The sequence below is a fragment of the Euleptes europaea genome, chromosome 10 (assembly GCF_029931775.1).
Source record: "Euleptes europaea isolate rEulEur1 chromosome 10, rEulEur1.hap1, whole genome shotgun sequence".
Taxonomy (NCBI): Eukaryota; Metazoa; Chordata; class Lepidosauria; order Squamata; family Sphaerodactylidae; genus Euleptes; species Euleptes europaea.
The window spans coordinates 46,227,660-46,776,346 of record NC_079321.1 but is presented as its reverse complement, the minus strand read 5'-3'; the positions used below and the strand labels follow the sequence as shown (position 1 = coordinate 46,776,346).

The window sequence follows — 548,687 nt, the reverse complement described above, 5'->3', positions numbered from 1 at the left end:
CCGCATATTTTTTTGATTTCTTCACATTGAACCATCTGTCCAGACGTCACTGCAAAGCCATCGCATACCTGCGTTGCATTTCTTAAGAGCCCCTTTAATGCGACCTTTTGTATTTGTTCCACCCCCGCATCGAAGCATTCACTGAAGGCAGCATACAGAATCCCAGCCGTGGCTTAGCTATATAAACGACTATTGCTAATGGCTATGCAAATAAAGGAACAAAGTATCAGGTGAGTGGGGGTGTGTGGAATTTGTTTGACTTTCTCCTCTTACATCGGGACCGTGAATAGTCATTTTAAAGGTCGGATTTAAAAAATCAGCATTGAGCGAAGAGCAGAATCAAGCCTTTATGTAATAATGGTAGCAACAGAAGTACAAAACTCTAAAGGGAAGTACAAAACTCTAAATTGGGAGGGGAAGCAAATATGGTAGAAGACAGAGTTAGGATACAGGATGATCATGACAGGCTGGAAAGCTGGGCTAAAACTACTAAAATGAATTTCAACAGAGATAAATGTAAAGTTCTGCATTTAGATAGGAAAAATCAAATGCATAATTATAGGATGGGGAGACCTTTCTTAGCAGTAGTGCGTGCGAGAAGGATCTAGGGGTCTTAGTAGACCATACACTGAACATGATTCAGCAGTGTGATGTGGTAGCTAAAAAGGCAAATGCGATCTTGGGCTGTAACAACAGAAGCATAGTGTCCAGATCACGCAAAGTGATGGTATCGCTTTGCTCTGCTCTAGTTAGACCTCACCTAGTGTACTGTGTTCAGTTTAGGGCACCACAGTACAAGAAGACAAGCTGGAACATGCCCAAAGGATGGCAATGAAGTTGCTGAGTGATTTGGAGACCAAGTCCTATGAGGAAAGGTTGAAGGGGCTGGGCATCTTTAGCCTGGAGAGATGACTGAGAGGTGATGTGTTAGCCATTTTCTAGTACTTGAAGTGCTGTCATATAGAGGATGGTGTTCTCTGTTGCCCCAGACAATCGGACCAGAACCAGTGGGTTGAAATTAAATCAAAAGAGTTTTCAGCTGAACATTAGGAAGAACTTTCTGACAGTCAAAGCGGTTCCTCAGTGGAACAGACTTCCTCAGGAGGTGTTAGGCTCTCCTTCTTTGGAAGTTTTCAAGCAGAGGCTAGATGGCCATCTGTCAGCAGTGCCGATTCTGTGAACTTAGGAAGATCATGAGGGAGGGCAGAAAGGGTCATGATAGTGTTTGGATCTCGTGACCCTTTCTTACATGCCCAGGGCAATACCGATCGCCACTTTGGGATCAGGAAGCAGTTTTCCTCCAGACCAGATTGGTCAGGGATCCTAGAGGCTTCCCCCACTTCTGGGCATGGAGCAGGGGTCACTGGTGGTGTGGGGGAAGTAGTTGTGAGTTTCCCGCATTGTTGCAGGGGTTGGACGAGATGATCCTGGTGGTCCTTTCCAACTCAATGATTCTATGGTTCCGTTGGGCAACTTATTAGGAGAAAACTATAGAGCTGTCTAAATAGCACTTGGAAAGGGCAATAGGAAGGGAAGTTTTTGATTTAATTATAGTTCTGAATTACAAAACTGGAGACATGAAGCTGAGTCATATATTTGGCAGGAACTTTGCGGGAAATGGGAAGATTTGAATTGGAAGTTCCAGACTGCCACACAACACTTAATATCCAAATTGTGTTAATGGTCAGTGATTGCAAGACAATATGGGGGGAAGCCATCTTTGTCTTCTAGCCTGGCGTGGCTAATTGCTTGCATCCTGTTGGCACTCCCTAATTTCTCCCAAAAAGGCTTCTTTGGAAGCATTTGCTGTGATTGTGGCTGCAAAATCCATTTTGAGACACAAAACATGGTGTTTGCTGTCTGTGCTCTGTGCTCACCTCGTGGGACTTGCTCATGGTGTTACATGCGCAGTGCATGCATTTAGGCTGGGCAGGAGGGGTATGCAGATGAAAGTAGGGGGAGCTGGCAGTACTGGTGGGTGGATCTTTAAAGGGCATGCCTGCAAACCCTAGGTTTGCCAATTTGGGGGGCAAAGGAGAAGAGTAGTCTGGGATCATTACTGCCACTCCCCAACAACACACAAACAAAAACAGCTCCAAGGCTCATCACAGTGAGCAAACATGGGTTTGCAACCATGGTGAATCTTATGAGCTTGCTTCGAAATATGTTGATTGACGACTATAAGCAGAGATGGCAACCATTTTTTGATAGATATGATTGAAAGATGCAATAATGACAAGTCAGTAATATGTCGAGATTTCTTCAATATACATAGATCATTAGCGGTGTTAAATTAAAACTCTTAGATACAGTTAATATTCTTCTTGGGTGTATAAGCAATAGGCGATATATTAGCTTTGACTCATTAGTTATGTTTTGTAACTTAACAACTGATTGTAGGTGGGGCTAAGACACAGAACCAAGAAGATAACAGGCACGGACAAAGAAATAACGCTATGTATTGTCATATTTCCCCCTATTTGTTCCCCCCCTTTTTTCATTTCTGTACCCCCTGTAAAGTTAATAAAAAATTAAAACAACAACAGTTGCACCATAAGTTACTATGCTAAAAAGTCAAATAAGATATAAATGGAATAACCTTTTCCTATCCTTTTAAAAGAATAATAATACCTCATGTTCTAAACAGATACTGCTAACTTCCATTAGTACTAGCTATGTTTCAGGAGCTTAGGGCTATGAACGATGAGAATTGAATTTGGGGCAGCTATGCAATTTTCTGTAGCAGACCTGAAAATGCTCGAAGTATCCTCGAAAAAGGGAAAAGAGCCAGTTGCTGAGACGGCACTCCATGACGGCCAGAACCCATAGAGAGGCATTAGTATTAATTCGGAAGGCAGTTTGAAGCTATCTCACTTGCCAGAAGGAAGTTGCCAGGAGAGAGATATATTTTAAGATCTTGATACTGAATATTTCATGGTGTGCCATTTATGGCTGATATACGCTTTAAGTCTAGCAGTCATCTGTTCTGTGAAAATACTAACTGTAGAGTCTGCTTATTTGATTAACTTTTCTTCTTTTATCTCCAAGAAGAGCCCACAGAATTCTCAATTGTGCCAACAGCAGTTCTGCCACAACATGCCACTTCATGCTAGCCATAGATGTGGCTGGTTGCTCTCGTAAATTGATCTGTAGCTTTAGCTTGGCTTTACTTTGATGGCTTCTGTCTTATGCTGCTGTAGAAAATATAGATTTCTGGATGTCATCGACTCATGTACATGGTAGAAGTTCCTCTCGAATCTAATTTTGCCCTTCACGCAAGCTGTTGCACTTTGCGCAACGTGGTAGCCATTTCATGTCGAAGAAAAGCTGGACTATTATTTTGTGAAACTGGCATATATTGTGTTTATTTTATCATTTATAATGGAGCCATAGGGCAGGTTACAATGTTACAGTTTACTAAACCAAATAAACAAACATAGAATTGTAATAAAACCTCAGAAAGCTGTGTAAACAGCAGCAGGAGAATGAGCATCACGTTAAAATCATCATTAAAAGACTTCATCAATTCACCAGCATCAATTGAAATAAAAAACAGAAACAAATAAAACCAGCATCAAAACACAGTAATCAGTCCCAACCTATTATGCAGCAGTATAAAATGCAAAATGTAAACATCTGTACTTTGCGACACCATTCATAGATAACCATCACTTTCTTCATTGTGCATTCATCCCTCAGCCTGCTGCTTTAATTTTAACACAGCAGCTACGCTTCTTGCACAGCTGGGTCTGTTTTCCTGCTTAATCACACTTCTAGAGTTGGCACAGCCAAAGGGTTCCTCTCTCTGGCTTCCTCCTCCTCCATCTAAAGTTTAGTTTTCTTCCTGACTGGTAGCCACAGCACTTTAAAAAACCATCTTTGAGTATCAATGCAGCTGGAAAGCTCGCACATGCTGTGTGGATATAATGCACTGGAACAGTTTTGTTTCTGAACCTGTTCTTTAAAAATGATGGGATAGCCACACAACCTTCTCTTAGGAACGTGGATCTTTATTGGCCAATATTGCAAGATACTTCATTAACTATAAGACCAGATCGCCATTTTTTTCTCCATGTAGTTCAACCCCTTTTGGTTTGTTAGCTATGCAGTTGTAGACTGCTTATTTCTGGAATTTAAGAAAGGTTTCCCACCTATTGCATGTAATGAAAACATTGCTACTCTTTTATTTCAGATTCAGACCTTGTAAGTATCTCTGTGTTTTTGTAACCCTTCTGATACATTCCACTTGGAAATAGTTAAGTGTCTGGCAGCCCATTCCTGAGAGGAAGGGCTGCACCATTGAGGTTTTGCCCCCCTCTCACTGAGGCCGAAACCTTCCCCTTTCCTCACTAACCCATGCAACCACTCCATAGGGTTGCATGGGGATACGCCACCAAAAAAAGGTGGCGTATCTCGTGAAAAAGGAAAGGGGTGTTCCCAGGTCAAAGGGCCTTTGGAGGCCACCTAAAGGCCCTCTTCGGGCCTGCTGTGGAACGCCCCCGGGGGGGGGGGACGCACAGAAGCACGTTGTCTGGATGCCAGCACGAGGCTGTGCCAACATCCCTGAGTGGCACTGCCAGGGCAGCGCTGGGAGAATGGTATCCAGGTTACCCCACCGGTGTCTGCCACCCTGGACGGCTTAAGTGGCATGGGCACTGGCACAGGGGGCCCAAACACCAGTACAGCCCGTTCTGGCCTTCAAAGGACTTTCATCCTTTAGGCTCAGGATTGTTAAGCTTGTGCAGGATTTAACAGCTCATCTCCAGAAGGGTGACCAGAAGCATATAACATGTGCTTCAGCAGGGACACTGGATGTCTTCTGGCCACAAAACAAAATGCTGACTTTGACTTACGACATGGTGTCTCATTGTGATTTTAGTTACTAATTGAGATGGTGCCTTCTTGAATTACAGCTCTTGCTGGCCTCTTGACAATTATACAGCAGTGGTTCTTGTAGGTTATCCGGGCTGTGTGACCGTGGTCTTGGTATTTTCTTTCCTGACGTTTCGCCAGCAGCTATGGCAGGCATCTTCAGAGGAGTAACACTGAGGGACTCCTCTGAAGATGCCTGCCACAGCTGCTGGCGAAACGTCAGGAAAGAAAATACCAAGACCACAGTAGCACAGCCCGGATAACCTACAAGAACCAATGAACTCTGACCGTGAAAGCCTTCGACAATATTTTAAATTATACAGCAGCTTCCATCAAACAGCAAGTTCATTTTCAGAAAGTCCTTTCTTTAGGACTATTCTGTTTAAACTAGTTTTCAGTGACCAGGACCATTCAGTGACCAGGAAAGTTTGTGGGAGAGAGAATTCTCTCTGAATGTGGCCCAAGTCTATGCTTCCTCCACTATATCTAGACTCCTCATTCCTACTTCAGCTTCCATGTCATTGTATTTCTTATTTTCCCTTTTCCCTAAAACCTTACCTTCTAATTCCCTTCTTCTCTTCCAAGATCTGTCTATTTCCTGTGTGGATCTGGTGTTCAGGACAGCTGTCCTCCTACTTGTCCAGTGAACATGCTGAATCTCAATTGTTACAGCTTACGGTCTTCAATCAAACATATTTTAAAGCTATTTAATGCATATGTTTATGCTGTGTTGCAATCCAGCCTAATTACTCCTTTGTAAATACTTTGTAGTTAATGCATGGTGCTTGTTGTTGTGCTTCAAGCTTATTGAAGTCATCAGATATACTGGGTTCCCACATTTTTCAAAATCTAATCTTTCTCCCTGTCCCTCTTTGCTATTAAATCAGTAAAGTTGTTACAAACCAATCTACTAAAACCTTTTTGTAATTCACCTGGCATTTGTTACCAGTGAAATTGGAAGATACAAATTTTAGAGATCAAACCATTCCCCCACTCCCCAAACAGATTTAATCTGGGAGAAAGTCAACAAGGTTCAACAAAGAGTTTGTTACAAATAGCAATCAGTGAAGCGTTCTGTAGTCTGACCCTGAAGCATGGTCAATCCCATTATCATCTGCCTCTCTATTATTCTCCTTGCTAAGGCAATGATTTCCTGGGCTGCAAGGACTGGAAACTTTCACTGAGCCTGCTTACATTATCCCTTCTGCTGGAGACAAATCTATTCAGCTGACTTTTACTGGAATGAAACCCAGAGCAATCGAATAGCAAAATTTGCCGGTGTTAGCTGCAGTTTTTATCCGCTGGCTGGATGAATGCATTGTTATGGTATTTAAATTGAAATGCTTTAACTTGAGGGACGAGTTTTTGTCATGTTGTTGTATGTGAATCCTTGCGGGTGCGTGTATTTATGCTCCCTCGTTGCTATTTTACTATGCCAATAACGGTGTCCGAATCTGAATAGCAAAATTACAGTGGGCTGTTGACTCTAGACCTCATTGCGTAATTAATAAAGACGAGTCTCTTCACCCACATTATGGTATGGAACACACAGGCGAGCTGTGTGGGCACAAGCCGCAGTTAGGGTCGACCTACATGTTACATGGAAACTTGTGCAATTATTGCCTTTTTGAAGAAGAAAGCTCACATCCCATGGGCAGAACAGGAACAATGAAGTGAGGGGAGGGGGTACCATTGCTAATATACACATGAAACACCTTAGGTGATGAGAGAATACATTTGGGAGGGGGATGATATACAGTGTGGAAATGACTGATGAGGAAGGGGCTAACCCTTCCCCCACAAAGCCCATTTTTCTATTGGTAACCTCTTCCAGAGTCAGCTTTTCTTCACCAAGAAGGACCACTGGACAACAGCCACATGCATTTGTATGTAATATGTATTCTGCTCTTTGGGCATGCTTAAATCCCATTACATCAAGCAAACTCTTTTTAAAATTTATCTTATTTATTTATTAGATTTTTAAAGTCACCGCTCCACCAAGGGTTCTCATGGCGACTCACAACACTTAAAACAACATCATAATACATAAATACATAAAAAAACCCAACAAGATCAAATGAGAGTGTGGAAAGTGCTGTCAAGTCACAGTCAACGTATAGTGACCCCTGGTGGTTTTCAAGGGAAGTGATTAAACAGAGGTGGTTTGCCATTGCCTTTCTCTGCAGAGTCTCCCTTAGAGGTCTCCCTTCAAGTACTGACTCAGCTTAAATTCCGAGATCTGACAAGATTGGGCTGTACTATACCATTCTACATCCCTAACAAGATCAAATATTATGTATAAAATTAAAATATATGACTCTGTACTGCTATCAAACCAGCTGCCATGTTTCTTGTGTTTCTCTTGTCTTATTTAATAATATCAGCAATGTTAGTTTGGGAATGGTTTTCTGTGCATTTAAACTCTCTTTCATAGGATATGTCTATCTTTCCACATCCAACTTATGCACACGGAGATAAGAAAAGAATGAAATAACTGAATGGACTAGCACTTGTGAAAACAAATTGGGTGTTAATGGGCAAGAATAATCTATTGAATAGGCGCCAATGATGCAAAATTCTTCTATAAAAGAAGCAAATATAATTTTCTATCTGATTAGCAGGTACATCTTTGAATCAGAGCATAATTGTTGCAAATCCATTGGAGAGATTTCATTTAAACTTACAGCAACTAGTTCTGAAGATCTTTAAGAACAATGCTGACAAATTGGAAGTGTTCAAAGGAAAGCAATGAAGATACAAAAAATGTTAGGGCTAAAATAACAAAACTTTAAAGAAAATGGAAATGTTTAGCTCTGAGAAGAAGTTGCGGTAGTAAGGTGCTGAGAAGTGATACCAGACATGTATACAAATGTATGTATATAAAAGTCTCCTATAGGTTATTTGTTATCATGAGTGGGATTCTAAATAAAGGTTAGGCAATGAGGCAAGTAACAGAGTGGATGTGGACATTCAGCAAATCATATAGATTAAAATCCTCGCACCAAGAACAGGCTCAGTGGAACAGGCTTCCTCAGGAAGTGGTGAGCTCTCTTCCCTGGAGGTTTTTAAGAAGAGGCTAGATGGCCATCTGTCAGCAATGCTGATTCTATGACCTTAGGCAGATCATGAGAGGGAGGTCACCTTGGCCATCTTCTGGGCATGGAGTATGGGTCACTGGGTGTGTGTGGGGGGAGGTAGTTTGGAATTTCCTGTATTGTGCAGGGGGTTGGACTAGATGACCCTAGTGGTACCTTCCAACTCTACAATCCTATGATCCTAAGACTGATTTAGAGCTATGATCCATAATTATTTATTTATTATTGGTCTTGTATCCTGCTCTATAACCCGGCCGAAGCTGAGCTCAGAGCGGGTAACAATCATAAAATATAATTCATACACATTTAAAAACATAGCATATATAAATTATATGTCAGAGTAGCCTTTTATGCAGCCACCCCAAACCTTAGATGGCTGATTAAACTCTCCTTAATTTGATAATCAACTCATAGTGAAAAATTCTAGGCAAGAGTCCAAAGAACTACTTAATGTATCCCTAAGAACAGGAGGCAGTGTGCGCTGGCCTGGTTGGACCTCTCCAACGCCTTTGGGTCCATCCCGCACAGTAGGGTTGCCAAGTGCCCGGTGGCGGCGGGTAAACTATCGCCAATCCACCAGGCTGCCCGCTGACCAGCTGAGGGCTGGCGGGCACCCCGTGCTCATGGCACTTGTGACGAGCCTACGTCAATTTAGGGTTTACCCTGAAGCGACGTGGACGCTCTAGCAAATTCAGCTGAAATTTCGCCGAGATTGAGAGAGTGTCCCCATCACTTCCAAGTAAACTGGAAGTGATGTAGGACCGTTGGCGCATGCGCGCACCGCGTGCCGCAGAAAACCTCTTGCTGATCGACCGACGGGACCTGGTAAGCCTACCGCACAGCCACATCTTTGCCATGCTGGTGGAGATGGGCATGCCAGAAGACCTCTTGAGCCTAGTGAGGGACATCTACACCGGCTACACCACCACCATCAGGGTCGTGGAGGGGGAAAACCCGGATGTCCCTACCTGCTGCAGGGTGAAACAGGGCTGCCCACTGAGCCCCATCATCTTCAGCCTGGCCATGGAACCCCTGCTCTGTTGCATCTCCAATGGCCCAGGCGGATTCAAGCTGCACAACAGGAATGTCAGCATCCTGGCCTATGCAGACGACCTGGTGCTGGTCGCAGAGAGCCCCCGGGAACTGCATACAAGTGTTTCCGGTGGCTTGCTGGGTTTTCCTATACTGCATTTATCGCTTGATCTGCTACCCAAAACATACCTTCACGTTCATTATCACCTCCATATTCACCATATGCACTCTAGATTTGGGCTTGTTCTGTTTGGACAGATACTTGGTTGCAAAGGGGTTCAATTTGTAACATTTATGGCATTTCCCCCCACAAGCTGGACATCTCTTCTCTTTTTTTTGTCTTGGGTGGTTACTCACACAGTATTTACATTGCTCAGTGGTGTTCACTGGTGTTCTTGTGTTTGGTTGCTCCATCTCTCTGTTTTGACTTTAAGTACTAGCTCCATTAGTTGTCCCTCCAGGGTTCTAGTCCTTTAGACAACTCAGTAGCCCTGAATATTTCCAGATGTTTCTCTAAGGACAAATCAGCTTCCCTCAGTAATCTTTCTCATACTCATGTGTCCTAAATTCCACAAACTATCCTGTCTCTTATCAGTGAGTCTTTAATATCTCCAAAGCTGCAGCTGGCTTTTAGCATTGTCAAATTTGTGCAGTACTCATTAATGTCTTCCCCCACTGCTTGATTCTGGGTAAAAAAATTAAACCTTTTTATTGTTTCATTCTTCCTGGGATTACAATGGACATCAAAATAGGCCAGATTGTAGTCAGTATTGTAGTCACACGTCTCACTTATTTCTTTCCCCTTTTCTCCAATTAAGTATGAAAACAGTTTCACTTTTGCCTCCTCCTCTTTAACTACCATTGCAATGTCCACATACGACTTAAACTTCTCTTTCCAGGTCTTCCATGCCTGGGCTAAATTCAAGGCTTGGAGGTGGGATGTCCCTGGTGGTTTCAGAGCCTCAATTTCCCCTCTCTTTCTTTTCCTGTAGTTCCCCCTTTTGTTTTCAGTACCCCAGAGTGGTGTAGTGGTTAAGAGCAGTGGTTTGGAGTGGCGAACTCTAATCTGGAGAACTGGGTTTGATTCCCCACTCCTCCACATGAGCGGCGGAGGCTAATCTGGTGAAATGGATTTATTTCCCCACTCCTACACACGAAGCCAGCTGGGTGACCTTGGGCTAGTCACACACTCTCAGCCCCACCTACTTCACAGGGTGTCTGTTGTGGGGAGGAGAAGTGAAGGTGTGCTGGTTTGATTCTCCCTTAAGTGGTAGATAAAGTCGGCATATAAAAACCAACACTTTGTCTTCTTCTTCTACTCACTGATTGTTGCTGGTCTTCCAACTAGAATCCAGTCACTACCATGTTTCAAAGTGTGTCGTTTCTATCTTGATATAAAACACTCCCAGTCTTTGAATAAACTTTAAACTTTATATTGTCGAAGGCTTTCACGGTCAGAGTTCATTGGTTCTTGTAGGTTATCCGGGCTGTGTAACCGTGGTCTTGGAATTTTCTTTCCTGACGTTTCGCCAGCAACTGTGGCAGGCATCTTCAGAGTAGTAACACTGAAGGACAGTGTCTCTCAGTGTCAAGGGTGTAGGAAGAGTAATATATAGTCAGAAAGGGGTTGGGTTTGAGCTGAGTATTGTCCTGCAAAAGTAAGTATCAAGATAATGTGCTAATGAGGGTATGGTATGTTAATATGGAACCATTGTATCCTGAAGTGATCTGTTAATGTGTGTAATCCAAAACTAATCTGTATGGCTATTGTTGAATGTTGTCTTTGTCTGGAGGTTTTTCAGGGCAGGAAGCCAAGCCTTATTCATTCTTAAACTCTCCTCTTTTCTGTTAAAGTTGTGCTGATGTTTATGAATTTCAATGGCTTCTCTGTGCAATCTGACAAAATAGTTGGTAGAATTGTCCAGTCTTTCAGTGTCTTGGAATAAGACCCTGTGTCCTGTTTGTGTCAGTCCATGTTCAGCCACTGCTGATTTCTCAGGTTGGCCAAGTCTGCAGTATCTTTCATGTTCTTTTATCCTTGTTTGTATGCTGCGTTTTGTGGTCCCGATGTAAACTTCTCCACAGCTGCAAGGTATACGATATACTCCTGCAGAGGTGAGGGGGTCTCTTTTGTCTTTTGCTGATCGTAGCATTTGTTGTATTTTCTTGGTGGGTTTAAACACTGTTTGTAGGTTATGTTTTTTCAAAAGTTTCTCCATCCTATCAGTGACTCCTTTAATAAATGGCAAGAATACCTTTCCTATGGGAGACTGTTTTTCTTGAGTTTTCTGATTTTTGTTTGGTTCAATGGCCCTTTAAACTTTATGCTAATAACTATTATACAGAGCTGTCTCATTCTTGGCCTTCTCTCGTTCTGCTCAGGCCACAACTGAGGAGAACAGATAGTGGGTGTTACACTTGCCTAATTCCTGAATCCTCCCAGGAACTACAACATAATCATGTTTTCCATGTTGCTATACTGCTAACACTTCAGGGGCATGCACCCCTTTCAGGTAAGAAAATGAGCTAGGCAGGCAAGTCTGCATCTTAATTACTGGAAACCAGATCTATAAAGAAGAAATCTAGTAAAACAGTGGGAACTGCAAGCTCTTGGAGAAAGCAACTCGGTTTGGAGTAGGAAAAAGTTCTTGGCTTGTAGCTTTGGCATCTCAGACAAGATTTTACCTTTGTTTACAACTTTGATTTATAAGGAAGTATTTGGCCTTCTAAACCTAATACATTGGGAAAAAAATTAAAGCAACCACACAAACAATGCCTATGCGTATTAATACATCGTCTTTGTTTTGCCCCTGTTTTGCCCCTGCTCTTTATATTCTTTTCTCCTCCATTAACTTCATTAATTATGTTGGAAGGTGCTTCCTTAACTACCAGCAAAGAATGCTTTGCCACTGCACTATAAATAGTTCAATTTCATTAAAAATGACTAACAGAGATGCAGTTGCGCTCCCCCATCATTGTCGAAGCTTCCACCTACACTTCAATTTTTTACCCTCACTTTCTAAATTGTTTACACAGAACTTTCCCCTCATATCATTAAACTGCTTATTGCACTTTTCCAGCCAAGAAATGTTAGCTATATTCTAACTATAGTATGCATTTCCTGGTTGTTGTTGTTGTTGTTTTCCACAGAAAGGGTGTGCTCTGGGTGAGAGTGGACTTGATTATCACAACTTTTAATTCCTCCCTTGTATATAGAGCTGCCAACCTCCAAGTAGTACCTGGCGATCTTCCGCTCTTACAATTGATCTCCAGATGACAGAGAACAGTTCCCCTGGAGAAAACGGCCACTTTGGAGGATGAACTCTATAGCATTATACCCTGCTGAGGTCCCTCCCCTCCCCAAACCCCACCCTCCCCAGGCTCCATCCCCAAAATCTACAGGTATTTCCCAGCCCAGAGCTGGCAACCCTACTTGTATATTATGTTTTAAAAAATTCTCCATCTATTTTTTTTAAATAATAAGAGAAGTTAGTGGCATTTTCTTACAGGGCTTTCTTTTAATATAATCAGCTCTTTCTCTTACATGCTCACAACAAAACTTAGATATAGAATAAAATATTTTTCGTACTCTACTGAAACAACTGAATATGTATCTGGTATCTGTTATGTATCTGGTATCTCACAAAGAAGTGTGCACCACAAGGTCTTAGTAACATAACAGCAATTTGTTTATTCAGCTATTTTGAACATCACCTTCTACAGAGAGTGAGTACTCTGTCACTCCATCTGGAATACCAACAAACTGCACTTCTAATATACTCTGTACATTACGTAGGGCAAACTGGAGTAATTAAGGTTAATCAAGAGATTATATCTCACAACATAAAAAGAGCTGTGATAGTAGTCTGATCACCCACATAAACACAAATAGCGAATTAGGGTAATTCCTAGGTATTTAAGGGTGGAGCCTGGGGAAGGTGGGATTTGGGGATGGGAGGGACATAATGTCATATAGTTCTTCCCCCTGCCAATCAACCATTTATTCCAGGAGGACTGATCTCTATAATCTGGAGATCAGCTGTAATTCTGGGAGATCTACAGCCCGTACCTAAAGGTTGGCAGTGCTAAATGGATTAGGGTTCATTATTTGATCTCTATCTTAACCACTTTGCTTATTTGTTAGCTCACATGTGAATAATAATATAGTGTCTCTATATATTACTTTATAGAATTGTTCCTCATTTCCCATGCTCCTTACAGTTCCAACACATGGAATGAATGAAAATAGGGTTGGTATCCATCAGACTGGATGCCACCACCAAAATATCCGGTAACTCTTAGCAGGGTTTATTTTTCAGAGAAAGTCAGTAGTATAACAAATATTCACCTGTTGCATATCTAGGAATCATTCATACAACAGGACATACAAGAGGCACATGGCTCATTTTGGATCAAATCCATATGGATATTCACATATGTTCAATGTCACGTATTACAGCCCATAACTGAGAGCTGCAGCAGCTGGGGACAGCATGGCCGTGGAGGGGCCTCGGCCCCTCCAAAGAGAGGGAGAGTGGCATGGCCGTGGAGGGGCCTCTGCAGCATGGGGGGGGGAAAGTGCTTTTAAAAAAATTTTTAGAAAAAGGAGAAAAAGCCCCATTGAAAACAGCGGTGCTGTGCCAACAAAATGCTGTGGCAGCGCCAGTGTTGTTTAAGAGGGTGTTCCCGGGCTGAAAGGGATTAGGAAGCTGCCTACCGGCAGCTCCACTCCCAGGAACACCTCCCGGGATGCCAGCACAAGGACTTGCACTGGCAGGATGGTGACCAAAGGCCAAGCTGGTGTCCGAGGGCTGCGCTTCTGGGGCCATCCAGGGGGGCTGGTGCAAGTGGTACTACACCAGTATCTGTGCCATTTTGTACAGCCCAAGTGGCCTGGATGCCAGCATAGAGGTCACAGTGCCTCCTAAGCCCATTCAGTCCCCAAGCTCAGGAATGGGCGGTTAGAGTCCCAGTTCCTCACTATATATGCAAGATACCCTAACAGTGATACTATTAGTTGGCTCCTTGTTCTTGAAAGTTATTTTTCATTTTAGTACTTTGGTTGTACAGAAAGAGAAGCTAGGAACAGTGATTTCCTAATATTTTATTGTATCTGGTGAAAAAAAGGGAAACATTTTTTATCTACTAAAAACGTGTTTTAGAAAAGAGCACCATCTTTCATACTTAGGAAGCTCATACAGATAGATAATGTTTTTTTTCTCTGCAGTGACGTTGGAAGAAAAGGCTCTCTGTGAGTTAATTTATATCAAAGCTAAGATGGCAAATTAATACCTCTGTTCTTTTGAAGTACTTTTCCAGGTGATATTTTAGTACCAACAATAATACCTGGTTCTCCTATGACATGCTGCACTATCAAAAAACAAAACAGAGCTGTTTTGGCATTTACACAAAACGAAGCCTTAATCTTTGTGTTCTGTGATGCAGCAATATTTTGCTGCGGTCATCAGAAATGTATTAATGCAGCAGAATGCAAAACTAAAGGTATCTTAAGTGGATAGGCTATTACATTGCTCTAATAATAATTTATTTACTGTGCTATATTAGAGTTGTGCAAATGCTTCATTTCAGTTTCATATTAATTCATGGTCAGTTGAATTTCCCATTGGTTTCAATGGTTTCAGCTGTTACTTTGTTTTTCATCCAATTTGGATTAAATTTTCAGGGACTGTACCACTCATACAAAGAATCTTTGCTATCAAATTTTAGAAAAAGGGCCCCGGTTGTACAGGCAATTACAATCTTTGCATGGCACAGTGGGCAGAGGGAGGCAACAGAGAAGTCACAAGTATTCGAAACCTCAGGAAAACCGGGAGCCATGTTGGGTGAACGGCTGCCTCAGAGCCAAACAACACAATACACCTGACATGTGTCTGGTCACAGGTGCACTACTGGATTTGCAGTTGGACATACATTGGGGGAACTCTCCTTAGAAAGTGCTTGTTTACTTGGCACTTTGAGGGACTGCTGCCAGGGGGGATAAGGACCTTCTGGTTTTCCTCCCACTTCACTTTTGCCCTTTCCTCTAGCTCCACATATCCTCCTTCGGGCCATAGGGAAAAAATGTCCCTCTCTATTGACTCTCCTTCTTCCTCTGAGCCTGAACTCTGATTTAACTGTATACAAAATAGTTCCTTGCACCACAAAAAGACATGAAACAAATCCTATCATTCATGTACCGGTTTCCCCATTTATTTATATTGAACAGGTTGCAGAAACAAATGCGGATTAAAAAATATTTTTAAAATGAATGCATATTGCTAGTAAGCACTGGAATTGTCACATATACTTAGAGCCTTCACACAAGACCTGAGTGCTTTCAACCAGTGCTGGCACCACAGTGTACAAATTAGCTGCTGGCAATAAAAAACCATATTTACACACACACACACACATATATATATATATATATATATATATATATATATATATATATGACAGTAGAGAACTTGATAAGATTCACCCCTAGAAAGAGACCTCTATGTTCAGCATTATTCATTTATTATATTAATGGGTCTTTATAAGGAAATCCAAAGAGCAGAGGGTCAGAAGAGTCATATTTCCCTCATACCTATAATTGACAATTTTATATAGCTAGCCAAGGCTTCATTGGGTTTTCAAGTTCATTGGGTTTTCAAGTTCAGGAGATGTTCATGTCTTCCTCCAACTCTGGTTTTCTTCGAAACCAGTCTTTTCTCTACCACCACTGTCATAGAATCATAGAGTTGGAAGGGACCACCAGGGCAATCAAGTCCAACCCCCTGCACAATGCAGAAAATTCACAACTACCTCCCCCCCACACCCCTAGTGACCAGAAGATGGCCAAGATGCCCTCCCTCTCATCATCTGCCTAAGGTCACAGAATCAGCATTGCTGACAGATGGCCATCTAACCTCTTTTTAAAAACCTCCAGGAAAGGAGAGCTTACCACCTCCCGAGGAAGCCTGTTCCATTGAGGAACCGCTCTAACTGTTAGAAAATTCTTCCTTATGTCTAGACGGAAACTCTTTTGATTTAATTTAAACCCGTTGGTTCTGGTCTGACCTTCTTGGGCAACAGAAAACAACTCAGCACTCTCCTCTATACGACAGCCCTTCAAGTACTTGAACATGGTTAGCTACATGGGTAGCTACGGTATTGTTTGCCAGGTTTTTTTGTCCAAAACAGGCCCTACTACTCTGCTCCTCCGAACAGGACATGGCCCCAGGTATTATGGGAAGTAAAAAGCATGTTATTTTCACAAACTCAAAGCTGCACGTGAAAAATGGAGTTGGGAGGGAATGTTCCAACTCTTTCAATTTGGAAAGGAATATTGTTCCACCCTGCAATTCTGGAGTTACCATCAACAGATGAGTAGGGATATTGATTCCCTCCACTTGTAGCCTATTTAGTACTGTGTGTGTGTTAAGTGCCGTCAAGTTGCTTCTGACTCATGGCGACCCTATGAATCAATGTCCTCCAAAATGTCCTATCATTAACAGCCTTGCTCAGGTCTCGCAAACTGAGGGCTGTGGCTTCCTTTATAGAGTCAACCCATCTCCTGTTGGGTCTTTGTCTCTTCCTGCTGCCTTCAGCTTTTCCTAGCGTTATTGTCTTTTCCAGTGAGTCTTGTCTTCTCATAATGTGACCAAAGTAAAATAGCCTTGGTTTAGGTTTCTTCTTCTTCTTCTTTTTAAGCTTCTAGGACTCCTTGAAGGGTAGCTACTGGCCAATAGTGGAAGGTGACACTGGTGGAGGATCTCTCGGAAACAATGGCAGTGCCACTTCAGCTAACCCTGGTTAGTACTGCACAGAAGAAGGTAATGGTAAACCATTTCTGACCAACCCTTACTTCTAAAACTCTACTATCAGACAATTTATTGCTAGGGTAGGCCAAAAGTCCTTGCAGCTATAAAATCCGCATAAGAAGCAGAGAGATGGAGAACCTTTCTTCCTGCTGTGCTGGATTTCTATTTGGATTGAAGTTTTTTATGCAAATGAAAACTTAAATTGGGAATATGCCACCTGTAGTTTGAAATGATGCAGCCTATTCTACCACCTCATCGTCACCACCCCATTCTCTTACAAGTGATTCTGAAGGAGTCTGGGAGGGAATGTTGGAAGAGCCTGACAGAGAGAATACCAGGAACAGGTTAAATATGATAATGATAGGTAGACAAGGAGGGACAGAGGCAGACAGAAAGACATATAGGTAGAAAATCAGGCAGTCAGATAACACCAGTACTTCGGAGAAAGAGTCATTATCAGGACTTTGTACAGATTCCCCCCTCCAATATATCCACTGCAGATAAAACAAACTAGCAATACCACTACAATATTAATAGTGAATTTTAAAAATAATATGTCAAACAATGGATTAGTTATTTCTAACTGCCTTTTTAAAATTGGTATTTCATGGCCTGGGGGAAGAATTTAACTGAACATTCAAACTAAACTTTGCTGAGCACCTAATTTTTGATGATGTATTTTTAACCTAGCACACACTGCCAAGTGGCCTGTAGTGGAACTGAAGGAGCTTTCTTTAACTGACAACATTTTTATTATTATTATTATGAAAGGGCAGATCTTCATTTTCAGTCAATTTTTGTACAGACAGCTGGAATAAATTGCCAAATGTTTGAGAGGAAAGGCCAAGATCTGTAGCAAGAGAAATAAACCACAATGTATCTATCCCAGGGCCAACCTAGACATTACAGCGGCCAAGGGTCATACCTCCGGCCTCCAATAGCATTTTAGAGACAAATTCAGCCATTGAAAAGTGCCACAAGGGCCTGATGCTAATTGAGCTGGCAGCACTGGGGGAGGGGGGGAGGGATCTTGTTTTCCCCCAGCACCCTTTCAAGTGCCAAAACAGACATAGGAAACTGTTTCAACACTTGAAAAGGTGAGGGGGGGGGGCACGACAAGATCGCCTGTTCCCACTGCACCATGGGCCCAATCAGGATCAGACAGCATTTTTAAATGGCGTTGGCAGCCAAGGGTAGGATCCATGGCTAGGGTTCCAATTGCCCAGTGTATGGAAGTGCCATGTGTTTATTCAGCCCTGTTCGGCTTTAAGACTGTAAGTTGCTTTGCTGTGTGGACCTTTCAAGAGAAGGTATGCAGGCAGTGCTGATTCTGCAGCTGCAGCTGCTGATAGATTGTTTGATCTTGATTGGTGGGGGATATTTTTAAGGTATTAGCTTAGTCTTGGGAAGAGAGATTCTTTTTCTTCTTCTTCTGACGCCCTTTTACTAGTGAGTAGGATAGTTTTATTGCCTGTTGTAAATTGAGAGCATTTTCTTTTTTTTTGTCTGACTCTCTTTAAAATAAACGTTGATTTTATAAAGCTAACGAGAGAAGCTGTGCTTGTTGGTGAGTACTACTCCCTCAGAGACAAACCAAAAGGTGGAGAGATAAAACCTTTGGAAGGAAAAGCTCTCAGCCTTATTATTACTAAACAAACTGCACTTTACCAATCTGGAGTCTGAAGGGGCTGTGGTCAGCATTCAGGACCCGGGAGAGAGGTTTCTGGTTCACACACCCGGTTAGGGCAGACAATCTATTGCCCATTGCTTCGCTTGCCTGCCAACTCTCAGCTGGTTAGCAGGCGGAAGCAGGCAGGGGAAGGGAGGGGGAGCGATTCATGTCATCTACATGATGACGTCACGGCTGGTTTGTTGGGACAGCTCCAGATGGGGCACCGGAGAAAGAAGCAGCCCTGGACAACCACCCCAACACAGGGAGCAATGGGGGCAAAATAGGCTGACAAGCCAGGAAGCCTGTTTGCTACAGGCAAGCCGGCGCCCCAGCCCCCTGCCTTGCCACAAAACAGCTGATCAGGAAAAATAGCTGATCAGTGGCAAGCCTCTGGGTGAGGGGGGAGGGCTGCTGGAGGAGGGGAAACAGCTGCAGCAGCTGCCCAGGTAGCCTGAGGAGCCGGCCCAGCTCTGGGTCCTCCTTCCGGGGAGACACAAGCCTTCCCCAAGCCTGTTGCTTACCTGCCACCAAAGGAAGATGCCAGGAGGGAGCTCTGCTTGCCACTCAGGCAGCAGGGCCTGCCTCAGCGCTCCATGTGGCTCCCAACGCTGGTGGTTTATGTGGAAGTTTGAGCATCGCTTGTCAGACTGGTTTGCCCCCATTGTTCCCTGCGTTGGGGTGGTTGTCTGGGGCTGCTTCTTTCTCCAGTGCCCCAGTGCCATCACAGTCCCAACCCCGCCTCCCTAAATCTCCCACTGGTTGTGAGGAAGGGCCTGGCAGCCCTACCCATGGTTGCTGTAATGTCTAGTTTGGCCCTAACTGATCAAATTATTGCTTCAGCCCAACCTATAATTTGAGAAAAGTATCACTGGAATATATATTATAGAGAGTTAGGCCAACACACTTTGCTTGCCATAAACACTGCAGACCATTCATAGGCTGGGATTTCTTCTAGAGTAGCTATGGATTAGAGGTTCACCTCCAGAGTAGACCAAAGCCTTTGATTGAGCATTGGTACCTTTATTTATATTAAATTAAATATTGAATGTCTATCCCACAGAATTGTCTAGTGTCCTGGCTGTGCTTCCATTTTGAACTAGGTCTTCTTCATTTGAATGGGAAAGGGGGGATCTTCAAACAAAATAAATGGGGAAGCCCTCCTGGTCTGAGAAGGTTTGAAAGTAGATCACAGCTCCTATACCTGGAAAGACTTGGGACATTTGACACAACCAAAAAGTCACAGATTTGCTCCAATTTTTGTATACAAGCCATACAGTGACTGTACGTCATGTAACCACTAAAGATCACTTATAGTAGCACTACAGTTAGGAATTTGCTCCTATGGCTTTCAACATGACTTAAAAACCATGGTTAACTTTTGCTTTCTTGGGCCCATTTTTGTTAAGACATTGCTTTTAACATTGAAATTGATCAAATATCTCCTCCATAAGCCTTGGAATATATTAATTATAAATGGCGAGACTATGGTGGTCAGTGTGATCCATATATATGTGTGTATGCCTTTAAGTGAGCCCTCAAAAACTAGTTTGTTTTCCCCAGCAAGGCCTGCATTGGAGGGGCCTCAGGGATCAGGGGTCCCCAATGTGGTGCCAATGTGCAGATTAAAAGCAGAGTTGCCAGGTCCCTCTTCACCATTGGTGGGAGGTTTTTGGGGTGGAGCCTGAGGAGAGCGGGGTTTGGGGAGGGGAGGGACTTCAGTGCCATAGAGTCCAATTGCCCAAGCAGCCATTGTCTCCAGGTGAATTGATCTCTATCGGCTGGAGATCAGTTGTAATAGCAGGAAATCTCCAGCTAGTACATGGAGGTTCTTAACAAACACAGCACCTATGCTGAATACAATGCAGTTCTGGAAACAGCAGCACGAAGGCTCACAATAATGTAAATTTTAGACCGTTCATATAATATTTATAACCAAAAAAGAAAAAGCATTGCTTCATGCATATTCAACACAAAATAAGAACACCCAAAGCAAAATACATGTATAATGGGCGAATTGCCCTCAAACACAAAGAAAAGTTCCACTAGCAAGTGGTAGAGAGTCTCTGTGGTGCACTTGATGTTTTAAAGAAAGCCGAGGGAAGCCGAGACGATACCTCCGGTTTGGTATTCGTTTCGCATGTGCTTCTTCAGTCGAATGTAAATGTCTTTAAATTGACCCTGAGGGTTCCTAGACCACATTCAAGCTACATCTGCATTACGTGCCCAACTAAGAAACAGAGGTTATAATGAGGAAGTCTTAAATTCAGCTTATATCAAAGCGGAACTAAAAACTAGAGAGTCACTCCTCCAGTCGGAGAAAATAACCAGTAACTCCTCTAGGATTGTATCATCCTTAGAATTTAATCATCTTACAAATGACATCAAAAGGATAATTTATAAACATTGGCACATGCTACACACTGTCCCAGGCTGCCAAGACTTTCCGCTTTTTGGTTTAAGAAAAACAAGTTCTTTGAGAGACCAACTAATAAGAACAAGTGTTACTTCGGTGCAACAGGAAGTTACCTTCGGCCATTTTAAGTGTGGCTCGTGTACTTTCTGCCCGCTAAGCCTACAAGTAAAGGAAGTGAGTTCCACAGCATTTAAATTTAAATATAAATTAAGACACTTCAGCAATTGTGCATCACGTAATGTGGTCTACGCGGTCACGTGCCCGTGTTCTCTACATTGGCTCGACCACACGCCAATTGAAACTTAGAATTGGCGAGCACAAAGCGCGTTTACGCGCGAGGAACCTTGAAGCACCACTAACGGAACACTTTCTGAAAAAAGGACACTCAGAGAACGACATGTTATTTTTTGCACTATGGAAGTTTAGACCTAAACCCTTCCATCATCAAAATATTGCTCAGATTTTACATAGGCAAGAAATGAAACTCATCTTTCTCTTTAAAACAATGACCCCTACCGGACAGTGAATCTGATTTATCCTGTTTTTTGTAACATTGTAGCTTTAAGATCCTCAGTAGGTCATTAATTCAACTCACCTGTATGTTATGGGCTGCTATTTTAATTCAACTCACCTGTATGTTATGGGCTGCTGGCACTAGCATATGATCTGTTACCTCGCTGAAGGATAAGAGAACCTGTGGTCTAGGAACCCTCAGGGTCAATTTAAAGACATTTACATTCGACTGAAGAAGCACATGGGAAACGAATACCAAACCGGAGGTATCGTCTCGGCTTCCCTCGGCTTTCTTTAAAACATCAAGTGCACCACAGAGACTCTCTACCACTTGCTAGTGGAACTTTTCTTTGTGTTTGAGGGCAATTCGCCCATTATACATGTATTTTGCTTTGGGTGTTCTTATTTTGTGTTGAATATGCATGAAGCAATGCTTTTTCTTTTTTGGTTATAAATATTATATGAACTGTCTAAAATTTACATTATTGTGAGCCTTCGTGCTGCTGTTTCCAGAAGTACATGGAGGTTGGCAACCCTAATTAAAAGGCATCTTGTTAAACAAAGCTTCTGACTGGTCAAATGGTAACTATTAGAGTCACTCCATGATATTTTGTGCTCCTCCTGCAACAGCCATTTTGTGATTCTCCACCTCCTGTGGCTGCCATTTTGTGATTGTGCCCAGTGCCCTGTGTCAGTATTCTAAAGGCGCCCACAGGCTGAAAAGGGTTGGGGACTCCTGGTATAAGTTCTAGTTTGAAGCTTGCATAAAGCAATAAAGAAGCTTAGTGTTGAAGCTCCCAGTCTCCTGTATGCTATATGGATAGGTAAGCTTAACCCTACACACTAGACCCCGGAGGATACTACATGGTCTCAGAAGTGGGAGTTTGAAGAAGGGCATTCTGTTGGAGTAAGGTGACTCAGCATGCCTGGACACTGGAGGGAGAGGCACTACATCGATCTAGATGTGTATAGGAGTTATCTCCATAATAAATGGGATGCCTCTCTCTGTCTTAACCTGGGAGCTTCTCTCTGATTCCTCCTTCTCTTCCTGTACCCTTTGTTTGTCTCTCATGGCTCTGCAGTCTGCAAGAAGCAAGATGCACCAACAGGTCTCTCTTGTAGAAGCTAAGCAATCTTACTTGTACACACATGATGGCAAAGTAGTTGGCCATTTGCGAAAGGGAATAGTATTATTTAGATTAGGCTTTTCTCTCTCCTTCTAGCTGCAACATGGATGGGAATTGAGTCTACTTCAATAAATGTAAGTTTTATCCTTTTACAATATACTTCTTTGGAGTTCATTTACTGCACACACTGTCACCCTTCTAAGACTGGGGAACTCTGCTATATTAATTAATATATATCCTCAATACTTTCTGGTTGGGAATCCTGCATTAAACAGAAAGAATAGAACAGTTTAAGCTCCCCTGTGAGCTAAGCTTCACTGGGAATTCAGGAGAAAAATGGACAAAATTAGGGCAGAAATTAAAACGGTATCTACAAGTTACAAAAGCTGAGGATGAGTCAGAGGGTTATAAAATTGCTGTGATGTTGCATGGCATAGGAGACAAGGCTGTAATGCCTGAAATCATTATATGTTATTGAAAATGTAATCTTTCACTGAAGAAATGTATTCATTTAATAAAAATGTATTGGAAACGTATTCTCTGATTTGAAATATATTCTTTGTATATACTCCCTTAGTTAGCTTTGGCAGCTGCCAGGGTCCAAGATAAGAACTGCAGTAATTTAGGATCAAATAGAGAAGCACCTGACCATGAGGGTCTTCACCACTTCTATGTAACGCCTCTGAATCTCTAATAGGGTATTCAAATCCTTAAATATCTATTATTGGTTCTATGTATTGACGCCATGTATTACGTCTTTGTACCTCCCATTACCAAAGATTATATCCGTGCTTGCACTCCTTTGATGTGTGTGTGAATTGTCCTGCGCATTTGGGGCAATTTTCACCCGGTGTGTATATTGGGCCTAATAAACAAACTGCTTTGAACTATCAACCTCCTACTGTGTTATTGTCATTGGGAATTGATACAATAATACAGGCATATCAAGGCACCGGAAATATATAACAATCTGCCTGATACCTATGCAGACCCTGCAAACAAGGCACTAGCAGAAGCCCTTGCTGCATTCAAATCTGTTGTGAACCCAGAAAAAAAAAACCCTGTTGTTTTTGAACAGTTTCAGTTCTGGCAACTTCCTTATGCTGAAACAGCAGGCATGACTCCTTTGTTACAATACTCTGGGAGAACTCTCAGCACTATGCATCTGGAGCCTCCACAGACTTGATGTTAAGAAATAAGATTGTCTTCAGCATTTCAGCTAGCAAGATTAAGGAACAGTTCCTGGAAAACCCCAACTTAGCTCTGGCTCAAGCAATTAATGTTTGGAGAACAAAGGCCCTTACCAGGGCTCAAGCATCTGCAATGACTGCGACATGCTCTCAAGGGCTACTATAGACACCCCTACTGATGCAGAACCCTTGATGGAGGAATGGGTGATATATGGCCTGTGCAGTACAACTCTAATCAGTGATCACATGCTTGAACAGTTGCAGGATTTCACTACAGCAGACATAGACCTGCTAGCTCTAAAGACCCTGCACTCCTTTTCTTTTATTCCCTTAGCAGCTCATTGATCCACAAATCTTGAGCAGCAGAAAACTCTTGTTCATCATTATTTTGATGCAAGGGGTAAAAGGACAGAAACAAATTATGCTACTGCCAAAGTAATCTTAGGATCATTATCTCTAAACAAATATAACAAAGTTTCCAAGGTATAGGGAAATAACTGGCTAATAATAAATAGCTTGATATAATAATCCCTAAAGTTCTTAAAAAAAAAAGCAGCATATAAACAGGACATGAAGTGCTGTATCAATCTTGTTGAGCCCAATTTTATCAAAATAAGGTGACCCTGCACATCAATGGCTGGCCCAAGACATTAAGGAATCAACATACATATCCATGTATGCAACTGCCAACCAGGCCAAGAACTCCAGTCAACCAATCACAGGAAACCAATGGTTATGCATGAGATTACAGATGTACAGTGACTGAAGGTAGTCACTGACATATTTGAGCTTCAGGGGAACAACTACCTAGTAATTGTAGACTACTTTTCCAAGTTCCTAAAATTTCTTCACCTGGCTGACAAGACGGCCATGACTGTAGTAGCATACCAAAAGAGAACATCTGTGACCATGTGCCATTCACCAGTCTGGCGATTAAGGAATCTGCAACAAATTGGGGTATTGCCTTGACACATTCGAGACCAGGATACCCTCAGTCAAACGGGCAGGCAGAGCGCACTGTTCAAACCATCAAGTATATGATCCGGAAAGTGCTAAAGGTGGCACAGACTCTCATCTTGTGTTGAGAAATCTAAAGAATACTCACATAACTGGACTGGATGTTGCTCCAGCCCAGTTGCTAATGGGAAGGTTGTTGAGGAGCACCTTACCAGTCACAAATGCTGTCCTGAAGCCCAGAGTATCACTAGGGGTGTATTCCAGGTTGCAAGAGAAGTAAACATCAGAAGGCCCAGTATGACAGTGGCAGAAACAATTGGAGTGATTTCACAAACATGTAGTGGATGTGAGGTTAGATTGTCCACAAAATTCAATGACTCTGTTATGGAATAGTGGTAGAGACTAATCCCTAATGGTGAGTCAAGTACTAGTGATCTCTGACTCCCAGTTCTCAGTTGGTTTTAATAATTCGACAGTTAATTGATAAAAGACAGTATTAGATTGAAGAAGAGGAATTTGATATATATGCATTACTATACGTGCATGCTTTAAAGTGAACCTTCACAAGTTGGTTTCTTCCCCCCCCCCCATCAAGCCATGTATGGGGGAGGGGCTCACTTAGTTCTAGTTTGGTGTGTAGGCTGTATTCACCAGGAGTAGATGGAATATCAGTAGAGCTATTTCAAACCACAGAAATGGAGTCCATCAAAATCTTAACAAGAATATGCCAACAAATATGGAAAACAAAACAATGGCCCACAGACTAGAAACAATATGTAATTTTTTCTCTTAAAGAAACACAGTCAAGTATTTCTGATTTTATTACTCTTAAAGGCTCACCACCATTTACCAGTGTGCTGTAGCTTTCAAACATCCCCTGACTGCAGTACTTGCACGATTAATTAGCAGGAGAGGTTGCTACTGGCACTCAAATCCAAGATCTCCAGTTATAAAAGCAAAAGCTATGTCATTGATCTACGGGGAGTTCTCTATTAGCTTTGGCCAGCAGGCTCTCTATTATCCTTAACCCAGATTTTGTGAAAATCCATTTCCTTTTGCACTTTGCCAGTGACAAACTCCTTGATACTGAAAAGGCAGTCAGACACAAGAAGAGGAAGTTGCTAGAAGGCGAAGGGGGAAAATAAGCTGATCAGAACTTAGAGGCCCACAGAGCCTACTACTTTCTTTCTCACTTAATGCAAGACTGAAAACAGAATGTTGAAGTCTCTCAGTGGAATCACTGAACAGAACTAATTTAACTTAGTATGCAAACCACTTAGCCGACTGGCTCTCATTAGTGATCCATAGATCAATGAGAGCCCACAGCGTAATCACAGCTGATCCTAGGAGAGATGGCTAGCCATATGGTTTCAACTCTTTCCCCTGCATCCATCTGCTAAAATCCCATCACTAGATATGTATATTAAGCACATCAGCACTCACTTTGTCCCCCCCCCCAGTAAACAATCATGGTTGCTGCCATTCAGATGACACTAGACAGCAAATGTGAAAGAAGGAAGGATCTATAAACCATATAATGCAAATCATAAAGCCAATAGACACATAATGGGAAGGCTTACTCTATGGAAAAGAAAAGAGTTCTGAGTTAACTGCTTTAAAAACCATAATTATTTGTTGTCAGGGGTAGTGGATAGTCATACATTTAATGGTGTGAGAATTAATTGGCCCCTGATCTGCAATGAAACAAAACTCTAATGCCAATAATGAATTGCCAGCTAATGCAGCAGGAAATGAGTGGATTATGATATCTCTTTTTAAAATGAAAGGAAGCCGAACTCATTTTAAAATGGTATAACTTATGTCCTGTCTAAATAATTTTAAAAAAATATTAAATGCATCCTTCCTTTGCAGTGCATCTGATTTTACAAATAAACAAGTATTTTAAAATGAAGGGAAGTACACATATTTTTAAAAAGTAATTAATTGTGCCTGAATATTTTTCTCCATTGTAGATGAAGAAAATCCTGTAAAGACAGTGTGTTGACAGCAGGGATGCCACAAACTCTACAGTGAGCATGTTTGATAGGTAAATAATAATTATGATAATGATAATAAATTTTATTTATACCCAGCCCTTCCCCGGGAAACTAGACTCAGGGCAGCTAAGAACAGGTACATATACTGTGTTCAGTTTCAGTAGCCACAATCCCCTGTGAGTCGAACATCTGATCTATTTGCCTGAATGTGGTCCATCCTGAATAGCTATAGAACAGCTGAATAGCTGTTGAACTGCTTTGCTGATATGCATTAGTGGTGGCGTTAGAGTTTTCCTTCCTTGCTTGCAGAGGATTTTGCATGTGTGCAGTAAATTACATGAATTCTACCCAAGGTCTCGGATGGTCATATCAGGTAATTAAATGATTGGGGTGGGGGGGAGAGACACTACACCTCACATAGAGCAAAAATAAATATGCACAAAATGATGTTGATGAGGTGGACTTCAACAACCACCAAACGGTAAGACTTAAAAAAATACAGCATTTATTTATAAGCACAGACTGACTGATTTATTTGCTCACTTTTTTATTCAATTGGTTGCTGAGCACAGTGATGACAGCTCTGTGAGGGAACAGGGTGGGGGGGAAGTGGGACTCCCATTAGGCCATGTGGGAATGTATTGTACATTTGTGAAACACTGCTGATTACACTGTTGCATGCTGCCCCAATGTGTGAAAAGTAACTTGATAAACAGGTTTCAACTGTTTGCAACCCAACAAACTGATAAGCAAAAATTGGCTCCTTGATTGTGACTGGCAAACAGACAGTGAACCAGCCAGTGATGGTTTGAGCATCCCAAGTGAATAATATTAAGTTGGACCTAGAATAAATTTGTTCGTCTCTCTTAGTTGCCTTGGGTAAGTAACTCTCTCTGAATTTCAACTGCTTCTGTCAAATAGGGACAATAAATTCTTGTTTCACAGGACTGTTTTGAGACTAGATCAAAAGAGCTTTGTATATTATAGGCTAGACAAACTTTATTTAGCAACATCATCAGCCTAACGTCCACAGTAAAAGAATATATTGCTCAACACACACAGAATAAACATATAAAAGCAGAAAAATATAACCAATCACTACAGATTTTGTCAAAGAATCATAATTACAGCAAATGACTACAATTATATCTCAGTTACCATTTGTTTTGGCTCTTTGTATATTGAAAAAAATATAAATGATTATTTTCACACTATGGAACAGTTAGTGAGAACACTGTGGTAAGCCAGCTGTACCTCAATGTACTTACTATTACAAAGATCTTGTTGCAGGTGTAGAAACATGTTTTTCCTGCAAAATAAAACAACAGGTTATTTATGACTAATGATATTGTAGGTCATCTGTCTCTTTTAAAACATTCTGAAATTTTCAGGCTTTCTAGTCACACCCTGCCCTGCTTCATAGCAACTTCATTTTCTTTCATGGACATTTCTGGAACAATACACGGACATTCTTCATGGTTAAGGGCAGTGATATCTTTATCTATTTAGTGCAGGAAGCTAAATGTAAACTTTTACTGAGAGAGCAAATTATACCAGAATGGTATTACAGAGTTTTACATTATGCTATCAGGCCCAGACTGGAGCCATGAGTAACCTCCCATTTGTAATCCTAAAATCTCCAGCCCAGGATAGCTGTGGTCAATGGCTTGAACTGAAATCTGAGGCCTGGGGAATATCAAGTGGAAAGTACTGCTCTATTGAGCAGGCAAAGGCAGAAGTATTCGTACAAGGGCTATACCTCACAGGGTTGATGTCAGGACAAAATGGAATAGAGAAGAGCCATGTAAGCTACTCAGCTCCTTGAAGGAAGGATGGGATAAAGCATGTAAACACAAGAACATATAAGGTGCCTTGCTGGTCAGACCAGAGGTCTATTTAGCCCATTTGGTGGAGATACCAACCATCTGCCCTGGAAGACAAACAAATAAGGCATAGAAGCCACAGCCTCCCCATGACATTGTCTCCTAGCACTGGTATTCAGAGGTTTCCTGCTTTTGAAAGTGGCGTTTCCCCTTAGTCATCTTGGCTAGTAGCTGTTGATGGATCTAGCCACAATAAATCTGCCTAATTCCCTTTCAAAGCCATCTGTACTCACGGCCATTACTCTATCATCTGGCTGTCTATTTCACAATTTAATTACTCATTAAATAAAGAAGCACTTCTTTTGTCTGCCCTGAATCTATTGCCCATCAATTTGATTAGGTACCCCTGCATTCTAATACTATATCAGAGGGAGAAAGAGTTCTCTCTATCCACTTTCTCCACCTTGTGCTTAATAGCGTATGTCTCTGTCATTTAGTCATCTTTTTTCTAAACTAAAAAGTCCCAGACTCTTCAGTTTTTCTTTATAGAAAAGGTGTTTCAACTCATTAACCAATGCAAATATAACTGTTATATAGGAATGAAGCCATTAATCAATGCAAATATAACTGTTATATAGGAATGGGGCAGTTTTTTAATTTCTTTGTTTACATAAAACTGGCTTTGCATTGTAACCTGAGTGAATAAGAGATGTAGACATTTTCTTCAGAAGAAAAGTGGCTCTACTAGTTGCCATAATAACTTGCTAATACACACACACACACACACACACACACATATACATGGTTGCTCATGGGACAAGGGACAAGAGGCCAGCCTAATTTCATCCCTTTTTGACACCGACCCGTGCCATATACAATATATGCAAAGACAAAGAAATCCAGAGCATTATAGTATTGCATTGATTAAAAATGGAGACAATTTGAGAGATATTGAGAACCTTTGGAAGCCAATTGAACCGTAACTCACCTGGCAGCTTCATAGGCTCTAACCAGATTTTCACCAGACAGATTATATTTCTGAAGAAGCTTCTCCAGACTGTACAATCACGAACAACCCTTGTCTCCTGTGCAGGACAGCCTGTAATCGCACATACGGAGTCATCTTTCCCCCAGATTTTAGCTCTGTGTATGCAGACAAACAATAAGTCCAATGTTTGACTTCCATGATAACTACTTTTGAGCAGAACATGAACTGAACCAGCAAGTAATTGAGTGTCCCTGCTCCTGACACCATGGGAAAGACAAAGAGAAAAACATCTAAGGGATGTATTTCTAAAATGTGTAACTATAGAAGTACAAAATGACCAGCTGCTGGTCCAGCTATTCTGGATGCATTGTTCTAGATCCTCCAAACCCAATAATCCGCTTATCTTCCTCTTTCTAGGAATTTGGAGTCAGTTTCTAAGCAATTCTGTTTTGATCAGAGAAATCCAAAGAGAGGGGGGACAGAAAGGGAGGTGCTGCAAATTTTCAGAATTTCACTTTGTAGATGCTCAGAGGCAGCCAATATTTTGCCAACCTTTCCAACCCCCATGCTAGAACACCCTCCTGTGGTGTGTAACATAAAAGTTAAAGTGTATAACATAAAAGTTAAAAAAACTGCAAGAAGTTAAAAAGGGGTTCATCGATTGCTTTACAAAGACAAGTTAAAGAGAAATGAAAGAGAAAGTCCTCTTTTTAAAGAGAAAAAAGAAAACAAGAGGAATCAATGTTTATGTTTTAAAACAGTGAATTGCAGAAAAATAAATCTCCCTCCTCATAACAACTCACTTCTCCATATCAGCTGATAATTAGTCGGTAAGAAAACCCACAGAAATCTTGAAAGTCCCTGGTTGAAATAATCTAAGATTTGCTCTAAGTAAGCTAAGAGAGCAATACTAAACAGGACTACTCAGAAACCTGCTCATCTCTATTCAGTGGGTCTTACTCCCAGGAAAGTATTTAGGATTGCACTGCAAATTATGTAATAACTTGTCCGATCAGACTATTAAATTAGTCAGAATTTAGCCATTATTCTTTCCTTACAAAGTGCAATTTTGCAATGTGACATTTTTATCACTCTTTTGAAAATGCTTGAGTCTAATGACAAAACGTCAAACAAATCAAGGGAAGTGGTGATTGGATTATTTGGAGTAATATATATGACTGCAGATTTTTCAAGATAAATGAAGTTTATGGTGTACATTGTGATGGATGTTATGTTCTTAAAATTAAATAAAATACTGTTTTACAGTTTCCCGTTAATGATGAGGGAATGGGAAAGATAATAAAAGGATCTAGAATAAATTTGGTTTCTGAGGAGAAAGAAAGAAAGAAAGAAAGAAAGAAAGAAAGAAAGAAAGAAAGAAAGAAAGAAAGAAAGAAAGAAAGAAAATTGCAATACTGCTGAGATGCCTGGAAGGGGAGGTGGGTCTGAGTGGAGCAGTGTTGAGATGGTTCCCATCTTTCCTATCAGATCACAGGTTGCAATGAGAGTTGCCGAATCATGCTCTGATGCTCTGTGTTAGTTCCCATGTTGTTTAATACCTATGTACGCCCGCTTAATAAGACTGTCTGCACTTTTGGAGTAGGTTGTCATCAATATGCTGATGTCACCTGGCTATACATTATTCTGAATAAGTTGCTGCTTTCTCTGTTCTGGTCCAGTATCTGAATGTGGTGGTCAAGTGGCTGAGGAAGAACAAATTGAAACTGAATCCAGATAAGGTGGAGGTGATGCCACTGCTTTAAGCAGTATTCTTCCTATTATTGACGGTGTACAATCTTCACTGAAAAATTCTGTTAAGAGCTTGGGAGTCTTGCTGGATTCTGGTCTCCTGCTGGGCAGCAAAAATACTTTCCCCCCCAGCTGCATCTGTTTCAGAAGCTGGCTCCCTATTTGCAGATGCCTGATCTGGCCATGTTGATCCATGCTTAAATAACCTCAAGGCTAGGTTACTGTAACATACTCTACATGGGACTGCCCTTGACGACAATCTGGAAGCTGCCATGGGTGCAAAATACAACAGTTCATCTGTAATCTGAAGCTAGCTGGCGGGACCATATCACTGCGTCTGCTACTCTAAAGTACCTTCACTGGATTGTAGTTTTAAATTTAATTTTATCATGATCACAGTTCACTTTCTGGGTCCAATTCAAGGTGTTGGTGCTCACCTTCACCTGGGCTCCACATACTTGAAGGACTGCCTCTTCCTGCATGTTCCTATGTGACATCTCCACACTCTCCACCAAGCTCTATTATCAGTTTCTCTGTTGTTTAAGGCAGGTTCTGCCATGGCCTGAATTCAAGCTTTTTCACTGTCTGCCCCAAGACTGTAGAAGAGTCTCCCAGAAGAAGTCAGGGGGCCCCATGCCCTTTTGTCTGGAAGCAAAACAGAGTTTGGGGGTAGCCTGGAGAGTTCTTCGGGCAACCTGAGCCTGGACAAATGGGAAATAATCTGAGGGGGAATAAATTGTTTTAGTTTTGCTTTTTAACGTATTGTTTTAAATTTTGTAGATGACATGAATGTTTGGACTGAATACAGTAGCGTCTAAAAAGGATGCATTTGTTTTCACCCAGTCTGAATAAGATGCTTGAACTAACTGATGGGTAGCAACAGTGATATAAAAAACTGATATAAAATAAATTAATAACATAATCCTGCTCCTGCTGTAACTGCTATGTACACTTGCCAAAAACCCAACCAAACTGAAAGTAAAATCACTTTATTGATGTCCTTTCTATTTTGTTGTAATGTTAGGTTTCATCTGACCTTTATGCTACTCCCATCTTGCTTCTTTCCTGTCTCCCCTCTCTATTCCCTTCTTATATTTGTTCTTCTAACTCAAATCTTTGTGTAAACCCACTTCTGCCTTGTGCAGATCTTTTATCTTGCTCCTCTAGCTGAAACTCACAGCCCCTAATACCATCCATTTATCCCTCTTATCCATCTTAAAAAAAAAAATCTTCAATTTTGCTTTCCCATGTATATTGGCTTTTTAATATGTAAATTATTGCATTCAAAACAGTCAGCAAATTACCACAAACACAGAACAGGAATAAAACGAATTATGTCCAAAGTGCCTGTAGAACAGATGACCCAGAGAAGCTTACCAACCCATAGATCACAATGGGTAGCCGTGTTAGTCTGTAGCAGTAGAAAAGAGCAAGGAGTCCAGTAGCACCTTAAAGACTAACAAAATTTCTGGCAGAGTATGAGCTTTTGTGAGTCACAGCTCACTTCTTCAGAAAGTAACCCATATATATTATGGAATGCTTCATTCTCACTCTGTAGGGGAAGGAAGTGTTCAGATCTATGCCCTTTAGTGAGGAAGGCTAAGAGAATTCCCCTGGCCCTTTTCTCTACCCCAATCAAGTTATAAAGCAATTGGTTTTTGCTAACTTTTGTCAATCTCCATAAGATCATCGGAAATGGAATCTGAGGGACTTGTCCATATCCACTCTACAGACATCTGGCAGAGTCCCAGCTCTGAGAACCCAGACATCCTCTAAACACCTAAAAAAGCCAGGTGATGGTGGTGGTACAGTTTGGACAGGAAAAGAGCAGGTGGGGGAGAGGCTAAGTGCCCTCGTTCTCAGTACTAAACCATTCTCCTTTACTCCTCCTCCAAGGGAAACACACCCATAGCAGTCATGGGATGCATCCATTCCCCTTTCTCAAAATTCTAAAGGCACCCGTGACAGTCCTAACCTTTTGCAAGAAAAAATGAGCTGATGCTCTTAAAGTAATCTGGCTTGAGGCAAATAAAAAGGTTAAAGGTAAATACTAATATTCTTTTTGTCTTCCTCATATTGCCTAATCTTCTCATGAGAGGGCCGTTTGTTCTAGACATGATATATAGCCCCATATTGTAGTTGAAATAGTATTAAAGCATCCATCCATCATGTATCATATTGAAATAACATGAAGTGTGTTATTTGTGTTTTTCATATATTTTCCCTTTTTGAGCCAGAGAGTCGATATTGCCTCGATTTCCTGTGTAAGTTATTGCCGACATTAATCTCCCAACCACCTCCACAGAAAACATAAATCTCCCCATAGTTAGGATAAAGCAGATATACCAAGAAAATTGTAGGTTACAAAATCTCTGTTGACTTCAATTTAAATTTAAGTTATTCTCACTTTGGTTCAGGAAGACACAACGGAAGACTAAAGTGAATGATTAAAAAATGCATACATCAGCCAAAGCAGCAAATAATTTTGGCACTGCAGTGATCATATCCCACATACGGTCATATCTGTGATTTTGTTGCCTCACCCTGAGTTGAGATAAGAGTTGGGGAATTCTAGCCTCAGAGTTGGGAATTACACATATGCTTTTTTCATTTCTTTTTGTATGTTCTCATTGTGTGTCTTTCTGTTTCACCCATTTTTTTATTGCTGATGTGACCTAATCATTTGTTTCTTTTATTATATTTTATGCTACTCTTCTACCATTCTTAAGCCATTTATATATGATGTATTTATGCCATTTACAGCACCTGTGAAAAAATAACGTTCACTATGTGAATGTTATGTCACTTGGAGCGTGCCCCCAGAAGTTAACAGAAGGGATGTGGAGAATTCACCACAGGGATGCCATTTTCAGTGGTATTACTGGCATAATGAGTAGCTTAGTGCCAATGTCACACTAAGGCTGTCCTTGTTTTAGTCCCGTCTGGCAAATTACAGATAAGTGTAGCAAAGAAAGAAAGTTGCTCTCTTGACATTTTTCTATTGCCCAACGATTGTTTATTTAGTTCAGCTCGTTGAATGTTTAATCTACTCAACAACGACTGCCAGCTAGTGTCCACCAGTATGCCAAATGTCATAATAGCCTTCTCAAATGCTAAATGGTGCGTCATCACAACTCTAACTACTATACATATTTCCAGCCAACAGGTTTGTTCTCTGACTGATTTCTCTGGTTTATTCCATTTCCGAGTAAATTTTCTAGCTTTTCCCAAAAACTAGTGATACTCTGCCTATTATTTGGCAATTCTTTCAAAAGATTGCAAACAGAAAGATCTGAGCATAAGACAGAATAGATCCCCTCCACTCTTATACATACAGGACTGCATCAGCAATAATATCTGCAAGCATAACTCCTCCATGAATATTTTGTGGGCTGTATGCTGCTGCTTATACAGAGTGACAGCTCCCGAGCATGCCTTATGTCATTGCAGTTCTTTGGTACAATGAGCTCTGGTTACCTATTTGACTTTGGCCTGAAACAAAACAAGCTACATGTCTTTGATGATAGGATGTGTGTTTACTGTTCACCTAGGAGACTGGAAGAAGCTGGGCAACATCTTTAAACTTCTCTGGCCTTCGTAAAATAAATGATAAACAGTAGGATGTGTTTGTTCTTGTATGTGGTTCAAGATGGAAATTGGTAGAAGAATATGGGCAAGGTGAATTAGCAATATGGGTAAAGAGAACGCTGTGTAATTGAAGTGAAAATCCATGAGGACAGCAGGGAGATGCATGAGAGCATTTCATCTGCAATGAGAGTACTTTATATTATGTATGCAGCTGTTAAAAATTCCCTTTGGCAATTTCCGAATACCATTTCTCTAGGCAGTTGCAAAATTGGTTGCCACAATGCGAAGAAAAAAAAGGAAGTTAAGATCCACAATGGTCCTGAGTTCTCAAGTCATGGGTTTTAATATTCTTAGAAAGATGAGGATGCAGATGATTACCCATTATTAATGCTTTTAAAAATATGCTGTAAGAAGGTTTATTCAAGGAAATAACTGATACCAGAGTATCTAAATTAAAAATCAAAAGCAAGGCACAAAATTATAATTATTATTCATATGCCACAATATCTATCTGCACAATAATGTGGACAGGTACTAGAGCAAATTAAACAGTGTGAAACCATCACATACTCAAATTTGCCAGATAATACTATTTTGTTTTACTTCATTTACACCCCGATTTCTCCCCAGTTGTGACCCAAAGTGGCTTACACTATTCTCCTTTTCTCCACTTTATCTTCATAACCACTCTGTGAGGTTGCTTAGGCTGAGATTGTATGACTGGCCCAAAGTCACCCAGCAAGCTTCCATGGTACAGTGAGGATTTGAACCTGGGTCTCCCAGATCCTAGTCCAACACTCTAATCTCTATACTACATTGGCTGTTTTAGGGAGTACCTAGAGTGAGTAATTCATCAGAGTGTCTTATACCAAGACATCATGTTCAGATAGGATGTGCTGTAGGGGGAACCACAGGCCCTTGATGGCTGACCACATGTAACTAGGTAGCAAAAGGACTTTCTCCTATCCAACAGCCTCTCTGCATCTCTATGCAATCATAGTCTCTCCCTTTTTGGGGGTCACATATGTGACGAAGATCTTCATTTGGTCATAGGGAGTGGCTATGATGACACAGAGATATATGTGACCTAGAGATGGAAATGATAATTGGTTTATATATAATTGAAGTATGCATATAACAGAGACCAGGGAAAGATCTCAATAAGACATAGGATGTTGCAAGGGAGCGAAAATTCACTAGTAATACAATTTCAAGACATACTTGAAAAGGACACTAGATGAATGCATGAATTTGTCAACTCTGGCCTTTGAATATAAATATGAAAGAGTACTTGTAGAGAAAAATAAAAAAAATATTGCACATAGCACTTTCATTTTATAGTGCCTATTATAATACAAAACTCGATACATGAAACATCCCCATTTAATCTCTCATATGGCCATGCTGTTTTTAAAGTGTGTCAGAGAAGTCTCAGTCAAAACATGATGGTATGAAATCCTTGCACATTAGTTTTTGAGAATGGACTAGTAGAGTTACAGTGTTTCTGGTCTCTTAAACATACTAAAGAGATTGTCAACTGGCCAAAGAATCATGCATTCCTTTCACCTCCCCACTTGCCTTTGTCATATGAATTCCCCTTCTCCCTTGTAAGGGTTATCAATGATTTTTCATCACTTTAGCATGAACTTTAACCAGGGTTTGTATATCAGTATTGAACCATACAGCTCATTCCTGAACCTTGCAGTGGCCAGGGACAACATAGCCGAGGTGCTGCTGCACCCGGCTTTTGCTAGGCTTCAAAAAGCCTTTTAAAAAGTTTAAAAAAGAAAATGGGGTTCCCCCCCCCATAGGAAACAGCAATACTGCACTGTTGCTGGAGGGGGTGTTCTTGGGCTGGAGGGGCTTTGGAAGCTGATTACCATCAGCTCAACCCGTGGAACCACCACCCCCCCATGCTGGCGCCACATCTCTTCTGGGATTTAGCATTGGAGGGACAGCGTGCAGCTTCCCAGCACCCAGGCACTGATGGAACTGCCCCCACCGCCAATATAAGTGCCTCTTATTCCATGATAAGAGGCCATTTACACTGTCGGTGGGGTCAAGCCACCTCCAAAAAAAGTTTGGCCCCCCACCTCAGGAACTCACTGTATAGATTCAAACACTTGATAAAGGGCCTCGCAGGTAAGTCATTATCAGTGTTGGTGCCATCATAACAATAAGATGTCATCAGGGAAGTGTGCAAGAGAGGAGGGTATGATCCTGTAACCCATTTCCAAACTTTCAACACTAGAGAGTTCTCAATAACAAGAAGTAAGAACCATGGCATGTTTGGAGAAGTTTTAAGTCTGCTGAAGCAATCTCATCTTTAAAACACTAAAGTTATCATAGTTAGCCAACAGATTTTACTTCTAATGGGGCACTTTTTCTCCTGGATGATTTTATTTATATAAAATGAAGATGACCAAGTATCAGCATTGTCTAAAAATCCATTAACTCTATATTCTGGCATAAAGAATGAAAAAAAGGACAATGAAAACTCCCAGTTATAATCAAAGTTATTGACTCAAACTGTACCCTCCGTTTTATTAAAAACGTCTTTATGGGTTCTAAAGGTACATGGTAGAAAAAAGTGTATAAAATGTAACAGCAGCAATCAAACTGATTCCAATTGATTATCATTTTGTTCATTCACACAGGAAGCTCTGTATTGTAGTTCAGCCTGAACTTCTGGAGTTTCTATATTTGGCACTAAAGGAGAACATGTTTTACCTCAGCATCTGCTTTTTGGCTACATTCAGCCCTGTTCGCTGATGTCTAAAGAGGAGTTCATTCTTTAAGAGCTCAGGGATAACTGTGGATTCTGTCTTCTCTTAGCTGCAAGTCATTATCAAGCTCTTAGAACATAGGAAACAAGCACTTGCTAGGAAGGCTGGATAGGGAATAATTACTCAGTACAGGCAGTCCTAACAGCCAGCAGTTGTCAATGTGTTCTTGGAAAGTTTTCACTTTCAGTAGTTATAGTACAGCAGCTCCTTTCCCTTTCCTAGTACTGCATAATTTTTGGGAATTGTTTTCCTCTTGGAACTGCAAAATGGTGTATGTTTCTTCTTCATAAGCCCTTGCAAAATATTCACTTACTACATACAAATTTTATAGCATTTTCTCATTATGTTTTTTGAGGAGCAGACTGGGCTGTTAAAAAAAAAACCAGGAGTGGGGCCAGCAGCAAAAGCGATGACCACAAGGTCTCCTGTTGCCTCCTTCCATGCTGTTGCTGGTTGAAGTGGCCACTCTGGTACTGGTAATGCTATATCCGTTCTGCTTGGTTCGTTGCTGCCAGCCAGGACAGTTCCCCACCAGGGAGGCAAAGGGCCCCTACAAACTGTTATTGCTAAAGATGGTCACAATTCAGTACTCTGACAGAGCTTATGTAGAAGTTATATAGAACAGAAGGTGCCAATGTTTTTTTTTTCAAGTAGAGCTACTACTGAGTGATGAAAATATCTCAAGGTACTCCCCCTTCCACTGGCATGTTACTGATTTTTGTTCTTTCCTAGAAACAGAACATGGACTAGGAAGAGAACCAGAAATGAAGCTATCAGCTAAGCAGCCGAGAAAAAAATCCGATGAAATAAAAGTTCTTTTTTAAAAAAGGCCTAGAGCAGATCTTGTCACAATTTTTTCCTGGGTCTTCTAGAGGATGCATGAGCTACTCTGCACAAGCTACCAGTAGCCCATTTGCCACCTGTTGGAGACCTCTGATATAAGATTGCACTTATCATTCATTTTGTTTCCTCAGTTGACTTTTTTTTGCTCTACTACATACTTTCCCCCATTAATCAATGTCTACTAATGCACCTGAAATAGGTGTTATGGTGGTCTGTCTGTACCCATCTGAAAGCTGACCTTGGCCCATGTCAACTGATGAACAAAGAGATGGTAGATGCTTTCTTGCATCTGAGTTAATCTTACACTTAAAAGACGAAAATAAAAAATGGAGGTCCAGATAACCTAGACAGATATCTTTCTAATCCATATTGAGATGGTGGCAATGAAAAGGAATCCTATCTGGTAGGGGATGGTGGAATAAAGTTGCATAAGTTATATACTCATCTAATAGCCAAGTCCACCAAATCTAAGGATACTTAAATCTGGTCACTAGAACTGTGAATGGGCAAGACAGAACTTTCTACAATCCTGAAAAGGGCCCCCAGTTTGCAGAAAAATATGAAATCTAAAAAAATACATTTGGGTTTTTTTTAAAAAAACTCCAAAATGATAAACAGAGTGCCTATAGCTTTAAGCAACTGTTTTCCTCAGTGGCTATTGCTAGGCAACCACATATTCCTGGCTTGGTTCTGTCAGTAAAAGGCAAGGGGAGAAGACAAGAGCCCTTTCCAGGCCTATTTTGACTCATTGGCTAGAGTTGCCAGCTCCAGGTTGGGAAATTCCTGGAGATTTTTGGTGGAGTCTGAGAAGAACAGGATTTGGGGAGGGGGAGGCCTCAGCAGGATATAATGCCCCAGAGTCCACCCTCCAAAGCAGCCATTTTCTCCAGTGGGACAGATCTCTTTCATCTGGAGTTCAGTTGTAATTTTGGGAGATCTCCAGGTCCCACCTGGAGATTGGCAGCCCTAGGTCAGGCAGCAATCTCTTGGTGACTTGATACCACCTGACTTGCATGACTCAATTAGGTGTGGCTGCTTGCTATTGTTCAACACCAGCCACCCTATGAAAGCGGTTAGAGCTTCAGAGAAGGGTCTGGGAGACCCAGTTTCAAATTCCTATTTTACTGTGGAAGCTCACTGAGTGATTATGGACCAATCACATACTTTCAGCCTAACCTACCTCACAGGGTTGTTGTGCAGATAAAAAAGGAGGAGAATAATGTAAGCTGCTTTGTTCCCCACTGTGGAGAAAGGTAGGGTGAAAATGAAGTAAATAAATAATAAATATCACTGAAGATGGGAGGTAGGTAAAAGGTAGGTTGATGAATGGCTGAGGAGAGAATGAGGCGGGGGGAGAGGATATGAGGGTTACCAGATGGAGGGAAAGAGGGAGGGGATAGAGGGGAAAGTGAGGTGCCCCCCACAAATCCTTGAGGGTTCCCTACCATGCAAGTGGGCCTGGCCCAGTGGCTGGCTCCACAAAACAGCTACGGTTTCCCTAAGTAGAGTGTGCCAGGATGGGATAGAGGGAAATCTTACGACAGGGAGCCCGATAAATGTAGGTTAGCTGTTGGGTAGAAAGGAGATAGGGTTGCCAATTCCAGGTTAGGAAATTCCTGGAGATTTGGGGAGTGGAGCCTCGGGAAGGTGGGGTTTGAGGAGAGGAGGAACCTCAGAAGGGTATAATGCCATAAACTCTAGCCTTCAGAGCAGCCATTTCCTCCATGGGTACTAGCATTGCCAACCTCCAGGTGGGGGCGAGATCAACCATAATTACCACTGGTCTCCAGATTATAGTCTTCCTGGAGAAAATGGCTGCTTTGGGGGTGGGCTATTTGGCATTATATCCTGCTGATGTAGCTTCCTTCCTCAAACCATGTCTCCCAAGGCTCCACCCCCAAAACTCCAGGAATTTCCCAACCTGGAACTGGCAACCCTAAAGGGGAGAATCTATGGGGGCTTTTCAGGGAAGGGGAAGGGGATGGGGAAAAGAGATGCCTCCAGCAAGGCCTTGCAGGTTTCCACTTGTTAGGATCTAATTGCTTGAAATCTAGGCCAGCTGAATTAATTCCTAGATAGAATAAGATGTCTGTTGAGCCCAGTTTCCCACAGCGTGCAGAATCCCTCTGATATGGATAACAGATTTGATATGGGTAATGGATCTGCTGCACTTTAGGAGTGTCCTTTCCCCTCTATTTTGTGCTCCATGTGGATATTTATATGCAAAGCAAATATTACAAAATCACCATAAGAGTCAAATCACCATAAGAGTCCAGTGAGCCCTCTTCCAAAGGCAACCAGCCCATGTAGTACTGCTCCATAAATTCCCTGATGGCCTGGAATGCAGGGAAAATGTCGCAGAATCGTTTTCATGCCGGTGCTTCCTCTGGTTTGTTTCTGGTTGTACACAAGTTACCACCTTGTAACTACAATAATTTGAAAGAGTAAGTTAGCAGACATACATGATGGAAGTTGAAAACAGACAAGACAACATTTCCCAAATTAACAACAATACACCCAGTGCCCTAGTGAGTTTGCCACAACAAAGCCAGTCTTTTCTTCTGTACAAAACAGAGCATTTCATCCTTTATAACGGTGAATGGGTGGCTCATTAGAGGGACATAATGAAACAGGCTGAACATTACAGCCTGTTCTAAATGAAGAACCAAATAAGGAATGAAAAATGATTGAATGTTTCATAAATGCTAAATTGGGAACCATTATAAATCTGCCTTGATTACCAGATGTGTTTGTCTCTTGATGTGTGGTTCAATTCAGCTCTAGGTCTCCGAAATGTACATTATTCTAATTGTACACACACGGCACAGGCATTTTATTCTCCCTCCCACGTTTGCAGTGAATCCTTTAACATCAAAACAATATTTTATTCTTCTTTAAATATATTCAAATTCTTTTCGGAATTTTAAATATAAGATGCAAAAAACATTTGCACATTTCTTGTAGTGCTGAAAATCAAAGCACTCTCTGCATATCAATGTGTTTGTGGATAATTTAAAATGGCTTCATTTGTATTGTTACCTGAGCTCCACTTCCCAAGAGCTGTGAAGTTCCAGGGCATTGCTGCTGGGTTTAATTTCCTATGAAGGAGAGAGCACTGGAGATTTAAGCTGTTTGTAACATTTGCTATATTTACAATTATAAAAGGATAATGTACGTGCAAGCAAAGAGGCACTTGTAGAAAGCAGCCCACCTACTGCCCCACGGCTGTCTCCTGTCAGGTGCTCTCTCTCTCCTCGTTCTGCCTCTTATCATTCAGATCTGCAAAGCATATAACTAAGCGTATAACTGCAGCTGCTCACACAAAATCTGCCGAGCACTCCCTTCAGATCTTTTCTTTTGCAGGTGAATTGGCCATTCTGGGGACATTGGTAGAAATTAAAGAAACATTATTCTTACACTGTAAGCCTTGAAGATGAACCCTTGCTGATAGATATGGTCACAGGAATCAGACAGTGGGACCTTCACTGTCTTCTTGGAAGGATGCTGTGAGGCTTACTATATGCTTTTGCATATAGTAATGCATATAGTAATGCATATAGTAATGCATATATGCTTTTGCATATAGTAATATGCTTTTGCATATAGTAATGGAAGCTTTATAAATCCATTCAATGTAAGGTGGTGGTGGTGAAAAACCAGCTACAGGAGCGGCAGTGGAAAAGCAACAGGAGAGTTTTCCATATACTGTTCCCCACCCACCCAAATAGCTCCATCACATCCTGGGGTTCAAAATGCGCGCACGCACGCACGCACGCACACACACACACGTTTTGAGCCCTTAGGAATTGAAAAGCCCCTTACAGGGGCAAAATAGAAGAGAGAAATGGTGGGCGGAGAAAGTTAAAAGCAAAACACAACTCTGCTTCCCCAAGTTTTTTTTTCTTGAATAAAAATGGCACCAGAACTTCATTATGTTCATTTGTGGATAGTATGCAGTTATCTTTGGCTATTTTTGTATCTTATTAGATTATTTATGAAGATATTGGGGTGGATCCAACTTCTTCCTGCAGCCTAAGAAGCCCTCTTCCAAATTGTGGCTCTTCCTCCAACGGAGGCTCTTTTCCAGTTGGAGAAAGGTGCCTTAGGCTGGAGGAAGGCTTCAAACTTTGCTCAGTAGAGTGGTCAGGTGGGGTAGGATCCAACACACTCTAACTAGAGGAATCAGTCGACTCACGGTGAGCCTGGCAAGGGGCTTTCACGGCAAGTGAGAAGCAGAAGTGGTTTGCCATTGCCTTCCTCTGCAGAATCTTCCTTGGAGGTCTCTTTTCCAAGTACTGACCCTGCTTAGCTTCCAAGATCTGATGAGATTGGGCTATACTATGCCACCTTTCCTCCCCAGACATAACTAGGACTGAGCTAAAACTGGCCACCCGTTTTCATATTCATGGAGACCATTTTTGTGCATGGAGGAGACTGGTTTTTGGCTTTTATGATAATTGTCAGTCCTTACTAGCATAATGTGAGAACAGCCTATTTAGTAGATCAGGAATATAGAACAGATAACCACATACACTTATACAGAGCAGTCCCATGATTGCTAACCAGTGGTTTTCCAATAGACTCTTTAAACAGATGTAACACTTGAGGATGGTGCACATATCACAATTCCTTGAGCGGTTTTGAGCTAACCTACGCAATGGCAACACTTTCCTGCCATCACTTAGAGATGACTGACACTGACCATTCTCTCATAGTCTATAACTGAATGGGCCACTGATTACAACATTAATGAAAGTCATCTGGCTAACTCAAATCTGCTTACTCACCACCCCCCTCTTCTTATAAAGGCTGGATATACCTCCTAGAATGATCCTTTGAAAAACAGGATGATTCAAACTCACTCTAAAATCAAATGTGGGCAATGCAGTCATAGCTGATTTTGTACACCCTCACAAGTGAGCAAAACATCCCTTTGCTTAACTTTCCTGTCTATTTTTCTACAACCCCCCCTCAAATGTGTGTTTTTCCTGAGCAAAATAACCACCTGTTCAAGCTTTGTGACAAATAAAGGACAGTTGTTAAAACATATTTTTTTTATTTTCAGCCTAAGTAACAGAAAGTGGCTTATAGTATAACATCAAAATGAAACAGGCAATTATAATACTATATCATTTAAAACAAAGGTTGAAAGACAGCAGCACATAACCCAGTAGTTCCACTTCCAGGGCTAGCCAGTGTCCTGACCAAAATCAATCTGCTAAGAAAGCCAATAGCCAAGTGTGAAGAATGCAAGAATCCAGGAAGTTGTTCTGGCTTAGGAACCCATTAATTGAGAGCTAAGGGTCTTTTATGCATGGGTTAGATCTCCCTGCTTGGACCTGGGTTCATCGCACATTAAAGTAACCTGGGTTGGGGGAAACTGGGCGAAAACGCATGATTGCTTTAGCCTCCTTTATTCCCTGTTTCAGCTAGAATTTAGCCAGGATCAAACTCACGTTTGGCGAAAACACATGTGTTCGATCCCGGCTGAATCTTGGCTCAAACAGGGAATAAAGGAGGCTAAAGCAACCATGTGTTTTCGACCCGTATGCATTGGCTTGAATGATCAGGGACGAAACTGCGTGCTAATCAAACCATGAATACAGAAAAACAGTCTCCTAAGTTGGAAAAGGGTTAGAAAAGGGAGGGGTGTGACAGCTAAACCCAAGAACAGAGTATTCATTCTGGAATGAGCCAGGATGAACGGTTTAATTCGGGCCAGAAGAGGAATGGGGAAAGCCAGGTTCGTTTTGCGTTTTGAAACAGCGTTGAACTTCCAAGGAATGAGGTATCGTGCATACTGAAAAGTTTGATCCTGTCTGAAACGGGGAATAAAGGCGATTAAAGCGACCGTGCATAAATGATCAAGGAATTCTGGGAGTGGCCAATGAAATGGTAATATTCAGAACTCAGGGAGAGGGAGAGGGAGTCAGTTCAGCATCGGAGTTCAGTACAGACAGAGCAGCTAGTGAGGGCTGTGGGCTGTCTGAGGAGGATTTTGTCCTCAAGAGTTAAAATCAAAGGAACACTATTTAAATTGTTTGACCAAGAGTGTTAACTCTGAGTGTATAGAGTGCGTTTTGGTATTGAAATTGGGAGTTTGCTCCGAGGAAAGGAGTTTTTTCAAAACCAGGGAGAAGGAAGTCAACTCAGGCGTGTTGAGGGATCCCTAAAGGTAACACTAAATTCACTTCAAAATTCTGGGTACTTGTTTTCACTGAGAGGCTTGCTTTACTTTATCAGTTACTGGTTCAGATTTCTCTCGAGTTTACTTAAAACACAAAGTTGCTTTGGTTTTCTGGAGCAAGGAGCTACATGAAGCACTTCAACAAGTAACCAATAGAGTTGGACCAAAATTGGAATGACATAATCCTAAAGATTAGCTGAGTAGACACATTTTGGATTGAGACTTATAGTGAGTTATAGTAGCTCAGTCTGAAAGTTATCAGGGCATGTGTGATGGGGGCTTCCTTAACAATGGAGGAGCGGGGAATCAAACCCAGTTCTCTACTGCTCCAAACCACCGCTCCTAACCAGTACACCACGCTGGCTCTCATGCAGACTGAGAGATTATGGTTTGTCTCGGTCACTCTTTGGTTCCTTTTTATTGACACTGGCAGCAAGCTTGTAGCCGCTTCATGATGTACAGAAATTTAATACCCAGCTTTTCCTACAATGGTGATCTAGTGATTAGGAAAGCCTTGTTGGCTCAATTTCTGTTTCCTGTGCGCACACAGAGAAAAGAAGAGGTTTCAATCATAATTTTGGAATATGGTTCCTTTGCTAATGCAGCTTATTACTTTTAGCTTAGATATTTGTCTTAGTATTTATGAAGAAAGAAGAGCTGTTTACCACGATTCATCTTCCTTACCAGTTGCCCAAGCGCCCACGTTGTTTTGGCCTGCCAATGGGCCAAAATTGCTCAGAGACATTGCTCATCCGTTGTGTGTTAATGCATCATTTTTCTCACTGACATGAAGCCGTTGCTTCAGAAACCTTGGCTCATATTTGAATTGTAATTTTCTATGAATAAGCTGGTCCATGGTCTGAGTATTTTCCAGGTATTTCTTTCCTCGAGCGATGACATTTCTCCCCTTCCTACCACTTCCGAAATCCACTCAGAATTCTCATGTGCTGTTGACAATGCATCTATCCAAATTCCAGCTTACATCAGTTTCCTAGGCAACTAGCACTTGGGCACACAGAAAAAGCCTATAAACAGAATAAACCAAACACCTCTTAGGGTTTCACCCCACCTCCCCATTTTGAAAAACCTGGACATGTATAGAAATAAATGGCAACAAAAAAGAATGTCAGCACTGTTCATTTCTCGGTAATTCTTGAACAGGTCTGTGTGAAAGATTTTCTTCACCAACAAAGAATTAAAATGGCAGTTTTCCTCTCTCCCCCCCTCCAATTCCAGAAATGAGATCAAGGTTAGTTTTCATCAAAGTGATCATTCCCTGTAACATTGATGGTCAGGATTTTGCCAGCATAGAATTTTTTCTAATTCAGCTTCATTATTGATGTTACCTCGATCCTGGGTACACACCAGATAGTTATCTGAGATCCATTTGACTATATAAATCTATCCCTACCAATGAGAGTTTTATGTTTTGAGTATCATGTAGATGCTACTTTTTCAGTTTGATGAAAGGATACACAATTTTTCCAATGGGTGATATCATTTTATCCCTAATAAATCATGTATGTATCATGTCATGCAATGAATTTGATAAGCAGCTAAAAGGAAATTCTTCATCACAAATATATCTTCAGAGGCATTTTTATTAATTCCTATATTCCATACATTGGAGGATTCGGTTATTTTATTGACAGCTAGTTCTAGGGCAGAAAATGTGGCTCAGATTCAGCCTTCAAGCACTCAAAGCACACTAAGCACACTTAATTGGGAGGAACCCATAATGAAAACTTATGGGTCATATGGAGGTTGATACAAGCTATTTTTGGGTCCCCATTGGAGAGAAAAGCAGGATATGGATGAAATAAATAAATTTTCCCAACTAAACATGCTAGAATCTATCATGAAGCAGCCACAGCAATCAGTGATGACATCATTTTCACTTCCTTTAAATCCCTCCTCAAAACTTACCTTTACAATGAAGTTTTTGTACAACCCTTCTTCCCTTATGAAATTGGAAAGAATGTATGTTCTTTCCTTGTTTAATGCCACCTTCACCTCCCACTGTCAGTCAGCGATCTGTCTTGTACTCTGCAGAACTGAGCACCATGCACATTGATGCAACTAAAGACATAAATATCACCATCATTAATATTATCATAGCCATTATCATAATTATTATTGATTATTCAGAGATACAAGAACCTTGTACTTGAATAAGCATGTAGTTTGTGGCCAGTGAATTTTTCTAATTCCTTTATTGGCCACATTGTAGAACACTCTTAACAGAGACAAGCAATTTTAATAGTAAAGGCAATAGTCTCGTCCCTAAAGATCTTTATACTGAATTAAATACCTCATCCCCAAAGAGGTTTTTAATTCAGCGTATTGTATCAGAACACAAACAGAGAGGCCCTTGTGTTCATATGTAAATGCCGTCAAATTGCAACTGACTTACAGGGACCCCAGCAAAGGGGCTTTCAAGGCAAGCTAAAGCCCTGGATTCACCCAGGGCTGCTTTTGTGGCTGGGGGGCTTGGAAGTGAGGGAGGGGATGAGGGTCCTTGCCTAGTTCCCTGGCAGCAGCTTATGGGCGGCGGTGATTGGGCCCTGGCTCCAAAATGGAAACCAATCAGCATCTGGCCAGTTGTGATGGACAGAGTACCCCCAGGCAGACCAGAAGGTCCAAGGCTTCACTGGGATCTGCTCCCCGAGGATTTAAGGAGCTGCTGATGGAGACCTGGCCTCCTGGTCTGTACTGGCTTTGCCTTCCTCTGCAGAGCCTTCCTTGGTGGGTTCCCATCCAAATATAGACCCTGCTTAGCTTCTGGGATTTGATGAGATCAGGCTAATGAAATCACTCCACCTTTCCCTCCCAGCCAGGCCCTTAGCCCTTCCAAATTACTGTGATTCCATGGAAGTGATTTTGGGTTTCCAAAGGTCCAGGGGAAAGAAAAAAAGCCCTTCCTGCCTATCTTCTTTTAACATAAGTTTGAGCTAAAGAAATCTAAGACTTTTCCTGTTTACAGAGCTAAACATTATCCTCCATTAATCAGGGCAGATCAAACTGCTCTTAAAGGGACAGCTACAGAGGCCACTTCAAACATTTTGTTATGTCTAATGGGTGCAATGATTTCTAGTTGGACACATCAGTTTGGTACACAGTGGCCCTTGATGCTAAAACAGTTTGCTGCTGCTACTGATTTTACTGGAACAAGTTCTGTGGCAAACCCCTCTGAACACTCAGTTCTCTTGATTGTCATATATGTAATATTCTAGATCTGGATGTGCCCGTTTCCTTTATTGTAATAGTGTTGTTAGGCATGGGTTCTCACTAACCTTAGTGACATCTTGTGGCATATTAAGCTAATCACATGCTCAATTTTGCTGTAAGTCAGTTGTTTCCAAATAATTGGAATAAGTAAAATAATGAAATACTCCCGTGAGGCCAAAGTATCCAAGCACGGCCGGTGATGTCTTTGGTAAGCAAGTCATTCTAGTACATCTTCGGATCCTTTGTTGTGTGGCTGGATCACCTAATCATGCCTAATAAAGGAGGTATTGTAGAAATATCTCGATATATTCCTCCACATGTTAACAATATCAAGGGTAAATTTTGCTAGATGTTGGAAAGGAAATAACTCACCAGATTTAATTAGTTGACCCATGACTTGATTAAATCGACCTATTACCAAAATAATACAAACATAGAAGATTTAGAGGAAGTATAGAGTCCTACAGTTTCCAAAATGGAAAATATATTTAAAAGTCTAGAATCAGATGGATGTGGATCATAAAGCGACTGCTTGTTCAAAATATTATATGTTTTCTGTTTCTATAAGTTTTGGTTGATGTTTGGATTGAATGGTTTCTTTTTTACTGCTGTAATAAATTTTATTTAAAAAATAAAATAAAAAAGGAGGTATTGAGAGGGGGCTGCCCATTTTGTCCCTTCATGACAGTGCTTCTGGCTTCCCTACTTCCAGTCAGTAGACACACCCAGATAAGTGTCTTGAGTATCAGTACAGGGGATGTGATTCTCTAAGGGCAGATAATTCTTCCACACTTAAAGCAACACATTTTCAGGTATATTTTTAGTTCACGAGTAACAATGAAATCTGCCTTGATTTTTAATTCAGGAAAAAGGTGCTTCAGCTATTAGGAGTTCAGAAATACTATTCCAGTCAGCAGTCATTCATACAGACAGGACAGGAGTCCAATGTTAAGAGAAGGAAAATGAATTTATACCTCACAAAAGTTACCACATTATTCTTTTTTAGTTAATCTCCTCAAATGTAATACAATTATCTGCTAAATAATCTTTATCAGTTCTGTTAGGAATCCCAGCAGTTTATTGGTTAATGACAAGAGGACTTATATGTAAATAGCTCTGGTGGTTTCAAATGGCTAATAATTTCAATGGAGTGAGCTAAGCTGGTTGCTTTAAAAAAAGCAGACACCTTCACATGGCATTTGAGGTCCTGCAAATTAAGCACCTGTTTTTTGAAAATGTGATGTTCATCCGCTGGGAAATTACGATCCATCTATATATCTCAGAATGAATCCTTCGTGCCACCTTGTGGCAATATTTGGGAAATTCAGTCTTGGATTGCATTTACAAGTTTGCTAATATTTATAGTTTTGATAAATTTCAATTGCGCTGTGCTTACTACAGCAAATCTTCATTTACACTGGGCTTTTACTGGAATAAAGAGAAAAAAGTGTATATATTTTTTAAATTATACTCCCAGAGCTAAAAATCTTTCTTTGGAAGCAACTTTCATTGAGCTAACACTTACTGCCAAGAAAATGTAGAGAGATACTAGACAAGGCTTTACTTTCTCTTATGAGGGAGGACTGTCTTTCTTTGTGTGAGGAGTGGGTGTGGGTGTGGAAAGGGTTAAATGTATGTTGCACATGTGCATAAGTCCTCACTTGTTTGTATAGTGGCAGTGATTATTGTGAACCTGCTTCTTCATCATGCGTCTGGTGATCCTAGAATGTGCTGTGTTTTTCCTGCTGTTTAAATGAAATGTACCTTCTTGATCTTGAGACAGAAAAATATGTTTTGTAATTAGGGTTGCCAGCTCCAGGTTGGGAAATAACTGGAGATTTTAGGAGTGGAACCTGAGGAGGGTGGGGTTTTGGGAAGGGAGGGACTTCAATGAGGTATAATGCCATAGAGCTAGGGTTGCCATGTCCCTCTTTGCCACTGGCAGGAGGGTTTTGGGGTGGAGCCTGCAGAGGGCGGGGTTTGGGGAGGGGTGGGACTTCAATGCCATAGCGTCCAATTGCCAAAGCAGCCATTTTCTCCAGGTGAACTGATCTCTGCTGCCTGGAGATCAGTTGTAATCCCAGGAGATCTCCAGCTACCATCTGGAAGCTGGTAACCCTTTTTGTAATGGAAGTTGCAATTGTGGGCTGCATATTACTTTTCTCCCCCTGACAAAAGCTCTGTGCCTTAACAATCTGCATGACTTTCACAAGCTCAGCTTATCCCAGCATGCATGGCCTAATAGGGGAAATAGCTGCATCTCTTAGAATTCAGCTTGAACGGGGACTCTTTTAAAAGAAAAAAAATGTTGTGACACTAGCTACATCTCTGCTGCAGGCTCTCCTTTTCTCTTACAATAAATAAGACAAAAAGACGGGATTTCTGTTCCCCGAGGCTCTAAAATTAATGGTAGTAATAATAGTTTTCTCTAAATATGACTTAAGACAGATATTCACGACCAAAACAAGATCAAAATCCCCGACAGCTATGCATGTGTGGTTGTAGACCCATTAGTTCGATAATCAAGAAATCCCAATGATGGAAGAAATTATAATTTTGAGCAAGGGATTGAGAAAACTAGGATACCAGTTGAGTCCCCTTTCAAGAATGCAGGATGAAATTTAAAACCAATGCTACTTTCTAGTCACTGCTCATTTTCTAGACCTGAATGGAAACCCTGTTAAAAGGGATTGAACTGCAAACTTAGAATTAAACCTGAATAATTGCTTCAGTCACAGTCATGCAGGAGAATTCCCCCTCTGTGTGCTCTATGTCACCACTGTATAATAAATAATTCAGAGTGCATAAAATATCTTTTAGGATATGTTATAGAGGTGCTAGGATTTAGCACTCCTTGTTACTTCGAATGATATTTTCATCCCCTTTCTTCCTCTCTCAGGAGTATTATTAATATCTTTCTGATAGCATTTCATGTTCCTGATTATAACTGCCTGGCTAATGACGTTGCCCATAATAGCCTTAATGGAGCTGTCAATTATACAAGCATTACTGAATATAGGTTATTGTTAAAATGCATTTCCTCAAACCAACCGAGGTCATGTTTGACTATTTCCCCCCAAGCACTTAGTTCAAAACTAAATGTAGCCCTTAAAAATTGCAAATTACATCATAACCCTTCTCTCTATGGACCAATGTAGACAAGACTGGTATCCTCCAGTTCATGCTGGGGACACACTGCCATTTTAAAGAGTGAGTTCCCACTTGGGAGTTCTTTTAACTGCATTGCAGGGGCCCAATTCTGGTTAAGACCACCACAGCCGGGGAGAGTCTGCTCCCCTCCCTGCCAGTTTTCCTACCTAAAATAATGCTGGGAGCATACAGGCAAATAATACTCCCTAGTGCTTATTCAGAAGTACTGATTGGGGTGAATGAGATCCTCCCCTCACCATGTACCACATCGATCCCAACCTGAATTGAAGTTTCTGGGTGGGAACGCACTCTCTAAAATGGCAGGGCATCCCCAGGGCAAACTCAAAGACATCCATCTGGTCAAGTTTGGCCACAAATTTCTTTTCTCAAAAAAGATACTATTCTATTTCATTTTTGTATACAACCAAAGAGTAAATTGCTTGAAAGGAGCAGTCTAAGTCCATAAAACATGAGTCCCCAATGTGGTGCTAAAAGACACTTTTCACGGTGCCTGCCAAGTGTTTTTAGAAAGTGTGTAGAGACAGGTGGTGCATTTCCTCACAGGGCTTCTGATGGACCATTGGAAAGTTAACTGGCTACGTAGATTTTTTAAAAGTTACTTTCACAACCACTGCCACCACAGCAGAAGGATCTTCACTGTGTGGCTGAAGGTAAACTATAGCAGCCATTTTGGGGCAGCCATTTTGTTGCTGGCTGCACCCACCACCGTGTCAAAATTCTAAAGGCACCTGCACGCTCAAAAAGGTTGGGGACCCCTGCTGTAATATGTGCATTCTGATTAACAGTTCTACCATTTTCAACTTATCTCTGCATACTATGGATGTGCTGTTGGAAGTTTATTAAACAAGACCCATTAGGGTTGCCAGCCTCCAGGTACTAGCTGGAGATCTCCTGTTATTACAACTGATCTACAGCTGATTGAGATCAGTTCACCTGGAGAAAATGGCTGCTTTGGCAATTGGACTCTATGGCATCGAAGTCCCTCCCCTCCCCAAACCCCGCTCTCCTCGGGCTCCACCCCAAAAACCTCTTCATCACTGACGGGAGGTCTTTGGGGTGGAGCCTGAGGAGAGCGGGGTTTGGGGAGGGGAGGGACTTCTATGCCATAGAGTCCAATTGCCAAAGCAGCCATTTTCTCCAGGTAAACTGATCTCAATCAGCTGGAGATGAGTTGTAATAACAGGAGATCTCCAGCTAGTACCTGGAAAGTGGCAACCTTACTGGCAACCCTACCTATTATGGTGACAATGAGGACCAGGGTTCTATTTTGGGATACTATGAATTTCACCTCAAATGTGTTCAATGGTCAAACTTACTGTGTTCAGAGGTGGCGATCAGAATGCTGAACAGCCACAAATGCCTGCTGAACAGGTTTTGCATTGGGTTTTTGCAAAACTGTACATGTGCAAAGACGTTGCCAATTCAAATACTGTGGCAGCCACTGGCATCACTAGGGACTACTTAGGTGAACACTGAAGGGTAGGAGTTTATTTAAAAATAGAGCATTCATGGGATCTGTGATTGATTACATTGTCTATTTAAATGAATGCTTGCTGGGGAAGCAGTTTTGCAGCAAGGATGCATATCAGACCAAATCAATCCTTGCACCATGGCCTACACATAAAGAACCTAAAACATGAGCCCAGGGGTAAAAAGGGGAAACTTTTAGTCTGTTGTACATACAACTCCCAGGTTGCTACAATAAATCTATGATTGTAGGAAATGATGAAGAAAGAATGAAAAGGAGACAAGCACTTAAGCAGCAAGTAACTTTATTACCCCAGCCACGTTACAGACAAGAAAATGAAAAATCGATGTGAAAAAGCAAGCTAGAAACCAATAAAAACCATTCACTTTGTACAATCCTAACGCGTGTCTGTATTCCTTTAGTTAACTACCCAATTAAAGTTACTTTTTACCCCAAATTGTCATCCTCCAATTTGGCTAATTTGTAGCAAACCAGCCCAGAGAAAAGAGAGAGACAAGAGACTGTCTGAATCAGGACCAGAAGGAGAAGCAGGATGAACAGGGTTGGAATTTAGGGTAGTGTGATGAGGAAGGGCTGGTCGGCAGTAAGCTAAGAGAAGGTAAATGGGGAAAAGGGATATAGAGGGCTAATCTCAGGAAGGAAAGCAGAATAGGAGAAATGAATGCATGCTGCTTGTCTTGACAAGGAGGGGCCAGTGACTTTGTGCTTGTGGTGATGGAAAATGGCTTTGGAGGTGAACCTGGACTATGCACCTGGATGCCAAAGGAGGAAGTCTGTTATTAGTTTATTCTGGTGCAGAACTAGGGTTCTTGACCACACGGGGCAGTTGGTAGTCTGCAGAATGAGGGAGAAATGGGTTAAAATCACCCCCTTCCATTCTTGGAATTTCTCTGTGAACCTAGTCCTATGGCTTCACCCACCAACAGTAAACACACACACACCAGCTGAGATGTGAGAAATTAGAAAGGAAGAAGGATCAGATCATCTCTCTAACTGAAAGAGAAAAGTGATGGTTCAGATTTCTCAAAAGTCTGTAATTTCATGAGAGATCATTAAGTGGTTACACCTTTCTGCCTATTCAAATACACTTACTCCCATCTTCTAGTAGCTCAATTAGAAGGGTAAGAAAACCAAGCAACTGCTCCCATTAAATGGGGACACAATCCCCCAACTCAGTTTAATGGAGATCAGCTGTTCAGGAGGAGGAGCAGAGGCTGGAACCAAGTGCCTTCTCCTCTCACCCTGTTGAACAGCTGATTAGCACAATTCGTGGCAGCATTATACAAGCAGAATTACTCTGCATTGCTCAAATCATCTGACAAGATATAAAAATATGCTCTAAACAAAAAAGACACCAAACCTAACAAACATACAGAAACAAATATGATCTTTTACAGTCCTTCCTTCCTTTCTCTTTTTATTTATTAATTCATTGGGGCCAATATTAATTGTATTTTCATGTCACCTCTTAAAAATAGAGATATATACAACAGTAAATCATGGAGAACTAATACCTTTGAGCATGACCAGAATGTGTTTGCAAAACCCCTGAGCTACTAAGCTGCCACTCACATATGGGGATCCAGGCCCCTGTGTTAGCACTGTCATCTTTTCATTTGATAAACGGAGCACTGTCAACATATTGAGTCAGCAATGGAAAGGCCAATCAAATCCTAGCCTAGAAGGAGACAAAAACAGAAGATTTTGTTTTGGAATGTTATTGCAGAAGCAGTAACTGTGAGTAATAAACTTCTGGAAGTTGTTTCAGACACAGATTAACTCATCAGCAAGTGAACACACAAAAGATAAACAGTTGGGTGTGTGGGATGAGGAGGAAGCGGAGATGGCTACCAGAATCCTGCAAGAGGATCTGCAACAGATGTGGAAAATCCAGATATCTAATCAGGCCCTGTCTTAAGAACCAGACAAGTATTAGGGAAGCACGAAGTAATCCTTCTCCGATGGAACAGTAAATCCCAGCATAACATATTGTCCACATGTACCACGAAATGCAGAACATAAGGAATGATGCAACTGGCAATAATGAAGGCACACTCGCATATGGAATTATTACAAGAACAGTGATAATAGTTAAATAGAATTTTAAAGCATTCAAGGTACTTCACATGCACTGTACTCTCTACTACATGTAAGGTCAGTTGGTATTATGTTCCAAATATTACATACAGAAGCCTGTAGCTGAGGGACAGGGACACCTAGAAAGTTCATAGGTAAAGTGAGATTTGAACAGAGTACTTTCTGAGTCATACCTCTCTCTAGTGACTTGGGAAACGTCCGTTGATTTTTTTGGCCTGAGCATATTTTCTAAACTTTCAGGTCATTGCAAGGCTTGGTTTTTTTTTTTTAAAGAAGTGTTCTTCAGAGATGCACCCTTGATTTTAGCACTTAGTGTCGGGCAATCGCTGTAATAAATCTGACTGACTGACTGATTAACGTTTAGTGTCCTGTAATGGGAAAAGGCCCTTGTCTCCTGGAGAAAGGCTCAGTTAGAAAAGGCAACTCCAGAAATGTGCCCATAGCTCAGAGCAGTCATTTCATATTTAATGAATAGGAACGGGAAAAACAAGGATCCCTTGGTGCCCAGCCCGTTCATGTGGTACCAGTGAGACCAATCCTAAACAGGTCTACTCAGAATTCTACACAGGCCTATTCAATGGGGAAAGTGTTCATAGGGTTGTACTGCAAATGTTGTCAGAGGGCACCACCACACCTTTCACTGTTATTTCAGTTGCTGGAGTAGCCATTAGGGTCATTGTAAGCAATGGGGATTCCTTTTTCCCCCTTTATGAATGTACCCTCTTTTTGTGCCTGTGTGTGTGCATGTGTGTTCTTTAAAAAAAACAACATTTCAACAAGACACCACAAACAAACATAAGCACATTAAATCATATACACAATATATCATGTGAAGCTTGCCATTCAATGGGGATTTCTTGAGCATTGCACGATCCTTTGAGAAGCGTTGAAGCCCATGGAATTACTATTCTCCTTAACCACACAACAAGGTCATACGATGGTATCTGCAGACCACATATTGATTACTCTCTCTTACCTGTTCACACTTGGCCTATTATTGGCACATGACTGGCTTCCTATTATTGGCACATGACTAGCTTTGCATTATTGGCGTATGATTGGCGTATGACTGGCTTTCTTCCAGGAAGCCTCAACACCATACAACAGTGTGAGACAGAAGCAAAAAATAAATGTAATATGAATGGAAGCAACTATTCGTCTATAATGTCTCAAGCAGAAACATTACCAGGGAAAAGATATCTGAAGTATAACCACACTTGGTAAAGCTTTGGACTGTTTTAAGTGTTCCATATTTTTGCACTAGGGAAACAGTAGGAAGTACATGTACAAGCAGAAAGTACACACGCTCAATGTCATTCTTAAATGGTGCTGATCGTAAATGGTCCCTAACCAAAATTGTCGTCCCAACTTTTCCACATGGAATGGCAGGTTATAGAGAAGCCATCCTTAATTGGGGAGGGGAGCTATGGGGGCTGTGACCTGGAGCAACTTACTGGCACTACTGGGAAATCTTTTGACTGCTATTTAGCACCATTTCCCCCCTTTCTCCATCACAAAAAAATAGAATGGTGGTGGGAAGCTTTGCTCACTGTCAGATTTAGCATGACGATTATGTGATGTATCCAGTTAGACTTGACTACATGATGACATGTCAAAGCCATTTCAGAAGGGGGCAAATATAATTGCCTCACTCTGATTTGGCTTTATGACAATACCAGCGTGGTGTAGTGGTTAAGAGTGGTGGACCCTGATCTGGAGAACCGGGTTTGATTCCCCACTCCTCCACATGTGTGGCGGAGGCTAATCTGGTGGACTGGATTTGTTTTCCTACTCCTACACACAAAGCCAGCTGGGTGACCTTGGGCTGGTCACAGTTCTATTAAGAGCTCTCTCAGCCCCACCTACCTCACAGGGTATCTGTTGTGGGGAGGGGAAGGGAAGGTGGCTGTGAGCCGGTTTGATTCTCCCTTAAGTGGTAGAGAAAGTCGGCATATAAAAAACCCCAAACAACAACACATTGCCATTCACACTGGCTATGGGATGACTTTTGAAATCAAAGCAGAGTTAGACCATTTCTGTCATCACTTGGGCATTGTGTCGTTTTTTAAAAAAAAGCAAGGGCAAATAACACCGACTAGCATGGTTGCCACCATTACCAGTGCCTCAAACAGGCAGCAAAGGGTAAATAAATAAATAAATAAAAAGGAAGCAAGAAAGCTTTCATGAAACCTTTCAGTTCTCATATTTTTCCTATTATGCAGAAAAGGTTAACTGTAAAACATTCAGCTCAGCCTTACATAAAGTATAACATTGGTATTAATAAATCTGAATCTGGTTGCAAAATACAAGGAAGATGGAACTTGGTGTTTTCTTCCAGGTTCCTGCCTTACAGAATTGGTCAGCAGAAAGCCACAGTTTACACATCTCAGCAGAATTCATACATGTTTTATACTTGGATGGTTTACTCAGAAACCTGTTCCCAAGCCCAATGTGTAACGTATGAAGCGGCCTTTTGGTGCACTTGAGAAAGTGCAGCAGTAATGAGCTGAACATTCTTCTCTTAAAGCCCATGTACATATTAGTGTGGCTTTAGGGTGGCAGGAGCAGAGTAGCCAGGAGAACACGAAGCCAGGACAAGTGTGGCCTCAGCAAGGGCTGCAACATCACTGGCATCTTGTAAGCTCGTTTCCCCAAAATAGCCTAATGAGCCTTATGAACAAAACTCCTCTTCCCAAATTGGAACATAGAGGAAGCATGATTCTGTGCGTGCACGTCTTGCACATTTACACTGAGCGTTTACTTCCATAGGTAGGCCACTTGCAGTAACAACTCTGCACAAGTGCTCCTTGGGATTTCTCTCTCTCTCTCTCTCTCTCTCTTTTTAAAGAAAAGCGAGCTTTTTATGTAAAAGAAGCCCTCTCTCTATATAAAGTAAGGTAAAAGGTAAAGGTCCCCTGTGCAAGCACCGGGTCATTCCTGACCCATGGGGTGACATCACATCCCGACGTTTCCTAGGCAGACTTTGTTTATGGGGTGGTTTGCCAGTGCCTTCCCCAGTCATCTTCCCTTTACCCCCAGCAAGCTGGGTACTCATTTGACCGACCTCGGAAGAATGGAAGGCTGAGTCAACCTTGAGCCGGCTACCTGAAACCAACTTCCAAACACATATATAAAAGAAGCTCTCTATATAAAAGAAGGCATGAAAGACAAAGAAGGCAATGGCCTCGCTAACCAATCACATTCACTTTGCCAGACCTCCATCTTCTTTTGCCCGATATAAACAGTTAGGCATGCTAAGAACTTCACCATGAACATGCTTACCTTTGATGACCTCTTTCCACAATACATGAAGTGAGCCCCTGCATCAGTATTCCCTTGTAAAGTCTGACTCAAGGACAGCTCTGGGCCAAACAGCTTTGTGGCTGTACAGACCTCTAATTGTGGCTGCTTGTGCCCAGTTCAAGAGCTCAACCATCTCATATAGCAAAGAAGAGGCAGTATTGCCCAGGGTCGTGGTTGTTCCAGTCACTAAAATGAATGACTTGTGTAAAGTACACAATTGTTTGCCATTCAACCTCTCTTTGCATCTGTACTGTCAGGTGCATCTTTTAAATGGAGAGAATGCATTTCTTGTTTTTTTGCACTTGGACAGAGTAGCATGTTATTCAAGAAGAGATGGAATGATCATGAGATTGGGTTCATGGGCAGTCACACTGAAGAAACATAGAAACACTAAATAGTGAAATATATTACTTTTTTTTTTTTAGTTGAGACCAGGGTTGCCAGTTCCAGGTTGGGAAACACCTGGAGATTTTTGTGACGGTGCCTGAGGAGGGCGGGGTTTGGGGAGGGGAGGGACTTCAATGCCATAGAGTCCAATTGCCAAAGCAGCCATTTTCTTCAGGTGAACTGACCTGGAGATCAGTTGTAATAGCAGGAGATCTCCAGCTAATACCTGGAGGTTCAATACAAATTACAACAATAGGCTCACTACTAATCAAACAGTATCAAATGTATTCAAAGCAACAATCCACAGACAAGGACTATACACATACACAGTGGTGCTTTGTGTATGTGTAAAGTCCTTGTCTGTGGATTGTTGCTTTGAATACATTTGATACTGTTTGATTAGTATTGAGCCTATTGTTGTAATTTGTATTGAATTATCTCAGCACAACTAGGAGTAATTTTGTTTTGGTAGTACCTGGATGTTGGCAACCCTAGTTGAGAGTTATGTGACTTTTTAAATTTGGAAGGGGTAACAGTGCCAGACAGCAGAGGGCAACAGCAGCAGCAAGACGGTCTAGTGAGAAAACGGTTGCAATCATGCAAATAGACACAGCCACATTCATCTGAATGCAGCTTGCAAACTGATCAAGTTTTGCTTGTGACTCATCAGTAAAAAGCAAGCTAAACTGATAGGTGTTGGACTATAATACAACCATTCCTCTGAAAAAGGGGGAAATGTCCTGGGGGCAGGTACAGCCAAATAGGCTAATCCTGGGTGTCCTGCCTCTTCTGTAATATCCTTGGGACTGATTAATAGGGATGAACTGACACGATGGTGTTCTTTTTGAGACCACATGTTGTCATTGTCATCAGTTTCAGCCAGCCTCATTTAATTGCTTTTTGTTTATTACTCTTCTGTTTCTTTTACCCCATTTTTGCCATTTATACATGCATGCAAATTTTATGACATAGATGTCATTGAGGCAAAAAATAATATTGCAAAATGAATTAACCAAAATGCAAAATGTACATGGAAAAATAATATTGCAGAATGTAATAGGAAAAATTCGGTGTGAAGGAACAGAAGTGGTGCATAAATAATGGCTCTTGGGAGGGAGAATCAAAATGCTAACGTTTGAACTGACCAGGCAAGCTTTCAAAATTCAGTCCCATCTGTCCCAATCATCTTCTTCCTCCTGCTTGACTATTTACTTGGGGGGTGAAGGTCTCTTACTTTCTGCTGCTTTTGCTCTTGCCATTTAGACTTCCGATTGGCATCGTTTCTGGGCCAGAAGTATGTTGGAATTGTAGAATGACTCACTCCCCAATCACCTCTATCTTTTCCTCCTAAGGTCCATGGAAGGAGCAGAAGCAAGCAGGCAAAGGGAAGTAGCAAAGGGGAGAAGGGAACAAAAATCTTATGTTTAGGAAGAAAGTGGTGGGGAGTGAAATGGAAAGAGGAAGCAAGACAAAGGAAGATGCCGCAGTCAGGAGGAAGGCAACACTGATCTGGGCACTTCAATGGTAAGGCCTGTTCTTCTAATGCAGTATAGCTGAGAAAAACAAGTGGAAAGCCCTGTTATGCAGCCATCACTGTAGAGAATCTGCATGGCTTTCCCAGTAAGCCACAGAGCACTTCATTTTCACTTGGATGAGAATCCTGGGCAGAAGCAAATCTGAGTGTGCCTGTCTAGACCACAGAAACACAATCCTGTGCTGAGACAGGCCTCCTTCAGTTCCACAGACCACTTGCACACACACACACACACTGAACACAAAACCACAACTACACTGAACATGAAAAGGAAATTTTATTAAACATGTCTACAGAACATGAGTTGGAAGTTTCATTTAAAAGCACAGGGGAATGTTAAGACAAGTGGTCAAAATAGAAAGGTACTACCGAATTATAATATAGTTCATTTTTGGCCACTAAAAGACGGAACGGGATCTTGTAGTGCACCGGTGCTTCAGTTCTTCCTGCTCAGCAGGTCGAGCAGTAATTAGTCTATGCCCCAGGGAAACATGGGCAGAAGAGTTCTGGCAATGTTAAATAATAATTGTAATAGTTAATAAATAGTTCACTTGGTGCAGGCAGTTATGTCTATGAAGGAAAACCTAATTGTGTACACAGTTTCTACATGTGTTACAGCCCCACAGTAGGAATCTACACCAAAATATTTATTAGAAGGAATTTGGTCCGTACTACGTCACGTTTTCCATAGGGTAAAAAATAAAGTCCATCTATAGACATTTCGCACCAGACCGACTGACACAGCCTGGCTAAAACCCGCAAAATGCCTATAAGAAAAAATGGATGGCTTAGATTTCTTGGTTACTTCATTAGAGTAATTACGAGCAAACTGTACAAGTACATGCAACATACAACCTGGCCTATGTAGAACTAACATACATGATTAAATAATCTCTTTTGTTTTGTTTGTTTTTCCTTTTTGTCTTTTTTACAAAATGTGGCATGCAGCTCTGAGCAGTTCCAAGTCATGCTGCTCTGTTTTGTGAGATCACAAAATTAATGGCCCATAAAAGGAGGGATAACTTCTCAATGCACCTGCACATTCTGCAGTTTTTAGCACATTTACAGAAAACACAAGGGATTTCAAGGCCAAGAAAGAACCAAAATGAAACAAAATGCAAGTTTTTTTTTACTGCACCTTTGCCCGCCCTCCCCCCATAAGACTATCTTTTGTTTTTTAAAAAGTCAAGCTTTGTGCTTGCATCAATCCCAAAGAAATGTAAACTGAAATCTGATAAAAACATTAGTAAATGCAGATTATTTCAACTGGAATTTCCAGTGAAAAACTAAACAACTCATACCATGCTCTAACCAGGGCAGACAAATGTGTCAAAACTGACACGTTAATCAGAGAAGCCTGGGTACAGCTGAAAGTGTCCGATGCTCAACTCCATTCCTGGTCAACATTTGGGAAGTCAGTTGCACATTTAACACACGAAGACAATGAATTTTCTCTTCAGATCTGGTAAGACAATCATATCTTTTCTAATGTCCATGTGAAAACCAAAGCTGCTTTTTTTAAAATCAAGTCTCCTGCATTAGTTGTAGCTGCAAATCTCCCTCATGCAAAATATTCATAAAACATAAGAAATAATGTACAATGCAAATATATTTGTTTTTTTTACACTGAATAATGATGAAAAACTCTAATAAAAAGAATACATTAAATTACAGGTTGGTCATTTATTCTGGCTTTCCACATATGTTATGGAGAACCAGAACTGAGGAGCAATGAATATATTGTTGGCATTATCATATGGCATTTCTGGCAAGTGAACACTTTTGGAGATGCTTACAGAGATGTACTTCAGCCCTTTTTGGTTCAACTTAGAAAAAGAAAAGAAGGGTCTCTGTTAGCACAATGAAGACTTTTATCAAAATGGCGGAATAACACAGCAAAAATAAGTGGAAATAACATGTACAGGAACACTAGGAAGTTAACACTGTTTATGGTCTCTGTTAAAAAAAAAAGAAAGAAGAGTGAGCATTTCCAGTTTAATCTAAAAGATCCCTCCTCATTACAATTGTAAACATCAGGGATTTTTTGCCAGATGGATTGTATTTTGATATACTGCTTTGTTCGGTCAATTTAAGCCACCTTTTAACAGACATATGTTTGGATAAACTGCTATGGGCAAAATTGAAATGATTGTCTTTTTCAAAAAAATGCTCCTCATTGTTGTAAATAGCTTTTTTCTCCGTTGTTATCCTGGATGATAAGGGCTTTGTTGGAGAGCACCTGCTGTTTTGTTTATACTAAGATCGAATGCAGGGAGGCCCAGTAGAACTTTCCAGAGATGACTGGGAAGCCCTGCGAGTCAGAGGAGTCAATGTAGGATCCACCAGGGAGGATGGTGGAAATAATTTATACCAGCCTATTACAACACTGGACAAATCAAGTTCTTCCAGCAGGATCTGTGCAACTCCCATGAAGCATTTGTGATCCATCCGGCCATAGTCTCCCCAAACTATCACCTGAAAGGAAGGACAATAGAATCAAAACATGTTCAACAAATATATTGTTCTGAGCCCCCAACTTCTGAGCAGTAGAAAGATCATGGGATTACACTACTATTTTGTATAACATATCTAAATACATTCCCTGACTTGGATGGTCCAGGCTATCCTGATCTTGTCAGATCTCAGAAGCTAAGCAGCTTTGGGCCTGGTTATTAGTTGGATGAGAGACCACCAAGGAAGTCCAGGGTGAATACATAGAGGGAGGAAATGGCAAACAACCTCTGTTAATCTTTTGATTTCACTAGAAACATTATTGTATGTGCTGTCGAGTCGCAGTGACTTATGGCAACACCAGCAAGTGTCTTTCAAGGCAAGTGAAAGCCAGAGGTGGTTTGCCATTGCCTTCCTCTGTAGAGTCTTCATTAGTGGTCTCCCTTCCAAGAATCAACCCTGCTTAGCTTCCGAGCTCTGGTGAGATCAGGCTATACCATGCTGTCTTCCTTCACAGAAACATTATCACTAGATGTGTATTATCATGAAAGGACTGTAAATTACTCCTGAGTAACTATGCTTAGTATTGGGAGTGTTACTATGAAATGTAGTGATGTTCTTGTTTGGGAAGGTTTTTATGTCAGAAATAAAATTTTCCCTCAGAATGAGCTCTTTCTTTATTGTTATTTAAACCAGTCTCTTTTATCAACACTTTCTTTCTCATTTTATTTCCATCCTAATGTATTGCAAATAGGGAAGAAGAATCAGGGGAACCTGCAAGGACCTGCAGGAGGTATCACATTTTCTTCAGTATTCCCCCCTCCCCCACTATTCCTTCCTTCCATCCCCTGGCAGTCCCCATAACCTCTTCCTTTTCCCGCTTCCTTCTCTCCTTCCCACCCACAAGCTAACCTACCTTTAATAGTTGCTTCCTCACCAGTCATCAACTTTCCCTCCTTGCCTCCCTCTGGCAGCCTCTCCTAAGGAAAATTGTCTGACCAAGTTGCAACAGTTGTATGGTGGCGGCGGCCTTTCTAAGAATACTTTATTAAGCATGGGGGAAAGGAAATCTATACTATTAAGAGCTACACACAAAAAAATTGGATTGTTCCAGCTCTACAATGCGTGCTTGAAGAGTATGCTCTACTCAGTTCTTAGGTATCCTTCCTCCTCTGTGAACTCCACTATATTTCAGTAATTTAACAGTCCCGGGTTTCCGAAGAGCCTTTATGCTTGCTTGTCTGAACGCCCAGCCTTCATGCTAAATGGAAGATACGGCAATTTACCCTACTCAGAAAGACCTGGCTCTGGTTAGTATTTGGGTGGGAGACCACCAGGGTTGCTATGCTGAGGTAGGCAATTGCAAACCACCTCTGAATGTTTCTTGCCTTGAAAACCCTACAAAATCGTCATAAATCAACTGTGACTTGATGGCAAAAAGGTTTTTTTTAGATTTCAGGTTTTTTTTTTTGCAAGCTTGGGACTTCCTTCAGGTCTGTAGAGAAACCCCCCTCATCTGCCCCAGCTCCATTTTGTGGATTTATAGGGAATCTAAGATTACAATAATTCAGTGCATTGGAAATGTATCATCATATATCTAGTTCTGAACCGGGCCATAGAGTATAGATTCCCTATACCAAATTAGATAGAGCCCTGGTTGTTGCTCAAGGAGTATGCTAATATTTTTAAAGTATGATTGAGATTAGTCATATTAGTCATATCCCTATAGTCATAGAGATTAGTCATATCCCTATACTTTAGCGGTTCTTAGAGTGGATGAATCAGAGTATGAAACAAAATGAAATAATTACTGACCTGAAGGACTTTACCCTGCGGACTTTCATCAAAAACTAATGTCTGTTGGTATAAAGGATCTAGGGTTTTCCTTGCAATCCTTGTCTTCTTTTTGGCTACGCAAGCCCCATTTTCCAACATATAAACTTTGACATATGGAGCTGTGAAATGTAAGTAACATTGGTTTTAAGTGCTAATTAGTAGTAGTAGTTTTACTGTTACGGTCATAGACCAGCACATAAGTGCTAATTAATGAGACCCATCTTTTAAAGATACCTATACTTGAACAAGAAAAAATATTGAGAAAAATTGAGAAGCAAAAACTACCAAAATTATATGTTTAAATAGCATTTGTCATAAAATTATCTGCCATATTTTTCACAAAACTTTGCTGCATTTCACAATCTCAACCTATTTTCTTTGCATGATGATATAAATGCATGGTACATAAACATACTGCTAGAATCTTCTGCAGAACACGCACAACAGGCATTTAAAAATAGTTGTTTTCATTATGCTGTTGGCTCTGCTTATAAGGATTTGAACTCCTAGGAACTTTTCCAATGACAATGTTTTTCCATGGCAGCCCATGTGCTATTGCAGCTTCTGATGTAGCATAGTGGGAATGGTGCTTCCAGATACCAGGAACTTCCTGCATTTTTGCTGCCTCAGTCCCCACAGCAGCCATTCCCTCCTCTGCATCATTTTTCTTGAAGTTTTGTGTAAGCTGGTAATTGATATACCATGATGTATGAATTAATGATTTAAATATCCTCAAAAAGCCCCCTGGTGGGAGGCTTTTTCCTTAGCCTGGTGGGCTGGATTGTATGGTTGTACATGTGGGAGGCACTTGCAGAAGAGTGGCTGCAGTAAGGAGGAAGAATCATGAGAAATCATCCCTACAATTCTCTTGTGCCAACTCCCTCTCCCATAATACTAGGACGCGAGGTCATCCGTTAAAGCTAGAGGGTGACAGATTCAAAACAGATAAAAGGAAGTATTTTTTCACACAACGCATAGTTAAATTGTGGAACTCCCTGCCCCAAAATGTGGTGATGGCTGCCAACTTGGAAGGCTTTAAGAGGGGAGTGGACATTTTCATGGAGGAGAGGGCTATCCATGGCTACTAGTCATGATGTATACCTATTCTTTCCAGAATCAGAGAAGCATGCCTATTATATTAGGTGCTATGGAACACAGGCAGGAGGGTGCTGCTGTAGTTTTCTTGTTTGTAGGCTTCCTAGAAGCACCTGGTTGGCCACTGTGTGAACAGACTGCTGGACTTGATGGGCCTTGGTCTGATCCAGCAGGGCCTTTCTTATGTTCTTATGACAGCTTGTCAAAGAAATTATGGTGGAAGAAGATGATTTCCCACAGTTATCCCTCCTCACTGCTGCCTCCCCTCATGCTTGGTAGCTTTTGGTCCATGCACTCCTGCACCCCTGGTAATGCCTTTTTGGGGAGTAACATAGGACTGCTGTGAGAAGGGAAAGGCAAAGGATGATCTACCACTGTGAGTGCTTTTCATTCATGCAACCATAGAATACTACCCTCTGTGCCATATCACACAGGGCTTCTGAATAGGGATTTTCATATAGATTTCATTTTTTATCTATAAACACAAAAATGGAAATATTACACAACATCTAAAAACATAGTCGCTTTTCACACATGCCCAAAAATGCACTTTCAATGCACTTTGAAGCTGGATTTTAATGTGTGAAACAGCAAAATCCACTTGCAAACTATTGTTAAAGTGCATTGCAAGTGGACTGAAAGTGCATTATTTAGAATGTGTGAAAACACCCAAAGACCCTGTTTGTTAAGACTCTTTCACTTCCTGACTACTTAAATCTTCCAGTGTGGAGGGTTGGCTGAGAGGGTCCAAGAGGTTTTTAATACCTCCTTGAGAAGGGGTGGTTACCCCAGCTTTGAAACAGGCATCCACTACTACAGAAGCCTACCTTGGACCCAGGAGATCTCAGTAAGTCCAGACTAGTCTCAAATGTTCTATTCCCGAGCAAGGTGTTTGAATAGGTTGTGGCCAGACAACTTCAGATATTCCTGGATGAAGCGGATTGTTTTAATCCTTTCCAATCTGGTTTCAGGCTTGGTTATAGGACTGAAACAGCTTGGGTCACCCAGCTAGATGACCTGCACTGGGAGATGGACAGAGCAAGAGCAACTCCGTTGATTCTCTTGGACCTCAGCAGCTTTTGCTACCATCAAACATGATATCCTTCTGGACCACCTTTCCGGGCTGGGAATGGGAGGTACTATTTTAAAGTATTTATGGTCCTACCTGAAGTTTAGGTTTTAGAAGGTGGTGCTGGGGGACTGCTGTTCATCCCCTTGGCCTTAAGCCTGTGAAGTCCAGCAAGGCTCCACCTTGTTCCCCATGCTTTTCAAAAATTTCATGACACTACTTAGTGAGGTCATCCAGAGATTGGGGTGGGTTGTCACCAATATATGGGTGACATTCAGCCAATCCCAGGGAAGCTGTAGAAACCCTCAAGCAGTGCCTTGAGGAAGTGAGATGTGGATATGGCCTAATAAACTGAAACTTAATCCCAATAAGATGGAAGCACTACTGGTGAGGGTCTGACCTGGGACTTAAAGTGTCACCCATTCTAGTTGGGGTTGCACTCCCCTTAAGAAAAAGCTCCATGGCTTTGGGATGCTCTTGGACCCAGGCCTACTGCTGGATAAGCAGGTGGCCGCTATGGCCAGGAGTGTCTTTTACTAGCTGTGGCCTTTCCTGGGCAGAAAGGATATGGCCACTGTAGTGCATGCCCTGATTACATCTAGATTAGATTACTGCAGTGCACTCTACATGGGATTGCCCTTGAAAAGTGTTCACAGATTTCAATTGGTGCAGAATGCTGCAGCCGGGATATTGACTGGTTTTAGGAACCATACCTCTCCAGTCTTGGCCCATCTACATGGGCTCCCAATCTGTTTCTGAGCACAATTCAAGGTGCTGGCATTTCCTGTTAAAGTTCTATGTGCTTAGGACCAGAATACCTGAAGCACTGCTTACACCCTAATGAACCTACCCAACCATCAGGCACGGCTTTGGGTACCTTCAGAGATTAAGTGGGTGGCTGCTCAGGAGAGGGCCTCCTTGGTCATGGCTAGGGTTGCCCGCTCCAGGCTGGGAATACCTGGAGATTTTGGGGGTGGAGACCAAGAAGGGCAGGGTTTGGAGAGGGGAGAGACTTCAATGCCATAGAGTCCAATTGCCAAAGCTGCCATTTTCTCCAGGAGAACTGATTTCTGTCGCCTGGAGATCAGTTTTAATAGCAGATCTCCAGCCACTACTTGGAGGTTGGCAACCCTAGTCATCAAATCTCAGGAACTCTGCCCCAGAGAGATTTGCCTGTTCCTTCTGTTGCCATCTTCTAACACTTGGTGAAGACTTTTTTGTATGTGTTTTGTATGTATTTTGTATGTGTATGGGTGTTTCACCTTGGTTTTAATAGTTTTAATTATGTGCTTTGGTTTTAATGCTTTTTAAAACATGTTTTTTAGAATATATGTTTTTTAATTAGTTAGCCACCTTGATGATCCTAATGAGGGCAGAGAGGCAGGATATAAATTGTGTAAATAAATAAATAAATGAGAGATGGAGATTACTAATCAATACAAATAAAAACTATGACAGCTATTGAGAAGGACAGCAATAGTTTTGTATCTTTAAAATTATTTCACATCATTTCAAAGAGACCAGAGTCAGCATAGTGTAGTGGTTAAGAGCGGTGGACTCTAATCTGGTGAACCGGGTTTGTTTCCCCACTCCTACACACTAAGCCTCCTGGGTGACCTTGGGCTAGTCACACTTCTCTCTGAACTCTCTCAGCCCCACCTACCTCACAAGGTGTTTGTTGTGGGGAGAGGAAGGGAAGGCGATTGTAAGCCGGTTTGAGCTTCCTTAAAGGTAGAGAAAATTAGGGTATAAAAACCAACTCCTCTTCTTCTTTGGATGCAAGATTTGAGTTGAATCCAGATAAATCTTCAAAATAATAACTGATAAAAATGGACATGCTACTGTTGTGGAGAAGGTCTGACCCAAGAAATGAGTCATCCCCTTAAAGGAGCAGATTTGTGGCTTGGTGGTGCTCCTGGAACCAGGCCTCATGTTGGATAAACAGGTGGCAGTGGTATCCAGGGGTGCCTTTCAGCACCTTCAGCTAGTGGCCAGCTTCAGTACTTCCTGGACAGAAAAGATCTTGCCACTGTGGTGCATGCCCTGGTAACATCTAGATTAGATTACTGCAGTGTGTTGTATTTGGGGCTGCCCACGAAGACCGTCTAGAACAGGGGTGTCGAACTCAATTGTGACGAGGGCCGGATATGACATAAATGTCACTTGGCTGGGCCAGGCCATGCCTTGCTAGCCCAGATTGAGAGTGGGGAAGGTGGATGCCTCAGCTGGCTCGCGGGCCAGATAAGAGCTCTCAAGGGGCTGGATCCGGGCCTCGGGCCTTATGTTTGACACCCCTGGTCTAGAAGGTACACTTGTTACAGAATGTTGAGGCCAAAGTGCTGAATGGAATGGGTCACAGGGACCATATCACTCCAGTCTTGTTCATCCTACACTGGCTTCCAATTTGCTCCCAGGCTTAATTCAAGGTGATGGGATTGACCTTTAAAGCCCTATACAGATGGAGACTGACCTACCTTAAGGACCACCTTCTCCCATATAAACCTACCTGCTCATTCCCATCATTCTTGGAGGCCCTGCTTTGGTTGTCCCCGCCATTTGCTACTTGATGGGTGATGATCCAAGAAAGGGCCTTCTCATGGTACCTAGTCATGGTACCAAAATTTGGAACTCCCTCCCTAAGGAGATTCATCTGTTTCCCTCTATAGGTGTCATTTGCTCGCAGGTGAAGATTTGTTGTTGTTGTCGGACATACCCCCAATAACAGTTTTTGGCCCTCCTTCTAGTGTTCTTTGTTTATGTATTTTATTGAATTTTATATTTTAACAGTATTTAATTTTTTAAAATGTTTTTATGTTCTCTGTCTTGTGGATCCTGATTGGGTGGAAAGGCAGATAACAACAACAACAACAACAATAATAAAGTAGACTGGAAGCAGATGAGATGTGGGAGCAGACATACCTTCAGTGATTTCAGTGATGCCCATGAAGAAAGGAATGGATAATGATTCATGGCTCATTAGTTATTACAGTGCTGAGAAGTAGAAAAGAGCAAGAGTCCAGTAGCACCTTAAAGACTAACAAAAATATTTTTCTGGCAGGGTATGAGCCAGAAAATATTTTTGTTAGTCTTTAAGGTGCTACTGGACTCTTGCTCTTTTCTACTACTGCAGACAAACTAACACGGCTACCCACTGTGAATTATCTTCATGGAAGTGCTGAGAAGGATGGATAGGAATTATACATTTTGCATGATCCTATCGAGTAGAGATGTTCTTACCTGGGGTAGATTTAGAACCAGGCTTTTGTGTGAGGCCTCGCGCTCTAATGACTTCTACTTCTAACTGGCCTTTTTTATCCACCATTCCAATCTGAATGTCACCTGAAAAAGCACAACAATGAACTAGCAATTATTCACAGAAATAAGTATTCCCTCCCTGAACTTGCATTATTTATGAATTTGTTTTTTTAAAAAACTCACCCAAGTTTACAAAAGTAGCCATAACAGTATCATGATACAGTATAAAATGGTCAAAATCATAATAATGTTTCTGACATGAGAAATAAAAAATATATTACCAGAGCCCCTATATGAGAAAAAATCAGTCTAAAGAGATTTTTAAAAACAGAGATTTTTCTAAGCCTTTAGAATATAATTCTGGCAGTTCTCAGAAGTTGACGGAGTTATAACTGCATTAAGGTTTGTAACCGAAAAGGCTCTCCCATGTTCCCTCAAAGTTTAGTCTCGCATTGCAGAGATTCTGTGACATGGCCTCTCCAGTAGATTTCAATGAGTGAGAGGTTTTTTTGTGAGGTAACATGCTTAGACATACGCAAAAACCGTAAGTAAAGGGGCTTAGAGGCTAAACTCAGCACTCTGGATTGTACTTGGAAGCTAGTAGGATTTCTGCAGAATGTGTTGAATAGGAAGCTGGCTCCCTAGTAGACAGGCTGTGAATTTGTGCATTAGCTGATGTTTCTGTACCATTTTCAAGGGCAGCCTCATTTCAGTAGTCACTCCTAAAAGCTACAAGGCAGAGAAGATGATAAAGAGATAGATGTTTTCAAGAAAGGGGCCTAGTTCTCCAAACCCCCTCCCCTTTTTTTGCATAGGCAAAGTCCTAAACCGAACCCTAGTTGACTGGCAGCTTGATCCTGTTCTTGTCTATTTGTAAGTGAAGCTCCATTGAGGCTGCTGGGACTCACCTCCTAAGAAGTCTTAACATTTCAGCCCTAAGTTCTTCTAACAACATAAAGGAAGTAAATGAAATACAGTCCTGGGAATTGCTGACTTCTGACATTTGGTATTTTAGACTTGTGTTTAAACGTAGACAGGGGTGAATGTTTTTTCACTCATCGTTTTTAAAATGCCAAAGTCAGCTCAGCAGTAAGCAAAAAACAACAGAGGTGTAAATTACAAACTTCGCCCAGGAATAGACATAGGTGGTTTTTCTCTAATTTACATGCATCAGCAGGGGGTGCCACAGTACAGCCATTTCCCAAACACAGCAATTATTTGTGTTCCCCAGATACGTCTTCAGAGCATTAGTTTACAAAGCTAAGAAAGTCTGCTAAAAATTAGAGGTAGCTGAAATAAAATATGAGTTCAAAAGTCTTGCTTGTCTGTTTTTCCTGCCTAAACCATATATAGAAAATGGCATTGACTAAAGACAGCAAGTTAAAATGTGATTTGATATGTAATATTATACATGGTTTATATGCATTGAGGTTTATATGCAGTTAGACAAAATTTATTTTGGAGTTCTCCCAAATTCAACAACCCTGTCAATTTGTCTCTCTGTGAATGAAAGAGGGAGGCTTAAAAAAACCAAACTGTTGATAGATAACTGCTGAACTCTAAAGATGGGTTAAGCAAACCACTGAGAAGTGAAACACTAGGCTCACAAGTAATGCATGAAACTGAGGCAGTCATACAGAGAACTGAATAAAGCATCTGATATTTCATCATGTAATTAGCTCATACTCCTGGATCAAAACTTAAAAACATCTTCCCATTAAGGTTAAACACGACATCATCCCACCATGCCTAATGGAACTGAAACAAAGAACACAATAGCATACTGAGGTAAACACCACAATCCTTGCCTTCTAGAGAAATATTTTCAGATTTAGTGTTCACAGAAAATGGAGCTATTTCTCTTTGACCTAACTGCGATCATCAGTAGATAATGAAGGGGTGATACCAGGATAAATGTGAAGCATGGTAAACATCTTTAAAACCAAAGTATTTTCTCTGAACAGTCTGCTCGTTATATCTCTTCCTTTTATCATTGTACATATAAGAGTCTACCTAAATAAAATCGGAGATTAATCAACTGGCATTAAAGATAATATTATCTCAAATAGGACTGAGAAAGGGAAGGCCTGAGCAAATATAGCCTATGAAAGCACAGCAACATAAAATAATGTTTGGGTTTTCATATGCCTTCTAAAGGAAAACACATCTACTCTTACCCATGGCAGGAGTTGCTAAGGTCTGTCGACCTACTAGCTGTGCAGGTCCGAGCCCATCAAGGAAATCACTGAACTGACTGTCAGCACCTAGTCGAACTCCTGGAAATATTAGGCTGTAGTGCAATAAACAGAGAAAAACAGAAACAGTGCTTTGTGACATGTTATGATCCACTTAGCTTCTCTAACTACACAGTCTTGCAGAATGCTCTGCTGCCAAAAGAAATGAGGAAAAGAATAACATATTGTGTGGGATAGAACATATCCTGGCTGTAGACAGCTCCAAAGCATGGAGTTTTATCCCTTGTTTGGAGTGACCTCATAATATGTGCCACATTTACAGCAAAGCCTAAGCTTAGTAAAGATTGATGTGTTGTTGATGACCATCAACCACATCATATATTTTAGGAGCTGCAGCTAATTTCTGTATTTAATTGCATTTAATGTATTATTTTCATAGACACTGAAATAAAGTTCCAACTGAGATTATTTTTTCAAAGTTTAACTTTTGCAAAATGGAAAAAAAATGTGTTTTCATATAAACTGTCAAGTCAATAATTGCTCACGTATCTCCCCTATGCTGAATACTTTGTATCCCTCAACACACTTGATAGAAAAAACCATTCTGCATAAATAACAGCTTTTGGATTACGGAGAATCAGATTTATTGCCTCCATGCCATGAAAAGCTTCAGTTTTCACACATTAAATCTCCATTAAAGAGTGCAAGATATTTTTCACCTGTTGGCATTAGAAGGCAGGGGTTCTAGGTCAAAGGAAGGGACAGTTCTAGCTCCTCCTTTCCCCACTTCTGCTTTCCTTTCTTTCCCCTTCCCCATCTGCTCCTGTTCCTGCCTCAGGTTTAAGGCACCCATGCTGTAGTGGTGAAGACAAAAGTGGGCCCTGTTCAATCTCTGATTACTCGGGTGTCCTCAGGTGAACCTGAAGCCTGCTGATTAAGATCCTCCTCACAAGCCCTGCTCTTCATGTCCCACCTCTCCAGAGCTGAGGCAGGTGGCCACCAGAGACAGGCCGTTGTTCCCAGCTCCTCTCCCCAAGTGAAGACACAACACCAAACATATTCAGGTTTAACTAGCTTAATTAAATGGCAGGTCTACATCATAAGCTATTAGCATATTTAAAAGCAGGGTGAGTGAGGCAATCAACAGCTACCATCCTTTGGGGAACTCCACCCTGGCTCCCAATTTGGCCACTGAGTTTGCTGGCTTCGCATATACATGGCTGCACATGAACTGTGCAGACAAGTACCACACCTCATCTCTCTCCCACGTTTCACACAGAAAACTGCTTACCTAGGAGGAGGTGGAGAACCTTTTTATGGCCTCTTTAAGCCTTTTCCCTATAGGCCAGAAATTAAAGCTATGGACAATCCAGTCTTGTGCCTTCTGGGTAATGAAAAAGGGCAAGGACAACAGCATCTGGGCCCTAACGGCCATTAATGGATTTTTCAGTGTTGGCAACTCACATGTGGAACGTCCTTCCCTTTGAGGCTCATATGGCATCTACCCTACTTATCTTTGGGTGCCAGGCCAAAGCACTTCTTTTTAACCAGGTTTTTAAGTAAGGAATTTATCTTTAAACACTGTTTTTACCGCCTGCTTCTAGCTTGAGGACTGTTTTAGAAGGAACATTTTAGGCTGCTAAAGTGTACCTAAGAGATGGATGGTCCTGATTACATGAGGTTTCAACTTACTTTCCCTCAGAGCTGTAACTGTTGATGCTGCCATCAGTTGACTCCCGACTTGGCTGCCGAACCATACGACTTCTCATTTCTGCTGCCATACCTGTTTCTGTGCTTCTCTGGATCGTGCTTTTTAGCTTCTTGTTGCCTGTCTCTAAAAGACAAAGGAAAGAGAAGCAAGAGCTGTAACAATATAGGTCTTTTAAAAATGTGTGTTTTAAGTCCTAAGAATGTTACCACATATGCATGCCCCTGCATTATCAAGAACATGGTTAATGATGGATTGGGCATGAACTCTATATGTGAACTCTGATCTTAGAAGGGAAGAATAGCTGCCAATGGAATAGTTCTCCCATGAATATATTTGTTTTATTTTTAAGGCTATTAATGCTATAACCTCCTAAACAAACATTAATATTTTATACAGGATATTTTGGTGTTGTAAAGCAAGTAGAACTACTACCTAACTCTCTCCCAGTTACCTGTAACATGTTGAAAATCCCTTACTTCGTAATATAATCCAGTATTTTATTACTATAATTTTCCACCAATGCTAGGGGGTGAGAATACTCTGGTTTAACCCACTGTGTCCTTACAACAACACTGAAAGATATGTTAGATTGGGAATCATTTGTCCAAATTCACCCAATGGCAGCATTCTAATCTGAGTCAAGATCAAAGGCTAAGGGATGAGCTGTTCCATTGCATTAGTGATGGGATGCAGTGGAACACAGAGTCAGGCCATTAGTACACAGGGTCGTTAGACAACACTTTAATGGTTTGTATTTTCTTGGACAGTCTATAAATAGCAAACATAAATATTAAATGTGATTAAAATGCATTTGTACAGGTAAAAGTTCATTGATATGCAAATTTGATTTTTTTGGCAGTTCAATTAATTGAATGACAGATATGTGAAAGGTTTTCAAAACACCTGACAAAACGTCACCCTGTCTGAGCATGTCGTTATCATTGTAAAAGCAATCCTATTTGTCCGCTTTGTGAAAATTCAGTCTGATCACAGGACTTCCATTCCCTTTCATGTATTTGGTTGTGAGAAAGAAGACACAAATGTACACATCTTGCTATAGAGATGTTTTGATTCCAACTGCTTGATAAACCAATCCTTTCTTCCTGTAAATATTACTTTGTCCATTGATATTCAATATTGTTTGAACACAATGATGTAAACATTTTAGGTGGGGTTGTACCACTATTGTGAAATTCTTCATGTGTTGCAATAAAGATTTGAAAATAAGAGAGAACTGGAAGGGCACCAGAATCAAAATTCCAACCAATATTTATCACTTTAGCATTAATATATGTCAACAAAATTCTAAATACAATAAATATAGAAAATACAGAAATACTACTACATCCATAACTCTAAAAAGCAGATAAACTTTATTCAAACATACACGATGCAGAGTATAAAAGGTTAACACATCTAGGCCAGCTTTGTCTTCTGTGCTTCTTATGGTATCATTGTATCTCTGTAGACCTCATGAGTCCACAGCATTATTCTTCATCAGTAGAAATAATATTGCATTTAAACAAGGTCTACCAGGTGCTTTTATCCCAAAGTTTTTTCTCACTCAGGACCCTCCAGTGAATCAAGAGAACCCTATAAGTGGATTGCCAAGTTGGTGCTGGTAGGTGAATATGTAACAAGACATTGGAAGATTATTCATATATTAGAGGATCTTCCTTATTGGGTTTAAGAAAAAACTGTCTTTAGAAATTATTGAAAACCACTGATGCAGAAGAACTCTTATTAATACTGATATATGTTAGGCGTTTGTATAAAAATGCCAGATTAAGTAATTAAAAATATCCAAAGATAAAAAGGGTATGTACCCGTTACCCAGGATAATTTTCATTTTACTTTCTTCTCAGACACTGAATTTCAAAAGATATCATGCAATAATTAACAATGATGTAGAGATGCTATGAGGTTAATGGTATTATTTGCAAAATTTAAAAAAATGATTATGAAAAAATGACACATTTTCATTAGTTAGTTATTGTTCATACTAGAATCACTTTGCAGCTATATATGTAGTTCTATTGCACATATATTTCAGAGAGAGAGGGAGATTCATAAAAGTGGTTTTGGATATTAGGAGAAAAATATTCATATTAAAACACTGACATCAAAAGCACGAATATTTTGGTATATCAGCTGATTTAGAAACCAATATCCATTCAAAATAGCAACATTTAAAAACAGAAAAACACAAACCTGTCCTCAGAGTATTTACTTTTTGGTCACTAACTCATACAGAACAGGAATCAGTATCTATAGATCAAGATTCAAAAGTAACATAGAGAAGAATACTCAGGCAACAAACCAGTTGTCAATTGTTACAGAACAAAACCATCATGACATTGGGGGTTGATCCACAAAACAATTATTTTGTAACTAAGCTGGAAAATATTTTTGCATGCACATGCTGTTGCTCTTTCATATATGTAGTTCACACAGTTTATCTAATCCTTACCACTGATTACAGTGATCTCCTCAGTACTCCTGCATTGATACTGCGATTGCTATGGGATCATAAGAGACATTTGTGAAGTAGGATAGGTAGAATAAGATATTAAATGGTCCATTAAATGGTTAATTCAGCACAATTCATGTGAAACCCAATGTGTTTAGCAATTTTTTCCTTGCATCTGAAATCAATTCAAAAAGGGATTTCTAAATTCTCACTTTTATGGCACAAGTTACATTATGCTTCAATTGGTAATTCTGTGGGGAGAGTGGTTTGCAAAACTTACAGAGACTTTTGGTCTGAAGACACATCAGCTTCACCAGTGTGAGGCTCCTCCCCCTCCAGCTCCACTGGCTTGCCCTCAGCCATCTTGCTGAGTGTCGCTAGCAGGCCTCCCCAGGCCTCAGAATGGGGATGGGAAGAGGGTTGCACCACCTTATTCTTTCTCCTTTCCCACATCAGCACAGTATCCTTCCTCTTCTTCTCCTTGACCTTTCCCAGGAACCTGTCTTTATAGGTCCAAACAGACCTGCCCCTTCTTTGAGCATACCTGGCCTCTCTCTGAGGGAAGGTGGTGATTGGGTCCTCCCTCCTACTGGGCTGCTGGATGGCTCCTCCCCTCAGCTGTCCTCCCTCCCAGCCCTATTGGTTTTGTCAGGGCTTGGAATAGGTTGCCAGCCCTGTCCCCGCCTCTGCTTTCCCTGGCTTCTGATGGAGCTGTGGAGGCTGCCATCTTCTCTGGGCCACTCCAGTGTTGAGTACCAGTTGATTTCTCCACCTGCACTTAGAGTTGGGGTGCCAGGTATGGGCTCTGTGTTGTCACTTGATAGGCTCTCTCTCAGTGGGGGAGTGTCTGCTGCGAGCTGCATCTCCCATGATGGCAGTGGAGCATCTGATCCTGAGTCTGGAGGCATCTCTGGTCAACCAGGAAACTATTTTCTCGATTAAGGTTGTAAATTTTATAACTGGCTATTTTATTATTTAGTTAGAAGATTTTTTTATTCTGCCCTTCTAGCAAAACAGAACTTAGGACAGCTTACAAAACAAAGAACCATTATATATATACATTATATATTCACATACACACACACATATATAATTAAAATCAACAAACTATATTCCAGCCTTATTGACTCATTCAAAACCACAGCAACCTGGCTGTGCTGCTTTAATAGCTAAGCCTTTAGTATTGAAAGAGTGGACAAACAAGAATCCCCCAGAAATCCCAACAGGTGTGGCAACAACAGTATATTATGAACATACTGCTTATGGAGGTTGGAGGCTCAGGAAACCTTTGAGCAGATATAGAACCCATTCTCAGAATGCTTCGATGTACTATCCAACACTACATAGATTCAATCCTGCGGAAGTCGGCTAATGGAAAATCCCTATAATAGAAAACAAAGGGGTTTTTTTGTGAAGCTCCTGTGGGGGCATTTTTTGGGGTAGAGGTCCCAAATTTTCAGGGTGGCTTTCAGGGACTCTCTTTGCATGAACTCCAAAGGTTGGTGAAGATTGGGTCAGGGGGTCCAGTATTATGGGGTCTGGAAGAGGTCGCCCCTCCCTCCTCCATAGACAAGCATTAGTCAATTAGTGAACAGAGAATCTCTTACCTTCCAATGCTTCTGTAAGGAAGTGGGAGCGGATGATCTCTTCCAGACCCCATAACTTCGGACCCCCAAGCCAATCTTCACCAAACTTGGGGGTTCTTGCAAGGACTGCAAGTTTGGGAGCTCTACCTCAAAAAGTGTCCCCCAGGGCCGAATTTTTTCGGGAAACCTGAAAATAAACTGAATTCCCATATTTTCGGGAAACCTGAAAATAAACCAAATTACCAGTATGGGAATTCAGGTTATTTCGGGTTTCCCAAAAAATCGGGCCCAATAAACCCGAACCCGAATTTTACCTAATGTTTTTTGCACATCCCTAAATGATGTATTAATATTTCTCACACATCTCTTTTCCTTTTCTTTCTACCTTTACCTCTCTTGTCTCTTAAAAAAAAAGGGAGCAAAGGAAAAGGAAGACAAATAACACATGGTTTAAATATATGGTTACCATGGTAATAGTAAAAGTTGTTCAGCGATAAATTGTTATGATGTCTTTTCCCAAATAATTTAGAATTAAAGTGGCTTAAATTCCTGTTCGGATATTGCAAAGTGTCAGCTTCTAGCTGTCAGTTAATATTTGATGGGGAAATGAGGTTAGAATGGGGTAGAAACAAATTCATTTTTGCAGTAAACCATTTTCATATGTTTTATATTTTAGTATGGTTTCAAGTCCTACACTTATGTTTCAATATACTGATTTAGAAATTGGTTAGAAAAAGGAACTTATAGTAGTGAAAGCAGAGTAAACAGAGATATTCATTTCCTAGTGCATGCAGATGATACAACTATAGTTCTTGTCCAGATGAGCATATTTTAACAGTCTGAAGGATCAGTTCACAGTCAGAAACTTGGATTGAAGACCTGCTATCAAAGTTTCCATGCATCTCATAAGTGCCAATGAGTCATAAAATCAAGACAGAAAACCCTGTGAAGCTAAGCTACTAACACTTTTTTGTGTAAAGAAGACATATTTATGAAGCATGTACAATCACTCTTTTGTGGCAGGAAAAGTTCCACCTAGCATCCTGCATTTACATGTAGCTGCTATCTGAAAACTAGTTTAATCAGTTATCATAATAGCTAGAAGCTGCGAGGATGAATGAGCGGGAAGGTGAGCGAGGGCCAAAAGCGGGGAGGCGAGTGAGAGCCAAATATAAATCTGGCCAGCAGACCCAAGTGAAGTCCACAGGCCTGCAGTCTGCTGGCCCAGCCCTGCCCCCCCCAGGCTGTCCTTGATTGGCTCCTTTGAATAGGAGCCAGTACAGAGAGGCAAATGGCCAGGTGGGAAAGTTCCTGCCGGGGAGCCTGTGAAGCTGCAGCAGGCTCCCCTGATGGCTGCCACCATTGCAGGGAGCACCTGGCTGGACCCAGAGGAGCCAGGTATGCTGCCCTGCTGTCCAAGGCGGCCCAACTTACCTTGTCCCTGCTGGCGCCTTCTTCAGCCATCCCCTGCGCGGGCCAGCAAACTGGGGTTCCAAGTGAGTCCAGAGCCCATGCTTTTCAGAGATTCAATTACTTTACTAAATCCATAGTGTAACTGTTGTTTCTTTCAAACAGGTTATCTACATCAGGGCTTCTTAAACTTTTTTCACTCTCAACCCCTTTTTGCCTGAGAAATTTCTACATGACCCCGGGTAAATAGGTATATAAATCTAACATTTACTGATAATAAATCATAAAAAATATTTTAATTTTTTTTTAAAAAAATCATTCAGTTTTGTGACCCCATATGATTTAGATTTGATGTAAATCAAGTTTATTTTCAAGGCTTCTGATTAATGTAGCATACCAAACCTGTTTTCATCTGTCATTTATTTCAGAAGTAATAGGTTTGTATATAGTATGGATTAACTCTATAAAGGAAGCCACAACCCTCAATTTGCAAGACTTGAGCAAGGCTAACTATAGGACATTTTGGAAGCCATTGATTCATAGGGTTGCCATGATTCAGAACTGACTTGATGACACTTAACACATACAGAGACATGCTTCTGTGCATTTTCTGATTCAAGCCCAAATTCACACTAGGATAGGTGTACAATTTAAGCCAACAGTTTCTTTAGCACAGAAATGACAGGCAACAGAAGAAAGGAGCTACTAGCTTAGGTTTTATACCTAGATTAGGGAATGCATCAAATTTGGGCAATAACTCACACAAAAGACACAAAAATGGATTGCTGACAAGGCAAATTTGAAAGAAATATTGCAATTGTATGGGCCCCCATCCATCTTGTATTCTTTCCAATGGAGAAAAAATTGGGGTCCATAACATTGGACCCCCCAACACAATCTTTACCAAACCTGGGGGTTTTGTAAGGAGAGTCACCAGCAGCTATGCTGCAAATTTGGAGCCTATACCTCAAAAAATACCCCCCCAAAGGCTCTTCATATGGTATAATGGAGCTGAGCTCTTTAATTTGCAGCTGAGCTTTCTGATTTTTAGTCTATGGAGAGTTTCTGTGGGGCTCGGGGGTGGTAGTTTTTTGAGGTAGAGGGACCAAATTTGCTGCACAGCTGCTGGTGACTGTCCTTACAAGAACCCCCAAGTTTGGTGAAGAGTGGGTCAGGGGGTCCAATTTTATGGGCTCCAAATGAAAGAAAAATGGGAGTCAATAAAATTGGATCCCCTGACCCAATCTTCACCAAACTTGGAGGTTTTTGTAAGGAGAGCCACCAGCAGCTATGCTACAAAATTGGTACCTCTACCTCAAAAAAAACAAAGAAAAACAACCCCACAGAGCCCCACAAAGACTCCCCAAAGAGTGCAATGTTGCTGAAGTTTCCCCACCATTATGAGAGTGGTGGGAAAATTTGTCTCAGCTTGAGTTTAAAATTGGACTAAAATTGCTTGCTTTAACTCTTTTGAGGAGTCTTTGCAGGGCTCTGTGGCACTGTTGTTTGATGATTGGGTCAAGAGGTCCAATTTTATCAACTCCCATTTTTTCTCCATTTATTGAATCCGATTTTTCTCCGGACCCAATCTTCATCAAACCCCAGGGGTTTGTGTAAGAAGTCACCAGGAGCTATGCTGCAAATTTGGTGCCTCTACCTTGAAAAACAGCCCCCCCGAGCCCCACAAAGATTTCCTATTGATTAACATAGAGCTGTGCTGTTTAATTTTTAAAGAGCTCGGCTCCATTATACCATATACTCCCCTGATTGCTTGGCATTGAGTAATTTTTTGATATAAAGCATAAGAAGAGACTGAGGTCAAACTGATAATCATGAACCATTGTGATGCAAGAAAACTAACCATACCCATGGCATATTCAGGATCTGTCAATGATGGTAGTATGTACCTTGGCAGTATATACACCAGGACTGCATAACAAATCTGCTGCTTTGAACAATTTTCATAGGTGCATGTATAGAAAGGTGCACCAACAAGGGAAACACGTCGTCTCTTTCCAATACAGGAAGGCAACTGTTACAAACTCTGTAGTAAGGCTGTAATAAGGACACATATTTTTAAAAACAAAAACAAAAAAGGTATCTAAGAAGACTGAAATATTACCCAATATAATCTACAAGCATAGCAGAAAATAATGCTTTTCCTCCTGACATTTCCATGCAGCAATGGCTGAAAATAAACTTGTGAAAAAATACCAAACTTTATACAAAAGTTAATATAGGAGCTGCCCAGTTTTCTGTGAATCTTTCACTTATTTCATCAGAAGAAATATATGAAATCTGCTGCATGATAAAACAATCTTATAGAAAATATACAAGAAGCACTCATAGCATACAAAAATTAGTAATACAAACACAGTAGAGTCAGTGAAGGTTAAAACAAATACCAAGTCTTTCTTGAATTTGCTTTCCAGAGGAAAAACTGAACAACACTAATTCATTTTTGTCTCATTTCTATTTACTTACAGGCAAGTAACAAAGACTTCAATACACTTTCCCCGCAGATGAATACGTATATCATTGCAACCTTTTAAAATTAGCACAAAAATCGAAAAGCATACCAAATGCATTAAAGATACACTATGAATGAGCTTACCCCCATTCACTTATTTCTAATAGTATATCATGGATTTTTCCCCACATCATAACCTATGCTGTTATCATGCAAAATGGAAGTATTTAGAATTCACTACTTGATAACTGAGGTTGAAAATACATTCTTATATAAAAGTTAGAACAGCAGAGAAAGGCAGAATATAAATGAACTAAGTAACTCAATATGAACCTAGTAGAAAGGAGAAATGTAAAAAGCAATGCCGTAGAGATGACTCTTGCTTTAGAAACTAGGCTGCAAGCACTTTTACTCAGAAGTAAATTGTCTTGAACTCAGTAGGACTTATTATGTTTCAGACTAGGATGCTGGAGATCTAAAAGGGAATGCTTTAATTTAGAATAACAAAAATTGGTTACATTTAATTTGATATGATCATATATAGCAAGTCATAGTTTTTTGTACAGACTGCAACAACTCTATTACTAACCATCACCAGCACAATGGTTTACATGATATTCTAAAACATAGCTAGTGCACAAAAGCATTTAGGAGAATTTATGCAAATAAAGAAAACATAATGAGTATAATTAAATACTTAAAAGAATGAAATGAGTATTTAAAATCCAATAGAATAAGAACTAATTTCAGATGATTCCCATTAAATTTACTGATTGGCACAAATGTATTGTTTATCCAGCGTGGTTGTTCATTAACCATAGCTGTATAAGCCATATACTAATATTTTGATAGCTTAATTGTGTTTTTAAATTCTGCTGTTTGATGGGATGGAAAGAAGAGTGATTTTAAAATGCGCAATCAAAAAATAACATAGATCAGAAATATTTTTCATACCTTCAGACTCTGCTTATCTTGATCATGAGATTGAACTACTGCTGTAAAATCTGACTGAGTTGTATCTTGGCACCAAGTTTTTATTTTTTTAAGTAATTTAAGGACATCTGCTGTCTCAGTGAAAGACAAGCCCTTCAATGGTTTTAATAGAACCGTGATCCTTAAAATGTATCTTCATTCTCCCTGTAGTAGCTCTGCTTTGTCTTTAGGCTATAGAGATGAGGCTTTTAAGATTTGTGAAGTAGCAAGAAAGAACAGGCACTTTAAAAGCACGCATTGTAGCATCATGCATGCTTTTATTAACTCACTTCACGAAGCCCATTTTTCATGTTTTTTTAAGTTTAAAGAAAGGAGACAGTGCTAGTTATTTTCAAAACAGATATATTTCTAGGAACTCAATAGAATTGTTGTGTCATACATCAAAATTCCAAAGTTATCGTAACTAGCCCTAATTCAAATCATCCTTCCACACTGGAAGGAGAAAAGAAGATAATCACAATGTTGACTTTATATCTCTGGTGAAAATAGAGACTGTACCATGCTTGATAAACATGTTAACATGCTTGATAAGTCATTCCCATGAGGAAATGGGGTTTCCTGGACTGGCCACACCTAAACACTGATCTGTGTGTTTAAAGAGCCATGTCCTTATTCAGCATATGTCACTCACCTGTTTGGCTAAGCTGGGATGTGCTTCTGCTTCTTCGAGATACCATGGCAACCACTTTGGCACTAAGGCTTGATCGTCTTTTCTTCCCACCTGTTCCAACTGTACCAACCGCAGTGTCTGATTGACTCCCATCATTGTGTTCCAGTTTATACACCTCTCCACTCACACTTGTGCTCTTTGTGATAATTCTCCCTGAAGTCCCCATCCGTCTGCCTTGCATTTTAGGAGTAAACGTACTATATTTACAAAGTAAAAAAAAAGTGCACATTTAAATTATAATTGTGTGTTTAACAAAATATTCAAATCTAAAAAAATTTCCCCATTATGGTCAAATGGTATTCAATTTTTTTACCAATAGCATAAAAACCTTGCTAAGTATATTTTCAAATATTTTGAAAACAAAATATACAAATGAGTTGGCTGTTTACAAATTCCTGAAGTTCCTAATTGGTATCTTACTTTTGAGTTCTTATTTTGACTGTGACCTGCTATCAATCACTGGTTTTCAAGTTATACACGTGAGTGCAGTGAAGTAGAAAGGACTTAGTTCACTGTGAGATGTTATTCAAAATGAAAGATACTGGAATGCTCTGCTAAGTAGCAGCCCTTGATGCTCTCACACTTAAAAATACTCATCATTTGTGATGGGAAACAATAAAAGAGCAAAGACATGTTTGTAACTATAAGGGGCTAAATATGCATTTGTTTGAGTGCTGGACCAAAACCAAAGAGACCAGGATTAAAATTCCCACTCAGCCATAAACCTCACTAGGTGCTCTTAAGTAAGCCATTACTTCTTAGCCTAACCTTCCTCAGTGGAGATGGTGGTGGGGAACCATATATGCCACCTTAAGTTACATGGGAAAAGGATATGATGAAAACAAATGTAAATACATCAATACATACTCCAAACAATATGTTTTTCAACAAATTAAAATGTGGTATGTTAGGGTTTCCAACCTCCATGTACTAGCTGGAGATCTCCTGTTATTACAACTGATCTCCAGCCGATAGAGATCAGCTCACCTGGAGAAAATGGCCATGTTGGCAATTGGACTCTATGGCATTGAAGTCCCTCCCCTCCCCAAACCCTGCCCTCCTCAGGCTCCGCCCCAAAAACCACCCGCCGGTGGTGAAGAGGGACCTGGCAACCCTATGGTATGTTAATTTATTTAAATAAAGTATTGCTGATTAAACTGAGGTTACACCAATATGACAGAAATAAAGCAAATGCATAGAATCTTCATTAAATTATTATTTATATGTTTATTTTCCCAAGAACTATAATGCTTCACATCATAATCTTGCCCGCAGCTCTGGTTTGCTGGGAAATAAAAATGTATTTACTTACTTTATTTTAATTTTTTTGGCCAAAATGTTTTTCAAAGCAGATAAACAGATTAAATATTAATGTGCTTGTAAAGTGCTGTTAATTCACAGCTGACTTTTGGAGACCCCTGCAAGGGGCTTTCAAGGCAAGTGAAAAGCAGAGGTGGTTTGCCATTGCCTTTATCTGCAAAGTCTTCCTTGGTGGTCTCCCTTCCAAATACCCACCCTGCTTAGCTTCCAAGAGCTGATGAGATAAGCTATACCATGCCACCTTCCCTCCCTGTTAATACAAATATAAAATATAATAAAAAGTGCTGGGGTTCTTAATATCTTAGCCCAGCAGACTGTTATTTCTTATAGAATCCATTATGCAGATGAAAAATGTATGATTGTTTATTAATTTAAAATTAATCTTCTTTGGATTTCTAATGCATGGACCAATGAATAATGATAAAAGTCAAAATTCATCTAAAGTCTGTATATAATATATCTACTAAAACATGAGCCTACAATATCAGACACTAGCAGAGTTACACCTTTCTTACTTAAGTGAAATCAATGGGCTGAAAAGATTGCACTGTAAATTACCTCATAACTCTTGCCACTGAAGACTAGCTTGGATGAATCTAAAACCAAAATCTATGCAATACCATTTATTAAGCTTTCAGCTATGAATCTTGAAATGCTTGTGCAGCCTAGGCAAGGGAGATACAGGGACCAAGAAAATCATTTTATTAATTTATTAGCTAGAAAGTGTAGTTCTATACTTCCCTTCCCCAGTTTTCTTTACATTTGTGTGCTTAGAATAAACTGTTAAAATTGGATCCCAGGCTTGAGACTTCCTTAGGCTTCTTCCCCCATGGGGCAGCTGCTAAGCTCACACTACTTTGCATACAGCAAAGGCTGAAGGGGGGGGGGGTTTGCATTGCTGGAGACAAGGGACTTTCCCTCTGCCTCTCTCTCTCTCTCTCTCTCTCTCATACCCACACATGCACTGGCCAGTGACAATAAAGGCTGTATTATGGCAGATAATTAGGTCTATAAAGGATCCAAAGGTATAGGGTGTCATGCATCTTTAAATGCAAGTACCTCAATGGCAGAGCCTTTGCTCTTTTACCTGGTCTGTTAATAATATAGTGGTAAGCTGCAGTACTGCAGTCCAAGCTCTGCTCACGACCTGAGTCGGTTTGAGGTAGCCGGCTCAAGGTTGACTCAGCCTTCCATCCTTCCGAGGTTGGTAAAATGAGTACCCAGCTTGTTTGGTGGTAAAGGGAAGATGACTGGGGAAGGCACTGGCAAACCACCCTGTAAACAAGTCTGCCTTGTAAACGTTGGGATGTGACATCACCCCATGGGTCAGGAATGACCCGGTGCTTGCACAGGGGACCTTTACCTTTTTTTTTTTTTTTTACAATGTTTAAGCACAGGCTTAAATTTTGGCTAGTCTCCAGAGGCAAGGAAAAATCCACAGATGCAGGGCAGTCACTGAGATCATCTGTAGCTGACATTAAAGAGTATGGCTTGGATCTAATGAACTGTGAGTGTAGCTGGCTTTTTGGAATTTCCTCCAAGGAGTAAAGAAACCCTTGAGAAGAGCATGGGATGTTGCAGGACCACCAGGTTAGAAAGGCTTGAATGATAGTTGCTAGACCTGGATGAAACATAAAATGGTTGCAGTCTTCTTGTTGGACTGAACTGGTAAGTTGTGGGTATTAGCCACGGCAAATAGAGCATCTTCTAGATGATGCCTCAAGATCTTCAAAGATGCAGATCTGAAATATCAGAGAAGTCTAATACATCCGCTGTCACAGATGTCCCTACTCCCCCAAACTCAACAGCTGCCTAGCAGGTTTTGTCCAGATTCAGCCTTAACTGGCTTCCTCACATCCAGTTCCTCACCATGCATCTATTGGACATGGGCTTGATGGCTGCTGTATTCTGATCTATATACTGTAGTATGCTAAACCCTAGAGATGACTGTGAACTGTTGGTGATTTTTTTCTGTGGGACTAGGTTGGCATTCATAGAATTACCCTTGAATGAATACTTTCATGCATTCCTAGCAAGGAGATCAAAGAGATTTGTGATGGGCACTCATCATTTGCATGGGATCTCCTGGACAAGAAGTACTAGTCAGGTCTGTCTTCCTTTCAATATCAATATGAGGGTGCCATGCAAGATATAGTGGTAGGTGACATTACTATGCTAATAGCACACAGCTGTACCTCTCAATTAAACCAAAACATTAAATATTACATTACAGAATATTATAATGCAGGGTGCAGTTCAAGAAACTTAATAATTGACAATGGGATTAGTGGACTTCTTTAGGCTAGGAGTGCCAGTCTTATCATCACAGCAGGGGACTGAAATCAGTTCAGATCCAAGTTCTTTGACTGAATAGGGATGTGAATTGGGATTCCTGACATCAATTACACTGTTTTGAAAGAAGTGTTTTGATTATCCAAAACTCCAAGGAAGACATGGTCTTTTTTAAAAAAGTATGCAGTTATGCCAATTTTATTTGGTTTTTCTCTAATGAAATGCCTGTTTGAAACCAAGGACATTCTCTTTGTAACAATATCACGGGGAACTGTTCCACATTGTTTAGCGAGAATTTTGCTGTATTAAATATTAAATAACTAAGTATTTAGCAAGTGTGTAGGAAGAGTCAGAGACACACTTGACACTGAGAGACACTGTCCTTCAGTGTTACTACTCTGAAGATGCCTGCCACAGCTGCTGGCGAAACGTCAGGAAAGAAAATTCCAAGACCATGGTTACACAGCCCGGATAACCTACAAGAACCAATGAACTCTGACCGTGAAAGCCTTCGACAATAACAAAGCTTCTGTTTGAGAAGCAAAAATGGGTTACTGTGTTTTAAGCTCTTCCCTCCCCCTCAGAATATCATTGTATAACTGAAGAGACAGTAGATGGAATGGAAAGAAACTTCTACTTCAGTAAAGAAGAAGGGAGTTGGGAGGACCTAGATTTTGTATAGTAGCATGCCCTCGCCATAAGTTGGCTGCGACTTGACGGCACTTTACACACACGCAATAAGGAAAATAAGGGAGGAGACATATTTAGTATTTGGGTCATTTATCCAGACTGATCTAGCAGAAAATTAACTCAGACAAAGCCATATCCTTATTTTATGGTGGCAAAAACAAATAAGAAACAGATAGATTAGAATCTGTAGGTAATTGTTTGTCATAGGGCAAGATAGTATTTGAATTTTAGTTTTAAAATATAGTGATTTGACAACTAAAAATTTACAAGAAAGGAAAACTAAACAAGCTGTGTGTTAAGGTACCTTCTATGGAACATGTGAGCTAGTTTTAAAACATCACTGTTCTTTCTGAAGTGATCCCACAGGTTAAGTTTCCTATTTATATAGAAAAGCAGGGGACTTGCAACGACTTTTGGGGGAGCATCGTATTTTACTTTCCTCCACTATTTTCTCTCCCCTTTTTCTAACAGCCCCCTTCCTTGCTTCCCTGTCTCCTTCCAACCCATCAACCAACCTCCCTCTATCTGTCTTCAGCTTTCCCTCCTTCCCTCCCCCGGTAATAGGGTTGCCGACCTCCAGGTAGTAGCTGGAGATCTCCTGCTATTACAACTGATCTCCAGCCGATAAATTCACCTGGAGAAAATGGCCACTTTGGCAATTGAAGTACCTCCCCTCTCCAAGCCCCGCCCTCCTCAGCCTCTGCCCCAAAAACCTCCCGCTGGTGGCAAAGAGGGACCTGGCAACCCTATTCTAAAACCAGGTTGAGAAGACAGTCTGAAGTAAACTTTCAATTAAGGAGTCCTGTAGTGATATGTTTTTTTTGGGGGGGGGATGCTGTTTCTTCAAGGCTTTTGATAAGGTTCCACATAACTTTCTTGTTGACAAGTTGGTAAAACATGATTTAGATCCTATTACTGTTAGGTGGATTTGTAACTGGTTGACAGATCATAACCAAAGAGTGTTCCTTAATGGTTCCTCATCCTCTTGGAGAAGAGTGACAAGTGGAGTCCTGGGCCCTGTATTATTCAACATCTTTATAAATGATTTGGATGAAGGAATAGAAGGGATGCTTATTAAATTTGCAGATGATACTAAATTGGGAGGGGTAGCAAATAAGGTACAAGATAGAGCCAGGATACAGAATTATATTGACAGGCTGGAAAACTGGGCTAAAAATAATAAAATTAATTTCAGCAGAGATAAATGTAAAGTTCTGCATTTAGGTAGGAAAAATCAAATGCATAATTATAGGATGGGGGGACTTCTCTTGGCAGTAGTATGTGCGAAAAGGATCTAGGGGTCTTAGTGGACCATACACTGAACATGAGTCAGCAGTGTGATGTGGTAGCTAAAAAGGCAAATGCGATTTTGGGCTGTATAAACAGAAGTATAGTGTCCAGATGGTATCACTTTACTCTGCTCTAGTTAGACCTCACCTAGAGTATTGTGTCCAAATTTGGGCAACACAATTTAAGAAGGATGTAGACAAGCTGGAACATGTCCAGAGGAGGGCAACAAAGATGGTGAGGGGTCTGGAGACCAAGTCCTATGAGGAAAGGTTGAAGAAGCTCAGTATGTTTAGCCTGGAGAGGAGACGACTGAGAAGTGATATGATAGCCATCTTCAAGTACTTGAAGTGCTGTCCTGTAGAGGATGGTGTGGAGTTGTTTTCTGTTGCCCGAGAAGGGCGGACCAGAACCAATGGGTTGAAATTAAATCAAAAGTGTTTCTGACTGAACATTAGGAAGAACTTTCTGACAGAGTGGTTCCTCAGTGGAACAGGCTTCCTTGGGAGGTGACAGGCTCTCCTTCATTGCAGGTTTTTAAGCAGAGGCAAGATAGCTATCTGTCAGCAGTGCTGATTCTGTGAACTTAGGCAGTCATGAGAGGGAAGGGAGAAAGGGCCGTGTCAGTGTTTGGCTCTCGTGGCCCTTTCTTACACGTCCAGGGAAATGCTGATCACTACTTTGGGGTCAGGAAGCAATTTTCCTCCAGGACAGATTGGCCAGTGATCCTGGAGGATTTTTTTGGCCATCTTCTGGACATGGAGTAGGGGTCCCTGGGGGAGGCAGTTGTAATTTCCTGCATTGTGCAGGGGTTGGACTAGATGACCCTGATGATCTCTTCTGATTCTACGATTCTATTATTTTACCTTGTAGGGGTGACTTACTTGACCTTAATCCCAGGAGAGTTGGAAGCTTGGTTTCTGGTTGTTTGAGCAGACAAACACACTAGTGTCAGCTGCCAAGACTGAGGTTTGGGGATTCACACTTCAGAGGTTCTTGTAGGTTATCCTGGCTGTGTAACCGTGGTCTTGGTATTTTCTTTCCTGACGTTTCGCCCGCAGCTGTGGCAGGCATCTTCAGAGGAGTAACTCTGAAGATGCCTGCCACAGCTGCAGGCGAAACGTCAGGAAAGAAAATACCAAGACCACAGTTACACAGCCCGGATAACCTACAAGAACCAATGAACTCTGACCGTGAAAGCCTTCGACAATATTTTCACACCTCAGAGTCTGTAATGTGCGTGTTAACTGCCCATCCTGTGACCTCCTTTGGACTAGGGGTTCTTGACACTGTTAATAATCAATAAGCTGTGGATACCAAAACCCCCAAAAGCGCTCACCTGGCTTTCAGTAACATACTGTAATCAATACTTCCATAGAACATGAGTCTTTAAACTATTTTCATCATATGAACTCACAATATAGCACCTACATATAAGCACAATGAACATTTTTTTACTTCAGTGTGAGATACAAAATATCTCATATTTTGCCATAAACCCACACATCCAAAAACTTCCAAGAGCAGGACTTCCCACATCTCCTTGTTGCAGCCCACTGAGTCCACCCAAGTTTTGTTCCTGATGGTTAGCAGACCCTCAGGAACAGCAGGGAAGGCAAAGCAGAGCTCTCCAGTGAGAAGGGTGAAGTGGCAGGAACTGTTATCCCTTATTCTGCAAAAAGAAATCACATTCTGTCTAAAGAACGGGTGGCTGGATACACGTCACTGCTTAGAACGATCCCTCCTGATAAGAAAAAGTTTCTTCTTGTCAGAAATTGAGTTAATTTCAATAGCTGGGATCATGTATGAAAGGGCTGATTTCAAGTTACAGACCTCTCTGTAGTTTTCCTAACATTATACTTCAGTGGTGTGATCTCACTGATCAGGGGATAAATTTAAAGGGCATACTCCATTCATTAACTGGTACTAAAATTAGCCAGCATGCAAAAATTTCCCTAGATTCCTTTTAGTTTAGGGAGGTCACATTTAGATATGTAGTTCAATTATACATTATTTTATTTAAATAAACAACGGAACTGTACTGTACTGAGACCTCACTAAAAATTGTTTGGTTGTTTTTTAAACACCTTTTTATTATACTTTATGTTTTAAATTGCTGTAAGCTGCATTGGGAGCCAATTTTTGGCTGAAAACTGAAGGAAAAACACAATTTTTCTACACAATATTATTGTATACAAAAACCACATTAGTTTTGAAAACATTCAAAAAGGTCATTGTAGTTTTAGTTTGAGAAATGTCAATCTGCGGTACAGAAAATTATCCCCCAAATGAAAGCAAGTATTACACAATTATTTATCAGCTACTTTGTAAGCAAACTTACCTATGTACTTTATGAAAATACATCTCATTCCGTAATCAAGACAGTCACAATCACCTTTGAAATAGTAGTTTTTATCGTGATCTCTCAGACATGTTGATCCCTTAGCAAAAGAGATAATTTTGTTCTCAGTAGATCACTGCAACCCCATAGCTTTCCTCAGTAAAATAAGGGGCTGCATGTCATTTAATAATCCATGATCCTTCAGCCTTTCGGTCTATATATTTTTATATAAAGACTTCAGTCTTTAGCCAGAATCACTGACTTTCAGCAATGCTGCTTTCTGCCTGCTCTGTCAAATTCAGAATCACATACTAATTCTGAGCCTCTACGGAGCCCTTTTGCAATGAGGAAGCTCATGAATACTAATAAGTTCAGAGCATGTAACACTCCTGGACCAAAGGAAAAGATAATCACATCTTTTTTAATGAGGAACAAAATATTTCTAAAAATAAACTGCCCACTGTTATTCAAAGTGTGCCATCTTTAAATGCTCCCTCTGATTGTCTACAATGGGCCCTTTTGTCAGACACACAAACCTCCTTAGCTAAGAAAAATAATCTACAAACCTGCTATGTAGGACTCATCTGATTTAACCAACTGAATGCTTCAGTGGGACTAGATGCTTATTCTGTCTTAAGTCGCTGAGAGTAGACTGAAAATACTGCAGTCATTAGAGATCTGGGGCCTACTTCACACATGCTGGAGGATGAGGTGGTAATCAGGTGGCTGAGTCCTGAGATGATAGAACGGGCTGCACCAGACTGTAGCTGTCTAGTAACAAAGATTGATAGTTTATCTATTGACATCATTTATACTCCACCTTTTCTGTACCACCTTTCATTTACACTCCACAGTGGGGATCCACTTGTTCTCCTCTACTCAATTTTACCATTACAACAACCCTGTAAGATGGGTTAGGCTGAGTGTGTGTAACTGGCCCAAGGTCAGCCACCAAGCTTCTGTGGCAGAGTGAGGATTCAAACCTGGGAGTTCCAGATCCTAGTCCAACACTCTAAGCAAGAGTTTTTTTGGGGGGGAGCATGTGCGGTACTGTTAATGATGTCAGTTTAGGAATCATCAGAAACTCTGTGGCAAAACTATAGAGTTTACAGCAATTCCTAGAGTAGATTGGCATCACTTCTGGGTTTTCTCCAAAAGGGATGCCATGCTGTTGCCTGACAGCAATATTTTCCCCCTCCCACTGGCTGCTGGAGCAGTGGTCAGAAAAAGGAGCTAGAGTGTGGGATTATTCACCTGTAATGGGAACCTGGTAGCCCTGCTAATTAACAAATACTTATTACTTGAGGGGAGTGGTGAGCAATTTCAAATCAGCACTATGAACCAATGCTGAGGACCAAGCCACAGTCTATATATCTCATGCATATCTGCCAAATTATGGCAGATATGTTGCCCATTTTAATCATGATTAACATTAATATAAAAATGTTGGTCTCAGATGTGGAAAAATGAGTTCCACACTTGAATCACATTACATGGATTAAATGTGTTTTCCTATGTATGATGTCAGACAGACACAAGGTTGTCAGGCCCTTGCTTCTGGCTTCACTTTCTCACCACAGCTCCGAGAGCCAGCAGGAGGATTTTTTAAAAAAATGGCCATCAGGCCAATGGCTTGATGTCACTTCCAGGGAAAACCCAGAAGTGACATCATTCTTCTCTAGGATCACCAGAAACTCTGTGGTTTTACTGTAGAGTTTCCAGTTATTCCAAGAGAGGCATGATGCCACTTCTGGGTTTCCCTGAAGTGATGTCATGCTGTTGCTGATGCCCCTCTCATGTTCCTGCCCCCCCCCCCAATCTCCTTCTGGTTGCCAGTCTGTGCCTGGCAACTCAAAACACTTATGATTCTTAGATCCAGGTCTATGCCAACAGGTATATATACTACTTCTGGACTCTTCTACATCGGCACTTATTCTTTAGGGGGAGACAGCATATTCTAAAGCATGGGTGTCAAACATAAGGCCCAAGGACCGGATCAGTCCCCTTGAGGGCTCTTATCTGGCCTGCGAGCCCGCTGATGCAGCCACCCCCTCACTCCCAATCTGGGTTGGCGAGTCTGCTGCGGGCTTGCCAGCTGAGGCAGCCACCTTCCCCAGTCCTGAGGTGTCACTTATCAATGACTGTTAATAAAAGAAAATACTGTAAGAGTGTTAGTTTTAAGCATGTTCACATTTTAAGAAAAAATAAAGCAAAAATAATATCATTAATTGGCTTTGCCTGTGCCTTCTAGAAAGTGCGTACCTCAGGTACCTCAGGTACATGGCATTAAATTTTATTATACATATGGCCCAGCCTGACCAAGTAACATTTATGTCATATCCATCCCTCGTAACAACTGAGCTCAACACCCCGTTCTAAAGTGTGGTGCAAGAGTTTGGGGAGGGGGGATTTCAGTGGCCGTTTTCTCCAGGTAAACTGATGTATGTCACCTGGAGATCAATTGTAATACTGGAAGATCTCCAGCCACCACCTGGAGATGATATCAAAATAGACACTTCTGTGTACTAAATAGTTACACCCCAAAACACACAAAAAACATGAAAATAACCCAATATATAATGGGAATCAAAATGCAAAAGTGCCATATATTCAACTTCAATATTCCAAAAATGGTGTTTCATTGTAATATTACAATCATATATATTAGGATGGGAGGAAGAGAAGGAAGAAGTGAAAGGGGAGAGGCTTAAGGGGACCTTCAGGGAAGGGACAGAGGAAATAATGAGGAAGAGGGAAATGAGATCCTCCCTGGAAATCCTTGAGGGTCTTCCCCTTGTTTTTTTTCCCTATAGTTATATTTTCAGAACATAGTTGTGGAGCAATAAGAAGAAGTTTGCCCCCATCAAAATACTCCCTTCTACACTACTATTTGTATCACCAGAGTCTTTATGGTATAGTATCAGAAAGCCAAGGCTCATTATCTGGCTTTGGTGAAATCATTTTCTTTTAGCTTTAGTTGTCAAACACTGTTTGTGAATTAACAGTAAGTCATGGGCTAGTTGCGTTAAACATTTTCGGCTTCAGATAATGATCTGGCCTTGGAAAAGTCACTTTCCTTCAATCTTTGTTGAAGGGGGAGGAATGTAAGGAGGGCTTTGAGTGGAAAGAGTTGCATGTGGGGCAGCTAAGTTGGAATGTGGGGCAGAGGAGCAGAGACTGCCACTGCCTACCACACTGAGAATGTCTGCCTGTTTTCACTTGTAATGAAGTGAATTTCTGCATTAAACTTTTGTTTGCCTACATGAAGGCAAATATTATTATGCCATTACGCAGAAACTCAGGAACTTATAACAAGAGGTCTGTTTTACTAAGGATACTACTTGTTGCACTGTTGTGGAGGGAATCTGACAGATGCAAGAAGATAAGAGAAGATTTTGATCCCTTTGTAGCCTTTCCAAAACAGACAGGCCCTGGGGTAGTACAGCCACTGTGGTGTAGTGGTTAGAGTGTTGGACCAGCATTTGGGCGATCCAGGTTCAAATCCCCACACCGCCATGGAGCTTGCTGGATGACCTTGGGCCAGTTAACACTTTTAGCCTAACCTAGCTCACAGGGTTGTTGTGAAGATAAAAAGGAGGAAGTTGTAATATAAGTCACATGAGGTGGCTCCATGCTGGGTGTTAACAAATGTTTGAAAATGTAATCCTCACATATGCATGTTACCAAGAACTAAATAGCTGCACGAGGGAGATTACCTGCCATCTCACAGAAGCCGATCACCTTGTCAAGTTTGTTATTTGCTACAAGTTAAGAACATTATTAAATCTGTATTTTAGGTGAATAACATTTTAAATAGCGAGGGGCAACTAAAATGATCCTCCATGCTGCTTTTAACTCATGAATATAAAATAAAGTTGCACTGTTGTCCCTTCTTCTTAAATGTTCCTGGCAAATGTGTTAAGAGGGAGGAAAAGACAAAGGAGAGCAAGGTGCAAGGTAGAGAGTTTATTTAGCTCTTCTAGATCCCTTTGCTTCTTCAGGGGATTTTCTATAGAAATTTCTCAGCTCCCACCTTGAACAAATGTGTTAATGGACCACTGCAAAAATCCCAATAATAATTTGGCAAAAGTTTCTTACAGAATGCAGTTTTGGTTTAAAACAGGTTTGATTCTAAAAAAGAAAATCAAATTTCTCAGCCATCAACTTTAGTGAATGAGTGACACTTAAGCTATATGTGAGACAGAAGAAATCTTCACAATATTTATAAAGAAGGCTTCACAGTTCAGTTCAAACCTATCGATATCTCAGTTGGCCTAAATGCAAAGAGGGAAATTGGTGATGAGCCATGGAAAAACCTGCAGCCTGCCAGGCACATACTTTAAGATACTCCCGGCTAATTCATCCTTTTATGTCAACATCAAGCTAGACTGCAACCACCGTAATCATCTCACTGACCTTAAAACCAATGCAAAACTAAAAGTAGATCAACCTCTAAGTATTCCTTTATTTGGTTCTAGTAAAATAAAACTTAGGCAACACCAGAATGCCTCACTATAAACCACACTGTAGACAGATGTTTCATTCCTGAGCTGTTTGACATCTTCACTTCTTCAATTCCCAGGATAAAAAAAATCAAACAATCACTCCCACTATTTTCAGACACGGAGTCCCATATTCAGATGCTCGGCGCAGCAAAATGGCAATGAAGGGGGAGAGGACATACAAGCCAGGAGGGCAACTTGAGGACTGAGGACCTTGATATGCGCAGAAGAACTGTGTGTGTTTTAAAGAACTGTGTGTGTTTTAAATAACCCCTTCACCTTAAATGCACTGGGAATGAAACTCTACATGACCTCACATTTTCAGTGAAAGTTGCTGCAGAAATAGGGTTGCCAAGTGCCCGGTGGTGACGGGTAAAATCCCACCGATCCACCGGGCTGCCCGCCGACCAGCTGAGGGTCGGCAGGCAGTGCGTGCACGCGCGTGCACATACAGCATGCACGTCTTTCGGGTTTACCCGGAAGTGACGTGGATGCTCTGGCAACCTCAGCTAAAACTCTATGGAAACCATAGAGTTTCGGCCGAGATCGCTAGAGCGTCTGCGTCACTTCTGGGTAAACTCGGAAGTGACATAGGCACATAGTGCACCTCGGCTGCAGCCTGGCAAAGCTCCCACTGGTGGAGCTACGGGGCCTGGCAAGCCTATGCAGAAACCAGCATGTAAGCCTAAGCCAACTGCCAGCAGAGACATGCAATTAAGAGGTTGTGGGCCATAGGAAAAGCAGGAATTGACTACACCACCAATGCGGGAAATGGCCTCTATGGGTCCTAGGAGCTGGGAGGAATATAAGGGTCCCTATGCAGAGAGTGTGTGTGGGGGAGGGGCAGTGTGAGAGGAAGGTGAAGAGAGGTATAAATGGATAACAGTCACTGAAAGCATGGGAAGTCTGCTTTCCAACTGTGGCCCCCTTCCGACCTTGTTTCCTTCCTGTGGCCCCCCTGTCCTACCGGTAGAAAGGTAGCTATTTAAGTGTTTTGTCTGTAAATAGCCAAGGAACAAAGAAGCATAAACAGCCACATAAAATGCACACATGCAATTCTTATTAAGTAAAGGTAAAGGTCCCCTGGGCAAGCACCGGGTCATTCTTGACCCATGGGGTGATGTCACATCCTGACATTTTCTAGGCAGACTTTGTTTACGGGGTGGTTTGCCAGTGCCTTCCCCAGTCATCTTCCCTTTACCCCCAGCAAGCAATTATTATTGGAAAACTGAAATTTACAAAAAAAAATACCCCACAAAAAGGGAACACAACAAGCTAATAAACAACAATGCTCACATACAAGGGCAAACATAAGAAAGGCCCTGCTGGATCAGACCAAGGCGCATCAAGTCCAGCAGTCTGTTCATACAGTGGCCAACCAGGTGCCTCTAGGAAGCCACAAACAAGAACAAAGCCTCTACCACCATTGCACAAGATTACAGCGATACAAAAACCCACAGTTGCAAACGATGCATAGAAGTGCAATGAAGAAAGTCATGTGTTAGGTTTTCAGTCCACTGAAGGTACAAATTGTATTTCTTTTCTGTTTTCTTTTCTCAGTCACTTCTCTGTTTTCTTCACTAGTCGCGTGCTGTGGCCCCCCATTTATGCAATTTCACCTGTGGCCCCCTTGGAATATCCTGGACCCCCCAGGGGGTGATATGGCCCCAGGTTGAGAACCACTGCTTTAGAGCAATGAGAAGCAAAACTGATCAATTTCAGGCGGTCCTGCTGTACAGAGGTCTAGAGAGGCCTAGCTGCTCCTAGTAGCCTCAGCCCCATTTGGGTATGCTAATGAAGGGATTAAGCAAGCTAAAGATGCATAGAACAGCCTTTGGAGGGGACTGTTTGCAAAACATTGTGCTCATCAGTCTTTTGCCTGGCCATGTTGGTTGAAATGCTACCCTAACAAAAACTGCCCCCCCCCCAAAGGATGGACTGCCAGGTTCCTGCCACCTCTATTCCACCCTGGGGCCCAGTACCCTCAGAACTAGGAGAACCCACCAACAGAGAGGTGGATTCACTGGAGGAATGCTCCGTGGAGGGAACGGCCATCTGTACAGTTCCTTCCAGGACCCCTGGCTTCCTGGAATGAGTGGCTGGACACTCTTTTTTTAAAATAGCTTTTCATTGATCTTGGGAATTTCTAGATCTGAAGTCACTGAAGCCCCCTGCCCTTTTCAGGGGAACCAACAATCATGTGTAAAAACAGAACAGAACACTCTTGAGGGAGCTTTGCCAAGCACCTCTCACTGCCTTCAGGGGGTACCCATGGCTATCTCCAGCTGGGCAGCCTGTCTGAGGGTGATATCTGGCCACCCAGCACCATGCTCTTGGAGGGGTGAGGGCCACATCTCCTGACTCCCCTTCCAACCCTCTTCCCCCATGCTTATATAGGCAGCTGCTTCCAGGCTGTGTAGATGCCACTCGGATGGTTCCGGAATGAAACCGCATGTCCCCACGAAGTCCTCCTTTCCAATGGAGGCCCTCATCAAGTGTCCTGGGTTCAGACATGGGAAGGAGGGCCGGAAGGTGGGGAGGGGAAGGGGGGGAAAGGGTTGTCAGCTCCAAGTTACATAACCTGAGGATCTGGGGGATGGAGCCTGGGGGTACAGGGACCGCGGTGGAGTGCCTTGCCATGAAATTTACCCTCCAAAGCAGCCATGGTCTCTAGGGAAACTGATCTGCAGTCTGAAAATGGCCCGCCATCTCAAGGGATCTCCAGGTCCCACTGGGAGACTCCCATACTTTCCATGGGTGGGTGTGGGGGGAGAACACTGATGGGCAACTCATCTGAACCAGTGACTTTCTACCTGAAAATCAGCAATGGTTACAGTAAAAAACAAAATTCCCCCTGAATCCCAGATCAAAAACTTAGAATGAAATTTTTCATGGAGCACAGCCCTAGAAAAAGTATATGCATACATGCCAGATGCTAAACCAGAGGCTAATTCAACAACACTGTGCTGTAGAACTAGGTCAGACCTATGCTAGGTCAAACATAACAGTGGAGTATGTTTTTCCCATGCGGCTAAAACATCCATGAGGTAATACCTTTGGAACTACAATCACATCATACATTCATCTCCAACCCCCGTCCTGGTAATGCATAGATTATGTGGAATCTTGGGGCTGTAGTTTCTACATGGTGGTGCTTGCCAATCCTGGAATCAGACTTACCTGTCTGAATTCCTTTACTATGAGATGGAAACCAAAGTAAATGGATCTTTTCAAATGAAATCTGTTATACAATTTGAAATAGTGTTGCACAGTCAGATATTGCCAACCCAAAAAGTCATCTGGCTTTCCCATTATTGGACCAGACAGGCAATATCTGACACAGCAAAAGGCTTCCTGGTACTTTTTGAACCCTGGTAAATTTCATCTTATAATTATTGGAAAAATCCAGCACCAGGCTTAGCATTCTGCCTGCAGTTTCTTTGTGTTTCCTGAAGCCGGGGGGGGGGGGGGGGGAGAGGTCGGTCTCTCAGGCAATCTGATCCCAGGGAGGGATTAGCAGAGCTAATTAGCAGAGCTGTCCTTACCCAATCACGCTACCCTGTGCAGCAATTTCCCTCCCACGGCTGCTCATGCGGAGGCCCCTCTCTAGACCTTGCTTGAAGAATACTGACCCTATCCTGGACCTCGGACACCTATGCTGGACCCTCCCCTGAACGAGAGTGGTTTGATTTTGGGGAGTTGTAGGGGGATGTCATTTGGATAAAAAGAGCTGCTTTAGAAATCATTTCCCCCCATTTGAGGAGAAGGATGGCTGGGGGCACCTTCTTCAGGGGGAAATATTATAGGATCCTTTAGTCCAATTGACTTGAAACTTCAGGGGTATTTAGAAGATAGGGAGGGCTCGAGTTGCTGAAATGTTGGTGCCATTTGGTGAAAAAACAGTCAAACTGGAAAAACCAAAATTCCCCTACCATTTTTCTGTACTGGAACAATGGAGAGAAGGATGGCTAGGGCACCTTGTCAAAAAGCCGTAAAATTGGACCAATTTGTCAAATTCACTTAAAACATGGTGTTGTTTAGTGGGGACTAAGTTTGCTGAAATGTTGGTGCCATTTGGTGAAAGAACAGCTGCTCCATAAAACCTGCCGTTTCCCCACAATAGGAAATAATTTGAATCCCCACCTCTTTACAAGCTGCTTTGTAACTGGCTGTGAGAGAAACGAAGCTTGTGTGTCCCGAGCTTTGACTTACACATGGGGATTTCACCTGGGCTGAGCTCAGGGAAGAGGGAAGAATCTCCTTCCCTGAAATTCAGTATATTCACATGTGGAATATATTCACAGCCCATTCCTGAGCTTTTTGGCGAGCAGGGATGGCATAGTTGAGGCGCCGCTGTGGCGCCTCCAAAGCCGTTCCCTGGACACCGAAAGGCTTAAAAAAGCCTTTAAATTTCTGTTTCCCTGAAAACGGGGCATTTCGCCTCATTGAAAACAGCCAGGCTGCGCCAGCAAAAACGTAGCACAACAACACTGTTTCGGGGGGGGGGGGGCTTTCCTAACCTGAAAGGGGTCAGGAGGCTGCCTACTGGTAGCCCCACCCCCAGAACGCCCCCAGGACACCGGCACGGGGATTTGTGCCAGTGGGAGGCCAAGCTGGCATCCCAGGGCCGCGCTCCCGCACCTGTGTACGGAGGCTGGCGTGAGCACCCCAATGCTAGTGTCCCTGCTTCCCTTGGTGGCGCAAGTGACCTGGGTACCAGCACAAATGGCCTGGATGTCGGTGCGGCCACTTGCATTCCTCCTGAGCTCTTTCCGGCCAAGAGCTCAAGGAATGGACTGTCAGTTGTTTAAAATCAGAAATTTAGAAAATAAATTTTATATAGTGTTGCTACCTTTCCTCTGCTCTTGTCTCTGACAATAAACAAGTGATGCATAAAAAATAAGGAAGGACATCACCTGAAGCCCCAGGCTACTCAACTGCGGATGAACAGAATACTGGCAGAAATGCACAAGGGAAGGAAGCTAACCTTTACCTCACATCAGCCACAGTATGCCTCCTCCATTTCTTGTCTTCCATGTTCATTTTTTTCCCCATTGGACCCAGGCTAGTCATCTAATTCCCATGCTATCCTTCTTTCTTTTTTGCCATCAGTTTTGCAGATCTCTAAGGACTTTGACCTTTCCTTAGTCAAAACATGCAGGCATGCAAAATTAAATGTAGACAACTCAAAATGAAAATAATGTACTATAGGCACTAAACTCTACATTCATCTAGATTTGAAAGGACTATCAAAATACACTACTGGAGTAAAAAAACAAACAGTTTTTTTTCTGAGAACCATTTGTCATGTTGTGATTTCATGGGTTCATACTATGGAAACTAATTTATTATCATCACCATGCACAATTATTCATTTTTAACAATTACTTAAAAAGAAACCTTCATTAAACAATATAAGCCCATATTATTGAAGTGAAAATGTTCAAAAGTCATCAAGTTTCTGAGAATCTCAGCAAGAATTTATCAAAATTGTACATTGATGTGTTGTTTTTTATGTTTTCTGGAAGCTATGTATCACTTCCAGTTCTTATGCCTTTGAATGCTATGAGTGCAAGATGAGAGCTAGTTAGACTGACATAAAATAATTAACTGCAACAATTAAAAATATAGAATGTTACCACAATGTTAATGAATTCTTTATACTGCAGTAAAGAAGCCTTGCTCTTATTTATAAATTAAAAAATGTTTTCATTTGAGTCAGTCATTCTTGGGAAATTTTTTTGGCATTGATCCATCATGGTGTTTCTGTGGATGGAACAACTTTCTCCTGTGAAGAGTGACTTTCTCAATTCCCCCCCTCACATGGGAGCTCAAAATACCCTCCACTGTTGCTCCTGATCACCAGGAATTGAATTTTGGGAGAAATTTTTGGTTGCAGCGGAAGGGGGCAGGCAAAAAACATGCAATCCACAGGTGGAAATCATTCTGTCCGCAGGAAAACTCCGTTAGATCCAAGTCACTATCAAAACCTTGATTTTAAAAAGATGTAGATTAAGTGGGAAGAAACAGAGAAAAACAATTTTCCAACAACACTCTTAGGCTATGAGCTACAATCCATTTACCCTCTCAGTAGTCCCACAGATGCCAATGAAGCAACAGTGAAACTGCTCAGGAGTAAGACTACAGTAGACCATTCACTAACAGCTGGACATTATCAGCGTGGCATCAAAAATAAATGAAACCTTCTAAGCTCAAGTTTTTAAAAGAAGAGAAAAGTGGCCATTCTGGGGAAAAGTTGCCCTGCATATGGTATCAGCTCCTCAGAAATACAGAAATCAATGTTTCTCTTTCCAGGGTTGCTGCATGATGTTCCAGTGCTGATTTGGGTGAAGTCGAGTCTATTGCGCATGTTTTCTTCAGATGCTCTTTCTATGAGGAAGCAAGATTTAAGATAATCTCCTTAATCTAACAAGGGACAGCTCTGAGGAAGGGAGGTTGAGGAATCTCCTATGGCAAGGGTCAGCCCAGACGATGAAACAAATAGCTAAATTCTGTGCTGCAATATACAAGATCCGTCAGACAAAGCGGGGGCTTGGCAATCTAACCTAACACGAAAAATGTTATATTAATCTGAGGCTTTTAGCTAATAGTAACTTGTTTAATTTATTTAAGCATTATATATCCCATAGTTTTAGATATTGTATCTTTTAATTCTATATTGTAATTGATATGAATATTTTAATGGCTTTACCATATTAATAGTAAATCTGAATCTGAATCAGTGCTGATTTCTTTTGTCCCAACTCTGCACTAGAGGGAGCAAAAGTACAATAGGTAGGAGACACCAAAGAGAAACATTTCTGTTTTAGTGCAGTTTGCTTAACTGTTCAACAAAATGTTCCCCCTTAATGAATTTCAATATAAAATAGATAACATAAAATAGATAAATTCATGAATATTCAGCTCCACTCTACCAGAAAGCCCATAATGGTGGCAGTGAAACAGACCAAGGGCTTTGGTTCTTGAGGGTTATCCGGGCTGTGTAACCGTGGTCTTGGTGGAGAAACGTCAGGAAAGAAAATATCAAGACCACGGTTACACAGCCCGGATAACCCACAAGAACCAATGAACTCTGACAGTGAAAGCCTTCGACAATATTTAGACCAAGGGCTTGTATCTGTTCTCTTTGTAGATTCCTTGAGACTCAAGAGCACCAGTGCAAGCTATCCACATTTGTATGTCCCCCTCCCTGATTGTGTGTGTAAAGTGCTGTCAAGTCGCAGCCGACTTTAAGACAACCCAGTAGGGTTTTCAAGGCAAGAGACTAACAGAGGTGATTCGCCATTGCCTTCCTCTGCATAGCGACCCTGCTATTCCTTGGTGGTCTTTCATCCAGGTACTAACCAGGGCTGACCCTGCTTAGCTTCTGAGATCTGACAAAATCAGGCTAGCCTGGGCCATCCAGGTCAGGGCCCTCCCAGATTAGGCTACTTTAATTTCTCAGATCCTTGAAAGAGATGTTCAACAATTGGTTCTTGTAGGTTATCCGGGCTGTGTAACCGTGGTCTTGGAATTTTCTTTCCTGACGTTTCGCCAGCAACTGTGGCAGGCATCTTCAGAGTAGTAACACTGAAGGACAGTGTCTCTCAGTGTCAAGGGTGTAGGAAGAGTAATATATAGTCAGAAAGGGGTTGGGTTTGAGCTGAGTATTGTCCTGCAAAAGTATTGTCCTGTAAGTATCAAGATAATGTGCTAATGAGGGTATGGTATGTTGATATGGAACCATTGTATCCTGAACTGATCTGTTAATGTGTGTAATCCAAAACTAATCTGTATGGCTATTGTTGAATGTTGTCTTTGTCTGGAGGTTTTTCAGGGCAGGAAGCCAAGCCTTATTCATTCTTAAACTCTCCTCTTTTCTGTTAAAGTTGTGCTGATGTTTATGAATTTCAATGGCTTCTCTGTGCAATCTGACAAAATAGTTGGTAGAATTGTCCAGTCTTTCAGTGTCTTGGAATAAGACCCTGTGTCCTGTTTGTGTCAGTCCATGTTCAGCCACTGCTGATTTCTCAGGTTGGCCAAGTCTGCAGTATCTTTCATGTTCTTTTATCCTTGTTTGTATGCTGCGTTTTGTGGTCCCGATGTAAACTTCTCCACAGTTTACATCGGGACCACAAAACGCAGCATACAAACAAGGATAAAAGAACATGAAAGATACTGCAGACTTGGCCAACCTGAGAAATCAGCAGTGGCTGAACATGGACTGACACAAACAGGACACAGGGTCTTATTCCAAGACACTGAAAGACTGGACAATTCTACCAACTATTTTGTCAGATTGCACAGAGAAGCCATTGAAATTCATAAACATCAGCACAACTTTAACAGAAAAGAGGAGAGTTTAAGAATGAATAAGGCTTGGCTTCCTGCCCTGAAAAACCTCCAGACAAAGACAACATTCAACAATAGCCATACAGATTAGTTTTGGATTACACACATTAACAGATCGGTTCAGGATACAATGGTTCCATATCAACATACCATACCCTCATTAGCACATTATGTTGATACTTACAGGACAATACTTTTGCAGGACAATACTCAGCTCAAACCCAACCCCTTTCTGACTATATATTACTCTTCCTACACCCTTGACACTGAGAGACACTGTCCTTCAGTGTTACTACTCTGAAGATGCCTGCCACAGTTGCTGGCGAAACGTCAGGAAAGAAAATTCCAAGACCACGGTTACACAGCCCGGATAACCTACAAGAACCAATGAACTCTGACCGTGAAAGCCTTCGACAATATGTTCAACAATGTTGATCAGTGGTATTCAGCCTTTCCAGACACAACACCTAGCTTTAAGTCAAAAACAGCAGGACAGGACCCACTAAGCAGAAAGCATGTGACAGGAAGTCATGTGACATACAACCACATGATTAGGTTCGCCATGTTTCCCTTAGCTACCGGAGGGAGCTTTGTGGAGGTGGGGCTCTTGTGGGGGCATTTTTAGAGGTAGATGCAAGGGACTCTCTTTACATGAACCCTGAAATTTGATAAAATTTGAACCGGGGGGGGGTCTGATTTTATGGGGTCCCACAGGGGGCACTCCCTTCTCCATAGAAAAGCATTGATGCTTTTCTATGGAGAAGGGAGTGACCCCTTGGGGGCCCATAAATTCGGACCCCTGACCCAAACTTCAAGGTTCATGCAAGGAGAGTCCCTTGTAGTTTCCTTGAAAATTTGGAAACGCTATTTCTAAAAATGCCCCCACAGGGGCTTATGCCATATATACCTTTATGAGCATTATGCTAACAGATAGCACATATTGGTTAAGTCATGATGCAAGCTTTAAGCCAAATTTCTGGGATGGTCTAACTTTTATTGAGAGTATGATACATCACCAGCTGAAAAAATCTGTGAAAAAAATATCAAGCTAGGAATTGCAGTATCACATTCCTAGTATGTGATGAATACATATTGGAAAATGAGAATTACAGGATCCACATAAAAATCAACTTTTAAAGGCTTCATGAAGAAAGTAAAGGGGAACAGGTTCTAGAGTAGAACAGTTTTGTGAATTTTTCTAAACAAAACAAAGGGATGTGTAATTTGTAACAGATGATACCTTTACTTGCTTCTTCTGTTCCTGTACAAATATGCCCCCTTGGTGTCCTGAGACACCAAATATATTACTTTTGTTCAATGCTAACCTTGTAACCAGTGTTATTGTTAGTATTAGGAAACAGTATGAAGACAACTTAGAAACCACTTTGACATTAATTTAGCTTTGTGGGATCTACTCTTCCAACTTCCATGAGGCTGAAGTAATGTTGAAACGAGTCAGCTATGGGTGGGGGCAATACACACACACAAACATTACATATGATTGGTTCTTGTAGGTTATCCGGGCTGTGTAACCGTGGTCTTGGAATTTTCTTTCCTGATGTTTCGCCAGCAACTGTGGCAGGCATCTTCAGAGTAGTAACACTGAAGGACAGTGTCTCTCAGTGTCAAGGGTGTAGGAAGAGTAATATATAGTCAGAAAGGGGTTGGGTTTGAGCTGAGTATTGTCCTGCAAAAGTATTGTCCTGTAAGTATCAAGATAATGTGCTAATGAGGGTATGGTATGTTAATATGGAACCATTGTATCCTGAAGTGATCTGTTAATGTGTGTAATCCAAAACTAATCTGTATGGCTATTGTTGAATGTTGTCTTTGTCTGGAGGTTTTTCAGGGCAGGAAGCCAAGCCTTATTCATTCTTAAACTCTCCTCTTTTCTGTTAAAGTTGTGCTGATGTTTATGAATTTCAATGGCTTCTCTGTGCAATCTGACAAAATAGTTGGTAGAATTGTCCAGTCTTTCAGTGTCTTGGAATAAGACCCTGTGTCCTGTTTGTGTCAGGACAATACTCAGCTCAAACCCAACCCCTTTCTGACTATATATTACTCTTCCTACACCCTTGACACTGAGAGACACTGTCCTTCAGTGTTACTACTCTGAAGATGCCTGCCACAGTTGCTGGCGAAACGTCAGGAAAGAAAATTCCAAGACCACGGTTACACAGCCCGGATAACCTACAAGAACCAATGAACTCTGACCGTGAAAGCCTTCGACAATATTACATATGATTAACTGAATTGTATCACAGCAGCTGAACTTGCCTGAAGTAAATGCAGCCCCTATCACCTACATTGTGATAAGCAGCTTAAAACTGTGGTACGGTTTATGAAATATCTTCTGAGGACAAAATTGAGATTGCAACTGTATCTCCTAAACCTTTATTTCGCAAAGTTTTCTAGATTGTGGACTCCTATAAAGTACCCAGCCAGATATAATTCCTCTTCATGTATCTGCTAAATCTATTTTAATGTTAAGGTTTTACAATGATCAGCTGTATGAAAGCCCTAGCTGACTAAATATTTACAGCTTTTCAGGTTCAGTTTTGTTTTGTTTATTGAACTGTTTCCTAAGGACATCAGAATCCAAAGGAATTTTTTTTGCAGCTGAGAATGATCATTTGTATATTTTATAGAGAAATTTCAGTCAAAAAAATAACTGACTATATTGCAAACTCACCTGATTCTGCCCCTAGGGCGCTCAGATTGCTCTGACATAAAGCTTGTGCTGCTGAGACGTGAGGCACTGCTGGTACGGGAAATGGCTGACACATCACTGACATCACTATCTGATGATTTGGCAGAGACGTTATCACAACTTCTGTACTGATCTGTTTGTATGTTATACTAAAGATTAAAAGAGATAGTGTGAGTTCTCTTGACAAAATGTAAACAAAATAATAGATTCATCAAATTACAAATAACAGTTGTGACATTGATAACTTCAGAGAATTCGTATAAAAAATTTTTGGGGTAGAAACTAAACATTGTGTAGGCACTTTCATGCAGCCATGCCATTTCCAGGAATACTGAGAAGTCAAAAGTAATACATTTTGGTCCTTTATGCATGACTGTTTCTCTCACCGTCACCCTCCGACTTCGGGTCTTTGTGTCGATTATGCATGCAATTTCTGACCGTTGGAGGTCGCCTCACTCTCCCCCTGCATTTTCCTGTGTTTTGCCTGCGTTTTGAGAGACCTGTTTTATCTTGAATTTGAAAAGGCAGGCAAATGCAAGGAAACACAGGGGGGAGAGCGAGGCAACCTCTGACGGTCGGAAATGGCATGAATAATCAACACAAAGACCCGAAGTCATTGGAGGGGTAACAGTGAGAGAAACAGTCATGCATAAAAGACCTTTGTCAATGTTTTCAGTTCTAAATACTTCTATATGAACTAAGAACAAGTATGAAGTTTCTATATCTTCAAAAAAGTAGGTTGGTCAGTAGCATTTATGCCAAGCAGAGCCACCAGATGATGTTTCCATTATTACTACCAGCATTGATACCAGTGTATACATAACTTCCCTGGGGGACATTAATTGAAAACGTAAAATTAACCAAGATCAAGTGATGATGAAATCTGTGTTATGTCTGTACTTTTCATTTACTTCCAGAGGCTTCTGCAAGTGACACGGTTATATGAATAGCCCTGAGGGAGATGCCATTGCTGACAGCTATGTTCCAAACTCTGGTGGCTTCCTTGCAGAGTGACACGGAGCCAGTTCTGCCCTGTTTATTGATGTAATACACCGTGCTCATATTGTCTGACTGGACCAACACCTTGGACCCATGGAAAACATCTGTGAAAAAGGTAAGGGCAAATCTCACAGCTAAAAGTCCTAGAACATTTACGTGCAAACAAGTATGCTTACCCACCCAACGTCCCTGTATGGATAAACTTCCACAATCCCCCCCCCCCAGTCCAATAAAGAGGCATCCACAGAAATAACTTATCAGGGGACCAATAGCCAAAGGGAATCCCAGAAAACAGATTCTCCTCCCTTAGCCACCAAGACAGTGAATGTATCACCACCCTGGGGATGGAGAAATGGTGAAAGGCTGGGTGCTCAGAGGGTTTAAAATGCTTAACAAACCAAAACTGTAGGGGAGGCATGTGTAGCCTGGTATCAGGCACTACAGCCATAGTGGAGGCCATAAGGAGGCCTTTGAATAGCAGTGACTGCTAATGCCCTCTCTGGAAGAAACAAATGGATGCTTTGATGGCAAGTGCCCCTGCAGCAGGGAGGAATGCCCTGGTTATGGTGGAATATAGTATGGCCCCCACAAAGGAGACCCTCTGTGAAGGTTTTAGATGTGATTTTTCCCAATTTATTAACAGACCTAGTCTTGTGCATGTTGATACAATGAGTTGCACATCCATCTCAAGCACCTCCCTGGATCTGGCTGTTATTAGCCAATCATCCAATTGAACATCCCAAAGTTCTAAACACTACAGCCATGCATTTGGTACAAACCCTTGGGGCCGTGGCCAGGCCAAAGGGTAATGAAGCATATTGGTAGATTGATCCATGCCTGAATCTGAGAAACCTTCTATAATGTTGATGAATGGAGATGTGAAAATAAGCATTTCTTAAATCCATGACCATGAACCAAGCACCCAAAGGTAATAGCTCCATCACTGGAGGGAGAGAAACCATTCTGAATTTCGAAACCAACAAGAATTTATTCAAACTTCTAAGGTCAAAAATGAGCCTACGGCCCGCATCCTTCTTGTCGACTAGAAAAAACTTAGAATAGAAACCCCAGTCATGAGTAATCTTTTGAACTACGCCTTTACAGAGGAGTTCATGTAACTGGTCTGAGAGTTCAAGCATGGGGTTGTCAGTTGCCCTGGATGGAGGAAAACAAGGAGGGAACTGTTTAAACTCTAACTGGTAAACTTGAGAGATAACACATAACACCCAACTATCAGAACACACTTTCTCCCACTCAGGCACAAAAATGGTTCAAGCCTGTCTAAAAAGAAGGGGAATTCTCCTTGAAGTTGGGCAGTCAGTTAGGATTTCTGCCCTTGCTAGTGTTGCTCCTTGGTGGGAGGTGGTGCTGAGGTACTCTTGGCCTGTTGGAGAGCCAACGCTTGCCACCCTGAGGCTGGCACTGTGGCTGGTACTGGCGAGGATACTGTTGCTGTTGCACCTGCTGTTGATATCCCTGTGCCCTGTAATATGGAGAAGAGGTCATCTGGCATTGTGGCTGTAAACGATCCCAGGGTGGAGTAGACAAAAGGATGACTCCATAGGATTTTGCAGTCTGTCTGTCTTCTTTTCCTTGAGGAAATCATTTGTCACAGCTGCAAACAGAGTAGGGCCTTCAAAGGGTAAATCCTCAATTTTAGCGCTGGTCTCAGTAGGCAGAGTTGTGTTTCTTAGCCATGAATGTCTCCTCAGGGTGACTGAAGAGGCCAGAGCTTGAATTGCCACATCAGCTGCATGTTTACCTGTAGCAATTTCCTGCAGGGAGACATGTATGGCCTCTGATTGGACCAACTGGATGGCTGACCTAGCCTCCACAGGTAGGTTATCCATGTGCAGGGAGAGCTTCCCCCATAGGAAATGCTGATAACCACCCATGATAATTTGATAATTTGTGATCCTGAAATTGAGCGCCACTGAAGAATAAATCTTCCTTCCAATAGTATCCAAATGCCTACTGTCCTTATCTGCAGGGGTGGAGTGCTGTTCAGGATGCTGCTTTGCCTGCATCTCCTCAGCAACTATAGAGGAAGGAGGGGGGATGGACGGTGAGGAAGCTGCAAGAATCCAGCTTGATTCTATATAGATTCTCGACCTTACTTTCCATAGCAGGACTAGAGGATGGCTTTTTTAGAATAGGTACAGTGATGTCCTGCAAGCCCTCTAATACTGGGTCCACCACAGTTCCAGGAGAATTAGAATATAATCTACTGAGGATCTTATCTTTAGGCCTGTTGTCTGAGGTAGAAATATCTATGTCGAGAGCTTTGGCCATCCTGATCATTTGCTCATTATGCAGGCGGGCGTCCTCATTAGGAGAGGAGGGCTCCTGGTCCTCCAGTGGTGTTTCTCTCACCATCACATATTCTGAGTTGGCTCGAGTTTTAAAAGACCTTTTGGGACTGATATTGCAATACAGTATTTAATCCAGGAAGTATTTTTATGGAATTATTGTATATTTACAGTTTTATTTGTTATTATTTCCTTGAGTCTCTACAGAAGGAGAAATGAGTGCGTAAAATATTTTAAATAAATAAATCTAAACTCTTATTAGCTGATAAGTGCCCCAACTCGACTGAAGCAGTCGCTGAATATTTGGCAAAAATTTTAACCATGGATCCTTGTATTGACAAGTAATAGCTTTGCCAATTGTATGTGTTACTTTGGTGTTTATAATGAATTTTACTACTGTATTATACTGAACTTGATAAGTACTGTATTATCCTAACCTGCTTCTTTTATGCCATTAAAGGTTTTGATATTGATATTGAATAAATAAATCTACTGAGCATATGGCAATGGTAAAAAAAGGCAAATTCCATTCTTTCCCCATTATTAAGCAAGTTTTTTTAAAAAAAGTGCAGTTATCACAGTGCCTTTGTTTCAACCTATGTTGTAGACACATTTTGAATATTATGTATATGCACAGCTTCAGCCATTCCATCTCAACAGGATAGTGTGGAATAACATGCAGAAAAGGGCAATGAAAGAAATTAAAGTTTGGAGTACTTCCCTGTGAGAAAAGGTTGAAGATTCATCTGGAATCTTCAAAGTGCAATCTTAAGGGGGAGAGTGAAGGGCCATAGAGAGCAGACTGACCCCTACAGTGGTGCATCTGGCATATATGTTGCAGTAAGGGCCATTTACACTGGCGCAGAGCCCTAGCTCAGCTACCCTGCTTCTGTGCTCCAGCATAGGTCCGGCATAGTTTTTGTATGCTGGCATATGTGCGGCCCAACTGAGCTAGGGCTCTGCACTGGTGTAAAAGGGAACGGTTCAGGATGTGGAACCAAAGTTATTTCACTCCCTGGGCCCTTTGGACCCAGGAGTGCCACCTTTTTCAAGCTTAAAGTTATGCCATGGCATAACCCATAGGCTGCAATTATACGGTTTTTTAAATGCCTCCCCACCAGTGCAGCCATCCCCACATGGCCCAAAGCAGCTTAAGATGCCGATTAAGAGACTGACCAATGGAGTGGCTCCCCAGCGCTGGCCGTGCCACCTCCCCAGGAACCAACGGTGCCCTCCCATCACTTAAAAACCATGGCCAGGATGCTCCATACCTCAGAAGGTAGGGCAGGTGACATGGGATGTTGTCTGACAGCTACTTGCTGGTGGTGGGAAAAGCACAGAGAGAGCACCTTGCACAATGGGGCTAGTACTATGCACCAACACCCTGCCAGGAAAGCAAAGCCCACACACTCTGTGGCTGAGTTCTCCCAGTTCAGAACCCTTACAGGTATTCCAGCTTCTCAGCCAGGACTCGATGAGGTGGACACACACTGACATGTAAGATGGGGACTGCTCCCCCAACCTCCTTCTCCCCACTTTCCTCCTCATGTGGATGGAAGCTGCATGAGACATGGCACATCTTGCACCCAAGCCCGGAAGCTTGTGGAGCTGGCTGGAGACCCAGAACAAAAAGCACCCCATACACCATGGTTCCTGTGCACAAGAGGGTGCGGTGCATCGGAGCTCGGGTGCAACAGCTTCCATGATGGTGTTGGGCAAGTGCTTGGCCATGCACAGGTCTCTCAGCTCTTGCAGCTGCCGGGCACCCCCCTGAACAGGGAGCAAGGGGGTGGTGGTCTTGACTCACCACTCCCGGTGCAGTGCGTGACAGAGGACTCCCTGGACACATTCCCTTGTAGGAGAAGACCCCCCCTCCAATTGGGGCATTTGCTGAGTAGGATCCATCAGTTACAAATGGCAGTGACAGGTGATGCAGATGGTTGACAGAGAGAGACTTGGATGTCACAAGTCCAAAGCTTGAAGGGCTGTGGTGCTGATGCCACAGACACCCCCCACCCAAAGGATGCTGATTGGTCTGTGTGGATACCAAAGAGGCACCCCTCTGTGCCCAACAAAAGGCTCTTGGCCCCTTGTTGCAGGAGTTCTTTTAATGTTTTCTAGTCTGCTGCAGGTGGTGATCGAACCTGGACTGCTCTGGCTGTGACCAAAGACCATCTGTTTCACCCAGAGGCTTCCAAACATAACTACCTTGTTCTTGGAAAGCATCCAGGGCATGCTTATGGCTGACCCTGTTGGTCCTCTGCCTGATTGGAAAGCCACACCAGGGGAGTGGTTCCCATTTTTTTCTCAGGAGATTCAGAGGTGGAGTAAGACACTTCAAGTTCCATTGCCCCTGCAGCCCCTCTCCCCAATAAAGTGTTCAATTACACCAATAAAGTTCAATTACAACTGTGTAGAGGGGCTGGGGTCACTGTGCAGAGGGAAGGAAGGACAGATCAAAGGTGGGCAGAAATGTAGAATAGATTGGGGGCACAGTGGGAATGGCCTCTATGGGTCCTGGCATCCCTCTCATGGATCTCTGCTGTCTGCAGATGGGCTGCCATCCTGGGGGATCTCCAGGTCCGATTGGGGGAACAGCCATCCCTCTCATGGTTGTGGAACACTAACTGGCAGCTCATCTGCCTAGCCCCACCCCTCTCCTCCCCTTGACTGGTCCATATGGCTCACTCCACCCCCTGTTCCTCTGGCCCCCTGATTGGGGGTGATTGCTCTGTCTGTCAGGGCCCTGCCACTGCCCCCACGCTGCAGTGGGTTGCCACTGCACCACTGCTCCACGCTGGTGTGGTGCCGCAATTTAAACTCATCTAATAATGAAAAATATTCTGAAGCAATGTAATGACACATATAAAAAAGTTTGTTAGAAAATGGGGGAGAGGGAAGGAAGCACAGGGGGGAAGGGAAGCACCCTCCCTGCAAGTTTCTTGTGGGTCCCCACTTGTTTATGAATTAATGAGTAATGGGGCCAAGATACAACCTTTATGTACCCCTTTCGAGGTTTTAACTGAGCTAGGAAGTTGGCCATAGACACCTAATCTTTAAGCTGGTGTCTGTGTGACAGCCTATAATATGCTCTAACAACCTATTATTGACGTTCATTTTAATTCATTTTCTCAAAAATTATATATTTGGATGGAATTAATTGTAACTTAGAGATCAATAAATGTCACATATAATTGCCTAGATAATCAATTCAAGTATTTATTAATAAGATGTTGCAACAGAAAGCAATGGTCTAAGGCTGAATGCCCCTGTCTAAATCCAATTTGTGTTGGTGCTGACAAATAATTTTCATGGACCAGGCCTCCAGATTCAGCAGAAGGTGTCCTGCATGGTTTTCCCATTACATCCAACAAACATTTTGACCTATAGTTAGCTGGATCAGTATGGTTCTCCTTCTTATAAATTGGCACAACAGAAGAGGTCCACTCCTGGGGAAACCCACCAGACCTATCTATATAAGTAAATAGGGCAGCTAAGACAGGTGCCCAGCAGTCCTGGGAATCTTTCAGGAAGTCAGGGGGAATACAATTTTCACCTGGGGCTTTATTATTCCTAATTGCAGAGACTTTATTTCACTAACACATACAGGTGGCCACTCTGGTGAATTGGTTGAGGGCATTATCCTGGGAATGTCAACTATATGGCTATCCGGGTTAAATAATATTTAAAAGTGTTCTTTAAATAATTTTTAAAAGTTAAATAATAATATTGTTAAATAATATTTAAAAGTGTTCTTCCCAGCAACACTTAGATATGTAGGAGTCTAGCTCATGGTGTACTGTACCTTCTGAAGTTGCAAGTATGTGCCAAAACTTTGGCATGTTTTTTGAGTTAAGGCCAAAGCAAGGGCCTGTTATGATTCTCAGTTTCTGAATTTTTACAAATCTCCCACACCTTCAAACACTTTGCACAAAAGGTATCAACTACTTCAAATATTCAGCATGAAAGGTACCACCTAATTTCCCCAAAACTGCAAACAAGATCTCTGCAACAACATATATAAATATCTTAACATTTTAGATTAGCTCAGTTAATAATGAAAAATATTCTGAAGCAATCCAATGAAACATGTAAAAAACTCCCTTATTCTCAAACATACCTACCACATGAGACCGAAGGTGCCCTAAACTGTCTCTTGTCTCCCACAATTTCTCTCTGTATTTTTAATACATCATTTTAAATTTCAGTGTCTTACAGTGACTCCTTATGGGGCCTACTATGACTGCTCTATGACCAAGCAAAGTAGTTCACAATCACCCCAATCATAAGTATATTAGTTGGGAGTACTGTGGTTCATGGAAAATTGCTAGTAAAAAGGAAATTGCATCCAAGGGCCCAGGATGTGCTCTGAAAACCCATGATACAGTCTACTTGCTGAAGCTATGCAAGTATAAGTCTGCTAAGTGTCTGGATGGGAGACCTCCTGGAACCATTTGTATACTGCTGTGAGTTCCATGGCTGAAGACTAGTGGGATGTAAATGGAATATATTTTTAAAGAAAAACTTCTATTATGGAAGAAATAATCTTGTCCAGTACCACTTTAGATGGTACCGTATATACCCGTGTATAAGCCGACCCGCGTATAAGCCGAGGTGCCTAATTTCTCCCCAAAAATGGGGAAAAATTAGGCACCCGCGTATAAGCCGAGGGCCGGCTTATAACCCCTCCCCCCCACAGGCTTACCTGGGCTCCCGGCAGCAAGCGGCGCGGGCCTGGCGGCGGCGGCGACACAACCGGGCGAGGGCCGGGGCAGCCGCCCTGCAGCCGCCCCAGGCCGCCCTCGGCCACCAGCAGCGGCGGCGAGGCCGGGCGAGGGCCGGGGCAGCCGCCCCAGGCCGCCCTCGGCCGTTAGCAGCGGCGGCGAGGCCGGGCGAGGGCCGGGGCAGCCGCCCCAGGCCGCCCTCGGCTGCCAGCAGCGGCGGCGAGGCCTGGCGAGGGCCGGGGCAGCTGCCCTCGGCCGCCAGCAGCGGCGGTGAGGGCGGGCGAGGGCCGGGGCAGCCGCCCCAGGCCGCCCTCGGCCGCCAGCAGTGGCGGCGAGGGCCGGGGCAGCCGCCCCAGGCCGCCCTCGGCCGCCAGCAGCGGCGGCGAGGCCTGGCGAGGGCTGGGGCAGCTGCCCCAGGCTGCCAGCAGCGGCGGCGAGGGCCGGGGCAGCCGCCCCAGGCCGCCCTCGGCCGTTAGCAGCGGCGGCGAGGGCGGGCGAGGGCCGGGGCAGCCGCCCCAGGCCGCCCTCGGCCGTTAGCAGCGGCGGCGAGGGCGGGTGAGGGCCGGGGCAGCCGCCCCAGGCCGCCCTCAGCCGTTAGCAGCGGCGGCGAGGCCTGGCGAGGGCCGGGGCAGCCGCCCCAGGCCGCCCTCGGCCATTAGCAGCGGCGGCGAGGCCTGGCGAGGGCCGGGGCAGCTGCCCCAGGCCGCCCTCGGCCGCCAGCAGCGGTGGCGAGGGCGGGCAAGGGCCGGGGCAACCTCCCTGCAGCTGCAGGAGGCCGCCCCAGGCCGCTCTTGGCAGCAGGAAGCGGCGTGGGACCGGCGGCGGCAGTAAGTTCCCTCCTCCCCCCTACCCTACCCTACCGTATTGACCCGCGTATAAGCCGAGTTCGGCTTTTTCAGCCCTTTTTTGGGGCTGAAAAACTCGGCTTATACGCGAGTATATACGGTAGATGAATAACTGCAAGAAGAGTTCTAGCATAGCTTTCTCCCTCAAGTTTTCCACGTTAGGAATTTTTTTCCATGGTGTTGATCACCCCTTGACTACTTCGGGGCATCATTTTCATTATGCATGTCTTTTCTGACCTTTAGAAATCACTTTGCTCTCTCCCAGCCTGAAACAGCATCCCAAAAACGTGGGGGAAACGCAGGGAGATGGAAGTGACTTCTAAAGGTCGGAAAAGACGTGCATAATGAAAACGAAGCCCCAAAGTAGTTGTGGGGTGATTGCGATGGAAACAACCTGTGCAGAAAAGGCCGAAGGTGCAGAGTATCCTTAGTAGTTGCAGGCCTAGGAAACGGAGAATTTTGAAAAGAATAATCAGTGACCAATTTGGCTAAATGTTTAAATAACAGCCTGAGACATCAAACTCATCAATCTGTTAAGATACCAAACCATTGAAGAGGAGCTTCAGACAATGTACAAAGGACTATGTACACAGCATCATTTGTGGACCAGATCTTCCCTGCCTCACCCTTCCTGGTAGAGCTCACTACATTCTCTTAAATGCTGGGCTGGGGGCGGGGCGGCAGGAGATCAGATTTTGAATACAGCACAGCATTTTGTATGGAGGTCTGCAATGGGAGGAGAGAATTGGTGAAAATCATGCCCCCTCTTGCGCTATCTGATGTGCCTATCCGCTTTCAGAAGCTTCCTTTGGCTCCAACCCATCTTTAAGAAGGAGTGAGAGCTGATATGAGAGTGAGTTGCAAATCTGCTTCTCATGATTGCTTTCCATGCTCAAAGAGGAAAACTGCAAATTTCCCCTGAGGTTTGATGTATACAAACTAGAGTGAATACAGTGTACAGATGTTACACTTTAAAGCATGGAAAGATGTTCATTGCACATCTGCCCTTCCCACTTTCTTGCCGTGTCAGCAACCACAATGACTTCTTGGATTCTCAGAGCATGGGGAACAAATAATAATCTTGCTTTAGCTCTGTAAGGACTTTCTCATATATTGTAAAAACAATACGGTTAAAATTATGCACCCAACTTAAAACCAGCATCTGTAGTGATTTCACTACAGGCATCTTTGTGTTAGATCATATTTTAACAACTATGTTAACCCTTCACCTTGCCAAAAAAAGTATCATTTTAATACCATCTTTACCTTGGTATATTGCTCACGTTCAAGTTCTTGACTAGAACCAGACCCTGTTGTCTGATTATAACGGTGCATTTTCATTTTCATCTGTCTTGTTCGTTCTTCCACTACTAAATTTGCTGTAAAACACATAATGGAAGCCTATTAAAAGAGATGAAAAACTTTTGTAATAATAAATGGTTCAGATGCAACTTTAACCTTATTTCAGCCTGAACAAGAAGTATTCAAGCAACAAAACGTGCAGGATGTGAACACAGGACACAGGAATCTAATGCTATTGTAATTACCCCACTTCCTGGCAATATTAACAAGACAAAATTTCTAGTTTGCCACATATTTGTAACTTGTATAAGATCTGAAAACAAGAAAAGAATGCAAGCTTATTAATTATTCTTTGTTAGTGGTTGACAGTGTAGATGTAGAACTGTAGCATTCTGTGATCTGTGATTTAATATTTAGCGATGGAAGAGGCTGTAGATCAGTGGCAGAGCATGTTTTGCATACAGAATTCCATTTAAATCCCTGGCATTTTACAAAACCTCCTTTGCTGAAGATCAGACATTTGCAACTAAATGGACCAATGGACCACTTCATATATTCATATATTTCATAGCTTCATATATTTAATATAACAACTTTTAACCATGTTAATGCGTTACTCGATTGAAAATTGCTATTATGATGTGATGTGTGTGATCAATCCTTGCACCATTTGTTGTATAACTGGTTAAACTACAATCTACTGGGGGGAAAAATCTTATATGAGCTCTCCTGGATAGGTAACCAATTCAGATGTCCCACTCATTTCAATGCCAGTTCTAGTTCAAGTGCAAAATGAGCACCTGTATGCAAATGAGCAATTTCAATGCAATTTGTGTATAAGAAGACTTTGATAGACCATGCCTAGTTTGATTATGGAGTTTTATATTCCTGAAATATCTGTTATCCTGCTACTTCACAGAGAATCTCAAATTTTTATTATTTATACAATACTACCAGTATTCGTGTCATAGGCAAAAAATAATAATAGGCAGATCCCTCCCCCTAAGAGATTACAAACTAAACAAACAGTGAGGAAAACAAAGGAAAGGGAGGAAGAGACAAGTGATGACTATGCAATGTTGCAATTACATCTATTTGGGAATGGGATTAAGGGTTTAAACCAGTGGTTCCCAAAGTGGGTGGTACTACCCCCTGGGGGAAGTGGGATTACCAAGGGGGTGCTAAAAGGCAAGGGGAGCGGTAGGGGGGCACTGGAGGTGGGCTCTTTCAACCATGTAGTTCACTTATTTACAATTGATCAGGCTATGGCACCATGCTTACAAATGGCACTGCAAGTTTCTGTCTGTGCATAGAGATGATATCTGTTGAAACGACTGGAAGTTTTAATACATACGCCACTAGAGCTCTAGTAAGACCAGCATACCGCATTTTGAGAAACTGGCGTCACCTGTGCATTTGTCTCTATGTCATTTTTCTGATAAGCCCTTAACATAGTAGTATTGTGTGTAGTATTTATTTCCCTGTGTTCTCAGTTACTGAACCTCTTGATTATGAAGTGTGCTTTTTCACTATACGAGTGTTATTTTTGTTGTGTCCCTCGGTTACTGAACCTCTTGATTATGAAGTGTGCTTTTTCACTAGATGAGTGTTATTTTTGTTGCAGCGCACCCAATATCAATATTGCTAGGTTATATAAGGATTTAAAATTTCCCAATAACTGTTTTAAAAAGGGAAAACATTTGTTAAAAGGAAAAAATTAGGGGTAGAAGGGAAAATGTGAGAAATTGGGGAAAATTTAAGATGTAAATAATAACATTCTGCTAATGAGGAAAATTTTTGGTAAATAAACATTAATGTTGGGGGAAATTTGGGTACATTTTTGGGAATAATAATTTTTTAGATGAATCTGTCATGGTTAAGGGTGTCAAACTAGGATCTGGAAGATCCAGGTTCAAATTTCCACTCATGCCTTGGAAGCTTGCTGACAGCACATTCCTGAACTTTAAGGGCGAAAGCCCTTAGGAGGCCAGGAAGGTGCTGTGCCGGCATTAGGGCCTCCTGCGCCGGTGTCCAGGCTACTTACGCTGGCGTTAGTGGTGCCAATGCTGGCGGTGAGGCCTGGATGCCTGACTCTGGGTGCTGCCATGGCAGCGCCACCCAGGGATGCCAACGGAGCCTTCCACTGGTGTCCTACCAGCGTAAAGGCCTGCGCCGGCATTCTGGGGGTGTTCCGGCATCCCAGGAAGCGTTCCTGGGGCTGGCCAAGGGGAGGAGCTTCCATTAGGCAGCCTCCTGTCCCCTTTCGCCCTGGGTACGCTGGCATCGAGAAGAGCGAGGCTGTGCGTGTTTTTTAGCAGGCGCAGCCTCACTTTTCTCTATGGTGCGAAAAGCCCCATTGAAAAATTAAAAAGCCTTTAAAAGGCTTTTTTGAGTTTTCGGCGCCGAAAGCTCAGGAATGCACTTGAGTGACCTGGGGACAGTCACACACTCTCAGTCTAACCTACCTCACAGGGGTTTTGTGAGGATAAAATGAAGGAGAGGAGAACAATATAAACTACTTTGGGTCCCCATTAGGGTCTAAATGAATTAAATAATACATAAATAAAGAATTCAGAATTGCAGTAATAAAATGAAAGGGGGAAAAGCATTAAAAGGAGGCAATAAATTAAAATTGTCTTTTTTATTTTTTTAAGTTTAAGCCATTATTTTTCTTATTTTTGGGGGGGTGGGAAGGTTTTTCCAGGACCTTTTTCGGACTTTTTTTTTTTTTTTGTCTTCCTGGACTTTCCAGGATCTTTTATGTATATCAATTACTTCTGTTGAACATTTCAATGTATTATTCAGTATCCATAAATATATATATATTTCTATTTTCAGACATAGAAACACATATTCCCAGTCAAGGATTATTCCATGGGTGAATGAATTTTATAAAACTTGTAAATATGTAGCAATTCTGTACATAGATTTTACAAAAATATGCCCAAATTTCCTTCAGCATTTATAAATACATAATTTGTCATCTTATTACCAGATTTTTTATTATTATTTCCCTAAATCAGGGGTGTCAAAAATAAGGCCTGGGGCCAGATTCAGCCCGAGAGGTCTTATGCTGCTTGCAAGCCAACCAAGGCAGCCACCTCCCTCCCAATCTTGGCTGGCAAGCCCACAGCAGGCTCAGCAGCCAAGGCAGCCCCCCCACACACCCAAGGTATCAATGATCAAAGACTGTTAAAAGAAAATGCTGTAAGAGTGTTATTGTGTTAAGCATGTTTGTATTTTAAGTTTTTAAAAAGTAAAAAATATCATCAATTGGCTTTGCCTATGTCTTCTATAAAGTTTGTATCTCTAGTACCTGGCATTAAATTTTATGGTACACATCGCCCAGCCTGATGAAATGACATTTATGTTATTCCGGCCCTCATAATAAATGAGTTTGACACCCCTGCCCTAAATCTTCTTTCAGTTACCCATATTTTTCATCTTAGCCCCAAACTGAAGTTTGTTGGCTATGAAATGTCCACTGAGTGAGGTGCTTTTATGACCTATTTGACAGTGTTGTAGAATTTTTGAAGACATGAATGCTTTGCTCAGCGACGAACTCAAAGAGATCAGGCATGACATTGCTTATTTATCAGAACTTTATTTGCAAAGTTCAATTGAATGAATTTGCAGTTGCAAGGAAATGAGGTCAATTTTATTAAGGCCAAATCTGTTATCTCTACATTTATTTCAAAGCATTTCAAATGTAATATTAATCATAGCAAGCTATATCAATTTCCGAGCCTGTCTGAGCTAGAAGAGAAAGGTGGGTATCATGATGATAATTTGCAAAAAAATAAATAAAAAAAATTACTATTTGGATATGATGCATGAAGATATGTCTGAGTGATTTGAGGATCTCCTTTTGACGGAAATTCCAGATTGGGTGATTAAATCCATTTTCAGATACTGAGGAAGTTGGGGTAGCTACAAAATTACATGAAGCTGAAACCAAAGTTTAAGAAATTGTACCTACAATCTTGTTTACAGAAGGAAATTTATGATAACTATCCTACACTATGGACAGTGGTTAAGAAGCTCCTTGTTGCATTTCCAATATCCTATTTGGTGGAACGTAGTTTTAGTGTGGTCATCCAACTTCTCTCCAAGCAAAGAAATCAACTCTAGATTACGAAACTTGGTGATTTAAGACTCCTGCTCAGAGACTTTAAACTAGACATTGGGAAACTGGTATCATTTCATCAAGTCCATCCATTGCATTAAGAATTTAATGAACAGTGAAGTAGTTACTAAATGTGGTATGTAAGATTCTTCGTACATGTCTATAAGGCTTTGAAAAGCTGGTATCACTGGGTTAAGTTCATTACTTTTGTTGAATAAATTAAACGAAAAAGTTTCAATTAGCTTTGGAATAAATGTGCAATTAATAGTTACTGTTTTGAATATTATTATCTTCTTTAGTGGGTCATGCAAACCACTATTCTGAATAATGCCTTTTATAGGGAGCACCGGGAATGTGTTTTTGGAACCAAGGGGGCAGCGATCTGAGAAAGTCTGGGAACCACTGGTTGGAACGAAATTCCTCTGGGAAAAATGAAGTGTGATGTGGGATTTGGAGAAAGACACAGTATCACACAAATGTTCTGTGAACAAGTTCCATGTATAAGCAGCACCAAGGGAGACTGGGCACTACTATAAGAGATGGTAAGAGACTTCCAAGCAGGTGAGGGTTCAAGGTATCTGCATTGTGGCTTTAGTTTTGAATGGAAGTTATCAGGACTTTTACTGATTCTAGCAGATGCATGAAATGGATTTAGATCCTGATGGTTGGGCAGTAGAATCTGTATTGCTCTTTCGTTTTAAAACGTCATATGTGTATTTCATTTTCTAGCTACAAAATACATAGAAAAATCCATATAAACACCAAAACCATTCTTTGCCACACATTTTCTGCACTATGGCATGCAGCACATGCTTCCTTGAAAGTAATTCCCATTGTACTGACTGAAACCTATTCCCGAGTAAGTGGGCATAGATTTGCAGCCTAAAACATCGTCCAAAGGAGTGAATGTAGAGAAACTGGGCTGTTCATATGGAGTCTTTCCCGAACAGGTTTTTGTGATAATTACCAGAAAAACGTGAAGGGAAGATATATTTCCTCAGAAACAGGACAAGTTTATCCCCAAATGGGAGACACTAGGCTCAGGGCATAGGTTTGTATCTAAAGAAAAGCAAGCACAGCTCTGCAGAATGGAACTTACCTTACTCTTTCTTTCCAATGCAATCCACTGACCTTGCCCCACCCCCAATCTGCTCCCATTGGAACGAGTTTTAAAGGGTCAGGAAAAGTGCAGAGAGAAGAGTGTTTTTTTGGGGGGAGGGGGTCACATCCACTCTCTACCTGGCCTAGATGTGTGGTGAGGCAGCAGCCCTAGACCCAGTCTTCATATGAGTAGTGGTCAAATAATGAAAGGCAGGAAAGCTTGCATGTCAGTTAGAGTATCTCTCCTTCCCTTTTCACATGCCCTCTTCACTTCAGTGAACTCTAAACCACACAGCCAGGTATCAAAATAACAAATCTGAATAATAATAAATGTCATATTTGTAATCATTTTTGTTGTAATTATAAACAAAAATGACTTTAATTGTTAGGTTAAATAATGCATATTCTACACTGAGAACCATGAATATCCATTTGAAACATTCCACAATGCCACAAACTAAACAAGTGTACACTTTCAGAATACTTCCCCCCAGCTTAATTTTCTTTCATGAGGACTTATAAACATTTATGTCCAAATAACATCCATACCAAATAGGTGAGGATTATGACCTTTAGCTCTTAGTCCTTAAAATAATATTAAATAAAATATATTTTCACTTTTAACGGAGGTTCTGCTATCAGAAAACATAGTGATCTTTCATCCAGATGGTGCTATATAGAAGTGTCTGAATGGTCCATATTACCTGAACGAACACAGGCTGTAACCTAAACTCAGTAAGAGCTGGTTCAGATGACCACATCAGTTATGCATGGTGAGAAAATGGGACTGCATAGCATAGCAGATGAGGTGGCCCTTCAGATATGTGGGTCCAAGGCCATGAAGGCTATGTAGGTGATAACCTGGACCTTGATTGAACCCAGTAACTGATAGGTAACCAATGGAGTGACTGCAGAATTGGTACAACATGCAGTCACCTAGCTTCCCTTGTCTGAGCAAAGCCTTCTAAATGTACCACCACCTTGCAAAAGGGTAAGATTTATTTATTTACATTATTTATAGTTCGCCTTTCTCACTTGGACTTCAGGCAGATTACACAGTGTGAGTCAACACAATCAACAGGATGGGACATTCAATGAACAATGCAATAGGGGTTGTAGTACCACCTAGAAGTCTAAACATAGAATTGAAGCAAAGCATAAGTATTAACATGACACATTAAATGATGCAAAAATTACATAGTAGGATCCTAGTTTCAGCAAGCTATACACAATAGTATAGACCACAGTCCCTAATAATTTATCCAAATATCTTTGTGAAACATTTAATACAGTGTGACTTTATTGCCTGCATAGGAGTGCTCTCTTGAATAGTTTTGCATAGTTTGCAGAAAGCCATTGAGGGTTCTCAGGGCACTTTGGGAAGGCAGGAATGGTGACTGGTGGCCAGTTTAGAGGGAGACCGTAACCCTATAAAAGGACAGTGCCAATGATAGGCCAGGGAGGAGAGAAGGCGGAGGGTGTGAGATACTTTGTCTATAACGCCCAAAGATGGGAATAAAGAAGCAACTGGTGTTAAGTTCCCTCGCTCTATTGCTGAAGCCTTGCAAATGGACAAATATGGTGAGAAGGGACTTTCTGGCAGCCACAAAGGGGTACTGCAACAGATCCCCACAGAGTGGTGGAGAATGCTGGCACGGTGACTCCCGCAGTGAGGAGCCATCTACCCCACTGGGTGGAAAGGCAGACACCAGTGGTTACAACCCACCTCCTTCTAGAATCCCACTGGACCGTCTCCCCAGCCAGTGCTGGCAAACAGCAACAGTGATAGATTTGAGGACAACATGAAAAGTCCTGAGATGGATTTCACCCAGTTCGGGCAGTGGCTCGCGGACTGGGATGAACATCTCTTCCGAGATATAGCCCGACAATAGCAGGAGGTTCAAGAGATCAGAGTATGAGAATTACAACAGATGTCCAGGGTGGGCTGCAGATGGAGGGGCTACTTTGGCATCCAGAACCCCCCTATAGTCTCGCAATTACCTGCAGTACCGTTGACAAAACTCAGACCTGATGATGAGATTGAGGCGTTCCTGGAGGCCTTTGAGCTGAGGTCTCTGAATGGCCAAAGAAAAGATGGTCCTACATCCTGGGCCCCTATCTCACAGGCCCAGCCCTCGCCACCCTTAAGGCCCTACCTAAACTAGAGGCCACTGACTACAATCAACTAAAGGCCGCAATATCTGCAAAAAATCTGCTCTTTTGCTTGGAAAAAAATGGACCACCTTCGAGCCTTTGTGACAGCACTGCAGGAAGTGGCATGAATGTCCCCCCAAGTGGACCAGTGCCCGCCAAGTCACTGATATGGTGGTGTTGGAACATCTCCTTGCCGTGGTCCACCTGAAGGCCCGAGAGTGGATGTCCTATAATAAACCTGCCAACCTCCACAAGGCCACCAATCTGCTGGAAAATGCTATCGCCATGGAGGCCAGAGAGGGGCAGACCTAGGGTTTGGCCCATGGGGATTACAAAGCCAGGGAAAGAAGGGCAGACCTGACCTGTACCATGTATTCTGTGAGCAGCCCACCTCATCCACGCAGGGTCCCACTGTCCTCCAGTCCCCTGACTAAAGGCACCCAAACTCTGACTACAGGCTTCAATAGCCGGGAGGGAGCCCAAATATTGAAGGTGGCCCTCTCGGCCCATGTTACACCTGCAGAGGAGTATGATCTCAGGTGGGACGAGTCCCGGAAGTTGGAGCAGTTGGGGTCCACACTGCCTCCCCTATTGGTCGTGGTACTGCTGAACAGTTACAAACAATGAGCTTTCCTGAATAGCGGCAGTTCCATGTTTATGATATGGTCCCACATCCTGCTGGATTGCCCTCGACTTTGTGGCGCCGCTCCCTCGAACACCCAGGGGGTTCTGATACCTGTTGGTTATAGTGGACTATGCCACTTGCTATCTGGAGGCCATTCCCCTGTGGACAATGCAGGCAACAGGGGTCTGCAGGGCATTAATCCACCCCCCCATTTTGCTTTAACTCATGAGCTATTGTCAGGCCAGGTCACATCCTTCACCATTATCGTCACACAAGTATTGTATAAAACCTTTGGCATTAGACAGTTATTCACTTTGGTAGACCACCCCCAAACTGACGGGCTGGTTGAAGGATTTAACCAGACCCAAAAGGCCATGCTGCCGAAGAAACCCAATCAATGGGATCTATTCATGGACCCCATCCTTTTTGCCACCCAAGAAACTCCCTCAAACCTCAATGGTCTTTGCCCCCTTTGAATTGGTATTCGGGCAGAAGCCAAGGGGTATCCTTGAAGTAGTGGAGATGGCGTGGATGCCCAACGAACCTCATGAAGGTCTAGAACCACCAGCATATATGTGCCAACTACAGGCCTGGGAAACAGCCCTTCGTAATCTGGCCCAGGCACAGATGATCCAGAAAGACCAGTTTGACCAGGGCACAAAGGAATGAGTCCTAATCACCAGGGTCAGGGTGTTGTTGAATTGACAGGTTTTGGGGACCACAGAGAGGGACCCCTGGCAAGAGCTGTATGAGGTAGTGAAAGTGTTGGAGCCCATGTCTTACGAAGTGCAGTGTGGATCATCTCCACAGCATTGTAAGAGGCTACATGTAAACAATCTTAAACACTGGGTTGAAAGGAAGTCCAATGAGTGTGCCCTCAGTGGATCATCCAAGGAGCTGGCCGAAGGGGAGTTATCTTGGGGCCAAGGGCAGGGAGTTGAGCACCCAGCCCTGACAGGAACTAGACTCTTGGCAAAAAGCCCACCTTGAGAACTTACTGCAGGACTGCCACCCATGTTCGACCACAATCCCGGATGTACGTCCTGGGTTTCCCATAGCATTAGGACAAACCTGGGCCAAGTGGCCTAGGTGGTGTGGAGACTAATCCGCTGCCAATGCTGGGAAGAAGTCAAAGAGGAGGTGGAGAAGATGCTATGGATGGGTGTGATATAACCCTCACATAGCACCTGGTGGAGCCCCATAGTATTAGTGCCCAAGCTGGCAGGGAGCCTCAGATTCTGCTTGTGTTATAGAGAGGTTAATAAGGCGGCACAATTCAATGCCTACCCAATGCCATGGGCCGATGTCCTCATTGACCAGCTTAGGCAGTCCCAGTATCTGTCGGCTCTCGGCTTAACAAAAGGATACTGGCAAATACCCATGTACCCCTCTGATAAGGAGAAAACAGTGTTCACTAAACCCTCGGGGTTATACCAGTTCCAGATCATGCCCTTGGGACTCCACAGCGCTGCCACCACATTCCAATGGCTGGCAGATAAAGCTCTAGCCCAGTGTCAGGGTTTTCCCATTGCCTACATTGAAGACATTGTCATTGTCAATCCTGACTGGGAATCCCATAAATGGCACCTAGAGCAGGCCATCCGAGCAATCCCCACAGCAGGGCTGAAGATTAATCTGGGGAAAAGCCAACTAGGCTTCCGCAAGTTGAAGTACCTCAGATTCCAAGTGGTCCATGGTCAAATCCGCCCATTGCCGGAAAAAGTGGTGACATTGTAGCAGGCCCCCCAACTGCAGACCAAGAAGCACCTCTGTAGGTTCCTGGGCCAAGTTGGGTATTACAGGCACTTCATACCCCATTACACAACGTGTGCCAGTCAGTTGACTGACAGTCTGTGGATGCCTGAACCAAATCAAGTCCATTGGACTGAGATCTGGCTTCAGGCCTGGTGTGACTTTTGGGTGGCCCTTTCCCATTTTCTGGCCTTGCAGAATTTGGACTTCACCATGCCCTTCAATGTGTACACTTATAGTTCAAACACCAGCATGAGGGTGGTGTTACCCCAAGCCCTCGATGGCCAGGAATATCTGGTCATTTTCATCAGTCAAAAGTTACACCCAGCTGAATGTAAATATGCCACTGTGGAGAAGGAGACCTGAGCTGTGAAATGGGCCATAGGGGCATTTCAGTATTAACTCTGTAACAACCCATTTACCCTTGTCACTGATTCTCCAATGGTTACACCACATGAAAGACTGCAATGACTGAGTTATGAGATGGTATCTGTCTTTGCTCCCTTACAGCTTCACCATAAAGCACTGATGAGGAAGCCAACATCTGGACACCGACTATATGTCGCAGCTCTTTGACAACTCATCTACTGACACACCAGGGTGTGTTTCCCAACCCAGGGTGCTCCCTCGCCGCTTCACCATGGTGCTCCACATCCCGCCATACTGAGCGCAAGCTCTCTCATAGTCACAGATGCAGGCAGGGATGCCCAAACTCTCCTGCTTCTGGCAGCTTCCCTCGAGAGCGGGAATGGTTGGCAGTGGCCCACCTGAGACCCTGCACCCTCCCGAGGCCCCAGAAGCAGGTCAGACCCCCCCTTACTCCCCCAGAGCCTGACAACTCACCAGGAGAGCAGGAATGGGTGGCGGTGGCGGTGAAGCTCCTGGCCACAGATGGAAGTGAAGAGGGGCACAAGATCGTGAAGTTGCAGGCGAAAGAAGCAGCGGCAAGACGGCTGGCTTCCAACAGCTACCCCAAGGAGCTCCAAGCCTTGGAAGGGGTAGGGCTTGAGACACTGCAAACACTGAGACCTGGGCAGATCACCCCACCCCAGAGCCATCTGGCAGCCTGAGTGCCCAATAGACAAGCACCAACTGGCACAAGATGGGGAAAGCTATTGAGGGTTCTCAGGGCACTTTGGGGAGGCAGAAATGGTGACTGATGAGCAGGGTAGAGGGAGACAGTAACCCTATAAAAGGGTGGTACTGACAACAGGCCAGGGAGGAGAGAAGGTGGAGGGTGAGAGAGACTTTGTCTATAACAGCCCAAAGCCGGGAGTAGAAAGACAACTGGTGTTAAGTTCCCTTGCTCCATTTCTGAGGCCTTGCAAATGGACACCTGCCGAATAGGGTGAGAAGGGGCTTTCCAACAGCCACCCCAAGTGGGCGCCATGTCTGATCCTCACAGGTATGATCTACTGTATCAAAGTCTGCAGATAAGTCCAATAATAGCAATGAACCGGCATGGCCTTTGTCTACACTGAGATGGAGGTCGTCATCTAATGCTAGAAGAACTGTCTCTGTTCCATAGCCTGGCCTAAAGCCAGACTGAAAAGGGTCTAGAGTAGATGAGTTATCCAAGAAGATCTGTAGTTGGTCCACTACTCTTCTCTCAATCACTTTGCCAAGAAAGGGCAGGTTGGAGACTGGGCAATAATTAGCAGCAGCATTTTTCTGCAGGGATGGTTTTTAAAGTTGTGAACAGATAACCACCTCTGAGTGGCTGAAGGAAGTTGCCCTGAGCTGGTGACTTCTTTATAATAGAAACTAAGGGTTTGTTGATGTGGCCCTTACATGATTTTAGCAGCCAGGATGGGCAAGGTTCCAGAGTACAAGTAGTTGCCTTCACTGATCCTAGGATCTTGTTGACATCGATTGTGGAAACTGGGACAAAATGATTGATAGTTGCTTATACATGGGCATTCTCTGTTGTGGCTCCTACCTTGTGGAATGGCCTGCCTGAGGAGAAACACTGCTATCATTCTACAGATTGCATAAAATAGAATTGTTCAGGAGGACATTCTAATAAAGGGAACAGCAGTCTACACTGTTACACAGTTTATTATATTATCTTTCTGTAACTGCATAATTTTCCACTTTAATAATGTAATTTTCTGCATTGTTTAAGATATATCATACTTCTTTTACATTGTTTTGTACTTTTTATAACCCTAGTCCTATTGCACTGTTTATTGGATGTCTTATGGTGTCTGAAGGCATTATTTTGTATTGTGTATTCCTCCTTTAGTCTCAGTAAGAAAGGCAGGTTATAAATAAAGTTAAAAAAAGAAAAATACTTTGAAATAGAGGCTTGTTTGTCCTTGATAATTGAACACATGAACACCTGAAGCTGCCTTATACCGAATCAGACCCTTGGTCCATCAAAGTCAGTATTGTCTACTTAGACTGGCAGCAGCTTTCCAGGGTCTCATGCAGAGGTCTTTCACATCACCTACTTGCCTGGTCCCCTTAACTGGAGATGCCAGGGATTGAACCTGCGACATTCTGCATGCCAATTCTGACACCATAAATAGCAAATAAGGAATATTTACTCCTGGAATGACCAGTCTTTAAACCAACCAACCAACCAACCAACCAAATAAACAAGCACCTTCCATACAGAGAACCCAAACCAAAGATGGACAAGATTAAAACTGAAAGGCAGCAGCATTGATTCTTGCGACTGGTGGGAAACCACTCTCTTTCTATGAAACATATACAAATCGGTCTAAATGTGGGGGGGACTTTGAAATCTTCCTGGCCACAGTGATCATTTTAAGAAAGGCAACAGAACAACACTGCATACATCAAATGGAGAACTAGATAAACTCTTCATTACCAAATTTAGGTTTGGGGAAGGAAATCTGTGCACAACTAGGGAAAAATAAGAGTGTCTGCACTTGAAACTCATCATATTTGAAGATGAATGGAGGTCTTCAGCTGTTAACTGCAGGAGATACTTGCTAAGCCCATCACTTGTCTCTTCAGAGTATTTGGGTTCTGCCTTATTTACTCTATCCTGCACAAATCTGAATTACGGCAGGAATTGACTTTGACAGGGTTGATATCAAGGCAAAAGATCTTCCAGGTAGACCCATACATTTTATTGATTGTCAGTGCTCTGACAAAGAGAGAATGCTACCTTGTCTGAGGACTCTGGGTCCTAGTACACTTCCTCTTTAGTTGTCGAGTAGCCTCAGAATTTACAGATTTCGATTGGCAACTGGGCCTTTTTGTAAGATATTCATTTCTAATCACAGCCTTAAAGTGGTGACCTGCTCAACTCCAGTCAGTACAAGACAAGATCATTACAGATGAGAATGCAGCACAGAGTGCTGAAAAACAGGCCTTTTTCTCTAAAGGCCAAGAGATCCACCTGTAAATTTCAGACTTTTAACTGTGTCTTTCAAGGTTTATAGCTTAAGGGATTATTTGTTTGGTTCCAGATCTTGATGGTTTTTCCAGTTCTCCTGAGAGATGAGAATATGCTTCAGATGTGAGTGGCCTTGATTGCAGTTAGATGTAGATCTGCACAGGTGAACTGTAGTCTAATTCGTACAGGCCACTGCACTCAGGTTGTCTGCCTGAAGCAGAGCATTCTCCCTGGAGGAGGTGAGTAAATTATTAGACAGCCAGTCATACTGCTTGAAGGCCACTGATATGAAGATATTGGCCAAGAAGGAACCACCTGACTTAAAACAGAATTGGATTCCTGAGTGGTTTCCTGCCCATTCATACTGGCATCAGTAACTAAGACACATCTGCCACTGGCACTGGTCAAATGTTCTCACCAAGTCAAGGACCTTTTTTTACTTGAGATACTTTCCAATCATATTTTTTTACAAACATGTCCTGATAAATGGACAGTATACTCATCCATGAGAGCCAGTTTGGTACAGTGGTTAAGGTATGGACTAGGATCTGGGAAACCCGGGTTCAAATACCCACTCTGCCATGGAAGCTTGCTGTGTGGACTTGAGCCAGTCACACACTCTCAGCTTCAACCCTGGCAAGTATTTGGATGGCAGACCTCCAAGGAACACCAGGGGCGTGACATGGAGGCAAGCAATGGCAAACAACTTCTGAACGTCTCTTGCCTTGAAAACCCTGCAGGGTCACCATAAGTCAGCTGTGACTTGACGGTAAAAAATAAACAATTATATATATATATATATATACACACACACACACACACACACACACACACACACACACACGATGACTGAGAGAAAAACATAAGTGGTAAATCACTGAGCTGGGAATAATCCATACATAGGTTCTTGTAGGTTATCCGGGCTGTGTGACCGTGGTCTTGGTATTTTCTTTCCTGATGTTTCGCCAGCAGCTGTGGCAGGCATCTTCAGAGTAGTAACACTGAAGGACACCTGCCTGCCACAGCTGCTGGCGAAATGTCAGGAAAGAAAATACCAAGACCACGGTCACGCAGCCCAGATAACTTACAAGAACCAATGAACTCTGACCGTGAAAGCCTTCGACAATATTTTTTAATCCATACATACATCCATACTTTCTGGAAGAGCACAGAAGATACTTTAGAGAACCTTAATTTGCCTTGGTTTAGACAGAAGCACAGATTAAAACCTGAATTAATTGAACAAATTAGTACAATAAACAAACCTATAAGTAACTTTAGTGCCTGCATCATACATAGGGTTGCCATTCATCCACTGGAAGTTGGGAGATCTCCCAGCCCCAGCAGGCCTTCTCCACTGGTACTCCAGCAGCCAGCAGGTGAATGTTTTTTGTTTTTTTTTAAATCACAGTTGATGACAGTGTGACATCACTTTTGGGGAAAACCAAAAGTGACATCAGTCCTCTCTAGGAATCCATCAATTCCTACAGAGGCACGATGTCACTGGAAGGGAAAGAAAAGCATTTCAGTTTTAGGGGTTGCAGAAGACATTGAATCTGTAAAAAATAATAATAGTTTACTATTCTGCAATGGTATGAGGTTCCCAAGGCAGCTCATTGAATTTTACATTAAGAACAATGAGGACTTCTAGAATGATCTTTCTAGGGCATCAATGAGAACAAAATTAGACAGCAATCCAAAACATCTTATATGGAAGTAAATTAAAACTGAGATGCCAGTATAAGGGTGTCTTTCAGTTTTGTAATTTGGGGAAAGGATGCACAGTATAGAAAAACTATATAATGACAAATTAAAAGAAATAAATTAATGACCCACTTGAATCCAGAAGCACCTTAAAGACTAACAAAATTTCTGGCAGGGTATGAACGTTTTGAGTCACAGCTCACCTCTTCAGATACTCCAGCAGCCAGCAGGAGAAAGATTTTTTTTTTAATTACAGTCGGTGACAGAGTATCTGAACAAGTGAGCTGTGACTCATGAAAGCTCATACCCTGCCAGAAATTTTGTTAGTCTTCAAGGTGTCACTGGACTTTTGCTCTTTTCTACTGCTACAGACAGACTAACATGGCTACCCATCGTGTTGAATCTTTACGTTTACAGTAAGGACCAAACATGCCGTAAGTATTTAAAGCTCTCCCAGAACCCCAATTCATAAACATTCAGTACTAAATACTGGAGTGTTTTTTTGTTTATTATCCATGTTTGTTTATTATCCCTAATGTCAGTGGAGTACATAGTCCCATACTGCTTGCTCTAGTCACCATCCCACTGCTACTATCTCCACTTTCAGTCTCTTGCCACCACATACACACGGGAATCACATGCATACAATCTAAGATGCCACTGAATACCTCCTTGTTGGTTCATCCTCAACCCTTCCTATTTGTTCCCAACTGAGTAAATTAATTTCCAGTATCTGTCACACTCTAGCATAGGTCCTGAGGTAACCTGAAGGGTTCTTGCACTTCTACATTATATTCTAGGTTTGTTTAAAGGTCCTGCAGTGAACTGAGGGTGTGCAAATTCAGTTCTCCTGTTAGTGTTTTCCTTTTCTCCTGGGGTCTGCTCTAGTTTCTAACTGAGAGAGGAAAAGCTACGGATAGTGTTTGAGATTCTTTTTCTTCACGATGGAAAAGAAGTATCTCCTCTGTATCAGCATTTGATTTGTTTCTCTACATTGTCTTATAATGGAGCACATATATCAGTCCTGTTTACCACTGGGAGAAAACTAATACTCATTCTATGTATCATGCACCATGCAAGTTCATACAACATACACCACTCATAAAGCTATCCTTAGCTCACCATGTATTGTGGCCTTCCAGGATTCTGATAACCTCATTTTTGTAGTCCTAAGCTGGGCAGTGCCCTGACCTGGATGGCATGGGCTAGCCCGATCTCATCAGATCTTGAAAGCTAAGCAGGGTCAGCCCTGGTAAGTATTTGGATGGGAATGCCAGGGAATGCCAGGGTTACTATACAAGAGGAAGGCAATGGCAAACCACCTCTGTTAGTCTCTTCCCTTAAAAACCCTACAGGGTTGCCGTAAGTCAACTGTGACTTGATGGCACTTTACACACACACAGCTGGGCAGTAAAAGGAGGAAAACATTAAGGTACTGGGGGTCGCCATAACTAGTGAGCTATCCTATGAAAGCAATAAACAATAAATAGGCTTATATGAGCACAAAAATGGCACAGCAAAACACTAATCAATTACTTCTAGAGGTTGTTCAATTTGATGTGACTCCATTTCTCATATAAACACAGACACACAAATTAAGATTCCTGTAGATGTTGTTATAAGCTACGATGAAATGGTGCAATTGCCCTGTATTTCTGATTGAATTCTTCTCCCTTTTGATAGGTTCTGTGGCAGAAAAAAGCATGAGAGTGTCTCTGTCCACATAGACTGAGAATCAACATCTCTAGTACTTGAGCACTGAACTGGTACATCATTTCTAATGCTACCCTAAGTTAATCATGTGCATGTATAATGCAGTTCAGAAAACTACTGCTAAATATATAAATAAATTTTATGAGTAGCAATTGTCAGCTTCTCTTTCAAATAATGACCGTGTTGGTGTTGGCGATGACTGGTTTGGAAACTCAAATAGTTATATCTGTTAATTATAATACAGGGTTTTTTTACACTGGAAAAAAGCCTATTTTCAGTATAAAATGGGAAGATCGAACATTCCTCCTAAGGACTCTTAGGACTACTTTAGAATCAGCAAAATCATGTGATAGTTTTCTAGATTGCAGCGTTTTTAAAGATTGTACATAGGTTTGTGTGTGTCCATGTTCATATCTGCACTGGCAAAATGCTCTGTCAACAAGAACAAAAGGTCTGTCCACAAACACAGTCAGCATGTTAGGAAGATGACACTGGCCTAGACGTTTCTCAACATGTTTTCTTATGTGCAGTGAAGATTCTTTTCCCCAAGAGGAAGTACTAAAAACTGCAACCTCCTTACCCTTCTCACCTGCAGCCTGCAATACAGGAAAAGTTGTAATACTGAAAAAACTTCTGCTTTGGCATTATCAAGATTAAATCTAATGATTCTTCTCACAAGAATACAACAGATTTGTCTTATGACCAAAGGAAATTAATTTGAAATGGTAAATATGTCAGGTTAGTGTTTCAGCACATATAAGCATTGAGGCTTTATTTGCCAAAACACAATGAAGTGCTTGAAATGAAGATGCAGACATAGATAATCAGCAGGGTTGTGTTTTTTTAAAGCAGTGAAAATGAGAAAAGATTTAGAGCCAAGTCATGTGAGAAAAGTTTAAGGTTAAGGGAACAGGTTATGTTCTTTCTAAGTTTACAATTTTTCTTTAAAAGTTTTCATCAGAGGAGAAAACAAACAATTTAGCTTTCATAGTACAGTGAATTATAAAATAAGGGCAACTGCATAAAAATAGGTTTAGGTTATACTAGCTACAAAAGAAGTGTGTAGAATATTCTGGAAAGGATTTGAAGAAGGTGGCCTAACATTGCTTGTTAAAACTGCTGGTACCTACCTACTATCTTCTGATACCTTTGGGGCATAAGATCCCATAAAGCTACCTGACAGCACTCCAAGAGTTGGTCGTCACTGAAATTTGGCATGGTGTACAAGTTAAGAGAATTACAGTGCTTTCCTAAGGAGAGTTACTCCCGTCTAAGCCCATTCATTATAATGGGCTTAGAATGGAGTAACTCTCCTTAGGAATGCACTGTTAGAGGAGGATCTAAGAAGCCCATGTGCAAAGCACCAAACTGCCATGAAAGCTTACTGGGTGACATTGGGCCAGTCTCTCTCTCTCTGTTTAACATACCTCACAGGGTTGTTGAGGATAAAGTTGGAGAAGGAAGAATGATATATGCCGCCCTGAACTGCTTAGAGAAAGCCATGGATAAAAAAAAGTACTAGATGAATCTGGGCTGATGGGACTCTGATTAATAACTGATTGGAGGTATATATCACCCATCCCAACAGCTACTACTAGTCACTCACGTAACAGGGTCAGATGCTTGGTAAAGGACCATGTGCCATAGTTTTCTTCCTGACTGTTGCTGTGAGGTCCACCTCAAAGCATCCCCTCCCATACTTCAGGGCCTTCCCTTGAACTTTATTTTTTGCTACACACGGTTGGGAAGACAGCTCCGTTCTTAGCAGCTCTTTCTTTCTTTCTGCCCAACTGATATTTCTTTCTGTGAACATTCTGCCCCCTATGCCTTACCTCACTTTAGAACTGCATATTTCTTCACTCACACATGTTCATGCCAACAAACTGAAGCCAAAGGCAAAGCCATTATGAGCCTTACAGTGCAATCCTATTCAGCATCACTCCAGTTTAAGCCAATTTAAATCACTGGGCTTAGACTGGAGTCACTCTGCAATACAATAGGATTGTATTGTTGGTGTGGGTACTCTTGCAGGACTTCTTGTGACCTATGCCTTAAGTTTTATTTTCCAACGGTGCTCTTAACCCAATCCACATCAGTATAAGTCAGGGGTTGGCAAACTCATTAGTCAAAAGAGCCAAATATCAACAGTACAATGATTGAAATTTCTTAAACTTAAACTATATAGGTAGGTACACTGTTTATTAACTTAATAAACTTTAATTAAAGTTTTAAGTCTTAATTAAACTATAGGTACACTGAATAAAACTTGATACCATACTTAATAGTGATCTTATTTATTGATAAAATTAAATTGTAAGTCCCTGCCATTTCCCCCTCCCCGTCCGGAGTCCTCGTCTGGAGGCCTGGTCTACCGCCATAAAAGCCTATTGGTAGACCTGGCCTCCGGCTGAGTCCCATTGGGAGGCCAGGTCTACCCATTGGCTTTCTTGGCAGTAGACCTGGCCTCCGGAGGCCCTTAGAAGCCAATTGGTAGACCTGGCCTCTGAAGGGGGACTTTTCCCCTCCTTGGAGTCCAGGTCTACTGCCAAGAAAGCCAGTGGGTAGACATGGCCTCCCAATGGGACTCAGCCGGAGGCCAGGTCTACCAAAGGAAGCCCGCCCCGCCCAACAGCTGATAGGCGGGGTGGGCAGGAACCGCCGAGCCGCCCGCCCAGCAATCACACGGCTAGAGGGGAGGGGAGGGGAGGCTTTAGCCTCCCAACCATTGAGGACAAGGGAAAGGGGGACCTGGCCATTCTCCACAGTGGGGGGGGGGAGAGACAGCGTGCCCGCTCGCCCGCTCTCTCTCAGGTGCGCCGGCTCCGCAGCCCGGCTGCCAGCGTGAGCGGGCGCAAGAGCAGGGGCTCCGAACCAAATTCAGAGAGCCGCACTCAATGGGCCAAAGAGCCGCATGTGGCTCTGGAGCCGCAGTTTTGAGACCCCTGGTATAAGTGAATATCCTAATATTTGCCCAGAATGAACGTGGTCATTTTTCACAATCACAGAAAAAAACAGCCATTTTGAGAAGTTACCTGAGGAGGATGTGCAACACCCCTCAATGGGGATTTCCCCCATAACTATGGTGCATACTGGTTCATAAAATGTACTTGAGGCACTGGACTGGATGGACCATTGATGGATGTTCTACTGCTTGGTCTACCATAAGACCAAATAAAATTCTCCTTCTTTGTCTTTGAAAAGTTATTTATTCAAGCTTTTATAAACTCTGATAATATGCCTCCTTGTAAAATCTAGGAATGAGAATTTTGAAAGCACTAATCCTGAAGACCCTATTGCAGTATTTCTCTTTTGGTTGCTCTCCTCTAAGGGAAAACAGACAAATAATCACTTATTATTTATTAAACACTGTTTATTATTTATTATTATTAAATTTATTATTATTAAACACTGTCCTTCAGTGTTACTCCTCTGAAGATGCCTGCCACAGCTGCTGGCAAAACGTCAGGAAAGAAAATACCAAGACCACGGTTACACAGCCCGGATAACCTACAAGAACCAATCACCTATTTATGTTCATATGTTCACCCATATAAGAAAAGAGGGCATATTTCTACATGTTATTTCGTATGTGGAGAGATCTGACAAACAGTAAAAGGCAGGACATACCAGAAAGATCTGTGTGTGTGTGTGTTTACAAGCAATGACTAAGGATAGAGAGGAATCTTAGAGATGGGAGATTTTGGGAATGGACTTCCCCAAGCCATGACAAACTAACCCTAACTCTTCCCCCATTTTTTCCCTGTGGTTTGTAGTATCTTGGTGCCAGCCCTCTCATCTGCTAGTTTCCCTTCTTTCCACATTTCCACATTTCCTACATGCTGACTACTTACCCAAGTGGTATACTCTGTGCATGCAGAATACCAGCTTGTGTTTCTTCTAAGCTGTCTGGGCATTAATGATGGAAACTGTGGGAAATGTAGGCTTTTTATGCCTTCTGACCTAAATTATACTTCTCAGAATTCCATTCTACAATGAAAGGTCTGAACATGTTTCATTACCTTTATCTCAGAGAACTGAAAATTTAGGAAGAACATTTGCCAAGCATCTTGTGGTGCAATCCTAAGCAAACTTACACACTTCTAAATCCATTGACTTTAATGGATATGGAAAGGTGTAATTGTGCTTCAGATTGCATGGTTGATTGCCATTTTCTTTCCTTCCCCTCCCCTCCTGGTAATCTGGCAAGTTTGAGATACAGAAAAAGGGGAAAGGAGACAAACTATCAGACAGGATACTGGTGATTGTGGAAGATCCTTTTGAAGGTTAGAAATGCACTTTGAAGTAGTATTTTGAAGGCTAGTAATGCACTCAGATAAAGCCTGAGATTTTTCTGAGAATTTTCCAAAAATGCCCATTCCATCCCAAATTCCTTTCCTTTCCTTTCCTTTATCCCTTAGAAGCTCCTTGATCAATAGATTTTGAGCATATATCTAGTGTTGGAGGGATATAAGGATTGAAACAAATCTTGCCACTGACAATGTAGCCTTGGGGTCCCTATCGCTTAGTAAAAAAGGCATTATGTCAGTCACAGAGGCATTGGATTTGTATATTAAAAGGGGGAAAATATAGTGTGATCGAAGTTCCTTGTAAAAGCAGCATTCCAAAAAGGCATGGGCTAATGGGTCAATAGAGCCAGAAGAGCAAGGGCAAATCCTGTCTGAGTATGGTATATTCAGAATTCTGCCCTGCATTACCATAGAAGGGTTAGCCCATCCCAAATTCAGATAGTCTGGTTTTACCTGTCACTAGCAGTGACTACTCATTGAGAACATCTCTTATTCTTTGTGTCTTTTTAATAGGTGAATAGTTAATTTAAGAATTTTAAGATGGTATCCATATTTGAGTCCCATACTTTAGTGCATTTTTAAAGGATCCACAAAGGTAAGGACCTTATTGTTGTGTATTTAACCTGGAACTCCTTTCTATTTACTCTGAAACTGCCATATTGTTATGATCTGAAAGATGATACTATCCCAGGATTTATAATTAGAAGATGACAACCAAGCATGTAACTAATCAGAGTTAATATTTCATTAATCAGTTTAATATTAAAAACAATTTTCTGATGAAAGAAACATAGAATGATGTTTAGGTACTTGAGAAATAACCTTTTCTATGGATTTACATTCTTAAATGAATGTAACCAAATGAGTTGACATGAAATTAATGCAGAGTAAAGGTAAAAATAACAAGTGTTAGTAAAATTGACATGAATATTTACCTTTCGATGAAGTGCTATAATTCTCTTGTTCTTCAATGAATAAAATGCACGGAATGATGGGAACAAAAGAAAGATATCAGCAAATTTAAAGTTAGACAAAAAATGTGTTATACATGAGAATGACAAACACTGTAAGCTCTGTCACAGCATGCATAAATCAATGTGGGAATACTTGAATGACAAAACCATGAAAAACTATAAAATCTGAGATCACAATCCAATACACATTTAAGGGCATTCAACACCATTGAAGTCAATGGTTTTTAGTGCACTTAACTCCATGTTGGATTGTAGTTGGAATTTTAACAGAGTTTAATGTCAAAAATGAAAAAGAAGGTCATTCTAAAGCTTTTTCCCTAATTGCTATGATGAGTAGATAAGAAAGCAAGCAGTTCCATTAGAATGAAAGAGGTTACTCATGTGTGAAAATGCTTACTCATCCATCAAGTTTGCATCTCGACTATTATCGTTTAAGAATTTCACAATAAAATGAAAAAAAGAGTCCTAGAAGCCTAAAATATATATTGAAGCATCTTTTCATCCATTTCAAATGAGAGCACTTTCATACTGACCTTCACTATACCAGTATTTTAACGTGCCACTGTATTAGAAAGCCCTTGCCAGTTCAATATTGTACCAATAAACCAAACTCATGGAAGTACAAAGTCATATTCAAAAACGTCAAGCATTTCTGTGTATATACTAAGAAAATATCAAATGAGGACACTATAGAAATCACATTGATAACTTTCATTTAATTTTGATAACTGTTTTTCTCCAACAAATGGCAATTAAAACACTTTGCTTTATAAAAATAACCATACTAAATACCTCCTTTTCTTTTGAAAAGTCACATCCACTTCTTACAATACACAGTTTTTGCTTTATCCAGATGTCTCTCATATAGCACTCCCTAACAAAAACTAGCATATTTTTAAATTAAAGATTTAAGAGAAGATTTTCAGAGGCAGTTTAAATAAAAACAGTATGTGAATACGGAAGAATCCATTCCAATACATGTAGCTCTTCTGCCTATAGAGTACTCCATTTAAATTATTCATAATCCAGTGTAAAAAACTGCAGAATCAAATACTGCATACCTCCTTTCCCAGTCACTGAACCAGGCTCAACTACCTTTTCAAGTATAAATGTGTTCAACAGCTTAGATCTGTTATATTAACATCTCTACAAGTTCAATTACTATTCTCCATAGCAATGTTTCAGGTCATGTTGTGCATAAGATCACTAGTATTTGTGGGAAGAAATCAATGAAGCACTTCTTGTGGGTAACCTCCATTAATATAAATGAGACTTCTATGTGCCCCCCTTAGATAGTTTAGTAGGTTAAGCTCTTTCTTTTGTCAAAGAATGGGACACCGGTGAAAAACTGAAACATTATGCGTTTCGCCGAACGTGCGTTCGATCCTGGTTAAATCCGGGAATAAAGGAGGCTAAAGCGACCATGCGTTTTCGCCCAATACGTCAAGTATAAGAGTGCAGTCCTAATATTACAAATGTCAGTACAGTTTGTCAATTGGTACAAGTTTAGAGATCCATGAAAAAGTCAGAACCTGCATACCTTCTTCATATCATTCTCTCTCTCTCCCTCTCTTTTTCACACTTTTGTATGCACACTTTCAAACACCTGGCCTACTAGCACAATCATTTCCCAAAAGACTGTTGGAGATACTGCAATATTCTGCAAACAGGCATGCAAGTTAATGGAATAATTTGTCAAATCCTTTACTACAGGAAATTCCTACAGGAAATTTATTTTTCATCAACAATAAAGTCCCCATATGTTTATTATTTCACTCTCACCACCCCTCTTCCTTAGTAACAACAGTCAATGCATTTCTTTTTATTAATATTACTTTTCCTAACTTATAGTAGTAAGTACCTGTATTTGGCTCTTACTTGCAACAATTATTATGGACTATATCTGTATTCATCTGCAAAGGACCAGAAAAATTACATTTCAGACATTCCTGTTTCAGACACTATTGATTATAGAATCAGTTTTATGCAATAAAGGCACTGTATCCCACAAAATTCATGTGCAGTTATATAAATAATGATGTGCTTTATTGGATATTTAAGTAATGGATGGTAAATAATGAAAAAGCTATAATTTCTAACCACTGTAACAAAAGAAGTTTCACATTTTGTTCTGCCATCACCTATAATATATCTGAATGACCCACAGCATATTAGGAATGGTAGTTGTTGTGAAGCTAAGTTCCAATTCACTAAAATCCTCTCACTGACTTCACATGAGTTACCCCTTAAACTAAAGCTATAGCATAGTTGTTGTTGTTTACTGGAACCTCTAAGACCCCTGGACCAGAACCATAGTCTTCAGTCATGCATATATTCAATATAGTGAAGATGGCCAGATATTTTATGACCTTTTACCCCTAGGAGGAAAGATGTTGGAGAACTATTTCTTGCCTGGGGTGAACAAATGTTAAATATCTGAGCAATTCTGTAGAGTTACACTGAGATAAATGGAAATACTTTGGTAAATGGAAATCCCAAGGTTCAACTGTGAAGGAATCTTATTATTGCTTATCAAGTCATGTCTACTACACAGGGCAATTTAATAGCGTCCAGATCTATATTCCTATTAGATTAATGCTGGATTGTCAAGAAAAACAAACAGCAAATTTGGCTGAATATATTAAAACAAAGTGCAGTCATTCAGTATAACAATTATAATAGCAATACTTCCATAGTTTAACAACGGACTATTTCTCTAGGTATAACTTTCAGTATGTTTACCTAGTGGACATAAAGAACAACTAGGATATGCACAAGATGGATGTATGATCCTAACCTCAATTACCACCAGTTGAAATATTATTAGAATTGAAATATTAGAATCCCCCCCCCAAATATAATAAATACTATGAAAGATTCTCTATGGCTTATTATGTCACCAGAGAAATTGTATAAAAATCCACAGAAAGGTACCTATTTTTAATGCTCAGCCTGTACATTATTGACATTCTGGGGAAACGCAAGTCAATTTAATCTGCAAAAAGTTATTAAATTAATGAGACTTTAACTCATGATAATATAAACAAAGAACAAAGATAGAGTACATCAAAAGCACATGCACCAAGTGAAAAATATCCAGGTGAAAATAAGCATATCAAGGGGGAACCATGTTCCAATATAGTCTGTGAATATTCAGTAACATCCCAGTTACTGATCTTCTTTGAATTCATGCATCCAGTCAATGCAATCATTAGGAAACTCAAATCTATGATATGTACATATTGGCAAAGAATGAGCATTTGACAAGTATTTCAACAAGTAAATAGTAATTTTGAGACAAGTATACAGCAATTTATTTTTCAATTCTGAATTATGTCATACAATTAAAATATAAACAATTTAAACAAGTTGTGATGAATTCTAAAATACACCTAGATAGTTGTAAGTTTGATTCATTTTGGAAAAATAGGTAAGTAATGTTTTCGCCCCACAATCCATTAACTTTGCTGTTGTAAATACAATGAAGAGATAAGGATATTAGTACTTTGATAAAGTCCCAGTTGCCAATGCATGTCTCACGTTTTCTCTTAAATGTCTTCCTTATGGATTTACTTGGACTTACAACAGTCAATTGATTATCTTCCCGTTTAGCACATTAATTTCCTCTGCTACCAACCCATTTTGCACTTGACCTTTGACATGCTCAGAAAGGGATACAATTAGCCCTTTTCACACTTCTGTCAGCAAGTTACAATTCGTTATTTTCAGCTAACACAACGGAATTAAATGGAGTGCGAATGATCAAAATGGGTTTGCTGAAATGTGTAAACTGCCCTTTTTATGGAATCCAGAATAAATGTGATTATAAGGAAAAGTCACATCCATTTTAAAGGTGCATACATTGCCAAAAAAGTGAAATAATAATAATAATAACAACTATACAGTAATCAATTGCACACCACTATAGTTGGAAACCCACTTCTATATAACCAGACTGCTTTGTCAGCAGAGACTGATATAGCACTCAACAGTCCGTTAAACAAGACAGAGATTTTTTTGTTTTGGAGAGGAGAAAAAAGAAGGAAAACAAACCCAAGATTTTGAATGATAAGTTTGTGATTTGATACCTTGCTCTGTACTGCTGCTCCTGACAGGAACTTGGGGAAGCTGCCGCCCCCTACGACTGCTGAAGGGCGTGTCTGCTGAAGAGGACTGCAGGGGACTTCCTGGTTGATGCATTCTGCAGGCAGAATTAAGATTAAATGGAATGATGTTACAGACATCTGACCCAAGGGATGCTACAAGCACCAGAGTGAAATGCTTTTATTAAAACATATGTGAAAAGAAAGAGGAAATATCTTAATATATGGCCCATTCAGGAAGCATTAATTTTTGGCATGTTTTAAGTGTGTACATCTCAGAAGCCATTTTTTTAGTAGCTTCTTTCAATAAGCCACTAGGTTGTGGAAAAAAGCCACTCAATCAATCACTGATAGGTGCTAAGTGAAATAATTAACACCAGTCTAAATTTGGAATTTCCCCCCCTTGAATGCCTTCAACTTTAAAAAAACTATGGTTAACAGTGGTTTGAAACAATCAAGCATAATATAAAAGTCCAGCCATCTACACTATATATCCACATAATATTGGTGTTAATGCTCTTGCTAAATGCATTGCAGTGGAAAACTGAATACCCACGACTACAGATGTACATGGGCTCTCTCTGGCCGTACTTACAAAGTCCTAAAAACAATTTAAAGTCTTCTATCCAATTGGAGGCTGACATACATTTTCAGATTTATTACCCATGTATAGTAAACTGTTAAGGAAATTTTTTAGAACTAGAGAGAACAAGGAAGTGCTATTATTATATAGGAAAAGTAACTTCTGAGTCTAGAGTTAGGGCATGTTCACACAGCACCAGCAGTGAAATCCCTGTGAACAGGACTGTAAGATGGTCTCTTTCTTCTCTGTGCATACCCCTTCCTCTCCTTTTTATGTTTTCTTTTGACATCATGGAACTGGAGAATTAAGTGGATCTTGTTCTTCCCAGTGCTGTGAAGAGTAATAGGTTGCATCTGATGTGTCCTGACCAATGTGAACTAGAAACATATCACAGAAGCAGGGTAATGAAAACTACCACTTGCTTCTTGTATGGTGCCAGTGGGGAATGTTCCTAGGAGTCACTCCTAGTTTACCATTCACTGATCTTCCTTTATATGAGATCTATACAACGAGAAATCCAGAATTTTTAGGGATATACCTTTCTGTGCTTAGTGTGAAAATGCATGATGTGAGAACACACTCTTTGTTATATAAGCAAACTTCTGTGTTGCATAGAGCATATATTTTTAAAACAAAATATTCTGAAAGCTTTCAAATGATTGCATAAACACAACAAAACGATGGGAAGACAAAACATGGGCAGATTTTTACTACTGTGACAAGTTCCTTTGTATGACTTAAACAATCCAGATAGTGGTAATAGAGGATATGAAAAAGTGTAGGAAGCATGGGGGAAAAAACAGATTGTACTGGAGTGTCGGAATGAATGAATGCACTGCATGTACTCTGGAAAGTACACCACCACATTAACATCTGGGAGGAAGAAAACAAAATGCTATGCTGGACACTTAATAGCAACCTTGTCAGAAGTGGAGAAGGTGGCGCCGACCCTCCAGGAACTAGGTGATGTACAGAACATAATGGTCTGATACTAGAATGCTCACTCGACCTTGAGCGAGTGTGATGCTTTCCCCTAATGACTGGCTGATCATTGATTCTCGGGGTAGGAAGTCCCCTTCTAGAAACACATGGCAGTAGAACCCTAAAACATTAGGGCCAAAAAAAAAGGTTCAGTCATTAGGTTTACAGAAAATCTTTGCCCACACATACACACTCACAGACACACACCATTGCCTCCAACTTATATAGCAGTATCCACAAGTAGTAATTTTCATATTCAGCAATATTATCTTCATAATCCAGTTAGTAAATGATCTCACAGAAGATTCATCACAGACTATACAGAAATATGTTTGTACTTACAAAGCTAATAAAATGACAAGACAGAATGGGTTGTGACCTCCTAGAAAGCTGCATTTTTGGTTGCCTTTTGAAAGGACCTACTGCTAGTGAACATGGGTGTCACACCTCCTGTCTCTTTGCAGGCACATCATGAGGAGGGAAAAGATGGTGAGATGATGTCATCTCGGTAATGAGGAGGATTCCATAGCTCTGAATTTTGGCTTCTTCCTCACAAAGGTACACCTCTTGGTACATGGCTTGTGTTTCCAATCTCCAGTTCTTGTGGTTTGCTACCCATGGCCCTGGCCTTAACACTAGTGAGATCAAACACTGGGTCCCCCTCTTCCTCTTAGGGCTGACTACTTTTAAATGGGTCACTCCAGCTGGTGATTTAGTCAGATCAGTTTGATGTCATATCAGGTGATGTTATTTAACTTCATGTCATGAAAAGCTTCAACTGACCATTTCCATGGGACAGGACATTGTTTCCTGCCCAGCAAGCAAAATACTTTCTGTCATATGGCTCTTAAGACATATGACTTCCTGTCTTATGCCTGTAGCAAAATGGGTCTCAGGTTTAGAAAGGCTGAGGACCAATGCTGCTGTATGTAGAATTTCCACAGGCCTGTTTGCCTGATCAAGGCAAACAGTACAGTCCTAAACACTTGTAAGTCCATAGACTTCAATGGACTTAGAAGAGTGAACTCTGTTTTGGATTGCTTCTGGAAGTGTCTTTCTTTGAGCTCTGTATAATGCTTAAATCGCACAAATTTAACTTCTTTATCACATTGTTAAAAATTAACAACTGCTCCTGTGAAATGATGTTCTACTTCATCGACTTAGTTCCTGAGTAGGTTAAGGTTGTCTTGTGCCAAAGAAGAATGGAAGAAGACAATGACTTGCTGAAAATTTGCCACACAAAAACACTTAGCATGGCTGCTTCAACAGGTAGTTGGAGACAAGTCTACTCACACTGTGAGCACGAATTACTGCTTCAGTAACTAGGCCCCCCAGTCTGTATGGTAATGCTTAGCTCACCAGTTGAACTTACAGGTGAGTCTACCTGCAGGTTCTGCATCCAGTTAAAGCTCCATGTAGTTGTTCAGTGCCAAAATTGCAGAAAGTTGTTTTTATCCCCAGACATGGCCAGTGTTGGTTACCATATTCCATCAGGGACAAAATAACTGTTGCTTTAAAAAAACATTTAAAAGAACAATATCTGGAAAGTGCAGAGTTTTCTAATGCAATACAACTGTGATGAGAGTACCTGTCCAGACAGACTAGAGCAACACTATGCCTAATGGATTTACTGCTGTTATCCAGCTCCCTGAAGCTGTTGTATTATAGCAAAGCTACCATATTTTTAGCTCCATAGCACGCACCTAACCATAACACGCCCCCCCCCAGCTGGCCGTTGGGGCGGGGAAAGCCGGCTCGCACTGGAATGATGCAAGCCGGCTCTGTGCGCCCTGCCCGCCTCCCAGCTGGGAGGCGGGCAGGGAAAGCCGGCTCTCGTCGTTCCAGCGCGCCCAGCCGGCTCTGTGCGCACATTCACTCCATAACACGCAGAGTTCCCTCACTTTTGAGGAGGAAAAAAGTGTGTGTTATGGAGCGAAAAATACGGTATATAATAGTACAGTTATACAATAAATAAACCTATGTGGCAATAAATCTATGACAGAACACGCAAAGCTGTCTTATACTGAATCAGACCATCAGTCCATCAAGGTCAGTATCGTCTGCTCCAACTAGCAGTGGCTATCCAATATCTCAGAGATCTTTATATCACCTACTACCAGATCCTTTAACTGGAGGTGCTGGGGATTGAAGCCTGGGCCTTCTACATGCCGAACAGATGCTCTACCACTGAGCCATGGCCCCTCCAGTAAAGTATAAATATAAGTAAGTGAAAATACTGAGGCTGTACAGATATTTTGGAATGCACTGTTGAACACAAATGTATTCATAAAGCATATAATAAAATTATAGGAAAAATAATGGACAAATGGAGCAGGTGAACCGCCGATATCAGTTTATTTGCCGGACAATGACTAATGACAAGCCAGAGGAGCATTCTACATTCTACACACATTTGCCACCACCAGGGGGGATCAGCATCCTTGGTAAATCTGCAGCCAATTATAAAACACAAATAATCTTTTGAGAAAACCACGAGTTATTATTCTGTGAGAGGTGGCAGGTATTACAGCTGCTGTTCACAGCAGTAATATTTTAAAGTAGTTTGATGGTTTGGGTATATTGTATGATTTTCCACAACAGTACTTCGTACAAAGTACAAACTTTTACACGTTAGAGGTTCTGATGTATAAAACTGATGTGTAAAACTGGCAACTCCTCATTCAACAAGTCCTATATGCCAAACTCCCTGACAAAAAACAACTATGAGACCCTGTCAAGATTAGCGGATGGAAAACTAAGTTAATAGAGTTTGTTGTTCTTAATGTTCTGGAATGTTAAATTTACCTATATTAAAACAAAAGATAAATTTACTGACGTGTTTTGCCCTGGAACCCGGTTCTCCAGATCACCACTCTTAACCACTACACATGAGCAGCGGAGGCTAATCTGATGAACTCTTTTGTCCATCCTGAATCTACTGCCCATCAACCTCACTTGATGCTCCCAAGTACTAGTATTACCAGCCTAGTGCCTAATTGTGAGAGCACTCCCCAGCCGTGACCCAGACCCGCCGCCTGATAACCCATGAAATTCCCCAGATGATAACACGGATCAAAACAGACAGAAGCCCGGGTTGGGTGGAATGGCCACAACTTTATTGATTGCAGCAGCAAGGCATTGGCATGGCATGGGGGCGTTATCCTTCCATCGACCTGCCCCTCTGCAGGCCGATGCGCATTCCCGGCCACTTGCTGGGACCCGCTTGAGATGACAGCGCCTGGGACACACGAGGACGGTGGCCAACTGTGTGGTACCCTGCCACTCGGGAGAGGCCCTCCTGACAGCCCACGGCAAGGCATGACCCCCGACAGCCCCTTGGCTGGGCTTATCCTTGGCAGCCCCCGGCTTGGCATGTCACTTCCGGCCTCCCCCAAAATCCCTTAATGGGATCCTCCATGTGGGGGAAAAGGGGCACGCAGGCCAGCTTTTCCCCCAAACTGGATCCAGCCCCTATGCCAAACCACCAAAGTTGTGACAGACAAAACACACTTAACAACCAAAACCATGTTTACAGCCAAAGTTGTGACAGACAATGAACATTAACAACAAACCATGTGTGCAGCGGTGGGTGGGTGGGACAAACGGAAGCCAACTGAGAGCTGAGCCGGGCGAGGCCCCCTTTTATGCAGGGAAGTCGGACCTGAGTGGAAACACCCAGGTCCGACTTCCAGGAGGCCCGCCCCTTTGGGAGCCTCGGGCCTGATTGGCCCTTTCAGATCGAGGCACAGATTCCTCATAGGAAAGGTGCTCCAGTTCCTTATTTATCTTGGCTGTCCTCTTCTGCACTGTTTTTCCAGCTCTGCAATTTTTTTTTGAGATGTAATGAGGTTGTACCTTAGATCTATACAAGGGCATTACAATATCAGCTGTTTTATTTTCAATCACTTTCCTAATCCACAACCTGGAGCTTTTCAGTACTGTCATGAACTGAGTCAATGTTTTAATCAATGTTTTATCCACTGTAACCCGAAGATCTCTTTTCCTTCAAACTTAAGATACATTCACATTTGTATCCACCGGACTCCTCATCTATCTACTCTGTACTGTAACATAGCCTTTCAGCAATCTTCCTGTTCCTCAAGTGTCTATCACTGAAGAAGTATCAAGAACCTGTCTACACTTGCACTCTAAAGTATATTTGACATGTTAGTATATATTACATGTTAGAAAATAAAATAAAATAACCTGTAAATAGGAGATGAGGAACTGGGTCAAGCAGTTCAAGAGGAAGAAAAAAATGTTCTATTGGGGGGAAAGCCATGAGAGAAAAGGTAAGTGTTGAAAAGGCAATTTGTGGAAACTAAAGACAGATGAACCAGTGTGGATATAAAGGGGAAGGAAATAACTTCCATTTATATTTGTACGAAGGACATATATTGGAAACCATCCTCAAGGCAAGAACAGGAAACCATGGACCAATCATCAGACTTTGCATTTAGAAAAATGTTAGGCCATCTCCAGGCCACTTTCTGTTACCATATTAAAGAAGCTTTTGAGCAACACAGAAAGTTTTTATTTTTATTTTATTCAGTTTGTACCCCACTCTGTTTCCCCGCCAGCAAACAGAGTGGGGTACTGCTATGTCCTTCATACTTCAGAAAGTAAAACTGTGATCTGTTTATAATGAACATTTGATGAACATTATAATGAATTTGACACATGCATGTAACTACAATGGCTCCCTCATGCACTATTACAGAGGGCATTAATCTACACCAGGATGCCCAACTGTGGTGCCTATGGGCTCCATGACACCTGCCAATAGCTTTCCTGGCGCCCACCAAGTGTTTTAAGAAAGTGGGTGGGGACATATGGGGTTCCTGCCCAGAAGGGCTTCTGATTGGCCACTGGAGATCTGCCTGGCTGTGCAGGTTACAAAGCAAAAACTAGTGGAAAAGACTGCAGTCCAATCCCACAGACCAAAGATGGCTCTGGGTCTGACCCCAAACTGAGGATGCAGCCCTGCACATGGGGTTGGGTCTGATACTATCTCATCCCCCTACTTGCATTGGAGGCAGCTGACAGAGGGCCATGCCTGGCCCAGCCTTGTGGGTGCATGTGGGAGAGGGGGGAGCAGTCATTGCCACCATGAGCCAGGCAGGTAGAGGCTGTAATGCTACAGACAGGTGTGGAGGGGGAACTGACCCCGTGTCCCCCCCACTTGAGTCATGCAGGTGGAGATGGCAGTGCTGCTGGTGGGTGGCCTGGCTAGCAAGTGGGCAGCCCTGTGAGGGAATAAGGGGGCCAAAAAAGGATGGGATCCCCCACTTGTATTATTATATATTGTTTTATTATTATATATTGTTGCTTTTAATCTTAGTATCTTTTCTCATCAAAGCAAATGTAAAACAAAAAAACTGGAAAATGAGGAGAGGTGTTCCTATTATGACTTGGGAATATGGTAACTCAATCTCCACTTCCCATCTTTCAGGGGCTTAAGACTGGTGGTACAAATCCTCATCAGTGGCACATGCAACACTGCCATAGATGAGATCCTAAGCAAGTTGTACTCCAGACAGAGCGTATGTTAGAACAATACTGGAATTAATTTTCAGTTATTTTATAATGTAAAATTTAATCATTGTTTCTTTCGGACAGATGGTATTTCATCGTCATGGCCCATACACTATTCAAATAGTGCAGCTGAACTTATTGAGGCACAACATGGTTGTGTATTACAGAATCAATCCTACCTTTCTGTTTCTGATGCAGAGCCTTTCCTAGTTTGTTTTTGGGTGCTATATCTTTCCACTTTCCTGGACTGCCTGTGAAATGAAATGCCGGAAAAGAAAGAAAGAATTATAGGAGTTATATCACAACATCAATTCAAAGTGGCTGGTAGATGGAAGGGTGAAAACTAGTTTTATGAAGAGGGGCAGTCCATTCCTGAGTGGGGGGTGGGGTAGATAGGTGATGCCAGGGAATGGTACAGCCCAGGAATGATACAGCCTGGCCGCCACCTGAGAGGCTTTCCGGATGGTCAAAATAGGAATAAAAAGTCTTAAAATCAAATTCCTGTGAAACTCCTCCATGGCAGCCAAAAGACGCTTTAACAATGAATGTATGAGAAACAGTCCCTGCCTTCCCCACTTTGTTTATAGGAAACTCCTCCATGGAGTTTCACAGGACTACGCCAGCTATTTTGCTGGCACAGCTGCAGAGTAAAGGGGCATTCCCAGGCCGAAAGGGGTTTGGAGGCATACTAACATCAACTCTGCCCCTGGGAATGCCCCCCTCCCCCGGACACCAGTGCAGCCTCTTACGCTGGGAAAACACTGCTGGGGAGGCAGCACCAGTGCCCAAGGCCCACGCTGCTGGGTCAATCCACAGAGCTGGCATAAGCTTCTCTGGGCTGGCATCCCTGCCATTTTGGATGGCACAAGTGGCACAGACACCGGCATAGGTGTCACGCCAGCTCCTATGCAGCTCCAGCTACCCCCTTCAGGACTGCATGATTAGTAAATATAGGCTTTAAATAAAAGTTGACGTTCTCACCACAGAGGGAAACAAGAAGATAATTAATTGACTTGATTTGACAAGGCTACTTGCAGAATTTTCATAACCGCTCATTCTTGATAAGTAAGGAAGTATAATAAAATTCTAGAATTCTCTGCAGAGCAGATTATCTTTCATTGTTATTTAAAATCTAGCAATAAAGAAATTATATATCTTGAGGTTAAAATCTGTAGGACTGCATTATGCTCACCAGTCAAATTAAATAGTATTTTAACTTACCTGAAAGTGTAAAGAATGCTAATAATTTTGAAATGTTTCCGTTTTTAAATCATCAGCTATCCCTTATACAACAATATAATTCTATATTACATTTTCATGATTTCTCAGCTAACTTATGAAGGGTTTGAAGTACAACTTTTAAATATTTGGGTCAAATACTACAATGTACATGTACAATGTACAATCCAGAGTATACCGTATATACTCGCGTATAAGCTGAGTTTTTCAGCCCAAAAAAAGGGCTGAAAAAGCCGAACTCGGCTTATACGCGGGTCAATACGGTAGAGGGGGGAGGGAGGAGGGAGGAGGGAGGGGGGAACTTACCTCCGCCGTCTTTTCCTGGCTGGGAGCGGCCTTTAAAGGCGCCCTGCGGCCGCGAGGAGGCCGCCCAGCCGCCCCCGCCGCCTTTTCCAGGCCGGGAGCGGCCTTTAGAGGCGCCCTGCGGCCGCGGGGAGCCGCCCAGCAGCCCCCGCCGCCTTCTCCCGGCCGGGAGCGGCCTTTAAAGGCACCCTGCGGCCGCGGGGAGGCCGCCCAGCCGCCCCCGCCGCCTTCTCCCGGGCGGGAGCGGCCTTTAAAGGCGCCCTGCGGCCACGGGGAGGCCGCCCAGCCGCCCCCGCCGCCTTCTCCCGGCCGGGAGCGGCCTTTAAAGGCGCCCTGCGGCCGCGGGGAGGCCGCCCAGCCACCCCCGACGCCTTCTCCTGGCCGGGAGCGGCCTTTAAAGGCGCCCTGCGGTCGCGGGGAGGCTGCCCAGCCGCCTTCTCCCGGCCGGGAGCGGCCTTTAAAGGCGCCCTGCGGCCGCGAGGAGGCAGCCCAGCCGCCCCTGCCGCCTTTTCCAGGCCGGGAGCGGCCTCCAGAGGCCCCCTGCGGCTGCAGGGAGGCCGCTACGCCGGGCCCGCCGGGCCCGCCGCCAGGAGCCCAGAAGGAACGGTAAGTCTGCGCGTGCGGGGGGGGGTTATAAGCCGCCCCTCGGCTTATACGCGGGTGCCTAATTTTTCCCCATTTTTGGGGAGAAATTAGGCACCTCGGCTTATACGCGGGTCGGCTTATACATGGGTATATACGGTATACCACAGAATATACCAAAATTAACTGTAGCTGTCAGACTAATGACAGATATGGATAACCCTTTTGTCCTTTACTGCTTTTATTATCTGAGATACTTTTTATATTTGGAATCATAGTTTAATCAGAACCATGTTATTTATTATTTTTCCGAAGGCTTCTTGCTGTTGCTCAGATGTGGGATCAAAATGAAGATACATTTGCATAGACAACACAAGTTTCACTCTGAAAGTATTTGATAACTTGGGGATGGCGGAAACGGAGCAGTTATTAGGTAAACCCTTGGCAGTTTCTCTATGGAAGTTTTGTAGTGGCATGAATTAAGATTTCACATTCACAATACAGGCCAATAAGAGGCCAATTTTATGCCACACATCCTTGGTATGCAAGTGGCATAAAGACAACTGCATGTAAGCTTAACGATAACATTCAATTTTTTGAACTCATCTGCTTTATCATCCAGCTGAGATCTTGCTCAATAGGTTGCTAACATTCCTGCAGCCCATGAATTTGCTTATCTGTAGCTATGTTGGTAAGCAGAATTTGAGTGTAAATATTACAGACTATTTTTAAGTGCTTTTTTCAGATTTCACAGGTTCTACAACAGGCACTGGTACAAAAAAAATACTGAAATTACTATGCCATAGGCCCATTATAATGGCTGGTAATCTGGGTATTTTGTATCTGACAATTAATTAGGTGAAAGCAGGCACTTTATTCTCACCTCACTTTATTCTCAAGCAAGAACACCCAGGCACAGAACCACTCACGAAAGCTTGCTACACTTTTGGGGCCAAAGAAATATCATCTGCTTGTTTTATATCCATCATAGAATCTTGCTGTTCTAGGCTATAAAAATGGGAACTTACTATCAGCATCCGAAGCCCAGTTACACCCTTCTGAGACTTTCAATGGATTTAGAAGGGTATAACCCTGCTTAGGATGTAGGGATGCCAGCTGCCCACTTTGAGGGGGCATTTTTCCACTGCTAGCCCCTGCCTCCCTGGGAGAACTGTGACGGATAGAAATAAAGTGGCATTGTGTGTTGACTGGCGTATGGATGTCATGTCCAGGCTTTTGCCTGGATTTGATGTTGACATGTAGCATCATGTCATGTTTGTCCCGTGCCCCTCCCCCAAAAGCTCCCAAGGCAATATCCTGAGATCCTTATTAGGGTGGCCCCGTAAATATGTTAATTCATCATTATATGACAGACTTCAAGAATTTCTGTTCAAGCCTCGCTCCCACACAGTATTGTGTCTCAGAGATTTCTGAAGATCAAGGTCTTCATATCTGGTCTTCTATGCTATAGATGTCATGTTTACTGTAATTACTGATCTTGCATTCCCTAGAGCTCAACTAAAGGGTGGCCCCACTTTTGGGTAGGATGTTGCTTGATGGTCCTCTGGATAACAAAACCAGACATGGCTTGCTATTGCTGATTCCTTGTCCTCCAGCTCAACTCTATTTTGTTTTATCGTGTCCTATCCCCTTTGGGTTTGAAATATGCCCTGGAACCTTTGTTTGCAGAGCCTTTAATAGATGTCATGCATTCATTTCCACCATTTCAGGAAGTTCCATAGATAATCTCCTTTTTGAACATCTTTACTGGGAAATGTGAGCGTCTAATATACAGTATATGTGATGATATTACTAAAACTTTCACTACCCCCTTATGTATTTCCCCATTTCCAAACAAAAATTTCAGATAGTTTTTCTGGCAGTTACTTCATAACCTGCTATACTTTAACAGATGTTCTAGAATAGCAGCCCATAGATAATGACTCGACATATTCTATATATCCTGGGTAAAAGTATGAACACAGCTAGTCCATGAACTCAAATCAATAATCCCATGAATTCATCTGCAGATGCCAAAATGTTCTGGTGCCTGCCAGGAAATGAAGTCCTAGTAATAAGAATGTAGCTTTACTGGATTCACAGCAGCTGAAATATACTAATACATATTTTTAAAATGCCTTTAGCATATTTAAAGGACATGGGAAACCATGTTATGTAATACAGAAATGGCAGAGTACAAAACTAGGAAATAATGGTGTTTGACATTACTCAATACTGTATGAACTTGGATACAATTTAGCAAGGATACCTCTGTGTTGTTTCCGGATTAGCACTTAGGTGGTTTAAACAGTCTTGTTTTGGAATGCAAGACTCCATCGCTGTTGTTCTTCACAGGTTTTGGAAACAAGGAAGTGAAATTTGGACAGAATGGATAGAAACAGACAAAAACAGAGAGATGGTCACATGCAGTGAAGATGGACACATGCAATCAAGTTATCCATATGAACCAAGAACAGTTCAATGATAAATCACATTTCTCTATCCTTTTAAATATTTCAGAAAGTTTTTTCTACAAAAACTATAACAAAAACGGAACTGTTCCTAAAGCTTAAGACAGAAACAATCACACATATTTCACTATAGTTACCGGTAGTAACACAGTTACTGTTTTGTTTTTCCAGCTGATATAATTTATCCTATCCTTTGAAATGAATTGGATTTTGCAGTAGTATTTGGCAGAATTGGGTTTTTACAAACAAACTGTTGTGAAAGTTACTTTATGGTGTCTTACATCATACTTCATATGTAGTATATTTCATATGTTGTATCTCAGGTGAATTTACAAATGGACCGTAACAGCCTGGTTTCTGTAACACAACCTCCATCAGCACAAATTTAGAGAAAAAATAGGTTCCCATATTTCCACCATGTATCAACTGCATGTCTAAAAACACAACATTGAGCATTATAATTGGTGAAGGCTCCTTGATGTGTGCGTGTGTTTTTATTTGCTTTTATATGTGAAAGAAAATAGAAGGCTGACCTTCGGTAGAAATGTAAAATCCCCTTTGTTATATCACATGAAGTGACCCTCACTAGAAAAGCAAAATGAATGCATTTTCCTAAATTAGTTTCTTAGCTTGAACCATTGTCAGCAGTTTCCCGCTTGGGGAACAGATTTGGACAAGCACCAGAGCAGTGCTCGCAAAGATGTGTTAAGTGCTGTCAAGTCGCTTCCGACTCATGGCGACCCTATGAATGAAAGTCCTCCAAAATGTCCTATCTTTGACAGCCTTGCTCAGATCTTGCAAATTGAAGGCTGTGGCTTCCTTTATTGAGTCAATCCATCTCTTGTTGGGTCTTCCTTTTTTCCTGCTGCCCTCAACTTTTCCTAGCATGACTGTCTTTTCCAGTGACTGCTCCAGTGACTGCTCCTAGCATGACTGTCTTTTCCAGAAGCTGCTCCTTAAATGTAGACATCCCGGTCCTTAAGGATCAATGACTAATTAGAGGAGGAAATCAGGGTATTTTGATCAAACTGAATAAGACAGAACAGAGTCTTCCATTTTTTAAAAACTCCTTTAGAATGGGTTCAGCAAACATGTCTACCTATTCAATACCTTATTAGAAAAGAAGACATCATATACTGTGTCTATTTTTCCTTACTTCTTTTGTGAGAGAATTCTCCTCATCAGACACTAGCTGTCTACGTGAGAGAGAAAGGATGTCTTGGCAAGTCATGTACTATGAGTTATTAAATGGCTCATTCCCTTGGGTTACATGGAGTGAATTACTCTCTCAGTATTTTAGAACACTGTGCCTAAATTTGGTCACAAAAGAGGGCAAAAGGCCTATCTATTATCATGGTAAGTAAACTAAAAATGGCAACTGACTGAAGTAAATATAATTCAGGTGAGACTTCAACCTGTTTATGATGTTCCAGATTAATAGTTAGAATATTACCTCTGAAAACCTGTGCAAATTTTTAAATAAATACATTTAAATGTTTTGACATATTTAAAAGTTGGTTTATTAAACTGACATGCAAGACTGAAGGAAGGAATGTCATTAGCAGCTGGCTTGAACAAAGAAAATAATTTTATTTATCGTATGAATCCTGGCTCCTCATTTCCCTTGTTTAACATTTCAGTTATTCAGTCGACAGCTGGATCGAGGTGGGTCAGGGCTGCTGATCCTCTTAGATCTTTCAGCAGCCTTTGACACAGTTGATTGCAATCTTTTAGACCACCACCGTGCCAACGTTGGGATTTGGGGCTACCCTTCAATGGCTGCATTCCTTTCTCCAAGGTTGGGGGCAGAGGGTGGTGCTAGGGGAGAACGATTGCCGCGACACACCTTGGTGTGTGGGGTGCGGCAGGGCGCAACCCTCTCCACAATGTATTTTAACATCTATATGCACCCCCTTGCCCAACTAGTCAGACGTTTTGATCTGGGTTGTTATCAGTACGCTGATGACACCCAGCTTTACCTGTTGATGTACGGCTGGCCCAATACCATCCCAGACAGGTGTTTGGAGGCTGTGATGAAGTGGTTAAAGCGGAGCCAACTGAAGCTACTGAAGCTAAATCCATTGAAGATGGAGGTCCTGTGGCTAGGTCGGGGTGGCTTGGAGGCCGTGAGCCAGCTCCCAGCTCTTGATGGCATGCGACTGACACCTGCTCCCGCTGTCAGGAACTTGGGTGTGTTCCTGGATGCCTCCTTATCAACAGAGGTTCAGGTCACAGCTGCAGCCTGGTCGGCCTTTTACCATCTCCACCGAGTTAGGCAGCTGGTGCTGTACCACTTGTGCCATGACCTGGCCACAGTAATCCAAGCAACGGTCACCTCCAGGCTAGATTACTGTTACTCGCTTTACGTAGGGCTGCCCTCAGACTGACCCGAAAACTCCAGCTGGTACAGAATATAGCCACAAGCATCCTGACAGAGACCCCGCTGAAGGTGCACATACAGCCAGTGCTCCAACAACTGCACTGGCTCCAAGTGGAGTACCAGATCAGGTTCAAGATGCTGGTTTTAACCTTTAAAGCATTACACGGCCTAGGACCTTCGTATCTACGGGACTGTCTCTCCTGGTATGCCCCCCAGAAAGCATTATGCTTGTCTAGCACCAATTTACTGGTTGTCCCCAGCACCAGAAGTGTCTGGCTGTCCTCAACCATGGCCAGGGCTTTTTTGCCCCTGGCCCAGCCTGATGGAACTCCCTCTCAAATGAGACCAGGACCCTGCGAGACTTACCACAGTTCTGCATGGCCTGTAAGTCCGAATTGTTCTGCCAGGCCTATGGTTGACGACAGCAATGGGTTCAATCACAGCTGGCCTCCCTCCCCTCCCCTCTCTTCTGTTTCCATCTGATTTTTGTGGGGGGAATGATTGCCCCCTAGGCTGGTTCTTGCCCCTGTGTGCAGACAGTTGAGTGCCATTGTTTTAAATTGTTTTAAACTGTTTTAGATTTGAATTAGTAATTTTAACAAGGAAATAACTCCTTGTATTTATTGTATGTATGGTTTAAGCGAGAGCCGCCCTGAGACTGGCTTTCGCCTCCTAAAAGCCTGGCATGAAGCTTTATTGTTTGTGCATACGTGACAGCAGTCATTAAATGAATGTGGAACGTCAGATTTTCCTGCAAACCTGGGGCCCTTTTCAGATTTGTAGAAAGATCTGTTTTGCCTGTTCACAGCTCCAGTTTAAGGATCCTCAGATTTGGTTGATTTTGCTATTAGAATACAAGACAAGTGGAGAATCACAAGAAACTTGTGGGAGCAGCTAGCCCATCGGGTAGTATCAAGTCAACTGAGGTTGCTGCCAGGCCTAGGGTTGCCAACCTCCAGGTGGGACCTGGAGATGCCCTAGAATTACAACTGAACTCCAGATAAAAGAGATCTGTCACCCTGGAGAAAATTGTTGCTTTGGAGAGTGAACTCTATGGCATTTTACTCTGCTGAGGCCTCTACCCTCCCCAAACCTTGCCTTCTGCAGACTCCACCCAAAAAATCTCCAGGAATTTTCCAACCTGGCGTGGGTAACCCTACAGGCCTGGCCCCAATAAGTCCAAAATAGGCCTGGAAAGGCTCTGCAGCTCCCCCCTTGCTTTTACTGAAAGAACTAAACCTTGGAATGCTGTGGTTGCCTAGCAACAGCCACGGAAGGAACCCACTGTTTAATCCATTGCTTTTTATCATTTTTAGGTTTTTTAACCCCCTCCTCCGATGTATATATTTATTTAGATTTCAGATTTTTCTGCAAATCTGGGCCCTTTTTTAGGTTTGTAGAAGGATTTGTCTTGCTCGTTCACAGCTCCAGTCACTGGATTTAAGTATCCAAAAATTTAGCTGACTACACTATTAGAATATAAGATAATGGCTGAGGAAGCTAAACAAATTCTCAAAATAAAAACATCCTGCTTGTACATTTAAACCACAGTTGGTTTTACCAGCCCAGGATAGATTAGCTGGCTATCAAGATTCAGGATCTCATAGTAAGAAAGATTCTCTGGAAGTATGTAGTCCTGCCTTCTGACCTGAGGCAGGTAACGAACTAGGGTTAAAAATGTCTTTCCAGGCTTTAACATGAAAAATTCCATGGAACAGGCCTGTCAGCCTCCTCAAACAATTAGCTGTATGGTTCAAATGCATGTAAGGTTTGGGAACTCCCACTCCAACCCAGTGTTTAATCTTTTATTTTCTTGTACCTTAAACCCATTGGCCACAATCCACTATTGATATCAGAGCTCTATGATTTCAATGGACTTAAGCACACTTAGGAGCCCCATGGCGCAGAGTGGTAAACTGCAGTACTGCAGTCCAAGCTCTGCTCGCAACCTGAGTTTGATCCCAACGGAAGTTGGTTTCAGGTAGCCGGCTCAAGGTTGACTCAGCCTTCCATCCTTCCGAGGTCGGTAAAATGAGTACCCAGCTTGCTGGGGGTAAAGGGAAGATGACCGGGGAAGGCACTGGCAAACCACCCCGTAAAAACAAAGTCTGCCTAGTAAACGTTGGGATGTGACGTCACTCCATGGGTCAGGAATGACCCGGTACTTGCACAGGGGACCTTTACCTTTAAGAACACTTAACTCTGTTTTAGATTGTGGCCACTGTTTCATGTTGTGTCGGTGAACCGGATGGACCAGAGTTCTGACTCTCTTCTATCTTTCAAACATATCCTGCCCCCTTAATCTTCTTTTCTCTAAGGAAAATATAGAAATTTCATCAGCCTTTTTGGAATTGACTTCTAATCAGGGTAAAACATTAAAATTGAAACAGGAACCTATATTTTTGCCTATTTTATGTTTCTGTATCTTTCACAGAATTACAAAGTTTGCTCATGTTTGTATTGCAGTAAGTGGGAATGCTCTCAAGGTGTGGCATACACTAAGCAAAGTGAGGAAGAAAGGTAGGAAATCTAAATATTTTAAATTATAGTTCAGTGGGACAGGTAGTGTGTTCAGCTTTAAGAATCAGACATCACAGAACATACATACAACATAAGACATGATGCTCATAATTGAAGAACAAGATGGCATCAGGATCAAAATAAAAATTACAATACGTTCTAAAATAAAAATGCCAATGAAAGATGTCTACTTATATCTTATTTGGCTGATCAGCATATAAAGAGAATCCAAAGCACTGACACTGTTGCAAAGTTGACCTTCTTAAGAAAACCTACACAAAATATGCTACCACATGATTCAAATAACAGTATAGTTGTTTGTGTGTTTTCCCCCCACACTGACTTAAATGAATTTAAGCATGTCTAACTGTGTTTTGGATTGCAGCCTCTAGGCAGACCAAAAAGAGAAGGCTGAATTCCACATTAGTATATTCTAAAGCACCAGATTAAACCCTCAATGTCAAACAATGAGTAGCCAGTATCATTTTGGTAACGAAGAGGGAGGAAGGCACAGTGCTGTTGTACTCCATGTTACCAAAAACAATTACTGGGACTAAAGAAAAGGGAACCAAGAATCGCCTGTTTTCAGAGCCAAAATTACTCTATTTTTTGTTATAGCTGCTTGTAAATATTCCTTACCAACCAGAGACTTCTGTGCAATTCTAGTTCTTCCCAACTTTCTTTCTCAGTTCCCTCATCTCTGACTTCCCCACTCTGGCTGGAAGTTCCCAAGCATTCATAGTGCATCAAGGTTTTATTTTATTGGGCCTATATAAATCGTCAGTATCCATCTTTTGTTTGTTATGATGGACTGGGCTAAAATAAGGCTGCACATTTTCATCATTCGACTACATAGATATCAGAGGTGCTTTATAATAACTGAATGGAATCCAGGTATAAAAATGTGATATTGTAGCCTATGTATGATTCCTGGAAATTAGTTTTTTAAATACGTGCCTTTAGAAACTCTCTGCAAGGTTCATCAAGTTAGGAGGAACTGACCAGTACCTGTCATCCTCCGGAGATGCATGTTGGATATGAATCCGGGGGCTAGTGGATCGTCTCCTATCTAGTGAGGGGAACCATCTACCTCTGCTTGGTCATTCAACAAAACAGGAAGAAAACAGAACATTTAGTATGTGATTTATTTTTCAGTTCTGGGCAAGGAAGTAGAAAAGTACCCCAAAAAGTCAGTATTCAATTTTTATAAACCAATTTTGTCTACAGTTATTTGAACTTGAATTTGGATTTTCTTGCACATAAATTTGCATAGCAATACTGATGTGCTTTACATGGTAGTGCTTCAGAAAAAAATATTTAAATTAATAGCAATATTATTTAGATAATTTATCAAAGGAATGATACCCTCAGTTGCAAATATCTATGCATCTGAGCAGATTGTAAAATCTAGTATGCATTCTTAAGGAACTGATTTCAGTTTAATCGGAAAGGGCATTTATCTTTATCAATTATAGATTTTTGCTTGTTGATTTGAACCAAATAACACTGAATGGCATCTTGGCGTGGGTGGAATTTGAGCACCATGTTACACTGCTAGATACTCAGCATGGCTCTGAAACAGCCTCCTTCCTCTCCCCAACAATCTCCTGGCTATAGTGAAACAAAAAGATTGATACTGAGCTGGCAACAATTCTCCAAGGACTCAGCAGAGGTCTTTACCTACCCTGATATCTGAAATCCTTTAAATAAAGATGCCAGTGACCCCACCTGTGCACCTATACTATCTGTTATGTCCCTTGTGGTTGTTACCATCTGCTATTTTCCTCAGCTTCAGAGAATCCTCCTGCATTTGCAATGGGCATGCTAGGCATAGCCTCTATGTCTTTACCACAGGTATATCTTTGCAAACACTTCCTGTAATCTTTGCCTGGCATCTAAGACATTATTCCTATTGAACATAACCTGCTCTCTTAACTGTGACAGAAACAATTACTGAACCCCCTCCCAAAATAAAACAACACTTGATTGCTGCTTTGAAATTAGAACCGAGATTTAAAGACACTGATTATAATCCAGCACAAATTGATTTAATCAAAGTGTTTGTGAAAGTAGTACTAGAGAACTTGGAGCTCCTTCCCACCCCTCCCCTGCACAATTGTCTACAAGGTTAAAATGTTTATTGTTCTTGATGTAACAAATACATGAGTTGATAAACAGACCAGTCCCCTGTGACTGAATGTGTCCATTTTTTCATATATAGAAGTTTGCTGCTGGGGACATGCATTGGAGAGCAAAAGTTGAATTCCTGCCATTGTGGAGATTGGAGTGTTGCCTTGTGAAGACTGTTTTACTTCGCACATTATGGGGCTCTGGCATTGTGATCTAAAATGGACAATGTCTGCTCATGGGTCATATGGCCAGCTCATCACAATTGGGGCGCCAGGAAGGGCTGTAGTGGAAAAAAATTGTAGCCCCAAACCTGGTTGTTCTGTAACTCTTATAATCTATGGAAATTCAGTACTCTATTCTAAATGTATCATCAATGAGTATTATGTTAAAAAACAACAACAACAACAACAAACCTGAGGATTATGTAGTTTTTATGGATTGTACACTGAAAAAAATCTATGGTTTTTTAATAACTTGTCTATGGAAACTACTTTAAACTTCCGCATTGGTTTTCAAAAAGTGACTTAATTCATGATTTATTAAATATCTTATATTATAGTTCAAAATATCTTATATTATAGTTCAAAAAGCATTCTTGGACAGATGTTTTCTTTTTTCCCTACTGCTATTGACATCATTTCATTAAGCCTAAAGTATCATAAGATGAGGATGAATATCTTTATTTGTTACAACCATCCTGTGTAATAGGTTGAGCTAAAAGATACAGCCAAACTTGATGTTACTTTTTTCACCTATTTTCATGTGTTTTCATGCGTTCCATGCAGCCACAGAGCTACTGTGGTGAATTGCTTAAAAAAAAAAAAAAGGAGAACCCAAATGGGATCAGAATAGTGTATCAGGAAGAAGGGCTTCTGCTGCCCTACCCAGCAGTGTTTTTGTGAGAAAACCATGCAGGGGAGGAGTTATTTTGCTACTCCATATGCACACATACTACACACGGAGCAACAAAATCAGTAAAACAACTCCACGCCCAGCACAGTTTTCATGCAAAAAAAAATAAAAATGTTGGGGGGTGGGTGGGCGGGAGGGAGGCAGGAGCCCTTCTCCCCACATGGCAATGTTTCAAGACCATTTTTTTAAAAAAGAAGTAGTTCCCTGAAGCTGCTGTGTGGCTGTCATGAACAAGTGAAAAATGTGCAAAAATGATTTTAAAAAATAATGTCTAGTTTGGCTCATAGTGGCTTCCTGCATTCACTCATTGTCGGATATTGTGCCATTATAGCACTATAGCAATCATTTACAACTGAATTTTCCTTTGTGGATGAGACAATCCAGTTTATATTGCTCACAATAGCGTAATATCCAACAATAAGCAGATCCATTAATAGAGAACTATATGGTATAGCTAGGATTTGAACCCGATTCTCCTAGAGCTATACCCAACACTGTTCATTTCCTTATTATTCCTGCCTGCTTCTTCATGTAGGGCATAAGAACATAAGAAAGGCCCTGCTGGATCAGACCAAGGCCCATCAAGTCCAGCAGTCTGTTCACACAGTGGCCAACCAGGTGCCTCTAGGAAGCCACTAACAAGACGACTGCAGCAGCACCATCCTGCCTGTGTCCCACCGCACCCAAAATAATAGGCATGCTCCTCTGATACTAGAGAGTAGGGCTGTCAAAAAAAAAAATTCGGTACAGTTCGGATTCGGCCGAATTTGACCCTTGTGGGGTCGGTACGTGCCGAAGTCCGAACTCCCCCGCTTCGGATCCCCGGTAATTCGGGGGGATCCGGAGTTCGGGGGAAAATTCGGCCGAAGCGCGCCTTCAGGGATTCCCTGAAGGCGCGCGGGGACCCTTTAAACTGATCTGAGCCTCCCAGCTGGGAGGCGCAGATCAGTTTAAAGGGCAGCCCGCCCCCCTTCAGCGGGCTCCGCTGAAGGGGGGCGGGCTGCCCTTTAAACTGATCTGAGCCTCCCAGCTGGGAGGCGCAGATGAGTTTCAATGACAGCCGCGCCTCTCCAGCGGGCTCCGCTGGAGAGGCGCGGCTGTCATTAAAACTCATTTGTGCCTCCCGGCCGGGAGGCGCAGATGAGTTTCAATGACAGCCCACCTCCCTTCTGCGGGCTACCCTGAAGGGGGGCGGGCTGTCATTGAAACTCATCTGCGCCTCCCAGCTGGGAGGCGCAGATCAGTTTAAAGGGCAGCCCGCGCCTTTCAGCGGGCTCCCCTGAAGGGGGGGCCGAATTGGCCGAATTTATTCGCGAACTCCTGAACTCGCTGAATTCGGCCCCCCCGGTTGCCCGCCAGATTTGAGTTCGGATCCGTCCGAACTGAAAATCACCGAATCAGGGGAAATTCGGTTGATTTTCAGTTTGGACCGAACCGAATTGACAGCCCTACTAGAGAGAATAGGTATGCAGCATGACTAGTATCCATTCTAACTAACCTTTTATCCCTTAGAAGCTCCTTGATCAATTGATCTTGAGCAGCATATATCTAGTGTTGGAGGGATATAAGGACTGAAACAAATCTTGCCACTGACAATGTAGCCTTGGGGTCCCTATCACTTAGTAAAAAAGGCATTATGTCAGTCACAGAGGCATTGGATTTGTATATTAAAAGGGGGGAATATAGTGCGATCGAAGTTCCTCGTAAAAGCGGCATTCCAAAAGGGCATGGGCTAATGAGTCAATAGAGCCAGAAGAGCAAGGGCAGATCCTGTCAGAGTATGGTATATTCAGAATTCTGCTAACAGCCATGAATACCCCTCTCCTCCATGAATATGTCCACTCCCCTCTTAAAGCCCTCCAAGCTGGCAGCCATCACCACATCCTGGGGCAGGGAGTTCCACAATTTAACTATGTGTTGTGTGAAAAAATACTTCCTTTTATCTGTTTTGAATCTCTCACCCTCCAGCTTTAGCAGATGACCCCGTGTTCTAGTATTATGGGAGAGGGAGAAAAACTTCTCCCTGGCCACTCTCTCCAAACCACGCATAATTTTATAGACCTCTATCATGTCTCCCCTCAGCCACTTTCTTTCCAAGCTAAACAGCCCTAAGCGTCTTAACTGCTCTCCATAGGACAGTTGCTCTAGTCCCCTAATCATTTTGGTTGTTCTTTTCTGTACCTTCTCAAGTTCTGTAATATCCTTTTTTAGGTGTGGTGACCAGAACTGTACACAGTATTCCAAGTGTGGTCTCACCATAGATTTGTACAAGGGCAGTATGATATCAGCAGTTTTATTCTCTATTCCTCGTCTAATTATGGCCAGCATGGAATTTGCCTTTTTTACAGCAGCCGCACTCTGGGTTGACATCTTCATTGAGCTATCCACTACCACCCCAAGATACAGTAAACTCCAGTAGTTCCACTTAAAACAATCAGGCAGTATGTAAGGTGAAAGACCCTGAGACCCTGAGAACCAGTCTATGCTGCCCTTGATAGACCACCAGTCTGGCTTAGAACTTGTGTTCAAGTACTCAAGTATGTTTGTGAGTGATCTATTTTTCCCTTAGAAAAAACACATTAAAAATTAATGACATTGTCTTTAATTCCAATGAACTACAGGTGGAGTTTCGTGCACAGAATGTGGCTTTACTTCTCCCTCAGTACATCTTCTGTGTCTCGAACAAGCCACTCCTGGCATAGGCATAGGACTGTGGCCCAGAGGGCTAAAGAAGGAGGGGGGAAATCAGTAAAATAATTCCTTCTGATGGGTGAGCAGAAGTGCCCTTCTGCTCCCACAAGGGCAGGTTTGAATCCAACAGATTCGATGAGTATAACCCTAGAATTAATTAGCCAGCATCAGACAGAACAAAGCAAAAATACTATTGAAAAACCCAAATGTATTCTCTCAGCAGTGTAACATTTAAGTGACCATTTTAGTATTTACCTAATTGTACTTTTTCTGGTACCTTCTACTTCATGGTCAGGTTTTAACACTGGGAACATGCAAATTACAGGAGTCCAGAGGAGTTTAGCGCTGCACAATATTGCTAAAATCTTTCAGGTATTTTAGAAGCTTGTTAGTAGGCAGCTGCTTTTTTCTCTAAGCCAAATGTTAAGAGGAAAAAATGTAAGGCACCAGTGCACTCCAAGCCCTTAATATGCTGATATCCTGTATAAACATTAACAAAATAGAAATAGAAAAATGTAATTACTTACGATCATGCGTTATACTGTCTGAACACATGATCTTATTCCGATATGCTTTAATGGTATGAAACATAGTATACACATTAAAATGTGGAGTAGCATGCAATGGAACAGATTTCCAGGCTGGTTAAAACCAAGGACAAGGGGGGGGGGGAGAATCACAGCACAGCGCATAACAAGCATATGCACCTGCCATACTTCTAGTAAGGACTAAACTACATGTTCATATTTTTTTGAGAGTTCTAATTCAGGTTTTTTGCACCCACACAGCAGCTGCAGTGAATGGCATTTAAAAACCGAAGACTCCAAACGGGCTCAGAAAGCCACCTCATGGGGAGGAAGCCGTTTTCCGGCAATGAAACAGCGCTGGGAGGGGAGTTATTTCCCCATTTTTGCCGCCCCACATGGCATACTCTGTGCACATGGAGTAGCAAAAACAGGGAAATAACTCCCTCGGCATTGTTTCAGCACAGGAAAATGGCTAGGGAGTAGGGTTGCCAGGTCGCTTTTTGGGGCAGAGCCTGAGGAGGGTGGAGTTTGGGAGGGGAGGGACTTAAATGCAATAGAGTCCAATGGCCAAAGCGGCTATTTTCTCCTGGTGAACTGATCTCTATCGGCTGGAGATCAGTTGTAATAGCAGGAGATCTTCTGCTATTAACTGGAGGTTGGCAACCTTACTAGGGAGGGTGGCAGGAGCCCTTCCTCCGCGGTGGCATTCTGAACACATTTGAGCTCTCTTTTATTTTTATTTTTTAAACAGCCATTCCCTGCAGCTGCTGTGTGGCTGTGAGGAACCTGAGTTGGGTTCGGGAAACCTGGACCCAACTCTTTAAAAACACGAACATGGAGTTCGGCCCAAAATTACATCCAATGTACGTGATCACATTTGGACAGAAGTTTTCAACACAGACAGGGTATATACAGAAAGAGTCTTCTTGTTACATAGAACAGTTCTTCAAAGTCTGATTGATCATATTTGGAAACTGATTCAGTCATTTAAGCTGGTTCACTGTTTGTAAGGTAAAGCCTCCAGAGTGCCAAACAGGAGCATTACTAGCCTTTTGGGGCTCCTTTGTTCTGGAATGTCATTCCCAGTTGGGAGATAGGACTCACCAGCCTCCTGTGCAAAGTCACTCAGTTGCAGGCAGATTATTGCAGACGAGTGGCACAAAGGATTAATATCAGATTGCGATGTCACAGCTTAAAAATTAATGTTCTGGAAAACAGGACATCATACTGAATGTGTCATGTTCAAGGGGCAATAAGACAGATTCATTCATTATGATCTTTAGGTGTACACCATTTTTTTTTAAGTGTAAACCTAAAAATACAATGCACAAATGTATCTGGAAACACGTGCCTTGAAAAGGTACACTTATCAGAAAGTCAAGGTTGATTGTAGCTCACTGTTGAACATTCACTCTGTAGCAAACCCGAGTTTGTTTCCATGTAATATGTTGGATAATACTAGAATGATGTCCAGAACATATACAGATTGTGATTTGAATGGTTCCCTCAGAAGAAATTAAGAGTTGCTGATCTCAATTTTCCAAGTGCTTGTCAATGAAATGCCAAACCAATATAAAACAAAAACAGAACAGGATTTGGTGGTCCCACTCCTAACAAGATGGGAAGCTGAGATAATAAAGCAGCAGTTTTCCAGATTTCCCATATTATTTTGAGAAACACTTCAAATTTCAAATCTTCATGTTGAAGTTTTCCTGTAACACAGAACAACTGGGAGCTCTATGAGAAATCACTAGGGAGGGGAGCCAAGCAAAGAAGCCTTTAGGATGTCTCTCCCCACAACACAGTAGAGCACTAATGCTCAGCTCCAGGGTGGGATGAGTAGTTTCTGGCTCTGAACTCCAACAACCAGCAGCCAATTCACACAGTACAGATTGGGTCTCAAGTTTCCACCCTCCATCCTTAATTCTCATATGCACAGTACCTGCTTCAAATCAGGACAGCACTGCAGGTGGAGAAGGTGCTTTATTCTTCTTGTTGTGTTATCTGCCTGACCTGAAAGAGTCCTAATGGGTGCTAAAGGGAACCTCCACATTCAGAGGCAGTAAACCTAGGAGTCAGCATCAAGGTCTTGGTCTCTTTCCCTGGTCTTGGCCCACAAAAGTAACTGGTTAGCCACTGTGTGAAATAATCAGATCCAGCAGGGTTCTTCTTACACCCTCATGAGAAGGGGTTATTTTTACTTCTCCTTTCCCATGCTGAGTATTACAATTTGGAAGGGGGAGCAACTTGGGGGGGGGGGGATACATGCCAAATGACATGCGATCCTCAGTCCTAATTTGATCCCCATTCAGGATCCCTTAACATTTACGAGTGATTAATGCACTTTCGTTTGTATTTCCATTGTCTACTGCAACAGCATCAATGCATTTTACTTATCATTTGTAGTAAGAAAGTCAGTTCAGCATGTTCAGCCAAGTGCTGACTGCTATCCACACTGATCCATTGCCATATATAGTAACAGAGAGAGGCATGCCATGAGGTTTTTAATGGGAAGGGAAGGCTGGTGCCAATGCCATCATTCCACACGAGTGTAAGAACATACCCATATTAAAGTTCCTATTGCATAGAGGCACTTAGACCAATGAAGTTGGATTTATTTGTTGTATTAAAGGATAAATGATACTTTGCAGCCAGGCTCAAGCCTCTGAGCTAACACTGCAGATCATACCTACAATCTATTATAATAGCTGCTGCAGCTTGCCAAATGTCAATTAAAATGATTGAACATAGTTTAGGCATCAGCACTGCTTCCAATATCATTCTCCTTGTCTCCGTTTTATCCTCACAACAACCCTGAGAGTTAAGTTAAGCTGAGAATGCGTAACTGGCCCAAGGTAACCCAGTGAGCTTCCATGGCAGAGTGGGTATTTGATCTTGGATATCCCAGATTCTACTACGAAACTCTAACAACTACACCACACTGGCTTTTGTGGGGTGGCTCCTGTTGAACAGTAGCAAGCAGCTGGGCCTGGATGAGTCATGCAAGTCGCTTAGTATCAAGTCACCCAGTGGTGTTGCTGTTCCTAGTCCTAATGAGTTCTCCCTCAAAGGCCCAAACAGCCCTGGAAATTTCCCTCCCCCTCCCCTCCATCTTTTACTGACAGAAATCAAGGCTGGAAGATTGGCATTTTTGTTGTGGTTGCCTAGCAATGGCCACAGAGGGCATTTGTTTCTTAGCGCTACAGGCTCTGCTTTTATCATGGGGGATAAACTCCTAATATTTTTACAATTTATTTATTAGATTTCAGGTTTTTCTGCATACCTGGGGCTTTTCAAGATCTGTTTTGTTTGTCCATGACTCCAGGATGACGCGGTAATTCTTTCAAGAACCCCAGCTAGTCTAAGGAGGGCACTTATGAGAGTGGCAACGTTTTGCGAGAAGGAACGCTTGATGATCAACTACGATAAAACAAAAGTCATGGCCTTCGGTAGAGGTCCAAAATATAGGAGGTGGAGCATTAATGGCCACAGGCTGGAACAGGTAACCCAATATAAATATCTCAGAACGACAATCCAGGCATCTGGCTCCAAGTTGGCCCATAATACCCATGTAGCTAATTTGGGGGAAAGATCAGCTCGATTAATAATCAATTTCCTCCGGACCAAAGGGGCACATTACATTCCAGCAGCGCTTAAACTTTATCAAGCGAAAACCCTAGCACAAATGCTATATGGAACACAACTCGATTCTCCACCCTCTTGTCTTACTCCCATTGAGCATGTGCAATCCAAGCTCCTTAGAGCTACCCTACAGTTGCCAAGATGTGTTCCAAATGCTTTGATCCGTTTAGAAACTGGCATGGTGAAGGTGGAAGCAAGGATTGTCCTGTCCTCGATTTATCTCTGGCTAAAAATTAACTTCAACCTTAATGGTCTTCTCCCACTGATCCTTTGTGACACCTTTAGGTCAAAATGGGTGATAGCCATAGAAGACAAATTAAATAACTTGGGTTTTACACCCCTAGCACTACTTCAGTTAGGGTGGGAACAAGCTAAGTTAATTATATCCCAAAGGATTAAAGACATTGAGAGACAAGCAGATTTAGCAAGGGCGCCTCTATTCACGGCACCCCTCCATTCTAAATACATCCTAGCACCAGCAGCCTATCTCCACTATTTAGAGATAAATAATTATAGAAGGGCCTTTACCCTGGCCAGATGTGCAGCCTTACCTTCTGCTATGCTAGAGGGGAAATTTAAGAAGACATCCTGGGAGGAGAGATTCTGCCCTTGCAAGTCGGGGGACTTAGAAACTATTGAGCATGCCCTCCTGAACTGCAATTTTTACACATTACCCCGTTCAAAGTTTATTGAGCCCCTCTTATCGAGAATGGGACCTGACAAGGCAGGAGAAAGGATTGAGATGCTCCTACAAGGGGATAATCCTTCAATCACTCTTCATGTTGCGAAATTTTGCATGGCAGCAATGAAAATTGGACGCCATAGAACAGCCTCTTAGCGCAATTGACAGATGTGTCCCAGCTGTAATTTTCTTTTTAAGTGTTATAAGACTCGGATTGTAATTCTTTGTTTGTAAGAATTTATTAGTCCGTGTTTTCTGTTTTATCTTGTTTTATCTGGCTAAGGCTCGTAAATAAATTATCTATCTATCTATCCATGACCCCAGTCTTTGGATTTAAGTATCCACAGATTTGGCCATTTTGAGAATTAAGTATATTGATGATGTATATAAAGTGTCCTTGCCAGCCCATGTAATTCTGTTCTGCAGGCAACTGGAGGTATTTTTAATTATACAAGGTGCTTCATGAATTTTTTTAGTGCTTTTATCTATATAGTCACTGTAAAGGAGGAATGGCATATATCATAGAATATATACCACACAGCATATCAACTCCATTATTTGTAATTCTCTTTAAACAAAGCACTGTGCAGCTAGTGGCAGGATGCCCACAAATCATGATGGTCCAGTTTAGATGCTTACCCAAGTGGTAATACTGTTTAAAGGATTGGCAGAATAGACAACACACCCTCCACCTTCACCACAAACACAACATGAGATAGTACATGTTTTGTGCAGAGTTCTGTACACACACACACACACACACACACACACACACACACAATGGCTGATAGTATAACCTTTCCTCACACTTTTTTGCAAGGGGAAGAATTTGAGCCAGTCATGGTGCTGCATGTACTGGCTTCTGTTTGAACTGCCTCCATCCCATGCTGATAGATGCATAGGCAAGACGAGATATATGCTTATTAAACATAAAGAGTGTTACTCTCTAGATTTAATTGGGCCTCTGAAGATGGAAAATGCTCCTTAGGCTGGAGGAAGCCTTCAAACTTTGCTCAGTGGAGTGGTAGGATTCACCCCAGTGACTGAACTGGGCCTGTGTATTGGGCAGGAAGCTGGATCAGCAGTTCAATCATGTGGCAGTCACATCCAAACACTTGGTAACAAGAACAGTGAGGACATAGCCTTTAGGTCATGGGGGAAGGGCAATACTTTTACTTCCATATCATGTTTTTCATCCCATCAGTGGCCTAGAACATCTAAACTGGTACTTTGGAAATTGTAGTCTTATTCTGAATAAAGCCATGTTTTTTTAACTTCCAGTTGAGAGGCGTATATAGACCATTCTTCCGCTGACCAGGTGGGCTTGGTAAATCTCAGTTTAAACTACTGTAGGATGCAGCACAAAGTGATCAATAGCAGGGAATCTTTATAAATACCCTCCCAACAGCTTCCACATCTTTCTTGTTAATGTATTCTATTTCTATGGACATAGCTCATTTGGGCTTAGCCTTTACTATGCTCAGCTTTGGCTATCTATTAGGTTTTTATTTCCAAGGAGCTTATGCCAGCATAACTGTTCCTTATCCCCTTTCTATTTTATCTTCACGATATCCTGGTGAGGTAAGTGGGGCAGAGGGAGTGGCTTGCCAATGGTCACCTGTTGGGCTTCATAGTAGAGTGGGACTTGAACCCAAGTCTCTCTAATCCTAATCTTGTTCTCTGAGTATTACTCCACAGCGGTTCTCAGACATGAGTTAGACATGAGCAACTGTGCGTCTGCTTACATCTCATCACTGCAAGCTGTTTTAAGGAAATTTCAAGTTCCCTTTTGTAATTGCTTAAGAGCATTCTTGATCTTCAAGTCCTGAATTTAAGATGAAATGCTCTCTTCCTGCTTCTCCACATCACATTGACAATTAAAACGAGGTCTGAGGAACATAAGAGACATCTAAAGTACAAGGCCTGCCACTCAAGCCCTGCTCCCTGTGCCCCCTGCCTTCAGAGGTGAGGTAGGTGGCAACTAGAGACAGGGCATTTTCTGTAGCAGCACCCTGCCTTTGGAACGCCCTTCCCCTTGAGACTTGCCTAGCACCTGCTACTTCCTTTTAGGTGCCAAGCCAAATCACATATTTTACTTAGGATTTTAATTAGTGGTTTTAGCTGATCAGCTTTTTAATAGTCTGCTTCTGTTTATAGATATTTTTATGCAGCTTATGTCCAATGGCTTGTTTTTAATGGCTTTTTTGATATTGTGGTGATTTTAATTGTAAGTCACCTCAAGCAGGACTCTGAAGCAGCAGCACAGAAATATCCTAAATAAATAAATAAGGTGAGAAGAAACCTCCAATTCCAAATTTACCAGAGAGTGACTATTCATTACCAATAGACTAGTACAATATTAAAAATTAGGATTACAGTTTCTCTCTGTACTTATGCAAGCAAGGGGAAAACTTGGAGTTTTGATCTGTAATTTGAAGGGGGAGAGATTTCTTGGCGCATAACTAAAGAGCTAAACTAATTCAACACACCAGGTCTCATAAAATGTCATCTAACAACCACAAGCAAACATGGCCATTTCCATATGATCTGATCATAATATTTTTTGTTGTTGCTACAAGAAATAACGAGAAGGCAATTTTCAGGCTTCATTGTGGATGTCTTATCAGTAGTATCATGTAATTCCTTTGCTTTGAGCACATACTGAATTCTAAGCAGTGGCTCTATTAGATGCTGGTACTGTGAACCAATCTTCAAACAGAAAACAGCTGAATTGCAATAGCAGGCAAGTTGCTCAACAAAGCTTCCTCTGCTAGCTGGAGAGGGAAGGAAGGTAATTTCATCTAATTTCTTTCTGCAGTCCTTGGTGCTACATAGTACCATTATCCATGAGGGTTTCCAGGCTCATGGGTTCACAGCAGAATGCTTTGAAAAACCCACTTCCACAAGTGTATGAATCCAACCCTAAGTGTTTCTTTGTTTCCCTCCATGGTTGTCCTTTTTCTATGGAAGGGGAAAAGGACATTAATTCATACCATACTCTTAAGTGGCTTAAGTGAGTGGCTTAAATATGGTTCCCAGACAATGACCCAACCAGGCAGCTTTCAAGGCATAACTTTAAACAGAATGGCATGTGTTTGCCAACCATTTTCTAATTGAAAATATGTCAGCCTAATTTTTTGACCAGTTGAGAATAACACAGTGACAATCTCTTCTCTTCTCTAATCAGTTTTTCAGGACACAGTACATTAAATTATAGGCATACGTTATAAAATAAGGAACAGTTAGGAAATTTCACTGCCAACACAGAACATTTCCGCACAACACAACGATATCCAGCCATGAGCCTGCTGACAGTGTTCACTTACAAAAATTACAGAATATCAATAAACCTTTAGGGGAAATGACTGTATTCAAACATTTCAAGCAGAGTATTTTTTTTTAAAAAAAAAATTGTACAGAAAAGTAACGAAAGAATATGGGTCTTATTGTATCTGCAGGACCGCCTCTCCTGGTATGCCCCCCAGAGAACACTACATTCTGCAAATAGCAACCTCCTGGTGGTCCCCGGCCCAAAGAGTGTCTAGCTGTCCTCGACCAGGGCTAGGGCTTTTTTTGGCCCTGGCCCCGGCCTGATGGAACTCCCTTTCAAGTGAGACCAGGGCCCTGCAGGAAGTTAGAGAATTCTGCAGGGCATGCAAGATGGAGTTATTGCACCAGGCCTGTGGTTGAGGACAGCTAAGGTTTCCCATCAGTGCTGGCCTCCCTACCCTACTTTCTCCCATCTTTTTGCTTGTCCTGTACTATTTACCAACTACTGTGTGGAGGTCCTGACTGTCCACAGGCCCCGCAGCGGCCCCTATACCGCAAATGAGCGCCATTCTGCTTTTTAGTCTCATGTTTATGGGGATGTAAAATTGTTGAGTTTGTAAATTGTTTTATTTTTACAATTTTGTTGAAATTTTATTATATTTATTACATTGATTATCATGTTGTGAGCCGCCCTGAGTCCAGCCTTGGCTGGGGAGTGAGGGCAGGATACAAAACTAAATAAATAATGATGCCTGATCACAGCAGGTAGAGCTACACACTCAGATCCTTTAAAGGAAGGTATAATTGGGCTGATCATTTGTTTGGCAGCAAGAATTAATCCTGCTGCCTCCGCCCTGAAACAAGGCTGACCAGCAAGGTCACAGCCCAAGTAAATTAAAGATCTATTTTATGGCAATAAGTGTAGCCGTCTTTCAAAAAAGGAAGTCATGTTTTCACAGCATCACGTTACCATATCTTTTGTAATTCACCAAATGGGTACGAATTGCCAGAAAATCATTATTTATATTTGATACTAATGGTTGCTCTCTAGGATGTTAATGATCAAGTGAAGACAGAGTTGCAGTACCCTAGAGAAGAACAAATTTGTTGTGACATGAATTTTCGTGATCCGGAACTCACTTTGTAAGTTGCAAAAACCACAAAATAGTAAAACTATATTAATTAATACTGAAATGTCATTATCAGCATACTGAGGACTTTTGCAAACAATGGTATTGGATTGAACTTCAAAATAAAAAGAAAGAGTAAGAACGAGAAGGGGAGAGACAGAGAGAGAAGTGAAGAAGCCAGAAGCTGCTGTAAGCAACATCAGCGCACAATAAGCATTGACACCTATGGATACAGGAGCAAAAAAAGTCTACACATACCAAAGCAGATATGAACAATACAGGCAGCTAAGACTCATATGGAAAAAAACTAACAAACAGATACAGACCACCAGCACAGATGACAAGAAATTGAGAAGTCTTTATTTTATACCTTTCTTGTTCTGGTGAATGCAAACTAGTATCAGGTCTCAAGCAGTTGGTACTAGCACTCCTAACCCTGTCAAGCGAGGGCTGCAGTTCACTAGTGCCAGTGCATTGCATCCAATGGAAGAAGGAAGAAGAAAAACAAAAAGAAAAACAAAGAAAGGAATACCATGTTAGATATCAAATCATAAGGTAATGTTCTCTTTACATAAGATGTCAAGTCACAATGGTCTAATAAAGATATAATGGAAGAAACTGGCTGGATGAATAATGCTAAGATTTATTTTAAAATAAATTAAAAGAAAAGGCTTGAATTTAATTGCATAAAAGGAACAAAGGCGGCAATCTAGTCTGGGAGGGACATTCAGTTGGCTTTAATAGGCAAGATTTCACTTCATCAGTGTGAAATGAAACTGGCCCATATCAACTTATGAAAAAATGGAAAAATACAAAAACAATATCATTGTTACAACTTTATTTGTCTGAGAGGTACTACCACAAGGGAGGAAAGATGGAATACAGTTGACCTGAAATGAAAATACCTTACGATGAATTTAATCTACTGTACTAAACTAACAAGTATAGGAAAGGCCACTTTGACTGGAAACCTTACCTAACCCATAATAGTTCATCTGTAAATCTTGGTATTCGTGAGTTAAGGCAATTACGAAGAAGTGAAATATCCTGATTAAGCACTGATTTGGCCTTAACACATGCAGGCAGAGTTGAGCTTCACAAAGCAAAATGATTCATAAAAGGAAAGAAAAGTGAGTTTCACATGGAACACAAATCATACAGGGGGGAAAAGAAATTTAAAAAAATCTGTAACATTGGTCAGTCCTAATATTGATATTGAAGTGATATTTAAGGCACCCAGGGCTCAAATGGGAACAATTTACAGCGCTATCTTAAACAGATACTCTTCTAAAATGCACTAAAGTTAATGGGCTTGGAAAGGTATAACTCAGTTTAGGAACACATAGCTTGATTCTTCTGGTTGCTGTGGTGAAAAATAGGACATTTGCTTTGTCCTGGCAATGATATTATAATGATGGAGTTTACAGTATGATCATCAAATTTATCTTGTTTTGTTTTAAATACTTTTATTTTGTCATATGATGAAATAGGAAACTATGGATGCACTCCTTAAACAATTTTCTGGGAGTTAGCCCCATTGAATAAGATGGGACTGACACCCAAGCAGACCTTCTCAGGATTGCTCCCTATATGGTGGTGGTGGTGGAAAGTGCAATCAAGTCAGAGCTGACTTATGGTGACCCTATAGGGTTTACAAGGCAAGAGACAAACAGAGGTGGTATGGCATTGCCTACTACTGCATAGCAACCCTGGACTTCCCTGGTGGTCTCTCATCCAACTACTAACTAGAGCCAACCCTGTTCACCTTCCGAGATCTGATGAAATTAGGTTAGCCTGAGTCATCCAGGTCAGGACACTCCATGTATCTATTAGTTTAACTGATGCTTCTTGCCAAGAATCATCTCTACTATTTTATTTTCCTGGAATATATATTAATACATTCCTGGAATGCATATTCATAATTTTTCCAAGAACAGATTTCTTACCTGTAAATATTCCAGTAAGTGCCATTCTCTAACAAAGGCATCTTGGGTGGTAATGTTTTACAGTGCTTAACAGAATTTCTTGAGTGTGGCAGAAAAGAAAAGACCCATGCGAGAAACAAAAATATACAAGTACTGGTGAAGAAGCGTTTAATTAAATTTCAGCTATGTTGAAGCTGTGTATAGTAAACACATTGAACTAAAATTTAATAAAGCATTTTCTAAATTATTAGCAGAATAATTTTAATGTGTTAGTTCTAAAACTGATAAGAAGTTGCACTGAATAAAGGCTTTTTGTCCCATTATCAGAATGCTATCACTCTAGACTGTTCTAAAGTCAGTCTCCTGCAACTAGAAATTATTTTGTCAATGCATTATGCATTGGTCAGGAACAAAAGAGTCATTCTAGATAGGCCCACCTTTTTTTTCTTTGATCAGCAATTCCACAACAGCTTTTGAAAGTCCCTTCAGTTTCAAACATGATTTGTGATGCAATATTGGGGAGTTGGGTGGGGTCCTGTTCAAGAACCGCAAACCCTTGAGTGGGTTGAACTAGTCATGCAGTTTTTTGGGTCCTGTCCTCCAAGAGAGACTCAAAAGCTTTTATAGGTGCCATTTAATAATGGAATGTCTTTTGAGAGAAAGTTCAACATTTCAATGATTTCATTGAGTTGAAACTGAGAACTGAAATTGGCTGCTCTGGTTCAAAAACCCATGTATGCTCTAATGTGCACAGGAAGTTCTTGCTTTCACAAGGGGGAACTCCTTGGGTTGGATCATACCAGCTTCTCTGCTGGGGAAAGAGAGAGAAAGGCTCCCTTCCATTCCAAGACCATTCCAAGGATCACAGGACCTATGTGAGCAAAAGGATCATGGGACAGGGTTTGCAGTGAGATAAATCAGGTAGAATCCAACCACATATGCTCCCTCAATTTTTTTTTTGCCGTCAAGACACAGCTGACTTATGGCGACCTCATAGGGTTCAAGACAAGAGACATTCAGAAGTGGTTTGCCATTGCCTGCCTCTGTGTCGTGACCCTGGTATTCCTTGGAGGCCTCCCACCCAAATACTACCCAGGGCTGACAGTGTGTGACTGGTCCAAGGTCACCCAGCAAGCTTCCATGGTGAGAGTGGGGATATAAAGCTGGGTTTCCAGGTCCTAGTCCGACAGCTTAACCACTACACCATACTGTCTATCCTGCTCCCTCAATGGAAAGGCCTTATTGGCCAAGAAGCTCTACATATGCACTGTAACTTCAATGCTAAAAGAGAACCAATGGATAAGGGCATGGGATTTATTACCTAGAATGACCAGTGCATACAAAACAGAATATTGAAATACAATTTAAAATAAATGTAATAAGCACAAAAGCACAAAATAAAAGAGTGATACTGCCATACAGTGGAAGGCCTTTTGTAATGTTGCTTAAATTACTTAATTTTAATCTATATGAATGTTCCAGTTATAGGAGTTAAACTCTTCTACAACAGGGTCGTGTTTATCTAGACACAGTAGGAGATGTGAATATCTGGTCCAGATACCTACTGAAGCTCATCTATAAAGAAACATTTATAAAGACTATCTAGGTCAAAGTCTTTTACCTGCAAAAGTGCTTATAAAGAACTATGGGAATAGTACAGAAAGGAACTAAAGGAAACAAAATGGCTTATAAAATAAAATTTAAAAAACAACAACACACATACACCAGAACTACCCATAAGCAATCTTGGTTACTAAATGCCTGTATTTACCTGGTGGTATGTAGGCACTCTGCACTTCTTCCTCGTTTTGCCCTGGGCAGCATAAGAAGCTCACTGCACAGACAGGATGGACGATGAATGAAACAGATATAAATATGAAGCATTAAATGGCATGAATTATGCCATGGTATGCCAATGAAAACATAAAATAAACTAGAAAGCTTGAACTGAGATAGTTACCTTCAAAGGAGTTAAAGGCAGACATATTAGAATATATTCGTTTTAAATGTGAGTAAAAGATATCTTTAATTATCTTGGTTACTTCTTTAAAGTAAAGGCTACAATTTTGTGCATCATTAGGCTTCTTAAATACCTTTCATTTCAACTGGTTTTAAGCAGCCTAACTCTATACATAATTATATTGGGTATCTTTAGCATTAGTAGTGATCTTAGCAGTGTATACAGTGTATACAGTGTATACAGAAAACAGTTGTGATTAAAATTAAATGCCAATTTAAAGAAGACAATATGCCATAGTATAAGATATCATAATTTGAAATAAAATGTTTCTGTTCCTATCCAGAGAATTATGGAAATTTAGAGTTTGCTAACAATTTGATACAGTTTGTACGTTATGTATTATAATCAGCTTCCTTTATCTGTTTGTAAGAAATGTAATAATGAATAAAATTTCTGAATACAAGTTTTTTTTAGAAGTCATCATAGATTTTCAAAACCTCCTTTCTACATGCTTCTACATGTAGCTCAGCCCTTCTTCCTCAGAAGGAGTCACAGATGACAGGAACCAGAAGTGTTGCTGTCTAATGTTTGATAACTAGGACTCTACCAAACAATTTTTTTATATGAACATGCATCTGCCTCAATAAAATCAAAGATACGTTCCCATGGTCCCCAGAGTAAAGCTTGTAAATTGTCCATGAAGATGTGCCATTTCAAAAGAATCAAATAATTATATGAAATACTATGGGAATAGAGAGAAAGAAAAGTTTAAACATTATCTAAAATGGTAACATGGGTTATCTGTGTGCACTATCATAAGGAAAGAATACATTTCACATTATCAATAACATCACAAGGAATAATTCTATGATTAGTTTATGTAGCTATCTGCTGGAGTGTAGTCCAGATCTTCACTAATATTAGTAGGAGCCTGATTGTATCTTTCTCACAGAATCAGGCCGAATACTTGTTATTCAAAGCTCAGAAATGGGCTGTTGTACAACAAATTCATAACAATGGAACTTTTTCAAAAATAAATACCTCATTTCCATAGGGTACGCATAAGTTTCTTAAAAGCCAATGAAAATTAAATAGTAGTGCTGTTTGTAATTTACTCCTCTCCCCCATAAAGGAGGAAAAGATCACAGCTCACATACACTCCTTTCCCCAAGAAATTTCTTATAATGTTCGCCGGTGCTCTACATAACTAGAATAGGCAGGATCCAGAATGAAGGATCTTTCTAACTGGACTATATTCTGTCATCTTGCCCAGCCACAAACTGACTGAAAGAGGTGGATGAGAAGGCACCAGCTCTAGTTCAGAAGGCATGATTGGGGTTGTATATTGCAAGATCATTTGACTATGGGTGCCGCTAGGTGTCAAGGTGAACATGGAAAAAGGAGGATTGTTGGCACATGCATGAATGGGATGGTGGCGATAGAATAACTCTGAATGTGAGAGTAAAAAGCTGAGGTGTGTATGAGGAGTCTGCGAAGAGTAGGAGGATTTTATAATATTGTGTGATGGAGCCTCCATTTGCCAGCACATTATAAATGTGCCACCAAATGCCACATCTGGACCAAGGAGCTATAAGGATGGACACTATCCATCATAGTAGATAATGAAAGGAAGAGTTGTGTACTACACTGTACAGCAACAATAAGATACAACTTGCTTAGGATGGCCCAGTGTCCCAGCTGAGTACTGGTACAGCCATTGTATTAGCTTATTTGCAGAAAATATGGCCTTTTATGCCAATAAAAGCATGTTTCTCCTGATCAAAGACAATTATTCAATAATATTGATAGCCATGGTAGTATCTGCAACAGAATATAAAATATTTTTCTAAGCACTAAGCTATTAAAAGAAACATGCAGCAAAAACAAAAAAAATCCTGCTTGTCTCCCCCGCCTGTTATGTTACTCAGCAAGTTTGCACTCTGTGTGTGTATAAACATACGTACACACACACATATACACAGTTTTCCATTACAGATTAGAGCATCTTTCACTTTTCATACATGTATCGGATCTAAGCACAATGCCTTAAATAAACTCAAATTCTTTTTGGTATAATAAAATATATAAAATATAATATGGAGTATATTCCAAGACTAGCATAAATGACACAGCTATTTTATGACAGAGATAAATGCTCAACATACCTTTCTTGATCTGACAAATATAGACTATCCACATCTCTGGACCTGCGGTCAATTGGGCTTCGGGAGGCATCATGGTGTCTAGTTGGAGAACGCGATCTTCTCATTTGATGAATTTCATCTAAACTCCTGAAAGTGTATACAGAATCACAAAGATGCATGTTAAAGCTCTGCCCTTGAATATCGCTGTTTAATTAAGGTTCCTCAGACGTTTAATAGACTCTCAGGGCCGATGATTCGGATGTCAGAATCCCACCCCCCCATAGAGGGATATCCATAAACACTGCAAAATCCATACTGCTCAAAAGAACTGTGAACTGGAATTAGATACCTGCCTACTTTTGATCACAGACCTCTATAATGTTAGATAAAGTAACTGCACTAATATATCAATTGAGTAGCACCCTGTACCAAGCACCTTGCACCAAGGCAATGGAAAGCTCTTTGTATTGTTATACTGAAAGCACCACAAAGTGTCTCCTTAGGTTGCACCTATGCTAATTAAAAGTCCTGGGACACCTTAAAAACTGACAATATTTATTCCAGCATGAACTTTCATGAGTGAGAACTCACTTCTTCAGATGCTATGAAGAGGAAATCATATTCCACATTTTTATAAGGAAAATTACTGAAGGAGGGGGGAGGGGAATGGAGACAGACAGGTAAACAAACAAACACTTTATTACGGCCTTGCCAGAAAAAACAGACAGGTATGATTCTTTGTGTAAGGGACTAAAATGTTGTTACATTTAATGGATGATAAGAATGCTCAGAGGTTTCAGTGCCCCTTTCGTGGGGTTCAGACAAACAAAACTGTCATTAAGAAGAAGAGTTGGCTTTTATATGCCGATTTTCTCTTCTTCTTTTTCCAGGGAGAATCAAACTGGTTTACAATCTCTGTCCCTTCCTGCCCCACCACAGACACGTTAGGAGATAGGTGGGGCTGAGAGAGTTCACAGAGAACTGTAACTAGCCCAGGGTCACCCAGCAGGCTTCATGTGCAGGAGTGGGGAATCAAACCCAGTTCTCCAGATTAGAGTCCGCCGCTCCTAACCACTACACCACAATAAATTGAGGAGGAAGCAGTCTGAAGCATAAAACAATAACTGACATCGGTAAAGGGCTATAGTATGTTACAACATGTTAAGAAGAACCAATTAAAGTTGATACAGGAAGGGACTGCATTTCTGAGGTGGGCTGTATATTTGGAGGACTTGTCAGCCTAATGTTATCATACCACCACAAGCCCAGCTAAATGTTAGCTTGCAGTTATTAGAAGATTGCAGAGACCCCACATTAATTTGCACTCCAAAGTTGGGTGGCCTAAAATATTAAAGATAAAATGACTGTACAGAGCCCACAACTAGTTAAGGCATATTTTATTCAGGAGCTTCCTAAAAAAAACTTACAGGCTGTTGGACTTTTCCATTACATGTAATATCTCTTTCTAATACTAAAACAGGGGGGAAAGCCAATAAATTAAGAACTATTGCTTCTCAAATAAATAAAATTAGTGTTGTGATGGATAGCTAACTGCTGATGCCTTATACTGGTCTGAGAACCCTGATTGACAGGGAGTGCAAAAAGAATTCTACAGTTGTCCTGGGAGAGGGCAGTTGAGAGGGGCAGCTAAGAAGGAAGGTGGGGGGAGTGAAGAAGGAGAAGTGTAAGATCAAGGAGGATCCCGAAATAGGGAAATGAAACCAGTAGTCCTCCCTTGAGGAAAATAGCTTATAGGAAAAGGGGCTGATCCCTATCAAGTGTTAAAGAAGGAAATTTGGAAACTGTGTGTCTGTTCCTGCCTCCACAGACTTTAGAAATGTTGTGTCAAATAAGCTTGTGCTTGTTTAACTAAGGAGAGACACCCAAGTGATCTTTCCCAACAGTTACAAACACCTGCCGGTGGGATGAAACAGCTACATTTTTTTGACAAACTATGTATTGTATATAGTTATACAAAGATTTCATCATTCCTGTTGCCTTTTCACCTGCCAAGTTTAAAACAGAAATCTCCTTGACAGCCTCACTTGAACATTTCCCCATAAGAGTAACATAAAACAGTTTCTGTGTTGTGAATTCGTATCAGCCTCTCCTGCGCCATCTTCAGACATATATCAACAAAAGGTTTTTCAGCTCCTCAGCTTCCTAGGCTGGGTCAGAATACATCTATATACATTTTAACATCTAGGGGGGGACAGATAGCTAAACAAAGAAGAAGAAAAAGGAACCACTTGGTTAAGTGAAAAAGGAAGTGGGGAATCACCATAAGTGGTAATAGAACATACAAAGAAAACAAGTACTAGATAAAAACAATTAAAATTCAAAATAGAAAACTAACCAAGAGGTGTCAGAAATTGTAGTATGAATTTTCAAAGTTACCAAAATATACTTAGCAACAGTTTCCATGGCCCTTCATTTGTTGCCCACACAAATAATTTAATAGAGGGTAATTGCAGAATGAATAGGGACTGAATAGGGGCTAGGATAGAGCCTCTTGCCTTGGCATCAAGCTTACAAAAAAGAAAAGAACAAAAAAGGGAGACAGTTTCTAGTTTCTGGGCTCTGTGTCTGCTTCCAAGTAATCTCCAAAATCACATAAGCACTGTGTCTGCTTCCAAGTAATCTCCAAAAATATGCCATGAAGTTCCACTGAAGGGAACACATAAAAGCATGCCAATGAAAATATAACCACAAATGGTGATAAAAGACCCACACACAGAGGACAGGAGGCTGAAAATGAATAGCATTCTATGAAACCAGCTTGCTTTCCTAAAAGCAAGACTTCTTGAGGAAAGCTTTACCTGATTTACCACAAGGGAAAGGAGACGACCAACATAGGGCACACCTGGGAGGGTCAGGTCTAAAGGAGACAAAGGTGCAGAGCTTCAGGTGTCTATGTACCAATGCCCAAAGCTTGGGCAATAAGAAGGAAGAGCTTGAGCTTCTAATGCAGTCAAAGGAATATGATTTAGTAGGCATTACAGAGATTTGGTGGGATGATTCACATGACTGGGATGTAGTAATGGATGGATATGAGTTGCTCAAGAAAAACTGAAAAGGCCAAAGAGGTGGAGGAGTGGCACTGTATGTGAGGAGAGGGTTTGCTTGTCAAGAAATACTGGAGCAGGAGGGTGGCAGCCCAGTAGAAAGTATCTGATTGAGGATAAGGGAAGGAAAGACAAACAGTATTGTGGTTGGAGTCTGCTACAGACCTCCTGACCAGGATGAGGAGGTGGATGCTGGCCTCCTTGAGCAGCGTAGCAGGGTCTCCAAACAAGAAGACCTGGTAGTTATGGGTGACTTCAACTTCCCTGATGTATGCTGGGAGACAAACTCTGCAAAGCGTCCACATCATGTAAGATCTTCACCTGGCCGAGAACTTCTTTCATCAAATGGTGGAGGAAGCGACTAGGTCATACTCAATATTGACCCACAGGCAAGAGATGGTAGATGGGTTGAAGGTGTGTGTGGGGGGACCTTAGGGGGAAGTGACCATGTCCTATTAGAATTCCTTTTGCTGTGGGTCAAAGGAAGTTCATAGCCACACATGTCTGTTAGATTTTGGTAGGACAGACTTTAATAAACTCAGAGGCATGATGAGAATCATTCCATGGGCAAGACTGCTGGAAGGGAAAGGAGCAAGCGAAGGGTGGGCTCTTCTAAAACAAGAGTTCTTGCAAGCTCAAGCCCTCATTATTCCAAGAAGAAGGAACCATAGTAGGAGATCCAAGAAGCCAGTGTGGATGAACTCCATGATGAGCTAAGGAAGAAAAAGGAAATATTCAAGAAATGGAGGCAAGGACATACCTCTAAAGAAGAGTATCTGTGGGTTGCAAGGCACTGTAGGTCAGCCATTAGAGAAGCCAAAGCTCACAGTGAGCTGAGGCTGGCCAGGGAGGCTCACTACAACAAGAAAAGCTTCCTCAGGAGAAGCAAACAAAGGAAAAGAGGCCATAGGCCACTGTTGGGTGAAAATGGAAGAACTCTGACAGAGAACAGAGAGAAAGCAGAAAGGCTCAATGCCTATTTTGCCTCAGTTTTTTTCCCTGAAAAAGAGGATGGGCTCATCTAGAGATGGCAGTAGGCAAGGCATTGTGTCTGGGCTGCTGTTGACATGAACAGAGAGGTAGTTGAGAAGCACCTGGCTGCATTGAATGAGTACAAATCCCCGACCCAGATGGTATGCACTTGAGAGTGCTCAAAGAACTTTCTAGAGAACTTGCAGAGCCTTTATACATCATCTTCCAGACCTCTTGGAGACTTTAGGAGGGCAAATGTTATCCCAATTTTCAAAAAAGGGAGGAGGGATGACCCAGGAAACTACAGGCCAGGCAGTTTGACCTCTGTCCCAGAGAAGATACTGGAGCAGATATTAAAGAGATCAATCTGTGAGCATCTGAAGGACAACTTGGTGATCTGGGGAAGTCAGCATGGATTTGTCTCCAACACGTCCTGCCAGACCAACCTCATTTCCTTCTTTAATTGAGCGACGAGCTTACTGGATCAAGGGAATGCAGTTCATGTTGTTTACCTGGATTTCTGTAAAGTTTTTGACACGGTTCCTCATGATGTTCTGATGGGTAAACTAGAGGACTATAGACTGGATCCTAGGATAGTTAGGTCAACAGGAAACTGGTTGGAGAACCGCACTCAAAGAGTAGTAGTCAATGGCATTTCATCTGAATGGAGAGAGGTGTCCAGTGGGGTGCTACAGTGCTCGGGTTTCAATATTTTTATAAATGAACTGGATGAGAGTGTGGAGGGACTACACATTAAATTTGCAGATTACACTAAATTGGGAGGAGAAGCGAGCACACTGGATTAGAGATAGAATTCAATGAGATTTGAACAAACTGGAAAAGTGGGAAGATGTGAACAAGATGCAATTCAACATGGATAAGTGCCGAGTCCTACATCTGGGTAAAAAAAATGAGGGACATGCATACTGGATGGGAGATACACTTCTGGGTAGCAGTGTGTATGAACAAGATCTTGGGGTACGGGTGGACCGTAAGTTAAATATAAGCAGCCAGTGTGGTGCAGAGACAAAAAAGGATAATGTAATCTTGGAGTGTATCAACAGAGGCATAACATCCAAATTGCAAGATGCCATAGTTCTGCTGTACACTGCATTGGTCAGGCAGCACCTGGAGTATTGTGTGCAGTTCTGGAGGCCTCACTTCAAAAGGGATGTAGACAGAATGGAATGGGTGAACAGGAGAGTAACGAGGATGATCAGGGGCCTGAAGGCCAAGGCCTGTAAGGAAAGGCTGAGGGAATTGGGAATGTTTAGTCTGGAGAAGAGGAGGTTGATGGGGCTGCATGATTGCTTTCTTTAACTATTTGAAGGGCTGTCACTTAGAGGAGGGCAGAGAGCTTTTTCTGTTGGCAGCATATGATAAGACTTGCAATAATGGGTTTAAATTGTGGGCAGAAAGGTACCGGCGGGATATTAGGAACATCTTTTACAGTAAGAGTTGTTCAACAGCAGAATCAGCTACCTAGAGAGGTGGTGAGCTTCCCCTTACTGGCAGTCTTGAAGCAGAGGCTGGACAAACATTTGTCAGGGATGCTCTAGGCTGATCCTGCATTAAGCAGGGGGTTGGACTAGATGGCCTGTATGTCCCCTTCCAACTCTATGATTCTATGATGTATGGCCTAATGACTGGGTCAATCAGTTTGTACATCTGTGCTCCTGGTTATGTAAGGTATACTAGCTAATGCCCCTCTTTTTTCAGCATCTTTCCTCCAGAATGACTGAAAAAATTACTCATGCTTCTCTCTATTCTTCTTCTCTCTCTTGCTTCCTTTCTTCCCAGATTCGTATTACATCCTCCTTATGGGACATAAACGAAACCACTCAGTTTTCCTCCCTTCTGAATAAACGTCTGAAAAATACTCTTATCGCTTTTTCCCTGTCCCACTTCTCCATTTTTTTTTTACTATAACCACATGACAAAGCTAAGGATCCTAGAATGTTCTCTGTCCAGCCATGTAAAGGATCTCCATTGCACCATGAAAATGGCGTGGGGGGTGATAGGATGCATCGAGTGCATGTGAAATATTCATTTACTCCCTGATATTATGATAACCACCTTAAATTACTGTTACAGAAGAGCAACTGTTCAGTCTGCTTGCACATCCTCAAGAAACTCACTAAGGAAAATACAACACTGAGTACTTCCTTCAAATAGTACCATAAGAACATCCCATTTCTCTGTTTTGTTATGTTGCCCTGTGCTTTATATAGCTCCTCTATGAGGCTCCTACAGCTAGAAGAGGATATAAAACTATCAATTTTTGTCTCCACTGATGAGGACCCCACATTGGCCTCACCAACTTACTATGTTGAATAGTTATGCTGCTCTAGAGAAATGGCATCAGCCATGGCATGCAGGCATCTCAAAAGTAGCATCACTTTCATACAGATATGACCATCTGCAGTCAGGCACTTTTAGCAGTACATATCTATACTCAGTGACCTCCTCCGAGGTCCACTGAAGTCAATGGATGTACCCCTGTTTAGGATAGAAGGATGTACCCCTGTTTAGGATAGCACTGTAAGTTGCCTTGATGTTAATGGGGAAGAATTAATCGTACACTTAACACTCCCACCAATTTCATTAGGACTTGAAAGTGCATTATGTATTTAAGTGAACAAAGCATGGTGAAGCCTACCTCTGTAATGGCACATGTGGTAAATGAGAACGGGTCCTGCCCTGATCGTCACCACGGTGAGGAGATACAGATCGTGAACGATGATGGGTTGCTCTTTGCTGTTCTGGCACAGTTAATGTTGTAGTTTTACTTTCTCTAGTGCCAGACCTATAGCCTACTGGTAAGAGTACAACAAAATAAAGTTAGTTTTGGTCAGAAATAACAAAATATTCATATTTGCACCAATTTTCTAAGAAGTCTCTTGTAGATTACAAGATTTTTAGCTTGCTATTTAACTAGTGAAAATCCCAAAATTCATGCAGTAAGGGCTAACAATTAGCATCATCTTAAATGTAATGCATATATAAAAGGGTGGGGGGGGGAGAGGGACAAACGTACAAAAACAGGAGAATTTACGTGCAAGACTGCAACATTTCCAAAGAGAAAAAAAGTGAACAGGGGCAGGTATAATACCTACAGAGCTAGATATTATTTGCCACTAGAGTCACTTTTTCACCTCTTCTGTATTTTTAAATGAAATCTGAGGCTGCAACATTGAAACAAAGTTATTGTTATGATTCTTGTAAAAATGGGATTGCTTATTAGTAAAATTGCTTTAGGATTGAAGCCTGTGGTTCAGTTTCATTTAAATTAACTGCTGACATAAGTATGGAATAGAGAATTTGATTCACTATGGCTCGGTTATAAAACTGCCCGCAGAATTTGTTTAACTAAACACAGCTACTAACAGTTGTTAATCAGAGACCCCTATCACCACAGAACAAAGTTGGATGGGTAGAAAGAACCAAGTAAAACAGCAAGGTACCAAAATGCCATCAAAACCACAAATTCTTTGCATAAGCTAAGCACTGGAGTTACTTTCCATTTAATCAGTAGTACCTTTGCCCATCCAGGTTTTAATGTTGGAAACATTTTAATATTCTGTCTCTCATAAGAAACACTGTGTATATAATGTATTGATGAGCCACTTAATTGCTTACAAAATCTTCCAGGAGGCAAAAGGACACCAAAAGTCAGTCTCCCACCAGCAGGAGGAAAAGGACAGAAATATCAAATGAAGTCTTGAGGACTAATATGCTTGAACTGCTTCAGACCAGGTTATACCATGAGCAAGCCGCAGATCAGATTCCTAAATCAGTCCTGCTTCAAATAAGGAATAGCTACATTGATTGATCCTTAGAATTACTTTGAATTCCACAGTAGGGAATGAGGAAACAATTCTCAAAATATATGCATCCCAAGCATACTGCATGCATTTCATAAATCTTGTGTGGCTGCTTTGTGGAATGGAAGATGGGCTGTGGCACATGTAAAGAAATTTAAAATGACAAAGGGAGGGAATTTTTAGTTTTAATTACTTTGATAGTTGCGCTGAATTCTTATCCTAGAGATGGCCAAGTCTTCACACACATACATCACACACAAATACAGGAAGTATAGTACGCTGCTTCATTAAAACTGTGTTGCAGTTAAGGGTATTAATACTTCCAGGGATACAGAGAACAACTGAGGTAAGCCAGATAGCAAAACACTATTAAAGTCATTTGGGTTCATTGTTGTAGCTAATGGGCTTATTTAGGCAGTTATGCCCAAGTACTGTTTCAGAAAGAAGGACAGAATGTCATGAATAGCTAATTTTGTTCTATTTGAATCTCTAACTGTGCACTCCAGTGCAGAGTTTCTCAAACTAAGCCCACTGACTTCAACCATGCTGTAATTAAAATCACTTTTCTGCCATCTTTAACATGTTTAGTAACCTCTGTAACATCACATAAATACCTTGTTTGTTCACTTTAGTGACAGCTGAATTACTACGGGTTATGTTGAGACTGAGAGACCGGAAATAATTGGAAAGTTTTTACTGCGGCTGATTAGCTGGCCAAAAATGCAAACTGTCTTTCCATTTCATACTGGCATCATCATCATTTCATTTATTACGATCCAAGAACAGCCAACACATTTCATACTGGTTTTTCTATTCAGTCAGGTGATCAGCTGCAGTAAAAAAATGTCACCTTCACTGCCTTGCCACACTAGATAGGGTTGCCAGCCTCCAGGTACTAGCTGGAGATCTCCTGCTATTACAACTGATCTCCAGGTGACAGAGATTAGTTCACCTGGAGAAAATGGCCGCTTTGGAAGATGGATTCTATGGCATTATACCCTATTGAAGTCCATCCGCTGTCCAAACCAGCACCTTCTTCAGGCTCTACCCCCTAAATCTCCTGGTATTTCCCAACCCAGAGCAGGCAACCCTAGCACTAGAGCTATCTAGCAGTACAACCTTTGTCTCCCTGGAGTAACTGAAAATCTCTTTCTGTATACACATTTTGGATAGTGATAACTTATGAATGCTTATGAAAAGTATAAAAAGATATAACCCATGCTTCATGCACGTTAGTATACAGTCATGCAGTTTCAAAATATTCCATGGAGAACCTGTCACAATTGTAAGCAAGAGCTACCAAACTGAATGGAAACTGAAAATTTAAATTCTATTTTGGATTGACTCTTAACAGTGTGCATTTTCTTTCATACACAGAACCACTGCAAGTAATTTCAGAAAGCAGCTTTTACCCAGTGAGCATCCAAAAATGATTTGTTGCGTAACAGAAATATTAAACATTGCCATTGCAAATGTGGTGCAAATTTAATAAAGGTCACCATGGAATGGTAAAGCCAACTATTTTCTAGAAAGCAATCTCTTGATTCATTATCCCTCAAAGACTTGGAAAATCCAAACTGTAAGAAGGAGGGGGGAGCAAAAGAAAATGCAGGACCATGCTCTTCACACACGCACCTGAAGGAACTACTCCAATACCATCATCAACATCATAATCTGAGATGTCACTATCACTGATTCGCTGAGATCCTGTGCAACAGTAAGGCAAATAGATACCTGTATACTTGGTTCTTTTGTAAAAGGGTAAAATATCTTTCAATTAAAAAAAATCCAGTTACTCTGGAAATCCAAATACGGGCTTACATTTAAATTTAAAATACAAGAGTATAATAAAAAACAATTATATAATGGCGCAGAAGGGGATACGCTCTGGTTAAGGCCTCAGGCCTTCACATACTTACTGCTGAAATTAAAGCCATGGCCAGTCTGACCCTGTAGAAAGACATTAGCTACAGCAGTTCAAACATGAACAGAGCTGCTGTGACAAAAGGAAGATTAAATGCCTGTCATGATAGGCAAAGAAAATGAGATCTGGCCAGCTTGTCAGGATAATTCTTTCCTAATTAAAATACTAAAAACAACCCCAACCCCCCCCCCCAAAAGAGGCATAGGATTGCAGCTTGCTATTTTCTCCAGACTTTTAGAATGGCGTGTATATTGGCGGCTGTGCCATCCCACTTCCCACTTTGTCTCAACCAGAGCCACACAAACACAGCACTGCTGGGGCACTGGAGGGGAAACCACTGGTGCAGCACCAACAGAGCCCGACCATGTTAATTTCCAATTTTCCAACTGGCTGTGCTTGCGCAGTGGCTCAAAGATTTTAATATTTTAATCTTTGTCCTGACTCACATTCGCACATATTTTGTATTATTCAGTTACTGTACACTGAATGGCCAAAAACGCATGGTCCCTTAACCCACTTTATTCCCCGTTTCAGACAGGATCAAATTTACCCTGGCTGGGGAGAAACTGTACACATTACTTTGAACGAGCAGGAACAAAACTGTATTCAAATCAATCCATGCAAACATGTGGGCGACGTGGAGTTCCTGTTTGGTGATTGGTCATTTCCTGGGGCAGGGAAGGCCCTCATTGGTCAATTTGAAACAACCAATCACCGGGGGTGTGGGGCCAAACTAAACAGGAACTCCACGTCTCCCGCATTTTCTGTTTACATGGATCAATTTGCTCATAGCTTCATCCCTGCTCGTTCAAGGTAATGCGTAGTTTCCCCCCCCAGTCCGGGCAAATTTGATCCTGGCTGAAACAAGGAATAAAATGGGTTAAGGGACCATGCGTTTTTGGCCAATGACTGCCATCTGAACATTTAAATTGATCCAGTAAAAAGCATTGTGTGATTATGGAAGTGACACATGTATCTGTAAAACTAGAACTGATCTGATTCTTTTGAGTTTCATTTTCACTTTTGTACCTGTAGGAAAAACACCTCTATTTATCAGAGGACGTTTGGCTACCTTCTCGAAATCTGTCCTTTATATTCAAATCTTAGATACTAGAACTGCATCATTCCCTGAAGTCTTGGTCTTACGGCCTGCAAGGAACTATGCAGACCTCTCTCCAAGTCATCAGGGAAGCTCCTGAGCCTTGGGATCAAAGATGCTGTGTAATCCCTGAGCTTGTCTGACTTTAACCAAAGTCAGCAAAGCTCTTGCAACAGGTATGAGTGAAACTGTAGGCAGAGCCCCTAAATATAAAATATTTTCCCTTGGTAGGGTTATCAGACACCCCCCCCCCCCAGTAGCAGCAGGGGATTCCTTGTCCTCAACTCCACCACCAATCAGAGCAGTGGTGGGAGAAAAAATAATAATAAAATGGTTGTTGGGCCGATGGTGTGATGTCACTTCTATGGAAACCCCAAAAGTGACATCAGTCCTCTCTAGGAATTGCCAAAAATTCTATGGTTTCCCATGGAAGTGAAGTAATGCCATCGCTGACAACTGCCCTTCCGTGTCCCCCAGTATCCCACTGGTTGCTAGGCTAGGTCTGGCAACCCTATCCCTTGCCCCATGTAACTTATATTGCCTGTAAAAGGCTATACTTAGTTACGTTAACTTCTGAAAATAGTACATTCTGTTTTAAGAAGAGCTGTTTGAGGTTTCAAAGTTGTTTTTCTTGTATTTTCAGTTATTTCTATACTTTAATTTTTGCTCTCCCAAAGATTACGCATTCCCCCCAAGTGTAAAATCCATGTAAAAGTCAAAGAATTATGTATCTTTTTTTCTGACTTAAAATCTCAGCACAGAGGTTCTATCCGATTGTTACAATGCAGTAACCAACTTTAGAATAGCAAATATTTGGTATTGGCCAAGTTATCTGTGCTGAACTATAGTTGCCTAGCTTGTTCTAATCAGATGTAGATTCCAAAATCAACATCGCTTACTGTTTAGAATGATGCAAAATTATGTACATATATCGTGTGTGTTTTCATTTTAGGCCTACATTTTGTTCCAAGTCCTGGACACTAGGTAAAAAAGGTAAAGGTGCAAACACTGGGTCATTACTAACCCATGAGGCGATATCACATCAGTACGTTTACTGGGCAGACTATATTTAAGGGGTGGTTTGCCATTGCCTTCCCCAGTCGTCTACACTTTAGAAGAAGAAGAGTTGGTTTTTATATGCCGACTTTCTCTACCACTTAAGGTAGACTCAAACCAGCCTACAAGCACCTTCCCTTCCCCTCCCCACAACAGACACCCTGTGAGGTGGGTGAGGCTGAGAGAGCATGACTTGCCCAAGGTCACCCAGCTGGCTTCGTGTGTAGGTGGGGAAACAAATCCAATTCACCAGATTAGCATCTGCTGCTCATGTGGAGGAGTGGGGAATCAAACCCGGTTCTCCAGATCAGACTCCACTGTTCTTAACCACAACACCATGCTGGCTCTCCAAGCAAGCTGGATACTCATTTTTACCGACCTCAGAAGGATGGAAGGCTGAGTCAACCTTGAGCCGGCTACCGGAAACCAACTTTCATCAGGATCGAACTAAGATCATGAGCAGAGCTTTGACTGCAGTACTGCAGCTCACCACTCTGTGCCAGCACTAGTCACATTTCAAATAGACCCAAGTAAATTAACATTAGTTTTCATTAAACATCGAGATTTGTGGATGATTTTTTTTTGCTTTGGTAGTGGAAAGTGCCATCAAGTTGCAGCCAGCGTATGACAACCCTGTAAGGTTTTCAAGGCAAGAAGCAAATAGAGGTGGTTTGCCACTGCCTGCCTTTGCACAGCAATCCTGGACTTCCTTGGTGGTTTCCAATCCAAGTATTAACCAGAGCCAACCATACTTAGCTTCTGAGATTTGACCATGCTAGACTGGCCCATCCAGTGTAAGGTTTTTTTTGTTTTTGTTTGTTTGTTTGTTTTTGGCCATCAAGTCACAGCTGACTTATGGCGACCCAGTAGGGTTTTTAAGGAAAGAGACGCTCAGAGGTGGTTTGCCATTGCCTGCCTCCGCGTCACAACCTTGGTATTCCTTGGAGGTCTCCCATCCAATTACTTGCCATGGTCAACCCTGCTTAGCTTCTGAGGTCTGACAAGATCAGGCTAGCCTGGACTATCCAGGTCAAGGCATTTTCCTGTTTTACAATATGCTAAAAGAGTCAAGAGAATACTAGCCAGATTGCAGAGGGGACACATAAATATAATTAAAAGCCTTTGACATCTCTTTATCAGACAAGCTCAGGTGTAGCACAGTTGCTTTCCCTAAAGGTTCTAAAGCTTCCTGGGTGTGTGCATGGTTCTCTGGAACTCTGAGCTGTGATTAACATCCAGATTATACACAAAAACAGAGATTTTTAGGCAATATGAAAAAATGTTTTCAATGTAATAAATCAACTTAAAACTCTTTAAAATTGTTTTTTTAAAAACAATGGTCATTGCTACATTCTAAATAATACTAAAAGGTATCTGTTCATTGTGATTTAGTAAGGAAATCATAGTCATAATTTCTTCCTCTCCACCTCACCTTCTGCCCAAATTGGGAACCACTACGCCTAAATGGTAAAGCATATGCTTTACATGCAATGAATAAGATCTCTAGCACTAATTAAACAATCTCTAGTAGCAGGTCAGATACACCTGTGTCTACCTGAGATCCTGGAAAGCCACTGGCAATCACGGTTGACAATACTGACCTAGATGGATCGAAACTTTATTCATTATAAGGTAGTTTTGTAAGTTCCAATGAATTGTACAAGATAGTATGTGCATTACTTGTATTATAATAGTAATGTCAAGACTATTACTCTGAGGATAAAGAGGAGTTTAGAACCTACTTTGCAATTTTTTGCTAGAGTTTTCTCCACCGTGGGCATGTCTCCTGGGCATGAAAGGTGATGGCTGAGGCAGAGGTAGTGAGGATTCATCATGTGTCTGCAGCTTATACCAATGTGGTTCATCATCTAAAAGTGCTGTCTCCAGCTCAATAAGGATCTGTAGGAAATGCAATGAAGTTCATCTTAGTTTAAAATCAAGAGACCACCAAATGCTTTTAGATTACTTTGAAATACCTTGAGAGTACTACATTTACTTTACAATTCCAACACGTGTTATCACCTCTCCAAGAAAGTCACTTTCTTCTTCTTGAACTCTTGGCTGATCCCAGACAGTGATTTCTAACATCCGTTCTCTAAAATCTCTACGGTGTACATGGGAATAGAGAAATGTTTGGTTCCATTTTGGCTCTAAACTTTTCTTTACTGTTTTGGTCCTCCTTTTACTTTTATCACTGAAACAGAAAACATTAGAAAGCAAGTTATATATTGCCAATCTCACTATACCCCGTTCTAAGTTTATTGAGCCCCTCATATTGAGAATGGGACCCGACAGGGAAAGAGAAAAGATAGAAAAGCTCCTACAAGGAGATAATCCCTCAATCACCTCTCAGGTAGCAAAATTTTGTACGGCTGCAATGAAAATTCGTTTTCACAGAGCAGTCTCTTAGTCCAAATAGCAGATGTAACTTGGATGTTATTTGTTTTATTATTTTTATTTTTTTAAGTGACTTAAGACTCGGACTGTAAACCTTTGTCAGTAAGACCATTTTAGTCCATGTATCTTGTTTTATCTGGCTAAGGGCCGCAAATAAACTATCTATTGTCAATCTCACTCCTTAATTTTTTTGTTGAATTACTGATGCTGGAGTCTCATCACTGCCAGTTTGACTCCACAGCTGCAGGAGGGCCGTGGCTCAGTAGTAGACCATCTGCTTTGCATGCAGAAGATCCCAGGTTCAATCCCTGGCATGTCCAGTTACTTGAGACTCAGGAGAGCTGCTGTAGTCAGTGTGTGTGTGTGTACACCATCAAATCATAGCTGACTTACGGTGACCCCACACATCCAGAAGAGTTTTCAAGACAAGCGACGTTCGGAGGTAGTTTGCCATTGCCTGCCTTCACGTGGCTGAGACAGTTTGGAGAGAACTGTGTCTGGCCCAAGATCACTCAGCAGGCTTCATGTGGAGGAGTGGGGAATTGAACCCAGTTCAGGTTAGTGTCCGCCACTCTTAGCCACTACAGCATGCTGGATCTCCAGTAGTCAGAGTAAACCATGCCAACCAAGATAAGACTGGTGGTCAGACTCAGTATAGGCAGCTTCATTTTTGTTCTGCACCCTCCTGCAGGCATTCTGCCTGCACAGTGAGGGGAGGGACCACTCCTCAGCCTTGCTACTCTGTTGCATAGCAGTGCTCCCAGTCCAGGATTCGGTAGCCACCAAAGTAGGAACAGGACATACAGGATAACAAGGTGCTATAAAACCAACTTCTCTTGATGAAACAATTAAGAGATGTTATCATCCTCAAATAATTCAGTGTATAACAGCCTGACTGAGTGCTTCATATGAAAGCTGCAAGCGCTGGAAAATGGTGCCAAGAAGATAATGTGATAAACTGGGAGAGAACAGGAAGTGAACTAATATAGTATAGTGCAGTGGTTAAAAGTATTCAATTTAGGGCAAGAAAGCCTGGGCTCAAATCCTCCCTTGACTGGGGGCCCGTCACTGCGTCTCAGCCTAACAGCCTTACAGGTTTGTGGTGAAGAAAAAGGGTGGGGACAACAATGTTCATCATCCTGAGCCCTTTGAAGAAATGGTGGGATAAAAATGGGGTTATAAATAAATGAAAAACAATGCTCACCAAGAAGGATTAGGAAGCCATGGCAAAAAGCTTCATAATAGCTGGGGCACTTCACACACTTACAGGTGTCAACTAGCTTACCATGACTAGTAAATGGTCCTGTGTTTTTCTTGATTAGATACCAATTTTACAGAATTACATTTTACTCTGTACTTCTTGCATACTATAGGCCCTTGATTCCGCAGTTGGTTAATTTTCCATATCTCCTACATAAAACAATAGCATAATGATGTTCCATTCATGGTATATGAAGAAGTGGGCTCTAGTCTGTGAAAGGGTATGCTGGAATAAAATTTTGTTAGTCTTTAAAATGCCACAAGACCCCCCCCCCTTTTTTTTGTGCTGAAAACAAATTATTATCCAGGTGCACAGTAATTTTCCATACTGCTGGACAGAGGGGGTTTCTATTCTCCCCCCTCCCCCACTCACACACACAGATCCACAGGGGGAGGGGCCGTGACTCAGTGCTAGCATCTGCTTGGCATGCAGAAGGTCCCAGGTTCAATCTCCAGCATCTCCAGTTAAAAGGACCAGGCAAGTAGGTGATGTGAAAGATCCCTGCCTGAGACCCTGGAGAGCTGCCACAGGTCTGAATAGACAATATTGACTTTGATGGACCAAGGGTCTGATTCAGTATAAGGCAGCTTCATGTGTTTATGTGTTCAATAACCCTTTAATTTCCATTCATTTGAATCTCATTTGGTGATTCTGACAACAAGCATGAGGAAGCTAGAGGAAATTACCTAATTATAGGTATATTCATTATTTTTACGGCTCATATGCAACAAAAAGTTCTTATACACATAACAAAGGAAACGTCTCATAATACATTCAATTTGTTAACTCTGTAAGGTATATGTCTCATCTGAAGTATTACCTTCTATCTGGAAGGAAATACATTTTCACATAAGGATTCCTTGGTCGTCCATCTATTCTAGGTGGCAGATCTGTTGCTTGAAGAACATTCACTATTAACTGATGTCCCACCTTGTCATACCATAGCTTAACCTATGGTAAATTATAAATAACTGTGTATGAATAATGGAAATACATTCATTTGGATTAATTTCCTATCCTATCCTGCAGGTTTGGAGCTAAGAAGAATATTAATTTTAAAAGAGCAAAAAATAAAATAAAATAACATTCTATCAAATGTAAATGCCCCGTTCCACTTCGGTCTCACCATGAAATACTCTTCCAAAAAGAAAGGTCGTGGCCCTTATTCACACATGCATATTCTAACATAAAGGGATGATTTGCATGTGTGAGTTAAGCATCCAGAGAATGATCTATAATTCCATATTTTTCTATTAAGTCAGTTCTCACATACAGCTGCCAGTCTTTAATTGTACACTTATGGAGTTGTATCTGGGATGGCTTGTTCATTCATGAAAATCCACCGCTTGATGTTCGAGTCGTCAATTGCTGACTGCTTGCAAAATGCAATCGACAAATAAAAATACTTTGCACATATAATTTCAGCTGCATGTATGTCAACTAAAAATACAATATAATTTCTAATGAAGGTAGTACTTTCAGATGCTGATCTGAAATTTTTCAAAACTGAAATTTCAAAACTGTGGGGCGGTGATAGTGGTGGTAGTTGGGAGAAGGTTCAGTAATCTGGCTGCTGCATGTGGGTATTGAGATGAATTCAACAAGGAATTTGTTGTGGTGTTTATATACTTGCCAAAATGTCTTGTGGAAATTTGTTTTTTGTGCATATTATGCCTTGTAAATAAATCATAGGTATGGCTATAGAATAACAGAACAAATGCCTACATTAGCCATATCATTAGTGTGATAATGCAACAATGCTTGAATGTCAATATTAACATCTTAGGGACTCTAATGCAGTGTGTTTTGTATGCATATGCTAAGGCCAGGGAGCACACAACTTTTCAATGCTGAATTGTAGTAATCCTAGAGAACTCCATAATGAGCTAAGAAAAAAAAAGGGAAATATTCAAGAAATGAAAGGTTCCCCATGATTTTCTGATGGGTAAACTGGAGCACTGCAGACTGTGTGTAAAGTACAGTCTTGCCACAGCAGACTTATGGCAACCCAGTAGGGGTTTTGAGGCAAGAGACTAAGAGGTGGTTTGTCATTGCCTTCCTCTGCATAATGGCCCTGGAATTCCTTGGTAGTCTCCCATCCAAGTATTAACTAGGGCTGACCCTGGTTAGCTTCTGAGATCTGTTGAGAATAGGCTAGCCTGGGACATTCAGGTCAGGGCCACTGCAGACTAGACTGTAGGATAGTCAGGTGGATAGGGAACTGGTTGGAGAACCTCACCCAAAGAGGGGGGTGCCAGAGGGCTCAGTTCTGGGCCTGGTACTTTTCAATATTTTTATAAATGATCTGGATGAGGGGTGGAGGGACTGCTCATTAAATATGCAGATGACACCAAATTGACAGGAGTAGTGAACACCCTGGAAGATATAGACTTCAACGAGATCTGAACACACTGGAAAAGTGCGTAGATGTGAACAAGATGCAGTAAGTGCAGTTGTACATCTGGGTAACAAAAATGAGAAGCATGCATACTGGATGGAGGATACACTTCTGGGTAGCAGTGTGTGTGTGAACAAGATCATGGGGTATGGGTGGACTGTAAGCTCAACATGAGCAGTCAGTGTGATGCACTACAAAAAAGGCTAATGCAGTCTTGGGGTGTATGAACAGAGGCATAACATCCAAATTGCAATATGTCAAAGTCCTGCTATACACCATATTGGTCAAGCCACACCCAGAGTACTGTGTGCAGCTCTGCAGGCCTCAGTTTGAAAAGGATGTGGACAAAATGGAGTGAGTGCAGAGGAGAGTGACGAGGATGATCTGGGGCCTGGACACCAAGTCCAAGGAAAGGCTGAGGAATGTTCAGTCTGGAGAAGAGGAGGTTGAGGGGGGACATGATTGCTGTCTTTAAGTATTTGAAAGTTGTATCTTAGAGGAGGGCAGGGAGCTGTTACTGTTGGCAGCAGAGGATAGGATTCATAATAATGGGTATAAATTATGGGTGGAAAGGTACCGGCAGGGTATTAGGGAAAAACTGTTTATAGTAAGAGTAGTTCAGCAGTGGAATTGGCTACCTAGGGAGGTGGTGAGCTCCCCTTCACTGGCAGTCTTTAAGCAGCAGATGGGTGGACACTTGTCAGGGATGCTTTAAGCAGGTCCTGAGCAGGGGGTTGGACTAGATGGCCTATATGGCCCCCTCCAACTCTATGATTCTATAGATCCACACTTTATCAGACATGAAATGTAGAAACATATTTACATTTCCTAATAACTATGAAGATTCCCTCCCAAATGTAAACAAAAAAGCTTGTCTGGAAGCACATAAAATGTGTATCCTGTTGACACAACTTTGCACTTACAGAAAGTTGACCAGGTAGGACTTGTGGTGCATCTTTTAGGGCTCCAGGGCTCGTAGGGGAAATAACAGAAATTGATGGTCGCTCCATTTTTTGAGATTCAAATGAGCTAGAACCTGTAAAATGGTGAAAAAATAGACATTTAATGATGGATATATCATAATCAGTTTCATTATTACCACTTTCATTATATTTACTCAATGGCCACTGAACCAACCACTCAAACACACCAACCAATGGTTTGACCATCAACATTAGAAAGGAAACAACAGGGTCCTCCTATTGACTATTACTACTATTACTAACAACATGAAAAAGAAACATAGTACCTTCCCTTTTTATCCTATTTTCCTTAGCTGCGAACGTTTTATTCAAAAAACATGGAAGAAAGGAAAAATGATAGGAGGAAGTAGCAGGGAGAAAAATAAAACATTTTAAAATTCTAAATGTTCACATTACATTCTCAAAAACTCTAAATATGTTTTAATTGTCAAGAAAATAATTTCCAACAGAGGCAAAAACAAGGTAAATAAATTCAGAGTATGTAATCAGACAAATAATGGTTCGGGCATATTTATGGCACTGTGTATTGCTCCCCACAAGTCCATTTTCAATGTCAAAATGCTGTATTCAAATTATCGCTGGAAAGGGGTGGGTGGAAGAGAGATCCTTGTTGCAGGAAGAAGCTCTTGTTGTAGGCAGAAAGCCATGAAACTACTTATTATTGTCTGGAGAGGGGCTGGGGCTCAGTGGTGTAGCATCTGCTTTACATACAGAAGGTCCCAGGTTCAGGTTTTCCAGGTGAAAGGACCTGGTAGCAGGTGATGAGAAAGACCCTAATTTGAGACCCTAAGAGATGCTGCCGTCAGAGTAGACAATATTGAGCTTGATGAACCAATGGCCTGTTTCAGTATGAGGATTCTTATTATTTATGGATTTACATGTATATATTTCAAATCAAAGAATGCACCTGATGTTTGCTTTTAACTCTCAGGCAAGAAGAGTGAAGTGACACGAGCCGAAAATAATTTGTTTCTTTAAAATGTAAAATAAAACGATTCACTAAATTGGGGGGGGGGGTTGATGGTAATTATCACTTTATAAGCACAATATAAGTACATGGACACCAGAGTTATACATCAAGAAAGCATACAGCCAGAGAATAACAACATAAATTAATAGGGAGCAGGGAAGGGAGCTGAATTACATTATTTACAGTGAGATTTTTCTGGTAGTAAAGATAACTAAATAAACCTGAGTAGGATTCTATGTGGACCTGCTTTGGATGCTCCATAATATATATACAAACACATGACCCCGGGCTTACCTGGAACCGAGGTTGGGGACCCGGACAGGGGTGAAAGCGGCTGTTGCTAGGCAGGGCAGACGGTTGCAGTGGCAAAATACCGGCCGCCAGGCAACAAGCCAATGATTGGGCCCAGCCAATCACAGCCCAGATCCAGGGCAGTTCTGGCTATAAAGGGGCTTGACAGGCGGGGAGGAGCAGTCCGCCTTCAACTTTGTCCCACCCTCCCTTCCCTATATTAAAGTTTGCTTGTTAAAGTTGTCGCAACATGGGACTGGATTTGTTTGAGCGGCGAGTGGCCTGCGTGCCCCTCTATGCCATTTTGGGGACCCCAATAAGGGGTTTTGGGGGAGGCACGGGTGCCCAGCATGGGGGCAAAGGTGGGAGCCTCTACCTGAGTGGGGGGGGGGAACCACCAAGTGGCGGAAGCCCAGGTGTTTTCCCAGCTCCGCCATCCTTTCCAGCCCTCCCAGCGGGATCGTTGGGAGGAATTCATTATCAGCTCGCAAGGTGGCGGCTGATACCCTTTCCAGTTCCCATGCCACACCAAGGCACAAACAGTTGTTAGCCAAATAAAGTTGTGGCCATTCATCCAAATGAATATCGTGTCTGAGTTTATTATTAATGTGAAAAGGGGGGTTGGCAGGGTAATGCAACTTAGCCCTGGGTCAGCAATCACAGAACAGTCAGTATGGCAACTGAATGTGGTATGAAGAGGAAGAGATGCAGTTAAATACTAATCCAACTGATTTGAGAGTCATAAAAGTGTGATATTGGAACAGCAGCACCCCCTGAAAAGAAATTATGTAGTGTGTGCAATACATGAGAGGCAAATATGCATTTGTTATGTTGTGGACCAATTTTGCAGAATACCTTCTGGAAAAATTCCTTTTCAACAAAATAATTTTATGTGGGACATTATTACACAACTTTGTAGTACAGAAGAAACAAGCCAGTAACTCTGGGGAATGTTTAACATTTAGTGCGCAGGCATGTCACAATCTAGTGGTGGGATCATACTGTATCAATTCCAAGAATTCCTTTGAAATGTAGGATGAGCCAGGAAGTGGTGAACTGTAGTCTCACCAATGTGATATTTCAAATGTCATACATTGCTTCATTCGGCATCATTCCCTACTGCTGTTCAATGGTGCATTAACTTCAAAGGGAGCTGGTGCACATCATCCAGACAGCTCCCACTGGTATGAGTCAATGATGAATAGTATCAAAGTTATGAAGATCGCACACGCTATATTAAAAGCAGTTATGGACAAAGACAGTGCTAGCTAGTTTCCTGTATTCATAAGGGTTCATACCACATCTAGTTTATTACTGAAGGAACATGTAGGGACAGAGAATCCAAGTACAGATGGGAATTAAGCTAATACTCACTCGACTCCAGTGGAGGATGAGAAGTCTCGGGAATCCTTGGAATGTCACTAAAAGTACATGCACAAAGAAAAATGAGAAAACTCTGAACTGCTTCTCCGTTGAACATCAGACCTACGGTACATCTGGTACAACATTTCAGTGGCCAACAAAATGCCCTTAAAAAGCCTACAAGTAGAACATGGAGCTCAAAGTGCCCCTTCTTGTGCTTGTGTTATGAGGTTTACTGCCTTTGGACCTGGAGGTTTCATTTATTCGTAAGAGTTTAATAGCAACTGATGGAGCTGTTCTCCATAAATCTGTCTAATCTCCTTTTAAAGCCAACTAACCCAATGGCTATCACTACATCCTGCGGTAGGGAACTCCACAAGTTAATTCTTCATCGAGTGAAGAAATACTTCTTTTTGCCTGTTGTGGTCTTTCCCCTTATCCACCAAGGGCTCTCCACCCTTCTCCATTGAATGGGATAGATAGAACAGGGATTTGCCCTCCAGGTCCTTCTGCGCCTTCAGTGTTCACCTTATGCCTCTGCTGACAGGCCCCACAATTTCCTCTATGGCTGGCTCTCAGCTCCCTTATTTCTACCCCTCTGGTCCTCCCTTAGTCCCACCCTGTCAATTCCTCCCCACCAATCCTCACACAGTGAAGCTTACTTCCCTTCCTTCCCCCATCCTCATTCCCATGGGTCCTGCCCCTCTATCGTGGGGCCTGCCCTCATGTTTCTAGTTTGGTTCCTAGGTCTACCGGGTTGGGTTTTGCTTCTCCTGCCAGCAATCCCTCCATTTCTTACGGGACTTTAATGCCTCTACTGTCAGCTGCCAGCAGCCCTGACCAGAAGTTCCTTCTCACAGCTGGCTGCTGCTCCATCCACTCCAACTTTGCCTCCCACCTTGGGGGCATCAGCTGTGTGGGGCCCTGTGCTGCCGACTCATGCTCTCCCGAATCACCCTCTGTGCTGAGCCCAGGGCTGCAAGCGCCTTTAACAATGCTGAAGGGTGTGGCACCAGAGTTCGCTCCCCTGTCTGCCTGCCTGGGCTGCCACCTTGGTAGTCAACACCACCTTCATAAAGGGTAAGGTCTCTGGGTTGATAGAGGGTAGAGCCAATAAGTCTGGGTCCAAGGGCATTCCCAGACACCAGTCGTGAATTTACTGCTTATCAATTTTACTGATGCCCAAGAGTTCTAATGTTATGTGAGAAGGAGAAAAAATTAACTCTATGCACTTTCTCCACTCTATGCATAGTTTTATAAACCTCTCTCATATCCTTCCCCAGTTTTCTCTTCTTTGAACTAAAAATCCTCAGACCTTTGTTATAGGAAAGGTGCTCCAACTCCTTGATCATTCTGGTTGCGCTCTTCCATATCTTTTACAGCACTTTAAGGGGCCTTTTGAAATATGGCAACCTGACCTATATATAGTATTCCAAATGTAGCCATACCACAGATTCTTAGAAAGGCATTATGATACTGGATGTTTCCCCCATCTTTTCCCTAGTTATCCCTACCCTGAATTTTCATTTCCTGCAGCAACACATGATCATGTACAAATTTTGTAAATAAATAAATCATAATAAATATAATCTCAAGATTTTCCCTAGTCAGTCACCATTAGCTTAGTGTGTATTTAAAATTATGTGTTTTGTACCAGTATGACTCTCTTTACACTCACTCACCTTGAGCCGCATTTACAACAAACACATGGGTTAATTTTCAAGGGCACACTGTCATTCAGTACTTAATGCTTGCTAATAAAATTCCAGAAGGGGGAAACCCTCACACCTTCATGCAAGTCCTTGAAAAATCCCAGAGATAAGATATTTACACTGCCCCACAGTGACACACTCCCTTTTCCTCCTCTACCCATATGGTTGGAGTCAATTACTGGTCAGTGATTTTTTAAAAGGTGTCAGTACTAACATGATTGCATTGACTTCCACCAATTCTTCCTCAGGACTCGGAAGAGCCCTGAGAAAAGATGCCAGTACTCAGTACCAGTCAGTTTAAAAAGATAAAGGTCCCCTGTGCAAGCAACGGGTCATTCCTGACCCATGGGGAGACGTCACATCCCAACATTTACTAGGCAGACTTTGTTTATGGGGTGGTTTGCCAGTGCTTTCCCCAGTCATCTCCCCTTTACCCCCAGCAAGCTGGGTACTCATTTTACCGACCTCGGAAGGATGGAAGGCTGAGTCAACCTTGAGCCGGCTACCTGAACCCAACTTCCATTGGGATTGAACTCAGGTCGTGAGCAGAGCTTGGACTGCAGTACTGCAGCTTACCACTCTGCGCCACGGGGCTCTTTCTTACTATCACAAAAAAAAAATTCTGCTTCTGTTTTGCACAAGCCATAGTTTGGCATTACATGCAAACTATTCGCTTTGGCTTCCGCTCCCCTAGCAAACAAGAATTCCAAACAATGGTTGTTCATAGCATATAAGCATCAGACTCATTCACATAGTGTTAGCTCTGGGTTGGTGTTATATCTGAGCCATGCCATTCTTGCTTTTACTTTAATTAATGTCTCAATTTGTTAGAAAACATTTATGATATTGAAAAGTCACCACTTGTATGGGATATGAATGAAATAAAGTCACAATACTACTATAGGCTTATTATTATTATTTACAAACATCAATTTCAATATAAACACCATATTGACAATATTGTGGTTGGCAGTACCACAATATTTGTACAAGCACAAACAAGAGGAGGTGGGTTGGACAGGAGAAAGGTGAGAGCTGTGACTCTAGCTACTGATGCTGGCAACTGTTCAAAATGATACAAACTGTATAACTCACTAGAAGGGTTTATATACACGCCTGAAGGAATTTGCTGAATGAAACCGGTGAAAGAGTCTTACAGTAACAAAAAGAAAGAAAAGGCAATAAGGAAAAGTTAAACAAAAAGTTTTTAAACAATGTATTATGCTACAGCATGCAAGTAAAACCACGTACCTATTAGATTTACATGCATTCTACCTGGAAATTAAAAGAGAATATTCTTCCTCCATCCAGAAATTCAGCTAACTGCCGTTAGACTGGAGTGACCCTTGTGCCCAGGTGGGGGTGAGCAAAGCAGTGGGGCAGTTGCGTCTCTTATCAGCTCTTAACTGAGGGTTCTGTGCTGCTGTCTGAGGCTCTACCCCACCTATTGGTTTCTGGCTGTGGGACACTGGGGGCATGGGGTCAGGAGGCTTCCCTCTGGCTTGTGCGGGTCCTTTAAAGGGGGATGGGCAAAGGTGGCTCAGCCTCTATCCCCACTCCCCAGTCCACAGCATAGCCTTTTCAGTGGTCAAATGAGGCCCATCTCCCTCTCTTGCAGGCAAAAAAGCTGGTAGGAGCCAACCCAATGCCTTTGCCTGTGCTCGAATTTATATTATTTTGCAATACGTATATGCATTTTGATAGTGATATAAATAAAGGCCTCTTGTTGGATAAGCATGTGGCAGCAGTGGCCAGAGGTGCCTTTCACCAGCTTTGGCCTTTCGTGGACAAAAAAGATCTTGCCACTATGGCACATGCCCTGGTGTAAAGTGCCGTCAAGTCACAGCCGACTTACGGTGACCCCTTGTGGGGTTTTCATGGCAAGAGACTAACAGAGGTGGTTTGCCAGTGCCTTCCTCTGCACAGCAACCCTGGTATTCCTTGGTGGTCTCCCATCCAAATACTAACCAGGGCGGACCCTGCTTAGCTTCTGAGAACTGATGAGATCAGGCTAGCCTGGGTCATCCAGGTCAGGGCAATATCTAAATTAGACTACTGCAATGTGCTCTAAGTGGGGCTGCCCTTGAACACTGTCCAGAAGCAACAGCTGGTACAGAATATTGCAGCCAGAATGCTGGAGGGGACTGTAGGGACCATATCACTCCAGTCTTGTTCCACCTATACTGGCTCTCAATCAACTTCCAGTTCAGTTCAGGGTGCTAGTATTGCCCTTTAAAGCCCTATATGGCTTGGGACCAACATACCTTAAGGAACACCAACTCCCCTATGAACCTATCCTACCACTGAAGACATCTTTAGGGGTCCTTCTTGGGAGCTCTTGCTACCTCCCTCCAGGTGGTGGCTGGAGATCTCCTGCTATTACAACTGATCTCCAGGTGACAGAGATCAGTTCCACTGGAGAAAATGACTGCTTTGGCAACTGGATTCTATGGCATTGAAGTCCCTTCCCTCTCCAAACCCTGCCCTCCTCAGGCTCCACCCCCAAAATCTCCAGGTATTTCCCAACCTGGAGCGGGCAACCCTACTCTAGATGGGTGGCAACCTCAGAAAGCATTTTCTTCATTGTGGTACCACAATTATGGAGTTCCCTCCCTTGTTTGTGCAAGAACTGGGTCATTTCTGACCCATGGGGTGACGTCACATCCTGACGTTTACAAGGCAGACTTTGTTTGCTGAGTGGTTTGCCAGTGCCTTCCCCAGTCATCCTCCCTGGGTACTCATTTGACCGACCTCGGAAGGATGGAAGGCTGAGTCAACCTTGAGCCGGCTACCTGAAACCGACTTCCGTCGGGATCGAACTCAGGTATCGAGCAGAGCTTTTGACTACAGTACTGCAGCTTAACACTCTGTGCCACGGGGCTCCTGGGTGAAGACTTACCTGTTTCATTTCACATTCCCTCACTAATTGTCCTTCCTATTCATGTGTTTTGTTCAAATGTTTATGTGTTTTAAGCAGGATATAAATAAAAAAATAAGAAAGTGTAAGTAAGAAAACAAGAAAAAATAAAGAATCAGGGCCGCCTTTATTCCCTTATATTATCCATTTTAGATGCAGTTCTCAAACACAGCTGCACAACTTCTTTCATAATTTCAGCATGATTTTCCCAAGAGGCAAATCCAATTAACAGAGGTTCTACGGCAGGAGTACTGAGTGGCGCTGTTTAAACCTTGTTATTCTTCAATGAAAAAACCAAAACAAAAAACAGTATGTGTGTTTATGGCAGCAATGGATTATGAAACACATTTAAACAGTAAAATTGTCCTCTAATGCTTTCATATTAGTTACATGCATATGAGATTGGTACCAAAAAAAATCTATATTTAATACTGTACGTTTGCAAAGGTCACATTAATATTACACATTTATTACTTACCCTATGGGCCTTGAAACAATAATTTCAACTTGAGGTTCTGATTTAGATTCTAAAATAATATTGTAAACTTCTTCATTTGTAGCTCCTGGAAGGGATTTACCATTCCATTCTAGAACCTCATCACCTTGAATTTAAAAAGAAGAAAGGGTTTCTTTTTTGCCAGTTAATATATGTACATGCGTATACACACAAACAGAATTTGTTATTTTCTTTCCTTGGCTAGATATTTGGGTGCACATTCAGAGATAACAATACCTGAGTTTCAAACCAAGATTTAACACAGCTTATTTTCACTACAATTCTGCTAACACCTTGAATACTAAAGTATATTCTGTGGAAGTATAGCCCTCAGTTATCTATTGATTCTTTATTATTTTTCTATAAGAAATACTGCCATTCACAGAGGCCAGACAAGGTTGCCTTGTGACAGACAAGGCTGCCAACCTCCAGAATTCTCTTGGAATTACAACTGATCTCCAGAGATCAATTCCCTTGGAGCAAATGGCAGCTTCAGAGGGCAGACTATGGTATACCATAATTTTTAGGTGAAATCCCTCCCCAAATTCTTTCACACGCCCCAAAACTCCAGGAATTTTCTAGGCCAGAGTTGGCAACCTTAGACTGCCAAAGTTTCCCTCTGCGTAAAAGAAAATACCTCCAATCTAAAACACCCAAATCAAAACTGGAGCATATAGGTAGATTTCTACAACTGTGTGGAGGGCCCCAAAGATGTCCATGCTAAATTGCTGCTGCTTCTGAAGTTTATGGAGATCCCAACTAATTTAGGTAGATCAGTGTACAGTATGGGTATTACTTTTGTTCAAGTAAGGTATTTGTTACAGAACAATATTTAAATGATTTTTTCACTTTTTGATATATTCATTTTGTTTAATATAAATAGCTACATAGTACTAATGTGCAATAAGGACAGCTAATATTTAAGCCAATATAATTTGGTATTGTTCTCACAGACAGTCTGTGCAGTGCGACCATCAAGTTGGACTGAAATATTTATTGCTAATGAATGTTGTACACTTTCAGACTGTTAATATAACACAACGGGGATATAATAACACAGGGTATTCCAATAGTAGGACAAACATTTCAACAATGCAAGTTACCTGCTCTGAGATGTCCTACCACATCAGCCAAGCTACCTTTCTTTACTTTAGTAATGAAGGCACCAAGTCGTCCTAAATCAGTCATTTTTCCTCCTACAACCTGAGCAAAAAATGTGTCAGTTCTCAAAATACAGCAAATTGTATATTAAGAAATATAATTGGGAACAGTTAGGTAATCACAAGCACTTAATGTACTATGGCTTTCTGATAAGGACATAATATAAAACACAAACCTTGCCCAGGCCAAAAAGTGTCACCCAAGATGAAATTTTATCTTGCTTATAAGAAGACTAAACTAGGGAATATTTCTGTAAACCAACACGTGTATTCCGAGGAATTGAGACTAGGCCTTGAATTCTCTTTGGGATTCTCATCTTTGGGTCTCTTTGCAAACACTACCTAGGCTCAGAAAAAGTTAGCAAAACTTGACTGTGGTCCTGGGAAAAAAGGAGAAGGAAATCCTTATCTGATGGCCTCTTGAGATCAAGATGGTGAGGCGAGCTGGGATCCTTCTATAAAAGGAGTGTACAACGCTGCCTCTAAAGCAGTGGTTCCCAACCTTTTTTTGACCAGGGGCCCCAAGGTTCAAAGTAAAAATTCTGAGAATTTGAAAATAAACTTTAATCATAACTGTTAGTTAAACATTAAACTTAGAATAATATTTGAATATATATATTTTATAATAGAGAACCTTTAATTGAAAATATTAATTTATTATGGGTTTATAACTTTGTTTTGCGGACCTTAATTTAGTTCTCGCGGACCCCTGGGGGTCCACGGACCCCTGGTTGGGAACCAGTGCTCTAAAGGGCCAAACTACATGATACACGATGCATCTAACTCATGTGGGATCGGGATCATGGGTGCATGACCAGACTCACAGTCAAACATACACTGGGGAACTCCCCTTAAAAAGTACTCATCCAGTTGGTGATATAAGAGGGATAAGGAGCTTTTGATTATCCTTCCACCCTGTTTTCGCCAGCAGAAAGGGCAGTGGGTGGGGCTTTTTGCCCCTTTATTGTTTCCACATAGATCCAGAGAAAAGGGGCAAAAAAGTCCTCCCCCCACCCTTTCCGCTAGTAGGGTTGCCAACCTCCAGGTAGGGTTGCTAGGTCCCTCTTCACCACCGGCGGGAGATTTTTGGGGCGGAGCCTTAAGAGGGTGGGGTTTGGGGAGAGGGACTTCAATGCCATAGAGTCCAATTGCCAAAGGGGCCATTTTCTCCAGGTGAACTGGCTGGTGATCAGTTGTAATAGCAGGAGATCTCCAGCTAGTACCTGAAGGTTGACAACCCTACCTCCAGATAGCGGCTGAAGATTTCTCGCTATTACAACTGATGTCCTGGTGGCAGCAATCAAGTTCACCTGGAGAAAATGGCTGCAGACTTGGCTTTCTCAGAAGAAAAGCAGTTTCACAATAGACTGTTGTGCTCATCTTCAAATTATAAGGTCATCTGCATTCCTCCCCACCCCACAGATTCTGGTATTCCTCTGAAGGGGTAAGGACCATGGATTATGATTCCATTTGACTCTTTGGGAAATAGGGAAGAGCATACTGGCTTAACTTCCAGTCCTTTCCCCCCTCTTCTAGGTTCTACAACAAAAGACTCAGCAGATATGTGAAGGGGGCATAATGGTTTTCGCTTTATGTATTAAAATGTTAGACTACTACTGGATGAACAGAATGAATTCATGGCAAAATATCCACAATACTTACTTTCAGTCCCAGTAATGCACCAGAGTCCTTTGGCATGGTTGTTCTCTTGTTGAGAATAACACGTCCAATTAGGCGATCTCCCTCTTTAGATGGTTGCCACGTTACAGGGTGCTATTTTTTAAAAAAAATCATGAGAAGCAAAAAAGTGGAGATCTTTTCCTGCTTTAAATACACAAATCTAGTTTGTGAGACACCTGCATCACGACAGAGATAAATTCAACCTACCTTTTTGAATCCATTACTTAATTCAAGATAAGGATCCTTTCTTCTTCCTACACAGTAAAACTGTTGGGCAGTTACTTATTAACAGATTCTTAACTGGTTTGATTGGTTACTTAGTTATAACTGCTTGTTGCCTGAAACATTAAAAATATCCTCAACATATTACGTTGAGTTTAGTATAGAAAATATGAGAATGCAGGCTGCATTATTTGTGACCCGCTATTCAAAAGACAGCCCACCAGGTATTGTGGGGGACAGTCTTGGGCAGGGGTGTCAAACTCAATTGTTATGAGGGCCGGATATGACATAAATGTCACTTGGTCTGGCGGGGCTATGCCTCACCAACCCAGATTGAGGAGGGGGGGGGATGGCTGCCTCAGCTGGCTTGCGGGCCAGATAAGAGCTCTTAAGGGGCTGGATCAGGCCCTCAGACAATATGTTTGACACCCCTTATCTAGGGCCTTGTTGGTTCTATTCGTTGGTGCGTGCCTGGAGCTACAAAACCAGGAACTACCTAGTATCCAGCAGGTCGTATTCAAGGCTCGTGGGTTGCATTCACCCTAATAGATCCTAAATTGTGTAGAGCCAAGTTTAAGAAAGGATTTAAATTCTAACATTTGTGGATATGAAGCCATAATTTCTAATTCCATTCACTGTTTCTTATTAACTAATTACTGTGTAAAGTCTATCCCGATCAATGCCTGATTCCTTATCACTAATCTTCACCATTATTACCTCTTTGAGAGGAGATCACTTAAAGCAAGGAACAAAACACTACCAATATGGTAAAAAAGTTCTTATTTTGATTCCAGTGAAAAGAACAATCTAATTTTTTTAGCATGTTAAAAATATTAGAGCAGACTCTAGCCAGTTACCATTTTTAAAAGTGCTAAACAAGTTAATATTTTATTTTGTGCACCCAGACCTATTTTCCTTATTTCTTACCGAACTAATAGGGGATGTCTCCCTACTGTGCCACGTGGCAGGATCCAGCCAGTAATAATCCAAGTCACCTGGAAGATACATGAATGGAAAGAAACGTGTAATCTCTCATACTAATAAAGTTGTATGAACGTGTCATATCTGCAGGCATAAATCTAAATTTAAGTAGTTCTCTGAAGCAAATGCATTCAAGACTAAGTTTCTGAGTTTAGAAATAATGAAATATACAGTCCCTTTTCCAAGTGGAGCTCCTGCATTGGTGGTCCCTATTAGCTGGCTTTATTTTTAGCAGTGGGCTGACTGAATTGCTAACAGGGTTTCTGGGGACAAATTGATCTTTAGAGTTTCAAGGTCCTGATGCTGCAGTTGAAAAGGATTTCACATTGGGTCAGAACGCAGTTGACATTGCTGTCTACTCTAACTGGCAACAGTTTTTCTGGAGGCTAATTTTTCCTTGCTGAGATCCATTTCACTGGAGATGGCTTAGATTGAAGTTGGGACCTACTAAATGTACTCTGACTGTATGTCCTGAATGTACCTCATTTCACTATGTGAGCATCCAGCTCCTTGCTGGTGTGAATCTTGAGTAACTGCATCCTTGCCTTGGTGTTCTCCATAACACCTGCTAATGTGTGCAATTGTAAACAAATTATTACAAAATTCACATTATAAGCACCCACTTCATAATTCTTTCATGGAAGCTGATTCTGTAAGGCTACCCTGTACTTCTTACCACTCTGCGAAGGCAACTTTCCAATAGTCAGGGAAACAGCAGAAACTGCAAATATATGGCTAATACTATTAATGAATCATTAACAGTAATTAAAAAGTAATGTTGCCTTGATTAATAGTGAGAAAGCTGGAATGTTCAGAGAAAGTGTAATGGAAGACAAGTAGGTGAATGGTATAGAAAGAAAAGATGGATGAATTACATGTAGAAAGGCACAGAGAATGACTGATACACTTGTATTTTAACACAAAATAAAGTGAATGACTGGAGTTAAGTGAGTTGCAGAGAAAGTGGGACATTGCAGAAATAAGGGATGTAGGAGACCTAGTAAAAAGGTAGAAATTTGGTGCAGGGAAATATTGCTAAAGACTCTTGAGAGTCTGTTCTAAAATAGCAGTGTCATTATTGTTGGCTAGCTATCATTCACTTCAGACTTCATCTGTACATTCAATGAATGTGCATCAAAAATGGATCAGGATCATGCTCACTAGCCCCACATCATAATCTGTACATTCAGCCAGGCTTCTGAAATGAACCTCCACATGCATATAAGTTTGTGCATGTAGGTTCTTCCATGTGATTGGAACCTCACAGTGCATGTACCATTTGTGAAAGAGGCAGAGGGGATTTCACGAATTCTCCCTTATTCTTGCAGACCCCCAATGTTGCATAGCATTTTGTTGAGAAGGGTCTCATGACCCACAACAGTTACTTTTTACAGTCAAAGGAACTTCTTGGGGCAAATAGGTAAGATCTGTTTCTGCTAATCCTTCTGTTTACAGATGTCAGGATGCAAACTACTATGTACGTGAAACACTTCCAATATTCTAAATTGCTCTGTAAATGTTAAGGATTATTATTATTTTACTTTTCTTTTCTTTTTTTAAAAATTCATAGCATGTTTCATACCAGTGGCTCAGGATACGAAAATCTAAACCATTTAATAGATTCAATATTAAGAATGGAATACATTTTGTTCCATTTTAAAACAGGAACTAAAAGCTAGGGGCTCCGGAGGAACTGCAGGGGGGAGAAACAATTTGGGAGCCCCAGTCCACCATCCAAAATCTCTTCCTCCAGGATTCTAAAGACTCCCAGGGCTCTGAGCAGGCTGATTTCTCATTCCCTCCACCCCTATTTTCCCCTTTAACCGACTCAGCTGCTTTCAACATTTTGTTCTTTTGTAGTATATCCAGTCTTTATCAGGCTGCTTTGGATTTTGTTCATTCATTTGTTTAATTTACAAACCCACATTTTCCTTTATGCCTGTGCAATTGCCTGAGTTTACAGAATACACATGAACATAGGCATCTACCTTTTATTGTATCACCACAATGGTCCATCAAGGTCAATATAATCTACTCAGACAGGCAGCAGTTCTCCAAGGTCTCAGGTAGAGGTTTTTCACAGCACCTATTACCAGATGCTTTTCTTCACTTATTACCTGATTTCCAGGGATTGAACCCGGGACCTTCTGAATGCCAGGCAAATGCTCTACCACTGAGCCACGGCCCCTCCCCAACTTACTGACTATGGCTGTGACTTGCCCTGCTGTACAGCTTGCATGACCATACCAGAGACCAGCCACTTTGTTATTAGAAGGAGTACAAGTGTGGACCCGCAAGAAACTTGCAGAAGCAGCTATTCCATCCCCCCCACCTTTGCTTCCTCCCTCTCCCCCTACTTCTCTCAGTCTCTCACTCTTTCTCCCTCCTGCCATCCCTGTTGGGTGCCTGTTGTGGGGAGGGGAAGGGAAGGCGATTGTAAGCCGGTTTGAGCCTCCCTTAAGTGGTAGAGAAAGTCGGCAAATAAAAACCAACTCTTATTATTATTATTATTATTATTATTATTCTCTCTCTCTCCTCCTGCCTGTCACTTTCTCTTGCTGCACAACCCACAAAGATGAACAGTCTTTCTCCATAGTGGGGAACAAAGCAGCTTACATTAGTCTCCCCTCCTCCTTCTTATCTGCACAACCCTATGAGGTAGGTTAGGCTACCCAGTGAGTTAGGCTACCCAGTGAGTTCCCACAATGAGAAGGGGATTTGAACCTTGGTCTCCCAGAACCTGCTCTTGAAGCTCTAATCGCTACATCACATTGGCTTTCATAGGGTGGCTGCTGTTGAACAGTAGCAAGCAGCCAGGTAGGGATCCCAAGTGCCTGCTTATGGCGGGCAATCTACTGCCCATTGTTCACGTTGTCTGCTGACTCTCAGCTGGTGGGTGGGAGATTTAGGGAGTAGGGTTGGGGGCTGCAACCATCATTATCTATGTGATGACGTCAGGTTGGGTTTGTTGGGGCAGCCCCAACCGGGGCAGTGGAGAAAAAAGCACCCCGTTCTCCCTGCCTCCCAGCTGATTGAAAAAAACAGCTGATCAGTGGCAAGGTTTTGGAGCGGCCAGGGAGGGTTGCTGGAGAGGAGGAAACAAGGTGGCCTGGGGCAGCAGCTGCCCAGAAAGCCTTAGGAGCTGGCCCAGTCTTCCTCCCAGGGAGACCCAAGCCTATGCTTTCCTCAAACTGGGCGCTTACGTGCAGCAAAACAAAGACGCCTAGCTCTGCTTGCCACTGAGGCAGGAGAGCCCTCGCTGTGTCTTCCAACCCTGGTGATTTATTCAATCCTTTAGCATTGCACGTGGGGGGGGGGGACGACAATCCAGCACTCCCAAAAAACATCTGTGGTTTCCATAGAGGGTTTTTTTTGCGAGTTCTGGGGAAACTTTAGGGGCAGAGTTAAAAATCTGGAAAATTAGCACAGGAAGAAAGAGAGAGCGAGAGCGAGGAAGAGAATTAGAGATTCTGAAAATAAAAGACAAAGAGAGAGGGCTGAGGCCAGAAAAAAACAGTTGAGGGAAAAAAGAAAAGGAGAAAAAGGAGAGAGAAAATAGCAGAAAGCTCAAAGAATTTATGTTACAGCTCCATAATCTGAGAACATAATGCAAATGAAATGAGAATGAACTCTGCATTAGGCAGGGTTGAGAGAAGTTGGTGGGGAATTACCTCAAGGAGACACCTGAAAATTGTTTTTTGGGTGGCAGTAAATGATACATTTTTTATTAAAGTAATAAAATAAGCTTAGACGTGCAATATCTGGGGATCCGGGGGGGGGGGGTCAGTGTCTGCCTTGTACTCCACCCCAGCCTCTATGGTCCCAGATAGGGTTGCCACGTCCCTCTTCGCCACTACAGAACAAACTAACAGGACTTTGAAATTTTTTGTTTTACAAATACTACAAATAAAAGCTAAATTCAAAATCTAATCTAAACCCATCTAAATCTGTAAAATTAAATCTGTAAAATCAACTGCAGGTTTCCCTCTTTTTTCTTTAATGTGTGTTTTTCCCCTTCTACTTTTCATGCTAAATCACATATGAGTTCTCTTTTCAAAATCTAGAAAATTTAAAGTAAGACAAAGTCATTAATTATTGAATTACAGATCAGTTTCCATACAGTGAATGTTGTTTAAATATTTTAAAAAGAGAAAATAAAATACTGTGATATCCTTACATTTCACAATTATTTTAGCTTCCTATTAACAGAGATGTGGCTTCAATTCACACAGTTCATATAACTGTTAATTAATCACAGAAAATGTATACTGTGCTCAGGTTGTTCCCCATTACTTAAAATATAAACCTTCAGGCCCTTCCTCATAATTTATATAAGGATTGCTCCCCCCACCGCAGATCTACTCCATATTTTTATTAACAGATGTCTAATGGAGCATAAAATGCTATTGATTTGTTGTTGATGATTTGTATCTCAGCCGATTGAAATACTGGTTGGGAACAAATTATCCTTACTGTCTCTGCCAAGAATACACATATCTGAGGTAACCTAAGGCTACAAACATAGAGCAAATTGGCTGAGTTCTTCTAGAATTGGTGGAATAGAGGATGTGGGCATCTTACTGGCCTCTCCCCCATAAAAAGGCAGGTTACTTTGGATGCAATCCTAAGAATTCTTTCCTGGGAGTAAGCTCCACTGAATAAAACTTACTTCTGAGTAAATCTGAGTTTAGGACTGCTGCCTTTAATCAGAAAGGATATGCACTGAATTGGGAATGCAAACGCCATGAAGTTATCCTGGGTGGTTACCCCCTGCATCTCAGGCCTTAGCTAGCCCACAGAGAACTCTTTGTCCTTCCTCTTTGTGTCCCTGTTACTTTTGAACTAATTCAGCCAATTGAACTGATAGGCAGTAGATTCAGGATGGACAAAAGGAGATACTTCTTTACACAGCAAGTGACTAAAATGTGGAATTTGCTGCCAGATGATGTGGTGATGGCCATAGGCATAGGCAGCTTTAAAAGGAGATTGGATAGATTCATGGAGGAGAGGTCTATCAGTGGCTACTAGCCATGGTGACTAAAGGGAACCTCCATGTTTGGAGGCGTTCAACCTTTGAATCCCAGTGCCAGGAGGCAACATCAGGGAAAGGCCTCAGCTTGTATGCCCTGCTTTTAGACCTGCAGAGGAAATGTTTGGCCACTATGTGAAACAGGATACTGGACTGGATGGACCACTCGTCTGATCTAGCAGGGCTCTTATGTTCTTATTTGTTATGTCAATAAAAATTGAATGTTGACACATCTTTATTCTATTTCCTAATTGTCTTCCAGAATACTGGACTTGGATCTGGAAGGCCCAGGTTCAAATCCCTACTCTGCCATGGAAGCTTGCTGGGTGACCTTGAGCCAGTCACATATTCTCAGCCTAGCCTATCACACAGGATGAATAGAGAAGGGAAGGATGAAGGATGCTACCTTCAGCTCCTTGGAGACACGGCAGTATTTTAAAAGTACTATATTGATAAAGAATTACAAGGTGTTTCACCTTTAGACTGGCGATTAAAACAAACAACACTAGTTTTAGCACAAAGAATACAGAAAAAAACAATTCCACTCCTACAGCTTAGATATTGGTTAGACAGTATGACGAACCAGGAATAGTGTGGACAAAATACATCCCATCCTGCAAAAGTGTTCATGTCTCATCATTCTACTGAAGGTATGAAAGCTGAAAGAAAGAAGTGTTCTACAGATCTGGCCTGAACAACCAAACCCTTTCTTGTTTTCATACAAAAATGCCCCAAATTTCCATTTTGTGGCTGGGGTGCCCAAGGCAGATATCAAGGTGCATGAATAAACCACATCTAATCTTACCCCTATACCCCCCCCTTAGTCGCTCAGACTCCATGGCGAATCTGTGATAAAACTCTAGTAGGTGAGATCTTCAGGCAAGTTTACTTCCGAAATACTACCTCTCACTGGAAAAGACAATAATGCTAGGAAAATAATGCTAGGAAAAGTGGAGGGCAGCGGGCAAAGAGGAAGACCCAACATGAGATGGATTTACTCCATCAAGGACGCCATGGCCCTCAGTTTGCAAGACCTGAGCAAGGCTATTAACAACAGGATGTTTGGGAGGTAATGAATTCATAGGGTTGCCATAAATTGGAAGTGACTTGACTGCATATAATGCATACACACTTGTCATCAGGCTCGCCTCCCCCCCCCACCAGCCCCAGGGATGCCTGTGCTCACCTCCCCCCAGTTCCAGTCTTGCCTCCCCACCACCCGCTTCTGCAGCTGCCGCGCCTGAACAGCGCGAAAGCAGCAGGGCTGGTGACGTGACTCCCTTTTTATCTTCCCGGGGTCCAATCACAGCATGTGAAGGCAGCCACAGAGGATACCTATACGGCCGGATGCTCCTTGCCTCAGTGTGTGGGGGTCTAGGAGCTGCGCTGGAACTGCAAGACTGTGCCCAGGCGGCGACCTCTACCTGCTGCTTTGCTGAGCCTCATCATGCTGGCACTACAGAAGTTGAGCGGGCTGTAAGAGTCACAAGGAGTTGGGCATCATCACACACTCAGCCCAGGGTGTGGGCGGCACGCACAGCAGTGGGACAGACAGCTGCGTTGCAGCCTCTGACCTGGGTGCCCCAGCGGTGCCCCCTCTGCCTGCTGGCTGGGGCAGCTGCCCCCCCTTCCCCCTAGATCTGGCCCTGCTGGCTCTGCCCACTTCCTAAAAACACATGGCAGGCACCAGAAAATGCTTCAATGGCTACCATGGTTGGGGACCCCTGGCATAGGAGAAACAACCCTTGTGATTTATAATAATATGAAAGGAGTGTTTGCAGGCCCTGACAAAAAAAAAAAAACCCTTAAGCAAAGGTTTCAACAGCCTTCAAATCTGAATGTGAACACAGGGGAAAGCCTGCTTGAGAGATACACTTCTGGCAATTACAATATAATGAATCTGCTAGAATAGAGGATTTTGTCACTGAGCTAAGAAAAACAGCCTAGTATTGCAAGTTTGGCTCATCTCAGGACTTTATGCTAAGGGACATATTGTGTTCAGTATAAATGATTTCAACAAAATTTTAGAAAAACCTGCATTTACCCCTGATCAGGCTGTGGAAATTTTTCAGAATGAAAGCTCTTACCAGTGCTCAGGCTAGAGCTATGTCTGCTGAAGCAATATTGTATGTAATTCAGCAAAACAAAACTACCACATCTCCCTGCAAAGGAAAGGCAAACTCCCAGAAAAGTTTCCATAGCAAAAAACTGCTCCAGCAAGCACAAACAATATTTGCAATAAATGTGGAACCGTACACAACTCCAGGCAGTATTCAGCCTTTGGAGCAATTTCTTATAAATGCTCCAGGAAAAATCATTTTGCAAAAGCATGCAGGCTGAAGGCAAGCAATGCAAAGGTAGAAAAAGGCATGAGCATGCCAAAGCAGCAATCATTCTAATGCATGGTACAGAATTACAGTACAGTAGCAGGCCTGTATGTGTGTAAGTGCCATCAAGTCACAGCTGACTTATAGCAACTCCAGCAAGGGGCTTTCGAGGCAAGTGAGAAGCACAGGTGGTTTGCCCCACAGAATCTTCTTTGGTGGTCTTCCTTCCAAGAACTGACCCAGCTTAGCTTCCCAGATCAGATGAGATCAGGCTATACCATGCTGCCTTCCCTCCCTACTTGCGGCCCTACCAGCCTCTTATAATTTGGATAGTGGAGCTGAATCAAATACTGTTTCAGCTGCAGTAGTCAAAACCCTGAAGAGGCAAGTGTGCCATATTCAGATGCAGCTCACACTGGTTGGTTTTGGAAATGGCCACATCAAGCCTAAAGGGGCACTTTGGGCATATTGCACAGCAGGCCCTAAAGAAGCTGACGCAACTTTCTATTTACAACAACAGCAACAGCAACAACAACAAAATTTCTAGTCTGCCCTCCCCGGCCAAAACCAGGCTCAATTGAATATAATGATCCTCCATTACTTGGAAGAGATGAGTGCATCACTCTAGATTTACTTTGGCGAGCCCTTACAGAGCTTCACATGGTACCTGCACTGAGAGATGCAGTTTTCAAACACTATGCAGATGTTTTTGAAGGAACAGGTCCTGGCTCTTACCACAGATCCAGTTCTTAGTGCAGGGGTGGGGAACCTTTTTTCCGCCAAGGGCCATTTGGATATTTATAACATCATTCGCGGGCCATACTATATTATCAACTTAAAAATTAGTTTCTTGGGGGTCCTAGCAGCTCCATAGCTAACGACTCTTCTGCAAGGGGGGGGGAAATGTCCCTTTTCTCAGCAAAACAAACTCACATCTGCCTTGAATAGAGGCTATTCCTGTCAGCGGGAGGGGGTGGCTCACCAGTCTTAGATCCTTCTGAGCTTGAGATCTGCCAGGACCCATGAAGGGACAGACCAAATGATTTCGCGGGCCTTAAACGGCCCCCGGGCCTGACATTCCCCACTCCTGTCTTAGTGGAAAGTGTGAAGTACACGGACCATGTTTTAGCACAGATGGTATCAGGCCTCATGAAGATGAAGTGTAGGCTATCAATCAGATTGCCCCACTCAAGAATAAGAAAGACCTTCAGAGACTCCTGGGGACTATACAGACACAATAAATGCCAAATGAATCAAATCTGACTGCACCCTTGCACACCCTGTTAAGAAATGATGTTGTCTGGGAATGAGGAGATGAGCAGCAGAAAGCCTTGGGTAACCTCAAACAGGCCATCACATCTGCTCCTGTACTCTGATATTCCAATCCAAGAGAACAGCTGGAAACACAGACAGACAAATCCAAAAATGGCTTAAGGACATGCCTGTTTCAGCAGAAACAACCTATTGGCCATGCTGCTAGAGCATTAACACAGGCTGAGCAAAACTATACACAGATCAAAAAGGAAATTCTAGCAATTGTGTTTGCTATAACTAAATTTCACAAGTACGTGTTTGGCCTCTAGAGTTGCCATCCTCTAGGTATTAGCTGGAGATCTCTTGCTATTACAACTGATCTCCAGCCGATAGAGATTAGTTCACCTGGAGAAAATGGCCACTTTGGCAATTGGACTCTATGGCATTGAAGTTCCTCCCCTTTCCAAACCCCGCCCTCCTCAGGCTCCGCCCCCAAAACCTCCAGCTGGTGCCGAAGAGGGATCTGGCAATCCTATTGGCCTCCCAGTGTTAGTACAATCGGACCGTAAACCCTTAAAGGCATCCTTTTCTAAGCCCTTTGGAAAAGCTCCTGCATACCTACACAAGAAGCTCCTACAACTTCAAAAATATTACATCCAGATTGTTTACACTAAGGGCAAAGACATGCTAGTGGCAGAAACACTTTTCAGAATTACTGCAATCCATTCATCCTCTGCACCAAATCCTATCCATGAGGAGAAAAGTAGTTTATTATCTGATTGACACACAGCCTCTCAGTTACTCATTGTTAAAACAGCTGCAAGAATATCCAAGGGCAGACCATGAATTACAGGTCCTCAGAGCCCTGAATGTCCAAAGATGGCCACACAAAAGGAGAAGGTTAAACCAGATCTTAGACGTTTCTGGCCCCTCAGAGATCAAATTAGGATTGAAGATGACTTGATTATGAAAGGTACTAAAATGATTATTCCTAAGGGATACAGTCTCACATACTGACCCTGTTTCACTCCCCCTATCAAAGCATGCAGAGGTCAAAAGCATGGGCTTGTCAAATCATGTACTGGCCAAACATGAATTCTTACATAGAGAGGTGGGTTGAATATGACACACCATGCCAGGAACTTTAACCTAGCAACTGCAGAGAGCCAGTGATCACACATGATATCCCAGACTTGCCTTGGTTTAAACTGGCAGCAGATATTTTTGAGTTTAACAGCCAATCTTAACTTATAGTAATTGATTATTACTCAATACATCCTGAAATTATGTTATTGCCCAATAAGACAGCAGGCATGATTGTTGTCAAGATGAAAACATCGTTTGAACCTCATAGTGTTCCTAAAGAACTTTTTGTGACCATGTTCCATATACTAGTTCAGTGACAAAACAATTTGCTCTGGACTGGAGCATATCCATTTCACACACCAGTCCAGGCTCCAATGGTCAGGCCAAATGCATGGTCCAACCCATCAAAGAGATGTTCAAAAAATGTCAATAGATGGTTTAGATCTTAATTTGGCTTTATTACATTTGAGAATTGCTACTATTTCAGATCTTGAATATACCCCTGCTCGGTGCCTGGGAACAGCCAGCATGGTGTAGTGCTTAGGAGCAGTGGACTCTAATCTGGAGAACAGGTTTGATTCCGCACTCTTCCACATGAGCAGTGGACTCCAATCTGGTGAACCGGGATGGTTTTCCCACACCTACACATGAAGCCAGCTGGGTGCCTTGGTCTAGTCACAGTTCTCTTAGAGCTCTCTCAGCCTCACCTACCTCACAAGGTGTCTGTTGTGGGGAGAGGAAAGGAAGGAGATTGTAAGCCCATTTGATTCTCCTTAAAAGGTTGAAAAAACCGGCATATAAAAACCAACTCTTCTTTTATGCAGCACTCAGCCAGCCATGTAAGCAATACTGACACCCAGATTACCAACTGATGTTCATCAGAAGTTAAAGAATCTCCATAGTTGACAAAGGAACTACTATGACAAGTGGGCTCTGCCTCTTCTACCCCTATGAGATGGGGAGAGTGTGTGAATGCAGAAACATCCAGGATGGGCACCAGCATCAGTCATGGGGACAACAGCTGAACCACATTCTTATACAGTGGAAACACCAATGTCCCGGGTGACCCCTGCAACACACCACCCTGTGACCTCTGTAGCTGTCCCGACTCACCGAGAAGAGCAGCCCAGGCCAGGAGGTGGCCCATGCTGCAGCAACAAGCTGCAGAGCAGCCGGGGGCAAGCTGCCACCAACAGTCTCGCAGCCGCAGCAGGCGCAGGCTCCTGCAGTGCAGAGACTCTCTTGGCAGGGTGAGCTCAGCTCGCAGAGGTGGTTGGGGCCACTGCCTGTTGGGCAATGGCCTTGGAAAGCAAGGAGGCCCAGCCAAGAAGGTCTGAGGCCCTCCACAGTATCCCGCCTGCAATTGTCAAACAGCTGATGGGTGGAAGAGCATGGACGGAGCTTCAAAGGTCCAGGAGACTATGGGAGGCTATGGGAGGGACGGCAAGCAGCTGGTCCCTATATGGCCTCTTGGGGTGGAGCAGGGGAGGAACTGGGGAGGGGACAAGATAGGCTGCCCCTATAAAACCTGGCAGCAGTGGAGGCTGCAGAGGATTGTTCCTGACTGCCCTAATGCTTGGGTCTACAGGCAAACTGGAAACCACAGAGAGGGGGGGACAGCTTGGACTCCACTGAGCTGCCTTGGGGGAAGAAAAGGGGCACCTGTGTAGACCCCGAGGGGGATCCACCTAATAAAGTGGTGGAGAATGCGAGCACTGGCACGCCCATGTGGAGGTCCCTGTACTGTCAACCCCCACTTCTTGGCTGGATGGTGAGTTGGCCGTTGTTGCACCCTCCACTACTGCAACCTCCTCTAATGGCTCTAGTACCTCAGGGCCCCACTGCAGGCATGGAAGCTAAACCACAGGCCAGCATGACAGAGGCAGGGGAACTACCCTAACACACAACTAGGACAATGGCTCACCAAGCACCAAGAGCACCTGATGCAACATATGCATCGCTAGCACCAAGAATTCCAAAGACTCATGATGCAAGACATGTATCGGCAACATCAAGAAGCCCAAGCTGCCCTACTGCGGGATGTATGTAAAGCCTTTGAGGGTGGCCAGCCGGAACCTGGGGTAGGCCCAACTGGCACAATTGCCCCCCAAGGGCCACATGCCTCCAGTTCCCCTGACAAAGTTGAGGCCTGATCAAATCAGCAGGTACCTGCTTTTGAGAGGACCGCAAAGGCTGCTGGGTGGCCTCGAGACTCATGGGCCTTCATCCTGGCACCCTACTTGACCAGGGAAGCCTGCTGAAAATTGATGGCAGTAAGTGAAGGGATCATCCATGACAACCGCAAGGCTGCACACCTTCCCCATATCATAAAGAAACATGTGCATGGTACCGGGTGGCCTCTCAGGCAGGGGGGTCTGGCAGTTTTTAATGCCCTAACAATACTGGGCCCAGATATTGTGGTTAAGCCACAATCACACATGGGCAGGATTAAAAATACCCTAGCCCGCATCAAGGCACAGTTTTTCTGGCCCAGTGTCTCGAGGGATGTTAAGAGGTTTTGCCAGTCCTGTCCGCAGTGTCGGAAAATGGGAGGGAGAACCCCCCTGAAAGTCCCATTATGGCCCCTACTGGTGATACTCACCCCGTTCAACTGGGTTGCAATTGATTTCATAGGGCCCCTGACCACCACAAGGGTTCTGCTTTGTTCTTGTCCTTGTAGACTACGTCACCCGATCCTTGGAGGCCATCCCCCTTTGAACCATGCAGGCCCCAGGGATGTGCCGGGCCCTAGTCCACTTCTTCTCCCATGTGGGCCTCCCCTGGGAGATGCTTTGTGACAGAGGGACCTTGTTCACAGCTTCCCTCATGCACCAGCTCTGCAAGGCTTTAGGGATACAACAGATCTTTATAGCCATAGCCCATCCCCAGACAGATGGCATCGTAGAGCATTTCAATCAAACACTGAAGGCCATGCTACATAAGTTAGCGGGAGACAAGCCCAACCAACGGGACCTATTCCTCAACCCTGATCTTTTTGCTGTGAGGATGACCCCTCAGGCCTCTATGGGATACGCCCCATTCAAACTACTGTATGGCCGACGGCCCCAAAGAATTTTGGAGGTGGTGGAAGGGCAATGGGGTGGATAAAGCAACAGGTGGGGGAGAGATGGAGGCTACCAAATACCTGCAGCACTTGCAGGAATGGCTCGAGGATACTCAGGATCTTGCAGCCCAGAACTTAGAGAAAGCCCAACGAGCCCAGAAAGAGTACCATGACCATGGAGTCCATTTGCGGGCGTTGTCAGTAGGGTCTAAGGTCTTAGTTAGTGAGTGGATTTTTGAATTGTCAAAAGGATCTTTGAACTCTCAAAAGGTTTATTTGGATGGGAAATCATGAAATATAATTAATGGAGGAAGTATAAGAAGACTATCGTTTCATAGTATTCCAGTGTTTAAGCATAAATAAGATAATGGTCAGATAAGAAGTATAAGTCCTGAAGACGAGGTAGAGATGAAAATAGACAAATTTGATATATAATCTGAATAAGTGGTTAATACAAGTATTGTAAACACCATTAGCATAATAAGGGTTAGCGCATTATTGGGGGTAAGACAAGGGGCATGGGTTGCCCCGGACATGGATCATGTTGATACTGTCTTATCAGTTCCTTCTTTTTTCCCTTTCCCCTTTTTCTTTTCTGTACCCTATAAAAGTTGAAATTAAAAAAATGAACTGTCAAAAGGTGACCCCTGTAGGGGGCCCTATGAGGTTACAAAAATACTGGGACCAGGTTAAAAAAGTACTGGGGCCATGTTCCTATGAGGTGCAGTGTGGGGCCACCCGACAGCAGCACAAGCATTTGCACATTAATAACCTCAAGGAGTGGCAAGACCAAGCAGCCACGGGGGACACATGCCACCTGGGGATTGAGCCCTTGGAGTTACCTGAGGGGTAACTTCCCTGACAGCCAGGGAACACTTCCTTGGACGCCCCCCCCCACATTGATGAGGCGCTCTCCCTGACCCAGCGACAGCAGGTGGCAGACCTGTTTCATCGGCTTCCCTTAGTCTTCTCATAAAAACCCGGACGTGCTCAATGATTGGCTCATGCTATCCAGATCCCTCTTGGACAAGTGGCCCAGGTACCTTGGCAACCCATACACTGGCAATGGTAGGAGGCAATAGCCCCAGACCAAGAGACAGCTACATAAGTTCCTGGGGCTCATAGGCTATTACGGGAAGTTTATTCCACATTTTGCTAGCTGTGCATGTCCCCTGACGGACAGCCTGAGGAAGGACCAGCCCAGCAGAATACATTGGACAACAGTCCGGTCCAAGGCTTTTCTCAATCTATGGGCATCTCTCTCTCTCAGATCTCAGTCCTGTCAACCCCAATTTCTGCTGCCCCTTCATCGTCCACTCTTATGCATCTGCCACAGAACTTGGTGAGGTCCTGACACAAGAGTTTGATGGCCAGGAACACCCCATCATACTCCTCAATCGCAAGCTCCAGCTGGCTGAGCAAAAGTACACTATGGTGGCTGGCGGTGACGCGGGTGGTCAGGTCAATACAATATTACCTGACAAATAACCCCTTTACCTTGCTGATGGTTCATGCCCCACTCCTGTGGGTGAACCGCATGAAGAGCACAATACCCGAGTGCTAATATGGTATCTCTCTTTGCTCCCCTTCAGTTACACCATCTATCACTGGCTGTGAACACAGTTGGTCACCACAGACTACATGTCATGGATATTCATTGACTCCGAGGACAACAGAAACCTTTTCCCCAGCAGGGGAAATATCTTAAAAAAAAAAAAAAACTTTTCCCGGGGGGGGGGTTAATGTCCCAGGTCACCCGCACAACATGCTGCCCCGACTCACCTCCAATGCCTCGAGGGCAGCCAAGAAGAGCAGCCAGGAGGCAGCCCATGCCACAGCAACAAGCCATGGAGCCGGCGGGGGCAAACTGCCACCAATAGCCTCACAGCTGTAGCGGGCTCAGGCTCCTGTGGCACAGAGACTGTTGGGGCCAGGCGAGCTCAGCCCGCAGATGTGATTGGGGCCACTATCTATTGGGCAATGGCCCAGGAAAGTGTGGAGGCCCTGACGGGAAACCTGAGGCTCTCCACAATACCCCACCGCCACCACTTGGCTCTACAGGCAAACTGGCAACCACAGAGGGAGAAGACAGCTCAGACTCCCCCTCTGACTGGCCTGAGGCAGAAGGAAGTTTGCTGAGCTGCCTTGGGGGAGGAAAAGGGGTGCCTGGGTTGACCTCATGGGGGATCCACCTCACAACCAAGCAGAAACATATCTCACAAAATAGGGGGCACCTGAGAAAAGACTCCCCAGTACATGCAGAACTGCGCACAACACCTGATGACCAGCAAGTACATGAAGCTAGTTACACTCCAGATATCCTTCCAAAACCCATTGACATTCTAGCTGAAGGTGTGCAGACTAAGCTTGTGGGAGTACTCATTTCCATGCTAAGTTTAGAGATTACGTGATGGGTTAGTGGCAAAGGTGAACCACACCAGTGCTACTAACCTTTGGCTCCATATCTTTGTAATGGTTGACTTGTGCTGACAGTTTTATGGTTTTATTGTTCAAGACTTCGTCTAAGAACAGGGGGAAATAAATAAAAAGAAAGCTGACTTGTGCTGAGCGACCACCTTGATGCAAAGAAGGGTGAAGTGGTGTAGTTATTACGATGAAACAGTCTCCCCCCCCCCCATATATTTGTATGAGTTGGTTTAGTCCCATGGGATGGACTCCCTGTCGGGTTCTGTATGTAAGTTAGAAATGTAGACTGTATGGGCTCCCTTCTCCTGAAACCAGTGGTTCCCATCCTTGTATTTTCTTGCTAATGAACAGATTTTTTTTTGAACACACCAGTCTCTGCTGTGTGAACCTCCGAACAGGAACCTGAGTGAATACCCTATTCATGACTTGTAAGCAAAAGGGAACATCACAATGTCCATACGTACTGAGAGATTGGCAACCATGCATATTGAGACCATAGTGTTCTTGATACATGCAATCATCATGTGGTCTGAATGGGACACCATGTATATTTTGTATGTGTGAGCCAGTCACTGGATTTCCCAGGGTTCTTGTTCACATATACTGAAACTGTACATGCATGCACAACCCATGTGATACTACTGTTCAGACAGCATGGTCACCATGCATATCAGGAGCTGTGCACTCCCAATATACACAGGCATAACGATGTAGATCCAATGGAAGTTCTACTTAAGTTGCGGGAAGGCTCCTTAGGCTTGGAGGTAGGCTACAAATTGCATTAAAAATTACATGAAGCTACCTTATGCTGAATCAGACCATTGGCATATCAATATCAGTACTGTCTATTTAGAGTGGCAGTGGTTCTCCAGGGTTTCCAGCTGAGATCTTTTACCATCACCTTTATACTACAGATGCTGGTGATTGAACCGGGGACCTTCTGCATGCCAAGCTGATGGAGTGGTAGGATGTGGTTGAATTGACTCTAACACCTGAAGAGGGCTTACCTGATCTCACAACACTGAAGTCTCAGACTGTAACAACAGTAGGATTTGCGAACAGTTGTAATTTCTAGGGCTGTCGATTCGGTTCGGCCCGAACTGAAAAACAGCCGAATTTCCCCTGATTCGGCGATTTTTAGTTCAGGACGAACCAAACTCAAAAATGGCGGGAAACCAGGGGAGCCGAATTCAGCGAGTTCGGGAATTCACGAATAAATTCGGCAAATTCAGGGCGTCAGTAAGCAGCATAACCGTCAGTAAGCAGCATTCTCCTCCCCCGGCCAATCGGTGGCCAAGCTGGGTCTTCTTCTGGCCAATCAGTCAGGATTGAGTACTGGAGGAATCAGCTGCTGCGCGGCCGGGCCGGGGAGAGAGAGAGAGAGAAATCCTCGTGGGGGGATGCTTGTGCACATTCGCTCCTTTCCGTGGCTGCAGGGGGCGCATTTTGGGGGGTAGAGACCCCAAACTTTCAGCGGAGCTTCAGACGAGCCTTCTTAAGAGACCCCCCCAAGTTTTGTAAACATTGGGTCAGGGGGTCCTGAGATATGGGCTCCACCCCTTTTCCCTCCCCCCTTTTCCATTTCTGTGGCTGCAGGGGGGGCTTTTTTGGGGGTGCAGCCCCCAAACTTTTAGCATAGCTTCACACAAGCCTCCTTAAGAAACCCCCAAGTTTTGTAAAGATGGGCTCAGTGGGAGCAGAAATATGGGCTCCCCCCTTTTCTCTTTCCGTGGCTGCAGGGGGTGCATTTTTGGGGGTGCAGCCCCCAAACATTCAGCATAGCTTCAGATGAGCCTTCATAAGAGACCCCCCAAGTTTTGTAAACATTGGGTCAGGCGGTCCCGAGATATGGGCTTTTCCCTATTGGGATGAATGGATCACCCGATACTGTATGCATCTTCAGAGCGGCAAAACCTTCCGTGCTTAAATGGAATCATATTGGATTACCCAGTCCTCCCAGCCCCTCCTGATGGAACAGAAGGCAGCCACAGTAAGACCCCTTTGGGGGCTTTAATCTATAAATTTTCTCCTGTGTGTGTGTGTGGGGGGGGGAAGCAGAGTCTGTGTGTGTGTGGGGAGGGAACAGTTTCTGTGGGTGGGGGGGGAGGCCAAAATGCCCCCCTGGAGCCGTGGAAAGGCGCGGTTGTGTTTTTAATGGCTTTATTTGGCCGAATTTTTTCCCCGAACTTTGAATTCGCGCTGAATTGCACGGACCCGAAGCGGGGGAGTTCGGACTTCAGCATATCCCGAATCCAGACGGGCCTAATTCGGCCGAATCCGAACTATACCGAATTTTTTTTTTCAACAGCCCTAGTAATTTCTCTAATACACAGATTGGGGGTAAGGATGATGAAAAGTAATCTTAACCAGTTACACTGAGGTGAATTTGGAATCTGGGCCTACTTAATCTTACTATTTATTGGAGGCATATTGCATGTTTAGAACACTCCCATGGTACAGCCCACCCTTGAAATGGCTCGTCTGATTAAATGCTTACCTGTCACAAAAAAAATGTTGCAAACAGAAAACAAGCATGTCAGCAGCAGGGCTAGGATAAACATTTGTCTTGCTTTGTCTCCCAAAATCCCTATTTTGTTGCATCATTCTCTCACAAAATTATGTGAACAGATATTTCAGCAAAAATCATATTAACCATAGTCACCCTGTTCATTGATTTTTGAGGGGGGCTTTCCTAACTTAAAGCTCCTATCCCTTGTGGCATGCCAAATCAAACTGAGAGTATGCATATGTGAAAAACCAGTGCAACTGTCAAAGGCTAGCACCCAAGCATACCGGAAAGAAACGTATGGGGTTTATTGAAAGAAAACCGTATACAAGGAGCTCCAGTATAGGTTCATCTTTAGACACAAATTTCTCTTTCTCTTATCTTCATCTGCCGGGGATAATTTTAAAAACACACAAATATAAACCCTTTGGTCATAATGGTCAAAAGATCCTTTAACAAGAATGTTGAAGAAAACTGCCTCCATTATATTATGTCCCAAACAACTTGTATATTTTTACATATTTATCTGTATGGTATTTACAGACACTGTGCTAATTGTATTGGGTTGGAATAGCCAGAGCTTGGGTAGGCATCTGTGGCTTCATGAAGCTGAGTTGCTTTGTATCGTGCCAAATAACAAATGCATAAATATCCTAGTCTGTAAATTACATAAAATTAAAAGGAGATGACTTATCTAGACATGGTGTATTAAAAAGATTTTCCAGCAGTATACCACATGATAATAAATAGGCTATGTATTGCAATTGGAGTTAAGGCTATGAAATTTACTAACCACAACATGACTCAGGAGATGCAGGACACATCAACTCTCTTCTGCCAAACAGATTAGCTAAAAATAATATATCTGAATGATTATTTGTTCCCTGATCATGAACACCTTCGAAATCCTTACTCATTCCATTCTGCAACATGCAATATTATTTATGACTAAGGACAAAATTTCTAGCAATTCAGAAATACATTTAACATGTTTTTATCATTCTAAAAACGCATTCATGGTTGAAAACGTCACACCAGAAAATATCAAACCATATTTCTTTATATATATATATATATATAAATCTGAAATAAGTATCTCGGAATTTAAGGAACCGCCCCCAAGAGCAAAATAGCTTTGTACTTACAACCCAAAAAGCCAATAAACGACTGCTGATACTTCATATTTGCAAACTGAGACCCTTTCAAAACTCAGCCTTATTGCTAATATTATTTTTGTAGTCATTTACAACATCTCATTCTGGCAATACTACTGGATTACCTGTCCCTGAATGCAACGTGTGAAGGAGAAACTGAAGGAAACCAGCAAACATAGCAGCATCAGCTCAGAGTGCCTAAATAAGCAGAACCAGCTTCAAGCAGACTGCTGAATTCCAGCCTGTCACTGTAGCAAGCCCTTAACCGCGACCAGGAGAGGGGGAGAATGCCCCACACAAACAAGAGCAAAAGCCGTAAGAAGTCTGGTAGTCCTTGTCTGCTGACTCTATGCCAAATTATTCTGCAATGTCAAACATTCTACGCTGACACCAAGCAAGGCCGTAAGAACCACTGCCATCAATTCAAATCTCTGCAGTATGGAGACAGCATCGATTCCCGCATTCATCTATACATGCTCAGTGCAATGCTAAAGAGCCACTCTGACTATGGGGGAATCCTTAATGATTTTAGGAGACTTGCATTGACTGTCTCATGAAGCAAGATGCAAAACACTGCTTCTTCCCCAAAGAGAATGGAAAATAAATGTTTTATCCACTGGAACCTGACACAGAGAAATGCTATGCAGAAGCACAAACATCAACACAATCAATAATAATGCTGCAGCCATTCTTTCTGTTTATCACAATCAGGCTGAATTTTACCAAGCAATTTAATTACAAGGCCAAGTAGAAAGCCATTCATTCAAAGGAAGTTACCAAAGCTTTCTGACTAGTACTAGAAAGACGACAAGCCCCTATGGATAAAGACCACTCCCCCACCAGCACACAGGCTGCCTGTTTCAAAGATGGACTAGGGATCAATGTTTGATGGTTATTTCTCCAAGTCTGCCAAATCAGGCTGCTGCCAAAAGGTAACAGATATAAAATTTGTTTTCCACCAGCAAAGAAGGAGGGTCAGTTTATGCATATTCCCTCTCCCACTGTAGACTGCATATTCCACCAAGTGCTATTCATATGCTTCCCCCAACATGCAGGGGCAGCATGTGAAGGAGCACTGGGACACAGTGGTAGAGGGGACATGGAAATTTCCATTCTTCTCACTGAGCTCTACTTCAGTACCCTGGATCCAAAGCATTGTCTGTTTGGTGCTCCTTTACGTCTTAGGATGCATTTCTATGCACAGTGAGAAAGAGAGCAGAAGCAGGTGTAAGGAGACTTGCAATATCTGTCCTTGCTGCTCCATTTGGCTGGCTAACTCGTCCTCCTTCCTGAGCCTAGCCAAGCCCTACTCTAGAGAATAGAGCAACTGTTGATGGAGTTGATGGATACCACATGTTGTGGTAAATTTACTGCACCCTTATAACTTACAGATGCTAATCTGCCTACTTGAGCCTCCTCCCCATTCTTCCTTGCTCCCTGAGCCTTGCATTCCTAGGTTTTACATCCTGCAATCTTCTGCAGCTTCGGAGACCATGACACTCATCCAAGCTTTTTTCACCCTACTGTCTCTCTCTATATCCTATTCTTCTGGAATGGCCAGCCAGACTTCTTTGTCCCACTGTTCCATTGAAATGCTAGCCCCACTAACCCCCCCCCACACACACACTTATGCCCTATATTCCATAGCTCCATGTATGTCTTGGGATGCTAAGCACTTTTGAGACACAAAAAAAAAAAGATCAAAGACTTGTTAAAATAGAAGTTACTTTGTCCTTCTACCTACCCCAGTCCCTTCCCATTCCCCATATTATTTATTTAGAGATAAAGCTACCATTGCAGCTTCTAACATAAAAATAATGCAATAATGAGTACCGACTAAAGCCAGTGTAAATAACCCTAACCCCTACATATGCCCTCTAGTTAATCTCTTCTGCTGAGTCCTGGTTGCCATCTGGTCATCTCCACCATTCAGCCTCTCTCACATCTCTTCTGGCTAAAACCCTAGTGCAAGGATGCCCCAGATCCCCTTGGCCTATTCTGTCACCAAGATATTATCAGACCTCTTTTCACCAGTAAATTCCTACAACATATCATTCCCTCAACTTCACTCTTCCAGCTATACGTTAGCTCCATACAACCCGGTTTGCAACCTCTGCTTTTCACCGAACGTCCTCTAAAATGAATGATATTTTCACTACCAGATCTCAAGGGCTGCACATTGTCCATGTTCGCTGGACCTCTGCATGACCAGTGACATACAACCATCTTCTCCTGCTTCTCTGTCACCAAGCCTTGGGTTTCTGCAACTCTAATTTCTAATGGCTGTTTTATCTGTTGCATATGCAGCACTTCCACTTGGAGACTTTCCTCCTAGGCCATCCTTCTCTCTGCCAAGGTTTCTGGCTCCTAAGCAATATTCTCACCACTTACTGTCCCAGGTTGATTTTATCAAACACTATAATTTTTATACCCTAAGGACAGCCAGATTTCCCACTGTACCTTTCGCTCTCTCTATGCAATCTTGCAACTCCAACTACTGGTCTTACATTTCCTCCTGCATGTGTCATCACCATTACAAACTCAGTATATCCAAGACTTCTGGATCTTATTTTCCCTTTCAAGCTTTCCTTTCCTCATTTATCTCTATATCTGCTGGCTTCATCATCATCATCCACCACCCTATGGACCTGCCATGTAGCCTTGCCTTCATCTTTGATTCCTGCTGCTCCCTTGCTTCTCTTGTTCAATTCATCATCATGACACTGAAACCTAGAAGAGAAGGAGGATCGTTTTCCACCCCACTGATTCCCAAACATTAGAATAGAATTCCTTCTTCTAGCTTACTATAGGGAGGCAAACCAAATACTACAGGACAAGGCTGGTCCATTCATATCTCTGGGTTATTGTTGTTTTTCTTTTTTTTCCCTAGTTCACAGAAAGGAATACATTTTAAAATTGGACAACTAGCAAAGTGAATATTTTAAAAAGCAAGCATAAAACAAATGTTGTGCTAGCATTAAGGAATAATCCAAATTTAAGGAAAAGCAGGGATGCAACAGGGCTCCTTGAACATTAAAGAACCTTCAAAGAAGCCAACACTTACAGTCTAGTGCAATTGTACAAAATATTAACCTTCACACATCAAACTGCCATTTCAGGAACAAAGCTAGGCTAGAATCCTTTCTCCTGACATCTCATTTTAAATAAAGCATGGATTGGGGGAAGGGGGTGTAGAGGAACATTCAATAATGCAAGCTCCATCTGCAGTCAGAAGCATGGCCCAGACTCATGATTACCACCTCGTTTAGAACTAGGCCAAACTCACTACACATTTTTTAAAAGTCATATATGTCAAAATCTGCAACCTCCCCTACAACTCGGAACATATGAAAATCAGGCCACAGCATCACCCTTGACCCACTTTGAAATCTCAAGCAAACAAACAACCCCGCCCCCCAAAAAACAATCAAAGTACTACAGTCAGGTTATAAATAAACATACATGTTTCACGGTTCTGTTCATTCGAAAAGGATGTTTAGCCATTAGGAACACTGTATTATTTATTGTTCAGTTTTAAAAGTAGATAATCCTGGCTAAATAATCAAGGGTAACATTTTTACTATGCATAATAATTGTCAACTAGTATTTTCCTGTTACATAACTCCAAATGGTACAGACTGAGACCTGAGAGATGATGGAGACAGTGGGGGACTGAACAGACTGTGCAAAGTCAACTTTCATTACACAGCAGTGCTTTTATTCTTCTTGTGACCTGATTTGCCCTTACTGAAAACAACTGGCAGTTTTTATATAATATTTAATACTTTTCTAATATTGCCGCAGGCAACATGACCTAATCCTTATCACCACTTTCTAGGCCAAGCTACGATTAGACTCTTGATGGCACAGATAAGGGAAATCTGGACAACATAGGTCGATATTTATTTTATTTCTGCACATAAAACACAGAATGCAGGGCACTGAAGTGAACAAAGTTCTGCATTCCCACAGAATCTAAAAGTTTCTAATGGCAGTCAAGCTAATTAAGAAAAGGCACCAATGCTTCACTGGAAAAATGTTTTGGGATATCTCCCAAAGTAATAGAAAGAACTACCAAGAAGTTAAGATGGGACAAATGTTGGCTGGGCTGAGGTTTCAAAATTTTGCTCACCTGATGCCCTTCCCTCTCAAGGTATTTGTTCATGCCTTAGTTCCCAACTGGGTGAAGTGGTTGCAAAATTAGGGTTGAAGGGCTAATTACTAACATGCGGCAACATCATGACCACTACTTTCCCCCCAACCAAAGTGTGATAATATTGCACCAGCATTAGGAAGGCTGCAAGACAAATCCTTCTGCAATGTACAACTCCTCACCAACAACGTTTCTCCTGCAGGAATGTGCTGAATGTTGATGTCGTTAGAAATCCTAATTTTAGAATGATTTGCTGTGAATTTGTGACAAGTAATAGTATCATAAACTAAAGCTAAATGTAGGTGAGAAAAACAAATAGTTACAAACAGAACTATTAAACTGTGCTTTTGTTTTGCATCTAAGACTCCAACTTCTTTGGGACTAGTGTTGGTTGTTAGCTGAAAATTCTAGTGAGACCAAGCTATTTTCTTAATTCAGGTATCCAAGATGGCATTGATATAGCTGGTTCTATAGCTGCCACCAGACTAGAATTTTATGTACATAAGTGATCCCAAGGTAAACATTCAGATAAATTCTTTTCTATCCACATTTTATCTCCATTAATTACTTTATGTGTAATCATTTCATGCATCTCACAGAAAAGTTATTGATAATGCAGATAAAAATATTCAGTTCTCTCTATGTGTTGCCCTCCAATCACACAGATAGAGGCTGATCTCTCACCTTCACTCAGCTGTAGCAAACCAAGTCCATACGGTTGGGGGTAATCAATTACAAAGCAATAACCAGACTGTCCCGCCAAAGCAGGGGTTCTTTAAGATTTGGAGGCAATGAGCACACTGGTAATTGAAGGAAAATCAACAGTTTAATTACCAAACTACACATTCAGCAGGCAAAACAATACAAAGTAACTCAGAGCAATACCACGGTACATGAGTGTCTCTCTCTCCTTCTTGGGTGCAGGGGGCTTCTACACAGATCAGGCTGGATGCTGTGGGACAGGACTGGTGATTCTGAGATCTCTCTGGATGCTGCACAGGGAGCCCCCTGCACCCAAGAAGGAGAGAGAGACACTCATGTACAGTGGTATTGCTCTGAGTTACTTTGTATTGTTTTGCCTGCTGAATGTGTAGTTTGGTAATTAAACTGTTGATTTTCCTTCAATTACCAGTGTGCTCATTGCCTCCAAATCTTAAAGAACCCCTGCTTTGGCGGGACACAGACAACTATTAAGGACAATTACAGTGCAATCTTAAAAACACTTTCCTGGGAGTAAGCCCCATTGAATAGGCAAGAATAGGGTTCTGAGTAACCTGCTTAGATTTGCTGTCTTAGACAAGAAATGTGATTTTCTTTAGGTTCGTAAAGTTATCTAGTACAGAGAAAACATGTGCAAACTAGAAATGGGAAGCTTTAACATGCTGAGGTTGTTCAGATGCATAACAGCGCAACCCTAAGCTGGCTTCCATCCTTCTAAGCCCCCTGACATAAATGTAGGGTTGCCAGGTCCCTCTTTGCCACCAGAGGGAGCTTTTTGGGGTGGAAGCTGAGGAGGGCAGGTTTGGGGAGGGTCTTCAATGCCAGAGTTCAATTGCCAAAGCGGCCATTTTTCTCCAGGTGAACTGATCTCTATCGGCTGGAGATCAGTTGAATTAGCAGGAGATCTCCTGCTACTACCTGGCAGTTGGCCACCCTACTTAAATGGGCATAGAAGGATTTAACTCTGTTTAGGATTGCACTATAATTTTGTCAGCCCCCATCTATGTGTGGCATGTTTTAGAAGGTACATGGTCATCGTTTACTAGACCACAGATATGTAAAGAAATAAGTACACATAAAATCTAACAGCTGAAGATATTTTATAGCCAGAAAACTAATCCTAAAAATCTCCAGCCATATTCTGGAAAATATCAACAAGTCGTAACATTGAGCTAGTGACTCATTAAGATAAACATATTGCTCCAGCCTTTCATTTCCCAGAACATTTACTTCATGTTCCAGTCTCTCTCTTCCTTCAACCCCTTACCCATGCCACACAAGGAAGAGGGACTTCCTGATGGCTCTATCCACTATCCTGGTTACCAGGCCTAGGAATAAAAATGTAACTTCCACAAAGGAAAAGCAAACAGACCAGCAGAAACATTCAACTATAGTCTTTTATCTGTATATTGTTTTTAAAAATAGTATTCCCAATCTCCAGGTAGGGCCTGGAGATCTCCAAGAATTACAACTGATCTCCAGACTTCAGAGATTAGATCACTTGGAGAAAATGGCTGCTTTGAGGGAGCCCTCTATGGCATTATATCCTATTGAAACCTCTCCCCCGTCCCAAATTCTACCCTCCCCAAGTTCCACCTCCAAATGTCCTGGAATTTCCCAACCCAGAGTTGGCAACCACAGGAAAAAATGATTTAACTTCATAAATAAGAAATCCACAAGGGATAAAAAGCAAGCAGAAAGTAGATGGAAATAGTGGAATAAAAGAGAGAGAAAAGAGAAAACATGACGGAAAATGTGCGAAAGTGAAGATTTCTCAAATTGATGGGAATGGTTTGGCTGAGCATGAGAGTATCTGCAGAACTGCCAGTGGTAATTAGAGCTAGGGCCTGTGACTGTACCTGGAGGTGCAGGAATGAGTGATGGCAGCTATTAGCATTGATCTTTAAAGTCATAAACTGATTTCTAATCATTTCTCTTAGTGCTAGTAGATTAGAGGGTTGCCTGGTTCATCCAGCCATACAACACGACAGTTCTGTGAACTGCAACTGTTGAGAAATCCAGCTTCAGGCTCATAGGACCACATACATGACAGCTGTGAGAAACAATTGGAAAATCTTATCCTGTATCAGTGATCTTTCCAGACTCGGGACCCATCCTTAATACCATGTAGCAGCATGGGACCCAGAAGCTTGAAAATATATTACCTGAATTTATGTGACATCATAACGTTGTGACAGGTAGAGGAGGAGCTAATCTCTGAACCTGCCTATACTAAAAAATAATTTTGAGTGACCTTGCCACTTTGCCGTTCCTCTCAGCATGTATGCAAAGAGAGGCTACATGATACCTTTGTACTCCAGGTATGTACGCTACAAGCAGTTGCTTATAAAACCCAGAAAAAAGCAACAGCTTTATAGGAACTCATGACCCAGGACATGAGGATATGTGACCCACTTGTGGGCTCTAGATGCAGAAATTATACAAGCAGAAGAACTTGTTTAAGTGATGCTTCAATCTGAGATACACAGGCTGAAGCCTCATTAGAGGTAGGGGAGGGAGACAGTAAAATGTTAACCCTAGTTTCTACAGCAAGAAAGAAAGGTGTCTTAGGTGAAGGCTGCCTTCACATGTTACTTACATTTAGGAAAACATATGAAACCATGTGAGCTTAGGGTGTGAAAATGGCACAGGCATATTTCATTGTGGTGCACTGACTAAGAAGACAAATGCTTTCACCATGAGCATACGCAATAGCATATATGTGCACAAAATCAAACAAGTCATCCCAAATCATGACCTATACACAGGTTTCATGATCTTTCCTATAAATAAGTATTTCCCTTCTCTCTATCTCCCTCTAAGGACACATGAATCAACGGAAGAAAGCTTGTGCTCTTCTTCCAAGCCTATTTGACTGAGAGATTTTCATATGGGCACTAAATGCAGAAGAAAAATGTACATCCCCCAAATCCTAGCAGCAAGGACACTGCTGTGGTAGTATTCCAGGTGCCAAGTAGTGGTCTGCACCACAGCTTATGTCTCCCAGCCACCACAGGGTTTAGAGTCTCTTGGCATCAAGTTTACAGAAAATATTGCCATGTATTTCCTAGGATGCCCTCAGGAGTATGCTGAAGCTTCTAGGCTTGGAAAAATAGGAGGTATGGACTGGGGTGGGGATACAGTTCAATCTCAATTCAAAATGGAGCTGGAATGGGGTTACCCATCACTTTGCAGAAACATTTGGACCTCCTTATGTGGGCTCAACCAGCTGACTTCACTTCCATGTGTTTTTTGTTTTTGTTTTTGCTAGATTAACAGACATTGTGCGGATATCAGAGGGAACTTCATCCCAGAAATGTGCTTAGATAGGATCTGAATTGATCTGTCCATGTTTCAGTTCCTCCATTTTTATTGCATTGCACTTACATACCAATTGGGCTCTCCCTTTAATAGTTGAATGGAATGATTTATACCCCAGGATGAAAATGTCACTTTGGGCTTCCTATCAGCAGTTGTTCTCATTAGCAGGCATCCCGTCTCACTACCACAGCCCCCTTTTAAAGCAGAGGAAGCCAAAAGAAGAAGATGCTTTCTATATCAGGAGGATTTGAATTAGCCCCACAGGTTCTTTGGTTATTCAGTATAAAAAAAAACTACAGTCACCATTTATTTAACCAGGAGAAAAATTATTTTAAGGTCACTTGATCCATGAGCAAAGCTAGTGTTTAAATAAGATTGATGTGCTACATATTACCATTGGTATTTCACTGGATAGGGCAACACTTCAAAGAATCATACTAGGTGTGGATGTCCCCATAACTCTCCAACTGCTTATCCCCTTCATGTGTTACATATTTTAGCTGCACATGCAGGCCGAATGAAAGGGATGAAGCATGAACATGACAAGTATTTGGCAACATTAGCATCTTATATCGTCCATTCAACAGGGAGCAGCATTCTATGGAGAAGGGGAAAAAAGGTAAAGGTAGTCCCCTGTGCAAGCACCGGGTCATTACTGGCCCATGGGGTGACATCACATCCCGATGTTTACTAGGCAGACTATGTTTACGGGTTGGCTTGCCAGTGCGTCCCCCAGTCGTCTACACTTTACCTCCAACAAGCTGGAGAAGAAAGACAGTTGTAAACCTGAGTTCGAAGTTATATAATGCAACAGAGGACAAATGATGTATGGGTGTGCACATGTGTGTTTTAACCCTTTCCCTGCCAGCTGATCATCATTTCAATATTGCCCCAATTTTGAGCAGATAAATGGCTGCTGGTGGTGACAAAGGAGAATGTAATTTGGCCTTCAAGTAGCTGTGATTGTTTTTAGATCAGAGTGAAATAAATGTGTTTGTGTATGTTTGAGACAGAATGAAAAGAAATTGGCTTGGGGGAAAGAGGCCAGAGGGTGTTCATGTATTTCCCTTTATTCCATTTTCCTAAATCTCATTCCACCACAGTCCTTGCTAAGGAAATCATAAAGGTACCAAGAAGGTGCCTGTATATTTTACCCTATAGGGCAGACACAACCTTTATGAAAGCGATTTAGATCAGGAAAATTGTTCAAGGAAGGTTTAAAAATATGTTTTCTCCAGATCCCCTGATATGATTCACTGCCTAGTCTGTCTACTTTGATCTAATTAATAAAATCCAGAAGATTCTCATCAGAGATCTCTTACGACATGTTTTGTTTGACCCTTAGATCCTTCATTCTTTAATATTACAGCACAATCCTAAGGGGGGTTTTAGTTCTGGCACAGCTGGGGATGGTGCAGGCGCGCCTTCCCATGATCAGTTGGAGCCGCCGTGGCGAGCGAGCCAATTGGGAAATTCTCCCAAGCCCCATTGAACTACTCTATGCAGTTCCATTCTTGCAGGCATAAGTCTACACGGGCAAAAGGCGGTGCTCCTGGGGCAAAAGGGCTTAGGGAGATGACTAGTGCCAGCCCCGTCCCCCGGGATGTCCCCTTTGGTGCTAGTGTGAGCCCCTACATGCAGCTGCCGTGCTTTTCCCCAGTGCCAGCGTGAGTGGCCCTGCCGAGTTGTTTTCTGTTGCCCCAGAAGGTTGGACCAGAACCAACGGGTTAAAATTAAATCAGAAGAGTTTCCATCTAGACATTAGGAAGAATTTCCTAACAGAGCGGTTCCTCAGTGGAACAGGCTTCCTCGGGAGGTGGTAAGCTCTCCTTCCCTGGAGGTTTTTAAGCAGAGGCTAGACAGCCATCTGTCAGCAATGCTGATTCTATGAACTTAGGCAGTTCATGAGAGGAAGGGCATCTTGGCCATCTTCTGGGCACTGGGTTGTGTGGGGGGGAGGTAGTTGTTAATTTCCTGCATTGTGCAGGGGGTTGGACTAGATGACCCTGGTGGTCCCTTCCAACTCTATGATTCTATGCATCGGTGTTAGCACCCCCCCTTAGGATTGTACTGTTAGTGAGCATAAATATGTTTGAGTGTTGCAAACATCAAGCACCAAGGCTTAATTCTGGACCCTTACATTCAGTTTTTACCTGTAAAATATAAGTATTGTGAATGTGAGGTATAGTTTTGAAGATATTTTCCTTGTAAAATTCGTGTTTGCTCTCAGCTACACATTTTTCAAACCAGTCTTTCAAAATTTCAACTGTAAATGAAGGCATGAAAGTATCTGCATCAAAGGCCACAAGCTGCATCATTTACATGAGTTTCAAAAACAGTTTACAATGAGGCGTGAAAGGCTGCCATTCAAAGATGGGGGTGGGGGCAGGGGTAATAAAAAATCTTGCTGGACACATCCAAGTCTTCAGATATTTCAAAACAGGTTGCCTGGTTATGGCCCAAATTAGGCCTGGACTACACTTGCAGCACAATGAGGTGTTAGAATGGGATGCACTTAGAGTTGCCAGCCATTGGCTAGCAACCAGTGGGAGAGAGAGGGTGGTGAGGATGGGGGGAATTTCTAGCAGAATCCCAAAAGTGATGTCACCATGTTACACCAGCACAGCGACATCACTAACAGGTATTTGCCAGAAGTGATATCATGCCACTGATGTGATGCTGATTTTCCTGGGCATTTGTCTCCTACCACCCAACTGAGAGGCAGCAAGCAGAGTTGGCAGAGGCTGGGAGGTTTCCCTATGTATAGCATTTGAGACTGCAGATGAGGATATCAATATATCTATTTCCAGCGTGCCTACATCTGTGGATATTGAAATCTGGAGAATGAAGCCATGATCAGACAAGACAGATCTTTTTACAAGCCTGAAAAGCCTCAGGTTTGCAGAAAAATCTGAAATCTTTTTAAAAAGATACATTTGGGAGTTAAAACCCTCCAAAATGATAAAAGCAGCACCTGTAGCTCTAACAAATGTATTATGTGGTGATAGAAGCAGCACCTGTAGCTCTAACAAATGTACACTTTGGCCGTTGCTAAACAACCACAGCAGAATTGCCAGTGTTCAAACCTTGACTTCTGTCAGTAAAAGGCAAGGGGAAGAGGCAAGGTCCTTTTTAGTGCTGTTTTGGCATTTGAGGGAGGACACATTGGGGCCCGGTTTGGCAGCAATCACCAGATAACTTGCTACAACATGACTTGCATGACTCACCCAGGTCCGGCTGTTTGCTGCTGTTCAACAGCAGCCACCTCACAATAGTCAGTGGGGGTGCAGCGGGAAGAATTTCGGATTAGAATCTGGGAGACCAAGGTTTGAAACCACACTCCACCATGATTTCTCTACCAGCACAAATATTACTTCTAGGGAACCGATTTACATGAAGCAAATGGCACAGAGTGGAAAAGGATTAAGCTCCTCTTGCCCAGCACTGGGGTCGCACTCAAAACCGCCCCCATAAACTGTATTTGGAAAAGATGAAAGAGATAGGAGATCCAATCACAGATCTCCATCACCTGATAAAGTTTGGCCATTATAGTTAAATACTACGGGGGTGAGGGGGAGACTATAACCCTAACTTAAGATCCTTTTCTTTTGACACAGTGTCAGTAAATCATGACAGGAGACAAAATATTTTCCACATATAATATATACGGATTTATAACATTTTTTAAAAAAAGAACTCTTACCTTTTTCACTGACACTTTCACTTTCTATTTCCACGTCATCACAACTGGTATATTCAGGTGTTGACGCTCCTTCTTCCTCAGAGCTGCTGACTGACATTTGCCTTTTCTTTCCACCTCGCTTCGATCTATGAGGCTTTGGAGGAGATGGTCGCACTGATTCTGACTGGTCAGAACTAAGGGAATCATTCCTTAGCATGGTCTCCATTTTCTCCCGCTTTGCTTTCCGAATGAGAATAGCAGAGCTAGGATCTAGGTTTTTTTGAAAGGGATCATGGTTTTTTGATTCTATGTGCTCTGGAGGAAGCACACTATGCCTGGGAGTTGATGGGCTATGATTAGCTAATTGTTTAGAAATGGAAATTCTTACATCACCTGTTCTTTCTATCGAGTATGCTCTCTGAGTATCCAAGTGAGATTTTGTGTCCTGAGTTCCTTGCAACTGAGATTGATTTCCTAGTTTATTCTCAGATACCTCAGATTCCTCGACTTCTGTATGTGGCAAGGCAACATCACTGTGTCTTCTTTCATGCCGCGCTTTTGAAACTTTTGCATGCATACGCATTTGTTGCTCCTCGGGGTGTGGTTTCACAGGATACCTTGCTAGATTGGGATCACTCCTGTATCGAGTGTGATATTCATCTTCTTTCCTTTGCTTCTCTTCCTCTATAGCCTTGCCTTCCTCAAATTGTTTTGGAAAGTCCTGAGACCTCCCTTTCTCTAATCTTCTACCATCACGTCTTTCTTTACATTCCCTCTCATCTGCTTGTCCTTCACCCTGCTGAAGTGAGGATTTGGGCACACGTTTGCGCTCACCTTTTAGACCTCCTTTCCCATTCTGTTCAGAACCCATGGATGCTTTCTTCCTGATGTGAAGGGGAAAAAATAGAAAAAGAAGGTGACAACTTCCAGACACCAATAAAATGGCAAGACACAAACTCAGAAGTGTATCTCTATTCATAAAAAACAAACTGTAGAAAAGGTTAAACCAAGGCTTTTGATGTTATTTAAACTTTTGCCAGTGTCATTACTGACTTCTCAACAATGTATTTCTCAAATTATAATGATTTTTTATAATAATCACTAAATAAATCAACTTTACTTTTGAGAATGGGCAATCTATTAAAAGTCAAGTCATTAAAGAGTTTATTTAACACCAGGCACTATGAGTCTAAATATTTGCACCAGTAAATTTCTCTGCTTTGCTACTCATATAAACAAATGAATGTATCTTCCACCTCCAGATAAATTTAATGGGCCTTTAAAAAAACTTGGGCCATCATTCTCACATTACAACATGTATGCATCTTCATTACACAAACTTTACTTGTGTGTATGAAATCATAAACTACGAAGCAGCTGTTAAGATATCTTTAGATAGAAATTTAACAGTGCCATTCTAAACAGCACTATACTCGTGGGCTTTAATGGGCTTAGAAGGGTGTAAACTTGCTTAGGAAGGTACTGTTACATTAATATCCAAATACTGCATTGCTGAGGACCTGAAGCAAGAAAATCTCGACTGTTGTTCAGAAAGCAATGTTCCTGAGTCAAGATTGTGGCACAGTTAAAGTATATCTGAACACAACTGCTCATAAAAAAACTAATTAATCTAAGAACTCTTCCCCCTTACCTTAATACCTTAATAATAACTACTGAGTCTTCTAAGCACCTCATATTCCCAGCCAGTAAAGAACAATGCATTCCTGGCTGGCCGGCCACCTTCGGTCAGTGGCTATGTTCTAAGGCAGCAGTGTGAACACACAGTACAGAACACAGCATACAGCCAAAGGACTGTTTGTTGATGTTACTGCCTCAGTTTCCACCACCAAAGAGACAGCCACTATTCATTTTCAAAAGAAACTGCTTTGGCAAAAAAAGGAAGCAGAGCATTCCAAGCGCATGCATGGTGCTTTAAAAGCATGCATGTCCATTTTTTTGGATTCCAGCCAGTATTTTTTTAAGCAGCAGATTTACCTTAAGTATTTGTGTAGGTCTGTTTTGGGTTCATCTAGTTCATTATAGACAAATATCATCAAATCATTGTCAAATAAGGACTATCCATTTCATAGAAATTTAACCATGCCCAAAAGGAGAATGAAATTTGTGCCTTAAAAAATCTTACCTATATGTTTGTAAATTAGTTTTAAAGCCTATCTGTTGGTTTGATGAGTAGGTTCTATGTTCCATGAGGACTCGAATTCTAATAATCGCTCAGAGTTTCCTTTAATCCATCACCATCCATATGGCTCTCAGTTCTTGGTTGCCGCAGCTATAATCCACCTGGGCATCCCCCTTACCACTGCTCTTGCCATAGTGCAAGGTGAGTAAGAACAGGGAAAGGTAACCCCCTTGCCTGTTACCCCCTTCCCCAGTGCTGAGCACATTCTGCTAAAGCATGACCAAAACACACTCAGCTTTTACATTTATGGCAAGAGTCCCCCAGTGTTTAAAATCACAGTTGCAGTCCTCCCCATAGTAATGTGGGCAAGGCATTACCTCTCTTTTGGGGGTTCGCTTCTAGATCTTGATGAAGTTTGCTTCTGCTCCAGGTCCATAGCTTGCTGTGATAGCTCTATGCCTTTCCTTCTGTCAGGCTGCACAATAGAGGCTATTTCCTGTGAAGAAGCGGCTGCTGTGCTTAGGGGTGTTTGGGACCTTGACCGTTCTTGAAGCCTTGCTTTCTTTTCTCTAGGTGCATCTGAACTGCCACCAGTAGCTGTATCACTCAATGTTCCATCCTGACTGGGAGCCGGTTGCGGACCACTTCCAAAAAACCACGCTCCAGATTTTGTTAAGATCTCTTGTTGCTTTCGGCATAAATTGCATACCCACATAACCTAGATTTTAAAAAAAGAAAGGAAACAGTTTGAGTACTGATTTCTAAAAGTCTTAATTGCCTAAACATTCAAGAAGAGTTGGTTTCCCTTTTGTATTGGTGCTCATGCTCAAAACATGCTTGTGGAGTGTGCTAGCTTTACTAGCTAGATCTGACCATATAGAAGAAAACATTTCATTTTGATTGCACTGGGCATTCATGTTTCATTACTAATGTAACTTGCAGTAGTCCCAGTATTGTAATTGTGTAAGGCCCCATGTTACTGAAAAGTTGGCACACTTGTGGAATTAGTTTATTTTTGTTTCGTTTTTTAAATACCAACCAGTTTAGATACCAACCAGTTTTCACATATGATGTGATATGATGTAAAGCTGAACTTTGGGTTATGATATTCAAAGACAGCATTTTATCCAATTCATTAAGGGTTATTAAAGACTAAGCAAATGTAGATGAATTTTGGTGCCCTTCCAATTGAACATCAAATTGCATATATACCCAAAATCAATTGACTACATTTCCCTCTTTCCCCAGTGTTATATGCACCAAGCTTATGAATTCTACTGACTGAAATCCATATGTAATAATGAAATTAATAGACAGAAATTACATTTTGGGAGAAGAACAAAAAATAAAAGAAATATCAAATGCAAATCACAAAGAATGATTGCATGCTTCCAGCAAGGTTTCAAAACAAACCACCACTTGAATTCTAGGTCATTATCAGTAGATTTTAAAAATAAGAATTCTTTCAACAACACTGGATACCAGCAACATACATTAAGGGCAGCTGCTGGACCTGAGGATTAAACAGGGATGAAGGCATCTCTGTACTATAAGGGAGAACACAGCAAAGAAATGCAGAAATCCTATGCAGAATTACTTGGCGGTAAGTCTAATTAAAAATAAATCAATGTGAACATACTTGCCACAAAATAAAAATAAATATAAACTTAAAGACATTCCAAACTGAAAGCCATGCTTCCCACTATTTTTGTTTTTAAAAAAACACAAGAGGAAAAATTACATTGATGCAAACGCAAAATAAAAACACACAGTATACTTAGTAGTAAGTATATTAATAGAGATATAAATCAAATCCAATAAGAAAAAAGAAAATGAGAATTTTGTAACTTATCCATGGCAAAACATTAAATGTAAAACTGTACTGCTTCCCAAAAATGTTCCAAAACGTATAGTACAATCTCCTCTGTACTTCAGTAATAACCAAAGCAGCTATAAATCTTGCACAGTAATTGCAACTAGCAGCAGATGAACTAGAAAGAACTCTGCCTTCAATAAAGTTTACAGAAACATTGTGTTCCCCCCCATGATCAGAAGTAGATAATTTTATTTCCTAATCACACAAGAGAAGAAAGTATTAATGATATGAATTCCAATAAATTAGAAAATAGGAAATCTAAACAATATATTAGCCCAACAATAATGCAAACAGGTTTTATATAACTTAAAACAAAATCAAAAGCCCTAATGCGATAATAGGGACCATTATATAAAACAAAATCAAAAGCCCTAATGCTATAATAGGGACCATATCAGCATCCAACAAGGAAGCTAAAAATATTTCCATGGTTGCTGACTGTCTTTCCTTTATCCAGGGTAGCTTGAGACATGTTGGAAGGACAGAACACTGAATTTTTCAAGCTGAACAAACAAATGAATTCGAGTTTGAAATCTACGTATAAAATCAAACCAAAGCAAGTTAACTAACTAGCAGTCTCTGGATTCTATGTGTGAATGTATATACCCTGCGTCAAAAGATATTGCTTTTCACTAGTATCTGATTACACATCTAAAATCTGAAGAGCCAGGACAGAGTAAAAACAAGCAAGCCAATCCTGTTCCATTCTGATCAATGGGAGCTTTGCCACTTGCTTCAACAAAACGTAAATTGTACCCTAGATGCAGATATCCCAAAATTCATACGTTCACTTCTAATGTACACAATATTGTTCTGTTTATAATGAAAAATAGCAAGATGATTTTTTGCACTTTAAAGCAATTTCTAAGGATGTAAACTATTTTGAATAAACAAAGCTTTAAAATCCAAAATCAGTTTAATACAAATTATGATTTAATACAAATTATGATTTAATGTGATGCATTCATAATATAACTGTCAATATAATAGCATTCCTAATGAATTTGAAAGAAGTTAATATTTTTTAAACTATGCATGTTCATTTGTTATTTAATGTAGTCATATGCAGCTTCTTGCTGAATTTTTTTTCTCTTTGGGTGTAACTTTGCATCTTAAAGAAATATGACTGTAAACCTATGCAGTTACTAAACCTATTGAAATCCATGAGCTTAAACTAGAGTAACATGTAGGATTGATTGTACTATATAAGACCCATGCCCCAAGAATATGTGCCACTTTGCATATGTACACAAACATACAGTTCTAAAAATATCTACATAAAAAGGTTTTATCTACAGTAATTCAGAGCTACTAATTGAAGAATTTTTTACACACACATCACATAGATATGTAGGAAGTCTACATTATACTCACATGGAAGCTATGCTTCCTTCTCTGTTTAGAATTCTCTTCAGAGCTTAGTTTAAAACATGCTATGTTAGCCTTCAGTTATATTCAGTCGAAAAGGGAGGAAAAAGGCATGTCCTTCTTCAAAGGAGGAAAAAATAAACCTTGAAGTGACATAACAGTTTCAGTGAGAAAGCTGCTTACTGAAAAACATTTTTAGGGAAGTATGTGGAGCAGGCAATCTAGCAGCACACAGGAATTATATCCTGATTGAAAATACTGGGCCGTGGTCCAAAGTAATCTAAACTAAAGCAGGTCTGTGTAATAACTTATCTTAACAATCCACAGATGTTAGGCAACCAAACAAACACGTGATGATGGATTATGGTCTCTTTAATGTGGCTTCTGGACCTCCATGCAAAGCACTGGGACCATGATGAAAGATTATACATTTCTGTATCCCACAGTAAAATGGATGGCCTTGTTATACTGAATAGGGGAGCAAAATGGGGTCATACAAAGAGATGTTTGGGCTTTCTGCATACACAGGGGACTTCCCAGCTACATGTAAGAATATTAGTTTGTCAATTAAGGAAAGAAACACACACAAATGGCCTAATACAGACTGAGCTTGCTGTCATCCAACAGGCATGAAATGTTGCGTGCTGGAGTGGGGCATTGGAATAGGGTAAATCTGTCACAGAATTACCACAATGAATCTTTGAATAGCTTTATCTACTTGTTAATATTTACATAGATTTTAAAGTTTAAGTTGTTGTGGTGGGGGGGCGGGGGGAGGGAGAACTCTGAAGCAATTGCCCATTGGACTGAAGAATGTCCAGTCCCCCACTCTAGCATCTCCTATGGATTCTTTAAACCCCAACTTCCCACAATCAGGTACAAAATGGTTGGTAGTGTGTAAACTATAGGCTCCCTAAAGATCTCATTTGGGAACCTGCTAGTCCAAGGCTGTAATTATTTATGACTAGGGTTGCCAACCTCCAGGTACTAGCGGGAGATCTCCAGCTATTACAACTGATCTCCAGTCGATAAAGATCTGTTCACCTGGAGAAAGTGGCTGCTTTGGCAATTGGGCTCTATGACATTAAAATCCCTCCTCAAACCCCACCCTTCTCAGCTCCACCCCAAAAATCTCCAGGTATTTCCCAGAGCTGGCAATCCTATTTATGACATGAGAAAAAAATCACCTTTTCATAGATATTTGACTAGAATATCAGGTAAGCAACCTATTTTTTTAATGGTCTCTCTGCATCACACTGATGGGCATAGACTAGCAAACTGAGCTCCCTGAACGTGGCCACAGGTGCTCCAGTTAAAGAGAAAACATAGTACCGCTTGGATGGGTAAGTCATCAGCTGCAACCCAAATGTCTGAATGGAATTAATTTTGGGGCACAGGTAGTTGGTGTTCATAACTGTGGTGAGGAGTCCCCCACTGGATACATCCACCTCTCTGATAGAATGAAGTGTATCTGTTATGTGAAAGGCTAAGTGCTTTATTATGCAGAAACCTACAAGTAAGTATCAGGGAAGAGTTATGCCATCTCTTGTTGCTGACCCAGCACTTAACTGGGTGGGGGTGTGTGACTGGATCTGGCTATCCAGTGCGTAACCCCAAAAACCCATCCCCCGACATACTATATACAGACCAGGACCGCTTGCTGAGTGACCTTGGCATGCAATTAAAGACACAGACAACTTTCTGGGAAGAAAACGGTCACAACGTTTATTGATTAAGGGCTCCAGTGTAGAAAAGGGGCTGGATCCAAGGCATTGGCCGACCTGCCTGCCAACCAGTGAATCTCTGATTCCCAGCCTGCCTGCTGGAGAGTAGCCTGGGATGGAAGTCTGCAGAACCCACTTGGATAGGAACCTGCTGTGTGTTTCCTCTGCCACCTGACAGGAGGCCACCCTGACAGCCCCCAAGCAGGGCATGTCCCATTTCAGGCCTCCCCCAAAATCCCTTATTGGGATCCCCAAAGTGAGGGAAAGGGGGCATGCAGGCCAGCTTTCCCCCCAAACTGGATCTGGATCCATGCAAACACTGCCAAAAATTGTGATGAAATTACGAGAAAGCAAAAGAACACAACAACACCCAAAACACAGGGAGGGAGGGCTGTACAGCCCATAAGCAAGTGAACCATGGGTGGGGGAGGGCCCCTTTTATTCCCAGCCGGCGGACCCGAGCAAAATTCCGGCCAGCATTCTGCTGGCTATACTTTGCCTATGATGAGCCCGCACCTAGGGCTGTGCACTGATTCCCCCCACCCCGGTTATTTTTTGGGTTTGGGTTTATTGAACCTGAAAATTTTCAAAAAATCCAGAAACCCTGGATTTTGCAAAAACTTTCAGGTTCAATAAAACCGAACCCGAAAAATACAGAAAAAATTCTGTGCAGATCTAACTGAAGCTTCCCCCGCCCACCGGAAAGGTGGGCGAGGGGGGGCTTCCTTAAGATCCATGCTGCCAAGCCTAGCAGCGTGGATCTAACGGAAGTCCCCCTGCCCGCCTTCCCGAGACTCCTGGGAAGGCGGGCGGAGAGTGCTTTGTTAAGATCCACGCTGCCAGGATTGTCAGGGTGGATCTTAACGAAGTACCCCCCCCCGCCCAGGGGTGGGTGGGGAGTGCTTTGTTAAGGTGGGTGGGGAGTGCTTTGTTAAGATCCACCCTGCCAAGCCTGGCAGCATGGATCTAACTGAAGCACCTCCCCACCGCCCACCTTCCAGGGACTCCCAGAAAGGCAGGCGAGGAGCACTTTGTTAAGATCCATGCTGCCAGGCTTGGCAGCACCCTATCCGCACCCAATTGGCCAATTTGTTAAGATCCAGCCCTACCTGCACCCAATTGGCCCATTTGAACCTGGGGGCGAACAGCCAGGTGGGAAAGTTCCAATCTGGGAAGACACTGTGGTAAGTCTCCCAGCTGCTCGGCCGAGCTCCCACTGCCTCCACAAAGGTCAGGGCTGACCGTGCAAGCCCTGTCTTACCCGGCACTGTCCCAAATCTCTCTCCCCACCAGTCTGGGCCAGCAAACAGGGGCCCATAGGTAAGTGTGGACCCATTCTTTTACCCAAAGTGACAGAAAAAAAGACTGTTACTTTACTGGACACAGCCGTTATGTCAAGACAAGAGGAGATAGTTCTTCTGACATTTAAGGATTATCAAGTGCATTATGTGTTTGTAGGAAAAGGAAATAATGTAGGAATAAGAACATGACTTATAAGAAAAAATAGCACCACTTTAGTCAGAAATGAGGTCTCATTTTGAAGTGAGAATAAAGTGTCCCTCCTGAGAGAACAGAGGGCAGTAACACCCAGAAGTACAATAAATGTATACCACAGGTGGTATGCAGTTCCAAGTACTTATCCTTGATATATGAAGACAAGTTGTAGAATGCATCAGGGATTAGAGACTGTAGTGGAGAATATAGTTAAACAAAGCTCCACAGCAACTATTTCACTAAAGGTTGAATGAACAGTGAGATGGCAGCCAAGAGATGAGTGCGCCAATACTAGAGACTGAAGATGGAGTAGGCATTCTCGGATGGAAGTGGATCCTATCCATGCTAAAAAGCAAAAATAAAGAAGAAAAAGTAAAAAAAAATGCTTTTTTTGGCACTCATAGGATCCAACAGTGGAATGGTTCCTGGTGTTAAGCAAGATCTCTCTGAAAAACCTCCAGGATTGAGTATAATATGTGCAGACTGAAGGGTTCCTGTAGACTGTCTAGATGCAGGACCCTTCTGCAATATTGACTCAGAGATCTGGCAATCTGGGTAGGCTGATATCATGACCTTGAAGAACTCCTGTGGATTGCAAGGGTGTGGCCAATACAGCCTCAGCAGGTTGTAGTCCAAACAATCCCTCATCATCTTTTCCTATGATCCTAGGTTATAAGGGGAACATGTGAGAAGGCACAGGAAAAGCAATATCCCAGCTGTCTCATAGGAATACATCTTCTAGGGACAGGTAACCTGCTTCTGCTTTGGAACATTAGCAACAGTACTTGGTGATGATCAATTTGTGGAAGCCTCCTAGAAGAAAAGATTGACCTCAGTTATCTACTGTAGGGTTCCAACATATGTGTCACTGGGCCCTGATAAGTGAATGTCTGAATGCTGTGTCCACTGCTACATGTATAATGAAAGAAGTGATGTTGGCCTCTAGACTGAAGCCAAAAGCATATCAGCGAGTTTGGGATCAAGAGCAAGATCAGAATGCTCAAAATGATGTTGATCTGGACAAACCTCAATGTTGCAATGAGGAAGCCAAAAGATTTCAGAGGCCAGCATAGGAACTGAGGGCCAGTACAGGAACCAAAGGGCAGCAGGAGTCTTTGATGCTGAATGGGAGTCACCCTTTCTCCCAGAAGTTTTCTTGGGCTTAACATGTTCCATGCATTTGAAAAGTGGCTGACCTGTCTATGACTGGTGATGCCTTGTGTTGCAAGGTGACACCACTTCACTGAGTCCTGTTTTGTTTATACTCTGAGATTCTTTGGAATTAAGATGTCTTGGGTGCAGGGAAAAGCAGCTAAATTGATATTAAAGAAAGGTCTCTTATTTAAAGGCAGGGCATCCAACAGGTACTTTCAAAGGAAAATCACCAACTAGCTGATCATATCACAACATCAATCATGCATCCTTTCATCAAACCTCTGAACACCTCACAGTGGTCCATGGCCAGAGGATACATGATTCGTGTACTAACACAACATGAAAGCAACATTGAAAATGGTGGCATTTCTGTTATGCAGCGTTAACACAAAGCACAAGTTAGCATTTACATTTTTTAATATTAAGCACTCCAAAGGAGAGAAAAGTATCCCTCAGCAATTTTCCATTTTCATTAATTAGTAGCATTAAAATTATAACATAATTCAATAAAAACGCAAACACATGATGCATATGTGCACATATAACTGCCCAGTGCCTATGACCTTCCCCCTCCAAATCTGCTTTGATTCACATTTTAGATCATAATGTGGATGTAGGCTCTTAACTCATATTGTGTTAGGATTGGAACTACCTTTACACAAAAGGTATCTCCATTATGTTTTATTTATGGCTTTCATCTAGTGCTTTGTCTAGTTATCTCAAATGCATTACTGCTAGTGCCATTAAAATCAGCATAAAGCTTGTCTGTATCCAATGGATTTTAAGTAGTTCAACTTCAATAATATCCCTGTATACCAGTAGCACTCCAATTATTGACCATAAATATTACAAATCAGCTTCTATACTTAGCACTGGTTTGAGTGCAGGTGGTTATTCTTTCAACTAATACAATTTAATTTTTGGAGAACAATCCTTAAAGTGCCTAGGTGCACCCCCTTCTATGGCTCTCAAATTAGAAACTGGTCTTTCACTACATATAAATTTGGCCTGGCCTTAGATTTAGTATCCAACTTGCAGATTTAGAATCCTAGCCCTTAGATTTAGAATACAACTTTTGTGCATCAGTGAGCAGAACAATTAGTCTAATGACGGGTCCTTATAGTTGGCTTAACCCAACAGATGAGAAATTGACTGCGTTGGGGCTTTTCCCTCTCTTTTTTTTAATTCAAGGGGCTAAGTAAAGCTATTTTAGTCATCAGTGACCATAAAAAGGATATTGATTTTTAAGAAACGTTGCCTAAAGCATGCAGAAAGTGTTCCTCCCTTCCATTCAGTTCAGCTCAATGAATGACAGAGCCAGATTACAGGATGATCTTGACAGGCTGGAGAATTGGGCTAAAACCAATAAAATGCATTTCAACAGAGATAAATGTAAAGTTCTGCATTTAGGTAGGAAAAATCAAATGCATAATTATAGGATGAAGGAGACTTGTCTTAGCAGTAATGTGTGAGAAAAGGATCTAGGGGTCTTAGTCGACCAAACACTGAACATGAGTTAGCAGTGTGATGCGGTAGCTAAAAAGGCAAATGTGATCTTGGGCTGTATCAACAGAAGTATAGGGTCCAGATCATGAGAAGTGATGGTACCACTTACTCTGCTCTGGTTAGACCTCACCTAGAGTATTGTGTTCAGTTTTGGACACCACAATTTAAGAAAGATGTAGACAAGCTGGAACGTGTCCAGAGGAGGGCAACAAAGATGGCAAGGGGTCTGGGACCAAGTCCTATGAGGAAAGGTTGAAGAAGCTGTTTAGCCTGAAGAGAAGACTGAGAGGGGATATGATAATCTTCAAGTACTTGAAGGTCTGTCATATAGAGGATGGTGCCAAGTTGTTTTCTGTTGCCCCAGAAGGTCGGACCAGAACCAACGGGTTGAAATTAAATCAAAGGCGTTTCCATCTAGACATTAGGAAGAATTTTCTAACAGTTAGAGCAGTTCCTCAGTGGAACAGGCTTCCTTGGGAGCTCTCCTTCCCTGGATATTTTTAGACAGAGGCTAGAAGGCCATCTGTCAGCAATGCTGATTCTATGACCTTTGGCAGATCACGAGAGGGAGGGCATCTTGGCCATCTTCTGGGCATGGAGTAGGGGTCACTGGGTGTGTGTGGGGGAGGTAGTTGTGAATTTCCTGCATTGTGCAGGGGCTTGGACTAGATGACCCTGGTGGTCCCTTCCAACTCTATGATTCTATGATTGCCATGCATTTACTCAAGCTAGATTTAATATGCTACCATCTACATTGATGATGATGAAGAAGAAGAGTTGGTTTTTATATGCCGATTTTCTCTGCCACTTAAGGGAAAATCAAACCGGCTTACAATCACCTTCCCTTCCCCTCCCCACAACAGACACCCTGTGAGGTAGGTGAGGCTGAGAGAGCTGTAACTTGCCCAAGGTCACCCAGCTGGCTTCGTGTGTAGAAGAGGGGAAACAAATCCAGTTCACCAGATTAGCATCTGCCGCTCATGTGGAGAAGGGGGGAATCAAACCCGGTTCTCCAGATCAGACTCCACTGCTCCACACCACTGTTCTTAACCACTACACCATGCTGGCTCTTCCTGATAACAGGAAGATATGAAAACATTCAATCTAATTGTAGATTTTGTCCCTGCATTGCTAACTCAATTAAACCACAGATAATAGGTGATGGGACTCTGCTAAAGTGATAGAGTTTTTTTTTTCTCCAAGCAGTGGACAACCATAACAGATCCTCTCACAAACAGCAGCATCTGATACATCCATACAGTAGGCCGAGTGGTGATTCAAAACCTGGATCTCTCAGACCCTAGTCTGAAACACTGGCTTTCATGAGGTGGCTGCTGTTGAACAGCCATGCAAGTCATGTGGTAGTAAGTTGCCCAGTGGTTGCTGGCGGGCCCAGCCCCAATGTTTTGGCCTCAAAGGCCAAAACAGCCCTGGAAAGAGCCCCCCTCCTCTCACTGTTTACTGACAGAATCCAAGGATTGAAGAGGAGGGGAACGGAGCAGGTATATATTACAAGTCAGTAGCCATTTGCCATCATCTGCCATCTGTACAGATGATTAATAATGACAGGTTGCCTATTACACAGGAGGATAACATCTGAAACCAGCCAAAGAAAAAGAAAAAAGCATGCCCAAACCGAAGAACCATGCTTCTTCATTCCCTTAATATTAATTACAGCTACATTTATGAATTCCAAGTTTGATCTTACATCACTGGTAGCAGAATATTTGTGGGTTCCTTTAAAAAAATCATTTTTCCTAGCTAAGAGTAAATTCATACCATGTCCACTTCTCCACAAATGTTCCCTTTCCTGTGCACAGCATATCAATAATGCTGCACAAAGCTGGGAGTACTAAATAAAAAAATGGCAGATATTGAAATACTACCACAGCAAGTTGTGCCGCATTTCACTTTGTAAAAAAACTTCAGCTCTTCACTTTATAGATTCTACAAAAAAAAAAAAAAGTATATACCTTGTGCCTTGGAAAGGTGCAAAGCCATGGAGGTTTGCCTCAGATGGGATGTTCTTTCCAGGGATCTCTCTCTACTCCCCCCCCCCCAAACACACACTCCTCTTTTCCCTGCCCCATTCAGGCCTGGAGCAATCAAGGGCATAAACTATGGTTGCCAGGTCACTCTTCGCCACTGGGGGGAGGATTTTGGGGTGGAGCCTGAGGAGAGTGGGGTTTGGGTAAGGGAGGAACTTCAATGCCATAGAATCCAATTGCCAAAGCTGCCATTTTCTCCAGGTGAACTGATCTCTATGGGCTGGAGATTAGTTGTAATAGCAGGAGATCTCCTGCTACTACCTGGAGGTTCTCAACAAGCACAGTACCTATGCTGAAAATAACGAGGTTGTGAAAACAGCAGCACGAAGGCTCACAATAATGTAAATATTGTATTAATTACTAATGAAAATAATTGTTAAAGAGCTTGGCAATATAATTTTTGACAATATAATTAGAAACAAAAAAGAAGAAAAAGCATTGCTTCATGCATATAATCAATTCAACACAAAGTAAGTACACCCAAAGCAAAATACATGTACACGGGCGAATTGCCCTCAAATGAGAAAAATGTTCCACTGACAAGTGGTAAAGAGTCTCTGTGGTGTACTTGATATATCAAGAAGAAGGTGATGAAGGAAGCCAAGAAGCCGAGACGACACCTCCGGTTTGGTATTCGTTTCGCATGTGCTTCTTCAGTCAGATGTTGCCATCATGTGAAAACTCTCTAGGCAAAATAAAGGCTTATATAACATAAAATCCATTGCTAAATATTTTCTGATATATAAAAAACAGAATGTTCTTACCATATGTCTTACAATTGACCCAGGGGGTTCATAGACCACAGGTTCTCATGTCCTTCAGCGAGGTAACAGATCATGAAATAATGTCAGGGTATGAATTTTAAAGTAGCAGCTCATTACATACAGGTGAATTGAATACATGGCATTCTGAGGGTCTTAAAGCTACATATTACAAAAAGCAGGATAAATCAAAGTCACTGTTAAGTCCAGTAGGGGTCAGTGTTTTAAAGAGAAAAATGAGTTTCATTTCTTGCCTGTGCAAAATCTGGGCTACATTTTGATGATGAAAAGGTTTGGGTCTATATTTCCATAATGCAAAGAAGAGCATGTCATTCTCTGAGTGTCCCTTTTTCAGAAAATGCTCTGTTAATGGCGCTTCGAGATTCCTCGCGCGTAAACGCGCTTTATGCTCGCCAATTCTAAGTTTTAATTGGCGTGTGGTTGAGCCAATATAAATTAAGGAACACGGGCACGTGACCGCATAGACCACATTGTATGATGCACAGTTACTAAAATGTCTTAATTTATATTTAAATTTAAATGCTGTAGAGCTGACTTCCTTAACTTGTAGGCTTAATGGGCAAAAGGTACAGGAGCCACACTTAAAATGGCCGAAAGTAACTTCCTGTTGTACCGGAGTAGCACTTGTTTGTATTAATTGGTCTCTCAGTGACCAATTAATAATTAAATTAATTAAATCTTTGTTTTTCTCAAGCCAAAGAGCGGAAATTCTTGGCAACCTGGAACGGTGTGCAGAATGTGCCAATGCTTGTTGATTATCCTTTTGATATCATTAGTAAGATGATTAAATTCTAGGGATGAAACAATCCTAGTGGTACTGCTCTTTGTTTGCTCCGACAGAAATAATGACTCTCTAGTTTTTAGTTCCGCTTTAGTATAGGCTGCATTTAAGACCTGGTCATTGTAACCCCTATTTCTCAGTTGGGCACATAATGCAGATGTGGTTTGTATGTAATCCTGATGAAAAGTAGAATTGCGTTTAAGCCTTAAAAATTGGCTGAAAGGTAAGTTTCTACGCAAATGAAGAGGGTGGTGTGATTCAAAATGTAACCCTGCGCCACGATCTGTAGCTTTTTTAAAGGGTTTGACTGCAATTAGGACCCAGACGGGTCAGATTGCAGTCAAACCCTTTAAAAAAGCTACAGATCGTGGCGCAGGGTTACATTTTGAATCACACCACCCTCTTCATTTGCGTAGAAACTTACCTTTCAGCCAATTTTTAAGGCTTAAACGCAATTCTACTTTTCATCAGGATTACATACAAACCACATCTGCATTATGTGCCCAACTGAGAAATAGGGGTTACAATGACCAGGTCTTAAATGCAGCCTATACTAAAGCGGAACTAAAAACTAGAGAGTCATTATTTCTGTCGGAGCAAACAAAGAGCAGTACCACTAGGATTGTTTCATCCCTAGAATTTAATCATCTTACTAATGATATCAAAAGGATAATCAACAAGCATTGGCACATTCTGCACACCGTTCCAGGTTGCCAAGAATTTCCGCTCTTTGGCTTGAGAAAAACAAAGATTTAATTAATTTAATTATTAATTGGTCACTGAGAGACCAATTAATACAAACAAGTGCTACTCCGGTACAACAGGAAGTTACTTTCGGCCATTTTAAGTGTGGCTCCTGTACCTTTTGCCCGTTAAGCCTACAAGTTAAGGAAGTCAGCTCTACAGCATTTAAATTTAAATATAAATTAAGACATTTTAGTAACTGTGCATCATACAATGTGGTCTATGCGGTCACGTGCCCGTGTTCCTTAATTTATATTGGCTCAACCACACGCCAATTAAAACTTAGAATTGGCGAGCATAAAGCGCGTTTACGCGCGAGGAATCTCGAAGCGCCATTAACAGAGCATTTTCTGAAAAAGGGACACTCAGAGAATGACATGCTCTTCTTTGCATTATGGAAATATAGACCCAAACCTTTTCATCATCAAAATGTAGCCCAGATTTTGCACAGGCAAGAAATGAAACTCATTTTTCTCTTTAAAACACTGACCCCTACTGGACTTAACAGTGACTTTGATTTATCCTGCTTTTTGTAATATGTAGCTTTAAGACCCTCAGAATGCCATGTATTCAATTCACCTGTATGTAATGAGCTGCTACTTTAAAATTCATACCCTGACATTATTTCATGATCTGTTACCTCGCTGAAGGACATGAGAACCTGTGGTCTATGAACCCCCTGGGTCAATTGTAAGACATATGGTAAGAACATTCTGTTTTTTATATATCAGAAAATATTTAGCAATGGATTTTATGTTATATAAGCCTTTATTTTGCCTAGAGAGTTTTCACATGATGGCAACATCCGACTGAAGAAGCACATGCGAAACGAATACCAAACCGGAGGTGTCGTCTCGGCTTCTTGGCTTCCTTCATCACCTTCTTCTTGATATATCAAGTACACCACAGAGACTCTTTACCACTTGTCAGTGGAACATTTTTCTCATTTGAGGGCAATTCGCCCGTGTACATGTATTTTGCTTTGGGTGTACTTACTTTGTGTTGAATTGATTATATGCATGAAGCAATGCTTTTTCTTCTTTTTTGTTTCTAATTATATTGTCAAAAATTATATTGCCAAGCTCTTTAACAATTATTTTCATTAGTAATTAATACAATATTTACATTATTGTGAGCCTTCGTGCTGCTGTTTTCACAACTACCTGGAGGTTGGCAACCCTAGCATAAACTGACTGCCACCACTCTGGTTCTAGCACTCTACTAGGGCTGCCTGAAGACATTTTGTATCCTGAAATGTGATTGCCCTGTGTACAACTCCTTGAGGGACAACATTACTGGTCATTTTCCTTCCATTTCAGTGGGTCAAGGCCATTGTGACAACTTTCCTAAAGCCAAACAATTACAAGGCATCTCAACGGTTGTTGTTAGAGGACTATTATGTGTCAGACAAAGGTTTAAAGTGTTAAGAGTGAATTTCAAAAATCCCACTCACTAAAACTTAATATAAATCCTTATCCAACCGTTTGCTAGTCAAAACAGTAATATAAAGCTGAAGAAACAACACAGGGCAAGCATGATTAAAACATTCTTGATTTGTTGGGATTGTCTTTTCATTTTCGATTTACCAGTCACAAATGAATTAAATCAATTCAAACCAGTCCTTAAAAGCACACAATTTTAGTGGGATTGTGCATGCTTAACAATTTAACATGCATACTCTCACTAAAATGGCATGGAAAAACAACTGAAACTCTTCACCACCACCCTGCAATTATGTAGTGCCTTCACACTAAAGTCCAGACCTGAGGATCCTTCAGCACTGCAAGATCAACAGTTTGGGGCTGTTCTTGAGGTCCAAGACAATGTCAAGAACGGGTGAAGCCATTCCATGAAGTGATTCAAATATTCATAAGGTGGTAGCATCATCCTCACAGAACTACTGTAAAACGGAGGACATGATGTAAGCTGCTTTAGGTGTCCATTTGGGGGAAAAACAGGTTACAAATATCTAAATACATAAATAGTATGTGCCACCTTTGCATAGAGAATGTATGTGAACTAGACCCCTTCCAAACAATCCCTGTACACAAGACTTCAGGGAGACATACAGTGCGAACTAGATTTTTACACAGAGATGGCCCACATTAGAGTGGTGACCCTTTTGTACAGCAAAAAGAAGTCAGTCTGACATACTAACAGGCTTTAGGCTCTTGTACATGAGAAAGGGTGAGGAGGGGAAGAAAGGATACATTTAACTGTTCCGTATCTTCTTCCTTTCCCATCTGGGTCACAGTCTGGAGAAGGCCTGTGGGATTCATTTGCTAACAAACACATTAAATTGTTTATTTTCACAGAATGATTCAATTGTAAAAATTCATACAATGATAACAACGATGTCTATACCTATATTATTCTATTCAAAGTTATATTCCCAAGATTGTAAGCTGTGCACCTGATAACTCTGCTTTCAGTAAACTAGTTTACTACTAACTTTGATTATACACAACTTTTAGTCATATCAAAACAAGAGGATTCCAACAAGCAAAAAGTAGCCATAATAACAATGGCTTCTATCCTATGAGATCGGTAAGCAGAATAGAGCTTATGGAATGAGAGTTTTCTGCCTTCCTCTTCTGAGGCTCTCTTAGGGCTGCCCTGAACCTTTGTGTAGTCTCTCTCTCTGAGAGTAGACTATATACTGCAGAGTTGTCATTATTTGTGGGACCCACATTCATTTTTATGTCCCCTTATGGTCTCTGGTCAAACTTGTTTTGCAAGTTTTTGTAAACCGTTTATTATGGATCCCAGAATCTCCAAAACTGTGAGAAGCCCTGCTGTAAGAGATGTATATCGCAGGTGTCTCTTGAGTGGTGGCTGAAACATTTATCCCCCACACACAAAGAGCATAGTCTGTTTTACTATTAATATTGAGCTGGATCCAGTGGAAGGGACTTGCAAGGACCATGCAAGGAACACCAGTCTTCCTGGCTTTCCTCTCCCTCCCACCCCCATCACATCTCACTGATTGTAATCTTTGCCCATCACCCCACCCAGAAAGCTCCCAAGGAAACAGGCTAGCAGGCTGGCATCTCTACGTTTCCCTTCCTCCTCCATTACCATTTTCAGAGTTGTCATCAATATTTGATCAGGGTTAATTCAACAGTACTGTACTGTATCAGCAACAGGGCAACAAAGCAGAAAGAAGCCAGCTTCGTGTCTAAGCTTAAACTTTAGAAATTGTACAAAGAAGCAGCAGAGCCAATGTTACAGCTTTCATCTAAATAAACTCTGGAAATCTTCATGTGTTACAGCAGCTACATGAAGACCAACAAGAAACACTATTGCATGGGGACACCATATGGAAACTCTTCAGCATGGTGTATGCAGCCAGGGTGGTGTAGTGATTAAGAGTGGTGGTTTGGAGCAGTGGACTCTGATCTGGAGGACCAGGTTTGATTCCCCACTCCTCCACATGAGCGGCGGAGGCTAATATGGTGAACTGGATTTGTTTCCCCACTCCTACACATGAAGCCAGCTGGGTGACAGTGGGCTAGTCACAGCTTTCTCAGTCCCACCTACCTCACAGGGTGTCTGTTTTGGGGAGGGGAAGGGAAGGTGACTGTAAGCCAGTTTGATTCTGCCTTAAGTGGTAGAGAAAGTTGGCATATAAAAACCAACTCTTCTTCTTCATGCAATAGGGGAGAAGGTGTAGCTCAGTGGTAGAGCACATACATTAAACAACAAAGTTGAATTTTGAATCCCTGATTTCTCCCAGACAAAGCATTGCAAGCAGAAGATCCTGAGATACTGAAGGGCAGTAGCTAGTTCAAGAACGATTTGATGAACTATACAGCATGTTCATATATGGGACAAACCACTTAAAGACATCATTGCCAAGACATGGCATGGTATATGGAACATCTTTACATGGAAGCATTTCTCTGTGACCTCAACCTGACCATTGCCATACATGAAACAGCCTCCAATTTTTTACTAACAGTTTGATTACTAAGTACTTTAAAGAAATGCCCATAGTTCTTTTTTTAAACAAACATGAAGCTTATGTTATGTTCCGAGTTTTCTTTGCTACTAAAACATTAGTAGGAATTATTTTTCTGAGAAAAAAAGATGGCAAGAATATTGGGAGGGAGCTACTTGTACATTGCATGAATTAAACAATAATAAGCAGTACTGTAAAGGGACAACAAAGGGTTCCCCCTCCCCAACTTCCATCTTTGTTGCTCCTACCTTCAGGAGTGTCCATGGTCTTTTCATAATTCTCCCACCTCTTGTTCCAGGTGCAAAGGTCTGAGGCTAAGTTGATTAAGTCTGCGCTATCTGTGCTAGCAAGCTCGAGCACAAGGACAACTCAGTAAATCTGGGATGGAAGATTTGAGGAAGGGGGAGAGAAAGTATCAGTGCTCTACAATAAACTTGTGTGGATATCTAATAGTTCTAAAAAGAAAGCTGGAGAGAAGCAATGTATTTTGGGGGAAAGGGGGATGTTAGTTTTGGTTAGTTACATTTGTTGGGAAAGCTAGGAAAGGGATAGAGAGTTGTGAGATTAATATGGAAAACTTGGACATTAAGAAAAAAAGGAGATCGGGACAGGGAAATGTTGTGATGTGTTTTGTGCCAGCATAGGAATATCAAAAATATTTTTATGATGTATCAAAAAATACCTTTGACAACCAACTAGTAAATTGTCATTTGCAACAACTTAAGAGAAAGCGTGGAACCTTGATCTTAAGTTACTACACTGGCAAGTCATACATGGAAGAAGGAAAGGGCTTCTTGTCAGGCAGGGGGGGAGGGGGATGAAAAGAAGTGCAGAAGAATGGGATCTGGAGAAGTTAGATGGTAATGGTCATCCAAAATAGCTATTTCTATAATACTAAGTTTAAGTGAGATAGAATTTTGCTTTTAGCGTTAGCAATTCATTCAGATCTTCAGACACTTACCTGTATTTTGACAGATATTAATGATGTCAGGAATTACCAACACAAGCACAAAACTCTAACATACATTCTGATGTCCTATCTTGTTGCCTTCAGAATTAGGAATGTGTAGGTTCTAGCCAGGCTAGAGGCAAGATGTTAGCGATCATATATCACTTAAAATATCACCACCTCCTTCAAGTTGGACATCAAATGCATAAACAACAAGAGCCTCGTTGACCCCCAAAATAGTCCTGTGGTACGATGCGATTTTTGTTTTTTGGATTTTCCTCAAGAAGGGTAATGATTTTATAATTCTGTGGGTAAACAGTTAATTTTCAGAAGCTACAAATCAGATCTCCCTGGGAAAAGGCCTAGAAAAGCCAATCTACTCTGTGAACCTTTGAAAATGGCCATGTTGCTTAACTATATTTCTTGCCTTGTGGTTTGTTTCCTACAGTAGAATTTGCAGAGAGAGATTAAATTGCTTAAGAAAGCTGATGAATGGCTGTGATTTGGACCATACTGTATGTGAAACATGAGGTTATAGATCCTTAGAAAAAATTCATAAGAGATTTATTTCCAAGTTGCTCATATAGAGAGACGGATATTAAAAGATATAATAGAAATAAGATGCAGGTGTCCTACAAGTCTACAAAGATTGTTTTCAGTAAAACCCGCTAGCTGATAAGCAGTCTTAAATAAACCCAATGAAATTATACATTGCAGTAATTAATTTAAAACAGGTGATTTCCACTTAATAAATACTAGCATAGAAAGATATGGCAGATCTGTTTCACAAAATGTCCTTCCAAAACAGGCTAACTGAGAAGAAGCAACCTAAGAGATGATGTATAAAAGGCCATAGCTCACAATACTTAAGATCAAAGACCAAAGTGAAGTGTATGCGAAAACACGTTGTCAATAGAAAACTAGGAGATTCTCAGGCTTCATATGAGGAAGTTTGGCATTTTCCATAGTGCAAGAAGACATATTGGCACAACTAATTCAGGGGAAGGTTACAAGAGTGTTACTCTGACTGGGAAGAGCTTTTTTATAATGGCTTTAGTAGAAGATTAGAGATCGAAAGATTGATCCCAATCCCATAGGATAACCAAAAAAGTGATCTTGTATTAATTTCAACAAAGAAAAAAAGCACAGAAACGTAAAAATATGGTGAAGGACAGTGGTCTGTGTAAAAGTTTTAATGATGTTTGCTTTCATTTCATGTCTTTATTTTCCATTTTCTGGAAATGATATGCAATGCTTGTACAGCTCCAAATATCTCTCCAGTGAAGTTCACCAGTCTATCAATCTGTCATCTCAAACCTTACTTTCCTGCTACTTTTAAATAGTCAATGTGCACATAAAGGGGGATAAAAAACAGATGGAGATCCCTCCAAAAATCTTTAATTGACAATATTAAGCTAACCCCGACCTTCTTACACAAAGCCTTGTTTGTTCCTGACCTTATTTTGGATTTATGTAAGAAGTAAGAGAACAGAACATCCACTGATGTATATTTGTTCATTTGCAATAACATGTCATTTACCTGTATGGCATTTATATTCACTATGTACAAGTAATGCAATCACATCCCAAATTTACCTCACTGGCAGTGCAATCCAACAGGAAATTACTGTAGTCTAAGTACACTGACCAACTGACTTAGACTAGAGTAACTCTACATAGGATTGGACTGTTACAATCCTTTACTGGTGGACATGGAATAAAAAGAGGTGGAAAAGATTTTAGGTAATAAACGGACCACAACTTTATGAAATACAAAAAAATCTGCCCGTGGCAGTTTAACTAATAATTCAACTCCAGTACAGTGTGGCTGATAACTCAGCAGCATACAGAGTCAGGCAACCCTAACATCTGAACAAGTCCACCCTGGCTCCAGGCTTGTATTATTCAGGCTCCTCCTTCTCAGACACTAATCGATGTTTAAGGAAAGTGTGCAAGATCTTTTTCCCTAGCCATGATGTCTCTGGGTCATGGAAGCACCAAGGGGTGTTCTGGTCCCATTTCTTACAGCCGCATTAACCCTGATATCCTTGTCTGAGGACCATGCCCTTCATCTTTGAATTGACGCTTCAGGGTGGTCACCAAACAGCACTTCTGGTTTAACTGCTTCACCCACACTGCAATCACTAGGAAAAGGGTCAGAAGCAGCATTCTCTCCCTCACCATATTCATATATGTGTACTAATCTTCAATCACATATACCCATACTATTAGCATTACCTTCCGTTCATCTATACTACTACTACACACACACACATGCAGTCACTGCCTTTCGTCATAACACTCCCACACAATTCCTACATAAGTCAGTCTAACACTCCTTACTGTCTTTTAACTTCTCTGTCCTCTTTTCTATCAAATGATCATAAACCCTACTCCCCTGAAAACAACTGATGGGCTCTGCTGATTGTTCCTTCTATATGGAAGCTAGTCTCCACAAGAAGCTGGGACTTTTCTATCACAGTTCCAGAGCTCTTCAATTGCCTTCCTTTGTGAAATTCTTATAGCTCCATCCATACAGTTCTTCTAGACAACCTAAGAGGTCCCCTTCCTTTTTTGTTCTTGCTTTTGGTTGTTTCATTCTACTGCACCTGTTTAGTTAACTTTTAGTTTCATTTTAACTTATACTTTATAATGTCAATTTGCAAACAGCTATAAGAATTGGTTCTTGTAGGTTATCCGGGTTGTGTAACCGTGGTCTTGGAATTTTCTTTCCTGACGTTTCGCCAGCAACTGTGGCAGGCATCTGTGGCAGCTATAAGAATTTTTAGGGATATGATCAGATTTCACCATAGCCTGGGATCCTCATAGCTCTCGAATCACATCTCCCAGTATACTCCCATGTGCCAGTTTCACTCCTCAGGCAGTCTTGTCCGGGGGTACCCTCACCTAGGATGGTCTATTTGTAGGGTTGCCAGGTCCCTCCTCTCCTCTGGCAGGAGGCTGTTGTCAGAAAGCACACCTGTTACTTCCGGTTTAGAACCCTAGGGTGGTCGGCGGGCAGAGGGGTAAATTGCCGGGGGTTTGCCCGCCACCAGCGGGCACCTGGCAACCCTATCTATTTGGCAACAATTAGGCCACAAGATTTCTCTGTGGTGGATCCATTCCTCATGAATGGCCTACTAGACTGGGTCTGGTGGAAGCCTTCACTTGCCCTATTCAGGGAGGTAAAACTGTTCTCTTTCAGAGGGCATTTGGTGGAGAGTAAATTGTTTTGAGCTGTTTTTTTTTTAAAATGTGTCTGTTGATGTTTGTCCTTGCAACTTGTGCTGTTTTGTTAGTGACCTTAAGTTTGCAAAGATAATGTGGGATATAAATATTTTAAATAAATTAATTAAAATAAACCTTAATTACCCAACAGTTGTTATGGAGAAAGAAAAATAGGGCTACACCAAGCAATGTGCCAGCAAAATAAATAAGGAAAAGAGATACGAAGGGACAGCTGTATTATACAAAGCCCCTACACATTTTGCCTTGGGGTTTAATTTTATCCTGTCTTTTTAATTCAACATTCATTTTAATAATGGGTAATAATTTTTATTGTGGGGTCCTTCTATTATTTGTATCTAATGTAAAATTATGTATTTATAGATCCCCCCAATGAAGCTTTCACAGTGAAATGTGTAGGGGCTTTGAATAATAATAACTCTTGGCTTGCCAACAGTTGTAACATCAGCAATATTAAGTGGATAAGAACCTGAAGTGTAAATTCAGTTCACCAAACGTCCCCCCTCTAGGTATGACAATCTCCCATATGCTGGGAAAAGGCAATATAATCAAGATCTTATATTGAAAACAATCCTTCTTGACCACAATGGTTTATTATTGAGTGGAATATAAAACAGTAATTATATTCTACAGACATAATGTGTTCAATTTAAAAAACAAAACTGTGGAGCAGTCTTTCAATCCCATAGGGTATTATCGTATATACTTGAGTATAAGCCGAGTTTTTTAGCCATGATTTTTGGCTTTAAAAACTCACCTCAGCTTATACTCGGGTCAATACGGTAATTCGCCTGCCGGGCCCTCTCCCAGTGCGCTCCCGCCGGCCAGCTGATGGGCGGGCTGTCCCGCCTTCTCCCCCCCACCCCACCCGATCGCGCCTTCTGCGTGGCGGCGGTTTCTTCCCCCACACACACCACCCCACCCGATCGAGCCTTTTGCGCGATCGTTGTACCTTTTGCACAATCGCGCCTTCTGCGTGGCGGCGGCGGTTTCTTCACCCCCACCCCACCCCGCCTTCTGCTGGGCGGCGGTGGTTTCTTCCCCACACCTCACCCCCCACCCCACCCCCACCTCACCCGGGCCAGTCCTCCCGCTTGCCAGCTGACCCTGCGGGGCCTCCTGCACGCAGGGAGGGGGCCACCGCCGCCACCACCTGCCTGCGCGCCTGGAGCCCAATCAGGTAAGCCTGTGGGGGGGGTGCATTTTCCCCTCGGCTTATACGTGGGTGCCTAATTTTTCCCCATTTTTCGGGTGAAATTAGGCACCTCGGCTTATACTCGGGTCGGCTTATACCCGACTATATACGGTATACTATTTTCCTTAGACATAATTCAATAAAAAGATTTCAAAGGGATGATCTGTGGTGAACCATTGAGTGTTATTACTGATTTAAAACTGTAGATCTCACTACAACAAGTATTAGAAGGGCCTTTCTCAATACAGAGAGTAGGCGCCCTAATTCAGACATGTGTACTATCTGTCTGGCTATCTATACTAATGAGCAGCCCATTCCTAAAGGGGAGGTAGATCCGTGGTGGCCGGGAGCGGGAGAGCCATGCCGCCTCCTCTGAGGCTTCCTGGCCACCATGGAGGAAAATAAAGGGTATTTAAAAATAAAAATAATGAAAAGGGGCAAGAATCACTCCTAGGAAAAAAGCAGGGCTGCGCCATCAAAAATGGTGGTGCAGCCCCACCGCCGCTCAGGGGGGTGTTCCCGGGCCCAAAGGGCTGTGGAAGCTGCCTAAAGGCAGCTCTACCCCCAGGAACACCCTGGGAATGCCTCCCTCATGTCGGTGTGGCAATTCTCTTCCAGGATTTAGTTCCCAGACTGGCTGCGCTGGCAGTCAGGGCTGGCAGAGCTCTGCTGCCCCAGATGCCAACGTTTTTGCCCCGGCGCCAGCATGTTTGCCACTTTATCCTGTGATAAAGTGGTAATCATGCTGGTGCAGGGTCACGCTGGCTCCTATGGCGATCCCTTCCCCAGGACTGCAGCCTTAATGTCACTTAGATAGTCAAGATTCACCCTCTAACCCAGAGTTTCTTAACTTGTGGTCCATTGATCCCTAGGGGGGCCATGGATAGGCTTTAGGGGGATCAGTGAACCAAGTGGGAAAAATGTTTTTTTAATTTTTTTTCCTTCCTGTTACTTTGAAAATTGTTTTTGTGAAAAAATCTTTTAAATGTCAAATTATGTTACACTCAAAACAAGTGAAAGGAAGAAGGGGATGCTACTGTACAGTAGGGTAATATACAATCGTGATCATTACCATGTAACGATGTCTATAATAGTTTTGTCTTTGATAGGAATTAAAGAAAATGTACCCTGCCGTTACAGTTTTGGACAACTGTCTTTGTTTACATTGGGGTCATGGTGAATTTTGTGTGTATGTGTTTATGTGCATTTTCTGGGGAGGGGGTCCATAGCTTTGTCAGAATCTCAGAGGGGTCCACATCCCTAGAAAGGTTAAGAACCACTGCTCTCACCAGGTATTCATTTGTGCTTTGAATTGAAATATGACACACCTACTACTATCTCTTGTGGGGGAGTTGGCCTTTGAGCCTTAGTAGGCAAATGAGTATTGGGTTTCCTCTTTACCCATGAATACCATACGTCTTTACCCATGAGTACCATACGTCTGAAGAAGCGGTCTCTTGTCAACAACCGCTTGTGGCACAATAAATATATTGACCAATGTAGTTACCCCTTTGGTATTTGTCACCACAATAGAAATCTTAATCCACACATCTAGACATTCACTAATTAGTCTCTAGGTAACTCCTAGGAAACTAGAGACTAATTGTTAGGTAACTAGAGACTAATTGTTGCTTACTATATGTACTAATAACAATTTATTATTACTAAAATGTTACACTACAAAAGAATGTATTGATTTAAACATTTATTTATATGTCCTGCCTTCTCCTGAGAAACTCAGGATCCATAAATAAAGCAGTTTTCAATAACTGAAAGTAGAAGAATTGAGTTCTCTTTTGGTGGGCCCTACTATCTGATAGGATCAAAGTTTAAGTAACTTCAGGGAGATGCCTATAAAACAGATGTTTACAATGTTTGAATTTGCCAGCATTTGAGAAAAAGAAAAAACTAGAAAATGTTTACAGAATTTAACTATCTAGCTGAACGATGTCACCAGACATGTACTTCAAATAGCAAGTTTCTTTAGAGAACCTCAGCTTGTGAAGTCCCTGGCAGATAGAAGAAAAACACAACCAAGCCCTGTTGAGCTATCATACACAGGTTTGAGTTGCATTCAGCTTGGATGTCACAAGTTATACTAGACTGGTTTAGGTCTCTTTCTCTCTTTCTGCTTCAGTCAAGAATAAACAAAAGTAAATATCCTGTTAGCAAATATTTTTAAATCGCTTTGTAAGGCAAAAGGAGAAAATAACTTTCAAGGCCCTGAATGCAAAACAAGTACAAAATTCAGGATGTAAAAAAGTTTTCCCAATAAGATCCCTTAGCATTTGTCTGAATAGCTGTAGTGCTAAGAAACAAAAAACCAACCAAAAACAAGCAACTCTGTGTAGATAAACCCAAAGCTAAGTTATAGATAATCAGAAAGCTATTTCACAAACAAATGCTATAAGACAAGTATAAAACATACTGGAAAGTAACAGTATCTTTTATGTAGGACATAGCAGCACTAAAAATACACAGTTTTAATCCTAGATGAGGATTAAAGTTATTTGTAACAAAAAGAGAGAGAGAAAGAACAGATTACATCCATGCCTGGTAATCACTTTGCTCTCTGAGAATTATTCTGCTATATGTCAGTTTTCCTTACTGTCTAAAAAGAAATAAACCACTCTTAATTAAAACCTTTGGAGGGAAGGCAGCATGGTATAGCTTGATCTTGTCAGATCTTGGAAGCTAAATAGGGTCAGCCCTGGTTAGTATTTGGATGAGAGACCACCAAGGAATACCATGGTTGCTATGCAGAGGAAGGCACTGGCAAACCACCTCTGATAGTCTCTTGCCATGAAAACCCCATAAGGGGTTGCCATAAGTTGGCTGCGACTTGACGGCACTTTACACACACACACACAATTAAAACGTTTAGCTATGAGTGAAAATCCAAATTAATTTCTTTTAAAAAACCCAAAATTTACATGCCGGTAAATGTGGAGACATTTACATTTGCCTAAGCTAGATGTAGTCATGGCTTGTCCCTCTTCTGAGGAAGGTGATGCTCTAACCTTTGGAAGAAATCAAGGTCTTTGCTATCTGTAACCACTGAAGATTCACTTTGCGTTTATCCTGCTGCAACACTATACAGATAGCAAAACACAGACATTTTACACTTAACCAGATTATCAATCCTCTGTAACCCCACCCCCTACGCAGTGGGTTTATCTTATGAGTGCCAGATTTGCTACGTATCAACCCCAAAAGAAACCGGCGTTCAGAATTAGACCAACTGCCTATTTCATAACTGTGCTCATTTTGCAACATTATCCATGAAAGCTCGAAACATTCAGAAACAAGCAAGACACTGATGAACTCCCAAAAGGGCAACAGTATGCAGGTTCTGGTTAAAAATGTACATTTGTTGCCAACAGAGTTCTTTTCTTTTCTTTTTCTGGAGCAAAGACCCAGACAATAGGCAAGATTTGTTGCAGGTCAAGATTGTCTAAGACAATGACTGTTACTGATCAGATGATAAACATTCAGCTCTTCTCTCTTCCAGACACTTTCACCTGAAATCCCACCAGAAACATAGCCTGTGTTATCTTCTCAGAAGACCATGTAACAATGCACGTGGCGTGCAGTGTTAGTTATCAACTACCTTCATCTAAAGGCGTAAAAAATAAAATGCCAGTTTTCAAAGATTTTGTACTGAATCGTTCCAGGTAACACATTCTGCTGAACGTGCATGCTTTGACAACAAGGTATCTAAGCAATTACTTTTAAATATGAATCTGAAATAAAGCAAGTAGATTGCTACAAAGACACACAGACCATTGGGAAAAAAAGATAGAGCAGGGCTCTAGGGAGTTGTTGATCATAAAGTGAAACAAGCCCAAGCACCTGTCCAAGCTAAATTTTAATTTAAACTGCAATATTTCTACTGCTCTAATCTGTAGACATTAACTGCTTCTAAAATCTAAGCATCTAGCCTTGGGTCCAATGACCCTGTGGCAAGTTCATGCATTTACACGTGTGCTCTGGTTCAACTTGCCTCCACACCCCCAAACATGTGCTGAACTCCAGGCAGCTCTAAGAGCCACCCCCACTTGTCATTATGGCTTATTAGACATTGCCAGAGGCGGATTTCAGAAGGAAGAACCCCAAAGCTCCACTGTTCATGCACAGCTCTCCGCAGTGACACCTCTTTGGATACTAATTTTAGTTTGGTTCTTGTAGGTTATCCGGGCTGTGTGACCGTGGTCTTGGTATTTTCTTTCCTGACGTTTTGCCAGCAGCTGTGGCAGGCATCTTCAGAGGAGTAACACTGAAGGAGTAACACTGAAGAGACACTGTCCTTCAGTGTTACTCCTCGGAAGATGCCTGCCACAGCTGCTGGCAAAATGTCAGGAAAGAAAATACCAAAACCACAGTCACACAGCCCGGATAACCTACAAGAACCAATGAACTCTGACCGTGAAAGCCTTCGACAATATTTTAATTTTAGTTTGTAAATATGTTTGCTAGCGTTTGCCCTTACATGTTTGCCCTTATCACCCCCTTTTTTAAAACTGGCAACACAAATGTAAAATAGTCTTACATTAAAGTTTTCATACTACCAATTCTGAGTGAATCAATCCTAAATTTACTTAGAACATGGCTCTCACTGAATAATTATTATTTTCTGATAAACAGGTTTAAAATTGCAGCCCAAATTATACAGCTGTACATATTTTATGTCACTATTTTAAATACCTGATAAATCCACAAATATTTTATATTTTAATTGCCAGGGCACAGTGTTATTTAGGAATTATGTAGATAACACACTTGTTCCTAAGTTTGGTCTATGTGTGTGTGTGTGTCTGTGTATACACACATACACACAATGGTTAGGAAATACGTGATATTGTAATGCCTGTGTTATAATGTTAATTTCGAATCAATATAACACAGTGGGAGGTTGATAGTTCAAAGCAGCAGTTTATTGAGCTCAATATACATACCGGATAAACTGCCCTAATGCACAGGATAGTCTTCATACAGAACAAAGGATTGCTACCCCAGTTATAACTTCTGGTTAGGGATGTTCCAATTACGTCGACTTACTAAACATTGGTTTGCCTTTCTTTAATTAACATAGTATATAGAGATTGGTAGAAGCTGTCTCTAAGCAAGCACTTGGTCTTGTGATTCACATTCCTAACAGTGAAGGTAAGACACTGTTTTTCTCTACAGGGGAAAGCCTGTACCAGGCAATGTGTTCTGTTGGCCTCTTATAGTTATGGATGCCAACGTTCCCAAAGTTTCCATGTGTGGGTAGAATATATCTGCCTGATGCTATGCTCTATTCTTGAGCATAGCACCTCATGAACCTATGAATGTTTATACATATGAAAGAATATATGTTTTCCTATAAATGAAGTTTATAGGCACTTCAATATGAACAATTAGTAGGAAATATGTGATATGAACAATTAGTAATTAATTAGTTAACAAATTTTACACCAGCCTTATGAAAGACAAATATGTCACAGAGGCTTCAAATTTTCTAACCAGGACTAACTGAATCTCTATTATTTACACAGAATATACTTTATTCTATAAATTGGACTTGGAAACCAAAAACCTTTTCAGAGACATACTGCAGAGAACTTTTATCCTACAGAAGTATAAAAAATAAGTGACTCAACAGACTAACATGAAGAGGGCGATCATTTTCTCTAACAACATGCTAATCAAACTGTTTTGCTAGGAATCGTGAATTTTTTGGAAAGCTCATCACAGATTTTGAGCTGCTAAAAAAAAGAGGCAATATGAAGGCTGGGGAAAAAACCTGGAAAAATGGCCCAAGAACATTTTATTCATTTTTGCAAATGAAAAATTGGATAGTTTGGAAAGCACCAAACAAAAAACAAAAAAAAAAAACCCCCACCCCTATATGTAATATTTCCTCTTTTGGAATGGGAAAAGACTTGATAGCCAGATATTAGGCGGCCCAGGTCTCCCACTATAGCAGGAGACCTCCAGCAGCATACCCCGCTGGCATTTCCAAGGTTAAAGTGAGAAAAATGGAGGGAAATGGGGATGAGCACCAGCATTGCGCCAGAGTGCAACTACATTTCCAGCAAGGATTCAGCCAAAACTCTAGAGTCCCCCCTGATGTAATGATATCACTTCTGATTTTCATCAGAAGTGATGTCATGAGCGGGAACACCTGTTCCTATCCCCCTATTCCTTCCAGGAAGGTGTGGCTGGTTGTGGCTGGCAACCCTACAAGATATGCTGTTAGCCCTGTTATGACTGCATGAGAATGTTATCTGTCCAAACAAATCTTTTTTTCTTCATTATAAATGTTGCCTTTTTTATTTTCAACTTTTATTATTTGCTACCTGTCAAATGGCAAAAACTATGACACATGTGCTAAGGTGGTATATTGTACACAAGTTTGGAATCTACTGAGCTAGCATTAAAAATGAGATGTAGCAGCTGTGACTTCACGATTGCCTCAGTTATACGTTATATACACTGCATAACAAGGGACTCAGCACACCGATTAGAAGCCTAACAGTGAAGTTGCAGGTCGTAAATAGGCATACTGAGAACTTCACTTTGAACATGTTCATCAAGCAAACATACTTTATTCAACAGTCATGCTTTACCCTTAACTTGTGCCTTGAACCTATTTCTCTCTCCCACTCCCACTCCCCCACCTCAACCTTCGCTGGCCAACTTGATTTCAAAGTCATGGCTGATAGGTTCCATTTATTTATAGTATGTAAATAACCTAAAGCAACTAACAGTGTAAGGCTAAACAGAGTTAAACCTGTTCAGTAGACTTCAATGGTCTACGAAGGGTGTAACTCTGTTTAGAGTAGCACTATAATTGAAAAATTAATCACTTTCATTAATAGTTTTATTTTTAGGTCAAATAAATCAATGTTATGATGTGTATATTTAATAAAATAAAACAATCTTGATTATTGGTTGGATTTCCCAGAAAACCCACCATAAAAATACAACTCATGGAAGTGTGAGTCTAATAACTATATACTTGATTTGGTAATATAAAAAGTAAGGCATATGAAGAGGAAAGACATCTTTCAGTGAGAGATAAAAAACCTTACTCCTCCTCCCAATAAAACTCTCCATCTAATTACTACACTAATTTCCCATATACTGTAATAAGATATAAAATTTTCACATATTAGTAAATGAATATAAATGACTTCTTCCTCCAAAAGTATTTTTTAAGTGATTCAATCAGCTGTTGTACTATAAAGAATACTTTTTTAAAAAACGGAATAACTATTTGGCAACTATCTTCACATTTTTAATTGCTAGTGATACCCTTGGTTCCTTATCTGACTCAAAAAAACATTCATAGGTTTCATTTTTAGCAACATTAAAATGTTATATGAAGAAACATGGATTCTAACCACTTTGTCCTCCTTTTGGAAAGCGTCCAGGGAAGCAGAGAAAAGAGAAACCAGAAAAGAAAGAGAAAAACAGGTGGAAATATTAATAAGCGTATGAAATAAAATATCCTCAAATATTCTTAACTTGAACATATTCAAAGAACTACATGCACATAACATATATTTCAAAAATACATAAATAATTTTAATAGAAAATATGACGTTAAAATGGAATGGATATATCATGTTTTAGCAATCCAGTTTTGATTTCCAAAGGATCCAAAGGGCTACAGGCAAAACACCTTATTATGTACTTATTCAAAGTGAGTTAAACAAATTCTTAGAGGATAGGTACATCGATAGATATTAGCCTTAAAGGCTAAAAGATTTGGCCACTGTAGTGCATGTCCTGGTTAAATTTAGATTAGATTAACACAATGCATTCTATGTGGGGCCTTGGAGTTCCCCAGACTGATATTGTTGGGGGACTTCAACATCCATGCCGATGTGGCCTCTTCATCTCAGGCTTTGGGCCTAGTGTCTTCCATGGTGGCACTGGGACTCTCCCAAATTGTATCAGGTCCCTTGCATCAAGCAGACCACAAGCTAGATTTGATCTTTGGTATGTGGATAGATGTGAGTCTGATGTCAATTGACAAAATACTGTGGTCAGATCACTTTGCCCAGTACCTCTCTGCTTAGGCAATGAGCGAATTTATGCTCGCCCACAGAGACTTATGGATCCAATTGGTTTCCAGAATGCTCTGTGGGATCCAATACCCTTGGCAATTCCTTAGATGAGCTGGTGTTTGATTGGCAAGGCTGTCTGTCCGAAGCCATCAATAAAATCACTCCCCGTCACCCTCTTTGCCCCTGCCTAAACCAAGCTCCATAAGTATACTTCAGAGCTACAGCAGAAAACACAGGAGCTTAGACAGCTAGAGCGGGTTTGGCATTAAACTTGTAACAAATTTAATTAAGTAAGAAATAAGAAATTTAATTAAGTAATTAATTAATTAATTAAATGGTGATGGAGGCTTTGGTTGCTTTGCCTCTGCTTGTGGGAAACAAGATGCTGGACTAGATGGACCACTAGATTGATCCAGCAGAGCTGTTCTTATGTTTTGGGCCTGGCCTCTTCCTATATCCCTTGCTAACGCTATTCTTGAAGGTTGGACATGATATGAAGGCATGGAGCCAGAAGAAAAAAAACTGACGTTGCCATTGCACACATTTGAAGTGTTTTTCACTTGTGCTCAGAATTCTTACGATCCCAATCAACGATTTTCTAAAAGTTAACTGTAGTATCTCACTATGAGAATATATTGGATCAGAATTAGAAAATCATCTGGAAGCACAATACCACAACACTGCATGTACAGCTAGATCCAGTCTAGCAATATGAAGAGTCAACAGCATTGTTTTCACCAGAGTCATCTCCTCCCACACTTATAAGTCTATGAGGGATCACATTTGTCCTGTACCATTAATGGAGGAAAATGGCACTATTCTATGTTTAGTTCAGATGAAAGTAAGAGGGCTCCTTAGCAGGGGAGAAAAAGCCAGCTGTCTCTACTTTCCTATTCAGAGATTTGCAGATCAATAGGATCAAGTCATAAATATTTTACTCAAGCATTAACATTGCAGTAATGCCTTCATTGGAGCTGACACTGGAAAGTATTTGACTTCAAGAAGTTATAATACATTTTCTGGCATAGGATTACAAATGCAACAGCCAAGATTATACATTCGCCCAAATTGTCTGTCTTCAACTAATGCGTGTCAGCACTTTGTCTATTTCGTTTTTTAGACAAATGTCCAAAAGTCACACCTACCTGGTTTCTGTGCCTTCCGGAAACACAGAAAGTGCTGCAGTTTGCTACCTCGTTGTGATACTTCCAGAGGGGTAGTCTGCCCAGACAGGTAATCTTAGTCTATTATTAGGGTTGCCAGATTCCTCTTCACCACCGGCGGGAGGTTTTTGGGGTGGAGCTTGAGGAGGGCGGGTTTGGGGAGGGGAGGGACATCAATGCCATAGAGTCCAACTGCCAAGGCAGCCATTTTCTCTAGGTGAACTGATCTCTATCGGCTGGAGATCAGTTGTAATAGCAGGAGATCTCCAGCTAGTACCTGGAGGATGGCAACCCTATCTATTGTAGCAAAATAAAACAGAAGTTCAGTGGCACCTTAAAGACTAACAACCTATATTCCAGCATGAACTTTCATGAGACAGAAATCTGACTCAAAAAAACTTGTCTTGGAATAAAAATTGTTAATTCTTAAAATGCCAGCAGATTTCTGTTTCATTTTGGGTCACCTGATGTTAGTAGGGATAGGATCTTCAATATATTCTGTAAATGAGCTAAAACGTTATTTCCAAGACTTTAGCCCCCTCTTATGGCTTGATTTTCACAGGTTTAGGACATATCTGTCATTCCCATATTAATAGATATGTAACTGGGTCAAGAAGCAAATGTGTAACCTGTGGTTCAAATACAGATTATACAGCTTTCTATAGTTCCAAATCAGATCTCTTAGCTTAACTGAGAGTGCCACCCCATGCAGAGTTACTCTAAACCCACCGAAATCAATGGTCTTAGAGTGGAGAAACTGCATATATGATTACACTGTAAATTGCTGAAGTGAAAGTTATAGCCAAACTACCGTATATACTCGAGTATAAGCCGAGTTTTTTAGCTTCGGCTTATACTCGGGTCAATACGGTTATTCACCTGCCAGGCCCTCTCCTAGCGCGCTCCCGCCGGCCAGCTGATGAGAGGGCTGTCCCGCCTTTCCCCCCCCATCCCACCCGATCGCGCCTTCTGAGTGGTGGCGGCGGCAATTTCTCCCACCCCACTCCACCTGATTGCGCCATTTGCGTGATCATGCCTTTTGCACGATCATCGTGCCTTTTGGTAAACGCAAAAGTGACGCGGACGCTCTAGCACCCTCGGCTAAAACTATGGAAACCATAGAGTTTTGGCTGGGATCACTAGAGCATCCCCGTCATTTCCAGGTTAAAGTGGAAGTGACGTAGGCGCATCGCACGTGCTAACGCCACGGCCCCTGAGAAGCTCCCACTGGTGGAGCTGCGGGGCCTGGCAAGCCTAGCTATTACCATTCTGTTCTTTGTGGAAGTATTCCATCCAAGCACGGGGGAAAGGAAAGAGCAGATGGTTTGGAGTGGGCTGAAAGAAAAATCTCCTCCCATGCTTTGTCTAGCTAACATGTCACCCCCAGCTGCAGCCTTCAAGGTATGCCTGAGGTCCAGTAAGCCGAATCTGGCTAAAAGGACTCTGTTTCTGGTATTATTTCACTCAACAAGGAGAGGCCAGTAGAGAAACTTTAATAGAGGCAATATGGCTCTATGGCTCTATTAGGACTGTGACTTTAATAGGCTTAGAAGGGTGTTACAATGTTAGGACTGTAAATACAGAATTCCAGGAGAAGAACAAAAAAATCTGATATTGTGGAAGATTTTTTTAAAATTATTAAAATTTAATTAATCACCTGATATTCTGTTAATAAGAGACTGGGTTCACAAAAACAGAGTAAGGAATTCTGAGAATGAACCTGAAGAATGGACATGATGACAAAAGAGATGTGGCTAGCAGGAGGGGGCTAGGAAACCTGAGAAATGCATCACACCCAAACAGCCAAGACTAAATAAAAATGGATGTTTCAGCAATCAAATAAAAAAATATTTTGTTGACCTGCAGCAGAAAACTTACATTGTTTGATCGAAGGGAAACACGACCTCCACATCTGGCACAAAACTTCGTCCGGCAGTAGGAGCATAAATGGCCACAACCATCAGCAAACTTTGTTTTGTGACAGATTCCACACATTGGTGTGTCATCCTTGTGGTCTCCTTGGTAACGGCGGGATTCTTCACCTATTTTTCTTACTTGCACTTTGTAACTTTCAAATTGTTGGTGCAACCTTCTGCAAGGAAAAGAAAACTGTTGATAGCAAAAGCACTAATACAAAACCACCATTAAGCAGTAAGTTGCTCTAAGTTCATACTTTATATATAGGGTTTCCAGGTGCCCGGTGGTGGCAGGCAAACCCCCAGTAATTCACCCCTTTGCCCTCCGACCGCGCGCACGGCACTTCCGGTTTATAACCGGAAATACGAGGGGCCTTATATCAAACTGTTAGTTTGAGTGGTAAAGGGCCGCTGAAGAGGTGTAAGGCCCCTCGCAAAGAGGCACTTCCAGTTGTAAACCGGAAGTGACGCATGCGCGTACACAATCCTGACCCCATAGCCTCCTGCCAGAGGAGAGGGGGGACTTGGCAGTCCTATTTATGTATCTTTGGCAAATTAAAAATATAAACATTGAATAAGTTAACCAGCATCTTGTAGCACTCCAGCCCTTATGCAAGTTTAAGGGAACTTTCAATAAATTACTGTACTAAGTCTTTAAAAAAAACCTGGAGGGAATTTCCCTTCATCTTGTGTAGTTGCCTTCCTAATACAGATAAAGGATTTCACAAAAACAGCAGTAGACACATGAATTAATGCCCCTACTCCCCCTTATATTTGAGGGGGGGGGTCAGTCCTCCTCATGCCTTAAAAGATCTGAGATGCATTCTTCTTACCCAGCAGATTCATGGTTAGAGATGCGAAGGCTCGGGGGGGGGGGGGGAAACAGAAATATTTGGAAAACAAACTTTTGTTCCTGAGTCCTTTTTCAGTTTTTCAATTGGAAATTTGGGGAAGTACTATAAAAACCCTCATGTGAAATATTTTGTCTTTTAGAATGAATGAAATGTTTTTAAAGACATGGTGGGCATGCTGTATGCATAGGGTTGCCAGCCTTTGGGTAATGGCAGCACGGAGGCTCAATAATACAAAAACGTATTGGTATATTCATATAAATTATAATGAGAGCATTACTGTGGTTTTTTTTTAAATTGTTGTATGGAATTTGATAACTCGATATTTATGCTTGTAGTAGTTATTTTCATTGTTTGCATGAAGTAATTCTCTCATTATAATTTATATGAATATACCAATGCGTTTTTGTATTATTGAGCCTCCGTGCTGCCAATCTCTTTAACTATGTTAATTCTGGCACAGGTGTTTTGTATTATTGTAGCCTCCAGTTAATAGCAGAAGATCTCCTGCTATTACAACTGATCTCCAGCCAATATAGATCAGTTCACCTGGAAAAAATGGCCGCTTTGGCAATTAGACTCTATGGCATTGAAGTCCCTCCCCATCCCAAACCCCGTCCTCCTCAGGCTCCGCCCCAAAAACCTCCCGCTGATGGTGAAGAGGGATCTGGCAACCCTATGTATGCATAAACAGTTCTTAAATACAAAATGCATTTCTGCACCTATAAGGTTACCTAATCTTCATAAGGGCAGCATGCAGGGCTTTCATTGCTTCTGTAGCCCTTTTGACTTGACTCTTCACTTGTAGTTGACCTTTTCACCTCTCCCTAAAGTCCCTGTGACACATATATTGGGTATCAAGTAGTTTATTGCCCTACTTTGCTGGAGGGAAAAAAGATCAGAAGGAGATGGGGCAGAAACTGCATTAAAGGCTCAGAGGAAAACTCTGAAAGTTTCATTGAGAACTGACCTCTCACTAACCAGTAGCTACACAAGGAAGAATATGACATCTAATTGGAACTACATCTAGCCATGCAGAAATTAGTATTGACCCTTTTGTGACCGTTTTTTTTCTGACCAAATAATATATTTTATGTTATTTAACACAAGGCTTGCATTTTCTGTTGAACTATCATTTTTTGACTTTTCATATAGCAAAAATTAAGGTATATGGGCCAAGGAAGCATAGCTTGAGTTTATTTTTTCTCATGTACTGGATATATATTTGCAATTTTGCTTGTAGAAAACTAAAGCATTTATAACTTTTACATTCCACAAATATTTCAAATATTGCAATTGTATATGCTAAGTTATAAATTATGCATTTTATGTTGTTAAAGCAGTAAAATTAGTTTATGTTTGATAAGACAGCAAACACTACATATATTTGAATTCCCCCCCCCCCAAATTGCCATTTTTTTCTGGGAAAAAACCCTGGAAAAACAGAGAGTTTTCCATGGCTTTACAATGTGTGGAAATGTTATATCTCTGTTTATGGTGGATAAGAAGACCAAGGTGGTATTTGTGCTGGAGAAGCCTACCTGGTAGAGACTCCTTTTGTCAGGAAGACCAATAAAGGTCATGCAAGGCTGCACTGCTTGAAGCTGAACAGTGTTAAACATTCAGACTGGGAGGACTGGGTACCTGAGTTCCTGCTCGGGACTCCAACTTAAAGAAAAACAAATGGCAGCCCTGGTAGCTGCATATTTCCGCTTGTGCATGGCTTAGGGTTGCCAACCTCCAGGTACTAGCTAGAGATTGCCTGCTATTACAACTGATCTCCAGCTGATAGAGATCAGTTCACCTGGAGAAAATGGCTGCTTTGGCAATTGGACTCGATGGCATTGAAGTCCCTCCCCCCAAAACCCAGCCCTCCTCAGGCTCCACCCCAAAAATCTCCCACTGGTGGCAAAAGGGGACCACCCCGGTGGACCCTTCCAGCTCTATGATTTTAAGTAGGTGATGTGAAAGACCTCTACCTGAGACCCTGGAGAGCCACTGCCGGTCTGAGTAGACAATACTGACTTTGATGGACCAAGGGTCTGATTCAGTATAAGGCAGATTCATGTGGGACCTGGCAACCCTACCATGGCTCTCTAAGCCAACCTTTGCTAGCAGTGTTTAATGTTGCCAGCCTCCAGATGGGGCCTGGAATTCTTCTAGAATTGCAACTGATCTCCAGACTACATAAATCAGTTTCCCTGGAAAAAAATGGCAGCTTTGGAGGGTAGATCCTGTGGCATCACATGCCTCATGAGTTCCCTTCCATCCCCAAACTCTACACTCCCCAGGGTCTACCCTGTAATCTCCAGGAATTTCCCAACCTGGAATTGGCAATCATAAAAACATAAAAAAAAGCCATGCTAGATCAGACCAAAGCTCATCAAGTCCAGCAGTGCAGTGGCCAACCAGGTGCTTCAACAAAGACGACTGTAGCAGCATTACCCTTGCTGTGGTCCACAGCACCTAATATAATAGGCATTCTCCTCTGATACTGGAGACGATCATGATTAATATCCATTTTGACTTGTAGCCATGGATAGCTCCATCAATATGTCCAGTCCCCTATTAAAGCCTTCCAAGCTGGTGGCCATCACCACATCCTGGGGCAGGAGTTCCACAATTTAACTATGCATTTTATGAAGAAATGCTTCCTTTTATCTATTTTGAATCTCTTACCTGTCAGCTTCAGCAAATGACCCTGCATTATTATGTACTATGTAGTATTATGAGAGAGGGAGAAAAGCTTCTCGCTGTCCACTCTCTCAACACCATGCATACTGTTACAGACCTCTATCTTATCTCCCCTTACTCGCCTTTTTTCTAGACTAAACAGTCCTTAGTGTTTTAACCACTAAGGCCTCCCTATTTCCCCCCACCCCGTTCTATGTTACTCTCATTATTGGGGGGGGGGCAACCTACTGCTTATTCCAGGCACTATGGGCCAAACTGAGCATCATCTGGAGTTTTTAAGGGTTTTTAATTGGGATTTGTTGTTTAATTTTAGAATTATTACTTTTATTGTTAATGTTTGATATGTTTCATGATGTTTCCTGCCCTGAACCTGGTCTTGGCCAGGGAGGGCAGGTTATAAATTGAACAAACAAACAAATAAACCACTCCTCATAGGGCAGTTGCTCTAGCCCCCTGATCATTTTGGTTGCCCTTTTCTGTACCTTCTCAAGCTCTGCAATATCCTTTTTTAGGTGTGGTGACCAGAACTGCACACAGTATTCCAACTGTGGTCTCACCATAGATTTATATGAGGGCAGTTTGATAGCAGCAGTTTTATTTTCTGTTTCTTGTCTAGTTATGGCCAGCATATAATTTGCCTTTTTTCACAGCAGCTGCACACACAGTGGGTCAACATTTTTATCAAGCTATCCACTACCACCCCAAGACTCCTCTCTTGGTCTGTCACTGCCAGTGTAAATCACTGTGTATAGGTGTACTTGGGATTTTTTTGCCATAAGTTTGATGGCAACATGCATGTGAAGCCATAACTTGCTATGGGTTGGGAGGCACTCTTTCAAAGCATTTTCTCCCCAAAATAATTATTTTATTAGTGTTTTGTTGTAATATTTACAGTTAAATACAGTGTCCAATGCAGCTAAAAACAATGACCAAAAAAAAAGGAAGAATTTCTGGTATAGCATCAAACAATAAAACAAGAACATTTAATAAGAGCAGCATCAGTAACGAATAAAAATACAGATAAGATTAAAAAATGGCAACTTTTAAAAACATACAATAAAATCAGCAAGCAGTGTCAAAAGCCAAAAATCTCACCAAACTCCGAAGTTCCCTTCAAAATAGAATGTATTTATTTATTTGAAATATTTTCACCCAGCCTCTCCTTAAACACATCCTCAAGGCAGCTTGAAACATACTAAAAACAATAAATGCTAATGCACCACACTAAATTACCAAAACACAATTTAAAATGTACAAATAAAACCTTAGGAAAGTATCCAAAAAAAAACAAGGGTAAGATCTTCAACACTCAACATAAGAACAGAGTGTGAGCCCTTAGAATAGTGAAAGCATGAAAGCAGAGAACTTGACATAACATGGGAGTTGGGTGCTCCCCTGTTAAGATCCACCCTACCACAATCTCTATCAAATGTAATTTCCAGACATTTTTTATGCATGGGAGTTTGACCTGAGGTGCATTGCTAGCTGGACCCATACTTTCCAGTTGGGAATCTCTGTACCAGCAATCTCCAAATTCAAATCAAGCCCCACCCCTTTAAAAGCTGTGTTGTAATTGGCTTACTTCACAGTGCTCACTGTGAGAGAAAATTCCCCATTCCAAAACCCAATTGCCGCATAAAAAAGCATTTTAAGAACAAAAAAACAAAAAAAGGAGCAATCTGAAAGAAGGGGAGGGGAGAGAAATCCAAGCCTCGGTTTTAAAAAGCCTTTATTTGCTCAGAAAGAGCTCCAAGGAAGCAGGAAGTATTTGAATCCCCACCTCTTTTCATGCTGCTTTGTGATTGGCTGAGAGAAGCCCAGCTTCTGTTTAACCTGCTTTGCCTTCTGCGCAGAGATTTCAGCCAGGCTGAGCTCAGGGGAGACGGATGGTTAACAGAGGAATGGGAAGACCCGGACATTGCAAGGGCTGGCAGCAAGGTTGTTTCGAATGGACGGAAAACTCATGCAGAACTCCAAGGAACAACTGAGTCAGACCAGGAACGAACGCGAGTCCAAGTACCCATGCATAAATGCATTAAAACAGTTTGTTTGTTCCCTCCTTGTATGCAGGAACTCCTTCCTACCCTATCCCTTATTTTTTTCTTCCTAGCTCTGTCACATGGACACATAATAGGGACAGTACCAAATTGTAACAAAGAAAGATGGAGTTACATAGTGAGGTTTAGAACTTCTTTGTTGCTACTGAAAGATACTGAGATAACTGATTTAAGAAAGATAAGAGTTCTTCTACCAAATCTTTGAAAACATCCGCTCAGTGTGTTTCAGCCATCAAATATACAGTCAAATATAAGTCAAAGAACCTGGATTAAAATTCTTGCTTGGTTACAGCCACAACTGTAGTATTGAATTAACTCGTCTATTTCATTTGAGAATAAGCAAAGCATCTTATGATAGAGTTAGTTGTACCATAGAGATAAATCCCCCCAGTGGCTTGTTTCCAAATTTCCATTAAAAGGATTTCCATTAAAAGGATTGTAGCTACTTTCTACTGAAGGTTGTGAAATCTTCAGGAACAAAGCAATATGAGGCATGGGGGGGAGTACAGTCAGAAGGGAGAATCAGCAGTGTCACACATACACTCATACAAACTCTTTTGCCACTGGAGCAGGAGCTCACACACAAAAATTCTCTCCAGGATCAGAGGAGCATGCCTATTATCTTGGGTGCTGTGGAACACAGGCAGGATGGTGCTGCTGCAGTCATCTTGTTTGTGGGCTTCCTAGAGGCACCTGGTTGGCCACTGTGTGAGCAGACTGCTGGACTTGATGGGCCTTGGTCTGATCCAGCAGGGCTTTTCTTATGTTCTTAAAGCAGATTATTTCAGTTGATTCCCCCTTCAGCCCCCATACTGCATCCATCGCCATTCCCAAAGGTCCCTAAGACATTCAGGAGCAAAAGCAGGAGCTGGAGAAAGAAAGGGGTGGTAGCTGAGATCCCTTCTGTGAGTCCCACAGATCCAACCCATTGTAAATGAAGGGCTGGATGCGGACAAAGGTTTCAGTGTGTGCAAAGACTTCCACCCCTGGAGCAGGATTTTTCTGCCTACCCTTGCCCTCAGCAGCCTGAAATGCCTCCCCAAAAATCCAGTTCCTGGAGATCCCTCCTCCTCCAGGAACAAGATTTTGAGGGTCAAGATTTCAGGCTGCTGTGGAAGAGGGGAAACCATTTGGTATGGGTGGAAGTCCATGCACTTGTGGAAGCATCTATTCTGGACCCAAGCCAGTGACTTCCTCTAAACCTCTTTTGAAGCAAGTAATGTACTGACTCAGAAGAAAAACACAGTTCTATCCTAACCAGGTCTACTCCGAATCCTGCTCAAAGGTATTTAATGGGGATCGATCCCCAGAAATTGTTCTAAGGATCACACCGGCAGTTGCTCAAGGCAACCACATACCAAGATGATGATTGCTTCCATTTTCTCCCACTGTTCCCTAGTTTAGTGTTTCTTCTTAACTTATCTTTAAGAAGATAACAAATGGTTCTAAAACTGGAAGGCACAAGCTGTTGGGGGATCTCAGAGAATGAATAAAGAACAATAAAGAAAACCACAAAAAAGTGAGTAGGTGGCTGGCAGTATGTTCACTTCCTTTCCAATCTCAGTGCAGTGCTCTGCACCAATCACTAGGTGTAATCTGGACCAGAACCCCTTGCTTTGTGCTCCCTCCTAAAAACAGGAAGTGAAGGTGCCCTACCATGGAAAATGGTCCAGTCCTGACAACAACAGGCACCTTGTGTCTATAGTTACATAGATTATATAATACATTCCATAATGATGGTTAAGAAGAGTCTAAAAAAGGAACTTTTGAGACTGTAGCACAATTGTCTGAGGAGCAGCATAGCTTCCACATTGCTTTTCAGGCTGAGAAGTCAAAAGAGAATGAAAAAGTGGAAGATTATGTTATAATTCTTAAATGAAGAAGCCAGTCCTGTGAATATGGAGTATTAACAGGTCCCATTATTAAAGGTCAAGTTTGGAGATGCAATAATTTTTTTAAAAAATACATGAGCATTAATTAAGAGAAGCGGCATGACACTGGAAAAGGCAATCTACATAGGCCAAGCAGCAGAACTGGTAGATATACACATACATGTTCTGAAGAACAACATATCTGTAGAATAGGCAACTGTGAATACCATTAAGAAAACAGCATGATAGGCAGTTTGGATACAAAGTCAATAAATCATGCAGACAATGAACAAGAAATCGCCAGAGTTGTGGCTACTCCAATGAGTAGGCATCCTGTGAATTTTGACATAAAAGCCAATGTACTTTGCTTGAATTTCCTCAATGCCCACAAAGTGAGCCTTGAAAATCAGTATAGCTAGATGGCCAGCTTACGGCTGGTTTTGAACTATGTCTTCTTGATTGGCACAGAAGGTGCACATATCCCCCAGAGACTTGGTCAGGTCATTAGGGGGTAAAGCACAAAGGTCTAGGTACCTTTGGGAATGGTGATGGATGTAGTGTGGGGGCTGAAGGGGGAATCAACAAGCTCTTCTCACCTGCAAAGCCAGATTAATCTTTTCAATGACTGACAGCAATTGCATTGATTGTCTTTTTGTGCCTGCATAATAAGTAGCATCTCTTTGAAAAGTGATCAGTGGGACTGATTGCAATATTAGCTGGGTTCATGGGCAGACACCAAATTTACACAGGCACATCTGAGTAGTAAGTCTCAACTAAAAAATAAAGCATAACTTTTTTTTTTTTGCTTTATCCTTATAAAAAAATCAGTGATGCAGAGCAGTAGATGTGTGGTGACATAGTGGTGTCTGGATGACTCATCATGTAATCATGCAAAACAGACACATCTTATTTCATTCAGACACACCCAAACAGCTCACTAAGAAACTGGATACCTACAAACAACTGACAAGTGGGACATGAGCCAAATCAACTGGTGTTCAAGTATGACTTGTCAGTATTTGTATAAATCTGAAGAAATTTCAGCAAACCATTGTGCCAAAATGTACAGAGAAAGTAGGAAAGATCACATGCTGCTGAACTGTTTTTGCAAGGGAATCAACATCAGGAAGGAATCCACAAACAAAAATGGATAGCCAAGCTAACTTCTAATGGCACCTAACAGATATACCCAAGAGCACAGGCAAACGTAATTACAACCTCCCCACCCCCCAGAAATATAAGAAAACAGTAAATTATAAAAACTAAAATATGTCCCTAAAATACTAATGGAAGGCTCATGTCTGTTTTAGGAGTATGTACATACATAGAAAAAACACTTTGGCAAGAATGTGAAGTAGAATTGAAATCCAATCGGTGAATCTTGTCAAAAGCCTGGTCCTGCGAAGACAATGGTCTTTTATGCATGGGTTGGATCTCCCTGCTTGGACCTGGGTTCATCGCACATTAAAATAACCCGGGTTGGGGGAAACTGCATGCACTGGCTTGAATGATCAGGGACGAAACTGTGTGCTAATCGAGCCATGAATGAAGAAAAGCAGTCTCCCAAGCTCAAATCAAGTCCCACCCCTTTAAATGCTGCTCTGTAATTGGCTTACTTCGCATTGCTCCCCGTGAGAGATTTCCTTCCCCTCAAACCCAACTGCTGCATAAAAAAGCACTGTAAGAACAAAAAACAAAAAATGGAGCAATCTGAAAGGGGGGGGGAAGAAATCCAAGCCTTGTTTTAAAAAAGCCTTTCTTTTGCTCAGAAAGATCTCTCAGGAAGCAGGAAGCACTTGAATCCCCGCCTCTTCACACACTGTTTTGTGATTGGCTGTGAGAGAAGCCACTCTTCTGTTTTTCCCTGTTTAACCATTGGCATGCAGCTTTGAGGAGGGGGTTGGAAAGGGGTGAGGCGTGATGGCGTGGGGAAGCTCAACCCGAGAATACAGTATGCACACTCTGTGACTCTGGAATGAGCCAGGATGAACAGTTTAATTTGGGTTCATTTTGCATCGAAACAGTGTTGAGCTTCCAAGGAATGAGATATCGTGCATACTGAAAAATTTGATCCTGGCTGAAACTGGGAATAAAGGAGGTTAAAGCGACAGTGCATAAAACACCAGTGTTCACTATCTAGTGGGAGAAAAGAAATAATCAGCACTCTGGTAGAAAGCCTATCAGGATGTATTTACAGTTCAAGAATGTCTCCTAGAAATGTATAAAGCACACTTCACTGAATATGAGATGTTCATGACATATGCTACCTCACAAAAACCTTAAGAACAAGACCACAGAAGAACCTGTAAAAATATGACAGCTAGGGTTGCCAGGTCCCTCTTTGCCACTGGCAGGAGGTTTCTGGGGCAGAGCCTGAGGAGGGTGGGGTTTGGGGAGGGGAGGGACTTCAATGCCATATAGTCCAATTGCCAAAATGGCCATTTTCTCCAGGTGAACTGATCTCTATTGGCTGGAGATCAGTTGTAATAGCAGGAGATCTCCAGCTAGTACCTGGAGGCTGGCAGCCCTAATGGGAGAGTAAGCATAATCAAATAAACAGAAGAACAGACTGACTGGGTCCTAGCCAGCACAGAAAATAGAGATGGTGAATAAAGACTGTACCTGGACCCTAAAGAGCTGAACTGAGAGGAAGAGAGATAAATAATAAACACAATTCCTACAAGAAATGAAATACCTTTAGAAGTAGAATATCAAGCCCTTCAGGTGTCCTCAGTGTATTTCACACTAACCATATCACACAGAACACAAATCAATGAACCATCTTCAAAGCTTGGAAACTGTTGTCACAGTACCATCCATTGGTGAATTAAGATCCCTGGCCCTTGGAAAATGGAAATAGCTGGTACCTAGAGCATATCTGCATAATGTTTATTCACAGCATGCCTTTTTGTTAATAATATCCATACTGTAAATGTTTCAGAAATATTTTCTAGAGCCATAGTAAAAATTTCTAATCTTCCCCACAAAAAAGGGAATACAACACGCTAATAAACAACAATGTTCACATACAAGGGAGAACAAAGCCTCTACCACTGTTTTCTATTTTCTTCAATTCTCTGTTTTCTTTTCTCTTTTCTTTTCTCAGTCACTTCTCTGTTTTCTTCACTTCTCACTTCCCTCTGTGACCCCCTAGTCTCGTGCTGTGGCCCCCCATTTATGCAATTTTCACCTGTGGCCCCCTTGGAATATCCTGGGCCCCCCGGGGAGGCATATGACCCCAGGTTGAGGACCACTGGTCTAGTCAATGCTTCAGAAGGCTTGCAAAAAGGGCATGAAGGCAAGAGCTTCCCCTATTGCTTCTCCCAAGTATTTGGAATTTACACTGCCTCTGATAAGTGGGGTCTTATTTAGTCATGATAATGTGCAAATTAACCTGGATTGACTTTTTGAATACACGCACACACCACCACCACCCCTTCATTTCAGTTTTTTGTCAAACGTGCCTAAATGTGGAATCCAAAATAGAACAAGTCTCAATTGGACTAAAAATAACAACTATGGAAAAAGATGCAGGAATAAAAGAAAGGTTATTAATTTTCCCTGTTTCCTCTGATGATGCATATTGTATTCTTCAAAATGTTAATAAAGAACTTGGCATTAGCGCCAAAGGGTGGGTTCTTGAATGACATTTGCAGTGTCATATTAGACAAAAGAAAAGTGGGCTGAGGGAAAATACTTATAACCAATGCTAATGGACTCATTACTGAATTTCACCTGTGCCATACAGCTCCTGTCTTTGGGATGTTTAAAAATCAATTACATAATGTATCTTTTCCACACAACAAAAATCAAGTTCTATATGTAAGCAAAATATCCCACAATTTAATTATGACTGACACAACCCAATTCTATGCATGAGTTCACAGAAGTAAGTCCCTCATAGTTCTTTTTTTTATATAAGATTTTTATTTATATAGTTGGAGTAAATCCGGAATTTACTTAACAGTTAGTTAAAACATATAAAATAAAACTTAGCCTATTATAAAAGGTTAAGCCAGCATACTTCGTTCAATTAGTTGCAATTCATATAAGTATAGAATGACGCCCACTTATCATCAAATTGCTCTGTAGATTCACTAAACTTTAAATTTAACTCGAAAGTCATCTTAGCCATACTAGCATATTCCAACAGTTTTTCTTTCCAGTCTTCTGTTTCGGGTATATGAGTTTGTTTCCAGGTTCTTGCCAGAACTATTCTGGCTGCAGTTGTAGCATATTTGAAAACGTCCTGGAATTTTAAAGGCAGGTTTGGTGGCACTATACTAAGTAAGTAAAATTTAGAATCAAATGTTATCTTGGTATCTAACATCAGCTGGAGTTCACGATGAATTTTTTTCCAATATATTTGTAATTTTGGACATGTCCACCAAACATGGAAGTAGGAGCCATCCGTGTCTTGACATTTCCAGCAGCCGCTTCTTTTTCCGGAAGTGGTCATCTGGGAAAGCATATTGGGAGTCAAATACCATCTATAAAATGTCTTATACCAATTTTCTTTCACTTCTTGGCACACAGTATATTTCATTTCAGAAGTGCAGAGTTTTTCCCATAAATCCATATTGATCATTTCTCCAAAGTTTTGCATCCATTTTATCATATTGATTTTCACTTGTTCTTCTGTATCATATTTCAAAAGAAGCTTATACATTTTTCCTAATAAGTGAGAGTCATTTTTGGATATTGTTTGCTCAAATTCTGTTAGTTCACGGAATGGCCGGGGGTATAAGCAGTCTTTTTGTAAGTTAGACCTCAGTTGTAAATAGGTCAGCCAATTCAATTTTTGAAATTTTTCTTGAAGTTTAATCAGGCTCTTAATTTCTCCTGTGGGCTCTATCATTTGATTGTAGGTAAAGTGAACACCAGGTTTCAGTGTGATGTTATCATGATAAGCTTCGATTGGCGACATTATAGATCAGGGGTGGGGAACCTTTTTCCTGCCAAGGGCCATTTGCACATTTATAACATCATTCGGGGGCCATACCAGGTGCAGATCTCCCAGTGGGGGGGAAAGGCTAGGGTTGCCAGGTCTCCGGCCACCACCTGGAGGTTGGCAACCCCAGGGGAGGCCACGCAGAGAAGGCCTGGAGGGCTCCCCCGGTCCTCCTCCCCTCCCAGGCGGGAGGGCAGCCAGCGGTGGGCCTGAGCAAACGAGGCACCAGGGAGGTGCAGCCCGTGGTCAATCGGCAAGGGAGGAAAGAAGGAAAACAGGAAAAGGAAGAGAGGGAGAAAGAAATGGAAAGAGGGGGATAAAGAAAAGGACGGAGGGAGACAGACAAAGAAAGAGACAGAAAGAGAGGGAGAGAGAAAAGCCTTCCCGCACACACACACACACGCCCCACGCGACCTGGCCCCAGGCTCCATGCCCTCCCTGCCCCAGAGTCCACAAAAGGCCCCCTGAAGCCCTATCGGCTCCTGCATGCATGCTCTGCCGCCGGGAGCCGCGGGCCTCGACCCCCTCTCGCTGCTCAACAGCCGACAGGCAGCAAGAGGGGCTTACAGTGTGCCCCGGTGTTCCTGCACGCTGCAGCTATAGGGGGCAACCTTGGGGGAAGCGTCCCTCCCTCTCCTCTCGCCGGCCAACAGTCGTCAGTTGGCGAGAGGAGGTCCAAAGGGCACCACAGCACCCCTGCAAGCCGTGGCCCCAGGAACACCCTCAGGGAGGGCCGCCCTATGCTGAGCCTCCGGGGCAGGGCCCCGGAGCTCCCGAGGGCCACAAAAAATGTCCTCAGGGGCCGCATACGGCCCCCAGGCCTGAGGTTCCCCATCCCTGTTATAGATGGTGGAGAAGGACTTATTCTCTTTTTGTATTTTTTCCACACTTTCAATAACGCTATTTTAACATCGCAGTCTTCTGGTGCTTTGTCTTTTTGAATTTTTGTTGTAGAATCCCACAGCGCTTTATGAAAACCTTGTCCGAGATCCGCTCGTTCTAGAATAACATGTCTAGATTTAGGATATTTTATCCATTCTGTAATCCAGGTTAGACAGGCAGCATGGTAGTATAATTTGAGTCCCTCATAGTTCAATGGGTCTTCTTTCCAGAGGGAAACCTACATGCGTGCTACCTAGCAGGTATCATTAGCTGACGGCTTCTGTTCTCCCCCACACATACCGATGCTGACAGAGAAGACAAATCTTCTTCAAGGTTTTTGGTTGTTAAGTATCATGAAGAAGAGGACATACCAAAAGTAAATGACCAACAAGTAACCTTATTGTAACCACAAAGGTACACCAGGTAGAAACCTTGAACTGACTCCTAGTAAGACCCACGTGGAACTGGAAAGTGAAATCGCACTTGCTTACAGCCTGAATTCCAATGCTTTCCAGTATGGCAACCAAGGAGCACCAATACATTATATTGTAGTGGTATACAGAGAATTGTATGCTTTCTTCAGTGAACTGTATTTGTTCCTATGACTGGCTATAACCTGGGACTGATTTGTGGAAGATCCTTCTCTAGAGAAGGAAGCTAAAACTTCAGCCAGTTCGTCAGGGATAACCACTTCTGCCAGTTCTTCAAAATACTTTGTCTAAAGTAAAAATTGACTTTATTTTCAATGGCACTAATAGATCATTCAGGAGGGAAGATGGCTTGGTATAGCCTAATCTCGTCAAATCTCAGAAGCTAAGCAGGGTCAGTACATGAAAGGGAGACCACTTAGGAAGGTTCTGCAGAGGAGGGCAAATCACCACTGCTTCTCACTTGCCTTGAAAGCCTCTTCGTGGGGCCGACATAATTCAGCTGCAGATTTGATGGCACATTACACACACAATAGATGATTTGTATCTTGAAGTTGTAAAACTTGTCCAGCAGACGGCACCAAAGATCACACTTTTACATTTTCCCCCAATTGGAAGTACTCTTTTTAAAAACAAGGACAAATCTTTCATTTCGTTATTACAATAGAATTATCTTATGCTTCAAGTATATATATACTGGCAAAACTGCAACACTAAAGTGTGTGCCATGCCACAGCAGGGCAGTTTGTGTGTCTGCTCAGCTTGTGATCTACAGAATATGTCAATTGGCGTACTACTCCAAATATTTCAGACTAGGCTAAGGAGAAGAATTGTAGCTTCTGCTGCTCATGGTGAATATTCAGGTGATTCATTTATACAACCATGCTTGGCTCTTGATAAAGAAAGTAGCTGGCCATAAGAACAACCTGAGATCTAGCGACATGTACTTTGTACTCAAAGGAAATTAGATATGGGAAGGGTCAGGGGGGAAATTCTTGGGGGGCTGGGATATATTTGTATTGAAAATTTGTAAGAGCACTGAAGAAACCTCCTTTCAAATGTTATCTCTTTTTGAATTGTTTTTAAAAAAATATTTATTCACTCAAAATGTGTAGCATGAAGATTATTATGTACACCAATCTACAACATTAGATAATCATAATTTTTTGATCATTCTGTATACCAACCCCAACTCTTGCCTCAAACAAATACAGGTCTCTACATGCTTCATTGCATCCTGCGGTACCAACTACCCCTCATATCCTCCCCACTTTTACATAAAGACTTTTGGATCCTGCCAGCATGAACTCTGTTGGAAAAATTAAAGCATTTTCACAGCCTCCTTGATCCTAAACATACCTGCTTGGAAGCCAGTCTCTCTAATTTCCAACACAACCAGGATGACTGATACGATGTTGGTTTGGCAATGAAACCAAACCGGTCTCTTGTGCAAGAAACTCTTCCTCAGCTTTACCAATCTCAAAGGCTTATTGTAAGGATAAAGAAAAAGAATATTAAAGCACTCTGAAAGGAGCTATACAAATAAATAAAAGCATCCTCCCGCAAAATGCCCAGTGATTGCTTGGACTTTAATTGTCCTGATTTCAGCACAGCAGCATAAAGGAAGCAGCGAAGATGTGCTGCCATACTGGTGGTTGCCCCCCCTGCTGTGGCAAAGCAACGCATTACAAAAGGTATCCTGGCTTCCCCACTAGCCCCATTGTCTAACAAACCCTGGAATCCAGCACTGCTTGGCAGCAGCCTCATCACATCCTACATTAAATATCAACATTTGCATTTTTTAAAAAAGATGTGTACGATTTGGAGGGAACCTTTCATACAGAGGGGTTTCTTTTTTAAACTGCAACAAAACCCTAATTGGCACACTGCATTTTCACCCACCCTGATAGCTGCGAAAGAAAATACCGATTGAAAGATAAAGGCACTTCGGAACCAGGTGATTCAAGAGACACAACTGGCTGATTATGACTCAGTGATTTATGATAGCTAAAATAAAGGAAGCTGAATATGCAGCTTCCCACTGTTCTTCCCCACATGATCACAGGCAGCTGCTCAACCAGGAAGCGTCTCTCTGACCAAACCAGCAGGAATTATTATAGCCATTCTTTTTTTTTATCTTGAAGCTTTTATATATCAAAGATGAAGAAGCACTTGTGAAATCACATTCTCACACAGGGTCTGTCTGTCTGTCTGTCTCTCTCTCTCCCCCCCCCTCCATGCTCTGAAGCTGCCCACGTCCACTGTTGGTCCATCCATGCATTTCTACAAAATTTCTGCCTATGAGATCATAAAAATGGATTTGGATTTAAAATAGCTAACATGAGAATACATTGTCATGCCCATTCCACAAGAAACTCCCCCATCTAAAACTGGTCCCTCCACACCTCTGCAGTAAGAAATCTTACAGCTATCCAGGGCTGTTTGGAAATTCAGCTTCTGGATTTACAGTACATCCAGGCACTGCCCATCTTCATTCCATCCTTAAGGTCACCATCAACATATGAAGGATAAGACGAAGAATGTAGTTTGGGGAACTGGCTGAGTTCTATAATTCTTAATGGTTTTGCTGTGCCAGAGCAGATTCAGGAAGAAGACATAAAGTCCCTCTAAGTCAGGGGTGCTGGTGGTGGAGGTGTTGCCAAAAGAAAACCAAAGCAGCCAACAATGTCTGTCAGCTCTGAACAACCGCCAAAGATTAGCTAATACATGAGGAACATCATCTATCCAAAAGGCACCATTGAAGCTTGTGAGGAGAAGTAATAGTCCAGAGGATATCAAGCAATCATTAGCGGTGGGTAACTAACAGTGAAATCCTAAGCAAGGTCACATCTTTCCAAATGCATTGACCTCAGAGGGCTTAGAAGGGTGTAACTCTGCCTAGGATGTCACTGTGAAGTTTTACCAACTTTTTTATCTGGCCCCTATAACTATATGTTTAATAACGGCTTGATGCACAGACATTAACCAGTGAGAACCTTCATATTCCTGCTTTGAAAAATTGTGCCTGGTAAGCAAGGAGAGCAGATTTGGTCAGTTTCTCCTGGAAGCTTTACCCATGACCAACAAAGGATAACATTGCTCAAAACAACTAATGATGTTCCTGTTCTAGGCCATAGTCACTATTCTTTTGAATATGGCACACTCTCAGAGGTTTCAGAATTCAAACTGAGGGTTAAGCTAGAAGTGATGATGTGAGATGTGTGAACATTCCTAGCTCTGCATTTTTTTACCTTCTAAATAGCCCCACCATTTATAATAGGTCTGTGACACATAATGGGATTAGCCCATTCATCCTGAGCCACTTACACTGCATAAAGGTAAAGGTCCCCTGTGCAAGCACCGGGTCATTCCTGACCCATGGGGTGATGTCACATCTCGATATTTACTAGGCAGACTTTGTTTATGGGGTGGTTTGCCAGTGCCTTCCCCAGTCATCTTCCCTTTACCCCCAGCAAGCCAGCATAGCGTAGTGGTTAAGAGCGGTGGTTTGGAGCAGTAGAGTCTGATCTGGAGAACTGGGTTTGATTCCCCACTCCTCCACATGAGCAATGGAGGCTAATCTGGTGAACTCGATTTGTTTCCCCACTCCTACACACAAAGCCAGCTGGGTGACCTTGGGCAAGTCATGCTCTCTTAGCCTCACCCACCTCACAGGGTGTCTGTTGTGGGGAGGGGAAGGGAAGGTGCTTGTAAGCCGGTTTGAGTCTCCCTTAAGTGGTAGAGAAAGTCGGAATATAAAAACCAACTCTTCTTCTTCTTACTCATTTTACCAACCTCGGAAGGATGGAAGGCTGAGTCAACCTTGAACCGGCTACCTGAAACCAACTTCCGTTGGGACTGAACTCAGGTCGTGAGCAGAGCTTGGACTACAGTACTTAAGCTTACCACTCTACATCACAGGGCTCCTTTACACTGCATATTATATGTATATTTTCCCCATGGGAGAAATAGCAACTTGTGGAGGGTCAAGGAAACTAACACTGAAGTTAATCTCCCTTCAAACACATTTCCAGTAGGAATTGTCCTCTCCCCCTTGTTGCTATTACCCTTTAAAAAAATGTGTACATCACCTCTAGTTTGATCCTGAGTGGATGGGACAGTTGGTTCTTTTAACTGCTCTTGCCCCACCTTCACAATGCTTCATCAGCTTCTTTAGTAGAACAGCTGTGTTAAATTCAGTTCAGTTCAGTGATTGCATGGCTGGTACCAGGCCTGTCTAAACCCCTGCATACCCAAGAAAACCTCTAATAACACAGGCTGTTACTGCACTAGGTATTCCCAGCGATGTATCAAGAGTTTGGAAATGTTATAAAAAACATCGCTTTAAAAGGGTTTTTGGATACCACGGCTAAAAAATGGTTGGAAGACGTCTTCACAGCTAAAGGGGCCAAAGTAAGTGCGAACAGTATTTTTTACAACATTTTCAAACTCTTAATACATCGGTGGGAATACATTGAAAGTGCAAACAGAATTTTTTATAGGATTTCCAAACTCTTGATACATCGCTGGGAATACCTAGTGATAGCATACGGGCCTGCCTAAAACTCCTGGACTGGACCTGGCAACCCGCTATGCAGGCACTTGACTACTGTTCTGGCTGTGCGCCCGCCCCAAACGCTACGGGACGGTCGCTGCGCGCTCTGTAGTAACGGACTCGGCCGCTCCTGCGAGTGCTGTGCAGCTAGCAGCTAGGAAGCAGATGCAAAGGCAGCCTCCAATGAACCTGAGAGAAGCCATGTTCCTGTACAACCTCTGTTCCAGCCGCAGCCATGTCATGGAAAGCAGACAGTCACGTAGTCAGTGCCAAACAGCCCCCCATTGCAACATCCACAGCTTAATGGGCCGTCAACAGCGATCCTGATATCAAGATGACTCATTCTTCCAGTTATGCAGCAGCGTTCCCCAGGCGTTTGCAGAGATCGCACCCATTGTACCAGAACATTAATCACTTCAGCAAGAGATCTCCCGGTTCCTCCCGGGGTGCAAAAGCCATCGGAATCAGAATAGATTTCCAAATTCTCACTACCCCACCCCGGTAGCCACAGATTAATCCCTTTGCCACCTTTTGTCACCTGGGAACCTAGGAGGGGTAAACCCCCTTTCCCTGCCCCCAGAAAAACAGTATATCTGGGGTGCCCCCAGCCCATTACCTTACCTTAGGTCTTTCCTGGCACCTTGCCGTTACTCTGTCGGCTTGGGTTTTGCGCAGCCCGACCACGCTCCCTCCCGCCTTGCTGGTCAAGTCTACGGGAACCCCTGCCCCCATCTCGGTTTTAACTTTCAATCTGTCTTAGTCTACGTGAACTTGGACAACACCTCTGAAGGTAGATATTACCCCTCCTCAACAACTCCTATTTGTGCTTGAACTCCTCTCTTTAAACTTCCTAGAATTCTCTGTATATGTGTTTGCATCATTGATTTGAATGAAAAAGACAAACACTTTTTAAATCTGGAATCTATTGCTTCTGTCTTGATTTGAAGGTCACAGATACCGTCTCTGGTATACAAAGGTTGCGATACCGCTATAGAAATAAAAATAGCCATCTTGCTTGCTAATTCCCCAAGTTAAAGAGCAATTTGGCTAACACTAGTGCGGTAACAGCCACAGTTTGTCCTCTGCTTCAAGGAATGTTTCAGCTTCTAAAATAGTACAAAACTAATCTTCCCCTGTAGTTTTCAAAACTCAGATTTAAAAAGGAACTCAGAGAACAATATGCTTGAATCAATTAAGAACAACTTTTCCTCATTTTCTATTAAAAATTCACTAGCATAGCTACTAAGATGTGAATTAATATTAAAGTACAGAGTGAGCTAAATTCACTTCTCTGCCTGTACTTAACATGTACAGAGATATTCCATTAGGTGAGAATCAATTTCTCATAAAATACTGGAACAAGCATTAATTTGCTGTACCACAGACAAAATTAATTGTTTACCAGTCATTAGAGCCGGGTTAACCTCCTGGGCTGTCATGGTATATATCTGACTCTGCTTAGAATGAGAATTCAGATTCCCTTTTAGAAGACAAAAGTGATCAACAGCCATGAGAACCAAATTCTCCAAATAAAGCAAACTTAACAGCTTCTTACTTTAATAACAAAAACACCCAACAAACAACTTAAGTCTTTACCTTTATACCTAAGGTATATAAAGTCAATAAAGCAAAATCTTTTTTTTTTTCACATTTAGAAACAAAAGTTACTGCACAAATAATTTTAAATTCAAGGCTTTAGTAAGGGTTTTACTCCATGCACAATTAATATGACAATTCATATTGCTGTTTTGTATATGCCCTGGCTCAAGATGAATAATTTATTTTTAAGGGTTTTTTTTAGCTTTGGAACTTTCCCCCCCACTCACAAAATAAATTTTGCAACTAATTTGAGCATGGTAGCTCATGTTTACTACTGTAGTAACATTTAGGGAGGGTAACCTTCCCTCTCCTTACATTTCAGACCAGCAGTCTGAGGATCACTGCTACCCCTGGCTATTATGAAGTATTTTTTTAAATATCTCTTATGATAGATTGGTTTGTTTGTTTGTTTGTTTGTTTTTTACACATTTACAGGGAAATCAGCTCAGTTTAGGATTTCACTGTTAATTTTTAATACATCCCAGACAAGACCTTCAGATTTAGTTGTGAATCTTTCCCTTACTCAACCCCAACACAACTTAAGTGATGTTTTTGTTTATAACAAAAAAGAATTCTAGTGAACCTTGACTAGGATTCTTTGATAGGGATGAAGCTGTATGTGTGTTAAGTGCCATCAAGTCAGTTCCAACTTACCGTGACCCTATGAATTAACAACCTTTGAAACATCCCATTGTTAACAACCTTGCTCAGGACTTGAAAAGTGAGGGTGACGGCTTCTTTGATTGAGTCAATCCATCTCATGTTGAGTCTTCCTCTTTTCCTGCTGCCTTCAACTTTTCCTAGCGTTATTGACTTTTCCAGTGAATCTTGTTTCTCTCAGAATTGTGTTTTGTACTATGTTTGGTATGTAGGCAAGACTGTGGCTGGTTTGGGCTCAACAGAGAAAGGGAAATTCAGCCATAGGTAGCTGCATCCATGTAAGTTAACAGAAGAATGTCCCATAGAGTGAAATATTGTATTACAACATGATCATGTGAGAAGTGCCACAAGTAAAAGCAATCAACAACAAAAAAGTGTATGTTTTAATGTTCAGTTAAAAGAAATATATAGGGTTTAATTGAAATATATAGGGCTGCCAACCTCCAGGTGATGGCTCGAGATCTGCTATTACAACTGATCTCCAGCCGATAGAGATCAGTTCATCTGGAGAAAATGGCCGCTCTGGCCACTGGACTCTATGGCATTGAAGTCCCTCCCCTCCCTAAACCCCAACCTCCTCAGGCTCCACCCCAAAAACCTCCCGCTGATGGCAAAGAGTGACCTGGCAACCCTAGAAATATATACAAAAGTTTGTTTATGTTTCATACATCAAGGAAGACTAAGTTGATTTCCACAGGTCTAAGTTGATTTCCACCATCAAGAAAACAGGAGGAATGTCTTAAATTTGCATACAAGTTACACCTATGTATGATAATAAAACCTTTTGCATATAACTTTTTTAAAAGGAATTGTCTTATATTCACAGTCATCTTCCTTTAAGTTAATGCAGTATGTGTAACAAATTGACAAATGTTGGCTACAAATTATTTGAAAACCAACTGAATTAATCCAGCCATCTCTTCTGGACACAGGGTCCTGAATTCACACATGACTGACACCAAAACAAGCCTCCTGACACGAGGAATCCTCCTTGCACAGGAACCTGTGTTTCTATTGAATGCAGAGCAGTCTATAGATGGAGTCCAAAAAAGCTATAAAATCCTTCAAATTAGCCAACTGCTTTTACAGAGGAAATATACCAGTGAAAATCCATTCCATATGAGGATTTTCAAGTTATGTATTATCTCGTGATTATTATCTGTTAAAATATAATTGAGATAGGAGTTTACTTTCATTGAAATTTGAAAAGACAAATGTGAATGTAAAAAGGGTCAAAATCCAAATTTAGGCCACTAATTTTTTTTTTGCATGAAGTTCTGTCTATAAAAGCCTTTCAAAGGAAAAAAAACTGTTGGAAATTTCAATCAAAGGTTTATCGGGATTCAGAAGGAAAACACATTATTGTCTTTAGCAGCCAATCAATGTTGAATTCTCTGGAGGTTTACTCCCCACCCCCCCGGCAATATAAGACAACAGTGTTAGCAAAGTAAGAATGCTTCAGAATGCTTGGAAATCAAGAGCACTGATTAGCTAGTGAGAAGGCAATGATTTATAATGTAGGGAACAAGTACAAAACAACTCAGTGAACATGTTGTTGCTGGTATTGAACCATAGTCAGCTAACAGCTGCAAACAAGTAGAGAATGAATGAATATAAACACCAGCAGGGTGGGTTTTATTTAAAAACAGGCAAAGAAATTGAGACACTGATTCCTAGATGGCCTTGTGTTTCATTTTTCCTTTTTACAAAGTAATTATGAGCTAGGTTTTGAATCCCACCATCGTAACTGAAGATGGTACCTGCCATTTAAGTGCAAGAGCTTTAGCCTTTCCCCTGCTCCAAGGGTATTCCTGGCCTTTCATCCATGCATCCAGCCTGCTTTCAAGTTCCTTTTGAGTAGTTTACATAGCCTCAGTGATTACACAAATAGCTCTTCTGAATGGGGCTGACCTGCTTTGGGTGTTCAAAATAAAATGTTGTACTATGGTTAGCTTGTCATTTTTACTGTAGCTTAGTAAATGTGGATTTTTATAGATGCCAAATTAATACAGAGTACCAGTTGCCCACATTTAACCATACATTTTACCACAAATCTGCACCTGATGTGTGATTAAAGCCTTTGGCAGAAAAATAAGCAGAGGCTAGATGGCCATCTGTCGGGAGTGCTTTGATTGTGAGATCCTGCATGGCGGGGGGAGGGTTGGGGATGTGGGGGGAGGTAGTTGTTAATTTCCTGCATTGTGCAGGGGGTTGGACTAGATGACCCTGGTGGTCCCTTCCAACTCTATGATTCTATGATGTTATGATGGAACTCCTTGTTTTATTTAATTTTCTTTTTTTCCTCACCGACCACCACTAGCACTCCTGAGAATTATAATTTGCCTCTTGTGGTTTTCCCATCCCATGTTTTGATGAATGAGGGGTCCACCCCCCAAAAAAATTCATTATATAAGTTAGAATATGGCACAAGAGAGGCTTAATGGAATACAAACTCAAAAATGTTTTATTTGTCTGTTTTGGAGACATGGTAAAGCTGGGTTTGCAGGAAGGTTTTAGAAAATAAATTTGCCAGGTCACAAAACAACAGGAATGAGGAAACTAAGGATATTTATAAGCAATAGATATTTTGTAATCAGGATGTATTTAAGTATTTCACAGACAAGTGTTGATATGTTTGATGTATAAGGAGATAGAGAACCCTTGTAAGTCACTGCTTAGTCGAACAGACTTAAGCTTCTTGAAACAATATTTCAAATGTTGATAGCGTTAGGAACAGAATACACAATTTGCAGTTTTCTTCCTTAAAACTGATTAAATATAACCTCCTTTACTTGGGAGCTATTTCCCTTAGGGAAGGACACTCAAATCACTTTCCGTACTCACAGGAACCTTCTTGATCCTCAACAACTGTGTTCCTCTTACTCCAGCTGCCAGCCTCAACTGTCAGTTCCAACAGTCAGTTTTCAAGTGTCAGTTTCTAATGGTCTCTCTCAACTGCCACTTGTAGAATTCAAAGGTTTTTTTTCTTCTTTTTGAACCTCCTGTCACTCAAGGTTCCATGACCCGGACAACTCATCATTATTAAGCTGTCAGGCACAGCTGCAGATATTGAAGCTACTCCAGGATAGTTTGGTCATCTGTATGGGCTTCAAGTATACTTTCAGAACAATCTTTAATAAAAAAAAACCCTCTATACTAAAATATCTCTCAGAACACACTAGATCCATGTTGGCGAACCTATGGCACGTGTGCCATAAGCGGCATGCCGAGCCCTCTCTGTGGGCACGCCGCCGCCATGGTACCACAAGGACCTGAGCCAGGCGGAGGCCGAGGAGCTGCTGGCCTGGGCCGGCCGCGACGGCAGCTTCCTGGTGCGCAAGAGCGTGGCCTTCGCCCTCTGCCTGCTGTGAGTGGCCCTGGCCCCTTGGAGGCCGGGGGAAGAGGGGTTTCTCTCCCCCCCGGTAGGCTGTGCTGTGATCGGCGGCAGCGAGTTGGGAATCGCTCCTCCCCTTTCCCTTCCCTTCCCTCGGAGCCTCCCTGAGTCGGGAGCTGCTACCGAGTGCGCTTCTCTGCTCGGCACCAGTCCCGCTCCGCACGCCGTGCCACGAAGGGGAGAGCAGCAGTGGCAGCAGCAGGCTTCTCCCCCAGGCCGATGGATACTGTATGCAGGAGGGCGACGGCGGAGCTCCGGAGCTGATTTCCACCTCCTCGCCCACCGGTGCCAGCTTGGAAGGGTGATTGGCTTGGTTATGTTTTTTTGCAAAGTGCGTCTCGCCCAGGGTTTGCATTTCGCTGCAGACGGCGGAGGGGAGCCAGGGAGCCGGACCGGAGGAATGGGGTGGGAAAGCCCCCCCCCACAACCCACTTTTGCAAACTTGCTGCCCTTTGCCTTGCGGGTTTTCATGCAAGCCTGCGGATGACTCGACCTTTCCTCGGGGGGGGTGTGTCTCTCTCTCTCTTCCCCCCCAATACACCCCGTTGCTGGGGCAAGCTGGCCCCTCGTGCATTTTCCCCATCCAGATTCTCAAAACTCTGCATGGGGGGTAATTGGCCATTTGTGAATGGGAGGTTTTGCCTTGGATTTGCCACTCAGATGCACATTTTCCCCATCCAGATTCTCAAAACTCTGCATGGGGGGTTATTGGCCATTTATGAATGGGAGGTTTTGCCTTGGATTTGCCACTCAGAATTCCTTAAAAGTGTGGAATTCTCTGCCAAATAATTTTAAGTCAATGCAAGCACTTGGGATTGCTTTCCTCACTTTGTTTGGATCATCTTATGCTTGTGAGCAGCTGTTTTCAGCTTTGAATTTTATCAAATCTGACACCAGAAACAGACAGATGACCTGAGTGCTGCATGTGTTGCTCTCAAACTTACAAAGTATGAGCCAAAGGTAGACAAATTATCAGCATGCACACAACAGCAAAAATCACATTAATTGTTCAAAAGCATGCCTTTCGATAAAAAGTTGTTTGTATCATTGAAAGCTCTGTTATTGTGTTTTACTTTTAAGGCAAAAGATGTTAACGTATGAGTTGTTTTTTTAAACTAAAACCTCAGTATTCAGGTTAAATTGCCGCACTGGCACTCGGCGATAAATAAGTGGGTTTTGGGTTGCAGTTTGGGCACTCGGTCTCTAAAAGGTTCGCCATCACTGCACTAGATGAATGATTGAATGATACAGTGATTCCTTTCCCCTTCACAGCAATTGTGTGTACTTCTAGAATACAGCACAATATCAACTTCTCACAGGTTAAAAGTAATATAACTCTCCCCCACCACTCTATAAACATATATGGCTTGTCCCCTATCCATAACCAGATCAGTACTACATTTGTTAACATGAGTGGTTTGGGCAATATTATTTTAAAAACCCAAAGTAGAGCTAGAAGCTCCGGTGCTTGAACTGGGAAACCTTAGAGTCAGAAGCTGAAGTATAGCCTAGTGAACTACCAGGCTCTGCATGTGTTTGCAGAAGAGGACAGAGGTGTTCAACATTAATTAATTGGACAGTATGCCTATGAACTTGCCCAGTTCAGCACTAGGGTCCTCAAGTTCTGCCTTTTCCTGGTCAATATGGCAATAACTTCTTTGTGTACTCCATCTTCCAGCTCAAACCACTGGTTTCAGGGACCCAGACCTCAATAACACTTCCTCCACATCTAGATTTTGAAATGGCCACCCACAGCTTCAGCCTGACCATGACAAGTAGGGACATTTCAACAATATTTAATCTTATTGTTATTCCACGGCCAAGAGTTACTGTTGTCATTCAACACCCAAGCCTCGCCTTTTCACACTCTGGAGAAGCTTTCCAACTCAAGCAAAGAAGGGGGCACATCATAAGTTTTTCAGATGCTAAAACATCTGAAGGGAATGAAGAAGGGAAAAGAGAAATGCACGGTTGCAGTTTCCGCAGCAGCAGTACATTGTTTCTGATGTAAAGTTTGGCCCTCAGTTACATTTGCTCAGAAGGTTCCAAGCAGATTGTTAATAAAATCATCAACAGATGTTCATCACCACCACAAACCACAACAGGACACGGGGTGGAGGCACAGCTGAGAATATTGAGAGAATCATCTTTTGCCAAAAGACATTGAAGATCATAGTTCTTTATTTCTTACACTCCACTGATCATCTACATGTTCACTTTGTGTTCACTTAGTATCCAAGATGCTAGAGAGACACGCATACTAAAAGTGAGGTGAATCACTGTCTTGCATTCAATTATGGACTGGGTGTTTAAAACACACATGAGTCTGTTTTATGTCTGGCAGTGACAGAGATTGTGTAAAAAGAAGGTGAATTGGATAATACATTCAAAGAACTTTCACCCAGGTTATGTAAATCCATTCTTTGCTATCAGGCACACTGTAAATACCAGGTCCTGGTTATTGCAAACATAAAACATTGTCACTGTTTGTTTTACCTGCAAGTACCAGTGTACTCTTCTCCTTTCTTTTTGACTCTCTATTCCTGACCCCATCATGCCTCCTGGTGTGAAATCTTTTCCTGCTTAGCACATGTCCTGATTATAACCACCATATGGCTGTTACCATTTCAGTTGCTTTGTACTGCTTACAGACCACTGTGCTTTGTCATATCTTCGCTGCTTGCCCTGTCTTGCCATCTGATGTCTATCATCTGCTTAGCACACTGAAGGCCAAGAGAACTATCTTCTTCCTTCAAATGCCTACGGGAAGCAGTGGTTGTGATCATCTATTGGAGGGAGCCCTAGGTGGTGAGTAGTGCTGCATTTACTCGGGACCTAAAAGCTTTTTGTAGTTAAGACTAAACCAAGCATAGGATGTTCAGTAAATTCCTGGTATGCTTTGTTATTGCCCGAATGTGGAAGGAAGGAGGGGGTCTGATATCCTTGACAGGATCCTAACCAACAAGGGAAACTTGGTCAATGAGATGAAAATAGCAGGAACTTTGGAGGAAAGCAGCCACATAATGGTGTAATTCTTGATGGAAAGGTGAGCTTAGTCAAAATAACTTCCTTAAACTTCAAGAAAAGTAATGTAATTATACTCAGAAAAATGATAGGATTCTATGGATAAATAGTCTTATCAGAGAAGGGAGTCCAAGACAGTTGAGACTTCCTAAAAAAGCAGTTGCTAAAGGCACAATCACAAATGAACATCTAAAGATGCCAGTATGGATGCATGAAAAGGTAAGGGATGATTTGAAAATAAAAAAGGATATGGATAAGAAATGCGAGTGCAGATACATCACTAGGGACAAATACAGATCAGTAGAATGGCCTTGGAGAGACATTATCAGGAAAACTGGAGGTGGCAAGAAATGCAAACAACAACAAAAAGGGCTTTTCCAGGGATGTTTGAATGAAGAGGAAGGAAACCATAGGACTACTGCGCAGTGAGGACGATATGTTGACAAAGGCAAAAATGCTCAACTCCTGTTTTGCCTTCATCTTTTCCCCAAAAGAGGAAATGTGTGCAGTCTCACCTAAGCAGCACGAGGAAACAGGACATATCACCTGCCTGCTTAGAAATTCTCTCATAATGTCATGTGTTATCACCCAAGCTGTGAATCTAGATCCTCATTTCCTTTTTTGCCTCAGGCATTTTCATCCCATAATGGGCATAATTTTTTCATTTGCTCATCCTTGTGCTAAGGTTACTTGTTCCTTCAAAGGGGAGATGGAAGTCGATAGCTGCTATTGCAACATTAAACTCTCTCCATTGCCTCTTTATTTCTGTGAAATACTTTAAAAGCCAATTTTGGCTTAGCAAAAGAAAAATGAAATAACAGGCTTGAGCCTAGGTCTGATAGAATCAAATCTGCACATGATAGGGTTGCCAACCTCCAGGTGGTGGCTGGAGATCTCCTGATATTACAACTGATCTCCAGCCGATAGAGATCAGTTCACCTGGAGAAAATGGCCACTTTGACCATTGGACTCTATGGCATTGAGGTCCCTTCCCCCTCCAAACCCTGCCCACCTCAGGCTCCGCCCCCAAAATCTCCAGGTATTTTGCAATGCGGAGCTGGCAACCCTAGCACATGGATTTCAGCTCAACAGGTTCACACTAGAATCTCTCTTTGAAACTTTTTTGCTTAAGTGTGGCAACTTTCAAATGGCATTTTCATACTTGGATTCAATAAGGATAGGTAACTGTCAGCTCATTACAGATAGTAACTTTGTCTTTGTAGATAGTGACTTTCTCTCAGTTTATGTTCATTAATCATTTTGTTCTGCTCATTCATTTCCAGTTGGGAGTGATCTGCACCCACTCTGATTGGATCATTTATTCTTCATGTGAGCCAAAAAGATACTAGGGCAGCAACATACTTACAATGCACAGTCCATCAATCTCTATTTTACAGTTCTTATTTCAGTTTTGGTCTGGGGTTGGGGAGCCCACCCCTACACTTAACAAGGCCAGCAGATGGGGGAGCAACTACCTGCCACCCAGTGGATCCAGTTATGTGGTTCCAGCAGTGTGTTTCCACCTCTCACCCTGGGCCTCCAAAGAGAAGCTGGTGGGATCTGGAACAGCAACAGCGCTCCAAAGGTCAGCAGTGCCATTAAAGCCACGTGGCTCCTTTAAGGAGCCACGTCTAGTAGCTGGGCCTATTGCCAGCAGTCCAGCAGGCCCAGAAGATGACATGGGGAATTTATCTGTGAGGGTTGAAGCCACACCTCCCACTTCAAATAATGCAGGAATACTCACTCCCACGGGATTTCCCTGGGAATCATTTAAAAGGAGTGTCAGTTTATGGCCAAGGAGAACATTTTAGGGCTCTCTCTGCTAGGCTCTGGAGAGGCCCAGCATGAGAGAGAAAGAATGCAGTGATGGATTGCCTAATATACATCACAGCTTAATTTTGAGGAGTAAGGTAAAGCTGGTGAAGCACCTTAATTATGTTTCCTTGAGCATTAAAGATATTGTAAATAACAAGCCACATGATAAGATAAAGCTCCATACTTCTTCATCGATCACATAACCAGCATCACATAATTGGTTGACCAACAGAACCCAAAGGATGCTCATTAATGGCACAACTTCATCCTGGAGAGGAGTGACCAGTGGGGTGCCACAGGGGTCTGTCCTGGGACCGGTACTATTTAATATTTTTATAAATGACTTGGATGATGGGATAGAGAGCATGCTAATCAAATTTGCAGATGACACCAAGTTAGGAGGGGTAGTTAATACCCCGGAGGATAGGGTCAGAGTTCAGAATGACCTCGATAGACTGGAGAGCTGGGCCATAAGTAATAAAATGGATTTCAATAGGGAGAAGTGTAAGGTACTTCACCTAGGCAGAAACAACATAAGGCACAGATACAGGATAGGAGTTGGCTTGACAGCAGTACATGTGAAAGAGATCTGGGAGTAGACTGTGCTTCCTATTTATACATTTCAAATCTTGGCAGGTTAGTAAAGAAATTCATTTGCAATATTGAATTTCTATGGAGCATTTTTGATTTTTTGTTTTGTTTTTAACTGCCAATTAGCATGTCCCCACTGTCAAAAAGGTCCTTTAATTTAGCTCATGAAAAGGCTTTAAAATTCTTGACACAAATAGAGCACTTGTTATTGTGACTGATGTCATATTCAGATCTGTTAGTATTCCATATACAGGTAGGTGAAAAAAATTAAAGGAAGAACATAGCACCAATTTCTAACAACTCTACCTGAGATACAACTGTAGGTAATTTTTGGCCTTGTGCCTTTCCTGGAATAGATTGATTGATTAATGTACATTGATTAAAGATTTCTATGTTCTTTGTCATTCGGTAGAAACTGTTGCTTATCACAAACTCCACGGCTCTAATTAATAGTACAATTATGCGGAGCTGGACTTTTGGCACTCTTTTTTATTTCAGTTCCCAGTAGCTAAACATTCAAGTTTCATTCAGTAGCATTTTCCCCACTACTTACGCATGATTTGTAGTTTCAACCTTCAAGTATTTGTTCTGATTTCGCTGCAATAAGTGTTTAGTACTGGCAAAGATATGATTTGCATTAGGCCAAGCCTAAGTAACACAGTGCCAGACATTTAGAATGACAAGAACCAAGGAACAGGAGATTTTAAAAAGTCCTACAGTTATTTCAGGCGCTAAAAGGGAATAGATGGCAAGAAGGTAGGAACGAAAGTCCCACAAGCTGAGCTCTGCTCGTTGAACTGAACTGCCCCTTCTGCTGCAGATCATTATGTCCCTGAAATACTGTTGTAGGGGTCAGGAACCCCCAAGAACAGTACTGGGCATGATGTTGGGGTTTGCAGTGGGTAGAAGGAACCAACAAAAATTCCACTTCTTCTGCCTCTGGAAATGCTCTTCCAACAGGGAAAAACAGGCTTTGGATCCAACCCAGAGTTTAAAAGGACTGCACAACTGCAATATCCTTTTGGGGGTCAAATCAAGAGTCAGTCTTTCCCAGCCCCCAAGCTTAGGTGCATGTGTGTCTGTAAGAACAAATAAGTATATTTTACAAGATCCCATGGCTTCAGGACCACTTCCATTATATAGTTTACTTATGTAATTTCAGCAACCATATAGAATTTTGCTCAAAGGATTGCATTCAAAAACACCTGCACCTTAAACCTCTATTTTGAAATATAAGATTGTATTAAGAGACACAGACTCCTCCGTCCTTGAGCAGTTTGTCAGACATCTTTGCAGAACAGAAAGGGTTGTTTTCTTTAACTTTTTTTAACCTGTCTGTGAGCTCAGGCATTCTGAAATATAAACAGAGTTTTGCTTTTCTCTCCACTGTGTTATTGGTTTTGTGTCAGTGTTGTTTGCACATGACTACTTTACACACTTGCATGACCCCAATTTCAAAGTCTTCTCTCACCTTGCTGTTTTCGTGCAACTTTCCTAGCTATTTTCTGCTGAAATTCTGATACAGATTGTAGACTCATAATATGATTTTTTTTAAATTTAGAATTAAGAAAATAACTTCAGAGATCCTACTTAAGTAAAACATTTTCTTTATAACTGTGTATAGATCATTACATACGGCTAAGCATACAACATCATAGAGAAATTAACACTATGCTTATTATATTACTTTCCATATCATATATGAACATATATGAAGCTGCCTTATACTCCATCAGACCATTGGTCTATCACAATCAGTACTGTCTACTGAGACTGGCAGAGGCTTCCTAGGGTCTCAGGCGGAGGTCTTTCACATCACCTACTACCTGATCCTTTGAACTGGAGATACCAGGGATTGAACCTGAGATCTTCCGAATGCTAAGCAGGTGCTCCACCACTGAGCCACAGCCCCTTCCCATGTGTCGCAGTAGATTTCCCAAAGCATATTCCACCTTACCCTGCCAAAGAGTTAAAGTCAATGATGCAATATTTTGCTTTGCCGCTTCGAATATGAGATGTGTTAATTTCCTAATATGGTCTTTAAAATATCTCTCTGGGACAAAACCCTACTTGAGCTGGGTGAATATAATCCACAGTAAATCTAGCCCAATCTCAGAAGCTAAGCAAGGTCAGCCCTGGTTAGTGTTTGAACAGGAGACCATCAAGGAATTCCAAGAAGGCAATGGCAAACCAGCTCTGTTAGTCTCTTGCCTTGAAAACCATACTGGGTTGCAGTAAATCATCTGTGACTTGATGGCACTTTACACATACACAAGTGTAGAAGTAATTATTTTCACAGCATGATTTAACAGGGATATTGAACAACAGGGTTTTAATTGGATGGCATCTTTTTTAAAGATTTTAACAAGTGGGGACCCGCAATAAAATATTATAGAATTTTCCCCAAGCAACCCCCCTTGTAGAAGGATTCTTCTCATCCAGCCACCCACTTCCAGTGCCATCGCCTCAGTCTTGTCACTCAGCTGCTCTGCTGAGTGGAAGGTTGGGGAGGGTGGCTAAGTCATTGCTGTTGGAGGCACTTGGGTGGGCAAGGACTTCTTCTCAAGCAGCCATCCACCTCCAGTTCCATTGCCTGAGCCACCTCCATGACTCTCCCCTTGGAGTGCTGGGAATGAGGCTGCGGCTGCTTCCATGTGTGGGGAGGAGGAGGCTCCTGACAACCCCCCCCACACTGCAGAAACAGTGTATTTTTGGGGTTTTTTAAACACCTTTTTGGGAAGGTTTAATTTTTTTCCTGCAAATCTGGGGCATCTTCAAATTTGGAGGAAAATTTACTTTCTGTCAGTGTGGCCCCAATCCATGGGTATGCCAATGAAGGTATTGAAATTTGAATATAAGAATCCTCAGATGATACATTTGACTATTAGAATATATGATGATATTGTGATTCTACAGGCTATTTTCCATGTAGGGCTAATAGGGTGACCCTGATCTTTTTCTTAAACTTCCAGGATGTTTCCATTCTAAAGGACTTTAATAACATCTTGTAATTACAATAATAAGCTCTAAATAAAATTAATACTCAACTTAGATAGGTTTGTTGTTGTATATGAATTTTGAAAATATTCTGCAAAGGCCTTTTTCCCTTCTAATAGTAGCAATTTTTGGTTTTTACCTTACCTGATTATCAAAATTGAATTATGCTTTTATTGCTTTTCTAAGAAAAAAAATTCTAGGATGATAGCAAGATATTTCTGAATTAAAAATACTCTAGTTTAATAGACACCTACATTTTTTATTTCTAACCTATATCACACTTCTATCTCATGCCCCTCTGTTACTATCATCATCCTAAGCAGAGTTACACCTTTTTAAATTCATTGACTGCACTGGGCTTAGAAAGGGTTAACTTATTTAGGATTGCAGTGTAAAGTACCACCTTAAACACCCACCTCTATTTTTTCTTCTTTTTACGTTACTGAACATGAACAATCTTGTACTCACCTTGATATGAAATGGAAGTGTGAACTAGACAGTATGTGAAACAAAACTGGTTGCCATTTTTGTGATCATGGTAACATTACTCCAGTCAACAGAATCACAGGAATCATAGTGAAGGGGCTGTGGCTCAGTGGCAGAGCATCTGCTTGACATGCAGAAGGTCCCTGGTTCAATCTCTGGCATCCCCAGTTAAAGGGACTAGACAAGTAGGTGATGTGAAAGATCTCTGTCTGAGACCCTGGAGAGCCGGTGCCAGTCTGAGTAGACAATACTGACTTTGATGGACCAAAGGTCTGATTCAGTATAAGGCAGCTCCATGTGTTCACTTTGGTCTGTACCAGGAAATACAGGACAAAAACGTGAGAGAAGAGATGTGTTGGGGCCAAGGAGGGATAAAAGGAGCTGCTTTGAGGAAAAGATATATAATCTTGGAAGTCTAGAAGTTGCTGAAGCACTGAGAGGAACCAGGAAGAAGGACTAATGTTAGAAACAGTTTCTGATGAGATTTTAAACGTTGACTATATTTAGATAGCCAGAATCAGATGGTGGCTAGCATGCCAGAATATGATTGGGGAGATGGGGTTGAAATTATCTCACAGCTATGACTCTCACCCTGCACCAGTTGCTCTCTGTCAGCCTAACGTATCTCACAGGGCTCTCATGAAGATAAAATGGAGGAGAGTATAGTCATCCTAAGCATGTCATCCTAAGCTACATGGATGACGAGTGGGATAAAAATGGGATAAACTGACCATTCTTGGAATATTTGTAAGCAGCCTTGAGCCTTCAGGACAGAAGATAAAACTCCAATTCACTTACGATGCAACTGCTCTGTTCAAAATTATATCCTGCTCTGAGTATTTAATCTAAAAAGCAGAGTAATCATTCTAGAAATAAACAAAACTCATGGAGGAATGTAGGAGTGAATCTGGTTGAACATTGAGAATTAATGTGTGATTATCAGATCTAGAAAGTGCACGATGCATGTCTGCTGATGTCCTGATGTAGTGATCTCTTAAAGGTTAAACTTTCAGCATGTCACTCACAGCATTTCCCCTTATCCTACCACTTTAGGAGTCCAAGTACACTCCAAAGTAGTTGTCTGACAGATTAATGGACTAAAGCAGCCCATTAAAATATTTTTAAATAAAGTGTAGTTTGGGGATTTTTTAATGTGAGTATGATTTCCTGAATTACTTTAATACTAAAGTTCTTCCCCCCACTGCAACATTTCCCCAGACATCCAACCAACAGCAGCGTTGCCTGACACCAGAGCATACTTTCAGTTTTAATTTGTAATTCTTGAGGATCACAAGGTTGTTCAAAAAGAATAAAGTCCCGGTAAGTAGCACTGTCTGATGACTCTATTCAAATCATCGCTAAACTGGGGTGGTGAGCAAGCGAACACCACAGGGCATGTATTAGTAAATGGAATGACAGCTGGACGAGGGGAACTAAATGCTCCCACCTAGTGTGCAATATAGATGAGAACAAAGAGATGCAAATTCATGGAAAATAGACTGCAAGAGACAGATGGAGGTGAAGGGTAACTAAGGCTACAATCCAATGCTGTTACCTGAAAGAAAGCTCCCCTGAGCACAGTAGGACTTAGTCCTGAATAGACGTACATAGGATCAGGCTGAGTATATAGTTATTCCACACAAATTTATCATAAAAGTAGAATTCCTGGAAAAAGAAAGGCCCATGATGTGGTACAGAAAAAATCCAAGTCTGATGCAACATCCTAGATGACTTGGAAAAGCTGTGCAAGATTGTGTGAATCTGAAATGCATTCAGATAAATAGGGACTGGACACCCAATGTCTTGCGGCCTATGAGTATCAGATATATTTATGTACATACACAAGTGCTGCTGACAAGTCACAACTGAATGATCACAACCCCAGCTAAGGGTTTTCAAGGCAAGTGAGAAGCAAGAGGAGGTATGCCATTGAACTTTCTCTGCAGAGACATCCTTGGTGATCTCCCATCCAAGTACCAACCCTGCTTAGCTTCTGAGATCTGATGAGATTGGCCTGTATCCTGCTGCCTTACCTCCCTATCAGATATATTTAATGCCTTATGCCTTAAATGATGCTAGGTAACAACCTAGGATTCTATCTGTATTTGATAACTGTGCTGACTTTGCTCTGAACATTCAGCTTTATAAAACTATCTTACCCACTTTACTATGAATGTGATGTTTCCTCTCACTGGAAGATAAAAGGACTATCACAACCATGTACAGAACCCAGAGACTGGACCTATTATGTATTGGGTGCCTTAACTGGATTCCTGAATGGGATTCTTCCCACACACATCCCAATTATGTCACAGATGTCCTATGTATGTCATTACAAAATTTCTTCATATTGCTGACATGAAGGATAACAGATAATCAAAAAATACCAGCTTGAATCAAGAACGATTTGTCCTAAAACCAGCTAATCCTTCTCAGTATGCTAGCATTAAATTCTATCCAGTTTTTTCCATATTTTTCCAAGCAAAAAAATTCTATCTAACCAGCAGCATGCTTAGATCTACCATGAATCATAAATAATATTTTCTTGTTACCTTTTCCAAAATCTAGAAGCCTTCCAATTTTATGTGGCATTTAAGTGACAGGTCTATATAAAGCAGGTTCTACTGGGATGCAGCCCTGACCTGGATTGCCCAGACTAGCCTGATCTCCTCAGAATTCTGAAGCTAAGCAGGGTCAGCCCTGGTTAGTAGTTGGATGGGAGTCCACCAAGGAATACCAGGGTCACTATGCAGAGGAAGGCAACGGCAAACCACCTCTGTAAGTCTCTTGCCTTGAAAACCCTATTGGGTTGCCATAAGTCGGCTGCAACTTGATGGCACTTTACACACACACACACACACACACACACACACACACACACACACACGGATGCAACTAGGTTTTCATAAAATTCAAGCCTTTAAAGTCAGGTGAAGGTTAAAGTATTCTCCATTTTATGCAGTGTCCTTTTCTTAAAAATCAATCTTTACTGTTGGACATCCAAGAGAAGATTGAACAAAAGTATTGTGTGCCCAGAGTGTTAGAACAAACACTAGCTAATTTCTCAAGCGCCACTATAAAAAGGATATTCTTCTTTCCTCTCTCACATACACACCCTCCTCTTTGGATCAGAAACAAAACAGATACATACTGCACAATCCTGAAGAAGGGGTACATCCGCCAGGAGCTGCAGAGCCGCACCACTTCCTTAGAGGCTTCCCATCCGCCGCAGACACAAAAAAAACCTTTAAAAATAAAATTAAAGGAAAAGGGGGGAAGGCCCCATTGCAAACAGCGAGGCTGCTCCACCAAAACAACACCATTGCATTAGAGGGCGTTCCCAGTGCGAACGGGGTTAGGAAGCTTCCTAATGGTAGCTCCGCCTCCAAGAATGCCCCGGGAATGCCTCCTGGGATGCCAGCATGGGGACTTGCACTGGGAAAGCACCAGAATCCAAGGGCCACGCTGCTGACGTGGTCCAGGGGGGTGGTGTAAGTGGCCCTATGCCCGCTGGCGTCCATACCAATTTGCAAAACGCAAGTGGCACGAACACTGGCGTAGGGGTCATGCCACCTCCAAAGAGAATTTGTCCCCCTTCAGGATTGCACAGATAATTGTGATACCTACATAAATGTGTTGACACTGATACTGTAAGAACACACATAACCAGCTTTTACAGATTCAAACTCGTACGTTTGTTAAGTACTGGTTCCCGCCTTATTGGGAGCCAGATTTGCTGCCCGCGGCCAGAGGGAAGGCAGAGCGCGGCGACAGGCAGACAAAATGGCCGGCCCGTCAGCATGCGCTTTTGCGCATGCTCGAGAGGCTCGGGCCCGCCTTGTCTTGCCCAGCAACAGCCTCCCATTGGTCAGGCTCCTGGGGTATTAGCCAATGGGGGCTTTGGGCGGGAGCCTATGGGGGCGGGGTTTGTCCTCCCGGTGGAGTTTATAACAGGGAGGAGACCCCGCCCTCAGCTCACTCCGTCTTTTTCTTTTGACCCGCCCACCCACCCTAATTTCACGACACAACTTGGGCGGATAGGCATGAAGATGTGTCATTTTGGGGGAAAGCGGCTGGGAGGGGTTGCTTTCCCAACTATGGGAATCCCATTAAGGGGTTTTTTGGGAGAGGCTTCAAGGACATGCCCTAAATGGAGGGTAGGTTGTCCGCCTCTTCCCAAGCGACGGGCAAAACACCCAGTGGTGTTCGTCCCGGTGTTTTTGCGGGCCGTCGCCCCGGGTGCTCGCAGCGGGGTCGCTGCGGGCTGGTTGGTCACACAGGGCCGCATTGGGGTCGGCCCTGGTACCTGACACATCGTACATGCTGCGCCACGGGGGTCGCAGCTGCTGCCAATTCCAAGTTGTGGCCTACTATATTTCCAATTCATTATTCAATCCTTACAATTAATTTTATGTATTTTATTATTTATTAAATTATGTTGTAATAAAATTGTTAACTAAGAAGGTGTCTTACTCATAATTTAGCGCGTCTGCATTCCCTCTCATTTAGCCCTGGGTCAGCAAAAAACACACACACCAAAACCAATAGACCGTATATTACAAAGATACCACTAGTCTTGGTGTTTTCACATCCAAAGGAAACCAAACCACCAAAAGCTCTGCCCCTTCAGCTTATCCTGCTTTGGGAAGAGGAGTGAATGCAATAATACTATAAATTCGCTTGAAACTGCAATGTACATATTTTTAATTGCTGAGATTATTTTAAAAAATCAGTCTGGGAGTGCTCCTTGTGAACAAATCTGCACAATCTCTATTCTCATTAAAGAAAGAAAGAAAATGAATATTCTTGTTTGGCTTTGGGAGAAATGCAACTATTCTTTTGCAATTATGAATTATGCAATAGGGTTGTTTTAATTAGATCTGGTCTATGCTCAGATCTGTCCAGACTGTATAATCCTGTAAACAGTATGTGCACAAAGTTTTTCTTTTCTTTCAGATATTGCTTTAAAGGATAGATATTTTCATTCAAAGCTAGCTGAGAGAATATTTAAAGCAAATGCCTTGTTTCTTTTTACTACAAATTAATTTATAGATTGACATTTATTTCCTTTAAAATCTTTTTAAATGTATTTCACAGAGTAGTCATGTCTGCTGGAAATCATTTATGAGTCACAAAACATAAATCTTTACACAGAGAACAACAGAGGAGTAATTGTAGAAGAGCAGTCAATAGCCCAGTGAGTTTTACGTTAATGGGGAAACACCTCATTACAGCCAATTTTGAGAATTCCCAGCTCAGCCCAGGTCACAGCTGCCTACGCTTCATTCCCATGAGAATCCTGCAAATCACAGTACATCAGGAGATGCCCTCATTGTGCCATGAACACTTGCTGATTGAACACTGTTCCAGTAAGAATTATATTTCTTACCTCTGGCTTCATCTAGACCAGCCCACTCTTCCTCCACTGCAAGTGAAATCAATTTCCTAATTCAAAGGTTTCTCTCTGTGAAACTAGCTACTGAGAGAAACACAATCCGGTGCAAATTTATCCAATTATGATATATAAATGTACAAGCAGGGCCCTCCATTTGGGGCACACCTTAACGTGGTGAGGGGGTTTGTGTGTGTCAATGAAGCTGGGAGCAATACCATAAGGGTTCTATACCCTATCAAGAGGCTAAACTCCTAGTAGAGTCACTCAGGGTGGAATTATCACATCTGAAACACCAGATGCATTCATTCCTTCAGGGATCAACACCCACATCAGCAGAAGAGAACAGATAGTTGTAATAGTGATGGAGGCAGAGGAATTCTTGAAGGTAGCTACTGGGCAGCAGTAGTAGTGGAAGGTGACACAGGAGGGGGATCTTTTGTAGACAGTTGCAATGCCACTTCAGCTTACCCTGGTTAGTATTGCAGAGTTCTGACCAACCCTTACCTTGAAAACCCTATGATGAACATAAGAAAGGCCATGCTGGATCAGACCATCAGCTCATCAAGTCCAGGAGTCTGTTCCCACAGTGGCCAATCAGATCTTTTGCACGCAGAAGACAGACTCCACCACTGCACAACCCCCCCCCCAAAGCTCATACAGTTTAAACACATAAAGCCATAAGTGGCTTAACAAACAGCCTTCCTCCATGTCCTGTCATGACCTTTAAGAGCAACATATCCAGACTGCAACAGCCCATATCCTTCAACCCAACCCAACCATATCCTTCAACCCAAAATTACAGTTCAAAACCAATGACAATAAATTTACAGTTTGGCATACAAAATTGGTGTATTTCTAAAAAGTATAAATAACTTATAAATTTACAAAGAGAGAGTGGGAGATGCCATAAGATAACTTAGAGTGCAATACTGTGTACTGTTTCTTGGTTGCATGTGAAGATATTTTCAAATATTAATTAAGCAAAATAAACTGCAGAATCTGAAAATGGATTGCAGGTATGTTTAATTTTCAGAACACAATTCATTGGAGGCCAATTTTTTCTTCACCACTAAAATTACTGAAATACGCACTTTCCAACAAATATTTCCAGTTGTCCATCATTAATAGCAACTCATGTATGCCAGGCCTTTCTGATTTTGCACTTAGATGTTTGTACTGTACCTATTAATTGGAGATATAATCTTCCTTCAATTTCTTGTAGAATTTTCCTTTCAGTTTTTGAGAGCAATACAAATAAAACTTTTAAGCCAAATCAAAGCTCTGAGATGAGGCTTCCCCCTTTCAGTTTCTATAGGCATGGCTTGCAATGATGTTTCTAGCAACTTTTATTTTCGCTTCTCTCTTCATGGAGATTTTCTGGCTAACGTTAATGAGATTATTGTATACTGTTCTTAAATCTGTTGTTTCAAAGTTCTTGCTTTCTTTCAAGATCATGAATACTCACCATTTTATAACTGCTTTTCCCTCAAGATGCCTCCCACCTTCACTTGTTCCATCTGTTCTTCTATATTAGAACACAGCTTAAAATAGGCAAGAACCTCGGATGAAACATAAATTACATACATAAAATTTTCTCAGTACATACCAAGGACTTTGTGTGGTCTACAGATAGCCTTGTATTTCATCCAGTAATTTTCAAGATCACTGTAGACTCCGTATTATTGTTGTTTTAGGGATCTTAGATACTTCATTTATATAATAATGCTTTCCCTACATGGCTCTGTCATCACAGTGATCTTCTCTGAATACACTCAACAAGTTTAGACATCTGGTATCATGATCCAAGCCATGAACCCAGTACCCTAGACAAGCAATACAGATGCCAGCACACAGGTGGCAGGACAGCAGATTGGCAGGGTGGGGAGAGATGATGGCACAAACAACAAAGGTCTCCAACCTGAACCCATCGGATGAAACTCTGAGTCAACACTTCCTGACCCAGATCCCTCAAGATGCCATTATCTCCAGTACTAAGGGCCTCATGATCCTCTACCACAGACTTTCAATGGAGTGTTGCACCTATCAGGAACCAACCAACAGTAAGATGAAAGAGCACAAGGCTCCAAGCCACAGGTCTACTCCTTCAAGACTGATTACTCTACAGATGCAAGCAAAGACTGATATTGGTACTCATGCTACCCAAGGATAGAAGCATGCAGTTGGACTTTCAATCTGGGAACTCAGAATGATAGTGCAATTCTAAACAGTTACACTCTTCCATATCCATTGAGATCAATGGGATTAGAATAGTTAGTATAACTCTTTTGACTGCACCGCTCATAAATTCCCTCTGACCTGTCCAAGGTTCTGAAACTCACATCTTGGCTGTCCTTATTTTTATTGTGTTAACCACTTCTCCCTATTACTAGTTTCTCTTGCTACCTACACTGTCTTTTGGTTGTCTCTGTTCCATCATCCAACCTTCCTGTAGACTCAGCCTCACCAGAATATCATGCTCCAGTTCTCCAAGCGATTGTTCAGTAGATTAGGAATTAGCATAGGTTACCATGTGCCTCCCCCCCATTTCCTGATTTCTTGCAGTCATAGTTAGTCATGACATCTGAATTGGACAAAGATTTCAAACTATAACGTAATTATTGTTCAGCTATTATGCAAATCATAGTCACCTGACTCACACATCATGTCAAACACTGGCTAGAACAACCCAGAAACAGAGAAAGAAATAAGAGGGGATGAAACATAGGTGCTGAAGGGAGGTAGGAGCTCTCCAAGGCTCCAGATTAAGGTGATGTAACAAGTATACTTTGCCATGTCTTTGTGGTCCTGAGGATCCAGAGGCTCTGGAGCCCAGGTCACAAGGCTTTTACCATGATACTATCAATTTATGACATTTCAGAAATAAAACTTTTATTTCATAACTCATGAGATTGCTTGTATGGGATGGGAGGGAAGCCCATGTTATAATTTTGTACTAAGCCTAGAGAAATGATTCTTGGATTCTGGAACATTCCATGGTCTGCCCTGAGTCACTGTGATTACTTTAAGTAGCAAGTTGCTGTATTGAAATGGAATAAATAGCTTCATCATATGAAGTACACTATGAGCCATTTTCTACATTTCTGCTTTGCATTCTGTTCAGATTACTGGCCTTCAGTTACATTATTACTACCTATTAATAATAAGTCATGGATGTGACTTCTGGACAAATTCTACCCCACTATTAAATCCACATCATCTCATTAAAATCAATAGGTTTACTCAAAGAGGAATGTTTTTGGCTGTATTAGCAATTTCATTTAGGGCTGTCGATTCAGTTCGTCCCAAACCGAAAAACAGCCGAATTTCCCCTGATTCGGCGGTTTTCAGTTTGGATGGAACTGAACTCAAAAAAGGCGGGAACACGGGGAGCTGAATTCAGCGAGTTTGGGGTGCTCGGCGAATAAATTCAGCAAATTCGGGGTTCGGCACAGCAGCATAACCGTCAGTTAGTAAGCAGCATTCTCCTGCGGCCAATCGGTGGCCAAGCTGGGTCTTCTTTCCCACCCTTAATGTGCATCTCTGACAATGGGGGTTTGCAATTAGCAGAGCTTGCTGCCCACTCCCAAAGCTCCCAGCCCCGACAAACAGCTGAGCTGCGGGAGCAAGGGCGGGGCAGGTGCGAAGAAGATGGAACAGAAGACATCCACAGTAAGACCCATTTTGGGGCTTTTCTCTATAATTTTTCTCCTGTGTGTGTGTGTGTGTGGGGGAAGCAGAGTCTGTGTGTGTGTGGGAGGGAGCAGTTTCTGTGGGTGGATGGGAAGTTAAAGGGGGCTTTCGCCTGTTCTGTGCGCGGGGGGGGTGCCCCCTGATGGAACAGAAGACATCCACAGTAAGACCCATTTTGGGGCTTTTCTCTATAATTTTTCTCCTGTGTGTGTGTGTGTGGGGGGGGGAAGCAGAGTCTGTGTGTGTGTGGGTTTCTGTGGGTGGGGGGGAAGCCAAAGGGGGCTTTCGCCTGTTCTGCAGGGGGGTGCCCCCTGAGTCTCTTTCTCCCTGGTTTGAGGGAGGGGGGCTTCAGTTGTGTGTCCTCAGGTTTTCCCTCATTCATAAGATCGGTTAGGTCTATTTTGATGCTTGCTCAAAACTGGTTTTCAAATTGTGACTTAAAGAATGCATTTGCCTGGTCCTGAGTCCGATGCAAAAGGGGAAATTCCACTCCCTCCTGCTCCTTATGCATAGCTAGCTGCCTCTGTCCCTTTCCATGGTTTGCAAACTCGCAGGTGTCAGGTGTTGCTTTGCATAGTTGCAAACGTGTTGCTTTGCATGGTTTGCATGGTTGCAAACATGTTGCTTTGCATGGTTTGTATGGTTGCAAATGTGTTGCTTTGCATGGTTTGCATGGCTGCAAATGTGTTGCTTTGCATGGTTTGCAAACTTCTTCCCTCCTGCCCCGCCCTTGCTCCCGGCAGCCAGGGCTGGGAGCTTTGGGCGTGGGCGGCAAGCTCTGCTAATTGCAAAACCCCATTGTCAGAGATACACATTAAGGAGGGAGGACACCCCTTGGGGGTTCTTGCAAGAAGGGTCCCCTCAAGCTACGCTGAAAGTTTGGGACCTCTACCCCCAAAAATGCCCCCCTGGAGCCGCGGAAAGGCACGATTGTGTTTTTAATGGCTTTATTCGGCCAAATTTTTCCCTGAACTCCCGATCTCATGCCGAATTGCACAGACCTGAAGCGGGGGAGTTCGGACTTCGGCATTTCCCGAATAAAAATGGGCCGAATTTTGCCGAATCCGAATTTTACTGATTTTTTTTCAACAGCCCTAATTTCATTATCAGTAATCTGCAAATGCCGCAAGGGCATGCATGAAGATTAAAGATCATATGGCTTATAGCACAAAAGGTGACAGCCAGTTGCTTCTCAAGACCACACTCTAATCTCCAAAGCAGTATTCTACGGTTCTGTAGCCATTCTTCCATACTGAGGCTAAGTGTGATGGAGAAAAAAAATGAAGGTTTGAGATCTCTTGGGACAAGATGCACACCAGTAAGAGAATGGCAAGATTAGTTGACATGAAATTTTGAGAGTATTTCATTGAAGCTATGAGGAAAGGGGCTATGTAGATCTGGGCTGAAGCACAGCAATACAGATATTTAACCATTTCCACCATGGCTCTTTTTTCTGGTCTCATACATTGCCTGTTGCTGAAATTTGCCCTGCTGGTAGGGCAATATAATACAGGTAATATAATGCAACTTAGAGGTTTCAGCAGAGCTGCAAATAGCAGCTCCAGGGGGTGGAGGAAGATGGGGAAATGATGTGAAGGGAAGAATGTACACTCTCGCCTGAGCCATGGCCCTGATCTGAAATCAGGAGAACAACAGCTGCTACTTGTTGATCATCTCATAGCAGCTGGTCTAGTTTGGCCTTTATATGCATAAAGGTTGGGCCTGCATTTGGTTAATTAACTCTGTGAACCAAATTTTAGCATAAAAGAGGTAGGTGAAATACCACACCGATTTGGGTTTACAAAATGCATATTTTTAAATGTTTCCCTGTGACATTAGCTAAAATTGTTGGGCTTTCTAGGATTTTACTAAGTTCCTGTAATAAAATTATTTTTGGCTATTTCTTATATATGTATATATAAATAGGAAAGTAGTTAGCATCAGTGGAAAGATAGGCATGAGCGCAAAATATATGCCAGCAGAAGAAAATGGCCGACACATACTTTTGGACACAATGACAGTGTCTCGGTCTTTACAGAGCCCCTAAATGATATCCAAAATTTTTGGAAGCAAACATCTTGTTGTATTTTTCTAACCAAAAATTAAACAGTTGAACATTAATCTTCAAAGTGTTTCCTCCTTGATAAGAAAATCCTAAATGCATCATGACCTACAAGGTAAATATAAGAGGAATAATATTGTGTTATGGCCTTCATCCAGCTGCTTGTGGCTTTTGGATCACTGGAGGTGGCATGTGGGTAAGCTTGCTATATGCAAAAAGATTGTTAAAAAGAACAATTTGGGAAAAGGCATCAAAATACTGACAAAACACATTGCCACAATGCTACAAATAATTATTTGAAGACACTGCTAAATTCTAGGGGGCTGTTCCTCTTGATTTCCGAGCTGATTTCAAAGTTAAGTGCCTTGGTGGGTTTAGCTGCATGTCTCTATCAACCATTTCTTTCAGCATCTTTCCATTTATTACTCAGCTAGATTTAGCCAAAAATAAACTGTTGGCATTAGGAAGTATCATTTTCTTTTCAAGAGGCAGGTATTTTAACGGAGATAAACCAAACTACTAGAAAGAAAAATGTGGGAGATCAACAATACACCAAGGATCCCCACCTTTTTGAGCCTGTATGGGCACCTTGGAATTCTGACAAACAGTGGTGGGTGCATCCACAAAATGGCTGCCACAGGAGGCAGAGCCAGCCTCAAAATGGCTGCCAAAGCTTATCTTCAGTCATTCTCTGAAGAACCTTGAGCCAATCAACTCTCCAATGGTTAATCCGAAGCCTTGCTGGTCAAAAGCCCCACCTGGCTCTGCCTACTTTCTGGCAGACACCAGAAAAGGTGTTGGTGGGCACCACTTTGGGGACCTCTGAGTTACACCATTCAAAACCCAATGAAGTCAATGAACTTGGAAGGTGGTAACTCTGTTTAGGATTACACTGCAAGTCTGCCAGATATCATATCCTCTTAACTGGACACAGCCCACTCCCTGTGGCTAGAGAACTTGCTTAGGGATTTGGCCTACATCCTTTTCACTCTAAGGATCCATTTTTCACATTATGTTTCCAGACGTTACATGTTAGAGATGTATTTATTTATTTATTTAGAATAGTTCTATGCTGCTGCTTCAGAGTCTCTAAAGCAGCTGTCATTTCAGTAGGCACTCAGTGTGGATCAGCAATTACAAAACTATAATATGTGAAATAGTCCATGATGGTTCCAGCCTTTATTAGCCATGTATTTATTTTGCATTTAACGGGTTGATCTAAGATGCCCTTCAGCTCATGGAAGAATTCATTCCATGAGCAGAAGGGAATCCTTGGATCCAACCCATTATGGTATGATGTTTCATCTTTCCCTTTCCCGTAAGCATTGTCTTCTTTTCTGTCTTCCTACATGTTCTTCATTAAAACACTCAAGAACTGCCAGTTCTGTGGTATTCTTAGCTGTAGAAAGGTTGGGGGAGGACAAAGTGCCCATAGCATTGCCACCCTTCTTCCTGGCAGAGACTATGTGCCTTTAACAGAAGTGGAAATTAAATGGTGACGCTCCCCTCATCACTGCATGGCTCTTGGGAACGATGGGGCAAAGGAGGACCTGAGGGTGAGGGGGAAACCTTTTATTTCTGCAACATGTTAGAAACACACATTTATTTCTGTATTTGCAGCAATCACGCAGCAACACCTCCTTCACATCACTTCACTGCCCAATCTGTGAATTTGCTTCTGTAATTGTTCTAAATTTGTACAATTGTATTGTATTTACAGATTCAGAACACCCTGTGGGAAGGAAGCAATTTCTAAAAGTACAGAGGTCTGTTTTATAGCTCTTCAAATGCATTTACATGACATTTTGTGCTTTGTCATTTAAGACCATGTGCTTTTGTCATTTAAAAATTTACATCTTGGTTGCACCCACTGTCCAATACACACTAAGCAGCAATCTGGTCTAGAGAGGTGAAAAAGAAGGGAAAATGAGCGACTTGTTTTAATTCCTCCCCCCCAACTCACACCTGTATGAAATGGAAACATCAGAAATGTTGAAGGTTTTTTTTGTAGGAAATATTTTCCTTTCCAGAATAGTAAGCGAATTCCTTCTTAAAGTGTCATTTTAAAATCAGCTATCATCTTAAACAAACATACTAAGGAGTAAGCCCCATGGAGCTCAGTGAGACTGACAGCCGAGTAATCATGCTTAGGATGGCAGTGTAATACAACACAAGCTAATTCACAGTACTCAAAACTCATACATCCAAGATTGGGGAGGGGTTGTGGCTCACTAGAAGGGCCTCTGCTTTGCATGCAGAAGGTCCCAGGTTTAATCTCTAGCACCTCCAGTGAAAAGGACCAGGAAGCAGGTGATAAGAAAGACTTCTAATGGACACCCTGGAGAGCTGCCACTATGAGTAAACAGTACTGACCTTGATGGACCAATGGTCTGATTCCTGTCTCTTCATGTGTGATTCAAAGCTGGAGTATATCACAGTCCCCCACCTACCCTGCCTAAAGTGCCACCAGTCACCAACCTGGAGGCAAGGCATTCAAGATGAGCCACACTTAACGTGCAGGTTTAGATGGTGTGTTCAGTTCCTAGGTTTTAATCTAGCATGGGAGGAAAGGTGGGATTTTTATTATTATTTTTGCCAGTTGAATAAGACCAGGATTGAGTAACTGTTCCTCTTCCTTTTCAGGTATTTATTCTGGGCATTGCCAGAGTTGCAAATCAATTTTACATGCCAAACTGTCCATTTAAAGTTGTCTCCAGAGGATCTCCTGCACTTATGCTAGTGGAATGGCATTTCCATTGGCAGAAACTTTTTGCTAACTCTACATTCCAAATGCAGACTCCCCACCCCCCAATTCAAACACTGGCAAATATCCTATTTGTCCTGAATGCCAGCAGACTGAGGCAGGTAGTGTAGTCCAATAGTGGTTCAAGGGTCAATACTGGGCTGTCTCAAGTCTGGGTCCAAAATTAGAATCAGAAGTGAAGTCCAAATGCCAAATCAAAGTCTGTTCCAAGGTCAAGGCCACAAACATATCAGGCACGATCAGAGTCCAACAAGAACACAGGATGGTAGTAACAAGGTGTTCCCACACTGGCCTTTATGAGGGTGGGGCGTGGATGCAAGTGCTTGCTTAAATAGGCCTAGGGTGAACCAGCTGTTGCTTGTTCCTCTTACTCAGCATTCCCTGCTGTGTGATGTTCATTAGCCTCATCACTGTCAGCAGGGAGTGCTCTTCACTGGGACTGCAGTCTAATATTCCTTCTAAGCTTGTGTAGGAGTGCTCTGAATCTTTGGCGCCTTTGCCCCAATGGCTGGGGGGGGGGCCCTCTCTGGTGATACTGCCTGCAACTGGCCCTCTGACACAGGTGAGTCCCCTGCTCTGGGCGGTTGTAGGTATGGGGGAACTCATCTGTCTGTGACTGCTGAGTCTGCTGCTGATTCTCCCTTTCACTGCCTGCTGCTTCAAAGTCCTCCTCATCTCAGGAAGCCTCAGCAGGCTGCCCCATGACAATATTCGGGAAGAATTAAGGAGGGAGCTCAGGAAGAGGCATATAATCACTACCTTAGCAGTTCTTTAGATCCAACTTTTAATGTTCTCAAAGCAGTTCAGGTTTGAAATAACATTTCATTTTTTCTCAAAATGCCTTCTTTTCATCCAATAAAAAAGGGGGGAGGGAAAGATTTTGTCCCATGGTTTTAAAATTTCTAGAAATGTTACCCCTCTAGTTTGGGCACTGACATGTATCCTAGTCCTCCACTGAGCAAAGTTTGAAGTTTTTCTCCAGTCCAAGTGGTTCTTCCTTATAAATCAACAAGAAACAAAACCACTTGGAAAATTTATTTCTTAATAAATAGGGTGGGGCTATTCTTATTAGCAGAGAACACAGTTTGCATGCGGAGGACGTAGACTAATGTAACTCTGCACAGAATTGCAGTTAGTGGGATCGGCCAATTGTTTTGACTCTTTATAAGGCATTCTCATCCTCTCATCCGCAAAGTTTTGTCAGTACATCTTAAGGATTTGCAAAAATGCCATAATTAGAAGGTGCAAGAAGCTAAAGGGGGAGGATTTGAGGAAAAATAGCTAGACGTCATACCGTTAAAAAGAAATGATATATAAATTTTAACAAACAACAATATCACAAAATCAGTAAAATGCATAAACAGATGTAAAGATTTAACTAGCCATGGGAGGGTGATTATCAGAAAGAATAATCCACTTCATGCATCAGTACTACCCACCTTTTATCTCAGCTAATACCCCTTTCCTGGGGAATTTCTGTCTGGTAAGGCTAGCAGTGCAAGGCAGGGGTATTTCTCTTTATGGGGACCTCACAGTAACATAATGAAAGTAAAGGGAAAGCTGGTTGTTGCCACAGGTTTGAGGGGTTTTGGGGGTTTTTTTTGGAGGATAGTAGGAACCAAAAAATAATGCTCCTGAAAAAACACCAACCAAAACCAGTTTCAGCCAAATCAAGTTGGAGGAGGTTGGTCTTGGTACCATTTCTGACATGAAAAGGCTTAAAATTCCCAAGAACTTACCTGGTCATTGCACCATATGCCTAATAAACCTGGCTCACAACAAACCTAGGAGGATTGGTCTGCCTGCCTTTGAGAGAGACATTTTTATCAAGGGCAGAGCTGTTTCCACATGCTCTGCTCTACCTCTCCAGCTGCTGAATCTGTATCGGAAGTTGCCTTCTAGACAGTGAAAAGGAAGTGCCTACCTGGGGGAGACTACTTCATCAAGGGCAGAGCTATGTCCACCTGCTCTGTCTTATGAACTAGTTGGTTAATAGCAAGTAGAAATTGTGAAATTGGCTTATTTTATCTGTTAAATTTGTCTCTTGTGTGTTTTGTACTAGAAGTGTGCATTCAGATATGCCAAACGTTTAAAAAAGGCCCCAGCTGAGGAAGTATATGAGCTGGTTCTCAGGTTCTTAGCACACTGAGCCAAAATGACTTATTTGGTTCTTTGAATGTAAGCAACATATTCCAAGACTCTTGAAGACTGGTTCTTTGAAAATACTTCCATTGCATAAAATGGTGCCTGTACTTTAAAGAGGTCATGTTTGTGAATCTCCTTTCTAGGTCACCTCATTTCACTCATTCAAGGACTCATAGAAACAATGGAGTTTAAATTGTTTATTCAGAAGTCTATTGTTTTAAGTATGAAGACCTTGAATACACCTACCAACAAACATCTTGCCTGATCGAGAATAAATATTTGTAGATCAAATGATGTTCAATAAGAATCTGAGAACATTTAGTCCTGGCAATTTTTTAAAAATAGTCCATCTACAGGTATAAACAATTTTCGAATTGGACCGAATCCTTTGGTAGCATAAGTGGAAAGAACTTGTGAAGCTGGAATCTTCTCCATCTTCCCCTTTCCCACTCCAAATTCCTCAGCTGAGGGTTGAGCTCCTCTTGTAACGAAAAGGCAGTATGGTGTGAGAGGGCTGCAGTGAGGAAGAGGAATCAGGCAAAAAATACCTCGCAGTGGTAGAGGACGAATGGGAGAGTAAGATTCGCATTGCCACAAAAGGGAAGCAGGCGATTTTGCTCCTTTTTCTGTCCTTACTGCCCCTCCCCCCCATTGCCACAGTGCATTTTGCTTATAAGGGTCTCTCATGGGGGAAGGAAGGGAGAGATCAAGTTCTTCCTCCTTGTACTATTATGCCCGTTATGTCCAGACTTGATATTCATGGAAAATAAGTAATTTACCCTTTCTGACAAAACACTAATTAACACATCTATAAATAAAATTTCCTTTTCTAATTAGTAGTGTAACTGAAGTGTAAAGGTTTGAGGGGACTCAAAGTGCTTGGATAATATACAGCGTGCTCCATTTACAATTGAATGACAAGATTTTCAGATGCTGTACCCAAAACATTTACAGAGATCCCAATAAGCAGGCTGTGACGTTTGTGTCCCCCTCACACAGCAGCATTCCTTCTATAATTTTAGGAGTGTTGGAGAGTGTTAAGGCATTTGATAGCTGCCTGTCCACTTAGTGGGCATTTTCTTTTTTATAACCCCCACAGAGGAGAAGTGTATCCATTAAATCAGAAACAATGGCTTGACTGAACATCTAGAACTGTGTCTGCAAAAGCAAACTTGCTAAAAATAAACTGATGCCATGCATTATCTATATAATCGTCTAATTTAGTATATTTTGAATATGTTCCAAGTATACTAATGTCCGTTGATTCTTTGGTTCATAATCCAAAGGCAATTATGAGTGCTCTCCTCTAAAAATGCAGCTTCAGGAAACAATTTTTGGCTAGCATCAAAGAAGCGTAATAGACTAACATGTCCTCACAAGTTCTCTTTGTGCTTGAGGGTGGTTGTGGCTTTGGTAAAGAACATCCCTCTGCTAACCAGTACAGTCACAGCGTAGAAGGTGACCAGGGACCAAGTTGCTATGACAGACACCCATTTTGTGATCGATTTGTCATTTGGCATATTTATACTTTGCTATACAGATAAGGAGTTCATGGCAACATGCCCCAGATTATCCCATTTTATTTTCACAGCTCCCCTGTTGCAGTGCAATCCTGAGTTTCTGCCATACAAGCAGAGTCAGCGTGGTGTAGTGATTAAGAGCGGTGGTTTGGAGCAGTGGACTCTGATCTGGAGAACCGGGTTTGATTCCCCACTCCTCCACATGAGTGGCGGAGGCTAATCTGGTGAACTGGATTTGTTTCCCCACTCCTACACACGAAGCCAGCTGGGTGACCTTGGGCAAGTCATTCTCTCTCAGCCTCACCTGCCTCACAGGGTGTCTGTTGTGGGGAGGGGAAGGGAAGGGGATTGTAAGCCGGTTTGATTCTGCCTTAAGTGGTAGAGAAAGTCGGCATATAAAAACCAACTTTTCTTCTTCTCCTCCTCCTTGTTTTGCCAGGGTTTTTGGTCTCTGTGGCCTTCCTAGACTCCTGTTTGACAGCTGAACTCCTTAACCCAGAGATGTCAAACATAAAGCCCACAGGCCAAATCTGGCCCCTTGAGAGCTCATATCCAGCCCACAACCCAACCTAGGCAGCCACCCCTCCACACTCTCAAACTGACCTGGTGAGACATGGCCTGGCAGACCAAGGGACATTTATGTCATATCCAGCCCTTGTAACAAATGAGTTCAACACTCCTGCCTTAACTCTGTGGTTAATGGAGAATTTCCCTCTATAGGGAGGGGGGACTAGTCCCACTCTTTCAGCCTGGAGTTCCCGGGGGAAATTCAGACCTCAAGACTAGTGTTGTCCTCTTTGGAGGGGAAATTATAACCAGTCCTGAGGAAGGTGGCAAGGATCTGTGGAAACTTACAAAACCATCTTTTCTAAAGAGCTCAGTGTGCATTTTCCTGGAGGTCCTCAGCAAGGTAGTTGCTGTGGATAGGAAACAATGTACTCAGAGGGAGCATGGGCTGTCATGATCCAGGGTCTGCACCAAAGAAATAGGTGAGAGGGACCAGTTCAAGGTAGTGGCATTAAGGACTTATTTGTCATTTTCTTGTCTAGCTCCCCTTTACTGTGTTAGCCCAGGAGGATATTTTCTGGGACTGAGGTTTAGGCCAAATATTCAGTATTTTTGAAAACTGAAAGTTATGAATAGCTGTCTGTACTTTCCTGCTAACTCTGCCAGGGTTCTCATGTCTCATATCTAAGCAGCAACTCCCTTGTGCAAAGATATGATGCCCACAAAATTTGAAGGCAATGAGGTGGTAATCTGAGCCCTCCCTAAATTACAGTAAAATCCTAAAACCAGATTGGTGGCAGCAACTCCCTTGTCTGCTCTGAGGGTTAATGGAGCAGGCAGAAGAGAGGAGTGAGAAGTTCAGGTTTGTCAACATCTCAGGCAGGGGAGCCTTAGTTGTATCCCCTTTTAGAGTTACCAATTCCATCTTGGGAAATTCCTGGAGATTTGGAGGTGGTGCTAGAGAGGGTGGATTTTGGAGACGCAAGAGCTCAGAGGGTATGTAATGTAATTCCATACAGTCCATCTTCTGAAGCTATCTTATCCTCCTGGGGAACTGATCTCTGTAGTGTAGAGATCAGTTATAATTCCAGGAGAATTTCAGGCCTTATTTGGAGGTTGGTAATCCTATTCCCTCCCCATCCAAAAGGCTCCCTGTTTCTGAGGTAACAGGCAGACATGTGTGTGTGTGTGTGTGTTAAGTGCCGTCAAGTCGCTTCCGACTCATGGCAACTCTATGAATGAAAGTCCTCCAAAATGTCCTATCTTTGACAGCCTTGCTCAGATCTTGCAAATTGAAGGCTGTGGCTTCCTTTATTGAGTCAATCCATCTCTTGTTGGGTCTTCCTCTTTTCCTGCTGCCCTCAACTTTTCCTAGCATGACTGTCTTTTCCAGTGACTCTTGTCATCTCATGACGTGACCAAAATACGACAGCCTCAGTTTAGTCATTTTAGCTTCTAGGGTCAGTTCAGGCTTGATTTGATCTATAACCCACTGATTTGTTTTTTTGGCAGTCCACGGAATCCGTAACACTCTCCTCCAACACCACATTTCAAAGGAATCTAATTTCTTCCTATCAGCTTTCTTCACTGTCCAGCTTTCACACCCATACATAGTAATAGGGAATACGATGGCATGAATGAATCTAGTCTTGGTGGCCAGTGACTTCTTCATGGCTGCGCTTCCCAGTCTCAATCTTCTTCTGATTTCTTGGCTGCAGTCTCCCTTTTGGTTTATGGTGGAGCCAAGGAATAAAAAGTCTTGAACAATTTCAATTTCCTCATTGTCAACCTTAAAGTTGTGTAATTCTCCTGTAGTCATTACTTTTGTTTTCTTGATGTTCAGCTGTAGTCCTGCTTTGGCACTTTCTCTTTTAACTTTCAGCAGTAGTCGTTTCAAATCTTCACTATTTTCTGCCAATAATGTAGTGTCATCAGCATATCTCAAATTATTAATGTTCCTCCCTCCAATTTTCACTCCACCTTCATCTAAATCTAATCCAGCTTTCCTAATTATATGTTCTGCATATAGATTGAAGAGATAGAGAGATAAAATACATCCTTGTCTGACACCTTTGCCAATTGGAGACCATTCCAATTCACCATATTCTGTTCTAACTGTGGCCTCTTGCGAGTACAGGTTGCACATCAAAACGATCAGATGTAGTGGCACACCCATTTCCTTTAAAACCAGCCATAGCTTTTCATGATCCACACAGTCAAAAGCTTTGCTGTAATCTATTAAACACAAGCGGATCTTCTTCTGAAATTCTCTTGTATGCTCCAGTAACCAGCGTATATTTGCAATATGATCTCTAGTGCCTCTTCCTTTTCTGAAACCAGCCTGAACATCAGGCATTTCTCGTTCCATATATGGTAACAGCCTTTGCTGTAAGATTTTGAGCAGACTTGACAGGCAGATAATTAATGCTAATTCAGTGAAATTCATGGCCAAGCAAGAATTTGAACACAGGCCTCCTCAGTCCAAGTCCTGTGCTTCATTAACTACTGGTTCTTATTAGTAGGGTTGCCAACCTCCAGGTACTGGAAAATCTCAGGCACTTATGGCAGAAAGCAAACACAATAGTGCGTATATCCAAACTGTATTCTTGCAACAGCACAAGCACAAACGCATAAGCACAAACAGTAAAGTAAGCAAGCACAAAGTCAACTAAGCACAAAGTCAATCATACATTTGTTGCAAAAATCAAAAGTAGAACCTCGTATAGTCCTGTATACGTTTACAGTGAAAGTCCGTGGGACTCAAGGTCTGCCACAAAAATCTCCAGATATTTCCCAACCTGGAGCTGGCAACTCTACTTATTAGGCTGCATTATACTTCGGCAATGCTCTTTGGGCATGAGCCACAATTGGAAGTGAAAGCAAAAATACTTGCAAGCTTTCTTTTGTAAGTGTTCTAACAGAATATGCTTAAAAAATGCTCGGCTACTAAGGGCACAGCCCCACACTGCTAATGGATACCATCTATATGGCCTGCAGTCATTCATAGACGGCTTAATATTTCTAACTAAGGTGTTGGTGTAGTTACTTAGAACTACGACTTCCATTTTGAGCCACCTTCATGTAGTGATTCCATGAATACAGTTTTTCTATGGACTGTAGTTGGAAGCACACTTCAATCTATGCTTAAAAGAACAACTCACTTTACATCAAAACAAAGTCTTAAAGACTAACTGTCAGCTAGAGCTTTCCGTTGACCCCGGATAAACAAGATGGTTCCTCACCAGAACAAAATGGAGTCTGAGTTCGCTCCGTCCTTCCCCGTTTGCATTCTGTCCCCCGCCCGGCATCTGCACCACAATGGAGACCCGCCCGGGATAATCGCTAGTATGATACCAGGTCCCGCAGAACAATGCCTGGGAGCCCTGGAGATCGTCTAGCTATTTCACGCATTAATTCCTTGTATGCGTTTTCAATGAGTAGTTACCGGCAGTTACCTTCTGTATTGTTTCCTTGTATCTGAACTATCAAGACAGCTCTGCTGCACCTCGTCCTTTTGTATTATATCCTGAACATAATCAATCCTACTGTATGTACCCTATAAATGTACTAGTGTTTCCCCACATCTGTATTCTAGCCTTATGTTTCTATGGACCTACTGAACTCGCTGTCTTTCTTAATAAAACTTTAAAACTCGCGACTACGTCTGGAGTGAAGTTCCTTATGAAAGAAATGCAACAAAGTACTGCAGTCTGACACTAATATAATTGTCGCATAAGCTTTCATGAGCCACTGCCAACTTAGTCAGATCCATCGGTCCTTAAGGTCCCAGAATACTCTTTGGTGCAGTAGAAATTACCATGGTAATCCTTCTGGGACCCATTAAGTTTAGCACTCTATAGCCAACATCCCTGCATGTACAGGGTGAGCAGGCATGAGTGTGCTGGCCCTATCCCCCCCCCCTTACATGCAATTGATGGTTTGAAAGCATGGGAGTCGACATAGTGTGGTGGTGACAGTGTTGGACTAGGATCTGGGAAACCCTGGTTCGAATCCCCGCTCTGCCATGGAAGCTTGCTGGGTATGCTTGAGTCAGTCACTCTCTGTCAGCCAAATCTAACTCACAGGGTGGTTGGTGTAGGGATAAAAGGTGGGTGGGGGGAGGAGAACAATGTTTTAAGCAGCTTTGGATCTTCATTGGGAAGAAAAGCAGGCTATAAATATCTAAGTAAACAAAAAAATTATATAAGTGGAGGTCACCTCTCCTTTAGCATGAATGTTTAAAAAAGGTGGTGTTCCTGATCAAGGGAATGTAGCCTGTGCACGTAGACTCCATGCTCATGGGCTGTCAATCATGGCAAAGTGTTCTTTCATGCAAAGGTGGCAGTTATGCAGGGCCAGTGCCCTTGTTGTCACTCTCCCTCTACATACTTTGATTTTATTGTGCATTATATCATCTGTAGGTGGCTATTGTCTTCTGCCCTCCCTTTTACCTAGTCTCAGTGCTAGCACTCTGCTTTCTGGTCATCAGTAATGCTTCGGGGAATTCCCTGTGCCTGTTTTCTGCAACTTGGTGTGCATCAGGAAATCCTAGCACATGCTTACTCCCTTCTTTAGGATGATACCATTGGCCATTCCATACCCCTATCCCAAGGGGCACGGAAAAACAGATGGAAAATTAAGCCATGCTGTCAGATGGAAGTCACTATTCACTGCCCCCCCCCAACACTCTCTCACACACAGCATGCCTTAAAACACAGTGTGTTAGCATATATCCATATACCAACAAGGGTCAATTTAGCAGATTATATTGGGGGTAGGGACAGTCAATATATCTAAGACTAAAATAACATGTCATGCCGTTGTTCACATGTTCAGCCATTGTCCTTTCCTTACATCAACACCTCCTATCAGCCTGAGTCATATGCTATGTTTGTACAGTGAGTCGGGGGGGGGGGAATTGCACTTCTTATATTAAAATAGACCTCTGTCTCCAAGTACTCACCTCTTCATCCTGCCATGCGTCTCCCCCCCTTTTTTGGAATGCTGGCTAAAGTAACTGTGGCTGTATCTAAGCTTGTCGTCACCCCTACTCTCTTCTTTTATGGCAAAACCCCCAGACTGCAGCAGTCACTTCCCCCCACACACTGGCAGAAGACAATCAATGAACACAGGACGGATTCTCAGTCACTCATTAGCTGCATTTACAATTACATGGTTATCCGGAGGAATGCATTGGGACATCCTGGTGCCCTGTATGATACGGTTAATAAACCCATGGGAATACCACAAGCACCACCACTTCCCAGAACGTATTATACCATTCCTGAGCCCTGAATGATGAAAGGAAGAGTGCCAGAAAGCAGTGTTAAGTTACCATGGTTGGTAACTTAGAGGATGTAAATCACTGAGAGAATATGCATGTACCTTTAATGAATGACAGGATTCAACATGCTTGAGCAGTGCATCCAAGTTGGGGGGGGGGAGAGAACACAAGGAACCATGCATTTTAATGACCTGACCTGACTGTGACCTTGTGGGGAAATTGATTTCCCTACTGCATAGGTGCAAAAACAGCTCAATAAAACTTTATGATTTTACTGATCTTTTTTGCATTGTAATCCACCATGAGTCTCAGTAAGAAAGGCAGATGATACATGAAAAACAAATAAGCACTGAAGAACCACAACCCGTATTCTCTTCAGCATGGTTTTAGGTAGCTGTAAATTAAGCAAGTCGGTTTCAGGTAGCCGGCTCAAGGTTGACTCAGCCTTCCATCCTTCCGAGGTCGATAAAATGAGTACCCAGCTTGCTGGGAGTAAAGGGAAGATGACTGGGGAAGGCACTGGCAAACCACCCCATAAAACAAAGCCTGCCTAGTAAACGTTGGGATGTGACGTCACCCCATGGGTCAGGAATGACCCGGTGCTTGCACAGGGGACCTTTACCTTTAAAATTAAGCAATTGGTGCCGAGAGCGAGTGAGTGAAAGAGAGCGAGAGAAAAGAGAGAGGGAGGGGGGGAGTTCTGTATGTCAGCATAAGAAAAATGCAGTTTTGAAAGCCAGACTGAACACTGGAAGATCCCACTTCCCTGATTCAAAGCTCCTGGTCGTTTTACAGTCTCTGCACAAATCAGAATCTGCAGATGGGGACAGTTTACACACTTCTATCTCTTAAGTGTCTGCAGTTTCGTCATTTCAACACGAGAGGTCACTGTGTAGCAAGCAGCCTGACCTGTTGCTGCAATGCTCCCCATTACTAGAGGGAGGAATGCGAGCTTAAAAATAGAAACTGCCAGTTACTTTGAGAGATGCTTTTCACTGATGAGAAAAGCTTTTATTCTGTTTTCTTTTTATTAAAGGAACTGGCATCCTAAGGAAAGAAAAGCTCTTCCTTCTCTAAAGCCCTGATGTTATTATTGCAACACTGAACACAACCATGCCGACACAGAAATGCACTAAAAGCAAATTGGAAATATTGGTCACTGAATGGCAGAGTGCTAAATGCAACAGAGGGTCATTGTGCCATAGTTCCTGCCAACTGCAGAGGAGGGGGAGGAGAGGGTTTAATGTCACTTGGGAAAGCAGAGAGAAACCTGGCAGGAGAGAAAGTCATGTCTGCACAGGTGGTTCCCTTTAAGTAAGGAGTGCATCAGCCTCCAGGGCCTCCATGCAAAAGCTTGCATTAAACCGGCACTCACCTGCAACTGTAGATTGAACTAAGTACACTTGTGGTCTGTGGCTACCACCCAGGAACTGTCCTGTGCCATATTGTTCCTTCTCATTCAGCCAAAAACCATTTCTCCTAATTCCAGCATCTGACCTTCAGAAAGTAGCCATGAAAACACCCTTTGAGAGGCGTTTCAAGAAAAATGAGCTTCCTACCTGCCTTTTGTAACAGACAGGGATGCTAGTGAGATCCAGAATTACCATGGATTCCATTGTGGATTCCGAAGCCAGGATGATTTTAACATTTTCTGGACGTGAAATATGGACGAGGGAGGAGAATACCTTCTCTGGGTGAAAGGAATAGTCCAGAATGGGCTCCAAAAGCCCTCTTTGTGCAACAACGGGGACTGGGTCAAGGCCAGGCTTGCTGATACTATTCTTGGTGTGCACTGCTATCCCCAGGGCTGAAAAAGTCATCCTGTACTGCTGTGGCAATTTTACAAAGTTCATAAAAATTTCCCTCCATCATCTAAGGGAACATGAATAATATTTCTGCTACCCAGAACATACTGGGGGTTAAGAAGATTTTCATTTTGGGAGGTGAGAAGCTGATGCTGGTGTCCTTAATGTGTGTGAATATTTTCTTTCACTTCCAAGACCTCTTCCCTCGCACACACAATCCTCATCACCTTCAAAAGCGGAACAGCTACCCAAAGAACCATTTGATTGAGGGGTGATGGGTGAATATTTCAAATAATAAAATACATACCGTATATACTCGCGTATAAGCCGAGTTTTTCAGCCCCAAAAATGAGCTGAAAAAGCCGGCCTCGGTTTATACGCGGGTCAATACGGGGGGAGGGAGGGAGGAGGGAGGGGGGAAACTTACCGCCGTTGCCGCCGCCGCCAGCCCGTGCCGCTTCCTGCCGCCGGGAGGGGCCTTGGGCAGCCTCCTGCAGCCGCAGGAAGGCTGCCCCGGCCCCCGCCGCCATTTTTCCCGGCCGGGAGGGGCCTTGGGCAGCCTCCTGCAGCCGCAGGAAGGCTGCTCCGGGTCCCCCTGGGCCTCGCCGCCGCTTCCTCCCGCAGGGAGCGGCCTGGGGCAGCCTCCTGCAGCCGCAGGAAGGCTGCCCAGGCACCCCCGGGCCGCGCCGCCGCAGGACCCTCGCCGCTGGAGAACCCTGTCAGGTAAGCCTGCGGGGGGGGGGAGGGGTTATAAGCCGACCCTCGGCTTATACGCGGTGCCTAATTTTTCCCCATTTTTGGGGAGAAATTAGGCACCTCGGCTTATACGCGGGTCGGCTTATACATGGGTATATACGGTAGATTTAGAGGATAAATAGGGTTGGCCAAGTCCCCCACACACACAACATCGACAGGAGGTTTTGGGAGCCAGGGCTGGGGCGATTGTGTTGATGCGCAGCCGTGCACAATGTGATTATGTCACTTCTGTGTATACCCCAGGAAGCACCGCATCACCACAGCCACTTTAGCACTCAAACCACCAAAACATTTTGTTTTGGGGGTATGAGTGCTAAAGCAGTCGCGGCGATGCGGCACTTCTGGGGTAAACCCGGAAGTGATGTAATCGCGTCACGCATGGCTGCGCATGCACACGATCCCTACTCTGGAGCAGACCGGTGAATTGGAGGGCAATTGCCCACCGAAACCACCCACCTGGCAGCCCTAAGGCTAAAGTGTTGTATGAGATGTGGTCCTGGGTTCAATTCATCCCTGATTTTTAAGCCTCATTGAGGAAACGTAAAAAACTTATGTCTGAACTTCAGCCCTTCTTATCCCAAGGACAAATATATAGCATCATCTATAATTTCTTTACAAAGATCAGGGCACTGAGTGATTTGTAATGCTCAGCCTCACAACAACTCTATGAGGTAACTTAGGCTAACTACAGACCGACTCTTTCCCAAGGTCAGTCATGATTGTGTATAGATTGAGACCCAGGTTTCCCATATCCTATCTCTCTCTCTCTCTCTCTCTCTCTCTCTCTCTCTCTCACACACACACACACACACACAAAAGGGCAGTCATGACTGCCTAGGGTTGCCAACCTCCAGGTGGTGGCTGGAGATCTCCCACTATTACAACTGATCTCCAGGCAACAGAGATCTGTTCAAATGCAGAAAATGGCTGCTTTGGAAGGTGGACTCTATGGCATTATACCCCATTGAAGTCCCTTCCCTCTCCAAACCCCACCCTCCTCAGGCTCCACCCCCAAATTTTCCAGGTGTTTCCAGCCCAGAGCTGGCAACTCTATGACTGCCCATAGACTGAACAACATTCTCTCCACTACATCACAGTGGCTCCTCATTCATACTAAAAATTAGATCTCAGATAAGCAGTCAATTTTTTAAAAAAAATTACCTCTGAGCTTTACTGAGAGGCCATAGCTCAGAGATGAAGTACATGCTTTGTATGCATAAGGTCCCAAATTCAACTTCCTAGTTAAAGGAGTTCAGGTAACAGAATTGGGGAAGACATCTGTGAGAGCAACTGCCAGACCTAAGACATTGAGATAGATGATGAAGCTTGAGATATGCTCTCACAGTGATCCTTTTAAAAGATGATCAGGCTACGTCAGGCCTGCTAAGAAGAACTTCTATAACTGTATAACACCAAATTCCCTTCTCATATATCATTCATACAGTCTCCTGAAGGGTATACTCAGTTGTTCTTAATGATTAATGAATAAATAAGTTTGGATTCTATATGGAAAATTCTGATGAAGAATTATCTATTGTGGCAGTCATACCAATGCTAGCTCTCTTCAAAGCCTAAAAGTTAAAGCGTGTAATTCTTAGGTGCCATTTTCTGAAATATCTTTCTGTGGAGAGTAACTTGAAAATGTGACCTTGAAGCTACATGAAAAACCCCCACCAAGAACTACAATCACACGTCATTCATTTCAAATCCTCGGCTGTTAAATTCAACTCACATTTTTTTCTTTGGTAAGAAAGGTCTGACCTGTAAAATTTGAACAGATGGAACTTGCAGTTACACATATGATTAAGCTTGTACGTAATGTACGTATGCATATATATACACTTGACATAAGGAGTTTTTTAAAAAAAATCAAGGAGGCAAGGATTTGGTACTTAATCATTGATTCACGGATGTTCTGTTGAAAGGCTTTGTGGAGAAATTTCTCTCCGATACCAAATCAACTGTGCAAGTGAAACTGAGTGTGTCCATGTGGTACCCTGCCCCCCCTTTTAAGAGGGAAATATTCCTGGATGATCTAAACTTCTCTTTTATTTTACTTCAATGTTGTATTTTAGTGGTTCCCAAAGTGGCCAGTACCACCCCCTGGGGGGGGCAGTGGGATCACCTAGGGGAGAACTAAGAGGCAAGGGGCAGCAGAGGGCACTAGAGGTGGGTCCCTTCAACTGTGTTGTTCACTAATTTACAATAGATCAAGCAATGGCATCATGCTGGCAAATTTGGTGGAAACTATCAGATTTTTTTTCCAGACTTTGAAGAGCTGGTACCACTGGATCAAGTTCATCAGTTTTGTTGAATAAATTTCAACTAAAAAGTTTTAATTTGAGTTTGTATAGATGTGCAATTAATTGTTAATATTTTGACATTTTATTGTTATTTTCTTTAGTGTGTCATACAAATCCCTATTTTGAATAATGCTTTTTATAGGATAGGTTAGGGGGCGCTGGGGTTGAGTCTGTGGAACCAAGGGGGCGGTGGCCCGAAAAGCTTGGGAACCACCGTTGTATTTGAAAGCTAGCTTCCCAATGTTTTAGCTTGAATCCCTGAGAGAAGATACCACAAACTAACTGGATTTTTTTAAACAACAAACCAAGGTCCTTCTTGGAGAAAGAGATATGGGAGATACAGTGGATACCACATTGCCTGACTTCAGCAAAACGTTAAATATTCTTAGCACTATTTTTCTATCAGTATAGTATATTTTGAAGTACATATAGCTTGACTTTGTAAGAATGCCCCCTTGTTTGAAAGCTGTCCCCAACCTTGGGGCACTTTTATAAATGAAACATATCAGGCTGGGTTCAGATAGCCTCAACTCAAGCTCTGCTCATGGAATGGATTTTACTCAACTCTCTGCATCCTGCAGCCCATTCCAATGGAACCAAAAACCTTTCTTGGGGCTTGAGGACTCTTCAGAAACAATGTCTGATACACATCAGTGGGAAATCCACAGAAACCTTGAATCTCCTTTGAATGGGTGATATGCCTTCTGCTCACCTTTGGATCCATCATGATGCCTCTTCCTCCAAAAAAGCTAAGCCAAATCAGATGAGGCACACTTTCCTGCATTTATTGTATTCAATTTATGCCCCTCCCTTTCCCATCCTAAAACAGGCTCAGGGCAGCTTCCAACAACACATATACAATATGTTAAAACATAAATTTAAATCAACTTACCATCCATACAGTACAGATTAAAATGGCTGTCCAATTTGTAATATATAATATATAATAAATTCAAGTTGTAAAGGTGAGGAAACCATCCTAGACTGTAGGCACAGGGCTTGTGTAAATAAAGTGAAAGTAAAACTTCTATGGTAATGCAGGGCAGAATTCTGAATATACCATACTCAGACAGGATCTGCCCTTGCTCTTCTGGCTCTATTGACTCATTAGCCCATGCCCTTTTGGAATGCCGCTTTTACGAGGAACTTTGATTGCACTATATTTCCCCCCTTTTAACATACAAATCCAATGCCTCTGTGACTGACATAATGCCTTTTTTACTAAGCTATAGGGACCCCAAGGCTACATTGTCAGTGGCAAGATTTGTTTCAGTCCTTATATCCCTCCAACACTAGATATATCCTGCTCAAGATCAATTGATCAAGGAGCTTCTAAGGGATAAAGGAAAGGAAAGGAAAGGAAAGGAAAGGAAAGAGGGAGAGAAAGGGAGGGGAGGACAATTTATTAATAGCACCGTCACTGCCTCAACCATATGCCTGGTGGAACATCTCCAGTTTACAGGCCCTGCGGAACTGTGCTAAATCTCGCAGAGCCTGGGTGTTACTAGACAGAGTTCTACCAGGCTGGGGCCAGAGCCAAAAAGGCCCTGGCCCTAGTTGAGGACAGCCGGATAGTTCAGTGGCTAGGGACCACCAACAAGTTGCCTCCGATGAGTGTAAGGCTCTCAGGGGGCAGTATTAGCTGTTGTAAAAAAAAAAAGCCATTTCAGATTTAGAATCTGTTTTATTAATTCTATGGCTGGCTTTTCTGGTAAATTTGAATTGTATTATTTTTTTGTTTTAAATCCTATAATGATCCCTACCTTGGATCCCATATGAACATAAGAAAAACCATGTTGGATCAGACCAAGGGCCATCAAGTCCAGCAAGTCTGTTCACACAGTGGCCAACCAGGTGCCTCTAGAAACCCCACAGACAAGATAAGTGCAGCAGCACTATCCTGCCTGTGTTCCACACACCTAATATATTAGGCATGCTTCTCTGATCCTGGAGAGAATAGGTATGCATCATGACTAGTATCCATTTTGACTAGTAGCCATGAATACTCCTCTCCTCCATGAATATGTCCACTGATCTCCAGCCGATCCCAGATTTCTGGGAGAAAGGTGGTCTTACAAATATTTTAAATAACATAAAATAAATATATGATACTTTTGACCTCTCATTTAATTCAAATGACCCAATAGACACGTCTTTCTCTGTCTGAATTATTGTGATCCCACACTAGGATATCAGCAACCTTTCTGAAATGAAACATTCAGATTCCTCGGGGGACAGCTTCCCCTGAACTCAAAGAAGGTGGACAAGGAGGATTAGCGAATACAGAAGTATGGACATGCTGTAATGCAGATAAAGGCGGAATCAGGAAAAGAACAAAAATTCCAACAATGTGTGCATTCTCCATGAAAGGGCCTTTTGAGACAGAATATTACCAGACTCTTTGACCATTAAAAGGAATTTTACCTTTGCAAATTAACAACAGAAGTCAAAACACTGTGGTATTGTTAGGTTTAAAAAAGAAAGAAGAAACAATAAAATGGGCTGGAATACCAAGAAATTGAAACCAACCAACCAACAAAAATAAACATACAAAAAATTCCACCCAGGGTACGAAAACCAGGAAAATGCAAAAAGAGAGAGCAGGGAATCAGTAAAATGGAAGTACTTTGTCATATGAAAAGACTGAATAATTATCAATAAGTACAACATGAAAAAATGGATTAACGAGAATTAAAAGAAAATTGGTGAACAGTGCAGCAATAGGGATGCCAGGTCCCTCTTTGCCACCGGCGTAGGGTTGCCAGGTCCCTCTTCATCACCGGCAGGAGGTTTTGGGGGCGGAGCCTGAGGAGGGTGAGGTTTGGGGAGGGGAGGGACTTCAATGCGATTGAGTCCAAGTGCCAAAGCAACCATTTTCTCCAGGTGAACTGATCTCTATCGACTGGAGATCAGTTGTAATAGCAGCAGATCTCCAGCTAGTACCTGGAGATTGGCAACCCTAGCTGTCACAGTCATATAAATCAATCACACTAGCCACATGGTCAGCCCCCACACTGAGGTGAGAGTTCATACAAGTGGCTGCCCATGCACATGATCCCCACTCTGGAGCAGACCGGTGGATTGGCGCCGGCGGGCAATTGCCCACCAAAGCCACCCACCTGGCAGCCCTAAGGCTAAAGTGTCATATGAGATGTGGTCCTGGGTTCAATTCATCCCTGATTTTTAAGCCTCATTGAGGAAACATAAAAAACGTATGTCTGAACTTCAGTCCTTCTTATCCCAAGGACAAACATATAGCATCATCCATAATTTCTTTACAAAGATCAGGGCACTGAGTGATTTGTAAAAGAAAGAAGAAACAATAAGATGGGCTAGAATACCAAGAAATTGAAACCAACCAACAAAAACAAACATATAAAAAATTCCACCCAGGGTACGAAAACCAGAAAATGCAAAAAGAGAGCAGGGAATCAGTAAAATGGAAGTACTTTGTCATATAAATTAAAAGAAAATTGGCAACCCTATGCAGCAAGGAAAAATAGGCCTGTACAAGAACAAGAGAAGCTGATCTTGTAAAGCTGGGGGAAAGTAAAGCTGGGGGGGGGAAGCCATGAAGAGAAGCTGACGGATGAGTTTGTTATGTGTCAAGTTATGATTCAGTGTATAGTTTCTTGCCTGATAAATACAAATATTTCTGTTTTATATTTTTGGAAAATGCATGTTACCTGAACCAATTGGGGGGTGCACAGAAAAGCTGATTGTTCTGTAAATGAAATTGTGATAGGCGGAGAATTAAATTATATTTACTTCAAGCATTTTTAATTGCCCACAGATTTATCTTACATCTTATTACATTCCGAATGCTGTTTTTGAACAGTTTCGAGAATCACTTCTGATTATGCAAATAAGTATGGATCTTCCATTCCAGCTTCAAAGGCTGCTTCTTCTGGATCCACCTCTCAGCTCTTCAGTTTTTATGAATGACTAGCAATCACTGACAATGAATGACTGCCAACTGCCCATTCAATCCCTTTCAGCTCTTCCCTGCACACGCATACTAGAGAAGCAAATTGATGCTCTATGACTACAGATGAGATTTCAGTACATTTTACAATGAAAAGCATGGCCAAAAAAAGAGAGAAGAACTTAATGTCCTTGTAGCTAGTTCAAATATAGACTTTAAATACCACTAGGTTTTATCAATATTCAGTTTTACTGAATGCTTCTTTCAAGAGACAATCTGTGGTAAGCTGTCATTTTGCAAGTATTATTTTCTTTACCAGAGATTTAATTAAATACTGCTACAGCAATGCTTTACATATAGAATTTAAGAGCTGCTTCCTGTATTACTTTTGCAAGACAAAGATGCTGGGACAACGTGTCCCCAGGCAAGTAACACACAGCTGATTGGTCTGAATGTAGACATCAACATACACCAGTCCCAGTCTCTCCTATACATAATGATTCAATCCCCCATTTTGTTCTGTGTTCAAATAACTTCAACTGAAGACTGAACTTAAGCATAAAGAATATTCCAGACACTCTTCCTACATTAAGTTTTCATGTAGAAGTACCAAATGACACTTACTCTGGAACCCTACATCACAAACCTCTTTACTTTCACTAGATCTTGCTGCTAAGTAAGAACATTTAGGATTGCATTACTAGACTCACAGGTTTTTGAGTCGTCACATGTTCTCCTGCAGAAATATACGGGACTGCCAGTGAGCATTGATTTGGCTGGGCGTGTTTGGAGTTTCCACTAGGATTGCCAGGTCCCTCTTGCCACCGGTGGGAGGTTTTTGGGGTGGAGCCTGAGGAAGGTGTGGCTTGGGGAGGGACTTCAATGCTATAGGGTCCAAATGCCAAAGCTGCCATTTTCTCCAGGTGAACTGATCTATATTGGCTGGAGATCAGTTGTAATAGCAGGAGATCTCCAGCTAGTACCTGGAGACTGGCAACTCTAGCTGCCACAGTCATACAAATCCATCTCACTAGCCACATGTTCAGCCCCCACACTGAGGTGAGAGTTCATACAACTGGCAGCTCAACACACAATCCCACCTGGTTCACAAGGTGGTACCTCCCGAGGAAGCCTGTTCCACTGAAGAACTGCTCTGTTAGAAAATTCTTCCTGATGTTTAGATGGAAACTCGTTTGATTTAATTTTAACCAATTGGTTCTGGTCCGACCTTCTGGGGCAACAGAAAACAACTCGGCACCATGTTCTCATTGTATTCCAATCAACATGTGAACTTGCTACTGTGCAGTCTGTGTTGAACCCTGATGAAGAACCTACTGAAACAGGAAGAATACCAGATCCCTGTCCTATGATGGGTTCATTTGAACCAATTATTGTCCACTTTTGAAGTCCTGCACCTTGCTACATCTCGTTACACAGCTCCAGGGCGATTGGGATTGATTGTTCCTTTCCATCTCAAGGAGTTTTGGGCATGGACTTGGACTTTAATTCTTTACAATTATCTCTACTTTACACTGAGAATACAACAGTTCTGTTCATGTAAGAACTGCACATTGTAACATATGATTGTATTTGAATGTACTTTTGAACAGTATTCAATTGACAACAAAGCTAACTGTTCACATTACAGTTTTCTGTATTTTTCATAGCCAATACTGCTGTTACTTGGTTTGACTTCTCTTTAAAGCAGGCTAATCTGTTTGTTGTGTGCTGCAACCTCCAGGTACTAGCCGGAGATCTCCTGCTATTACCGATGATCTCCAGCCGATAGAGACAAGTTCCCCTGGAGAAAATGGCCGCTTTGGCAATTGGACTGTATGGCATTGAAGTCCCTCCCCAAGCCCAGCCCTCTTCAGGCTCCCCTCCCAAAACCTCCCACCAGTGGCGAAGAGAGACCTGGCAACCCTACCATGAAGACGAAGCCATACAGAAGGCACATAACCAGTATGTACCTTTTTTTAACCACAGTGGTGCATTAAGGTTGGTAATGGTAATTTCTGAATGACTTTCATATTCAAATCCCAGGTGGGCTGAAAAGCAAAAGAGCTGTTTCAGGCACACTCAAGCGTTTGTAGGCTTTACTCATTTTGTTTGAACAACAGACTCCATCTCTCATGCCATTTCACAAACTACTTAGACTACCCCTCTGTTTCAAAAACAGGTTGCTATGTAGCATGAAAAACCACTGTACACCACAGGTCCAAAGGTTCCTTGACTGAGCTGGTCATATGGATCTCTAGATCCCAGTCATAATGTTTGCACTGGATGTTATTTTATGTGTCTTTTATTATTCTAATATGATTAGATATTTCAGCATCAATTTTCTGGAGAACTGAAATTAATATTGGTTTCTTACATCTTTTCTCCCACTACCAATGATGTCCTTGATTTTCAATATTTTCACTACCAAGGACAATGTCCTTGATTTTCAATATTTATATAATTTGGTTTCCTTGGGCATAGTTAACTCCATACATTATATAAAAATGTCAGTAATTGCAGCTTCTTTTGATCTATCATTTGACAATGTTCAGATGCTGGGACAATTAGGCTGAGAACAATTTTGGGGAGTCTGGAAACGAGTATTACTGAGGCATTTTTACATTCTAAAGACCACACACGCACGCACACACATGCACAAACCCTCTCAATATCTCAAAGACCACAGCAGTTTTTAAAAAGAACAATGATCCAAAATATCTCAGTTTAGGATTCACTCATACAGCACCAGCGATCACTATGCTCATTATTTCTTTGATGTTCCTCAACAGATTTTAGTGGGCAGCTAATGGAAACACAGACATACTTGTCATCTTAATAGTTACACAGACATTATTTTACTCATAACTGTTATGCTCCCACTGATTGAGCTAGTTTACTGGTAACTTTTAAAATATATTCCACAGCATACAATACTTGTGTTGAGCATAACTAATCACTTGTGTTTGCACTGTACAACATACTGTTCAGTCATTCTTTAATTACTTCTGTCCAGCGGGAATTCTCTCAAAGCTTCATTTAAACACTAATACAAGACATTTGCTTTATGGAATGTTAGCAAGGTGAAGACTGTGGAGTATTTTTTCATTTATTCATATTATTTATAGTCCGCCTTTCTCACTGGGACTCAAGTTGGATTACACAGAGTAAGTCAATACAATCAACGGGATGGGACACCCAATTAACAATGCAACAGAATTTGAATTGCAGAAATCTGAAACTAACCAGAAATCTGAAAACAGAACTGAAGCAAAACATAAGTATTAGCATATCCTCTGGTACCATTATCTCTAACAACCACAAAACTAACAACCACAAAAGGTAGAAAAATGCAAAGTAATTCATTTGTGAATTTACATTTCCAAACAGGATGCCCACTGTTATAGAGTGCCATATAGGGGTTTCTGCAGGTTTGTGTACATGCTTCACAGTGTCCTAATTCTGTAACCAAATGACAAATAAAAGCTGTTTGATAGATTGCTGAAAGCATACACACTCAACATGAATCCATGCAAAGGGGATAATTTGAACCTGTGCTGAAAATTCGCGCAGTGTTCATACACTATATAGTGTTCATACACTATAATAAGAATTTGTGGTCTGAGAATTTTGAAAGAGAGGCGAGAGATAACAGATGCACTAACCCATAATATGTTCCTTTTGGGATTTAATCTTTCAGAACCATACTAAAATGATACAGCAAGTGTAAATCACCACTTTCCTAAGTGCTTCTTCAACAATGAAGGTTTCCATCTCAACAAAATATAAAAATTATCTCCTACTCCAATATTTAAAAATCTCTAACCTCACCCCCAAAAAAACCCATCATGAAACAAATGCATTTTGAATGTGATCTACAAACAAAAAACACAATGGGACTTTTATTGTAACCGTTTCAATTACATTTTGGAAATGTGACTTTACACATTATAAATAGGGTTGCCAACTACCAGATAGTAGCAGGAGATCTCTTGCTAATTCAACTGATCGCCAGCCGACAGAGATCAGTTCACCTGGAGAAAAATGGCCACTTTGGCAATTGAACTCTATGGCATTGAAGTCCCTCCCATCCCCAAACCCCGCCCTCCTCAGGCTCCGCCCCAAAAATCTCCCGCTGGTGGAGAAGAGTGTCCTAGAAACCTTAATCATAAAAGGGGATACACAAACACAAAACACATTTATTTATATGAAAAATGTATATGCCACCTTTCCAGAGATCAGTTTGAGGCAACGTGCATCTAAAACAATAAAACACAACCATCAGAAGCAAAACAAGGCCACTAAACAAGCCCTTAAAAACAAGCCAAGCCATAAAAACAAAATAAAACACACCGTGAACAATAATAGAGAAAACAGTGGTCAGGTGACATGCTCTGAAAAGCACCTTTCATGAGCTCTTAATCGGTTTTGACTGGGAAAAAATGGAAGAAATAAGGGACTGCAGTTGCCACTTCCCCTGTCCATTTTAATTTATCCCTCCATATGCGTGGAGGTCAGTTGTAATAGCGAGAGATCTCTAGCCGCCACCTAGAGATTGGCAACCCTACTTGCAGCAGAGATTGCTCCCAGTGTAGCTCCTGATTCAGTAGGTAGGCAGGCAATACTAATAACCAGTCAGACAACACATGGGGGAGTGCCTGGCCCATCAGTTACCTTCCATACTGCCATGCCCCCCTCTGCCTTCCTCCCCTTCTTCTCCCCGATGCTACAGATTTTGTTGTTTTGGCAGAAATGTAGTCTCAAGGAGACTGGACACCTTAATGCTCCCTAAGGAAATTCACTTGGCACTATCTTGTTATTACGGATGTAGGGTTGCCAGGTCCAGGTTGGGAAATACCTGGAGATTTTGGGGGTGGAGCCTGAGGAGGGGGCGTTGGGGAGGGGATGGACTTCAATGCAGTATAATGCCAGTAACTCTTCTTGGCCCTTCTCCCTAGTTTTATATATACCATATTTGCCCAATAATTGTCATGATGTGACATCACCCCATAGGTCAGTAATGACCTGGTGCTTTACCTTTTTATTTTAAATGCTGCTTTAATGTTTTGATATTCACCACATCGGGGACCCTATTCAGGTAGAACAGCGACATGTTTTAAATAAATAAATAACATTATTTGATAAATAATAAATTATGTGTATTCACTTGCGTGAGATACCAATATGTCATTACACACATTACATTACAAAGTCATGGACAGGAAACATAAAGTGGTTAAACTGAGCAATACATTATAACGTACAAGAAATAGATTTGTAGAAGAAACAATACAATTTTGGCAATCTTTGCTTACTTTTTTTAGCAAGCAAACCTTCCAAGCATATGCCAACTATTTATGAACTTGTGAAATTTAATAGTGGCTTGAAGCACACCAAACTAGCTTAGCTTCACATTTTCGAATACATTCTGGATATTTTTCTGCCAGAGGTTTTCAGCCTTTTTAGGCTGTAGTACTATCATTAAATTTCAACCACTCCCTACCACTCTGTACTTTTGCTACAAAAACACTCATCTTTTCGACAATTTTAACAGATTTTGATGACCCAGATTCAAGTTGCAACCCTTGGGCATAGCAGCACACGCAAAACCAGCCCTTATTAAACGGAGGTTGCAGGCTACAGTTTAGAGCTGATTTGCACTGTCGGTGTGGTACGGCATAGTTGCCAGAGTGTATTGTCATTACCATCGATGAAAAAAAGAAAAAAAATCATACAATGTAAAAGTTCTTCTACCTATGTGCATACAACGAGTGTCACTAGTTGCATTGAATGAAAACTTACGTACTATAACACTACGCTAATTGGTAAACCCATGGAATGTAAGCGCAAAAGGTACATACTTTCCCATTATGGAGCTCTCCAGTGCCATCTTAATCCGAGTTATGTCCTTCACAACCCATTGACTTCAGTGGACCTTGAAGGATGCAATTCTGTTTGGGATGACATTGCTAACAATGTATATTATGTAAATATGCTCCAATTCTTGCCCTTGTTTAGTTTACTACATACCTCTGGTCCCAGCCTAGGGTTGCCAGCTCTGGGTTGGGAAATACCTGGAGATTTTTGAGGCGGAGCCTGAGGAAGGCAGGGTTTGGGGAGGGGAGGGACTTCAAGCTATAGAGTCCAATTGTCAAAGCAGCCATTTTCTCCAGGTGAACTGATCTCTATCGGCTGGAGATCAGTTGTAATAGCAGGAAATCTCCAGCTAATACCTGAAGGTTGACAACTCTATCCAAGGCCCAAAGTTTTCACCTTAAAAGTTATTATGATGGGCATTTATATGCTGCTATACTTGGGCAAGATACAACCATTCATCATTTCCTGATGACGCAGATATCAGTTCAGACACTTATTTATCTGCAAGGAAGAAGGAAATATGCAGTTTTCCTTCAGCAAATAAAGCAACAGGCTGCAGGGTAGGAGTCCACCTTGATGTTAAATATCCTGGAGCCCTCCCTGCATGGTTGGAATTAGGGTTCCCAGGTTCTTGCCTGTGGCCAGTGAGAGAAAAATAATATTAAAAAATAGCAGTCAGCATGACGCCACTTCCATGGAAAAACTGGAAGTGATGTCAATTTGCTCTAGGAATTGCCAGAAACTCTATGGTTTTACTGTAGAATTTCTGGCAATTCCTAGAGAGGTGTGATGTTTTCCCAGAAAGTGATATCACACCATTGCACTGATGTTGCCCCCCACATCCCTCTGCCTGGCAGCCCTAGTTGGAATACTAAGCCCTCACACTGGTCTGATGGGTTTTGTGGTGGTGCAAAGGGGAAATGTCCCCCTTGCAGAAACGTGCTTATTGCCTATCTTATTAAATAGGGGAAACAATATATTTAACAGGAGAATTTTCGTCCTACAAGGTTATTTTACTATCAGGACTATAGTACCATGTGCTAATTTTAAAGACTGCATCTTAACATAACAATTCACATTAGATCTCTCAGCTGTGTTTGAAGCCTAATTATATCAAACTCAGTAGTAGGTAAAATCTTACTTCCTTTTAGAAAGATATAAAAGTCATTAATATTTTAGCAGTAACTACAGCGCTGCTAAATAGGCTCAATTAATCTGAGCAGGATCTTGACATGTGGCCCTGCCTTCGGAAATTCATTCATTTGCATTGCAAGGTTGCCAGATGCACTTTTCTTTACAATATTCTCAGGCTACATATTTCATTGTGCCTTCTAAAGGGAAGGAAAACCACAAAAGTAGACCATTAATTTGTGTTTTTCTCCTTTAAAATCTATTATGAAAACAGTTTCCAACAGCTTAAACTTACTTAAATTATGCATAACTACACTCATACCAAGAATACAGAAATCTAATATGTTCCTCAAAATAGCTATTTTATGCGGCTGAACAAAAAGTTTTGATCTTTGACTCTGCCTAATATTGCTGTCACTTTTGATTGCTGTCAAAATCTAAAGGAAGTGGACTCCATTCAGATCTTCCACATAAATGTGAACTAAGAGTTTGCCATTAGAAATACCCATCAGTGGGTTTTGCTTAGTTTTTAAGTGTACTATATTATAAAGGAAATCACTTGTACTACAATCCTAGGCATATATAAATCCCACTTCAGCCAATGGGGCTTGCTTCCAGGAGGGGATGCATAGGGTTGCCACCTTAATTGGTAAGAACAACCTGAATATTAATCTTGCCTGTCAGACTGCAAACCCACATAAGCAAATTATTTACTTAAAACATTTATATTCTACACCTCTAAAGCCAGAGAGAAGGCTTACGACTAAAGTTGCCAGCTCCGGGTTGGGAAATACCTGGAGATTATTGTGGCAGGCCTGAGGAGGGCGGGGTTTGGGGAGGGGAGGGACTTCAGTGCCATAGAGTCCAATTGCCACAGCAGCCATTTTCTCCAGGTGAACTGATCTCCATCAGCCGGAGATCAGTTGTAATAGTGGGAGATCTCCAGCTGCTACCTGGAGGTTGGCAGCCCTACTTATGGCACAGCAAAACTAGTAAACAATAAACCGTCCAACAAAATCCAAGCACACCTGACCACTTGCCCATCCACCCCCTGAAAAAAGCAAAAACCATACCATTCAAAACAAGAGCAGCAGCATTTCATTTATCACCCATTTTAGCAAAACTAGGGAGACTGAATTATCACCAGTTACTGCTGATGTCAATGGTTACTTTCTTTGTGTTTATTACATATTAATTTTATACAACATGTGGGGAGGGGACATGGCTCTGTGATAGAGCACCTGCTTTGCATGCAGAAGCTTCCAGGTTCAATCGCCAGCATCTTCATTTAAAAAAAAAAACTCAGGTGGTGTGAAAGGTCTCTGCTTGAGACCCCAGAAAGCTGCTTCCGACACAGTAGACTACTGACTTGGACAGCCTGGTGGTCTGATTCAGCAGAAGACAGCTTTATACATTCAGCCCCTACTTTACATTCCTGACAATTTTTTCCCCCTCCGATCCATGCCTGTCAATTGATAATCCACCTCCTGCATCTACTGACATGGGCTTTTCTCCATGAACTCCTGAATTAGAATAAATATTTCCTTTTCTTTAGGTTGCAAAAAGTCTTGTATGATTTTAATGTAACAGACTAAACTGTCTGCCTCTCTGGAATTAACAGTATTAAGATATAAACGGCAAAAAGCCTTGGAACAGTTGAGGTTGAGAGCACAACTCAGGATCTCATCAGGGAAATAATTCCACAGTCTCGGAACAATTGCATTGAAGGCTCTCTTCCTTTACAGATGTTTTCATTTTATGTTGTGTAAGAAAATGTGGACCCTTACGTGGATGACCCAGGCTAGCCTGATCTCGTTAATTCTTGGAAGCTAAGTAGGGGCTGTTCTTGTTGATACTTATTTTATTATAATTATTTTATTTACAGGATTTGTATCCCACCTTTCTGCCTTTACAAATACTCCCCAAGAAGGCCAACAATTGAAAGCACAGATGATAAAATTACATTTTAAAACCATTAAACCTCTCAAACGCATATTAAACATTTTGAAAAGTTAAAATACATACAAAACTGTTTATGCCAAATAAAAGTGTGATTTGATTTGATATACAAAACAGAAAGGAAATATCATTGAGGAAATGCTAAATGAAACAAAAAAGTTTTTACTGCTGGCAGAAGATGGAAACAGAAGAGAACGAATGAATTTCCCTGGGGAGAGAGTTGCAGAGCTTTGTTGCCTTCATAAAATATTCATGCTAAGACTGTGCTGTAATGACCATGTTAGGGGAGCATCTCCCCCTGATGTCATCTGACATGAGAGCCAAAATTTTTCCGGAATCTCTCAAATTCGTGGCCTGGATAAACCTCTCCCAGAGGTTTGGTGCCATGACCAAGAAGGCTCTCTTCTAGCGTGCCATCTGACTAATCTCCAAAGGCGAGGCTACCAGAAGAAGGGTCTCTGAAGATGAGCGTGGTGGTCAGGCAAGTTCATAAGGGATTCCAGGGGTATCAAACTCATTAGTTACTAGGGCCAGATATGACATAAATGTTACTTGGTCAGGAGAGATACAAACTTTATAGAAGACACATGCAAAGCTAATTAATAATATTTAAAATATTTTTTTAATTTAATATAGAAACATGGTTAAAACAATAACACTCTTACGGTGTTTTCTTTTCTTTTATTTATTTATTTAACAGAATTTCCTTTTATTTAACATTCGGGACTGGGGTGGGGCTGCCTTGGCTGGTGAGTCCCTAATGGCCTCGCCGGCCCTGACTGGGACTGGGGAAGTTGGCTGCCTTGGGTGGCGAGTCAGCAGCGGACTCACCAGCCCAGATCAGCAGCGGGGGTGGGGTGGCTGCCTTGGCAGTCTGGATAAGACCTTTCAAGGGGCCGGATCCAGCCTGTGGGCCGTATGTTTGACACCCATAGATTAGGCAGTCCTTCAGGTATGCTGGTCCCAAGAATATAGGGCTTTAAAGGTCAACACCAGCACCTTGAACTGTGCCTGGAAACAGACTGGGAGCCAGTGCAGATGGGCCAAGACTGGAGCAATATGGTCTCTATGACCCACTCCAGTCAACATCCTGATTGCAGCATTCTGCACCAACTGATGTTTTCAAAAACATCTAAAACCAGCCCCACACAGACCACATTGCAGTACTCTAGATGCAACCAGGGTATGCACTTCAGTGGCTAGATCTCTTCTGCCCAGAAAAATCACAGCTGGCTAACTGGTTGAAGCTAGTAAAAGGCACTCCCTGCAACAGCGGACCCCTGCATGTCCATGAGTAGACCTGGGTCCCAGAGTACTCACAGACTATGGACCTGTTCCTTCAAGTGGAGTGCAATCCCAACAAGAACGGGTGGCACCTTTAATCGCGGGTCAGATCTTCTGCTCTCCAGTAGCACTTCCATCTGGTTGAGATTATGCTTCAGTTTTTCAGCCTGCCTCCACTCCAACACTGCCTCCAGGTACTAGTTCAGGGTTTCTACAGCCTCCCTACAGTTTACAGTCAGCTGGAAGCATGAGATAGAGCAGAGTGTCATCTGCATATTGGTGATAGCCCAATCCAAATCTCTGGATGACCTCACCCAGTGGTTTCATGTAGTCTCGTCAATAATTATTGAGATCTCCTTAGTCGAGGGTAGACTTCTTTCGAAGTGGATGTACTACAGCCTGTTTCAAGGCTTTGGTGACCACACTCTCTCTAAAGAAAGCATTAACAACCTCTCAAACCCAGTCAGTCAGCCCCCCCCCAAAAAAAAGTAACCAGGAAAGACAAGGTTCATACAAACAACAAGTGATAGGCCTCGAACTTCCAAGGTTCCTGTCCACATCCTCAAAATAAATTGAAAAGTATCCCAAACAATTGGATAAGCTGCACCCTGGCATCATTTAACCATGTCAATGCTAATGTAGAGTCTTAGTTGGAAGTATGCAAGAGATTTTATCTGCAAAGTGCTAAGCGAAACAGTCACAGTGAGCCACCAAGCAGTCCACCTCCTCCTGCAGTAGCATTGCCAGCTCCAGGTTGGGAAATACCTGGAGATTTTTGGGGTGGAGCCTGAGGAGGGCAGGGTTTGGGGAGGGGAGGGATTTCAATGCCATAGAGTCCAATTGTCAAAGCAGCCATTTTCTCCAGGTGAACTGATCTCTATCGGCTGGAGATCAGCTGTAATAGCAGGATATCTCCAGCCAGTACCTGGAGGTTGGCAACCCTACCGAAGACTTGTATAGAAGAGCCAGAAGGGGCAACAGCACACAGTTGTCTGGTATCCAGTCCCCTCACCTGGCCTGCTCTTTCTCCCACCATCCTAGCCCACACACCATGAATCATGGCAACAACTTCTCACCTGGGTCTTGACCCACCCCTCACCTGGATCTGAGCAACACACACAAAAAAACCTCTCACCTGATTAAAAAACAAAAACAAAAGTGGCACACTCTCACCCTCTTCTTCTCTTTTGGTAGCTCTCCCGGCCTTAGTTCACCAGATGGTAGCCAAGTGGTGCTGTTTCAGTGCTGCTTCCTGTTACTCCAGACAGCTGAGCCCCTTGCATCAAGGAAGTCGAGGGTTGCTAAACACAGACAGGCAATGGCAAACCGCCTGTGTTCTTCTGTTGCCTTGAAAACCTTATGGGGTCACCATACGTTGGCTGTGACTTGATGGCGCTTTCCACCACCAAGAACATATGGTGCCTACAAGGTGGCTCCAGTTATTAGACCAAGGATTATTCACAGTTCCTCCACTCAGGTTAGGGAGAACTATTTTTTATTGGGCTTTCTTAGTGGCTGCTCCTTTTTTAATGGAATCAGCTTCCATCCTGAGGATGTGATGAAGGCCCCAATCAGGTAAAGATTTTTGGGCCAATGTAAGGCAAAGCATTTCTGATGTGATTTGGTGGCTTGTGAACAGAGGTCAGTTATTATGATGGAATAAATTACTTGCTCACTTTGACCTGGATGGGCAGGGTGGCTATGCAGAGGCAAAGGACGTCTGTTTGTCTCTTGCCTTGAAAACCTTATGGGTCGCCATAAATCAGCTGTGACTTGATGGCCAAAAAATTCTCACTTTTTGTTATTTGTACTGTATTTTTGTTAAATGAGGATTTAACTGGTTTAAATAATGCAGGTTGCTTCGAGTCCTGTTGACTGGAGCATGCCTATTATATTAGGTGCTGTGGAACACAGGCAGGATGGTGCTGCTGCAGTCATCTTGTTTGTGGGCTTCCTAGGCACCTGGTTGGCCACTGTGTGAACAGACTGCTGGACTTGATGGGACTTGGTCTGATCCAGCAGGGCCTTCCTTGTGTTCTTATGGCTGGGAGAAAAGTGGGATATAAATATTTTAAATAAACAAATAGGGTGGAGCCTGTCTCCCAAAATATTAACCTGTTTGTACTAAACACACAACTAACCCTCACATGCCCAGTAAGGATTTGAACCCCCCTCCAAGACATATTGTGCGTGTGAAATGCTGCCAAGCCAAGGCAAGTGAGAAGCAGAGGTGGTTTGCCATTTCCTTCATCTGGAGATTCTTCCTTGGTGGTTCCCTTCCAAGAACTTTGCTTCTGAGATCTGTTTAGCTTCCAAGATCTGATGAGATGGGGCTATTACCATGCCATCTTCCCTCCCTCAAGACATACTGCATACCATATCTGACAATCTAGGGTCAGACAATCTGTTTATGATGGCACCAAAAGCAAATCCTTTGCCAAATTTTATAAATGCCATTAAATCCCAAATAAACACTCTGGATTGTGGCTGTTGCCTGCAATTTTCTGGAGAACCATCTCTTTCTGCAGAAATCAGTAGCATGTTTACTGTTAAGTGAATTGAAGCTCCCACCTCCAATCTCAATTAAATTCAAATGACATTCTGCCCATTTAAGTTTGACTATTGTCTATATCACATCTAGCATCTCATCATGATTGAAGGGGCACGGTACATCACATTCAAATGCTGGCAAGTGACAAGAAAAAAAATCTGAACTATGAATTCAGTTTTCTGACAGTGATTAGAAATTTGCCAGTAACATACAAGACTTTAATTCAGTGAACTGCATAATATAACCAATCAATACTAATTACATCGCTCATGAATAACATTTACATTCTTTTTAATTGACCAAATGTTCTACAGACAAGACATGCAGTGACTGAATAAACAGGAGTGTTTCAACAGTACTTTTGAGAAACTGACCTAAAATTAATATTGTTCATCTTCATTAAGTGCTTTTTTCAAGGCTGGTGATATGCTATTACATTCCCAAGAAGGATAAAAGCCAGAATAAACTAGACCATCCAATTCAAATGCCCCAGTATCATATCTTAAAGCACTGTAAGACTGATCTTTCAAGTCCACGTTCACTTTTATGGTGAGGCGGGGCTTACAGTACAGATAAACTGGCAATGAAACCCATTCAGCTCTCTCCCATTTCCACAGAAAAGCCCTTGGCCAGCTTAATTTGCTGAACAATCTTCTCTTGCCCCCCCACCCCCAAGTCTGTTACTGATTTTGCTCTTGCCATAGTTGTATACAGTTCTGGTGCCAAGGTACCACCCAGTTTTTGCTATCAGTGGCAACAAGCAAAAAGAGCAAACTGATTGAGCAAGACATTAGTGGGTCACCATAAATGAATGTATGCAGGCAGTATTAGGCTTAGTAGGTCACAAATTGCAAAAGCTGACTTTTAGAGGCACAAAGAAGGCACTTGTGCAACACTACTACAACTGCACTGGCACTTGTATGGGCATCACACTAAGGCACAAGTATAAAAGAACACTGTGGGTCAGGCCAGGACCCCATTGATTATTGTACATTTAGGACAGATTTTTAATCCACAAAATGACCACTCAATTATTTTATACAGGAAACCCTTTTTTCTTTACATGGACAATACTAGTAGTTAGAGTGTTGGACTAGAATCTGGGAGACCCGGGTTCAAATCCCCACTCTGCCATGGAAGCTTGCTAAGTAACCTTGGGCCAGTCACTCTCTCTCAACCTAACCTACCTGTCAGCAGCTGGACCCCTCCTGCTAAAGGGTGCCATAAAGGCAAGGGGCCAAAGGCTGGCAAAGAGCAGAACACTGCTCCACATGAAATGGAAGCCTGTCAGAGAAACCTGGATTCCATCTTGTGTGTCTGAATTGGGCAGGGAAATGGTTGGCAGCTGTGCATTTTCTATGGTCCAAGGCATGCCTGGCTGGGCAATGGAGCTAGCTAATCACCCATTGCCTCACCATAAGGTGACTTAATTAGCACTCATGGCCGACCATTAACTCCCTTAACTATGCCCTTACTGGACAATTAATCAGTATTCAGGAGGATCTCAGGAACATTCTTCTACATCCTGACAACTCATCAAGGCACTCTTTGATCAGACCCCGGAGAAACAATCAATTTCTTTGTTTCTGGTGGGTTTCCACCACCAGTTAGCTCATACTGCCTCAGAACTCATTTTGGAGTATAAATATTAGCCCTTTGGCATTCATAATATGTGTGTGTTTTGGATCTGAGCATACACCCCCACGAGTTGCCACTCTTCTCTTTCACTCCCGGAAATGCTGGCTGTTTCCCTCTTCAGTGCTGTTTTCCCTGGACATCTTCTCTTCTGGAACAGTAAATATCACCTATGCCTAATGCTATCCATCCCATTTTCCACCCTTGGTACCCTGGGCTCCTCCCCAGGTTCAGAACATCATTCTTCCAGAGATCCAGCAAAATCTGGTCAAGGGTATTTTTCAAAAGCATCGCTGAATGTGTTTTGGGCAAGCTACCATTTAGGCCAAATTTTAACAGGATGTTGATAGGCAAGAAGAACTGCAGTGCACATATACTCCCTTTAAAGCTCTGCTGTAAACTGGGCTGCTCGGCATGCAATGTTAGCATGCCAGTGTAAACCACCCCAGGCTAGGGATGTCTGGTGTAGGGCTGTTGAAAAAAAATTCGTTAAAATTCGGATTCGGCAAAATTCGGCCCGTTTTGATTCAGGCCATGCCAAAGTTCGAACTCCCCCACTTCGGATCCCCGAAATTCGGGCGAGAACCGGAGTTCGGGGGGAAATTCACCCCCCGTGTGCCTTCAGGGGGCTTCCCTGAAGGCGTGTGGGGGGGCCTTTAAACAGATCTGCATCTCCCAGCTGGTAGGCACAGATCTGTTTAAAAGGCCCCCCCGCGCCTTCAGGGGAGCCCCCTGAAGGCGTGCGGGGGGCGTGGAATAGATCTGTGCCTCCCCGCCAGGAGGCGCAGATGTGTTTAAAGGCTCCCCCGCGCGCCTTCATGGAAGCCCCGTGAAGGCGCGGGGGGAACCCCGAATCCGCCGAATTTATTCGCCAAACCCCCAAAGTTCGTGAATTTGGCTCCCCTGTTTTCCGCCTTTTTTGAGTTCGGTCCGGGACGAATTGAATCAACAGCCCTAGTCTGGTGTACTATCATTGCACAGGTGTCACTAAGAGCCCAGTTTAATCAAGATGCTGGATACATGATGTGACATTGTACAGGTAAGTTCCTCTTGTTCATCAGCATCACACTTATATCAGACCTTAATGACTGAAAGTGAAGTTCCTTTAATAGCCGTTATGTACAATGGTGGGAGGTATGGTTGCCAACCTCCAGGTGGTGGCTGGAGATCTCCCACTATAACAAGTGATCTTCAGGCGACAGAGATCAGTTCATCTGGAGAAAATGGCTACTTTGTTAGGTAGATTTTGTGGCAGTATACCCCATTGAAGCCCCTCCCCAAACCCCACCCTCCTCAGGCTCTACCCCTAAATCTCTAGGTATTTACCAAGCTGGCAACCCTAGTGGGAGGGGAGGTAGCATGGCACAGCCTGATCCCGTCAGATCTCGAAAGCTAAGCAGGGTCAGTACTTGGAAGAGAGACCACCAAGGAAGGCTCTGCAGAGGATGGCATTGGCAAACCACCTCTCCTTCTCACTTGACTTGAAAGCCCTTCGCTGAGGTTGCCATAAATCAGCTGTGACTTGACGCCACTTTACACACACACATGTACAAAGGTGTTATCTGTGAATGGTTACAAATGAATAAGCACCTATGTGAGGCAGAAACATTATAAATGGCATGGTGAAACTTAAACTTCTTCTCATAACGCTGCATCTTTTGACAGAACTGCATATCATACGCATGTAAAATGTTATGAGCAATATGTTCACAATTTCCTTTATCATTGTTATTAATGTTGTTATACATCCTGATATTATGAGAGATAAGGTCTACTTTTTAAAAATCTACTCAGAGCTCTATTATCAATCATTCAATTTAAGACAAAATGTGTCTTGGTGTTTTTATGTTACCCAGCTATAAAGCTGGCTGAAAACCATTAACGTTTGTCTTTGTCCTGCTAATAATGAGTTCTCTTGGCACAAGAGGCACATGGAAAAGCTCTTGTCAACATTTCTTTGCAGTATTGGAAACCAATATTTATCAAGTGAGGTTAGCACTCACACCAGAACTGGCTTCACTGTGCTGCACAGCTTCCATCAACCAATTTGCTTCCGATTTCAGGACCTTATCACAGGCAAGCAGCTCTGTACCCACGTTACGGTAATTAAACCCACCAGGGATAGGTTGTGGTGGTGTTGAATCTGTATTGTATCTCTTCAGCTAGCAAAGAGACATGCATGTGTGCAGAAATACTGCACTGGTGAAAGCTGAAGGGAAAGGGAAGAAATCAAGAGACAGCTGTGAGTAATCCAACAGCTAGGAACTCAGTTATATTTGCCACAGACGCCCCCTTTTCTTCAGAGAAGTAAATCCCACATAATAAAAAATTGATAAATATTTCAACTAAAGTATGAGTTTGCCCATTACAAACTGGAAGCCTTCGCTTCATGCCACAGAACTGGATTTCTATGAAACAAGGTACATAAGAATGTGGTGCAAATTGAGAAGAAATAACATATAGGTGGCTAGCAAGCTTCCAGATTAAACAACAGAAGTGTGGAGCAAAAACTAGGTTTCGGGTTTAACAGGCTTTGTTCCAAAGAGAGAGGGGGGATTTTGTCCATTTCCCCTTATTCCTGCAGCTCCCCATGCCACATGGTATTATGTTCTGATCCTCACTCAGGATTTGCTTTAGGGGAAGGAACAGGGGACTACTAAGGAAAAGGGGAAGCGGGGAAGATCTGCTTTTGCTAACTTTTTATTTTTTGCAGACGCTTGAATTCAATACTTGGTATTATAAAATTTGGAAATCTTATATATGCAATAACATTTCAGCTTCATTCATTTCCTCAGCCATGGTATAAGCAGGACCAAGTTTAGAAATTATAATTCTTATTTTCAGTATCACACAGACCTGGAGTCCAATGGGCCTTATTCACATGTGACATTTAAAACACTTTTCAGCTAGGGTTGCCAACCTCCAGGTGGTAGCTGGAGATCTCCCGCTATTACAACTGATCTCCAGGTGACAGAGATCAGTGCACCTGGAGAAGAATGGCCACTTTGGAAGGTGGACTCAATGGCATTATACCCAACTGAAGTCACTCACTTCCCCAAACTCCACTCTCCTCTGGCTCCGCCCCCAAAATCTCCATGTATTCCCAACCCAGAGCTGGCAAACCTATTTTCAGCCCTTCTGCCACATTTGGTGCACATTTGCTAGGTGTGGTGAAATAGTTAGTTTGCCACATTAGGACAAAGGAGAGTTTATGTTCAACCCCCCTCACTCAACCCTGGGGCCAGTTATAGACTCTCAGCCTGGCCTCTCTCACTGGTTTGTTGTAAGGTGGGGGACAGTGGAGGAGAGAACCTTTTAAAGACAAATGTGTGAAGAACAGCAGCTTTAAGCATGCTTCTTTATGGGTGAAAAAAAATAAGAAAGGTACTCTTCAATGTGTTTCCTTCAGTTTTTTTAATCCATTAATGGCCATTCAGGCAGGCTGATTCACAACTGCATTTCAACCTTCCTGCACTTTACAATGTACATGTGATTTGGGTCCAACCGAGAGGCCGTATAAAACAAACACAAACAATTGAAAGAAAACTTGTGTTCAGCAATAAACTACCTGTGAATAAGTTAATTGTGCACATATTGAATACTGATTATTCTTAAAGACTGAAACAAAGCTCAATGTAATTTATAAGAGTATTAAGCATTACGCTTGGAGACTATGTGAAGCATTGTCAAAAGGCGATGCATGCTGACAGAGGTGAATTAGATCATTTTGCTTGATGCTCAGAGTCAGATCTCCCACCAAGATCTCAATTGCTTAACTAAGGCACTGCTGGGGCCAGCCCTGAGACCACACTTGGAATACTGTGTACAGTTCTGGTCACCACACCTAAAAAAGAATATTACAGAACTTGAGAAGGTGCAGAAAAGAGCAACCAAAATGATTAGGGGACTAGAGCAACTGTCCTATGGGGAGCGGTTAAGACGCTTAGGGCTGTTTAGCTTGGAAAGAAGGTGGCTGAGGGGAGACATGATAGAGGTCTATAAAATTATGCATGGTTTGGAGAGAGTGGACAGGGAGAAGTTTTTCTCCCTCTCCCATAATACTAAAACGTGGGGTCATCTGCTGAAGCTGGAGGGTGAGAGATTCAAAACAGATTAAAAAAAGTATTTTTTCACACAATGCATAGTTAAATTGTGGACATCCCTGCCCCAAAATGTGGTGATGGCTGCCAACTTGGAAGGTTTTAAGAGGGGAGTGGACATATTCATGGAGGAAAGGGGTATTCATGGCTACTAGTTAAAATGGATACTAGTCATGATGCATACCTATTCTCTCCAGGATCAGAGGAGTACGCCTATTATCTTAGGTGCTATGGAACACAGGCAGGACGGTGCTGCTGCAGTCGTCTTGTTTGGGGGCTTCCTAGAGGAACCTGGTTGGCCACTGTGTGAACAGACTGCTGGACTTGATGGGCCTTGGTCTGATCCAGCATGGCTTTTCTTATGTTCTTAAAACAAAACAGGCGTGGTCTCCCAACACTGCACAGCCGCCAGCCGAGTCCAAGGTGGATGCCTGAGATGCTGGCAGAACTGCTGTGGATTGGCCTGCTCCAAGTGTGTCTGGCCAAGCGCTACCACTCTCCTGCCCCCCCCCTTTCATTTGTCAACACACCATTTTCATAGGTAGACATTACATTTTTTCAGCACTTAGGTCAAAAAGGGTAGCCTACTCCTGACATGGATATTTTATTTTGGGTGGGAAAAGACTGAAGCAACAAAAATCTGTGAGACAGGCTAAAGCCTGTTCATCACTTGCTTGCCACCACCAATTACATACCTTGGGGATGTATATGGTCCACCGTAGGCAGCCACTGAGAACAGTGATGCAGGAAGACACTTTACACATGCTAAGTCACTGTTCATTATAACTGTTTCACATCTCCTGGTGTTCAGTTCTTCAACTGAAAGTTGGTTCCATAACCAAGGGAGTTGTTGCTCCCTTCTTTTCTAGGAGCTGACATTCAAGTAATCTATTTTAGTACTGATAGGTCTGGTTATCATTCTAGCGGGGGGCTCCCATAAAACTTATTTAGGCCATGTCCTGCCACAGCTAGTGATGTTGAAAATTCACTGCAAACATATTTGATGGTCAGACTTACTGTGTTGGATGGTGGCAACCAGATATGAGATGATCACCCAGTTTGTTCAGTTCATGCCAGACGCATGCACAGTAGCTGCCAAACCAGTCTGCCTCGGGTTTTTCCAAAACCGTGCACAAAGATGCTGCCGATTCAAACTAATCAGCAGCCATTGGTGGTACTAAGGATGACTTATATGAACACTGAAGGATAAAGGTAAAGGTAGTCCCTTTGCAAGCATCGGGTCATTCCTGACCCATGGGGTGATGTCACATCCCAACGTTTACTAGGCAGACTTTGTTTACGGGGTGGTTTGCCAGTGCATTCCCCAGTCATCTTCCCTTTACCCCCAGCAAGCTGGGTATTCATTTGACCGACCTCGGAAGGCTGGAAGGCTGAGTCAACCTTGAGCTGGCTACCTGAAACCATCTTCCGTTGAGATCGAACTCAGGTTGTGAGCAGAGCTTTTGACTGCAGTACTGCAGCTTACCACTCTGCGCCATGGGGCTCCTACCACTGAAGGGTAGGATTTTATTAAAATATAGCATTTATTGATGACTGATTTATATGATTGGTGGATGATCTAATTGTCTGTTTAAACAACTGACTGCTGACTGGAGCAGTTATGCAGGAAAGATGGGCGGGGGTAGCAGGACTCATTCGGGTTGTGTGGGGATGCCCATGCATGAAATGCCTGTTGGGCTGCACTGCATGGTTAGTAGATAGGGCTGCCAACCTCCAAGTGGTACACAATCAAAATATCACCAATCCTGTATGGTAAGTTAGCAAAAGTAACAGTACTAGGCTCTGATATAATATGAAACACGATTCAAAAATTCTTAAGTGAAACTTTATAACACAGTGATTTACTTATTACATATTACATAACAACAACCAACACAGAAAGTGTACAATGCAAATCACAAACATATTCTCAACATTACAAAATGACAAGCAAGACAGAACACAAAAGTCCTTGTATAGAGATAAATATAAAGTACAAAATCACTGCAAAATTCAGTATATTCTTTCTGTAATTCTTTCTTGTTTTTGCTTTTTTGCAGGTATCTTCATATATTCAACTAAATCATATTGGAACACCAAATTCAGTCCAATGGAACTCTATGACAGGGAAACGTTGTCTGGATTAACTATCACGCTTTCACCACAAAAAGGGCTTCTTCAGCCAATACCTCAAGCTTAGTTTTTCCAATACTTCAAGCTTGGTTTTTCAAAGAATAATTTTATAAAGATCTTAGGGAGCCTCTGCAGCTGTTCTCTCCTTCAGAGTTTCTCCTATGGTAAATTACCTTCAGCTGGAGAAAATGGCCACTTGGCCACTTCAGCTGGAGAAAATGGCCACTTGGAAGGTGGATTCTCTACCATTATACCCCACTGAAGTCCCTCCCCTCCCCAAACCCCGCCTTCCCCAGGATTCACTCCCAAAATCTCTAGGTATTTCCCCACCCAGAGCTGGCAACCCTATTAGTAAGCACCAACTATTGAACTGATCATCAAAAATCAGGTCTCTGTTTGAAAGCAGGGAAGTGTGTGAGCGGAACCAGTGGGTATTCAGGAATCCCTAGCCACGGTTTACTACGACAATTAAATCCTTTGTAGAATCAATGCATTTCAAGGTATAAGAACCTTAATATGTAACAAAAAAGTGTTAACTGGTGTTTTTTTAAGGAATAAAGTGCTTTAAAAGTGAAATGCTTTACAAGATCTTCAAGTTGTGTATCAAATAATTGTCACTTCTAGCTACCCACCTAAAATATTGTATTAATAATGTGTTATGCAATCTTAATGAGTCCAAGCAAAGCATTTTGATATCCTCAGTTGGAAAGCTGGCATAGGCTATGGATTTTCTTTAAATAAAGCAGTGTGAATTTTTAAAAGGTACAGAAACAATTCAAAGCATGCTAAGGATAATGAAATGATGCAAAGTATAGATGAAAGACATTAGCGTAAAACGGTGAACAAAACAAACAAAAGGAACAAAATTATGTTGGCATGCATGATTTTGTCTGATGAAATTTTTATTCTTCTGACTAGTTTCCCCTGATATAAGAGGTTTCGAAACAGTTTAATATCATAAACAGGCCCTGATGGAATATTCTTTGGGCCATCACCCTGATAGCCACCCAGTGGCTTCCCATGCTCTTATTCCTTTCCTTGCCTTAGAAGAAGAAGTGTTGGTTTTTATATGCCAACTTTCTCTACCACTTAAGGGAGAATCAAACCGGCTGACAATCACTTTCCTTTCCTCTCCCCAGAAGAGACACCCTGTGAGGTAGGTGAGGCTGAGAGAGCTCTAAGAGCTGTGACTAGCCCAAGGTCACCCAGCTGGCTTCATGTGTAGGAGTGGGGGGGGAAGCCAGTTCAACAGATTAGCCTCCGCCGCTCATGTGTAGGAGTGGGGAAACAAACCCGGTTCTCCAAATCAGAGTCCACTGCTCTAAACCCCCGCTCTTAACCGCTACACCATGCTGGTTCACTCTGTGTCACACTTGTCAAAAGGGGGGATGCACAAGCAAGTTTCAGTGGCTTGGTTTGCCCCAGGGTTTGCGGCTTTTGCTGCAGAATTTTGTGCCTGGTGTCCCATCTGTCTACCTCACAATAATAGTAAGGGTGTTCCTGTTCAGCCCTTTGGGGTGGGGCCCATTCACCCACTTACAGGTTGATTTCATCAGTTTACCATCATCTGCTGGTTCCTCCCCTGCGCTGGTTATTGTGTGTCTCTTTTCAGGCTGCCCAGAAGCTTTTCCTGTGAAGCACGCGATTGCACTTTCTGTGTCAAAGAAACTGATCAGCGATCTGGATCCACACTTTGGGTTACATGTTCATATAGATTCTGATAGAGGTGAGGCCTTTGTTCACACCCTTTGCAAAGTTCTACATACACCTTACTATCCCCAAAGTTCAGGGAAGGTGGAGTGAAAAAAATGGTGACATAAAACGTGGCCTAACCAAACTGTGCTCTGAGACTGGTCTCAAGTTTGGAGACCAAGTCCTATGAGGAAAGGTTGAAGGATCTTGGTATGCTTAGCCTGGAGAGGAGATGATAGAGAGGTGACATGATAACCATCTTCAAGTACTTGAAGAGCTGTCATATAGATGATGGTGTGGAGTTGTTTTCTGTTGCCCTAGAACGTCGGACCAGACCCAACGGTTTGAAAATAAATCAAGTTTTTGGTGAAACATTAGAAAGAACTGTCTGGCAGAGTGGTTCCTCAGTGGAAAGGCTAACTTGGAAGGTGGTGGGCTCTTGGAGATTTTTAAGCAGTGGCTACATCTAACAGCAATGCTGATTCTGTGAACTTAGGCAGATCATGAGAGGGAGGGCAGGAAGGGTTGTGTCAGTGTTTGGCTCTCATGGCCCTTTCTTACATGCCGTGGGTAATGCCAATCATCACTTTGGGGTCAGGAAGCAATCTTCCTCTAGGCCAGATTGGCCAGGGATCCTCGAGGATTTTTGTTGGCATCTTCTGGGCATGGAGTAGGGGTCACTGGGGATGTGGGGGGAGGCTGTTGCGAATTTCCTGCATTGTGCAGGGGGTTGGACTAGATAAACTTGGTGGCCCCTTCCAGCTCTATGATTCAAGTAGCCAGAAGCTCTACCCTTAGTCCTCATGCGCATGAGGGCTGCTCCGCAAAGACCCAGTGGCCTAAGTCTCTTTTAAACTGTGATGGGCCACCCTTCCCCTATCACATACTGTTCCTGATGTTTCATTATTACATTTGGGTGACTCACTCACTCACTATTCTTATTCTGGGTCTGAATAAGATCCTTAGGTCAGAGAAGCTTCATCTCATTTTATTCCTGACCCTGCACGCAGCCTCCAGCCAGGCAACTGGATCTACCTGAAGGTCTACAAAAGAAAGAACTGCCTATCACCCTGATAGAGAGGTCCACATCTAATATGATTGCCCACCACTGTGAAATGTGAAGGAATTTCTTCTTGGGTCCACGCACTGCACCACAAGAAGTCCTTGTCTCCTGAAGCTCCTCCTTTCATGCCAGCTACAACGGTCAAAGATAGGACATTTTGGAGGACTTTCATTCATAGGGTCGCCATGAGTCGGAAGTGACTTGACGGCAGTTTCAACACACACACACACACACACACACACACAATAGTTACAACCCCAGACAGATCTACAGAAAGGTTAGCCCCAGAAGCAGAATAGTGCAAGGTTGGTACTGAAAATCCAATCCCAGAACCAGACAAAGTACTACCAAGTTGTCCTTAACCTGAGAAGAAGAGATTAACAGCTCTAACAGACAAGACTGAACTTTGACTGACTGGAGAGCTGCATCGTCAGGAAGGTGGGTGGATCACCCTTCCTATGAAGTGTTTCGTTTTAAGCTGACCCTTATCTACTGACTCAAACACCATTCCACTTGAACTGTTATGCCAGCCATCTGAAATTTTCAGAACAGAAGCTGAAGAGTCAAAGGCCATTTCCGCACGAATTGTTTGCAATGTTTCATGAAACATTTTATTTATTCATGTCCGCAATGTTTTCCCTCCGTTTGGTATTGGAAAAGTTTTACAACTGTTTAATCTCCATGTTTTCGGCAACCACTTATACCATGATGCTTCCATTTTCTCCATTTCAAAGACAACTTCCCTTGAGGTGCGGACATGTTTGAAACGCTCTTCATTTTTCCGCCCCTCTGTTGTCCACACCCACTGTGTTGCTTATCTCCTTCACTTTCTATTTCCTGATATCTTCTTTCCTGTAAGTGCAGTTTTTTTGTCAGAGTGTGAAGCGGAGCACGGCCTTGATTTCGGCACATCGTAGATTCACTAGGCGTATGTCGTTCCTGCACCAAACAATCCTATGGCCAGGTTTTTCCTCTTGGTCCTCAGAGATTGAATGGAGAGGAATGCTCACAAACGAACTCTGAAGGTTTCCATCTGTCAAGAGGGCAAATTTCATAGCAGAGAGGACGAAGGCTCTCTGATTGTTTGCCATTTGGGGGGGGAATGCGGTTTGGGTTGTGGCTTCAATTTTGATCACATGGAACTCAGTGAGACGGCAGGCAATCACAGCACACCATTGCACCATTGCTAGAGTGCATGTGCAAAAAAAGGGGGGAGAAGGGGGAGCATCCTGTGCATCTGCAATGACATGAATGATGCCACACTCCCTAGGGGACATATCATTCTTTTTAAGGAAAGTGTCGACAGGTTAAAATGTTCTCATGAAGAATGAATACAACGGTGAAAGAGGCGACATGTGGACAAAAATGGATGCATTGCCAAACCTCGCAGATCGACCATGAGGATACTGTGTTGTAAGAGATTTGTGCGGAAATAGCCAAAGACTTGCCCTCTCTAGGGTTATGTTGTGTTTTTTATTGTTTTGTTGATTCCCTTTGTGTGGTGGGAAATCCTACACGATTAAGAAAAAGAACTGGGAATGGAAGAGAGTGTGGATGCTAATTCTCGTACTAGGGGGACTAGAGGCCCTAGAGTTCATTTCAGAGACACTCCCTATCTTAAGGGCCCACCAGTCTTTAACTATCAGTGTTAAATTAACTGACTGCTGGATCTGTCATTCGTGTTTCCAGTGTGCAAAGAGTCAGACACTTTCAGATTCAGCTCTGTGCTGGGGAGTTACTTTTTATTTTATTTTATCTTAGTTCATTTCTAAATTATTTTATCTAGAGTTTTTTCTACATTATATTTTGCCATTTTAAATTGCTTTTATCCTTTTTAATTGGCTGCTATTTTTAATTACAATATACTTTGCTTTTTCTCTCCCACTTCCTGTAGGGGAGTGGCAGACTGTATTGTTGTTCATTTTATTAGGTTTTTGCTAGAATTGTTAGGATTAATTAAAGGGGGGTTATTTAGTATTTCTCTAGGTAGTATTTTATATTTTGTGTTTCATGGAGCTTTTGTTATCTAATTAATGTTAGGAACATAGCCAGGTCTTTCTGTGTTTTGCAAGCAGTGTCTTGCCAGCCTTTTAATTTAAGTTAACTTATCTTTTCCTTTTCTGTTATTTTATATTTCTGTTTATTTTTATTTTATTTTTAATCTTCTTTTGAAGTACCTAATTCACTTTGCCATCCCTTTGGGTGGTGAGTTAGCCTGTAGTTAGTAGTTTACAGCTAACAGTACAGTAGAACGTAGTAACAGCCAAGTTAAGGCTTGTGTGTGTGTGTGTGTGTATATATATATATATATATATATATATAATGCCAGATGAAGGAGGGGGGTCTTTAACTAAGTTGTTGTATTTTATTGTATTTTAAGTTATTTTGTTAAGTTATTGTAAAAAAATAATTGATTTTTTAAAATAGTCACTGCCAGCTACTGTAAGCCATTTTAATCATTTTTTTTATATATACCTAGTTTTAATAGTATATTTTAGCCACTGCCAGCCACTGTTAGCCATTTTAATCATTTTATACACATATACCTAGTTTTAATACTGCATTTTATTATTATAATATGATACACTATTTGCCATCTGGTATGAGTAGGAAAAGAGGTTTTCCTAGTGTCTCAGACCTTGATAACCTCCCTTCTACCAAACAAAGTAAGCTGGAAAATGTCTTTACTTTTGGAATTAATATCAGTAACAGGTTTCAGGTGCTTCAAGAAATGTCCATTGATTATATTCACGCAGAATAAAAAAAAAGGGTTCCAAAAGTACATTACCTAGCTCTATCTTTGTTCCTAATATGCCTTCAGCTGTAGACAAACCTCAGGGAGAGGATAACCTTAATCATTGTGACTCCTTAAGTCCATTAGCATCCCAGACATTTTTAATTTCTGAAAGGACAAAATTAATTCCTTGGCAGCACAACTTTCGTTATTTAATCCTCTTGATTCTGGGCCTAAAAGGCATCCGAGGAACAATTCTGCTGTTTTTATTAATAAATTGCCATCTCACCCAAGATGTACTATACAAAGGCCTGACCACTCCATTCTTAATTCCTGATCGATTCAGGATTTTCTTATCTATATGCCCCTATCAGGGATGTATCATAAATTCGCTTGGGAAATGGCGTACTAAAGAGCACCTAGCATTTCTACTGCAGTTTCATCCTAGGGATATTGATTTGAAATATTTTGATATACTTTCAGGCTTACTAAGAGAATATTGTTTGTCCCTTACTTTTTACTGTTGTTGGATCCCTGCACTGATTTTAGACAATCAAGACTGGTATAACTCATTTGGCCTTTTCCCTAAAAAAATGCTTTCATACATCAGCAATAGTGCCCTTGTTTCCAAGTAAAGCCCCATCAAAGTCTCTGGTAAATAACTCAGTTAAATTTGCCCGTCAAAGTAAAATCGAGTTACATAAGGGCGATAAGCCTCTGATAGATTTGTCTCCGATTAAAACCAAGAGTGACCTTCCAACTGATCAGAATCGAAACTCCATGAATTATAATATTAGACTATTGTCAGCTTCTAAATGTCCCCATATGCTGCCAATTATGTTGAAGGATGATATATTTGATAATGCAGATTCAAATTTAATTCACTCATTTTGTGCTTTCCCAGTGGAGGAACAAAATAATATAATTGATAGGTTCGGGAACCTTAAGAACACACTCAACCAGATTAGGTGAACTCAGGATCAAATATTACCAGCTAAAACGAAGGCTCCTACATTTCTTAACAAAGCTGAGAATCAATCTAAGTACAACTTAACAGGAGATATCACTCCTTGCTTAACAAAGAAGCCTTCCCAGAATTCCTCCTTACTTGAAAGCACTATTCCAATTCCTTTGGAACCAACAATACTAGTACCCACCCCTACTGTAAATTCAAATTTGCCTTCAGAGACATCTATCATAGTTCTTCCTGGTGAGGATTGACTCTTTCCCTGTTGTAAATTCCTGAGCTGGAATGTTGCTGGTTGGTCAGCTAGAATTACTGCCTCTGATACGTTGTCATTTTTTCAGACTTTGATGCTATTCTTGTACAGGAAACCTTGGCTACCAATGAGATTTTTCTTCCAGGTTTCTCATCTTTTCCCCAGAAAGCAATTAAAGGACCTATGGGCCGCCCTCATGTGGGTTAGGCTTGTCTTATTTCAACCTCTCTGAGCACAAAATCAATCGATTTCCTCGTCACTGATGAATTGGCTCTTGCAATTAGGCTAAATCCGGCTTCCTTCTCTTTGATTCTATTTTCCATCTATATACCCCCGCTAGGGTAGGGCAGGATGATAACATCTTTTTTCAAAACCTGAAAAGGACCTTGGAAGAAGATTTTTTAAGTTCATTATGGTATGATAGAACTTCTAAGGATTCTGTAATATACTCTTGCTGTTTATATTTGGTTCAATTTACTATTCAGAGAAATCCAATAATAGTAAATGGGTGATCGTGGGTCAATCCAAATGGAGATTTTACTTTTTTTGGACAAAATGGTGCCAGTGTTATTGACTACTTCCTTGTCTCTTTGGACCTTTTGTCTTTAATTAATGGTGTGAATGTCTGTGACTATAGGGGTAGTGATCATCTCCCTCTCTTTTAGTTAACTTCTCTTGTGCTCGTCATTTAACACCGACTCATCATCAGTCATTACACCAAAGCCAAAAGGGCCTAGTTCATGTTCGTTGGAACCCTAAGCTTGACTCCTTAGTGTGATACAGAATGGAGTCTTCAGAGGTGACTTCACTAAGGACAGCTCTTTTTAGGCCTAAGACTGTTGTTATTGATTTAAATGTATTTTTATTTAATGGTTTATTTAAATATTTATTAAGAAAATTATTTTAACACAGTTTGTTTCAACTAGGCAAAACTCTTGGTTTAGTAGAGAGTGCAGTCTTCTTAAAAGAGCAATTTCTTGGAAACAGAATTCAAAAGCAATAATACTATCTGTGTTCTGAAGAAGTTGTTAGTTCTCAAGAGGAATTAGAAGAGCTTGATTAATTGGAGGAAAATAGACGATTTATATAAGAACTGGAAATGTCTCATTGCAGCTATAAATAACAAATGACAACTCAGCCTTTTGGTCTATTGTCAATTCTACCAATAATGGTCATGTAAAAGTCCCGGCCTGAATTCCATCTTCTGCCTGGGTAACTTATTTTAAGAACCTTCTTTCTTATTCCCCAGATAATCAAGGATCTGGAATTGTAGTAACCTCTACCATTTTGCACACATGGCCAGATGTGTCCCCTGATGAAATTAAGTCCCTCATTAGTTGCTTACATCAGGGGAAAGCTCCAGGTTCTGATTCAATCCCAAACGAACTATTTAGAGTGAACCCTCATTGGTGGGCTTCAAGAGCTATTCCAAAATCATGGAGACACACCATAATTGTTCCAATCTTTAAAAAGGATCAGCATTCTGATCCAAGTTGTTATCTCCAATCTTTGGGCAAACTGTATTCTTCATACTTGCTAAGGAAATTAATTGATTGGATTAAGTGAAATGATGTCCTTGGCAGGGAGCAGATTGGTTTTAGAAGAGGATGATCTGTTATGGACCATTGTTTGGTACTTTAGCTGAGAAATATTCTTCCCCTCCCAATGGTGCTCTATATGCTGGATTCATGCATCTTAAAGGAGTCTTCGATGCTATTCCTAGGGAAAGACTCTGTGGGAAATTATCTAATTCCAGCATGGATAGAAGTTTGTTGTGGCCCCGCTGCGAGCGCATATCCAGCCAGTGCTCTGACAGCTGCACTGGCTCCAGCTGGAGCATTGAGTCAGGTTTAAGGTGCTGGTTTTAACCTCTACAGCCTTACACGGTCTGGGACCTTCATATCTGTGGGACTGCCTCTCCTGGTATGTGCCCCAGAGAACACTTCATTCTGCAAATAACAACCTCCTGGTGGTCCCCGACCCAAAGAGTATCTGGCTGGCCTTGACCAGGGACAGGGCCTTCTGTGCCCTGGCCCCGGCCTGGTGGAATAGCCTTTCTAACAAGACCAGGGCACTGCGGGACCTTAGGGAATTCTGCAGGGCCTGCAAAACTGAGCTATTCTGCCAGGCCTATGGTTGAGGTCAGTTACAGTTTTCACCATCAAGACCGGCCCCACAACCCCCATTTTTTATTTATGACTGTTGTTTGTGGGGGGTGCTGATTGATTATATCTGCTATAGTTTTTATATCACCATAAGTGCGCCAAAAATGAGACAGATATTTGCTTGATTTTATGGGGCTAATTCTATCTAAGAATGTTTTAATACTATGGAGATGATGTTTTTAAATGTGTTGTGCACTGCCCTGAGCCTGGCTTTGCTGGGAAGGGCAGGATATAAATTTACTAAAATAAGAAATAAATAAAATAAATACAGCAATTTTATACAAATCTTAAAGCTCAGGTTTGATGTGGTGACCAACGGGAATTGACCGAGCCTTTTGACTTGGTCAGGGGGGTTAGACAAGGTTGCCTCCTAGCTCTTTTATTGTTTAATTTATATTTGAATAATATAGCAGAGAATTTTCAAGAGGTTTGTCACCCACCAAAGCTAGGAATCCATAGAATTCCAATCTTGCTTTATGCTGATGAAGCAGTTCTTTTATCTCATACAAGAGTGGGATTACAAAGATCATTAAAAAAATTCTGAGTATTGCTTTAGGGAAGGTCTTCCAGTAATGCACCATAAATCAAAGATCATTACCTTCTCTAAAAAGAGAAAACTGCCCTCTTTCTGATGGGTACTAGATGGCATTGTTGTTGATAAGGTTGAGGAGTTTGTTTATCTTGGAATTCTCTTTTCTTATCATCTGAGCTGGAACTTCCACCAAAAGGCTGTATCTAATAAAATCAACCCGGGTGTTGGGGCAATTGTTAATTATTTTTATACCAAAGGTGGAAAATATATCCCTGGAGCTATTCAATTGTTTACTCTAAAATTATTCCAATTATTCTGTTTGCTGCTGCTAGTTGGATAACTGTTGTTAATGAGTCTATAGATCGTCCTTTGGTTCAGTTTTTATGGCGGCTGTTAAACGTCCCTCGGTGTGTCCCTGGCATTGTCCTTTGTTCCGAGTTTGGCCAAATGTCTCTTGAAGCAAGGGCATGGTTGTTTGCCTTTAAACTACAATTTAGGCTGGGTTTTTTTTAGCACTGAGGGATATCTAGCGTTTTGTTTTGTTTTTAGACATGACTTGTATAGATCCTCATAGCAAAAATTCTTTGATGAGAAATGTATCAGTGGGATACATCTCCCCCAATATATAAGACCCTTCTTCATCAGTAAGTTAGGAATCATGTAGGATTTGCACATTGGCTCCACAAAAGATTTCTAATCCAATCACAGAACGTAATACTGGATTTTATCCATTTGTTCATGCTTTCATTCCAGGACTAGGGACAGCAGAATTGGAAAAGGCAATAATAAATATATCTGCACTACTTGAATCTGGGCTTAATGCTACACTAGATGCCATAGAAGGGCACCAAGGTGAAATATCATCCTTAGCCACTGTAGTGGAACAGAATCTTATGACACTGGATATACTGACCCTATCTAAAGGAGGGTTATGTGCCCTGGTAAATGCTTGCTGTTGCACATATATAGATCGAAGTGGATGAATAACCAGAAATGCTGATAAAATCAAGGAAGTCTTACAGGTTTTACAGGACATGGTAAAAGAAAAGCCCATAGACTGGTGGAGTTGGCTACCTTACTTAGGTAGCTGGTGATGGGGTAGCCTACTGAGATCTGTGCTTAAGTACCATATTCTGGGATTGTATCTGCTTGTTATATTAACCTACTTATTGCTGTTGCTAAATGCTGTATAACAAAAACCGCTACTACAGTAACTTCCTCTCTTAATGACCCTTTCAAGTTCAATACAGTTGAAACTGACTATGTTGCTCACGAGAGAGGAAGATGAGTGGAACAGAATATGTAAAATAGAGTGTGACTAAGAATTCACAAAGGAGGGAGTGTGGAAGGGGAAAAAAGAACCAGAATGAAGACATGGTAGATATGATGTAAGGCATGCTATGGTAAAGTTATGTAAGCTAGGTGTGATGTGGTGTGACTACAAAAATAAGTGACCGCAAAAATAGAACTAACTAGTTTGATCAAGCCATTATCAGTGGCAGAGAAAAAGATAATAAGAAGTCAGTTTCACTGGAAAATTCCAAGCTTAGTCTAACTGCACATGCTTATTGGGGGACTATAAATGTACTAGGGAGAGGTAAACCCTCCCCGCCCCAACTGAGATTCTGCTTTTGCTGTCTCCTGCGATCATTCAATAAACAAATTCAACAACTTTGGAAATTACTTATTTTTGTCTTTCTTTGACTCACCACAGTAGCAGAAGCCCCACATCCCATAATCTCATTAACCATTGCATAGTTTCTATCCAAATCAGTTTCTGCTAACCTCACACCTGAGGTTATCATTACACCAGAACATCTTTCTGTGCCCCACACAGATATATCCCTGATCTACTCCACAATAAGAGATCTAGCCACACAGGGGTGAAGATAAGGTTGGATAGCAGACCAAGCCAGCTACCATGCTTCTGAACACAAACACTAGGAAGCCAGTTCCACCACCAAACCATGTAGTGGGATAAGATAGCAAAGTTAATGTGCTTATATCAAAGGGATATGCACAGGCAGCTGTAACAATGGATTCATGTAACAGCACAGGAAATGTTATCCTCCAGAATAAAACCTATCCTCCAATGCTATTAATCAGTGACTTGCATAAACCTGAAGTGAAAAAGTAGCATTTCTTGGCACAAGCAGTCCTTTGCATAGGTGAAACAATGCTATGCCATGCCAAAAACATACCTTTTTAAGAAACCGGTGGTATTCAAGGGAACAGAATATAAACACCATCACACCAATGGAGCACAGGGGGATAAAAAAATAAATTACAGATGGGCAGCTGTGTTAATTTGATGCAGCTAAAACATCACTAACAAATTTAACCTGGCATGAATTTTGTGGCCGAGATGCCCCACTTGGTCAAATGCTGTCGGCAAACTGGGCTCTAGCCCATGAAACAAGAAGTGTTGGACACTGTGGGCTCTAGCTCAGGAAAACTCGTGCCACAATAAATCTTTTAATGTTGAAGATGCCAGAGGATAATGGAAGAATTGATATAAAATGCTGCCAATAGGAAACCAAAAGCAAGCACATAAAAGCACTGTAGGGTGGTGAGGAACAGTGCAAAAGTGTTCCAAGCAAAAATATCTTGAACAACAGACCCCAAGAAAAATTAGGTAGGTGGAGCTATATTGCAAACTCAGTAGGTTTAATAGCCATGGCTAACTCTAGGTTGGATTGTGTCCCCAAGTAATATCTAGTTGTTCATCAGGAAGCTAGCCATTCTGTGAAGCATATACCATTCTAACTTGCATTCAATTCTTTGTCAATTTTATATTGAAAGTCAACACAATCAGCTTCTCAAATGAACCTAATGAAGTGCTCTCAAAGAATTATAGGGACAGATAGGCGATCAGAATAATATACTCAAAGGTTGTTGAATTACCATGCAATCCTGAGTGTGTGTGTGGGGGGGTGGTTTGCAGTAGCCGCAATCGGCAGAGTTGCGCCATCTCCAGAGCAGCTTGCTGCCAGTGCAGAAAGCCAAAAAAAGGTTTAAAAAAGATTTTTAAAGGCCTTGTGGAACTCCCCATAGGCTTCCACAAGGCTGTGCCATGAATTTTGCAGGCATATCTTGATGCCTGCAAAATGGTGCATTTTAAGCCCGAAAGGCTTAAAAGTTCCCCCCCCTGGCACACCCCCAGAACGCCCCCTCAGGATGCCAGCACAGGGAGATATGCTGGGGAAATGCCAGTGGGAGGCTGCACTGGTGTCCGAAAGCCACGCTGCCACCACAGTCTATATAGGCCCGCATAAGTCACCCTAAGCCAGTTTGCACTGTGCAAGTGGCACAGACGCCAGTGTAGGGCTCACCCTGACTCCTTTAGGAATGGGCTGACAATGTCTCTTTCCTGTATTTAATTACTACACATTTTGTCTTCACACATTACACCCACATTCTGTGTTTTCGGTACGAGAGTTCAGCAGCAAGAATTTTTTTTTTAAGTGTTTACTTTTTTTTAAAGCAATTAATGTACCGTATTTTCCGGCGTATAAGACGACTGGGCGTATAAGACGACCCCCAACTTTTCAAGCTAAAATATAGAGTTTGGGATATACTCGCCGTATAAGACTACCCTCTCCCATAATACTAGAAGGCGGGGACATCTACTCAAGCTGGAGGGGGAGAGATTCAAAACAGAAGGTTTTTTTTTTTTTTCACACAACGCACAGTTAAATGGTGGCCGGGTTCTGAGCCGAGAGCAAGGCGAGTGGGTAGAAGTGCCCGAAGAGAAACCGAGGCACGCTGGGAAGTGTAGTTCGCACTCTGCCCCGGCCGGGTTCTGAGCCCAGAGCGAGGCGAGTGGGTAGAAGCGCCCGTAGAGAAACCGCCTCTAGCAGTCGCAGCCGGGCAGATGATCACCCGTGCAAATCTCCTGCCCCAAAGAGTTTCTCTGACCCCATAGGGGAGGGGCCATGGCTCAATGGCAGAGCACCCGCTCAGCAAGCAGAAGGTCTCACCCCTATGGTGTCAGAGAAACTCTTTGCGGCAGGAGATTTGCACGGGTGATCATCCGCCCGGCTGCGACTGCTAGAGGCGGTTTCTCTATGGCAGGGGTGGGGAACCTTTTTTCTGCCAAGGGCCATTTGCATATTTATCACATCATTCGGGGGCCATACCAATGCCATACCGGTTGTAGATCTCCCAGCGGGGGGTGGGGGGTCGGGGGGGTCAACACTAGGGAGGTTTTTGGGGAGAAAGAAAGAAAGAAAGAAAGAAAGAAAGAAAGAAAGAAAGAAAGAAAGAAAGAAAGAAAGAAAGAAAGAAAGAAAGAAAGAAAGAAAGAAAGAAAGAAAGAAAGAAAGAAAGAAAGAAAGGCCATTTATGCATGGGAGGTTTTGCCTTGGATTTGCTGCTCTCTAGATGCACATTTTTCCCATTTGAATTCTCAAAACTCTGCATGGGGGCTTACTGTTGAATTTTGAGAATTCAGATCGGGAAAATGTGCATCTAGTCTATAGAGTGGCAAATCCAAGCCAAAACCTCCCATGCATAAATGGCAGAAGGAAGGAAGGAGGGAGGGAGGGAGAAAGAGAGGGAAAGAAAGAAAGAGAGAGAGAGAGAAAGAAAGAGAGAGAGAGAGAAAGAAAGAAAAAGAGAGAGAGAGAGAGAGAGAGAGAGAGAGAGAGAGAGAGAGAGAGAGAGAGAGAGAGAGAGAGAGAGAGAGAGATGGATGGGGGAGAAAGAAAAGGACAGAGAAAAAGAAAAGGACAGAGTGTGACAGACCAAGAAAGAGACAGAAAAAGAGGGAGAAAGAAAGGGAGAGAAAGAAGTGACAGAAAAAGGAAGAAAAGAGAGAAAAGCCTTCACACACACACACACACACCTGGCGGCGCGCGCAACCCCGTGCAACTGGACTTCAACTTTCCCGCCTCCCCACCCCACCCCCAGAGTGATTAATCGGCTCCCGGGAGCGGCTGGCTTCTTCTTCTACCTCCCCCTTGCCGCCTGTCAGCTGTTGAGTGGCAAGAGGGAAGGGGGAAGAAGGGAAGAAGCCAAGCAGCTCCTGGCGGCGGAGCATCCGCACGGGAGGCGATTAGGCGACTCTGGGTTGCGCATGCCGCCGCGGCGTGCAGGAACAGCTGAGGCAGTGAAAGGGTTTTTTGAAGTGTGCCGCGATGTTCCTGCACACTGCGGCTGTAGGGGCAGCCTTGGGGGAAGCGTCTTTCTCCCTCCCCCCACCACTCGGAAGGAACCTGGGACCTTCTGCAAGCGGGTGCGTGCGTGTGTGTGTGTGCAGGGGAGGGGGGGAGCCAAGAAGGAACATGGAATCCTTCCCGGTTCCCCCCCTCCCCTGCGCGCGCGCACACACACACACAGGCACGCACCTGCTTGCAAAAGGTCCTATGTTCCTTCCCGGTCCCCCCTCCCCGCAAACACAGAGGCACGCACCGGCTTACAAAAGGTCCCAGGTTAGTTCCTGGTTCATGCCCCTCCCCCGTACACACACAAAGGCACCCACCCTCTTGCAGAAGGTCCCAGGTTCCTTCCTGCATGAACCCGGCCACGCACACAGGGGCCCACTAAGCCGGCGGTGCAGCCAGCATGCAGGCTGGCGAGGCCCCGGAGGCCCGAGTCTCAACCCCGCCTCAGCATTCTCCAGTCCGGCTCGGAATTCAGCACCCGCCCTCATACATCCGGTGTATAAGACGACCCCCGACTTTTGAGAGGATTTTCCGGGGTTAAAAAGTCGTCTTATACGCCGGAAAATACGGTAGGTAGAAAAACAGCCAACTACTAGCGTTTCCACAGTTAGGAAACTGACTTCCATGACATTTAACTGCACTGGTAAAGAAGCATCCTTCAGAGCAAGCCCAAAGTAACTTTTCCACACTGATTCCACAAGCCAAAATTGGAATATTCTAGCATAATGGTGTATTAACCTGCACTTGCAAAACAGGCTAATTCACATTAACATAGAATTTTCTTTTTTAGGTACTGCCCCAGATTATAAACCAAATTTTGACTGCTATGCACTTCTGCTAGCACACAGTAAATGAGACAGGATGTAGCTGGTGTTAAGAACGATACTGAAATACTACCTCAGGACAGTCTGTTCGTGTTGATACTCATTTCCATTCCCTGTGTGTTAGGCTCCTTGCCAATTTCCGATGCCCAATAGGGCATATTATTATATTCCATACTCCTGTTCCCAAGAGGAAAAAAATCTAGACCTTGAATGATAAGAAAACAAACTTAATAAAGTTCATCTGAGTAAAAATATATATTGATTTTAGATACTGAGGGTGAACTTGGAGGAGAATTATGAAAAGGAAACATTGTAAGCCAGTTATCAAATAGACAAAAGTAACTTAATCCAAGGAGTGCAAACCTGTGATGCTGCTTAAATAGACTGTAAACTTTTGGCACAGACTGGGTAATTCTTGCATTTTGTACCTATCCCAGTACTGGGGCTCAAAAATATTTAGAAGTAGAGACAAATAAAAGCAGAGATGTTTGTGGTATCTAGGCATCATATATTTTAGTTTTTGTTTCTGTAAGTAAAAATGTATAGGTAATAAGGTACAAAACATGTCTTTAACCATGCAGTACTTCTCCAATGGTGAACAGCAGAACAGATACCATCTGAATTGGTTTTTATGCTACCGCAAAAGAAATGTTTTCCAAAATATCAGAATGCTGTTGCTATTCTAGATGTTTAGAGATTAATTTCATGATGTGTAGAACACTTAACAATTACATACAGTTTTTAGTCTCTGACCCACAGGAATCACAAGTCAAAGTCTTTATAACACAAGGAATAAGGCCTGACAAGCTCTGGTCTACAGAGAAACATTTCCAATATCTTTAAGTGAGTAGAGTTGGCCATTTAGCAAGTGGTAAATACTTGCAGGTAACCACTTGGTAAACCAATGTCTTCCAGACTACTGGTTTACCACATATCTATACCGGGATCTACAGTCCAAGTCTATGAGTAACATGTGCAACTATTTACAAGATGAAAAGGAAAACTATCGGGATAGGCAAGGTAATAACACTGTGACCCTGTGCTGGCACAGGAGGAGAGTAATTAGGCTTGCCAAGTCCCCACATACCACCAGCCAGAGCTTCCTTGTAGTGGTGGGGGGAGCAATTTACATGCGCACAGTGTGTGCATGTAATAATGTCCCTTCCAGGTTTACCCCAGAAGTGATGGGGACGCTCTATTATGTCTCTAAGAAAAACTCTATGGGAACCACAGGATGTCTCCAAAAACTATGGGAACCTCTATGGGAACCACAGAGTTTTAGGAGGAATGCTCTAGAGCATCTCTGTCTCTTCTAGGTTGCCCCGGAAGTGATGGGTATGTTCTAGCACATTCCTACAAAAGGGGCATGCTAGAGCGTCCCTGTCACTTCTGGGGGTAAACACAGAAGGGACATTATTTCACCACACGCTGCTGTGCGCATGGGTGTATCCCCCCCTTCAGCTGGCCTGCTTCCGCCCTGCCAGCCAGCTGAGGGCCAGTGGGTAGGCAGGTTAATTGGCGGGCAATTGCTCGCCATTATCTGGTAAATAGGAACCCTAAGCATGATAACAGGGACACAGCAGTCACCAGCACTGTGGCACTGGCACTTCTACGTCCACTGGGCACACATGTGCAACACAAGGTAGAGAGATCATGGTTAAACCAATGAGTGCTCCCTGCACGACATTTTAAGTGCTGTTGTTAGCCCAGCCCTAAAGGCTGCTTCTAGATCTTTTTAAAATAAAATAAACATTTGCCAAGCATAAGATTTGCATAATGTAAGATCACTTTTGGGGGTTACAGTCTTCCGAACATTTGCTTGGGAAAGAGTTCTACTGAAATCAAGGAGACCCACATCCCATTATACACCTAGGTTCAGGAGGACAGGTGGCATGATTACGAAATACTGGAGAAGGAAAACATCAAGTCTGTACAACTTCAGCTAAATAGTGCCACTTCCCTCATAGCACTTTTGCCAGAAATACACTAGCCAAGCTACAGCAGTGGAAATTTGTTTAAAACCCTGCTGTAAACAGGCTGTCCCCAACACAGCTTTGAATTATTTTTAGTTATTACAATGTGTTCTCAAGGATTTAAATAAAACAGCAAAAAAAATCTAGCTGACATTATGATGGCTTAACAACACATAATCAGGCTGCAAATTTCAAAGGAAGATAAAAGAGCTAAGGTTCAGGGACATTTAGGCAGGGAGTTCTATTTGTATATTCTGGGGGGGGGAATCTACGCCTCAACTTTTAATAAAATATCCCTTTGTTCTCATACAGTCCTATACTTGTCCGAGCAAAAGCATTTGTCCTGTAATTCCTAACAATTTAGACATTTTGATGGGATTCAAGCATTACAAAGCAGCATGGCTGGCCTTTTCCCATGGTTGGATCACATAATTCACTGATAACAATTACCCGTATTTTTCGCTCCATAGGACGCACCTTTCCATAAGACGCACCTATTTTTTAGAGGAGGAAAACAAAAAAAAATCTTGTTTTTCTCCTCTAAAAACTTGTACTATGGAGCGAAAGCCGGCTGGGTGCGGGCGCGTAGGGACAGCGTGAGCCAGCGTTCCCCGCCCCGACGGCCAGCTGGGAGGCGGGCGGGGCCGCACAGAGCAAGCCGGCGCACTGGCCCAGCCGGCTCTGTGCTGCCCCGCCCGCCTTCCAGCTGGCCGTCGGGGCGGGGAACGCCAGCTCGCGCCGTCCCAACGCACACGCGCCCAGCCAGCATTCGCTCCATAAGACGCACGGATATTTCCCCTCACTTTTGAGGAGGAAAAAAGTGCATCTTATGGAGCGAAAAATACGGTACATGTTCAATCATATGGGCCATGCCAGCATTAGGGATTCTACTGAATTTCTCATCCCATTTGGTTTTACCTGAAAGATCCTGTATTGATTTTAACATTTCTCTTTTGCAAATCAAACGTATGAATCGGAAGATCTTTGTCAAAAGTTCATAAATCTTTTAACCTCATTATGTACTTTTTATGCCAATTAAAGGTGTGATTTGATTTGTATGAATCTTTATTGTTGTGCCTTTTTCTGATTCCATGTGCTGAATTTCCCCCTTAAAATATACACATTTGTCAATGTTATTTGTGTGGCAATTGCTATAAATTATGTATATATCACTTAAAAGAAATAAATGAGTTGGGGACATCAGCATTAAAAAAAAGTGTGGAACAAAAAGCCACACAATGATGACATGTGATTTTTTTAAAATGGAAAGGACCCATTTCTGAACTATTTCAATCTGGCTTCAGGCTGGGGTTTGGTACCGAGACTCTTTTGGTCATCTTAGTTGATTACCTCTACCAATAACATGACAGAGGGAATGTAACCCTGCTAGTTCTGCTGGATCTCTCAGCAGCCTTCAATATTATCCAACCATGGTATCCTACTGGGCCACCTCTTGGCACTGGGACTAAGGGGCGCCACATTACAGTGGTTTGAGCCCTATCTGGGAGGTTGGTCCTAGAAGGCGGTGCTGGGGGATTTCTGCTTGGCCCTATGGCAGTTGTCCTGTGGGGTTCCACAGGTTTGATCTTATCCCCCATGCTATTTAGTATCCATATGAAACTCCTGGGAGAAATCATCAGGAGGTTTGGGCTGTGGTGTCACCAGTATGTGATGATACCTACCTCTATCTTTCTTTTCTACCTAATTCTGAGGATGCTTTGGTTCTTGTAGGTTATCCTGGCTGTGTGACCGTGGTCTTGGTATTTTCTTTCCTGACGTTTTGCCAGCAGCTGTGGCAGGCATCTTCAGAGGAGTAACACTGAAGGACAATGTCTCTCAGTGTCAAGTGTGTAGGAAGAGTAATATATAGTCAGAAAGGGGTTGGGTTTGAGCTGAATCATTGTCCTGCAAAAAGTATCAAAGGTAATGTGCTACAGGACAATGATTAGCACATTACCTTTGATACTTTTTGCAGGACAATGATTCAGCTCAAACCCAATCCCTTTCTGACTATATATTACTCTTCCTACACACTTGACACTGAGAGACATTGTCCTTCAGTGTTACTCCTCTGAAGATGCCTGCCACAGCTGCTGGCAAAACGTCAGGAAAGAAAATACCAAGACCACGGTCACACAACCCGGATAACCTACAAGAACCAATGAACTCTGACCGTGAAAGCCTTCGACAATATTCTGAGGATGCTGTTGATGTTCTGAACTGGTGTTTTTAGTCAGGGTGAACAAACTGGATGAGGGTGAACAAACTGAAATTTAATCCTGACAAGACAGAGGTTCTCTAGATTAATGGAAAGGCAGACCAAGGACTTGAGGTCTCTCCTGTTTGGATGGAGTTATATTCCCCTTGAAAAGCTAAGCTCGCAGCTCAGGAGTACTACACGACACAGCAGTCACTTCAGAAAACCAGGTGACTTTGGTGGTTTGGATTGCTTTTACCCAGCTTCAGTTAGTGCATCAGCTGCACCTGTTCCTGGGTCAGTCAGATCTAGCCACAGTGATCCATGCCTTAGTTACATCTAGACTGGACTACTGCAGTGCGCTCTACTTGGAACTACCCTTGAAGATTGTTCAGAAGCTGCAGCTAGGGCATATTGGGAGCATATGTGGATCATACATATTACAGCAATCACACTGGCAACTGATCCACTCCATAGTCTGATTCAAGGTGTTGGTTTTGAACTTCAAAGCTCTACATGGCTTGGGACAGGGGTATCTGAAGGACTGTCTTCTCTCGTATGTTCCTGCCCAGGAATTAAGATCACAGGGAGAGGCCCTCCTGACTGTCCCATCAACCAAACAAGCTCGTTCAGTGGGTATATATACCTTTCTGGTGGTAGACCCATGATTATGGAACAACCTCCCGAGGGAGGTGCTCCTGGCTCCCTCACTTTTGATCTTTAGGAGGCAGTTGAAGATGGTTTTAATTTAGGACTGCATTTTTTTAATTTGGTGACAGTCTTAAATTGAGGTTTTAAATTCTGGTTTTCGTTATTGTTATTTTATTTATATTGTAAGCTGGCCTGAGTTCTATAAGGTGAAAAAGCGGCTAATAAATATTTTAAATAAATAAAATTAAATAAATTCATATTTTTATCATACATTACTGGACAGGACTGTAATGGGGAGGCAGCCCCAGATAATTTTCTAGTCGTCTGTTACTTCCCCATGGTGATCAACATGCCTGTGACAAGTTTCCTTCATATCAATTACATGTGTTGGGATCATCATGTATTGAGGATCCAAGCCCCCGATGCATATCAATAGGAGCTGCCAGTGAAGTGGAAAAATTCAGCACATGATGTCCCCAACTAAGTTGGCTTTATGGCCTGGTTCCTATACTTTCCTTCCATTTGTGCAGTCCACTGCTGTGGAAAAAGGCATCCACTGCAGGGCACGTTCCTCTGGCACTGGCTGCTTTCAATTCACAATGAGCAAAAAGCACTTAGTGCTGTACAAACACACTTCACAATAGATGGCAACTTCCAGAATGGAGGGCAGTGTTGTACAAGTGGAAGGAAATTACAGGATTCGAGCCACTGAACTAGGATTTACCCGAATTTTGCCATAATGTATTAGTCACCTCATTATACCTAGAATAAGCATTTGACCACTGTTGTCTTCTGTATGATCCACATCCAGAGCCAAATCTAGATCAAAAGCCATCACTGAGCTAACTATAGTTCCTGGCCTATTGGGCTGAGGTGGCAGTCCCATTCTTAAATAAAGCATGAAAGCACAATTGGCTGTTGATGAACCCTGTGCTGCCTTGTGTGGAACAGCCAATCATCAGTAGGCTTGTCAACTCTGGGTTGGGAAATTCCTGGTGATTTGGGGGTGAAGCCTGAGGAAGGTGGAGTTTCGGGAGGAGAGGGACCATGGCGGGGTATAATTCCATAGAATTCACCCTCCAAAACAGCCGTTTTGTCCAGGGGGACTGATCTCTGTAGTGTGGTAGGGCTGTTACAACATCTCCAGCCAATAGAGATCAGTTCACCTGGAGAAAATGGCCGCTGGCAACCCTAGTACTGTGAAGATCAGTTGTAATTCTGGGAAAACTCCATGCTTCATCTGGAGGTTAGCAACCCTCAAAATGTTAGAGGAGCTACTAGACTCTGCCCTGCTCTCTGTAGCAGGGTTTCACTGCGAATTGGCCCATCCATTCACCCTACGGATAAGATGGGAGTAGCTGGTCACATTCTGAAGGGCTAAGCAGGAACTTTGGGGCCTCCTTCAGATTGGCTGGGAAGGGGCTTTTATTCCCTGCCTCCTTCATAGTGTCCTGGGGAGTGATGGTATTCCCTATTTAGGCCTGGTCTTTTGACTATCACAGATATGGCCAAAAATATAAGGGAACAGTAGCTTTGAAGAGTAGTAAGAAGAATATAAAGTTGAAACAATTATGTGGTATTGTGTGTATTAGAAGCTGTCTAACCCATTATCAATAGATACCGTTTGTTTAGGCCCAGGTGCAAAAGCATCTGAGAATTGAAAGGATGTCCAAACTCACAAAAGTGAAGATATGATTCAAGGATGGGAGTAGTGGTTGAGAGCCAAAAGATATTCATATATATAAGAAACTTGTTATAATTATTTTCTAACAGACGTTGTCAAGACAGAAAGTAGAAAGAATTAATTAACATTTTTATATATTCTAAGAAGTTTGAGATAAAGATAACCTTGTATGGTATTTGAAGTTATAAGATAATGAGTTAACAAAGAATGTGCACCCCTGTCAAGTTAGCTATTGTTAGGAAATGTTTTTAAAATCCTATAAATAGGGGAAGTTGTATTGATCAAGAGCTTCTTCTCAGAAGGAGTTCCTTGCCTGTGACATGCTTACTTTTGGGGTAAAAAACTTTTATGGATTCGTGTAACTGCTCTCCTATAATTATCTATGTAACAATGATGGATGGATGGTATAATGCTTTGTGGATTCAGTCTGTATTAAAGATGCAATAATCATACCTTAATAAACAAGCTTAGAACAGAAGTAGAAACTCTCTAATAGTTTTACTTGTGTACGATACCCAGAATGAACCTATAGCATTACTGAGGTGTACTTAGGCTAGGAGTTAAATGATGAGATATAGGAAAGCTAACTAGATGCCTAGGGTTTCTTAAGTACAATCCTACATCAAAACCAGGCCTGACCAGAGTCATCCAGAAAAACTGGTTAGGCTATAACTAAGTTTGGCAAGTACAGTGTGAGTTGCTACAGTATAGACAGGGATAAATGGCAAGCACCTTGGACCATCTAAGGTTGGTGGCGGGGCTGTTCCCAAGCTAACCTATCATTGGCTTAAGCAGCCTGGTGGGCTGGGAAGGGAACACCCTTGGTGGCATAGCAACATCAACTGACCCCTTAGTTGTTTGAGCAGCCACCCAAGAATAGTCCCCCCCACTGCTGGTCCCAGATTGCAGGTTTTTTCCTCCCAGACCATAAAACAAGTGACATATAGCAAAAAGGAATTCAGCTGATAGCCACAAGGATCTCATTGAATGTATGCCTGACATCTATTTATCATATGCACAGAGATCGTAACATTGCCTCATTTTTTGTTGTTTATTTATGAGCCTGTTCACATCACATCCTCTCAGGACTTCCTCCTGGTTAAGCTCTCCCTTCCAGCTGTGTCTTTGGTCACAGCATGAATCCACAGTTGATCTATGGCAGCTCCAGTACTAAAGAATGCCCTTTCCCAGGGGGCGTGGTGGGCTCCGATGCTGTTTACCTTCCATAAGAAATTCAAGGCTGTTCTATTTAGCTGTGTATCATACAGTTTATTACATAAAGAAAGCATTGTTTTTAGGGAAACTTTTAGGGAAAGATACTGCAGACTTGGCCAACCTTAGAAAACAGCAGTGGCTGAACATGGACTGACACAAACAGGACACAGGGTCTTATTCCAAGACACTGAAAAACTGGACAATTCTACCAACTATTTTGTCAGATTGCACAGAGAAGCCATTGAAATTCATAAAGATCAACACAACTTTAACAGAAAAGAAGAGAGTTTAAGAATGAATAAGGCTTGGCTTCCTGCCCTGAAAAACCTCCAGACTAACAAAGGCTACAGTCAACAATAGCCATGCAGATTTCACACATTACCAGATCATTTCAGGATACAATGCTTCCATATTAACATACCACACTCTCATTAGTACATTATCTTGATACTTACAGGACAATGATTAGCACATTATGTCTGAAGGACAGTACTCAGCTCAAACCCAACCCCTCTCTGACTCTTCCTACACACTTGACACTGAGAGACACTGTCCTTCAGTGTTACTACTCTGAAGATGCCTGCCACAGCTGCTGGCGAAACGTCAGGAAAGAAAATTCCAAGACCACGGTTACCCAGCCCGCATAACCTACAAGAACCATTGTATAGCTTTGTTTTTCTTGACTGCTACCTGTGGGTCTTATATATATGTGTGTGTATATATATATATATATATATATATATATATGAATAAATAAATCGCATTTGATTTAAAAAAATGGGCATTGGAGGTTGTAGGGAATTAAAGGTTAAGAACAATCAAAGTAAACCAGTATTATTAGACAATTATAGAAGTTATAAATGCCAAGTGCTTCACACAATAGTAGTTTATTTTAGCATTCCAGCATACATTCAAAAGTGGTAGATATGTAGTTTTTTCAAATTCTACAACTGAATAGTATTTATTCTATTAAAAACTACAATATATCCTTCCTCAGAACCCAGAAAGCCCTCTTGGAAAGCCTTCTCATAAATCCCATGCATTATTCAAACAATGGTTCAGTTATGACTCTTAATATAATAGTTGTATACTCTTCTTAGATGGTAATATAAGCTTTATATGTGAATCCGTTTGCCTGCTTTTGTAGTTTTCTTTCTGATCCCGTCAACTGGACCCCCTGACTTCCTCTCCAAAGTACTGACAGCACTACTGAATCCAACTACTCACATGCTTGATTTCAATTTCCTTCAGCTGAAAGGCTGCCAGAACAGCATCTCGCATAAGCAGAAAGCACCTGTTGCTGGAAGACTGTACTCTGCAATGGAATACCAACTCCACAAAGGAGGAGAACTGTGCAAGTGGAGGGAAGGTATAAGATCCAAGCCTATTGTGGTTGTAGGATGTACATATATACACAACCTATTATGACATTCTAGAGATCTAAAGAGCATACGTAAGCTAAGACTTGGAACCTACATGCTAGGTATCTGCGTGATGCGTTCCCTAGAATCGCTCTGTATAGAACGAGAGTCAGGAAACAGCAGTGCACTGATCACTCATCTTTAATGTTAAGAGGTATTGAGTACAAAAAGGCTATGCACAGGACAAGTGCGGTAAGAATAAATTTCCAATAAATTTTACATAAGGAGAGAAAGGCCTCTTAATAAATAAGCAACCAAAGGTATCAATAACATTGTAACAAGCATGGAGGCTACAAAACAGTTATTTTGACAAAGGGTCTGTGGTGGCAGTGAGTATAAAGTGGTGCAACCAGTAATCCTATTCATGGGAAATTTATAAGAGCCCTATAAATAAACACATTGGACCGGTCAGATAAGGCAATACAGATAAGTTTTACCATGACAAACAAAGCAAAAAGATTCAACATAAAATTATGGAATGCTGTTGATAAGTTATATTCTCTCTTTTCTAAGTGCCGGTTGTGGAACAAAATGGCTGTATTCAAACAAAAAGTGAATTAATGCAACTTCTCAGATGCAAGAGCATCAGTTACACAAGCTACAACAGATAATTTTTGTGGCAGTCCTTGAATTATTTGTAGCATAACACTGTGTGGAACAGGTGCACTCGCAGCCCATAAAATAGCCAGAAATTATTCCAGTAGTCGCTCTGTACTTAAAAAGTCAGGAAACACTGTTTCAATGCAAATACAGAAGCTGAAGTAAGCATTTTTCTTTCATGCTTAAAATTGCATAAGGATAAGGTTGGGGGCTTAGAATTAAATAACCAAATAGAGAGCAAAATAACTAAAAGCAATGCCTCAAAACTATGAGTGATCAATTTGGACACCAGCAATCTCTCTTACGCATTTAGCAAGACCAAGAAAAATAGAGCATAAAAACCTAAAGTAGGGCTGCATCTCTGAAAGTGGCAATAATTTTCAGGGTTTTGAAAATTTTTGCTTGTAGGGTAAACTGCTAACCAGAGTTACAAGGACATGACATGAGTAACCTGCTGATGAACCCAGGTTCCTGAGTATGTTAGCAATATAATTAGTGAGAGATGAAGCATGTGAAGAGAAGGTGCAGCACAGAATGTTCACTTTACTCCTACAGAAAGATGTTCTGCAAGCAGCATAGAGGTAAAACCTGTCTTTCCAGGTCTGATTCTAGACTTCTGGCTATGAAGCATGGTGTAGCGCAATAATTGTCCTGATTTATAAAAAAAAAAAGGTATCCAATGGACCCGACAAATTATTGTCCAGTACGTTTACTGTCTCCCATTGGAAAACTTTATGCTGCAACACTTTTTGGGAAGCTTAGAACCTGGGTTGAAGAATATAACATCCTTGGGAATGAGCAGGCTGGTTTTAGAAAAGGAGCAAGTACAGTTGACTATTGTCATATCCTTCATTTTTTAGCAGATAAATATATGAGCTCTGGAGAAGGCATATTGGCAGTTGCCTTTATAGATCTTAAAGCAGCATTTGATACCATTTCTAGGCCCTAATTATGGGAAAAGCTAAAGAAATATGGCATTGAATCTCACCTCCTTTATCTAATACAACAGCTTTATAGCTGTCCAACTGCCAGGGTCAGGTTGCGTCAGTTATTTGGGTTACTTTCCCTAGACAAAGGTGTTAAACAGGAGTGTATTCTTGCACCCCTGCTGTTTAATTTATACATTAATAATCTTAGCCCTTGTCTTTTGAGGAATGATTTCCATCTTCCATATTTATCCAATTGCAAAATCCCAATTCTTTTATATGCAGATGATGCAGTGTTGATTTCCAGATCAGTTGTGGGGCTCCGCAAATTAATTAAACATTTTGAGGATTACTGTAACTGTGAAGGTCTGTCTATTAATGTAGCAAAATCTAAGGTTCTGATATTTGGTAAAAGGAAAAGAAGGACAATCTTCAGATGACATATAGCAGGCCAATTTATGGAACAGGTTACTCAATTCAAATACTTGGGAATCCATTTTGATGCAACCCTCACATGGAAAACACATATGGACCTGGTGAGGAATGATGCTTTGAAAGTTGGGAGGACAATTGTAAAATACTTTTATACAGCAGGAGGTGGATTTGTCTCGTCGGCTTTAAAGGTATATAATGCCAAGCTCTCAAATCAGTTTTTGTATGGTGAAGAAATTTGGATTGGTGCTGTCTCTGAAAGGATGGACTGCATTCAGCAAAACTTTTCCCAATGCTTACTGGCTACTTCTAGATGTGTCTCGGACATAGCGCTGAGAGCAGAATTGGGTGAATCATCAATGGAGGCTAAGGCATGGATAAAAGCATTCCTTTGGAAAGTTAAGATGCTAAAATTGAAGTGCCTATAAATTTCATTTATAGGAAAACATATATTCTTTCATATGTATAAACATTCATAGGTTCATGAGGTTCTATGCTCAAGAATAGAGCATAGCATCAGGCAAATATATTCTACCCACACATGGAAACTTTGGGAACATTGGCATCCATAACTATAAGAGGCCAACAGAACACATTGCCTGGTACAGGCTTTCCCCTGTAGAGAAAAAACAGTGTCTTACCTTCACTGTTAGGAATGTGAATCACAAGACCAAGTGCTTGCTTAGAAACAGCTTCTACCAATCTCTATATACTATGTTAATTAAAGAAAGGCAGACAACCAATGTTTGGTAAGTCGACGTAATTGGAACATCCCTAACCAGAAGTTATAACTGGGGTAGCAATCCTTTGTTCTGTATGAAGACTGTCCTGCGCATTAGGGCAGTTTCATCCGGTATGTATTATTGAGCTCAATAAACTACTGCTTTGAACTATCAACCTCCCACTGTGTTATATTAATTCGAAATTAATACTATAACACAGGCATTACAAAATCTGAGAGGAGGCCAACCTAACTTGGACTTGTACAGGCAGATGCTCACATTAGCCAATGGGATTATTTATTGGAAAAGAAAACGAAATGTCTAGGAATTACAAATGACAAGGTAAAGACTACAGAGACCATAGAAATAATTAGGCTAATTAAAATGTGAGCAAAAGAATTGGACTCTAACAGTACAAGAATGAATGCCCTTCCTTCAGTGGCTTTGGAGTACTGATATAAAAAAGTGCCATTCTCAAATAGAACATGTAGATGCTCACATGACAAAGTTGAAACTATCAAACATATGACCATGGAGTGTCCTATATTTAATGAGATGAGGGCCAGTTTAATTACTCCTTTATTTAAAAATATGGAAATGTCCCACAAGGCATCTGGCAGTACGAGAGTGCAGGTAACACGGCTACTATCAGATACAAATGATTCTGTTACTCTGTGGCAAAATTTATGAGGCAATAATTAAATACCAAAAGAATAACACTAAGTAAGGCATTTTTATTCCTTTATTTTCTGCTGAAGGGTATACTGTATGAGCAGTACTAGATATACAGACAGACTGACTTCTGGCTAATTTTCCCCACCCACCCCTTAAAGTCAGTTGCTACCTACTCCCAAATGGTGAGCTACACCTTGGAGTCAGAACATGGAAAACAACCTGGTACCAGAACCTGGTGGGACATGATGACAGCCAAACACGCTTTGATTATCATTGCAAAGAGCCACATCTTTTTATAACTGCTGACAGTCCCCATAGTTTATGAAGGCAGCTGGTTGTTGTTGAATCATCAACAGGCTGTTCAAATACAGTGTACATGTCATACCTTCCCAGGTTCCTGTTCAATTAATGTCAAATAACAATTACAATTGGCAACTTCATATTCCATGCTATTGGAATCAGAGCACAGATGTGAGGGTCCATTTAGATGGCTCAGTGAGGCAAAACACTAGAGTCACTTTGTATCATACTCTTTGTTTTGTATAAGCAGAACCCCCCCCCCTCAAAAAACAACTTGGTGAGCTACAGACATCATCTTGGATAAAATCAGTCCATCAAAAACTTGCCTGCAATGACAGCAGCTGCAGAGTGGGGGAAAATTAGCTGCTCTCTAGAATGTGATCTTGTGTAAGTTGGCACAATTCACACACAGAACAGGAAAAATCTACTGCAAGCAGGTTGTTTTTCCATCCGTGGAAAACCCCTACTTGCTACAGAAGCCATGCCAAATGATTGCACAGATGGCAGGAACACAAAGATTGCTCTCTAGAATCATAATCCTGTGTAAAGTGCCACTACCCGTTACAGGATCAACTGTATGAAAGATAACACTCTATGGAGCAATTTGAATGCTCACACTAATCTTATATTTTGGCTCTAACACTACTGGTTTGTTTAACAGCAGAAATTTCCATCAGTAAAACCAGCTAATGGCTGGGCAGCTGCAGCCCCTGAGTAGAGCTGGTGACAGCTAACAGGTGGCTCCCTCTACCATTGTCTTGACCGTACAGTGACAAAGAAGGGTTATCTTTGAGAGCAGCTCAGGAAAAAAAACTGGCAGGGAGTGGGTGGAGCTAAGTCACTCACTCTTTTTTTCTGAAAAAAAGGGGGGGAGTCTGTTTTTGGTAACCTGCGAGTTCAGTAGCTGTTTTGACTCTGGGAACCTGAGGGTTCAGATTTGCCTATGCAGTTGTGAAACAACTCCTGTGGAGTGACATGCAGAGAGTGGGAGGAAGGGGACCCTTTCTCAGGTCACTAAAAGGGAATAGGCTCTGGGAAGGAGATATTCCAGTTTCGGGGGTTTATTAAGGGCTTTGTTGCCACAAAAGTGGGGTAGATCTATAGAGAGAACTGGAAGAGAGATTTGAGGAACAATCTCCATACTCTCTCTGGGGGAGAGAGATTATATAATCTCCATACTTCCCTGTTAGCTAGGCAGCAGAGTCTGAATAGGAGCATCTATAGGAAGTTCTGTGAACTGTATCTGGGAACTTAATTTAAGAATTGTAATTCTGTACTAACTAAGCCATCTAAGATCTAAGCCTTCTCTGAAGTAAAACTTATAAATTAGCTCTGGTTCTATGCCTTCCCTTCCTACCGTTTTCCCTCCAAGTCTATCCCTTGTACAGTGTTTAATAAATCTCTGATACTTGGTTAACTTGAACAAGCCACTGGTGTCTCATTTCTACTGAGGTAAAATAAGGAAAGGGACTAAGGAGAAAAATTTAAACTCCAATCAAACATTTTGGAAAGCAATCCCTCTCTCTCTCACTCGGTACACACGGATCGTGATACGTACCATCAGAGATGCCCCATCCATGATGCTATTATAGAGCACAAATTGCATGCTCATGCTCAGGGAATTGGATTCTTCATAGGATCCAGCTGGATAGGCAACAATCATGGCACTCCTACAAGTCAAATGTCTATCTAGAAAAAATGTCTTGCCAACTTCACCCTATTCTTTCCCCACTTTTCAAACCAGGGCAGCAACCCATCACTGCTGCTACATCTTATTAACTCAGACATAGTCTGTTTGGGTCCTAACTCTGTCCCATGTCTTTTTGCCACATGTATCATATACATACATTTACAATCAGCTGTGTGGTGCTGTAAGAAAGTAGAAAACCTCAAACTTCTCATGCAGAAAGTAGAAAACCTCAAACTTTCTCCCACTAACTCTGTAGTGCTGCTGCACTTTTAGAATTGATTCTTGAAGGGATTATAGGACCAAATAATTTCCTTTCTAAATAACTCCATACTCACTCAGGTCTGGAGAGGGAAAAGAGTAATAGAGAGAGAAAATTCATTTATTTGTTTAGCCATAGGCCGTTACAAAATATTCTTACATATGTACAAAAAGCTTAAAAAGGGATAAAATTGCATCAAAGAATAATAAACTGGTTTTTATTAATTAAAATATTTATACATCTGCCTCCCCTTTGTAACTCCTTACAATTCCAAAATTTTAAAATATATTAAGTGCAACAAACCCCCAAGTAACCACTCTCCCCCAGAAATGCCTTTATACCTTCTAATTTCTTCCTTGCCGTGACCTGGATGGTCCAGGTTAGCCTGATCTCCTCAGGTCACAGAAGCTAAGCAGGATTGGCCCTGGTTAGTACTTGGATGGGAGATCACCAAGGAATACCAGGGTCACTATGCAGAGGAAGGCAATGGCAAACCACCTCTGTGAGTTTCTTGCCTTGAAAACCCTACTGGGTTGCCATAAGTTGGCCGTGACTATGACGGCACTTTTCTAGCGTTGCCAAGTGCCCGGTGGTGGCAGGCAAACCCCCGCCAATCCACCCCAATGCCCGTCGACCAGCTGAGGGTCAGCGGGCAAACGTGCATGCATGCCTGCATGCCGTGGCAAGTCACTTCTGGTTTACACCCGGAAGCGCCGCATTGCAAGGGGCCTTTTACCACTCAAACTCTCAGTTGCCCCATGCAAAAAGCTGTTTCTTAAAACAAAAACATTTGAGACATTATATCTTGATTTAAAAAAAAGAACTTGGTTTTAAAATAGGATCATACGCTATTTTTTTTAAAGATAAGTGGTCTTTCATGCCCCTTCCAAGTGCTAGTAATATTAACTCTACACATCTGAACAGTTAATCGAAGATTCCCCCAGAGTCAGGAGAATTTTTCAAGAGCACAATCACCCTTATGCTTAACAGATATGGCTGCCAACTCCAGGGTGGGAAATTGCTGGAGATTTGGAGTGGCTCCTGGGGAGGGAGAAGTAGCTCAGCAGGGTATACGGTAATGCCAAAGAATCCACCCTTCCAAGAAGCCATTTTCTCTAGGAGATCTAATGTCCAGGGCCCACCTGGAGGTAGGCAACCATATTAAAATAAATCTCCCTTGTGGGAGATCTCCCTTTGCGGCCATGACTGAAAACATAAGACCTGAAGGGATCACAGGGCAGCAGGGATGCCAGCCTCCAGGTGGGACCTGGGGATCCCCCCGAATTATAGCTCATCTCCAGACTACAGAGATCAGTTCCCTGGAGAAAACTGATGTTTTGGAGGGTGATCGCTATGACATTGTACCTCACTGAGGTCCCTGTTCTATCCAGGCTCCATTCCCAAATATCTAGGCATTTCCCAACGTGGATCTGGATATCCTATGTCCCCATCACCCACGTGACCAAGGGGCACTTGGCAAGCCTAGAAGAATGGCTACAGAAGGCTGCGTCATTTATGCGTGTTCCATTCATTTCCGTGAAGCCCCACTTTGAAATGTGTTTCATCCTCATTTAGGAAGAAAGGCTCGTATCCCTGCTGTAAATATTCTCCTCCTTGTTGCTTATACTTTGGTACAGAATTTATATTGTTCCACCATTTCATTGCACTTTGGGGAACTGTAGGCCTCTAAAGCTGCCACCAGAATTGAGTATGTTGACGCAGTGTCACTAGTACATATCTCTTTACCTTGTTCCCCAATGAGAGAAAGTAATAGTTTCACTTTCCTCTCCTCCATGTATGGGCAGACCAATGTAGGCCCCAAGCTGCTACTTTCAGAGGTTCCCCTCCATTGCCAGGGTCTCGTATGCAAAATCCGGCTGCTTGTTTCTTAACAATGCTCCTGAGCTTTTTAATAAAGTCCATCGCCATCATGTTTCATTAAGAAAAATATTTTAATATGTTTAGGTCCTTGTTGATACAAATCTTCATAGTGCAGAGAGGGAGAAGCTGTTCTTACAGGTGTCCTGCAAGAGACTTCTTTAATCCTTATTCAACTACTATGGACAGACCATAGTTCAGTAGTAGATTTATACTTTGCATACAGAAAGCCTCAGTTTTAATCACTAGAATTGCCCATTAAAAGATCTCAGATTGCTCAAGCAGACTAGCGGTTTGATTTTGGAAAGGCACTGCTGTCAAAATAGAAAGTAGTCAGCTCACTAAACCTGTGGTTTGGTTTAGTAAAAGGCAAATTCACATGCTTCACACTTTGGAATCAAAGTTCTTCTATTGCTGCAAAAGCAAGCAGCTTTTTAGTTTAAATGTTAAATATTACAGTGCAAATGGCTTGTCTCTTTAGCAGGCAGTATTAACATCAAAGAAACCTTGGTGGCTCTTCAGCATTTCTGTCAGAAACTTCTTGAAAATGCACCACTTTGGTCGATTCGAGATCACAGTTAAAGAACCATTATCTGGACACTGCATTTAACTTAATTATGTTTCATCTAGAAACTAGCACTAATGCTAGAAAGAAAATAAATATTAAAAGATAATTCATCTTAGATTGCTTGAGTAACAACTGAGTAAGAGTCACACGGCCCAAATTTGGCAAGAACTAATAATCTAAAATTCTAGCGGGTCTTGGCAGTACTCTGTAATACTAAACAGTTTTAAGGGTGTGCATTTGTTCCCAAATAAATGGAAAAAATGTACCAAAAAGACCAAACTGTTTCATCTAATTGGGCCGCAAGGTACCCCCATACCTTCTGAGATAGCTGTTGCTCTAGGACAATTACAGCATTAGGGAGCAGATGGACATGTGGTTATTGGCTAATAAGAATGTGTAGTGAGCCAGCAAGCTGACCAGGTGAAAAATACAGCTCTCCCCTCCAGTACCTCAGATACCCAAGGTAGCAACTGGTCAAGCAACTGGTCCCCCCATCTCTTCTTCCTCCCTCTGTCTTGGAACACCCTGAGAAATGTTAGGTTAGAAAATATTTTTAAATGATGATGAATTAGTAACTTCTACAGAGTAACCCAGCAATCTTTATATCTATCCGCACATAAATAATCTGATAGAGCTAAGCAGCAACACAAAGCTTAATGCGTAATAAAATAAATAGCTAGTGTCTATGGGAACATACTAAGAATTGGTGATATATTACATTAATTGGGCATATACATTTTGGATAATGTACAGGGAAAAGCTAGGGCCACATAGGGCAGAATCACAGAGAGGGATGTCACAAACTTTGCAGCAAACTTTGCAGTGATATTCGATAGGTGAATATAACCGATTCCACAGCCACAATCACTCACAAGAGCAGCCTTCGATCAGTCCACCTTGAACACTTGCCAAACGGTATCTGTGGGGGTGGAGTTTCATTTCCTTGCCTTTCATATGTGCAATAAGTGAAACTGATTCAACCCCAGTGTCATGGATGGTCAGTTCAGGTAATTAAATAGTGCCTCCCATACAGCTGTGTGAAAATGCATGAAATAACTTTGGTTAACACAGACTTAAATGAACACTGAATGGTAAGCGTGTGATCATTTATAAGCTCTGGCTGATTTACTAATTCCTTTATTTAAACAATTGGGTACTGGCTGGCATAGAGCAACAATAGGTCTGGAAGAAGGGGGAGACCAGGACTCTCATCAAGCTGAATGAGAATGCACATGCCTTAAACACTGATGATCGCACTGTTCTGCACTCTTTGAATCTGTGAAAAGTAACCCAACAAAGAAGTTCAAACTGTTCATGGAGAACCAAACTGATGCATGAAAAATCATCTCCCTGCACATGACCAGCAAACAGGACATGAACCAAATTGGTGGATGCTTGAGCATACCTAATTACAGATCAGAAAATGCATCTACACTTCAGCCTTTATATTTGGCCTTACACCGCCGGCAATTGCATGAGTAGTTCACAGTTATGATCTTATCCTATGCATATTTTCACTAATACCTTCAGATAACAGATAGGTGTTTTTAAATCACAATCACCAACTATTTCTGCCTTTATACTTTGTAAGTGGCAATCACTAAGAATTAACATCACAAGTTATAAAAGTGCCTTACTGTGCTCCCAGTGCAGCCTTTGGTAAAAACACCAACTTACTTCAGTTGAAGGAAACTACAGGCAATGTTGAGCACTACTGAAAAAGGCAGCATTTATAGATTTCCCTGGTGAAGGGGGCATACTGCACAGCATTAAATAGATATACCAGCTCTCCTTGAATAACTTACAGCCACACTGTGAAGTCAGGTACTTCAGTGAAGACCTGCAGCATCTTCATTACACTTGAGGAATGATGCTGGATTTACACCACAGTTAACAACCCAGCAGAAACAAAAGGAAAACAGAGCCTATGCCAGCATGTGCTGTGCTGTGATGACACGAAAGATAGCATGAGAGTACCACAGTGAGATGCATTGGGAAAGCTACTGGCGTTCCTGCACCAGAAGCAATTGTTGCCTTAAATCTTTTCTCTTCCATTCAGCTTCCCAGTAGCAGCCACTGATGAATCAGGATTCATAGATAGTGGCCTTTACACATACGGAGTATAACTTAAGCCAGCACTGATATCATTTCCACTAACCAAGAAGTCCTGATTCCTTAATCCGAAATGTCAAAACTCATTGGGATTATTTGGCAGTAGAGGAAAAGCATACTGTCCAGCCCATATTTATTCTATTAAAAATAACTTGTAGAAAATACTTTCTCCACAAAACTGGTGACCGCAAAAAGAGTTGTAACTTTTGATGATTTGGGGTTCTATGAAGTTGGGAAGCTGTGAAGTTTTATTAGTTTCATTAATTTTAATTATAATCTATTTGTCTCCAAAATTAGGTCTCAAGGTAGCTCCTAGGAGGTGGCGACAACACAAGACTCCCTTTCCACCTTCCATCTGAGGAAATATTGCCTTTGACCTCAGCCAAATTTAATTGGCTTTTTGGTATTGTGATATCATTGCATTTGCAATGTAATCACCTGTTGGCTGGAAGCATAATGCAAAGAGAAAGAAGCTCCAATGGAAGATAAAAAGTGTGTAAAAGCACCTGCACAGCTGGGGGGGTGGGGTATGTGTTGGGGAATATTTTCCCAAAAAACCAAATTTCAAGGTGAAAATATTTGCCTTACTAACATTCAGTGCTGTTCTCATACAAAGTAACATGTGATGTGGATAGACTGAGAGCCAATTTATAAAATATATTATTCATCTAGAAAATCAGTTCCAGTCTTTCCCCAGTCATGTGCAATTTACAACCATAAAGTATGTATTTGTAAACAGAGGCTATTCACTACTTCTAATCCTTGAAAAATTGGTACTATCTAGAACAGCAGTGGCCAGCATTTCGTGGAAAAGACTACACTGGAGGTTTATAGTGTGAAAAAATGTCGTTAGAAGCCATCAACTAGCACATATGTGTTTGTAATTCTGGTTCAAGGAGCCAATCAGAAGTTGAGAAGATAAATGTTTAGATTATGGCTGTGGAGTATTAACTGTACATTGCAGAGCAAAGACCCAGTAGGCAATGCTACGATAGACACATGTGCATATATGCTTACTTACTCCCTCCGTCCACAGGGAAAATTGTAACTATAATCTGGGAACAATGACAGAGCTGTAGAGGGTCAAGACTCACAAGATAACTTAAGGTAGTTTCCCAGTCACCTAGGCCTTTTACGCATGATCTGTTTCTGCTGGATTTGCTGCTCTCTAACTGCACACTATTTGCAGTCAAATTCTCAAAACACTATGCATAGGGGCTTCCCCCCCAAAGAAATTCCAGGAGTACCTTCTGATCAATTTGCATCCCCATCTAAAATGCAGAGCTTCTGAACCATGTGTCCCTCCCCCCTGAAAACACTGCTTTGTAATTGGCTGTGGTGTATTTTTTTAAAAAATACGACACCAGCCCTTGCCAGTCCCGCAGTGGGATTATTTCATTTGATCTGAACTGAGTGGCCATTGTACAACCAAAGCAGAGAAGGGTCTGGACAACTCCCCCCCCCCAACTAATTTATTTCTGCATAATTCAATGCAGTGGTCATAAGAACATAAAAACACCAGCACAGTCATTTGTGACATTCATCTTTCCATCAATAGTCATCCACTCGCAAAAAAAAAAAAAGAGGCTTTCATGCCTATAAGAGAACACATATAAAGGGAGGGTGGCAAATCAGCCTGGTTCTGTTCCATCCTGCTGAGAACTGAAGCTGACCCCACTCACTGGGGAACTGATAAAATAAGCAGCCTCATGGTATTCCAGAATTATTCTTTTGCTAGTGCACTCGATAATGGCTTCGAGGGGAGGGGTTGGATGAGGGGGACAGACACGTGGGAGGGAGAAGCAAGAATGGCTGTGGGGAGAAAAACCCAAAGTGACAAGGATGCTCAGGACCGGCTTTTGATTTGGGATCAAGGCAGACTTTAAACTCGGGGTAAAACAACATCCTGAAAACGTGGGGAATACATGAGGGGAGAGCAAGGTGACTTCTGAAGATTGAAAAATACATGCATATTTAAAACAAAGCCCCGAAGTAGTCGGGGGTATGTGACTGTGATGGGAACAACCTGTGCATAAAAGGCCACAGAATCTAACATATACACCTTATTGAAAAGCTAGCACACGGTTTTGTACACTTTAGTGGCTGTCAGTAAGGTATAATACATTACTGCCCCTGTCTGAATTTATTCTAATTGACCTACATGGCTTTTTTTTTTTTTTGCCTTATTCCATTTGTTCTTCCAGTTTCATTTCGTTTATTTGTTTTACATAGCCTGCCGTTTCATCTTAAGGCACTCTTAATTGGACGTAGAGTGCATTTTCAGAGTGCTCAATGCAGTACCTGGGAAATTGCAATATTTTCTCCAAATAGTATTTTTATTACTGTTGTGATCATTGCATGGAATGTAGTTGCACAAATATCAGTGGTACCAACTTGATATTATTTGTGATTTAATAAGTAATGAGCTATACAACATTCAACTCCCATGCCTATCCTGTTTTATTATATTTTTTAGTCTTTAGAAGCTGTATGATCATCCACACAGATGTACATATCTAGCCAATCTTGTTGAAAGAAGGCAAAAAGCACAGCCACTGCTCTCTCCGTTACTTGAAGGACTACCTTTCCTTATAATAAATCTGCTTGTGAAATGAGGTCAGCCTATCTCTACTTTTCAAGGTGCCTTTTAGTCCAGAGGTCCACTTGGTTTCTTTCAAATCTTTGGCCTTCTCCAGAGCAGCACCCACATTGTGGAAAAGTCTTCTGGGACAGTGATTCCCAAATAATAAAAGCCGGTGCTGAAGGTATCTGCTCCCCTCGTTTTTTAGGCCTTTCTTATCAAACAAACTCTATGGCCCAGTATTTTTTTAACTTAACTATACCCTCTCACCGTAGAGCATTTTTGATGGCCAGATTTAATATATTCCCTTCAGCTGTTGTTAGTGGTAGATACAAGGGAATACCACGCGAAGCAAGATATTGTAGGTGTCAATGCAAAGAACCTGACACAATACAACATATTCTCTTGTACTGTCCACTTTTCACACAGCTTCGATGCAGCTTAATTAGCTCCCTTCCTCAATTTACTATTGCAATGACTACTGGAAACATAGCCCATTTATTGGATGACAAAAGCTTTGAAGTTACCACTCAAGTAGCCGAGTTCCTGGCCAAGGTCCTAAAGGAGGGAGAAAGAAGGAGGGGAACCCTCATTTAATTGTTTATTATAATATTTACCGATGAACTGTGTATTTATTCTTTTTTAGATCCATATCTAGCTGCTTTACATGTTTGTTTTGTTACTGTTAATGCCAATAAAGGTTCTGTTTTCTGTTTTCTGTTTTCTGTTTCTGAAAAGTCTTCTGGTAAGTTTCATAAGGTTGTTCTGTTCAAATGGGCATTTTCCAGTTAAGCCTCCTGGAGTGTAATCTTTGCTGTGTTATTTTTTTAAAGTAATGCTGATGGAGATTTGTTTGTAAATTGTTTTACTATTTTGTTTTATGGTTGTAGTTTTTTTGGTAGCTACTTCAAGTGCTAAGAAAAAAGGGATACAAACTATGAACTAAATGAAACAAATTATAGACAGGATGTTGCTTTATGATATTCAAGAGACATTGGCTATTACCGCACTTGTATTCACAGCGATGTATTAAGAGTTTGAAAATGGTATAAAAAATACTGTTCACACTTTCTATGTATTCCCACTGATGTATTAAGAGTTTGAAAACGTTATAAAAATACTGTTCGCACTTTGTTTGGCCCCTTTAGCTGTGAAGACGTCTTCCAACCATTTATAAGGTGTGGTATCCAAAAACCCTTTTAAAGCGATGTTTTTTACAACATTTTCAAACTTTTAATACATTGCTGGGAACACAAAGTGCGGTAACCCCCATTCTTGGGAGCATCACACAATAGCTAAAATATACATGACCTAATTTTCAGGACCATGTAGAAAAACCATAAAATATGCAACTCAAGTATTGTTAGAAAAAGCTGGAGAAATCTAAGAAAGCATGTGTGAACAAAACCAAGACCAGCACTTCCAGTTTAGCTTGCTATGACAGCAAGTGTGGCATTACAGGCAAATATATGATACAAACAACATTTTTACAAGCTTGTCCTGAAATTCATATCCAACGGATGCAGTATTATTAGAGTATTATTAGTATTATTAGAAGCATCAACAAGCTCACCTTGTTCTTCTGATTTTGTGCCTCTTCTGGAATCTCTAAAGAAGAACTTGCATGTGGAAGATGCACTAGCTTCAGTTGTGTAAACCACCTTTGTCCTGACCTGGATGGCCCAGGCAAGCCTGATCTTGTCAGATCTCAGAAGCTAAGCAGAGTTGGCACTGGTCAGTACTTCAATGGGAGACCACCAAGGACGTCCAGGGTTGCCATGCAGAGGCAGGCAATGGCAAACCACTACTGAATGTCTCTTGCCTTGAAAACCCTATGGGGTTTCCATAAATCGGCTGCAACTTGATGGCACTTTACACACACACACCACTTTTGTGTGCCTCTCACATAAGCTTGCTTCCAGATATTAAGCTGGTATGCTGGAAGTAGGGCTGTGCATATTGGGTTTACCAAGCCGAAAATAAAAGTCGTTTTGGCTTTTTCAGGTTTATTTTTGGCCAAATAGCAAACCCAGGAATCCAGCTGAAGCCAAATACCCGATAGCCGAAAAGTCTAGGCTGATTCCTATTAGAAATAATGGGCAGACCTGGTCTCCATTCTCAGAGACCTGGACTACCTTTTTTTAAAAAGCCAGAGAAGCTGGTAGACCTGGCCTCCAGCTTCTCTGGCTTTAAACAACAAAGAGGTTGACCTGCTCTCCTAATCCGGGGGAAGCCAGGTCTACCTGTTTCATTTCAAAACTGAAAAGCTCCCCCCACCCCATTGAAATTTACCCGCTTTGGGCTGCCTAGTTACTCTCTGGCCTGAGAAGGTCCCTCCCCCATACCATGTTAAAGGGAGAGCATTTTCTCCTTTTGCCCTCTCCTGCCCCCTGGCTGGTTTCCAGGGCAGCAAGAGAGGGGGGACAGACATCTTGGAATGACCAATAGAAGGCATTTTGCATTGCTGCAAAGCCAGTTTGGAGCAATCTATCTGGATTGCAACAATTACAGAGTAGAGAGGGGAGGGGGAGGAATTTAAAGTGCCCAAAAGGGTTCCAGGTAAGAGAAAGAACTGCTCTTTGGTCAATCACAGAAGGTGTTTCTTGCCTAGATTTTTTTTTCTAAGTGTCCTGTGCTTAGCCAAACTGCATATAAGGAACTCTGGTTGCCAGAGCAGGCAATTCATCAGATGTTTGAGAGAGTTTGGCTTTAGCTCTGGCCTGATTCTCCGAGTTTCTGGTGCCTCATCCTGACCTGTTGAATTACAACCTGCTTCTTGGATTGGATTCCTACCTGCTTGCTGCCAGGAGGTGAAGGCGTTGAAGGTTTTGAGATATAATTGCTTTAATTTTAAACTAGTACCGTATATACCCGTGTATAAGCCGACCCGCGTATAAGCCGAGGTGCCTAATTTCTCCCCCAAAATGGGGGAAAATTAGGCACCCGCGTATAAGCCAAGGGTTGGCGAGAAGTAGCGGCACGGCGGGGGCCGGGGCAGCCTCCCTGCAGCCGCAGGGGGCCTCCCGGCCGGCGAGAAACAGCAGCACGGCCCGGCGGGGCCTGGGGCAGCCTCCCTGCAGCTGCAGGGGGCCTCCCTGGCCGGGGAGAAGCGGCGGAGCGGCCCGGCAGGGGCCGGGGCAGCCTCCGTGCAGCCGCAGGGGGCCGCCCCAGGCCTCCCCGGCCAGCGAGAAGCGGCGGCACGGCGGGGGCCGAGCAGCCTCCCTGCAGCCGCAGGGGGCCTCCCTGGCTGGCGAGAAGCGGCGGCGCGGCGGGGGCCGGGGCAGCCTTCCTGCAGCTGCAGGAGGCCGCCCCAGGCCGCTCTCGGCAACAGGAAGCGGCGCAGGCCCAGCGGCGGTGGCGACAGTAAGTTCCCTCCTCCCCTCCCCTACCGTATTGACCCACATATAAGCCGAGTTCGGCTTTTTCAGCCCTTTTTTGGGGCTGAAAAACTCGGCTTATACGCGAGTATATACAGTAGTTGTTTTGCTAGGGGCCAACAGGCCTTGGCCTCTTGGTGATAAAGGTGTACTCAGATTTATAGTTCCACGGTTCAATCAATCAAGTCTTTATTCGGTACATAACCAGCAAAATTCCAAAAAGTCTAATACACAGGTATATCTAACCCGCCATCCAAATGCAATGGATGGTAGTTCCACGGTTAGGGAAGCAGTTCCTTCTAGAAAAACTCCTCCTGGTTCCTTGGGAATTCATTGGCGAAGCACTCAGTGTTGGACAGGGTTTAATAACCTCAGTGCAGGTACTTCCAATTTTTAAAAAGTTTCCTTTGCCATCTCCAGGACAGTGAGGTAAAACTTAGACAGGTCTAGAACAGGAAATCACCACAAGGTAGATGGCTTTCTCTTAGAATACAGCCACTATATATGGATTTTTTTGAGGAGCTCCTGGGGGGCATTTTTCAAGGTAGCGTTTCCAAATTTTCAGGGTAGCTGCAAGGGACTCTCCCTGCATGAACCCCAAAGTTAGGTAAAGTTTGGGTTAGGGGCCCCCAAACATGTGACCCCCCATTCTCCATAGGCAAACATTGTGAAGTTTGCAATGTTGTCCTATGGAGAATGGGAGCGACTCCTTTGAGGCCCCATATATGGTAAATGGTAAATGTTTATTAATACAGCACAAGCCAGACAACAAGCCAGACAACAATATATATATACTCTTATAAAATACAAAATTATAGAATGCCTGGCGTACTTATAAAATTCTACCTTAATATAACAATATAAAATTCCTTGCATGGCGAGAGTTTAAAAGATTAGCGTGCATTTGAGTTTCCGAGTCTTACAAATGAATGCACAAAATTTAGCAACCTGCTTTGTGAGTAAGGCATCCCTCTCCCAGAGTAGGTACTTGGTTTTTCCCTCTTCAGAGGTAGCAGTAATTTTTTTAAGTAAGGGAGTTATGAACTTTAGTCTAGCTTCTTCGTTAAAGGGACACTTAAGGAAAGCATGTTCAACTGTTTCTATTTATCCCGACTTGCAGGGGCAGGCCCCCCATAAAATTGGACACCCTGATCCAAACTTCACCGAACTTCAGGGTTCATGCAAGGAGATTCTCTTGCAGCTACCCTGAAAATTTGGGAACTCTACCTTGAAAAATGCCCCCAGAGGAGCTTCAAAAAAGTCCCTTAGGCTAAAATGGACCAGATTTTTATTGGTAAACCCAGAAACATAGCCCAATGCCCATTTACTGGTGTGGGTATTTGGCTTATTATGAGATCCCCAAAAAATTCAGGCCAAATAAACCTGAACCTGAAATTTACCGAAATTTTATTTTTGCACACCCCAACTGGAATCCCCAAAACACAAGCTCAGTCCATTTGAGCATCCCGAAAGTCCTAGCTGTAACTATCTTTTTTATTTAAAAAACCCTAAAATTTATCAGTAACTTAATGATACTCTATTCTAAACACACCCTAGGTATGATTGTTGCCCAGTCAAATTTCTATGTCAATTTTATCAAAATCTTCTCTTATTGTCAAACAATTTGGTTTATTACCCAGATCTCCCTAAAAGCAGGTTACTCATATCCCTCTGACTATATGTTAAGAGACACCATATGATAGATTATGCTTGCCATGAACAATAAATCAGAACTGACCATGTAAATATTTCCATAATATGAATTTTGTCACATCTGAAAACATACTTGGGGAATTCAATAGATGAAGAATCAATGAACTTTGGTACTGCTGTGTGCCAGATGGACATACAACATACTGAAAGAATAAGAGGGAATATACTCAGAATCCTTCATGTTGCAATATGTTCCAAAAATCATATTAAGTAGAAGTTATATTCCCACCAGTGTGGCTTTATTAAGATAAAGATGTTAAAACTGCTGTAATTGCCCCACCCCCAAAAAAACCTGTGTAAGTATCTATGTGTGTAACTAAGACAAAAAATAAGGGTAGAGTGGCTTGCCTGAAAGCTCACTCAAGGACACACAGGAAAACGGAAGGAATAAAGCCCTGTGAACCCACAGCAAGGCCATTTATGGTTGGCTACTTTGCCTCACATTCTCCCCCCTGATGGCTTTGGGGCTTTATTGGAGATATATTTTTCCAACCCTCAGAAGTCCCTTCGCAGCCACCATGCACTTGTCCAGAGTTTTCAGGAACCTGTTTTATTATAAATTTAAAGTTAGCCTTGATCCCAAAGCGAAGCTAATCGATGCCATTTCTGTGCATAGCCTTAACCAGGTTTCTCTCCCTACGCCCATTCTTGGTTATCTCTCCCTCATCCAACCCCTCATCGTTCCCTCCCCACACACACTCTGATTCTGACAATTTGGTGGAAAATTGCCTGAAAGGGGGGGAGGGAGTGCACAGTCTTTCCTTCAGCTACTCTTCATTTATATTCACCATTTCAACATTTTATTGCTAAATACCAATGGAAAGCAAAAAATAAAGGCAGAGGCGCTGCCTAGCCCTCTCCATCGATCCTTTGGCCCCCAGCCACCCTTCCCAATGGGAGAAACAGAGTGGCACTGAAGCAATAAGGCAAACCCTCCCAGCCTTTCCCTGACCCTGGGCCTTCGGCTGCCTCCCAAAGAAAAGCCAGCCAGCTGATTCTTTGGGTCTCTCCAGCCTGCTTGCCACCTGTGTTAATTCCAAGTCCGGGGAGGATGCGGGGAGGGGAGCTGGGAAGCATGTTTATTGCATTCATTGAGGGGGAATGGGGTACGTGAAAAGCAAGGCAAGGTTCCAACTACAGGGTTGCTCTCTGTCGTCCTCTCCTTTCCCTCCCTTGTCTTCCAAGTGGTGGCCTTTCCTGTGCTTGGCTGCCAGTCCTTTGGCTCACCCCATCTCTTCCAATGCCCCCTGCGCCTCACAACAACCAGAGGATGCGTCAGCAGCTTGGGGAGTAGAGGAAGGGGAAGCAGTCAGGAGCTGCCTGTTTGTTTCTCTGGTAGCCTGAGGAGGAGTGAGGCGGGGTGTTGTGTGTTCTCCAAGCTTGCCTAAAAACAGCCCAAGGCTGGGGCTGATTTGTTGCTGCCCCCGACATCTCCAGAAGCCAAGCCTGCTTTCAACAGAGAGGTGCAGCCTGAGAGTCTGCAAAGAAGGTACTTCATTGGAACTCTCGCACAGGCTGGAGCCAGAAAACCAAGCCAGTATTTACCTTTCTCTCCCCCCCCCCCAGCAGACCTCCTTCCCCCAGACACAAGATTAAACACGGAGTCACTGGGATGTGGGCACATGGCCGTTTTTGGTGCATCAGCCTTACCCAAGTGTTTACAGACTGGGCTCCAGCTGAGACAGATGTGGGGGTGGGGGTGTTGCTGTGAGTTGTGGCTACTCGGTTCAATTAAAATGAAAGAATCCCACTAGGGGGCTGATTATGTATTTTTTTAAAAATCACAACCAATTAAAAAACAGCGTTGTCAAGGGGGAGGGACTCAGAAGCTCCGTATTTTGCTGAGGATGAAGTATTGAGCGCAAGGTACTCCTGGAATATCTTCGGGCCAAAAAAAACCCCTTGCATAAAGTTTTGAGAATTCGGATCAGAAAACGGTCTACAGAGTGGCAAACCCAGCACAAACTTCCCCTGCATAAGAGGTCAGAGTCTGGGTGATTTCACTGAACTCCAGAGGCAAAGATAAGTCTGATAAGAGCATATTCCACCTTATGCTGATCAAGGTCACACATTCATTTTTGTAGTGGAAAAGTGACCACAAAGAGACCTTTTCCCCCAAAAGTCCCCCCCCCGTTTACCTGCATTTTCCCATGAATCCCAAATATGGGCCACCCCAGGACAAACAGGAACAATTAAAGTCTGCACCCGTTGTAGCAGGAAATTTACAGGCATCTTGACTTAAGTATCAACCCAATTGCCTCTTCAGTGGCAATGGCCCCCAACTCAACGGCACAAAACAAACCTAACAGGGATGGGATCACCCTCTTTCCCATAGGAACAGTGTTTTTCAGTGCTCAAGTAATAACTGATTGCTCTCAAATTATTATCTTTTCTCTAATGGATAGTATTCTTTAAATGTCCACATTTTACTAGTTCCTGTAATATGCTGTGCTGAATATACATAAAGCTGCCACTTTCAGATCTTTTCACCATGGCCTAAGAGATCTGCTTTCTACCCTTTTGTCTTTTAAAATCTTGTAACATCAAGCCTGATGAAGAGGTCCGGTGGGCTCGGAAGCTTGCACAGTGGTCTGTTCTAATTTGCTTGGTCAAATAAAAGGTATTATGTGATTTTGTTCCTACTTACTTGCCTTTAGCATCAACCAGATACACAAAAAGGAAATAGGTGGAATTTATAGGCATGCATGTAAAGGTATTAGAGTAGGGCTAGTCAGAAGTTGGTGGACCAATGTGCATCCAATACTAAATTATTCTGCACTAAATGACTGAGTTCGCTATAATGAACATGACCTCTTTTCTAAAGAACAAACCATGTCTTTCACTTGGCCTGTGCCAAATGTTTGCTTAACTGAGACTCAAGCTCCTAGTTCCTGAAAGAAAATGCACACCTGAAGTCACAATTCCCCTCACCTAATGAAGCTGCAAATTTCTTATTATCTATATGCTTGTGAATGAAAGACGACACTGTTGCAGCTTAGCCCTTTGGTTCCTTTTGGTTATCAAACACCCTTTGACCACCTGTTAAAGCAAGTTTCACTCATCTACCTTTCAAGCACAGTCCTCAAAGAGTCATTCCTGCTGCGTTCAGATGTCATTTTCCAGAAGGGACATGAGTTATTTTAGCAAACGCTTTGAAACTTTCCCTACAACTCTTGGAAAAAATATCTTTCTGAAGGTCAGAACAGCTGAACATCTAGAATGGTGAGGGCCAACAAGAGCATCAAGGCCAGAGCACCTTTAGTGGACAGGCTTAGACAGCTGCTCAGCATATTCAAGGAGCAGGCCTGTCTCTAGGCTGTAGCCTTCCTGCTCACAGCAGCATAGCCACCCATGGTATTGATTCAGACTCAAATTCCCACCCACATATGCCAAGTGTGGTGTAGCAGTTAGAGTACTGGACCAGCTTCTGGGAGAACCAGGTTTAAATCTCCACTTTCTCATAGAAGCCTGCTGGATGATGCTGAGCCTGTCACACTCTCTCAGCCTCACCTACCTCACAAGAAGTAGTGGAAAACAATGTTGTACGCTGATTTGGGTCCCCATTGGGGAGAACAGCAGTATAAACATCTAGATAGGCAAATAAATATGAAGATGATTTCAGGCAAAGCAATACTTCTCCAGCTATCCTACCTGACAGCTTACCCACTTTACCTTGTGAAAGGCAAAATACAAATACAGCAGCACCTTTTCTTTAGAAATACTGTCAGTGAAATTACAAAAATCAATCAACTGATATGAAGCTGCATTCCCAAGCATACTCACAAAGAAGTCAGGCAACTGAACTCTGTAGGGCACTCCCAAGGAAGCATGTTAGCATATGGCAGCAGCCTGGAATAATTCCTGGAAAGTTTAACTATAGGAATAGCAGAGATACAAAGGATGGAGAAGGAAGGGCTGAGTACTGCAGCCTATAGTGACTGGAGCACTATACCTATGTATACACACATTTACTCACAAAGATAGGCTTCTCCTGTAAAATTCATGAGGGCTTTGCTGTTCCACTTCTTGCTCCCTCCCACAAGCACCAAACCACGACCCCCCCCCAAAAAAACAATCAGCCACACCCCAGAGGTTGCAAACAGACGACTTCCATCCTCACAGCACTTAACCCTTAAACAGTGCCAAAGGCAAGCAATAAAACAACCCATTTCCTCCCCAATTGCTGGGCCTTCGTGCACATTTGTACCATTAACAGCTGTAGCTGCCACCATGGTTGCAGAAATTCAAATCCCCACACAGATCGGAGAGGGAAAAGACACCCACCATGGTGAAACAGACACTGCCCCAGCACTTGCAAAACACAGCACAGAAGTTGAGAGCTTGCAAGAATCCCACATCTCCATCTATTATAGATTACACTGTTGGCAGAAGGCAGAGGTGGGGGACAAACTGTGGAACTCATACTTTAAAAGTCATCATTTGGGATTCAGCCAAAAAAGAGCCTCACAATCATGCCCACACACCTTTGTTTTGCAAAATCCACTATACCGGATTCTCCCAAGAAAGGCATGAAAATAGGTTTCAGAGCCAGAGAAAGGAATGTTATGAGGACCAACCGGAGGCACACACACAGAGAGAGATACCTAGTCTGCCATTTCCATCCAAAAGCAAATAGGCCTGGAGGATGGTTATATGAAGAGGAAGCCTGATCCTCATTCATGGGCCCAACGGCAATCTATTTATACACAGGAATCTGTTTAGTGATCACAGTTAGAGTGGAATACACTTATTTGCAGGAGGATAGACAATGTAGTCATCTAAGGCACTGGATTAAAAGAGAGGTTGGGGCACAGGGAAAGAGAAGGAGGGTTTTAAGTAAATAGTGGAGAGCTCCCAGATATGGCATCTCTCAACATCCTGGACCCCTCCTCAATCTTTCTGCAGAAAGACACACAAGCTAGCATGGTTACAAATTGCTCAGTTCCATTAAAAGGCACATCCACCCATCCTTTTCTACAATGCAAGACATGCAATTTGCTACATTTATGATACACTGAAATGTCCCCCTTTGCTCTAGGAACAGATATTAGCTCTCTTCCTCCATATTACAGCACATAATCCCCAGTAGAAATGGGTTGAGAGTGGGGGGGGGAAGACCCACCCCAAAAGGAGAATTCCTGCAGGTGGTTGATGTAACAAGGTTCCCTCACACCCCCCACAAAGTCCCACAGTGCCCCAGCTCTGTTTGAGCCAAGTGGGGACAGTGTGCCTTTTTAAAGACTCTTGACTAGGGAAACCCCACCCATCAGACCCTCCCCAAACAGGCTGGGACTTTAAGGGGGGGAGCCCAAAGACATTCCTGAAGACAAGGTCCTGGGTTCCTATGGGAAACCAACTTCCTGCCTGTTTCAGGAGCACAGGTTGGTCCCCCATCGGAGGACGGTGGCTTCTCTTGCCTGTTCAACACTGGCAATATGTGGGAGACCGCCAGCGAAAGAAGGGGAGTCCAAGGAAGAGTCTATGGCAGAAGTTAGCTCAGGAGTAAGGGAAGGCGGGCTGGTCTTTTGGGCCAGCAGCACCCTCCCCAAAGCCCGCCACCCTCCTCCTTCCCCCCTCCCCTGCGCCATTCATAAAAGTCTCCCTGTGCTCTAGTGGCTTCTCCTTCCTCCCCCCCCCCGACAGGACCCGTCTCTCCCCACCCTCCGGCTTACTTGAGCATGGCCTCTTCCTTCTCCTCCTCTTCCTTCTGCCGGTCCATCACTGCCATGATGATGTTCCGCTCCTCTTCTGTCAGGTGGCTCAGGTCGGGCAGCTGCTGCATGGGGGGAGGCACGGCGGGGGGGCGAGGGCCGCGGGGCCCCACCGAAGAAGACGGCGAAGACATGTTTGCTTGGGGTTTTTTTTGGGGGGGGAGAGAAGGTATCCCTGCCTTTCCCCCCCTCGACACCTTGATGCTGCTTTTTTTTGGGGGGGGGGGCAAGGCACGCCAATGACGCCTCGCCTCCTCTTCCCCTTTTACACCGGAGCCCTCTGATCAGCAAGAGCGGGCGGCAGCTCTCGGCCAGCAGCAGCAGCAGCAGCAGGAGCGGAGGCAGAGGCGGGGGAGGCGCAGCCTTTCATGGTCGCTCGCCTTCCCCCCGGCCCGGGCGGCTGCTCCCTCTCGGTGGGTCCGCTCTCAGGACGCCCTGGGGATGCCCGGCGGGCTGCGGCGGCCCATCCCGGGCGGCGGAGGGGGCGAGGCGGCGGCAGGCGCTCCGGATGGCCGGCGCCCGGGCTCTGTGCGCCGTCAGGCTGGAGGGGAAGGGCGGATGCCGCCGCCGCCGCCGCTCAGATGCTCGACTGCTGCTAGCACAGGAGAGGAGAGGGGAGGGGAGGGAGCTGGGTGTCACTTAGGCGGAGTCCAGGCTGCTCGGCTGCCGGGTGATGCCGAGGGGCTGTCTCTCTCTCTCGCTCTCTCGCTCTCTCTCGCCCAGACAATACGGACGGCTTGCCGGGCGTGGGGGAGCGTCCCCACCTTGCTTCTGCTCCCGGAGGGGGAGCCCTGGGCTTTGCAAATCGAGGAGGAGGAGGAGGGGGCGATCTCTTCTCCCCCGCCCCTTTGGAGGCTGCAAACAAAAAAAAAATTACTTACCTGGGCCATTGATGCATGGGGTGTTTTTTTTGCCTCGGATCGGCCGCTCTCTCGATGCACATTCCCCCCCCCGTCTGAATTCAACAATCAGCCTACCCCCCCCCCCCGCCGCCGCCGCCGCCCCCTGCAGAGTTTGGAGATTTCGGATGGGGGAAATGTGCATCATCGAGAGAGCGGCGACACCTCCCCTGCGTAAATGGCCCTGGGGGAATGAAACCAACGAGAGTGACTTCCAAGGAAGCGTGGCTCGGATCGGGCCGCGGGGCTGCAGTTCTAAGCGTACCTACTCGAGGGCAAGCGCCACTGAAATAAAGGGGGCTTGCTCCCGAGTAATCGTGGCCAGGGTGCCGAGCGTTTCATCTGAAGAGGAAACCTCGTTGGGTGTTTCTTCCCGAATGATCTGGGGTGTGGGTGGGGGGACATCAGGCTGTACTGCTGCAATCCTAGGCATGCTGACTTGGGAGTAGGGAAGGCTGGGATCAATGGGGTTTTCTTCTGAGTAAATGCGGCTAGCTTTTAAGGTGCCAAAACGCCATTTTAGCCTCTGTTTGAATACTCGTGTGAACATGTGGGGTACCAAAGTCAAGAGCCAGTCTCAGATCCATGGGATCCTTGGATCGATATCCACCTCAATTCACCTGTAATTAGGGATTAATGCCAACAGTGATTTGAGAACAAACAAATGTGGGTAAACTGGTCTGTCACTGAGTTTCCTGGGCCATGTATACAGAGGAAATTCAGGCAGGCTATTACAGCAGAAATGAAACCTTGCATAAATTCAAAATGCATGTTTTTAATGAGATTAGATATTGACCATTTTTTCCAAGCAACTTTGAGTTGGAACTATTTGCTTCCATTCAGTTCTTTGTGAAATCATATTATTTGCAAAAGGTATTCTGTATTTCTCCTGGCAGCCCTTCTCTTCCATTCTTGTGTCAATATTAAGTCCTCTTTTGCATTTATATACTATCTGTCACATTGCACATTTCCTAAATGATAATCACTTTTGTGCAGGAAATATTAGGAAACCTATATCTAATATGACACAGGCACATGCTATTTCATCTATGGGAAGGCACTGCCAATAATGACCACAGAATGCCAATGTGCATTCCATCAACTATGAGTATCCCTGACTTGATTGTGCTTACTACATTTTTCATTTTAACCCACCAGTTGTGTTGTGCCATCTTCTATGCTAGCAGTACGTTCACATCATTGTACATTATAGTGTTTAATGTGTGTCTGATCTTCATTCTCTTAATTTCTTCAATAAAAATTAAGGTTATATTTTAAAATGAAACGTGACAATTCTACACAGTAGGGGGGTTTACGGTAGGAAATGTTAGCATTCCAATGTCTTTAAAATAATAATTTTGGGAAGGAGAAATTTATGCTGAAAGATGGTGCTTAAACTTTTTCATCCCTTCCCTTGCTCCATTCTAAATTATTCAGCATGTGTTTGGAAACCAATGGGGGGAATCCTTCCCCGCCCTCCAGTTGTTTTCTTGAAGAAAAAATGCACTTAATGTGTAGCTAAAGAGCCAGCCAGCATGGTGTAGTGGTTAAGAGCGGTGGTTTGGAGCGGTGGACTCTAATCTGGAGAACCGGGTTTGATTCCCCACTCCTCCACATGAGTGGCGGAGGCTAATCTGGTAAACTGGATTTGTTTCCCCACTCCTACATATGAAACCAGCTGGGTGACCTTGGGCTAGTCACAGGCCTCTTAGAGCTCTCTCAGCCCCACCTACCTCACAGGGTGTCTGTTGTGGGGAGGGGAAGGGAAGGTGATTGTAAGCCGGTTTGAGTCTTCCTTAAGTGGTAGAGAAAGTCAGCATATAAAAACCAACTGTTCTTCTTTTCAGCAAACTGAAGTTGGTGTATGAGGTGTGTGTGGACGAGGGTAGAGTAGATACATAACCATTTATTTAACCATGTACAGTATTTACATCACCATGCATTTGTCCTCTCCCCTTTTCCATACAAGATGCATCTGAGTCCTTTGTATTTATCTTGTTACATTCTCATACCATCAGACATGAACAAGATGTTCCATCCTGATCTGGACATGTCATAATTTCTCAGTATATTGTCATTAATGCACCTGTTTTCTGACCATTTCCAGCCATTGCACCAGTAGAATCCATATGGAAACTGGCCTAAATTTGAATGGATTCAGCATGCCCATGGCTACTAATCAACTGGCAGATATAACCGTATTTCCAGCCTCACAGTGTGTTTGGGTCTGGGGCAGCTGAAAATGTGCTATCATAAGGCAAGCCTGCATCATTTGTGATGCACCAAACTCACTTCACCGGCCATGTATTATTGCCTGCCAGGTTTCTGACAACTCCCCTCATGCTTTTGCAGCCCAAAACAGGCATCCAAATCAGGATTATCAAACTTCTGGAAAGCTGCTATATGTTGTCATGGGGGATTTGGTGGGTCACAAGCTGTACTGGCCAAAATAATTTCATTAGAAGGAGTCTGTCCTGACTAGAAGCTACATCTTCTCACTTGTACCTGTTCTCAGTCACAGTAAAGTGAAGGGATAGTACTATTATTATACAGTTTATAGACAGAGGTTGTAGAATCCTGGACTGTGTCACTTTAGGTTGAAGGTGGGGGGTAGATTTTTTTCCCCAGTGTGGCCCCTGATTAGCAAATTAACACATTAGGAAAAGGCTACAGCTGTCATGCCCTGATTTTACATGGCGAACCATTAAAATATCACACATACATTAATTGCTGTCTAGTGGTACAATCCAGAATTCTCTACATCAGTGGAGCTGAAGTGAGAACATAAAAACAGCCCTGCTTGATTTTTCCAGTGGTCCATCTAGTCCAGCATCCTGTTTCACACAGTGGCCAACTAGTTATTCTATAGGGCCAACAACAGGGCATGGAGGCTGAGGCCTTTCCCTGATGTTGCTTCCTCTCACTGGTATTTAGAGGTTAGCTACCTCTGAATGTGGAGGTTCTTGTTAGTCACCATGGCTAATAGATCATACAGAGTAGACATTTTGTTACTTGCAGAATAGACATTTTGCTGCCTAAAGTGGACTGTTCAAAAGCTGCCTGACTCATTTCTCCCCTGCAAGATGCAACTGTTCACCCTTTATTCAGATCTCTATGATAAAGCTGTGAAATAAAAATCTGTTACAACAGGGATTCTGTTCTGCAATAGTGAATGTGAATCTGGGGGAAAGGTGGGGGTAGGATATGTAGGATTCCCAGATATACAGCTGATTAAAACTGGCAGAACATAGTGTGATCAAGGCTAAATGGGTGCTAGGCCTCAATCTCAGAATCAGTTGTCTCAAGCTATGGACCCAAATAGTGTGATTATGTTGTCCAAGACTGTTGGGTCATCAGATAATTTGAAAAAGCACAGAATCAGTTAGTACAAGTCAGTCTAGTAAATATTTGCTCCATTTTGCAGCTGGAGACTAACAGTGCATTCCTGAGAGGAATGCCTATGCCGGTCATTGGAGGCAATGCAGCTGTGCTGCCTCCAAAAGAGGTTTTGGCCCTGCCGAAACCTTGCGCCGTTAAAAATCCGTGCAGCCCATCATAGGTGGCATATCTCGCCTAAAAAGGTGACATATCTCGCCAAAAAAAGGGGTGTTCTCAGCCCGAAAGGGCTTTGGAGGCTGCCTAATGGTGGCTCCTCCCCCAGCCTGGCTCCGGTACCCCTCAGGAATGCCTCCCAGGAAGCCAGCGTGGGCTTTGACGGTGTTCGGACGCTTGCAGAAGGCCCCGTCGGCTTCCTGGGGCAGTGCGGTAGTAACCAGCGTCTGGGCCTTCCTGCCGGTGTTCGGGCCACAAACACCGGCATTAGTTACCCAGACATTGGCGCAGGGGGCCCAGATGCCATCGCAGCGCCCTCCTGGTCTCCTAAGGGCTTTCGCCCTTAGAGCTCAGGAATGAGCTGTAAGACTAGTATATACACTAAGTCCAGCCTGTAAGAAAGTGTCAACATAGCCACACTTTGTTCATTACTATTATTGTATAGTAAAACACAATACAGATAACTGTGAATGCCTTCTTCTGTAGTGGCATAACAAGCAAGAAAATATGAGAAGGTTAAAATGCAGGAGAATTAAAAGCCAACATGGTTTGGGGTGACTTTTAGCCACTCTCACTGTCTTCTGAGTCAGCCCTATTTCATAGGTTTATTGTGAGTATAAAATGGAAAGGCTGGCTCTGCAATCCCCAGATTCCTGAAGGAATAGTGATGTGGAAATCTAATAAATAATAACTTGTTAGATCTAAAGTATTTTGGGGCTTTTAAAAAAATCCCCTAACATCAGGCTACAAGCTATACCTCGCAACTACTGACAGTGCATCTGTTTCTTTTAAAGCACTGGTTCTTGCCAGGATTTCAACATCATTTTAAAGAAAATAATATTTATAGGCATTTGCCATTTCAGTGCTGTAAATAACAGAAGCTTTAAGCTAGTACTTCGCTTCCTTTGGAGAAAAGTCTTAGTTTTAGTCTCTCCACCATGAATGGTGAGATTCAGGAGAGGTTTAAATCCAGCTTTTCAGCTGGAAGTTGCAGCTCTCGTAACATGTGTACTTGACTATATTTGGACATCTAAGAGTCTCAATACAGCTTAGGGCCGATTCACTATACTGAATTTTTCCATGTTAAAAAACCTTAGTGTAAACTGGGTAGTACACAAAATTGAGCTGGCACTTATTTCCAGGATTGTGACCTTACTCTTTGACAGCTGTCAAAGAGCTTCCATACACATAGCCCTGTTCATAACTTGTTCTAAAAAAAATAGCTCTTGGAATACTTCCTTCAGAAAAATACATGACTCAAGGCCTGTATACATTTCGTAAACTGGTCCAAAAGTTAATCTTTCCCAGAGAATAGTGAGAGCAATACTTTTGTGAGGGGGGCTGTAGATTTCCAACAGAATTCCCTGTATGGGCATCAAACTACAGCTCCCAGGAGTCATTGGAGAAGCTATGGCAGTTAAACTGACATAAACTCCATATGCCTGTATCATATATCTGCTTCAAAAAGCCTTTACTCTTAATTCCATGATGCCCTTGCTGGGTTTTCCCTAATTTTGAAAAGGAATTAATGATACAGCAGCAAATATTATTCCTTTTGGAGATATCATATGTTAGCAAATATGGGTGCTATTTGAAAAATGCCAATTTTCTTTCATGGTTACCCAGGTTACACCTCAACTGTTGAAGATGTGATAGAATAATGGGCAAAAATTGAGACCATCTTACAGGCTGCTTTTTGTCAACATAGAAACTGTGTTAGGAAAACCTAGTAAATCATTTATGAATGTTCTTGTCACACAGAATAGCTGCAACAGGGGATTGTCATGTATGAATCTCTGGAAAAGTAAAGTGTAAAGCAGCCTTGAATCATGAAAAGCAACAGAGCTTCTATGTATCATTTTCCTTTTAGGGACTTTCAGTTGTTACTATGTAGCTCTTTCCTCAATATTTAATAATGAACTGCCTAAAAATATAATAAATGGTCTTGGATCGTGATTGAATAAAAATTTTTCCTACAAAGTACATTTGAGAAGTAACAGTGCCCCTTAGCGTGGGTCCACTGTGTTCAGCAAAAACAGTAACCTCCTTTAATATATTCGCAGGGACCTTTTGATTCTGAGAAAAGTTTGCATACTTAAATCCAGAGACTGGAATCATGATAGGGTTGCCAACCTCTAGGTTGTGGGTGGAGATCTGCTATTACACCTCATCTCCAGGTGATAGACATCAGTTCACCTGGAGGAAATGTCTGCTTTGAAAGGTGGACACTATGGCATTATACCCCACTGAAGTCCCTCCCCTCCTTAAACACTGCCCTCTTCAGGCTCCACCCCAAAATCTCCAGGTATTTCCCAACCCAGAGCTGGCAACCCTAGACCATGAAGAGACAAGCCAGGTCTTTCTACAAACCTGAGAAAAACCCCAGGTTTGCACAAAATTCTGAAATATGATAAAATACATTGAAGGTTTCCCCTCCCCTCCCAAATGATAAAAGCATTACCTGTAGCTTTAAGAAATTGAGGCCCTTTGAGATTTCAGTGGCTATTGTGGGTGTTGCTAGGCAACCACAGCAATATTACAAACCTTTAAGCCTTGGTTTCTATCAGCAAAAACAGTAGGAAGGGCCCTTTCCAGTGCTGCTTTCGCCTTGCAGGCTACCCATGCTCCTCTCCTCCCTGCCCTGGAGAGACGATTCATTGGGATTAGGCCTAGAAACAACCACCAGGTGACTCACTACCACACATATTACACTACTTACCCAGGCAAAGCTGTGACCACTTTGCAATTTGCTACTATTCAACAGCAGTCACCACATGAAAGCAAGTCTGGTATAGTTGTAACAGTGTCAGATTGGATCTGACAGACCTGGGTTCTAATCCCCACTCTCCTATGCATGGGTGACCTCATTGACTCATTCTCAATGTAACTCACCTCACAGAGCTGTTGTGAGGATAAAATGGAGAAGAACAACTTTAGGTCCCCATTGGGGAGAAAGGCAGGGCATAAATGAATCAAATAAATAATAATACTGAAGACTAAGATGAAAGAGAAGGTTGAGAAGAAAGCAGGGAAAGACGAGAGGGTATGAGTGCTGCCAGGAGGAAGGAAAGAGGAAATAGATTGGCCAAGGGGATACAGGGGGAAAAGAGCTCTCTCCCCGCTTGTAACATCTAGTAAGAAAGCATGCACATGGAATCTAAGTAGGGCAATGCAGCAATGTATTGCCAGGTGAAGATGTGTGTTCAGCAAAGTCAGTGTTCTGGAAGTCAGTTGGTGAAATAGCTATCCTCCCTGGGACAGAGTTAAGTATGGAAACATTTTCTGTGTTGGCTTGTCTGCAGAGGAACCCTTACACATCTTCTGTGGAGGGGCAAAAACGCATGTCAGGATTCAGCCAGGATCGAATGCACATTCTGCGAAATGCATGCGTTCGATCCTGGCTGAATCCTGGCTGAACCAGGGAATAAAGGAGGCTAAAGCAACCATGCGTTTTCGCCCCAAACAAATTGCAGATCATTCTGGGGGCATGTTATATGATTCACTCAGTGTACACAGGGTACGAGCCAGCCCTGTTGGGCCTCACCAACCCATCATGGAATGTGACACCTAGAATACTCCGAGCGCTCTCCTTCCATTGCAAATTTTGGTGAAGTATAGTGGTAATGGACAAACTTAGATAAATGTTGTACAGCTTTATTCAGTGAGTAAACTTTGATAATCTTCTGAAGAAAAGGTTCCTCGGAACAAGGTCTGAAAACCATAAAGTATTATGATAGACATGTGACAGCTTCCTCTTTCAGATGGGGTTCCGATAATCCTGGAAACCTGCTTGGTACAATGTCCTCATAAAAATCTACCCAGAACCCCTCTTCAAAACCTTAGCAGGTGCTATCATTTCATTTGTATGCGTATGTTCACAGCCAATAAGGAGTGGAAAGATTTGCTTTTTTATACATGAATCCCCAGGAACCAGCTGAATTCATTGAAAGCTTAATTCTTCAATTTGCAGAGCATTTATGGTTCTGTAGTAAACTAATGTCCTTGGGAATGCTTACTATGGTCCTTGGGAATGCTTACTGTGTATAACCTTGCTGCCTTGCAAGAAGGCTTCAGATATTTTAAATTATGTTTGCTGGCAAAGTCATATGTAGGTGTTATATCGTATGATAGAATATAGTAATGTGGAACCTGGCAAACTGTGGCTTAAAACCTTTTCCCATGCAGCTCAAAGGACTACACCAGCTGCCAGTAGGCCAGCAATTAGCCTTGTCAACTTTCCTCCAAGAAAGCCCAGCTCTGTTACCTTAATTGACAGTAAGTCCCTGATTCCCAAGATAGAATGGTGATATCAGCAGCAGGGAGAAAAATGAAAGCAAGGAAGAGACGCATCCAGATTGTTCCTGAACAGAGATACCGGATATGGAAGGCTTCCCTGTATATCTCAGCCCCAACCCTCCATTTTCTCTGAGTAATCTCTCACTACGCACACATGCCCTTCCATGGCCATGCCGAGAATAATGCAACATACAAAGTTCTCTGCTGGACAGGTTGATGGTCAGCTGTGGGAGTGGATGAGTCATCTGTTCTTTTTTATAGACCAGCTGATGAGGTTTAAATTTTCAGAGGCACAATTGCTCTGCAGGGGTGATGTCTGTCCCTGGAGACTGATGGACTCAGTTGGCTTTCTAGTGGTAGGGAGTTCTGTCAAAGCCTTGAGCAACCTGTGGAGTACAGAGAAAGCATGGACAGCTGGTATTCCTGTTCACTTCATTCAGGATGGTCAGAAACATCAAGCAACAATGACAAAGAGTAGAATAAAGGAGGAAAAAATCTCAGAATACGCATAACCCCAAACGATTTTGAGTTCTTACAGCTTACTCTGTGGTGGTGATGGCAGCAAATGAAAATTACGGTTGTGCCACCACTGCACCTGTGTAGAGTCATCAAGTGAAACTGTTTTGAGTTACAACACCTCTGTTGCTGTTAACTCTTAGGTTAACCCACAGTTAACTCCAGACGAAGTTGGCAACCGGTGAAAACAGGAAAAAGCACAGTCCCACACAGAGGCAATCAAGCCCACCACCCAGAACAGGTAAACCCACCCCCCTTTGGCTTCCCCCCTCACACACACACAGAATCTCCCCCCCCCCCCACATACACACACAGAGGGAAAAAAAGTTATAGAGAAAAGCCCCAAAATGGGTCATACTGTGGATGTCTTCTTCTCTTCCATCAGGAGCAGGGACTGGGAGTCAGGACTCAGGAGTAATCCAATATGATTCTAGCAGACTCACACACACAGACTCTCTCTGGCCATTTATGCACGGGAGGTTTTGCCTTGGATTTGCCGCTCTCTAGATGCACATTAAGGATCGCCTGCTCCCATTCATTCCAATGGGCAGATGGGGGGACCACATATCTTGGGACCCCCTGACTCAATCTTTACAAAACTTGGGGGTTCTTGCAAGAAGGGTCCCCTCAAGCTACACTGAAAGTTTGGGACCTCTACCTCCAAAAATGCCGCCCCAGAGCCGTGGAAAGCGGCGAATGTATTTTTTATGCCTTTATTCCAATGGGCGATTTTGGGGGGACCCCTTCCGGGCCCCATATCTAGAGACCTCCTGACCCAATCTTTACAAAACCTGGGGGTTCTTGCAAGAAGGGTCCCCTAAAGCTACACTGAAAGTTTGGGTCCTCTACCTCCAAAAATGCTCCCCCCCCCCGGAGCCATGGAAAGCTGCGAATGTGTTTTTTAATGGCTTTATTCCAATGGGTGATTTTGGGGGGACCCCTTCCAGGCCCCATATCTTGGGACCCCCTGACTCAATCTTTACAAAACTTGGGGTTCTTGCAAGAAGGGTCACCTCAAGATACACTGAAAGTTTGGGACCTCTACCTCCCAAAATGCCCCCCGGTGCCGTGGAAAGCCGCGAATGTGCACACGCACCCCACCTACGGGGATCTCTCTCACACACAAACAGACACTCCCAGTCTCTCTTTCTCTCCCCAGGCTGCACAGCGGCCGGGGTCACACACTCATCCACGACTGATTGGCCAGAAGAAGACCCAGCTTGGCCACCGATTGGCCACAGGAAAATGCTGCTTTGGGGGCGCCGAACTTGTACGAATTTATCCGGCGTCCACCCGAACTCGCTGAGTTCGGTTTGTCGTTTTCCCGCCTTTTTTGACTTCGGTTCTATCTGATGTAGAAACCGCCGAATCAGGGAAAATTCGGCTGTTTTTCTTGTTGGATGGAACCGAATTGACAGCCCTAAATGGAGCACCATGATCTGGTGTTACCACTCCTACCCAGCAAGCAGATTCCAGAAGTCAGTGCTGGAGAGCTACTGCTCTGGGCCGTTGCTTTTATGCTATGCAATACTACAGGAGTCTATACTTGATATCTATATGAAACCGCAAAGAACGGTCATCTAGAGATCGGGGTGAGATGTCATCCACATGTCCGTCTACATTAACATATGGGGCTTCTGACAATGGGAGAAGGCAGTTAGTGGGGAGGGGGCTGTAAAGAGAAAGGAGTGAACTAAATTGACCAGCGTTTTGCGATTCAGTCAGAACTGGCCACTTTAATTACAGTGACAATGCTCCATCTTTGAAATACCCTCCACAGAAATATTCATAAGACCTGTGCTTCTTTTATCTGTCAGGCAATAGGCAAACACCATGTTATTCTCTTGAGTCTTTTACTGAATGTTTCTGGACTCCTATTGCCTTTTTATGACAGCTTCAGTATTATTGGATTATCTTTGGTCAGTTTGATTGGTACATTTTATTGGCTTTTATACTTTGATATTATGAGACACTTTGAACACATATGGAGGGAAGGCAGGATAGAAATATTTTAAATGCATAAATAAATATTGATAGTACCAACTGTGGACAGAGGTAATTTTGAACAGCATAAAACATGTCCTCTGCATTTTCAGTGACTTTCCCATGTCTGTCAACAAAAAGACATTCCATACATGTAATATATACAACAACACCACAATCCTAAGAAGCATGTTCAGATAGATGTATATGCAGAGAGCCCTTTCAGTAATGCTAAACTCTTATGGTATTTTAGGCAGGTAAGGGAGATGGAATGCAGCCCCCTCCCTCTTCTGAACATTTGACAGGTAGAATTATGTTTTTTAAAGTCCACCTGTGTGCACAGGATCCATTTCTGCATGAGGTTCCCTTACTATGCGCATAGAGTGGCTTTAGTGTGTATTGTGATTCTTGCTGGTCAGGGCCTGGAGCCATATAAAAAGTGTGCTGGGTATATCACGATCTCGGTGACATACTTTGCAGAACAAAGGTCCTGTGACAAGGGAGGCATTTGAAGGTTTTAAAAGATGGGCCATGCTTTATAGGCAGTTCTGCCAGCGTTTATGAACTACAAAAAGGCTGTATAGCATGCTTGCTTCTTTTACTATTTATAAATTGCTTCTCCACAAAATGCTCGAAGCAATGAATAACAGAAAATGTTTTTGTAAATCCCCACAGAGCAGTGCTATGCCACTGCAGGTTAGATCCTGGACCATTCTTCTTATTAAGCTTGCCTTTTCTTATGCATTTTCTTATGCCTGTATCTAGGCATGTGTGAAAATCATAGGTGGAATTCCATTTTCAATTGCATTTTCCCATCTCCAAGCATTACATTTACACAGGAAATCAATCTGTCCATTCCAGTTTCAGCTTGTTCTGTTTACACTGCCATTCCCTCGACATTGTCAGTTGCTCATGTCATTTTAAAACCCTCCTGTGTGTCATCATGCATGCTTTTTTATTTCATGTATGTGTTACAAAAGCACTATTTGGAAGCTTGTACAGATTTTCCATTCATCAGCTTTTCCTCTAATAGCAACCTGTGCAAAACCCTGAAATTGTGGTCCCAGAAGACAAGCTAGATATTTGATTCCCCATGTGTATAGAACACTATTGTTAAAAAAAATTGCACAAGAGGAGCTGATTTCTCTCCCCATCCCTTGAACAAGAAAAAAAGGAGTTCTCCCAGACAGCTGGGGGCGGGGAGGAAGGGATAAGATGTTCCTCCTATTCTCTATTGAGGCCCCCTATCATCGATTTTCAGCGCTATAATACTCAGATTCAGGGTTAACTGCAAATCCTACTGCAAATCTAGCTGCAAATTCTCCAGCCCAGCATGGAAAGGAACAGTTAACTCTCTTTCCCCCCCCCCAAAGTGCCACAAAGGCTGGTGGAGGCCTGAGGTAGGGTTGCCATGTCCAGGTACTAGCTGGAGATCTCCCACTATTACAACTAATCTCCAGCCGATAGAGATGGCCACTTTGGCAATCAGATTCCATGGCATTGAAATCCCTCCCCTCCCCAGACCCTGCCCTCCTCAGGCTCTGCCCCCAAAAACCTCCCGCCAGTGGCAAAGAGGGACCTGGCAACCCTAGCCTGAGCAACCTGCTGCAGAGCCAGCTCCAGCATTTCACCTCTTATGGAGCTATATTCTCATCATGCTCATTTGGGGAGGTGGTGACGGCATGGGCAGGGGAGTTAAACAACTTCCTCATGCTGTCCCAATTACCAGATCATAAGGACTGAAAATCCCCACCATCCTTCAAAACCAATACTTCCCTCCGCTCCAACCCAACTATCACTTCAGGAGAGAAGGAAAGTTGAGTGTTCTCCCAATTTCTTTTTAGCTTTTTAATCACCCGTCTTGTAAAGAATCATGTATTTAAGCAAATCAATTTTAAAAATTAGATATTACCAAAACCTATATTTAAGTGCCTGTTTTCTGGTAGTGAAAAAAGTATGAGGTAATTCACTGTTGTTGTTTTTAACTAATATTGTTAGAAGGAAAGGGCCATTGCTTTACTTATTACAATAGCACATTGGAATAAAAATAACCTCAGAATGTAAAGTAACACTAATTAAAATTAATAATCTAATATTTTTGTTTTGCTGATCCACTTAACCCAGATAAATCTTGTCGCCTTGCTTTGCCATAAAACCAATGAGGTGAACTTGGACCAGTAGCTTTCTCTCAGCCTAACCTACCTCCCAGGTCATATGAGGGTTAGTATGAGGGAGAAATAGTGGTAAGAAACCATACATGCTTCCCTGTGTTTCTTGGAGGAAAGGCAGGATTAAAATATAGCAAACATAAAAATGTATATTTAGGGGTCTGCAATGAAACTTCTTTTCCCTTGGATCCCCCCCCTCCTTCCCTGTTTACTCCTCCCGCTGTCTGCTGGATGTCAAAGTAAAGCATGGAATGGGTATGCACATTCTGTATTGGTCTTTGCTACAATGGGCAACATCATTGTGAAGAGCAGTGATGCGTGCAACGTAGAGAGGAAGCACTGGGCTATCAAATGATTATTAGGGTTCTTAATCTGAAATTCAGTGCAGAGTTAGAACTTGCTAACCTCTGCAAATTATTGTTTTCAAGATCATTTTAAGCCAGTGCTTTTCATTTTATGCCAAGACTGTTTCAAATCAGTCATAATGTCTTTAAAACATTCCCAGTGAGAGAGATGGTTCTAGCTTTTGGTGCCGCTAACATCAATAATTGAATATAGCATTAAAGAAGCAATGTGTTGACAATGTAGTTGTTTAAATGCAAGGTGGTTCTGCGAAACACAGGAAATGCCATATTCACTGAGCCAAGCTATTGCCTGGTACACTGGTACACTGGCACATATGGTTCTTATGATCACTCACTGTTCTGAGACCCCCTGTTAGACAACCATATGTGTTGGCTAAATTCCCTAGGAGCAAAGGAACTGTATTGATGACAAACTGGCTTCCTTTTTTTCTCCAAATGCCCTTCAGTTTATTCATTTATGTCTCATTTATAACTTTGCTTTTATGTACATATTTATAGCTAATGTTATAAAATATGTACATTCTATATTGGTCTTTGCTACAATGGGCAACATCACAAGGTACATCCACATTTCCTTCCCAAACACAGAAATACAAATAAAAACATTTTAAAGCGGATTTTAATGCCAATAAGGTTTAAAAAAATCTAGTATTTGTATTAAAACCTCTGAGAATTCTTTGTCTTACACATAATTTAATTTGACCATGACAATGGAGGTTTCTCACAAACATTATTCGCATCTATATAAGTAAAACTCCAGAAAATTCTATTTGTTATGAGCAGATAGAGGTATTAATATATTTGCTAGTTTGCAAAATGTTGTATTTCAAAGTGCTGTGAAGATAATGTTCTAATACTAGAACCACCAGTTGACACATTATTGGTTTGGTCTGGGCTTCTGAAACAGTAGGGCTCTACTAAATTTTAATCAAAGTGTGGGAATAGTTTGCCTGATGCTTCACAAAAAAGGAAAAGAATCCCCCCCCCAGTTTGTACAAGAGGTACACCTGGCACAACATCAGCATACCAGGGATCAACAGCCGATACATGTCACATTGGAGACTTAACATTATGCATGGACATCATTTACACAGTTTAAATGTGATGCAGGCCCCGTAAAAGTCCACACAATTATTTTTTTACACACCCATAGCGACCAGGCTATAGTCAATACAATAATGTTAACTTAATGTTAACTCAACTCTTGTAATGTCCTAGATGTGTCTGCATCCATGCTCCATAACAGCGTAGAAATCAATTTATGCAGCAAAATACATTTTCATTCCCAGACTACTGCCTGGCTATCAAGAATTTAGAGCCTGGCTATGCCTGCTCTAAGTAATTGCTCATCATGTATACATATAAAGAAACAGTGGGTGGAGGGAAGTCATCATATACACCAGAATTAGGATTGTCAATTCTGGGCTGGAAAGTTTCTAGAGATTTGGGAGTGAAGCCCGGGGAGGGGAGGATATAATATCATATACCTCAGCAGGGTATAATGCCATAGTTAACTTTCCAAAGCAGCCCTTTTTTCCCATGGGACCTGATCTGTCATCTAGAGATCAATTGTAATGCTGGGAGATCTCCAGGCTTCACCTAACCAGCACATATCTTTTTACTTGGTATTCAACCTGGAATAAACTGCCCTGCTCATTTACCTCAGTCATACTTTGTCCAAACCATTACATATTTGAAGTTGCTTTAGAAAATTAGGGTCCCCAGAACCTGTCAACCTAAAAAGCAGGAGCGGTAAACTGAAGGCACAGAAAGAAATCTTGAACTGCAGTTGCATTGTGTGTAGTTGCATTTCCCTCCATCTTTCTTCCGTGCTCACATCCACCCAAGCTTCTGTCACCTGTACTTGAGGCAGAATTACCAAGATGTTTATGAGGAAGTAGTTTGGTTCATTTGCCGATACACTGCTTAGTAGCTTCTGCCTAAATTCCTGCAGGGCCTTGAGGAAGTTACTATGACTGGTCGGAACTGAAGCAAAAATATCAAGTAGTTTATCAGCAAAGGAGAGGAACAATTTACTGAAAAACCATTTTCCAAGTTCCAGCCAGCAAAAGGCTGAGAATTGTACTCCCACTGACTTCTCTTAGTTAATGGGCCAAACATAGGAAAGGTAATTTCCTGAGTGGCCATTTGCCTCTCCTTTCCTTCCACCATGGTACTCTTTATGGTAACAAAGTTCCTCTATAAACAAAACTATGTACAAATCCATTGTTTAGTTTTTCTCGTTAATGCAATATCCAATCAGTTATCTACTTTTGACAGAGAGCCACTTCAACAAAGAAACGATGGATCAAGGCGTCATGCCTCTCCCTCCAAATTGGCCTGCTTCCAAGACCAACTGACAGTTGTTCCTCGCCCTGCATTTTCCTTTTGAGTTGCAGCGGCCGGGGCCAAATGGCAGCTGTTGAACCCAGATTTGGCCCAGGGCTGCCAGTGCCTGGCCCTTTACTCTACATAGGGTTGCCAGGTCCCCCTTCGCAATTGGCGGGAGGTTTCTGGGGCGGAGTCTGAGGAAGGCACGGTTTGGGAAGGGGAGGGACTTCAAAGCCATAGAGTCCAATTGCCAAAGCGGCCATTTTCTCCAGGTGAACTGATCTCTATCGGCTTCACCACCGGCGGGTGGTTTTGGGGGGCAGAGCCTGAGGTGGGTGGGGTTTGGGGAGGGAGGGACTTCAATGCCATAGAGTCCAATTGCCAAGGTGGCCATTTTCTCCAGGTGAACTGATCTCTTTCGGCTGTAGATCAGTTGTAATAGCAGGAGATCTCCAGCTAGTACTTGAAGGTTGGCAACCCTATCTCCAGCTAGTACCTGGAGGTTGGCAGTCCTAACTCTACAAAATTTCATAAGTCAAAGATAATTTTAAGCCATAAATAGGGGCAGATCATAGTGCAACTGACCATGATAGATCTATGGAGAGACATGTCTGGAAGAAAAATATTGTTTTTCACATTGGCGGTTGTGAGTCAATAAAGAGTTAGCATCTTGTTTTAAGATCTGAGATATTTTAATAGCTTTTCTGGTACAAAACTATTTTACGTGAGTGTTCTAACACTAATTACTGTGATTTAACCAATTGTTGAATTAACCAATTGTGTGTGCGTGTGTGTGGGTATATATACACACACACACAAACACACACACTACAATTTTATCTATTTTATGGCTTACAGTTGGGAAAGTGGGTAAAACTACGACATTTAATCTACACGACCAACCCTCCCTAATTAAAATGAAGCAGAAGACAGTTTAAATACAAAGTGCAACTAACAGTTGTCTTGATTATAGAACAAAGTGCTCTTAATGGTTATTTACAGTACTGTGATTTTTAAATATAGGTTTAGAATCACGAAACTCTAATGTTATTGTTTAAATTATGCTGGTTTACAACACTCCTCCACTTCTTGTTTTTTTTTAAATCCTACAGTATTAAGATCTGATTAGCATATTAAAACATAGCAATTGTGGTTTGGTTCTTGGGTGCTGTTCTGTCACTTTTCTCTCTCAATATTGTTCCCCTCCTCCCCTTATTGCACTGCAAAGTAAATCAAGACCAAATATTTTCTTAATACTTTCAAACCATCAGCATTCATTTTCTGAACCATAGGGGAATACAAGAAATGCTGTAACCTCATGGGTTCTCTTCCAGAACCAGCAAGGAGCCAAGCAACTGCTAAACCAACCCCATGGGCCCAAGGAAGAGCAGCAGTGCAATCTAAGTTGCCAACTGGCCACAAAAAATGTTGTGTCCCTTTAATAGATGTTTAATATGTGGAAATTGGCTTTCATGGCATTGAGCTACGTATAATGTCCCGGGATCATTGCCCCAGGTCAAACTGATATTAAAGGGATGCTAGAGTGAGCTGTTGAAAAGTTGATTGCCCTAGTACAATTCCAAGCAGAATTACACCCTTCAGAAGGATGTAATTCTGCTTGGAATTGTACTAGGGCAATCAACTTTTCAACAGCTCACAATGGTGTAACTCTGTTAAGGACTTCATTGACAGTCTCCCCCCACCAAAAAAAAAAAAGCACAGCATGCCATTATGCATGCCATTTCTGACCATCAGAGGTTGCCTTGCTTTCCCCCTGCATTTCCCTGCATGTTGCCCGCATTTTCAGAGACCTGTTTTATCTCGAATTTTCAAGGTAAATCCTGAAGCCCAATGTGCCGGCAGTGTACGAATGAACCTAAGTCCAAGGCTGATTGCCATACGGATATGCCATTAAAGTTTGAGAGGAAGGTGAGCCAAACCTGGAGGTCAGCCTTCAAGCCCCTTTTGACTCTGGTGCGATGATGCAGGGTGCTGATCCTCGTGGCCAGCCCAGAAGCCCTGGTTGGCTACCCACACTGCTGCCGAGGCCATTAATCACAGCCCTCCATTGCTGTCATGGAGCCAATGGGTGAATCCCTCCCCTTTTGGCTGGTCCTGGCCCCATGGCCCCGGAAGAGTCGGAAGCAGTTGCTTCTCCCAGGTGCTAAATGGTAATTAATACAAAACTGCTTTATACTGAGTAACAATATTATTCATCTAGTTAAGTATTGTCTAAGAACATAAGAACATAAGGCCCTGCTGGATCAGACCAAGGCCCATCAAGTCCAGCACCAGCAGTCTGTTCACACAGTGGCCAAACCAGGTGCCCCTAGGAAGCCACAAACAAGACGAGCCACAAACAAGTCTACTTTGACTGGTTGTGCCTGTCCCAGTTCTCAAAGGCAGAGAAGGCACAACCTGAAATTCTTTTAACTGGAGATTCTAGGGATTGAATCTGGAACCTTCTGCATACAAAGCATATGCTTGGCTTCTGGTCAGAACCTTGCCTAATGTTCCTCAGACACCTCTGCATCTTTTATGTGGCTTTTTTCCTGTGGTTTTTATCAGCTTTTGATCCTCTTTGGTTATATTTCTTCCTGATGATTTAAAATGTTAATAGAGTATTCTTATTGTGCTTTATTTTGTTATATCTTCTTCGTAAGATAACGTGAAGGCTTTTAAAATTAAAATGGTGGTGTAAAAATTATCAATTAAGCAAACAAATACAAATTAAACTTTCACTCTAGGCTCTTCCTGATCTTCTGCTATCTCGTCTAAAGCCTTAAATATAGGAGTCACCAGAGAAATGAAATTCCACTGCATGGGGGCAGGCACTCTCATGAAATTTATAGGCCATACAGTGCCTAATTTTTTTAAAAAATTCCCCTTCTTCCAGAAAATGATAATTAAAAAATACTCAGATAGCATTAACTTAATTGAACTCTTTAGAATTTTTGCATACATTGTGTGTGTGTGTGTATGTGTGTTAAGTGCCGTCAAGTCGCTTCCGACACATGGCGACCCTATGAATCAATGTCCTCCATAATGTCCTATCTTTGACAGCCTTGCTCAGATCTTGCAAACGGAGGGGTGGCTTCCTTTATTGAGTCAGTCCATCTCTTGTTGGGTCTTCCTCTTTTCCTGCTGCCCTCAACGTTTCCTAGCATGACTGTCTTTTCTAGTGACTCTTGCATACATTATCAATTCTTATTTTAAAGAGCCAACCAGTTGCTTTAATACTATGGAAACTTCCACAAATTCAGTGGAAATGTATGCATATAAAAATCTCCTTGACCCTGACACTAGTATTAAAAGGCTCCACTGCCAAGGGGTTTTGTTAACTCACTGGGAACCTGGCTGTGCAACAGAACCATGCACTTATGAATCTGATAAGGGCAGGTGACTTTGGCCTGCCGTTCCAATCTTGTCTGTCTCCCCCTTCACCAATGTTTACATAGGCATAGTGTCAAAGTCAATGGAGTTTGAAGGGTTTATAACTTTGCTTAAGATGGCACTGTAACTCATGCCATTTCTTGTGTTTTCCACCTCTACCAGAGGTAGCTAATGTAGCAGGTCACAGAAAGAGACAAGAGAAGGAGGAGGATGTCACAGCATTGGTAAGTCTGCCTAAATGGGGAAGGGGAGTTGCCCTATATTGAGCATTCCTAATTCTTGCCTTCCTTCATAAGTCCAAATATTCACGGAACCTTCTTCTCTTCTTTCCAGCACAGTTATTAGTATTTCATGACAAAATGATTGCTTATTCAGATACCATATGACAAGTCAATCTTATTTATTTTTCTAAAACATTTTCAACCTGCTGTTTTCCAACAGAGAACTCAAAGCAGCAAAGTGGTGCTTAAAGCTAAAAGTATTACTGGGCATATATTGCTCTGGAAAACCTTGGTGTATGTTCCTATTTACCATCATTATGGATTTAATCCTTTTTATCTCATTGGAGAACATTCATACTCTACGATTAATCTCTATATTTCCAGCCCATGAAGCAGAATAGCTTCAAAATGGCAAATATATACATCTGTTTTGCAAACTGGCCTCCAACAGATCCACCCACTTTATTTTGTGCTCATGGACTTCTGTGTTTTTTCCCCGAATCATTGTCATAATGAACACAATAAAATCATTTTTTTAAAGTTCATTAGCTAATACCTTTAGTGAAGCACTTTAATGCTGCTGTTATATTGCCATTATCTCAATTTATTGTGATAACATATACCATTTAGCAATAACACCCTACATTCTTATAATCTTTTTCCATTGGCTCTGTAACACTATAATTTTATTTATTCTTGTACTACATTTTTTACAAATGGGAAAACTGATTTATATTTGCTTGTCAAGGATGGGAGCTAGTTGCTGTTCTCCATGCCCCTATCCAAACAGCTTCAGATATTTTAAGACAAACCCTGCATTCCTCAGGCTCCGCCCCAAAAATCTCCAGGTATTTCCCAACCCAGAGCTGGTGGCCCTAACCTTACGGGTGTCTGCAATGATGTGAGAAGAGGAATCCTGGCAAGGAGACAGTGCTGGCTTCAGAAGTGTATATAAGTTAGGCATTACATACGCAATCACACATTTGCTACTCCGTGGGCAGGAATTTCCCTTTGGGCAGTACAGCAGATCACATAAAGAAGTTGAGGCGTTCTCATATCCCTTTGTTGTGGCAGTTTTATAATAGCTAACATTGCACTCATTCTATTGAACGCTCCAGTATTCAAGATTAAAAATACTGTAGCATTGTTAAACTTTGTTTATTCTACTGAAAATTTTAATCTGCCCCCTTGATATAGAACAACCTTCAAACCCAATATTTTTTGTGTGGGAGGACCAGATAGATTTAGATGCAAACTCCGCTTTATAGCTCTGCTCATATGTATTTCATAACCTCCCCAAAAATGCAGCTCAAAACTCTGCTCAGCTAGATATACATTGGTTAGATCTGGCAGGACACTGCCTTTCAAACTTAGTGAACATGAACCAGGGTGGTAATAGATAGCCTGCTAGTAAGGATGTGAAAATGAATAAGGATTAAAATAAGTTTCCTTTCCACCTCAACATACCATGGAAATAATTAAGAACACAGACTCTAAAACATTATATACGCCAAGCATGTCTATGTTTCTGTTCTGCGGGATTTGGATTACGATTGCAGGTACCTCTGAAATACATGGCAGTTTATTCATCCATTTGAATGAATTGGATGAAGCTCTTAATATATTTTGCCTAACTGCAGAATGACACATCCCCACTTGGGTTGAAAACACTAATGCCAGAATGGGTGAAATGAATCATCTCAGAAAGTAAGTTTTGCCTAGTTGACACTGGATATTATTACTAGCAGGGATATCATTCAATACAGCTAAACATGTCCTTCAGTGTTACTCCTCTGAAGATGCCTGCCACAGCTGCTGGCGAAACGTCAGGAAAGAAAATACCAAGACAACGGTTACACAGCCCGGATAACCCACAAGAACCAATGAACTCTGACAGTGAAAGCCTTCGACAATATTTGATTTGTTTTATCTTGAACTTTAACCTCTTCTTGGGCATATATTTATTACATTAAATTCTACTGAATGTATTTTAAGTGGCCTTCAAAAGCAAAAACACAAATCAAATTAAATTAAATAGAGTTAAAAAGGGAAGAACAATTGAAAACAATAACATGGCCTAAAATTAAATCTCTAAAACAGTATAATTCTTGATATTAAATTGTTCAGACCAACCACCAGCAGAAAAGGGCTTCCTGTTAGAGTATGGGGCTGGGGTTAGGGCAGGAAGATGAATTTTTTTGTTGCAAACCATGATAGAAAAAAGTAGTTTTTGTAAAGCTACTGAACTGATTGAGACATACTCCCGTGTAAGTAGTGTTGCCAGGTCCCTCTTCACCACCGGTGGGAGGTTTTTGGAGCGGAACCTGAAGAGTGCGGGGTTTGGGGAGGGGAGGGACTTCAATGCCATAGAGTCCAATTGCCAAAGCAGCCATTTCCTCCAGGTGAACTGTTCTCTACCAGATGGAGATCAGTTGTAATAGCAGGAGATCTCCAGCTAGTACCTGGAAGTTGGCAACCCTACGTGTAAGCATGCCTAGGATTGGGCTGTGCCTAGTTCTCCCATTGTTTGCATACCTTCTGCTCCTAAGATTGCCCCTTGAATCTATGCTAGGCTTCCCTAACCACTTCAACTGGAAAGAAGAGACCTTTACATCTGGTAGAAGAAAACAATATGCATTTCCATTTTTTAAACCTTATTTATTTAAATGTAATTTTGACATAAATCGTAATCTATTGGTGAAGAACCGCCGGTTCATCCTCTGTCTCATCCACCTCCATGGGAGGGAGTTAGCATGAGGATGAATCGGTTCCAATAAGAGATACCTGGTCAATGCATACAACCAGTGCTGCATTCTTTTGTTTTTCCTTTGAAGTTCCAGTTGAAATCTGCTCATGACAAGCTAGTCAAACAAACCTTTCATCACAAGCACTGATGACAATTCAACATGCCACCCACTCAAGCTAGTGAGGAAGCTTTGCATGTCAACACGTAATCTGCAATCATTAACAGGTCAGATGACTGATTCACCATAAGTAGAGTTGTTTATTTCCCCCTCCCCTATACATCAGCTGGCCACTTGCACAGCAATTGCCTAAACTGGCTGTTACTAAAATGAAAACAGCATGGATTTCTATAGCTCATGTGCCTATACTGGACTACAATCTGGGAGAAATTTTAGTAGCTTGCTATGATGGCACTACAGAGCTTCTTGTTTTAGATTCAGTCTAGACAAAGACACAAAACAGGTATCGTATATCGTGTAATACACTGAGAGGAAGAGGAAGACGATGAAGAAGAAGAGTTGATTTTTATATGCCGACTTTCTCTACCACTTAAGGTAGAAAAACCGGCTTACAATCACCTTCCCCTCCCCTCCCCACAACCGACATCCTGTGAGGTAGGTGGGGCTGAGAGAGCTCTAACAGAGCTGTAACTTTTTTTTGTATTTTTTTTCTCCTGCTGTTGCTCTGAGTGGCAGCAGGAAATGGGTGCTGGGGGTGTGGCATCCCCACTTCCTACAGGGGCTTGGCAGCCCAAGGCTGTAGATACCCTGAATCAGTGCTTGAAGGTAGTTCTGGAATGTAGGTGGGCTAATAAACAGAAGCTTAATCTCAACAAGAATGAAATGCTACTACAGAGAAGGTCTAACCCAGGACTTAAAAGTGTCAACAACCTGGATAAGCAGGTTGCAGCTGTGGCCAGGAATGCCTTTTAACAGCTTTGACTGGTTAGCCAGCTGTGGCCTTTCCTGGGCAGAAAAGATCTGGCCACTGTGGTGCATGCCCTGGTTACATTTGGATTTGATTATGGCAATACGCTCTACATGGGCTGCCCTTGAAAAGTGTTTGGGAGCTTCAATTGGTACAGAATGCTGCATCCAGGATGTTGACTGCAGTGAGTCATAGGGACCATATCACTCCAGTCTTGGCCTATCTATAGAAGCTCCCAATCTGTTTCCAGGAACAGTTCAAGGTGCCAGTTTGACTTTAAAGCCATAATATGGTTTGGGACTAGGGTTGCCAGATATATTTTTTTAAAGTACCAGACACACTGAGGCTCTGCTCCCTGGACAAACGTCACAAAACACACTGTTTGCCCTGGCAGGATCACTCAGCATGAAGCAGCAGCGGCTGCTGTTTCACACTCTGCACCGTCTCTTCCCAAGACAAACCGTGCAAAGCACAATGTTTGCCCTGGCAGGAGCACCCAGTCCAAGCACAAATCAGCAGTAGCTGCCACTTCATACTTGGGCTACCTTGGCACTGCCTCCTCCAAGCCCAAACAGCGTGTTTCACTCTTTGGGGTTGGTAAAGTTGCCAGTTGACCTGGACGATCCAGTATTTTCAGTGACTGGTCTGGAAAAATACTAGACATTTAAATGGCCGGTATTTTTTCAGCTTTTCCCCAGAACAATCAGTGAAAATACCAGACTGTCTGTGTCAATACTGGACACCTGGCAACCTTATTTGGGACCAACATACCTGAAGGACCACCTACTCCTTTGGAGGCCCTGTTTCAAGTGCCCCCACCTTCTGAGATCAGGCAGTTGGCAACCCAGGAAAGGGCCTTGTCCTACACTCTGCAGAGAGGCAGAGCGAGATCTCTTCTGGAGTAGTGCCCTCAGGCCTAGATAGCAAGACTTGGAGGGCGGCAACAGAAACTGGAGAAAAGGCACTAGACCACAGGCGTGCAGCCAGTGGACTGGTTAATCCAGCAAACCAGCCTTCCCAAGCCTCGGCCTAAACAGGCTAGGAGGTAATCAGGATTAGGTGCACTGCTGGCAAGTGTTGAGCTCCTGTGGCTGTGCTGGGCATTGGCCAGAATCCTGTGAGGAATTTCTATCCTCAGCACTCTACTCCAGACCTACAGGGAGGTTACGCACAGCCAGTCAAGCACTTCCCCTCCTTTGAGCCACCTTGGCCAGGGCCTCCCACTGCTGCTGTTCCTGAGGGTCTGCAGTCCCAGGTTCAAATCCGGCCTGATGTAGACCTAGCGGTTGATTCAAGGACTGGTGGCGAGGCTTCCCTTGCAGGGTCTGGCAGTGTGACATCTGGTGCTGCTGGTACATCCTCATCTGGTACCGGTATATCGTTGGCAGGCACCCCTGCAGTGCTGGTCCTTCAGGTCCTCCTGAAGCACCTACCTTGACTCCTCAGGCTCCTCTCCTGAGGACACTGATTCAGATTTGCTGGGCTGGTTGGAGGAGGCCTTCTCTGTTGTGGCACCAAAACTCTGAAACTCTCTTCCTGGGGAAGCATGTTTGTCCTCTGATGCCCTCTTCCGTGATCGTGTGAAGACGTTTTTGTTTCATTTGGCGTTCCCTCAGTGACCCCTCTTTCCTGCCAATGTTTTAATTGTGGTTTTTATGTTTTTGAATGTGTGTGTATTTTAGCTTGAGTTACAATTGCTTTATGTGTTTTTGTTGGTTTAAATAATTTTTTAAGATGTGAGCTTATTTTGTACTTCTTTAATTTGTAAAATAAATCAATAGGAGCCCTGTTGGATCGGAACAGTGGTCCATCTAATTTCACACAGCGACCACCCCGTTGCCCTGGAGGAGCAACAAATTGGGCATAGAGACTATGGCCTTCCCCTGATATTGGCAAGGGTATTCACTGTCACTAGTATTCAAGGGTCTGTTTCCTTTGAATGTGGTGTTCTCTTCAGTTATCACTACTAGTAGACGTTGACTGACCTCTCCTCCATAAACCTAACTAATCCTCTTTTAAAGCCACCTACAGTTGTAGCCATCACTACGTCCACTGGTAGTGAGTTCCTCAATTTAGTATCATCTATGTTGTTCTCAGATTTCCTTTAATTTTAAAAAAATCAGACAAAGTTACTCATGATAAAATAAGAAGTCATTTCTTCTCTCTATTTTGGGGTGCATAAATGATGGTGCGACAATGAGATTTTTGAATTCCACAGTGATCGTTGTGGTTAAGTAGATAGATGCCTCCATTAAAAGGATAATCTGCAAATAGCACAGAAACGTTTGGTCAGTGTGTGTGTGTGTGTGTGTGTGTGTGTGTGTGTGTGTGCAATAGCAGTTTTAATTGCCTTATTTGTTTCTCAGTGGCAGTAACATTAGTACTTTGGTTATCTCTTGCTGTCTACTCCATCACTGTAAACAAGCTAAAGGGGAAAAAGGCAAACTAAAGTGCAGATACAATTCCAAATAGTTCTCTGAAAGTGAATCTTAATTTCTTTAGTTTGGAATAGTGCCACTTTAAAGTAAGAAGCCAACAATCTTTATTTGCTAGCTCAGTAGTATGCCCAAGAACACAGAAGATACTGAAGGCACTGGTTTCCTTGAGATCAAGGAAGCACATCTCCAATTAAAGGATTTAGGTGAAACATTCAAAAAATGTAGTAGTAAATTTGAATTCTTTATGTATTCATAAATGTTCATCCATGTGTGTGAATGTGCCACTGCAGCAGAAATACAAAGAATGAGGAGGACCCAGCAAGCTGGTTTTCTTTTAATATGTAGAGTAGTCTACAAATAAGGAGGAACGTTTTGCCTCATCATATTACACTTCTAGTGTTACTGCTGTACAAATTGTTGCTCTTTGCCAAAAGATAAAAGCCCAGCCTTAACCTTCTGAGACTTTCTTGAAGAGAGCTTCTGTATCTCAGTCTAGCCTTTCTACTGCCTTATAGATGCTTTCCAAAACTGTATGCTCAGAACTGAAAAGCCTCACTGTACATAGCTCCATGATCTGTTGCTGATAAGTTGTGCTTGCCTTTGCCCCTCCCCTTCCAAAAGCACAGTCAAAAGAGCTCCCTAAGATGTGAGACACAACAATTTTGTCACAGGGCCTTGTCAGTGTTAAAAGAAATCTTGCCATCTTTCATCTTGTAAAAAGAATCCTTCAGGAAATCATAATCCACTTCAGCACTGCTAGTGTAGCCTTTGCCCTGAACATCCTGAATAGCAAAATGTCAAAAGACAATTTTTCTCTCAAACTTTTGAGGATCTTACCCACACACACAGTGGCAAAGAAATGTGAAGAAAATACATTTCCTTCCCTGTCACATTTTAGAAACAAGGCTGTAGATAGATATGTAGATATGATTTAGTAGGCATTACAGAGACTTGAAGGGATCGATACCTAAGACTGGAATGTAGTAGTGGATAGATATGAGTTGTTCAAGGGGGAAAAAAGAGGTCAAAGAGGAGGTGGAGTGGTGCTGTATGTGAGGAGAGGGTTTGCTTGTCAGGATCTACAGGAGGGGGTGGGCGATAGCCCAGTGGAAAGTATCTGGGTAAGGATAAGGTGGAAAAGGACCAACAGTATTGTGGTTGGAGTCTGCTACAGACCTCCTGACCAGGTTGAGGAGGTGGATGCTGACCTCCTTCAGCAGACTGACAGTGTATCCAGTCAACATGACCTGGTAGTTATGGGTGACTTCATCTTCTCTGATGTGTGCTGGGAGACAAACTCTGCTAAGTGTCTACAGTCATGCAACTTCCTGACCTGCCTGGCTGACAACTTCCTTTTTCAAATGGTGGAGGAAGCTACGGCCATACTAGACTTAATATTAACCAACAGGCAAGAATTGGTAGATGCGGTGAAGGTGGTGGGGACCTTAGGGGGAAGTGCCCATGTTCTCCTAGAATTCTTTTTCCTGTGGGGGACCAAGGAAGTTCCTAGCCACACGACTGTTAGATTTTAGTAGGGCGGACTTTAACAAACTCAAAGCCACAATGAGCGTCATTCCATGGGCAAGACTGCTGGAAGGGAAAGGAGCAAGTGAAGGGTGGGCTCTCCTAAAACAAAAGCTCTTGCAAGCTTTTGAGAGCGACTCAGAATGCCTGGACAATTGTGGGGGGGGGACTAATTTACTCTAAGTGTGTAGGTGTTATCTCTTGAATGGGATGCTCCCCTTTGTCTGAACCTGGTTACTGCCCTCCTCCTTCTCTCTTAGTAGCCATTGTTTCTCTCTTTCCACATGGACCTGCATGGAGGCAGACATTTCTACAGGTCTCTCCTGTAGAAACAATATGTCATACTTGCACTCACGTGACACTGGATTAGCTAGCCACTTCTATAGGTAGATGTATTCTTTAATTAGGCTTTCTATCTTTCTATCAACTGCAACAAGAATGTGAACAGAATCAATTTAAATAAATGTACATTTTATTTTTTTGCACTTTACTTCTTGAGAAGATTGATTTTACTGCACTCAATATGACGCTTGATGGGACTGTAGCACCAAATGGCTAACATTTAATGCACCAAGAGCCTGTAGTTGCTGCTCAGTAGAAAAGCAGACAGGATGGTGGGATGGTATTATTGGCTTCTCTGATAATGAGTTATTGCAGTTAAAATTTGTCACTACATCAATAAGATTCTGTGTCTATTCAGTTTCTCCCATAATCTTATTTTATATTATAGTATAAATGCTTTTCATTATGTCCAGTTCCACTTACTACTTGTCCTATAAGATCATTGGTAATATTTTTGAAAGAAATATCTCTTGGCCTGAGAGAAATTTGTCATGGTTGATGCTCTTTTTCAGGCACCCAAGGCTATGAGATTTACATTTGTTCAGTTAGACAGTTGGTAACTGTCATACTCTTAAGTTGGTGTATACATGATGTTCTCATGTATCTTTTGCCACAGTATTAGTTTTAAACATAAATTTGGTACATCCATAGAAGTCCTATCCAGATTAGGAATGTAGTCTCACATTTTTCAAGATTCATTGACATTTGTTATGGCCAGTCCAGATAACATTGTGGTCAACCCATTTACTCCCATATTTGGGGCAACTTTTTCTGTCACAGTTTTATTGACTCAAAACCTAACAGCAGTGTGAGATGGTCCCATGTAGAGACAAAGTGCTGTTGAGATTTCCCTGGTCTCCTGTTTAGAGGGAGGGTCTATGCGACCCCGTCCATAATATCCCTTCCCTTGGCTCCACCCTCATCTCACGTCAGACTTGACGATGCACAGTGCTCTGCTCTCTTCTCGCGACCGCTGCCAAAATCCGCCCCGCCCTCACTTCTTCGAAGGCGGGCTGGGGTGGTCTAAATCCTATTTTTCCTCTTACTGCTGAATTAATTACTTACTGATCTCTGCTCGCTGGCAGTTTGTCTCACAGCACTCATGAATAAATGGTTAATTATCGGCTTGTGTGAGGGCGGAGCTTATAATTGTTTTTTCTACTTTGTAGCAGCAAACCAACTTGTAGCAATAAAATAAGAGAGTGGTGATTTTGGCTTGCAACTAAGTTAAAAACAGTACTTAAGCCTCCTCCCAAAAGCTGATTAACTATTTATTCAAGAGACCAGAAAGCAATTAATTAGGCTCAAAACAAAGGAATTAAAGGAAACATGCAATGAAATGCAGAGACTTTGCTGGAGAAGATTTACTTCTGAATTGACATATAGTAGGATCTAGCCCTTGGGGGCAGGCACTGCCACATTTTAAGGAGAATATACATATGTACATACATACGTACTCTTCCAAAATTAGCTAGAAGGGCTCCACCTGTTAATTTATATATATACATATGTATACCTACCTACATACATACATATATAGGTATGTATATGTATATATAAATTAACAGGTGGAGCCCTTCTAGCTAATTTTGGAAGAGTAATCCTTAAACAGCTTGTGTGGATATCCCCATAGTCCAACACACCCTGATTATGGTTAAATCTGAAAACAGGATATTTTCCCACCATAATATGGGGACATGGTTTCCCTTTGATCCACTTGAAAAGGAACTGGACTGGGGCCATAGGAATTAGCATAAGTTTAAAAACAATCCATATATACAATAAAATAGAGTGTGGTAAGAGTTTCTCTTCACACTCATTTACTTCAGGCAGAGGGGAGCTCCAGTGGCTACCAGGAATATATGCCTGCAGAATGCAATCTGTATTTACTGGCATTAATATACAGTATTAGATACTAGAAAAGGTTCTTGGAGTACTTTCTTAAAAGAGAGGCAGTGTAATGAACCAGAATGAGTGTTCCTCATTGGGGGGTGGGGAGAACACTGAAGCTTTGAAAATGGCAGTTAGGATAGGGAAAGGAAGAAAATCATTTGCGGTTGTGAGGGAAGGTGATGGAGCCACTAGATAAGAAGGCTTTTAAAAAAGATAGTAAAGAGAACTATTGGTTGTCACGGACTAGCATACAGACACCTCTTCATCAGATGAGCAGGCTGAAGACTCAGATGAGGCAACTGGGCAGCTAACACCACCATAGAAGGAGGCAGTTAGGAGATCTCAAGGAGACCTGTTTGATATGCAGGAGGAGCCTACCAGCCTGTTCACCCCAGGAAACAGCCCGGTCTTTGGACTCAGACTTGGACCCTGAACTATGGTTACCAGCACTGGGTTGGGAAATACCTAGAGGTTTAGGGGGGGTGGACCCTTGGGAGGTGGGATTTAGGGAGGGGAGGGACCTCAGCAGGGTATAATGCCATAGACTGCACCCTCCAAAACAGCCCTTTTCTCCAGAAGAACTGATCTTGGTCATCTGGAGATCAATTGTAATAGTGTGAGATCTCCAGATGCCACCTGGAGGTTGGCAACCCTACCCTGAGTTTTCCAAGTCAGAGCCTGCTGCCACTCCAGAGGTCTTTCCTCAACTGTGCCCCCAGGCTTCCCCACTCAGCCCCAACATAGTACTCACCACAGCAACCAGGTCTTTAAATACAGGTAGCCTGCTTCTTGAGGGAAGGGAACTGCAACTCCATCTCCTTGTTGTAGTATTTAAGGCCCCAGTTCACCTGCAGTCTTTGATGGAATAACATATATGTTGTTATTAGTATTATTTACAAAATTTATATCCCACCTTCCTGTCCTCGCAAGGGCCACCAAGGTAGCACAAAATTTTAAAAATACATGATAAAATCACATTTAAAAACCATTAAAGCCAACTGCACCCAAGCATATATACACCACTGAAACATTAAAAACAGAGTTAAAATATATACAAAGACATAAAAACAGCTATTAAAACATTAAAAGATTTCAGTGGGAAATGCTGGAAATGACATAGATGCAACATTCTATCCTATGTAGTGGACGTGTAAGAAGGCAAGAAAATATTGGATAATTATACATGATGAAATGCAACAGACATTGAAACTTACGTTTGTATTGGATCCGAAAAAGATATTATTAAATATCTTGCCAAGCAACATGCTAAAAATATATAATGAATTATTTAAGTACCTGGTGACGGCTACAAGAAAGATATATGCAGAAAAGTGGGAAGCAGAGGAATATCCAGATTTCACTGAATGGATGAATGAACAAACAGAATATGCAACTATGGCGAAATTAGCATCTTTAATACAAAATAGATCAACTTCTGAATTTCATGAAAAATGAAATGTATTTTTTAATTATATAATCAAAAATTAAGATTAGAAATAGAGTAAAAAATCTAGGTAATAAGCGTTTAAGAATAAATGTATTACCAGATACTAAAATATAATGAGAACATAGAGAAGTATTAAAGAAGTTAATAACTGATAATTGAATTGTAATTTCAAAGTAAGCTCCACTATAATGCAATAACCAAACTAGGGCTTTGAAGGTCAAGACCAGCACCTTGAATTGTGCTTGGAAACAAATAGGGAGCCAGTGTAGATGGGCCAAGACTGGAATGATGTGGTCCCTATGACCTATTCCAGTCATAAGGAGTGCATTGGTGCGGGATTCTGTACCAGTTGAAGTTGTCAAGCATTTCTCAAGGGCAAGCCCACATAGAATGCATTGTAATAATCTAATCTAGATGTAACTAGAGCATGCACAGTAGCCATAGTTTTTCTGCCCAGGAAAAGCTACAGCTGGCTAACCAGCTGAGGCTGGTAAAAGGCACTCCTGGCCACAGCTGCCACCTGCTCATCCAGAAGTTGCAAAATTTATGTCTATGGCAGTAGGCTGGTCAAAGAGTGTCCCCAGACTATGGACCTGTTCCTTCAAGGGGAATGCTACCCCTTCCAGAACGGGTGACACCTTAAATCGTGGGACAGACCTACTGCACAGTTGATTCCAGCTCCCACTTTGACTCCCACTTTGACTCCTAGAACTCAGCCTTAAGCAGGACATTAGTTGAAATTAAGGATGATGTAGAAGCAATGATGTGAAACAGTGGAAAACAGTGGAAACCCAGGTTCGAATCCCCACTCTGCCATGGAAACTTGCTGGGTGACCTTGGGCCAGTCACGTACTCTCAGCCCTGACCCTGGCTAGTATTTGTATGGGAGACCTCCAAGGAATACCAGGATTGTGACATGGAGATAGGCATTGGCAAACCATCTCTGAAGTTTCTTGCTTTGTAAACCCTATGGGGTCCCCATAAGTCAGCTGTGACTTGACAGCAAAAAAAAAAAAATCTCCATTGGGCTATCTCAGGCTATTAATTCTTTGCCTCCTCTTCTTTTCACTATCTCTGAGTTTCAGTGACCCCTTCTCCATGCCCAGAAGATGGCAGCAAAAACCCTCAAGGATCCCTGGCCAACCTGGCCTGGAGGAAAATTGTTTTCTGACCCCAAAGTGGCAATCAGCATTTCCCTGGGCATGTAAGAAAGGGCCACAAGATTCAAACACTGACACAACCCTTCCTGTCCTCCCTCTTGTGATTTGCCTAAGTTCCCAGAATCAGCATTGCTGACAGTTGGCCATCTAGCCTCTGTTTAAAAACCTCCAAAGAAGGAGAGCCCACCATCCCCCGAGGAAGCCTGTTCCACTGAGGAACCGCTCTAACTGTAAGAAAGTTCTTCCTAATGTTTAGCCGGAAACTCTTTTGACTTAGTTTCAAACAGTTGGTTCTGGTCCGACATTCTGGGGCAACAGAAAATAACTCTGCACCATCCTCTATATGACAGCCCTTCAAGTAGTTGAAGATGGTTATCATATCACCTCTCAGTCATCTCCTCTCCATGCTAAACATACCAAGCTCCTTCAACCTTTCCTCATAGGACTTCCACTTGAATGTTTTATCACTTTCTCAGATTCATTGTTTACTTTTCCTCCAAAACTTTCTTTTCACCATTCATTCTTATGTTCAGATATAAAGTCTTGGCTTTATCTTCAAAACAAAAACAAAACCTCTGTAGAGTGTGAATAGTCCTCTACTGTATTGTTTCAGTGGGGAGTGGATTCTTCTAACTTAACAACAAACAAGCCAACCACCAGCAAATCTGTCCACCCTTCCACCTCTGCAGCAGCTGTCTGCTTTCATAGACCTTTGGTTTATTTTGACAATGGGGAAGACCAATAGTATAATCCAATGCAGAGTTACTCTAATCTAAGCCTATTGTTTTTAGTAGACTGAAATAACTCTGCATGGGATTGCACTGCAAGTCTACCACAGCTTTATGTCTGGACAGGAAATCACACTCACTTTTGCCAGTCTCATATCAATGGGAGCGATGTGCTAAGAAAAACAGTACATTTTTAAAATCTTTTATGAGCACACTAAGACAATTCACTGATTCATCTAATCACAAATGTCTAGACTAAGAAACCCATCTTTACTGTGGGCCATGAAGTGGTAGCATACAGACAGCATGAGTTTTCTCTGTATGTCTGGGTGATGCCACGCTAAAGAAAGCTCATCACTGTGAGAGCACTTTTTGTTATTAAAAGTCCAATTAAAACAAAATCAAATAGTTTCATTAACTACAACAACCAAAAATTATACTCCCAATTGCTTTCTTCTCATTTAACTTTTCAACTGTGTGCATGTTTGTAATTAATGCAATTACAAGCTAGGGATTTTTTCCAAAAAGAAAAAAAAGAACCTTATCAATTCTACTGTTTTAATTGAAATTGGACTTTGTTTTCAAGAGTATGGTGAATTATTTAACTTCTGTTATCAGAATAGAATATTTGCATGCCTTAATAAGTCAGTGTTGGCATCTGGATGTGTTTCTTTTTTTTTTCTTCCTTCAGTTACAGGAAGCTGTTAGGTTCAACATCAATAGCTTTATTCGTCTATCTAGCCTCATCCTATTAAGTATCGATGCTTCCAATAATCTGAATGAGAGGCTCTTATATAATAATGCCCCACACCTCGGTGAATTTGTCCGTCCACTTTCTCCACCTGTAATTTTGTTCCAGTATGAATGAAAATCCCTTGACCTGGATAGCTCCACTCTAGCTCTATCTCGTCAGATCTCAGAAACTAAGTATGGTCAGTTCTGGTGAGTATTGGATGGGAGACCTCACCAGGGTTGTGACGTGGAGGCAGGCAATGGCAAACCCCCTCTGAACGTCTCTTGCCTTGAAAACTCTAGAGGGTCGCCATAAGTCAGCTGTGACTTGATGGCATAAAAAAATGAATGAAAATGTTAAAGATACGAAATAGCAAGGGGGAGAAAAGGAACAAGCTGCTTAAAGAAAGAACAGTATGCCACCGCAAGGTCCTCTGTCAGTTTGTAGTGTTGCACTAGTGTAGCTATTTTCAGACTTTGCATTAGGGCAGTATCCTCATGATCAAGAAAATGGGTAAGCAATGACTTTGTGGTGGATGACTTCTCTTTAGGAGATACCTGTACTATCAGGGACTTCCTGAGAAAAAATGCTGCTCTCCAGACCTTTCTGGCGCAGAGAAATTATGGAAAAATTAAAGTTTAAGAACTCTACGCTATAAAATATACTTAGCATATTGCGTCTTGCACAACAGAGCTGCCTGAAATTAAAACTTTCTCAATATCTGCTTAATATAGGGCTACACATGTTAACATATTATACTGGGTGGGGGGAGAACAACTATTTCTGTTTCTGTCAACACTAATTAGCACATGATTTACAGCCACCTGGCACATTTTGCCACAAAACTGTATAAATAAGTCCAAACAAAAAATAGAATAAGGCATATAGCGATAGAAAAGAATGTCTGTATTTTGCCTTTCTTGTAGTGCAAAAACCTGTATCCTCTATTTTTGATATTCTCTAATTTTCCAAACAGGCATTACATGTTCGGGACACTTATCAGCAAAAGCAGATATGCAGTTTTTCCAGTTCAAGACTTTATTCTGCATTGTTGCACTTTGCATATGCAATTGGCTTAATTACTCATTGTTCCCCATTTAAAAGCACAGATCTAGCTTAATTGCACATCACATTTAAACCCATTGAGACCCAGCTTAATTGCATATTGTTCCCTATTTCAAAGCACAGATCTGGGTTAATTAGACATTGTTCCCCCTTCAATGCTGATCTGAATCATTACTGCACATCACATGCACAATTGCTTAATTGCACAGCCACTTGTACAGTAACATCAGTGTTCTCACAAGTTGTAATTTTTTTCAGTTCATGGAAGGAAAAGGGTGAATATCATGTGAATTTGTTGTTCTCTCATTACTAAGTTGCCAACTCTGGGTTGGGAAATTTAGGGTGGGTTTTGAGAAGAAGGGACCTCAGTGGGCTGTAATACCATAGAGTCCACCCTCCAAAGCAGCTATTTTCTCCAGGAGAACTGGTCTCTGTCATCTGGAGAACAGTTGTAAATCTGGGGAATCTCCAGGCCCCACCTGGAGGTTGGCAACCCTACATTGAAATGAGGAGACTGGTCATGTGGGCAGTTATTTGCCTCTGATTTAGCCATTGGAAGTCACTATGAATGAGAGGGGAAATGACCCCTTTCCCAGGATGGACTCTTCCTTCATCCTGAGGATGTTCTCTGAGCTTTTTGGAGGAAGGACAGAATAAGAATGGATTAAATAAATACATAAAAAATAATTACTTCCATTTCAGGTCTTGTGCGACCTGAACACAGGACACTACACACTATAATTTAGGCTGAAGACAGAAAATAGCCCCCCCCCCCCAAAAAAAAGCTCAGTTTGAAAGAGGGATCACTGCTATTGATGGTACAAATATCCATTTGTCACTTCAGGCCAAACAGCTTTTGCAGGTTTACTCTCATTTTAAAAAAACCTGTCTAACTGGAAGTAACAGTAATTCAAAAGAAATGTGTGTGCCATAATAAAGCAATACCTTTTCAAACCATTTTCAAGGTTGTGGGGAGTACAATGTCACAGGATAATTTTTTTTCGATCCAGCCTTGTGCGCTTACTGGACGTTGATATAGGAAGTGACAAAGGCAGCTTTAGGGATCACTGGATCCATTGTAAATCCATAGAGTTTCCAGTGATTCCTAGAGCTACCCTTGTTACTTATTTCAACTTTTGGTAAGTATACAAGGCTGCTTTTTTCCCTTAATTTTTCTTCCTCTGGTAGTCAACAGGACCTGGGGGCTTGGCAGCCTACTGTTAATGCTCTACCCAAGGCCCTCAGGAATACTCTCTCCCTCTACATTTCCAATTTCCCCTTCCTCTTGGTGTAGAACTTTAACCCAATAAAAATGATCTCCAAAAATTCAGCTTCTGCAAAAGCTGAATTTTTGGAGATCATTTTTATTGGGTTAAAGTTCTACACCAGGGGTCTCCAACAGGTACCTTGTCAGCTCAACTACTGGTAGCTGACCAGCTGCTGTAGAGTAGCTCATGCATCCATTTTGAAGACCCGGGAAAAGATTATATATATATTGTTTCTCTAGGCTTTTTAAAAAACTTTGATTTCATTGGATTTTTCTCTGTGCTGCTTAGATAGTTTCCTTTCTGGTGCTATTCTTGGCCCATTTTCTATTTCTATTACAGAACAAAACTTGGGAATGTGGCGGGAAGCAGCTTGGGATATTTTTCATTACTCGTAAGTAGTTCAGATTAAAACAAAAGTTGGTGACCCCCTGTTCTACAAAGTTGTGAGATAGAAAAGAGTCCAGATTGTGTAATATGCTAGCAGTGCAATGCTAAGCACAGTTACACTGTTCTAAAGCCATTGAAGTCAATAGGATTGCATTGTAAAAGACTTCATTTTTAAAAAAGTCAAAGATACCAGGAAAACACTTGCTAATGAGATCAGCATGGGTTTGCCTACTCTCTTTTCACGTAATTTATTTTAATTCTTAAAAAGCTGTCTTCCTTAAACCGCCTCAAGTAAAAAATGCCAAGCACAATGAACAGTCAATATTTCTTTGTGAGGCATGGGCCATTTAGTGAAGCAATTTTCAACACAACTCTTCCTTTCTGGGGAGCACAATGTTAACACTGAAATGCAAGGAGGATGATATTTTCTCTGTATTTGGAAAAATCATTGTAGCTTTCTCAAGTATTGATTTATTAGTTCTTTTTTGCTGTCTAATTGACTTTGGTAAGAGCACACGTAAGTGATTTCAGGGTTATGGTCTTGCTTTGTAAGCAGATTTTAAAAGACTAGATTACAGAGAGGCTCGTCCCAGCATTTGTTATTTTCTTAGCACTGTATGACTCTCTTGTCTATTTTGTTCATACATTTTGCCGTTGGTTGTCATGGAGGCTGCTGTACCAAATATGATGTTGCCTTAGATCTTAGATCTTCCTGTACAATTATTGTGTATTATTCTTTCAGTGAAAGTCCAGCAAAAGCAAACAGAGTATTTCAGAGTGGCTATTTAAACACCATCATAGAAATTATAGAGAGTAGCAGGGATTTGACTTATTTATGTGGCTATCTTAAAAGCTATTAATCATTTGTCAGTGGTTAGATCAACAAATACGAATTGACTGTACTTCCAGAAATAAAAATAAAAAAATCGCACTGTTAAGAACGGCTGGGAGAAATTGGTTTGGCTGTTTCTTTCTTTCTCTCTTTTTTTGTTAACAAAATATCCATACATGAAACTAAGTCAGGGGTTCAGGAATCAGTTTAGGGGGGAAAATGTGACTAGTGACCCGGAATCTGTGTGCTACTTTCCTGTAAGAATCTTTATTCCTTGCTATAGTCACTAACCAAGCTATGACTTTCAGTAGCCTGTCAGTTCAATCCTTCCTGCACTAAATGAGATCTGTTTCCAAAAGGCCAGGTGTTGGTATAGGAACAGTAGTCAGTGTGTACAACCAGTGTACTGGCCATAGGAGTAGGTATCCCAAGTTATAGTCACATGTAGTATCAAGTCGATGTCACTTTTGCCCAAGCTGAATGTTTTCATGGCCAGTCCAGGAGTGACAGAGTATCACTAGTGCTGCAGTGGGGATATAGTGGCACCTTTATAACATCTACAAACAGGGTTGCCTGCTAGGGGTGGGGGATCCCCTACTTTGGGTCCCCTCCCCCCGGCACCATCCAGCTAGCCAGTGGAGGTCTTAACAAGCTTAAAATGAGGCCTAGGCCTTGACCTCGCCAGCTTGATGATGTCAATTATAGATATGACATCATCAAACAAGTGACGATTTGGCAAATCTCTATGATAAAAACAGCTTCTACCAGAGAGTTTTTGCCCAAATACCACAGTGTCTCCATCATTGTCGTCGACATGATGACATCACTTCTGGAAGTAGCTGTGTTGGGACCCTGGCTGCTAGGGAGTGTCAGGTTATAGAGAGGCTGATTTTAGGCACTGAAACGTCTCCGAAGCCGTCTGAGATGTGGTCAGGAGATGCAAACAGGAGCTGAAGTCATCAAACTGGGTCAAGGTCAGTCAGGCTGGTCCGAGGGTCAGAAATCCAAAGGGTGGTTGCAGAGAAGCATCACCAGCAAAGGTTTCAGGGCTGGTCTGTGATTCAGATTCCTTCTGCTTCTGCCAGTTTGCTTCCTTCCTCATGGTTGACTGGAAGGTTGCAGTTCATCATGGGAAATTGAATTCTTAAGGGAGGGAGGAAGCGGCCATTACAAGTGTGGGAAAACTCAATTTCCCATGATTAACAGCAACCTTGCAATCGATCATGAGGAAGGAAGCAGACTGGCGACCATTACTGACAAGTCTACAAAGGTAAGTACTTTTAAAATTCTCCTGGGGAACATTTTTGGAGATAGAGCCCCCAAATTGACAGCTTAACTTGAAGAGCTTCTCCTTGCACGACCCCCAAAGTTTGGTGAAGATTGGGTCAGGGGATCTGATTTTATGGGGTCTGGAAGGGGTCGCCCCCCATAGAGAAATATTGCTAACTTCTCATATATACCGGTATGAATATTTGGCTTATTTCAGGTTTTCCGGGAAAAAATTGTGCGCAATAAACCCAAACCTGAACTTTACTGATTTTTTTTTCACAGCCCTATTTCAGTCTCTCTTTTGGTTAATGATGGAGCCAAGGAATAGAAAATCTTGAACAATTTCCATTTCTTCATCATCAAACTTAAAGTTGTATAATTCTCCAGTAGACATTACTTTTTTCTTCTTGATTTTCAGTTGTAATTCTGTTTTGGAACTTTCTGTTTTAGCAATTGTCAGTAGTCATTTCAAGTCTTTACTATTTTATGCTAGTAGTATGGTGTTATCTGCATACCTCAGATTATTAATGTGCCTTCCATCAATTTTCAGTCCACTTTCATCTAAAGCTAATCCAGTTTTTCTTATATGTTCCACATACAGATTGAACAGACAGGGAGGTAAAATACATCTTTGTCTGAAACCTTTGTCAATTAGAAATCATTCTATATCTCCATATTCTGTTTCTCCATATTCATTCTGTTTCTCCATATCCTAACAGTAGACTCTTGTCCAGAGTACAGGTTGTACATCAAAACCATCAAATGTTGTTTCTTTTAAAACCAACCATAGCTTTTCATGATCCACACATTCAAGAGCTTTGCTGTAATATATGAAACACTATGAAACTCACTACCAGAACTGCAGTGTATAAACATTCCATTTCTCATCTTACAATTTCGAGTTTACCTTAATTCATGCTTCTCACATTCAATTTTCCTATTATATGTGTTAAACAGCTTTGGACTTTTCTTTTGCATACATTTACATCAACCACTGGACATCCTTGTGGTTTTTTCCTGCTCAAACTTCAGTTGCCTATCTTTTGTGCATTCCACAATATCCATGGTATCTGATGAAATAAGGTATGACTTATAAAAGCTTATACCCTGGGGAAATGTTGTTGGTCTATAAGGTGCTACTGGACTTTTGTTCTACAACATCCATGTGTTTTGTAGGCAGACTTTTTTGCTTCAATGTTAATTAGCCCCTACTGGTCAAAGCATACCCCTACCACATTTTAGACTTTTATGATAATCTTGCAAATCTTAATATCATTATAGCAGTTCCGCATCCATTCCCCGTTTAACTGATAGCTTTGCAGAGATGGGTGAAAATAGTGGAAATTCTGCCACTTCATTTCTATTCTGTGTCTTAGTGAAGGCTGGTGATATATTAGCCAATGTACGAGATGCACAGCATTCATCCTCCAGTCCCCCATGACATTTATATAATCCCATATCAGATGACACTCCAAATCAAAATCGTTCCTGAATCAGGGGGAACAACTGCATTTTCCCAGCACTAGTAGTTTGCTATTTAAATGTTAAATCTTAATCCTGTCCCATAGTTGAGCAATAACTTCTATTTGCTGCATTGTACCAAGATAAATCTGTAATAGGGTCACTAGATTAAGAGACCATATAATATTTTATGGTTGTACCACATGTTATAAGCAGCACAGGGCTGCTACAAAAGGCCAGTGTCAACTCTGCAATGTACAAGACCATCCTGATGCTGCTGTTTCCTCAACAAAGCAGGGGAACCAGGGATATGAACAGTGTAATAGCATCAGGAAAAAAGGTAAGTTGTCCTATACATTTCATAAGAGAAGGGAACCCTACATGGGATTGCCATTTCTTAAAATTTCTTATTACATCTGCTCTGGGCTGAGTCAGTGGAAAGTATATTGGCCCTCAGATCAACAATAACAAGCACTGTAGGAGTCCTTCCTAATAAAATTCACAAATGCACAACCCTGCTTGCCTTTAGAAAATAAATCAAGGTTGCATCCCTGTGCATGCTTGCCTGGAACTGTGTGTGTGTGTATAAAGTGCCTTCAAGTCGCAGCCGACTTACGGCGACCCCTTTTGGGGTTTTCATGGCAGGAGACTAACAGAGGTGGTTTGCCAGTGCCTTCCTCTGCACAGCAACCCTGGTATTCCTTGATGGTCTCCCATCCAAATACTAACCAGGGCCGACCCTGCTTAGCTTCTGAGATCTGACAAGATCAGGCTAGCCTGGGCCATCCAGGTCAGGGCTGCCTGGAACTACATCCCACTAAATCAGTGGACCAAGTAGCATTGCTAAGGGTTGAGATGTGAGGATTCAATCCTAGGCACATTTACTTGGGAAGCTGCCATTGAATTCAATGTCCTTTGTTCCAGCAGTCTAGGCTTTGCCAGCTGAAGAGAATCAGGCTGCTGATAAGAAAAATGTAAATTTGTTCAGTGGTGTATTTGCAGTATATGTTAAAAGTAGAAGATAAATGATCAAGCTGGAGAATTCTGCAAAACTTCAAGTTAAAACTACTAAAAAAGGAAATTGTTGAGGAACAAGTGATCAGTCAGTTGTACCAAATGAGAAAAATGTCTTGGGTGTTTCTTTCATCATGCATACAGGAAATTATAGAAGAGCCAATTACATTTCTTTAAGTTGATAACTTTTCCGGATGGCAGTTTCCCAATAGCTTTTAACAATAACAGCTGAGTGCAGTTTCTTTCTCTTTTCATTCTAATATTTACAGTTTCTGAAACAGAGTTAATACAGCTAGTGTTGTGCAAACAAAGCAATTTCGGCACTGCTTAAAATAGACAAGGGTCATTTGAACTGTGCTAGTTAAAAGCCAACATCCCTTGTTAATAGAGGCTCGAGAGATCAGTGCCAGGACTTTTAAACAGCCTCCTTGGAATTTGGTCCAGAAACAATATTCCCCCCCCCCCAAATATCACAAATATTTTAGGGAAGGCTACTTATTTCCTGACAATCTATTTTTTTAATGTTCAAATTCATTCAAAAAGTTATTTATTTAAAACTTCCCCTTTGTTTCAACCTAGACTAATGCTGAAAAATATTTGATTGCATTAAACAAATGTATCTCTGTCAAACCCGAAATACTTATTTATCTGAAACATTTGTATTCAATGAAATGGGAGTAATGGGGAGTAGTAAGAAGCTCTTGGAGATGAACATTACAGTTTTCACATGACCCTTAATTAGATGTAATCACCCAGTCTCAGGGCCAGCTCTACAATGAGGTGAAGTGAGGCAGTGGCCTCAGATGGCAAAGTTGTGGGGTGGGGATCAGCATCCTTGGTCTCTTCTGCCATGCCTGCCTTGCTAAATTTATGGCTGCTGCCAACTCCTCTGCCTCACCCCCTGTTTTCACCCAGGAGCTAGAGCAACTAATATTCTCTTCTTCTCTCCCAGGGTTTTTCAACACAACACAGCCAGCTGTGCATGCCCAGTAGGGCTTTCCAAACATTTGTGGAATCTCATAAGCTTTCAGGGAGCTCCAATTGGCATGCATAGATTTGTTGCGGTCTTTAAAGATGCTTGGGGAATGAGGAGCCATTCGTTGCTCCTTGTAGAAGCTGCGAGCAGAGGCAATGGCAGTGGAGGTATGCCCTGACAGACATGGGGGATGGTAGCCAGGGGCGACAGCTTCTGGTGGCACTTTTGTTGAGTCAGTACTGTCCAGTCCTCTCAAGTCATAATCATGCTGGTCTCCTACTCTTTGGGGTTTCCATTCCCCCAATAGTATTTCTGTGTTTTTTAAATCTTTTAATCAAAATACGCAAAAAGGTTATCAGGTACAGTTCAGGTTGTCCCATCTATGGCACCAGGACCAGGCAGATGTCCTCCAAGGCCACTAGGGTGGCAGTAAAAGCACAGCAAACCAGGCTTCAACCCCAAGGCAGAGGGGGGCCCTGGCAGTGCCACCCATAGGTCAGGTGTGGCCCTACACTCACAACATGGGCTGGCGATGATTAGCCATGTCAACGGGGACTGGAGGCAAAGGAGTGCCCTTAGGGTTAAGAGGAGCCTGGCAGGTCACTTTAAGAGGACAAGGGCTAGGGGTATGAGGGCGGGTCCACATGCTAGGGTGGCTCTTAAAAGCTGTGGTGTGCCACATCTTGGGGGGGGGGTCATGCAATGGTGAAAGAAGGGACAAGGCTGTTGATGAGGAGGAGTGAAGTAACCACCTTGTCATGCACACTGGTAGCCCTGGCCATCAGGGAGGTCGCTGCCTGTGAGGATGTGGGGGTTGAGATGACTTCTTCCGCCTCAGACCGGTCGGAAGGAGAGTCTGAGCTGGTCTCTCCTTCTGACTCCGCCAGTGTGTCGCTGAGCTCTCCGCTCTAACAACTCCTGGCTTCCGTATCCTCCCCGGCAGTTCCCTCTCTTCCCCCTTTTATCCTCCCAGTCAGCGAGGTTCCTTCCCTTGACCCCGCCCCCAGCCCATCTCCCGGAGGTTCCCCCAAATGGCTCTGAGTCCAAGGCCTCGGTGTCCATCCTGCTGCGTGCTACCGGGCGGGGGGCTGGAGCCCCGTCCCGGGACACACCTCCTCAGGCCATCAAGGCAGCAAATGGAAAGTGGAATAAACAGCTACTTTGAAACTATGCCTCTGTGTTGGTTATCTTCTTGCTCTACCTAGATGGAGTCCTGACCACTGCTCAGCTTGCTACAGACGCCTGTTCTCCAGTGGTAGTCACACTATCTCAGTAAAAAACAACAGCCATGTAGCTAGAAAATGTGCAGAAAAGAGTAGCAAGCATGATCAAAGGGAATAGCTTTGGAAGGCTTGGACACTAATCTGGAGAACCGGGTTCAATTCCCCACTTCTCCACACACACAAGAGTACTTCATTTATGTTTTATTTTACTGGTGTCCTTCTGTGTGTATCTCTAGTTATTAAAAGATCAGTACTTACTTCTAAAGTTATGTTTTTAAAATTAATTTAACTCTTTGATACCCGGAGTGATTTATTTTGGGTTCTGTCCCTAACAATGCAATCCCAGACAGAGTTACACTCTTATTGTGCTGTATGGCATTAAAAAAAAAATCGCGAGGATTGGGGGGAAAACATACTCTTGGATCCAGAAAACTCAAGTTTATGGAGGTGATCAGAAGACTACACTAGCCTATAGATGAACAAGTAATAATGTTTTAAAATATAAATGTAAATGTCCCTAAACTGTGCTTACAACATATTCATGGAGAGAGAAAACAAGCAGAGAAGGGGAGCATAGAAATGCTGGCACTCTCTAGCACCTGTGAGTGAGCATGCTAGCCCTGTCCCTACTTACATGCATTCATCAGACTTATACCTGTACACCCACAAGCTTTAGCCCCACGACTGGGAACATTCCTTCCTAATCACAATGAAAGAACCTACATGAGTATAGCATGCATGCAGACACTGTGCTCTTCTGCACTGCACACCAATAAGAAAAGTGAGCCTAGCATGTCCGCTCTATCTACATGTGTTGGTCTGTCTATAAAGATGTAATATCTGCAGAGTTTATTCTGATTAGGCTTAATCCTTAATTCTTCATTCAGCAGAAGAATAAACATCTGTTTTCAGAGTTCTATTCTTAAAATGTTACGCTATCATTTAACACTTCCGTTCTCATATATACTTACATAAGACTTGTGAAGTGTCTCTTCACTGCGAATTCTGTTAGAAACTATGGGAACTATATAGTGCATGCATTTACAGCAATCCTCCAATCTACAGTGTGATGAACACTTTCATGAGTCAGACAGACTCATTCAAACAGAAGTGAACCACTTAGGGTTGCCATATTACCCAGGCAGCCAGGTCCGGTTTGGGAAAAAAGATGTATCACCTGGCACCTGGTTGCTTCATTACACAGCCCAGTATTTTCACTGACTGTTCGGGGAAAACCTAAAAAAATATTGAATGTTTAAATACCCAGTATTTTATCCCGCATTTCCCCTGAATAGTCATCAAAAACTCTGGATAGCTAGGGTTGCCAGGCCCCACCTCTCCTCTGGAGGGAGGTTTTTGGGGTGGATGGCACGAATGCGGCCGCGCCCACGTGACCGTGGAACTTCCAGTTTACACCTGGAAGTGCCGCATCGCAATGGGAGTTTGAGTGGTAAAAGGCCCGTTGTGATGTGATTGCGTTGGTGCAGCCACGCGCACACGCAAGCCCTGCTTTCAAGCCAGACTATAGATTAGTGGGCAATTGGCCACCAATCAAGCAATCTGGCAACCCTACCGCCAATCAAAGCAACCTCACAACCCTATGGATAGCCCAGGCCAACTGGCAGCGAGGGAGCCCAAGAGTGAAACAGCAGCCACTGCTGGGTGCTCCAGGCAAGGCAACCAGTGCACTCCGCACTGTTTCTCCTGGGAGGAGTTGGCACCCAGTACAAAACAGCAGGAGTCGCTGCTATTTTGTGCTGGGCTGGGTGCTTCAGGCCTCCTCTGCTAGCTTTTTTCCAAACCAAGCCCATTTCCAGGATCAGAGGTTGGATGAGGAAAAAAGATCTGGAAGGCAGACTGTGGGAATGTGTGCTGTAGCTAAGGAGAAGGTTCTGTGCTTCTCATCAAAGAATCATTTTGTTGTTAACCATGACTTTTCCCCCTTCACCTACTTCCTATATGATTGGGGCACGCCATGTTTAATTTGGCTGACTAATAGCCTACATTGCTGACTTTGGACGTGTGAAGTTTCAATTCAGGTGTGAAGTACTGAAATGAATCTGTTCCTCTCTCTGTTGTTGCAGAGTGGCTATCTACTAGTTGCAATAGAGTACTTTCTGAGAATCTCATTAATTTTCTTGCTTGTGGTTTCTACGCTGAAGTCTTTCCTGCATTGAATGGCTAAGCACCAAAATACTGTACGCCAGGACGCAATAAATCCCAGACGCCAGGTAGCCCTGGCACCTAGAAATTTCATTGCAGAACCTAGTATTTTCAGCAATTATTTTATTATGATGATAGCCAGGGCTACCCCCATACCTCAACACTTTTGTCATAGCTTGAACAGAATTCTGAGAAACTGTAAAGTATTTAGCAGTAGCTTTCTGTGGTAGCAATAATTAGAAAATATGGTAATTAAAATACAAAACCCTGCAGCCTGAAAAATTAGTCTGGCACCTAATTTTTTAGGCTGACTGACACAGCAAGATAAAATTTGTCAAGGCCTGCTGTAAATCCCCCATTACCAAGGGAAGCCAGTTCAGTGAATGCTGTGCCCAGTGTGGTGTTGAAGTGATTGGTGGATCTGAGAGACCCATGTTCAGATCCCTGCTCTGCCATGGAAGCAAGCTGGGTGACTCAGGCAAGACACACACTCTCCACCTAGCCTACCTCACAGGGTTGTTTTGAAGATAAAATGGAGGAGAGGAGAACAATGTAAGCCATGTTGGGTCCCCATTGGGGAGAAAGGTGGGATGAAAATGAAGTAAAAATAAATAAATAATATACCATGTAATGATGGCACCAACTGGAGGATGTTGTGTTCCCCATGCTTCACCCTCACTGCTTTGATGTTGCCTCTCATGTTTGAGTAGCCACATTGTGGTGGTAATGGGGGTGCCATACTTTGAGGCATGGCATCTATCTTGCTAACTTGTGTGAGGTGCTTTATCCTTTCACCTTAGCTGGAGGAGTAAAATAGTTGTTCCTCTCAGGTGTTTGAGTCTGGAGGTCTGAGGTAGGGGGCATGTAAGAGTTCTGCATGCACAAGTGTTACCAAAATGTTTTAGTAGTGTTTGTTATCAGGGTGGTGTTGTGTTTTAACCAAATGCCCCCTCCCTTTTGCTTAAAAGTGCCTATTCCCCATGGTTTCCATCATTTCAGTTCTCACTTGTGTTTCCCCAGTTTGAGGCCAGAATAATATAGCCACATGCTGTGTTTCCTATTTGAAATATGGGTATCCTGTGGTGTTGGAGGAGAACTTTACAGATACCACCAAAAAGACAAGTGAGCCAGCATAGTGTAGTGGTTAAGAGCGGTGGTTTGGAGCAATGGACTCTAATCTGGAGAATTGGGTTGATTCCCTAGTCCTCCACATGAGCGGCGAATGCTAATCTGGTGAACTGGGTTGGTCTCCCCACTGCTTGGGCTAGTCACAGCTTTCTTAGAGCTCTCTCAGCCCCACCTACTTCACAGGGTGTCTGTTATGGGGACGGGAAGGGAAGGTGATTGTAAGCTGGTTTGATTCTTCCTTAAGTGGTAGAGAAAGTCAGCATATAAAAAACAACTCTTCTTCTTTTAAGTGGTTCTAGTTCAAATCAACCCTGAACTCTCCCTAGAAGCTAAAATTATCAAACGGAGGCTATCGTACTTTGGTCACATTATAAGAAAATAAGACTTACTGGAAAAGTCAGTAATGCTAGGAAAAGTTGGATGCAGCAGGAAAAGCGGAAGACTCAATATGAGATAGATTGACTCAATCAAAGATGCCAAGGTTCTCAGTTTGCATGACCTGAGCAATGCTATTAACAATAGGACTTTGGGGTGGGTTATTTATTCATAGGGTCACCATAAGACAGAAATGACTTGATGGCACTTAAGAGAAAGAAGAAGCAGAGTTGGTTTTTATATGCCGATTTTCTCTACCTTTTAAGGAGAATCAAACTGGCTTACAATCTCCTTCCCTTTCTCTCCCCACAACAGACATTCTGTGAGGTAGGTGAAGATGAGAGAGCTTGAAGAGAACTGTGACTAGTCCAAGGTCACTCAGCTGGCTTTATGTATGGGAGTGGGGAAACCAACCCGGTTCACCAGACTAGAGTCCTCCAACAGTCGTTAATGTGGAACAGTGGGGAATCAAACCCGGTTCTCCAGATTAGAGTCCACTGCTCCTAACCACTACACCATGCTGGCCAGGAAGACCCCACTGTCTGGATTTGAGTAGAATGGTATCATGTAAAGATATATTGCTTGGTGACACTGGACTGGGAGATGCATGGGATAGAGAATAGGGTGTTTTCTGGGGAGTGAGGTTGGGCAATTATTATCCGCAGAAAACCTGTGGGAGGAGAAAGTATTTAAAAGTTTGTCCCCTATGCAGTTCTTCTGAGTTAGACTGTAGCCTCAGTAGCTGCATTTTGTAAAGAAAGGGAGAAAACAGGAGAAACGACACACTATATACCAACATATATGGTTTGGTCCTAAGTCTCCTCTTTGGCTTAGGAACAGCTAGATCAAGAGGTGGGAAGTGAGAAGAAAATAGGTCATCTAAACCCACAACATGCCTTCAGGGGTCTGAGAGGAGATAGGAAAAGGTTTTTTTGGGGAAAATAGACAGGTGTGAAATCAGTACAGGTAGTGTTTCCTACAACATTGTGAGTACCACCCATCTGGCCATTAAAGTCAGTGAGCTTAGAACGGTGTAACTGTGATTAAGATGATGCTGTTTACGTTGTACTGACTGGGAGATGGTGGCAATGGGAATAAGAGTCTATACTAGAAAACAGGGAACAGTGAAGGTATCTCTAACAGTCAAACTATGTTTTCGGGTTTTTAACGAGTTGGATCAAGGGAACCCGGTCTGGGGAACCCGGACTCAACCAATTAAAACTCGAATGTGTAGTTTGGCCCTTAGAAAATATTTTTGGCTTCAAAGAGTAGCCTTCTGCCTTATGCTTAGAGAACAGTACTCTAGTTCATTATATTCTTCCCTGGCCTCAGCCTGTATGTAACCAGTCGCAGTCTGGTTTACCTGATTGCCTCACTGCTTTGTTATCTGTGTTATTAATCAGTCTCAAGAAAGAAGCACTTACTATGCTCAGAAAGAAGTCTATAACGAGAAAAGCATTATGTGGAAAGGAACAGGGCTTTACAAGAGGGAGACTACAGCAGGGAGACTGGGGGGGAACCTGCCATGTGGAAGCCTCACTGCTGCTGTGCTTTATCTGCAGCCACACCAGCAATGGGGAACCACAAAGTCCCATCCCTGTGTAGAAGACACCACTGTCATGAGCACAAAGTGTCTAAGCAAAGCTCATCTAGAGACTCCATATCAATTAAGACTGTAGAGGATATCCTAGAAAAATGTTTACCTGCTTTACAGATTGGAAATGCTAATGAGAGTCTCTAGCCTGAAAGACAATCAGTGAATCCATGGAGAGAACTCAAAATCCTTGCAAAGCAGGTAACTCCAGAAAATGTACCGACAGCCTCAAGGTAAAGGCACAATAGCGTATCATACAGTCAAGGAAATAAGCATCTGTGAAGCAGTTACACAATATATACTCCCATCACCATCTTCCTACACACAAAAACTCTTGCTTTTCCTTACATGTACGCATGCAAACACTCTCTCACACACACACTTATCTAGGCTATGTGCATGCCATCTTTCCGTCTTACAAAAGTCGCAAACCCTCCCACAGGTCACTTGCACTTCTCCCTACTGGGCTGCTGTGGCAACAACCTCCGGCACTTGTGGGCTAATTAGGGCTGGAGGGCTTAGATAGTGGCTAGTCTGTGGGTATGTCCGCAGTAGTGACAGACTATGCTAGCCAGCCCAACTCATGGTGCCACCTGGAGCAAGTGAGCAAGAAAGCCAACCATGCTCCTCCTTGATGAAACTGGCAACAAGGAGATGCAAAGGCTGGATGCACCATGTAGTAGTAGTTCTATACACACACAACTTCTAAGACTCTCTGGCCCAGTATATGTATATGCACAGCGCATGCATGCACCATTTTAAAAAAAGAATTACAACGAATGGAAAACCAAACAGGGACTGGAAAACTGTCTTTTATCTTCCTCGTGCAGCAAGTGGGGGGGGGGGGAGTCAGACGCTAGTAGGTTTCCAAGCCAGTTGGCAAGCCTAGTCATGTTTCCTTTCATTTGTCTCTGAAATCAATGTAGATTTCACTTGAGCTGCAAATATCTCTGGCTGGCCAAGCCAAAGCTTATAATGTCTGTAACGTTTGCTGTTGCAAACCTTATAAAATGATGCCCTGGGAAGCTGCAATCTGGAACAAACACAGAAACCTTTGCTGCAACTGAACTTACTTCAAAAGTCCTGCTGTCTTAGCATTCAGTTCTTTGCTGGTGTTCTCCAGAATTTTTTTCCTCCACGAACCAGGTGATGGTCATTACTAGTTTCTACTGTTATGGTTTCCTTCTACTGTGGAAATACCTAAAATATTGGATTATTGACATGTGAGCTACTGAGCAGAAACAAGAAGCATTTGGACAGTCTATATCCTATGTGGGATTGTGATGTTGCTCTAATTAAATTAGTTTCCCTTAACAAGGGTCTAAGGCAGGGGTGTCAAACATCTGGCCCCTTGAGAGCTCTTATCCAGCCCATGAGCCAGCCGAGGCAGCCACCCCTCCCAGTCCTGATCTGGGCTGGTGAGCCTGCTGTGGGCTCGACAGCCGAGGCAGCCATTGCAGAGGCAGCCCCAACCCCTACCCCCCACTCACGATCTTGGATGGCAAGTCATTAGGGTTGCCAGGTCCCTCTTCACAACCAGCAAGAGGTTTTGGGGGCGGAGCCTGAGGAGGGCAGGGTTTGGGGAGGGGAGGGACTTCAATGCCATAGAGTCCAATGGCCAAAGGAGCCATTTTCTCCAGGTGAACTGATCTCTATCGGCTGGAGAACAGTTGTAATAGCAGGAGATCTCCAGCTACTACCTGGAAGTTGGCAACCCTACGAGTCATGGCCCGGCCCGACCAAGTGACATTGATGTCATATCCAGCCCTTGTAACAAATGAGCTTGACACTCCTAGTCTAAGGCGCGAAATCAGACTTGTTTGACTGCTTTGTGGGCTTCCCGTAATCACGACATTTCTGCCAAGCTATTAAGAACCACCTTTCTTTTCTATAAAGTTTTCTAGTTGAATACTTGTTCTTCTTGCTTCCTAAGAACTGTATAGTTAATCCTTTACCATCTAACTAGATAAACTGCTGATGTGTGTAGGTTTATTTAAAATGAAAATAAACCGTGGGAGTTCATGATTTTGAGCACAGAATCAGTGAGGGGGTGCTATTTAACCCTTCTGCTCAAAATCCCTCTTCCCAACTGCTTTTTCCCAGTTGAGTTTCAGCTACTCAGGAACTGGTGATTAGATGTTACATTTTTGCAAAAAATTTTGGTTGAGCAAATCTCTCAAGTACATTCTGATCTGAATGCTGGTTGTAGGAATGTCCAGTGCACCGTCTAAGAACATAAGAATATAAGTAGTACCTGCTGGATCAGACCAGTGGTCCATCTACCGTAGTCCAGCATATTGTTTCACACAACACTCAGCCAGTTCCCCTAGAGGCCCAAACAAACTGGGCATAGGGCTGAGGCCCTCCCCTGATGTTGCCTCCCAGAACAGGAATTCAGAGGTTTGCTGCCTCTGTATATGGAGGCTCCCTTCAGTCTCCATGAATAATAGCAATTGATAGACCTCTTGTCCATGAATCTAACTCCCGTTTAAAACTATCCATGCTTGTGGCCATTACGACCTCCACTGGCAGTGAATTCCACAATTTAATTACTTATTGAGTATAGAAGTAGTTCATTTAGAGGCCTAGTGGCTAACTCAGGAGTTGGTGATACCATTTCCCTTGCAGTCCCTGAGAGGTTGCCTATGATGCTGCAGGCAAATCCTTGGCTAGGGCCTAGGGTTGCCAGGCCCCCACCAGGGGCAGGAGATCCCCCACTTTGGGCCCCCCTCTATTCACCGCTGTCCAGTGGACTGGTGGGGGTCTTACCAGGCTTAAAATGTGACCTAGGCCTCAATGTCACCAGCATGATGGCATCACTTCCAGAAGTGACATGATCACACAGGTGACGATGAGGGAGACACTCTGTTATTTGGACAAAACTCTATAGTAAAAACAGCTTCTACCATAGAATTTTTGCCCAAATACCAGAGAGTCTCCCTAGTTGTCTGCAACATGATGATGTCACTTCTTGAAACGATGACATCATGCAGGCGATGTCGAGGCCTAGGCCTCATTTTAAGCCTGGTAAGATCCACCCCCACCCCCCTCCACCGCTGGTAGGGTTGCCAGGTCCCTCTTCGTCACCGGCAGGAGGTTTTTGGGGTGGAGCCTGAGGAAGGTGGGGTTTGGGAAGGGGGGGGGGACTTGATTGCCATAGAGCCCAATTGCCAAAGCGGCCATTTTTTTCCAGATGAACTGATCTCTATCGGCTAGAGAACAGCTGTAATAGCAGGCGATCTCCAGCTAGTACCTGGAGGATGTAACCCTAACCGCTGGTTACCGGGGGGACCTGGCAACCCTACTAGCACCTGTACAGTGCTGGACCCTCCCTGGTCCCTCAGGTCCTCTTCAGCCACTCACCTCAGCTCCTCAGGCTCATCTCCTGAGGAGTCGGATTCACTAAACTGGTTGGACTGTGTAAAACTGAAATGTTCAAGAGGTCATTTTTAAAAAGGGAATTGGTCTATACTACAATGAAATGGTTTTGAGGAGCACTTTACTAAAGAGAATAAGGTTATGGTCTTTCCAATGTTTGTTATATGTATTATCATGCTTTTACTGCATGGTGTACTATTCGTAATTCTATTTTCTGCATTTTATTGGACATTTTATGTTGTCTGAATGCACTGCGTCTCAGTGAGAAAAGAGGGCTGTATAAATATAATAAATAAATAAAAATACTCAAGATACTGTAAAAGGAGCTATTGGGTCTGAGGCCATGACCATCATGCACTAGGGACTGATTTGCCAGATATACTTTCCCTTGGCCTCAGATGGAGAGGGAAAGGGGATGAGTACCTATTATACCTCATGTCCCTTAGCAGTATTATCTTCTGAGGGGAGAGCCATGGCTGGTCTGTCCCCCTCCCTCAAGCCTTTTAAAGGCCCTGGTCAGGACTGGGTAGGGTTGCCAGCTCCAGGTTGTGAAATACCTGGAGATTTTTGGGGCAGAACCTGAGGAGGGTGGGGCTTGGGGAGTGGAGGGACTTCAATGCCATAGAGTCCAATTTCCAAAGCAGCCTTTTTCTCCAGGGGAACTGATCTCTATCAGCTGGAGATCAGTTGTAATAGCAGGGGATCTCCAGCTAGTGCCTGGAGGTTGGCAACCCGAGGCCTGGGTCAAGCCCAGTGGCCTCTGTTTACCCAGAAGGCCTATAGTGGTATGGGCAAGCCCATGATGAGACCAGTAGCACTTTCTGAGACATCTCTACCCTTGTCACTCATCTTCTTCACCCTAGGGTGGTGCTTCCAGACATCTGACTCTGAGATGACGGGCTGTCAAAGGGCCAGCAGTCAGTGACTGCGTGACTCAAATGGCCAGCTGTCATTGCTCTGCTGGCTGGTGTGTGGTCCTTTAAAGGGTTCGTCTTTGGCCCCACTCATCCTGGTGGATACCAAACTTAACAAAATGGGGTGCCGATAGGGTTGCCAGCTTCCAGGTCGTGGCTGGAGATCTCCTGCTATTGCAGCTGATCTCCAGGCAAGAGAGATCAGGTCACCTGGAGAAAATGGTCACTTTGGAAGGTGGACTTTATGGCATTATACCCCACTGAAGTCCCTCCCCTCCCCAAACCCTGCCCTCCACAGGCTCCACCCCCCCCAATCTCCAGGTATTTCCCAACCCGTAGCTGGCAACCCTAGGTGCCAAGAAGGAGAAGGGTCTGGTGTTGTCCCCCTCCCCCCATTTGAGCTGAGGGGCCATTTTAAGTGGGAAAGTGGCCAGGGTAGAAAGGGATACCAGCCTCAAGATGGGACCTGGGGATCCCCCAGAATTATGGTTCATCTCCAGCCTACAGAGGTCAGTTCCCCTGGGGGGAAAAAGGATGCTTTGAAGGGTGGACTCTATAGTGTTCTACCCCACTGAGGTCCCTGTTCTCCCCAGGGTCCCTTCCCAAATCTGCAGGGGTTTTTTCAACCTGGATCTAGCAACCCTACCCCCTATCCTCCACTGGTGGCTGGGGGGATCTGGCAACCCTAGTTCAAAAACCTCCTTCTACCACTGCTAAAAACACATCACCCTGCAAACAAATTGGGGAGGAGAGACAAGGGTTGTATTTGGAGACATGCTTTGGAGCATGCCAAACTGCAGTGGCACTGCTGGAACCTCAAGGATTTGCCTTGTGTGGTTGCCTTCCCCTGCCCTGCTGGCCCCAGCAGTGCTACCAGTGCCTTGGTTGCTTGGGTGGAGATCTGGCCCTTGATACCAAGCAAAATAGTTTGGAGTGCTGCTGTTGGTAGGCCTTCTTAGGATCGCTTAGCCCTGGTCTATTTAATGAAATATTTCAACATTATCACAAAGGGGGTTACAATACAACTAAGCAAAACTTACCCACTGTAATTCTTTGTCCCCATCACTCTGGCTTTAGGATACCTGGATTAATTCAGTAGCTCTCTCACCCCTCTAATGGGATAGCAGTTCTCATATGGCAGCTTGTCCTTCTCTTGTCTATTGTCTTGAATCTCCTGCAGAAATACATCTCAATAACATCAGGCATATTGTGCTGTGCCGATGCCTACATCTCTGCTAATGCAAACACAGAAAGAAACTGTTTTAATTGCCACTACCTGGTTTCACCATGATCAACCATCTTGGAAATGATTGACCATCTCAGAAAAGCCATTACTCTCTGGTGTCCAAAGTGAATTGAATCAAAGCATTCCCATGTTCTGTTTTCCCAAGCAGAAATGGATTTGGGGGGGGGGCTATTTGCCCCATTGGTCTGAACTTACATGTCCCTTCATCATGAAGATTTTGTGAGACAAATGGTTTTGTCTTTAATGGCCATTTTAATCAAGTGCTTTGAAAAAGGAGGACTGCAGTGTAATAACCAATGCACTCATGTGGACCCCACTGATTTTGCCAATGTTTAAAGTAGGAGTGTGTATTCCAAAATTCCTGAGCCAAAAATATATACAAAAATTGTTGATTTATGTTGTTACCATGATTTTACAAAATGGTAACACAAATTAGGGATTCTTAAGCATTACAAAAAACACCCCCTGAAAAATCCATGTTGTTTTTCATGTCCGTCAGCAGCAGCAGCAGTCATCTTGTTTTTCTTTGATTCTCCTGATTTCCCAGGCAATGGCATTTCTCCCTTCCAATTGGATCTTTGCAAAGGATCAAGAGGTGAATGCTCCCATCCAATCAGCTTTGGAGACAAACCCCAGAGAAGGAATTTCCAGGGAGGAGTCTATGTTGCGCTGTGAGCTCTCAGACTACTCCACAAGCGACTCCAAATTTATGCAAATAACTTCCCACTGGGGTTCTTTAGTATCAGGAAAAAGGCTGTGTGGGGCTGTGTGGGGAAGAGTCCTGTCCTCCAGCCATGCTACCCCTCATCAGAAAAATCAGCTTCTATGGCTTTTAAAGCAATGTTCTTGGAGCTGATATGACACTCTGATCAAAGCAGTGAACCCAGAGACGATTTGTAAACATTTCTCAGAGCACACCGTTATGCTAAAGCTGATCATAGATGCATTCTTTGAACATTAACTTCCAGTACAACAGTAACTTCCAGACCAGTGACCAGGAGGTGCTAATTGTGGATTTGGAACTACTAAAAAGCTTTATGATGAAGCAAGTATATTAGCAGCAGCTCATGGATCTCAGACCTTGCTGACTGAATGCAGAATGGTCTGTCCCTAATGAATACCTGCTGAGTTTGCACCATTTTCCATTTCTCCCCATTTTGAAAGCCAGGCTCTTTGCAAAAGATTCAGGAATCTTGAAATGAATTAGAATACTGCAGCAGTGTGAAATACAAAAGGATGCTGTGCTATTATAAAGGCAGCTGTCAATCTTTGCCCTTCCTTGTAATCCAGAGACAGAAAACAGACAGGCCCGTTTATTTTTGTCAGATGCTGAAGAGGTCAATATATTACAGTGCAAATTGAGTTCTAATTCAAAGGCTATACAAAGCAATGAAATTCTGATCTCTTGTTCAACTTTTGGCACATATCGTAACACAATAGTCAGGAGCCACACAGCATTGAATGCAGAATCTTTAACAGTCTGGGTTCATTGCCCTTTGATCTATTTTTAATAGGTAAGAAATTTTTCATTGTTAAAACAAATCTGATCTCCTAAGTGAGAGAGCAACCTCGAAACCCTGGGGTCCCCTCTTTCAATATGTTCTGCAGTTACCTTGACTCAAAAACCATTGGTCTATTTTCAGGAACACAGGATGTTTCAGTTCCTTAACACCTGATATAATAATCAGGAATTGACATAAAACATACATAAATAATATGCTTCTCATTGTCCTCCATGATTGAAAAGAAAGTAAGGTGCCTTAAACCTATTCAATTGTGTGGTTTCTTTCAACCTCATAATTTACTCAGAAATTAACTAAATTCAGTGGGATTTACTGCCAAGTAGGTGTGCATAAGAATTCAGCTAAAGCACGCCAGTGAAGAGATTACCCATGCCCTGGGGTGTGATTTCTTCATTTGAATCCAGCCCCAAAGAGGCTGTGGGGCTGAATGCTCATTTGAGGGGACTCCTTTCCTCACTGCATCTGGTGTCAGTGCTGCCTTTTCTCACCCCCACCCCAATGTATGCATATCATCTCTAAAAAAAACCTTACATTTGACATCAGGATTTAATACAACAATAGTCAGTGATTGTATATCTTGAAAACCAAAAAAAATACAATTGGATTCAGTTGCAAAGTTCAGCAGTCCTTCTGCAAATGCAGAATGAGTTAGGGAGCTCTAGTTAGTGGAATTCTTAAAAAAATAAAATAAAAAGGCAGTGTTGCCTGTAAGGAAAGTGAGCCAGTATGTATTCTTTGCAGCTGTTAGTTGGGATGGTGGCTTTAACACTGCCCTCAAGACAGGTTATCAGCCATGCTATTGATCTGCCAAGGAAGGGAAAGGAGAAGAGCTAAATGGGCTATATGGGCTATACATTGATAACATTTGAAGGTCAAACACCAGGACAATAAGAACAGATTCCTCTACTGAAGTCAGCGGCCCAGTAAATAGTGTACAGGAGAAACACACTGTACTGAAATGACTCTTGATCTTGGGGGTGCGTTTTCAGTTCCCAGTGCACTGTCTTGAAAGGAAAAATATTTGATCATTTCAAACACTGAAATATGATTGTCAATGTTGATATGGTCCCCTCTCCTTGAGCTGGCCCTGATGTGGCTGGGGCAACTGATTCATCAATTAGTATTTGATTTAATGCCAACTTAATGAGTCACTGCCATTCTACCACCTAATCAGATGTAGTCACCTGGAGCTTGTCAGTAGACTTCTGAATATTCCCACAAAGGATCAGGCTATCTAATCTAAGAGCCCTGTCATTATCGAGAAGGACATTCTTTTCATATTGGTACTGTATGATGAAAATGAATCTGGGTATGAACAGATACAGGATACTGGAAAAACTGTGCAACCATATTAATCACTAAACTTGGAGACTAGAGTACTGATATGACTAATTACGGAAGTTCTGGAAAAAAATGGAAATCCATTTTCTTCATTGATCTGCTACTACAAACATGAAACTGCACAGATTATATAGCGGGGATTTTGGTGGAGACATTTTAGTTCCTCTGGTGGAAAAAATATATAACAATACACAATAGGAGAACCAGCGTGGTGTAGTGGTTAAGAGCGGTGGTTTGCAGCAGTGGACAACAAATGCCCTCACTTTTGAGGCTCACCTTACTATGTTTTAAACACCAGACAAAATCAATTCTCTTTACCCAGGTCTGAAAATGAACAATTAACTCATGATTTTAGTTGTTGTTGTTTTTTGCTTGCCTTCAGCCAAGAGCTGTTGTATGATTGCTTGCTGTTTTATGGTCCTTGATAAATTGTTTTATGTTGTCCTTATGCTGTTTTATGTCCCCGGTGGTGATTTTTGTATGTTGTTTTTATGTTTTTTAAACACAATTTCAGGTATCATTTTCCCCACAAAAATGGTCTTTGCAGTACAGTTTTCTGCACTGAGAACTTCACACGGAGTTCAATGAGGCTTGCTCCCAAGCCAGTATGGACAGGAATGCAACCTCAAAAGCTCTCAAAAAAATTAAAGTTTTAAAATACTGGAAAACTGGACCTATTTCTCTCTCTTTCATCACCATCTGATTTTATCCCACCCTCCCACTAAGGATGGCACACAAGGCTTGCTCCTGCATTTATTAGGGTTGCCAACCTCCAGGTAGCACCTGGAGATCTCTTGCTATTTCAATTGATCTACAGATAACCAAGATCATTTTCCCTGAAGAAAATGGCTGCTTTGGAGGATGGACTTTTATGGCATTGTATCCTGCTGAGGTCCCTCCATTCCCCAAACTCTGCCCTTCACAGGCTTCCACTCCCAAATTTCCAGGTATTTCCCAACCCAGAGCTGGTGACCCTATCCATTTATTCACACAACTTCTTTTTGAAGTAGGTTAGGCTGAGACTGTGGGACTGGGCCAGGGTAGGGTTGCCAGGTCCTTCTTTGCCACCAGTGGGAGGTTTTTGGGGCAGAGCCTGAGGAGGGCGGGGTTTGGGGAAGGGAGGGACTTCAATACCATAGAGTCCAATTGCCAAAGCGGCCATTTTCTCCAGCTGAACTGATCTCTATCAGTTGGAGATCAGTTGTAATAGCAGGAGCTCTCCAGCTAGTACGTGGAGGTTGGCAACCCTAGGCCAGGGACACCCAGTGAGCTTCCATGGCAGTGGCCTGCACTAGACGAGAGGCTGGGTCATGAGTCAAATTTAGGGTTGCCAAGTGCCAGGTGGTGGCGGCAAACCCTCGCCAATCCAGCTACAGGCCTCCAGTCTTCCCTCTTCACAATCTTCCTTTGCTGAAATAGCCTGGGGGCACATTTGCCCCACTGTGGGGCTGCATATGCAGTATTTATGTGAGAACAGAACCCAAGTTTCTCCCTGTCCTCAACTGTGATGTTTTTAACGAGGTGTGGATTATAATTACAAAAAATATTAAGTGGAAGGGGGAAAGACAGAGACATTTTAGACATGTTTTGCATGATCACGGCCAAACCACATTTCATCATATTGTATGCAAAACTATTTTGCAAGGCATGATATTTTGCAAAATACTGGATCTGAAATATCTCTGCCCCCCCACCCTTGAAGCTTATACTATATCTTTCATATTCTCAGAAAATATACTCTCTGAGGAACCATATGTTTTAAGCTTCTTGTATTTGTGACATTATATGGACACATCTAAATATAATGTTACAAATAAGTCAATTCACTTGATTTATATTAAAGTATATTTTCAACCCCCATTCAATTGTAAAAAACAAGAATAGACTATCAAGAGAGAAGACAAAAGATGCTTACTGGAAGAAATGTGGCCATGATGTCAGGTGCCAAATTGTACCTGTGCCCCTCTGCCTTCTACCCCAGGGCTGATCAGACCCTAGGCCCATGTACTTGTATTCAGCAGTGACCAGGATGAGTGCCCCAGGCAAGGATCCTTTAAATGAAATAAAGCTTTACTGAAATTACTTATGCATCCTAGGCTAACCTCATTCACATTCCATACTCTCCCTAAGTTAAGTTGGCCAGACCTGATGGTGTACACAGGTTGCTCAAACAGGAGTGTTCTGTTGTTGATGGAAAGTAGAACTCTGCCAGGGCCTGTGTTTTGCCCCTTCTTTTGTAGGGCTGATGGTATCACGGCGTCTCAGGCCCTTCTCTGTTCTTTCTTCACCTCTTTAATCCTTCCCCCTTACTTTCCGAATACCGGTGTGCCTCATTCTTGCCAGTACCAGATGTTCCCTGCTGTAGGGTTGCCAACCTCCAGGTGGTGCTGAAAAAACACATGCAGCTTGCAGGCTCAATTCAAAGTGTTCCAATTTTTAAAGGCAGGGTTTGGGGAAGGGAGGGACTTTAATGCCATAGATTCCAATTGCCAAAGCGGCCATTTTCTCCAGGTGAACTGATCTCTATCAGCTGGAGATCAGTTGTAATAGCAGGAGATCTCCAGCTAGTACCTGGAGATTGGCAACCCTAAAACATGGCTTAAGAAATTATCAGTGCTCAATACACAGAAATTTTCAGGGGCAGTTGCAGTTGGCAAATTAGATGTTTTCTTGGTCCTGCAGACATAGAAGCAGACATATAAGTATTTTATGAAGCATAATCTATTAGCAACTATTGTATCTATATCTCCAGTTCTAGTTCAAAAAGAGTGCCTGTATACAAATAAGCATTTAGGCGTAACTTGCTTATAACTTTCAGCATTTCTTCAAAGCATCCATTAAATAATAAACAACGGATAGAGTAACAGCCTATCTTTACCAGACAGCAAATGAATTAAATGATAGTCATGAGAACAAGCAAGAAAGAGTGAAATCAATGGAGTAATAAGATAAGATTTTATAGAAGAATATAAATCACAAATGAATAAAAAATGGGTGTTTCTGTCTTTGCCTTTCCACACAGGCAGACTCTCTGCTTGATTGGGCTACCTAGGAATCTGCCAAATAATTCATTGAAGGGGCAAGGCATTGTGTCTGGCCAAGAAGAAAAGTCTTTGAAAGAATGGTTAAGAATTCTAGATAGCCTGGTAGCTCTGGAAAAGATGGGGTACTTTATCCCCAGAAAGAGGATGCACATTTCCTTTTGGTATCCCCACATAGTTCAAGATGGTCCCTACATTCTAAATCTGTAAGTATCTGTTTCATTACTAAAGGGAGGTCCAAGGGGAAACTGGGATAGGAAATCTGTAAACTTGAAAGTATTTCGTCTACTTTCATGTTTCACAAATGCAAGCTATGGCTGATTCTCAACCAAGAAGACTGATGAGGGCGAAAACGCATGGTCACTTTAGCCTCCTTTAATCCATGTTTCAGCCAGGATTCAGCCAGGATCGAGTGCATGGGTTTTGCCGAATGTGCGTTTGATCCTGGCTGAATCCTGGCTGAAACAGGGATTAAAGGAGGCTAAAGAGACCATGCGTTTTTGCCCTGATTGGGACAACACAAGGAGGAGGCCCCAAACATACACCGCTTTTCCTAGCAATCAAGTACATTTTAAAATTCCCCTTCCTCAAAGGAAAGCAGGGTTTTCGCTTCTCCAACATAAGGTAAATTAGATAACTTGCCCAGGATTACCCACCCAGCGAGTTTAGCAAAGTGTAGACTGGACCTGGGTCTTCCAGATTGTAGTCCAACACTTTAACCACTATACAACACTGGTTCACATAGGCACATGCACATACACACACACACAAGTCCTGAGAAATCTCATTTCTGAGACCTCTTTTGCCACATCATCTGGTAGCCTCCAAGGTCAGTGCCGGGGCCATATACTCAGCAAAGCTGCCTTTTTATTTCCAATGAGAGGAAGTTGATACATCCACTCTGGGAGAGCTGAGATTCTCTGTTACTTTGTAGCTTTGTCTAGATTTCTAGGTCATTCCCAAATGATGACTCTGTTAGCTACATGACAAAGTTCTCTCATTCAGAGTTTCATTTTATTCTGAAAAGGGTCATGCCACCCAGCACAGATCTAACATGTCACCGCCACTTAGCATTGTGCTTCTTGTGACCTTTTCCTTTAGAGACACTAAGCAGAAGTGCATTTGCTGTGAGTAAGAGGGGAACAAATCTTCAGTCCTTTTCCTTCATTTTTCTTTACTTTCTTGTTCTTTCTCCCAATCTTGGAGGGTAAGACAATCTTTTCTGGATTATTTTTAGCTCTGGAAAAGCATGACACCATAACCTACCCTGGTAGAGCCCAGTCAGGCCTTTAAAGTTTGCAGCTCATTCTTAAATGGCTATTTGGATAAAGGTTTGGGCTTCTTATGACTGTAATCCAGAAGTCCACCACATCCTAGGCTCATGCTTTTGGCAGTGGTAGAAGAAGAGCCAGAAGCCCTGTCTTTGTTCATATGTGAATATGCATCGCTTCAAAGAGCAGCAAAAGTTTGCTGTTACCAAAACCAGGTGCAGTAATTTGTAGAGATGGACATCCAAGTTACATCTTGGCCTTCATAATTATTGCCATATAAAAGTGTGCCTAGAATGTCTGGTGTTGACTTCTCTCCCTCTGCCTTTTGTCCTCCTGCCTTTGCATTCCTAGGGGCAGAGTTCAGTGGCGGGGGGAGAGATTTTAGAAAGCAAACACTGAGATTCAGTAAGGCCAAGGACCTTCCTTGGATATATTTAATATTGAAATGCCAAAAGCCACACTTTTTAACAGCATTTGTTACTTGTGTTTTTCCTAATCATAATTCATAACTACAGCAGTGTTATCAGTGCAGGTCAAAATCATTCTTTTGTTACTTTTATTTGCAGACCAAGCACACAGACAATTTAACTGAGCACAAAACTAGTCAATCCATGTGTGCAACTTGATGCCTGAGAAATAAGCACATGTTATCTGAAACATGGGGTGGGGACTTCCTGAATACCCTTCCTAACAAGGAGGCCATGAAAGATGCTTGGATATCACCTGAGACCATTTTTCCTACTCAATGTTTATTTTTCCTAAATAGTTCTGGCAATGGCTAGGGTTGCCAGGTCCATCTTCACCACCAGTGGGGGTTTTGAGGTGGAGCCTGAGGAGGGCGGGTTTTAGGGAGGGGAGGGACTTCAATGCCATAGAGTCCAATTGCCAAAGTCGCCATTTTCTCCAGCTGAACTGATCTCTGTCAGCTGGCGATCAGTTGTAATAGGAGATCTCCAGCTAGTACTTGGAGGTTGGCAACCCTAGCAACAGCAGAGCTCCCCTCCCTTCTATAACATGTAAAACAGATGACTGCAACATTTGCTCCACCAAAATGAAGAGAAATCATCAGCCACATATATAGGGTTGCCAGTCTCCAGGTACTAGCTGGAGATCTCCTGCTATTACAACTGGTCTCCAGCTGATAGAGATCAATTCCCTTGGAGAAAATGGCCACTTTGGCAATTGGACTCTATGGCATTGAAGTCCCTCCCCTCCCCAAACCCTGCCCTCCTCAGGCTCCACCCCCAATATCTCCCACCAGTGGCAAAGAGGGACCTGGCAACCCTACACATATACTAGATATCTGCCTCCCCCCCCACACTTTTTTTTTTTTAGGACCAGGCAAATCAGCAACAACACTTCACTGTCTCATTGTCAGGCTGCCACTTTCGGCCAGTGGTCCACATTTAGACACCCTCAAACAACATGTCATGGGTGAAAATAGGGTCATTCTTGTGTATTTTCAAACAGACCATGATGGCAGGTTGGCTTATTGGTCTACATCAAATTTATTTTGTTGGTCCTAATAAATTACATGGCTTTTGTTTGTGCATCTTATGTATTTGTACCACCTGCATTTCCCCCACTAAGTTTCATTGCTCAAACACTTCTCATGGCAGACTGCTATATGTTGTACTAATTTAATCTGCAACAGCTGGTCCTGCACTGAATTCCAAAACAGGGTGCATTAATAATAGGGTTGCCAACCTCCAGGTACTAGCTGGAGATCTCCTGCTATTACAATGAATCTCCAGCCGATAGAGATCAGTTCACCTGGAGAAAATGGCCACTTTGGCCTTGGACTCTATGGCATTGAAGTCCCGCCCCTCCCTAAACCCTGCCCTCCTCAGGCTCTGCCCCCAAAACCTCCCGCTGGTAATGAAGAGGGACCTGGTAACCCTAATTAATAAGTAGATAACTCTTCCCTTTAAAAAAACAACACTTTGTAATGTATATTTGCAAACTGGTTCTGGGTATACCTATTAAAATAGCTTCCACTAACATAAATATTTTCTGTCTAAATAGGTGTATGCATATGGAATCCTTGCACAATGTAGGAAATTCACAACTATCAACCCCCTACTCCCCAGTGACCCCTACTCCACACCCAGAAGATGGCAAAAAAAAAACCCTCTTTCAGGATCCCTGGCCAATCTGGCCTGGAAGAAAATTGCTTTCTGGCTCCTAAGTGGCGATGTGCACTAACCTGGGCATGCAAGAAAGGGTCACGAGAGGAAGCAAGGCATTGGAATTTGGAAGGGAAGCAAGGCATTGGAATTTGGAAGGGAAGCAAGACATTGGAATTTGGGCCATATGCATACATAGGCACTAGAGTTTAAGATGCGTTCCTTTCCTCTTTAGAGGTTTGCCATACTGTCTTAAACATATTTACTTAAATCTCTCAGAAGTCAGTGGATCTTACTCCCTAGCAGCATGTTTGGGATAGTCTAGCAACCCAAGAGAGTGAGTTAAAACCTGGTGTACTCCCGAGCACTGGTGTGCACATTAATGTTTTTAAAAGGCAAAGCAGGGACTATATTATGTCAAGGGCAGGTACCAGAGAAAGGACAACTGGGGATTATACTAGGATTATTCTGGAAGCATATGCATTGACCTAGGAGGAGCACAAATTCTACACAACCCCCCCCCCTCCAGTATTAATGATGCATTGCTGTATGAGGGTGCTAAAAAGGGAAATCAGCAAAGAAGGAAGAAAACTGGGCTGATAAAGAAAAGGGACGGTCATTTAGGTGTGAGAAAACTTGGCTGCTATACATATTCTGTTTATAGTTTGACAGCAGCCTAGATGGACACCAAGATAAAAAAAGTACAGGCCCCTCAAATCCACCCAAGAAAACTTACAGTTCAGCAGTCTGCCTAGATCTTGCTTAAGGTGTTAGCAAGGGCACAGTCCAAGAAAATTTTATTGCCAATGCTCAGAAATGAGAACTAGCACTGAGCATACACAGTGTTGTCCCCTCATTACTGCATAATGGGCTGGATCCAGCCAGTTTTTCATTAAATCTCACCTGATTCCCCTTGTTACTCTAGTACCCATCTGGCCACCTTACTCTTCCATGCCTTTCATCCATGCAGGTCCCATGATCCCAGCAGACCCTTTTGGTGACCATTCTTCCCTTTTCCCCCACTGGAAAAACCAATTGGATCCAACCTAAAATGTACCTGATGTTTAAACTTTTTTTTTAATTACAAAGAAAAGTTTCATGGTCATAGAGCAAACATGGATACTACCCCACCCCATTTTTTGGAATAAATCACAAGGTATCTATTGACTTTAGAAATAAAAAGTGCTATGTAACTACAGCATATCTCGTTCACCTTTTTACAGAAATAAGAAATACTCTTGGATGTAATTCAGACATTTCAAATAGCAGTGGGATGAATACCCAGAAGGGAATTGAGAGTATGGCATATGTTGATCTGTTCTGTATGCACAAACTCTTTATACAAACTTTACACTCATGGAGTCCCTCTGCTGATCCCTGTGTATTTAGCGGAGTACCAGCCTGTGTACAAAGCCTATATGCATACAGCTGAGCTTGTACACACATAGGCTAGGTATTCACAGAACCAGTCAATGCATAGAAGTCAAAGTTGGGGTTTGCTGCCACAACCCTGATCCTATTTACATGAGTTCTTAAAACCCTTCATACCAAAAATAAAATCCTACGTTAAGGATTTTCTTGAATGTATGGCCATTTATACACGGGAGGTTTTGCCTTGGATTTGCTACTCTCTAGATGCACATTTTCCCCATCCAAATTCTCAAAACTTTGCATGGGAGCTTACTGTTGAGTTTTAAGAATTCAGATGGGGAAAATGTGCATTTAAAAGCTGGCAAATCCAAGGCAAAATCTCCGATGCATAAATGGCCTGTAACTAGTATTCAGTTGGGGACAGAAGAGACTTTTTTTGTAACACTAGATGTTGTCTCTAGGGTTGCCTGCTTCAGGTTGGGAAACACCTGGAGAACTGTGGGGTGGAGCCTGAGGAGAGTGCGGTTTGGAGAGGGGAGGGACTTCAATGGGATATATTGCCATAGAGTCCACCTTCCAAACCAGTGATTTTCTTCAGGTGAACTTCTTTTTTATCACCTGGGGATCAGTTGTATGGGCCAGTTATTTATGTGCACGTGGCCAGGCCCGACTAAGTGACATTTATGTCATATCCGGCCTTCCTAACAAATGAGTTCGACACCCCTGCTGTAATGCAATAGCAACAACATGGGGTAAACAAATTACCACTTGGTAGGGGTGCCACTTTTAATACAAGCCGGTTAGTTTTCATGATATGCTGTAATGTTAAAACGTCTATCAGTTTAAAAAAACATGGTTTAAGGCCACCGCATATTGGGATAAATTGGCGAAGATGAATTTTACAAGTATAGTTAATGAATGATAGATTAATGTTTGTTTGTTTTTTTAATACAATAGAGATAATAATAGTAATTTTAAATACTGTCATAACACTTCTCCGGAAGTCCAGTGGTGGTGGGAACACTGTTTAGGGGGGTGGGTGGGTATTAGAGCACTGTATATTTTGCAATTTATATTACACAATGTAACTGTGATGGTTTTATAAGTGCTCTCTTTTTTTGGTACTTTTGTATTTTATATGTTTTCTTTTTTTCTGTTTTGATTTATGTATATTATAATTTTTTCTTTTATTATTATTATTTAAAAAATAATAAAAAATATTTTAAAAAAATCATAGGCGCGCGTATATTTCCACTGGGATGAAGCTGGCCGATATTGTCAGCGGGTTGCTCACCTATCCCCCCCCCCCCCGCCCAACCAAGCCCAACCACACGTCGCGTTGCCTTTGCCTGCAGCTGATTCAGCATTGTCAGCGGCGGAGCGGAAGGCGGATCCCTAGAGGACGAAAGATCTCCCACCCCCTCCAAGCAGGGCCAATGGGCACCTGCCATCTTTACAAAGGGCGTCGGTTTAGCTTCAGTTCCGCAGAACCAATGAGAGGGCGCAGCCATTTCAACGAAGGGCAAGGCGCCTTCCCCAACCTGCCATCTTTACAAAGGGCGTCGGTTTAGCTTCAGTTCCGCAGAACCAATGAGACGGCGCAGCCATTCCAACGAGGGGCAAGGCGCCTTCCCGAACCAAGCCGAATGAAGCGGCGGACATTGCTGGTGAGGGCAGCGTGGCTTCAAAGCGTAGTGAAAGACTAGAGAGCGGCTTCCCTGTTTGCTATTGGCAAAAAGTGTCTGAGTGGGAGCTGTCCCCATGTGATCGGCCTCTGGCTCTTTAAAAAAAGACAACAACACCCCTTTAAGGAGAGGAGAACCAGCACGCTGCAGTTCTTCGTGGCTTCTGCCGTGTTCATCGTTACGGCTGTCAGTTCTTTTGTTTTCTTTTGGTGGGGTTGAAAGCAATCTGGGGGGGAAACCGCCACCTGTGAGTAAGGGCGACCTCTAAGAAGACAGCTTCTAGCAGGCCGCCGGTGATTGAATGGATCGATGAGAGGTTTCCTCTTCCTTCTGCACCGCCGCTGCAGCTTTTCATTCTCCCCCTCGTTTGTCGTTGGCGGGCCGGGGGTGGTGGGGGTGGCGGTGCATTTTCAGTTTTCACACCCTTCTGAAATACTCGAGGGAGCTGCACACATTTCTGTCCCGGGTTTATCACCTCCTAACACAGAAGAAGACAAAAGCGTGAAAAAGGGAGATGCAACGACTCGCAGGTCGCTTCGCGGGATCCGGGGTGTTGCTTGCGTTGGTGTTAAAAGACTGGGGTCATATCAGCGTCAGAAAGCTCCTTTCCACATTTCTGTTCCCATGCCTGAATTTCTCAAGTGGTCTCCTATGGCATCGGGTCGTGCTTAAAGCCTGTGGAGAAAACAATACACCGGGGAAATTTTTTTTCCTTCTCTCTCTCTCTCTCTCCCCCCAATTCTGCTTTAACTGCTGGGAAAGTCGTGCTTTTATGGTGTAAAGGTTTTCATGGGAGGTTTTGCCTTGGATTTGCCCCTCTCTAGATGCACATTCCCCCCCCCCCATCCAAATTCTCAAAACTCAAAAATAAGCCCCCCCGTGCAGAGTTTTGAAAATTCAAATAGGGAAAATGTGCATCTATGTATGTAAAGTGCTGTCAAGTCTCAGCCAACTTATGGCGACCCCTTTTTTTGGGGGGGGGGTTTCATAGCAAGAGACTAGCAGAGGTGGTTTGCCAGTGCCTTCCTCTGCACAGCAACCCTGGCCTTCCTTGGTGGTCTCCCATCCAAATACTAACCAGGGCTGACCCTGCTTAGCTTCTGAGATCTGAGGAGATCAGGCTAGCCTGGGCCATCCAGGTCAGGGCTAAAATGTGCATCTAGGGAGCGGCAATTCCAGGGCAAAACCTCCCATACATAAATGGTTAGTTAAAACAGAAGCACAGCGGCACCCTAGAATGTGAAAAACTCTGAATTACCATGCTTATGGGCAAGGTACGAGGCTATCTTGTCATTCAGAGCTACTGATAATTCATTCAATGTCTCTTTCACATATTTTATGTCACATTTTTTTATGATTTCCCCCCTCGGTGCCTACAAATAAACTAACAGATAATGGCTAAAACTCTAAAATCTGCTTGTATTGGCAGAGCCCCATGAATGTCTGGGTCTCAATTATAAATACAGCATTTTTTTCTTAATAAGAAGATAGGGTATTTTTATAGAACCCTTATGTCAAGGAAATGCGCCTGAAACTAATGACTGTAATCTGTTTATAATAGGTAATATTTGAGTGATTTAGAATGAAAGTATTAAACAGAACAAGCTGCCAGTCACCGGCTTTACAGGCAGTTTTCCCCAAGAGTTTTAGTTCCAAAGGTCAAAAATCTTTCAGACAACCATTCCTCCTCTCTTCCAAAAGAGGCACTCAGGTGAAATTAATGAACTTCAATCCTTTTTTACAGCTTTTTTCCTCATCATGATATTTCTTTGAAGAGTGTTTGATAACACAGACTGGCGTAGAAGGAATTTTATTTATGAGTTGGGCATCAGTATGCCAAGCCACTCTTTCCCCTGTCTGTCCACATATAAGTGTTTTTGTAAAATTATTTGGTTACAACGTTGGAGCACAGTGGCTTATTATACGATCAGTTGCACTGATGAAAATTGTAATGTGAAAAACTGGCTTCTGATTTAGAAAGGAAGTAATACTCATGCCCTGGTTTATGCTCTGGAAATCCCAGGCTTCTGAAAATGTAGACCCGGAAAACATACAGGCCTGGTGTGATGCTTTTTGCAATGCTTTTCGTAGATAAAATTGTGTTATATCTGCTGTGACTTAGTTTCCACATTTAGCGCAGTTCAGTCTCAAGATACCACTGGAGTGCAGTCTGGTTCTAGTTGTATGGATGCCTTTCAGCTGGTGAGGCCTGATGAAGTGAACAGGCTGCTCAGAAGTGTGTGGCCCACCACAGTTAGGCCTCAACCCTTGTCCTTCATGGCTGTTGTTATTGAACCTAGATCTTCTCTGTGGTATGCAGAGACTTTTATCAGCTTTGACTGATAAGCCCATTAAAGCTATTCCTCAAAAACTGATCTGCCTAAAAACTGATGTAATCCATGCTCTGATTACATCCAGGGTAGATATTGTAATGTGCTGGAAGTTTGAGTGGTATAAGGCCCCTCGCGAGGCGGCACTTCCAGTTGTAAAGCAGAAGTGACGTGCCACAGTGTGTATGCACGCGTGCACGTTTGCCCGCCGACCCTCAGCTGGTTGGCAGGCAGGGGGGTGGATTGCCGGGGGTTTGCCTGCCACCACAAGGCACCTGGCAACCCTAGTTGGCAGTGAGGTCATTTCCAATGGACGGAAAACAGGTGCAGAACTCCAAGGAACAACTGAGTCAGACGGGGCGAATGTGAGTTCAAGTACCCATGCATAAATGAGCTTAGACTCTTCAAGGTAGAGAGAAGCATAGTATAAAACTTGTAAAAATGGAGAAGGGGAGCGAAGAACTCCTCCCCATTAGGAAGAAAGTAGCATATAAATATCCAAATAAATAAATAAACTAGTGCTTTACTGGCACTTATGGGAAATACATAAAATGTGAAGGCAAGACGCCATCCCTGGGAAGACGTTCTGCAAACATGCACTTGGCATATGCCTCCAAGTGTTTGGGGCATGCACCGCTCTCCTTCATGTTCCGTAAGAGGATAATAATTAGGGTAGCACTCTTACGTTAATCACTTGCTTATATTAATTGTTTAAAAACCTTCTGATCCAGTATAATGCCCTGATTAAGCAGGCAGCAAATTTTTAAAAAAATTCACAGTTAATTATTTCAAATACAGGCTCTTATCAAAGCTGCAGGTGGCAGGAAACATCTTATAAGAGGTACTGCCATTCTTTCTTATGATGAAAAGAATGGCTTTCCTAAGATGATATGTGCTAGGTCACCTATGTGCGTCATCTTAAAACAAAAGAAGAATGCTTTTATCCTTCAGGATTAATTGTATTAATACACAAATGTATATGAGTTGCCAACCTCAGGTCAGGCCTGGAAATCTTCTGGAATTAAAACTGATTTCCAAATTACATAGATCATGAACACATGAAGCTGCCTTATACTGAATCAGACCCTTGGTCCATCAAAGTCAGTATTGTCTACTCAGACTGGCAGCGGCTCGCCAGGGTCTCAGGCAAAGGACTTTCACATCACCTACTTGCCTAGTCCCTTTAACTGGAGAAGCTGGGGATCGAACCTGGGACCTTCTGCATGCCAAGTAGATGCTCTACCACTGAGCCACAGCCCCTCCTCAATTCCCCTGGAGAAGACAGCTGCTTTGGAGAGTGGACTCTATGGCATTATACTCCACTCTGGTCTCCGACCCCCACCTCCAGGCTCCACCCACAAATCCCCAGGAAATTCCCAACCTGCAACTGGCAATCCTAAAATGTATGCAGATCTAAATGACTGACTCATTGACTGATTAAAATTCACATGATTATGATGAAGGCTGCAGTTCTGTCCAATACTTCCCTGGGAGTAAAGCCCACTGAATGAAGCAGGTCTGATTTCTGAGTAAACATGTATAAGATTGCATTGTAAACCTGCAACGTATACTTACATAAAATTAAGCCTACTGAACACAATGAGACTTCTGATAAACATTAATAGGATTGGATTACATGATTTATGTAACTGAATGACAACCTTAATACCAATACAGCCCTGAAGAAGAATTATTGAGGAAATGTATAGGAAGTGCTTTAGTCATTCAGAAACAGTTTCATATTATTGTTGTTGTTAAGCCTTCATTCCATGAAATATTCATTGACTGTTGTTTCTATTTCAATCAATATTAAAAGGCCATTTGAACTTAACAGAAGTAAGACTGGACTTTGAACCTTCCATCTGAAGGAAAATCCTAGATAACAAAGTCTCAAAGCCCTGAAAATGACAATGTTGTGCAATTTTGACTGCTTTCCTGGGGTCTGGAGATGACCGGTGAGAGATATATAGCCCCTTAGTGAAACATTTCTAGCCATTATATCATCAGATTTCAGCATTAATGATGAAATGTGAAATTAAGTGAGGGGGTCACAATAAGCTTTAATTTTTGAGTAACAATTCTCTGTTTCTAACCAGGAAAAGATTTGGCAGCATGAAGCCTGTTATTGTCGTTCATGGAGGAGCTGGCCGCATCTTTAAAGAACGGGAAGAAGGAAGCCGTTCCGGTGTAAGGAGAGCAGCCCTGAAAGGTTACAGTATCCTTAAACGAGGAGGGACTGCATTAGATGCAGTTGAAGAAGCTGTAGCGGTAATGGAAGATGATCCACATTTTAATGCAGGTAATTGCTATGTGCTTTCCATTTCGGGAGAGTGAAATTGCGACTGCACCATTTATATATATATAGAGAGAGAGACTAGCCAACTTTTTCGTACTGGCCCTGCTACTCTGTCTTGTAATAGCAGCCGAACATGCAGAGCTTTAGCAAGTGAAATTTTCCTCCCATCACTTTATTTTCCATGCTGCAAAGAGCTGCGCCTTCTAACTTTCTGCAAGTCCGGCTGCTGTTAAGGCACACAAGTCAGATCAATTAAAAAGTTGGCAGCTCTAAGAAGAATATTTAAGGCAGCTTACACACAGGCAGGTTCATCCACGCTTGTCCTGTTATAAGTAGGCTGTGAAAGAAAGGCTGAGTGCCATATGGGTGTGTTCTAGACAGCTATGAATGCTAGCCAGATTTGAGAACTGCTTGTCGTAGCTGGCAATAACTGTGGCATCTGATATAAAAGCTATCCAGGCTTACCCCAGGGGGGAAAAAAGTTTATGCTCCTGCATCTGGTGTCGGGGAACGGTGCCTTCCCAGCTGAGAATACTCTTTCTCGCCTTTTAAGTTGCAATTCTGTATGCATGAAATTTGGTAAAGACTGGGAAACATTTTAAAGTTATTAACTCTAACACAATCAAACAGGGCATCCATGCATTGCACTCTTGCAGGATAACTCTCCTGTATTCTAAGGCAAACTTTTACAAATATCTTTTTGAAAGAACGGCAGAAAATTGACTCCCTCTATGCTGATAGGGGTCTGTGTCACGTACTGGCTGTGTTTTCTTCCTTCTACACTGGTACAACCCCACCGGCCTGAACTAGGCAACAGCCTGTTATAGGAAAATTATATGCCAAGGATTCTCAGATCATAGCAGAGGAAGCCATATTCATGTAGGAATGAAATCTGTCTTTGATATCCCCTTCTGTTCTCTTGCCTGTCAACCATACTGAAGACAAGAGGTAAGGGCACCATAGGGTCATGGAGATGGCTGCTCTGGAGGAACAGAACCATTGAGTATTGGTGGCCAGAGCAATTAATTTAAGATGGAAGCACAGGAAGAACTAGGATTGGCCAGGAACATGTATTTATCGGCTAGCAATGACATTGTGCTGCTTTAAGGAGGTTCTTTGTGAAAGGCAGTTCCTTGAAGTGGTTCTGCAGTTCAAGGATGCAATCTGTTTCACACTGAAGTCAGAAACAGCCCTCCCTGCTGCTTTTCAGTAGAATAGTTGGGTGGTCTCTGTTGGGTACGTGGGGTTGCTATTAAACCATCACAAATCTATCATCACCTTTCTGGCATGAGATAATCATAGTTATCAGTTCATGACAGCTTCATCAACTTAGCAAGTATATAAATGGTAGGATTTGTGTAGTGCTTTTTTTTCACAAGAACTCTCCATTCTAAAATTAGCATACCTTTCTCTGAGCATTCTTCCTCCTTGTTCAGGTGATTATTTTGGTGCCTCATTAGTAATGTACTTCACACATCCAAGGATGATAATGTGTGAGAAAAACAGCAAGTCCTGCAGTTGTGATAACTACATGGCCAGCTTGTTGAAAGTTTGGGTACTCTAATGTACACAGCATCCAGTTTTGCAATCATGCTCAGCTGTAACATACAGCTGCTCTTGAGTGAACAGGATTAAATGTACTGTGTAAAAAAGAATCTGACTGAAGTTGTTTGAAATCCCCCATGTGGAGTTGATCTTCATAAATGATGAAGCAGGCTGCACATATGTTGCAGGAAGAAACTGGCAACATTAAGACCCAACAGGAATTGAGAGAAGAAAGAATAGCAAACAGGTGGAGCTGGTCAGACGGTTGCTGAATGGGTGCCAGAGGGATGGCACCCTTTTGCATTGCCCTTAGAAAGATGTTGTTTGAACTACAGGGTTCCTTTGCATCAAAGGTGAGCTAGAAAACAGATATTCTAATGAAGATCCATTAAATTATTCACCATAATTTAGTATTATAGTTTTAAGCTAAGATCTCAGACACACAGCTTGATATAAAGAAAACAAAACCACTGATTAGTCAAAAGGTTTTGTAGTTATAGGGCTTTAATAGAAGTCTATTTTCCATGTATGGCATTGAATGTTGTGGTGTTTATATATTTTAGCACTTTGCAGAAGAGAATCTATTGTGACTAAGCAACTGTGTTTTGCCATAATCTTGTAGCTGAATTTTCAGTGTCCAGTCCAGTGCATGTTTAAGAATTCAGTATTGCACCTTTCTTTTTGCTTAAATCAAGTTCCTGTCAGACCTACTCGCTGTGTCTCAGATAGTTTCGTTTTCTCACAGACTTTCGTTCAAGGACTGTTTCCCCAAAGCTGCATTCCTATTCCATTTGAAGCTAGCAGGTGCCCGGGGGAGTCGTGGTGCCTCTAGACTGTTTGAGGTTATCTCGTGAGACTGTATTGCTGCCGCTTTTTCTAATGTTCTTATATTATCAAATGCATGCCATTTCCCCCCATTGCTGTCTTTGGATTTCTAAGCTCTGCTTGCCTGTGATACCATTAAACCAACTCTTTTGGACTACTAAGTCTCCTGGTGTGGCTTTTGGTTGTCGATGGGACAAGTGCTTACAGTTCCTAGCCTTTGTTCAACGTTCTTCTTTGGACTTTGCTTATTAGCTGAGGGCTGTATGTTTGAAGGTTCAAAACAGCAGTGGGAGTGAATGAGTGAGTGAGTTCTTCTTGGTAAGACCACGACAAGTTGCCACTCAATATAATTTCCTATTTTTCCCCAGTTGTCCCCAATTGCTTATTACCTTCTCTTTGCTTCTCTCATATCAGATTGATATGTTCCTTCCCATACCCTCATCAAATAATGTTTCTGCAAAAGGGGGAAAATAAAATTAAAATGTTGAGGGAAAGCATGGTTTTTTGGTCTTTATAATAGGTTCCTGCTATACAGGGAGAAGAGATGTGTCATGAGCAGAAAATATGCAGGGCTTCTATTTATAGTACTGGGATTTGTGGTTGCATTTACAAGTGTTTCTGCAGAATGTTGGCTTTTCAGAAACTGTCACTTAAAGAGTGTTAAGACACAAATTGATTAAAATGTAATTAAATTGGTTGGTTTCATGGTTGGTTGAGAAGGGGCTGTAGTGGAGTACATACCTTGCATACAGATGGTCTCAAATTCGATGCTTGGCCTCTCTGAATCAGAGAATCTCAGGTACCCGATGCTGGGAAAGACCTTTCTCTGGAGAACTCTCACCAGTCAGAGTAGAGAATACTGAGGTCTAGAGGGTTCAGATAGTATAAGGAAGCTTCACGTGGGGGTATATTACTGTCCTGTTTATGTTTGATTCTTAGGTTGTGGCTCTGTGTTAAATGAGAAGGGTGAAGTGGAAATGGATGCCATTATCATGGATGGAAAAAATCTAGCCTCGGGGGCAGTATCTGCTGTGAAATGTATAGCTAATCCAATAAAACTTTCTCGGCTCATCATGGAAAAGGTATGCCAAAGTTACAGGTTTAACTGAAAAAAGAAATGCTATGCATCTTACATACTGTGACATTTCACTGCCTCTGCTTCTGGCCAGATCCACCCATTCAGCAAACTGAGGATGAAATAAACTGTACCATTGCTGTTGGGGGCATCCCATTTTTGTTACTGCTTCCTTTTCACTTACAAGCATTACTACATTGCAAGTTAAGATCAAATAATTTTTTTAAAAAAAAGTTACCACCCTCCCTTAAAAGATGCCACCTGCTCATATCCCATCACAAACCCTGGCAAATGAGCAAGCTTTGCAGTAACCTCTAAAGCCCTAGCTCTCTTTTCAGTTATTTGCATAGGTTGTTTTTTCCACTACAGACTTTTAACCCATACCCGTAACTTGGCCCAGCAAGGTGGTTCTACCCTCCCCTCCCCCCCCATTTCAGTGTAGAAGAAAACAGTTTGTATGAATTGCAGAGAACTGCATGCCTGTAGGGGCCTCAGGTTCATCAGTATAGCACTTCTTGTGTATCGAATGTTTAACAACCCTGATATCATTCAGCCTTACCAATCCCTGTGAGGTAGGTAATTATGCCCATGTTACAACCAAGGAATTAGGCTGAAAGCTAATAAGTCACCAATGAGGCCAGTGCACCATCCATGAGAGCTTGGATATGAAGCCAGATCTTCCGTGTCTAAATCTTTCATTATCCTTGGTCACACATGCCTCCCAGTCCAGTTCAGGTCTATAGCACCATTTTAACTTTGCCTTTAAACTGTGTAATATTAGTAAAAAATCCCAAGGTTCAGGAGGCAACTCCTCAGATCATATGACCGATGCCTTCTGGTGATTAGTTTGAGTGACTGCAGGGAATGAGTGTTACTCATTTTTTTTTGTTTGATTGACAATATTTGTATACCTGCCTTTCTCCTGAGTATCTCAGGACTCTAGGTGAGAAATCATTGTTGTTTATTGACAAAACAATCAACTTTAAAACAACATATATAAAAGCCAATTTAGAAATGGCTTATGTGCCCATCGACAGGGTATTCCCCACTTGATCATCTCCCCCTCCCTACACCAAATTGTGTGGACTGACCATTTTTCCAGGTTCAGCATGTACACTCAGGATGTGATTCTGCTGCTCAAGTTTTATTCTAATGTTGCCATGTTCAAAGCAGGTTTAACGTTGCCAATTAAAAAAAAAAGTTTAAGAAGCAAGTTGCACCGAAGTTTTACTCTGTTCGGCTAGTTCTTAGATTTCTCAGGAGCTTTGTGAAATCTGTTTGGGCAAAGAGCTCAACTGTCCTTCATGTATAGGGTTACCCGGTGCCCGGTGGTGGCGGGCAAACCCCCAGTCATTTGCCCCTCTGCCTGCCGACCAGCTGAGGGTCAGCGAGCAAACATGCACGCGCATGTGCACGCGTGTTTGTGCCCGCTGCAACACAGAACTTGGGCGGGGCCAAGGAAGTACAGAAGGATGGCGCACGTGTGGCAGAGCCCTGCCCCAGCCCCCGCATGTGTTGGGCACCATTACGCACCACCGCGGGGAAGGACAGGTGCCGCAGTGGCTTCCCAGCCACCCTGATGCTCAGCTGGCTGGCCCAGCCCCGCTCACCACCCGGGTCACCAAATCAGCTCCCCAGGTGAGTGAAGGTCTGCACTTCCGGTTGTAAACCAGAAGTAGTGCGCGCGATCCCTGAGCTCTGCCCCCAAAGCCTCCTGCCGGAGGAGAGGGGAGACCTGGCAACCCTATTCATGTACTTATTAAAGTCTCTGGGTGTAGTCATGGCTTGAAGCCTCAAAGTGATAAGGAAGGTTTCTAGCATTTTACTGACCTTTTGTGCCTTCTGATTGCCAGCCTCTAGCTCAGGTTGGCACAGCTTTTGAGTTGCCCACCGAGTGAAGTGTACCTCGCTGGAGGTACATGGGAGCCCACCCAAGTCTTGCTAAACCTCCTGGCTTTGCTGCCTGCTTGAAGCTGCAAGAACAGGGGAGCTGCCAAGCACAAAACAGTGCAGGGGTCTACATGAAGCTCGGTGGACAGGGCCGGATTAACCATTGAGCAAAATAAGCACGTGCTTAGGGCATCAAGGGAAGGGGAGCACCACAGAAATTTTCCGTTGCCGGATTTACCACAGAAATTTTCCATTGCCAGATTTACCATGGACCATATAGTTCAAAACTACAAATGGTGCAGTTGAACCAGGTCCACGAAAAGGGGCCCCTACGATAAATGAAAAATTTACATACATACAGTGACTCAAAAAACCCCGGAACATCAACATTTTTACTCTTATCCTTTAAAAAAAGCAAGGATTAAGAAAAAGTGGGAACAAAGAATAATCACACTGATCACACTAGGCTCAATATATTATTATTTTTTAAAATATTAAATAATTTAATATTAACGGTTGTTTTTTACATATATATGGGGGCACTGAAATCTTTTAAGTGCATAGGCCTCTGAAGGACTTAATCAGGCCCTGTTGGTGGATGACACATTATGCAACCCTGCTGTAGGTGAATCCTTTATAGAGCCAGTTGGTCAACAGCTGCAGAAAAGGCAGATCAGTTCTTTGGCCATGAAGCAAAAGGGAAACTGTTTCCACTGAAAAGTCACTGATTATACAGGCCTTCGGTAAGTGCCATCAAAACCCAAAGATGTACAGATTGAGGTATAGACAATAGTCACTTGATGCAACTCGCTGATACATAAGAGATTGGAGATAATTAATAGAGAGCCTTTTTTGAACCAGTAACTGGATGGCCGAGGCTAGCCTGATCTCGTCAGATCTCAGAAGCTAAGCAGGGTCAACCCTGGTTAGTATTTGGATGGGAGACCACCAAGGAATACCAGGGTTGCTGTGCAGAGGAAGGCACTGGCAAACCATCTCTGTTAGTCTCTTGCCATGAAAACCCCAAAAAGGGGTCACCATAAGTCGGCTGCGACTTGACAGCACTTTACACACACACACACACACACAGCTGAAGTTACCCACTGGAAATACAAGGTGGTTTTTGCACAGATGGAGGATATTTTCTATTAACTTTGTACTTAACTATGTGGATTTGTTTTCCCTGCAGCAGGGCTGAAAAAATGGAAATAAAAATGCTAATTCACGTGGCACATTTTTAAGACATCAGAAGACTCCCCTCCCCCCAAATCCCCCCCTACAGATGTGTATTATAGATGCAGGTTAATTCCCTAACAAATACATCACTCTAAAATGCTGCAGAGAACAGGCTATTGGGAAATAAATCATTCACACAATGTATGCAGCCTGGAATTACTAATGAAAATAATTTTATTAAAACTGTACCATGTGAATTGTGAGACAAATAGCTATTAGCAGCATTTTCTTGCTTCAGTAAAGATAAATGTTTTACCTATTTAGGAAATTTATATATTGCTTCCTGGAGTACTGCAAAGGGCCACTTCCAAGGAAAAACAATACCATGAAATCATAAAATATATTATCAATATTAAAAACAAAAGTTATTTTAAAACAGTCCTGAGACATAAATGCAGCATGAAACCACCACTGAACACCCTAAAAAATCCATAAAGCAGACCTCATACCAGAAGAAGATCATAGATCAGCTTAAAAAAATAATAATTAAAACCGCTTAGTTACTTTCTGTAAACCCACTGAAGTCAAAATTCAACAGAGGAATTTAGGCCAATATCCAGGAATAGGGACAGAAAGAGATGCCAACCCTATCCTTTAATAATCAAGATTGTGGCAGTCGTTTTATGTGCTAATCCCAGATGTTACACTTCAGATGCCAAAGCTAGCGTTTCAGTCAAGTTACAGAACAGTGCTACCCTTGCATGCAGCAATGGTTGTTACTCTACCCACTTGTCAGAACAGAAGAGAGGGCTGGAAATGGAATTTCATTGTGAGACCATCAAATTTGAATTATGATTTCTTCTAGAAGAAAAACAGATATATAGAACTTTTGGCGCATGAGATAGCTGGCTTTCTACAAAACTAGTAACTATTCCTCTTTTGAAGGGCAGTTTTAGCTCAAAAAGTGTCTGGTTTTGATGAATGATGTCACAATAAAGAACCATTTCTTGCACGCAGTTAAATTGTCTTCTGTTTCATTTGGATTTTTGGTGCAACTGTTTTAGGTCATAACCCAGATAGCTTGGTAAAATGGAGCCTCTTTGCTGACTTTAAAAATCATTCTGTCGTCCCTTGAATTCACTGTGAAATTCAGCATAAATGTGTGTTCGCATTCCATGCAGAAAGAAGGTCCTTACAGAGCAACTCTTTTCGTACAGTGGCCTGTATTCCAGGAGCTCATTTGCTAGCTAAAATGTTGTTTCCTTTCTGTGTCCTCTATGTATCTTACCACTGACATATTAGTAGCCAGTGATACCTGTGCACAAGAAGATGCTGTTACTGCGAACATGGCTTTTAGAAATGTCACAGAGCATCCAGGCACTACTCCATCATGCTCAAACCATTGTAAACTTCAGTATCAAGGTGATTTTATTTTTGGCCTATTCCTTCATGCAGCCTGATAATGTGTGTGTAAAGTGCTACCAAATAGCAGCTGATTTATGGCAACCCCAGCAAGGGGCATTCAAGGCAAGTGAGAAGCTGAGGTGATTTGCCATTGCCTTCTTCTGCACAGTCTTCCTTGGCAGTATCCCTTCCATGTACTGACCCTGCTTAGCTTCCGAGATCAGATGAGATCGGGCTGTACAAGCCACCTTCCCTCCAGCTGGATAATACACCATGTCATTATATGTGAAGATGCTTTCCATTTTCATTTATACCCTTCTTTTCTCTCCAAGGGGGACCCGTTCCAGTTTACATTATTCTCTTTTCCTCCATTTTATCTTCCCAACAACCTGTGAGGTGGGTTAGGCTGAGAGTGTGTGATTAGTCCAAGGTTGCCCAGCAAGCTTCCATGGCAGAGTGGAGATTTGAACCTGGCTGTCCCAGATCCCAGTCCAACACTCTAACCACTACACTAAACTGACTCTTCAAATTATGCATATAGGGAAACTCTGTAACTCAGAAAATATTTCAATATGTGTTGTTGTTGTTGTTGTTTTTAAAAAAACAATATTAGGTGATGAGAATCTTTTTGTTCTAAACAAGCAAAGTTAAGTAGGTTCTTAATTAACAAGTTGGGTCTGTTAATGGCTACAATATGGACTCCCTCTGGTGGCCAAAATGGATTTCTTCAGATTTTGTCTAGCAATGCCCGTGAGTCGTGCTTGTTAAACAGTTCATTGAGATACATTTCATTAAGCTGTGCCAGCTATTTAATGCCATGAACTAATAACTCCTCAGAAGGACAGATCTGCTAAATGATTGCTTTTGGAGATGTACCAACATTTGGAGACTTCAGTGGTGTGCTTTCGTTATTTGCTTTGAGTGATAAATGAGTAACTGAAAATAAAATGAGTAACTAGAAAAGTATCCGGGTACCAGCAAAAGGCTATGGCCCAACCAAAGCTCACTAATTTATTGTGGCCTGAGCTTTCCTAAACAATGGTCCAGATGCACAATTAGGGTTGCCAGGTCCCTCTTCGCTATCGGTGGGAGATTTTTGGGGCGGAGCCTGAGGAAGGCGGGGGTTTGGGAGGGGAGGGACTTAAATGCCATAGAGTTCAATTGCCAAAGCGGCCATTTTCTCCAGGTGAACTGATTTCTATCGGCTGGAGATCAGTTGTAATAGCAGGAGATCTGCTATTACCCGGAGGTTGGCAACCCTATGCACAATGTATATAGAGGAGGTCAGCTTTTATAAGTGTCATTTGAAAACTAAGGTAATAACAGTACAACCAAAGCTTTTGAGGGAAGTGTTCCATAGGGCTTTAGCCATGTCATTGCCAATGGGATGAGGTTTAGTCTGGGTAGTGCCAAAGTAGAGCAACAAGCTTGAGCAACAAGCTTATTTGATCAATCAGCAATTCACATTCACTATAAGCGCTGGATAACAAAGCTTCTTCTGTATTCTTATGCGGCTCATGGTGAGTAAGATACGTTTCCAGCAAATCATACCCTGTATTAACAAAGTTGAGGATATTACTTCCATAATTACTGAAGTACTATATATTGGATGGGGTCCAGCGAACCAGGAAAGAATTCTGTTCTGCAGTGCGGAAGAGGCAGGCCTATCCTGAAGGGTGGGAGAATCTGTGGTAGAGCATGGGTATGGCCCACTAGGATGGGAACTGTAGAGAGGAACTGGCCGAAATTGCCTTCCATTTGTGCAAGAAAGCCTCTGGATCCTGCCATTTTGTTAATATAATGTGCTGCCAACAGGGAACCTAAATATTTGGTGAAGTGAGATTATGTCCTTGAAATCTTAAAAACAAAACATTTGAAAATAAAAGTCCTATCAGATTAAGAAAACAGAGTGTGGGTCACTACACTAACCTATCAGATAAAGAACAGTCTCTCCCCATATGTCTCTGTACACCAGCTACACTCTACTGGTCATTTCTGGTCTCTGATCCATCGGAGTTGCTTGCCTGGCGTCTGCCAGAGCCTGTTGCTTTTCAGCAGTGCCCCCCACGCACATTATAGAATGGGCTCCCTGAGCAGGTAAGAGAGGCATCCTCTTTGGAGGTTTTAAGAAAGCACTGCAAAGCCTGCAAAGCGCTAGTGACAGCAATTATTGGAACCTGAGCTGGACGCATGGGGGTGTTTGAAAAGTGTTTTTATGAATGATGTATGTTATATTTATTGTTTTAATGGAAATATTTGTAAGTTGCTCTGAGGCACAAAGGGTAAGCCATCAAACATGGGCTTTCTTACATAAAATAAATTTGCACCCCAACGTCAGATGTTTTCTCAAAATAGGAAATTATATATATAATTACATATACACACACGCGCACACACACAAAGCAGGGGACCTGAAAGGACACATGAGGGCATCTCATTTTCCCTCCTCCGCTGTTTCCGCTGTCCCTTTCCCAAAAGTCCCCACAGCCTCTCCCCTTTTTCTTCTCCACTTCCTTCCTTCCCACCCACCAACTTACTTTTTATCTGTCCCTAACTTTAGCTATATTTATTATTTATATGCTGCCTTTCTCCACAGTGTGGACCCAAAGCAGCTTTACATCATTCTCCTCCCGTTTATCTTCACAACAACTAGGGTTGCCAACCTCCAAGTACTAGCTGGAGATCTCCTGCTATTACAACTGATCTCCAGCTAGTACCTGCAACATATCTTAATAAATAAATAATATTTCAGTGATGCATTCACATTCTCTGCCCTGGATCTCTTTTTTTTATATCGCTTTATATCTAATTCTATAATAGGGCTTTGTTTTGTGATGGTACCGGTACTTGTAGTTTAAGGTGATCTTGACTGACATTACCAATAAAATGAAACACTTTTAAAAGACTATGTTCATACGTACATATGGTAAGACTTGTCAGAATGCCCCGGTTCAGATGAAAGGAAAAACGTATTTACTTTTTGTTTTTAAAAAATCAGCCAGGAAACCCTATTGTGTTTTTTGGTTCTTGTAGGTTATCCAGGCTGTGTGACCATGGTCTTGGTATTTTATTTTTATTTTTTATTTTCAAATGTTTTGTTTTTAAGATGTCAAGGACATAATCTCACTTCACCAAATATTTAGGTTCCCTGTTGGCCGCACATTATATTAACAAAATGGCAGGACCCAGAGGCTTTCTTGCACAAATGGAAGGCAATTTCGGCCAGTTCCTCTCTCCAGTTCCCACCCTAGTGGGCCATACCCATGCCAAGACCCCGGTCACACAGCCCAGATAACCCAGAAGAACCAATGAACCCTGACCGTGAAAGCCTTCGACAATACCTATTGTGTTTTGTTTGTTGTTGTTGTTGTTTAAACAAAGACTGACTGGATGTCTATTGCCTGTCTAGTATTGTTAAGTGGTTAGACTTTGTCAAATATTATTTAAAGGCTGTAACAACATCTACCTGAGACTAAGTCCCACTGATTCAATGTTTCTTACTTCTGAGTAAATGTGTAACAGTCACATGTAGCTTGGTGCTTTGCTTAAAAAGACAGAAGAGGGCAGTATTGCACAAGGAAGTATTGTTAAGGACTAGAATATTCCAGATTTGTGAGGCTTCATTCAGGGAGGTTCATTGTACTGCTTTGCTTTACATATGATCGCTCCAAGTGCAGGTACCACAGCACCTGAGTATCTCTGTTATCCTATGTTGGAGACTCATAAGCTGCTTTTGTTCCTATTTCAGGAGAGGAAATTTCTCTGACACAGACATAAGGGTTTTCTTTTGTTGGTTTGACATCAGGGGATTGATCCTGAGGAGGCATGTGCATTTGGGTTGCTATAGTAACCAAGTACTTCTACAAAATACGTGGCTCATGGCTAAAATGGTACCACTCTCTGCATTGGAATTGCCAAGCTGCATATACTGACAATGAGATGCTTGGGGGAGTGTGGCACAACATCTAGGAGACAGGACCATACCGTCATTCAGCATCTGATCGTGACTACCAGAAATTGTTATCGGAGGCACATCGCAAGGGACTTGAATCCCCGAAATTGATAAGACCCAAGAGGCAGGTGCCCGTACTTGATGCTGAGTCTGACTCAGATGAGCAGGGGAGGTCGGACAAAGACTGGGACACCACCTCACTCCCCTTGCCAGAGGACATCCTAGGGTGTCCCGGTGTCCCCTACAGAAAATGTCAAGGCCTATAGCCAACATAATAATAGGGAGTATAGGTACCAAATATACTGAAAGAAAACAACAAAATACTAGTTCCTATAATAAAATATATGTGTGTTTATATTCAAAACAGAAAACTGTTGGCTTACACAGTAGACATCTTTTCAGTGTTTAACACAATTTCCCCTAGTATCCATTGTTCAACAATAACTGTTGATTTTTACAGTATAAAAGTTTCCAGTATCTAACACAGTTTATTAATATAGATACAACGTGTATATTTATTTAAATCTAACATACAGCCTATCAAACCAAAGGGTCCAAAAACTCCTACCTGGCCCCAAACAGGTGATGAGTTGAGTCTATTCTGAATCGATGGGAGAGAGGGAGGGTAAAACAACAGGACAGCCAGAAAACAAAGAGGGACGAGGGTGGGCCCAGTGGGCATTTAAACCCTCTCTCCCCACCCTCTGATGCCTGTCTGCCTCTGCATTGTGGGGAGGATGGAGTGGAATTCAAATTGCCTTTACCTTCATTAGGAATTCTACTATTGACTTCAAAAAAGGGGGGAATTAGAGATGTACCTGTGTCTCTTTATTTTGTTGAAAGTCATGATGGTGGAACTGTTTGACTGAGGAGCTGCTTTCTTTCCTCCTTCAGACAGACCACATGTTGCTGACTGACCAGGGAGCTTTTGCCTTTGCCAAGGCCATGGGATTTCCTGAGGTTCCCGGAGAGAAACTCGTCACTGAAAGGTCTCTAGATAGATGGAAGAAAAACCTTGAGGCCGATTCAAACCCTCAAGAATTCCAAAAGTAAGTATACATTTTGGTGCATTGACAAATTCCTGGCTGCTTGAACAAATCAGATTAAACTGTAAGGAGGGAAATTGAGATATTGCAACTGTATTATGGAAACCGTACCACATTTACTGGAGTCAGCTGTATTTGTTATGGTGAACCTATCAATTAATGACCTCCAAAACATCTTTTTCCTAGCATTATTGTCTTTTCCAGTGACTCTTGTCTTCTCATAACCAAAGTACAATAGCTTCAGTTTCATCATTTTAGCTTCTAGGGAGAGTTCAGGAGTAAATTGTGAATGCATTATTTAGGGTTTTATTTTGAAGAAAAAACAGGCCCAGATTTAAGCAGTGATGAGATACCATTTTCTCTCCTTGCCACTCTTCTAGAACAACACTGAAGTTTTAATTGATGTATTTAATGTTGCTAGATAGATTGTTTATTTACGGCCCTTAGCCAGATAATACCAGAAACATGGACTAATGTTGCTATTAATCCAGCAGCTTCATAGAAAAATGTACCTGTTGAATCCAACTTTGTGCAACTATGGTATAATGGCATAGCATTGTGTTTAAATTGCCTTTGCAGTATAGTTTGCAGCGCCTCTGTTCTTGGGCATAATATATACCGTACGGAGTTCTTGGTCTTTATAAAACAGAGAACTGGCTGAACTGAAGACTGTGTGTGTGTGTGTTGCTTCAGTCATTACAATTAATTAACGACTGCTGTTTTCTTTTGGGCCAAGCCAGACAAGTTGTTGCATGATTTGCAATCCCCTTTTTTCCTTGGTAAATAACTGCTGCAGAGAGCCCCGAATCATTAATGGCAGCTCCAGTGGACCATTTGAGGTTAGACAAATGGCATAAGGGGGGAAATTCACACCCTTCCCCATGCACACTCATCCTACAGCCCCAGCCTGATCTAGGATGCCCTCCAGCAGCTCTTTACCAACCAAAAAAACCCACCACCCTGGAGATCCGATCAGATTTTCTAGCATCTTGTCCCATTTGGCAGTCTGTTGATGGTCCCTTTGCTTTTAACAGCCAACTCAGAAGAGCATTGTTCTCAACTCACTCCTTTATGACTTCTGCTAATAAATGTGCCTGCATTAAAGGTCAGGCTTCAGACTGAAGTCTTCTGAAGACTTCTGTTGCCTTTTTGTACTTGGAACAGGCAACCTGGGAGAATAAACACAGCATTCTTTTTGGCAAACAGTCTCTGATCTTCAGCTAATTGTTTGAAATGCTGTTTTTGGCAGAGACCTTGGGACCGTTGGAGCCGTTGCGATCGACAGTGCAGGAAATGTCGCTTGTGCAACATCAACAGGGGGACTTACTAACAAACTGGTTGGCCGTGTTGGTGATACAGCCTGCACAGGTAGTGTGTGTGTGTGAAAGTGCTGTCAAATTGCAGCAGACTTATGACAACCCCATAGGGTTTTCAAGGCAAGAGGGAAGCAGAGTTGGTTTGCCATTACCTTCCTCTGCAAAGTCTTCCTTGGTGGACTCCATTCCAAGTACCAACCCTGCTTAGCTTCCAAGTTGTGACAAGATCGGGCTATACTATACTATTCCACATTCCCTGCATAGGTAGGGAAACAGTAAATTGAAGCAGAGGTTATTTTCTCTCGCATATAATGTGCCTAAGTCATCATTTAATAAACCTTGAGGGCCACAGTCCAAAGAAATTATATGAGGGTTTGTGGTTTCTTCTGTGGCAGCAGTTCCTGCTGCCTCTTGTTCACTGTATAGGACAGTGGGAACACTGAAGCATAAATAGCCAGCAAAACATCTTGGCCAGTCAAAAGCTCCTATTTTTTATTGAAGGACCTTTCATAAATCTACATATCTAATATCTATTAGTGAGCTTAATTTCAATAATGCATAATATGCCTTGATGATCCCAACAAACATTGAAAATTCCATTAGATTCCTCACTGAATCTAAAGACATTGTAGGAAGTGAGTGGTGTGCTTAGTCACCTATCCCCAAAAAACATCTTAAGGTTCAGATTTTGCCATCCTGTGAGCAGCAGGCCTGCCACACTGCTAACCAGTCTGTGGGTTAGTCCAAACATTACTGTGGTGGTGTAGTTGACTCCAGCAGTCCCTTTCCCAAGGTGACATAAGGACTGGTTTATTCCCAAAGCGGTGCAACACTGATGAGGATACTTACCACCCTACATGGGATGGCCAAATAGTGAGATTGTCCATGTGTTTTTGCAGTTGTGTGAATCCTAACCACTCAGAAGAAATGCCTGGTGATATCCATCTATCCTATTTTTATCCCACTGTTTCTCCAAGGCATGCATGGCTCTGCCGTCCTGCAGTTTATCCTCATTTAAAACCCCATAAGTTAGGTTAAGCTGAAAGCATGTGACTTCCCCAGGGTCACCTAGTGAATTTCATGACTGAGTGAGGTTTTTGAATTAGGGTGTCTCTGCTCCTAGTCTGGCTTTTAGCGCTAACCTCCAGCAGTAATGAATGGCTTTCGGTATTCCAGCTGTTTGAAAGTGATGGGCACTTCATCCCCACCAGTTCACACCTTATTATTGAAATGCAAGTTTACCTCTGTCTTCTGATGCTTACCTAAGTCCATCGATGTGGATACGTCAGTCTGAAGCTTCAAAATCAATCTGGTTCATTAATATGAAGCTACAAGGGCTACTTCTGTAATTGGCTTTTTCTTATTTATTTGTTTATTTACTACATTTGTATACTGTCCTTCTACAAGATCCAAGTGAAATGAAAAACATGAAGATACAACACAAAAAAAATTATGACTCTTGATTTAAGTTACGTAATACTGAAAATGTCACCTTTTCATCTTTTTGTTTTTATTCTTTGATCAGGAAGTGGTGGTTATGCAGATAACAATGTTGGCGCCACCTCTACCACTGGCCATGGGGAGAGCATTATGAAAGTGGTTCTAGCCAGGCTTGTCCTTTATCACATGGAACAAGGTAAAGTTTGATGTTCGGGGTGTCTTAAGTTACAGAAAGTATAGGGCGACCACGTTCCTACCACTTATTGATGGAACTGGGTTCTACTCCATTATTTGCTGAGAACACATACTGAAGAAGATGCTTGGATATTACACAGGTGTTGAATATAATTGGAGCAAATGCTCAACATACATATAAGAAGAAGAGTTGGTTTTTATATGCTGACTTTCTCTATCACTTAAGGAAGAATCAAACTGGCTTACAATCACCTTCCCTTCCCCTCCCCACAAGAGACACCCTGTGAGGTAGGTGAGGCTGAGAGAGTGTGACTAGCCCAAGGTCACCCAGCTGGCTTCATGTGTAGGAGTGGGGAAACCAACCTGGTTCACCAAATTAGCGCCCACTGCTCATGTGGAGGGGTGGGGAATCAAACCCAGCTCTCCAGATTAGAGACCACTGCTGTTAACTACTACACCACGCTGGCTCTATAAACTGCTTAGTTATTAGATGTGCTGGCATTGTGCTGGTCTATGACTGTTTTAATAAAGATTGATTGATTGATGTACTGGCATTAAGATATCAGTAATTTTTAGGTGGTTAATTACTATGCACATTTACTTGGGATTGTCCTGCTGAACTCAGTGGGATACTCTGGAATAAACCTGGGTGTAAACCTATAATATTATTTCTCAGATTGGAAGGGATGAGACATAAACACTTGAGGCAGATTTCATGCCCAAGATGACAATGTCCAGATAATGCAATGGATTTTCCCTGTAGTGGTGGATTTTTGTTATCCCTAATCTAACAAGATGAACATCAGCAAAATCGTTTTCATATTAGAAAGCATTTTTCCCCAGCTGCACGCATCAAAGGCTGCTTTTAAAAACACAAGTATGAAATTTTCACAGCAAAGTCCGGCAATTTTGTATTGTTCACACATCCAGTTTAACTGACAGGACTGTGCTGTTGTTGGTGAGCTTTGTATAGCCTTTTTAAACTCCAGTTTCCTGATCCTTGTTTTAAAAGGAAGTAGTATGAATAAAAATAAGTGTGCTTATCTGTGTATTAAGTAGAAGAGGGGCCATGGTCAACAGCAAGCAACAAGATGCTCTTGCGACTGTAACTTAATCAGGCCACAGATCAACCTGGAGAGCTTTACCCTCAATGTCATCCAAGCTCTTGATTTATATTACAGTCCGTAAACATAATCAGCTGACCTGCTTCTCCCAAAGACAGGTGCAGCAGGCATGGCCCCTTTTGTCACACAAGTGCCGCCGCAGACCTTAGACCACAGTTTAATTTTGAGGCAAATGAACTCTGAACTACATCTACAATAAACTAATCAGTAAGATACGGAAGATGTGCATGTGTGTGTACCGCTAAATACAAAAGAGAGAACTGTACTGATGTCATATCAAATATGTGCCAGGCATGTTATCTGCAAAACTCTGGTGCTCAGCCACCCCTGCCTTTGATCTCTATTTAGCCCTCGACAAATAGCTTGTCACTCAAGTTTTCGTTCAGCATTAAGCCCACAAACAGCTGCAGAGCGCCAAAGTAGAGCACAATGTGTAGGTGAGAAGCAGTTGGTGGGGGCTTCGGCATTCCCATCTAGTCCTCTTCTCCAGCCAGGATTCTGAGAGGCTTCTGTGCTGTATCATGTGGCGGAGGTGGGGGGGAGGTGGCAGTAGCATGACATGAGTTAAAGGCAGGGAGAAAGGGTTAAGCGCCCCTTCTTCTTCCAGCCTCTTTGCTGCTGTTCAGAGACCAGGGCTCCCAGAACTGGTTCTGCTGCTGAATGTGTAGTGTCATCCTAAAAAAAAAAAATCTACAAATGGAGTTGCTGACCAGAACCTGAACATTCAGGTACAAATTGCATGCAACAATCGCAGTGAAGCAGCCACAAGGAATTTCTCTGGGGAATCTCACACCCAGCATCTAGCTCCCCATCCATCGAGGGATACAGGTTTCAAACATTAACACAGATACACTCTTCAAAAATAATTGTAATATATATATATATCAGGACAAAGGGAATGGGCCTTTTTCTGTAGCTGCATTTTTTGGCAGTCACACAAATTTCAGTGTGTGCGTTGCCTTTTTAATTATTAGATTAGAACAAATTGGGGCCCTGCAAGGAGTGGTAAGGGGAGAAATTGTTTAGAGGTTTCTGACCATAATACAGTCTAATCTATGGTACCGCTGAGATCTAAGGTTAAGCCAATACCTTCCTGATATCCTTCCCTGAAGCTCAACAATCAGGATCATTGTACAGCAATACTAGATTGCCAAGGTGCAGGTCTTAGTGAGCAAAAAGCAACTTGAGTAATGCAGTACTTGAGTAATGCAATACTGAGTAATGCCTCACCCCTAAAGGGGGATAATGGAGCTACCCCTCTTCCCTGCCATCATCTTCACTATTAGAGAACACATGGTTAGATCTCACAAGGAATCACTGGAAGGAGCAATTTGGAAATTCCCCTCCAAAATCTCCCACTCCAGGATTCTATAAATTCTCAAAGACTTGAATATACTCAAAGACATTCCCCCCCCCCTTCCACTTTAATTGGCTATTAGTTGTTGCCAAGATTCTGAGCCTCCTGGAACATACTCATTCCTGATCCAGCAATTTTGGAATCTGGCAATCCCCCCATCCTTTCTGGTTATTTTACCAAGTTCTGTTTTTCTGTATACTCTGGGGACTTATCTGAGTATATGGAGTCCTTATCTAGTCTGTGGGTGGCCTGATTTGCTGTTTTTCTTTACAGCTTTAGACCAGCCAGTTTAATATTCTATACAGTGATGATAAGTTGCCATTATCCTGACCTGGATGCCCCAAGCTAGCCTGATCCTGTCAGATCTCAGAAGCTAAGCAAATAGGGTTGCCAACCTCCAGGTACTAGCTGGAGCTCTCCTGCTATTACAACTGATCTCCAGCCAATAGAGATCAGTTCCCCTGGAGAAAATGGCCGCTTTGGCAATTGGATTCTATGGCATTGAATCCCCTCCCCAAACCTCACCCTCCTCAGGCTCCACCCCAAAAACCTCCTGCCAGTGGCGAAGAGGGACCTGGCGACCCTGTAAGCAGGGTTGGCCCTGGTTAGTATTTGGATTGGGAGACCCCCAAGAAAGTCCAGGGTTGCTATGCAGAGGAGGGAATGGTAAACCACCACTGTAAGTCTCTTGCCTTGAAAATCCTCTAGGGTCGCTATGTCGGCTGTGACTTGTTGGCCCTTTCTACCACCACGACCACCTTCAGTTTGCCATTGTGAAGGACCTCAATTAAAATACTGATTTTTTTTGTTTGTTCTTGCAACTGCTTGGTCTACAAAGGGATCCAGTTCAAAGTTTCTGATGACATTCAGATAAAATGAAAATTACTTCTAAAATCAAAAAGAAATATTGGGAGCACTGTGCTGAACAAAAGAGAGATAACTTTGGTTTTTTACAAATCAGAGATTGAACAAAGAAAACTGAATGTAAAACTGGTCCTATAGAGAATTAGTTTAAATGAGAAAAATTAGATCCTCAGGAGGTATTCTATAATACAGTTGATAGTCAAGAACAATTAATGACTAGGATAAAAAGTAAATTGGTGGATTAGAAAATGGAAGGGAAAAGAATCTAAGACTGCCTCCTCCCATATTGTCCAGCCCACTAGTAAAGGTCTGCCTCTCAAGCCCTGCTCTTTGTGCCCCCACCTTCAGAGGTGAGGTGGGTGGCAACCGGAAACAGGACTCTTTCAGCAGTGGCCCCTTGCCTGTGGAATGAGGCTTGCTTGGTGCCTGTGTTACTCTGTTTTAAGTGCCAGGCCAAAACGTTTATTTATACCAGCATTTTACCACTATTTTTGTAGTGTACTTTTAAGTCTGAAATTCATTTTAAGTTGCTCAATCTTTTATGTTTTCATGCTGTGGCTGGGTTTTATGTTTTATTATTTTGCAAGCTTCCTCAAGCAGATTCCCTGTAGAGACAGCATAAAAAAATTCTATATAAATAAATAGTTGTTTGTAGTGTTCCTGAAAGGGAAAAGGGGAAACATTTGCTAACAGTTGGATTTCTGTTACTTGAACATGCCAGTATCAAGGGCAAATAGCATTCTTGTGAGTATCTCTTAAAAAATATACAATAATGTTCTGAATTAGTTTTTCAAATTTAGTGACCTGCTTTTTCTTTTGTTTTTCTTTTTCTTTTGTGAGATTGATTATCTTGATACATAACACATTCCCCGCTCTAAGCTGTCCCGGTCCATGCTTGAGAAAATCTCAGGTTATTCTGAAAAACTTCAGGTTAGGAAGCTCCTCTCAGATGAAATTCCCTTACAAATTAGAGAGGTCGCCAAATTCTGCTCAGCAATCTACAAACTTCATCAAAGTTTAGTAAAATAAAAGTCAAAGAAATAACGAGGTTAAAAATCTTCTTTTGAATTTATGTCAAAATGTTTCTTATCCAAATCATGAAACATTTTAATTTATATATATTCTTTTAAATTAACATGACACAACTTTTAAACAATATCAATGTATCCGCTGTAATATTGCTGTTATGTTCTTAATTTTTATTGGCGCAATGCTGCAATAAATGTTTCTGATTCTGATACATAACACATTCTAAAGAGGTTTTACTTTTTAAAATTCAGAATGGGGCTCATTAACTTTTTAAAGTATTTATTTGTACCCCCTGAAGTAGGGCATTTTATTTTTGGATGATGCTGAACTGTACACCTAGGGTTGCCAACCTCCAGCTGGCATCTGGAGATCTCCCACTATTACAGTTGATCTCCAGACGGTTAGGACTAGTTCCCCTGGAGAAAATAGCTGCTTTGGAGGGTGGACTGTATGGTATTATACCCTACTGAGGTCTCTCCCCTTCCCAAACCCTGCCCTCCCCAAATATCCCCAGGAATTTCTCAATCCAGACCTGGCAACCTTATGTACCCCAGTTGCTAGGTGGTCTTCAGGATCCCTGAAGAAATTTAAATTTTTCCCAGATATTCTGTGTTTGCTTTTAAATAATATTATTTGTGGATATGATTTCCTTGTAAATGAATTAATAGTTTTAAAGATTGTTACATTGATATATATTTAAGCTTTGATTTTCTATTTTTAAATCTGCATATTAAAAAATCATTTGACACAAAATAATAAAAAAATTAAGATGTACTGGGTTGGCCTCTGTTAGAGATGATCCCCATGCAAAGTAGTGCTGCTGAATTTCCTTCACAGCCTTGATGTTTAAGTAGTACTTAAAGGTAAAGGTAGTCTCCTGTGCAAGCACCAGGTCGTTACTGACCCATGGGGTGATGTCACATCGCAACATTTACTAGGCAGACTATGTTTATGAGGTGGTTTGCCATTGCCTTCCCCAGTCGTCTACACTTTACTCCCAGCAAGCTGATTGCTCATTTTACCAACCTTGGAAGGATGGAAGGCTGAGTCAACCTTGAGCTAGCTACCTGAAACCAACTTCCATCAGGATCAAACTTAGGTCATGAGCAGAGGTTTGATTGCAGTACTGCAGCTTACCACTCTGTGCCACATGGCTCCTGAGTAGTACTTGGTGAACAGGAAATGGGTTTATCAGGTTGTCCACAATAGCAAACCATCTCCTGGCCCCTGCTACCACTCTTCACTGCAAAAATGGGGAAGAGACATAGTGTGACATCACAACATCTCTTCCAGTTGTACCACGAAGTAATCTCTCTTGTTTTTACCATAGAGATTGGAGAATTCCTAGAGTACTGTGGAAGTCACTTCTTGTTGCAACCGGAAGTGACATAGAGACACTGTGTGATGCCACCCTGCCTCTGCCCCCATTTTTGCTCTTGATGGAGCAAAGAAGCTGGCTGGTAGCCTTAACAAGAAAGTAAACGAATGCCTCAGTACATAGGATCCCAACAAATCTCACAAACAGCATATTACTTTGATCCTTTCTTTGGTGTACAAATATGCTTCCATTTTGTATAGTGCTTCTTCCACATGAATGCAACTGTGTGCAAGCCTGAAATGATGACATGGAGGCTATACAGCAGATCTGACACATATAAACCAATCTTTCTGAAAAATTACTCTGGAATGTTTCATTTGGGGGTCATTGTCATCTGTGCTTTATTGAGGCTATGATGACAAAATAGATCACCGCATTCTTCATTTTGGGATGAATTCACCCTTTTTCAGATCACATTGCCAACACATGCCGCCACCCACCAGCCCCTCCCGAATCAGCCTGTGCTGTTCAGATCATAGTGTGCCACAAGTGAAGAGCAGGTGCTCCACTTAAGGGTATAAACTGAATGGTCCTTTTTGCCGTAGTTGGAATGTCTAAGCGTTCTGATGGCAGCTGTTGCCTAGATGAAAATATCCTTCCTGTTAGTGTTTGAAAATGCTGGGACTTCAGTTTCTAAGCATGAGAATAGTTTCCATTCAGGGGTATTTGGGTTTCAGTTTTATACAGATGAAAGGCAAAATCTTTATCTCTCTGTGTTGCTATTTCATATCTGATGCATTCTGAATATTCATACCAAACGACATTCCATATCTTGAATCGAGTCTGTTACTGGCTATTATTGAGGCTGCTTGCTGCATGGGGAGGGGGGAAGCTTTCTAAATTTTTTACTTACAGTGTTCCATATTTCCTTTAAAATTAATTTTTTTTAAATCCCACTGCTTTAGGAGCTGATGTGCTTGACACACACTATCTATTTGGAATTTAATCATTTTTGAAGGTCTTCGTTTATGGAGTTATTAAAAATAAATGTGACACCAATTCTCACAATGATGTTTTGGTGGATATCAATGTTCAGTAGCATCCTGTATCCTGGTGACAATGAGGCTGATGCTGTCAGGGTTGAATTTTGAGGCAGGAGTTCATGGCTTTAGTTCACAGGCTCAGCAGGAGCCCCAAAGCAGACTACAGCTTCACATCTAAAGTCTACATTACCATCCCTGTAAGCCTTTAAGTCCAGGATCTAAAATGACCTAACTGCATCACTGCTGACAAGGAAATGAATATCCTAGAAGTTCCCTCTTGGTCACTAAATTCATTGAAAATCATTGTGTGCAGGGGAACACTGAAATAAACTGAGGGGAAATGCCCCAAAAAAATTAGTTTATTTGTAGCTATATATGGAACTCCAATTGAGTTACCATTCTACAGTACTCATGCCTATCCCTTGTATACATAATCCTTTATTTTTTTAATACAAAATTAGGGACAAAATAGAAAGTCATTTATTTCTGTCTTTCACTAGAACAGCTGGCCAATGGAATATCATTATAGGCAGGCTTTGGAGGCATTTAAGAAGAGGCTTGGGCAATGATTGCCAGGAATGAATTAGGTTTAGTAAAGCATAGCTAGTGGGTTGGACTAGAGTTGATTCTGCAAACAGGTGTGATGAAAGGAGTAGAAAAGAGCAAGAGTCCAGTAGCACCTTAAAGACTAACAAAAATATTTTCTGGCAGGGTATGAGCTTTTTGTGAGCCTGTATCCGAAGAAGTGAGCTGTGGCTCACAAAAGCTCATACCCTGCCAGAAAATATTTTTGTTAGTCTTTAAGGTGCTACTGGACTCCTGCTCTTTTCTACTACTGCAGACAGACTAACAAGGCTACCCACTGTGAATTATCTTCATGAAAGGAGGTTTGCTATTACTCCCATAGGAGCTGAGCAGGAACTCTGTGCTAATTGCATTGGATGGCATCCAGGGAGCTACCTAGGCCCAAGCAAACAGCTTGTGTTAGCCCAGTGGAATGTTTTCCCTCAGAACAGCTGACTCCCATGATAGATCCCAACTGGCTTTTGATGCTTCTCTTAGTTTCAAAAGAAGTGTTGCATAAGGGGCTGCTGCATGAGGGAAAAGAGGTCCCCCTTGGGCTGCTGGGACCAGATTTATTGTCCTTTGGATTGTTCTTTAAGAGGTTCACAGTGCATTCCTGAGAGGAATGCCTGTGCCAGGCTTAGGAGGTTTCGGCACTGCCGAAACCTCTGCCCGGCACAAAAAACCCGTTTTTTTTGGTAACTCAATTGGAGTTCCATATATAGCTACAAATAAACTAATTTTTTTTTGGCATTTCCCCTCAGTTTATTTCAGTGTTCCCCTACACACCATTTAGGTGGCATATCTCTGCAAAAAAAAGAGGGCGTTCCTGAGCCGAAACGGCTCAGGAGGCTGACTAACGTCAGTCCCGCCCCCTGGCCGGCACCGGAACGCCTCCCGGGGCACCAGAATGCCTCCAGGGGCACTGCTGCGGACTGTGCCGGTGGCTGGATGCCAGCGGAAGGCTCTGGCATTCGGGCCCAGTGCTGCTACGGCGGTGGCCGGGGACCGGTGTCTTGGTCTGCACGCTGGCGTGGGGCCACTAACACAGGCGTGCTCCTTCCGGGCGCCGGTGTGGTGGGCCCATGCGCCAGCATTGTGGGCCCTTGTGCCTGCAGAGGCCTTTGTTGGCCTCCAAAGGCCTTTGGGTTGGGCCGCTGGCGTGGCTCAGGAATGGGCTGTTATTGACCTTATTTATTCTATTGATGAATGGAAGCCACTAGAAAAACCTGTTGTTGGCTAATCGTGACAGAATGCAAATTTTAAAACTATGCAATTTCTCATATATTCTGATTTTATTTTTCAGGGAAGTCACCGCAAGATGCTGCTGACATTGCCTTAGATTACATGAAGACAAGAGTTGGGGGGCTGGGTGGGGTTATTGTGATCAGCCATACAGGAGACTGGGCTGCAAGGTTTTCCACCAAGCAGATGGCCTGGGCCACAGTGAAGGATGACCTGCTGCAGTGTGGTGTTTATGCTGGGGAGAGGCATGAGCAATCTGCTGAAGAAGCCCTTAGCACCATGGGATCCTAAGCATATGGGGAGGTGGAGGTTGTACAGTAGATTGTACACCTTCATTGGGAAGCAAATCTGTTGTCCCCATCCTGAAAGGGCAATCCCCTTTATCCACTTCAAAAGCATTCAGTAATGGCCATCTTTTGCAATCAAGATAAATACAGAAGAAAAAATAACTGGGTCTAGAAAGGTAAGAGTACAGAAAGTGGCTGTGCACCATTCAATTGTGACTTACCTTAGACAGATACATTTCTGTTCTCTAGGGTCAATATCTTGAAGGCAACTTCTCACATTATGTGACTGTTGTGGGAAAACAAGTGTTTACTGTAGGGAAAATAACCTTATTTTAATATTAAGTATTGTGCCACATGTTTTACTGTTCAGATGCCCACCTGTATTCTGGCTGAAAGATTTCCCATGGTTTATCATCTGTGTTTTGTATATCCTGCTGCAGAACAAAGGGAAACTAGTGATCTCATTGGTTTCTGGTCACATGATGCTTTTAGAATACAATAAGAGAACAAGTAGTACGAAAGTTTATGGACATTGCAGTTAATCACCTGGGTGATCAAAATAGAAATTAAAAAACTTACTGTATTGTAAATTGTATTCATCTTGATGTGCACATCTTTAGACAGTGTGTTCTCGTGTATTTTAAGAAGTATGCGGGACTGCATTTCTACATATGTAATGATGAGATAAGATGATAAGAGCCCTGTGGCGCAGAGTGGTAAGCTGCAGTACTGCAGTCCAAGCTCTGCTCACAACCTGAGTTCGATCCCAATGGAAGTTAGTTTCAGGTAGCCGGCTCAAGGTTGACTCAGCCTTCCATCCTTCTGAGGTAGGTAAAATGAGTACCCAGCTTGCTGGGGGTAAAGGGAAGATGACTGGGGAAGGCACTGGCAAACCACCCCGTAATCAAAGTCTGCCTAGAAAACGTTGGGATGTGAGGTCACCCCATGGGTCAGGAATGACCTGGTGCTTGCACAGGGGACCTTTACCTTTACCTTTTTAATGATGAGATAAGCCACCTTGCCTGTTTTGGTGCTGATGGAAAGATGAACACCTGATTAATCATACTGTGCTCTTCACATTCCATTCTCTTTATGTGAGTGAACTTAGGGTATTTACTACTACTGATTACTGCCATATGAATATTCCAAAATGGGAGAACTTAGGCCTAGAATATTACTAGAATATTGAGCAAATTGCTTGCAGAAAATATGAGGTTGTGGGGGAATGCCAAGTTCTTGGGCATCCCATTCCTGAAGGGGGGTAGATCCAGGGTGGCCAGTCCTCAGAGGCTTCCTGGCCGCCTAAGAGGAATTTTAAATGTTTTTAAAAGTAAAAAGGAGGAAAATGTCCCATTACCTTCAATGGGACTGCACCACCAAAAAAAGGTGGCGCAGCAATGCCACAGCAAGAGGCGGCATTCCCAGTGCTAAAGGGGTTAGGAAGCTGTCTAAAGGCAGCTCCGCCCCCTGGAACGCCTCTCCCCCAAGCAGGCGTAGGCTTTCGTTTACAGGAATTCTCTGCCGGCGCCATTGTTTTTGCCCCCAGGACAGCGTAAGTTCCCGTTATCCCGGGATAAATGGGCACTTATGCCGGCACACGGTCACTGCGGCTCCTAAGGAGCTTTGCCCGCCCCCCTTCAGGAATGCAACCTTAGTTAGAAAAACATACAACGAGCAAAGAAGTTTTTAATGTATCATATTTTAAAGTGTCCCTCTTAAGAGACCATACAACAGAGTCAAAGGTTATAATAAGCAAAATCTCGTTTTAATAGTAATTTACAGTATATAAATAAGCAGCTACCTAACTGAAGTTATCAATTCAAAAAAATAAGATTCCTTGTATAGCATTTCAGCTGTATTCTATAGAAATGCATTTTTTGAGGTTCTGTCAATTGTTTTCAGAGAACAACACAACAAGGGGGCCCTTCTATGCTTAATTATGTAAAAGATCCAGGTAAAACAATGCGTAAAGAAAATCAAATACTTGCCTATATCCAGATTGATTTGGGGTCTAGCACAAATCCTAAGTACTGCTGAGGATTGGGGCAAAACTGGAAGTCTGCCTTGATAACTTGCAGTGTTGTAATCTGTCAATCACATATAGTACAATAGAAAGTTGCAAACTTAAATATCTGTGGCAGTATAATAGTTGTAAGCAAGATTTTTCATCTTTAGGCAGGGTATTTGTATTTTATTTCAGCTTTTCCATTTCTTGTTTTCATATTAATGCAATTTGGTAATGCAGGTCATACTTGGATATTGCTTTGGTCCCATTTCTTTTCTTCGATCTGGGAAATAATGTTGTGCCGACATACAATGTGCTTTTTATGAAATAACTCCAATAAAACCTACACAATGAGTGTATGCTTTATGACATATTGTTCATGTATACTTTATTGCTCAAATGTGTAGTGAACAAATCAGCTTTGTCTTAACTAGCATATAGATATAGCTACTACCCTTTGTGTAACACAACATAAAAAGAACATAAAAAGAACACTGTGATTAAAACAGTTGAGCTATACTGAGTACAAAAAGCTTGGAGAAGATGTCCAGTATTAGCTGCTCCCCCATTTCAGTTACCACATTTATTTTGTGTCCATAAAAATTTCCATTTTAAACTTAAGGAAAGAGATATTTAATAGCAAAAACAATAGTGCCAGCTATTCACACGTTAAAAGTGATGACAGCATCATATTGTAGAGTGAGTTTCTTTATCCTCTCATTTATTCCATTACAAGGTGGTGGCTGGAGATCTCCTGCTATTACTACTGGTCTCCAGGCAACATAGATCAGTTCACCAGGCGAAAATGGCCACTTTGGAAGGTAGACTCTATTGCATTATACCACATTGAAGTCCCTCTCCAACCCCCGCCCTTCTTAGGCTCCACCCCTAAAATATCCAAGTATCTTCCAACCCAGAGCTGGCAACCCTACAAGGGATTGTCATCAACCTATTGTGTGCCTGGCAGCTTGTTGTGAAGTTGTGTAGGAAATAAACATGATTTCCTTTCTCAACAACTGGGCACTCCTTTTTCCAAAGCAGCCACATCCTGACAAGTCACAACACTTTATGCAATCCCAGAATATGCTATCACTTTACACACAGTTACTTTGGCGGTGATCCAGGTTGTTGGCAAGACTGGTCCTTTTTGGCTTTACTTGCTGATCTAACACTCCTGGCATCCTTTTCCCCCCGCTTGATCTTTCTGTCCAACCTACTCACTATGCCTGACATCATACCTAAACTTAGACCCCAATCCTGAGAATGTCATTACTAACATACTATGCCCATTAGGACTTTTATAACTTTTTCTTTCTGAGCAATAGCCCTTCTACACTCAAATGACTAACTACTTTTAAAACTTTCAAAACCTGTTTAGTTTTTGCCCTGGGGGGGAGCAGATCTGTACTGTTGTATCTTGATGTATATTTCAGCAACAGCTTTGTAGAAAAATGCCATATAACAGCACTAATAACAGTCCTCAAAAATTTACTGCAGTTTTGCAGCACGTAAGAGTCACTGTATATACATGTTGCTTTTTCAGACAGTTACAGCCCATTCCTGAAAATTTGGGCTGAAAGTCTTCAGGAGGCGGCATGACCCTGCCGCCAGCGTAAGTGCATGTAAAACCGTGATTACATGCACTTACGCTGCCGGCGCAGGCCATGGCATAGAGAGGCTGCGCTGGTGCAGGGGACATTCCGGGGGCGGGATGGGGGAGGAGCCACCGGTTAGGTGGCTTCCTATCCCGTTTCGGCCGGTTACGCCGGTACCGGTTACGCCGCTGCTGGTGCTTTTGAGCAGGCGCAGCCTCACTGTTTTCAATGGGGCTTTTAGCCCCGGTAAAACAAAAAAAGCTGCGAAACAGCTTTTTTTGGTTTTACGGCATGCGCGAATAGGCTTAGGAAGAGGCGCCACTGCGCCTCTTCCCCGCCGACTCCGCATGCCGTTATTTCAGGGATGGGCTGTTAGTCGCTGCATTGTCTCATGGATATAGGAGTCCAAATTACCCCGAAGACTAGTTGAGAATGCCCAGGTCTGTGTCATTTATGTTATGTCAGGATACATTTTAGTCTTGGATCCTGGCAGAAATTATCACATTAATAAATAGTTCCAGAGTTACCACAGGAGTGATTCCTATGATAAGATTCAGAACAGAGCAGGACAGAGAAAAAATAAACATCCAGTGTAAACCATTGGATGTATCCTACCAGTTTCCTGATATTTTTTACAGCTCCCAACCTAATTTATCACCAAGTTAGGTGATGACATAGATTGTGTGTTGTTCAAAAGTCATAAGGATCAGAAACTCAAACATTCTAGGATTACCCTTTTAAGCGTCTAGACATTAAGTTTCTGTTTCAGAATCTGTTTGATTCCCTGCAAATCTCTTTCTCCCTTCCAAGGTACTGGCTTTTCTTGCCATTTTTGAGTAATTATCAGTACCTTGCTGTGGTATAAATACAGTCTCTGTACGTGCCAGGCCTCAAGCTCTGCACTTCTGACCCTTTATTGCTAGTGCTTTACTGGAGCTTAAACCATGTAATGCATTGTTGCATGTGGCTCATTAAGTACTTGGCTGCACTCAGATGTAATGAACACTGCGCACTATTCATGCATGGCAACGTAGCAAACTATCTGCTTAGCAACACTGATCATCGCTAAATGCACCACTCTACTATGGTATATATGTGGGGTCCTTGTATAATTTGCATTTGTTGAAATATACACAGGGTTAAGTATAAACTGAGGCATGTTCAATGCTCATCCTCCCCTCCCATTACTTGGTTGAAATATATAATTTGTTCATAGTTCTCCACATTTATATAATGATCCTTAGTTACAGTTTGAATCATACTCCAGACTTTACTGCTGTTTTAATATTTTAAAAAGCTCAGGGCTGTTATAATGGTGCATTGTCAGAGTAAGAGCAGTAGTTATAGCAAGAAAGGGAATCTTCTGTTTTAAAAAGGAACTGTAATTTCTGTTTTTTTAATTCATTGTTCAAGCTAGAAAACTGAGGGGAAGGGTTGCCAGGGGCCCAATTTTTGTTTCCCCGGCTGATAATGTGTATAGGTTCCTCTCTAGGGCCTTCACTCTGACACTTGAGTGTATGAAATAGGTTTTTTGTGAATACAAATACTGAATTAGCGTTTGTTTTTAAAGGACATAAAAGGAGAAGCAGAACATCTGTATTTCAGTTTAGGACACAGGATAATGAATTTGCTATAAAATTCTGCAACACTGTAATTAATTCTTAATTAATATAAAGTTATAGTTCTTATTTTGACTTCTTTCTTCAAAAGTAAGGAAGTCAAAACAGTGTTGCTCAGCTCAGATGGAGCAATGTGAAATACAGAGTAAAACTGGTAACTGCTTCATAAACAGGTTGAACTTAGGCTTTAAAAGGCTATCTGATGCAGTAGCTCAATGTAATTTGTCTGAGAGCCAAAAGTTACAAGCCCTGCTGAATCTGTGAATACCGCTAAAGTGGTTTCCTTAGCAATTACAGGCATGTGAAAGTCAAAACTTCCTTTCCTCCTCATATGACCTTTTCCCAAAGCAATTCAGATGGAGGACAATAGCAATAAATTCCAAGCACCCACAACGTTCATGAATTGCTAAACAATGCCTTTGCCAAGTGGTCCAAGCTTTTCAACCTTTTATTAAAGTGAAATTGCTTCGCGCGTGTGTGTGTGTGTGTGTGTGTGTGTGTGTGTGTGTGTGCACATGTTATTTTTGTACACAAAATTTCTTTTGTGTTTTGGGTATGCTATGTGATTTCAAATGTTTTATGATTCTTAAACTCCACTCCCAGCTTACAACATAAGAAAATCTAAAGCTGTTTGAGTATTCAAAAGTTGTCCTGATAGGAGCAAGATTTTATGGATAACGTTTTGGGGAGTGATCAGACCAAAGATTTGAGCATGTGCTTAACTTTTCCATTGAAATCAGTGAAGCACAAAATGCCTAACGTTGAAGAAATTGCACCCCTGGTGTGTCCAATCACTCATTTTACATGTAATCCAGCTTTCCCTACACAACATTAAAAGTAAGCCAAGTCTATGCCAAGAATCAAACTGGACATGGAATCTGTTCCTTCCTACCTATCGTCTAGATACAGCCCAGCCCTCCCCAGCGGGTGCTGTGGTTATTGTGACCTCGTGTAATTATTAGAGATCTCATATACTACAGTGGAAAAAAGAAGATTGTTTCATAAATAAAATAAACAGTGGCAGCCATTTACAGAACAGTACTTATCCCTTTGTATAACAACAGAAATAATAGTTGAAGGGTTTTATGGCACAGTGACATCTAGGTCATGCCCCATGTGCCTTCAGTTAAAGCGAACAGCTTCAAAAGGCCATTTGCTTTTACAGACAAACTGAAACAGGCATAGCAAGGGCAATAGTCTAAGGGTCTTTACTGAAAAACCCTGGTAGATCTATGTTTAGAATGAAAATATTGTGAAAGAATGCACCAGAGCTTGTAATTTAATTTTATTTTGCTCTACCTTAGTGCATAAATTAATTTGGCTTCTCTTCTATTCATAAAATAACCCCTCCTTCTGTTTAAAAAACTTTTCCCTCTCATTTTTTCGAGCATTGATCTGAATCTGGACCTTGGTATGCACAGGCTAGGTCAGGGATCAGCAAACTCATTAGTCAAAAGAGCCAAATATCAACAGTACAACGATTGAGATTTCTTTTGAGAGCCAAATTTCTTAAACTTAAATTATATAGGTAGGTACACTGTTTATTAACTTAATAAACTTTAATTAAAGTTTTAAGTCTTAATTAAACTATAGGTACACTGAATAAAACTTGGTATCATACTTAATAGTGATCTTATTTATTGATAAAAATTAAATTGTAAGTCCCCGCCATTTCCCCCTCCCCGTCCGGAGTCCTCGTCTGGAGGCCTGGTCTACCGCCATAAAAGCCTGTTGGTAGACCTGGCTTCTGGCTGTGTCCCATTGGGAGGCCAGGTCTACCCATTGGCTTTCTTGGCAGTAGACCTGGCCTCCAGAGGGCCATAGAAGCCAATGGGTAGACCTGGCCTCTGAAGGGGGACTTTTCCCCCTCCTTGGAGTCCAGGTCTACCGCCAAGAAAGCCAGTGGGTAGACATGGCCTCCCAATGGGACTCAGCCGGAGGCCAGGTCTACCAAAGGAAGCCCGCCCCGCCCAACAGCTGATGGGCAGGGGGACAGGAACCTCCGAGCCGCTCACCCAGCAATCGGTGGCTAGAGGGGAGGGAAGGCTTTAGCCTCCCAACCATTGAGGGCAAGGGAAAGGGGGACCCGGCCATTCTCCACGGCAGGGGGGGGAGAGAGCGCGCCAGCTCGCCTGCTCTCTCGCGCTTGCTCGCTCTCAGGCGCACCGGCTCCGCAGCCCGGCTGCCGGCGCGAGTGGGCGCGAGAGCAGGGGCTCCGAACCAAGTTCGGAGAGCCGCACTCAACGGGCCAAAGAGCCGCAGGCAGCTCGGGAGCCGCAATTTGCAGACCCCTGGGCTAGGTGCCAAGTATTGAACCAAAAATACACATGTTTGTGCCATGGTAGCAAGGGGACGCCTTTGTACATTATAGGCCAGACCACATGTTAGCTTATTTGGGTAACATCGTATCTGTTAGCTGTATGCATTAGCCTATTCTCACTGCATTGCTTTCTACTTATCAAATACCGTTTTCTGCATTAACATATCATGTGTAATCCTTATGCTTTGTTTCAGATTTCGGTAACCCTAGTCCAATTAACAATTAAACATTGTTTAATAGATGTCGCATTCTCAGTGAGAAAAGCAGACTATAAATGAAGTAAATAAATAAAACTACTACACTCTTTACAGCATAAAACTAAATATAGTTGTTCTTCCTTTCTTTGGATTGTGTAAAGAAACATAGATAACTGACTAGCCAGTATCTAAAGAACTGGTTACACACACAAAGATTTGGCCTGTTTTTCCACAAACAGCAGTTTTCAGTAGTTTGTTGTACCGCAAAATATTTTTAAAACTGACAGAACTTTCAACAGCATATTGTGATATGGTGTGGAAACCTGCCATTGAAAGTCGTATAAACAACCACAACAACCACACTGAGCATGTCAAAGCCCTCGGGCATACTTAAAGTAGTTCATTGGTTCCTATTCTCCATTTATCCCAATATTATGTCGTGTCCAAAGATATTCTAAAACCTATCTTGAACTCACTGGTTTCATCAAAATGTGTTGAGAAATGATTTAATAACAATAATGATTTTGATTTAATAGGCAAGAGGAGAGATCTCTAACTACAGTTGGCAATACCAAGCAACAACGTAATGTCTATATTGTGGCTTCTGAACATATTTTACTTCCGTTAGAATTAGAAAAGCCACCAAATCATCCAGTGTATGTCCAAAGGATAAAATGGACATTGCCACCCTGAGCTCCTTGGAGGAAGGATAAGATGTAATAAATAAATAAATAAATAAATAAATAAATAAATAAATGACTTTAACACCAAACAGGCATCTATAAAGATGCTATTGAAATATAAGTTTCATAGGGTTGGGGCCCACTGAAAAGTTACATTAATAGAAGGTCTTACATTAATATGACTACATTATGAATACATTAATAGAAGGTCTTCAGAGGACAATTACCCACTACAGTCTAAAATGGCCTCCCAAATGCTATTTTGGGGAGAATTAGAAACTTGCTACAAGATGGAGTAAGAATTGGAAATGCTCCATGGGATCCAGCCCCATTGAATTCTAATGAAATTTATGTTTAATCAGTAAGGTGCTGCTTGACTTGGGGAAGGGAGTTCCAGGGGCAAATCCCCACTGCAAAAGTAGAGATATCAGTTTCTCTAAATCCAACCTTCCTAATAGGGTTGCCAACCTCCAGGTACTAGCAGGAGATCTCCTGCTATTACAACTGATCTCCAGCTGATATCAATCAGTTCCCCTGGAGAAAATGGCTGCTTTGGCAATTGGCCTCTATGCCATTGAAGTCCTTCCCCTCCCCAAACCCCAGAGGTTCTGCCCCAAAAACCTCTGCTGTTGGTGAAGAGGGACCTGGCAACCCTACTTCCTAGTCCCTTTTGTTATGAAGATCGGAACATTGAACTTAGTGTGAACGTTTGTTTTACTTGAAGTAGATCAGGACTCTCTGAAATGCTGGGTACTATCCTTCCCATGATCCCTGGAGGCAGGAAGTAGGTTGGTCTTTTCCATCTCCAGAAGGCGAGACTGCCCACCACCTTCAATCCATTCACTGTTAGGTGTGTCTCTCAGAGACCAGAATCCCTGGCCTTTAAGCCAGAAAAAAATGTTATCCAACTGACAAACTTGGGAACCAGCTAGAGCTGGTCTGCAAATGAACCACACAAGATAAACCATTATAATTGTAGTAGAAAAAAATGCTGAAAAGCAATGAAGAATGTCAGAATTGAGGTTGCCCTGGCAGCTGTCTCACTCCCATAATAAATAAACAATTATTTAGACAAGCCATAGTTGTTTTATCCGAAGGATGCCCCCCCCCAAAGCAGGGTGGGTCCAGAGTGTCCTCCTCTACTTCAAGTAAAAGTACCTTCATGGTAAGTCCAATATTCCACTTTCACTTGAAGAGAGGAGTACACTCTGAGACATTTGGTATCTTACCAAGCAGTGCACCTGAACAGAGAGAGAACTACCAGCCAACCTTGCTCTTTAAGGCTCCAAAACCTATTGCATGACTCACCACCCAAAGGCTGCATCAGCTGAGACAGTGGAGTCTATTTTGTAATGCCTAACAACTGTGAATGGTGACACCCAAGTATTTATTTATTTAAAACATTTTTATGCCACCTTCCCACCCAATCAGGCCTCCCAAATGAACATAAAAATGAACATTAAAATATTAAAACATCTGAAGAATTAAAGACAATATTTGAAATTATAAAATAGTTCAATAAAAACAAACACCACCAGAATCAGGAAGGATGGCCTATAACCATGTCTGGGTTCAGGCCCTCACATGGTCTCAGCTGTGGCATCCAGGACAGCCCACTAGCCTTACCTTATTGTGAGCCACCACCATTTACAATGGGGTCATCAGCCCTTGACCCAGCATCTCCACTTTCATTTGGGGGTGGCCACAGTGACCCCAGCACCGCCACCTCTTCCTATGTCCAGGCCAGTCACGCTGGGCCCAAAGCTGTCGCTGTCCTCCAGATCCAGGTCATCCACAATGGATCCAGCACTGCTGCTTTGGCTAAGCCAGGGCCTCAATTTGCCACTAGGCCTCCTGTCATTGACAAAGCCTGAGGAAAACTAGAGAGGGAGCCTGTAAAGCATGCCAGGCTCCACAGATGAGGGCAACCCATGACAACGGCTGTCCATATGGCTGATTTCTACATACCAGCCCGTAACATCATTGGCTGGCGCTCAGGGGCAGCAGCAACAATATATCAGACCAAAGAATCCCTACTCACTAGGTATGGCTTCCTAGCCAGCCTGAAGGCTGCAGCCCCTGAACACCTGGCCAGGACAGGGTGGGAGGAGATCCACCAATATCAAGCCAGGCCAGGACTCGTGGGAAGGTGGGTGGGGGAAGGTTAGATACCAGGGAAAGCAGTAACCCCACCCTTGGGTTGTTAGATTGGTCCAGTCCAGACCAAAAGGGTTGGGACTGGGGATACTTGGGAGGAATGAAAGAGGGCTCTACAACCAGGCCTGCGAGGAGCAGAAGGGATGTTGAACCTGCAGCCAAGGCCCTACAGTTCCTGAGAGAGGAGAAGAGGGGCTGGGGGCTGTATCCTTTGTCCTCCTGCCCGTTTTCTGAGGCCTGGGGAAGCCTAGGGTTGTAAGACATTACAACAGAAGATGGGAGGGTGGCATCAACCCAAGGAGGGGCTCACATACAATTATTTATTTAAAACATTTAAAATAAATAAATGGCCACCTTGCAGATCTTGACAATCGATGCATTTATGTTACAAGCTGCCAAGGTACGCTTACTCCTGATTGAATGTGCAGCAATGCCTTGAGAGGAATACACTAAAGCTGTACTTTCCCTTAGTCACCTGCCAAGGGTAATTTGAAGACCTTTTTGCCTTTTGATCACAGGATGAAAGACTACAAACAAGACCGTTTGACTTTCTGAAATGCCTAGTACGCCTCATGTAGAAACACAGGACTCATCTGAGTTGCAAAGATTGCCAGTTCCCCTTTGGGTGGGATGGCTTGAAACAGAAAGAAGATAAAGACATTTTGTCAACTGCTGGAACCCTGAGTTCACCTTTGGCATGAAGGTGGGGTCAGTACAGAGTACCACCTTAGTCTTATGAAATACACCGGCCCTTAGCTATGCAAAGTGCACCCAGCTCTGACACACTTCTGGCCAGTGTAACCAGCACCAAGAACAATCCCTTGAGGGTGAACAAATTCTGCCTTATTGGTTTGAATGGAGCCTTGGTGAGAGCTTGCAACGTGGTCAGAGTCCTGAAGTATGTGTGAGGAGCTCTTAGTGACCCTGTGCCAGCGTTAGTGTCACTTGTACCAGCTAGAGTTGCACTAACGTCAGCGCAGAGCCACTTATGTCGGTGCTGGTCAACTGAGTGGCAGCACCGTGCATGGGTGCCAGCACAGCCACTGCAACAGCGTTCCTGGGGGCGAGGACTGACTTTAATCCCTGAGCCCTTCCTCCCCGGAATGCCCCCTTTTGCCAGTGAGAACTTGCATTGGCAAAAAGGGTAGCATAGTTTCACAGGGTTTAAAAAATATTACATTTTAAGCTTGTATTTTCAGGCCGGCAAGCTGCTCAGGAGGCAGCATGGCTGTATCGTCCTTGTACGCCCTGCAACAACAACCCCTCCTTTAGAGTTGCGCTCTATGTGTAGTCTCCAGGACGGGAAATGTTGTACAATTGGAGGATGTGTAGGGGAAGCACCCTTCAAAAATCACTTTAACCTAGAGCCCCTGGATCAATGCCTTTCCTCTTGCACCACCTTACGTAAGCCTTCCAGGTGCAGCCATACAGGCAAGACATAGGTTCTCTTCAGACAGGAAGTTATTAAATGCCAATTACAAAACAAAAAAAAGTTGGTGGCAGGGGGAGGGAATGGCTGCAGTGGGGACGGGGCAGGAAAAATGACTGCTATGGGGATGGGACTTGGAAAATCTGAAATTTCTCACCCACAGAGAAATCATCCAGGCTCTGCTGCAATATTTCCTAAAACCTTTGCAATCAGTGTCATTTTAAAATTTCACAGCAAAGGCTTGGGAAAGATCAGAGAAAAGCTAGGGTACCCCTAGGAAGTACACAATGCACCTTGATGCTGTGTGGAAAGTAGAAGCAAAAACAACAACAACAAAAAAAACCTGGGGCAAATAAACTGAATGGAAACAGCCTTCATACTAAAAATAGAACTAAAGCAGTATATGGAACTAATCATGTGTAGGGTTCTTGGAATCATCAAAAAGAAAAATACACTTAATTCGTTCAAAAACATTTGCTTGGATCTTGCTATCATAGGCACTTACTCCAGTCTAAGCCCACTGAAATAAATAAACTTAGACTGGAGTAACTCTATATAGGATTGTACTGTAAATTATGCCAGCATAGCAATGTTTGTGGAAGCAAAATTGTCAGTTTCCCCCTGTAGCCTCCCTTGCCTCCTGAAATTCCTCCAGGGGAAGGTGTCAGTGAATCCCACAGAATAGTGCAGGGGTAAAGTGGGAGTCTGAGGCGGGGCGGGGGGACTGCTGAAAACTGTCCCCTCTTTCATGGGCAAAAGTCTGTTTCACAAGTAGAAAAGGACAGTACAAAATAAATCAGTGATTATATCTACACTACAAACTTATTTGGGTTTTTATCTGTTGTAGTGGTGGAAAGTGCCATCAAGTTGCAGCTGAGTTAAGGTGACCCGATGGGGTTTTCATGGCAAGAGACATTCAGAAGTGGTTTGCCATTGCCTGACCCTGGACTTCCTTGGTGCTCTCCCATCCAAATAGTAACACCAGGACTGACCCTGCTTAGCTTCCAAGACCTGACAAGATTGGCCTAACCTAGGCCATCCAGGCCTGAGCATATTGGTTCTATACCAACAGCTAATTGTAGACGCTTCCAAAGTATCTTTAAGAGTTGCCTAACTTCCCTAAACAAACAAACAAACAAAAAAGATTATTCCCAGCATTCCCTGCTGAGAATGAAATTCTTTTACATTGCAGTTCTAAGCAGAATCATACTCTTCTAAGACCATTGACTTCAACTCTTTTTAGGATTTAGTCTATTGTGCAGATAATTCTAGCAGGTAGGGCTCCCAGCCTCTCCTGCTATAGCAGAAGTCCTTCCACCGTGGATCCCCCCCACTCATCCTCTACTGGCATTTGACCAGGTGGTGGTGCGGAAATGAAGGGGCAATTTGGTGCCACGCTAACATGCAATCTCACTTCCTTCAATAAAAAACAGGAAGTGACATCGCACATTGGCGTGATGCTGAAACACTTGTCCTGCCCCTGAATTCTTCCACTGGGGGCCAGCTAGGGTTACTAACCCTACTAAGAATCAGGAATCTTACACCTGATCCTGAACACTGATGTTGGAGAAAAGCTGTACATACAAACAACACGATGTAGTATGTTTCATCAGATTATGTGGGAGTAGCAGACAGTTGGTATACACTTTACTAAATCATGCAAGCCAACTATGAGACACAAGAGATAACAAGGGAAGTTGAATGAGACTGTTCATAGGTGTGACTGCTGACTGTATGCTGGTAAAGGTTCTACTAAAGACCATTTTCATGAGTTGTAAATTTCATCTCTTTTATTAATAAACAATTGAAGCAAGCATTATGCTATGCTGAAAATAAAAAAATTAAATCCACCCACATCGACCAGCTAATTTTTGTAATTTATTATTATCAAGGCAATTGCTTAAGTTTCTGCTAAAATGCAGCACTCGTGCCAAAATTTGAGAGGCCAACAAGACTCTATGAAAGCCTGAGGGCAAAAAGAAAGCTTATTTAATACAGAGAATCACATCAACGGCATGTTCATTGCTTCCTTTTTATTTTATTGATACCGGTAAGTAGACGAGAGGCAGCCCAACCCTATGCACATACAAGGGGTCACAACACAGCAGTGTTAGTCATGAACTACAACAATGTTTCTTCCCTCCCTTGGCTGTCCATGCAAAGTGACCTTTCTGTAAACTACCCATAACCAAAGGGGCTAGAGACTTGAGGACAGAGCAACGTAGCTCCATGCCATGTACCCCACATCCCTTAAATTGGCATCTTACGCTTCACTGAGGCTTGGGGGGGGCATGGTGGGAGGTGGGGGGAGATTTCACTCTGGATAAATATTATGGAGATTTTTAAAATTATCACCAGTGTAACATTATATTGGAGCTGAGGTTATGCCTCTGCCACGGCCCTGACACTGACCAAATCTGTATCAGTGCCAATGTTACAGATATGCCAGCATAATTTTGGATATAGGACTCTTTTGCCTTTCCAAGGCAGGGCTTGGGATGGCTTCCTTAGACATGGAAAGTCTAGAAATCTACTATTGTGAGTGGAATAATGTAATCGGTAAATCTGGGAATGGGGTATTCAAGTCTGTGCCTGAAGTGTTTGAATTACAGTAAATTAATCTCCAGAAAACCCTTTTAGGCACACACATGTAAACATTTTACTGCAATAATGGACTGACTGGTAAGTATGAAAATGTACAGTTAAGTGCTTATACTTTTATGTGCAAAAATGCATTGTAAGGCAACAATAGAGGAGCTGAGAGTACAAGTGCTTTGAGGATCAGCTTGTTAAAATGAAGAAACTGTCTACTATTCAAATTCCAATGTCTTTTGCTCATTAGCAATGTAATATATGCTGCCTTAATTAAATCTATTCAAGTCTGTGCACTGAATCTGAACAAGAGCACATTTCCTTTCCTTAGACTCCTACGCAGCAGCTCTGATGCTACTTGTATACCTAGTTTTCTGAAAGTCTCGTTTAACCACCTCCTTTCCTTCTGTTCCAGTTTTTCGAATCCCTCCACCATGCACATGAAAACACCATGTCTGGATAGTTTTATTCGCAATTCATATATTTAGGCCAGGTTCACAAGCTGGTTTATATTTTTTCTAATGCAATAAAGAGAGCACATTAATCACAGGGGAAACAAGGCCTTTGTTTGGTGTATTATGAAAATAATGGCCAATCACTGCTCTCCAGATGTACACATGACACAGAAAGTCCTTTACTATCTAACTTAAAGCACAGCTTGCTCTACTGACAAAACTATATTGCAGTTTCTGCAGCCCTGCTACAATGACAGACCATGATTACAAACCACATAACATCATTTCAACCTCTCTCTTTAAATCTGTAAAAGTGGTTTTATCAAAAATTGACTGAATCTAAACAGAATGATTTAATTATTAATTCTATCCAGAATTGATTTACATGTATTCTGTCAATTTATTGAAGAATTATAATTTCATGGAATAAATTTTTAAAAAAACTTTTATAAGAAAGTTATTACAACCAAATAATTGAAATAATCAATAAATATACCATTAAGTTTTGATTTGAATTTCTGACCGCTGTATGATACATTGCTGTACTATTTTCTGTCTCTTGATTTGCACATCTAAGCTACTACGAAGGTTTCCTTGGTATACTGGTCCAACTGCATGGAAGGGTCTTATCACTGGAGCTTTGTTCTGTTGCCATGGTTTTTGTGTAAATTCTGCAACCATGTGGGTGGGACCAATTGTATGGGACTTTCCAAATTGATCACTTTGCCAGGAAGGAGAATTCTGACTGGGTGGCAAACACCCGCATGATTAATTCCATTCATGTGACTGCGTTATTTATACACATGCTACAGCTGTGCAGGAGAACATGGGGATGGGGCTTTAATGTCATTGAGTTTGTGAAGGGTCTTTTGCAATCTGATGAACTCCACCTATAGCTCTTAACACAGCTTATCTGGACTACAATGCGCAGTCAGATAGACCTTTATTTAGTAATAAAGGTCTATCTAAACTAGGGGTGGGGAATGTCAGGCCCAGGGGCCGTTTAAGGCCTGCAAAATCATTTGGTCTGGCCCTTCGTGGGTCCTGGCAGATCTTTAGCTCAGAAGGATCTAAGACTGGTGATCCACCCCCTCCCGTGGACAGGAATAGCCTCTATTCAAGGCGGATGTTAGTTTGTTTTGCCGAGAAAAGGAACCTTCCCCCCCCCCTTGCAGAAGAGTTGTTGCAGAAGCTGCTAGCACCGCCCAAGAAACCGTATCAACCCTTTCCCACCCGGGCCGTGGAGAAATGTATTCCCTCTGTACTACAAGAGGGCTGGGGGTGGAAGTGGCTACAATAGAGGGGTTAAAGGGGGCAGGGCCAGAATGGGCGGGGGGTGAGTTCTTAGCCAGTTGTCCTCATTTCATCCCTGCAGGTGGAGATAGGGCTGTCGATTCGATTCATCCGAACTGAAAAAAACAGCAAAATTTTCCCCGATTCGGGGGTTTTCAGTTCTGATGGAACCGAATTTTAAAAAGGCGGGAAAACAAAGAGCCAAATTCCGCGAGTTCAGGGCAATCACCGAATAAATTCGGCAAATTTGGGGGCTCCGAATCAGCAGCATAACCGTCAGTTAGTCAGCAACTAGCAGCATTCTCCCGCGGCCAATCGGTGGCCAAGCTGGGTCTTCTTCTGGCCAATCAGTCGTGGCTGAGTGAGTGAGCCCAGCTGCTGCACGGCCCGGGGAGAGAAAGAGAGAGCATCCGTTTGTGTGTGAGAGAGATTCCCGTGGGGGGGTGCGTGCGTATGCACATTCGCGGCTTTCTGCGACTCCGGGGGCATTTTTGGAGGTAGACATCCCAAACTTTCAGGGTAGCTTGAGGGGACCCTTCTTGCAAGAACCCCCAAGTTTGTTAAGATTGGAGCAGAGGGTCTCGAGATATGGGGCCCGGAAGGGGTCACCCCCCAAAATCGCCCACAGGAATAAAGCCACTTAAAGCACATTGGCGGCATTCTGTGACTCCAGGGGGCATTTTTGGAGGTAGACGTCCCAAACTTTCAGGGTAGCTTGAGGGGACCCTTCTTGCAAGAACCCCCAAGTTTTGTGAGGATTGGATCAGAGGATCCCGAGATATGGGGCCCGGAAGGGGTCGCCCCCCCAAATTGCCCACAGGAATAAAGCCACTTAAAGCACATTGGCGGCATTCCGCAGCTCCGGGGGGGCATTTTTGGAGGTAGACGTCCTAAACTTTCAGGGTAGCTTGAGGGGACCTTTCTTGCAAGAACCCCCATGTTTTGTGAAGATTGGATCAGAGGGTCCTGAGATATGCCCCCCCAACTGCCCTTTGGGATGAATGGGATCAGGCGATCCTGAATGTCCATCTCTACAGAGCAGCAAATCCAAGGCAAAACCTCCCGTGCATAAATGGCCAGAGAGTCGTGAGAGATCCTGAGCAGCTGCTGCTGCCCTGCTTCTGCTGGAACAGAAGACATCCACAGTTTGACCCATTTGGGGCTTTTATCTATAACTTTTTTCTATGTATGTGTGTGGGGGGGGAAGCAGATTCTGTGTGTGCGTGTGAGGGGGAAAGCCAAAGTGGGGTGGGTTTGACTGCCTCTGTGTGGGACTGTGCTTTCTCCAGTTTTCATCGGTTGCCAGCTTCGTCTGGAGTTAACTGTGGGTCAGTGAGTCTCTTTCTGGCAGGCTGCTATTGTTTCCAATGGGCTGTGCAGCCGCTCCTGTAGTTTCTAATGGGCTAGCCTGTCATTCGTTTTAGTGCATCCCCTGTAATGTAGTTTCAATGGAGTCAATGTAAGTCAACTGACATTCCCCTCTCCCATTATCTTCAATGGGCTGGGCAGCCTCTCCCATTGTTTCCAATGGGCTGACTTGTCATTCCTTTTAGTGCATCCCATGCTAGTTACACTGTTTACTTACGCTTTGAGCGTTGTTGGATGCACTTTTGGCATAGTTACATCGGCTCTTAGAAGCCACAGACTGGCTTCTACTGTGTGTGTGTGTGTGGGGGGAGCCAAAGTGGGGTGGGTTTGATTGCCTCTGTGTGGGACTGTGCTTTCTCCTGTTTTCACTGGTTGCCAACTTCGTGTGGAGTTAACTGTGGGTCAGTGAGTCTCTTTCTGGCTGGTTCCTATTGTTTCCAGTGGGCTGTGCAGCTGCTCCTGTTGTTTCGAATGGGCTAGCCTGTCATTCGTTTTAGTACATCCCCTGTAATTTCAGTGGAGTCAATGCAAGTCAACCAACATTCCCCTCTCCCATTATCTTCAATGGGCTGAGCAGCCTCTCCCATTGTTTCCAATGGGCTGACTTGTCATTCCTTTTAGTACATCCCTTTTAAGGGCTTTATTCCCCCAGGTCGGGGTAATGGTACGGCCCAACTGCCGAGGCAGCCAGACCCCCAGCTGGGCAGATGGGTGGGGGAACCCCTTCTGGACCCCATACCGCGGGACCCTCTGATCCAATCTTCACAAAACCTGGGGGTTCTTGCAAGAAGGGTCCCCTCAGGCTACCCTGAAAGTTTGGGACCTCTACCCCCAAAAATGCCCCCCGGAGCCGCAGAAAGGCATGAATGTGTTTTTAATGGCTTTATTCCTGTGGGCGATTTGGGGGGGGCGACCCCTTCCGGGCCCCATATCTCGGGACCCTCTGATCCAATCTTCACAAAACTTGAGGGTTCTTGCAAGAAGGGTCCCCTCAAGCTACCCTGAAAGTTTGGGACATCTAAAAAAATGCCCCCCCCCCGGAGCCGCGGAATGCCGCCAGTGTGCTTTAAGTGGCTTTATTCCTGTGGGCGATTTTGGGGGGGGGACCCCTTCCGGGCACCATATCTCGAGACCCTCTGATCCAATCCTCACAAAACCTGGGGGTTCTTGCAAGAAGGGCCTCTCAAGCTACCCTGAATGTTTCGGACCTCTACCCCCAAAAATGCCCCCCCCCGGAGCCACGGAAAGGCGCAAATGTGTTTTTAATGGCTTTATTCGGCCGAATTTTTCCCCGAACTCGGAACTGGGCGCCGAATTCCATGGATCCGAATCGGGGAAGTTTGGACTTCGACATTTCCTGAATTAAAATGGGCCGAATTTTGCCAAATCCGAATTGTACCGAATTTTTTTTCCCAACAGCCCTAGGTGGAGGTAGCAGGAGCCAGCTGTAGAATCTGGCCCCGACCATGCGGAGCAGGAGCAACTCTGGTGTGCGGCTTGGTGGCTATGCCTGGCTGGTGCAACAGACCATCCTGTGCCACCATGTGGGCAAGTGTGCAACCGGTTGGATGCCTGACTGCTTCCCCATGCCGGGGGGGGGGGGTCATCTGGGGCAGCTGACTGCTTGAGGCTTGGTCAGTTAATTTTTAAGTTGATAACTTTGTATGGCCCACGATTGATGTTATAAATATCCAAATGGCCCTTGGTGGAAAAAAGGTTCCCCACCCCTGATCTAAACAATGCTGTCTTTAAAAATACTGGAAATTCCTTGAATCTGAACAAAATTATTTCTGACACTCAGGAGTGAGCTTCCAATGTGACCATTATTTGGGTACCTTGTTGTCTGGTTTCATTTTTCAGGACAGTGGTAGAGATAGTAACTTAGTAGATATGTGCCTAAGAGGGATGTTGTTGAACCATAATAGTCATTAGCCCATCTTCCCACCAAACAGGATTGTCCCAATTGATGATTCTGTGTACAGTATTTCCATTTCCCACCAATCATTATGCCACTGGTTTAGAAGGGCTTTCTGAGTCTATAAAGTACACATCTGGTTTGCTTGCAGAGAAATTGGAGTGGGGGACAGAGGCTAAGGATTTGCCCCCTCAGCATTCAACACATTAAATCAGATGAGATACAAGAACAATGATGAGGAATGATTAGATCATCTGTATGTAAGAAAGAGCTGCTGATTCATGATTGACCTCTCAACATTTGAAACAAACCCTCACTAAGCAGTTGTACGTTTTCTTAGATACAAATCCCTCACCCAGTTTCTATTAGTTCCATTAGAGGGGCAAAAAGACAGGAAACCTCTCTTGTTCATATATTAAAAAGCTGGAATGAGCATGTCTATATTTTCTTAAAAAAAGATTTCATAGGTGAGGAGAACTAAACCTTGTCCTCCTCTACACCTTAATCTAATACTTGAACTATATTTTCTTCTGGTCCATGTTCTGACTCAGTCATCTGAGCTTGGATAAAAAAAAATATTGAAGGAACAGAGCACAGCAAGGAAGGCGTGGGAAGAGGCTTTGTTTAACTCCCTTCACCTGCACACACTATTATTTAAAAAAAGACATAGAGACACCACCTGAGAATCCTGGGAAAGGAAAGGAAAACTCACTTTACATCAATGCATTCCTCTCTCTATTTGCCCCCTGCAAATGAGACCTTGAATTGCCTATTGAACTGTCAGCTGTCAATTTGGGAAGAATTCTTCTAAGCCGACAAATGCATTCATCATCATCAAGTCTTTACTGCATTCGCAAAAAAAAAAAAAGTCATAGCAACAATACAGAATGACAAATGTATTTGAAAACTGAGGGGAATCAAAATATAAAATGAGGGCTATAGGATATTAATAAGCCATTTAAAAACAAGCTGTACCAGGGGAACTAAACACTTTGTCCCTAGTGTCACGAGAGTCAACGCATGCTTGAAATATAAAAAGATCAAGGAACCTTATAGTTAGGCATCCAGCGTTTGCTACAGCTCTCTATCGCTGTGCTACATTCCAATCAAGTTTCTGTACGAGTCCTTTAATATTCTCGGGCTCCGCGCCCATTTCCTGTGAGTACAGCGGTAGCGGCTGCGGCTGACTTTCTGCGCGGCTCTTTCCCCAGCTGTTCGACCACCGCAGCTGGAACAGTTCCGAATAGAGGGTGGGGCGCGAAGCTTCCTTTCCCCTCCCTATTGGCTCGTGTCTACGGGACTCTCCGGGCTCCCGGCGCGCCATTGGCTGAGCGTTTCCCCTTCCCTTTACGCCAATTGGAGAGCCTAAGCATGGAGGGGATGGGATCCCGGGGGAGGCAGAAGCCGCTCCGTGGACGAGGCTTCCTTCTTCGCCGGTCACCTGCAGGTGGGGCGGTGCGGTGCGCGCGCGGGAGAGCCGGAGGGAAGGGGGCTTCTTTGCTCCCCCACCCCGCCTTTGCTCCTCTTCGCTGCGCTCTGGAGGCGGTTTTGCCACTGGGACGGAGGAAGCGGTGGCTGTCAGTCGGGGGAAAGCGAGAGACACACAAAGAACATGGCGAGTCGTTGCGAGCAGTAAGTGGGAAGAGGTGGAGTCTGAAGGTGACGGGAGCGGAGCCCCTTCCCCGCCCCTCTGGAGAGGAGGGAAGAAAGGAAAAGGACCCTCGAGGGGAGGACAATGCGAAGCCGGGGAAAGGGGCGACGACAGCGGCGGAAAAGTTTGCATGGGCGGAGGCTTTGGGTTCCAAAAGCAAACCCCAAAAGCCGGCTCGCGCCCAAGCGGCGGCGTCTCCTCCTCCGTCCCAACCCGGGGGCTCGTGGCGAGCGAGGCAGCCCGGTCAAGCGGACCCCCCCATCCCCGGCTGCCCAGGGCGGCGCAACTCGGTCGCGGGGCAGCCGCTCCCCGACTTCCTCGCCCTGCTTGGGACGGGCGCGCGCGCGCCAAGAACTTCGCCGCAGGTGGAAGGGAGGCGAGGAGGAGGAGGAGGAGGAGGATGCCGCCGCCGCCCGAGTCTTTCTTGCTCTCGTGGGAGGCTTCTTTCTGCTGTGCCCGGGCTGTGTGGGAGAGGGGGACTTCACCCCACTCGGCCCGCCCCCCTGTGCTCTCGGGGACGGGCTGGGAAAGCCAGGGCGGTCGGCCGCCTCTCCCTGGAGCGGGGCTGCTCATCGCCCACGCCTTGTAGCCGGAGAAGCGGCGGCGGCGGCAAGATGCGGGACGTTTTCCCCCGCCAGAGTTGGTGGCTGGGGGCGAGGTGGTGGGCAATGGCGTGGAGCCCCTCTGCTCTCCCCCTTTGAGTCATGACGCCTGGCCGGAGGCGCTCCTTCCTCTTTCCCTTGCTCCGGTCCCTTCTGTGCTGGTCAGAAATAGCAGCATAAATCGCAAGGGGGGGGGGGGGAGAGGAAAGCCTACAAGTCGACCGCGAATGAAACCGGCTCTCCGGGTTCCTGGGGCATCAGCTGGCGCAATGGCCTGAACTGGGCCGCCTAACGGTTGGGCTTGTTTGTGTTGTTTCAGGTTGTCATCCCGTTCCCTTCCCCCCCCCCCCAAGCCCATCCTGGGACTGGTGGCACAGCCGGAGTGAGCCTGCAGGTGCAGCAACAGGTAGTTTCAATTTAAGGCTGAGTGGGGTTAATGGGTCTCTTGCTGTCGCCTTTCCTTTAATGAGATGTGCGTCCAGGCCAAGTTGGGCTGTAAAGTCTGCCCTTCAGCCTGATCCTGTGCTTGTTTATGGTTGCCAAGGCTTGCTGAGTTCACTAGAGTTTACTTCCAAGTAAGGAGTTCCTGAGACTACCTCTGGTGTCAAGACGCCTTCTTCATGGGGGGGGGGGGGTTAAATGCAACAGGGAGAATTAACTTGAATGTGCAACTTTAGACAAAAATGGGATGTTATGTCTTGAAATCCTGTTGTGTTAAAAAGTGTTCAGGTGTGCTAAAGTATTATTGCAATATTTAAAGCTACCTGTGGTTTTAGTGTTACTGTTTTAACACTTAAATTTTAGAATGTATAGAAGAGGATCTAACATGTCTATGAAGAATAAAACTCTTCCTAAAGTTTAAAATATAACTTGGGAAAGACTTTAAATTTTTTGCCCTGCAGAGATCAAGGTTGACTATGAATCTCTTTAACTTTAGGGAGAACTTCATGTATTGTTTGACCTTGGACATCTGCCCTCAGAAACCACTCAAATTCATTATTCACATTGAGAGCTTAAATTCTGTCCTTGGCAAAGCACAGATGTGGCCTTCTAAACCATTTATCTCTCTTGACAAGGTACTGTTGCAGAACAGATCATTCATATTTATCTTTAAATGTCGAGGTTTGTCTCTAACTTTTTCCCTTTCTGTTTGTGTTCAACATTATTTTCTAAAAGTTTTTGTCAGTGGTACGCAAATATAACTTAATAATATTTAACTTCTTGGAATAACAACCAGAATACACTGGCTAATACCTGTAGGGCATGTTACATGACTGAAGACATAAACAACTAATCTGGAAGTGTGGGTATTAAGCACTTCTTAAGAAGTGTTTTCAGTTTAAGACCAAAATATCCATATGTTAATATTTTAAAAAGAAAACCATGGACAATTTCTACAGTGGTTCCCCAAGATACTGGCTAAGAGGATTCAACAAAACGTACAGTTGGCATTTCTTTGCTCTGAAGTAGTAGAGAATTTGTTTAAAAAAACCAATAAAAGAGATTCCCCCTCCCCCGCCAAGATTACAATGGGACAGAAAGAAGTTTATTGGTTTATTTGACTAAACACAGCTAATAAGACAGTTTAGCAGCAACATTATAGACAGTGGTATAAATACTAATTACTCTGGCAGAAAACAGTAGTTGTGTATTCTGTATGTGTTCTGTACACACACTCTTGACCAAGTTTAAAGTAATACAGTACAGAGTTTAAGGGCACCATTACACACTGGTCAAATTTTAGAAGACTTCCCTTCCCCTCAAATGTGTTGACATTTAATTGACCTTTGAAGGCTCATTCTGTTAATCATACTCAAAGAACTAATGCTATGGTCGACTGATCTGGTGTTCTTCCATTTGGTCGTGTTCAGCATATAAAGTTGAAGCCAAAATTGAGCAAGACTTTCTTTTCTTTTCTGAAAACGAGACTTTCTTTCCCTCAGGCAGGGCACTTGTAGAGTTCTGATTCAAAATGCTTTCCTGTCATTAGTTGTTGTAGGGTGTGACTTCTAGTTAGGAAAGCAATGGAAATTCTTCTCTTCTCAAACTTTTTTTAATACTTCCTGAAGCAGTTTGCAAAGGGGGGAAGAATAACCTTAAAAGCATGCATGTAATTGTTTTATATATGAAACCTGTTTTCAAGTAAGATTTTCTTCCATAATCTTTTGTTATGATTAACCTGATTCAAAACATGGAACTAGGTTTATCATAAGAAAAGGCTATTGATGAAAATCTTACTTGAAAACACGTTTCAATTATGTAAAACAATTAACATATTGAACACACAGATTTTATTTATGTTGAATGCTCATTCTAATGTATTTCATAGCTACTTTGTACAAAAGGATGCATTTTTAAATTTTTTGCCTCAACTAGTACACTGGACTCAGACTTGCCAAAACATAATGATAGACCACTTTTTCTGTGGGATAACTACTTAACCAATACACATAGTGGTACTTTGGTTGTAAAGGCAGGACTTTTACCTGAGACTTGTCTTCGCTGCTGTCTCAGCATATCTGCTGTTCATGTTTTTCATGTTTTAGAACTAAGTCTGTTTCCTGAGTGTCTGTTTTGCATGCCTTCTTGTTTTTAATGGAATTTCAATGGCTGTAATAATAATGCTTGTAGATTCAATTTCTTCTTAGTTAGCTGGGGCTGCTGAAAACACAAATAGACCAGCTTTTTATTAATAAGTTAATGATACATTTGGAAAGATGATTGGATTTCTAAATAATGTTGATCAAGCAAACTAAACCTGGAAGCAGGGCACTGGAGAAGTGGCATAAAATCTCCTAAATTAACAAGGCAAAGGTAGACAGTTTCCCAAAGCATAACTCAGTTTGACATGATCGTGGATCTACCCAGGCTCCATGATAAACAATGGAAACATGCCTGTAAAGAGTTATTATAGGCTTATAGTATCAACGTGATAACCTTCTGAAAAGCCTTAGTGTGATGTTGCAGTTTAATGTTCTAGCACTTAAATGTTTGAGAGAGACCATGGATCCATTCTTAACCAAGGAAGGTTAAGGGTCTGGGCCACCTCAGGTGTCCGCATCCCCCACTTCAGTATCCCTCAGCTTGCACGTAAGCCTGTTGGATTGATAATACTGGTGTTGAACCTGTTCCCAGTTTTGTAGGCAGGAAGTCTGAGATTCATTTTCTGGTCTCCAGATGAAGTATCTCTGACAGCAATAGTTGTGAAAGACCTCCTAGGGTTACCAGGTCTGTCTTCTCCACCAGTGGGAGGTTTTTGGGGTGGACCCTGAGGAGGGCGGGGTTTGGGGACGGTCTTCAATGCCAAGGAGTCCAATTGTCAAAAGTGGCCATTTTCTCCAGGTGAACTGATCTTTATTGGCTGGAGATCAGCTGTAATAGCAGGAGATCTCCAGCTAGTACCTGGAGGTTGGCAACCCTACCTTCTCCACCTGTGATCCTGGAGAGCAGTTACAAATCAGAGTAGACAATACTGAGGTAGATGGACAAATGATCTGTCTTCCTAAGGCTCAAGAGGACATGTGATGCTGAAGCGTCCAGTAGCCATTTGCAATAAGAATAAAGATTACATTTGCTGTGTTCTTGCACTGCCAGCAGAAATGGCTGGTTCAATAAGTTATTACCTTTTTTTTTAATGTCTGTCTCTCACAATGGTATGTCTTGTCAATCCTATTAGCTGATTAGGAGAGGAGAAGAGTAAAATGGAAGTTTCTTTACATAGGACAAAGTGGCAATCACAAGGCCACGTGCACAGTGACCTATTCCTGTTCAGAAAGTTTGCTATTAGATACCCCTGGACTGCTTCCAGTGGAAGCATGAACTTATCCTTATTGCCCTTCAGCTTTAGTAAGCCCATGGTATGATTACTAACAATCACAAGTTTGTGTTGTGGTAATATTTCAAGATCCCTGTTAGAAACCTCTTGTAAAATGATCTGTCTGCTGGGGTCGGTCTCCCACAGGAGATGACGATGACTGATCTGGGAAGCACAGGATCCACTCTGGCCCTTCCCAGTGTGCCAGTCCTATCCTGGCTTTGCTGACTAGTGCATTGTAAGAGGCTGTGCTTAACCTGTTTTGTTGATACTCATGGGAAAAAAATAGAACCTATAAGGAAAGCATTCCTGGAGGTCTTAGGCTGATCCCTCTAAGAAAATTGATGCTGGACTAGATGGTCGTCTTCTGATCTGGCGGGGCTTTTCTTATGTTTATTTTAAGAAATACAAGTCCTTTGGGGTGGCGGGAGTTAAATGGGATGTGTTACTTTATTTTGGTTTTAACTTCTAATGTTTAAGTATTACTGTAAACTCCCTTCAGCCAAAAGGAAAGGCAGTGTATAAATATTTTTAATAAAAAGCCTTGCAGTTCCTCTTTGCTCTGGGGACTAGGAATGAACAATGGAAACAACTATTGGATTGATTTTTGTAATACAGCTACATTCAGTTCTGGTATTAAGAAGTGTGACTTGATTTTTCTCCCAATCACAACCATAGAATTTGGGCTTACCCAATAAAATTAGTAGGTTTGGGACTGACGGTAGTAAGTCAGGGATGAAATTCTGTTCTATAAATGTGGTAATGCTCACTTGCTTAGGTCTGTCTTTTAAATCCATGTTTTGGGCCTGAAAGCAAAACAAAACTTTTCTTCATGCCTTCTTTGTGGATTTCCTGAAGGTCTTGGGCTGTCTGCTGTGGGGAAATTGATTCTGGGCTAGATAGGCCCTCTTTCTGATCTGGCAGGGCCGTTCTTATATTCACCTTATTTTCACCTGCAGAAGTATCTGAATTGTCACATGCATACTTTACCTTCTGAAATCAAGGAGTTAAGGGAAGTATGCTGTAATACAGTTTGAAAACCTGGGCCTAGGGCATTACATCTTAGTGCAATTGTACAGTTAATTCTGCTGATCTGTTACTGTTTATTACAGTGTGCAAGTCATTTATTTCGGAAGCTAACCTGTTTAACACAGACAGCAATCCTATGCACACTTACCTGGGATAAAATTCTTTTTACTTCAGTGAGGTTTATTTCCAAGTAGACCTGCTTAGAATTGCTCCTGCAGTTGGCAAAAATCAGCCATTAAAATGTTGGATGTAGTTGTGTTTTCTGTCTTGTACAGGTGTTTTTTGCATTCGGAGAGTCACAGCTTGGCTAAAATAACCCATTTAAAATACTTAATGTGGAATTGTACAGATCTAAAATGAGACGAGAGATGTAATATTAACAGAACTTGATGTACATGACCTTCAGAATATAATAATGTCAACATTCCAGGTGCTAGGTCACATTTTCAGTTAACCGTGGCATTGCCTAGGTGTGTTTAGTGTAATACATGGGACAAGCTCTAAGTGAAGTACACTTAAAATAAAACAACCTATATTAATATAATACAGTTTTCTTCTTAAATTAGCAGAACTTTGCCATTTCATAATCTCTACAGAGGTATAATACAGAATTGCAAATTCAGGGACTTTTGTTGAAACAAGTTACTTAGAAACAGATTACTGCTTTAGCGAGTTGCTTGCAGCTAGGGAAAAGGCTATCATATAGGTGAACTTTATAAAGTTGTTGAATTTATTTGGGTTGGGCTGTACTCTGGAAACACTCCAATATTAATGACCTTCATGTAGAAATGATGCAGAATGTGAATGGCAGCCCAGTTATGTACATGTTTGTTCAAAACTAAGTGCTTATGAGTGTGTTTTATTTCCAAATAAGTATGCATGGCATTGTAGCCTAGAAAAGCTTCTGCTATGATCTATACCTCATTTGGGTTTCTTCAGTTTTGGGGTGCTGAGTGGGTTAGACATAAGATGAAGGAGAACTGTGGTCATAATTACTAGTTAGGATCAATTTGCAGAACAGTAGATAAAAATCAATGATTTTTTTTAAAAAATAAAAAAAAATGGATTTTTTAATTTGAATTGGATTTTTAAAATAAAATGCTTTTTGAGGAAAAATCTATCCAAAGATAGTTTTTTACTTAAGATACACTATAGTCCAAAGTTTAGAAATAAAGATTCCTTTTTAATTATATAGCATAAGGCTGTATATTGATACAATGTTTACATTTTTTGGTAAATGAATTCCATTAATCCATTCACAATGGCATACTCTTCCAGAGGTTTCAGTAAGATTATTTTGGGCAATTTTTCTATCTAGAAGATATTATCACAGGTGCTGGGTTAGGGTTGCCAACCTCCAGGTACTTGCTGAAGATCTTGTGCTATTACAACTGATCTCCAGCCGATAGAGATCAGTTCCCCTTGAGAAAATGGCCGCTTTGGCAATTGGACTCTATATAGGGTTGCCAACTGCCAGGTAGTAGCAGGAGATCTCCTGCTAATTCAACTGATCTCCAGCCGATAGAGATCAGATCACCTGGAGAAAAATGGCCGCTTTGGCAATTGAACTCTATGGCATTGAAGTCCCTCCCCAAATCCCGCCCTCTTCAGGCTCCGCCCCAAAATCTCCCGCCGGTTGCAAAGAGGGACCTGGCAACCCTAACTCTATGGCACTGAAGTCCCTCCCCTCCCCAAACCATGCCCTCTTCAGGCTCCACCCCAAAAACCTCCCACCAGTGGCAAAGACAGACCTGGCAACCCTTTTCTTGATTTTGCAGTTCTCAAAACTGTGAATTTGTGTCTGCAGAGATAACATGCCTCTTCTTCACGGCAAAAATGTTATAAAATAAACATACAGAGCTGAGAAGACCTTAATCCTATTGTTGCTTTGCAAATCTATGTACACAGAATTAACCCCTTACCTCTTAAGTGCTAAGTTTCAAGAAGTTCAATGAACAGATGATTGATTGGAGTGGAATAGATCTGTACAAGGAGCTAGGTGTGAGGAGGGAAGGGGCAAGCAGTAAAAATGATAGTGAAACCTTTTGAGCAGAATTCTCTTCAAGTCTTGAGTTCTTTGTGTGTACAGGCTGAGGTTTATCAAATTATTCTTTCCCTGGAGGAGAAAACCTATAATGGCAGCAGGCTGTAAAAGAGACCAAGTTTGGGAATATTTTAATGAAGTTTCTCTGCCTGTGGGTAAGGCAGGCATATGTGCAAAATGCAAACACTGCAACAAAGAAAGGCAAGACCTGGTGGCCCAAATGAGACAACATAATGTGAAGTTCTGTTCATATAGAAAATCATGATTTGAATATAGTCTTATTGACTAGTGATTTAAATTGTGAAAATCTAGTTTTACTGACTGTTGATTTAAATCTTGATTTAATTTATTTGATTTAAATCAAATCCACCCTGATTTACAGTGTAAGTGTTAAATACAAGTCTTGAATTACTGTGGAGAAGAGGAGCTTTTAAAACATTATTCAGTGCAGAGGTGGTCTTTATGTTCTCTTTTCTGGATTAAGTTTATGCAGAGAGAATGTGTGGCACCTAGTGTTACTATCTCAGTAGAGTAGTTAGGTGCATATGTCATTCTACTCCCTTTGTTTGCAAATCTGGAACCAGCCTTGGGAATGTACACTCCCTCCCATCTCTTGGAAGAAACTCCCCTTCTTTTGTTGATAGTAAACATGTACTATTACATTGGTACTACATTTATCATGGTTAAGGTTGCCAAGTGCCCGGTGGTGGCGGGTAAAATCCCGCCAAACCACTGGGCTGCCCGTCGGCCAGCTGAGGGCCAGGGGGCAATACGTGCACACACGCTGCTCATGTGTCACTTTCAGGTTTACCCGGAAGCGACGTGGACACTCTAGCAACCGCCACTCTATGGAAACCATAGAGTTTTGGCCGAGATCGCTAGAAGTGAAGTGACATAGGTGCGGGGTGTGCGTGCATGCCGCAGCCACGGCCCCGCAAAGCTCCCGCTTGTGGAGCTACGGGGGCTGGCAAGCCTAATCATGGTTGAAGTAACCAAGTTTTCTTGCAAAGATGGTTTGCAAATGTGCTTAAACTTTTTTCAGATTCTCGCTTATAAGCTAACAATGGTTAGCGACTGTACACTGGCCGCTCTAAACTATAGTTAACATAGGTGAGCAGAAGTTATATGTCCCTGAAGCTGTGTCTCAGTTGTCAAACAATTGCAAGGAGCCAGCACTGTATCTTCCCCTAGCATAACTGGTAGATTTTCATTTCTTTCACAAGTATGATTCAGGAACGAACTCTCAAATGTCTAAGTATAATCTGTAAGCAGTGCATTAATAACACTGCTTTTGCATTATTGCGTGGTGGTGGGTATTTGAGAAATGCAAGTCCAAAGCCCAGTTTGGGGTAGAAAATTATTTTTAATTGACATTGGTGCCCATCTTTCCTTTGCGGCTCAAGACCAAATCCAGATTTAAAGTAGTAAATAATAAAACCTTAAATAACCCCCCTCAAATGTAGCACCACAGTGTGGACTCCCATTGGCAACAGAAGTACAGCAGGCAGAGCAATAAAGAGTGTTCATTCCATCCCACCCACTTAGGGTTGCCAACCTCCAGGTACTAGCTGGAGATCTGCTATTACAACCCATCTCCTGCAGATAGAGATCAATTTACCTAGAGAAAATAGCATCTTTGGCAATTGGACTCTATGGCATTGAAGTCCTTCCCCTTTCCAAATCCCGCCCTCCTCAGGCTCTGCCCCAAAAATCTCCAGGTATTTCCCAAACTGGAGTTGGCAACCCTACATCCACTTCCCACCAAGTGCATGTACAAGCACGTATTCAGTCTGGTCCTTAATGGTAAACTTCGTGTAAAATCTAACCATAATGGGGAAAGTGAATCAGTGATGGAGTGGATACCTTGCATGTGGAAGATCCCAGGTTTGATTGGATCATGTAGTAGGTGATGTGAAAGACCTCTCTCCTAGTAGAGCTACTGATGCAGTAAACAATATTAACCTTGATAAACCAGTGTAACTCTATTGTAGCCTTGCTTGCAAAGGAAGCAAAAGCAAATGTGATTGCCAGCAGAGCAACTACTCTTTGTAAGTGGGTAGATCACTTAAAGTTGTCTTTGTGTTTAGAGACTCATCTTACAGAAAACTCTATTTTAATGGGTTTTTTCTGTTTTTTTAAACTTAATCCAGTATTGCTGAAATATTTTGTTCCATGTGTTTCTTCAATTAATGGCTCAGTATGTGTAGAGTGGAAAATTCAGTATTCATTTTTAAAGAATTTTATTATCCAATGTAATGCTGCTAGAATGTATGCACATTGGGTGTAAATTCAGTATAGGTAAATAGAACAATTGATTTCTCATTTTAAAAATTCCCTCAAACATCTGAAAGCACAACACAGATTAACTAGTTAAATTAAACATGTGTCCATAACTGAGAGTAGATTTTGATAAAAGTACACGTGGCTTGCATCTTTTCAAAGTGAAGTCAGGAAGCATTTGCTTTACCTTAAAGTTATAGTGCAGGCTACTTGCTCCAGTACTGTCTTCCTGGAGCGTTCATAAGCATTCCAACATCACTGGCAATGAACATCATGAAATTATTTTTAGGAAATTCTTTCAGAATTTGAGTGCAGATGAACAGTGAAATCATCTTAGATTGGAGATGTGCAGCCAAGGAGAGATTGTATTATTTCAACAGAAATTAAGCAGTATACCTGAGAAATGGGTGCTTTTCATTAACATGTCAAGAGTTCTTCTCCCTTCTTGCCTGTTTGTGTGTGGGAGGGAATGCATCAAAGCACATAGGATTTGACGATGCAGGGTGGAGATCCAGTTGGTAAAATCACCCAGACGACTGATTCAGGAATATTGACCACCACCTCAGTTTTATCAGTGTGGTGTAGTGATTAAGAGTGGCTGACTCTAAGCTGGAGGACTCTTCCACATGAAGCCTGCAGGGTAACCTTGGGCCAGACACAGTTCTCTCCGAATTTTCAGCCATACCTAGCTCACATGGTGCCTGTTGTGGTGAGAGGAAGGAAATGTGATTGTAAGCCACTTTGAGACTCCTTAAGGTAGAGAAAAGCGGGGTATAAAATCCTCCTCTGCAATTGGCTTTGGTTGACCTCAGTGACAGTGCACAATAAAATCCAATGTACTACACCGCACCACAGTATTGTCATGTTCACTATGTGATCCCTGATAGGGCAAGACTGCTAGGAACGAGAAAGAAGGCCTAACCAGAAAAAAAGTAGTTTTTGCCAGCAAAGTTGAAATGAACAAATGTATGTTATAGCTTTCCTCTTCCCCAACCCGTTAAGATTCCATAAGATATGTGGGCAAGCTTATTATGGGATAAGATATATGCTGTCTAGAACCTTCCACACTGAAACAGGAACTCAAGTCTTAGGTTTAGATGTAAGGAAATACAAGCTCACCAGGAAGCAAACTGGGTACACTCAGGCAAGTTGGTATCTGACCTGCCTCACAGGTAATTATGATAAACATAGTGATAAATAGCAGGCTACTGTAGCTGGCAGAGGCACTGAAGAGCTTTATCTGTGACTGCTGCATGATGACAATCTTTTGCACACTTTGCTTCTTGCTCTGACCATTGGTCTGGATCAGAATAGCTGCTTTAGATTATGTGCAGGGCCTGTGTGAGCCAAGTAGCATTTTGACTTTGTTCTTTAATATTCATATACCATATTGCAAATGATTTTTGGGAATTCCAATTGTGTAAATTTTCAAATGCTATTTGTGATGAGGTGTTGGTGTTTAAGAAAAAGTCAATCCCTTGTGCTTACTAGTTTTGCATTTCTTTGGCTGTAGTCCATTGGGAGGAAAATGTTGAATGCTTCACAGGATGAGGCTAGCATCAGATTGCACCCTTGGCATGATGAGAGCAAGAAGCAAAAACACTAAAGCTTTCAAACTGAGAAAAAATAGCAATAATGTCATATATCTTTGGTGTCTTCCACGCAGGTTATCTGCCCTGATTTAAATGAGCGGCTAGAGACTTACTTTTCTTCAATGAAAGCTAGGAATTCAGAGAACCTGCTATACCTGTTGCTACAGCAGTATATTGATATAACACTATGTTAATGCCAATTTTTTTTTTTAATTGCAAAAGCCCTGTAGGACCGGGGAAGGGGGTAACCTCTTCCAGAGGACTAGGACATGAAACTGTGGGGGATCCTGCTCTATGGTCTGTGATCTCTGTAATCCCTATTGTTGCGGTGCTGTTGCTGGAGCCATGCCACCAGCAATGAGGAAACCCCAAAGTCCCAGACCTGTGTGGAAGACCCCTCATTTTGACTTTGTTCAAATGAAAACGAAGGTTCAAATGAAATGCATGGAAATGGCGAAAGTATTAGTTTTTATTAAGAGTACTGGAGATTAATTTTATAATACTGATTTGTACAAAACCATCTTTATTACATGGCCTTGACCTCAAGTTGTTTTTTCATTGATAATGCAGTCTCCATCTGCTTTTTTTCCCCTATAGAAAATATTAATAGATTTAGTATAAATTATTCTTTAACTGTGATTCTGATCACTGTCTCAGCAAGCTTACTGGAAATATTTTAATGACTTTCATTACTGTGAGCCTTACACAATGCATATAACAAAGCAAGATAGCTCTGTCGACCATGTAACTGCTGTCCTGCCTAGCAGGCCCCCTAATTGTACTGTGAAAACTGACGCACTTTAGACATGACCTTGCTTTGACTTTGTTACTGATATGATCTGTTTGATGTCTGAGGGAGCCATGTATATGGAAAGTGAAATGGTGTGTTGTTGACACAATGTCCTTCATCTATTGAATTTAAACAACTAAGGACTTGTATTCTTTCAACAAATTCTAGAGAGAATATACCTGCGGATGAGAGGTAATCTCTTCAGTTTGTGAGAAAGCAAAATTAACTTCAAATAATTTTTCCTCTGTGACTGACCTGTCTCCTGATTGTGTTTCATAAAACTTCCACATTTTTGCCTCTATTCTTGGAGTAGTATATAATGCAGGAAGTAATATGCAAAATATGGATCCTGAAGTTGTGTGTGTTTGTAACATGCGGAGTTGGGCACCATGGGGAGAATCTCACAACTTGGTTTGAAATCCATTCTAATCTGAGAAAGTTGATCCTTGGCTGGAGTGCTATGGGGATGCCAAGTTTTAAGAATTCCTGGAATGCACACCACTGAATGTTTGCTTTGTTCCCTTAGTGACTTGACCCATTGAGAAAATGTGATTCTATTGGATGTTTTAATAGCTCGATCTTTAATAGTGAATAAAAGGAACCAGCTCTTGTTATGACTTAGCTTGTTTTCATCTGTTGCCTGAATGATGAATTTTTTTTAACCTTGGTGTAGAGAATCTAACCTTGTGTTTTCAGAGTGATTTATGAGGGTTCCTCATATTTATCAGTTGTAGCAAATAACATGACAAGTTCTTCCATTCCAAATAGCTATACTGTTTCTACAAACCAGCTTGCTCGTTTCACTGAACACGTTTTGTGTGGGCAATCCATACTCTTCCTGACTGCTTCATTTAAGTCAATTGATTTATGGTAACTAATCACTTTGTTGATAAATTCATGGGCAGGAACTCTTACCCAGATGAGAGGAACCCATTATCCATAATCAAGATTGTCAATGCTTGTCAATTGACAGCTGTTAAATGTTCAGGGGGCTTAAGCAGAGGAACAGTTGTGTTCCATGGTTGCTGGAAATAAAACAGGGATCCTGTGTTACCTTTAAAGATTGACAGGGTCTTACTGTAGATAAGCTGTTGCAGTCTAGAGCCCATTTCATCAAGACGTGTGCAGTGGGTTTTCACTAGGCAGGCAACATATTCATACACATTTGGAGTTATGGAAAATGGTTTTAAACATTATAGTCAAAGGGCCATGAGACAAAAGTTCAAGGTAACTGAATTTTACATAATTATATTGTATCAAGAACATTCACAGTCCATTCATGATAGCTGTTCTCACCCTAGGAGTCTCTGGAGTGAGACAGATCATGTGACTTGCTTTCATATGACAATTGGTTTGGGTTTGATGGATATTTGAGTAGTTTAGCAGTGGGCCAAGAAGTAGTGTGTGTGTTCAGAGAGGGTGAAAAGTCAGCATTGCAGATGGCAGTAATACTCTTTTCTCCTTCATACCCTTACTCTAATTATTTAGAATGGAGCATATTTAAGAATTAGAGCATGGTTACTACATAGGCAGCATGAGCCCAGGCACTGCCTTATGCTTTTAGAGGTCCAAGAGTGTTTTATGCAGGCAAGTTAATTGACTAGTAAATCCACAGTTCCTTGATAGCTCTGTATGTTATGTCATGTTATAGCCTCTCACCTGTCCTGTAATTGGGAAAAGCCAGTCTCTTCCTAACAGGAGGGATGTCCAGTAGGTCCCCCCAAAAATCCAAGCACAACTCCCAGAGCCTCCAATCACCTATACGCATACACAAGTAGAACATAAAATGGAAGTAGGCTTTAATTTATTAAAGCGGGATGGGGAATCAAAGCAGGACAAACATATATAAAACTCAGACTTGGACAACACAACTTGCAGTTCAAACCAAAGAAGTGATTTGAGTCTTTTACTGTCTCTTTGAAGCTTTCCGCAAATCTCTCATGTCCTGTCTGCTGCGGCTTGGCTGGTGGCGGTGATGCTGCTCTTCAGGCTTTTTGTGTTGCTACAGATCTCCGGAGGCTGCAGGTCTCTTGAGGCTCCTTCTCAGATCACTCTGTTCTCTGCCCTTGGACTCAGATGGCTTCTTTCTCCTTTCTTCTCCTCAGAACCATCTTTTTCCCCCTCACGACTCTCCTGCGGCTCCCTGTCAGTGACAAAATACCTTCTCTCCCCCCTCCCCAAACTCAAATAAAGGGCCAAACATACAGGACTATACTTATATAACCTATAAAAGGCAGTTTTAAAGAGTAGCTAGACTTGTGGCCCTTAGCTATCCTTTCCTTTTAAATTCAAAATAGATCTTATGGTCCTGAGTCTAGGTAGCTACTACTTATCTAGAAGTTGTTTCTAGTATCGAGTTGGAAAATTTCTCCTTCCAGCTTTCGCTTCCAAGATTCAACTCTACCAGGATTCTTTGAGTTTTCTTTAGGAATGTTATCTTGCAGCTTCTTTTTGGACAGTATTATTATTTTGAGTTTTCCTCCCTCAGCCTCTTCCTTTTATAAGGAAAGTCTCCTTAGTTTCTGGAAGTTTTCTACAAATTCTAAGCCAAAGAGCTTCTGCCCAAGAACAAACTTTTAGGCTCCCGTTCTGGCCTCTTCCCTAACTTTCCTGAAATGAGTTGGGTAGATATCTACAAAATCAGGGAGGGGTCAAAAGGATAACAACTCAACAGATACCCTTCTGATCTCCTTGAAATAATTGATCAGGACCAGAAGTTATACTTTTGTTTTAAAATGGTCATTTACATAAGTCTTCTGTTACTTTACATTTTACAATCACTCTAACACTTTCAGCTCTAACACTTTCTAAAATGTGACAAATTTGGTGGGTTTCAGTTATTGGCAGTGTATGTGTCTGTTAAGTAACCTGTGCATTACTATCAGCTCTTAAAAGAAAAGGGTGGCCATCTTCCTTATGATGTAGCAACAAGAGGAGTAAAGTTTGAAACAGTCACCTTAATCTAGACTTAGACTATCTGGATTTAGTTGTAGGTGAAACAACTAAAGACATACATTGCTGTTGACAGTGAGCGACTGTAAACATCCTCGACTGGAAGCTGTGAAGCAGCAGATGGGGCTTTCAGTCGGATGTTTGCAGCTGCCAACTGCCACAGGCGTCAAGAATCATTCAGAAATCTTTGCACTTTATTACAAATTTAGTGGTTTATTCTAAGCATTCAAAATGTCTGGGTTTCTGATTGGCTGGATTCAGATGTCACAATAAACCATCGTTTGACTAAACTGCATTTTGAATACTTGCCTGAATGCAGGCTGCCCAGCAAGCTGGTTTGTTGATGGTTGATAAACTGGCTTTGTAAGCCATGCTGTGTACCTCGCTTTTTAATGATGGTTTGTCATGACGTCCAAATGCAGAAACCCCAGTTCAGCAGCACCATCCCTTGCTAGCCTCCTGCACACAAAGAGGGAAGCACAGACCAACAGAAACAATGGGTTTCTTGCATTGTTATCCATGCATTGTTATCCATGTTTTTTAAAGGATACTCCTACCCTCTGCCTTCTATCCATGCCCTCCCTCCTTGATTGTGATGACTCAACATATAGAACTGTATTCCAGAAACTTTAGATGCTCCTTGGGGGAAATTTAGAAAGTCGTGAAACCACAGCTGAAGGGATGGGCTGTAAAAATATCTGTTTTGCTTCAGGGTTAAATGAGCTCAGTGAAGCAGCTAGACAGGAGAGAGGGAGACTAATCCTGATTGGAGAGTTAATGGTTTTGCTTGCCCTAGATGCATCCCGTTTTCCTTTAATTTATTAAAGCTGACCAATAGCAAAAAAAAACAAACCCTATGTTGGAGCTAACCTTATTACATACCTCTTATTTCAGTGTATTGTGCACCTTGGCTACCAACTACATGTGAACAAAAATGCTGGTAAGTGAGAGAATAGGCAAGATGAGTCAAGCAGAGGTGAAAATGTCTCCCTTGAGATTTCAAGGAGACTTATCTTTGTGAGTCCTTTGTGACGTTACAGTTGATGAACCTGTTTCCAAAGCATTGGCCCTTATCTAACTTGATGATTGTCCTATGCGGGAGAAAGTAGTCTGGCGAAGTTTGTTCGCTCTGTGAAACAGACACCCTCATAGAGTGAGAGCTTCATACTAGTACTTAAAAGCACTACCATATAGACATTGCTGACTAGATAAGCATCATTAATTCAGATGAACATAACACAAATGTTCATGTTGCCACTGATGGGCTAGCATCCCAAATTAGCATGGGATTCCTGAAGTGGAAAACTCAATATGCTGTAACTATACAGGGTACACATTACCTAGGAATGTAAACTTTCTATTAAAATGGAGAACTGTAACATCTAGACTGTACTTAGGACTGAGAAGGACCTAGGAGTCCTCAAGGTGAAGGGAAGATGTAGTTCTACACATGATAGGAAGTACAGAGCCTTGTACTTCACACTTAGAGCTGGATATTTCACACATAAGTGATGATGGGAGCTTTAATATCAGCAGCTTGGCTACTGCTATGTGCAGAGATTCCTTTAAATAGTAATATCCTAAGCTGCTTTACCTTTGTGTGCTACCCATTTCTCCTCCCACAGTTTCAGATGCAGAAAAGCTGATGCAATTGGATTGAGGATGCTTTCGAGTTCTGGGTATCTGGCTGACTGGTCCCTCTAGTACATTGCTATAAATGAGCTTAATATGGAATAGGAGATAACACCTTGCTGTCCCAACTAGCTTTTGTAGTGATACAATATGTAACTTCCTTTATCAGGAAAAAAGTGGTTGAATAAAAAATAAAATATATTTTGGTGTATCTTTATGGTGATAGCTAGTTGTTCCAATGTCCTGCTCTGAGAAGAAAGAAGAACAGTTTCTGTTATTTGAATGGCAAATAGTTTGGCCTTCTTTAAAGAAGTGAGTAGGTAGTTAAAACTCCTCTGAGAGTCTGTATTCTGTTTTCTGGCTGCCCTGGCATCTCTCACATAGTTGGGGCTCATCTTATTTATGCCCAGTTGGGATAGTTCTCAGTGACTTACCATACATATTAACAAATTAACACAAATACTTCAAAGTGTGCAAAGCACTCTATAATCATGCCATGACAATTTCTTTGTCGTTTCAAAAGGTACAGGAAGTAAAGTTGTGTCTGTTTTATAGCATGGAATCATGGCAAAGGAAAACTAAGAATTAAAAATACACACACACAAAAAAAAATTAAAATGTAATCAAGAAAAGAACAGATCATTTGGAACAACAGTAGCTTCTCTGAGGCAGCTTTCTTTCTAAAAGGGTATGTGGGGAAAGCTTTGCTTACAGCTAAGTATCGTATATTGAAAAAGGAAGCTGGTTTGCCTGGTGTGATTTGTTAGACTCCAGCACGCCTTCGCATCTCATTTTAAAAAGGTAGGTGCTATGTTTTCTTTGCAGTGTTTGTTTGCTCCACCCATTTCCTTTATATCCTTGTATATATTTTAATAGTTCTGAGACTTGTCCATTGTATACGTATTTGTTTGCTATTTGAATTCACTCAGTTTTGGGAAACTCTTTTTTAACTATCCTTCTGAGAATTCAACGGCAAGTAACTAGGCTCTGAAGTGCCAAGCATCTGTGATTTCAATTGAATTCCTGAACAATTTACTAAGTGATTAAGCTAAATTAAAATGACATTTTAGTAAGTCTTGTGAGCAAATTCCTTGCATGGAAACTTGATGTGCAATTTACAGCACTTAGGAATGTTGTATTGCCTTGATTTTAGTACAAAATTCAAGAGGGTTTGGGGAAGACGGCGAGACTCTAAAACAGATGGCTCGCTGAACTCAAATATGTTGAATTGTAGGATAATGTTGGTGTACACAGCCCCCCCCCCCAGCTGTAAAATAAGCAAGCATTCTAGCTGAATCTGTAAATAGATTGTTGGCTGTCTGTAGAGTATCTTTGCTTCTAGTGTCCTTAAGATTCAGCAGCTGTTAATGGGATTATGTAGTTCAGTGTCTAATGCAATAATAGATCTTAAATGAGCAGAGTCACAATTTCCCCCCAAAGATAAGTATGCTTATTGCTTTTTGAATCTGCTGTGCTTAACAGTTTCCTCTTATTTACAAAGTATATCTGCACTGCAGTGTATATGCATACCCAAGTGCCCTGTTGCACCTTAAGGTTGTGAGATGTAACATATCCTGGAAAATGCTTTGTACCTGCATAATATTTCAGTCAGTTACAGAAAAAGGTGTTTAAAGGTAGCTGTTAATATATGGAAAAATATAATCAAACTGCATTTTTAAAAATCCGACATTTTTCTCAGGCACTGGCAGAAAAATATTAACAAGCCATTCCAAATTCACCAATTAAACCCAATTGTATAGTTTACCTTATAGCAAAAACCCAATTTAGCATGGTATAAAATTGCTTCTATAAATTGTTGTTCCAGTTATAGAATGTATGCTATGGAACTTAGCCTCTGTTTAATATACAACTCTGGGTTTCCTTCGTATAAGCTGTGAGGAGCAGAGCAAGAACCTCCTTCCCCATCATAAAATGTTTCTGCATTTTTTTTTGTGATCCAAAAACCATTTGACAACAAGCTTGCATTATGTAAATAACCTGTAAACTTGAACTTTGATCTTTGTCAGAGCCAAAGGAGGTAAAATTCAATCCGTAGGGTGTGTTCTGTTGAATAAGTTCTTGTTGACCTAGGGCAAAGATGTGAGTTTTTTGAGTGTGAATGGTTCATTCTTTATTGAACTTTCAGTAACTTGAGCTTCTCATTACCATCATCCTGGTGATCTATTAAAAGGTTTCTCTATTCAGTCTTAGTTTACTAGCAGGGTTTAAGTTTGGCCAGTTTCCCTTAAAATGCCAATCTCTATCGGTGTTTTCAGGGTGGGTGAGTTGACTGGCACAAGTGGTCATGTGCATTGGCCCTGGTAGCAGGTTATTTCCTCATCATACTTTTCCTCACTACTTGGGTTGTCAGTTTGTCATCGAAGTCTTTTCTTAACCTTCTGCTTAATTTATACTTGGCTGCTTGCCATATGAGGAGAGTGAGACTTGTTATACTTTACTGTTTGTTCTTTGGACATCTCAAGCTGTGGAATACCATAAACTAAGCCCACCTGAGTGGGCCAAGCTGTACATATGTTCACTCAAGAGTTTAATTCTGCCTAGAAATTTGTTGAGTGAATGGTATACGTTGCAGCATAATGCATACTTGACTTTCCCACACTTCCATTTCCTGTTGATTTGATCTAAGTAACATATGAGAGCACTATTTTCATAACGGATCACTTGAATGTATTTTGCAAAGGACACTAGAATGCACATTAGTCAGAGTTCAAGCTAAAAATTAAGGAGTGGATTCCTCTAGCTCTAGTCTACTTAGGAATCAATCCATCTTTGATCCAGTGGATTTGCTCTAGCAACCTTTAATTGAATTTCACAGAACTGTGAAGATCAGAACTTAAACATTAAAAGGACACTTGTATGTGAACCACTTTGATACATTTACCGTGCAATCCTCCGTGCTAAGCTCTATAGGAGCCAGAGTGACCCCGCACTGGCATAGGTGCCACCTTGTCACAGAATAAAGTGGCACCTACACCAGTGAGGAGACAAACACTCCGGCGCCTGGGAGCCATGGAGCTGCGCCGGCCTCCCCCAGCAGTGCAGTCACGCCGGGAGAGAAATCCCGAAGAGGCAGCAGGCGCTGCCATGGGGAGGGGTTTTTTCCTAGGAGCGGAGCTGATGTTAGTCATCTTCCAAACCCCTTTCGCCCCAGGAATTCCCCCTCGAGCGTGGCATGGCTTCATCATCTTTTTTGGTGGCGCAGCCTCGCTTTTTGCAATGGGGCATTTCCCCCCTTTTCCTTTTTTCTTTTGTGGTAAATACTTTTATTTTCTCCATGGTGGCTGGGAATCCTCTGAGGAGGAGGCTTGGCTGCGCTGTTCCCGGCCGCCACAGATCTACCCCCCCCCTTCAGGAATGGGCTGCCCGAAGTACAATATATCACTTGACATTAACCATC

General features: G+C 42.3%; 2 protein-coding genes across 40 annotated transcripts; one reads left to right on the top strand and one right to left on the bottom strand.

Annotated features, from left to right (window-relative positions):
- Positions 1 to 61,334: 61,334 nt before the first annotated feature.
- On the bottom strand, positions 61,335 to 411,756 carry RIMS1 (regulating synaptic membrane exocytosis 1). 39 transcript variants are annotated; one of them, XM_056856567.1, is made up of 36 exons: positions 411,584 to 411,756; positions 277,827 to 278,040; positions 274,117 to 274,128; positions 244,277 to 244,617; positions 241,781 to 242,643; positions 210,983 to 211,050; positions 209,816 to 209,926; positions 208,097 to 208,196; positions 206,976 to 207,099; positions 204,676 to 204,732; positions 201,881 to 201,927; positions 199,512 to 199,538; positions 199,186 to 199,298; positions 196,685 to 196,815; positions 194,229 to 194,400; positions 193,949 to 194,105; positions 189,763 to 189,834; positions 186,963 to 187,119; positions 180,288 to 180,413; positions 177,934 to 177,996; positions 176,184 to 176,261; positions 175,214 to 175,330; positions 174,608 to 174,697; positions 160,262 to 160,345; positions 154,152 to 154,229; positions 149,938 to 150,009; positions 142,645 to 142,757; positions 138,518 to 138,547; positions 116,695 to 116,807; positions 106,534 to 106,700; positions 83,019 to 83,254; positions 73,440 to 73,581; positions 71,730 to 71,842; positions 69,535 to 69,636; positions 64,113 to 64,252; positions 61,335 to 62,321 (listed from the first exon to the last, which is right to left on the bottom strand). In XM_056856567.1, the coding sequence occupies exons 1-36, from the start codon at positions 411,754 to 411,756 to the stop codon at positions 62,103 to 62,105; spliced, it is 5,022 nt and encodes a 1,673-aa protein (XP_056712545.1). In that variant the 3' UTR covers positions 61,335 to 62,102. The 39 variants fall into 39 exon arrangements, with proteins under 39 accessions (XP_056712545.1, XP_056712546.1, XP_056712548.1 ...); XM_056856568.1 differs by having other exon boundaries at positions 186,963 to 187,116; XM_056856570.1 differs by lacking the exon at positions 138,518 to 138,547.
- A 70,609-nt stretch (positions 411,757 to 482,365) lies between these two features.
- On the top strand, positions 482,366 to 507,259 carry ASRGL1 (asparaginase and isoaspartyl peptidase 1). Its single transcript, XM_056856673.1, has 6 exons — positions 482,366 to 482,563; positions 485,870 to 486,012; positions 495,322 to 495,476; positions 496,723 to 496,841; positions 498,315 to 498,425; positions 507,030 to 507,259. Exons 1-6 carry the CDS (start codon positions 482,377 to 482,379, stop codon positions 507,257 to 507,259), a joined length of 945 nt encoding a protein of 314 aa, XP_056712651.1. The 5' UTR covers positions 482,366 to 482,376.
- The last annotated feature ends 41,428 nt before the right edge of the window (positions 507,260 to 548,687 follow it).

Excerpts from the sequence above, each read along its gene's own strand:
- RIMS1 (XM_056856567.1), bottom strand. The coding sequence starts at position 411,756 with ATGTCTTCGCCGTCTTCTTCGGTGGGGCCCCGCGGCCCTCGCCCCCCC. Across the intron at positions 199,539-201,880 it reads TCATCCTCCACTGGAGTCGA|CTAAGGAAAATAGGATAAAA; the intron begins GTGAGTATTAGC and ends AAACGTTCGCAG. Across the intron at positions 73,582-83,018 it reads ATCCCAGCTTAGCCAAACAG|AGACAGGCAACAAGAAGCTA; the intron begins GTGAGTGACATA and ends TTTGTCTTTTAG.
- ASRGL1 (XM_056856673.1), top strand. The coding sequence starts at position 482,377 with ATGAAGCCTGTTATTGTCGTTCATGGAGGAGCTGGCCGCATCTTTAAA. Across the intron at positions 495,477-496,722 it reads AACCCTCAAGAATTCCAAAA|AGACCTTGGGACCGTTGGAG; the intron begins GTAAGTATACAT and ends TGTTTTTGGCAG. Across the intron at positions 496,842-498,314 it reads TGGTGATACAGCCTGCACAG|GAAGTGGTGGTTATGCAGAT; the intron begins GTAGTGTGTGTG and ends TTCTTTGATCAG.